At 36.2% G+C, this 576,716-nt stretch overlaps 8 protein-coding genes across 11 annotated transcripts in view; 4 read left to right on the top strand and 4 right to left on the bottom strand.

Annotated features, from left to right (window-relative positions):
- The window catches only part of PRELID2 (PRELI domain containing 2), a 97,080-nt gene extending 46,554 nt beyond the window's left edge, over positions 1 to 50,526 (bottom strand). Inside the window, exons 1-4 of the mRNA XM_074212699.1 lie at positions 50,236 to 50,526; positions 17,108 to 17,165; positions 16,245 to 16,318; positions 13,921 to 14,081 (exon numbers count right to left, since the gene is read on the bottom strand). Coding sequence (XP_074068800.1) covers positions 13,921 to 14,081; positions 16,245 to 16,318; positions 17,108 to 17,165; positions 50,236 to 50,310 — 368 coding nt within the window. The 5' untranslated portion in view covers positions 50,311 to 50,526. The remainder of the gene's footprint in view (positions 1 to 13,920; positions 14,082 to 16,244; positions 16,319 to 17,107; positions 17,166 to 50,235) is intronic.
- A 30,572-nt stretch (positions 50,527 to 81,098) lies between these two features.
- Positions 81,099 to 94,401, bottom strand: GRXCR2 (glutaredoxin and cysteine rich domain containing 2). Its single transcript, XM_074230439.1, has 3 exons — positions 94,066 to 94,401; positions 86,829 to 87,056; positions 81,099 to 81,281 (listed from the first exon to the last, which is right to left on the bottom strand). Exons 1-3 carry the CDS (start codon positions 94,399 to 94,401, stop codon positions 81,099 to 81,101), a joined length of 747 nt encoding a protein of 248 aa, XP_074086540.1.
- A 46,366-nt stretch (positions 94,402 to 140,767) lies between these two features.
- Positions 140,768 to 306,806, top strand: SH3RF2 (SH3 domain containing ring finger 2). The gene is made up of 11 exons (XM_074212696.1): positions 140,768 to 141,113; positions 142,640 to 143,167; positions 194,232 to 194,501; positions 208,623 to 208,718; positions 217,445 to 217,768; positions 265,499 to 265,590; positions 267,396 to 267,566; positions 277,672 to 277,904; positions 282,630 to 282,988; positions 291,274 to 291,583; positions 305,653 to 306,806. The coding sequence occupies exons 2-10, from the start codon at positions 142,787 to 142,789 to the stop codon at positions 291,547 to 291,549; spliced, it is 2,202 nt and encodes a 733-aa protein (XP_074068797.1). The 5' UTR covers positions 140,768 to 141,113; positions 142,640 to 142,786; the 3' UTR covers positions 291,550 to 291,583; positions 305,653 to 306,806.
- LOC141506171 (mitochondrial import inner membrane translocase subunit TIM50-like) lies at positions 143,095 to 194,225 on the top strand. Its single transcript, XM_074212697.1, is given in 4 exon segments — positions 143,095 to 143,167; positions 191,239 to 191,874; positions 191,876 to 192,151; positions 192,153 to 194,225. Coding segments are annotated over 3 exon segments (936 nt in total). The 5' UTR covers positions 143,095 to 143,167; positions 191,239 to 191,517; the 3' UTR covers positions 192,456 to 194,225.
- A 4,713-nt stretch (positions 306,807 to 311,519) lies between the features above and the next one.
- Positions 311,520 to 327,102, bottom strand: PLAC8L1 (PLAC8 like 1). The gene is made up of 4 exons (XM_074212698.1): positions 322,861 to 327,102; positions 320,594 to 320,730; positions 313,256 to 313,392; positions 311,520 to 311,736 (listed from the first exon to the last, which is right to left on the bottom strand). The coding sequence occupies exons 1-4, from the start codon at positions 322,923 to 322,925 to the stop codon at positions 311,572 to 311,574; spliced, it is 504 nt and encodes a 167-aa protein (XP_074068799.1). The 5' UTR covers positions 322,926 to 327,102; the 3' UTR covers positions 311,520 to 311,571.
- Positions 327,103 to 327,193: 91 nt separating this feature from the next.
- LARS1 (leucyl-tRNA synthetase 1) lies at positions 327,194 to 382,373 on the bottom strand. Of its 2 annotated transcripts, XM_074212695.1 has the most exons (32): positions 382,163 to 382,370; positions 377,812 to 377,930; positions 376,073 to 376,160; positions 375,656 to 375,736; positions 373,561 to 373,698; positions 371,888 to 372,049; positions 370,886 to 370,998; positions 368,088 to 368,151; positions 366,412 to 366,479; positions 366,060 to 366,285; positions 362,541 to 362,628; positions 362,333 to 362,409; positions 359,804 to 359,857; positions 358,784 to 358,924; positions 357,441 to 357,518; positions 356,287 to 356,372; positions 356,127 to 356,192; positions 355,933 to 356,015; positions 355,205 to 355,343; positions 354,051 to 354,263; positions 351,420 to 351,477; positions 348,242 to 348,305; positions 344,575 to 344,758; positions 343,981 to 344,071; positions 342,923 to 343,063; positions 342,053 to 342,193; positions 341,777 to 341,887; positions 336,443 to 336,553; positions 334,848 to 334,952; positions 333,705 to 333,800; positions 330,620 to 330,752; positions 327,194 to 327,589 (listed from the first exon to the last, which is right to left on the bottom strand). In XM_074212695.1, exons 1-32 carry the CDS (start codon positions 382,166 to 382,168, stop codon positions 327,384 to 327,386), a joined length of 3,531 nt encoding a protein of 1,176 aa, XP_074068796.1. In that variant the 5' UTR covers positions 382,169 to 382,370; the 3' UTR covers positions 327,194 to 327,383. The 2 variants fall into 2 exon arrangements, with proteins under 2 accessions (XP_074068796.1, XP_074068795.1); XM_074212694.1 differs by lacking the exon at positions 377,812 to 377,930 and having other exon boundaries at positions 382,163 to 382,373.
- Positions 382,374 to 391,864: 9,491 nt separating this feature from the next.
- Positions 391,865 to 464,066, top strand: RBM27 (RNA binding motif protein 27). Of its 3 annotated transcripts, none has more exons than XM_074212691.1 (22): positions 391,865 to 391,956; positions 409,131 to 409,249; positions 412,471 to 412,595; positions 415,979 to 416,070; positions 416,755 to 416,948; positions 417,732 to 417,992; positions 418,902 to 419,207; positions 420,067 to 420,201; positions 426,304 to 426,468; positions 428,365 to 428,514; positions 430,416 to 430,560; positions 432,949 to 433,102; positions 434,116 to 434,418; positions 434,540 to 434,683; positions 441,524 to 441,643; positions 443,174 to 443,248; positions 443,631 to 443,795; positions 447,807 to 447,911; positions 448,045 to 448,236; positions 451,991 to 452,077; positions 456,149 to 456,259; positions 460,779 to 464,066. In XM_074212691.1, the coding sequence occupies exons 1-22, from the start codon at positions 391,898 to 391,900 to the stop codon at positions 460,860 to 460,862; spliced, it is 3,291 nt and encodes a 1,096-aa protein (XP_074068792.1). In that variant the 5' UTR covers positions 391,865 to 391,897; the 3' UTR covers positions 460,863 to 464,066. The 3 variants fall into 3 exon arrangements, with proteins under 3 accessions (XP_074068792.1, XP_074068791.1, XP_074068793.1); XM_074212690.1 differs by having other exon boundaries at positions 417,729 to 417,992; XM_074212692.1 differs by lacking the exon at positions 420,067 to 420,201 and having other exon boundaries at positions 417,729 to 417,992.
- A 75,456-nt stretch (positions 464,067 to 539,522) lies between these two features.
- POU4F3 (POU class 4 homeobox 3) lies at positions 539,523 to 540,829 on the top strand. Its single transcript, XM_074212693.1, has 2 exons — positions 539,523 to 539,642; positions 539,936 to 540,829. Exons 1-2 carry the CDS (start codon positions 539,523 to 539,525, stop codon positions 540,827 to 540,829), a joined length of 1,014 nt encoding a protein of 337 aa, XP_074068794.1.
- The last annotated feature ends 35,887 nt before the right edge of the window (positions 540,830 to 576,716 follow it).

Below are 576,716 nucleotides of genomic sequence, written 5' to 3'. Positions count from 1 at the left end.
AGCCAGGAAGCATCAGTATTGCAATTGAAATGATTTTGGGGGGCCAGACATGGGAGTAAGACCACAACTACACACAATCCAATATTATCTGTACCACACAACTAATAGCCACTGGTGCATCCATAATCAGCTTTTTCAAAAGCTTAGGAATCCACAACAGTTGCTTCCTGCCAGACATGGATAGGTCTAACTCAAAACTTGGGAAGGGCACAAAGCATTGGTTTTCTTCCCTATATCATTTTAAACAAGAGGCTGTTGCCTTGTTTCTGGGGCAAATGAGAGAATGCAATAGGGATGGCCATTGAATTTCTTTTCAATGCTACAAGCATGTTTTACAATTTATGTTCTGAGCTTGGACGTGTATCAAAAGTGTCAGTGGCAGATTCCAGAAACTGAAATTACTTCAAATCCTGCTGCAAATACATAGCAGGGAACTGAACTCTGCTGCTCAATTTTGGTTTGTTTCTTTCCTTAGCTACCAATATTAACATTGATTATAAAATTGACAAGGTAGTCACTAAATGTTTGTTTTCAATATGATTGAAGACAGTGATTCTGATCCTAAGTGTACCAGCATGATGTTCATATTTTTACGGTCTTAAAGAATTTCAAACTATTACATGAAAAATCAACACCTTGGTTGAAAAAATTTTTTGCTGACACTGGGAAGGGAGAAGGGAAAATGAAGGAAGTCTTTCTATTGTAAAGTCTAAGTTTCATCTATCAAAACCCTTTTAAGGGGCAGCTAGGTGGTACAATGGATAGAGCGCCTGCCCTGGAGTCAGGAGTTCCTGAGTTCAAATCCAGCCTCAGACACCGTGGCCTTGGGTAAGCCACTTAACCCCATTGCCTTGAAAAAAAACCTTTTAAAAAGATGAATAATTTTGGTACTAATCAGGATCACTTAAGTCTCCTTTTTATCCTGTGTTGTGTTCCTCATTCCCAAAAAAAGATCATGACATCAATTAAATGATGACAGAATTAAAGTGAGGGGATGTTGTGCAAAAACACCATTCTCACTGTCTCTTCTAGAAGCATATTAACCTACTAACCTAATATAATAAGAACAGAATGACTAGTGTTGGCCTGGATACAATGGGACATCTTGATCATTTAGATGTTGGTCTTTCCCAAATCACTGGGATACAACAGGGCTATGGTATCATCTGGCTTAGAGGTTTTGACTTAGGGACACTCAGTCAAAGTTCTGTAACTGGTTGCTTCTCCCCTTTTGATCTCATCCAAATAGATATATTTCTTGTGTCAGGCTTATTTTTTGGCTCCAGTGATAAATTCCCTCTTCCTTAGATTAAAAAGTGCCACTGGGGGGCAGCTAGGTGGTGCAGTGGATAGAGCACTGTCCCTGGAGTCAGGAGTACCTGAGTTCAAATGTGACCTCAGACACTTAATAATTACCTAGTTGTGTGGCCTTGGGCAAGCCACTTAATCCTGTTTGCCTTGCAAAAACCTTTAAAAAAAAAAAAAAGGTGCCACTGGCGTTTCAGAAGGACATTTCAGGGTGGCTAGGTGGTGTAGTGGATAAAGCACAGGCCCTGGAGTCAGGAGTACCTGGGTTCAAATCCGGTCTCAGACACTTAATAATTACCTAGCTGTGTGGCCTTGGGCAAGCCACTTAACCCTGTTTGCCTTGAAAAAAAATAAAAAAAATTTTAAAAAAAGACATTTCAGTTCCTTCTTTCCTGGGAGAGAAGGGACATGTGAACAATGTTTACAAGTTATACAAGTAAAAACTAAAAAAAAAAAACCTCTAACTTAACAAAGCTAGGAAACTGGGCTACTCTGCCTTAGGAAATAATTTCATTGATACTTCAGTGTTCTGAAAAGTTAAATATTCACGATAGAATAATTACAAAATCAAAAGAACAAAACCACGATGTTTGCACTTTTTAAAAATGTCTACCATCATCTTGTGACATAGGTAGAATAAGTACTATTATTCCCACTTTTTAGAAGCAGAAACTGAACAAAAGGTTGAGACGATGAGACATCATCATAATAGCTAGCATTTGTCATACCCCTTAAAATTTGCACAACATGTTACATATGTTGCCACAACCCTATATGGTGGGTATAATTACCTTCATTTTACAAATGAAGAAACAGGCTGAAAGAAATGACTTGCCCAATCTCATAAAGCTAGTAAATTTCTCAATGGGATTCAAATTAGGTCTTCCTGAATAAATGAACTTAAAAGTGTTTTTGCAAAGGTAAATTTCCATATATAAATATATGGTATTATTAATACTTAAAACTAATAAACTATTTTTAATTGTATATTGTCATTCTAGTCAGATGACATAATTTCTTTAAAAATGTTAAATTTGGAGAATGAACTATGCTGACCAAGAAAAAAAAGTCTCCATCTTTGATATAGCTTCAAACAGTGATATCAGCTTATTTACATATAAAGTATCATAGAAAATTAGTGGCACAGCTAATATGACAACTCAGCTCAGTATAGGATTTTTTCTCCTGACATCACTGCCTACTTGTTGAGGATGCCATAAGTCAATGATTGGGTTAGAGGTTATCTGAAGACTACTCTAATTAGGCAATAGTATGATACTTAAGGGTAATTGAACTGCAAGATTTATACTTGCTCTTTTCATGTTTACCTGTGCTTATTTTCTTTGGTCAGTAAGCTAAGAGTATCCTGTCATTTGCATACTGACAATATACTTAGAATTCCTCATAGACAAAGATCCTAATGGGAGTCAAACTAAAATAGGGAAGAAAACACAGAAGAGAACTAAATTTCTCATAGGTCTCATAACTAATTTCATTTTTAGGGTACTCACCACATAGATAAGTGCCAATAGGGTCAGAAAAATGTCTGCTTAGCAGAAAAACAAAAGGAAGGAAAATATAGCCTCATTTTGAAATGTGAAAACTTGCAAACAGGAGTCTTATCGGAATGTGAAAATAGCCAATCTGAGTACTTTTTCCAGAAGAACTAAATTTCTTTATGAGATAAATTATCATTCATCTAACAGAGGGCAGTAAATTCTTACCAAAGACAGGTTCAAGTCTCAGATTTCAAGAATTTTAGGATATCAGTTTTTAATCTTAGACCTTTTAAAGTACAGAGAACTTTGAACCTCCATCAGGCATTGGTCCCACTCCAGTTTTTATTGTGGGGTGAGAAGGGGGGTTGTACATACATTTTATTTCCCCTTCTAGAATTTAAGCACCTTTAGAGCATGGGCTGTATCTTAAATGTCTTTGCATCAACTTCAAGACCTAGTACAGTGTAGTGCACATGTATTAACATCAAATAATTTGATAAATATCTGTTAAATAAATGACTGAATAAAGAAATGACTAAGGGAGTTAAGAGAAGGAAGTGCCCTGGAGAAAGTAAACACAAAATAATTGAAGGGATGGGGAAGTGGAATCTATTTAAAGGAGATGTGCAGATGTTTAAAAAAAAACAAATTGACTTGTTGTAGAGCAGTTTATTGTGTAAAAAAGAAAGCTCTGGTACAGATGTTTTATTTATAGAGACAAAATCATTTATTCCCCTTTCCTTAATTGCTTCATATTTCAATAATAGTTTGACCACTAATTAGTGTGCTGAAAATCAAGGTCAAGGTATGTGTTTGTGTGTTGAATAATGCTTCCTTTCACCACGGATCCAAAGGCTTTTCTAAAATCCATTAGCTATCTCTTTATTCTTTTATCTCTATGGTTAGAATTTAAGGTAAGAAACAAATCCTAAATTACATAATTATAAAAATTAAATTAAAATAAATAATAATATTTAATAGATGTTGTCAGTGAAAAGTCCGGTTCCAAGACAGATTATTTGTGGAATTTTCAAAGACATTTTGAGATCTCTCTTTGTTGTATGGAAATTCGTTGTCTGTTATTTTGTGAGATAAAGAGGTTCTAATTAAATTGAATTACAAAATTGTACCACTTTGGACAAGTCAAGCACAAAATATATTAATAAAGGGTGGAAGCAAGCTGGAAATGCAAGCAAGATGGCAAACTAGAGTGCCATAAAGCTATCTGCCCAGTTCACTGCTAAAAAAGAAATTTCAACATTTCCTTAAATTACTAGAGCTACATTAGAAAAAGAAATTCATGACACTGAAAATATGCACATGTATACTTGTACCATTGAATTCCCAAGAGAATAAACTCAATTTCTCTCTGTTGGTATTGTTGTTGGATTGTGTGTATATGTGTGTGTGTGTGTGTGTGTGTGTGTGTGTGTGTGTGTGTATAAGTGGTAGAAACCAATTTAGAATTAAGGTTTTTTTCAAAAAACTAAAATGTTTTTACCCTTTGACCCAAAGATCCCATTGTTAGATATATAATCCAAGGAATTTAAAGACAGAAATAGAGGTCCCATACATAATAAAATCTTCAGAGTATCTCTTTTTGTGGAAGTGAAGTAAATGTCCTTTGCTTGGGGAATAGTTAAGCAAATTGTAGTAGAAGAATAAAATAGACTATTACTGCACTATAAGAAATAATTAATTTAAAGGATTCAAAAGCATGAGAAGACATGATCTTGTGAAGAGTTAAATGATCAGTACTAGGAAAACAGCACACATAACCACAAAAATGTATACAGAAAGAACTGTGTGTTATCCAAATTACTAACCCTCACCCCAGAGAAGGACTGAAAAAATGTACCTCCTTTCCTTTGCAGCAGTAAGGAATAAAAGGTAGCTAGAGTTGATATGTTCCCTGGCTTTGCTAAACTTTTTTTTTTTCTTTAGCTTTTTTAATCTTTTTTAAGATGGATGACACTCTGGTACAAATGAGGTAGAAATATATTTGAAAATTAAAATGGCATTAAAAATCTAAATCATCAATAAAAATAAAACTTTAAAAAGCATGTACCTACCAAGTTTATGTACTTTATTAAGATATGCAGTTTTATTTAAACTTATTAACTGGAACTACCACACCAATATTCCAAGAATATTCACATGAGAAAATCTAGTAGTACTGACAATTTGTCAGTTTAAAAAAGTCACTCATCACTTTCATTTAATTTTTTCCCTAAATTTCCCTAAATCCCTAAAGGTGGATATTAATTTTCTGAGCATGTTCTAAAAGGAATTTCATGCTGCACATGCATTAATTCAACACAAATTTATAATAGATACCCATCTTAATCTTAGTAACTGATATTCTAATATAGAAACATTTAGAAATCTTAGAAATTATGTTTAAGTATTAAAAGGTGAGTAAGTACATTTTCTTAAGTCTGAAGAAGACAAACAACATATAAATGAAACACATTCAAAGATGGAATAGTCTTGACTCTTAAATATTGTGAATTTAATTAGTCTTTACCATTCTGAAATGAAATTAAATGTTCCCTCAAGACACCTCAAACGTATTTTTATTTAACATAAAAATCTCCATACTGCTATGGTTAGGAAATAAAATATGAAATTTTCCTCTATGGAAGAGTAAACAGTTAAATATTTTATAATTGCTATTCTTCAAAAGAAGAAAAATATTTATTCTTTAAATCAAAGCAATAAGCATCAAATGTGATTATCTTCCTTTATGTTTGAGTTTATAAACTAAACCTGATAATGAAGTAGAATCTTATCAAAAGACACCAGAAAAGAGCACTGATGATTCCAAAAGTGTTTGCAAACATACAACAGGAACTCATTATTAAACTTACATTTATTGTAAAATTCCAGAGGTGAAGCACCATCTCTTCCTACTAAGCAATCAAAGAATATCCATAAATATCTGGGGACAAATGAAGTTTAAATAAAAAAGGCTCCAAATCCTCAAATAGTCCACTTATACAAGTAGTATACTTCCTAATAGAAACATGATTTTAAAAAAAAAAACAGCTTTTGCTTTCTGTTTTCATAATCACAATAAAATTTCAAAAAATTAAATTTGACAGTAAAAGTATAAATCAAAATACAATAAACTACCCATCTACAGCACTAAACTATATGGTTTGTAATATAAATTAAAAGTTAAAAGTAACAAAAATTACTTACTTCTACTTTAAGATCTTTTATAACACAAATTAGTCCTTCTACTTCTTCTTCGTGATTACATATATCCTACACACACATACACATACACACACAAACATGGTGCTTCAAAACAGTAGTCATTCAATAAATGTAACTAATTGGCTGATGAAAGTACAGACTCTTTGAAGGAAAACATAGATTCAGAGGTGTCAATCATTTCTGGCTTCAAGAAAGGAAAACGGGGGCAGAGCCAAGACAGCGGCATGAAGGCAGCATTTCTGGGGAACTCTGACCCCCCCAAATCCCAAAAAAAGAAAGGATGGTTCTAGCCAAAATTTAGAGGGTCAGAACCCACAGAAAGACTGAGTGACATTTTCCCAGCCCAAGATAACTTAGAAGTTCCGCGGAAAGGTGTGTTTCACAGGGCGGGGGGGGGGGGGGGGGGGATTTGGGAAAAAAGCCATGACACAGCCCAGCCCAGCCCCAGTGCAACCCAGTGCAGCCCAGAGATCACCAGCAACAGCTTGAAGGGGCAATGAGAGAACTCTGCTCCACCAGAATGAGTGTGGAGTGAGGAGCACCTGCCATAGAATCGAGAGAAAGTAGCCTGCACCCCCAGAGATGTTAAGGGATGTCTACAGAGATTTATCTGCTCTCCCTGGGGTAGGACTCTGCTGTTTGCCTACACTCAGATATTGTAGTTTGAGCTTCCATACTAAATAACCAAGCTGGATCTTGCCTTACAGCCCTAGGGCAGAGGACAGCACTGTGGTCATCTACATATCAAAGCACAAGCTAGAGAGCATGAGACCTTGGACGAATAAAGGTCCCAGTGGGGTGTTCCCCCCCAAAAAAAACAACTCCAAAGCCTTGGAAGTGCTGTAAATTAGTCTTGGGCTGAGGAAATGAGTAAACAACAGAAAAGAATAATATGACCATAGAGAATTACTTTAGTCCCATGGAAGATCAAAACACATACTCAGATGATGACAAAGTCGAAAGTTCCATATCCAAAACCTCCAAGAGAAATAGAAAATGGGCTCAGACTATGGATGAGCTCAAAAATGACTTTGAAAAGCAATTAAGAAAGGTGGAGGAAAAATTGGGGGGGGGGGGGAATGAGAGCAATGCAGGAAAATCATGAAAACCAAATCAAAAGCTTGGTGAAAGCTATACAAAAAAATACTGAAGAAAATAATATGTTAAAAACCAGTTTAGGCCTAATGGAAAAAGCAAAACAAAAGGCAAATGAGAAGAATGCCTTAAAAAAAGCAGAATTGACCAGCTGGAAAAGAAGATAGAAAAGCTCTCTGAAGAAAATAACTCCTCCAAATGAAAAATGGAACTAAAGGAAGCTGATGACTTTGCAAGAAAGCAAGAAGAAAACCCTGCCAAATAAGTCAAAAATTAGAAGAAAATATGAAATAACTCAATTGGAAAAACAACCAACCTCAAAAACAGATCCAGAAATTATTGGACTATCTGAAAGCCACAACCAGGAGAAGAGCCTAAACTTCATTTTTGAAGAAATAATACAGCAAAATTGCCCTGAGATCCTAGAAGCTGAGGGTAAAATAGAAGTCAAGAGAATTCATTAGTCACCCCCAAAAGAGATCCCAAAAGATAAACTCCCAGGAATATTATAGCCAAATTCCAAAACTCCCAAATCAAAGAGAAAATTCTAAAAGCTTCCAGAAACAAACAATTCAACTACTGAGGCTCCATAGTCAGGATTACATAGAATCTGGCAGCATCTACATTAAGGGCTCGTAGGGATTGGAATGTGATATTCTGGAAGGCAAAAGACCTTGGTTTACAACCGAGAATCAACTACCCAGCAAAAGTGAACATCCTCTTTCAGGGGAAAAGATGGAGTTTCAAATGAAACAGAGGACTTTCAAACTTTCCTATCGAGATGACCAGAGCTGAACAGAAAGTTTGATCTCCAAGTACAGGACTCTGGTGAACCATAGAGGGAGTGGAAGAGAAGGACTAACTATGAGGAAATTGATGATGTTGAACTGTTTGTATTCCTGCACGGGAAGAAGATATTGATAACTCATATGAACTTTCTCATTTATAAGAGCTGTTAGAAGGAACATATATAGACAAGACATAGGAAGAAGAATATAATGGTATGATGTGGTAAAGGGATGGAGTCAATGGGTGATGGGGGACAGTACTGGGAGGAAGGAAAAGGAGATGAAGAAGAAGCTGAGAGATTTCACATAAGAGTCAAGAAAAAGCTTTTTTAGTGGAGGGTAGGGGGGAAGGCTAGGGGTAATGAGTGAGCCTTCATTCTCATCAGAAATGGCTCAGGGAGGAAATGTCACACACACTTAATAGAGTGAGGAAATCTGTCTTTCCCTAGAGAAGGATGGGTGGAAAGGGACAGGATGAGGGGGAATGAGGGGAGGGAAGAGGGGGAACAGATGATAGAAGAGAGGGAAGATCGAGGGAGAGGACACTCAGATTCAACATACTTTTGGACAGGGCCAGGATGAAAGAGAGAGAGAATAGAATAAATGAGAGTGGGGAGGAACAGAGTGGAGGTACAGCTAGTAATAGCAACTGTAGGGAAAATATTGAAGCAACTTCTCTGTGGACTCATGATAAAGAAAGCAACTTACCCCAGAGATAGAGTCATTGAAATCTGAACACAGACTGAAGTATAATTTTTTTCTCTCTCTCAATTCTTGAGGTTTGTCATCTTGGGGGGGGGGGTATGTTTATTCTTATGTTTACTCTTATAACATTCAATGTATATCAATGTATGCCATGGAAACAATGTAGAGACTGTCAGACAGCCTTCTGTCGGGGGGGGGGGGAATTATAGAATTCAGAGCCTTGCACAAAATGATGGGTACATATTACTATTATATATAATTGGAAAACAAATAAAATGTTAAAATGTTAAAAAAAAAAAAAAGGAAAACCAAACACCAATACAATAACATTACTAAAAATGATCTGAGACAAATTAGAGCCCTTATATTCAGGATAGACCTAACCCATCTTTGGAAGTAACTAAATGATCTATATCTCTAAAGTGAGGATAATACCACATACAACCTTACAGGGTTGATATCAGGATACAATGAGAAAATGTATATAAAGTGATTTGTATATTTTAATACCTAAGATGTAAGCTTTGATAATTATTTCATCTTCATCTTTTTTTTGATGAAGTTCAGACAGGAATGGGCCTATGGCAAGTGGCTATCCTATTTTTCTTTTATATTAAATTTTCTATGGATTAGTGAACAGATTGGAAAACAAGTGGCTGCTTCATGTAAATTTATGTAAGTATTAGTTTAGAACTTGTCTTCAAGTAGATTCATTGAAAATCTCTTTGGGACAGTTCCAGAAGCAGACAAGAATTTATGGGGATGATATTAACTCCATACATAACATTCCCACATAATTTTGATTTCTTCTGCTAGCTATTTTTATTCCACACATCTTGGTGGTTATGAGTAATTGCTGCAGCAACATCTATTAAAAACATAGTTCTTAAATTTTTAAGATTCAGTGTTGTGCCTAAATGATTGTTAACTAACAGTGATAAGTCTAGTTCCAGTACAGTTCATTTGTGGAATTTTCAAAGACATTTTGAGATCTCTGTGGCATAAAAATTTGTTGTCTGCGATTTTATGAGATAGAGAAGTTCTAATGTATAATTCTAGACAATAGTTCTTGACTAGTTAAGTTTATGTAGTCAGCAGAGATTATGTTGCAAAGGTACAACTTTTTCCTTGCATAATTTCTATTGATCAATAAGTTCTAACTCCTTAAGCACAACCATCTGTAATTTCTGGTAATTAAGCTCTGGTCCTTCACTACCATCATAAGATCTTCCATTTCTTTTTATTTAACAAATTCATATGGCTTAATCATTTATTTATGCTTCTTGTCCAGCTATTTTAGGTTGAATTTATGTGGATGTCACCAGTGGAGGGCCTTTTGATTCCACTCTTGGATCTTTCCCACTTCGAATTCTCCATCTGGAAGTAACTGCTTTCAGTTTTCTTCAACAAACTCACTGGTGTATACATATTTTTCAGGTTTTATTATTGTTTGGGAAAGTGTTACTTGCTTAGTCCAAAAGTACTTCTGAAATTATGAACCAGATTATCATCTGCTATAAGACTATTTGTCAATACTCATCCTCATTTTTGGTGAAGAAGAGTGAATTTTTCCAAACCTACCTTATAGTGATGGGCTTTAAGTATTGTTCATATTTTTAATCATAAATCTATCAAGGTTTGCTTTGTGCACATTAAAATTGATATGGCAGAAAGGTTAATTGTTTTGAATATGTTCTTCATTCTGATTTCAGGATACCAATAAGTTTCTTGGCATACATGGCCTGAGTATCTTTTATGGCACATACCGCCTAGAGGAACACAAGGCAGTTTTAAGTATCACCATCTTCCATTAGTTCAACTTGAGCTCCAAATTTGAGTGGTAATCTTCAGCCTCTATCTTTTCTGGATATACATTAAGGATTTCATACTTGTCAAATCCAACTGACATTTTTGTATCATCGAATAAAGATTCAACATAATGGAAAAGCTGTTCAATATGTTGGAGGTGGAAAATCATATTAACTTGATATGATTGATATATATTAAGTATTTTAATATCATAATGGGTTTATGTTATCCAATTTCAATAAATTTATCAAGTGCCTACTTTGTAGAAGACACAGTGCAAATAATATACCTTTTATAGATTCTAATCTCCTAGAGGACAGAAACTCTCACATGTAGTTCTTTTGCATTCCTCTCAGCAAGTACAGTGCTAGGTACACAGTAAGTATTCTATATTTGCTTTTTTATAAGTTAATAAATAAAGACTCTTTAGGTAATAAGGAATCTAAAAATAACAGACTTCTCAATATTCCCTGTTCCCCAAGTTCTACCATTCATTGATCCTAGAATCCTGGAAGATGATAGGAGGTGGGGAGATGTTGAATTAATTTAGTGAAAACAGGATTGACTTGGAAATTCATAAAGTGTAATAGGATGGAAGGGGAGGTGGTTGACCCAAAGAAATGACACAATTGTGAAAAACTCAGGTGGGAGTTGAAATTAAGCTTGAAAAGGGAAACAGAGCATAGACTCAGCCAAATACTGCAGGAAATCCATTTCAAACCCATCTCAGAATTGAAGAGACAGGCAGAGCATAGGGACAGAATGACATTTGGTTTCCCATCACACACCCACACCTGCTAACCAACACATAGCTGATAGATCTAATTTTAGGCTTAACAGCCTTGACAGTTTTTCTCTTTTAAAAAAAGTTCATATTGCAATCTTCTGGTCCCTGTAAGTGACTAGTCATTACTATCACAACTCCTGAGGGGGAAATGAAAGAAAAAAATGAATGTATTTCTTTACTTGACTTCTCTCCTTCAATTATCTATTTGTCTTAAGGTATCTGGTAAAATGTCTTCCTGAAACTATATCAATAGCTAAATATCCATTAGTTCCTAGAAACCCAAACACTGCTTTTATTTTCCCTCACTTTTCTGTTTAAGAAATCTTAAATGACTTCCCATTGCCTAAAGGAAAAAAATCAAATTCCTAAGCCAATCAATGAAAGCTCCTTACAATCAGTCCCAAACTACCTAACATTCTAACCTTACTTCCTATTACATATTTAAAAAATTCTCTCCCCCAGAAAACCTGTTACATATACTTTCTCAACAAATATACTTTTTCATTCATTCTAATGAACAAATTTAGATTTAATCAATAAATTGGTTTATTGGTTGCCTAACAGATTCTCTTCTGCCTCCTATTGAAATATTCTCCCTCCTCCTTTCTAGCTACAAAGTCTACCTATCCTTCAGTCAATCTTCCACCTTTTCCACAGCCCAGCAAGAGTTGACTCCTCCCTCCAATAAATTCCTATTGTACCTATATACTGTACCATAATCATTTGTTACTTAAAATCATATTTGTATTTTTAATTAACTTTCTCCATATACTCATCTTATTTTCCCTATTCAATTTTAATCTGTGAGAACAAGGGCCATCTCTTAAACTTCTATATATGACCTGAAGGTTTAGCATGAGGAAAACATCAAACTCTTTTTAAAAAAGCAACAGCTAGGGGAGGCTAGGTGGTGCAGTGGATAAAGCACCAGCCCTGGAGTCAGGAGTACCTGGGTTCAAATCCGGTCTCAGACACTTAATAATTACCTAGCTGTGTGGCCTTGGACAAGCCACTTAACCCCATTTGCCTTGCAAAAAAAAAAAACCTAAAAAAAAAAAGCAACAGCTACCAAGAGGAAGGCAAATCTTATTGCATTCTGGCTCATACTCCCCCTACAGCCTTTTAAAGGAAAAACATTCTTATAAAATAAAATAAAATGGTTAGTGTTGAGTCCCTTTCCCAGACTCCTATGCTGAGTCCCATTTCCGGACTCCCTCAATCTTCCTCAGGCAAACTTTGGAGGAGGGTAGGAAACCAGGATGACAAGGGAGACAAGTACTCCATCAAGATCTCCAAGTGCTCCATTTATTTACCGAAACACCAGTGCTTAAATACCTTTCCAGTCTCTAACCCATTCCCACTCCCAGAACTTAGTAAGATAAGACTCTGGTGCTCAAGGACACCAGGTGATGATGGTTTACAATGCTCCCATACACAACAGTCCCTAACAGGTTAGCACCTTCCCAATTCACATCTAGGAACAATTCATAGACAGAAGTAATCTTCTCATGAAAAAAAAAATAAAACCTAATATAAAAGATTTTAAGGGGAAACATTGGAAACTTGATTAGGAATCACATTATGTCAGACTTGAAAGGGATCTAAAGATTATATAATTCAATTTCGGCAATTTCTAGGAGAAAATAAATAAATTTGGTAGTGATTTGACAATAGTCACATTTAAATAAGTCACATCAAAATTCAAGTGGCCTGAGCATCAGTCTTTTAAGTTTTTCAATAAACTATGTTAAAGCTAATTGTATTTTAACCAGAAAAAAAAGAAATCCCAGAGTTAAGGGCAAAAAAAAATGAAATGTCAAAATGATAACTTTAAAGGACTTTGAGCAAATTTCAAAACAAAAATATAAATGAATAAGGTTTCCAAAAAGTTATTTCTCTGGGATTTCTAGGTCACAGTGTCAAGATTCTTTTCACTGAGTAAAGCTTATCCAACAGGAAAAGGTTGAAATGAAATTAGGTCCCTGTCTAAAATGGAACTTTTCTGAATAAAATTAGAAAACCTAAACTACTATGTAACAACAAAAACTATTTCATACATACAGATGGTGGAAGAGTACTCCCAGTCAGCTGTTTCACCAAATGGAAAACATCTGAACTACTTATGTTCCACCTGAGAATTTGGATTGCATCTTCTTTTGGCAGTGTATGGGCATGAGCATCTGCTTATAAGGATGACTGCAAAGCATGGAGTTGCTTCTAATCATTTTCTATTCATTGTTCTTTAAAGAGTCATCAGACACCATGGTATAAGTGGGAGACATCATGGTAATGTGGATAAAAAGCCATACTGTCTATATGTCTAAGGCTAGGTCACTTAACCTCTCAATAACTCCAGGCAATTCCATAAAAATGACAAACTGCAGAGCACTTGCCAATCTTCATGGGTTAAGGAATTTTTCTTCCTTAAAAAACGCCATATACCAATGAAATCACAGGTTCAAATTATGACATAAGAAGCTCAAATGGACAGGCAATAAATTTAGATTAGTAGAAACTTTTAAAAACCTCACATTTTAAGGGAATGTTAAGAGCATTTTAAAAGGGACTAATACTACAATATTCTTACAAAAGATGTGAATCAGAACAATGTTATATGCATAAAATTAAAAAGGGAAAATCTTAGCAAGAGAAAGAGAGAAAAGAGAAAGGAAGAATGGTTGCTAGTAAAGGTTACAGGGAATCTTACCAATTTGGATTTTCCAAGCTTTCCTTGAAGACAGATTCTTCATTCATGGATGCATATTGAGTCCATGTTAGGCAATGACTTCTTATAGCCATATTTCTTTCCTGAGGATTAAGCCATGATTCCTCTTCTAACTGGATATTTGGCACTTTTAAAATGCTCACCTGTCCAACAAAAGATGGTAATTTCTTATCTTTGGAAGGAACATGAAAAGAAATAAGGAGGTGCTTTCAGTCTTGGATAATTAAGAGGCCAAATGACTGTTAAGCAAAGATGACACATTTCACCAACTACTGTAAGCCCTTGATAATCAAATGTACTTTGACCTTAATAAATGCTAGTGAGGACATGCAGATGGTCCAAGATTTATGCAAGTTGTATAGTCCCCTGGCCAGATTTCCCTAACCACTAAACTAAGTAAATTATCAGGCGATTTCATGTTTCAGTTCTAGCTTGGTTATGGCCCTCTTAAATTGATGGATTCTAATAGGACCCACTTACAAACCATCACATGCAAGATATTATCAGGTAAAATATTTTCTTCATTTTAGTCTCTGCTCAATATCTAGAAATTTATGCTTTCCTAAGTGGAAAGGATGTGCAAAAAATACAAGAAGCAGAAATGTACAAGTCAGAAGTACCTTAAATAATTTAAGGTTTGAGATGCATGATAAAGTTGAATGCATTTTTGAATAATAGATTCAATATGTGTATTTGAGGCAATGGTAGCATGCACTGTATATAAAATCATCCCTATCACACTCTCTGTATACAATACAAAACATTTTACCATCTCAAAATGAAGGGAAGTTCATTGTTATTATGATATATAAGGTCTCCTTTCACTAAAGGTCACTTTCAATCTTGAACATAATCTTGAATCTTCCATAAGGAAAGTGGCAGAAGTCACTGTTTTTCTACCCAGTTATACAAGACAGCAATTCAATTTCAAATCAAATCATTTTGGAAGCAGAGCTTGTGTTTGAATCATATATACACAACCAATTCAAGTTTTAATGTTTATCAGAATTCTCTAATTCCTGGTTCTTTAACTACCCAAAACTACCCTAAAGAATCAAGCAATGTGTGTAGGGGGAGAGGAGGAAGGGAGGAGGAAACTTCTCACTTACCTTCTTCCAAAAAAAATCAGCTGTGTGGCTTTAAGGAATTTCAAAGAGAAAAAATATTTTTGCTATCAAACATTTTATAACATAATTACCCTATAGAAACATGAGAACAAATAACATTACAGGAGATCTCCAAGAAGTAGGGTACCATCTTAAACACTTCTTCTGTCATCTCTGACCATGAGTTTAAAAACGAAGTTTATCATCCTTCCTAAAAGGTCAGACTAAATCTGTATAACTTTTACACATCAGACCATTTTTATATAAAAAGAATCACTTTTACCCTTCTGAAAAAAAATGCAAACTTTGACTCACTCAGGCAATATGTTTCCTATTTCTTTTAAGACAAATTTAGACCATTTCTATATCTCATTAAAGACCAAAAAAAGGAATTAATATGAAACTGAAAAAATTAGGATTAAGTTTAATTTTTTAATCCCAACTATGAGGAATTATTTTTGGTGGGTTTTTTCAGTTGTATCTGACTTAGTGATCTCATTTAGACTTTTCTTGGCAAAGATAATGAAATAATTTCCATTTCCTTTTCCAGTTCATTTTACAGATGAGGAAACTGAGGCAAAGAGGGTTAAGTGATTTGTCCAGAGTCATTCAGCTAGTAAGTAACTAAGACTCAGGAAGATAAGCCTTCCTGACTCCAGACCCAGCACTCTATGCTCTGGGCCACCTGGCAGCTCAGGAGAAATTATAAGATGCTGGGACAAACTCCCATTCTTCTGAATGGTTTAAGGGCAATTTTGCTGAAGATAAAGGGTATAGGTCATATGAATTTTTCCAATCATGCTTTTACCACTCTATTTTTATGACTTAGCACTATTCTAGGTTTTAGACCATGGTTCTACTTCCAGTTTGGGGAGGGCTTGGGGGGATCAGGGTTAAATGACTTTCCCAAAGTCACCTAGTTAGTAAGTGTCTGAAGCCAAATTTGAACAAGTTTTTCTGCTTGCTGGATCAGTGCTTTATCTACCATACCAACTAGTTGTTGTTAACTTAAGGTTTTGACACTAATTCCTAGTTTCATCTCAGTAAGGTTAGAGACATTGTCAGATCTCAGTTTCCTTATATGATAGTTTGGACTAGATAATTTCTAAATTCCCTTCCTATGATTCTATAACTAAGTGGGGAAAAATGGAGGATGGAGAACTAATGCAATTCTACATCAGCTTAAATTTAATTTGTTACCTTTCTTAAAATTTCTGGAATCACATTCTGACAGATTGCAATCCTCTTTCTGTAGATGATCCCCGTTGAGACATCTAAAAATAATAACAACAATATAATAATAATAGCTAGTGCTTTAAGGTTTGTTAAGTGCTTTACAAATATTAGCTCATTTGTTCCTCACAACAACCCTGGGATTTAGGTATTATTATTATCCCCATTTTACAAATGAGTAAACTGTTATAGACAAAAGTTAAGTGACTTGTCAAGGGTCACACAACTAGTAAATGTCAAATTTGAATTCAGGTCTTCCTACCTCCATGTTTGTTGCTGGAATGGGGGTGGGGAATGGGGGAATGGGAAAAGGGAGGGAAGAAAACTTTTTAGTATCCACCACCTATGATTATCTGTGTCACTGTTTTCACTGATGGCATGCATGAAAACATATAAACATGACTAAGATAAACACAAAAACTGAGAATGAGACTAATGAGTCATATTGAAAAAGCATAATATTGGCAATTGTGAGATTTGATTAAGTGAGGTAATATTGTCTCTTATCTAATTATCTATCTCTACTGTTCAGATATTATACAATGAGATTGGAATTCAGTTTCTGTCACTAACTAGGCAATTGATCTCTGGAAGACACAAACTGAATTGGGTCATTGACATCAAAGTTGGTAAGAGTAGAATGGAAGATTATTCATTTACTGTCACCAGGAGGAAAATTTAACAAAGAAAGTTACCAGACAGAAGTTTTTTTATTACTTTGGTGTTGAAAATCCATTAGACTACAAATTCATCTCTCATACCTAATTTCTCTTTTAAAAAAAAAGATAACAACTATCAATAACCTCATAACAAATATGCCTGCAGCTCACCTGTTTGTTCTTCTACAGTTTTCACAGCAATCACATTTTTATCCATGGAGTTAGGGTACTAATTGAAAGAACATAAAGTATTATTAGTTACTAAAAAAGACATTTCAGTTTAAAGAATAATTAAGTATTTTCAAAACATCTCTGAGTAAAGATCAGTCTTCAGGCAAGCATTGGACCTGGTATCAGGAGAACCTGGTTCACATGTGGCCTCAGATACTTAATAATTACCTTTGTGACCTTGGGCAAGTCACTTAATCCCATTGCCTTGCAAACAGAAAACAAAAAAACTAAAATCAGTCCTTCAGTTTAATATCCTAAACTTGCTATCTAGTTGAAGGAAGGTATTTGGTTTTTTAAATAAAAATTAAATGTTCCATTTCTTCATATGATAGCACTTAATTTTATTACAAAATAACTATAGTTTCCACATGGGAGATATTTATTTTGAAGTAACTTGCTGATAAATTGCCTTTATCAAAGAGATGATAATCTCCAAAAAACAAATTAGAAAATAGAGTCAAGGGGCAGCCAGGTGGTGCAGAGAATACAGAACTGGCCCTGGAGTCAGGAGGACCTCAGTTCAAATCCAGACTCAGACACCTACTAATTACCTAGCTGTGTGATCTTGGGCAAGTCACTTAACCCCATTGCCTTGCAAAAACCTAAAAAAAGAAAGAAAGAAAAGAAAAATAGAGCCACTCCTAATAAATGGACAGAGTCCACTGCTGATACATTCGGAGAGAAATCACAAACTTGCTATGAGTCAAATGCTTTGCAAATATTATCTCATGTAATTCTCACAACACCCCTGCAAAGTAGATGCTATCATTAACTCAATGGTTTGTCCTGGACTAATAGTGATTAAACATGGTGATTAAATGACTTGTATAAGTTCCACAAAGGCCACATTTGAACTTCTCTTGCTGACTGTAGATATAGTGCTCTATCCTCCGTGTCATCTTTCTGTTATATTTTATATATATACATGTATATGTGCATATACACCATATATGTATATATGCATATATAATATGTATAAGCATGTGTACATACATATATAAATGTATACATATTATGGCCTTTTTGCATTCTTTGATCACTTTTGTGTATATACACCTAACTGCAGTATTTGTCCTTCATTCTCAAAGAGAACCGTGACATCAGGGAGATGATGCCATGACAAGCACATAAATTGGATTTGAGTGAAGGGGTGCTGTGCCTCACTTTCTCCTTCACAGTCATTTCAGTCCAGTGACCAGATATGAATCTGGATGATTGGAGATGACTCTGGATGTGAGGCAATCAGGGTTAAAGATTAAGTAAATTGCTAAGAATGATACATCTAATAGTATTTTTAACTACGGACATATAATTAAGCTACTTAACCTAGTACTGGATCATATAGATTGTACTCATCAGAGGAGGGTTCAGACTAAGATGTTCTCTAATACTCATTTTAAAAAGTTTTCAAATAGATGACCATGTTTTATGAACAATAAGCTTTGAAGATACAGTATATAAACAGGGGAAAGGGTTGGGGTGGGTTGTGAGAGCATCGTTCTTCTGGTTCTTCTTTAATTTGTCAGTAAATAACCTTCCATGATGGAAATGTGGGGGGGGGGGGTAACCAGATTGAGACTGGGATGAGTGATTTTTTCCAAGAGTGGTTCCTTAGGTAGAATCTATGTTTTACTTTGTACAGGCACTTGGGATCTGAGTTAACCCATATGTCATATCCACAGGAGGGCAAAAGATTTTACTAGATCTGATCAAGAGAGGTGAGCAGAGGAGTTGCTAAATATTGTTAGCTACCATAAAGGGTTGGATAAGAAGGAGAGCTGATCTCAAAGGCAGCATCATGTAGTAGATAGAATGCTAGACTTGCAATTAGAAAGACCTTCCAAAAATTCTATTAGATGTATCATTCTTAGCAATTTACTTAATCTTTCTGTATCTTAATTCTGTTGCCTTGGAAAATCACTGCTAATGGCAGCTAGATGGCACAGTGGATAGAGCACTGGCCTTGGAGTCAGGAGGACTGGAGTTCCAATCCAGCCTCAGACACTTGACACTTACTAGCTAGCTCACTCTTTGGAGATGACATGATGGTATACCTAGAGAATCCCAAAAAATCATCTAAAAAACTACTAGAAATAATTAGCAACTTTACCAAAGTCATAGGATATAAAATAAACCCTCATAAATCCTCAACATTTCTATATATAACTAACAAGATACAACAGAAGGAACTAGAAAGAGAAATCCCATTCAAAGTAACCTCAGACAATATAAAATATCTGGGAGTCTATCTGCAAAGGTGGACTCAAAAACTTTTTGAAAACAATTACAAAACACTTCTTACAAAAATAAAAGTATATTTAAATAACTGGGTAAATATCAACTGCTCATGGACAGGTCAAGCTAATAAAATAAAAATGACAATTCTACCAAAACTAAATTACCTGTTTAGTGCCCTACCAATCAAAATTCCAAAAAATTACTTTAGTGAGTTAGAAAAAGTTATAAGTAAATTCATATGGAGATATAAAAAGTCAAGAATTTCCAGGGCTACAGTGGAAAAAGTACAAAAGAACGTGGCTTAGCCTTAGCAGATCTAAAATTATATTGTAAAGCATTAATCATCAAAACTATCTGGTATTGGCTAAGAAATAGAGTGTTAGATCAGTGGAATAGATTAGGTGCAATAGGAGGAAATGATTACAGTAATCTGCTGTTTGATAAACCCAAAGAGTCCAGCTATTGGGATAAAAAATCTTTCTTTGATAAAAACTGTTGGGAAAATTGGAAGTTAGTATGGAAGAAACTTAGATTAGACCAACACCTCATACCCTATACCAAGAAAAGATCAAAATAGATGAGGGATTTAGACATAAAAAACAATATTATAAGAAAACTAGAAGATCAAAGTGTAGTTTACCTGTGAGATCTATGGAAAGGGAAGGAAAGGAAGGAAAGATCTATGACCAAGAAAGAGATGGCAAACATGATTAAAAACAAACTAGATAATTTCTATTACATTAAATTAAAAAGCTTTTGCACAGACAAAATCACTGTAGCGAAGATCAAAAGAAATGCAGTAAATTGGGAAACAATTTTCATAAGTAGTATTTCTGACAAAGGATTCATTTCTAAAATATACAGAGAACTGAGTCAAATTTTCAAAAAAAAAAGCCATCCCCCAATTGACAAATGGTCAAAGGATATGCAAAGGCAATTTACAGATGAGGAAATCAAAGCAATCCATAGTCATATGAAAAATTGCTCTAAATCACTACTTATGCAAATTAAAGCATCTCTGAGGTACCACCACATACCTCTCAGACTGACCAATATGACCAGAAAGGACAATGATCAATGTTGGAAGGGATGTAGGAAATCTGGGACACTAAAACATTGTTGGTGGAGCTATGAACTCATCCAACCTTTCTGGAGAGCAATTTGGAATTATTCCCAAAGGGGAATAAAAATATGCATACCCTTTGATCCAGTAATACCACTACTGGTCTATACCCTGAAGAGAGATGATGAAAAAAGGGTAAAAACATCACTTGTACAAAAATATGCATAGCAGCCCTGTTTATGGTGACAAAGAATTGGAAATCAAGTAAATGTCCTTCAATTGGGGAACGGCTTAGCAAACTGTGGTATATGTATGTCATGGAACACTACTGTTCTATTAGAAACCAGGAAGGATGGGAATTCAAGGAAGTCTGGAAGGATTTACATGAACTGATTCTGAGCAAGATGAGCAGAAGCAGAAAAACACTATACCCCCTAACAGCAACATGGGGGTGATGATCAACCTTGATGGACTTGCTCATTCCATCAGTGCAACAATCAGGAACAATTTTGGGCTATCTGCAATGGAGAATATCATCTGTATTCAGAGAAAGAATTGTGGAGTTTGACCAAAGACCAAAGACTATTACCTTTAATTTAGAAAAAAAATGTTATCTTATTATGTAATTTTGCTATCTCTTATATTTTATTTTTCTTCCTCAAGGATATCATTTCTCTCTCATCACATTCAGCTTAGATCAATGTATACCATGGAAACAATGTAAAGACTAACAGACTGCCTTCTATTGGGGGGGGGGGGAGAAGCAAGATTAGAGGGGAAATTGTAAAACTCAAAATAAATAAAATCTTTCTTTAAAAAAAATGTACAGGAGAGGGTGCAGTAGAGAATAAGGGTGAAACTAATGGGAAATTTTCCAGAATGCATTAAAATGTACATCTAAACACAGCAAAAGAAAGGAAAGAAGGAAGGAAGGAAGGAAGGAAGGAAGGAAGGAAGGAAGGAAGGAAGGAAAGAAGGAAAGAAGGAAGGAAGGAAGGGGAAAAAGTCTCTTCTAAATTAGCTCTAAAAGATACAGAATGGAAATAAGAGATCATAATCATGCCTCCTTCACTGATCAAGTTGCATGATCTTGAGCAATCAATCAAAAACTATTGCTGAGAGGCTACAATGTGCCAAGCAACATTTTGGGGACAGGCAGCACAAATATAATGAATAAAACAATTCTGATTTATGAGGTGTTTGCATGCTAGTGGGGAAGTTAAGAAGTACACATAACAATATATACAGCATAAATATAAAACAAATAAACACAAAAATATAAACAAAATATCTAATATAAGTTAGTTTGGGAGAAAGAGCACTACCAGTGCAGAGAATCAGGACAGGTTTTATACTGCAGAGGCCAAATGAAATAATATTTGCATAATTCACTTAGCACAATGCCTTGCACATAATAGTAGTGCATATATAAATGATCATTCCCTCCTTTCCCCTCCTCCTTCCATTCCCTACTGGAAGACGGTACTTGAACAGGATCTTTAAGGAAGAAAGAGTTTCTGAGGTAGAGGTAAGGAGGATGTCCTTTTAGACATAATTGGCAACCTCCAAGACATAAAAGATAATAGTCATTCCCCTCTCTGGGCCTCAGTTTCCTTATTTGTAAATTGAGTAGCCTGAACTATCTCCATCACTGAGATTAACTCATTCCCAGTTTTGCCATTCTATGCCCTTAGTTCTCTTACAGGTCTAAAATTCTAGGTTCTACTTTCTAAGATCTAGCTCTAATATTCTAAAACTCTATAAAATATAAGAATCTAAGCTATAAAATTCTATTCAAAAGGTTATCATTCTCCAACACAATGGAAAAGTTTAGTTGTATATTCCCACATTGAGAAAGATAATTATTTTAGATGTACCATTTTTTTGTTGTTTTTTCAAGGCAATGGGCTTAAGTTACTTGACCGAAGTCACACAGCTAGATAATTAGTGTTTGAGACCAGATTTGAACTCAGGTTTTCCTGACTCCAGGACCAGTACTGTATCCAGTGTGCCACCTAGCTGCCCCTGGACAATTCTAAAACTTGGTTAATTGTGCTGAAGAAAATTCGGCGGGCAAAGAAAAAAATAAATTGTTATAATAAGATAACAGTGAAAATTAATGTGCTCTAATCCATAGAATTTCCATTACAATTTGTGATATTAGCCTAAATATTCCAGGTGGATATTATAAACACATTGTTTAAGGTGAGGGGGGATTTTAACTACAAATCAAAGAGAGAAGTAAGAAAAGTAACCTACCACTCAAGAAGCATGGCAATAAGATTATTATATGAAGCACCTTTCATTCTGATCATTCCTTTAGTTTATCCATCAATGAAATTCTAGGACAGAAGAGTAACCCAAACATTTGAATGTATTTGGTTGGTACTTACTAAATCTTCAGATTAATTTAAGAACCAGAGGAAATCGTGAAATTACATTTCATTATACACTCAGGTCTCATGAATAACATGATGCTGTGAAATAACAAAATTGAAATCAGAATTTCATTACCACACAGCACATGCCCTAGTCCAATTATTGGCAGAGATTCAAGTCATTTTGTTACATAAATATTTTCAAAAAACCATCTATATTAATGGGAAATGAAACAATTTTCTACATAATAAAGTAAAAAATAAAATTATTCAGATTTTTAATATATTCACCAATAGCTAAGTAAAGTGATCTTCTTTCAATCTTCAGGGTTTTTTTTTTTAAGTTAGAATTTATTGCATTGAATCTACTCCCAAAATTGCATGAAATGATCTGTTGCCATCTTGTGGTAACTTGAATATTTAAACATTACCTAGATTAAGAAAAATATTTCTGAGAGCTAAAACAAGAAAGAAGAGCCATGGGGATGATGTATATATGTACAGGTGTAAATATATGAGGTCATTTTATAAAGAAATTCTTTCTGTTATCTAACATCTATCAAGGATCAAAAATTTAGTAGTTGTCTAGATTGATATGACTTGCTATTGAATTAGGGTTCTTAGTATCTCAAAGAGTTGTTTTTTTGTACTATATTACTTTGTCATATTCAAGAAATATCTTAATGCATTAAAGTATACTCCATATGTAGATGTGTAAGAATGAAGAGCACTGTATCATATGCAACACTATATTAAAAGTAGAAAATATTTTCTAAATCTACTATAATGTAAGAAATTATGGATATTGATATTGTTACTTATTACATATTAAGAATGAAGGGCTAACAAATCACACTGCATATGTAAGAATAGATAAGTATAACAAATTTAGAAAGAAGTATATAATGTCATGGTTCTTTATACACAGAAAGTACTTGATAAATGGTGATCAGTTTAGAGCAGATTATAATAGATTTTTGAAAAGTTCAGTTCAACAATGGGGGATACAAAACCAGAAATGAAAAGCATACATGGAAGACCTTCCTACAGCATCTGCTCACTATAACCTATTCACAAAGTAACCAACTTTGTATTTTGTATATAGTCATTCTTCATCAAAAATCTTTCCATGACCATCTATCACCACCAATGAAGTTCAAAATTAATTAGCCTAAAGACATGTACAACCTAGTAATCCTCCAACTTTCCAGTCTTGCATCACATTATACTCTTCCACATTAGATAAAGTTTATCTAAATTGTATTATGCAGCCCTCAACTATTTACAAAGTCTTTTCTTTTATAACTACTTGAAATCTCCTTTTCTTCTTCATCTTCATGTTTAAAAATCCATTTTTAGGTTTTGCACTTCTGTCATCTACTCTAGGAAACCTTGTTTAATTACTCCAGTTTAAACAATCTTTCCTTTATTATGGCTCATATGACACTTTGTACTTCTCTTGATTTCTGCATATATATTTACATCCAGCATGAGTTTTACAAGGGCAGAAAGGTGATATTTTATTTAATCTTTATACATTCCTCACTAGCATAGTAAATTTGTACAAAATAACCACTTAAATGCTTATTGTATGAACATATGAACTTCTTAGGTTGAAAACTACCATGCATGATAGTTTCTACCCATTTGGGCATAAAAGAATTTATTTTGCAAAAATATATAGGTAAGAAGTGGAGGTCTTAAAAAACAGAATTTCATAGTAGAAGAAATGAATGATCTAGGCCCATTTTCACATTATAGATTAGAAAAGTGACATTGAGAAAAGCAAATTGAAATGCCACTGCTAAGCTAAAGAAAGGGCATCTGGGTGGTTCAGTGGATAAATCATTTGGCCTGGAGTCAAAAAGATCTGAGCTCAAATTCAGCCTCCAGATACTTACTAGCTGTGTGACTCTGGACAGATCACAACTCCTATTTGTCTCAGTTCCTTATCTGTAAAATGGGAAAACATTAAAGAAGGAAATGGAAACCACTCCAGTATCTTTGCCAAGAAAACACCAAGGGCAATTCCACACAGTCAGACATGACTAAATAAAAAAGTCACAGAGCCCAGATCCTGTCTCCAAATCCAGTGCTTTTCCTACTTTCTTTACTATACACAGCTTCTCTGCTTTTTGATTTTTAGAAGGAAAAAAAAGAATTATTAGAATAGCAATGATCTGGAACCAATGTAAACACTAAAAGAATGCCTTCTGTGGGGGCAGGGGGGAGAGAAGCAAGAATGGGAGAAAAATTGTAAAACTCGAAATAAATAAAATCTTTCTTTAATAAGAAAGAATATGGGGCAGCTAGGTGGCACAGTGGATAAAACACTGGCCCTGAAGTCAAGAGTACCTGGGATCAAATCCAGTCTCAAACACTTAATAATTACCTAGCTGTGTGGCCTTGGGCAAGCCACTTAACCCCATTTGCCTTGAAAAAAAACTAAAAAAAAAGAATAGTAATGATCCAATTTTTGCTATTCAAATCAAGTTTAAGAACTTTTAGAAAGTAATTGACTAGTTTCTAAATTCGAAAACCTGAATTCCCTAAAATAAATAGGTCAATTATTACCATAAAATTCATTGTTTCATCCCCTTCCAGATATTATTTTTCAGAGTTAACATTATATAATGAGGTAGTTAAGACTGGTTGGTCCTGAAGAGGGCATGGTACAGTTATAACAGGGAGGGAAGGGATCTTGGTTCAAACTATGACTATTAATGCTTTGTAACACTGAATGAGTCACTTAACTTTTCTAGGACTCAATTTCCTTGTCTCTGTCAATCTGTCAATAAATGTATATTAAGTACCTTCTATGTACTAGTCACTTGGCTAAATATTAAGAAAACAAAGAAAAGCAAAAGATAGCTCCTGCCTTCAAGGAGCTCACTAATAAGAGACAACAAGCAAACAAATATGAACAAATAAGCCATATACAGAATAAATAAAAATAATTAAGAGAAAGGCACATGAATTTAGACAAATTGGGAAAGACTTTCTGCAGATGGTAGGATTTTATGTAGACTTGAAGGAAGCCATGAGGAAAACATGAAGGAGAATATGAAATACCAGGAACAGCCTGAGAAAAGACTCAGAAATGAATTATGGAGTATCTTATTTGAGGAATGGCAAGGAGATAAGGGTCACTTAATTAAATTGTGAATGACTTTGGGAACACAAGGGTTAGAAGACTAGAAAAGTGGTGAGGGACATTATATTATGAAGGGCTTTGAGTGCCAAACAGAGCATTTTATATTTGCTCCTGGAAGTGACAGAAAACAACTGGAGTTTACTGAGTAGGGGGCTGAAATGGCCTGACAGGAACCCAAGGAAAATCACTTTAGGAACTAAATAGAAAATATCCTTGAGAGGGGAGAGAGACTTGTGGGAGGAAGACCAAACAGCAGGGTAATGTAACAGTTCAGGTAAAAGGAGATAAGGGCCTGCACGAGGGTGGGAGCAATATCAAGAGAAATATTTCACAAAGTTAAAGTCCAAAATCAGGGATCAGATTTAATATTGGGATGAGAGATAATAATGAATTGAGGATGATACCTGGGTTGTGACCCTGTGGGACTGGGAGGTAATAGGTAATAGACAAGTTCATAAATGAGCAAGGTTTAGAGATAAAGTTAACAAGATCAGTTTTGGAAATGTTTAGTTTAAGATTTCTATGGGACAATCAGTTTGAGATGTCCAATAGGCAAGTGAAAATGCAAGTTCAGTAGAGGTAGGAACTGGATAAGTAGTTTTGAGAATCATCAGCATAGAGATAGAAATGAAAATTACCAAGAAAATGGTATAAAGAGAGAAAAAAAGGGCCCAGGACAAAAAGCATTGTGGGATACCCACAATAGTAGTCATGATTTGGATGGAGATTCAGCAAAACAGTGTGCAAAGTCAGATTAAAAACATGGAGAGAATAATTTCCTGAAAATGTAGAGGGAAGATACTATCAAGGAGAAAAAGGTGATGTACAGCAATAAAAGCTGAAAAAAGGCCAAGAGGATTAGGAAAAGGTCATTGGATCTAGCATTTAAAGGATAATTGGTAACTTTAGAAAGAACAGTTTTGGCTGAATGATGAGGTTAACAAGATAGTAGAGCACCAAGAAAAGGAAAGAGTCACTTTTTGTAGATAGCCTTCTCAACAAAACACAAAAGAGACATGGGATGATAGTGGGGACAGAAGAATCAAGGGAAAACATAGGCATGTTTGTAAGCAGTAGGGAACCTGCCACTAGACATGAAGAAATTGAAGATAAGTAAGAAATTGGGGATAATAGAGGAAGCTATCTGATGGAGGAGATGGGATGGTGTGGAATCATTTGTTCAGTTATACTTTGGCAAGGAAAAAAGCAACTTCTTCATGTGAGACAGGGATGGAATAGGAGAGAATAGTAAATGGCATCTGAGTGATAAAAGATGAAGAGAGGAGAAAAGAGAACTCTTCATGAATGGACTCAATTTTCTTCAGCAAAATATGAGGCAAGGTTCTCAGTTAAGAAAGTCTGGGGAAGGAAAATTATGAGATTTGAAAAGGAATATAAAAAAGTTTGGAAGAGTTCCTGTAGTCAATGAGATAGTGAGTTCATTAGGGAAGTACAGAACCGTTTAGCAGTACTGGGTGCCTAATTGAAGACATTTGAGAAAAATTGGTCATGGATTCAGTTAGAATGTTTGCATGATTTTCTCTACCTTTGTTCACTTTTAAAAGTGAATTTTACATTAGAGTCAAATTAAACATCAATTAATAAGAATTATAGAAAAGATGGAGCAGTGAATAGATCACTGGCCCTAGAGTCAGGAGGACCTAAATTCAAATGCAACCCTAGACACTTGAAACTTATTAGCTGTGAGATTCTAGGCAAGTCCCTTAATGCCTTGCCCTCCCCACAAAAAAATCATTAAAAAAAATCAGTTCATATTTATTTATTTAAATATTCTCTTCATCTATCTACACATCTGAAGACAAGTTCAAAACAAATCAACTGAACTGTTCATCAAGATGGCTACCTAAAAAGTGGTAGACAGATTAGCTCCCCCATACCTATCAAGGAAAAACCTCAAAATTTGTAATGATCAAGAAAGCCAATGATAAATTACAAGTGACTTACTCCTCACAGATTTGCCAAAAATAAAAAAGTGAACTATGATCACAAAGGCAGTTGGAGATGGAGGAAGGTAATAGCAAAGTGTAGGCAAACAAGTCAAAAAACTCCTGCCTAGCACTCGATCCACTGTGCCACCTGCTGCCCCAACATAAGATATCAACATAAGATAGAATGGTTTTATAATTATAAGCTGAACCTCAAAAGAAAAAAAATTTTTCACAAAGACCACATAAATACCTAGAAAATTGAGCTAAAAGGGCAGCTAGGTGGCACAGTGGATAGAGCACTGGCCCTGAAGTCAGGAGTACCTGAGTTCAAATCCAACCTTTAGACACTTAATAATCACCTAGCTGTGTGGCTTTGGGCAAGTCACTTAACCCTATTGCCTTGCAAAAAAAACCTAAAAAAAAAGAAAATTGAGCTAAGAGATTAAAACATAAAATAAAAGTTCTAAAGGAAATAGAACAGTTTATAATAAAAAGTAGTAAACTTACTAAACCAACTCCCTGAAAATTAGATTAGAACAAAAAGAAATCAATCAACATCACTCTGTAACAGGCATTGGGCTAAGAACTAGGTTCTCAGCTATGAGTTTCCAGTCTAATGAGGGAGACAGCATACAAAGAAATATTTTCAAAATAAGATACACACAAGAGAAATAAGAGAAATTAACAGAGGAAAAGGAGAGTTGGGTGACACAGTAGATAGAGTACACAGCCTGGAATCAGGAAGACTCATCTTCCTGATTCAAATCTTGCCTCAGATACTTACTAGCTGGGTGACCCTAGGCAAGTCACTCTACCTTGTTTGCCTCAGTTTCCCCATCTGTAAAATGAGTTGGAGAAGGAAATCATTCAGTATCTTTGCCAATAAAACCCCAAATAGGGGGTCATGAAGGATCAGACATGACTGAAATAATAATAACAACTAACATAGGAAAGACCCTGGAATTAAGAAGGGTTAGAGAAGGACTCCTGTAGATCAAATCTTAGTTGTGATTTAGGGGAAACCAGCGGGATCAGTAGTCAGAGGAAAGGAGGGAGAGCATTCTAGGCATGAGGTACAACTAGAGAAAGGCCAAGAGAAGAGAGTTTCTCTTTTGTTTAACAATCAGGAAGCCATCATCACTGGATCAAAGGGCATGTGTCTGAGTGAAGTGTAAGAAGTCTAGAAATCTATTTTTTTGTGAGAGGGAGGTGGGTTATATTATCAAAGACATTAAATGACAAACAGGAAAAGGGAACATGCTCAGGAAAATCACTTTAGTGACTGAATGGAGAATGGGCGGAAGTGGGAAGAGATTTGAGGCAGGCAGATCTACCAGCAACCTGTTCTAAAAATTCATTTGTGAGGAGATGGGAATCTGTGCTAGAGAAGAAGTATTAAAGGAGAAAAAGAGGCTTATTTGAAATTCCAAAGGTAAAATTTACAGGCCATGGTAACATATTGACTAAGGGGGTGAGAGTGAGAAATCTATGATGACTCCATGGGTCAGTAAGATATAACAGAACAAAATCAAAACATTGGAAAACATAAGAAAATAAAGTATCTGAAATCAAAAATCAACTGACCTAGAAAATAACACAAGAAAGGATAAAATTTAAGTACTCCCTAAACATTGTCCCAGGACATTTGACACCCTGAAAAACTATGATTTTTTTTAAAGCCTTGGCATTATAAAAAAAATTTCAAGCATCCAAAAAGAACTACTTTAAATATCAAGGAATCATGATCAAGATCACAACTGAACCTAGTACTATCTACTAAAAATGAGAGAAGAGCATGAAACATCATAGTTCAGAAAAAGCTACAAGCTTAAAACCAAGAGAAAGTCACCTTCAAAGGTGATAATACTTCTTGATGGGGAAAAAAATAAATGAACCTTTAATAAAATAGGACTTTAAGAATTTCTGATGAAAAGACCAGAGCTAAGTAGAAACTTTCAAAGGCAGGCACAAGAATGAAAGAAATCTGTAAAGGCAAATTTGAACAATTAAAAGTAACTATAGGGGTGACTAGGTGGCGCAGTAGATAGAGCACTGGCCCTGAAGTCAGGAGTACCTGAGTTCAAATCCAGACTCAGATGATTTTCAAACTTTATGAAAGTAATAATAATAATAGCTAACATCTAGATAGTGCTTAATTTATGTCAGGTGTTTGTACTATGAGCTTGACAATTATCTCATTTGATCTTCACAACAACTCTGGGAGGTATTTGGTTTTATTATCCCCATTTTACAAATAGAGAAGCTGAGGCAAGTAGCGGTTAAATGACTGAGTCACACAGCTAGTGAGTGTCTTATACTGAATTTCAACTCAGATCTTTCTTAGTCCAGGCCCAGTGCTCAATTCTCTCTGTCACCTAGCTTCCCCCATTTCTAGAAATAGATAAGAATCTATTTGCATACCCCCAAAAATGCAACTTTAAGTTGAGCCTAGGCCAACACTGTAAAGTCTCTTTAACATGTTGATCATCAAAATTCTAAACTGTTCATTAAAACACGATTTCTATTATATAGTACTATTGGACTTTTTAGAACTATTGTGCAATAACTTCAAGTTTTTGCATATTGTAATAACTTATTTGTCTATTATCACTTACTCTCTTAATAAGACAAATTCATTTGTTTTTCTTTATATATGTAGTTGATAGTAGATAGAGCATTGGCCTTGGAGTCAAGAAGAAAGACATCAAATTCAGCCCCTGGGCAAGTCACTTAACTTTTTTCTACCTTAGTTTCCTCATCTGTAAAATGGATACAATAAAAATGCACCTCTCCTATGGCTATCCTCTAGATAAATTGTGGTATTTGTAATTTACTTTACAAACTTAAAGTGCTATATACATACTAGCTATTATTATTGTTACTGGTTTTACATCACTTCTGAAAAAAGAATTATAGTTGGTAATAGATTATAACATCCCTATGATGACAAATATCTTTCCATTATCCTTTCGGTCAGACATAAATTTAGTTTTCCTGATATCATGTTATATCATGATTTTTAGACAAAGCATAAACAGAAGAATGGTGGCATTTTTGAAAGATCAGTTTTTGTTGCAGGAATCAAATTGGAATCTTTGAGGAATACATCCCTATTTTCAGCTTCTAGTCAATTCTTAGTTAAATTAACTAGCAGTCAGTCTTTAATACCTGTCCAAAGTTCATGTTGCTACCTGGAAATCCAAATGCATGTCATAATGCAGACATTCAGCATTCAGCATTTACTTGGTTTTACTGGTTGGATTGACAGATTGATCTCTCTTAAAGAGTCATGGATCCCCATGAGGAATCTGTATTATTCTGAGGATTTGTGAAATCAGCACAATGTCATCTACAAACAGAAATATGTGGAAAACCTTACTTTAGATGGTATACTCTTTCTTCTCTTGATGGCACTAGAAAACATCTTTGATAAGCATGACTTTCCCTGGTTTTTATTTTGTTTGAAGATGATACACAGAGAATCACTAAACCGAGTTATCTTTGTGATAGCATTCAAGACTTTTTCATGAATTTTTATGATTTTTTTATGATTCTTTATGATCCTAACAACATATAGGAGACATTTTGCTGGAAAAGGGGATTTTAACTTCATATTTTGCTACAAAGAAATAAAACTTTTTGTAATCAGTAAACAACTCTTCTACACTAGTGTTTCCTAACCTGAGTCATATATCCTATGATGTGAGGGAGAGAGGACTGTGCAAAGAGTCATTAAAAAGAATTCTTAAATCCATTTACATATTGAGTATTACTTGTCACTTTAATTTAACTCATTGACCAAAAAATATGAAGTGTGATAATAAGTAAAGTGTTTTGAAACATTTGTACATATACATGCTCTGGGTGGTCTGCATATGAGATTCATTAGTACTAGGAACTCCCAATATACAACCTCCTCCTACTAATGGGCAGTTAGGTAGAACCTAGCTGGATAAAGCACTAGTCTTGGAGTCAGGAGGACCTGAGTTTAAATCCAGCCTCAGATACTTGACACTAACTACTCAGTGACCCTGAACAAGACACTTAAACCCAACTGCTTTGCATCCAGGGCCATCATGTGCTTATCATGGCATCACCTCCCTGATGTCATGATCTTCAAGAATGAAGGACAAACATCATCACTAATGCAAATCAACAATCTCTATATAACTTAGAGAGTTGGCAGAAGTGAGGAGAAGTTTACTGATCACTCAACTGACATGACAATGACAGAACTAAAACTCAGATCTTCCTTATTGCTACTTTTGAAAATTTATATAATAGATGTGATTAATATAATTCAAATTAATTTCACATCCACTGCACTGACCCTGAAGTCAGGTGGACCTGAGTTCAAATCCAATCTCAGACACTTAATTACCTGGCTGTGTAACCAAGGGCAACTCACTTAACCCCACTCTCTTGCAAAAACCAAAAAGAAAAAAAAAGAAAAGAAAATCATTTGCAAAACCCTACTTTGCCCTTCTCTTATTTTCATAAATATTAAATATTTAAATATTCTCAATACAACATAACTAGTCTCAAATATTTCACAGAAGTAGATACATACTTATTAAAGCCTTTTCAATTACTTTTTTTTAGGTTTTTGCATGGCAATAGGGTTAAATGACTTGCCCAAGGTCACACAGGTAATTATTAAGTGTCTGAGGACAAATTTGAACTCAGGTCCTCCTGACTCCAGGGTCAGTGCTCTATCCACTATGCCACCTAGCTGCTCCTCAATTACTTTTTTTAGAAAAATTACAGCACCATATTTTCCTTTCTTTTGGAATCATATTCTTTTGGGGATATTTATGATATTTTTCCAACTTGATTCCTGAGTGTCTTTAAAAAGGTGGCGTTTCTATCACACTTTTTTTTCCTGTACATATTTGTATAAAAGTGGGATCGAAATCATACTGTCCCAATGAATCCAGATAACATTCATCAGGTAAAAAGACATCTGAAACACCAAAAGTAATCAAGACTTGGACACCTCCAAAGGTCCAATGGAAAATCTATTTGGATTAATTGAAATTGTAGCTATAATTGGATCTGAGAATAAGGCAATCTCTTCCTACTCTTCCCACCTCCCACTCTCAAGCATACTTTTCTAAGGAGGTTGCCAGATGACATTTTTCCTGGTTTTTCCACTAGTTCAAATCTGTTCCAGGGGCAGCTAGGTGGATAGAGCACTGGCTCTGGACTCAGGAGGACCTGAATTCAAATTTGACCTCAGACACAGTAATTACTTAGCTGTGTGACCTTGGGCAAATTACTTAACCCCATTGCCTTGCAAAAAAAGAAAAATCTGATTCCAACAAGTTAAATGATTTCATAGAGGTGACAGCAGACATGACAAAATTACTTAGTGAATGTGAATGGACTTCCTTTTATTCCTGTGGAGGTGTCCAGACTTTCTTCCCACCAAATGAATTTAAATATGTACTGACTAGATAAATATACTGAGCTAAGTGAGGCAGGTGATTTTGACCCTATCTTTACAATTAATAAGGCTTTCTTCAGAAAGGTCCTTTCCTCACATTCATCTGCATACTAATAAATGATAATAAGCAACTCACCAGAAAAAGAAAATAATAAATGTGTTTTATTTATTGTTTGGTTGATGACCAGACCAAAGAAAGTGATGGAGAAAATGTTAATAATACAGATTAAACACTATTTGAAGAGTTTATCAATTTCTAAACATTGTATTTATTTTTTATCAGACTCAATGTACTGGCTAGTTTTACTTAACAGCTTTTTATTTTTCTACAGATCGATCCATCAATATGTTGTGGGAGAAAATGGTGCAGCCAATAAAGATGGAGAACTCTTGAGAAAGCGAAAGACTTCACTACTAGCCCTGGAATTGAAATAGCTCAGGATTTATTCACAGAATTCACAGATCAAAACCTTGCTTGTGAGCCCCTTGAGGACAGGGTGAATAACAAAATTTTAGATCAGAAACCTGAGAGAAAGATCAAAAGGACAAACAATCATAAGAGATAGAGGTCATAGCTCTCCAACCCCTAGGCTGGGAACAGGAGGTTCTAGCTTAGAGTGAGAAAGTGGCCATCCTGCAAAGGGGAGGAAAAAAGGAAAAACAGGCTTCTCTTCTGGGACCCTTCACTTAAATACATTTCCATAATGGGTTGGACAAGAGTGGTACCTGGTTTTAGCACCTGGTTCTGGGTACTCTCCAATATGCACACTATGGGGGTGGCCCTTCAAGGAGAGACCAAGACAAAATTCATTGTACATGGGTGACAGTCTATATGAGTCTTTCCTGTCCCCAAGGGTGTGACTTTTAAGTCCAATGTCATATCTGGTATCTTGCATCAGGGTGGCTTAAGATGATTGTTACATCTGTGTAAAGCCTTGCACAAATTACTTAACCCTGATTGCCCCAAATCCAGAGCCATCTCCAGTCGTCCTATTACATACCTGGACACTGAACCCAGATGCCTCTGAAGGAAAAAGTGAGTCTGCTGACTTAGCACAGCACCCCCTCATTCAAATCTAATTCATGTGCTTGACATGACATCACCCCCCTGATGTCATGGCCTTCTTCAAAAATAAAGGACAAACACTATTATAATCTAGCATTTAGCTTCACCCACCAGTAAAAGCATAGTCAAGGTCAAAGTGAAAGTCAAAAGGAAGTGTTTTAACAACACAAAAGTTACAAGGATCAGTAAGATTACACGATTTCAACAGTGCAAAAAGATTACAAAATTTGTTTCCAATTACAATATTTCCTAAGCCCATAATTCCCTGCATCAAATAAACATTTATTATGCACCTATGAAAGGCTAAGCCTTATGGTAAGTGCTAGGGAAACAGAAAAAAAAGTGGGGGGGGGCAGGCAAAAGACATTGTCTGTCTTCAAGGATCTTCCAATCTAATGGGGAAAACAAAGCAAATTATCTAAAGAATGAAATAGGAAATAACAGTGATAATCTATTAGAATTAAGAGGGATTAGGAGAAGCTTCCTGTAGAAGGTGGAATTTTAGTTAAAATTTAAAGGAAGCCAGGGAGATCTGTAGAAAGAATGGAGTAGGGAGAGCACTTCAGGCTTGGGGTCATCCAGGAGCAAGAAATGGAGAGACTTATTTGTGGAACAGCCAGAAGGCCAATGTCACTGGATCAAAGATCATGTTAGGAAATAAAGTATAAGCAGAATTAGAAGATTTGAAAGGTGATGGGGGAGGGGTTATGAAGGGCTTTGAATTCCAGATAAAGCATTTTGTATTTGTTCCTGGAAGCAGTGGGAAGCCATTGTAGCCTATCGAGTAGAGGAACAACTGAAGTCTGCTCCTGCATTTTAGGAAAATCACTTTGGAGGCTGAATGGACAATGGAATAGAGTGGAAAGAGATGAGATAGGCTGAGTCTCCTCCAGTCCCCCCAGCAGGTAGTTGCAATAGTCCAGGGATGTGGTGATGAGAGACTGCACCAGAGTATGGCAGCAGAGAAGTAAATTCAAGAGATGTTGCAAAGGCAAAATTGATAGATCTTGGTAACAGTTTGGATGGCAGGGAGAAAGATGAAGTTGAGAGATAGTGAGGAGTCTATATCCCAAATATAGTTATCACCTCTAAATTAGAAGTTAAATCATTTGTTTGTAGTGACAGCTAGTATTTACTACAGGTAGGATTTGAACCTAGGTCTACCTGAAGGTTCAAATATAAACTCCTCTGTTTAACATTTAAAGTTCTTCATATAGGTGGCATAGTGGATAAAGCACCGGCCCTGGAGTCAGGAGTACCTGGGTTCAAATCCGGTCTCAGACATTTAATAATTACCTAGCTGTGTGGCCTTGGGCAAGCCACTTAACCCCGTTTGCCTTACAAAAAAAACCTAAAAAAAAAGTTCTTCATAACCTAGCCCCATCCTAACTTTCCTATCTAACTTTCATTTTTCTCTCCCCATTCTATCCAGACTTCTTGCTATTTCCCTCAAAATGATCTACCACAGTTGGGCACAAGTAGGCCATATCAACACCTGGGGTAGATTCTCTAAACTGTGCATCCTGTGTTTCCTTTGAGCTACTTCAATTCTGCATTTTTGTACATACATACATATATATATATACATATATATGTATATATATGTATCCAAATGTAGATGTTTTCTTCCCAAGTAGAATGCAAGTTCCTTGTGATCAAAAATGATTTCATTTTTGTCGGTATCTTATCCCTAAGAGCAAGTTCAGTGGCCACACTTAATAAATGCTTACTTATAGATTATCCATATGTGAAGTATCTGAAGCAGATAATTCATTACTTTGCCTGAAACACAGACTAAGTGATTAGCATAAGGTCAAACCAATTACTTTCTCTTTCTCTCTTTTTTTCCTTTTTCTCTCCCTCTATCAGTTCTCCCCCTCTCTCCAAAACCATGAAAGAAAAGGAAATATTACTAAGTGGCTAATGAACTTTCTACTAGAAATGAAAATACCATTCATAAATGCCATTTATGTGCTTAATTGTAACTATTTAAACAATTTCTCCTACTATAGTCAGTTTCCAGTAAGAGTAGAGCTCTGAGTCACTGTACTGCAGAAAAGGAATTATTTTAGTCTTTGTATTTTATTACTGCTACCCAAATTAAGTATGTTACTTATTCCCAAAGCAATTTAAGGTTGAAATTATACATCACCATGCCACTAAAGAGTGATATTTGCAATGTTTCTTTAGTCCACATAAAAATAAATCAACCCAACAACTCTACAGGAAAAGTCTTATCAGGCCTTTAATTGATATATAAATAAGAAAACTAACTCAACACAATGGTCCTCTGGGTCCTTGGTCCTCTTTACTGACTTATTAGATTTAATGTACATGAGATTTGAGAAATACATAGTTCATAGAACATCCCTCTCTCATTAGTTCTCTCTGGTGTCAATTCCTAAAAGGCAAGCTCATTAAATATAGTCATTTATTTTAGCTCACCAGAGATGCTTCTTCTGTAGTTATAATTCATTTACCCAACTTTATAAAACTCCTTATAAGTGATTTTAGTAAAAGAGGGAAACAGTTATAAATAAGAGAGAAGGGAGAACAATAAAGGGAAGAAAGGGGCAGAGCAGGAGAAAGTCATTAAAAGAAATAAAAATCAAAAACTATTTTGGGTCCTGGTTCAGATGTATATCATGGTTCATTCAATATATTGTTTTTTGGTAGTTTGAATTCATTGATTCACTAAGAATCAATTAAGAAACTATATTTTGGGAGCAACCCTAGATAGCTTGTTTTAAAGTTACCACCTAAACTTTTGTTACATGCACTGTCTTAGTGTAAGTGATCTGTTACACACAAGGGTAAAGAGAGCTAATGCCTCTTAAGGTTTTAAAAATAGTAATGCATTATGACTTGTGAGGGAATAACATACCAGAAGCCATAGCACAAGATACTATTTAAAATACAACTTGCTTAGTATTTTAGCAACTTCCAACATCAGGATAAAATAAATCAGCTTCTCAAAAGTACAAATACTATTCTCCCAGATGCCAATATTTTCATATAATCCTCATAGGAAACCTCACAATGAAAAGAGAATGATGCTACCATATATATATATATATATAAAGCCATAAAATTTTCAAAGCTTAAACTCACAAAATGTAAAGACTAAAAGTCAGTGGATACCTAATGAATGTTTGTTGAAACTAAATTGGCATTATTGAAGCAGGACACAGAGAAAATACTGTAATCTTTTGTAGTTTTTCTGTTCTATGGAGGGCATTCTCCATTCTGTGTTGACTATTTTGTAATCTCCATTTCCTAAGGCACATTGGACTTTTGGTCAAACACTTTGGGGCAGGAGAAGGCTTAGCACTTAGCACAGTAATGTTTGTCCTTCATTCTCAAAGAAAATTATGACATCAGGGGAGGTGATACCATAACAAGCACATTAATTGAATGAGGGAATATTGTGCTAAGTCACTAGCCTCACCTTCTCCTCCAGAGTCATCTGGGTCCAGTGACAAAATATGAATCAGGATGACTGAAGATGGCCCTGGATGCGGGGCAATCAGAATTAAACGCCTTGCTCAAGGTCACACAGCTAAAAAGTATCAAGTCTCTAAGGCTGCATTTGGAATTCCCATCCATCTGACTCAATAGCCACATAGCTGTCCCTTAAAAAATGTTGGAGACAGATTTGAACTCAGAGAGACTCCTCTCCCTGACACCAGACCCAAAATCCTATCTGCTAATGCCACTGCTATTTTTTTGAATAGTGCATAGTATATGGAACCCAATCATATGCAATAAGTACTCTCTTAGTCACTCCTTGAGGACCTATGGCATAAGCATCAATACCTGAAGTCAGGAGCTAAACCATTCCTCAAGCACCACACTTGTTCCATTCACCAGAAAGGTGTTTGAGCAGACTTCCTGCTCACTCTGCTCTCTTTCCTCCTTGCTCCTTGCCCCATATTAGCAAGGTCTGGTCTTGTGGCTGGAACAATATGACCCCAAGTCCATGTGGCTGGATCTATGTTGATTTAAATTTCTTTTCTCTTCTCTTTCTCTCTTCTCTCTTTCAAGTCTCTTCTTTTTCCCTTTTCCCCATTTAACTTGACTACTCCTTTCCCAGTTTAAATTCCCAATATGGCCCCAGCTGCATGTGGCTGGAACTATATTGATCTAAGTTTCTTTCCTTCTTTTATCCTTTTAAGAAATTTGACCTTTTTAACTTCAACTTCTGCTAATCAACCTGTTCTTTAAGTAGCTCACTATCTTGCTGCTTCTCCAGAGAGTTGAATCTGTGAACTATTTGCAGCCACCTGTGAACTTTATGTAGTAACTTATGAAGTTCCTATAATAACATGTGAACTTTGCAGTAACCTGTAAATTAAAATCTAAACCATTCTTACCTTCCTGAGAGAGTTAGTGAATTTTTCATCCCAATTAAACCCCCATAGATCCATCTTTAAGCCCCCTTTCCCTGAAGGCATTTATCATCATCGCATTTGGGTCTCACAATAATCCTCTCAGGTCATAAAAATATTATTTTTATTTTATAGGTAGGGAATATGGGACTTATTCAGGATCACACATGATGCCCATGTTGAAAGCATGTTTTTCAATGCCTACTCCAGTGTTCTTTTACCTAAACCACATGAAAATTACCTTTCACAATTATAGCAAAACTCTCACACCCTAAAAGAATACAAATGCTTCCTCTTTTCATTTATCCATAGTCTATCAGGTAAGAATGGCTGGCTTAAACAAATTTTCTCTAAGTAAAGACTAGATTGGTGATTTCCAGACATTTCAACTCTCAGGATTCCTTATGAATGTCAAAAAATTCCTCAGACTCCAAACTTGATAGTAATTATACTGTTAGTATCCATTGATTGTGAAAATGCATGATGGTAAAAAGCTACTATGAATTCTGTAATGAATTTTGTGTTTTATTAATGGCAATAGTATCTAGCTATATTTATCTGCAATATATTCCAGTCTATAGAATATATGTTTAATTAATCATTGTGCTAATCATACCAAATGTTTTGTGATAACTACTCTTGAGATACATTCTTGGTATTTATTGATCCCTTTCAATGAGCTAATGTCTTGAAATAACTTCTTCCCCTAAATGTCCATAGCCCATAGCTTAAGAACCACTGACAGACTAATTCCTTCTAAGAAAAGACAACAATAATTGCTAAGACACTTTTTAAAAAGTACCCAAAGAAGACAGAAGACACTATGCAAAAAAAAGTCAGGAGGACGTTTCACAAGACTGTACCAAAGCCAAGACGAAGAAGAATAAATGTTTCATCCATATTTACTACCATATGCTTTGCTTTCAACAGTTTTTTAAGGAATGGGTAGGGATTTGCACAGTTCTGTCTCCCAGATTTTTTTTGTGATCTGGCAGACATTTTTTTGAAAATGTCTTTGAGAATACAGCCTTTACTTGTGGAAGCTAACTGACTCAGGAAGGGACCCAACCCCTGGCCTCACCTTCATTAGCACTGAATCCCACTGAAATAGAACACAATAGAAAATGGAAATGAGGGACAAGAAATTCTACAGAGAATATGTTGTTTTTTAACAATGAGGAACATACACCAATTACTCAAAACTCTATAAGACTATATAGAAGATTAATCTTAATCTAGCACACTGTGCCTCCATTAAAAATAAAACAATTCAAAACATAAAATTGGAAGAATTCATGGATTCCTGAAGAATTCTTCATGTTTCAAAAAAAAGCTTTACTTAATATTCCTCATAGCTAGTCTGACACTGTGTGAAAGAAATTAAATACAATGCAATTCAATAACTCAATTCAAGAAGCATTTACTACTTGTTTTGAAGATACTACTATTCTTCCTAACTCTTCTACATACCACATATATAATCAGTTGTCAGCTCCACATTCTGACCCTTCTCTCTTCTCACATAGCAAGCACCTTAATCCAGGCTCCTTGTCCCCTCACCTAAAGTATTACAGTGACCACCTAATTGGTTTTTCTTCACACTTCAATCTCTACTTCATATAGCTGCCAAAGTGATTTTTCTAAGTAGAGATTTTGACAATGTCCTTTTATAATTCAAAAAACTCCAGAAGTTACCAATAGCCCCTAGAATAAAATATAAATTCCTCTTTTTAGTGTTTAAAGCTTCATGATATATATTCAATCTACAGTATCATTCCAGATTCATTGAATGAATGGGAAAACAATTAGTTTTCCAATGTATTTTTTTAGGTTTTTTTTGGCAAGGCAAATGGGGTTAAGTGGCTTGCCCAAGGCCACACAGTGAGAAAACAATTAGTAAGCAATTACAAGCATTGTATTTAGTACTAGTGATTCAAACACAATGTCTACATTACACATCAATGCCTATACCATACTCTGAGGTATTCCAGTCAAATAGCCTTTTGTCTGGTCCCCAATACTTAGTATTCAATCCCCTGTCTCCATGCCTTGACACTGGCTTTGTCCCATATCCGAAATATACATTCTTTCTCCTCATCACCTCTTTAAAGAACACCTCTCTTCCTTCAAGGCATAGGTCACTTTCTATATGAAATCTTTTCTAAACCATCCCTAACTTCCACTGCCCTTCTTCCCTGTCTTTCATTTATCTGTAACTATTTTTATTGGAAAAAACATGAAAATAATTGTAGGTTAAATAATGATATCAATTGCTGAAGACAAAGTGAAAGAGAAATTCTATGCAGAACTTGGTAAGATCCTCTATATCAAATCAATTTATAGCTGATTGACCTAGTACAAAAGTGGAGAAAGGTAATGTGAGGAATACAGGGGTGTCTGGGTTCCACAAGAATATGAAGGGAGGGGCAGCTAGGTGGCCTAGGGAATAAAGCACCAGCCCTGGAATCAGGAGTACCTGGGTTCAAATCTGGTCTCAGACACTTAATAATTACCTAGCTGTGTGGCCTTGGGCAAGCCACTTAACCCCGTTTGCCTTGCAAAAACCTTAAAAAAAAAGGATATGAAGAGAGAATTGTTAGTTTACATTACAAAGACTTGAAGTCTGCCTATATGGTTGCCTATGGCTGGCCTCAATCTGATCAAAACTGAGATTAGGTCAGGTCTGCTCCAGTTAATTCTGAGTTAATCTGCATCCTTCTCCTTTGCACATGCTCAAGAAGGTAGCTGTTCTTGCTCATTAGTATAATGAGCAGGGTAGGGGAAAATGTATGGAAGTGAATTATATCAATTAGACTGTGACCCCAGTTAATGATTGGCACTAAGGAGCTCAAACAAAACCTTTCAAAGTACATTTAACACCTAGTAGTTCTGAATTTTGGGGTCCTTCTCCCCTTGTGAGAGGTGTGCCATTTATTAAGATGTCTTAATAAAAAACCATTTCAATCACTCTAGACTAAGTATTCATGAGCCATTTATAACAATTAAGGATGGGAGGAAATACATAAGAATGTACAGTTTCAAAGAAATAAATGAAAGAGACCAAAAAATGTGCATATTACAGAGATTTATTTTTCTTTTATCAAGGATTTTTAATTTAAAGTCCATGAAGTAGTTTAATATTTCGAATATAATTGGTTTCTTTTGTAATTGAGAAGGGGTCCACAGACCCTTGCCAAAAAGGGCTCTCTGTGTCTTTCATGAATATTTTCTTTAAAAAAATAAAAACAGGGGGTGGAGCCAAGATAGCAACAGGAGAGGACTGTCTCTTAGGTGCTCTCAATCAAAACTTATAAACTAAGGACTCTAACTACATTTTTGAGAGACAGAATCCACAGAAGGATGCAGTGAGGCAGTTCTCCAACCTAAGGTAACCTGGAAAATAGCGGAAAGGCTCCACTCCACCTGGTTAGAGGGATGGCCCGCCAGAGAGAAGGAATTTCTGCCTCCTGGAGGCAGTCCCAGGGTGCTGGGAGCCGTGGCTCACAGCAGCAGTGTAGTTTCCTGACCTGCCCCCCAGGAGCACCAGGCACAACTTGGGGGATCAGCAGGGGACCTCTGCCAGAGCGAGTATGTGAAGCCCAGCCCTCAGGGCACACAGCGAGCAGTGTGGCCTGCAGCCCAGATCTAGGATTCAGAAGCAGAAGCCCGTAAGCAGGAGCCCCCAGGGCATGAGTGCTGAGCCTAGGGAGGGGAGTGGAGAGAGACAGCCGAGCTCTGTCATCTATCCCTGGAACAAGACTCTGAGGTCCTGACCACATTCAGATCCTGATTGCAGTCTAGGCCCCCCATAGAGCAGCAGGGCCCCCCCACCTCAGCCCAGTGGCAGAGGGGGGCACTTATGGTCATTCATAGACCAGGAGGAAAGAAAGAGCCTCACACATGGAGATCCATGTGGGGGTGTCCCACTAATACTCAAAAGTTCAGGAAGCACCCCAAAACCAGGCGCAGGCTGGAGAAATGAGTAAGCAGAAGAAAAAAAAAGGAACACCATTGAGAAATACTTTGCCTATGATCTCAAGAAGGATCAAAACACTCAGTCTGAAGATGAGGAAGTACAAGTTCCTGCATCTAAAGACTCCAAGAAAAACAGAAATTGGGCTCAGGCTATGATAGAGTTCAAAAAAGACTTTGAAAATCAAGTGAGAGAGATGGAAGAAAAATTGGGAAAAGAAATGAGAATCTCTGAAAAAGAAGTCAGCAGCTTAGTCAAGGAGATCCAAAAAAAATGCTGAAGAAAATAACATGTTAAAAACCACCATAGAGAATGCTTTACAAAGCAGAATTGGCTAGATGGAAAAAGAGATAAGAAAGCTCTCTGAGGAAAACAAATCCTTCAGACAAAGAATGGAACTGAGGGAGATTGCTGGTTTTATGAGAAATCAGGACACGATACTTCAAAAACCAAAAGAATGAAAAATTAGAAGAAAATGTGAAACATCTCATTGAAAAAAACAACTGATATGGAAAACAGATTTAGGAAATATAATTTTAAAATTATTGGAATACCTGAAAGTCATGACCAGTCATGACATCATTTTTCTTTTTTTTTTTAGATTTTTTTTTTGCCAGGAAATGGAGTTAAGTGGCTTGCCCAAGGCCACACAGCTAGGTAATTATTAAGTGTCTGAGGCCTTATTTGAATTCAGGTACTCTGACTCCAGGGCCAGTGCTCTATCCACTGCACCACCTAGTTGCCCCAACATAATTTTCAAAGAATTCCTACAGGAAAATTGCCCTGATATCCTAGAAGCAGAGGGCAAAATAGAAATTGAGAGAATCCACTGATCTCCCAGAGAAAGAGATCCAAAAAAAAATAACCCCCAGGAATATTATAGCCAAGTTCCAGAACTCCCAAGTCAAAGAGAAAATATTACAAGCAGCCAGAAGAATGCAATTTAAATATTGTGGAGCTGCAGTCCAGATCACACAGGACTTAGCAGCAACTACATTAAGGGCTCGTAGGGCTTGGAATATAATATTCCAGAAGGCAAAAGAGCTTAGAATATAACTGAGAATCAATTACCCAGAAAAAATGAACATCTTCCAGGGGAAAAAGATGGAGTTTCAACTAACCAGGGGAATTTCAAATGTTCCTGTTGGAATGGCCAAAGCTGAACAGAAGGTTTGATCTTCAAATACAGGATTCAGGTAAAACATAGAGAGTAGAGAAGGGGAAAATATGAGGGACTCAATGATAATGAACTACATGTATTCCTGTACAGAAAAATGATATTTATAATACTCATATGAACCTTCTCATTTAATAGAGCAGGTAGAAGGAGCTTTTATAAATGAAGCATAGGAGAAAAATGAATTTGAAGATATATTGTGGTATAAAAATGGAGTCAATAGATAAAAGGGAAATGTAATGGGAGAAAGAAAAAGGAGAGGAGGAATAGGCTAATATATTTCATATTATAAGATTTTTCTTTATTACAATGAGCTATTGCAATGATATGGAAGGGGGAAGGCAAGGAGGAATGAGGGAATCTTCACTCTCATCAGAGGCGGCTAGGAGAGGAAACAGCATATATACTCAATGGGGTATAGACATTTGCAGTAAGAAGGAATGAAGGGGAACAGGGGGAAGGGGGGCATGTGAGTGATGGAGGAGAAGATGGACCATGGGGGAAGAGTGGTCAAATATAACACATTTTCTTTTTTACTTCTTGCAAGGGGCTGGGATTGGATGGCCTGCCCAGGACCATAGGGCCAGGTGGATGCTGGGCCTAAGGGGTGGTATGTGGGCTAGGGGTCTCTTGGCCCCAGGACCAGAGATCTGTCTGCTGCACCACTCAGCTACTCTACAGCAGAGACAGAGTGAAAGGACAGAGAAAATATAGTACATGGTAGTGGAGAAGTAGGAATGGAGGGAGCTGCAATCAGCAATGGCAACAGTGGAAAAATATGGAAGTAACTTTTTTGATAGACTTATCTTAAAGAAAGTGATCCACCCATGACAGAGCTGGTGGTGTTGGAACACAGACTGAAGCACATTTTTATTATTATTATTATTTGGGGGGGTTACATGGCAAATGGGGCTGGGTGGCCTGCCTGGGGCCACACAGCTGGGTGATGTTGGGTATCTGAGGCCAGATTTGGACCCGGGTACTCCTGGCTCAGAGGCCAGTGCTCTGTCTGCCACCTGGCTGCCCCTACTATTATTATTACTACTATTTTATTTTATTTTAGGTCTTTTTTTTGTTTTTTCAGGGCAATGGGGTTAGGGTGGCTTGCATGGGGTCACACAGCTGGGTGATTGTTGGGTGTCTGCAGCTGGATTTGGACTCGGGTGCTCCTGGCTCCAGGGCCAGTGCTCCATCCAATGTGCCACCTGGCCATACCTACAATTATTATTCTTTTTTTAATTTTACTTTTAATTTTGTTCTCTCCCCTTTACTTTATTGCTCATGTGGGTCTATGTTTTGGGGGGAGGGGTATTATGTTTACTGTTAAACAAGAATATTTTAGTAATGTATAAAAATATTATTTGTACAAAATAAGAATAAATAAATTAGAAAAAATAAAATTAAAAAATAAAAACAAAAACAAAATTGGCAGGTACAGAGCAAGATGATCATCAAATAACAAAAATCATCAGAAAAAAAGGCAATTTGGATGAGGGAGTTATCAGAGTTAATTGCCTTGTGAACAGTCAGTCCATGGACATTTCTCAGATAAAACTAGAAATTATAATAAATGACAATGAGTAAAATATATGGTATGCTATTTAAAAGGTTTAACCTTGAATTATTAAAACAACTTTTGAAAATCAGAAACGGGAATAGACAACAGAAAGAAGACAAACAATCACTACAGCAATTTAATTCAGCAGTTAAACCAATGTAAATCAATTACTACAGTAAGATGACCAAGAAACCCCAGATCTTATCAGACTTACTTGCTAATTGGGAATCTTCCCAATTATCAAAGTCAATACTTGATTGGAATATAAACTAGCCTATAAAAAAAGATGATAAATAATTATGAGTAGTCTCATGAAGCAGAGAGAAGCCATGACAAAAAAAAAGAGCTGTTATAAATAATTTTTATAAATAGGTCCTTTTCTCTTTTTTTATGTCCTTGAGATACAAATCTAGTAGCCTCACTAATTCTCAAAACAAAACCCCAAACTGGGAATTATGTTCCAGATGCAGAAAACTGACAGATGAATTCCCAGGACAAGGAATTCCATCAAGGTAAATGCTTTACTTACTCACTAGCCTCTGCTTTTTGAAGGATTGCACAAAATAATTCTTAGGTCCATATGGGAATCCCTCCTGATATAGGATTTACTTACACAATACAGTCCCTGCCTCCTTTCCACACTAAAAAGAAGACAATAATTCTTCTGAGACATATAAAAGGTTTTTGGGGAATGAGGAGAATCATTCTGCCTTCAACCTGGAGTAGTCTCTAAATTGGGACCACTCCATGGTTATATGGACTCTGGAACATCTTCCTCATGCTCTCCTTGTCTTTTAAAAAGTGGTAGTCAATGATTCAGGACAGTGAGAAAAGGAAAGTTCAAGAGCCAAGGAAGGAATCTGGGGCGAAGAACCAAAATAAATAGCTACACTGAACCTAAAGTAAAGTCTAAAGTAAAGTCAAATTGAGTCATTCTTTTTCCCTCTCCTAAGACCCAGAGATACTTAGGGGAAGAATTAAGGGCAGTGAAATACAATTCCCTCAATTAAGGAAGAAACCAAGATAGCTTTTCAGGGCTACCTCGAACATAGCCATCTGCAAATTAGGGAAGGATGATCAGAAAAAGAATGACAGAGAAATAAGGGTAGTGGTGGGAGTTTGAAATTCTAAATAGAATTAAAAAGAAGAGATTTTGAATTGAATTAAAGGAGTACAAAGCAAAAAATTTCATTTAGGAAAGAAATACAAGAAAAAACAAGCAAACAAAAGCTAGAAAGAAAGACAGATTTTGAACTGGGAATTGAAAGCAAAAATAAAATGGAAAGAAAAAGACAATAGTACAGGACCAGCAATAGTTTTGTTGGGGTAGAGAGTGAAAGAAAATGAGGATTCAAAGATGATACCTAGGTTGCTAGCCTAAGTGATTTGAAGGTTGGTGACCTCAAAAGAAATAAGAAAATTTCAGAAAAGGGGAAGTGTGGGGAGATAAAGTGTTCTGTTTAGGGCCAATTTGAACTAGAAATGTCTGAAAAATTCATTTTAAGCTGACCAATAAGCAACTGGAAATGTGAGTCTGAAGGTAAGGTGAAGGATTAGATTCAGATAAATAGATTCTGAAAATCATTGACATAGAACTAATAACTGAATCTCGGGGAGCTGATGAAATCATTCAGTGACATCTCAAAGAGAGATGAGGCCCAAGATAGAGTCCTATGGGATATAGCTACAGTTACTGACCTGTATTTAAATCCAGCAAAGAAGACTGAGAAGTTGGATAGGTAAGAGAAATAGAATACAGTGTTGTCACTAAAACCTGGAGAGAAAAGTCTCAAAGAGAAGAAAGAGATCAATGGGATCAAAGGCTGCAGAGAAGTCAAGAAAAGTAAGGATGGAGAGCAGTTTCAGCTGAATGATGAAATTGAAAACCTAATTGCACAGAATTTTAAAAAGAGTGAGAAGAGAGGAAATGGTAGCACCAGTTATAGACTACTTTCTCAAGAAATTTAGCAACAAAAGGGAAGATATAATATAGTGGGGGATAAATAGTGGAGATGAATGGATCAAGTGAGCACTAGAGAAATATAATGGAAAAAATAGAGAAAAGAAACCATTTAAGGTAAAACTCAAAAATCAGGGAAAGCATTAATGAGAGGAGTGAGAGGAGAAAAGAGTCTAGGGGATAGGGTTACATCAAAAAATTTTAACAATACTGACAAAGTACTAACTTAAAACAAGAAGAGAAAAAATTTCCTAAAAAGCACCATTAGAGATGCAAATAGATGAAAACATAAATCTAATTTTCATAACATCAGCTGTGAATGGATTTAATAAATCAATAAAAAGAAAGTGACAGGGTTAATAAAACAATCTGTTACAAGAAATATATAATCCCTAAAATCAAAAAATTATATGGAATTTTAAGTCTAGAAAAGAATTTACTATGCATCAAGTATGTCCAAAAAAGCAAGAACAGCAATTATTCTGTCATATAAAGCAAAACAAAAAAGAATTTGGAGTATTATTAAAATTTTTTTAAATTATATTATGCTTAAAGAACCATGGACAACCTATTTTCAAATCATATGGTTTCAAATCATATGGTTGTATGTTTCCATATCTCTACTCACACAATCATAATCCTTAATTCAAGCCCTTTGTCACCTAAAGTCAGGACAATTGAAATATGCTTCTAATTGGTCTCCTTGTCACAAGTTTCACCTGATTCCTCCATTCAGCTATGAAGAGCAAATCTACCCATGTCATCTCTGCTACTTAACAAACTCACTGGCTCCCCATCATTTCCAGGATCAAATATAGAATACAATTTGGCATTTAAAGACTTTCACAAACTAGTCTCTTCATTCCTTTCCAGTTTTCTTATATTTTGCTTTTCTCCCTTCCCCTCAGAACATCCCTTCTAGATTCAGTTATATGAGCCTATTTCTTGTGGTCATCCCCCCCCCCAAGGATGAAAGGTTCTCCTTCCACCTCTTAGCTTTCTGATTACTTTAAGACCCAATTCAAATTCCATTTTACCTTACACGTATGCTTATCTGTACATTGATGTTTACGTACTGTCCTTTAGGGAAAGGCCTAATTTTGCCTTCATTTGTATCCCCCTGTAATCCATTCATAGCTAATATTAAGAGAATTAGATTTATGTTTTCATCTATTGTGTCTCTAAAATAAGCACTTAATAAATGTTTGTTGAAAAATTAAGGTCCTTGAAGACAGTAGATCAGCTAGTTAATAAGTGCCAAGTGCCAAGCACTGGGGATATAAGAATTGACAAAAGACAATCCCTGTCATTGAGGTGTTCACAATCAAATAAAGGGAGACAAGCAAATAAATTCTGTACAAATGGTCTGTATGCAGAATAAATGGGGGGAAATGTATAGAAAGCACTAGAATTAAGAGGGATTAGGAAAAGTTTAGAGTCAGAGATTGAATTTTAGAGAAGGCAAAATGATTAGAATTGTGTAGGGAGAGCATTTAAAGCAAAGAAGACTACCAAGAAAAACAGTTGAAGCAAAGAGGTGGACTATCTAGTTCGTGGAACTGCCAGGAAGCCAGTGTTACTGGATCAGAGAATGTGGCAGGAAGTAAGATATAAGAAGACTAGAAAGGTAGGAGGGAGCTAGGTTTCAGAGAGAGCTTTGAACATCAGAGAATTTTGTATTCAATCTTAGAAGTGATAGGGTACCACTAGAGTTCGTTGAGTGGGGACTGGGTATGTATGATCTGATCAGGTCTACAAGAAAGATTTAGTTTTTTTCTTGCTATTCCCAATATCTAAGGGAAAACCCTATATTATATAGAAGGAACTTATTAAATGCCTGTTTAAACTGAATCTAATTGGATCAGAGCTGAATCTAGGTTTTGCCACAACCTTAGAGATTTCAAGACTTCTGTGAACCTATTTTACAGATGGATGAGTGAAAGAAAAAGGAAGGAGGATTAGTGTGGGATGCTTTAACAGAAAAGTAAAATTAAAGGATTTCATGAAATCACTTCTAAAGATGCTCCCAACTCTAAATCCCATGGTCCATGCTTCACTTTCTATCTCACACAGAAGTATATGAGTGGGAAAAAAACAATTCAACCATACAATTCAACCATTCAGTTCACCTCTTGTTCTTAACCAAGTACATAGTCTAATCAGAGTCTCCAACTCCCCAAGGGAGGCCACAGGAATTTGTTTCCTAAAAAAAGTTTTGTGGATGAGGGAGGATTCACAAAGGCAGATGTAGATTTAAAAGCAAAAAAAAAACAAAAAACAAAAAAACTCTAGCAGGTGGGACAGAAAGCCAGGAAGACTTTAGGAGTTTCTTTTTTATTCATACATCCACCCTCTCTTTCAGCAAACAGACACCATCTCACAGTACTTGAGTCTAGAACTTAAGAATAAAACACATTGCAAATATATTATACCAAGTAGCAAATGAAAGTCCTTATGAGGCACAATCATAGTGCTGTGGGACTTCCAAGGAGGGAATGATCACTTTCAGTCCCAGAAAGAAGGGAAAGGAGGACAACCTCTCCAGACATTCTCTGTTTTTGACAATTCAGACTGGAGAAGAAGGCAGGGAGTGATTAGCAAAGGAGTGATCCTGCATACAGTCTTGTAACTACAAAGTGTCAGATCAGGCTGGAGTAACACCCACAGTCCAAGGGAGGACAAAGAGCATCAAAGGGACAAACATTGCTACTTTTTTACCTTTTTGAGGAAACTGGACACCACTTGCTCGAATGGGTATCTGTAGATTTGGTGCACATCCACGGTGACTCCCATTTCTGGAAGGAGATGGTCCTGCCAAGATCCTTCTCTGTGCCAAACAGGCCCTGCCTGCCTTCCTGCCCACAAGCCTCCCGGGCTCACAGCCTGAGCCTGCAGGCAAACCACGCTAGTGACTGGTGGCAAGTTCGTTTTGGTTTTTTTTTCCTTCTTTTCAAACTTCTAAAACTTTATTGACTCCTCAGAGAAACAATTCATCCAGAGAACTCCCCTTTTGGCCAACAGCTGGGGTGGGCGGATCAAAGAACTGAAATCGAGGTTAGGAGACTTTGTGCCTTTTCCTAACCCCTGACTCCCAGAGCCTGGAGACAAAAACCACCCGCACTTTTCCTTCTCCCGAGCTTCAAACAGGTTTTGTTCTTTGCAGCTGGCGTCCCACCCAGTCTGGAGGGTTGTAGACTGCTACCAATATTAGCAGTCTGGGGTGGGATCTGTGCTGAGTGGGTGTTCTCAACCTCACACCAGGGGCTACCAAAGTCAAAGAAAAGGAAAACTAGCAGCGAAGGGGAAAAAAACAAAAAAGGAGAAAAGAGAAATAGGGAGGAGAGAGGAAAGTGGTGAGAAAAGGGTAAGGAGAGGAGAGAGAAAAAAGGAAACAAGAACCCCAGCATAGCAAAATTATGCTTAAAATAAAAAGAAACAAAAAATGCTCCTTAAAATTGGAGCTGGAAGGAACCTCTGCCGTTATCTAATCATAACTTCTCATTATATATATATATATGGAATCCTGCCCAGAGTCACACAGAAATTAAGAAGTAAATCCAGAATGTAAACGCATTCTTCTTCCAAATTCAAGAGAACCAGAGCTCTCTTTCCTCACAGGAAAATGAAAACAATTTGCCTAGAGGAATGAGTAAGATAACAGACAGAAGTTTCCTATGAAATGTCTCAACAGGTCTAGCATTCATAGGGAGGGTGGGGAGCTGGATTCTTGATTCAATCAGTGTGAAAAATAAGGGGAAATGTTTCCCAAAAGGTAATATCAAAGACAAGATGCCTTGTCACCCCACCAACACTTCAAAATACATCCTTCCATCACTTCTTTCCAGGACCGCTCAATTCTTCTTACTTTAGCTCTTGGAATAAACTTCTGGATGAAAAAAAGTGAAAAAGGAGCCCTCGCCCCAACCAAAGCCAGCACCAATTTTAAGTAGTTATGGTCAGGGCTAGAGAGAAAATACAATTATTTTAGTACCAAATATCCATTTCCACATACAGCAGTTTCAAATCCATTCAATTCATCAAGTATTTATTAAGCTCCTATTATGGATCTGGTACTTTTGTAAATATTGGATATGCAAAGACAAAGAAGAAAATGAAACCCTCAGGTAGGGAGCAAAGGGGCTAAAAGTACACAGATAAGGGACCAGACTTGGAGAAAACAAGGGTTGAAGATTGGAGAGCAAATGCTCTCCCTTTGAAAGTAGCTACCACAGGAGACACTGCTTATTCTTATGATGCTGCCATTGTTCAAATGCTGTCACTAGTCACACTAACCCTAACCCTAACTCCTTTAGCTCTAGTTTTCTCAATGAAGGGGTTGGATAATCTCTAAGGTCCCTTACAAGTCTAAATCTATATGTCAGGAAACATATTTTTCATTTCAGGGTTAGGTAAGAGTCATGATGTAATCTAGCTAAGTATGATAGAATGTACACAAGTAAACAATCTAACATGTTTTTGATCACCTATAATATGTAAGGTTCTAAGCTATAATGGATATAATAGACCCTGCTCTAAAAGAGTTTATAATCAAATAACTATGATCCAAGTCAAAATTTGATGAAATATTTTTTAAAAAGCTCCAGGAAACATGCTAAGAGAAATACAAGGAGGGAGAGATACTGTCTGCAAATGGAAAGAACAGTTTCTGTATTTGGAGTTAAAGAACCTGCATTTGAAACACAGCTCTGTCAGCAGTTACTGCCTCTCTGACTGTGTCATCTCTAAGGGCTTCAATTTCCTCTATAAAATGTGGGACTTGGAATAGATGACCTCTGAGGTCCCTTCCAGCTCTAAATCAATGATCCTATGACTGAGATAGATCACTCAAAGTGGTGTAGTTGACAGAGCACAAAACTGGGGCTCTATGACCACAAATGAAATAGGGCTGTAAAATATGGTCAGCTCTATTGACTGTGTAGATCATCTTAATGTCAAGAGGCCAATAAAAAATAGTGCTTTCTGTCCCAACTCTAGGGGCTGGGTCTAACAATGCTGAGAGCAAAACAGTCATATATTGTAGAACTCCACCCTAACTTTTATGATCTTGCCTTTCCTGCTTTTACTGTCTCCCAGATTCAACTCATGTTTTAGAATCATAAAAATGTTAGTGTTAGAGGGGACCTTAAAACCCAATATATTCCAGACTCCACACCCCTTCCTTCAATTTCCCTTTAATGTTCAAAAAATTGAGGTTACTTTGAGAGAAAAGCAAGGTTGCACAGTTATTCAGTAGACTTAGACAAGTTTGATCTGGTTAAGAACAGTCTTCTTGCTTGTGCTCTAAAAAGACACTCCATCACCTGATTCAGGGTGTTTTTACTGACTATCCCCCAGGCAAATGATCACCTTCCTCATCTCTGTCTCCTGGTTTCTCTGGTGTCCTTTGAGTACCAGCTGTGATGTATAAAAAGTTCTAGAGATATAATTTCAGGGTATGCTAGCAGATAATTAATAAAAAGAGACAGGGGCACTCTCAAGTGTCAAAGACACCTCAAAGAACCCATCCAATACTTCTATGCTCTTAGAAGAGTGGGTGATCCTGAGAGTGGCAACGAACTCTGATTGGCTAACTATTAATACAAAAAATAAATATTATAATTAGAGGTAGATTCATTCTAATGAAGGGCTGATGGATATTACCTTTATCACTCTCATTTCCAGACCACCACCAGTCTTCTAGGCAATCTAGACCCATTCCTAAGTAGAACACAATAGGTTCCCACTGGAGAGGGTCTGAACAAAATGAAGGAGAAAAGTAATCCAATTGTATCATCAGCAATGTCCTCAGATGCTGATTTGATCTACCAGAGAAAGAAGAGATAAGATGGGAAAAAATCCTGGATCTTCCTAATACTCAGTTATTTAATAATTTTTCCTTTCACAACTAAAATCACAAGTTACACAAGAAGTCTTTCCTGATCTGTCTTAATTTTAATTTCTTTTCTCTATGGGTCATTTTCAATTTATCTTGTACATAGATTGTTTGAACATCATTATTTATATTTTGTCTACCATATTATATTATGTACTTCTCAAAAATAGGGACTATCTTTTAACTTTCTTTGTATCCACAATCTTCAGTATTTAGCATAGTGTCTAGCACATAGTAATAGATGCTAATAAATATTTATTGATCAACTGAAAGAGAACCTTTATTCAAATCCTGTTGCTTATGAGAATCACCTATGAGTGACCTGTATCACTCAACTTCCCTGTGTCTCTTTTTCTTCACTTAATGGGGTTAGTCTAGATGGCCTCTGAGATTTCATTCAGCTTCAAAGTTATGATTCTGTGATCCAATAATTTCCTCACTGGCTCTCAAGTGATCTGTTAATTAACAAATATTGCATAAATGCCTACTCTGTGCAAACACACAGTGTTAGGTCCTCTGAACTACTGACAAAAATTAAATACTTTAAACAATATTTTCAATGAACTTTTGGAGAATAACCTGAAATTATGCCCAAAAAGTTTTTAAAATGCTAAACCTTTTGATGAGGTCTATTTCTGGTTTTTTTTGTTGTTGTTTGGGGTTTTGGTTTTTTTTTTTGGTTTTTAGGATTTTTTTCAAGGCAAATGGGGTTAAGTGGCTTGCCCAAGGCCACACAGCTAGGTAATTATTAAGTGTCTGAGGTCGGATTTGAGCCCAGGTACTCCTGACTCCAGGGCCAGTGCTCTATCCACTACACCACCTAGCCACCCCAATGAGGTCTATTTCTAAAGATGATTAGAGGAAAAGGAAAAGAACTTATATGTTCTAAAATATTTATAGCAGCTATCTTTGAGGTAGCAAATAACTGGAAATGGCAGGGATGCCCCTCAATTGGGGAATGGCTAAACAAGTTGTTTCTCATCATGATGGAATACTACTGTACAATAAGAAATGATGAATTCAATGATCTTAGAAAAACATGAATAGACTTGCATAAAATAATGAAGAATGAAATAAGCAAAAATAAGAACATAAATACAGTAATGGCAGTATTTCTTTGAGAAAAGCTTTAAGAGAATGTCATTTTGATTATTATAATTACTCAATTTAACTACAAAGGACCTATGAAGAGAGATACTATCTGTATCCAGAAAAAAAGAACTGATATATAAATAGAAGTGTGTACAGAATGATTTTTATATACATAACCATCTCTAGGATGGGGCTGAGGTTGGAGAAGGTGAAAAAAAGTAAGTAAATGACAGTTTTATTATATATTTAAAAGTTGTACATAACTTTGCAGTTTCATGTGCATTTTTAATTATACTTTGATATGTAAATGTTTGTTTCATTCCATATTTTTTAAAAAAGGAGGAGGAAGAATTTGCTAATGTTTGTAAATCCCAAAATATATATTAAAAATCAATATTAAGAGGGAAGCATTAGATAGAAAACTGGGAGATTGAAAGTAGATTGAGAGGCGGCTAGGTGGTGTAGTGGATAAAGCAACGGCCTTGGAGTCAGGAGTACCTGGGTTCAAATCCGGTCTCAGACACTTAATAATTACCTAGCTGTGTGGCCTTGGGCAAGCCACTTAACCCCGTTTGCCTTGCAAAAACCTAAAAAAAAAAAGAAAGAAAGTAGATTGAAAGTGGGAAGACCTGGTTTCAAGCTCTGTCTCTGACATATACTGATTGTAATCCAGGGCAATTTAATTTATCTGTGCTCTAGGCAACTCTCTATGGCTTTAAATTTTGGAGAAGGGGCTAACCTTGCACTAATACAGGAAGCTTCCTTACTTGCAAGCAAAGGTCTAACCTTAATCCTTAAATATAAAATAAATGAAAGGGTGGTGGAGGAGAAGGAAACTAGTAGCTGTTCAGGAAAAGCCTCTTGTTAGATAGTAGTGCTTGAACTGACCTTTGAGAGGAGTCAGAAATTCTGCAAGATTGAAGTGTATCTAAAGATGAGGGAATACATCTCAGGCGTGAGTACAGGAATGAAGATGGTCAGTGGCTTATTTACAAGAAGGCTAGGTGGATAATCTATAGAATATATGAAGTGAAGAAATATGAAATGAACCTAAAAGGCAAGATTAAACCAGATTATTCAAGCAGAAAAACAAAAACAGACCTTGACCCCAAGGAGTCTGTTGTTATTGTTTGCCCTTTATTTTCAAAGAGGATTTAGACTTCAGGAAGATGATGGCATGACTTGCAAATGAATTGGATTTAAGTGAGCAAAGTTACCAGGCCTCACTTTCTCCTTTGTAACCATCTAGATCCAGTGACAAGATATCAATCATGATAACAAGAAATGGCCCTGGATGCAGTGAGAGACCTTGGTCTTTTTAAGCTAAGATCTTTCCCAGGTCTGTTTTATTTTTTTTTTTTAAGTTTTTGCAAGGCAAACGGGGTTAAGTGGCTTGCCCAAGGCCACACAGCTAGGTAATTATTAATTGTCTGAGGCTGGATTTGAACACAGGTACTCCTGACTCCAAGGCCAGTGCTTTATCCACTAGGGCACCTAGCCTCCCCTCCAGGTCTGTTTTATTAAGGCAGCTTTCCACAGCCAGACCACCATGTGCTTCAAAATATCCTAGGGAAATGCAGAAACACCTCAACAACCTCAGCACACCCCAGAAGTCAGCATTAGGATCCTGACTCAGTATCAGTAAGTTTCCAAATCCATAGGACTTGCAGCAGTGCAAGTCACCTGCCACCCCAACCTCTCAGTGCAACACCAGACCCAATGGTCCCTCATGGACTTCAGGGAAACATCAGTGCAGCATCAGATAAACAATCAGGACCTGCAACCCCTGGCACATGAAGCCTGAAATATTCACTTGATATGGCTTACATACTGCCATGTTTCATCAGTAGTTACAACTCTACTACACTTCATTTATCTACAAGGTTATTCTTTAGACCTTACCATAGACCAAAAGTGTTTCTCCTCCATTATCTCTAACAAAATTCTTCACACTGGCTCATTATCTCTTGATCTACCCATTAAACCTACTCATCTTCATTTTATCTTCCTCTTTCATACCTCTTAAATCTATTCATCCTCATTGTGACTTCCAATCCTTTCATCTCTCTCTGTTCTTTTGGGTTATCTCCCCTGCTCTAACCTTACCTTCTTTTTAGTCTTGATCTTAAAGTTAACAAACTCAACTACATATTGCCTCATTACTTTTCACTTGTCTTATATTCATAATGTTGAACATTTACTAGTACCGCCCTGCCCCTGACCAATTCACCAAGTCCCCTCACAATTAAGAGGGTAAATCTTTGTCCCAAATGCATCTTTCATGAGGGCATGCATGTGCCTCCATCTCTTGCTGAGAATACTCAAAGAACTCATTCAAATTTTCATGGACTACTATGTCTGAAACTCTTTTTGCATTTATTACTTTCTACTTTGTATCAGACTTGTCTGTGTGCAGATAATAAATTTTAAATTCTTTGAAAGCAAAGACTATATCATTTTTTCTTCTTGTAGTCCCTAAAGTCCTTGTACATAATGCTTAATAAATATCAATTAAATTCAATTATTACTAAAAATTTACATTTATGAAAGAAACACTAATATCCTTTAAATGCCTTCTTCAAAACAATCTTGCAAGGTAAGTAATACAAGTATTTTTGTAGCATATATATTATGACTCTCTGAGAGTCAGAATTCTGAATAGACTTTATAGGGTTTGGGAGTAACCTTATGAGGTTGGGATAGTTTTCTTCTCTAACACCACTAACTTAAGCTTCCACTAACTTATTGCCCCCACATTAGCTAATTCCTCAGCTCTGTTCTCTATGAAATAATGAGAATAAAATATAAATATTTCCTTCTCACATCTCAGGGGGCATGCTCTCTGCTATACCACTTTAGTATCTAAGGAAATGAACTTGAAACTTAGCTCAGGGCAGCTAGGTGGCATAGTGGATAAAGCACCGGCCCTGGAGTCAGGAGTACGTGGGTTCAAATCCGGTCTCAGACACTTAATAATTACCTAGCTGTGTGGCCTTGGGTAAGCCACTTAACCCCGTTTGCCTTCCAAAAAAAACTTAGCTCAGTTCCTATGCGGCATTCATCTCAACCCTCTTATCTTTTGTTGGGCTGGGTCTAGAAGGTCACTTTTCTACTAAAGGTCATTTCAGTCTTTCAAATCAATAGTATTCTCCCTTCTCCTTCTTCCTCATTGCCCCTCCATGTTTGTGGCCAAAGTCCAATACAAATCAGATATCATAATGTTCACATTGAAAGACTTGCATAAAATGATATTGAGCTAGATGAGTAGAACCAGAAAAACATTGTATACCCTAACAGCAACATGGGGGTGAAGATTAACCTTAATTGACTTGCTCATTCCAGCAATGCAATAATTAGGAACAATTTTAGAGTACCTGCAATGGAAAATACCATCTGCCTCAGAGTAAGAACTGTGGAGGAACTTTAAACAAAGTTTAAATTTTAAACAAAAGAAAGAACTTTAAATAAAGATCAAAACTTATTACCTTCAATTTTTTTAAAAAGTGTCTTATATACTACATAATTTTGCTCTCTCTAATATTTTATTTTCTCCTCAAGGACGTGATTTCTCTCTCAACACATTCAGTCAATGGAAGGAAAGTAAAGATTATCAGACTGCTTTCTGTGGGGGGGCATGGAGGGAGCGAAGGGAGGGTGAGGGGAAAATTTGCAAAAATCAAAACCTAACCAAAAATGATGGGTAAAAACTATTATTGTATAAAATTGGAAAACAAATAAAATATTAATTTAAAAAAAAGAATGTTCAGAGGGCAACTAGGTGGCGCAAAGGATAGAGCACCAGATCTGGAGTCAGAAGTACCTTAGTTCAAATCAGGCCTCAAATACTTAATAATTACCTAGCTGTGTGGTCTTGGGAAAGCCACTTAACCCCATTTGCCTTGCAAAAACCTTAAAAAAAAAAAAAAGAATGTTCACAGTAAATAAGAAATAGTATTTATTCCCAAAGACAGGAAATGGGATTGGTCCACAAACAAAAAGATATTTTTTTAATGAGACTTTTTAGGACCTGGTGGTTCTATATCCTGTGGTACTGGTTCTGTTGGTACTTTTCATATTATTGAAAAATATATTAAGATGGTTTATTAATCAATTAATGTCTCACTAGGGAAGTTAGGTGGCACAGTAAATTAATCATGGGGCTTAGAATCAAGAAGACACATCTTGAGTTTTTATCTGGCCTTAAACACATCCTAGCTGTCTGGCCATGGGCAATCACTTAACCTGTTTGCCTCAGTTTCCTCATCTGTAAAATGAGCAGAAATAGAAAATGACAAACCACTCCAGTATCCTTACCAAAAACACAAAAACAAAAAAAAACAAATGAAATCAAAAAGAGTCAGATGCAACTAAAATAATTAAATAGTAATGGTTAATTCATATGCAAACAATCAAGAAATATTTGGTAATATGTACTTTTTTAACTCTAAGGTACCACCTCATACCTATCAGATTGGCTAATATAGCAAAAAAGGGAAATGCAAAATGTTGTAGAACATGTGGGAAAACTGAAAGATTAATGCATTGTTGGTGGAGTTGTGAACTTATTCAACCATTCTGGAGAGCAATTTTGAACTATAACCAAAAAGCCATAAAATTTATGCATACTCAACACTGCTAGGTCTATATCCCCAAAAAATCATTTAAAAAGGGGAAAGGACCCATGTGTACAAAAAAAAATATTTATAGCAGCTCCTTTTGTAGTAGCAAAAAACTAGAAATGGTGTGCATGTCTATCAATTGAGGAATGGCTGAATACGTGGTACATGTGGTACATGAATGTAATGGAATACTATTGTGCTATAAGAAATGATAAGTAAGTAGATTTCAGAAAAACCTGGAAAGACTTGCTTGAACATTGTATACAGTAACAGCAACATTGGATGATGATCAGTTAACTCTGATAGATTTAGCTCTTCTCAGCAATACAGTGATCCAAGACAATTCCAAAAATCCTGTGATGGAACATTATACCCACATCCAGAGAAAGAAATATGGAGTCTGAATGCAGAGTGAAGCATACTATTTTCATTTTTTTGTTGTTTATTTTGTTTTCTCTTCCTTGTGATTTGTCCATTTTATTCTGATTCTTCTTCCACTAACATGGCTAATGTGGAACCATTTTAAACATGATTATATTTGTATAATTTATGCCAAATTACTTGCTGTCTTGGGGAGGGTGGAGAGAGAAAAATTTGGAATATAAAATCTTTCAAAAATGAATATTGAAAAACTATATTTACATGTAACTGGAAAAAGTGAAATACTATCAAGTGCAAAAAAATGCACTTTTTTTAGAATAATAGTATATAAGCTTTTTAGAAAAGCAGCCTTTTTGCTATTATCTTTTTATTCCCAGAGTCTAGTATTATGTGTCTTGCTCTTGTTTATGATGCCTCAGAAGGTAATACAGGTTGGTGACCTTTTTGTAGACTGGCAAAAAAGTTGAGAACATGGTAGATTTCGTTTATATCTGAAAGAAAAGTTTAACTCTAATAAGCTAATGTACCACCCAACAAAGAGTGGACCTTTCATCTTTGTGCTTCTCCCAATTATCTGAGCCTCTGAGGTTTAAGATCAAATGAGGTTTCCTTTTACAAGCTCTGATATTTTCAGCTCTCCCTTTTTACTGTTCACCTTGATTGTTTGGAACTTCTATAAAAGCTTTATTCATTTTGTTTGTTTGGTAAAAATGTGTCCTTCATGACCAATTCACCTAAGAGCATAAGGACAAGAGAGAAAATGCCCTTTAGAAAGCAGTAGCAATTAATGGCACAGTTTTAAAAACTTCTATTTGAGATACTGTGTCAAGAAAAAACAATTTTCAAAACTGATCTCACACCAGGCCTAAAGGCCAAAAGTCATTAAAGGGCAGTTTTGGTTGCACTAGAGACAATAATAAAGCCAACCTGAGGAAGGCACACAGGTAAAAATGACTTTGGAATTAGAATTATAAACTTTACCTTTTGCAAAAGTGACTTATTTTTCTGTGAAGTATTTAAGGAAAACATTCAAACTCTTTATGTCTGATATTTTGATGATATTCAGTTTAAGAGTTGATTCCAGCTCTCAACAGACAACAAAACTAAGCTGCTCCATTGGGTGAAATCAGGGCAAAAGAAGTTCCTCTTAGTTAAAAACAATAGCTTCTTATCCATCCATAGATGCCTAAAACTCCACAATTAGAGGTTGTTTTCTTTATGGACATCAAAATGCAAATATTCTTAGGCAACACAATATTTACCATTATCTTTTCATTAAACTATATAAAAATAATACTGGAAATAGGATAGAGAGAGCTTGGGGATACTGGGAACTTAGGCAAGTTAGGGATGAAGCACTGAGATGGGATAATCTTGAAGCAGCAAAAACACCTGATTCACCTAATTCACAATTTTGCCTAGGAATATCTGTGCCTTATTTTTCCTAAGATGAGTTAATGGGAAATGAGAATTTTCACGACATAAAAAGGAATAAAATGAGGAATGGCATGATCTGAATTGCAACTTTACATTATATTTTTAGGTATAAACTGACTTGCAGTACTAATTGATCTGAATTTTTTTTAAAAAATCATTCCTCATACTGAAGCTTTTATGAGAACTTTCCCAATTCAGCTGATAGAAAAGGTGCTAATTCATGGCAAAACACCCCAAATCCCCTAGTGTTAATTTCTCTATTAGCAGTTATTCTTGTAGGCTGGAATCCAGTGTGCTAGGAGAAGTGAATAAATTTTAAAAAATTGTTTCAGCCACCTCAATATAAGTTAGTTAACAACCCTTTAACCAGGGATAAATGACATTGCTAATGTAGCTACACAAGTTAGGTGGTTTTCAGAAGAACTCCATTTGAAAGTATAAATGAGGAAAAAGGCATTTGAAGGCAGAGCCAAGATGGCAGCATGGAGGCAGGAATTCCCAAAAACTCTCTTCCAGAATGCTCTAAATACCTTAAAATTATGACTCTAATCCAATTCTAGAGTAGCAGGCCTCAAAGAAAGATCAAGTGAAACAATTTTCCAGCCTAAGATAACTTGTAAGATCTGTAGGAAGGATCTGTTCCATGGGGGTTACAACAGTCCTCTCAGCACATTGAAGGGAAAGAGCTCCAACCTTCCAGGAACAACCCATGGGGTGCCTGGGTCCCTAGGGGCATGTGGGTTCATGGCAGCTGAATGATTTCCAGTCCTCCCAGCAAAAGAATCGGCAAGAACAACTTGGAAAATCAGCAGAAAAACTCTGCTAGAGTGAACACGGAGCCCAGCACAACTTAGGCCTCTGTGCAGATCTGGCCCCGGGAAACAGAAGAGGGCCTGTGATGCCACCCAGCAGGAAGCCACCCAGCAGCTGCTTCGAGAGTGCTTAGGCAATGGATGGTAAGAGGATGAGGGGAGACTGGCAAGGTCTCTCTGTTATCCCTGGACGGGATTCTGTTCCTTTGTCCTTACTCAGACCCTGGTCACAGTCTGGGGCTCCTAATTGCCATAACGGTGCAGGGGCTCTCCTCATAGCTCCAAGGTATACAAGGGAGTGCTTGTGGTCATCCACAGCCCAGAGCACAGGCCAGGAGAGCAATCTGAGCCCCTCATAAGACCTAAAAGGAATTCAGGTCCCTGGGGACCTCAAACTCAAAAGTTTGAGAAGCATGTTAAATCCAAGTCAAAATTGGGGAGATGAGTAAACAGAAAAAAAAGAATCTGATCATAGACAATTACTCTGGTCCCTTGAAGGATCAAAATACACACTCAGAAGATGACAAAGTCAAAGCTTCCATTTCCAAAGCCTCCAAGAAAAATAGGAATTGATCTCAAGCTATGGAAGGGCTCAAAAAAGATTTTGAAAACCAAGTAAGGAAGGTAGAGAAAAATTGAGAAGAGAAATGAGAGTGATTCAGGAAAATAATGTCAGCAGATTGGCAGAGCAGATACCAAAAAAAACAAAAACCTGAAGAAAACAACATGTTAAAAATCAGCTAAGGTCAAAGGGGAAAAGCAATCCAAAAGACCAGTGAAGAGAAGAATGCCATAAAAAGTAGAACTGGCCAGATGGAAAAGGAGATAAGAATGCTCTCTGAAGAAACTGCCTTCAAATGTAGAATGGAGCCAAGGGAAGCTGATGACTTTGTGAGAAATCAAGAAACAATAAAACAAAAGCAAAAGAATGAAAAACTAGAAGAAAATGTGAAATATCTTATTGGAAAAACAATTGACCTGGAAAACAGATACAGGAGAGAGAATTTTAAAATTACTTGACTATCAGAAAGTTTTTATTTATTTATTTTTGAATTTATTTATTTCTTTTATTTCAGCCATATGAGCATGTATATTTTTAAATTACAAAATTTCCTTCCTCCCTCACTTCTCACCCCCCTCCCCTCAGTGGCAAACAGTCAAATTAGCTTTTTACCATATATATTTTTGATAAACAAGTTTACAGATCAGTCATTTTCAATATGAGGAATTAGGATTAAGGGAAAGAGACTCATAAGAGTTAATTTTTATAAAGTGTTCATCAGATTCTGAAGGGTTTTTTGTTTCGTTTTGTTTTGTTTTTCTTCCTCTGAATGGGGATAACATTGTTCATAGCCAGTCTAATATGGTTGTCCTAGCTCTCTGAACTGCTGAGAGGAGCTACTTCCATCAAGGTTGACCATCTCACAATGTTATTGTTAATGTATACATTATTCTCTTGGTTCTGCTCCCTTCACTCAGCATCAGGTCCTGTAACTCATTCCATCCTTCTCTTATAGAACAATAATATTCCATAGTATTCACGTACCAGAACTTGTTTATACATTCCCCAATTGATGGACATTCCCTCAATTTCCAATTCTTTAGCACTACAAAAATATTTTGGAACATATGGCACTTCTACCATTTTTTATGATTTCTTCTGAATATAGACCCAGAATTGGAATTGCTGGGTCAAAGGGAATGAACATTTTTATTGTTCTTTGGGCAGAGTTTCATATTGCTCTCCACAATGAGGCTACCTGAATGCTGTGACCAGGAAAAGATCCTAGACTTCATTTTTAAAGTATTTCTTCAGGAAAATTATCCTGATATCTTAGAAGCAGAGGGTAAAATAGAAATTGAGGGAAGCCACCAATCACCTCCTAAAAGAGATCCCTCCCCAAAAAACTCCCAGGAACATTATAGCCAAATTTCAGAACTCCCAAGTCAAAGAGAAAATATTACAAGCAGCCAGAAAGAAATAATTCAAATAGTGTGGTACTATAGTTGGGATTACACGGGATATAGCAGTTCTCCATTAAGGACTCATAGGGCTTGGAATATAATATTCCAGAAGGCAAAAGAGCTTAGATTACGACCAAGAATCGACTACTCAGCAAAACTGAACATTCTCTTTCAGGGAGAAAAGATGGACTTTCAAAGAAACAGGGGACTTGCAAACTTTCCTGTTGAAATGACCAGAGCTAAACAGAAAGTCTTATCTCTAAGAATAGGACTCAGGTAAAGCATAAAGATGGTGGACAAGAAGTACTAATTATGAAGAACTTAATGATATTGAATTGTGTATATTCCTGTATGGGAAGAATAAACTGTTAACTCATAGGAACCTTTCATTTATAACAGCAGTTAGAAGGAGCATATATATAAGGCACAGGAGAGAATTGAATATAATGATATGATATAGTATAAATGTAAAGTCAATGGTTGATAAAGGAATCTACTGGGAGAAAGGGAATAAAGAGGTAGAATGGGCTAAGATATTTCACCCAAAAGAGTCAAGAAAAAGCCTTTGAAATGGAGTGGACGGAGGAAAGTGAGAGGGGGAATGAGGGATCCTTCATTGACATCAGAAATGGCTCAGAGAGGAAACAACATACACAATCAATAGGGTATAGAAATCTATCTTATCCTAGAGGGAAAAGGAGAGGAAGGGAATGGGAAAATGAGACAGAAGGAGGGGTAAGGGTGTAGGTGACAGAGGAGAGGGAAGATCATGGGAAAGGGTAGTCAGATACAGCACACTTATTTTTTTGCAGGGTGGTGGGGTTGAGTGGCTTGCCCAAACCACACTGCTGCATGGTTGTTTGGTATCTGGGATCACATTTCAACTCAGGTCCTCCTGGTTCCAAGGTCAGTACTCTGTCCACTGCACCACTTGACTGAACCACAACATACTTTTTAGGAGGGACAAAGTGTAGGGAGAGAGACAAAATGGGAGTGGGGAGAAATAGATGGAGGGAAATACAGTTAATAATAGCAACTGTGGGAAAAAAATATTGAAGTAACTTCTCTGATGGACTTATGATAAAGTACGTAATCAATTCCAGAGATAGAGCTGATGGTATCTAAACACAGACTGAAGTACAATTTTTTTTCTTTTCCTCTCACTTTATTTTTCATGAGGTTTTTTTTTATCTTTGGGGGGAGGGGGATTATGTTTACTTTTACAACAAGACGATGAGAATAGTTTGTAAATAAATGAATTTTTAAAAAAAGAAAAGGGCATTTGGAAACAGGAGAAACAAACTGAGTACTGGAGTCCACAGCCAATATTAACAAGAGAGAATTTAAATCAATGGGAGAAAATTGATTATATAGATTTCTGGTAAAGTCTCCAATATTCCTATGTGGGACATTGACACTAGAGTGAGAATTCCCTATAGGAAGAAGTATAGCTTTTTGAGTTGATTTCACCTTGCAGGAAAAGTGTGTCTCTAGGCAAACAAGCCAACAAATAAGGTACTCAGTTGAATAATAGCCTTTCTCAAAATGAAGAATAGCCAATAACAATTAATCCGTAAATTACTGAATTAAGTTTTTAAAAATTATTACCATTATTATTTTCACAGGCATCCAATTAGCTTGCCAGCAAACAAAACAAAAACACAGCACTGGAACTGACTTGAGAAAAACAAGAATTTCAGAGTATAACTTCCAGGTTCATGACATTCTCTAAAAATATTAAATGGGACATAATGGGGAAAACCTTGAATTTGGTATCAGAAGTCTTTGGTTATAATCCAGACTCTGATACTTACCAAGTTGTATGATTTTGGAAAAGTCATTTCTAAATCCTAGTTCTTACCTTTCTATCTATGTGACCTTGAGTAGAACACTTTGTCTTTATGGGTCTCAGTTTATTCCTCTGTAAAATGAAACTGAATTTCAGGGACTAAATAATGAAATATAATTCTCTTCTCGGCAGAGATATGAGAGACAACAGGGGCAGAATGTTTCATATATTTTCCAGTCATTTCACTCTTTGTTGCTTAGCTGTTTGTTTCATTACTTGGTAGAGGTGGGAAAAATGTAGAAGGAAGGCAATCAGGTAGAAGGCAATTACCAGGAATGTCTGGGATTAGACTAAAAGGTTAATAAAACTTCTCCCAGCTCTAAATCTAAATCTATGAAGTAAATTTTAAATTCCTTGAGTATAATGAGCAAAAATCTCTTTATACTTCAGCCATTAAGCATACAATAGAAAATCAATAAATGTTTCCTGATGAAGGTGATAAGATTAGTGATATCCTGAAGGGCATGATATATGTATGTGACTAAATTTCTTTTTCCAAACCAGAATATGGGGGGTTTTAAGTGACAGGTTGAGGAGGATGTATAAATTTTTTAATCTTTCTTTTTTAAAAAAAGTATCTTCTGTTGCTTTGTAGTTTCTTGCAAACTTTTAAATTTTACTTTAGTTTAATGGTTATTTGCAGATGCAATAGATGACATCTTTTGTCAAACCAATTTCTTGTTATCTCTACATTATCTAGCTGCAATTTATTTACTTGATAACCAATATACTCCAGGTGATTAAAAAAACTACATTTGAATCAAAACTCCAAATAAAGCTATAAGAAGGACTTACTATTACATAAGCATCACCTTGCCAATACATTAAGGCCATTTGGGTTTTTTTCATTTTGACCTGAGTTATTTTTTGAATTTATTTTTCTCCAATAACATGTAAAAATAATTTTAGCATTTTTTCAGATTTTGAGTTCCAAAATCTCTCACCCCTCTCCTCCATTGAGAAGGCAAGCAATTCGACATGTTATACAGGTGTGGTCATACAAAATACATTTCCATGTAATTGACTGGTTTTAAGAAAGTTCAGAGACAGCATGCTCAGAAACTTCTCTATCCTGGAAGATCATTTACCCTTGGAATCACACCTCAGAAGTATTTTCATCCCCTTTGTCTTCTCTCTGATTGGATCATTCCTCCCAGAACCTACATTTAGGGAGGGTGCCCAGGCAGGTTATCTCCAAATTATTTGCTGGACTTCTCCACCATGCCCCAGCACTCCACCTCCAGTTACCTTTTATTTGTCTTTCTCTATTAGAATGTAAACTTCTTGAGAGCTGGTACTATTCTTCTTCTTGCTTGAATGTGTACTTCTAGCACATTGGCAACCAAGTGGTACAGTGTACAGAGCACTAACCCTGGATTCAGGAGAACCTAAGTTCAAATTTATCCTCAGATACCACGTGACCTGGGGCAAATGACTTACCTCAATTGCCTTGCATCCAATTGTCCTTATCCATATCTGGCCCCTGAACCCAGATGACTCCAGAGGACAAAGTGAGGCTGATGAATTAGCACAGCACTCTCTCACTCAAATCCAATTCACATGCTAGTCATCACCTCCTTGATGTCATGGTCTTTGAGAACAAAGGACAAACATAATTTCCAGTACTTAACCCAGTGCCTAGCTCATAATAAGTGCTCAATAAATGCTTATTGACCAGCCCACTAACACACAGAGAGCAACTTTGGAAAGAGGACCACCTGTATTCAAGTCCCAACTGTGACACATGTTGTCTATTTAAACTTTAGCAAATCACTTTAACCTCTCAGTACTCTGGGCAACACTCCAAAAGCAGAAGTTGTCAGAGAATTTACTGACCTACATAGGTAGAAAGACTTTCCTCATCTGGAAAACATCTCTTTACTGATAATATCTCAGGTCCAGTCCTATTTCTATCAGAGGTCACATTACACAATGGAAAGAAATATGAACTAGATGTCAGGAGACTCCTGCCTCTGCTACCACCCAGCTAAGTGAATTTGGGTGACCTGACACCTCTCTGAGCTTTGTTTTCCCTGATTATGAAGTGAATTCTAGATGATCTCATGGATCTATTCTACCTAGCACTCTGTGGGCTTATAGATGTGTTGTCTTGAGCCTACATGCACAAAACTGCCTAAGAAAGGGAGTCACAGTTCAATCAGTAAACAAACACAAATCAAGAATCTATTATATGACAGGCACTTTGCTAAGCACAAAATAAGGGGAATGCAATGAATGGTAAAGGTGAAATAAATGTGATCAAGGTAAAAAAGTATTATTACTTGAAAGTTTAAGATTCAAAAACCTTTTAATTGAAATTACCTACTTTCCCCACCCTTCAATAGGGCAGCTAGGTGATAGAATATCTAGCTGGAGTCAGGAAGATTCATCTTCTTAAGTTTAAATTTGGCCTCAGACACTTACTAGTTATGTAAGCCTGGACAAGTCTCTTAACCCTGTTGCTTCAATTTCCTCATCTGTAAAATGAGCTGGAGAAGGAAATGACAAATCACTTCAGTATCTCAGTGAAGTAACCCCAGTGAAGTCACAGAGTCTGACAGGACTAAAACACAACTAAACAATAATGAAATTCAAAATATTGTACAAATTTTATAAATCTGTATACATAGTATGAATATGCTCATTATTATAGTAATTCAGACATCAATCAATCAATAAACATTTAAGTACCTACTATGTAACAATCTCCATTCTAAGTACTGGAAATACAAAAAGAGCTTGTAATGTAAGAAGGAGACAACAGGCAAACAAACTATATGCAGGATAATAGGAAATAGGAATTAATTAACAGAGGGAAGGCATATAGATTAATTAAATCATGTAGAAAGCAGCAGAGTACAGCAGAGTGGATGCTGAACTTAGGGTTTACTTACTACCCATTTGACTTTGAACAAATCACTTAAGCTCCATACCTCTCAGTTTCTTCATCTGTAAAATGATAGGGTTGGATTAGATGAGCTCTGAATTCTTTCTTCTATAGATAGAACTATTCTGCATCTCAATATGTTAATATTAATAGACCATTGATGTGTCTTGGATTCCTAAAAGGAAGTTAGTTACTGAAGTATTCAAGAATTATCTTTCCTGCAATATACTGTTTAAATCACTATATTGTGGGTCACTGGTGTATATACAAATTAAAATGCTTAATATAACATGGTCTAACCACTGGAGCTCTCCTCAGATGTTTCAAAACACAGCATTGAAAGGCCCTAACAAGCTGGAGATTCTTCAGCTGCATACATGGTGATGGACCATATATGTCATCCCAGAAACAATATGATTGAGTTTGGAGAATCAGAATGCCAAAAAGTTAGTTGTTAGTTTTGTTTAATTATTAAGTTTTATTATTCGTGGTGGTAGTGGTAGTGGTGGTGTGTGGGGGTAGGGGAAGGGCAGTAGTAACTCATGAAATAATTGACTAAAGTGTAAAGGGTATTGTAATCTAAGCCACATAGATAAAATTGTGTGTACTCAAATTATTTAAATAGAACAGATATATAAGATAAACATGGACAAAAGTAGCAATAAAACTTTACAGTCCTTTGAACTTTAGTATAAATTAACTTATATGAGAGCAGTTTTACAGTTTAGAAGGAGAGAGAACTCAGTGGAGTCTTCAGGGACTGGAGAGAGATACTATTAATAAAAGAGAAGAGTAAATTGGTATTGGGCGATGTCTTTTGATTTGTAACTAAATTCAATTTAAGTGAAGCAGAACTTGATGAAGTCATTGGCCTCACTCTCTCTTCCAAAGTCATCAAGTCCAGTGGCAAGACAGAGTTAAAGCAACAGATAATAGTGGCATCTTCTTCATCTTATCAAATTCTAGGCAGCCTTCATGGCTGTTGGAATGAACTATTCTCATCTGCCCAATACATCAGGGAAAGTCTTCACCCTAGCTCACCAACAGATTTGAGATTCCTACAATTATTCTCAATTTGGTTTTTAGTCCATCTGCAGAAATGGTTTATCAGAGTATGACTACTATGCATATTACAGTTTCTTGGAGCCACAGGTGAGAGTTAGGTGGCTCAAGTAGACATCAAAGATGGAAAGCAGTCCTAGAATGGGCTTGGCAACCCTCACACCAGACGTACTAATCTTTCTTGATCACAAAATATAGAAAGAGGAGGCTGCCAGTGACAAAGACTGACTTCACCTCCTTCATAATTATGCTGAGTGCTGATCCTCTTAATTCTCTATCTACAATAGTGCTAAAAGAAGATTCCAATTTATTGCCCTTCCAAGACACTTCTTCACTAGATTTTGCAGGTTCTTTAACAGAAGCAGTAATTATAAGCCTTAATCATGACATTGACATAACTCTTTTTCCCTCTCACATAATTGTATGTATGTTCACACTCGATAATTACCCTGTTTAATTAGAAAATGAGGAGTTGCTGCTAATGAGTGCAGGTGATAAAAACAACTGTGAACATTTCTCTCAAGTTTACCTTTACCATAAATTTGCCCAGATTAACCATATTGAACCATGTAAAGTTTTGACAAATATAGTTGCCTTCAGTCCAACGAATGAATGCATTGCTAAACTGTTTTGCATGCAACCTGAAAGTTAAAGGGCTTCCATCTTTAATGATGCCCAAGGAAGCACCAAGATCATATGTAACTATGGGAACTTGATCAATACTGTTACCTAGTTAGCACTAAAAGTATAGGACCATAGCATGTTAAAGCTGAAAATGTTCTTTGGAAGGATTGGTAAATGAAAGAACATGAAGAGGCAAGCTAGTTTTGGATCCAGAGCTTTGGACCCAGACAGAGGTAAATCCGAATTCAAATCTTCCTTCAGGCACTTACTAGCTGTTGTCCCTGGGCAAGTCACTTGACTGAGTTCAAATCAGGCCTTGGACACACTTACTAGTTTCATGACCCTGAACGTTTAATTTCCACCTGTCTCAGTTTCCTCATCTGCAACATGGGGGTAATAAGAACACCTGCCTTCAAGAATTCATTAGAATAGAATGAGAAAATATTTGAAATGCATTTTACAATCCTTAAAACACTGCATAAATGCTAACTTATTTTTGGACCAAATTATAGGATTAATAAATGGAAGTAGGAGTGCACTGGAATCAGTTCCTAACTGCTTCCTAGAGCCAACTATTAAGTTTTCTCATTTATATTTAGCCTCCAGAAATCAGCAATCATGACAAACCAGGACTTAATTTTCTTTTTCTTGATTTTCTAAACATAAGAAATTGATAGGGAGAATGTTAAGTAATGCAGATTTTTTATCTCATTGATCTGGAAGTTTAAGATCTCATAGCCCATACTTGACTGCCTTTCCTCTGTGACTCATGTCCATGTCCTCCCATAAGTTTATTACAGAGGTTCACCCAATATAATGGAAGCCTTCCTCAATTTTTCCAGGAATTGTTTGGATATCTGTGGAGCACCCTGGCTAATTTTCTACTGTCCCTTCCCCTCATCATGTGACTAGATCCTTCTCATCATACATACTGGTGGGTATATATATTTACAGATTTTAAATTAGCTTTTGATAATGGTCATTGAATGAAATTATTTATTTTGTATTTTGTTACATTTATAAATGCAAGGAAAGTATTGTGTTGAGGAAAAACTTTAAGTTTGACAATACCAAATCAAATGCTATTTTTAAAATTTTCAACAAACCATAAACTAAATAGGATCCCCTCACAGTTAATGGTGTACCGAGAGAAGAAGAGGAAGAAGAAGAAGGAGGAGGAGGAGGAGGAGGAGGAGGAGGAGGGGAGGGGAGCAAAGAGGAGGGGAGCAAAGGGGAGGGGAGGGGAGGGGATCCAGCCTCAGACACTTAATAATTACCTAGCTGTGTGGCCTTGCAAAACTAAAAAAGAGAGAGAGAGAGAGAGAGAGAGAGAGAGAGTAGAGAAAGGTGGGAGGAGAGAGAGAGAGAGAGAGAGAGAGAGAGAGAGAGAGAATGTCCATTTGTTCCCTATCAATAACCTGACTGAAGATGATCTCATTTTTAGATAGATGACCCAAATGTATGGCCAGTATTGATCAATATCAGTGCTGATATTCTCTTAACACATTTTTTTCATTATTAAAAAAGTAAAAGAAAATTTCCATGCCTTTGGTATCTGTCCCTTTTAAGAAACCTTATCTATTGTTTTTCCATGTGTTTACAATTGTGTTACCTCCAGCTTGAATTTTTCCATGTACTTGATCCAATCCAGATACTGTTCCCCTTTTATTCTCTTCTATTTCTACTACTTCTAGTTTTACTTCTCCTACAAAAAAAAAAATCTGGAACTATGGTGTTAGGATTCAAATATGGTGATTTCACTGTTCTTTTTGTTTGTTTGTTTTTGCAAGGCAGTGGGGTTAAGTGACTTGCCGATGGTCACACAGGTAATTATTAAGTGTCTGAGGCTGTATTGAACTCAGGTTTTTCTGTTTCCAGACCCGGAGCTCTATCCATCTTGCCATCTAGCTTCCTGGTTCCACTGTTTTTAATGGAAAAAAAGAAATTGTTATGCAATTTTTTTTAATATTTACTACTTGACTTCTGCTTGTTCTCTTTTATTTTTACTTCTTAATGTCTTAAATTTTTTGAGAGAAGAAATAGGGTCTGGACATGATGAGCATCAAAAATATCACTAAAAATAAAATAGATTATATTTAAACACGGAAGAGGACAAAACATTTTACTGATATAATCGTCTCCCTCAATCAGACATGCATGTCAGACCATGTACTTACCAGAACTAGGATCAGAATGTGTTAAACATCAGAAGGAAAAAAATTAAAGGTGGGGAAGAAGAAAGTTATGACATGCAATTGAAACCTTCCATCCTTCAGTTATTTAAACAAATATGAACAATCAAAAATAAGAAACTGATAAAAAAAAATGACAATAACATTGACAGCAAAGTTTTGCTGCAGGAGTTAAACCCACATAACTTGATTGCCACAAAAGAAGAACCTTAGTCCACAGATGTGATATACTTGCCAAATACAAAAAGAGGCTGCCAAAGGGAGCATCAAGTTAGACTATAACTCATTTGAAAAACCATTAAAAAAGAAAAATGATAGATTATTATGGATCAATCAATTGGTGAAAAATACTTATTAAGCACTTAATATGTGCTTATCTCTAAGATACAAACAGAAAAGCAGGATGGTGCCTAATCTCAAGGGATTCACAGTCTAACAAGAAAAGACAGCATGTAAAGGAGGCTGTACCCAATCTACCTTAGGGTACAGAAGCAAAAACAGATAGTAATAAATTTTCTTTAATGTTATTTCCACCAATAAAACTATATTCAGGGGCGGCTAGGTGGCGCAGTGGATAGAGCACTGGCCTTGGAGTCAGGAGTACCTGAGTTCAAATCCAGCCTCAGACACTTAATAATTACCTAGCCGTGTGGCCTTGGGCAAGCCACTTAACCCCATTGCCTTGAAAAAAAAATCTAAAAAAAAACTATATTCACTTCAAAGAATGAGCCTTTTATTTGAAATTTGTTTGGAAAATTTTCATTTCCTAATTATCAGAAAATGTGATTGCAAAAGAGGCAAGAGCTGAAGCAGTTGCAGAAGAAATTATGAGTCTCATTTTCACAAGGGTTGGTTTTCTGGATGGTGGTTTCAGAGTTAAGCTAAAAACAGGCATGGTTGGGGCAGCTAGGTGGCACAGTGGATAGAGCACTGGCCTTGGAGACAGGAGTATCTGAGTTCAAATCCAGCCTCAGACACTTAATAATTACCTAGCTGTGTGGCCTTGGGCAAGCCACTTAACCCCATTGCCTTGCAAAAACTTAAAAAAAAAACAGGCATGGTGTGTGGGTATAAAGGAAGAAGAAGACAAAGTTAGTGAAAAACAAAACAAGAAAAAAAGAACATGAAAAACAAGAAGAAAGATAGAAAGAGGAAGAAGAAAGAAAAAGAAGGAAGAAGAAAAGAAAGAGAAAAGAAGAAGAAGAAAAAGAAAGAGGAAGGAAGGAGGGAAGGAAGGAAGGAAGGAAGGAAGGAAGGAAGGAAGGAAGGAAGGAAGGAAGGAAGGAAGGAAGGAACCACCATTTCCAGAACTCTTGAACTTAGTGTCCTAGACTGTTGCCATTCAGTTCTGAGGGGAAGAGATGATTTGACTTGCCTAGCATATGTTATCTATATCTCCTTCAGAATGCTTTAGCAGTTCAGCAAAATCATCTCGTAGAAAGAAGTAATTGAGTGTAAAATTTGGCAAGACATTAAACTAAGCAAAAGTAGTTACTACTACAACTGAAGAAATTTGAACTGGACAATTATTGGTATGTAATCAAGGAAACTGACATATGCACTGCAATACATCCAAGAGCTTAAAAAAAATCAGAGCTCAGAGTCTGGTTCATATCTGATTGATTGACTCTATTGCAATTCCCCTGCAGTTATTCCAAACATTCTCCTCTTTCCTCGGTTCTCAATTTCACCCCAAGACCTGTCACAGCAGACAAATTTAACTCCTACTTTTACTGATTTGACTTGAGGAAGTTCATTTTCATTTCATTCCCTGCCCTGCTATTTTACATTTCAAAATCTCATTCTTTTTTAAACCATTTTCATTTTGTTTCATCCAGTCTCAGAACATATAGTCCTTCAACTTATCAGCAATAACTTATCTACTTGTACCTTTGGTTTCTGTCTTCAGTCTCTTCTGAAATCTTTACCCATTGATTTTTATCTTTTGTCTCATATTCAATTTCCCCTTTGCTTATTGCTCCTTTTATAGTTGTCTATAAACACGCCCCCATCCTTTAAAAACTTTCACTTGACCTACTATTATCTCAAGAAATTTCTCCTCTCTTTCACTATTCTTTTCCTAGAAAGAGTATTCTACATTCATTTCCTTTATTTCCTTACCATTCATTTAGTACTCCTTAACTCCTTGCTACTTGACTTGTGACCCCATCATTTTGCTGAAGGTGATAAATAAAAGGTCACTTTCCAAGTCCTTATCCTCTCTGTCCCTTCTGCAAGATTCTATATTGTGACCCACCTGGGTTATAGTACAAAGGAATAAACACTGACTCTCAAGTCAGAAGATCTGACTTTTTCCTACTTCTTAGTTATTAACTAAGTGACCTTTGGTAAAACACTTAATCTCACTGAGTCTCAGTTTTATTATCTTTAAAATGAGGGAGTTGAATCAGATGGCCTCTGAGGTCCTTTCCAACTCTACTACAAGTTTATGATTCTTTGAATAGTCTCTACTCTCTTGACTTCTTTCTCACTGTCCTTACACAGTTCCCTCTCTAACTGTTAAACTACTCTTTTTCGGTGTATTTTATTAACTATTCTCTGACTTCTATCTACCCCTATTCCAAGGCTCTTTTATAACCTTCTTTGTTTTTTTTTCCCCTCTATACTCTCTTCCTGACTGATTTCATCTTCAATGCATTCAATTATTATAACTGTATAGTTGACTTCCCAAATAATACATCTAATTCTGATCCCTCTCCTCTGAGTTGCAGTCCCAAATCACCAACTGCCCCTACCTGTGTATCCTACTGGCACCTCAGATGCAAAATATCCAAAAGTAAATTCATTTTCTTCTCTAAATCTGCTCTTTCTCCCAATGTCCCTTTTTCTGTTTAGAGTACCACCCTCTTTCCAGGCAAATAGATTTAGGGTTATCTTGAACTGTTCTCTCTCCCTAATCCTTCTCCCTGCTGTCCACATATATCTGATCCAGTCTATCACTCCATAAGAACTCTTGCATCTGTCCTCTTCACTCCACTCATTGACCAGTCCAGATCCTTATCACATCTCACCTGGACTATATCAGTAGTCATGTAACTTATCTCTTTTCCATTGTCCTTCTCTTATACCTTCTTTAAACAGTTTCCAAAGTCATTTTCCTAATACAAAGATTCAAGCATGTTGTAACTTCACTGAAAATTTTCAGTGGTTGCTTGTTTTTTTAGAACAGAATATACATAGTCTGACACTCAAGGCCCTGGACAATCTGATTCTAATTTACCTTTCCAAACTGATATCGCATTATTTCAGTTCACACATTCTATGCTCCAACCAAACGGAAATTCTAACTATTCCTTGAAATCAGCCTGTCATCACCTAACTCATTTCATTTGCAAAGACCATACCCATGCCTGGAATATACTTCTTCATCTCAACTTTTGAGACTCCTCTTAATTTTATACTTAACTCAATTGCCACCTTTTCTATAAAGTTTTCCCACTTTCTGTGAGTCTCTTTTGCTCATAATCTATCTTACATATCATATTCCCCAGTAGACATAACAACTAGAAGAAACACGCCATATCCTTCAGGAGAATAGGAGATTATCATTTTTTCTTCTTTGTAGTCTAAGAGACTGGTACAATGTCTTGCACATAATAAACCTTAACCAATGTCTGTTGAACAAAATTAAATTGAATTCTTTCTATTCCATTTTAGTTGAGGTTTAATGGAAGTCTATTTTTGTGAGGGAACTCTGAATCAATTGGTCACAGACAAATGTTTGTGTCCTCTCAGTTGAGTGGAATTCTCTTGGACTAGCGGAAGGTGACTGAGATGACTGAAAAGAGAGTAACATTAAAAATATTGGCCAACTCAATGTAGTTTTGCTGAACTAAATAGCAATGTGACAGATCTGATGATATGAGGAAATAAAAGGCTAAACTTCAGGTTGAATTCAATTTGTTGTCTATTGCATTTAAAAAATTTTGCTCATTAACTAGCTTTCTATCGTAAAAATGATTTCCTTTTCCGTCTCCTCAGGTATAAAGATAACACATCAGTTACATCAATATTCCATTGAATCTCATCACTACCTCCAAAAAGAAAGATTGCAGCATATCAATTTAATCTCCCTAATCTGGAACTTGCCTAAATACCTAGATTGCAACAATAATAACCTGTTTCTAAATACTGTCTTTTAAAAAATCCATGAGCAGATACAAAGTGATAACATTCTATCTTTTGTCATTTTTTGTAATATATATGTGATGCTTTTTTCTCCCTTAGACTATTCCTAGATTTGTACAACATTGGATTTATAATAATAGCATACATCTATATAGTTCTTTCATATACAACCTTCCCATATAGCAAGTAGTACAAGGCTTATCACTCCATCTTTATAACTGAAGAACCCAGGCCTTTGAATGAGAGGTGAAAAATTAGAGCTTGCCCCTGACATTAGAGAAGGCCTCCTCACTTCAAGGAAAAGATTCTTTCCACTATAACTTGGTTTCTCTCAGAAATCTATATCAAATATCTTTCAAACAATCTGAATCCAATTTCTTTAAAAAATAACAGGTAGGTGGGTGGCTAGGTGGTGCAGTGGATAAAGCACCAGCCCTGGAGTCAGTAGTACCTGGATTCAAATCCGGTCTCAGACACTTAATAATTACCTAGCTGTGTGGCCTTGGGCAAGCCATTTAACCCCATTTGCCTTGCAAAAACCTAAAAAAAAATAAAATAAAATAAAAATAACAGGTAGGACCCTTTCTTCATCTTTGATGTAGCCCACTTGACTATAGATATGGTTTGTTTACTGGAAAGATTTGCCAACACCATTGTATAGTGGTTAGGGCTCTACTCTTAGAGGTAAAAAATCCATGTTTGAGTCTTAATTCTAGCATGTTTGTCATGTGAATTTGGGCAACTCCTATTACCCGCAGGAAACTCAGCTTCCTTATTTGTATAAGTGGCTTAATTCTTGACCTAAATGCCTCTCTGATGCTTTGAGGGAAGGACATTGGCAGAGAAAGCACTAGGATAAAATATTTTTGTATACAATCAAGAAGGGAATTTATTTTGCTTGACTAGTAATATTCATTTCAAGGAATTTGCTTTTCTATTAACTTAATTTTTGTGATAAGGTAGGAAATGGGAGAAAAAGAAAATAGATTTTTATTCATTAAAAAATTTCTCTGAATAATAGATAAGTGATATTGCTATGGAATATTATACACATACATACTCAAATAAAGTCACTGCAATATTCTTTTGCTCAATTATTTTGTTTTCTTACAAGAGACCTGGCTGAACTGTAAATGTTTATAATGTTAAAACAAAGCACATCAATAGAACATAAAAGAAAAAGAAATCAGGATAGAAATAGGGATTACAATCTATCTATTTTAAGTTTGTGAGTGTAAAACTAGATGAAATAGTTCTCTAGTTAAAATATATTAATAAGTGTTCATGATTATATAGTGGCAGTAAAGTGGTGAGGGCAGCTAGTTGGTGCAGTGAAGAGAAAGCTTCAGAGTCTGCAGTCAGGAAGACCTGAGTTCAAATACAACCTCAGACACTTACCAGTTGTGTGATCCTGGGCAAGTCACTTAACTGTTTGCCCCAGTTTCTTCATCTGTTAAATGATCTGAAGAAGGCAATGGCAAACCATTCCAGTATCTTTCCCAAAAACCCCCAAATGGATCCAAAGAGTTAGACAAAACTTAATAATTTACAAACTCCTTTCATGTCCATTATCTCATTTAAACCTCATAAAAGCCTTGTGGGAAAGGAAATAAAAGTATCAACTCCATTTTATAGATGACAACATAGGGTCAAACATTATGTGATTTTTCTGAAGGTCTTAAGGTAGTATCTTCTATGTCACAAGAGGCAGTGTTGTAGATAGAGAGATTTGCAGTCAGGAAGACCTGTGTTTCAATTCTATTTCTGTTGCATACTAGATGTGCATCTCTGAACAACCTTTCAATATTGTAGGGAAACTACTTTCTTAGAATAACATTGCAGAGAAGATGCTGGTCTGTATTGTGAGGGAACTGCCTAAAACAGGAGTTCCCTATACCAATGAAATCAAAGGATATTTGCCTAAGGTATCACAACTAATAAATAAATTTTGGGATGTGAATGCAGGCCTAAATCTAAATTCACTTATACCCACTATGGGGAGAGGGGAGACCAGTTATCTTTCTAGCACTTGAGAAGCTCAGGACTAACATTTACGTTCTGATAAATCTCACTGTTAAATTCACTTTTAAAATTACTACAGTAAAGAAATTATGCTAGATCAAAAATAGCAAAAATATAGATTGAACCATTTCCTTAATTATATGATAATGGACCAATGGCTAGAAGGGAGCTCAGAGTTTTCCTAGTCTATGCCTTTCCTCTTAAATATGAGAAAACTAAGGCCTAAAGTGATTGAGTGATTGGCTTGAAAGCAGACAGCTAAGAAGTAGGATTCCTCTATAATTTAAGGGAAAACATGAATAAAAACTATATGCTATCTCCTAGAGATCCTTCAATGAACTATCATGTGGACAACTCTGGGTTGGGGGGAGGATAAGGAATTTAAAGACATATTTTTATCCCAGGGAAAGAATTCTTAAAAAGAATGTCTCTATAAGGTTTTTCATACCAGTCCCCTACCATTCCCAATGATTCCAAAAGACCACAAAACCTTTACCTTAGGTCTTCCTGCTTCCTAAAAGCTAATAATAAGACAAGAAAAAAGTGCTTATACATAAAAAGAATCACTTTATTTGGCATTATTATACAACTACTTATGGGAGGAAGTTTAAAACCAGCACATATTCCAACAGTTTGACTCAAAGTTAAAGCATGGGGTGGGAGGAGACAGATTTTTAGATTTTCTTAGTATGACTAATACTGCAAGAAATCCATACAAGATGGTCAAAGAGACTGTGATCACATCAAAATTTAGTATCTAAAGATAGTTCAAAATCAGATTATTTGCCCCAAGACTTTCATTCAGTTGCAGGTGTGGGAATCATGCAGTCATCCAACCAAAACCTTTCATTTGATTATGAGCCACCAAAGCATATAATTCCACATGTAGCAGTTAAAGAAAGACAAGTGCACCCACTAATGATACATTCATTATTCAAGATAAAAGAACAATTTTAGAATAATAAAACACACAATAAAATATGGGAATGGAGGGGGGGGTTGGGAAGATTCCTTTATACCAGAGTATAATTCTTGAAGGCAGAGGGATTGACTAAATGGTGGTTCAACATCACTTCCTTCTCTATAATTTTGGGACATGTCATAGTTTCAGTAGCTGATAGAATACCACAAAAGACAAAGAAAGGTTGGAAGTAGTTAATTACAAAGATATGTAAAGGTGGATGAGTAATAATAGCATGTCATGATGTGGGGAACCTGATGCGAGAAACTGTTTACTCATTCAAGAAATATTTTCATATTTTCAAAAGAGAAGGATCTAAGTTGCCTGAAAAGAATTATACTATGAAATCATTTCAACAGTTGAGTTTTGGAGATAAACAAATCCCCAAGACACCAACATTTACTATTACTCACCATTCTGACTGTACTTCACAATGTATATAGGCATACATAGAGAAGGGAATATTTCTAAACCTGCCTTGATTGAGGCAAAAATAGATTTAGAGGAGGATCTAAAAAGAAAGGATTTAACAATAGGTTATTTTTCACTTTTCACCATTTATGGAGAGATAAGAAAGAGAGATTGCTGAATTAAAATGAACTTATTTATATATTAATCATCTGAGACTGAAGGAAGTCTAAAATCACATGCCTACCTAAGCACCAAATCTGTCATAAGTAACTTTGACTTGGCTTAAAATTTCTACAATTGAAGGCATACATGTGTGTGTCTTTTATTACCATATCCTTAGAAGCAGTCATATTCCTTGCTGCCTGCACAACTATTATCCATCAAACATAAAGCCTCTGGAAGAAAGGGTCTACTCCATTTCTTAACTTATCTAAAAAGTTCCTACCATCTGCATGTCTGACAATGATCTGCTAGACATTTGGAATTACTGAGTCTCCTAATAAATCAGAATGTCACTTTGACCAATGACAATTTAAAATACATGATAAGTAACAAGAATTCTGTTCATCAGAGTGTTGCCATTTCATTCCTTTTGTCCTTACCCAGGTTTGCAGCCATCAACCATGTCTGGGATGTCTTAAGAATCCCTAGTTTGCTTCCAAGTGGAGCTCAGGGTCACTTCCTACAAGTGGGGTTTTCTAATATTCCAGTTGTGTGTCTTGTAATTAATTTGTGTCACTTTCTATATATTTCAGATTTGTTTATTTTTGTACATTAGAATGTAAGCTTCTGAAAGACAGGCTTTCATTTTTGCCTTTATGCTAACAGTATCCAGGTCAGTACTTATATTGCATCATGGAAAATTAAAATTTGTTAAATTGAATATGCAAACAGTCCTCCAAAAACAAATGGTTAAAAAAAATGGTTTCAAGCTTCTATCTAAAGTGTACATTCACTGTCACAGAAGGAGAAATGAGCTGAGGGCCCCTATAGGATACTGTTAGCATTAGCTCCAGAATAGAGTGCAAGTTCCCCTGCTTCTTGGACCTTCCCCCTCCCCCCCCTCCACCAAACCCAAAGGTAGATATATTTGTCATATAGATTTGCTGGTGACACAGGTGACAACAACTTCAGCGGTTCCTCTGATGATGAGATCAAATGAAGGACTGGGCAGTTTATCAGAAACCAATCCAGGCAATCAATACAGACACATGGAAGCTATAAGTTATTGGTTGCAAATTTGGCAGGGCTGAAGGCCATTCTCATTACAAGCACGACACCGTAAGGCCCTGTAAGATTCTTTAAATCTATTAGCCAACATAGAAAATTTGCTTCCATGGCACAGAGAGCAAGTAGCACTGCCTGATCCTCTACAGTGGAAGCAATTTTGCTCAGGGATCTCCCCTTCCTGAAAGAAATAAACCCAAGAGTTAGTTACTGTTTCTACACAGACCCATTATCTTCACAAAAGGAGATGGATAAGGAACAAGATTTCAGAATATTTCCAGAAATGCCTAATATAAGTAGTGACCAGAAGCAATGACTAGACTACATTTATATTGTTCTAAAATTTGCAAAGCACTTTACATGTATTATATCTTTTGATTCTTACAAGAATTCTGTGAAATAAATGTAATTAACCCCATTTTACAGTTGAGCAAATTGAGGCAGAAGAAAAGGGACTTGCTTAGGGCCCTATAGCTACTAAGTATCAAGTACTAAGTGCAATTTGAAATCAGATCTTCAGCTCTATATGCACTGATGCCTAGATAGGAATTTATGTTGTCATATGTAACTAGTAATTTTACAGACTAGTAGAGACAAACACTTTCCAACATCTTTGAAGTTATGATGCTCTATCATTAAATTCTACAACTCCTTTCATGGTAGTCCTATATGGCATGTGGTCACTAATTTCAATGGATTAAAATTAGTTTTGTTTTGAACCTTTAACTGATAGCATGAATGCTAATTAAAGATATGTCAATTATGTAACCTTCTTCCAGTTTTCCTAGGTATTACTATGAAAAAGCTTTGGGTTCCTAGTCCAACATCTTGAGCACCCTTATCTTGGGACCCTATCTCTACTCCTCCTTCACTCCCTGCTGCCTACTGTCACCACATTGCAGTATCTTGGTGTATACTAATCTTGTGATTTTTCCTAGAAGTGAAGAGAACTGAACCTTTTTTAAAGGAAGTTCTTGTTTTATGAAATAAAATCAGTGTAACTGACAAAGGAGGGTCAAAAGATGTGGATGAACATTTTTTGAAATGAATCATTAACTTGTGCTTCCTGATTCATTAATGGGAGGCATTTTTTCTCATAATTTTCGAAAAGAAAAAGTCTGTTTTCCAAAGTTATCTTAGGGGAAAATTGCCAGTCTACATTTTTTTCAAAAATCTATTTTCATGGCTAAGTTTGGACCTGATTCATTTAATAAAAGTGGGATTTTATTGTGCCACAAATGAGTTTCCAAGGAAATAATTTCCATCTCTACCACTGGCAATATCTCACAACCTAAATCTGGAATATTTTAATGTCTTTATGCTTTGCAAAGTGTTATTATCCCCAGTGAACTGTAAGGGGGAAATGATAGTTTACATTCATGAAGGGCTGTACTATTTACCAAGCACTTCCCTCACTATCCTGTGAGACAAATAGCATGCTTAAATCTCCAATTTCCAAATGTGGGAACTGAGGCTGAGATCCCCATCTCTAAAATGAAAAATAAAAATTAGTTGCCCAGAGTTACACAACTAATGAGGATGCCAAATTACTTCATTAGCATGATCTTAGTTCTTAAGAATTGGCTCCCAATTTCTTGAATAATTTCTAGGTATTTTGCTTCCTTTTCAATATGTCAAACACCAAGAAAACTCATATAATTCTAAATTGTACTGAGATTTTTTTTTATTCATCTCTCAGGGTCTATCTCCCCCAACCTTCTTTTTTTATATTTTTTCTTTTAAAAAAGATAAATAATATATCTCAATGGAAACCAAGATTCTGAGTAAAATCACATAAGACATACAGAAGAAGTTCCAGTGATTTATGGTTTCAAGTCAAGTGAGCACACATTTTTTTCCTCTATGTTTCATTTCAACTGAGTTCAATTTTCTCTCCTCTCCTTTCTTTCTTCCCCCCCCCCACCAAATAGCTAATATATGGGTTCAAGGATTATTCTGACTTTCATACTGATCTTTTATAAAGGTCCCCAATAGCTTCATTCTTCCATATAAAGGAACAAAAAGTCACTTGGTCAGAAGAGACTCCTTGAAGATCTTTGACCTTTTTAAAACCAAACTTTTCCAGGGAATAAGAAAAAAGGTAGCATTTTAAAACACAATTCAGATGGAAAGTAAATTAGGTCCAATCTTTTCTGCACCATCTTAGCCCTACAATTCTGTCTTTATTTGTAACTAGTTTCTACAACCTACAAATCTCTCAAAACTGAACTTAAAAGGTTTGCTGAAACACACTTTAATCGAGACCTGGTTTGTCCTAATGGTTTTTTTTTCCTAAAAAAAAGGATTCAGATCCATGTCTGTCAAATAACATTTCCCACTCTCTAGTCTGTCTCTCTACCCAGAGGTTTAATAAAATCAGAGTCAATTCTGAAAAGTAGCTGCTGCTCACACTACATGAAAACAGTGTGGGGAGAGGGAGGGAATTATAGAAAATTGCATACATTGTATTTCACGGTCACCCTGCCCAGAGTTTTAATAAAATCAGACTCTCTTGAACAATAACAGCTGCTTTTACTATGAAAACGTGGGAAATTATAAAATGTGATTCTAGAACTGAATGGAACTTTCAAAAATAGAATTATCTGGTTACTTCTAGACAAATACCCAGGGCATTTATCTGTCTACTGTTTTCTTGGTTATCTCTAGAAATGCAGACAACAAAACATCCTTTAGTCATCTGTTTTATTCACCTGAAATACTTTGAAGTTCTTCCTTCTAGGCAAGAGTAGTCTCTTTTGTTTTAATTTGGGATATTGATTGGTTTTCCAAGGATATGATAATCTCAGGATTTCTTGTACAAAGACCTTTTTTACACTAGAAAATAATGAAGTCCTGGACCCCTTAATCACATCTTATCTCCCTTGAGGGCAGGAACCATCTTCTTATGCTCATCAAAAAAATTTTCAATAGTAAATGTTTAATAATTTTATGATGAATGAATATTCTTTCTTCAAGAGATCCATCTTCAACTTTAGCTGTCATTTTCCTTTTTCTCTAAAATCTTTTCAGTATCCTTTTAAATAAAGAATATCTTAGGGGGAATCTTAGTATAATAGATGCGGGACCAATTCTGGGGGGGCCCATCCTTTCAATGACACTGGACAAGTCATTTCAATTCTCAGGGACCTCCAATATGATAAATTAAACCTTTCCAGTCTGTGACTATTAAAATTCCACAGTGATAAAATCAAAGGTCTAGCTATCTCACTTCCCCCCCCCAAAAAAAATAATACAGATTTATACACCAGCAATTCCTCACTCTGATGAAATTACAAGACCAAAAAATTAAAATCTTTTTTTTAAGAAACAGAAAGTTGTAATCAAGTGGTTCTCAAATTTTTGAGTGTCAGGAACCCTTTACACTCTAAAAGTTATAGAGGAAATCCCATTAAGAACTTTTATTTATGTGGGGAATATCTATTTACTACATTAGAAATTAAAATATCTTAGCATTATTATGGAAATAGTTTTGATTTTGAGGACCCCCCCAGAAAGGAACTTGGGGGTCCCCATACTATACTTGAAAACTACTGTTATAGTGGACAGGTAGTATTCTGGTCTTGAATGTCTCTCAGAAAGATGTGTATTCAAATTCTTATTTTGACTGTTAGTAACTGTATGACTATAAACAAAACCTTGTCTAAGTCTCAGTTTCCTAATCTTTGTACTAGGGAATGTAGCACCTAATTTGCAAATATTTTATAAAGCTTAGATGAGATAATATCTATATAGCTCTTTGAAAACTTTTACTTATCAAATTAGTTTAAGCTGCAGTTTTTTAAAGTATAGTGACCAAAGCAGCATATGGTATGCCAGTAGTGGTCAGTGTAAAGCATGATAAAGGTTTTATGTACTGGTTTATGTACTGCTTAAATAAGAACATATAATAAAGCAGACTTCCTGAGAGCAGAATTCCATTAACATATAAGCATGTGATAATTATGATGATATTGAAATTTAAAGTCAGGGCTCTAGAAATATCAAGCTTTTCCCAGATCTTGTTGTTTAACTTTAAATAACCAGTTTTGCATGTAGTACATCTAGAGCTTTTATTAGTTACTGACCAATTATATCTCTCTTTGCATCTCCCACAATATCTAGTGTAGTGCCTATAATAAATTCTCCATAAATATTTGCTTGATTGATGCATCCTTCTTCCTTTTTTCTTTCATTTCTCTCTCCCTGATTATCCTTGCCATGTCTGCTACAGAGACAACTGCTTTCTCTTCCTCCCTTCAAAGTAAATGCATACAAGAATGCTTATTGAATATATAATTAATTAATAAATTAAGTTATCAAAACAATGTATATTAAACAATAATGAGATTTAAATACCCATATCCAATATATCTAAATGACCATTTTTGTTCATAAATTACTTTGTACACTTGAGCAAATTACCTCATCTATGTGTAAAATGAGAGGGTTTGATGAGATAAGTTAGATATAGTTAGCATTATAGCATGTTTTCAATATACTTTATTAATATTATCTTTATAAAATTTACAAATTTTATGTTTATAAGTTTATAAATATTCCAATTTTTCTCACAAAAGGGAGGTGGATGCTATTATTATCTCCATTTCATAAATGAGAAAATGGAAATAAACAGGATCACCCAGTTTATGTATCCCTAAGATCTACTTGGTGATTAGGTGGTTCCCTAAAGACCCATCCAGCCCCAAAATAATATGTTTCTAAGATTATTTATAAAGGTTAGCTAAAAATTCATTTTAAAAGTGTTCATATAGCATTTGAGTTATTCTCATTCCAGCAATGTGAAGAGAATTCCCTTCAAAAAGCATTTTATAAATAACCATAAAATCAAGCAAAATAATAAGACTCTTCCCTGAACAAAGCTTTATTGTCCAGGATCAGCTGTTTAAAGATTCTATTGATTGGATGTCTGCCCTTAGCAAAGAATGCCTTCAAACCTGAAGTAGATGATCTTGACTTCAGAGGTGTGGTCATAAAACAACTATGAGTATAGATTGAAGCGCATGTCCTACAGGATTATTGTATTGGTTTGTTTTGCTTAACTACTTCTTTGTTATAGAGGGGACAATAAGGAGAAAGTTGATTATAGAATGAATGCAATATAAAAAGACATCCATAAAATATTTTAAGCCTAGGCTTTTGCTATGATAATAATAGTTTATATTTATTTAATGTGCTGAGGTTAACAAAGCATTTTTAACTATAAAATAAATGGGTAAAAGTTGACATTTATACTTTTTTCTTGATTTAGTTCCCAATTGTATTACTCTAACTTCATATTCTCTAGTAGTCTTGGTTCTATGCAGTTTTTTTTTTAATTTTTGTTTTATTTTTTTAGATTTTTCAAGGCAATGGGGTTAAGTGGCTTGCCCAAGGCCACACAGCTAGGTAATTATTAAGTGTCTGAGGTTGGATTTGAACCCAGGTACTCCTGACTCCAAGGCCAGTGCTTTATCCACTGTGCCACCTAGCAACCCCTGGTTCTATGCAGTTTTGAAAAAGATACTTCCTTTTTGGAATTCAACAAGTTAGCAATTCACTTAAAAAATGTTTCTTTTTCTTTGATCTTTCTAAGACTGTATTTGTGGTAGTGATCTTTGTGAGGACTGAAGCAGCTAAAATATGTGAAATGAGAAAGTTAAAGAGTCATAATGGTCTTTGTGGTGAAAGTTCCCATGACAGAAACTTAATTACAACCTACTTTCCATACCTGGATAAATTGGTTGTGGGCAAATGTAGCTTCTGTTTCTGGCAGTGGGCCATCAGTCTGATCACTATCTCCATCATCCTCTTCTTTGCTCACCAGAGACTGTTCCTCAGTTTCTTCTCCCTTCTGAAGGACTTTTCTCATGAAATCTTTTTTGTCCATTGAAGTTCGAATGATTTTCAGGTTATTAGTATAGATGATTATCTTGCCAAAATCTAAAATGGGTGGGGGCTACAGAAAGTGAAAAATGAGCACAGCATGTGATGAATTATCTATGAATAAGAAGGGTGCAGGAAAACATCCAGCTTTTATAAAACAGACTTAAGTCCTATAGTTTTACATGTACCAATTAGAGTAGGGAGAGGCAGAGAGGGAAAATGAAAGTGTGAAGAGAAGGAGGAAGAAAAGAGTAAAACAAGGAGAAAGTAAAGAAAGTAGGAGAGAGAAGAGAAAAGAAGACTCAAATAGAAGGGAAAAGAGAGGGGAGTAGGAGACAGGAGGAAAGAAGGAGCAAAGATGGAAAAGGAGAGAGAAAAGGAGAAGAGGGAGGAGAGAGAACAAGTGGGAGATAGGTAAATATAAAAACAGGAAAAGGTAGAGAGAAGGAAGAGACAAGCAGGAAGGGGGGGAAAAGAAGGAAAGGGAGAGAAAAATAAGAGTTTCAAAAGCTTTTTCTATGGCTCAGTCTCCAAAGAGAATTAACATTCTTTTCCCTCTCCCTCCACACATTTCATGCTCTACCCAAATCCATTGTGAGGTACTATAAATAAATTTGTTTCATTTTAAACCCATGTGTAAGGTTTTCTTCTTGACCTGCTCAAGACTAAGTGTAAAAGTAACAAGAGAAAGACTGTTTATAGGAGTCCCAATTTCAATCACACACGGTAAATGGAAGGCCAGATTCTTTCAAAGAGACTAAGGCCACATGAGTGGCTCTGCAGTAAGGTCAGATATAACCAAAGAAAATTATGCTTCAATGGATCTCCACAAAAAGTGACAGATTGGCTCTGGAGGACCTTCTGAATTTGTTTGATTCTATTGCATAATTACCAACTGAATCTAGCATGAGTTTATTTAACCTAGTCATAGCTAGCGCCTCAAACTTAGCTTATGTTAGGCCTAGAGAGAACTAGTGAGGATTATTAATGAAAATAACATCAGTAATGATGACTGATTTATATTAAGCAAAATAATTTGCATCCCATGTTTTTTCCTTGAACTGTCCTACATAATTAATGAACTACCATAACCTAATTTAGTGGGAAGAATGAGAATTATGAAATGCAACCTGGCATAGTAGATAGGGCATTGTTCTTAAAGTCAGGAAACCTGAGTCCAGATCCTACCTCAGACATTTATAGTGGTGTGAATCCAGTCAAGTTAACCTCTCTCTGCCTCAGATATCTCATTTATAAAATGATAAGGTTGGACTCAATTTCCTTTAAAATTCATTCTTCTCTAAATCTATGATCCTCTGACTATGAACACTGATTTTAGGATTGAAGGATACAGTTTGAATCCTGAATTCTTGCAGGTGACTTTGGCACATCATTCAGTTAACCACTAGGTCCAAAGATCCCTATCAGTAAAATAAAAAAGTTGAACTAAGTGACCTCTGAAATCTCTTCTAACTCTAAATCTGTGAAAATATAGGATCATATAATACAAAATTCTTTTCTTATAAAATTTAATTCATAATCTATTATGTCCAAAGTTTTATGCCAAATTCTATGAGCAATTAAAAAAACACAAAAAGAAACAGACAGGCTATGTCTTCACAGAGTTTAGAATATAGTGAGGAAGATAAAATATTTACATCAACAGTTATATGGCAAAGTCATATCAAAAGTGCAATAGGAGGGGCGGCTAGGTGGCGCAGTGGATAGAGCACCGGCCTTGGAGTCAGGAGTACCTGGGTTCAAATCCAACCTCAGACACTTAATAATTACCTAGCTGTGTGGCCTTGGGCAAGCCACTTAACCCCATTGCCTTGAAAAATCTAAAAAAAAAATGCAATAGGAGGGGCAGCTAAGTGGCAAAGTAGATAGGACCCGAGTTCAAATATGACCTCAGATACTTAATAATTACCTAGCTGTGTGATCTTGAGCAAATCACTTAACCCCATTGCCTTGCAAAAACTAAAAAAAACTGCAATAAGAGATATTAAAAAGTGATGTATTCTCTTGAGTGAGCAATCATTTAGGGAAAGGTAGTCAAAGGTTACCTGAAAAAGATATAATTTGAGTTAAACATTGAAAAGTGAATAGGAATTGAATAGGGAGAGCAGGGAAAAGAGCAAACAGAGGAATAGGGCTCATAAAACAGAGAGAGAGAGAGAGAGAGAGAGAGAGAGAGAGAGAGAGAGAGAGAGAGAGAGAGAGAGAGAGACCTTTAATAGCATACATGCATTCCTCCATCCAAAGAATTGCCTAAATCAATTTAACTAAATAGGATCATATTTTAGCCATAACAAATTCATTCTGAAGCTTCTTTTAGCAGGTCTTACACAGCTTAATTTCCCTTTAAATTGACCTTTATATACACCCTCCTGGTTTGAGAGGATAATTTTCTAAAGCCACAAGTTTCCCTGTTGCCTCTGATCTTCCTCAAGGGATCATGTAGCAGCTTCCACTTCTTATTGTTTGATGTCAGTCAGAGTCCTGTTTCATTCTTCTGTATCAGTTTCTAAGCACTAAGAGATAAGTGTGGTGCACTTTTTTAGAAGGCTCCATTTCTCTTTCAATCATAAGTACTCAAAGAGGTTAGTTAGGTTATTATAAAGCTCTCCTGCTTTTATAGCTGTCAGAGAAAAAAAAGGCAAACAGATAAAACCTTAAGAAGTCAAACTGACTGAACCCTCAGCCACTAAGAGGAGCAATGACTAAACCAAGAGTTCTTACCTTGGGATATGTGAACTTGTTCTTTTTGTTGTTGTTTAATATTTGACTATATTTCAATAATTGGTTTTCTTTATAATTCATGCATTATTATGAGGAGTCCATAGACTTTACCAGCCTGCCAAAGGAGCATATGACATAAAAAATGCTAAGAACCCTTGATCCTAACCTTCTGAGACAGAGGAGCTTTTATTCTAGCTTTAAAAATATCCAAAGATAACTATTCCACTTGCTCCATTGATAGACTTTTTCAATATTCAGTCACCTTGACAGCCAAAAAGTTTTTACTGTATCTAAGGAAACTCTCTCTACATGTAATTTAAGTTCAAGATAACTTATTTCACACACTATAAAAATGAAGATTGCACTTGTTCTACCCACTGGAGTCTAGGAATGGTCAAATATTTTCCTTTTTATAGTGTCCATTATAAGAATAACAATTGCTTTTTTAAAAAATTCTATACTTCGGCAGCTAGGTGGTACAGGGGGAGCTAGGTGGAGCAGTGGATAGAGCACCAGCCCTGGAGTCAGGAGTACCTGAGTTCAAATCCAGTCTCAGACACTTAATAATTACCTAGCTGTGTGGCCTTGGGCAAGCCACTTAACCCCACTGCCTTGCAAAAAAAATCTATACTTATTGAGCTTGAGCAACCTGAAAGTCACTCTTAAAAGTACCATTGATCCTGCCTTTCATCATTGCTTTACAGGTTAACTAAGCATATTTACCTTTGTGATAAGAAACCTTTAACCATTTTTTTATAGAACCTATTATTCATTCATTTTAAAATGAAGGCTCCCAGTATCACAAAATGACAAGAGTTAAAAGAAACCTTCATAGTCTTCTACCTCAGTCTATCTGAATTTAGACCAAACACATGCCATTGTGAATTTGCTCAAAAACCAATATCTACTTGGACAATTCATTATCTAATTATTAGAGTGTTTTTCCTTAGATAAATCCAAACTTTACCTCTCTGCAATTTTTATCCACTTATCCTAGTTCTGCTACCTAATATCAAACAGAAGAAAGCTAATCTCTATTCCACAAAAGTTTCATTTGCTTAAAAATCATTATCATGTATCTCTCTCCCCCCCACCCCAATATGAGTCTTCTTTTTTCCAGGCTAAAGGTTCCAGTTTTCTTCAACCATTGTTTTTATGGCATCAACCTAATCATCCTGCTTTACCTCCTCTGGATACCGTCCAGGTTATCAGTGTCCTCCCTAAATTGTGGCACCCAGAACTGAACATGATACTATAGATGTGGTCTCACTAAGGCAAAGTACACCCAAACTATCACCTCCCTAGTCCTGGATACTATGCATCACTTAACACAGCCCAAGACATTAGCTTTCTTGGCTGTTATATCCCTTTCTTGTCTCAAACTAAGATTGTAGTCTTCTAAAACTCCCAGATTTTTTTTCCAGAAAAATTACCAACTTTTTATTTTCTCTGTTCAATAGGTATTTATTGACTGCCTACAATGTTCAAGAAATTGTGCTAGGAATTGAGGGATATGAATGATGTATTAGATAGTGTTCCTATCCAAGGAGATTAGTTTGGTAGGAAGAAATGAAAAATAAATAATATATAATACACAAGAAAATGTGAAACTGCATGACAGATACAAAAGAATTGCTCAAAAAATTTCTACTTGTCAAGGATATGGATTCTACTATCATAAAATATGTTTATATATATATATATTTCCCTTTATTTATATAAGCCTGCTACAGGCCTATATCACCTTAAACCAGGACTACTGAAATAGCCTGCTCGTTGGTCTCCTTGTTTCAAATGTCTCACAACTTCAATTCATCCTCCACTCAGCTATCAAAGTGATTTACACAAAACACAGGTCTAACCATGTTCCTCTTCTATTCAATAAATTCTATTGGCTCTATTACCTCCAGAATAGAATAGAAAATACTTTATTTGATTTCTAAAGAGATTTTTTACTTGCCCTCTTCCTGGAAACTTTTCAGGTTTCTTAAGCTTTAGTCCCCTCTATACACTATGATTCAATGATAAAGGTTTCCTTACTATTTCTCATTCAAGACACTCTATTTCTCAACTCTTCACATTTTGACTGGCTACCCACCATGTCTGGAATGTTCCCCATCCCCAACTACATCTTGCAATTTTCCTGACTTCCTTTTTTTTCAGTGATTGTTGCACTTTGGGTGGAATATTTGTAAATCAAGGATAAACAAGTCTGAGATAATGGAGAAAAGGTAAGATAGACCAAAGGTAAGGAGTTTTATTCAGGATTTTACTGGGTTTTATTCTGGAGGCAGGGGGAAACCATTAAAAATTTTTGAAGGAAATTACATTAACATAGAGATGTGAAATAGGAAGAAAAAATTACTTTTAGTTGATATTCAGGATGCATTAAGAAGGAGAAGACATTGATGGCATAAGGACTATTTAAGTCCTTCAGCAAAATGGAATGAAAGTACTGAACTAGAAAGGTGTTAATGAAAATGAAAATATAAGAATGAACTTGAAAGCAAGTATGGAGGAAATGAATGAGTACAAAACTAGTGAATCACAAATTTCCCTTCAAAATGTTGGAGTGATGGTATGACTCAGAAAATTTCTGTCCTAGATTTTTAATGATCCGTGTCAAAATAACAATGGCAAACATTTATGTGGTACTCATTATCTGCCAGGCTCTGTGTTGAGCGCTTTCCAATTGTTATCTCATTTGATCCACAAAAACCTTGGGAGGGAAGTATTATTATTATTCCCATTTTGCAGATGAGGAAAAATGAGGTAAACAGAGGTTAAGAGATTTGCCTTGCAGTCACACAGTTAGAAGATATCTGAGATCAGATCTGAACCCAAGTCTTCCTGACTGTAGGCCCAGAGTTTTATATACTGCATCACCACATAATTAGAAGTTTTAAGCAAATTTATATTAGCTTAACTTTTGTAAAACTAAAATCATTTAAAATATTACATGGAATTTCAGTCATTTATATTCTATAAGAAAATATGCTAAAGTTGATAAATGTAGATATGTTTCAATTATACTTTTAAAATCTTCATGAGAACTTTTTTTAATTAAAAGAAGATATATATTGTTTCCTTATCCTGGAATAAAATAACCATTTAATAAATGTTTGTTGACTATAACAAATTAAAATGATTAAATCTCATTTATGTTTTGCACTTTCTAGAGGAGAATGTACTCTTGTATCTTATGTCAAAAATGTTTAAATTTCATAGATCTAGAACCTGAAGAGAGACCTCAGATGTTATTTAATTCAAGACCCCCATTTTACAAAAAGTAGACTAAGGATAAAAGGATTACAATTACTTTCTCAGTGTCATGAAGGTGTCATCTAGGTGGCAAAGGTAGAATCCTATAATTCCAAATTCAATTTTTTAATTATATGCTATGTAGTAAATATAAATATAAATATAACATACAATTATATGTTAAAGAAATGAATTTCATTCAGAGTGTCAAAGACTCATTTAGCAGAGAACATACCTAACTTTTCTATTAGTTTTTAAAAATCAGTAATTATTTTCCCAAATCTCTCAGTCCTTGAATCAACTTCTACTTATCCATGATAATAAGATTCATGGATCAAGTGAAAACTTCATTTTTACTATCACTTTAAAAATCCTTCTCTTTCTACATTTTCTCAGTGATGCAATAGAATAATAGGATGATTTGAGTTTCAACACCTCTCTCCACTCTCCATGACCTTCAGTTTATGGTAAAATTGCTAATTAGAGTAAATCTCTCCAGACAAGGGGTAGGGCCAGAAATAGATCAAGGAAGAAAAGTAAAGGTTGTTGATCTATTCATCTGTAACCTTATGTAAACTCAATTCAAAAAAATTTTTATTAGGCCTTTGCTGTGTGCTCAACCCATGCTAGATACAATGTTTCTTTGCTGTTTGACCTTTGATAATTAAACTTGAAAAAATGCCTAGCTACATTATCTCTTTTTAAAAAAGAAAACTACCCACTTTGCATAATTCTGAATCAATCTAGTGACTAGAGAATGAATGCAACTTCATAAATCAGTCTTTCATTTTATACACAGAAGAATCTAGGCAAACCCTCATAACAATTTATTATACTGGGTGAAATTTTAATATTATATGCGTTTACACAAATATCCAATAACTCATCAACAGGCATGTTATTTTTCCCCCAATTTATTATTTTAATGACTTTCCCATGGAGCTCATTTACCTTTTTTTATTGAATTTGAGTCAACTACATATCTGAGATGTTTCAGTAGTGTTCTAATATAGTAATGATCAGAAGGATTTAGGGGGAAATCTCTTCCAAAAAGTTAGTGAAATATGTATAGTCCTTACCTTATGATCATTAGTCTTGTAATCATTGAAGAGAGGCTGGCTACCTGCCAGGGTGTAGGCATTTCCCTCTCTGTAAACGCTGATTCGTTGAGCAGTCAATTTTGTAGAATAAAATCTTGGTTTAGGAGTTTCTCCAGCCCCATAGACACTCTCCACTGGTTCAAAAGACTCTTGGATAAAACTATGAGGGTACTCATCCTTTGGGGACTCAAGTTCCTGACCATCTTCAAATACTTGCTTTAATACTCTACCACTGTAGGATGATGATATTTTAAATCTTACTTTTCGGGGTTTACTTTCACACTTTTGATTTGTCTTCTTCTCAAGTTCATCCATCTGTAGAGATTTTTGTCGTATGGTTCCCAAAAATCAACTTAGCCAGGAAAACTTTGGGCTTTAAGGAAAGAGCATTTAATTTTCTCCTCGAGTGCATAATTAATTCAAGTTGGTGTTAGGGTACTCTCAGGTTACAGTTAAACTGACACCCATACATTAAATATTGATGGATGCTCATGAAAATGAATGTAATTGTGGATCTGAGGAGAGAGGGGAATATGAGGTAAGTTTTGTTTTCAGGTGTAGTTTTTTCCCTTCCCTGAGCTTGCCTTAGTCTGTAAGTAGGTTGTTTCATTTATGTGAGCAAGTATTAACTTGGTAAAGATAAATTTATCATCTAACAAATATTTTGGGTTTCAACTATGGGCTCAAAGCTATATTTAAGATTACAGGAAAAGGTTTAAAGTATAGTCCTTGTCCTCCAATAGTTATTACTTGAAGAAAAATGATTCATTTATACAAAACAATTACAGAAATAAAGAAATTGTAAACTAGGTAACTGAGTTCAATGATGTTTTGAGAAATTAGTGCAGGCTGCAGTAGTAAAGGAGGATGTAATGGAGAAAGAAGGACTTAAAGGGTTTGAACTTAAAGTTCATCTAGTCCAATCCCTCTAATTTGAAAGATGATGAAACTGAGGCCCAGAGATGATCAGCGACTTGTCCAGAGTCACACAGGCATTAGGTAGTAAAGACAGGATTATAACTCTGGCTAGGGTAAGTATACTCTTCATTTCCCATTTCCCATTATTTCTCTCCCTCTATCCCATGATCTTTCCATTATTTCACCTCCTTTGAGGCCCATACAATCCACTGGTGCCATCCTCTCTCCATCTTTTTGGATAACTGAAGAGATCTGACAAAATTTGTAGACTTATGGGAAAGAGTCAGAGGGGAAGAAGAGATTGAAGATGTATAACACAGAGGAAGCAACTCAGAGAAATTCTTGAAAGTAAGAGGGAATTCCAACCCATTCTTTAAAGCCCAAATAAGATGCTGACTTCTCCAAGAAGATTTCATTGCTTCTCCCAGTTGCTAATGCTCTCAAATCACTTTTCATCTATTTTTGAATTTACTATTTTTATATACATATTGTTTGCCCCAGTAGAATTTGTCTGTTGAGGGAAGGAACTGTTCTCAGTACCTAGCATAGTTTTTTGCACATAATAAACATTTAATAAACACTTTTAGGATTTAATTATATTTCTATTTTTATTACTATTTTATATAATTTTAATCATATTTCTAATATAATTAGATAGTGTTACAACTATGTTTGGATTTTAACACCTGAGTAAGTGGTATATTATGTAAGAGGCAGCATAGTGAGTGTAAAGAGTTCTAGAATTGGAGCTGGATGACTTGTGTCCAAGCTCCGCCATTAACTACTTAAGCAATCACATCCACACTCTGGACCTCACTTTTCTTTCCTACAAAATGAGAGGACTAGGCTAGGTGACCTCTTAAGTTCCTTTTAAGCTCTAAACTTGTGATCAAATATAAGAAGGAAGGAAGGAAGGAAGGAAGGAAGGAAGGAAGGAAGGAAGGAAGGAAGGAAGGAAGGAAGGAAGGAAGGAAGGAAGGAAGGAGGGAGGAAAACATTAAGTGCTTAGTGTGTCTGAAGCATTGTTTTGGGGATACAAAAAAAATCAAACAAGATCATCTCTATTATCAATTCTAATTCTAATAAGGAAAGATAACATATGTAAGGGAGCTAGAGTTGAAAAAAGAGGAAGAAGGAAATCATGGCTTGGAGATGACCTGACAGTAACATGATGGTCTTGGGATCAAGTAAGATAAAGTGAAAGTTCACCAATCAGTGACCAGTTTCCCAGGAGCAAGAGACTAAGTTCCAGTGAAAAGCGAGGGAGACTAGAAAATAGGCAGCACAATTTGGAGATGGCTCTGATTTTATTTTTTTCAATAATGCTTTATTTTTCCCCACTTATATGTAAAGACAATCTTTAACATTCATTTTTAGAAAAATTTTGAATTCAAAACTTTCTTTCTCCCTTCTTTCATCCTTATCTCAAGCAATTCAACATTCAATCATGCAAAATCTGATACAATGGTAATCCTGTTGTGAAAGGAGGCACAAACTCAAAGAAAAAAATGAAAAAATATAGAATGTGAAAATAGTATGCTTTAAACTACATTCAGATTCCTTCAGTTCTTTCTCTTGAGTCCTTTGGAAATGTCTAAGATCATTGTATTTCTGACAATAGCTAAGTCATTAACAGTTGATCATCCTACTGAGCTGCTGTTAAATGCAGAAAAATAATGTTCCTGCAGTTCTGTTCACTTCACTTTGCATTAATTCATATTAGTCTTTCTAGGTTTTTATGAAATCAATGATTTTGATCTTATTAATGAGAAACTAGAAATAAAACAAGAAACTAAAGTTAAGAAGAGCAACTGAAAAGACTAAGTAAACACAAAGGCAGTTCATGATGAAGGTAATACAGTTTTGAAAGCATTAAGGCATCAGTTTTCAGCCTGTATGAAAGAATATACCAAATGAAGAGAGAGAAAAATTACATGTATTAATAACCCATTATTATCATAAAAAGTCAATATAGAGTCACCAGCAACTACTAAACATACACAAAAACAGACATACCTGTTTTCAAATTTCTATTGAAAGAGAATGACCTATACATGTACTGAGTATATATCCTTGCTGGGGAAAAAAAATCAAACAAGTAAGCTTTCACAGATTATTTTCTTATATAGCAAACCATATGTTCATAAAGCATTCTTTTTGTTGTTGCTGATTATAAGAATTTGTGTAGCTCTAATATAGATGTCCTCTTTCTGCACTTTAGCCTGCTTTTTTATTCCCAACTTCATTTTCTTACATACCATTTCAGCTTTTTCAGGTAGCAGATACAAGACTGAGGCAAGTCCAAATAAAGTGATTCCACTTTCATAGATTATGAAATATATCTATAGAAGTACTGAAAGATTTATTTCCATATTCCATCTATTTATTGTTCTCTTAATTTGGTCTGTAAATTCTCTTAAAATAATCTGGAATGTTTTCATTTTCTATTATACTTATAGACTGATTTTCATTTCTCCTGTTCTTCATTTATTATGAAGTGATACTACATGTAATACTCCATCAAAATCTCCTAAAACATTTAATAAATAACCAACAAATAGTTGGTATTATCTTTACCTGTCATAGCTCTATATTTAGCAAAGGAGGACATAGAGGTAAATTCCTTGCCCAACAGAAGTAGTATGTTCCAGAGATAGAATTTGAACCCAGGTCCTCTGACTCAAAACATTTGCTAGGTGATATAGTTTTTGGATTCTTCAATTTTCTTATGGCAATTATTTATTTTACTTAACTTCTGAAAAAAATCATTTTTTCCTTTTAATCACTTGCCACTTTTTACAAGAATAAATTATTTTAATAGGTTTGATTAGAGCTACTATAGTTGTTGACAACATCCTATTCTTATCCTTTCTTCAAACTGGGTATTGTGTTTTACTGGTCAAATATTCTGATTAGAAATATACAGCTGATTCAAAATTACCTCCCAAAAATAGCCATTTTGGGGGCGGCTAGGTGGTGCAATGGATAGAGCACTGGCCCTGGAGTCAGGAGGCAAATTCAGCCTCAGACACTTAATAATTACCTAGCTGTGTGGCCTTGGGCAAGGCACTTAACCCCATTTGCCTTGCAAAAACCTAAAAAAAGCTAAAAATAACCATTTTTATGATCTTTTATTTGTTCGTTGCATATACATATATATATATATGTGCATGTGTGTGTGTGTGTGTCTGTGTGTCTGTGTATGTCTGTGCATATAATGTTGTTCAAACCTGGTTAAATAAACTACATTCCCGAGCTAAATACAAGAGTTTAATAATTAAATAATCTCTCCTAAATATTCTTCAACATTTAAGCAGCTGATGTTCTCTAAAAAAATAAACATTCTCCCCCCCACCTCCTATGTTGCTAAAAAGTGAAAGAAAACCTAATACCCAACTCCTGTATATTCTGGTGAAATCTATTTAAGAATAGGTGTTATTGCAGAGATGAATTACAACTGGCTGGATCTTGTATGAATAGTGAGTGCTTGGAGTGAAAATGCTGCTCCAGGGGCCTCTTGCATACTTCCAGATGAAAGATACTTTCCAGGACCTGTAAATATTTCTCTGCTCCTACACCAGTCTTCTCCATGCTCGTATATGTACCTGTGTCCATGTAAGGGACTACAGAATAAGTCTTCTGCAGCAATGTAATTTGAGACTGGATGGCTCCTGCCTATATAGTGGAAAAACTCTGCTTCTGATGTCAGTTCCTATCAATAAGATCCTTCAATTTCCAAGTGTTCTTGAATACTAACAAATAGAAGCTGGCTGGGCAGCATGTGTCCGAGTTAATGAACTTTTCTGTGTGCTAATTTATCAGACAGGGGTCAAGTCTTTATATACTCAAGATTGGTCTCTAAATCTCAAAGACCCCAGATGTATAGGCACCTGATAACTAGGGGAAACCTGTGATGCACAGACTCCCATCGTTTCTCTATTCAGTGACAATAGGAGATGGTCATTATCTTTGGATGGGCAGTTTGCTTAGTTAAGATACTGAGAACAAACTTGACAGAAACAACTACTATCTAAGGCTGGGAAGATGGAAAGGACAAAACCTTTTCTAAATGTTAGAAGAATTGAAAAAATTTTTTAAAAACCTCTCGTACTTTTGACCATCAATTTCTGAAGCTACAAATAGTGACACATCAAAGAAAGCTATTACTATGCAAGCAAAAGGGACTACAGTAAACTACACTCACCTTTTTATAACCTTTATTCTATATAATAAAAGAAGAAAAGGAGTCTAACAAAATGAAGATTGTACTGAACCCTTACATAAAAAATAATAACAACAATAATACAGGTTTGATCCAACATAGCTGCCACTTCTAGAGAGAGAAAGGAATACAATAAAGCATGAAGTGGGTTACAGAAGTCAAAATAAATGGATTGACTATTGAAAAAAACAGGTCACCAGAACTTCCCGAACTCTGCTGTAGAGGAAGGTTTAGCATGTATATAATATATATATATATACACATGAGACTTTCAAATAACTTGCAAGTTTGCCTCTTTCTTTCTTTATTCCCTTGCCATATTCTCAAGATGTGCTCTCCATTCAGATCATTATCTCTACTATCTTTTTTTTCCCCAAAAAGTTCTATTATTTTATTTTTTTAAAAATATCCATATGCATATGTATATTTTTAAATTACAAAATTTTCTTCATCCTCCCTTCCCACCCCTCTCCCCTCAGGTTAACAGTGTACATACATATTTTTGATAAACATGTTTACAGATTAGTAATTTTCAGTATGAGGAATTAGGATTAAGGGAAAGAAATACATAAGCGATAATTTTTATAAAGTGTTCATCAGATTCTGAAGGGCTGTTTTTGTTTTTGTTTTTTGTTTTGTTTTGTTTTTCTTTCTCTTGATGGAGCTAAAATTGTCCATAGCCAGTCTAATACTGTCCAGACTCTCTGAACTGCAGAGAAGAGCTACTTCCATCAAGGATGATCATCTCACAATGTTGTTGTAATGTGTACATTGTTCTCTTGGTTCTGCTCCCTTAGCTCAGCATCAGATCCTGTAGGTCATTCCATGTTTCTCTAGAGTCCAATCATTTATGGTTTCTTATAGGACAATAATATTCCATAGTATTCATATACCATAAATTGTTTAGCCATAACTTCATTGCTACTATCTTAATGTTGAAAATTGAACCCTCCTCCTAGAACCACTCTGGGACTTAATGGTTCAGACCTGACCTATCTTCCTCAGATTTAGAACTCCATAGCACCTCTAGGGTCATCTCCACTTCATGTCATCTTCCTCACCTCTACTTACCACTGCTTTCTAGCTGCCCATTATGGCTATCTTTACCCAATGGAATATAAACTCCTTAAAGGAAAGGACCTTGTTTGTATTTGTATCCATAACATGTAGTATACTGCTGGCTACAAGGTAGTTCTTAATAAATGCTTTACCCATCTTTCAAGTTATCTTAATGCAGAATCACATTTTCCACATATTCTTGTCATCCTTTCCCATATTCTTTGTTATATGGAAGTCCTGGGGCAGCATGGCATAGTGAATAGAGTATTAGACTTGAAATCAAGAAGATATCAATTCAAATCCTTGGCCTTAAATGTCATCTCAACTAATCACTTGATGTCCTATAATCTCAAACTTTTTAACCTGTTAGATGAAGGGAAGGGTAATATAGCACTAGTTCACAGGATTGTTGAGATGAACAAAAGAAATGATGAGTATATGTCCCTCAAGTTCCAATAGCATTATACAAATGTTAGCAATTATTATTGTCATTCACCAATTATATCTTTCTTTATGCACATTCTCTGTTTTACACATAATCTATAAGTAATAGTTACTGTTTCATATTCAATTCTTTTTCTGATCTTTGTATACTGAAATATTTGTTAATGTTTGTCAAATTTACATTTTTATTAAAAGAGGATGTGATTAAACAGAGAGTGACCTGGTAAGAATGTGGGTAAAGTCTTGAGCAAAGTGTCAATAAAGGATTGATTATTTATATCAGGTTGAAGCATAATTAACTAATAGGTTAAGTTTAGTAATGGTCTTGCATAACAGACACAGAACTGGGTGGGACAGGGGAATTTTAGTGTCTGAAACAACACAAATGACAGCTCCTTCTAGGCTTTATTGTCTTTAATTTGACAATTTCGGACTGCTTCGAGTCAGTCCTCCTAGATTGTAGAAGCATATCCTGACCTCCAGGAAATCTCAGTTTCCATCAGGGAGTAGAACTATGTAACTTTGGATGATTTGGACCCTTACTTGAGAGTTTAAGTACTTTTAGAGACTAGTTGATTGCTGATTTATCAGCTTCTTGCAAATCTTCCACATTAGAATTTTCTTCCTCAGGGACCCTTGTCAAGAGCCAGAGAAAGACCCCAAATACATGAAAAATAAACTACTTAGGCAAAGAAGTATCAATAATTTCAGTCTCTGTGACTAAAAGAAAAATGAAACAAATTACCTTTCTGTGATTCTATATGTGCCTTATTCCCAAGCTTTCTCCCAATGAAAGAAAAAAAGAAATGTGAATTTTTGAAGCAAAATACTCTTAGAAACTGTGTTCTCATATGTTCATTAAAAAATTTTTTGTAATATATCCTAGAGGACATGATTTTAATAAATTATAAGCAAATTATTAGCTCTCCATTGCCTTTAGGATAAACATTTAAAACTATTAACAATCTGACTTCATTCTGTCTTGCCAGGCTATGTATTACTTTCCTTTATATGTTCTGCTTTCCAATTAAACTCTTCTATTCCTGTTCCCCATATATGACATTCTGTGTCTTCTCTGGTCTTTTTGCACAGATTTTTCCTCCATTTTTCTCCTTCTTCCATCTCTTAGAACTCTTTCACCTTCTCAAGGCTTTGTTCTAGTCATCTACTTTAGGAATCTTTTCCTGATTCCCCCAATTATTAGTAATCCACCCTTCAAATATATTCACTATATTTATTTATCTGTAAACATGTAGTATACCTTAGTAGAAGTCAAACTCCTTAAGGATAAATACTATTCTCTACTTTGTTTTCCATTTCTTTCTTAAAGAACTAATTTTCTCTGAAAATGCATATTAGGGTATTGATTTAATTCTATCTTTATGATTTCCAAATCCTTAATTCTCTTCCATGGCCATCATTCCCACATATTTTGTCTCCTCATTAGAATAAAAATTTCTTAAGGATAGGAACTGTTTTGATTTTAGCATAATGATTGGTATATAGTAAGCATTACATGTTGTTTTTGCTGTTTACTTGATGTTTGAATCTTTGTGACCCCATTTGGGGTCTTCTTGGCAAAGACACTAAGTAGTTTGCCATTTCCTTCTCCATCTCATTTTACAGATGAAGAAACTGAGAGAAACAAGGTTGAATGATTTGCCCAGGGTCACACAGCTATTAAGTGTCTGAGTCTGAATTTGAATTTAGGACTACAAGTCTTCCTGATTCCAAACCCAGCAGTGTCCACTGTTCCACCTTGATGCCCCAAGCATTACTGCTCTTAATTACAAGCACTTAATTCATTCATTTGTTTATTCACTTTTGTTTTCAATGGAATAGATCTGAATCTGGCATCAAAGTGTTTAATAAATTCTTATTGATTGGTTGATCATTTATAGCTGTCCAGTTGAGTGGAATTTCACAGATACCAGGCACAAAATTAACTCGGTTAATAAACATTCATTCACCTTGCTAATAGACACTGATGTATTTTTACATATAGCATGGGAAGAATATGCTTTTTCTGTTTTCTTTCACCCACTTACCAAATATGTTTTCTAATTAAATTAGGTTCATGTGCTACAAACATTTCTGAATGGAATTTGATATTAAATCCTGAAAAGAAACATGAAGAAATAAAGAAATCAAATATAAATCTTGCTTATAAAAATTCATCTGGGGGCAGTTAGGTGGCTCAGTGGATAGAGCACCACTCTGCACTGCAGTCCAATTATCAGTTGGAGTCAGGAGGACTTGAGTTCAAATCTAGCCTAGCTGTGTAACCTTGAGCAAATCACTTAACCCATTGCCTTGAAAAAACTAAAAACAAATTCATCTACCCTGGGAGACACATGGGATATGATAAAAAGAACTGAACTTGGAGTTCAGTTGGAGTAGATTCATGTCCCTGCTCAGTCATTTACCACCTGCCTCACCTTGAACATAGCATTTCACCTCTCTTAGTATCAGTCTCTTCATCTATAATTATAGAGACCACAATCTTTGAACCTCAATTTTAAAAAAAAACACTTATTATGTATATTATAATATACAAGGCCTTACTAGACACTGAGGATATAAAAATAAAAATGGACAGATCCTGCCCTGAAGAAGGTTATAGTCCATCTCACAAGAGTGTTGTGAAAAAGAAGCAAATGAATGAATGAATAATAAAGCATAATGTCAGAGTCAACTAATTATTCTTATTTTTAGAATATTAAGAAATAACCCTAGTTTATATTTTTGCAAATTTGATGGTCTTAACTTGGGATCTTCCCTTCTAAAATGTCCTCAAATGTTCATGACTTTCCTGATCATTTGTAGATGTTTTAATTTACTTAGAATATTTGCAAATGCTGTCAAGCTTTTAAAATTCACCCATGAAAATTAAACATTAGAGGTTCTGTTATTTTTCCCATTGCTAGACTCAAATAATAGGGAATCATTTTGTTTTAAGTGGAAAAGGTATAATTTTCATGCCTCCTTAATGCAAAAATTGGTCTGACTTAAGTCAAACTTTAAGGAAGAAATATCCACTTAGGGTTGTACTTATATATAGAAATATCTTATAGGTTATGAAAAACAGAAAATAGAAGGCAAAATCCATTTTATAAACTCAAGTATGCAGCTTATTACTAAAAAAATGCTTTTATGAAATTGGTCTTACCTTCCTAGGTTCCCTCTCGGTATATGTATTAATTTAAATCTTAATGTATTTTGATCCTTCTTAGCAGTGGAATTATTATGCCATCCTGGCTAGGGTTGTTTGCAGGACTTTATTTTTATGTGCACATTGGGATTTGGTGGATTATGTTATATTTGTATCTTGATGAGAGAAGTATGCAATTATTGTGAAATGAGCATGCCCGTCCTCCTTAGAGCAAGCTGCTTTCCACATTTATCAGACCTAATCAAAGTAAGGCTTATGAATTAAATATATCCTTTTAACCTGCTCATACTTTATACAGCACAAATATATAAATATAAATGCATACGTATATGCATATATCCATAATAGGCATGTGTGTGAATGTGTGTGTATATTAAACTACAATCTCAGCCTTATCATCTAAAATATGCTGTCACAAGATTATTAGAATGAGTGATCAGTTGTAAATATAGTAGGATTTCCAAGGGATCTTTTTTTAATTTTTTATTTATTTTGAATTTTACAATTTTTCCCCTAATCTTGTTTTCCTCCTCCCCACCCCCCACAGAAGGAAGTCTGTTAGTCTTTACATTGTTTCCATAGTATACATCGATCTCAGTTGAATGGGATGAGAGAGAAATCATATCCTTAAGGGGAAAAAAAGTATGAGACAGCAAAATTACATAATAAGATAATGGGGGGTTTTTTAATCTTTTGTCTTTGTTCAAACTCCACAATTCTTTCTCTGGATACAGATGATATTCTCCATCACAGATATCCCAAAATTGTTCCTGATTGTTGCTCTGATGGAATGAGCAAGTCCATTAAGGTTTATCATCACCCCCATGTTGCTGTTAGGGTGTACAGTGTTCTTCTAGTTCTGCTCATCTCGCTCAGCATCAGTTCATGCAAATCCTTCCAGGCTTCCCTGAATTCCCAAGGGACCTTTTATATACTTGACAGTAAATCTAGAGTCTCCCCCTTTGTAAAAAAAATTTGCAAGGTGCTATCTCAGAGGACTGTCTTATTACATTCACATATTCCATTTTAAGAATAATGCTGAAATTCTGAGGGCTACATTTGTGCTACTTATTGATACAGGTTCTGTGAGAAACTTTTGTGTTTCCCCCCTCAGGACTGTGTAAAGAGGAGGTCATCCGATCAAAAGAGATGTGCTTAGCTTTTATATTTCCTCTCTGCATAGTATCATCTTTCTTCCCAGATGATTTCGCACTTCTGACCATCACCAACCCTTTTTCTCCCCACTTCATTTCCATTTGCTTAAATTCCAGTTCTTCTGGTGTTAAACTAAAGAAACTACATAATTAGAATTGAAAAGTTGATTCAACAAATGGAATAATATATAGTGAAGCCTATTGTGAATCAGGAAGATGTGGGTTCAAATCCTGCCTCTGGCATTTATTAGTTCTGTGACATTGGGTAAGCTACTTAAACTCTCAACATCCCCAGGCAACTCACTAAGATTATAAAAATAATAACTAATGCTTTAATATTTGCAAAGCATTTTATGCATATTATTTCATTTAATGCTTCTGAAAACCCTGTGAGATAAGTGCTATTGCTATTCTCATATTTCAGATGGGGAAACTAAGGCCCATATAGGTTAAATAATTTGCCCATTCTCCCCCAGCATATCTGAGGTAGGATTCAGGTTCCAAACTCTTCCTGACTCCAATTCCAGCACTCTGTCCACTATGCTGCCTAGATTCCTGTAAGTTTTAGATAATAGCATCGATCCCTATACAGATGAAATCATTGGCCTAGACAAAAAAAAGAAGAAGAAATGTGAATTAGCCTTTAGAAGATTTTAGAATGGGAAACCAAGAGAAATATCTATAACCGGAACATCATTTGTCAAATACATCAATGTCCCTAGTGATTCAGGTATCCAGTTCATCTCTGGCATCTGAGGAGATATCCCATTTTGCTTTGGAACTTAATCTACTCTGCTATGTATCTGTAAATCATCAGAATAGATAGTCTGTCTTCCATGTACCTTGAAATGCTTTTCTCTTATAGGCCACAAGTAGAGAGCTGGCAGAAATATGTCGATAGCTGGCCAAATACTCCCCTTCAGAAACACTATGGGATGATTCCCAGAGGGTTCCATAGAATGAAAGTTTAGTGAAACAGCTTCAACCTTGCCAGAAACCACAAGCCAAAAACTATATTGAATTGATAAAAATATATTTCCATCATTAGAGGGTTATTGTACCACTCAGAGAGACTCTCCTAAGGGACATTCTTTGGCTACTAGAGACCAAGGGGCTAACATTCTAATTCCTCCTTCTCCACTTACCTTGTTGTGCACTTTAGAAAAGTCACTTAACTCCATTCACATGAGAAGAGAGAGTAAGAAATCTTTATTTAATAAGAGACCACAGAGACTGAATGGCCAATAACTCCCTCAGTTTCTGTTAGCTCTGAGATGGAAGAATTGCTCAGTTGATGAAGACTCTGCCACCTTCAGAAAAGAAACATGTACTGAGAGTAAAAACTCAGGCTGCTCTGAAAAAGAACCAAAATGTGGAGATAGTGGTGAATGAGGGGGATAGAAAGGAAAAGGAACCTGAGAATAAAAGCAAAATAATAGTCATTTAGTTCATAAGGAGATTTCCTGTTCTTTTTTCACAGCTCTAATTTTTCCTTTTTACAGTCTTCATTCCTCTTTACAGTCAATATTATTCCTTCTTTTTCTGGGGGGGACAGAGAGATTAAGTCAAGGAGACAGTATATATTTTAGGTGGAGTAACTGTCTGGGGACTGTAAGCTGCAGAGTAGATATAGATCTACATAGTTGAGAGAATTTTCTCACTAGAAGTTCCATATTCCAATGAAATTATAGGTCTAACCCTCATCTTTACCCTTTGGCCCTCCCAAATAAACAAGATCATTCCCTGATCTCCCAAATGAATGTATTCTCTGTCCCCCAAATTTCCCTATAATCTTTACCAGGATCTCTCCTTTGTCTCCATCTAAAATCATAACTAGCATGAGGAAAATGGGGCTTTGCTCCAGGGTGTCACCAGGAGGGAGTGCTGTTTCTGCTCCTTGGTCATTACCACAACAGATATCCTTTCAAATTCCTCCAGAGACATGAGATGAAGTCTCACTCCAATCACACATAAGCTCACCCAATTCAATGTTCCCAAATCTAAGACCTGGGATTCTTTGGGGGCTGAGATGTTCCTTCCCAGGGAAGTGCATAAGTAGGATTATCCTCTTCATCACCACCTGACTCAACTAAATTTAGGCCAGATACAGTTTCCAAACACATTTTACCTTATATTATTTACATCCATGTACCCATAATCTAAATCTATAAACTGAGGACAAAAACTATATAGTTTCTCATTCTTCTATCTCTGATATTTAGTAGGTGTTTAAGAATCACTGAATTGAAAGGTGAAAATTCCACAAGGAGAGTAAGAATAGCCAGAATATAATAAAGGAGAAGGAGAAGGAGAAGGACAAAGGAGAAGATTTTCCATGAATTTTTTTTAATTTTAAAGTATCTTTCCTAGCTGCCCAACTACAGAGTGACTGCACTACACCATCAGTCTGTGTATGTTCAAGGAGTTCAAAGACATTAATAACTAAGATTAAGAGAAGGAAGCTATCATAGGGATGATCTATTTTCACCTTTTTACAGATATGAAAACTAAAGCCTAGAAAGACTTGCCTCTGGTTATACAGCTAGTAAAGGGCAGAGCAAGGGCTTAAATCAACATCTCCTGACTTGTCGACAATGCTCTTTCTACAATACTATGCAGTTTCTTCACTTATTATTCTGAGACAATATTGAATTCAAGTTCCTCTTGTGGCCAGGCAACTGTGAATAGAAAGCAGCACTAGGCCAGAGCCCATCTGCTTTGTGTCAGCTCCCTCCAGTGACTCAAAGAAGAATTCCACCTCTTTCTATTGCTTGATGAACCTCTCATTTAAGGTTCATTCTAAACAGAGATGCTTTAATTTTAAGTTCATCTTTAATATGTAACATTTCACTGGTGGTTTTCCTGACTCTAGTTTCTCATTTTCCTATCCAATTTTCACATAATTGCCGAGTCAATTTTACTAATATTCCAATCCGAAAATATTACTCCCTCACAAACCTTCAATGGTTCCCTATTACATGGAATAAAATACACACTCAGTCTGGCCAAACAATTTATTTAGTTCCAATCTGCAATCCATTATATCACATTATTATTCTCTGTCAGTTGAATGCTATGTTATGCACCATAAATGTCATTACATTCTTTTGTTGTATTTTTAATTTGATGGTTCTTTTTTATATAATCTATGCTTCAACTACACTAGACTTTTCTGAGTGTTCCCCAATTTCATACTGCCTTCTCCTGACTCTATTTGTTCCACATGTCTAGAATGCATAACTTCCACATTTCTATTTGATAAAAAGCTTTTTTTCCCTTTCAAATCTCAGACCAGATTCAGCTTTTTTATGAAGTTGTCTCTGATTTCTAGCCCAAATGAAAATGATCTGTACCCATTTAAATTTTCTTAGAACTCTGTGCAGATCTCACATCTACACTTTCTCACATTCCACATCATATTTGTGTATATGTAATATTATTCTTACTAACTTTTGAGGTCTATAGGACCCATATCCTGTCATTAAGCATATCAGCCACTGTGTTAATTACAGAGTATATGGGGGGAACCCCAACATTTTCCCTGCCCTCAAGTAACATATTCTAATAAGGGAAACAACTTGCAGTTAAATGTACATTTAAAAATGTATAAAACGAAAATATAAGTAATCTTAGAGAGAAGATACTAGCATGAAGGGAAACTGAAATAAAACTGCAAAAAGTGATTTGAGTTAAATCTTGAAAGAAGTCAAGAAGTAGAGGTGAGGAAGGAGAGCACTCTAGACATAAGGGAAAAACAGTGAAAACTCACGGAGTCAGGAAATAGATTATGATGTTGGAGGAACAATAAGAAAACCAGGATTACTGGATCATATGTATATGGAAGAAAGTGTAAGACTGGAAGGGACCAAGTTGTGAAACATCAGTCAGTCAATAAACACTTATTAAGTGCTTACAATTTGTCAGACACAGTGATAAGCATTGAGAATACTAAAGAGGCAAAAGACAGTCCCTGCCTTCAAGAAGCTTACAATCTAACAGGGGAGAAAAACAAGTAAAATATGTAAAAACAAGCTCTATACTGGATAAATAGAAAATAAGTAAGAAATGAAAGGCACCAGAATTGAAAGGGTTGCAAAAGGTTTCCTGTACAAAACAGGATTTTAGTTGAGACCTAAAGAACATTTTATATTTGATCCTGTAGGTAATATGGAGTCACCACTGTTTACTAAGTAAAGAGCTGACTTCATCAAACGTACACTAAAGGAAAATCACTTTGGCAACCAAAGGATGGGGAGCGACTTGAAACAAAGAGATCAATCCTAGGAGGTTATTGCAATAGTTCGGACAAGGGGTGATGAGCACTTAAGTCAGGGTGTTAGTTGTGCAAGTGAACAAAAGGAAACATATAATAGACATATTGTGAAGGTGCAGACAATAAAACTTGACAGGAGATTATACATATGGGGTGAGTTAAATGAGAAATTATGGATATATGGTTGTGAGTTTATATGACATAAAGTTTGGTGGCAGTTCAAAAGTAATAGGAATTTGTAAAAAGGGAGAAGTTTAGAGGGATGGGATTCTAGTTAAATATACTGATTTGAGAAATCTATTGTACATCCACTTGGAAATATCTAAAAAGCAGTTGGTGATACAAAAGTGGAACCCAGGTGAAAGATTAAAGCTGGGTATGCAGATCTGAGAACTATCTGCTTGGAGATGATAATTTCTCTATAGGAACTAATGAAATTACTCTGTGAGATAGGATAAAGGGAGAAGAGAATCCAGGTAAGATTTTTGGATGTCAGTAAAGCATTGGTTCTGGATGAAGGTGCAGGAAATGAAACCAAAAGGAGTGGTAAGATATGTAAAGGGGAAACCAGGGAAGAGCAGTGTCATAAAAATTTACAGAGAAAAGATTAAGCAGGAGAAGATAATGGACAGTGTCAAAGCCTGCAGAGAGATCAAGAAGCATGAGAAGAAAAGGCCATTATTAAATTTGGCAACTAAGAGATAGTTGGTTACTTTGGGAAAAAAAAGGAGTTTCAATTGAATACTGAGAACAAAAACAAATTGCAAAGGATATCTTTCTAGTTAATTTGAGTATTTATATAGACAAAATGACTTACTTGCTCAGTCATTCTTAAAATAATATTATAGTAACTGTACATAATTTCTCTTGGTTCTGCTCATTTTGGACATTATTTTGTACCAATTTTTCCTTGTTTTTCTAAAAATCGCTGAGCTCTTCATTTCTTATAGTACAGTTGTATTTCATCACAATCATATACCACAACTTGTTCTCCAATTTGTTGCTGTTGTTTTTCCTCTGGAGTTTTCTGGGTCCAGTGGCAAGATATGGATCAGGATGATTGGAGATGGCCCTGGATGTGAGGTAAGTGACTTGCCCAAGGTCACTGGTTGCTCTATCCACTGTACCACCCAGCTTTGACACCACAAGAACTACTATCAGCAATTTATTCCATATTTCTATTCCTAGAACTAAGCATAGTCCCTTGTACATAGCAGATGCTTAATAAATGTTTATTGAGTTGAAATGAAATGAATATAATTGGATTGAGAATTGACTGAAAGATTCTAAAACTCAGTGTGTGAACAAGACTCAGGTTGTCAATTTTATTCACTTCCCCAGGTTTTCTCCAATGACTTATTCAAATTCTCCCACCTCAGATATAAGAGTGTCAGAATTCTATCACTTTAGGTGAAAAAAAAAATGATTTCCCTACACAATAATAGTAACAGATAATTCCCATAGACAGAGGCAGGAGAGAATAAGAAGTAGGACTACTGCCAAGAAGTATTGATTTGTCAGAGACCAAAACTGATTGTCCATCTCCAGGGTAGCTAAGCAGAGACTGTCAATATAAGGAATGATGATTTTTACCTGAGGAAACAAAAAGGCACATGACAACTCACAAAGGTGGCTGTCAAAATACTTAAAGAGACATAACTTTATATTACAAGGAATATTCCATAAAACTCAAGAGTCTCCAAAAGTTTATGTTTTTTCCCTTACCTGTCAGCATGACATAGTGGTTAACTAGCCCAACTTGAAACCAGTAAGACCTGAGTTCAGTTTAGTGAATAAGCATTTATTAGGTGCCTACTTTGTTCCAGGCACTATACTAAGCACTGAAAATACAGGAAGAAGCAAAAGACAGCCCCTGCCTGCCCTCCAAGTGTTCACAATCTAGTGGGAGAGACAGCCTGCCAACAAATATATACAAAGTTATATAAAGAAAAAAATAGGAGAGAAGAAAGGCATCAGAATTGAGAGGCTGGGAAAGGCTAGTTGTACATGATGAGATTTTAGTTGGGACTTAAAAAAAGTAGAAAGGTCAGTAGGTGGCTCAGAAGAGGAAGAGCATTATAGGCATTAGGTATTGCTAAAGAAAATTCCTAAAACTGAGAGATAGAAGTGTCTCATTCATGGAACAGTCAGGAAGTCAGTATCACTGGTGAGAGGAGCAAAGGGTAAGAAGTATGGAAAGGTAAGAATAGGCTAGATAACAAAGGGTTTTGAACATCAAACAGAATTTTCTATCTGATCCTGGAGGCGACTGGGAGCCACTGTTGTTGTTTGCCCTTCATTTTTGAAGATTTTGAAGAATAAGAGAGTTGCACTTATTCATCAGTCTCTCTCTCTCTCTCTCTCTCTCTCTCTCTCTCTCTCTCTCTCTCTCTCTCTTTCAGAATTATCAAAGTTCTGTGACAAGACAAAAGTCAGAATGACTGGCAATAACCTAAAGTGCATCACCTTGATATTTTCAATGTCTGACCAAGCTCTAAGTGTTCCACAGAGCCTGCTTCAGCTGTCTTCAGGACCATGGAAAAAATCATTCTCATCTTCCTATTTAGCTAAGAGAAGTATTCACAAACTTGGGGCAGACACCCCTCTAATTCACTAATGAGTCTGAGCCAATTTAGCCCATTTACTGATGGGCTGGGTTGTAGCCACTGTATATGCTACAGCTTCTTGGACTATAGGGGAGAACTGAGTGCCAGATAGACACCAAAGGTGGATTAGCAGCTCTGAAAAGGACTCAGCAAGCCCCTACACCAGAGGTGTTAGACCTCCTTAAATATCCCATTCATCTCAATGAGTCACTAGAGTTTATTGAGTTGGGAAGTAATGTGATCAGATCTACACTTTAGGAAAATAACTTTGGTGACTGAATAGAATATAAATTGGAGTAGGGAGAGACTTGAGGCAAGCTGGTAGGTCCGCCAGCAGGTTACTGCAATCATCTATGAATGAGGTGATGAAGGTCTGTACCAGAATGTTGACAGTGTCAAAGGAAAGAAGAGGGCACATTACAAAGATGTTACAAAAAATAAAACCAGCAGACCTTGACAAGAGATTTGATATGGGGTAAGAAATAGTGAAGAGCCAAGAATGACATGTAGGTCTTGATCCTAAGGGACTGAAAATATAAAGTTCTCTTTGTGACTATGGACAAGTCACATAACCTCCTGGAGCTCCATGAAACTCTCTACAACCATAAATTGCAAAGATGACCTGCATGTAGAGAGGGCATTTCCTTCTTGAGAATTCTGTTCACTAATGAAACCATAGGTCTTTGTCCCCATTCTATTGTTTTCCTATGAAGATTTCATAATGATACATAATTTGACTCCAGATCAATTGATTTAGCATGCCTGTGTGACAAGCCAGGATGGATTTTTGACCAAAACTGAACCAACCCCTCATTTGGGATGATCACTGTTAAGACCATGAGCTGTTTATAAGTCTATAGAACTATGCTAGCCCCTAGGGTGTCCCCCACTCTGTGCTCCTGCTCTGTTTTTCACTTCCATGTGAGTTTCTCATTAATACCCAGAGATCTTCCAAGTTTTAGACTTTAAGGTTCTGTGTGGCTCAACAGTCATATTAACAAACTGTGCCAGTTTATCATTGTCAAACCCAACAGTCACAAGTTTGTTGATAGAATCCATCCTAGGTGACAGCATCACCTAGGAAAATATCAACTGATTGGATTGCTTTGAATAATCCTAAAACCAGATTTGGTTTTAGGATTAAGTAGAATGAACAGTAAGTGAAAGTTAAACTATGCAAAATATCTTTAATATATATTTCCATGCTTTTTGCTTTTCCTCCTTTCAGTTCTTTTTTCTCCAATTTACAAGTGAGATTAAATATGGTTGTCCTCTTCTTTTAGTGACTGATGCTAAATTGTGAATGCTTTCATTGCAAGTTTCCTGCTACAGTTAGGGAAAGTTTTAACATTTCCAAGATTGGAAGATCTATAGACAATGATAGTGGTTGCTTCATTCAGAAATTCATTGGTTGCTCCATAAATCCCTAAAATGAAGACCTTCAGGAGGAAGAATTCTAGAGTTAAGGCTTCCTACTGAGTATTTCTAAAGAATAGTGTTGAAACTTTCTGGATGTGTGCAAGGGAAGAAAAGGGCAAAGAAATTTCCCAGGGTTCACAGGTAGTGTAGTAGGTGTGTATTCAACAGGCTGGTGGGCTTTAAACAGCTGATGAATATAGGCCTGTTTTGATGACTTACAGCCTAAAATAGGAATGATGAATATGGAGCAATCTTTTAAATGTTAATGGAGGCAGTTTCAAAATAAGAAAATTGAGCCCATTGTCTAAAAAATGTATACCTTTTGGTATACATTTTATGTGTGCGTATATGAATATATATATATACATATATGTATGAAGTTTTCATTGGAAAACATTCAAATTTTTTTAACCAATCCTTTGAATTCATCAGCACAGGGAGTTTCTAGTGGCAAATTTTCTGCACATGAACACATTTTCTTCATATTGGCTAGAATCTAAACTTGGAGTCAGAGAAACCTGGATTCTACCTAAGACATCAGGCTGTTTGTCCCTAAGCAAATCACTTAAACTCTCTAGATCTGGAAAAAATAAGTAGACTCAGTGCCTCTAATATCACTTATAGTTTTAAAGCTATCATTGCAAAATCTTAGAGGTTTGCCTGGTATCCTAGAATGTTAAACTATTTTCCCAGGGACATTTAGTGTATCAGAAATGAGACTTAACTATAGGTCTTCCTGACTGAAGCCAGCTCCCTATTCACTACCCCACAATGGCTTTCATCTTTAAGGTCACAGATCAAAAAAATACTAAAGGCATAGTTCATATTCATTTCTTTTTAGGGACAAGTATGAATTTGGGGGGCCAAAATTTTCATTCCATTGTAGCTTTTCAAACAGATCCCCATCTTTTTCTGTAATTCTTCAGCCTCAAATCTGACAGTTATTCATCAGATTCATGAGTTTAATAAATTTTCTCTTTTTGCATTTTCTCTATAAATTCCTTTTTCTGTCATTTACAAGATTAACATGCCAGGGAGATCAGTTGTGTTTGACTCCTTTCTCAGTGACTGGTGCTCAAATGTGGGGATTAACTAGAACCTGATATTCTCACTCATTCTTAGTGTCACACGGTGGCTGAACCAATATTGAGACTTATAGTCTACATTTGAGTTCATTTTATTTTCCGTATTTTGTATCTGCAAGGAGAGTATCTGTCGAATTTGTTTTAATAACAAGGTTCCGGAGGGGAAATGTCAACTGAATTCATTACTAGAATAGATTGAAACTACACAAGCAAGCTGGAGGGCAAGATGCACCAGAGAAACTTTGTCTTTTAAAACTCAGAGTAAAACAGGAATTGACAATCAATGAAGCTCACTCAATCTTTCACTGGGAGATAAAACCTTCAGGCAACACCTGTAAAGAACAACTTAACCTTTTCACAGGGGATCCTCTATCTCACACTGTCTAGTTAACAAAGGAAGGGTCACCATAACTCATCATAGCTCTATTTTGTTCTTTCTAATAATTTCTCTGTTTTCTGTGATAAAAAAAATTAAATGCAATAGCTTAATTTGGTTTAGGAAAAGACATCAAACTCCTGACCTAGATGCCATCTGGAAAGTAGAATATTGAGGAAATAAAGTCATCAAGGAAGCCTCTGTGGAGTCTGGGGAAATTGTGTGTCAGTATTCAATTGATTATGATACAATCTTCTGGGTCTCCTTGTCTCATCTGTAAAATGGACTTAGAATTTAAAAGTCTGTGTTTGAACTTTGCCTCAAATGAGTTTCAGTTTTCTTATTTATGAAATGGAAAAGAAGTATGGTATAGGGGATAGAGAGTTGGCCTCTGAAGCAAGAAGACATGAGTTAAAGTGATACCTCCAAAATATGCCAATGTAACAACCCTGGATACACCACTAAACTTCTAGATGCTAAAGGCAAGTCTCTGACATTATAGATAAGAACCTGTTGGTTTAGGGAGAGAAATTCCTCTCTGAGAGTGAGCTAAGCCAATGAAGTAATAAATCTAGTGGGGGAGGGGGCTTTTAATGGAAATTATCAACATCTCAGGGATGTTGTGAGAAATAAATGAGATAATATAGGAAAAGTCAGTCAAATAAGCACTTATTTTGTGTCAATCTCTGCTAATTTCAAGGGATACAAAGAAAGACAAAAGGCAGTCCCTGCTCTCAGGTTGCAAGGTTGCAGTTTAATGGGGGAGACAACATGAAAGCCATCCTATACATATAAGACACATACAAGAAAAACTGGAAATAGTCTTAGATAAAAAAGTGATATATAATGTGAACAGTATTATTCTAGCACAGTGGCTGACTTGACACTACTCATCTAAAACCACTAATAAATGTGATTTATTTCAGTCCGTGTTTTAACTGGTATGATGGTGTGCCCCAGTTTCATTATGCCTTATTTCTCAGTGGTAGAAATGGTCTCCCCAGTATTTCATTTCAACTTAACCTCAGATTCCCAAAGAACAAGTTAGTTCACCTTTGTCCCTGATCTAGGGAAGTAAGAGGAAAGTAATGGAAAGAAGAAGTAAACTCAATATCCAATATGAATTTAGCAATGCAACATGCCCTTTTGTTCCACGGAGTAAAAATAATTAGAAAACACAAGTCACACTGCAGATGATTAAAACTTATTCTGCAATCTACTTTTCCTCTGCTAATACAGACAGCTCAGAGGACAATACTTAAACCAGCTGTTATTGAGTTGCTTCAATAATATCCAACTCTTTGTGATCCCATTTGGGGATTTCTTGGTGGAGATACTGGCGTGGTTTGCTGTTTTCTGCTCCAGGTCATTTTACATATGAGGAAACTGAGACAACCAGGTTACACCCAAGGTCACACAGCTAGCAATTGGAACTCAGGTCCTCTTGATTCCATAGTCAGTACTCTATCAATACTGAACACAACAACATATATACTAGGCTGCTAATTAGTTGCTTTGCATTCTAGGTCTGAAATAGCATTGATTAATCAGACAACTAAACATGATCTTTTTATGGTCTCTCTAACTGGAGACTCTTTCCCAGTTAGAGTCCCAGTAATAGGCTCTCTGATTCTGCTAATATTGCCATCAACACCTGCTCCAGTAGTAGCTCCTGGGACCTGTTTCACCTGAAGCTTAGTTGCTCTCTCTTCTCCCTGCTACTCAATTATGGGAAAGGTAGGGTAGTTCCAGATCTCACAAAGCCCTCTGCAAAGGCAAGAAGACACATGAGAGAGGAGATCTCATTCCAGAAAGGACATGCTCATGACTTCAGGGCCAAGTTGGTGATGTAAAGGGACTGCCTTCCCCCACCAAACTTTCCACACAAACCAAACTTATCCTCTCACACTTCAAAGGGAAAAGAATGCCTGAGAGTCAGGTCAATTCTGGATCAGCAGTCAATTAATATTTTTTTTCATCATCACATCATTAATCACCATGGCCAACCAATTCTACCATATTCTAAGGGTGGAATCACTAGGAAGTGCTTCATTATTAAGATGAAGAAGGCTGTCAAAGCCTAGTAAGTTATACCTACAATACAATTCTTCCTTTTATTTCTTTAGAAGCCCTAGCTACTTTCTTTAACTTTAAACTTATCTGCCATTTCCTATATGAAGGCTTTCTTAATCTCTCTTACTTGCTAGTATCCTCCTCTCCAAAAAAAATTACTTTCTATATCCTTTGTATTGATTTAGCTGTGTACCTTTTGCTTCCTTTTTAGAATGTAAGCTCTCCAAGGGCAGGAACTATTTTGTTTTTCTTAAATTCATAAGATTTAAAGGAAGCTCTGAAGTCATCAAGTCTGAAGCCCTTATTATACAGTTGAGGAAACTGAAACATTAAGTTTCTTGCCCAGGATTACTTAGCTATTAAATTCCTGAGAAAGGATTCAAACCCAGAATATTTATGCATAACATCAAAACAACCAACTGAAAACTGAAAATTGCAATCAGTCAACTACATGACAATAAACAATTAGAGTGATTTTTTGTTTTCACTGCAGTGACAACTAACTGGTAGGTTTACTACCCAAAAGACTAAGAGGAGGAAGAATATTCAAAACGAAGGAAGCTATAAATGGCCAAGGACCAATAGGAAGAATGGAGTTGGGAGGGAAAAGAGTAAGAAAGACAAATGTAGAATAGTGGAACAAACTGGAATATTGTGGTATTTAAGAAATGAGATGTCTCACTTGGTCAAATCCCCCTTTTAGCTAACCTAATAATCTTTGTCAAAAGCACTAAGAAAGAGCAATGTACTCCTTGGTTTCAACCTAAACCCATAAAAGATCCAATTTTCTCTTTAATTTACTTTAGCTCATTTAAAAGGCAGCCTAGCATAATGTATAGTGTGCTGGGACTGCATACAAATGCCATCTAGGATCCAAATTGGCTGTGTGATCATAGGCAATTAATTTAGCTTCAATAGCACCTGCTCTACAAATTCATAATCTGAGAGCATTATCTGGAACCTGAGAGGTTAAGTGACTTGCCCAGGATGTCACAGCCTATAGTAATCAGAAACAAGACTTGAATCCAGGACTTCTTGACTCTAAGACCAATCCTTTCTCCAACTAATTCTTTCTATTTTCTTTTTTTACTTTTAAATTTTTTTTTAAATCTTCTCACATCTATTTATTTTTTTATTTATGGAATAAAACAAGCATTTCCATAACATAGTAAATAAAAAGATGATTGCACATGAAACTGCAAATCTATTATGTGTAACTTGCTGTTCCTTTTAAATAAATAATAAAGTTATGAAATAAATGTCTTTTTTTTCTTTTTTTTTTCCTTTCCTTTTTCCTCTCTCCTACCCTAGCCCCAAATGAGCATATAGTGTTCAGGATTCATAAGGAGAAGATCAGGTAAAATTTTTTTTATCTTAGTGAGAAAGGTAACAAGTAGCACTGGGGATTCTGAAATCTCTCCTGAGAAAACATGAATAGTAAGTGATAATAATAAATAGCTAGGTAACAAAAAACAATAGCTGGACATGGAGTCAAGAAGGCTCATCTTCCTGAATTCAAATCTAATCTCAGACATTAACTGTGGAACCTGGAGCAAGTCACTTAAACCTTGCTTGCCTCAGCTTCCTCCTCTAAAATGAGCTGACGAAGGAAATGGCAAACCACTGTAGTATTTTTGCCAAGAAAACCCCAAATGGAGTCATGAAGAGTCAGACAGGATTGGAAAATGACTAATAACAATAGGATGATGATAATGATGGTGTTGATAATAATATTAATAATGGTGTTTCATTTCTCTGGAATATTGCAAAGCTCTTAGCAGTAGCAAGAAGAGACTACCATAGCTTGTCTGGGGTCAAGCCAATTCCAGTAGGAATATAAAAAACCTACAGAATCATCCTAACCAGCAATCCCCTTTATCTAATTATTTCTTCCTTGACTAACTTTCTCTGGTATCCATAAGAATAAGGATAATATGAGAGTTTCTGCCAAGACTGTGAGAAGTGGAGACTCACTCCATGTTCTAAACATTGGAAGAAGAGGACAGGAAAATATTTATGGGGATGCTGCTGCTCAAATATTTATAATTGCTGCTCATTTGAGGGCCCCTTTCTGTAGCTACATGATCAGATTTGGGTAGGGGGAGGATGTTGAATATTTACTCATAAAAACAAAATTGCAGATTATACTAGCTTTAATGAATTGTCTTAACCTTCCCTAGGGTTATTAAGCACACTCATTCTGCTGGACCCTTTAACCTCTAATTGTTTATTGCCATGTAGTTGGCTGATTGTAATTTTTAGTTTTCAATTGGTTATTTTAACAATGTGCAGGGTTCACAGGATCATAAATTAGAGTTAGAAGGAACATTCAAGTGAATCTAGTTCATTTCCCAGTTGAAAAAAGTGAGTTCAGCTCAGAGAGTGATTTGTCCAAGTTCATACAGATGTTAAAAAGAGTTAGTATTTGAACTCAGGTTCTCTGAAGCCAGATCTAGCATTTTTTTGCACTGGACCATTCCTGCTCAGGGAATTTCTATTTTTTATTCACAAGAAAATTCCCATAGCAATCCTGATTGCATAGTTGAGGGCAGTTAGTTGCAAAAGCAAAATATCTATAGGCTATTTAAGAATAAGAAAAAGAGGAGAAATATAAAAGAAGGAAAAGAAAAGCTTATTAATGGAGGAGTCAAAGAATCTTTGCTGATAGTTCCAAAAAGCTGTGAGTGCTTGTGTGGGAGGCAGGAGAAGAAAAAAAGGTAGTATTGCTCAGTGGGTCTGTGCTTATGCTGGGGCGGGTATCAAGTATGACAGAAGAAAGAAAGAAAGAAAGAAAAGAATTGAGTGACAAACCCACTGTGTGTGTGAGTGTGCATGTATGTCATTAATTATGAGCAATGGAGATGATAACAAGAGGCCCTGAGGCAAGGCTATGTCACTTAATGAAGAATTTATTTTAAACCATTATTAGCTTGAAATAATGCTTTGTGAAACTTGCTTTCAGAGTAGGGGAAGGGAGGAGGGGGATAGACTGACATTCACCACAATTCAGCAAGTGAGATCTGGGAAGACTGAAGAATGAGTATTCTTTCACTGCTGACAATAGACCTTTGTAGAATTTGTTTCTTTGCCCCTATGACACAAGGAGGGGAAAATCACCTTGAGAACTCCTAAGGGGAATCTTCTGATGAGCCCTTAAGTGTTTAAGGCAACAATGGTTGAAGTAGAATTGAAAGGAAATTTGGGTTTGAAAGCTAATTTACACAAATGGTTCATAAAAATATGTTCTGAAGCAGACACTATTATCTGAGGAATCTCCTTATTACTTTGACCAAATATGTCCAAAAGGAGATCCCAAAACATCTACAAAAAATCAAAGTAAAAACAAAATGCTTTTTGACTTAGAAATGTATCATCACAGGAAAGACCTCAGACATCTAGTCAAACTCTTATGACCATGGAATCTATAGCTAAAGGGTTTTCATTCAACTACTTTTACTGAGATCTTTAATACTGATTCACTAGAAGAGAGACAAAAGTAAATAAGACAGTCAAAGACCTTGTCTTTAAACTTATAATCTAGTAAGTGATGATAAAATATACATCCAGGTAAATATGATATAAATCACCAGAGATTAACAAAAGCCTTGAGATCAAATGAAGAAGGAATTGCCTCCAAAGTAAAATTCCAGGAACTGGGTCTAGAAGGATGAGAAGGAAGTTGATAATCAGTAAGAAGTTGTGACAGAAAGTGATGCAGGGAGTTATGGACCTAAGAGATCTATAACTGGAAACAAGTTTTGCAGTTTTTTGCAATGTTAAATTCTGTCTGAAGAGATAAAAGAAATATTTATCTAGTTAAAAAAAATGTTATCTGCTCCTGGTGATGTAAGTTGACTTCTATTGTTCCATTGTTAAATACAAATTTGTAATGTCTCCTCATTTCCTCCCCCTCCCCAGCTCCCAGCCTTTTATGTAGATTACCATGTAGAGAGGGGAGGGATTTCCCATAAAGCCCAATCTCCAGACCCTTCTATACTCAGAGAGTAGGTAAGACTATAAAAACCTGATCTCAACTCCCCTCATGGTGTCCAGACTCACTTGAGCTCAGTAGTTCTCCTGGTTCTCTGTCTCTCTGTCTCTCTGTCTCCTCTCTGTCTCTCTGTCTCTCTGTCTCTCTGTCTCTCTGTCTCTCTCTCTCTCTCTCTCTCTCTCTCTCTCTCTCAGAAAAGGCTTTAATCTGTAACTTTGTATGCCTGCATAATAGTGAGCAGTTTTAAAATCCCAGGACTGTGTGTGAATTCTTTCAGCTTTCAAGGCCTCTCAGTCTTAAACTGGTGACACCAAATCCCCAACAACTAAAGGAACTAGAAGAGGAGAGGCAAGACCAGAGTATTTTCCTGGGATCTAAAAGGCTGAAAATTTCAAAAAAGAAATTTGGTTGTAAATCTAAAGAATCTGGTAGTTGTATTTTCCTTGAGATCCTCTGGCAGATTATAGTTATAGGTAACTTCAGGAGGGGAACTGTTGATTGTTTATCAACATTACCTAAATAATATAGCTTATCTTACAAGCAAAGGTAGGAAATAGTTAATAATTCACATTTATATAGCTTTATAGTTTGCAAAACCATAAGGTTCTATATGTTTCTTACAATAATTCAATGAGATAGGTTCTATTATGTCCCTATTTTAAATAGTAGGAAACTGAAGCAGAAAGAGGTTAAGTCACTTACCCAGGATCACACAGCCAACAACTGTCCAAGTCAAGATTCAAACTCAGGTCTATCTGATTTCAAATTCAGTTTTCTACTGCAAACAAAAAACCTTGTACCAAAATTTTCCAGCTACACAGTCATTAGAATATTTAGTAGACAGGGCAGTCTGGCAGTTTGCAACCAGAGCTGAGTTATTCACGAAAGTTAATAAGAAAAAATTACAGAAAGTTGAAAATCTTGCTTCCACTAAGTGTCAAGGGAAGGAAAATTGTAAAATATTATACAATATTAATGATTTTGCCAGTAACAAATAGCAGTTGAAGTTAGTTGGAGCAATGAATAGAGAGTCAGGCATGGAGGCTAGAAGACCTGAGTTCAAATCCTGCCTCAGAAACTTACTAGCTACGTGACTCTGGGTAAATCATTTAACCAAATGAGATGGAAAAGGAAACAACAAACTACTTCAGTATTTTTAACAAGAAAACTCCAATAACAAATGGACAATGTTCAGATTTGTTTCTTTAGTGAAAGAAATAAAAGAACTGGTGGAATGTGTTTGTGGCTTATTTTTGTCAAATAATTCTCCTGGTTATTTCTCTCTCTCTCTCTCTCTCTCTCTCTCTCTCTCTCTCTCTCTCTCTCTCTCTCTCTCTCTCTCTCTCTCTCTCTCTCTCCACCCCCCACCCCCACCTTGCCTTGCCTATTGTTATTCACTCCTGTCCTCAGAGTGCTTGGAGTTCCTTCAGGAAGAGAAAAGTTTTAATCTGTAACTTTATGTGCTTGCATAATAAATCCTGGTCATATTACTGTAAAGAAAACTTTAGGGAGAAAAAAAAGGGAAGAATCTAGGGGAAAGAGTTCAGATAAAAATGTTGAGAAACATGGCTTAGAAAGAAAAAAAGAAGCACTGAAGGAGCACTGAATATTTGAGACTATATAAGAGAGCCTTCTCTAGAGGATGAAGTGGACCCTCTGAAAGGAAGAAGTTTCTAGTGCTTCAAGGAATGATGTTGCAGATTCAGAGATGCAAGCAGGAGACTTAGGAGATTTAGTGATGATTGGTGACTCCCTCCTGAGAGCTACTGAGGCAGTCATTGGCTAGCCCAATAGAAGTAGCAAAGAAATGCCTGCTACAAATGAAATATGATGAACCTCTCCAAACCCATTACCCTTGATGACCACTACTCATTCCCAGTGATTAACCTGTTGGCTAGTGCTACTGTCAGAATGTAGGAGATATTATAGCCAGGAGTTATGAAATCCTTGGAGAGAAAGTGAAGATCTTAAGGGTACAAGTTGTATTTTTTTCATTGTGATCAAATGAAGTTAGGAATTCTAGAAGTAAAAGGAAGATTTAAAGAGTGATTAGATGACTGCAAAGATGAGAATTGGATTTGATTTTCTAGTAGGTAGCTTAAATTACAGAAGCAATGGAGTCTTGTCACTGGAGGAACTGAATATAAAGAAGGCCAGTTTAAAAGACAAAAATCAAATTACCTACAATGTTTTCCTATAGTTTTGTGAAGAAAGCTGATCAAAAGAGGTGCATGTTGAAAATGGAAGGAGGGGTGGTTCCCATTTAAATCTACTATTACAATACTATAGAAAGAAGGTATAGCATAAGAATATCACTAGAAAAGACAAGCAATTTATAAAATACAGTAATGTTGGCTCTTATCACATTTTTAGCTTAGAGACAAGTTGTGCCCTGGATAGAGCACTGTACACATAGTGAGAAAGATTAGAGCTCAAATCCAGCCTCAGACACTTGCTAACTGTGACCAAGGGCAAGTCACAACTTGTGTCTGCCTCAGGTTCCTCACTTGTAAAATGGGGATGATATAGTACCTATCTACTAAGGATGTTGTGAGGACAAATGGAAAGATATTTGTTAAATTCTTTGCAAAGTTTGAAGGGCATGTAAATGCTAGTATAGTTAATTAATTTACACAAATTCAATTAGAAACAGAGGTAAAGATAGCAAGCAAAGAGACAGAGGCAGAAACAGCAAGACAGATATAATTATTTAAATAGTGCTTATGAGGTCCTCCAGTCTACTCAAAGATTGCTTAACATGGAATGAGATATGAAGATTTGAATCTGCTGTTCAACTCTTCTTAGTTTCAGACCTCTCAGAAGGTGAGCATCTCTCCATCATGAATGATTCTAATAGTCAGGACACAAAGTCACAGAGAATTACTGAGCAGTGGGGCTTCCTTCACTATTTTTCCTGCACTCCACCCCTGTCTCAATGCCTGGCACCAGAAGTTCAGGAATAGTGAGTAGAGCTGCTGCTACCTAACTCAGAAGCACTCCAACCTCCACAGTCAATCAGTACCTGCCCCCAGATACTGAAATAGCATACACCTATGGACACACACACACACACACACACACACACACACACACACACACACAGACAAACATATCACCAATCATGTTCTGCCAAATTCCATCCTTGAATTACTCCCACCATTTGCCTCTTTTACTTCTATTCATGGAGCTGGAAAAAAATCACATACCTATGCCTACTGAATCCACTAAGATCTATGTTACATAATCTTGACTGGTGCCCTCCTCAAAGCAAAAACAAACCTTCTATAGCTGCCTAAGCAGTTTACTATCCCACTTATCACAGCAGCTATTTCAACTTTTTCCTAACTCTCTTCAATCCCCTACAGCCCCTCCTATGAAAAGAAGAGTATCTTATCAAATCAATACCTCATTTCACACCCAATTTTTAGAGACTATTAAAAAACTCCCTCTTCTCTCAATTAAATCACCCAGCCATCTTCTCTCATCTCTACCTTCATTCCTGCCTCACATAAGGATATCCCTTCTCTTTGCCAAGGCAAAGTACTCAATATGAACCCTTGTTCTCATATCTTCCCATCTTCTCCAGTAGATTTCCCTCTCCATCACCTTCTTACTTCTGGTTCTCCAATTTCTCCTAATCTACTGGCTCCTTCTCTGCTGCCTATAAATAATGTCCAATAATGTCCTGGCCTATTAAAAAAAACCTAATTTAATCTGATCATTCCTACTTCCTAATGAGATGTCTCCATTATCTCTCCCACATTTGATTCTAACCCTTCTGTAGTATAGTGCCTGACCTCATCATTCAAATGAAACAGCTCTCTCCAAGTTACTAAGGATGTCTTAATTGTCAATCCTCGTTCTTCTTTATTTTTCTGGAGTCTCTGACACTGTCAATCATTTTTTCTCTTAGATCCTCTCTTCTTGATAGATTTTTTTATATTTTTCTTTTCTGGTTTGATTTCTATTGTCTGATTGCTTCTTCTTGGTTTCCTTTGCCGGATCTTCATCCAGATCACACTCACTAACTGTGGACAATCCTGAGTCCTCTTTTTCTTCTATATCATCTCTCAGTAGCCTTATCAGTTCTAAGGGATTAATTTATCATCTCTTTATAGATGATTCCCAGGTATATATATATATATATATACACATATATATATACATATATATACATACATACACAGCTCTAGTCTCTCCTGATTACCAACTGCTTTTTGGATACATTTCAAATTAGATGTCCTATAAGCTCTCCAAACTCAACTTACCCAAAGCAAATTCATTATTTCCTCCCAAATCCTTCCCTCTTCTGAATTTCCCTATTACTGTCAAGGGCACCATCATCATCCTAGTCATCTAGGCTTGGAACACCAGTGTCATACTCAGCATCTCACTTACATTCACTCCACATGTCCAAATTCTTGTCAACTCTTGTGATTTCTACCTTCACAATATCTCTCATATAATATCCCTTCCCACCCACACAGTCACCAACCCAGTTCAAGCCCTCATCTGGAAAATTGAATTAACCTTTGTTGGCCTTCTTCCTACCTCAAGAGTTTCCACACTCCAATCCATCTTCCATTTAGTTGCCAAAGTGATCTTTCTAATGCACAGATCTGAGTATGTCAATCACTCCCTAACTTAATAAACTCCAATGGCTCCCCCTAGTACTTCTAAGACCAAATATAAAATTCTTTTTTTGGCATTTGAAGCATGTTACAACATAGCCCCTGCTTAATTTTTCCAGTCTTATGAACCATTTCTTCCTACACATACTCAATGATTCAACAGCCCTTACTTTCTTGCAAGCCTATGAACACAACATAGTGAGATATCTCAGAAGTCATTTTGTTCAGCCCCATTCCTTATTTTACAGATAAGGAAACTGAGGTCCAGGGAGGTAATGGTCACACAGGTAGCAGCTATGAGAGGCTGGATTTGAAACTGGGTTTCCTGAGCCAATATTATTTCCATTGTACTACAATGCACCCCATGGTAGAATAGCAGAGAAAGAATTGTTTTGCTTTTATTTTGTTTTTTTTTATTTTCTTTTGTTTTTACCTAGCACAATGGTTCAACATTACAGAGATGATGTAAACATGATATTGGAAAATAAACAAGAATGGCACATTAGCCATAAGGGGAGGGGAAATGATCTGTCCCAAGCTCAGGTTTAAAATTAGAATCTTATGAAACATGGCTATAGATGTGGTGATCTGTGTCTAATATCCCCAAATGGTCATGGAACTTTGCTGATGACAGAAGAAGCTTCTGGAGAGGGGAGGAGGCTACCGCAGAGGTGAGTGCCTCACTCTGTCATTTTTGGAAGAGTAATTATTTCTGGATCTATGAAAGTTCCCCAGACATCCCCCAGCTCTTTCAGCAGACAGATGCCATCTTTATTGGGGCCAGTAAACTTTAACACAAGCAAGTAGTTTTTAAAAATTTGTGCCCACCAAACCAATATCTTTTCTATGTCCCTCTGAGATAAAGGCTTCCTCTCTACTAAAGAGGCATAGATCTCTCAGAATGGACAATTCTGTTATTTCTCTTATTGTCAGTTTGTAGTGTTGGACATCACCCCAGTGTTATGTTTTTTCCCCTTAAAAAATCTTTTAAATAAAGAAGAGCAAGAGAATGAGAGATTAGGAAATAATTCAAGAATATGATCTAATATTAAAAAACACAGCTTCTTTAGGGACCTGGAACAATTGTACATTCAAGGATTAATGCTGAACTTATATCTTCTGAACCAGAATCACCTTCACTGTCCCTGAGGATGGGGGGAAAGGGTATTGCTGAATGGCTACAGTGTTTTTCAGGTAAGTATAAGATGAGGTTCTGACTGAATCTTCATTAAGTATTCATTAAATTCCTACTATGACAAGACAGTACTGACTACTCGGGAGCACTGGACTTTGAAGTCAGAGACCTGGGTTCAAATATCAACTCCACCACTCATCTATTTATATAACTTTGGGGAAGGAATTTAACTTCTCTTGTCTTCAGCACCATCATCTATAAATTGAAGATTTCGGTTGGATGATAACTGAGCCTCTTTTAGTTCTAAATCTATATTATTTATGAGGCAAAATGGTAATTACTGGGGATGCAGAGATAAAAATGAAATTTTGCCTTCCCTCAATGAACTATTCTACTCCATCTTCTTAAGTAGATGAAATTAATTGGGGGCAGCTAGGTGGTGTAGTGGATAAAGCACCGGCCTTGGAGTCAGGAGTACCTGGGTTCAAATCCAGTCTCAGACACTTAATAATTACCTAGCTGTGTGGCCTTGGGCAAGCCACTTAACCCCATTTTCCTTGCAAAAAAACCTAAAAAAAACCTGAAATTAATTAAAAGATACAAAGGAAGCCCTTTTGCCAAAAATTACCTGCCTCCTCAGTCAGTCACCAATACTCCAAATACCACCATCATAATTTTATTTTTTTAGGTTTAAGAGGTTATCCCCTATATTGCAAATAGCCCAGAAGAAATAATCATTCATATCAATTATGAATTCATTAAGTGATATTCTTTCCAAGCAGGTTTACATAAGGACATTAGGAAACTGAATGAAGTTAAGAAAGAAGAGACATTAAAAATTGGGATACCAATGACAAATGTGATCTCTTTTACAATTTGAGATCAAACTTGGAACATGGTGAATAACATGGCTCCCACTGACTTCTGATAACAGAAAATATTCTCCTATGCTCAGGGAGTATACTAGTAAATATTTACTAACTGGTTCTCCAAAAGCACACACTTTTAAATTGAATCTGTATAATTCAGATTTCCTCTATTACTTTCTTAAGTCTAGACTAGAAGTGTCAAGCATGGCCAACAATCCTAATGTTATCCACAATAGTTCCCAATGGGGCTCACATGTAATTGGTAAATAGTTGTCAAATTAGTAAAACTACAATAAAGTATATGTCACATTGCATTTAAAAGGTGAGTCAATATGCAGCTTGCAGGGATCCATATGTACTTTTTAATGACCCCTGCTTCTATTTGAGTTTGACACCACTGGTCAAGACCATCAATCACACAATAAATCAAGCCTGAATTTGTAGCATTTGTGGATTTCTGAGGTATAAATACTCATAATGAAAATTTAGCAATCAACTCTTTAGTAATAGGAACTGGCTCCAGCATACCCCTGCCTATACTTCTACACAGGCCTGGTTTGCATCAGCCTCTGACATCCAGTAGCTTTCTGATTCAGGTAAATCAATGTCTCCTCTTCAAAATCAGTTTTTTTATCTATAAAATGAGGGTGTTAGACTAAGTGAACTCTGTGGGCTCTCTGAGCTCTAAACCCATGATCCTATGATCCTTCTAGCTCTGAATTATTATTGGACTATAAAATTCAGTTGATTCCTTTCTGTACTTAGTCAAACTCAGCACAAGATCTATTTCTGTTTCTTGGAACTCTTCAAAACAAGAGGTAACAAATGAAAGGAAGGGATCAGGGCTGTAGGAAAGAAAACCAGTAGGCATAGGGCCACCTTAAAAAAAGATTAAGATAAAGATAAAGATAACTGAAAGAACATGGCACTATGTTTACAGCAGAAGGGGGAAAAAATCATAATTTGGAATTCTTCAAGAAAAAATAATAGGTTTGCCCTGAGTGACACTGGTGAGTGAGTAATCCATGCCAAACAATAACACTGGTAAGCTTTTGCATGTGAAGTTTAAAGACACAGGTAGAAACTTATGCTACTCACTTGTTCTGAAAGACAATCACAATGGAGGGTTTGTATGTTTGGTTAGTGGGTGGGTAGGAGGAGAAGCTGTTAATTTTAGATCTGTAATTTGTAGCAGCTCATTAACTGGCAGCAGTGCCAGAGCAGCCCTTATTTCTGCCATCCACCGAGAGGCACAGAGACACAGATAGACAGGAGATAGGAGAGGACGGAGAGAGAAGAAAAAGAAGATGGAGAGAAGGAAATAAATCAGTAAAAGGTTAATGATTTCCTTGGTGGTAAGAACTGCATTTCATACATTTAGAAAATACTGGGAGCAACAGGACTTTTTTATTAATCCCTAAACATCATAATTGTCTGTGAAATTCTTTCACATCACCTCCAACAATAAAATTCTTCCATAGCATTAACCACAATTGGGAAAATACTCTCTCCATAATAATCTATTCTCTACACAACTGCCAAATTGGACCATGTCATTCCTCTGCTCAGAAAGCTTCTATGGTTCCATAGGATAAATCACAAATTCTTCTTCTTGGCATTTGAATCCCTTTACAACCTCATTCTAGCCTGACTTTCCAAACTATCATGTTCACCAATGTCTTGAGTTCCTTATATACACAACTTTCTCCTTTCTCTGTATCTATGCAGACTGTCCCCTCACTTGGAAAGATCTCCACATCAGTCTCCATCTCTTGAAATCTCTAGCTTCACTCAGATCTCAAGTATTATCCCAATGGTTGTCTACCCTAATCTCTTCCCCTTCCCAATACTATTTGTTAGTATTCATCTTTACTCTTAGATTAATTTGTGTTCATCTATATCTATTTTGTATTGATTTATATCATAGGTGGTAAAAAATTAGGTGGTCCTCTAGGTATACTCATGATGGTGCTTTCAGAGCAAAAACTATCCTATCTGGTCCTTGCCTATTTTCTATAATCAACAAAGTGTTGAGGGCTGGCTCATAATTAATGAATTAACCAACCAGCTAGGAGTGTAGATATATATAATTGGGCCACCTGCTCAGTGGCTACGTCAGGAGAATCAGGTCTGTTGCAACTATTCACAAAGGCTGCAGTCTCCTTTACCACTCACCAGATGGTGATCCAACTACACATGAGTAACCTGCTCCCCTTTGGCCCCAGGATTCTTAATAGATCTAAAAGTGTGATCTAGAATATTATCCAAATTACCCTAAATAAAGAATTCCCTTTCTGTTCTGAGTCTCCATTTTCTCCATTTGGAACCTCCCCTTCTTAGTCACAACTATAGACATTGACAATTTACTTTTTTTCTTGGCCATTAGACTTATTGAAACAGACTTATTGAAATGGTAGTATATCAAAGCAAACCAAACTGGTGAAGAAATGAAACTGTTGTGTTTAATCTATTCTTTTTTCCCCCTCTCTTCTCCCCCACCCCCAATCTCCTCCCAGCTATTAGAATTGGGAAAGAATTAAGGTAAGAAAGTGTGGCAGCTAGGTGGGACAGTGGATAGGGTACCAGGCTTGGAATCAGACTCTTCTTCCTGAGTTCAAACCTTGTCTCAGACATGTACTGTGTGACCCTGAGCAAATCACTTAATCCTATTTACCTCAGTTTCCTCAATCTGTAAAAATGAGCTAGAGAAGGAAATGGAAAATCATTCTAATATGTTGGCCAATAAAACCCCAAATGGGGTCATGAAGACTCAAGACATATTGACTGAACAAAACAAAAAGGAGTTTGTGTTTTGCTTAATTAGCCCTGGAGGGTGGGGGGATTTGGAGTGTGGCACCATCTCCAATCTAGTCTCATAAAAACTGTACTGCTTATCTGACCCAGTCTTGTTCCTGACCATCTGAGTGACTTTTCTGTTCCAATCTTACTTCAATTCCTTCTGATCCTTACTCTACCTTTTTTTTTTGCTTACTTCAAGTCCAAAGTCATATAGTTCCTCTCCACTAGATTTACAGAATAGTTCTAACCCTCCTTTTGATTGTCACACTCAACCACAGGGGTTGGACAAGTAAGGTGCCTGCTCAGCTAGGCATCTCTTTTCTCTATAAGCTTATAAAATTCATGCCAGAAATTCTCTTCGGGGAAAAGGAAACAAAAACCAGAGGTCTCTGGAACATATACTCTTGGATACATTTCCTACTTCACTGGAAGATAGGGTTATAGATCTGGAGCTAGAAGGGACCTAAGCAGTCCAATTCACTTTCTTTATTGATGTGGAAACATGAGGTCCAGGAGAATTAAGTAATATAACCTAGGTCATACAGCAGCATGTCAATTTAGGTCTTCCTAGCAGCAGGTCCACTTCCTTATCCTCTACACCAGGTGTGTCAAACCTAGCCCATGAATATCATGTAGCCCACTGTGCCCAATTAAAAAGTAATTGGAGGGGCAGCTAAATGGTACAGTGGATAGAGCATCAGCCCTGGAGTCAGGAGGATCTGAGATCAAATCTGGAATCAGACACTTAATACATACTTAGCTGTGTAACCTTGGGCAAGTCACTTAACCCCATTGCCTTGCAAAAAAAAAAAACAAATAAAAAATAATTGGGAAATATTCAAAAATAAAAATAAAACAAAAATAATATTACACCTTAAAACTAAATTAATATGTGGCTTGCAAAGACCCTTTTATAAGAATTAGTGGAACCCCATTTCTATTTGAGTTTCTGCCTCATGCTTCACTGATCCAGTGCCCCCTCTTTCAGAACATATTAGAAATGCCTACTACACTTATCTGGGTATATATTTGCAGCTTTCATTCAAAGCAAATACCTTGAGAACAGAGACTATTTTCATTTTTATCTTTGTAACAATGTCTAGGCACACAGTATTCACTTAATTGAAACTCATTGAATTGCATTGAATTGAATCAAATTATGTGCCCGTTCACCTACAGTGTATAACCATCAGTGCCAGGTGAAGAAAAAAATGATACCCAAGGAATCAAGTTTAGAATCTAAGGGTCCTGTCATGGAAACTGTGCTAGCAGTATCAAATTGTGAACTAGTGATAGTTCAGGAATGCATTTGCAAGGCTAAGATACATAAACATAAACACACACACACACACACACACACACACACACACACACACATGTTGTCTAATTCAAGATGGTCTAGTATAAAGAGCAATGCTAGTCTAAAGAACTGGATTCAAGTTCCCATACTGCCTGTAGTTAACTGTGTAAACCTCTCTTAGACTTCCTTTTCTTTCTTTGTAAAATGTGGCTAGTTATAATTATTATAATAGTTATAATTATTCAGGCTAACTCACAGGGCTTTTGGAAATTATAGGAAAGTACTTTGGACATCGTAGAGCTGACACATTGTACAAATGTAAAGTATTATTATTCACTCATAGAGTATACAAAATAACTCTCTTCTATTGGCTCCCCTCTAAAACTACAGAAACTAAAGGAGAATGCATATTTAGCAGAGGATGAGATCACCCCAATCCAAGGGTGGAAAACTTGCACTACAAAACTTGCTGTGCTTTCAAAAATGACACCAATCATTTCATTTGGTTTGCCCCTCCCTTCCAAAAGCCACAGTCCTTCACCCCCCCACACACACACCCCCTTCCTTGTAGGAGTGGGAAGACAAGTTCTTACCGATATAGACATGTTTGTTCTCTTCCCAATAATTGAATATTCACCCTGTTTTCCGGACAAGTAAAGCCTTTTGTGGGTAATGGTGCCAAGATGGGGATTGCCAGCTGAAGTGCTAGCCAAAGTTGAAGAGGGATTACTATAATGGTATGTAGGGTTCTAATCAGCTCCCCATACATAACACACACACCCTTTAGGTTGGCTTAGAATTTTCAAACTACCTTTCATGTCAATGTCTTAATTAATACACATTGTATATTAGATATTAAATAAGCCCTCTAAAGGTTAGGTGCAAAAAAAGGTAGATTTGAAACTGCACTTTCTTTGCTAAATACAGTTCTTTCCCCCAGCTATCACTTTGAAATCAAGAAATATTTTTAAACTTTCATAAGTTTTATTAATACCATTCACTTTTATATCAAAGTCATTCTCAGCACTAACCTAGTCATCAGTATTGAATTATTTCTACCATACAACCAAGAAAAACAGTTAAGCAAGACTAATCAATATCAGAAAGTATATATTATATTCTGTACCTGTAATCACTCCTCTCCACCCTCTCTGAAGAAGAGAAAGATATTTTTCATTATCTGCTCTCCAAGACTAAAATTAATCCTAAGACTAATTAGTCCTAGACCTAGAGCTAGAAGGAAACTTCAGAGGCTATCTGAGGGGAATACAGGCTCTGAGCTGGGATCAAACCATCACTGTGTGTTTTATTTCTTTCCTGATTTACTTTTTAAGTAACAGACTTCTTGAAAGTTTGATATAAAAATAATGGGGAATGGGGGGAGAGTAGAAATATTGTCAGAGCCAAATGATCCAAAAAATACCTACCAATTACTTTAAATTATTATTATTAATTTCCTCCATTGGTAGCACAACAATTCATTGAGATAAATTCTGACAATTCTCACTCAATACATTACTCCAATCCAAAAGATCAGTATCATCTAGTGCATTCTTACTTAGGTGCAGAAGGAACCTAAACTCCCAAGTTGGTCCTAAGATTTTACCCATGCAGGGTTTTTTTAAACTAGAGTTAACCAAAAGTCAAGTTTAATGTTTGAAGACCTATTTCAGTGTAAAACAATCCCTAGACATTTACATTTGTTCAGATCTTCGGCCCTGAGGCTTATGGATAGGGAATCATTATTTTTTCTCAATTCTTAATCTCAAGATGTAAAATGGGGAAGGGAAAAGACATCTGAACTATCAGTCCACATTCAGTCTACCTATTGCTAATTGCCACCAAGTGAAATGATGTAAATGGAAAAGCCAGATATGTGGCAGTACATATATATATATATATTTGTGTGTGTGTGTGTGTGTGTGTGTGTGCGTGCATGTGTGTGTGTGTGTGTGTGTGTGTGTGTGTGTATTTCTAGGATTCCACACAGTAAGAAATTGGGAAAGGAAAAAAAATAATGATGATTCTTGCTATTTATGAGATTTTCCATGTATTATTAAGAACTCAAAGGAGTTTTTGCTGCTTTTTCTTTTACCAAATTTATTTCTTGGTCTTTATTTAGACTGTTGACACCTTGCATTATTTCAGCTTCAAAGGAAAATGTTTTTTCCCCTGTTTCTCATCAATTCCCATTTTATCCCCCTTCATAGACGAATCTGATATTATTGTGTGAAAGTTTCTTTGTGACCAAAGGTGATCCTATACTGTTGGGTCAGAGCTGAATGTTACTGGACATAAAGATCTAGAAAGAAAATGCAAAAGGGTAAAGTCAATATTGCCTAATGTCAATGAAAAAATATTATATATTAAATATATTAAAATTATTATATTATATATTAAAATATTGTATATTAAATGTTCATTGTACCCTATAATTCAAGTGTATCCCCTAATTTAAAGAAATATTCACTCTTTCTGTCTCTTCAAATTACTAAAATCTTTCATAAGACAGAACCTTGAGAGGGGTTTCCTGTCAAGGAACCCTTTGAACTGAATATGCTAATTAGAGGGTAAAAAGGAAATCAGGGTACACTAAATATTGGGTACATTGGTGGAAGATATGAAAGGAAAGTTGAAAGGATACAGAATTTTTTGTTCCAGGAAAAGGAGAAGGGAATACAGGTAGCAAAATGGGGAATTGACTGGAGAGGTTAATTAGGATTCCAAAATCAAATAGATGACTCTAATTGCAGGCTTGACCACTGGCCCACAGCCAATAAGAAGTCACAAAGGACAGAAGAATACAATTCTGGAAGAAATAATAAATAGAAGGCACATTTGGACAACCAAATCTACCAGAAAGTGAAGTGTGACAGGAATTTTAGCAGACAACACAATTTTGATTTGAGGGGAAAGAATAGTAAAAATGGTGAAGCATTTACCACATGCATATTCAGTATTCTCCTAAAGGATATCCCTATGGAATGAGAAATCTATCACTTCTGTAAGGCATTTAGGAGGAAGAACATTTTACAACTTTCTTATTTGAGCAAATTTGTAGGATTACAAGTTACTCAACAACTTAGTCAAATCATTGCTTTTGCAGGGACTTGTCCAGAACTATATAAGACTTAGGGTTGCATCCTGCCAGTGATTTGGGGTAAAACACCTCCTTATTTCATCAGGAAGGAAGTATCAGAATAAAAAAGTGGGAAGACAAGAGGACAAAATGACAGCTCTTTTCTTTGGTAAGAAACAGTAATCATTTATGGCTTAGCCACAACTCATAGCAGCTTAAGTAGTTTTATCACTGATTTTAAAAGATGGTCATCTTGTACTTAACTATAATAAATATGCTAATAATGGTATATATCTCAACTCATCTAGCTTCAATTATTTACTATTCTGTAATTAATAAATGCTACATTTCAACATGTAATACTTTGTTTCCTCTCTACTCATATAAGACTAAAGACTGTGAATGTAATAGGCAAACTAAGCAACTAATCTGCCTACTATGAAATAATAATAGCAAAAACCATATTTCTCTAAAGAGAGAAGGAAAAATCACACCCATTGGGCTTCCTTTCCAGAAGGAAGTTAGGAGCTGTGGAATGAAGGGGAAATTCTGTTCTGGGACTTAGAAACCATCTGAGAAATTTATTGTAGTTTTCCTCCCTGACTCTTAGCTATCACATGCTTTCTTTCTGGGTTGTATGGCCCAAACAATTATCAATATAGGAAAAGCCAAATAGTTACTTGATTTGCTTCATCCTCAGAGTTCCTAGGTTAGAGTGGTCAGAGGGAATGGAGAGAGAGAGGTCATGTCTCATTGCTAGTACTAGTCTCCAGGATCCAGGTGGGTCCCTGGTTTTTCCCAGGTCAGAAATTCCCAGGAAGTTCAGAATGGCTCTGAGTCTTCTCCAAGAGTATATGAAACAGGGACCAGCTAGGTGGCACAGTGGATAGAGCACCAGGACTGGAATTGGGATGACCTGAGTTCAAATCCAAAGTCAGACACTTAAGAATTACCTGGGTGACCCTAGGCAAGTCACTTAATTAATCCCAATACCTTGCAAGAGAGAGAGAGAGAGAGAGAGAGAGAGAGAGAGAGAGAGAGAATAGGACATATCCTTCAATTATGTTCCAAATATGAGATCTCTAGAAGGAATCTCAGAACCAACCAAATTCTGGAAAGGTGCCAAGTTAAACAATTGAATTTGTTGCATTTGACTCTTTAATGCTTCGTACATTAATCCAGATATTCAGCAAATATTTCAAAGCACCTACTGTATACAGAGTCCTATTCTGTGGGAGAGAGGAAGAAGCAAAGTTTAGGAAAGAAATGGTCTCTGTTCTCCTGGAACTTGCCTGTATTAGAAGGTAATTACTCATTCCACAACCCTCTTTTCTTTCAGTTAAGGTGCCAAATGTGACCTAACATTGTTAGAAAATAAAACTGCAAACTTGAGTAAGCAGGAAATAATCAACATGCATCATTAAAAGCCTAATGTGTATTTAGTATTGTCCAAGGCATTACCATTAGATATAAGAGAAATAAAAAAAAAGATATAAGAGAAATAGAAAACAAACACTTACCTTTGTGACATATATATATATATATATATATATATATATAAAACACAGTTAAGTAAAAAGAACAGGTATTATGATGAGCACAATATTCAAAACAGACAATTTAGAGAACAATTAGTTATAATATAAAATGTTTTTTGATTTTTTCCAAAAAGTTAGGTAAATTAGTGGGGGTGGGGGGAGAAATTCTTCCTTCATGTGGGGAAGTAGGATTAGTTAACTAATGAATTAAATCTCTATTAGATTGCTCCATTAAAGCAATCATCCTTAGCATTTAGCACATAATCTGGCACTTAGTAGGTCCTTAAAGGTATTTGGGCAGCTAAGTGGTAAAGTAGATAGAGTGCCAGACCCAAAGTTAGGAAGATTCATTTTCCTTTAGTTCAAATTTGACCTCAGACACTTACTAGCTATGTGACCCTGGGACAAAATCACTTAACCTTGTTTGTCTCAGGCTCCTCAGCTATAAAATAAGCTGGTGAAAAACATGACAATTCACCTCTGTACCTTTGCTAAGAAAAACCCAAATAGGGGCAGCTAGGTGGCACAGTGGATAGAGCACCGGCCCTGGAGTCAGGAGTAGCTGGGTTCAAATACGAACACTAATTACCTAGCTGTGTGGCCTTGGGCAAGCCACTTAACCCCATTGCCTTGCAAAAACTAAAAAAAAAAAACCCCAAATGCTTTTTCTTTTACCAAATTTCTTCTCAGGGATCACAGAGAGTCAGACATAACTGGAAAAAGTTATTAAATAAAAAGGAATTAAAAAGTCTTTAGAGGCAGGTGAAAGAGATGACCATAAATGCTTACTTGAAGCTTAACATAAAAAAATAAATAAAATCTTGGTAATTGGCACCGTCACTTGCAGGCAAATAAAATAGAAAAAATGAAAATAGTTTTGAGATTTTATCCTCTCAGATTCAAAAATCATTGCAGACAGCAACTGCAACCATGAAATTAAAAAAAAAACATTCGGTTCTTGGAAGGAAAGATATGACAAATCTGGACAGAATACTAAAAAGGCAGATAGATATTACCTTGTCATAAAAGTCAATATTGTCAAAGCTATGGTTTTTCCAGTAGCAATGTAGGGCTGTGAAAGCTGAACAAAAAGAAAAGCTGAGAATTGATGCTTTGAATTGTGATGCTGGAGATGACTTTTGAGAGTCCCTTGGAAAGCAAGGAAATCAAATCAGTTAAAACTTTTAAAAACAATAGGAGGCAGCTGGCACAGTGGATAGGGCACTGGCCTTGGAGTCATGAGTACCTGAGTTCAAATTTGACTTCAAACACTCAACGCCTACTAGTTGTGTGGCTTTGGGCAAGTCACTTAACCCCATTGCTTCACAAAAACCAAAAAAAGCTTAAAAACAATTCAGACTATTCACTGGAAGGTCAGTCACTGACCTGAAGCTTTTAAAAATTTTAGCCATCCAATGAGAAGACAGAATTCATTGGAAAAGACTCTGGTGTGGGGTAAGAAAAACAAAAGGGGTCAGCTGAGGATGATATAGAAAAATATTGTCATGAAAACAACAAGCATGAACCTGGTCTGACTTGGAGTGATAGTTGAGGATAGAATGATATGGCATGCTATATAGTCAATGAGTTCATGGAGAGTGACAACAAATGTTTATTAATTGATTGTCTAAATGACGTCTAAGGTCCATTCTAAGCTCTGAGGTTCTTTGATTCTAAGATTCTGTAATTGTATGATCATCATGGACTTAACTAATTATACATATTTGACTGTTTTGGCTGTGGGGAGAGGAAGCTGAAACATTAAAAAAAAAAACAACTAAAGACCAATCAGGAATGAATATAAAATATGCCTGAGATTATAAAGACTAATGTATTAAAATTCAAATTTGACTACAACTTTTCAGGAACCTGCCTTCTACATAAAATAAGGTATATTTCTAAATATAAACAGTGGATACAAATAGTTCATTCATATTTTAAGTATAATAAATACAGTCAATATTACCTGTACAAACACAACTGCTGACAATAGGTTAAATGTACAGTGGGAAAAAGAAAAAAGGTAGAAGCCTGGAGTCTAAGGAGGATCTCTTTGCTTTTTTTTATTTGTTAATTTGTTTATATGATTTAAATATTTATCTGAACTGCTTCCAAGCATTTTAAGAAGACTAGGGGTAAATCCTGAATTAGTACTATCAGTCTGCCTCAGAAGATAAAGGATCAACAAACAAACAGAATTCCCTCCAAAGTTTCAGTTAGAGTTAGTCAGCCATACAATATACTAGACAGTGTTCTAGATGACATATTCTAAAAGACTTTGGGAAGACACACTGCTTTCCCTGAATGAGCTACACTGGTCTGGCACCAATCTCTGAAATTCCACTATTAACAGTTCATTTCTTTGGGTAGATCATTGGTTCCCTCTTTTGAAATGTAAATAATTCCAGCACTGGCATTATTAATTAAATCCTTTCCTAATAAAGGATACTAATATTGTTAATAATAATTAATAAGCATCTTATTATTTATCTGTTAATTTCTTCAGTGAAAGCATGAAAACAATCCTGTATAGGGCAAGTGCTGCTGAAAAAGACAATAAGGATGGAACTGAGGGAGATGAGGGAGAGGAGAAGGAAGAAACCTCACATACTTCACAATTTTGCCTCTGACTTGCCCTGGCATTTTGTGTATACAAAGTAAGTTTTGCATATGTATGTGAAAATGTACATCTGTGCATATGTTTCTGCTTAGCACAGTATCTGGCATGTTGTTGCTGTTCAGTTATTTCAGTTGTGTTGGATTCTTTGTGATCCCATTTAGTGTTTCCTTGACAAAGAGACTGGATTGGTTTGCCATTTCTTCCAGGTCACATTTGAACTCAAGAAGATGAACCTTCATGACTTTAGCGTCCACCCTGTACTCAATTTAATTAACAACTAGCCTGGCACATGGTGCTTAATAAATATTTATTGGCTGCATGTCCTGCCTCTGATGAATATGACCCTGGATAAGTTATTTAACCTTTGAATAACCAGGTCACTTTCTAAGACCATAAATTGCAGAGAAGGTGTCAATCTTCAATAGCAGAGGAAATTCTACACCCAGAAGAGGAAGATCTCCTGCTCCGATAAAAAAAAAATAATATGGCACAGGAGATGGAGGAACAGCCTAGGAACCAGACAGTGAGGCAAGTCTTGACTCTGTTATATCCTAGCTCTATGATTTTGAGACAAATCATTTAACCTATCAATACCCCCAGGCAATTCTCTAAGATTATACATTAATGGAGGGAGTTTTCTCCCTGGGACCTTCCTTACCCTAATGAAATCACTATTCTGGTAGTATTTCCTTTCCCAAAATGTTTGCATTTGTGTTATAGGCTATCAAATTTTGTTGAATTGAAGTTTGGAGGGGCAGCTAGGTGAAGAAATGAATAGAGCACCAGCCCTGGAGTCAGGAGGACCAGCCCCAGACACTTAATAATTGCCTAGTAGTGTGACCTTGAGCAAGTCATTTAACCCCATTGCCTTAAATAAAATTTTTAAAAATTAAAAAAAACTGAAGAGGGAGGGGGAGAGCAAGAGTAGCTTACATTTTCCACTAAAACAAAAATCAATGTTCATGGACACTTTCCAAAAAATTCATTTGGGCAAGGAAGCTATCAGACAGATTGGGGAGGTTGGGGAAGAGGAACAGGTTATAACAGGAGGTGTGTGTGTGTGTATAAAAATGTGCAGGAATTTACAAAATTGAATGGAAAAATCTCTCAAATTTGGTTAACTATGAAGTAAAATGTTAAGGCAGCTAGATAGTACAGTGGATAATGAAAACGAAAACTCATTTTAATGAGTTCAAATTCAGCTTCAGACAGTTACTAGCTGTGTGACCCAGTGCAAGTCACTTAACTTTGCCTCGATTTCCCTATCTACAAAATGACCTGGAGAAGGAAATGGCAAACCCACTCTAATATTTTTGCCAAGAAAACCCCAAAATAGGGTTCCAGAGAGTTGGACACAACTCAACAACAAAAAAGTTAACCACACACGCAAAAAAAAAGTTCTTTTCAGAAATATTCGGGTAATTTCTGTTCAACCCCTTACCCAAAATACATCTTCTTTTGGGTGAGTAATTTTCAGAACAACATTGGGTTAAGTTTGAAAAACAAAACAAATATCTACTTCATTCTAGTTTGTTTTTTATCTGCAGGGGCTTATCTTAATGTACTTTCCAAAACAACGGAAGAGTTACAATTCCTATGTTCCCAGAGAATGTAATATGTGGGAAGCACTGAGCTGGAAGGAAGTAAAGACAAGAAGGACCTAGTCCCCTATTATCATTAATTAGTAACCCGGGACTAGTCACTTTACCTTTTTTGGGCCTTTCATCAGGAAATGAAAGTATTACTTAAGGTTACCTCTAACGCAATTATGTGATGGGTCAGATCCTTGACGTGCGTTTAATGCTTTTTAAAGTAGGGATTGGGAGAGCGTAGGGGGTTGTTCCCAGGAAACCCTCACGAGGGTTGGATGAAAGGAATGATGTTGACTCTGCCTGATAACGACAGAGGCGAGTTTCAACTTCTTAGACAGGGGAATGAACATGCAAGCCGTCCACGTGCTTGTCCCGGGGGTTCGCTCTTATTTACACCCTCCTAATCATCTTCCCCAATCTCGCCTTTTCCCAGAAATAAGCTGGGCGGGATAAACAATGGGTTCTGCCGCAGGGAGTGTACTTCCTCCAGAAACCTGTCGAGCGCCTGCAGCCTGGCGGCGAAAGCGTTAACAGAGTGGCATGAGTAAGCCGAGCTGTCCAAATGACTAACAGACATAGTTGTTAAAGTTTTCAAGGAGGCTGCAGCTTGGGGAGAAGCCGGGAGACACTTGGGCTGAGCGCTGGCAGAGCTGCAAAGGGCAGTGGCGTGAGGTTAGTGGCCGCACCGGCTGGGGACGGACACGGTGTGGGAGAGAGCCAGAAGCCTGGGGTCTTGGAGGGAGGGGGATGCCCGGAGCCATGTCTCTGCTGGCCAGAACCCTTGCTTTGCCTCCTCCCAGGAGTTACTGGGTCCGCACCAGCGCTGAAGCCTGGCTCCGGGGCTAGGGGAGCAGCGCTGGACTTTTCGGAGTTGGGAATGGCCATTGCACCCATCGGAAGGGAGGAGAGGATTTCTGAGACTTGGGATACTGACTTTGAGAACTTTTCAATACACACACCCACACTCTACAAACACACACACACACACACACACACACACACACATCCATACAAAAACACACACCTGTAAACTCTGGACGCGGCTAGCTGTGGCCGCAGTCCAGAATTCCTTTATGTTTCGGTTTAAAACTCAGAACAGTTGTCAAAGTAGCTAAACAGGTTCAGTTACTTTACATTGTGGGAGGAATATTGCCTTCTGGGACAAAATTAGATAATCATGGTAAGTAAGCAGTGAGGCTTAAAGTGACCATTTTGCAACTAACTGGGTGTAAAACTTATTGAAATAGGTTGCTAAGTGAAAGATTTCCTATGCATTGAAATCTAGTACAAGAAACGTATTTAAAAGATGCTAACCTTACTTTTGCATAGTACATTCTTTTCTAATTAATGGGGGGGGGGGGTTCTGAAGGACAGACTGGAGATACTCTGGATGTGGAAACTTCCTTTACTGGTGTAGATTGGCAGTTTGTCGGTAGTTTAGTTTTACAAGTAGCCTTTCCTGATTCTTCATTTACTAGTGCACTTCTCCAGGTTATTTTTTACTCCTTTGCCTACCCCAATTGAATTCGATGTGACTATGGTCACAAAGCAAGTTTATAGCCAAAGCAGAATTGCCTGACTCTAAAGTTGTCCCACTATCAACTAGAGTCTCTTTTTCTTTAGGTTTTTCCAAGGTAAATGGGGTTAAGTGGCCTGCCCAAGGCCACACAGCTAGGCAATTATTAAGTGTCTGAGACCGGATTTGAGCTCAGGTACTGCTGAGGGGCTCTATCCACTGCACCACCCAGCCGCCCCTAGAGCCTCTTTTAATCAAACCTATGCCTAGGAAAAATGAGGAAAGTCACAGATTCATATGCTCCAGGAGGTTTTGATTATGATTTGAGTTAAAGTTTTCAAAATTGAGACTAAGACAGGTTTGTACTTCTCATCCCTCCCCTAACTTCCATTTGCAGGGAGTGATTAGGATAGCCACTTCATTGTGAATTAGTCACATTAGATTTTAGCTTTCCCTCCAAAACTCTTGTTACTTGTCCCTGTTGAAAGGCCCCCTGTGATTGCTGCAGCAGGTTTGAAAGGCAATGCTGTACCTGCTACTACTGAATCACAATGACTCACTTGAAACTTGGATGTAGGAACAAAGTACACACTTGCACATTGCCTTTTGAGGCTCTGCTTCACAATGTAGGTGGGATACATTTCAAAGCAGTCACATTTTTTTGTCTTCTCTTTTTCTTCAGAAAGTCAAGTTCTCTGAAATTCAGGACCCAGCTGGTGTTCTCCAGAGGACAGCTCTGACCTGCTCCCCCCATCCCCCACTCTTGCCTCAGGTCACCTTACCATGTGGACTCTGTCCATTCAGGCCAGGATTGGAGTTTTAAAATAAGATGGATGATTTGGCGTTACTTGATCTTCTGGAGTGTCCCGTGTGTTTTGAAAAACTCGATGTCACAGCCAAAGTTCTCCCCTGCCAGCACACCTTTTGTAAACCATGTCTACAGAGGATATTCAAAGCACGCAAGGAATTGAGGTGCCCAGAATGCAGAACCCCTGTCTTCTGCGGCATTGAGGAACTCCCAGCTAACTTGCTCTTGGTACGTCTCCTGGATGGCGTCCGATCAGGTCAGAACATGGTGAGAGTGGGCTCTATCCGAAGACCTGGTGTATTGACCTCTCAGGAGCCAAGCAGGAAAACCAGAACAGATCCCAGAGGTTCACAGCCCAGTCCGTACCGACTGACTCCCAATGTCCGAATCCACATGGATGGGGTAAGAAAGTATCTGTTGATTGTGTATCACATCCAAGACTGGATTGTTAGATACAAATGGTTAGGAAGTGCTTCATATTGATTAAGTCTTCACATCTCATAAAATTTCTGACATCAGTGAACTTGCTTACTATTTATTATTTTGTGATTAATCCAAGTTCAAAACCAGTCTCAGATACCTACTAGTCGTATAACCCTAGACAAGTCCACTTAACTTTTGCTGCCTCTTTCCTCATCTATTAAATAGGGCAATAATGGCATCTAACTACCAAGGTTGTAGCAAAGATAAAATGAGATGATATTTGTAAAGGATTTTACAGACCTTGAAGCTCTATATAAATGTTGCTGTTGCTGTTATCTTTTTATGCTTAACTGTGCAACTTGGTGAAATCCTAAGTATCTCCAAACATTTAAAACCAGTCTAGGAACTCTTCTTTTATGTGCCCAGGTCTAGGATATTTATATAGATTTCCGGTTTTCCCAGGTTCTACTCTAGGAAGTACTAGAGATAGATTTTTGTAAGCGATATTTTAAAAATATTTTTCACCATTACTCTTAAGGAATCAAACCAATAAGTGAGGAAATATAACTTTTTTTTTAAAAAGGGGCACACTTTAAAACTTTTGTTTTCAAGCCTCATGAAAGTTTTTAGATTCAGATCTATTTAGGTAATTGGCCCAATCTATTTGTCATAATATTCAATTGTGACAATATTTATTCATAATTTGATAAAAAGCTATCAAGAAACTCAGATCTTAGAGATGAGGCAAGTAAAGTATGGGAGAGTAGATTTATTGATTTACCCCACCATGCTGTGCCTTGAGCTGGAGATAAGAAACACTGGGTTTAAATTTGACCCTCAGATATTTAGTAGATATATGACCCAGGGTAAGTCACTTAACCTCTTTGTCTCAGTGCCTTCTTCTGTAGATTTGGGGTGATAATAACACCAACTTAAGGGTTTTGTGAGGATGAAATCAGTTAGCATGTTAAGCAGTTTATAAAACTTAAAACACCATATAAAGACTATTATTATAATGATTATTACTAATATAACAGATGAGTATTACATTGGGAATTTTCATACTATTCATAAAAGACACATTGCTGACTATCATTAAAAAAGCTAGAAATATTAATGTTCCACAAAGTTCTGTAGATTTAAAAGTCTTCTTATGCTATAAGCATGCGTTTTTTGTCAGTCTGGTGACCTTATCCTAATTTTATGTTATTCTTGCATATTTCTTATCTCAGGATATTTTATAAAGGGCTCGTCTTCATAAAAAGGAGTGTGCCATTATGAATTAACAGGAATATTTACAGTTTTACCCCTGAGCTTAACATTCTGAAGTTTCTTCTGATGTAGACCCAGGGACTGAGGCCATCTCACATGATAGCTGATTTCCTTGTCCTAATTAGAAAACAAGAATGCAAGAACAGACTAAGCAGCTGCAAAATAATGAAAGCAAGTGAGTTTTAATAACAGCAACACAGTCAATCACGACTTGGTACTTTAGTGGGCAAGCTGGGGGAGAGTAGGGAGGTGGTTTTCCTCAGGCAACTTATTTCACTGAATCTCTGGAGAGCTAATATTTACCACCCAGTCTTAAGAAGCTGTGGGGAGAAAAAAGGGAGTCCTCTCAGAATCTAGTTTGGTTTTATTTAATTTCTCTGTACCACCCTTTGTGGTAGTTAGGAATGTAAAATTTCATAAATGAAAGCAGGAAGAGTGGAAAATTCTTTAGTTGTGGACTTAAGTGAATATTTATGTGTATTAACACACATATTGCTAATAACTGCCTGCCTTCCCCTCCCCCCACAAAGTGATGGCACAGACAAAGCTTAGAACTCATGAATGGGGGGTGGGCAGGAAGGGGAGAGAAATGGAAAAGGGGAAGGGCATGTATTAATCAAGCATACCGTATTTATGGAGTGATTGTCTCTCTTAGGTTTATACAAATCCATTGTCAAACCCTAACCACATCCAGGTGTCACCACCTCCAAAAGTTTAAGTGACTGTCTTCATAGTAGCCTACCATGATTTTGGGCAACTAGGTGGCTCCTTGGATAGAGCACTGGAACTAGACTCAAGGAGAGTTCAAATGTGATCTCAAACACTTAGCTGCATCTTTCCTTGGTCAAGTCACTTAACATTGTCTGTCTCAGTTTCCACATCTGTAAAATAAGCTGGAGAAGGAAATGGCAAATCACTTCAGTATATTTGTCAAGAAAACCCAAATGGGGTCTCTAAAGAGTCAGACACAACTGAATAGAAACAAATGTTTATTGAATCGAATAGGTGAGGGTAGTCAACAGTCAGCTGCTTGTTTTGGATAAAGAACTTGGTGTTTTTGAAGCTCCAGCATTTTTCTCTTAAAGGATCAGGTATTCAGACCTCAGAAGTTATTTAGCACAACACCCTAATATACAGTTGAAGCAAATTTTAAAAAGCCCTGATGTTAAATGACTTGTCCAAAATCATACAGATAGTAACAGATCCAAACCAAGATCCTCTTGACTCCAAGTCCAGTCCTGTCTGCATAATATCTCGAGAGAATGAAATGTAAACTAAGGTATCAGAAGTCAATATTTTCATCTGCTTCTGCAATATTTCTGGAGTAAATCATGGTTGTTGTAGCAATTGTTCAGTTGCACCTAACTCTTCATGATCCCATTTGGGTCTATCCACTCTATTCAAAGTCAAATCACTGTCAGCTACCTGCCCCCAAATTTTGTAAGCACCTACTATATCCAGGAACTGCACTAAGTCCTTGGTACTCAAAAAGAAGCAAAAGATAGTCCCTTTTTTCAAGCTGCTTATAATCAATCTAATAGGGGGAGACAACATGCAATCACATTTGTTCAAAGCAATTTGTACAGGATAAAAAAAGAAATAATTGAAATTGAGAGAGTTTAGAAGAATTGAAATTAGAGAAAGTTTTCTGTGGAAGAGGGATTTTATATGAACTTTTTTTTATTATGACACTGGAATTCCTTAGCCAGTGGTTGTAATGTCAGAAAAGAATGTTAATAACTATAGGAAGAGAGATTTAGAGTTTTAAAGGTTTTTAAAGTTCACAGGATCATAGATCTAGAGGTTGAAAGAATCTCAGAAGCTATCTAGTCCAATCATCTCATTTTACAGTTGAGAAATTAAGACCTTGAGAAGTCAAATGACTTATCCAAGGTCACATAGGAGTCCGCTGGCTAAGGAATGCCCATCATAAATTTAAAAAAATGTTCATATAAAATCCCTCTGTCCTTTGTGATCTTGGGCAAGTCATTTTTCTCAAGTGTAAAAGTGTGAAATGGTGATGGTGACTGAACCACCACTAATTTCTGTCACAAAAATGAAACCAAAAAATGAATTGTCAGCTAGAACCAATTTAGTAACTGAGATCAACAGAGCTTGTTTACTGTGAGGTAGCCCTGCCTCACATAAATCTGACTTCTGATCCTTCCCATTTCTGCACCTGATTAATTCTGTCTTAGATCTCTCCTCCATTTCTTGATGTTTTAGATCTTGACTTCTCAACAGGGGATAAGCACAAACTTGTACTTGGCATTGTGCTCTGCTATCATTCTTCAACTTGCTTCTACTACCAAAAATAGGCACCGTTCTTATAAGCTTGAAAAATAACAGTGAATCTGCCCCATGATTAGAACAGAAAAATGAGAGTAATGTAGGAATCAGAACATTGCTCTGACACGCTAAAGGTGCAAAACTTAATTTCCAATGCATCTTGAGTTACTAGAGACCAAATGCCTTAGTTTACTCAGCCATAAAATGACACTAATACTTAGCACCTGCTTTTCTCTAGGATGTTAACAAAGATTATCTTTATTATATTCTGGTGTCTCTTTAGAAGACATACCACTTAAATATCAAGTGTTATCATTATTATTTTTAAGATGCTTTGTGCCCTTAGGTGAGTTACTTAGCTTCCCTGAATCTCAATTTACCTCTCTGTAAAAGGGTACAAGACATAATAAAAACAGAGAGGTGTTGTGAGGCTTGATTAATTAATGTTTGCAAAACACTTTTAGAGTCTTAGATGAAATCTTACATGATTATTATCATTATTACTATTATTATTGACCATTTATTGGGCACTACCAGTGCATGAAGCATTCTATAAAATTTACTGGGAGATGTGACCCTTGCAGAAGAGTACAATAAAATCTAATTGTACTTTTTCCTATCGTGAGCCAAGACAAGAAAAATACTATATGTGAAATATTCACCCATAGAAGATAAATTAACTATTGCAGGCAGGTTACCTTTTGGCCCAACACCTCTCTTCAGGTATTCAATTACAAACTAGTACCCTGAAAGAGTTAACTTACCTGCTATACTCAAGCTCTTTAAAAAAAAAAAATCTTTCACATCTCAGGGTTTGGCATTTATAGGCAGAGCACCCATTATTTGGCCAAGATGTATACCAACTATCACACCTCGTGGTATCAGTTCAAGATAAGAGGGGAATAGCCCTGCTGCCCACATGCTCCAAGCACTATTGTGTAAAAATACAGCTTTGAAAGTTGGCCACATATTTTTCTACAGAATGCAATTGTTTCAGGCAGACTGCTGAGGTCATCAGAATAATTCCAGGGTTACCAAACAGCTCCTGTGTCACTCTTATTCTTTATAGAGACATGGCTGAGTAGAAAGCATTTGGCAAGTCAGCACCCTGACCTTGTTGACAATCTGGATATCTCAGACTTACAAGAAAGTCTTGGAAACTTTGAAGCTCATCTCTCTTCCCTTCTCTGGAATTCACTTTGATACCATACTTGAATCAACTCTCCCTTACTCAATTTAAATGAAAGACCCCTGGTTTAAGTGAATGTCAACAAAACAAAACTCATCATAATGTAGTGAGAAGAAGGTTCCTGGAACATATTGATTTCTGGTTCATTTTTTAATTCAGATGACTTGTCCCAGTGATTCATTTTACTGACTCTTCTTAACATGAACTCACCACCTAAAAAACTAAGACCTATGTTAAAGCATCAGGAAATCAGCATGGTACAGTGGAAAATGTTTTAAATCTTACACGGTCATTTACTGCCTGTGTTACCTTGGAAAAGTTACCTGACCTCTACCAGACTCACAGGCTGAACCTGTTAAATGAGAGACTCAAACTAGACAATCTCTCAGGTACCTTTCAGCTCTAAATTAAGATCCTGTGAAATTCCTGGCCAAAATTAAGGCATGCCATTTTTCTTACATTATTTGTTTCTAGGGGGGAACCTCATTGATTTGTTTTCCTTTCCCAGATACAAAAAAGATAGGTAGGGTTCTGGGAGAAAGAGCATGACATACTAGGTATAGGACTAGTCAGAAAGATCTGGGTACAAGTGATGCCTCTTAAACACATTAATTCTGTGATCACAGGCAAAGTCACCTAACTTTTTAGTGCCTAGTTGCAAATATGCACTTATAGAAGTTTACACATGAAATCATAGAACTAGACTATCACCCTATCACTAATCCTATACAAAAAAAGTAGTGACATTTACCATTTGTTCTGATAGAATAAAGAAACTTCATTAACCTTCTCCACCTCTCTCTTCTTCTGATTCATGAACAAATGTGATTTTTATGGTCTCACACACATAGTATTATCTCACCTGAGTTATCCCTCACCTCACCTCCTTTCTTTGCTTCTCAACATCATGTCTTTGATAGACATTTCTGCAGTGTTCTCTGTCTTAGAGAGGAAAAAAAAAAACAAAAGCAACTCACCTCCCACCTCAAATACAAGCACAATCTGACTTTGTCCTAAAACAGAAGCTCCTTTCAGCTGTTTTTTAAACCAATAAAAAGGAAATAAAAGGTCAAAGATTTCATCTGGGAGTTGTAGTTATACATAAGCCAGACGGTGACCAGAGCCCTTGACCCCTGAACTCAAGTACTTGCTCTGTTCGTGTGATGTAGACATTTGCTTTTGCTAAAATTGCATTTGGTCAGTAATTATCCAGAACACCTAAAAACAAGAACTCCATGAAATGTGAACCAGCTGCAACACAGGTGCAGAAGGAAAGAATGCATAATTTCACAAAAAAGAATGTCACATAGGGCAAGAAGAGAGGATGAGAAGTTGGAAGACCAAATGGTTCATTGACTTAATCAACAAGCATTTATTAGCATGTTTTCTATGTGCTAAGTTCTGGAGATACAAAGAAAGCAAAAATATCCCTTACCTTCAAGGATTTTATATTCCCATGGGGAAAGCAACATGTACTAATTAGGGACCTATATACAGAGTTTATGGAAGGAACTTAAAAGAAATATATCCATAGTTTTTACAAACTATGTAATTTTTCCAATAATTTTATATTTTACCTGAAATTAGCATCATACACTATATACTACATACACACTTACACACACACACACACACACACACACACACACACACACACACACACACACACACACACACACACACACACACACACACACTCTTCCCCAATTACATTACATTCCAGTACACTTCTACCTGGGTCCAAAAGATAATACAGTCCCATTAAAAATATGGTATCTAATGAAACTTTAAAAAGAGCTGCTAAATATATAACATTTCTTCTATCATCAAGACCATAACTGCAAAGGAGCTTTTTCTCTTCATGGGTGAAAAGGTTAGTTAAATGTCTCACTCATGATCTGTAAACAAAAGGTACAACCAGACTATACAGACTGACAGAAATAAAAAGCTTGATCCCCAAGGGCCAGTCTTGGCTCCACCAATGTGAGGGAGCAAACACAGGTAGGTTTTCCTCCTTCAGGTATAATTATCTGCCATGTGCAACTGATGTGTCACTGGAGATATTAGCTAACACATTTTTTTTTGGTTGTTGCTGTTGTTTTTCCCACTTAAGAAAGATTGCTCTGCCCACGTGCCCTTTTATACTCTAATGAGCTTATGGAGGGTGGGAAAATGTTTGCTCAGCTTTTTAATCCAGATGAGCATTCTCATCCACCCTGTTCTGTGGGCCATTGTCTAGTTTTGCTCTTTGCTGGGACAAGTGCTAAGTCAATGAAAGGAATCAGAGGTTATAAATAATAAACCACATTCATTCTCCTCTACTGTTCTCTCCTTTTTGTACCATATTTGTTTTGTGGAATCAAGGAATGCTAGAGAAACCATTTCACATACAGAGTAAGAAACTAAGGCACAAAAAGGGAATGCAACTTCCCCAAGGTCAAACAGAAGATTAGTAGCAGAACTAGCATTTGAAACAAGATGTTCTGACTTTCAATCAACAAGCACCTATTTGTCTATCTATGTAGCTATTCATTCATCCACTTACTTATTGAATTATTTCTTTTTTCTATATAGGCATTCATTCATTTGCTTATTTGTTTCATTTTTTTATTTCTAAATTATTTTTTAATTAATAAGCTTTTGCTTTCCCTCCCACTTTCTTCCTCCCCACTGAAAAAAAAAAAAGAAAAGAAAAATAAAACCCTTGTAATAAATATGCATAGCCAAAGAAAACAAATTCTCATATTGGTAAGACCAAAAAAATGTGTATATCATCCTGCATTCTTCATGAGTTCTCTGAGATCATAATTTATCATTGAATTAATAGTTATTAAGTATATACTATGTGCCAGGCTCTATTAGAGGCACAGGGATACAAAGACAAAAAACTAAAAAACAATTCTTACTTTCCAGGAGCTTACTTTCCATCAAGGGAGACAATAGGACATTTATAAGTATATACAAAATAAATAAATTCAAGATAATGTTAGAAGAAAAAGCACTAGCAGTTGGGGAGATCAGAAAATAAGGTGTTGCTTGATGACTTACATGGAAATGTATCTTGCAAAAATACACATGTATAACATGTCAAATTGTTTACCTTCTCAGTGAGAGGAGAGGAACTCAAATTGAAAAAAAAGGTTAAAATTGTTTTTCATGAAATTGGGAAAAATAAAATTAATTTTTTTAAAAGGTGATGCTTGAGTTGAGAATAATGAGGTTGTTGAGTAACAAAGTAGAGTATGCATAATACTAATAATGGCTATGGGATCATGGATCAAGCACAGTGCTCCGGGCAAACTCCTGGAATGCAAAGAATGTATCATCATCTCCATCATCACCACTATCTCCTTTATAATCTTAGCAAAATTGATGTCTATAACATGTAGTTATGGAAGTATAAGCATGGTTATTCAATGCACTGTAGGAGTTTACAAAATAAGGAAGATAAGAACCTTTCTTGGGGCTTGAAACCTAATAGTGGTGATAATATAGACTAAATAATATGGTATGGATACATATTCTCATGTATACTTGTCTGCATGCTTGGGTACATAAGTGAGTACCTTTTTGGATAGTGCATCAGAGTAATAAGAATCAAATTCTACTTAGGCAGGCAGAGAACATTATGGTGGAAGTGTATATAGAAAGGAAATATTTTGGTAAAAGGAAAGAGCCTGTTTTAGATGTATTAAAAGAAAAAATGATTAGCATTATTAGAGGAGGGGTTGTGACATTGGAGAAATTACCTTGGTTAGAATTAGGGATGGGAAATAAAAAATTAATGGAGATCGGGGCTCTGTATAATACAAATCAGATGATGGAGAGCTACTAAGATGGGAGGAAGTTTAGTATAAGGAATAAGGTGTTGGATTTAGAATCAGGAAGACCTGAGTTAAAATTAGACACTTTGCTAACTGTGTGACTTGATGTCATTTAACCTTTTCTGGGCCTCAGTTTCCTTATCTATAAAATGAGTATTTCAACACCACAAAATTGTGAGAAAATGAGATGCTTTATGCAAATCACTTAGCAGATGTTAGAGTATTATAAACATGTTAGCTCTTAGTGCTTCAAATTCCTCTTCTGCAAAATTAGGTTGAACTCAGTGGCCTCTTAGGTCCTTTCCTTATCAAAATCTGTTGTCATTCTTCCCCCTAATTGGGTATTTAAACTCAGCTGCTCAGCAACATTGTGAGATGATCACCTATGATAAATTTGGACCTTCCCAGCAGTACAGTGATCAAGGACAAATTTCAAAGACTTGTGATGGAAAATGCCACCCATTTACAGAACTATGGAGTGGAATGCAGGACAATTTTTTTAAATTTTGTTTTTTCTTTCTTGTGATTTTTCCCTTTTCTGATTCTTCTTTCACAACATGACTAATGTGGAGGTATGTTTGACATGACTATATATGTATAACCTGTATCAGATTGTTTGTTGTCTTGGGGAGGGGGGAGAGAAAGGAAAGAGGAAGAACATTTTACAAAAATGAATATTGAAAACTATCTTTGCATATAATTGGAAAAAAACTATGAAGACAAAAAAAAAACTCAGTTACTTCACTGAATGATCCCTTCAGCAGCAGCAGAAGCTCCATTTTCTAATTTCACATTGTCAGATATGTACATCAGCCATCTACAATTGAAGAATGAAATCAATTCAGCCAAACAAGATGTGGTTCCAAGTAGATAGACCAATTTGCAAAGTAACTGAGCCACCTTCCACTTCCCTGGGGCTAACAGATGTAGCCTTTCATTACCATGAAAATCAACAAGTTACCTGATAGTCCCTTGGGTTGTCAGGGGAGAGAAAAGGGAGACCAAATATTCATGTGTTACAGTCTTATAGACTGTATCTTGGTGATATGCACCAGGTTCATATTCCAGATCAGCTCCCAGCTTGCCATCTTGGGATGTCTCATATGAATCCCCAGTAGATCATGTTAAAGCCAATAGATAGGTTATGTGTTAACAATTCCTGTCTTGAAAATATGTGCCATCTTTTGGAGATCCCAGGAGGCACAGGGTTGTTTTGTTTCCCAGCACTTGAATTTTAGCTTTGTTCAACTAAAGTCCATGGCACTAATTTCATCTTAGTTTCTATTCAAAATCATAGCAATCTTTGGGTTCACATGCTTGTCTCAAATGATGGAATAATTTTTCCTGTGTAAATACATTTCTCATGGGTCATATCATTAAACATCTATGTGAGTAATGAGTGGCATGCTGTGATCATCATAAAACCATTTAGTGACATAGAAATAGTCTTATCATAAATCATCATATTAAATGACCCTGGGGATGATGAACATTGCTCTAAATGTTGTGGGCCAATTTCAAACCATTTTAGCTCATGAATTGTTAGTTCAAAGAAGAGAGAAAATACTAATATATTTATGGGAAAGTTTTTTAACTTGGGATTTTTTTGCCCTTTTGGTGTTGTTAGGAGAATGGCTACTTATGCAGTTAACTGATATTTAGTGACTCAGTCACTGTCAGTCAAAATAAGAAAAAAGACTCAAAGGATGGAGTCCTTTAGCTTAAGAACTTGCAATCAAGTTAGAAACTGAATTTTAATATAACTCCAACATGTAGAATTCCAGGTAGTTTAGTGATCCCTGTTCCTCTCATCTAATAAAAAGTCAAACTAACATTTTTTAATGTTTTAAATGAGAATGAATTCTTCTCTTTAGGGTTTTTTTTTTTGGTTTTGGTTTTGGTCTGAATTTACATCAATGTAAGGATAGTCCTTTGTGAAGATGCTTCCTCAATCAATGTAGATTTGCAGCTGCTCTCCAATATGTAATTTTAGAGAGATACCTAGCATGATAAGAAACCAAGTGGTTTGCTCAACTTTATCTAGACGATTTGTGTCAGATGTGGGACTTGAACCCAGGTTTCTGTGACTCAGAGGTCATCTATGGATTTACAACCTAAGTCGCCTCTCAGGTAGGAAGTTAAAATTATATATCCCATTTTAATCTAATTATACATGCACAACCTATATCAAATTGCTCACTGTCACAGAGGAAGGGAAGAAGGTGGAAAAATCTGGAGCTCAAAAGCTTTCAAAAAATGAATTTTGAAAACTATCTTTGCATGTAATTGAAAAAAATAAAATAATATTCAAAAAATGTATATTCCAGGCATCCACTGCCCCCATTTTGCTAAAGTGAAAAGAAATTGTAAATGTCAACTTTCCCTCCTCCTGCCACCTCATTTGAGTTCCCACTCTTTAAAGATTTAAATGTGAGTTCATCCAAGCAGTTTTACCTAATAAAATAATTTAATGAAGAGAATTTAACAAATAGCAAAGTCATAATAATCAAATAATCAGTCAGTTGTATGTAAAAACATTGAGAGCATGTATTTTGGGTTATATTTCCAGTAGAAATGGGTTTACTCTGAGTCTTCCATATTCTTTCTTCCAATTCCTCCAGCAACACAAGAGGAGTTTAAGAATTGGTTCTTTGGGATCAAGGATGCAGTTTTTAGTCAGAAAACAGTTTTTCCCAAGTAAAACTATCAGTGTCTGAGGTTTCATTAGCACTCTATCAACTGACCATTTGAAACTACTAACTCAGTTTAATAGGACTGAAAAAACAAATATTATATAACATATATATATATATATATATATATATAAACACACACACATATATATATATATGTACAGGATAAGTAGAAAGTCATTCATATATGCAACAAACATTTATTGTGTACCATTTGTGTGTTATATACTATACTAGGCACTGGGAAAAGTATAAGATGAATAAACAAACATCTTGCCCTTAATGAGTTATAATCTACTTAGGGAAATTTGTATATAGATGACTATTATGCAAATTAGAAAGAAAAGGGCCATACGTGCATAACAAAGGAAGAAAACACAGTTCCAACAGGATGAATTAGGTAGTTATCTAGATGAAATGACATTTTAGCTGGACTTGAAAGTATAAGGATAATAGTCAGAGACCTACTGGATAATGGTGAAAGTGAAGAAGTGAGGAGAGTTTTTCAGGAACAACATCATTAAAGGCACAAATGAGGAGAATTCTATAAATATTTGGAGGATGGTAAGTAGGACAGTTTAGTTGGCATGTAGAATGTGATGAGGGAACAGTGTGAGATAAGACTAAAGGAATTTGGTGCCCAATCATGGAGAACCTTGAATGAAAGTTTAAGGACTTTGATCTTTATTCAGAAGACAGTGGGTGGTCCTTGAAAGTTTTTGAACAGTAGAATAACCTGAAAGAATGAACATTTACAATTCCACTATTTGTTGGACTTTCTTTATTCTTACTGTTTGATATAGCTAAATATTTCATAGAGGGTCTGATGTCTAACATTTGTTCATCTTATTCCTAAAAGCCTATGTTCTAAGAAGCAAAAGTGTCTCTCCCTCCTCAAATTCTCCTAGAGAATTTTGTCTGTCTCACTTTTGCCCTATCTCACTTTATCATTCTTATTTTTGTCTATACCCTATTCCCTAATTAAATGGTGAGCTCCTCTAAAAGTGCAATTATATTATTTTACATCTTTGTGTCCCCAAAACCTAGTATAGTAATTTGCAGTTTAGTAGTAGTAGTAGTAGTAGTAGTAGTAGTAGTAGTAGTTGAATTTGAATATATAGGAAAAAATGAGGCATTTATAAGTGTTCAGTGTTCAGTCCTAGTCTCTCAGCAATTTCAATTGTCTTGGGCTAGGTGTATTCTGTGATTCTAGTTTTTGAAAAAATGTGCTTCCCTATGTTATCATTATCATCATCACTTATATTTACATAGTGTTTTAATCAGTCAATCAAAAGGCATTTATTAAGTACTTACTGTGACAGCACTAAGGGTCAGAGACACAAAGAAATGCATATACATAGCAGTCCCTGCCTTCAAGGAAACAAACCTTAAAGGAAGCCAGTGGAACCAGGGGTTAGAGTTTGGAAGAAAGAGGGAGTATTCCAGGCAGAAAGAAGAGCCAGTGAAAACTTACTGAATCTAGAGATTGATGGGGAGAATGAACAAGAGGGCCAGTATCACTGAGTCATAGACTGTTGGGGAATAAAGTATAAAACTAGTAAGGTAGGAAAGGGAGAGGTTGTGAAAAGCAGATAGTTTAACACTTGCTCCTGAAGGTAATAGGATGACACTAGAATTTTTTTTTCATGGGAGGAGGGGATATGACAAGGTCAAATCTGCACTATAGGAAAATCTTTTTGGCAACTGAATGGAAGAGGGATTGGAATGGGAATGACTTGAGGCAGGAGACAACCAGAATGCTACTTCAATAGTCCAGGTGTATGGTAAAAAAGGCCTGCATTAGGGGAGTGGCTATATGAGAGGAACAATGGGGACATATATGAAAGATATAGTGAAAGTAAAAACAAGAAGACTTGACAAAAGACTGGAGATATGAGGTGTGAATGAGTAAGTGATTAAGGATGATATTTCCCTTGTGAATGTGAGTGACTGGGAAAAGAAGGTACCCTTGACAACAATAGGAAAGTTAAGAAGAAGGCAGGGCTTCTCTTCTGGCCATGTTGAGTTTGAGAAATCAATTGAACATCCAATTCAAGATATCCATTAGACAGTTGGTGATAAAAGAATGGAAGTCAGGAAAACATTAAATAGGTCTGCTAATCAGTTGCATAGAGATAAACCTGTGACTGTTCATGAGCTTATTCATCAATGAGTAAGTACAGAGAGTGAAGAGGGTCCAGGACAGAACCTTGGGGGACACTCACAATTAGAAGAGAACCAGCAAGGTCCCAAAAACTTGGATAGGAGAAAGTAACCAGGAGAAGATGGGTATATTTTGTATCAAAAGCTATAAATAGGTCAAGAAAGATGATTTTTAAAAAGAAATAAATTTGGTCATTAAAGGATAATATTGAATTAAGAGATTGAAAGCCTACTTCCAGCTGCAAAGTTAAGATTGTAAGAAAAGAGAAACAGAGAGACTAATTGAAGGTGATTTTCATAAGGAGTTTAGCTTTGATCAGATGAAGTGAAGATTTTTTAAGTGAGAGACCATGGACCTATTTGTAGGCAGTAAGCCAGGATTTAGGGGGGAAAAGTGAAATTGGTAAGGAAAAGGACAATCTGCTGGAGAAGACAGGTATCCATAAAAGGTCTTGTCATAGCAACAAGGGTCATCTCTTCACATGATACGAGAGCTCAGAAGATAATAGGAGTTATTCCCAGTGATCTGAGATAAGAAGGAAAGAAAAGGGAGTTCCAAGTAAATGACTTCATTTTTTTCAGTCAAGTATGAGAAAAGGTCTTCCACTGAAATGGTGGAAGAAGGCAATACCATGGAAAGCTTGAAGAGAAGTAAAAGATTTAGAATAGCTGCTGTGGTGATTTGGATCTGTGAAGTGTAAAAGGTTTTTCTTGCTACAATGAGGGACCAATTGATATTATGCTGGTTGCCCTGTATATGCAATATTTGTAGTGAACTCAGTCAAAATGATTTCCTGATTCTCTTAGCTCTGTTTATTAGGACATGAAGAGGAGCAAAGGCAACAAATTATAGGATTAATATAAGGTTGGGATTTGGCAAGACATGATCCTCGATGGGATAGGGAGATAATGTAGTGTTGAACTGGTTCACCAAAGGATCAAAGATAGAAGGAAAATGAGAGCAACCAGTGCAGGAGTGATTTTCTGGGGAGGGGAGGGGGAATGAAGGGTGTAAGGATTAGGGATCATAGTAAGGAAGAACAGGTTTGGGATTGTAAGGGAGAAAGATGAAATGACAAAATATTATAATCAGATAAAAGAATTTAGGATTTCATGAACATGAAAGTGGAACACTTGTGGGTGATGGCAAGATTAATGGTATGATTGTCTCTGTATGTGGTTGAGGTAGAGTACAGGAGTAAATCATAAAATTAAGTAGACTGAGGACTATGAAATTAGGGCAATTGGAGGAGTATCTATATATGATGATATCTCCTAACAAATGTTTAGAGATTGGAGTAAAGAGACTGAACTTCTTGAGAAAGGAAAATGTCCTGGGGGTTGGTAAGTAAGAGCTACTAAAATCTTGAATGAATGGTGTTTGGATTGAATAAACAATAAGAAGAGAAGCTACCCAGTGGCAGTGGTAGAATGGTAGTCTGGAAGAGGCAACAAGGGAGAGCAAAGAGTATTTCTGCTTTCCTAGCATAATCAGATAATTGTTATGACCAATGATGTTATATCATCAGTAGAGAGCCAGGTCTCAGTGAGATCTAGGCCGTAGAGGGAGTGGGAAAGTAAAAGGTTTAAGATGAAAGCAGGTTTCTTCACTATAGATCTGAAATTAGTCATTTGGGGAGTAGAGTTAAGAATGGTGGGAGTAAGGGAGTAGGCAGCTGGGGATAAAGAATGGGATTTGTACAATGACAGTCAGGGGTTCAGAATTGCTGGGATGGGAAGAGATTGTTAAGGTGGGAGTATGGAAAACCACTGAGAAATGAATCCCAGAAAAGAGTTATAAGTCAGTCCCTTGAAAAAAAAGGTATGTTGAAGAAGGCAAATAATTAGACTATTTAATACTTTCCACAAAGTCCAACCTTGTAGCAAATGAAAAAGTAAATTTCTGTGAGACTCAGAAGGACTACCTCACAGCAGGCAGGAGAAGATGAAGGTATAGTCTGGGGGAGTACAGGAAGGAAACTGGATCTAGAAGCTGGAAGACCAGGCTGAAGGCAAGGAGACTAATTAGGAGGTGATTATAATAGTACAGATGAGAAGCATTGACCTTCTTGAGGAGGGTTATGGCCACATAAGTAGAGAGATGGAGATAGATACAAGAAATCTTGTGGAGGGAAATTATAACAAGACTTGAGAACTAATTGAATTTGTGAAGTCAGAGTGAAGGGTTGAGAATGACACTGGTGTTTTATATTTGAATGACTAGAAGGAGAGTAGCCCGAATGGAAATAGAAATATTTGGAACACAGTAGATTTAAGAGTAAAAATAACAAATTCTGTTTGTTATATGTTTAGTTGGAGATGACTGCACAACAGTTGGAAATATTCAATATGCAATTGGTAATAGTGGTCTGTAGCTCATGAGTGGTCTGGATTTATACATTTGGAAGTTATCTGCATAGATGATAAGAAAACACAAAAGAACTGATGAGATCATCAAGAGGTATAAGGAATAGTGAACAATTTCTTTTCCAAGAGTCTATGAACTTTAAAAAAAAACTATTTTCACAACTGTATTTTATTATAATTGGTTTCATTTTAATCCTAATTATCTTACTTTATGCAATTAAGAAAATTATTCTGAAATGGGTTGCATAGGTCTCATTAGACTGTCAAAAGAATCCCTTACATACAAAAAATTAGGAACCCTGTTACAGAGAAAGAACAGAGCCCAGGATCAAGCCCTGGGGTTATACCCACAGTGAGGGTTGGGACATTGATGATGATCCAGCAATGAAGATTGAGTAGGAATGACCAGACCTGTACAAAAACTATGAGACAACTAGTGTCTTGAAAACCCAGAAAGAAAAGAGTATCCAGAAAAGGAGTGGGGGGGGGGGGGAGGAATCAACAATGTCAAAGCTACAGAGACATCAAGAAAGAAGAGAACTGAGAAAAAGGTCATCAGATTTGGCAACTATGATGTTGTTGGTAATTTTGTACAGACAAATTTTAGCTGAATGATGACCTTGGATGACAGACTATGAAGGGTTGAGATGTGAGTTTTTCCTAGGAATTTGGCTGTGAACAGAAGGAGAAACATAGGAGAAGGAACAATAATAGATAAGTTTTTTTGGTTTGGGTTTTTTTTTAAGCATGGGAAGAACTGAATATATTTGTAGGCAGAATGGAAGGACCCTAGAGACAGGAAGATATTCAAGATTCTAGGGAAAGGGAAATGATTATGGTAGAAATATACAATAGGAGCTAGAAGGGGAAGGGATGGAGTGTACATGTGAAAGGAATAGTCTTGTCATGAAGGACTACCTCATCATCAGCCACTAGTGTAAAGGAGGAAAGAATGAACAATAATGTAAATGGATTTGAGATATCAAATAGGTGAGAAGAGAAAACTCTTGGCAGATGACCTCTTATTTTCTCAATAAAGTACAAAGTAGATTTGTCAACTGTGAGATTAGAGAGAGAAGTAGTATGGGAAGCTTAAGGAAAAATGAAGTTTGCAACACTAAAAAGAGAAAGCCAGAATGAGATGCTTTGTGCAGAAGAAAACAAAGTAAATGTCTTGAGTATTTGAGCAAACAACTGAAACCAAAATTGCCAGATATTATTTGGTAGTAACTTCTTATTTTTCTTTTTTTGCTTAGCTTTGATTGGCATCATTAGTGTGACAAGAATGAGAATGATTCATATCACCAGGAGACATTCCCCAAACATCTTGTCCCTCATCTAACCTAAAGAAATGATCATATTCTTCACCACAGTCTGATGATGTCTACTGATATTTATAGAGAAAAGAGAAAGAGAGGAGAAATGAGAAAGGAAGGAGAGAATTAGGGAAAGAGGAAACTTCATTGGATTGAAGATTGCTTTGATTCTATCAGGAAGTCTGACCAACACTATGATTTTGTGATTTAAGCTACATTCTTTTTTCTTGTCTCTGCTTTCTTTTTTCTTTTTTTTTAAGTTTAAGGGTCTAAGGATCAGGTGAATGTTTTGTGAAAATTGGTCTATAAATTACAATTAGAAAGACTAAATTAGTTAATCCCCATTTTGAAAAAATATAGAACAAAATCTTCTAAATTATCACAGGAGAATTTACTTAAACATAGTAAAGAAAATTTTAACTTTTTGGATGTCCTAATCTATGTATGGTAGGTATCTAGGTGTCTGAAGATCTTTTTTAAAAAAAAGGATTTATCTGTCTCTTTTGATTGTTTGAAGAGACATAATATAGATTTAGAGAGACAGAAGAAACTTTAGAGGTCATCTAGATCAGCCCCTACATTTTTCTTACAAAGAGGAAATTGGGACCCAAAGAGATTGAAAAGACTTGCCCAAGATCATGCAATAGTAAATGGCAGAGTTGATATTCCAATGCAAGCCCTTGAACTTCAGATGTAGTGATTTTTTTTTCCCACTATACCATTCTACCACCTACCTGGGGACAAGGCCTAAATCAAAGGAAGTCACGAAATTCAAAAATAGCTTCCTTTTTTTAATATGTAAGAAACAGAATAAGGGAGTAGAGTTTGAAATAATCTCCCATGTAATTATTGAAGACTTAGGCATTTTTATTGAATTAATCAATCAATCACAGGTGTAAATTAGGTGTGAAGTCCTTTATCAATTTGGAAGAAAAGAAGTACTTTGATTATTGGATATAATCATATAATGAGCCACACAAGAAACATATTGGGACTGGTAGACTCAAGTACACATCTGTGCCTATGAAAGCCAATTTAGAATGAAGCATCAAAGCAAGAGCTTCTTAACAACAGACCAGGCTAGTCATGATTTAGTCGTGATTTATGGAATTGTCCTTGGTGAGAGGATGGGGGCCATTTGAGTCCTCACTTCCATTCCCGCCATTGACCAGGTGCTGATCTCAAGAACTTCTAACCTGGTGAAAGATCAAAAGATCTGAGACTTATGAGCATGGGTAGTTCATCCACCAGAACCAGTAGCAATGTCCTCCAACAACCATGGCCAATAGCTGCTACATTAGAAATAGACACATTAAGAACAATGCAAACATAATGTGAAAAGACAGCTTCAAGAATCAAAATCTAAACACTTGGGGAAAAGTATCACCTAAGGGAAATTTCATGAGGATTTCATCAAGTCTTCCTAACCAGGATTTTTGTCACATATGCTCTCTAAGCTTAAGTCTACTTTCCCCAAAGACCCTGTATAGCATTTAGAGAAAAATATGCCTAGATTTTTGGGAGATTGTTTTTTGTACCATGTTTTTAACCACATCTTAAACAGTGTCCTTTACTAAAAGCTAACTAATGTCAAGTGGTTAATTGATATTGGGAAGCACACTGAATGGGGCTCATAAACAAAAATATTAGGAAATCCCAGCTGCTCAGGATAACCCCAGGACCTTGAGAGGGCATGCTTTCCTATTTGAGTACTTGTTGAAACAGGCCAAGAATACAACTCATATTTATATAGAAACTTATGATTATGAAGCACTTTACTTAAATCATTTTCCATGAATCTCACAATCACCTGGTGAAGTATAAAATGCAGATCTGATCCCCATTTTACAAATGATGAAACTGAGGTTCAGATCAGTGATTTGTCCAAAATTATTTAACTGGAAGAGTTGAGACTTGGCCTTAGGATCAAGTTTGACACAAAACCAATTACCTCTTTGATAGTTGCAGCTCTTAATCATTGCTTTTCTCTAATATGCTGAAATTGCATAAACTTCATCAGTAATTAAGTTGTAGCTGTGGACAAGAATTAAGAGGGTGAAAGTCACAAAGAGTAATTCAAGATTTTGTTTTGTTTTAATTTTTGCTCTGCTCTTTAAGGATCCATTTCTTCATTACAGTCAGTTCTCCAGGAAGTATATGTAATACTGGAGAGGTATTTCATCACTGGAATGTAAAGAAGGTCTACTAAAGTGATGATCTTGCTTTTTGGTGGTTTTAGTTATCTATGACAAGACTAGAGTTATGCCTTCTGACAGAAAAAAAAATAGAAGAGGACCAAAAACGCATTCTCTTTGAAATTCCTCAAGGAACCACCCTTCTCTTTTTATTTTATGAGTACTACTCTATCTTCAGGCTGCATCTGTGTCAGTTACATAGTCATCAAAAGGTGGTACCCATGGAAAAAGTACTGATTTAGAGTTGGGGGCATCTGGATTCACATCCTGGCTATATTCACATCCTTATGGCATATGTGACCTTGGTTAGGTTATTTCACCTCTAAAATTCCTTCAATTCAAAATTCTCTAATACTGTGAACTTATATTTAGTGAACCATTTCTGCTTTACTTAAACTCAAATAAATTCAACAAGCTTTTATCACACACTTATTTTGTTCAGGACTATGGTAGATGAACAGGTGAATTATGAAGTCCCAGTCAGAAAGCTTGTGGACATTAGAAATGAGGATGAGTAAATGCATTTCAACCACTATTTCTTTAGGGCCTGCTGTGTGTGAAAGGCACCATGGGAAATTAGGAGACCAATAAAAGAATTCTTATTTTCAAGTAATACATAGTCTGATAGTGAAAATCACAAATTCCATCCAATTGAACAAGTTATTCAGCAATATTTATTTTAATTTATACCATATTTATATATCATACTAATAATTATATAATTATATTCGATAATTGAAGAGATCTCAAATCTACTGAATTATTGTAGCAACTATAATGCATACAGGACCTGGAATCAGAAAGATTTCCCTTGGACATTTAATAAATTTGTAACCCTGGGAAAGTTGCTTAATTTTTGTCTGCCTCAGTTCCCTTATCTATCAAATGAAGATAGCCTATAATATCTATCTCCCTGATTGGTAGTAAGGATCAGATAAAATAATATCTGTAAAGCACTGAACATAATGCCTAATATTTTAAAAAATTTCAAACCATATTAGTGTTTACAACTAATGAAAACTGAGGAGGAGCGGTATAAAATGGAAATTGTGGAGGGCAAGGTTAAAATTCAAAACACTTTTGTAAAGTTAAGTTGCCTCATTCTTATACTTCATTTCAACAAAGTCTATAAATAGCTACTCTCAGGCATTGTCCTAGGTGCTAAGAGGCACAGAAAAATTATAGGACATGATCTCTGCCCTGAAAGAGATCGCAGTCTTATTAAGGGGACAAGACATTTTGAAATAAGTAGATCTGAAACCTTCTCTGGTTATAGAAATATATTAAAAGTTAGGTTAAGGCTGGGATTTTTGTATCTCTATCCCAATTAATATAAACACAGAAGGTCTAAAATTCCCTAATGAGTCAAATAATCTATCCATCAAAATCATAAAATATTTATAAACAAGTCTCTAATTTGGGAAAAGTGAAGTACTTGGGTCTTTGAATGAATGTAAATAATATTACACGAGAAATATTTTGTGATGATCTGAAAGAATCACACACAACACCAGGCTTATTATAATACAGCAAGTCATTTTAAAAATGTGCAATCCAGCAATGAATCAGCAAAGATTTGGGAGTCTCTAGACATAGAAAGCTTGTTTGTTCCTTATATAATAAATAGGATTTAAAGAAAATAAATTATATTGAAATATAATTAAATTTATGCATGTGGATCTAGGTTAAGAACCCCTGTATTAGATAATGCATTAAACTCTTCCCTTTCTCTACTGACCACATCATCAGAGAGACTGAATTAGTAGGAGACAGAGTCCAACCGGGGCAACATGATCCACCCAGGACAGACAGATATATTAACTCAGATTTGACAGTTTCAGGACTCTGTGTGGGCATTGTCTCTCAGTGCTCAGCAGAGAACTATATCTAAGGGAAACTTCATGAGTTCCCAATGACCTAGAGCTGTGATTTTACCCTTTTGTTACTTACACATGTGACATTGCCACCACTGTAAACTTGAGTTTGAGTCCACTCAGTATGTGTGTATATACTGGAGAATAAACCCCAGAATTCTATGGCTATATTTTGGTTCCAACTATTCCTACTACACCATATCAGTAAATATTCTTTCTAACAACTAAGTCTGATTGATGATCAATGGGGACACTAGATAGAGGTTCACAAGTCACTCAGTGCTTGAAACTCTACTCCCTCAGGGTTATCTCTAGAACTTTGAGGTGAGAAGTAGTCATTGGTCTCTGGGAACTTAACATGCTAGTTCTGTATGAGTTGGGAAAGTGAATCCCAAAATGGTGCTACATTAAAATACTAACTACTGTGTGCCTGACATTGTGCTAGATAGAGGATATAAAATGATGTGAGCCCTGTCATTGAGAAACTTGGGGAAACAAGACACACATTCATAAAACAACTTAGAGAAGAGTTTGGAACAGAATATAATCAGACATTTAGATTTGTGCTAAAAGCAATTCATGCTTTAAGATTTCAAAGAAAATAGAGAGAAGTATTTAATAATTACCTGTTAAGTACCTGCTGTGTGCAAAGCATTGTTCTTGCTAGATGCTGAGGATACAACAATAAAAAATGCCTAATTTTTTGCCCTCACGTAGTCCATAATCTAATGGAAAGGATAAAATAAAAATCAAGACAGATTATTTCATTTTTATCTTTGTACATAGAGTAGACATTTAATAAATGCTCACTGAATTCAATGTAAAAATACACAAGTAAGTATGATGAAGGGGAAGTTGTGATAAGGGGAAAAATAGGAATCTTTATAAAATAATTCAAGAAATTGAGGGAGTGAATCCTTTTAATACTCAAAGTCTTTGAAAACTTACAGGGACAGGAAACAACAGGAAAATATTATAAACAGCTACTGGTTTGGCTGGAACTTAATATGATATTAAAGGTAGCTATGTAAAATAAGATTGATTGGTGTCATACTGTGGAAGGCTTTAAGTGCCAGGCAGAGAAGTTTGATTTTGATCCTAAAGCCAATAAGAAACTACTGAAGATTTTTGCACAAGGAAGTGATATGATGAGACCTAGAACAATAAAGAGAAGGTTCCTGAAGAATGTCAAAAGTGAGATGGGACTGGTGGTTACTAATCATATTTGCATAGGAGGAGAGGAAAAGAGAGGTCAGAACAAGCAGGAAAAGAACACAAATAAATACATGGGGCTGGAAATGAGTATGATGAATGCCAGGGAGACTGATTTGGCTGGTCTAGAGCACTCATATTAGGGAACTTTGGGAGCTAAAGTAGGCACTGTGGGTTTACAGAGATAAATAAAATAGTTCCTACTCTCAATGAATTTATAGTCTACTAGTGAGCCAAGACAAACCAACCCAATTCACCAAAATTATTAAATATCTATTATGTTAGGTAGGAAGCAGCTAGGTACCACAGTGAATTGAACGCCAGACCTGGAATCAGGAAGATTTGAGTTCAAATCCAATGTCAAACACTTATTAGTAGTGTGACCTCTGGGCAAATCACTTTAACCTTTGCCTCAGTTTCCTCATCTGTAAAATGGGGATATTAATAGCACCTGTAACCCAGAGTTGCTGTGAAGATCAAACTGCAAAGTATGATGCTCTAGTATAGCAAAAAAATGTTTATTAATATTGTTATTATATAGAAGGAACTATGCTTTTTGTTTGTTTGTTTTGATAGGCCATAGGGTTAAGTGACTTGTCCAAAGTCACATACCTAAGTGTCTGAGGTCAAATTTGAACTCAGAACCCTGACTCCATGGCCAGTACTCTCTCCGCTGTGCTATCTAGCTGCCCCATGACACTATGATTTGTTTGATGCATTAACAAGGCTAGATTTAGAGCTGTAAGGAAACTTGAAGGACATCTGGTCCACCTGTTTCATTTTTCAGATGGGGAAACTGAGGCTCAGAGAAATGAAGTAACTTGTTCAAAGTGGCTTACAATATAGGGCAGAATTTAAATAACATTAAGAAATAGAAAGTATATTCCAAACCATTACATTAAAGTAGAGTGTTCCCAGTGGAAGAACAGCATATGTCCACATAGAACTAGGCTGGAACTCTCCAAAAGGAAAAAGATACAGATCTGATTATTTTTATAATTAAAGAAAAAGCAACACATAAGCTACCCTTGCTTTACTAAATAAGGGAGAAGAGAATGGCACAGTACAAGGGTGGGAGAGAAGTTGGTGATAGCTTCTCTATCTCCCCATGTATTCACATCTGGCATCTGTAGTTTAGAGAAGACAAATAAAACTGGCAAAAGATGTGGCATGTCACATGGGATGATATAGGATACAAGTTTATTATATTCTTCTTATTTTTCTTATTCATCATATTTTGTCTGAGTCATTTTGGATTCTAACAAACTACAAGGAAAATGTATGAAAGAAATGAAATTTCTTTGCTCTTCCAAGGTATTTTGACCACGAATTCTGAACTTCCATGGACTGTTTTGTTTTTGCTTTCTTTCTAGTCTCGTTTTCTTCCTAGGCAAAAATTATAGACTTTGTGAGCCAGATAGAAGCACTGATAAATCATGAACACAGAATTTTCACTGACTTGGTTACAAATGCAATTTGATCTCCATGACACATTATCCAAACAATTGACAGGAAAAAAAATACAGTGTAATTTATTTGTAAAGTGGTGATTCACTTTCAGGCTGTACATTTCATTATTGAACACAGCTTTGCAGTACTTCCCACCCCAAATCACCTTTTAGCTATAGTGTTTCCTCTTTTCATTGGGATATTTTACATCATGTAGAAACATGTAGCTTAAGCTAAATAATTTCTTTGAGTTCTAATAACACTGCAAGAGCTTGTCACCCACCATGTTCATACTAGTATGCAGGCTGAGCCTTCAGGCTTAGAGACTTTGTTCCCCTGTCAAAAGATAAACAGCTGTCAGCTTAAATAAGTAAGTAGGTAGATAACAAAAAAAAAAGGAGAAAAGGAAGAGAGAAAGAAAAGGAAGGAAGGAAGAACATTTATTTCCAAATGAAGACCTAAATGGGCAAAGGCATAGCTGCATTCTAGTATGGGGGCCAGGGCAGGGAGTTGTGAGGAGTATTAGAGGGAAAAAACCCTATCTTTTCTAAGGATCAAGATAATGAAATTCAATCACTCATCAATTAATAATCAAGTATAGGGGCGGCTAGATGGTGCAGTGGATAGAGCACTGGCCCTGGAGTCAAGAGGACCTGAGTTCAAATCTGACCTTATACACTTAATAATTACCTAGCTGTGTGGCCTTGGGTAAACCACTTAACCCCATTGCCTTGAAAAAATCTAAAAAAAAAAAAATTACGTATAAGTGGTTATACATATACTGTATCCAATGCTATATTAATTGCTACAGGAGGCATAAGACAGGGTCCCTGTCTTAAAAGAGCTTACAATTCATTTTTAATAGCTTATGATCTAATTGGGGAGACTAAACTGAACTTATAAAACAATTAAAGAATAGGGTAGAGTGTGAAGGCCAAATTTGATAGAAAGAATTTCATGGGACTTGGATATAATTTGGAAGGATGAAGATGGTAAGTCATTCCATTAGTATGGAGGTAACTAACTACTTGCCAATTCTTTGGGGGCAGATAAGGTATTTGTCTTTGCACATTCCTAATGATGGTGACTACCTTAAGGGAGTATGAGGCAATTATTAGTACCTAAAGTTAGCAATAACAAAAAAAAAACCTTAAAAGGAAAGATACTATAGTTCAAGTCATTAGTGAAGATAATAAAGAAGATGTCATGCCAGGTCAAACAGGAATTCATAAACTAACCAAATCTACAAGTCTAGTCAGGAGAATGTAGCAATATTGGAAAGCCAGTCATTATAGGGTCCAGAATAAAACACTGTGAAGGCATCAACAAGAGGATTATGTCTTATATCATTCCTGTACTCAAGGCAGTATTCCTCTCCAGAGGAAGCATGTTAGACATATCCTCATTCACTCCATGAAATGGGTATTGCTGTGGTCCTGGATATTCATGATGCTGATTGAAGAGTGGAGATAATGCTTTAGAATAGTGAGGGGATACTATTGATCATCTCCCATTAATGCCTGCCCTCCTCCCACTTGCTTCCTTATATAACTACTATCCCATGCTTGGGAAGTACAAATAGTCTATGGGATAGCGTTGTCACTATCATGAGAGATAATGGCAATGATTAACCTTCTAGAGGATGAATGTCATGGGAGGAGAGGCAACCAGAGTCAGATTGCCTCAGATTGAAGTTAGTCTTGTTCTTTAAAAGTGTCCCTTGTCTTTTCTGCTCTCTTCCTTGAGCTTTACAAATGACCTGCACTACTAGAAATTCTGTCGAAGTTCACATGCCTTCTTAATGAAGTTATGGAGGACAAGTTGATGAAGGAGGAATGAAGGTAGACTAGGGGCCTAAAGGTCACACATCAAGTATCTGTCTACACACACACACACACACACACACACACACACACTGTATGCTTTCCATGTTATTCTTAACACCTCTAGCAGACTGAAAATCCATTAACATCTCAATATAAACCATGATGATAAACACTGGGTTTATGTGTTACAATGCTATCTTTTTCTCCTCCCTCTCCCTCTCATCAAAAATACCCAATTTAATGGAATTCTTTTATGAAAGATGGCAGACTCATTCAATTTAATAAATATTTGCTAAACAAATGAGATAGCAGAGAAAGCTTCAAAACTGCACTAAATTTTGACTATCTTGTATATGTAATGTGCTTTGCAAATCTTAAGTACTGGCAATTATTATTATTATTATTATATAAATGCTGATTCATCTATTATTATTATTATTATCATTATTATTATTATTATTATTATTATTACTAGGCAGCTATTAAGAAAGCTTTAAGCTGAAAATGGTTAGAAAATATAAATGTGAATAAGGTACTCCAAGGTCCTACTTATAAGGAACATATGATATAAAAGAAAATAACAATAAAAGTAGATCTCATAGATCCCACTTGCTTTATAAAGTTACTTCCCCCAAAACAATCTTGTGAGGTCAGTAGGTCAAGAATTTTTCTCTCCATTTTACAAATGGAAAATTAAGATTTGAAAAACTAGTATGTGCAATGTGTAAGGAACATGCAAACTGCTACTTTAGATCCAGAGGGATCTGAGTTGAAGAATCCCGGAAGAGTTCATGACAAGAGTTGGCATTTGAACCAAGTGTTGAAGAATAGATCAATGACTTCTTTCAGCAGACAGCTTGAGGGAAAGGACATTCCAAATGAGGGAAAACAATAGGATCAAAGGTTTAGAGCCTGGAGTGGATAGGGTGTGTTAGGAACAACAAATAGGGCAATTTTGCCCCAGTTTAAGGTTGTGCAATTAAAGAAAGGAAGAAGTAAGTTAGGGTCAAAACACAAATAGCCTTGGATTTGAACAGTGAGAGACAATGATAGTCAGAAGCATTTCTTAAGTGCCTACTACATGTCAGCAACAATGCTAGATGCTAGAATACTATCCAACATATGTTTTAGAGCAGTGATGTCAAACACATGGCCCCTGGGCTCCAACCTCACCACTCCATCATGCAGATTAAAATCAATTGGGGAAAATATTTAACAAAATAAAAATTACATTATATCTGAAAACTAAGTCAAAATGCAGTTCTCAGGAATTCTTATGTACAAGGTAGTGGGCCCTATATCAATTTGAATTTGCCCCCACTAGAATCATTGCTTTAGATTTGGAAATTCCATGAGAAATATTATGGAGGCAGCTAGTTGATGAAATGGATAGAGCACTGATCCTGGAGTCAGGAGGACCTGAGTTCAAATCCAGCCTCCGACACTTAATAATTACTTAGCTGTATGACCTATTCTATTATAACCCCATTGCCTTTCAAACACACACACACAAAAAAAAAATATTATTACAGTTACCTAGGCCAGTGGTAGTGAAAGCTGAACTATACTGAGAAAGCAGTGGAGAGGGGAAAGGAAAGTGGGGAAGACAGGTCTCAGAGATAGGGTAGTTAGAGTTTACAGAACTGGTAAAGATGAGGAGGTAATCAGTGGTGATTCCATGGTTTAGAGAATGGGTTTACAAGGAGTATTATAAAATCTATAGCAGAAATAGGAAAACCAGGAGTTGACATTGGTTTCAGGGGATCAGGAAGATGAGTTAGTTTCAGGACTCTGGATTTGGAGTAGATCTTCCACTTACTGCCTTACTACCTGTGGGGTACTAAGTAGCCTCCAGTCCTTGGATCTAAAATCTGTAACATCTTAGGGGTGTCCCTTGCATGAACTCAGACATCTCTTTCAATTCTAGGTATCAATGAATCAAATTTTTGCTGCTATTCAACCATTTCAATCATGTCTGACTCTCAATGACCTTATTTGGCATTTTCTTGGCAAAGATACTGGAGTCCTTTGTCATTTCCTTCTCCAGCTTATTTTACAGATTAGGAAACTGAGGCAAGAGTGTTAAGTGATTTGCCCAGGGTCACACAGCTAGTAACTGTCTGAGATCCAATTTGAACTTAGAAAGATGAGTCTTCCTGACTCAACACTCTTTATCCACTGTGCCATCTAGCTGCTCCATGAATCCATTGGAAGCATTTATTCAATACCTTTTATGTGCCAAGCATGTATTTAATACTGGGAGATATATAGACGTAAATGAAACAATTTACACATTTAAAGGATTTATGTTTTATTGGAAGAGATGAGATACACACATAGAAATATATGCAAAATAAGTATAAAAATGCAAAGCAATTTTATAGTATAACCTTGATTTGAGACATATTGGATCTGAAAAAAAACAGTTGAAATCTCATTAGTTCCATAAATGGAGAAAGAAATGTAGACTATAATTATCATTATTATATTTATTATAAAAATAATTGCAGTTTCTCTCATTCTTTTCCCCCCCAAGGGCACAAAACCCCAATCAAATGTAACTAAGATAATTATTTTTTTCATTTTGCATTGAGGTCAGATAAATATCTAAGCAATGAAACTGGGAATTGTGTCCATGGAAGATCTCTATTACAGGCAATGGAAATACTCAGTAAGGTGTGACACCATAGGAAAGGGGTTCCTAACTTTCTTGACATTATGACATTGATGCCTGCCTCTATCTAAAAAAAGTTCAGCCTAGCATAGTTTAACTTTCCCCCCCTGAATTTCCTGTATAATATTTTCAACTCAATTTTAGTTTCAAATGTATTAGGATTCAGTGTGGGGCATTCAGTACAGTAACAAGTTCAACTTGGAATGAAAGAGTCTGGATAAAATCACCTTTTCTGAGTCCAGATAGATGGCCTTTATGTTCCTGTGTAGTTCTAAGTTTGATTGTATTTTGAATAATTTTAATTTAATTCATCTGGTTCAAGTTCCCTTCTGGTTTCCTTGGAAGATTCCCTCTCTTCCCCTTTCTCACTCCTCCCTCTCCTCATTTCATTTTCTTTTTTTCTATTCTTCTTCCTTTCCCTTTCTTTTCTCTCCCTCCCTGGAAAGAGAACAAGTTGGTTAGAGACTTTAGGGCATCCTTCCTTGAAAACTGGGTCTATCTTGTTCTTCCTGCCTTGGTTCATCTCCCTACTCTCAGCAGTCATTTATCTTATTCCCCAGGGCATCAGGAAAATAATAGAACTTTACATAGATGCCTAAATATCACAATTACAGTCTTAGATACCCCTCATTTCATGCATCAGATTCTTCTCCGTTTCCCATATTCCCCTTCCATCTATCCCTACTGTTGTCTCCTTGTGACACAATCTTCAGAGTCTTGGGTCCATAATCTCACAGAAAATGGAGTCCCAGGAACTTCTAATAAATGAACACTGGAACCACATATTCAAGGTAATAGAATCCATTCCCATTCAACATTCCTTTATTACGTTGTTGTAATGCTTATGTGTGAGACCTGTTATTTCTATTCCTATGTTAGATCTTTCATGTTAACAAAAGACTAGAAATAAAAAAAGGCAACAAGTGAAGTTAATATCCTAAGTACTACCTGTTCTTTTGGCATTGTTCTCTCACAGTTTCAGCTGTGAATATGGTCCTTAGTTCTTTTGATTTCCAGGTTAGGAGATACAATATATGTAGCAAAAGAAAATAAGGAAAAATGAGAACTGGAGATGGAGATGGATTGAAAAAGAAGAAACAAGGAAAGAAAATAAATGGCAAAGTGGTTAAAAATGATGGGGAAAATAAGCAATAGGAAATGGGGGGGATGAGGAAGAAGACTATTTCCAAACAAATAGATAGTTGTTCTAAAGAATCTGGTGATTATTAAGGAAGACTCATATATTCACAATATATTGAATTGGAAAATCTAATTGTATCTCCTAACCTGGAAATCAAAAGAACTAAGGACCATATTCATTGTAAAAACTGACCACTTAGGTAGAATAACAGCCTATTTAACCCTTTTCCAATTCACCTGAGCTTGAGACAGGTCAAAACAAAAGTACAGCAGGGCTGTGGTCAAAATCATGGGTTAAGTCAACCTAACCCACTGGAGTTCTGGGACTAGGAATCCACTTCTTCTGGGCAGCATCCTTGTCTGTCACTGTTCTGCCAAACCTTTGCAGAAGCACATCTGGACCTGGGCCTAGGCCTGTTTTTCACGGCTCATTTACAATGTCCCTGTTCTATTTCTGGATACTCACTCCTTCCCAGATGATACTGGAGCCCAATTTCCCAACACCCACTTTGACAGGATGTCTTTGAAAGTTCTATTCAGAGCTGATCCCCAAGAAACTAACATTCTTAGGCACTTGATTTTTGAAAACAAAGAATTGGATTGAGGGTTAATTTATATTGTTCTCCCCAAAACTTGGAAAGCTCTTAGCTTTTCCCTGGTTTGGATAGTTTAAAGAGACAGCTGTAGACAGCATCAGTGCTTCCTCACCCAGACTATAAAATTACTCTGATCAAGGAGTAAGAAAATGAACTGTTTGGTAATCTGAGACCCTCTCCCCAAATCAATGGAAGGTAAATTAGCCAAGCCCCAGAGTTGCACATTCTCTTTGGTTTGGCACACATCAGGATACATACACTAGAATATTATATCCAAATTCAGAAATTGAAGCTTTCATAGGTCCCTTTCCTGGCGACCAGGGATGTGTAAGGAAATCAAATTCAGTTTCAAGACCATTGATCTTTCTCTTAATTGGCAAACCTATCCAAGTTTTAAATGTTGAGTAAATAAATATTTTTGAGTGCTCATTGTTTAACTAGCTTGGAGAAGAAAAAACCTTGGAGACATGAGGACTGTCTTTTGGTATTTACAGAGTGTCATGTGAAAGAGGAAAGATAGTTACTCTGCTTGGTCTCAGAGCTAACAAGAATAGGTGGAAATTAAAAGGAGGCAAATTTAGGATTAATTTATGGAAAGACTTGCTAACATTAGAGTTGTCCCAAAGTATAATGAATTGTTTGCAGAGGTTGTTGCTTTTACATAAGGTGGGAGTGGAAGGTTGGATGACTACTTTCCAGATTTGCTATAGAGGAGATTTTTTTCAGTTAATCATTGGATTAGATGGTCTCTGAGGTCCCTTCCAATCGTGAATTTGCATAACTGTAGTGCAGATATACTAGAAATTTGAAGGAAGGGGAGGGAGAAGAAGTTGGGAGCTGGGTGGAGTGGGAGAAAAGAAGATATATCATTCAATATGAGAATTAAGAAAATTCTACATGAACAGCATTTGAATAGATATTTAATAAGTACTTATTGGAATAATTGATTAATTTATTTCTTATGTGCTTATTCTTCTTGAGGGCCAGACCCGAATGGTTATACTTTATTTCATTTGTTATCATCTAGTATTTATTCAAATGCCTATTCAACAAATATTTATTAAACAAAACATAGGGAAGAGGGGATAAAGGATAAGACACAGTACCTGCCCTTATACAGTTTATAATTTATTCAAGGGGAAAGATGCATACACAAATAACCATAATATAGAAGAATATCTTAGAGTAAATACATTTCAGATAAATTGTTGTATGGTGACTAGAGAATTAGTCTTAGGGTTAAGATGTCCTTGATTCAGGTCATCTCTGATACAAACTGACTCTGTGACAATGGACTTTAGATTTTCTCAATGTCCCAGACAACTCTCTAAAATTATAAGTGACAGAAAAAGAGCAGACCGACCTTGGTAGGGAGAACTTCCCCATCAGTAGTTCCCTGTGCCAGTAAAATCCCAAAACTGGTACTATTAAAAAAAAAAAGGCATTAGGTGCAGTGGATAGAGCACCGGCCCTGGAGTCAGGAATACCTGAGTTCAAATCTGGCCTCAGACATTTAATAATTACCTAGCTGTGTGACCTTGGGCAAGCCACTCAACTCCATTTGCCTTGCAAAAAAACCTTAAAAAAAGGCATTAAAGAAATATTTTTGAAAAAGTAATATGTGATAGTTCCCCCCCATTTTGTTCTGATTCTTTTCTCATAACATGACTGTTATAGAAATGTGTTTAACATGGTTATACATATATAACCTATATCAGATTGTTCGCTATCAAAGAGGATGAGGAGGGAAGAGGAGGGAGAAAAATGCTAACAAAACCTTATAAAAATAAATGTTGAAAACTATCTTCACATATAATTAGAAAAAAAACAGATAAATAAAATTATATATTGTCAAATGGCAAAAAAAAAAGTAATATATGAGATCTGAAAAGAAAATGGTCATGCTCTGAATTGAGTAACTTAAAATCCGTTGCAGAGATAATTTTATCAGCACCTTATCATCACTGTCATCATTATTTATGACATCATTATTATCTTAAAGTATTTACTGATTATTCACAGAAAACATTCTAAGATTATAGAATATTAGCCTCATTTCATAGAAGGCAGGGATATAAAAACCAGGTTTAGAACATTCTGTTTATTTTTTTCCTGTTAATTGCCAATTTACCTTTATGGAGAAAGTTACTTATACATATCTGCATTTCAATATTGGACTTGGTGATTCTTTCATTCCTATTCAGTTTACTAACATTTTACACAAGCCAGTCATTGACCTTATAATATAGATGGGAAATTTAGAGAGGGAAAACAAAGAAAATGCATATATCTTCAGGTTGAACTAAAGATCTTGACTCCCTCTTTGCTGTTGAAATATGATTTACCTAAAATTCTAAACAGTAATTTGCATATTCCAAACCCATATTGGAATGCTCTCTATTAAGGTTATAATGTCTGGTAGGTCTGTTCTGTTTGGAATCTTTCACTGCTGTTGTTCATCCTTCCTTCTTGAAGAGGATCAATGACCAGAGGAGGATAATGTCTTGAATTGCAAATGAACTGAATTTAAGTGAAACAACTGTGTAAAGTCATCAACCTCATTCTCTCCTTTGGTCATTGAAATCCAATAGCAAGACAAGTCAAGAACATTTCTCTAAATCTAGTTGGGAAAAAAAGATTTCTTTTCACCAAAAAATACATCATTCAGGACAGAACCTCCTCTGACCATATTCCATCCCCAAACCTTTCTAAGATGGTAGTATGGTATAGGGAAAAGAGCACTTGATTTAGAGTTCAAGAAACTAGTTGTAAGACCAGTTCTCATACATACATTTAACTGTGTGATATATGGCAGGATCCTTGACCTCTCTAGTTCTCAGTTTCTTACTCTATTAAAAAAAATTTTAAGTGTTCTTTAAGGTCACTTCTAAGTGTTTTCCAAATGTTTTTACTATATTTTCCTAATACAATGATGTCCCAAATGGAAATGGAACTTTAAAGAGAATGACTTCCAACCCCCCCCAAGTTATTTTTATTTAATGAGAATATATTTTATATCAAATTATGTTGTTGTTTATCCTTCATTCTAGAAGAAGACCATTATATCAGGGAGGTGATGCCATGACAAGCACATAAATTGGATTTGAGTTAGGGGATGCTGTGCTGAGTCACCAGCCTCGCTTTCTCCTCTAGAGCCATCTGGGTCCAGTGGCCAGGTATGAATCAGGATGACTGGACATGGCCCTGGATCTGGGGTAGTCAGGGTTAAGTGACTTGTTCAAGGTCACACAGCTAGAAGGGTCTATTGTCCAAGGTTGAATTTGAAATCCTATCCTCCTGACTCTGGTTCTCTTTCCACTGCACCACCTAGCTGCCCCACCTTCAAGGCAGATTGTTTTATTTTTGTCTTTCTGTTTCCAGGATTTATCTGCTACAGTGCCTAGCTCATAGTAGGTGCCTCCTAAATACTTGTTGATTAATTTAATGCAAATAAAACTACTTTCCCTCAGGCATTCTATATCTTCAGGAAGATAAGAATGCCTGGTAAAAATTGATCATATATTCCTTGGAGTTTATTGAAGGAGATTAGACCTTGTCAATAAACATCTTTTCAGGGAATCATGAACCAAAGTGAAATTGGAGGGGGGAGGGGGAGAGGAGGGGAGAGAGGGAAGGGAGGAAGCAAGGTAGAGTGGAAAGAACATTGAACTTGGAATCAAGAGACATCTGCCATTTCCTCCTCCATAAAACATCATAGTGAGTTTAGATGACTTCTGAGATTCCTTTCAGCACTAATGTCCTTTGTTTCTTTGAATACTGGTTATCCCTTTGACCCCCTCCCCTTTTTTTTAGGATTTTCTTGGAAATTTATATTTGTCTTTGAAGTCTTCAGGTTATAAACAACTAGTTGGTATAGTAGATATTGGGGTGGATTTGGGAAGACAGTTTAAATCGGTCCCCAAGTACTTATTAGTTGTGTGACCCTGGGCAAATGACTTAGCCTCTATTTGCCTCAGTTTCCATCTGTAAAAAGAGGATTAAAAAAAAACTTGTTTCTCCCCAGAGTTGTTGTGAAGATCAAATGAGATAAAAATTGTAGTGTTTGGTAAACAGTGAGTGCTATATAAATGTTAATTATTATTGTGTGTGTAGAGCATTAGAGAGGAATACTAAGAGAAACCAAGGTGAGGTTCTAAACTTGGGGTTTGTGAACTTGGTGAAAAAAAATTTATATCTTTATTTTCAATAACCTCTAAATGAATTTTCAAATTTTCTTCAATTATTTAAAAACATTCTTTGAAAAGTCCATTGGTTTTACTAAATAGGAAAATGACACACACACAAAAGGAGTGAAAAAGAAGTAGATGAAAAGATATTCAAAGACCAGAGAGGGTATTTCAGATAGCTGAAAAATTTGGTCAAGCCATGTCTATCTATAAACTTATTTGTACAACTAAGAGCCCAACTGGAAGACTATTGCTGCATGTACAGTGGAATTCTATCTTGTTTCATTAGTATATGAATTCATATTATCTGCAAGTTGAATCACATTCTCCAAAAGAGAGCTTTGTGCCCCAAAACACTGGATATAAGATTCTAGCAAATAACTTGACTTTCTCTCCTAATCCCTAATTCTAAGACTATATAGAAAAAGATGCCTTTAATATTACTATAGTAAACCTTGCCTGCTTTCTCCAGAGTCACTGGCAAGGGTTAATTCGTAGAAAACTGTTTGAGGCAAGATGAGTTAAGAAGAAAATAGGACATGTGTTAACTTAGAAACAACTGATGGGGCCAAACCACATCACTGCCTTCTGCTGCTAACTTCCAGAATACTATTTGGATTCTTGTAATAACCTTGTGGTCATTGAAATCTACCCCTGTCCTTTCATCTTTTTGTCAGTTAAGTGGCAGTCATATTGTAAGCAATAAAAGGTATTCAAGTGAGAATACTAAATTGGACAAAGTGTATTTCTGTAAAAGACCGTTTCAACAAGCCACTCTGTATGGACTAGGAACATTAGTTAGGAGCTGACCTCATCTTTCTTCCTTCCTGAATTTTTTTATATGTATTTGTTTATTAGTTTTGTTTTATGTGATTAAGGGGGATGGGGGAGGCCAGTTAAGAGCAGGGTGGAGGGAGTTAGACAATGTCAAGGAATGTCCAAAAACCCTTAAGTTTGGTCACTGAATTCTGCAAACCTATGTATACAATCCCATAATAATCCAGTGTCAATAAGAGAGAAGTTATAACTAGTTCATTTAACATAATTATAGTGCAGAATTCTGCCAGTCATAAAGAAAGACTTTGAACTGCTTCCCCTTCTCATTTGCCTCCTGTTTTTTATGATGGGAGGCTCAGACTTGTTGAATGGGGTCCAGGACTGAATGGAAGCCAAGGGGAAGAGAAAGAACACCAAGAATTGTTTTGTATTTCAATGTCCAAAGAATATTGGAAACTCAAAGTCTGTGTTTTGTTGATTCCTATGGAATTATCAAAATCCAGAACTTTGCTTCTTGGCTTCTGTTGTTATTCCCCCTTATCTTCAGAACTAAAAAAGACTCAAGTAAGCCACAGAGACAAGTGAAATTCAATCATGATACACATGTACTCAGAATAAACAGATGCATTTGGGGCATGTGATGAATATCATACTGGGACCAAGTTTACACTATTATTATTATTATTATTATCTTGGAGACAAGCCTCCAAAACTATAAGTTGTAGAGCAGGTAACTATCTACATTGGTAGAGGGAGTTTCCTTGATAGGAATTTCCTACACTAATAAAAACAAAGATTATAGATCATGCTAATAAAGAATGATAAAAGCTTAGTTAATTGATATCTACAGATTTGGGGGGTTTATAAGTTTTTTATGAGTTTTCTCTTCTTCCCACACAGTAGGATTTCTCAGACTAGCTTGAATTTCTTCCTGCCCACTTCTTAGTGGGTAATTAAATGACCCCAAAGTAGTATGCAGAAATAAATTAAAGGCATGGAAAATCACAGACTAGGTTATCAACCCCCCCCAACTAATAAAGAATTATCTATGAAGAAATAGGCAAAGGAAATAGAATACCATCCTTAATTTCCTTTTCCTGAGTCTCTGCTATTCTATATTCTAGACAGTCACTCTGTTGGTTTAATTTTTTTTTGTATGTACTAAAGGGAAAGTTCAACCCCTTAGTTCATCTGACTTAATAGACAGATGCAAATAATGAAAGGAAAATAATTACTGTTGGCCATACTCTAATCCTACTTGTTTTATGTGGCAGACTTCTATGTTTACCGAAGATAATTAGATACTCAGAGGAGCTTCTCCCATGTGTCTGATATACTGAGGTGACAAAAGGTCATCAAGTCCCCAGTGTACTCCCCATACCTCTCTTTCTTCTCAGAAAGGGAGGTCATTTTTACATTAATTGAGAGAATGGAGGCTTAGGAGAGCTAAGAAATGACAAATCAAGGATATTAACTCATGTATCTTTTTCTTAAAGTGCTTCTGTTTCTTGTATCTTCACACTCTCAGTACCGCTTTTTTCTGTCTTCATGATACATAAACATATCCCCATGGCTATTGTTTCCTCATTCAACACAAAACAAAATATAGAAACATTATGACATGAAAGGAGTGGAGTGTGTACAGAGAGTACAAAGGAACAAAGTTCTAATTACCCTTGCAAGCCAGTAGGGTTCTTTGACCAGTTCATTGACAAGATGAAGAGATAATTTAGTGACTTGATTAAATTGAAGCACAAAGAAGTGTAAGAAAGAGAAAAACAACACAGAGCATTACACTAATAAAAGAAAGGACCCAAGGAAGCAATAGTCTCATGTATAACAACTCCATAGAAAAGTTTATGCAGGATTTAAAAGCATCGGCATATTCAACATAACAGAAGTGAGAAAAGCCCATCAAAGCAGCACCTGAAGAACAAGAGAAAAAACTAGGACCCCTAGGAACAGGAAAGTGTATACTATCTTGCTAAATTGGGAATCTGATCCATCTCTAATTGCTATAAACAGGCATGCCAACAACAAGTTTCAGTGACAGCAAATACACCAAAACCAGATTGAAACTACTCCAACCAGCAGGTGTTGAAAGAAAACTCTTTAGTTTGTATTAATATACCATCCCCTTTTTGAAAATATGGAAAAAGAAACTCTTTAACTCTCTGTCCCCCCTTATCTCATATCTCTCTACATAATTGAAAGAAAAAATGTTTATGGGGGCATTAAAAAGGTGGGGGGGGCTTTCTGCAATACTATATTCTTCAAGGTAAGCTCAAAGTAGAAAGATAAAGGTCACCTAAATATATTGTTTTTGGAATTGTAGTTGGTTCAACCATTCTAGAAAGCTATTTTGAAATATTCAAGGAAATTAAAACAATTCTGTGGTAACACCTCATGCCTATAAGATTGGTCAATGTGATAGAAAAGGAAAATGACAAATGTTAGAAGGAATACTAATGCACTATTGGTGGAGTTATGAACTGATCCAACTATTCTGAAAAGCAATTTGGACCTATGTCCAAAGAGCTATAAAACTATGCATGCCATTTGACCCAACAATACCATGAACGGGTCTGTATCCCAAAGAGATCCAAAAAAGGGGAAAAAATATTATGTACTAAAACTATTCAAAGAGCTCTTTTTGTGGTGACAAAGAACTAGAAATTGAGGGGTTACCTATCAGTTGGGGAATGGCTGAACTAATTGTGGTATATGACTATGATAAAATACTGCTGTGCCAAAAGAAAAGATAAGCAGGCTACCTTCAGAAAAACTTGCAAAGTCCTATATGAACTTGTGCAAAGTAAAATGAGTAGAAACAGGAGAATACTGTGCACAATAAGAGTAATATTGTACAATGAACAACTGTGAATGACTTAGCTGTTATCAGCAATACAAAGATACAAGACAGTTCCAAAGGACTTAAGATAAAAAATACTATCCACCTCAAAGAAAGAACTGATGGAATCTGAATGAAGATGTATCGGAGTGAAAATCAAAGCATTCAGTTTTTTTTACTTCTTTTTCTTTTTGTTTATGTTTGTGTTTTCTTTCATGACTTAACTAATATAGAAATATTTGTATGACTGCACATGGCTAACCTTTATCAAATTCATTGCCTTCTCAAAAAGGAAGTAAGACAAAAAAGGTGGGAGAAACTTCAGAATTCAAAATTGCAAAAAATATAAAAAGGTTAAAATTGTTTTTACATGTATTTGGGAAAAATAAAATCTTAAAAATAAATAAAGCATGTTAGGAAAAAAGACTATAAATGTCCTTACCTAAAGATTTTATAACTAAGTATATACTGACAGGAAGTCAAAGATAAGGATAGTTTATAATATTTGTAGTAACATTGCTTTTAGTATCAAAGCAAAAAAGAAGATGCTCATTTGTGAGAGAATGGCTAAACAAATTATAGTATGAGAATGTAATGAACTATTTTGGCAGAGTAAGAACTAAAGAATATGATGAATAGAGAGAAGCATGGGAAAAATGATGTAAACTGATTCAAAGTGATGCAAGAAGAATCAAAAAAGCAATGTATATAATGGCCACAATGCTTTAAAAAGAAAGAACAACAAACCAGAATGCTGTATAATTATGATGTTCAAGCTTGACTCAGAAATCAAGAGAAAAAGAGAATTAGAACCACTGCACATATTGTCAGTCTTGGCAGATAATTAATTTTATCCCCCTCTCTTCCTTTAAGAGAGGATTGATAGAATACAGGATCTGAAGTCAGGAAGTTGTAATTTTAGTGTTGTTCAGATATATCTGACTCTGTAATGCCATTTGGAGTTTTCATGGAAAATAAACTGGAGTGATTTACCATTTCCTTTTCCAGTGTGCCCCCATTTTACAGAGGAGGAACCGAAGCAAATTCAAGTTAAATGACTTGCTCTAGGTCATACAGCTAGTCAGTGTCTGAGTTCAAATATGAACTCAGATTGTCCTGACTCTCCAGACCTGGTGCTCTCTCCATTGCACCACCTAATTACCCCTTAAGTAAGGAAGACCTGAGTTCAAATCCAGCCTCAATCATTTATTAGCTGTGTGACCCTAGGCAAGTCACATAAATCCTGTCTATCTCAGTTTCCTCATCTGTGAATGACAAAAATACTTCCTATGATTTTTATAAAAATAAAAATGAGGTATTTGCAAAGTGCTTTGAAAAATCTTAAAGTGCTATATAAATGCTAGTTACTGTTATTACCACTACAAAGCAAGAGATAGAGTGCTTGGTAGGAAAGAGAAGAGGGATATATTCTCAAAAAAAAGTAGAGGGGTGGCTAGGTGGCACAGTAGATAAAGCACCAGCCCTGGAGTCAGGAGTATCTGGGTTCAAATATAGCCTCAGACACTTAATAATTACCTAGCTGTGTGGCCTTGGGCAAGCCATTTGCCTTGCAAAAAAAAGTGGAAAAAAGATGTCAATAAAATTTTTAATTTTTTAAAATAAAATATTTTAGAAGAGATTTTTTTTACCCAAGCTAGAAGTTTTTGAGGGGGACCGTTTTAAAGGTGATCAAGGAAAAGTCCTTATGCCCTTTGGTGAGTGTCATCTCTTTATACTTCTCAATTAATTATCTACCAAGAAATAACAAACAGGATAAATGGGAAATATATCCTAGAAACAGGGGTATGTTTCTTATCTTGGTTTGTCTGTTATACTCAACTGAAGATTCTGAAGTCTCAACAGCTTCTTTAGTTGCTATGCTAAAAATGCATAATTTTATCATATTATTGACCTGCATTTTCTTTGGCTTGGTTATCTACATACAAACCTCTGTTCTGAATTTACTCTTCAGGAGGTGGTATGGTAGGAAAGACCCTGTCACCAGAATCTATATGATAGAATGATAGCTTTACAGCCAGATCTCTCTCCTTTCTTTGTAGAACTGGGGGGAAATGAAGATGTAAATGTAAATGAAAAATATATCAATATTGTTGTAAATGAAAATATATATCAATAAATTGTGTTTTTTGAAAGATAAAATTATAAAGGAAAAAACTCAACTAGGTAAGGAACCTCAGAGATTATATAGTCCCTCTCTTCCCAACTCCATTTGATAAGAGAAAACTGAGGCCCAGAAAGTTGGAATTTCTTGCCTTGGACACAGTAAATAGCAGTGTCAGTAACTGAATCCAGGTTCTATGACTTCAAAAATCCATGGGATATATTCCATCTCAGACATATGACTAAGGACAAATCATTTTCCTTTTATGAGCCTCTTAGTTTTTCACTTAAAAACTGAGCCTAATAGTACTTTTATTGCCTATGTTACAGGATTGCTATAAAGTTGAGGTTCCTAATCTGGAATCCATGATCTTTTTAAAAATATTCTGGGAATTGTATTTCAGTGTAATTGGTTTCCTTGCAATCTTCTGCATTTTATTTCATGTATTTTAAAGACATTATTCTGAGAAGCCTGCCAAAAGGACCTAGGACCCACAAAAAGGAAAACTTTCTGTTATAAAGAAAGTACTTTTGTAAATATTGAAACATTTTAGAACTCTGAGTTCTATATGTGTGTGTGTGTGTGTGTGTGTGTGTGTTTCTTCTGTTAAATGTGAATAATAATACTTTTATTGCCTACTCTATGCTTTTTTTGAGGAAAGTGTTTTGTGAATCTTAAATGCTGTATTGCTAAGTTTATTTCTTTTTTCCTCCTTTCTTTTCCTTCACTTCCTACTTTTCTCCTCTTCTTCCTCCTTCTTCTCATGTCCTGAGCTAGGTCAGAAAGTAGTACAGGCAGTGACAGATCCCTTTCAAATTCTTACAGCTGAATGGATTTTAAAGAAATTACTCACAAGTTTTAGAGGTTTGTATCTGTCCAAATGAAGATGCTTCAAGTTTTTTCAGTTTGTAAAGGTTTCTAAGCATAAACCCTTTCAATGGAAATGATCTCCTGTTTTTCCACATTATAGTTTCTCCCATTTATATACCAACATTTTTTTTCTGGGGTGGGGGTTGGGGTGAATAACTTCCTATTAATTGAAAGAGGGAGAAAAAGGAAAGAGGACTGCCTATATGTCATCAGAGATGTTTTGTAGCCTGAAGGAGACATTTTACTTTTGTCTTTCCTCACTTTTCATGGTAGTTTTGGCTTAGTTTCTTATGCCAAATGTAAATAAAGAGTGTATCTTTTAGAAAATGCCCTGCCTATTGAGAAGACTGATACTGAAGTTGGAAAAACTGGAGAGGATCAGAGGTACTTCACGGTAATTCAGCTCCCAACCAACCTAGGTGAGGTGTTTCTTACCCATTGTTAGTCAGGCCACTCACGCACCATCTGTTCATCCCCTAGGAGATATTGCTGCCCACCTGGCTCCCTTTGAAATGAGAAGAGAAAGGGAAAGAGAGAGAGAGAGAGAGAGAGAGAGAGAGAGAGAGAGAGAGAGAGAGAGAAGAGAGAGAGAGAGAGAGAGAGAGAGAGAGAGAGAGGCAGGCTTTGGCTCACAAAGGGGTTACAATATGCTCTATTAAAGATCTCCAGGCCTCCAATGTCTATTCCATTTCAGAGGTTGTTCTGATGTGAATGGACACCCTGGGGAAACTTTGGAGAAAACAAATTTTAAAAAGTGCTGATTGATGAGCCAAAAAGAGGCTATTTTGGCCCTGTGCAGTTTCTTCTCAATAACAGTAGATTGTTTGTGCTCCTTATCTCTGTCAAGCAACAATATCCTTGTGAGTTTGGAAAGCTGCTTGGGCTTGCCAGGGGAAGCAGAGACTTTATGCTCTAACATGCAGTCCTAACACGGAGCACTCTAGGGAAGAGAGAAGAGAGAGAAAAGCAGGACTGGTGTAAAGGGAAGACAAGAGGCTAAGGATGGATGAGAGACCAAAGAAAATAGCTTAAGTCTAAGGTATGTTACACCTCAGTGATTGGGAAAGACTAGAGTCGGTGATGAATTAGTAAGTGATGAATCTCTGGATAGAGTCTATGTGTGTAGATGATGCAAAGATAGAGGAAAGTACCACCTGCCCCAAAGAATGGCATTTCTGAACTTTGCTAGTTAGTAGCTATTGTAGATCTTTTCCCAGTAACTTTAGAGATAGTTAAGCAAATGAGTCCAGCTAGGGAGCAACTACAAACTTTCAGTAGTCAGAAGAAAAAGGACAAGGATAGAGAAAAGTCTCAAAGGGAAGAGGAAAAACAAGATAGGAAACTGACAAAGAGTACTAGAAATGGGTGGATTAATTTGGAACTTTTTAAACTATTAAAGTCAGAAGAAAGACATATAGAGCAAACCCAATGAGAATCTTTGCTTCACCCCCACCTCCCATCTTGGCAACTGAGACAAACCTAAACTTAAACTTTTTCATTTAACCTGCTGCTAAAGTTACTTACCCAAAGTAAATTGAACAAAATGACTCAACAAAATGATTGCCTCTGGCATGACTAGGCCAACTTCAATCCATTATCTAACAGGATGACCTCAATATCAAAATAATAAATTATTTTAGAGCATGTGAACTTAGGAAAATCACTTGACCTTTTTGAGTCTCATTTTCCTTATCTGTAAAAAATGGGGGAAGGGAAGAGGGCTGATGATCATTACCTCTATTTCATGAAATTGTAACGACCAGAATTGATAGTGTGTGGGAAATTGCTATGCAAATCTTAAACAGTACATAAATATTATTACTTTTGTCATTATTATAATCACAGCATGGCACAGAGAAAAATTGATTATTAATCATTGGGAAATGTCATTGAATCTCTGGAGTACCCTTGCAAAGTAAACCTCTTTATAGGAAAAAAAAATGAGTTGAGGATATCAAGGACTTAACAGATAGCTAATCTTTTATCTAAAATCCAGATGTAGGAATTTCCACTATCAAGACTTCCAATTTCATTGTTAAGGAATTTTATATAAACAGTGTGGCAAAAGTCTTCATGCTGATTTAAACTATTTGATCATAAAGATATGCTAAGACTTTGGGGATCCCTTGTGTTAACAAAATGATATAGGGTGAGGAAATTCCCTTTATCCATGCCAGTCAGCCTTTCTCAACAATTTAGAATCAGAGAATTGCCAAGAGCATTGAGAACTTAAATGATTTGCCTAGGGTCATACAACATACATATAACCAGTGTGTGTGTCTTCTGGGCCAGTTCTCTGTCCACTACTCCACACTGCCTCTTTAATAGCCATGGGTTGCTTAAATAGCCATGGTAACACGAGCTTAAAAGGTTGATTGCTGCAGGCGGTTTGGGATTCATTTGAGTAGCCAGCTCAGCTTGGATGTGTTAAGTGAGCACTGAACCTTCCCAGCTCCCATCCCTCCTTAGCAGAAAAATAGAAAAACACATGCAGTCTGGGTTGGGCCATTAGCACTTTCGAATATACCACTGTCATCAGCTTACTCATTGCTATCATTTGACTTTAAGACTAATGCCTCCACTGACAAATCTATTCTAATATGATTGTCAAAAGGAGAGGCAGAATCATTTACTGATCCAATTTGAGTTGTTGTATAGTCACTTACTTCAATTTCCTCTCAGTAAAAGTGACGTGATAATAAAGACTGTGTTGCTCATCTTTGCTCAGTTCTTTATAAATTGTTGTCCCTGAGGCAGCATATCTGACCCTATTGGTTTTCTCTAGACTTTTTTCTTCACCATTTGTGCATTATTTTCTCATATAATTGAACAAGAATTTAAGTCCCTATCTGCAAGTCATTATGCTAGAAGAGGAAGATTCAAAGTCAAGGACCCTGCATTCAAGGAGTTTACATTCTTGGGGAGAGAGAGGCAGAAAGGGATGGAAGAGAGACTAAAATGCTGAAATAGCCATATAATAATTTGGGGAAAGAGTGAATATTAAGGAAAGACTTCCTATAGAACATGGCTTAAATGAATCTTAAAAAAAGTTGGGTAATCTAAGACAAGGAAGGAAGGAAGGAAGGAAGGAAGGAAGGAAGGAAGGAAGGAAGGAAGGAAGGAAGGAAGGAAGGAAGGAAGGAAGGAAGGAAGGAAGGAAGGAATACCAGGAATACCAGGAATACCAGGAATACCAGGCTTAGGTACAATCCATTAAAGGCATAAGGGTGGGTGATAGAATGTGAATTGAAAAAAAAGAAGGCCAGTTTGACTTGAAAGTAGATAATGGAGAGATATCTCTCAATATTTCTATATAATCTCAAGGGAGGAAAAAGAAAAGAAAAGAATTAGTTCCTTCACAAATTCATCTTCCAACCTCCCTTATGTAAATTCAAGAAAGTAATCCATTGATTGAGGACACTAGCTTTGATCCTACTTTGACCAGATGAGAAAAGCAAGCCATCCTTTTCCTTTAAGTGATCCCTTAAGGTGTGAGGGAAGTAAAAAATGGTGAAGAGGCAGCTATGTGGGGCAGTAGGGAGCAGAAGACTGAACTTGGAGTCAAAAAGTCTTGAGTTTAAAAATCCAGTCTCACTCCTACATCCTAACTGGGAAAGTCATTTAGTCTCTGCCTCAATTTTCTCCTCTGTAGAATGAGGATAATAGTAGCACATATCCTCCAGGATTTTTTAGAGTAGAATAAAATAATATTTGTGAAGTGTTTTGCAAGTCTTAAAGCACAATATAAATGCTTTTATTGCCATTGTGAAGACCTCACCTATGTTCATTGTCAAGCCAGGCTCTTAGCAGGACTCAGGTCTTTCTCCCAATGCAAAAAGGGTTATAGTTTTATGTTCATTTTACCCACTCACCCCTTCTCTCCCTTTAAGCAATGTACCACTTTTTTATGCTTTCAAATTGAAAACTAGTTGGGGGGGGGCTGTTTGGTATAATGGAATGCATGTGAGATTTGCATTTAGAGGTGGTTGCTGTTATTTGGTCCTTTCAGTCATATTCAACTCTTTATGACCCTATTTTGGGATTTCCTTGGCAAAGATACTGGGATGGTTTGCCATTTCCTTCTCTAGTTCATTTTAAGATGAGGAACTAAGGTAAACAGGACTAAGATACTTGCCCAGGTTCACATAGATAATAAGTATCTGAGATCAGATTTGGATTTATGAAGATGAATCTTCCCGATTTTAAGCCCCAGTGATCTATTCATTATACCATCCAGCTGCCTGAGGACTTAGGTTTAAATTCTGACTCCACTACTTGCTACTTTTTAAAATGGGGGAGGACAAACTAGATGGCCTCTATGCTTCCTTCCAAATCTAAAAATATGTGATTTCTGGTCCTAATAAAGATAACCAAGTCACCAAATTTGCTGAATTCCAGAAAGGTCTTACAACTCTTCTCAGAGCCTTGAAGTCAGGTCTACCAAAGGTCATATCTGACTCACACATATTATTTGACCCCACCCCCACCCCCTAGGCAGCTCTCTGTGACTCTGAGTTGTCAGACAGTAGTTGGTCTGCATTAGTAGAAAAAATTTAAAACCAGGAGATCCCTCCATCAATAAAATCAAAGGTATAGGTTAAAAATAATCATTTGGTCCTAAGCTAGGGACTGGGGACACAATGACAAAATAAAAGATAATTTCAGCCTTCAAAGAAGTCACATTCAGGAGGACCTGAATTCAAAACCAGCCTCAGACACTTAATAATTACCTAGCTGTGTGACCTTGGGCAAGGCATTTAACCCCATTGCCTTGCAAAAACCAAACTCAAAAAAAAAAAAATTCACATTCTAATGAGGGAAGAGGTATGAATGTAACATATGCACAGGTAATTAACTAATAGTCTGAATTTCTTATATTTCTTTCACATAATATACCTTAAATTATTTTTTAGCTTATCTTTCCACATGGAGTTTGTTTTTCCTCATTGAAAGCCATGTGTACCAAATTAATAAGGCAGCTAAGTGAGGTAATTCAGTAGGTAGAATACTGGGTCCAGAGTCAGAAAGACCTGAGTTCAAACTCATCCCCAGACATTTACTAGTTGTGTGACCCTAGGCAAGTTAATTCAACTCTGTTTGCATTAATCCACTGAGGAAGGAAATGGCAAAACAACTCCAGTATCTTTGGGAAGAAAACAAGAGTTAAATGAATGAACTACAGCAACCAAGTAGAAATACCACACAAGGAAATAGGAGATCTTTCCTATATGAAGAGGCATGGCTGATTATTTCTATGTATTCATCAACATTATTTTCTTCTTTTCTTACTGTTTTATTTTTACATCACATTCATTTTTTAATATCTCCCTCTTCCCTCCCATACCCAGTGAGCCCGCTCTTGTATCAATGATTTTAAAAAAAGTAATTCAGAAAAACCAACCATAGCATATACCATAGCATATATAACATTCTACACCCATAGTCCTGCCACCTCTATAAAAGAGGGCAAGACAATACCAAATATACCATTCTCACTGATACCTCCTCATCCTCTCTCAGTGAGCAAATTAGTTAGGGACCAGAAACCCCCTGAACAAATTCATCACTAAATCATTGCTGGTTGTGGCCTCAGCAAGGAATGTCACCTCCATTTGAGACACACATTAAACTTCAATTTGGATAGCCTCCATGTGTGAAGAATGGCGGGAAGGCAATTTGGGGACTCTCTGAGTGGGAAGCTTCATGGTAGTGGGGAGAGAAAACAATTACAGACAATAAAAAAAGTTACAAACAATATATCAGGTGATATTTTATTGGGGTCTCTGAACCATTTCCCCTAGAGAAACCATTTAGAATGGGATGGAATTAGCCATCTGAGTCTCTTCGGGTGCTTGACTTTTATTCAAGGGCCTTGGAGTTAAATAATTCATGATAATAGTCTCAGCAGCAAAGAGAACAAATTGCCAAGACTCCAGAGATGCATTTCCATTACAAGGCACAGCCCTGGATGAAGTTTGTGATGAAAAACCATGTTAAGTGGCGTTCACGCCATGCCCTGATTTCTTTTTTCAGCCTAAGAAAGAAAAGTACCATTGCAGGAAAGAGGATGGGCTTGAGTGACCCAGGGGAAAGACTGCCCAAAATGACGCTTAAACTGATAAATAGGATTTTCACATTAAAAATAGCAGTTAGAAATTCCTCTAGAACAACTCCATACGGAGGGGGATGGGTGAGAAGAGGAGGTGGCAGCTGCAGTTGGAGGTGGTTTTGCTATTAATTCTACCTGGGGATTTCAAAGTTCAAGCATCTTCAAAGAATCTTAAACATTTTCTGAAATTTGAGTTGGGGGTGTAATTGCTCAGTAGTCATTAAACCGCGTGTGCCACCTGCACTTGCAATCATTTTCAGAATGGAAAGGCAAAGAGCCTCCCTGGCTTTCCCCCCACATGCTTTTAAAACTCCATTCTGGCACTGGAATTTGGACGAGAGTGGGCCAAATGCAGCTGGGGAGCTTATTCAATATGCATTTATTAAGCACCTACTTTGTGATTCCTTTGTGACTAAGTAACCTTAAGGTGGTAGATAATAATAACTAATATCTATGTGCCATATCATTATAAAAGGAGATAATGTGTAAAGTATGTTGCAAATTTTAAAGCACTAAAACACATAAATACTAGCTTTTAGTTTGATTATCTTAATGGAATCTCTACAACAATATATGAGATAAATACCACTAGTATTATTATCCACACTTTACAGATGAGAATACTGAGACTTAGGGAGGTCAGTCATAATAGCTAGCATTTATATATATAGACTTTAAGGTTTTTATAAGCCTTACACTTTTATGTGTAATATGATTTGGGTCTCACAATCTTGTGAGGTAGATGCTATTATTGCCTCTCATTTTACAGATGAGGAAGCCAAGTCTGAAAGAGATAAAGTAACTGGCTAACATATAAGCATGTAAATATCTGGGGCAGAATTTGAATCAAAACCTTCCGTGTGACCTTGAACAAGTCTAATCCTCTATCAACTTCATTTTCCTCCTGTGTAAAGTAAAGGGGTTGAGGTGACAGTGAATAGAGCACTAGGCTTGGAGTCAGGAGGACAGGACTTCAAATACAGTCTCAGACACTTGACTCTTACTAGCAGTGTGATCTTGGGCAAGTCACTTAACCCTGATTGCCTCCCATCCAGGGCCATATCCAGTCATCCTATCTGGCCATTGGACCCAGATGGTTCTGGAAGAGAAAGTGAGGTTGGTGACTTAGCACATCATGCTCATGGTCTTCTTCGAAAATAAAGGACAGGCGGTGGTAGCGACCCAGCAAGATGAAGGCCTCAGCGGTGGTGGTGGCGGTGGTGCTGCCCTCATGCCTGCGGGGCGGGCACTGGCTGAGGCTGCGGTGGTGGCTACGGCCCCAGCCCGGGCTCGTGCCCCGGCCCAGGTCTTTGTGAGGCCCGACACAGAGTCATATGCAAGACCTGCCTTTGCCCACACATCGAAAGTCCCAGCAGCAGCAGGGCCCCAGCGATGCCAAGAAGCTGGCCATCTGGGTGGCAGGCCTTCTCGGGGCTGGGGGGACCGTGAGCATAATTTATGTCTTTGGAAACAACTCTGTGGATGGAAATGATGAGAAGATTCCAGACGAATTTGACAATGATCCTGTGTTGGTTCAACAGCTCCGACGAACATACAAGTATTTTAAGGATTATCAACAGATGATCATTGAACCTACCAGCCCCTGCCTCCTCCCAGACCCTCTTCGAGAACCATATTACCAACCCCCATATATGCTTGCCCTGGAACTGATGGGTGTCCTGCTGCACCCAGGAGTGGTCGCTAGCCACAGGCTGGCAGTTCAAGAAGCACCCAGGCATCCAGACTCTCTTCCAGCAGCTGGCCCCCCTCTATGAGATTGTGATCTTCACCTCAGACACCGGCATGACAGCATTTCCCCTCATTGACAGTGTGGACCCCCATGGCTTTATCTCCTACCGCCTCTTCCAAGATGCAACATGTTACATGGATGGACACCATATCAAGGACATCTCATGCCTGAACAGAGACCCAGCTCGAGTGGCGGTGGTTGACTGTAAGAAGGAGGCCTTTCCGGCTTCAGCCTAACAATGGGGTGGTCCTGCTACCCTGGGATGGGAACTCTGACGATCGCACGCTGCTTGACCTGTCTGCTTTCCTCAAGACCATTGCCCTGAATGGAGTAGAAGACGTCTGGACAGTCCTGGAGAACTACGCCTTAGAGAACGACCCACTGGAGGTCTTCAAACAGCGGCAGTCTCGATTGGAGCAGGAGGAGCAGCAGCGCAAGGCTGACCTGGCCAAGACCACCAAACAGAGTCTTTTCTTTAGTTCTCTCACCAGTTGCCTCTGGCCCCGCTCCAAACAGCCCTGACCACCTCTGTCATGGTCTCCCTGGTCAACCTAACAATAAAGTCCGTCCTATTAAATAAATAAATAAATAAATAAAGAATAAAGGACAAACATTATAGATTTATAATCCTGTGACTTCCAGGCTAGCATTGTCTCCAAGATGAATGCCTTCACCAGCTCCTAGGCCAGCCTTGAGACAAATGACTAAAGGTAAAAATCTTTCTCTTTTGTTGAGATTAACCTGATTGCCACATCAGCTGCAACCTTACTTCTCAAATCTCCTGTGTACTTATTGGGTAATATCTATTCAAGTTATTTGAGTTAGTCTTATCTCCCAACTAGGTGGAAGATTTCATAAGGGCCAGGACTGCACCATGTCCTAAACTTCTTTCTATCTTCTTCAACACCAGATTGATGAACCACACACACACACACACACTATTGTTGTTCAGTTGTGTCACCCCATGGACCATAGCACACCAATTCTGTCCATGAGGCTTTCATGACAAAGATTCTGCAGTGTTTTGCTCAGATTCACATAGCTAGTAAGTGTCTGTGAGACTGGGCTTGAATTTGGGACTTCCTGATTCCAGACCCAGCACAGTCTCCACTGAGTCATGTAGCTGCCCATACATAATGTAAGCTTCTGAATAAATATTTGCTGAATGAACAAATGAATTAGTGATTAAACAAATGAATGTAGAACACTAGAGAGACAAAGAGAAAAGAACAGAAGGCATCTACTAAAGTGATGATTCTACACAAGCTCATTTAACAAGTGTTATTCCCTCCTGTAACTAGCAGATTTGTCTTGGCCCTTGGAAATATCTTGCTCTCATTCCTGCTCTTGTTCAAAGCTTTTCTGGGTAAGGAGAGGCTTCCCAGGATAGCTGACTGCTTGCATAGATGGCCAAACCTGCTCCACTTGGTTTAACTCTCCTAGATTCCCTCCACCCCTTCCACTCCCTCTGCTTCCAGCTCCTTTGCTCTTTCACTACTAGGGCTCTCTGGACTCTCACTGTCAAACTCTCCAGGAGTTTGATTGATATAAAGGTGTGACTCCCTAATCCAATCTGCAAAGTGAATTTTCAAGTTGTTCTATATCCCCAAGCCACACAGAGTTGTTCAAAATTCCTTTTGAATAATCATGGTGGATTCATGAGATCCTTGGAAGAGTTCAGTCAATAACTTCAACCCTTTTCTCATGAGTAGCCAGGGAATCTGGCATGAAATCTGACTGTTTTATCATCTCACTCAGGAAAATGGATATGAACTAAGAAAAGTAACTTAAAATAAAATAAATTTACACTGGAGTGATCTCTATGAAATTAATTTTGAGTTGCCAAACTTAGCCAAAAGGTCTTTAAACTATTTTGGGAGTTTGATATCTCCCAATAGAAAAAAACTGCTTTTAAAAAAATGTGACTGAATTGATGGATTATTTTGGGTAACAACCAGTTGACTCAGGCTTCACAGTGATTAATATAGTCATGCATACAGAAAAAAAGAATAATAGAACTCCTATTTTAAATATATATATATATATATATATATATTCAAAGCATTTCTATATCTGTTATTTCAGTTAGCAAACTGGGAAGAAAATAAACCATATAGTTATCTCCATTTTGGTGCTAAGGAAAACTGACATGGACTGTTAGATGACTTACCCATGTTCACACAATCAGTTGAAGTAAGTCAAGACTAGAATATTGTCAGATCAATGTTCATGTCATCTTACCACATTACCTCTTTTTTTTTTTTTGAGTAATGAAGAATTTTCTTTTTCTCTCCACAGGTACCAAGAGCAAAAGCCCTATGCAATTATAGAGGACAGAACCCGAGTGACCTGAGGTTCAACAAGGGAGATATTATCCTCCTTCGAAAACAGCTTGATGAAAACTGGTACCAGGGAGAGATCAATGGCAACAGTGGGATTTTCCCCATCAGTTCAGTTGAAGTCATTAAGCAGCTTCCACAACCTCCTCCACTCTGTCGGGCTCTTTATAACTTTGATTTGAGAGATAAGGACAAAAGTGAGAACCAAGACTGTCTGACTTTCTTCAAGGTAAGAGTGTGAACTGGGGAGGAGGGAATCCATTAAGATAATAACTAGAGAGTAATGGTTGGGTTCCAAAGTCCTGATTCAAACTGTGGTGCTACTTTTTATAGATATGAGTAAACAACTTCCACAAAAGGACAAAAATGTGTTGATAGAACAAAAACAATATAAGCTGGATATGGTCAAACAGGAGATGGAAAGATGTTTACATGATATCTTGGGTATATACATATATATATATTATATAAACTTAAATGGATAGAAATGAATGAATTTAATTCAGGTGATCATTACATATACCAGTCCAGATAAGAATCAAATGATTCTTAGATGTAGTAGCCCTACTGGGTTATAATGTTAAAAATGACAGGATGATATCTATTTTAATACAAGGCAAACAGTTCAGCATCACAATAATACAAGTCTTTGCTCCAACTATTGATACCAGAGAACAAAGTTGATTGATCTATGAAGACCTACAACATCTCCTAGAAATAATATACAAGAAAGTATGCCATTGATTATTTTTTTTTTTGCCATTGATTATTAAGGTATTGAAATGCTAAGGTAGGAAAGGCAAGTTTGGCCTTGGAGTCCAAAAATAGCAGGGCAGAAACTAAGATTTTTGTCAAGATAATTTGTTGTTCATAGGAAACATTCTTTTTCAACACAAAGGATGAATCTAAAAATGGACATTACCAGATGGTCAATATTGAAATCAGATTGAACATATACTTTGCAACCAAAAGTGGTAAAGTTCTACACAGTCAGTTAAAGCAAGACTTGAAGCTGACTGTGGCTCAGATCAAGAACATATTGCAAAATTCAGACTTAAATTGAAGAAAGTAGAGGACATCATCAGACCATATAGTTTTGTTTTGTTTTTTTGGGGTTTTTTTTTTAGGTTTTGCAAGGCAAATGGGGTTAAGTGGCTTGCCCAAGGCCACACAGCTAGGTAATTATTAAGTGTCTGAGACTGTATTTGAACACAGGTACTCCTGACTCCAGGGCCGGTGCTTTATCCACTATGCCACCTAGCTGCCCACAGACCATATAGTTTTAACCTAAAAACATCCTCTATGCATGTAAAGTGAAAGTGATAAATAGATTTAAGGTATTAGAGCTGGTGGAGAACCTGAAGAGCTATGGACAGACAGGGAGGCAGCAATAAAAAATATTTCAAAGAAAAAGAAGAGTAAGAAAACAAAATGGCTGTCTGATGAGCCTTTACAAAAAGCTGAGGAAAGAAGGAAAGAAAAAAGAGAAAGAGAAAGATATACCCAATTGAATGTATTCCAGAGAATAGTAAGGACAGATTAGGTTTTCTTAAATATGCAATGCAACAGGAGGTCCTGGAGTCAGGACCCGAGTTCAAATTTGACCTCAGACACTTAATAATTGCCTAGTTGTGAGATCTTGGGCAAGTCACTTAATTCCATTTAAATAAATAAGCTAAAAAAACTGCAGTACAAAAAAAGTAGAAGATAAAAATAGAATGGGAAAGACAAGAAATCTCTTCAAGAAAATAATAGATATCAAGGGAATGTTTCATGCACAAATGGACTTGATAAAAGACAGGTAGGAATGAAACAGAGGCAGAAGATATTAAGAAGTGGCAAAAATATACAAAAGAACTAAGAAAGATCTTAACACCACCTTTAACCATCATAGTGTGATTACTGATCCAGACCTAGACATCCTGGAAAATGAAAGTCAAGTAGACCTTAGGATGCATTGCTAACAATAAGGCTAGAGGGGGTGATAGAATTTCCAACTGAGCTCTTTAGGATCCTAAAAGCTGATGCTGTTAATGTACTACATTGTGCTACATTCTAATTATGCCAGCAAATTTGGAAAACTCAGACACTGAATTGGAAAAAATCTGGTGTATGCCCCAATTCTAAAGAAAGGCAGTGCCAAAGAATGTTCAAATTGCCAAATGGTTCCACTCCTTTCACATGGCAGCAAAACTGTTCTTAAGATCTGCAAGTCAAGCAATATGTGATGTGAGAATTACCAGAAGAGCAGGCTAGTTTTCAAAGAGGCAGAGAACTAGCCCCAAATTGCCAACATCTGCTGAATTATGAAGAAAGCAAGGGAGTTCCAGTAATCATGGACCTGTACTTAAGCTTTTGACTTTGTGGATCACCACAAAATGTGGCAAGTCCTCAAAGAGATGGGAGTCCTGAATCAGCAAACTGAGAAGCAACAATTAGAATTCAGCAGGAAACAACTGACTGATTTAAGATTAGCAAAGAAATATGACAATGCTGTATATTGTATCCTACAGGTAGAGTATATCATATGAAATGCCAGGCTAGATGAATTAAAAGTTGGATTTAAGGTTACCAAGAGAAATACCAACAATCTCAGATATGCAGACAATACCACTCTGAAAGCAGAAAGAAAGGATTAATTAAGAATGAGGATAAAATAACTAATGAGGATGAAAGAGGAAAGCATAAAAGATGGCTTGAAGCTTAACATCAAAAAAAAAAAAAAAACTAAGATCATAGAAGCTGGTCCCATCACTTTCTGGCCAATACAGGGAGAAAAAATAAAGTAGTGTCAGATTTTATATTCGTAGGCTCAAAGATCTCTATAGATGTTGACCACAGTCATGAAATTAAAAGGCTCTTGCTCCTTGGAAGGAAAGCTATAACAAATCTGGACAGCATAATAAAAAGCAGAGATATCACTTTGATTACAAAGGTCAGTATAGTCCAAAACTATGGTTTTTCCCATAGCAAAGTACGATTACAAGAGGAAAACTGAATGATACACAATCAATGATTTCAAATTGTGATTCTAGAGAAAACTTTTGAGAGTTCCTTGGACAGCAAGAAAATCAGATCAGTCAAAACAAATTAATTCAAACTGTTCATTGGAAGGTCAAAAATTGAGGTTGAAGCTTAATGAGGATGAAAAAGAAAAGTATAAAAATTGGCTTGAAGCTTAATATCAAAAAATAACTAAGATCAGAGAAGACAAGGAGTCATTGGAAAAGGTCCTGATTTTGGGACACATTGATTTGGGAAAAGGAAAAGGGACAGAAAGAATGAGATAATGTCATGGAAGCCTCAAATATAAATTTGGGCAGACTTTGGGGGATACTGGAGAATAGAAGGATCTGGCATCCATGGGGTTGCCAAGAATCAGATTGAACACAAAAAGAACAAAAATCATGAGAAGCTGAGATTAGTGCCCCACCCCAGCTCCTCCCTCCTTACTTTATCATGGGGAGTTAGGATTAGTGATCATGCAAGAGTATTTGCCAGTGCCATCTCCTGCAGGATGACTGCCCACATACTCAAAGTCTGAACAAGGTTGTTGTTTTTTGTTTGTTTTTTAATGAGGTCACACAGACTGAAGGCACAAGTAGCTGAGTTTGCACATCCCCAACAGAATTTTTAAGGGCTAGTCTCACTCAGCCATCTGTGGAAGACCTTTAAAGAAGTAAGGAGAAATGGTGACAAGGAAACTTTTCTGCTTTTCTGTATTAAATTAAACAAGTGCTATTTAGATACAGAATAAAATGTGATAACCTTGTGATCCAGTCACCAGTTTAGAAACCATGGTTGTAGGGTACCTCACTGTCAAGATGGCAATCATTCAAGTATAATTCAATTTGTAGAAATTTTAGTGTCACTCCTGATTACTATCTAACCACAGTATTGCTACATAATTAGGGTTTGGAATAAAGAAGACCTGAGTTCAAACCCTGCCTCTCTATCTGACCCCAGGAAAGTTGATTAATCTTGCTAAACCTCAGATTCCTTGTCTATCAAATGGGAAGGTGAAGGTTGTTTTAAATGATCTCCAAGTTTCCCTCCCAAACTAAATCTATGATCCTAAGTGACTTTTTTTGTGGCTAATCTCCCTGGAAATCCTGAGGTAGCATAAATTTAAAGCATCTGATATCAGGTGATATTGAAGACAAAATGGAGTTCCACATTGCCTTTACCATCAATTAATTCAGAGATACCAATTATGTGAATAATCTCTATAATATGTTATTATCAGCCTTATTCCAATTGACTCTCCATTTAAATCCCCTCCAAGCTTGGATGAGCCAGACAGCTTCTGCCTAGACCCAGAAATCTCTGTCATTTGCCCCATGGCTCCATAGCTATAATCAGAGTTTGTGATTATCTTTCCTGAAAGGAAATATTGTTCAAGGAAAGATGCTTGGCTGCAAAAGAAATTTGCACTACTAAAAGCAGATTCTAGGTAGAGAAGCCAAATATCCAACAGTGTGGATGCCTTCACTAGGGAAAAGGAAATGAAAAGAAATAAAATAAAATCATATTTTGTTCTCCCAGTTGACAAACTGTGCCGATGCTTCTATTGTCACTAACTTCATTTAGGAAAGGATGAAAAAAATAAGGTACACCAGAAAACTATACATCCATAAACACCAAGTGGACAATTGATGTAGGCTGAGCAAAGAAGAAATAGGACATCTTAGAAGCCAGAAAGCATCTATTAATCACCTGTTGTATCCAAGGCCCTGCAACTACAAAGACAAATTGAAAAACTTCCCCTGCCTTTAGGAGCTTTCAAGTACTACTAGGAAATATCACATATAAATAGCTAAATGTATATATGATGATTTGAAGGAAGAAAAAGTGTCATCAGCAAAGAGTATCAGGGAAGGTTTCCCAATGAATGTGACCCATAAGCTAAGCTTGTAGTTAAGGAAGCAAGGGATTCTGAGATGAAGAGGTGAGGAAGTATGTTCCAGAGACTGGGGGGGAGGGTATGAGGAAAACATGAGGGAGGGGGAGAAGGAGAAAGGAAGGAGGAGGACAGAGAGGGGAAGGGAGGGGGAGAATAGCTAATGCAAAAGATACTGAGTTGGAATTGCAGAAAGGCAAATTTGCTTAGAATTGAAATGTCTGAAGGGGAAGAATGTACTATTAACCTGGAAGTATAGTTGGGAGGTAAATAGTGAGCCAGGTCTGTATTATATCCTGGGCAGGGGGGCTAAAAGTTCCTCAAAAGGAGGGGAAATAACTTGTGCTTTAAGAAAATTGTTAGCAGTTTTATGTAGAAAATGAATTGAGAAGGAGAGAGATCTGAACCAAGGGGAACAGGTGGAAGGAAACAAGACTTTCAGGTGCCTACTATGAGCCAGGTACTGTGTCAACATTTTATACTCTGATGTTCACAAACAACTCTGGGAGGTAGGTGCTATTATTATTTTTATTTTACATTTAAGGAAACTGAGGCAGGCAGTAGTTAGACAGTCCTTAACTATCTGCTAATCACTAAGGATATAGATACAAATCAAAACAAAGGCTTTCCTAACCCTCAAGAAGATATTATATGACTATAACAAATATCCAAATTAACTACAAAGGATGCATGAAGAAAGACACTAGGGGACAGCTAGGTGGTGCAATGGGTAGAGCACCAGCCCTGGAATCAGGAAGACCTGATTTCAAATATGACCTCAGACATTTAATAATTAACTGCCTAGCTGTGTGACCTTTGGCAAGTCACTTAACCCCATTACCTTAAAAAGGGGCACTGCATCTAGAGAAAGAACTGATAAATAAAAGTATATATAGAGAGAGAATGAATTGTGTCTGTGTGTGTGTGTGTGTGTGTGTGTGTGTGTGTGTGTGTGTGTGTATTTGTGTCTGGGTGGGGAAGAAAGAAAAAAAATTTACATGAAAACCTATTGTATATTTAAAAGGAATAGCAAACTGTACACAATAGATTTATAGTTTGCAATCATCTTTTCATTATATATTATTATTTTATATTTTATTATATATTATGAAGATACAAATCAAATAAAACAAAGTAACAAAATAAACTTTTACAATCTAACGGGAGAAGACAACATATAAAAGGAGGTTGAAGGGGTGAGGGAAGAGGAGGAAGGTACCCAGTACAAGGGCATGATGAAGAAGTCTAAAACTATTGGGAAATGGTAAGAATACTATGCTGAACCCCATTGTTAAATAGATGCCATGAAGCCCTTAGCCCTGTCCTGGTCAGGGAGTCCAATCAGAGTGGCAGGGGGTACTGATAAGAAATGACTATTAAGGCAGATTCAGTCTTGCAGGATAATGAAATTTCCCAATGATGAGGTTAAGTGATTTGATCAGTCCTACAGCTGATAAGTGACTAAGGTCACATCTGAACTGAAGTCTTCCTGACTCCAGACCCAGCTACGCTATTCACTGAGCCTCATGACAGCCTCCTAAATAAGACAGTTATAATAATTCAGGTAAGAAGTGATCTTTGTCCTTCATTCACTTTCTCCTCTGAAATCATCTGGGTCAAGTGGCCAGATGTGAATCAGGATGACTGGAGATGGCCCTGGATGGGAGGCAAATAGGGTTAAGTGACTTGCTCAACATCACACAGCTAGTAAGTGTTTGAAGCTGGATCCAAACTCCTATCCTCCCAACTCCAAGGCCAGTATTCTAACCACTGCACCAAAGTATTTAAGCTTCATTCTCAATTTTTGACCTTCCAATGAATAGTCTGAATTAATTTCTTTAAGTTTTGATTGATCTGATTTTTTTGCTGTCCAAGACTCTCAATAGGCTTCTCACTATGCATTATGCCACCATGTCCCTGGGGATTGCTCAAACACCTTGCTAAAACCTAAAGATCTAGCTGGGGTGATCCAACAGCTCTATGTTCTCAATCACGTCTGCTACATGACTTTCCATAGTTCTCTGTATATAATTCAGCTGGCACAAATCATTGAGGGCAGAATGAGCCCTAGGGAACAATATTCTTTCCCCAGGAGTTCTCTATCCATTACTTAATTTTACAAGTATCCTATATTCACTTTGCTCATCTTCTTTCTATTTCTCTTAACCCAATATCCTCCTTTCACTTCCATTCAGCCATGTATTCACTCTCTCCCCCAATCCAAACAATCCTGCATTCCACCTGGCTAATCATTTTTAAGATAATGTATTTGATTAGGAAAGTGAGGGAATATAGTAAGGATCTATATTAGCTTATAGACCACATCCTTCAGGAAGCCTTTCCTGATACCAGTCCTTGAGTATGTTTGGGTGATTCCATATGTTTCTAACATCAGTAGTATAACTATGCATAGATCAAGTTATCCAGGGCCATCTCCATTCATTCTGATCCATATCTGGCTAGTGGACCCCAGATGCTTGTAGGGGAAAGTGAAGCTGGTGACTTAGCACAGCCCCCATCACTCAAATGCATTTCATTCAGGTAGGAGTTAGTGAGGGTCTGACTGAGGATACTGGCCATGTTACTGAAGATGGATGTGAGAAAAACTGTGTGGGTAAAAATCTACAAGTTTTAGTAAATGATTAAAGAAGGGAGGAGAGAGAAAATTGAAGAAATACTCCAAATTTGTGAAGTTGGGATACTAGAAGGAGGGTAGTACCCTCCACAGAAATCAAAAAGTTTGAAGGATAGGTACATTTAATGGGGAAAAATAACAAGTTCCATTTTGGTCATGTTGAATTTGAGGATATCCAAATTGAAATGTCCATTAAACATTTGGTATTGTGGGTTTCACTGAGGTTTAAGAGAGAGTAAGCTTGGATACAAAAATCTGGGAGTTATCTGCATAGGGATTGGACCCAAGAGAGGTGAAAAATTACTGGAAAAGTATAAAGAGAAATTAAGAGGGTCCTGGATAAACCTTTGGAGGGATACCCATGGTTAAGGAGGTGGGAAATGAAGGATAATCCAGCAAAGGAGATGACTGCACCAGATGACTCCCCACCATGTAGTGGGGAGAGCCTGAATAGGTCAATACCATGAAAACCCACTGCTAAGAGAGTGTATAAAGAGAGAGAGTGATCAACAGAGATGCCAAGAAGGATGAGGAGTGAAAACAAGCCACTGGGAAGAAGCAGTTAAGAGATCATTGTTAATCCTGTGGAGATTTCAGTGAGAAGTGAACTCAGAAACCAGATTCACCTCTGAAAAGTGAATGAGCAGAGAGAAAGTGGAGCTGGGGAGCATAATTGGTTTTTTCTAAGTGTTTGTGAAAAGGAAAGAGATGTGGAATAATAGCTTGAGGGTAGACTCCACTGAAGGCCTTTTTTTTTCAGATTTTTCAAGGCAATGGGGTTAAGTGGCTTGCCCAAGGCTACACGGCTAGGTAATTATTAAGTGTCTGAGGTCGTATTTGAGCCCAGGTACTCCTGACTCCAAGGCCAGTACTCTATTCACTGCACCACCTAGCCGCCCCTACTAAAGGCCTTTTAAAGGTGGAAATTACCTGGACATACTTAAAGGTCCTGGGAAGGCTCCAATGGCTAAGAGAGCTCAAAAGTTGCAAGGCAGGAGACAGATTCTGAGTCTTAGAAAATTACTTGGATTTCCATTGTTGGGCTGAGCTACATCCCCTAATACTCTTTTATTTTATTTTATTTATTTTTTTGTTTATAAAAGAAAGATTTTATTTATTTTGAATTTTACAATTTTTCCCCTAATCTCGCTTCCCTCCCCCACCCCCTATAGAAAGCTGTTTGTTAGTCTTTACATTGTTTCCATGGTATATATTGATCTAAGTTGAATGTGCCCTCATCCTCTTAAAAGGCATTTTCTCTAGCATCAATCCGTGCTCAGTCCCACTAAAAACAAGACTCTTCTGTCTCTACCATTAAGATGGGCATCTAGCCCATAATTAAGTTCATTTTTCATTGCTCCCACTTTCATGTGTTTGGAACCATATGGTTTTATTTTCTTCTTACCTTTGTTTTCCTTTGTTAAATGACTAACACGTTGCTTCAACTTTCAAAGGAAGGCCCATTTACTCTTATTTTAGAGCTGCCAACTCTATATTGTAAGTTAAATAAAACTAAAATAAAACATGTCATGTATAAGTAGAAATTTTACTCCATATTCTAATCACTCACATTTATGTAGCTCTTTATGGTTATAAAGCACTTCACTTGGACATCTCTCATTTGATCCTACAAGTCCTCTGAAATAGGAATTCAAATATCTCTGTTTTACAGGTGATGAAATAGAGACTTAGAAAAGTTAAATGATTTACCTAAGGTCCCACTGCCAGTAAGTGACACAACTTAGATCTTTTAACTCAAAGTTCAACATAGTTTCTACTATACTAAACTACTTCCCTATTATATAAATAACTCACTAAAAACATGTCTGTATATAGCTACTATTAGCATGTAACAAATAACATCTCTCCTGAACTTCCATTATCTCTACTTCTTCTATCTGTTCATAGTTACAAATTATTCATATTTAATGTATATATACCAATCCCTCCACTTTCACTGCATCTGGAGCCATCACCAGTTCTCCTGACCTATGTCTTAACTGTAGATTTCCAATGACCGAAGTTAAAAATGAGGCTGGTGACTTTGCACAGCTCTGCTTCACTTAGTTCTATTCACTTGCAAGTCAAGATATCAACCTCCTTTGGAGAGCAAAAAACCAGCATCAATCAATCAACTCTTCCCCCCCAGGTTATAAACTCCTAAAAAAAGGGATGTCTTATTTGTGTACTTCCAGAACCTAGCACAGAGCCTTGCATGTGTTTATTTATTTATTAGGTTTTTGCAAGACAAAATGGGGTTAAGTGACTTTCCCAAGGCCACACAGCTAGGTAACTATTAAATGTCTGAAGCCAGATTTGAACTCAGATACTCCTGACTCCAGGGTCAGTGCTCTATCCACTGTACCACCTAGTCACCGCTGAGCCTTGCATGTAACAGATAATTAAATGCCTGTTGAATTGAAGTAAAAATATTCATTGAATGAAAACCAGAGAACATCTAAACTTCCACATACACAAAGGCACACAAATAGTTACAGCACTAATGTTGGAAAAACATGCAACCTCACCCAAATATACTCAAGGATAGGTATCAGGAAAGGCTACCTGAAGGATGTGGCCCATAAGTTAATATATATATATACCCTTACTACACCCTCTCCCCTTTTTAATGAAATGCATTCTCTCAAAAAACTGGCTCAGAGAGAGAGAGAAAGAGAGAGAGAGAAAGAGAGAGAGAGAGAGAGAGAGAGAGAGAGATTGACTACATGAACAGAGAGAAGTGAAAGAAAGAGGCTACTGATTTAAAAGAAGTAGAAAGAAGAGGAGCAAAAAGAACATAAGATGCTTGTAAAAAATGAGTGATAGGCAGAGAACTCCTGGCAAAAGAATATTGTTTGCCTAGGATTCATTCTGCCCTCTGTGATTTGTGCCAGCTGAATTATATACAGAGAGCCATGGAAAATCATTTAGCAAAAATGATTGGAAGCATAGAGTTGCCGGGTCATCCCAGAGCTAGACCTCTAGGTTTCAGCAAGGTGCTGAAGCACATCCCCAGGTCTATGGTGGTATGATGCTTAGTGAAATTTAGAGTCAAGAAGATCTACATTTGAATCATTCCCTTAACACTAACTAATCCTGGATGAGTCCTCTCTGTGCTTCAGTTTCTCCATCTATAAAATGAGATTTGACTAGATAGTCTCTAAGATTTCTTTGGCTTGTAAAAGTTTTTTCCAATAGGATTTTCATTGTATTATTTCCAGAAAAATTTCCATCAGTTTGTAAGTAACAGTCATTTCACACAAAATTGGAATGCTTCCCTATAAAAATTTAACCTTTATTATGCTCATTCTCCAAACTTTCACATTCATTCAGAGAAATAAAAATGAGTTATTTCCCTTAGGTTTTGTGCCTTTTTTTGCCAAATGTCTTTGAGTAGATCAAACCAAAGTAGACTAAACAAGAATCTTGGCTCCACTTGAACTTAGTGACTCAGAAAAGGTAGTTTGTTTGGTAATTTTAAAGTCTTTCTCCAACATATGTCATCTTGGTGCTCCTTAGGAACAGGGAGTGTTTTATCTCTGTTAACCTCAGACTCATACAATATTAGTTATATGACCCTGGGTAATTTATTCAACATTTCTGTTCTCATTTCCTCATCTGCCAAATGAACAGGTTGAACTAGATGCCCTCCAAGGTCCCCAGTAGCTTTATAACTAAGATCCTATGATCTTATGATTCATTAAGACCTATTATGATCTTGGTGTCATAGATTTAGAGTGGAAGAGATATTTAAGACCATCTAATAGGTGAGGAAGTTGGGGCACAGAAGATTATCTTGTCCAGAGTCTGATAGCTAGTAATGTCTGAGACAGGATATGAACCATGGTCTTCCAGACTATCTACACTATGCCAGGATATCCCTTAAATGTTTGTTTGACTGAATGAATTAATGAATTCATCCTGTGTTCTTTTTAGGAGATCTTCAGCTCTGACAAGTTCAAACAACATAGATAATTTTAAGTGCAAGTCTGGTGCTAACCCTTGTGTCTCTTTTATTCCCATATTAGCATAGAGAGGTTGGATGAGGTCAATTGTCTGTGAACCAGTCTAGGTAAGTTTAGAGAGACTAGACACTAGGTGATGAAATTTTTTGCAGCCACAAATAACTCATAGACTAAGGCATAGAAAAACTATCATCTTCATGAACTGAAGGAATACTCTCCTCACTGATGAAATCACAAACTTTGTTTTTTAAAGTACAAAAAAAAAAGTAAAATTTGACTTGGGGACAGGATCAGGATACCTACATTTAACAGATCAGGAAAAATTTCTACACACAAAGTTTTCAGAACAGTTAGAAAATTAGTAATTCAGTTCTTCTCCAAAAAAAGTATAAATAATGGAAATTACCCCAGGACCCACAACTTCTGTGCCAATAAACAGCTCATCTCTTTATAGGCATTATCTCTGTCTCCTGGACAGCTTGGAATGCTCTGCCTCCTCATTGCTGCCTACTGGTCTTCCTGACTTCCTTTAAGTCCCAAGTAAAATCTCATCTTCTATAGAAAACCTTGCCTAATCACTTTTAATTCTAGTTCCTACTCTCTGTTAATTATTTCTTATTTATCTTTTTACACATATTTCTGTGTTTTTTGTCTGCTCTATTAGACTGTAAATTTCTTGGGGGCAAGGGATGTTTTTTGCCCCCTTTTTTGTATCCTTAGCATTTAGCACATAGTAGAACTTTATAAATAATCTTCAAAAAAACTTCAAAATATCTTCAACTTCTAAATATTCTATTTCTACCCCAAGGGCAAAGAGGGAAAAAAAGTTCATGTTTGTCTTTGGGTACTTCCCACCTCCTCTATCAATACTCTTACTTTATGGTAAGAATAAAGTTATAATGGCATAATGGCAGACAGCAAGGGGAATTGATATTCCAGAGGAGAGAAACCTGTTTGATTGGTCTTTAAATCATACCATGTAGAAAGCCATTTATGCCATCTAAATAAATGAGGGAGGAAGGAAAAGAAAGAAAGAAAAGAGGAAGGAAGAGGGAAAGAAGGGGGAAAGGAAGGAAAGAAATGAAAAGAATCTCTTTAGTGCTTTCTAAATTTCTTTTAGAGTTTACTGGAATCAGGCATTGTTCTAAGCATTGTGATTCAAATAAAAAAATAGCAAGAGATAGCATAATAATGGGAGATGATAGAAAAGGAGCCTGGGCAGGGCAGAGATGGAGGGAAGAATTGAGGTATGTATGCTTTGGAGGTCTGGTTTCAGTCAAGATAAGCCAAGTATTCTGGGGTGGAATTCAGGGCACAAAAGGGTAGAGAAGGAATGAAGTTGATGTCAGAATAGAGGCAAAATGACCCATTACATGCATCATATGGTATTCTTACTTTGTGCCTATCTGTGCTGGAGTCAGAGTCCAAAGACCTTAACAAGTCAAGTCTCTCAAGCGAAGGAGGGCTGAGTCCCCCTTCCTTCATTTATCACTTGGGTGACTACAGGTAAGCCTTGGTTTTCTTGTCTGGAAAATGGGGATAGGACCTCTTCTGCTACTTATTAATGTGAGAAGAGTGCTTTCTTTGCAATTCTTAAAGAACTGTACAAATATACGCTATGATTATTGTTGTTATTGTTATTTTAGACTGGCAACAGAGCCAAGTGAGGGCAGCTAAGTGGCACAGTGGACAAAACACTGGCCTTAGAATCAAGAAGTCATCTTCACGAGTTCAGATGTGGCCTCAGATGGAAAGAATCCAGTGATAGGGAAGACACCCCTGTTTGGATTGCTTGATTGATTGGTTTATATCTCTCAAGACCTTATGATTTTCTGTGCCATGATTCAGTCAGCAAAATATCATCTTTAAGAGGAACCCCTTGCTGTATATATGGAATTCCTTTTTCATTTGCATTCTGTGTAGTGGTGAATACTGTGTATGACCATATATATGTCTCCCTGCTTTGCATTTTGCTTGCTATTTAAAACAATAGAATTGGTAAACAAGTTTCCCTCTGTGGTTGCCTCTATTAAACAATTTTGTATGATCTTACCAAGTGCAAGGATACACCTTGTTGGACTGGGTGTCATACTAGTAAATTGACTACTTTTTTAAAAAAGTAACCTCTTGTATTCTGTATAACTCGTAGTCATTTGTATGACTATAAAGATGTGATAATCTACTATGGAAAATCATGCTCAAAAAAAACCAATTCTCTTCTTTGGATATTTTCATAAAAATTTTATAGAGATGAGAAATTAAGCATAGGAGTCAATAGTTGTTAATTCTATTTGTATTGTTGGGAAATAATAACTTCTGCATTTAGGAACTTTTCTGTCTTGTTATAATCTCCACTGTAAGATAATTTGAAAATAGATCCCTCCCTGAATGCATTTTAAATCATTGCTTCCAGCTCAGATTTCCTCTCTTTCATATTTAGTTGGGTTCAGCCACTCTTACTGAGTTTTTTTTATATCATTTCCACTTTCATTCCCTGAGTCCTTCCCAAGTTTCTGCCAATCCCAAAGCAAAATATTTAATAGCTTTGGGTCATTTTCTTAGGACATTAGAGAACTTGCTCACCCCAAATCAATTTGATCCTTACCTTAAGAAAGGGAGCAGCTGCTCCTTAAATGTATGTGGGTGTGAGGAAAGCGGTGGGAAGAGGAATACTCTAAAGCTGGGTAAGTGTTTGTTGAATGAACAACCAAATATTGTGTGGGCATATATGTGAAGGGTTTGAAATTCCTTGTATCTAACAGCTAGAAATCAAAGTGAGCCTACATTAAATAATCTGTCATTTGTCAAGGCTGGGAGATAATGTGGAAGATGTAACTTTCTCTCTTTCAGGATGATGTTATCACTGTGATTAGTCGAGTTGATGAGAATTGGGCGGAAGGCAAATTAGGTGATAAAGTCGGCATCTTCCCCATCTTGTTTGTAGAGGTAAGTGTTGTAGAAGCCAATCTAAATTAAACCCATGGAATTACTAAATAATCACCATAAGGCCTCATATTAACCCTCTTCAAGAGCAGAGATGCCCAAGTGAGCTCTCTATTTGAGTTTCAGCTTATTTAGATTGAGAGATAGAGATAATGAAAATAAACCATTCATTTATTCAACACCAATTTATTATGTACAAAATGGAAGGCAGCATAGTATGATGGGTAGAGAGCCAGCCTTAAAATCAAGAAGCTCTGGGTTCAAGACCTGCCTCTGATATTGATTGTGTGACTCTGAGTAAGACATTTAATCTCCCAGTGTAAATTCTCCAAACCTGTAAGTTGCAGAGAAGATGGCAACCTGCATTAGTAGAGAGAGGTTTTTTTACCTGACAGATCCCCATAAAATCATCAATCCAGACCCTATTCCCCGGTACAAAGCAGGATACCACTGAGGGAGATAAAGAGAGCCATTATTTCTGTGTTCAAGAGACTTGCAAACTAGCCAATACTAGGATATTTTCTGTAACCCCAACATGGTTGGGGTATTCTTTCCAGAATTAAAATTCAGAGGCATTTAATTGGCACAGTTGATAGAGCATTGGCTCTGGAGTCAAGAAGATTGGATCTTCTTGTCGAATCTGTATACAGTCTCTGACATTTATTAGCTGTATGACCCTGGGCATGTCACTTTAACTACTCTTAGCCTCAGTTTCTTCATCTGTAGAATGGTATAATACTAATGCCTAATATTCTGAGTTGTGAAGATAAAATGAGATAATATTTGTAAAGTGCTTTGCAGATTTAAACTATTATACAAATGCTAGCTAGCTAAAAGTAGTAATAGTAATAATAAAGAGAATCCATTCATTTCACTGGTAAGTTATAAAAGTAGCTATTAAGTTAGAATATGATCCTTGTCCTCAAAGAGTTTTCACTACAGTAAAGATGAAATAAAGACAATTGAGGATACTGAAAGGGAGATGGAGCTAGGAATATATAATAAAATACATATCATATATACCCATTAATAATTATAGTTATAGAAGGGTAGTGAAGTGGCACAGTATCTGGCCTGGAGTTTGGAAGACCTTAATTCAAATCTAGCCTCACACAATTCTAACTTTGTGTCCCTGAGCAGGTCACTTACTTGTGTTTGCCTCAGTTTCCTTATTTATAAAATGAGCTAGAGAAGGAAATGACAAACCACTCCTGTATCCTTGATGGAAAAATCCAAATGGGGTCATGAAGAGTCAGATATGACTGAAAATAGCTAAACAACAACAGCAGATAAAGCTAAAAGGTTTTTCTGGAAGGATTAGAATGACCAGAGTGAGAGGGGATTATTCTGGGAAAATTATGATCTGATCCCATCCTACCTATCTAACCCAATTACTCTTTATTCCTCAATATGAAACCCTTGTTCCAATAAACCCGGTCTCTTCATTGTACCATCTCATTTCCACCCACCAGCACACATTTCCACATATGCCTAATACCACCCTCTGTGCCTATATTCATAGTGCTCCTTCCTTGTTAAATGTCTCCCCCCCTTTTCCCTCCTATTCAAGTCCCACTCATCTTCATGAAGTTTTCTCTAACAACTCTGACCTCAATGATCTGTTCCTTCTTTGAACTCTCACTTTATCTCATCTCTATCCTCACAGTTTTGTGCTCATTTATGTACTATCAAAAATTGTCTAATTTTTTCTCTAGTGCCCAAATTTTCTTTTTTTTTCTTTTTTTTTTTAAGTTTTTTTGCAAGGCAAATGGGGTCAAGTGGCTTGCCCAAGGCCACACAGCTAGGTCTGAGACCAGATCTGAACCCAGGTACTCCTGACTCCAGGGCTGGTGCTTTATCCACTGCACCACCCAGCCCCCCCCCCCCTCCAGTGCCCAAATTTTCAAAGAGACTATAAGGTCTGTGAGGGGGTCACATGTTTTCCCATAGTTCCTAGAACAGACTGTGAGGGGAAGGAAGGGTTGTCACATTTTTCCCCATAGTTCCTAACATAGTCCATATATGCTAAATAAGTATTTCTTGATGATTGGTTGATCAACCTTATCATGAAGATCACATTTCACTTATTACCTTTAGAATTTGAATGACTTCAGATATTATAAAATCAGAACTGAGGGAGACTTCAGAGATCACATTGATTCCAACCCTGACTAAAACACATTTCCCTTTGCAACAGCTCCAAGAAGGTATCTGATCCGTATGATTTATCTAGAAGAACTTTCACTGATAGGGAGCTCAAGACAGGACAGTCTGTAGCCATCCATTCTTTTGGATAGCTCAAATTGTATTTTTGTTTTGGTTTGGTTTGGTTTTTTTCTCGGCAATGAGGTCATACAGCTAGGTAATTATCAAATGTCTAAGTCTGAATTTGAACTCAGGCCCTCCATATTTCAGGGTGAGTGCTCTATCCATTGCATCACCTAGCTGCCCTATAGTTCATATTGTTAAGGTTTCCTACATTGTTAAAATCTGCCTCTGAAATTTCCTTGTGGATCCTAGTTTTGTACTCTGAAACTAAGCAAAAGAAACTTTATTGTTTTTTTCCACATTCCTTTAAAAATCAAGAACAACTATAATGTCCCTACTGAGTCGTATTTTCTTCAGGTGTTTGCCTAACTAATCAAAATGTATCATGGTTTCTTCTCTCTAGCCTTTACTTCAACTCATCATTGTACTCTCTGAACCAGCATTTCTTCTCACTAATTTTTGCCTCCTTTCAGCTTTTTATATACACACAATATGCACGTAATAAGTGTTTATTGGTTGATTTGTGTATTTTTTGTCTTCCCCACTAGAATGAAATCTCCCTAATTTTAACTTTCTTTTTTTAAGCTTTGAGTTCCAAATCCTGTCATTCCTTCCCTACCCCTTCCCCAAGACAGAAATCATCTAATATAGGTTATACATATATAATCATGTAAAACACATTTCCATATTAGTCATTTTGTGGGAAAAAATCAAACTAAAAAAAAGAGAGTGAAAAATTATATGCCTTAGTCTGTATTTAGATGTCATCAGTCCTTTCTCTGGAAGAAGTAGTAACTTTTCTTTTTTTTAATTTATTTTTTATTCTAATTTTGTACAAATGTTTTTTTTACATTAATAAAAAATACTTGTTTACAAGTAAACAAAATACCCCTCCCCCCTTGAATATAGATAGACTTGCTTGGGCGAAAAAGTAAAGGGGAGAGAAAAAAAATTAAAATTAAAAAAAAATAGTAATAATTGTAGGTATGGCCAGGTGGAGCAATGGACAAAGCACCAGCCCTGGAGCCACAAGCATCCGAGTCCACATCCAGCCTCTTAAACCCCATAATTATCCAGCCATGTGACATGCAAGCCACCCGATGCCCATTGCCCTGCAAAAACCAAAAAGAACCAAAAAAAAAAAGACCCAAAATAAAATAAAATAGTAATAATAGTAGGAGTGGCTGGGTGGCAGACAGAGCATTGGCCCTTGAGCCAGGAGCACTGGGGTCCAAATCCGGCCCCAGACATCCAAAGATCACCCTGCTATGTGGCCCTAGGCAGGCCACCCAGCCCCGCTTGCCCTGCACCTCCCCCCAAAATAATAATAACAAAAAATGTGCTTCAGTCTTTGTTCCAACACCATCAACTCTGTCGTGAGTGGATCACATTCTTTATGATAAGTCCATCACAAAAGTTACTTCCATATTTTTCCAACGTTGCCATTGCTGATCGCAACTCCCTCCTTTCTTATTTCTCCACTACCATGTACTATATTTTCTTTCTCCTTTCACTCCGACTCTGCTGTAGGGTCGCTGAGTGGCACAACAGACAGATCCCTGGTCCTGGGGCCAAGAAGCCCTGAGCCCCCATACCACCCCTTAGGCCCAGAATCCACCTGGCCTTATGGTCCTGGGCAGGCCATCCAATCCCAGCCCCTTGCAAGAAGTAAAAAAGAAAATGTGTTATATCTGACCACTATCCCCCCATGGTCCATCCTCTCCTCCTTTATTCACATCTCCACCCCTTCCCCCTGCTCCCCCCTCCTTCTTACTCCAGTTGTCTATACCCCATTGAGTATATTTGCTGTTTCCTCTCCTAGTCATCTCTGATGAGAGCAAAGGTTCCCTCATTCCCCCTTGCCTTCCCCCTTCCATATCATTGCAATAGCTCATTGTAATAAAAAAAAATTTACTATATGAAATATCTTGGACTATTCCCCCTCTCCTTTTTCTTTATCCCATTCCATTTCCCTTTTTTTTCTATTGACTCCATTTTTACACCATATTTTACCTTCGAATTCAGCTTTCTCCTGTGTTTCAACTATAAAAGCTCCCTCTACCTGCTCTATTAACTGAGATGGTTCATATGAATATTATCAGTATCATTTTTCTATACATGCAGTTCATCCTCATTAAGTCCCTCATATTTCCCCCCTCTCCTCCAATCTCCATGCTTCACCTGAGTCCTGTATCTGAAGATCAAACCTTCTGTTCAGCTCTGGCCATTCCAAAAGGAACCTTTGAAATTCCCCTGGTTCATTGAAAGTCCATCTTTTTCCCTGGAAGAGGACATTCAGCCTTGCTGGGTAGTTCATTCTTGGCTGCATTCTAAGCTCTTTTGCCTTCCAGTATATTGTATTCCAAGCCCTATGAGCTTCCAATGTATTTGCTGTTAAGTCCTGTGTGATCCTGACTGCAGCTCCATGATATTTGAACTGTGTCCTTTTGGCTGCTTGTAATATTTTCTCTTTGACTTGGGAGTTCTGGAACTTGGCTATAATATTCCTGGGGGTTGGTTTTTGGGGATCTCTTTCTCGGGGGGATCGGTGGATTCTCTCCATTTCTATTATTTTGCCCTCTGCTTCTAGAATATCAGGGCAATTTTCCTGTAGTAATTCTTTGAAAATGATGTCAAGGCTCTTCCAGATCATGACTTTCAGGAATTCCAATAATTTTCAAATTATCTTTCCTAAGTCTGTTTTCCATATCAGTTGTTTTTTCAATGAGATATTTCACATTTTCTTCTAATTTTTTCATTTTTTTTTGTTTTGAAGTATTGATTCCTGATTTCTGGTAAATTCATCAATCTCCCTGAATTCTATTCTTTGTCTGAAGGATTTGTTCTCCTCAGAGAGTTTTCTTGTCTCTTTTTCCATCTGGCCAATTTTGCTTTTTAAAGCATTCTTCTCCTCAATAACTTTTTGAACTGTTTTATCCATTTGACCTAAGCTGGTTTTTAGCATGCTATTTTCTTAAGCATTTTTTTGGATTTCCTTGACTAAGCTGCTGACTTCATTTCCATGTTTTTCCTGCATCTCTCTCCTTTCTTTTCCCAGTTTTCTTCCAACTCCCTCATTTGATTTTCAAAGTCTTTTTTGAGCTCTGTCATAGCCTGAGCCCAATTTCTGTTTTTTCTTGGAGTCTTTAGATGCAGGAGCTTGTGCTTCCTCATCTTCAGACTGAGTATTTTGATCCTTCTTGGGCTCATTTGCAAAATATTTCTCAATAGTCTTCCTCTTGTTTCTTTGCTTGTTCATTTTCCCAGCCTAAGCCTGATTTTGGGGGTGCTTCCTGAGCTTTTGGGACACTCCCACAAGGGTCTCAGTGTGTGAGGCTCTGTCCTCCCTCCTGGTCTGTGAATGACCATAAGCTCCCCCCCTCTGTCACGGGGCCGAGGTGGGGGGGGGGCCCTGTTGTTGTATGGGGGGGCCTAGACTGGGATCAGGATCTGAATGTGGTCAGAGTCCCAGAGTCCTTCCTGTTCTAGGGGCAGAAGACAGAGCTCTGCAGTCTCTCTTCACTCCCCTCCCTCAGTTCAATGGGCTCATGCCCTGGGGGCTCCTGCTTACCTGCTCCGCCTGCTTCTGTTTCAGGGTCTGGGCTGCAGAAAGACCAAGCTTCTGGCTGTGTGCCTTGAGGGCTGGGCTCCACGTGCTCCCTCTGGCAGAGGTCCCCAGCTGTTCCCCCACTTTGTGCCTGGTACTCCTCAGGGTGCAGCTCAGGAGACTCCCCTGCTGCTGTGAGCTGGGGCTCCCAGCGCCCTGGGGCTGCCTCTGGGAGGCTGAAGTTCTTTCGCTCTGGTGGGCCACCCCTCTGGTGGACCACCCCTTCAACCCCGGGGAGCAGAGCCTTTCTGCTCTTTTCCAGGTTACCTTGAGTAGGAGAACTGCCTCACTGGGTCCCTTTGTGGGTTCTGTCTCTCGAAACTTTAGTTAGAGTCCTTAGTTTATGAGTTTTTATCAGAGAGCTCCTAAGACTCCATCCCTTCATGTCACCATCTTGGCTCCGCCCTCAGTAGTAACTTTTCTAAAAGAGAATTTAGACATATCTTGTTCTTGGTCAATCAATGCTGATTCTTTACTGTGTCCCTTTCTAATTGTTTACAATCTACCCCTCGAATAATAATTTCTTATGACTCTTTAAAGAGAATTTCCCCTTACCCTCCCCACAAACGAAGAATGTCATAAAGCTAATCTTCAGTCTTTGAAATTTTGTGATTGGAAAGATTTACATTTTATAATCATTTTTTATATTCTCCTTCTACCCTTCAAAATCAGCAATTAGAAGAACACTCAAGGAAATAATCAAACTAGTCATATCTCTATTTGTTCTTAAAATTAGCAGAAAGACCTGTGAGTGGTTGCTGTGTTTCAAGATTCAGATTTTTAAAAATACTTGACATCTAAACAGAGCTCTTTAAAGTAGTTCTTGCATTTGACTCCTGTCATTACCTAATTAAGGCTAGAACTTACTGCAAATTCTTCAAATAAACCTTGAATTACCCATATCATTAAAAACAATTGGAAGGAAACATTGATTTCTTGTGCAGAATCTTTTTGACAAATTCCAGGGTTTTTTAATGCATCTTTTTTTTTCTTGAATTGAACCTGAATGGAGAAAGGGAACAAAAAAACCCAGAACTCCAATAGATTGTCTATTATACTCTTAGTCAGGGACAATCCTAATTTTTGTCTTTGTATCTCAGCAGATAATGGGTAATTAATAAATGCTTGTCAAATTTGATTTAATATATATATTATTCTTACTGAGCTCAATGAACCTAAAAGATTTTTTTTTTCAGGTGAGTAGCTAAATACCTGAGAGTTCTACAATTCTCCTGTTTGGCTTGTTTATTCCCTTTGGATGACAAAATAGACAAAGCTCAGTGTTTTGTGCTACTCTGTCCTTTGAAAGGATAATGGTAGGTCTCAGTTAGAAATAGAACTTTTTAGTCTCTGAGGAAGGAATTGATTTCTCCAGTTGTAGTCTTACCTGCAGATGGCAATGAACTTGACTGATTTGATTCAAGTATGAAATGGCTGACTGGTGTCTAGAACTGTGTTAGAAAACTAGAAGATTCAAAGAAATTAGAATCTAACTTGGGAGACAAAAATCACAAGCAGTAAATTGTAAAATAGTATTTTAACACATTATATATAGATTTAAGTACCAAAAATGACTGACATAGCAAATGTTATAATCTTTCAGGGAAAAGGGGGGAAAAAAACAATGTGCTTGAGTAGATTAGGTTTCAACTGAGAAAAGGCAGTATTTTAGTTGGGGAAACATTACAATTCAAAAGAGAAGATTCAAGAAAACGGACTTTAACCATCATCTAAAAAGAGAACGGTATATTTCTGGAGGTGGTCAAGGTCAAGAGACAGAATACTAACTACAATAGAAATGTATTAAACACCTGACATGTATGAAGGAACAATGTACTTGAGTTAGATAACACCTGGTCCCTGACTACATACAGCTTATAATCTAGTAACAAGGAAATATCACCTGTTTAAGAACATTTTTATGGGGCGGCTAGATGGCAAAATGGATAGAGCACCAGCCTTGGAATCAGGAGTACCTGAGTTCAAATCTGGCCTCAGACACTTAATAATTACCTAGCTGTGTGGCCTTGGGCAAGCCACTTAACCCTTAAGCCTTGTAAAAAAAAAACTAAAAAGATCATTTTTATGGTTTCACATCAATGAGGGAAACCAAGGGACAATTTGACAAATTGATCATTTTATCATCACATTTACCCTTGTTTCTTTGAAGTGTCTGAAACTCTTTTGAAAGCAAATGCAACATTGTTCTGTGGTCTATAGGACTGCTAATAGTGTCTACAATGAAGAAAAGGAAGAATTTTAGCTATGGCATGTCCTTGGAAACTTTTCTCAAGAATTGGGAAGCAAGAATTAATTCATCTTCTATTTGAAAATTGCCCAACCCTAAATCATATCTCTGCAAAAAATAATATCATAGTTTCTATAACTACAGTTGGAAGAGACAGTGGAGATTTTTCTATCTAAACCCTCCCTTCCCTCTAAAGTTACAGATGAGGAAACTAAAATTTTTCAAATAAAGTGAATTGCCCAAAATGGTGGTCAGAATTGAACTCAGATACCATGTCTCCAAGTTCAAATTTCTAAATTTGATCTTGTTTCTGTGGTACCAAGCTCCCTAGTTGGATCAAATGAACAGATTTATTATACTCATCTAGATAAAGCCTAAATATGAATATAAACACTGTTGGCAAAATAGAAGTGTCTTTCACTGGAGTAATTTATTCCACTAGAGTAAAAGGAACCAATTAATAGAATTCTAAAAATTCTCCTTGAGTTCAAATAGCTTTACATTGACCTGGTGGGAATTATTTATAGAGACTGACCCAGTTGAGTCTTAATGATCTTATATTTGGATCTAAGAATCACAGTTTTCACTGGATCCTTTGTATTTCAGCCAAACCTCACTGCAAGACATCTACTAGAAAAGGGCAAAAACCATCGGTCTTCCCACATAAAGAGCATGTCCCTGAGATCCTCTTCTCCTAGAAGCAAAGTGACAGAATCAACAGCCTTCAATAGGGCCATAGAATCTAGGAGGAAGAACCCAAGACAATTCTCCATCATGACAGCCTTGAACACCCTCAACAGAATGGTTCATTCACCAACAGGGCAACAGATGGTAGAAATCAGCTCTCCTGTGCTCATCAGCTCCAGTAATCCTTCTGTGGCAGCTCAGAATTTTGAGAAGGTAGAACTCCCACCTAATAGTCCTGTCCAGGTAAGAAAACACATTTTACATTTTAAACTAGGAGCAGACAGACTTTAGGAAATGATTTATACAATGTCATGTTTGTTTCTTGTTTAATATAGTTTAATATGGTGTTCAAGCATGAGGGGTCCCTTTTTAATGATGAAAAATATCTGTCTATTTTAGTAGTTGTATTTTTGGTATCCTTTGATTGACCAACTGGATAATGACAAAAAGTTACTCTCAATTCAGTCATGCTTTTCTTGTCATTTTAATTTTTTTAACTTAAACACCAAAAAAGATCATTTCCATACACAGTTTACAAACCCATAAATCTCCATTTTATAAGTAAAAAAAAATTCCATGTGTTAATTTCAAAGCAATTTTCTTTGTCTTCCTTCGGAATTTCCTTCTGTACTCTTCTGTACATTTTAAAAAATAAATTTCAGTGCCCTTTTTTTGCATCATTGCTGGCAACTCCATCTTTTCTTGACCTATTCCCCATAATTAACCAAGAGAAAAAAAAGAAAAATGTCCTTTTAACAAAAAAAGCATAGTCAAGCAAAGTATTGTTCTCCTGCTCCTTTCTCTCTGTAGTAATTTATACAACTCAAGATTCTCTGAAACTCTCAAAATTTTTTCAATGTGATAATATTCTACTTACATTTAAATGCCACAAATGTTCACTCATTTCCCAATTATCTAAGAAGTAGCCTAAAAGACCCTCTAAGATTTTAGTTATTTTGTCTTTTAATACCTGCTTCAAGATCAAAAATCTTATTTTGATTGTGATTAAACTCTCCATGATATTTTTCTCCCTCTTAATCCTTGTTTAATTTTATGAATTTCTATATCAAAATCTATGTGTATGCGTGTGTGTATGTATGTGTTTAACCTTCTTTCCCTCCATGTTTGTGTATTCTTCTCACACCATCCAGTTATGAAAAATAGCAAATTCTGCTCCCTTCTTCCTCCTTTCTTTATTAGTGTATGTTCCCTTTTCCTTGTTCTCTTAAAACCCTCAGAAAAAAAACAATACATGTTCATGTCCACTGTTTTTCTTATTTAACTCCTTTGAAGATATAAGGTTCTAAAAGCACTCAGTTCTCTCTCTAGAAGAATGTTGGTACATTATACAACTCTGTCCAGTTGATCAAATACATTTTCCTGTTTTGCTTCCTCTAGACTTTTGTGTTTATATTGCAAAGTTCCTATCCAAGTCTGATATTTTCATCAGAAATCTTTCAGTCTTTTCTTCCACTCAGGGTCCATTTTTCCCCCTGTAGAATTACATTCAATTTTGCAGGATAAATTATTCTTAATTGTCAATATGTATCTTTGTCTTTTGGAATATTTTATTCCATGATCTCTTCTCATTTGTAGTAGAAACTGCTTTGTCTTGTACGATTCTGACTATAATGCGTTAGTATTTGAACTGCTCCTTTCTGCATATTTGAAGTATTTTTTCTTCAGTGTTCTGGATTTTGTTTCACTGCATACCTGGGAATTTTTCATTTATGATTTCTTGATATATATACATATATATATATATATATATATATATATATATATGATCTAGGCTTTTTAAAATCATGGTTTTCAGGGAGTCCAATGATTCTTAAAGTATCTCTCCTTGATTTGATTTCCAGGTCAGGTTTTTCATATCAAATAACATATTTTTCTTCAATTTTTTTAATCTCTTGATTTCATTCTAGTAATTCTTGCTGTCTCAGGGTTATTGATTTCTACTTTGTCTGCTTTAGTTTTCAAGGAGTCCTTTATTTGAGTAAGGTTCACAACTTTCTCTTCTAAACTATTTGTTCATCTTCCAGTTCTTTTCTCTAAAGCTTTTTTAAAAAAGAAAACTCTTCTTTCATTTCTTCTAGGAATTCATGCACTCTTGTGGGAAATCCATTTTTCCCCTTTGACCCTCTACTTGCAGTTATTTTATATATACATATATATGTATGTAGATATAGATTAAATATATAGATGTAGATGTAGATATAGATTAGAGATAGAGATAGAGATACAGATACAGATACAGATACAGATACAGATACAGATACAGATACAGATACAGATATACATCCTCCTTCAGAAAGATATTTAGATAATTTTTTATACTGGTTAGTATTTTCTTTGGTTTGCCTCTCTACCTTTAATTTCTGAATTAGAACTTTACCCCAGGGCCAGACTCTTACCCTTGCAACAATTTTGAGTGGGTTAGTCAGTCTGATTCTTTCCCTGTGTCACCTAGGTTCTTATATTGATCATCTCCTAAAGTTGTACCTATCAACCCCAACCCCCAGCTTTCTGAGGTTTGAAGTGCTAGGTTATCAAGTTCTTCCTAGCATCTCTGGACAGTATACCTAGGACCTCAGCATGCTGGTTACTTTAGCACAATTCCCTTCTGACCACTTCTTGCTCCCTCCAGACACAGAGCCTTTCATGTAACATGGGATTTTGATCATGCTGGTATTGACCTTTCTGGAATAACTCCCTTACCAATCACACTTAAGCTGGTTGATCTCTTGTGCAAGTCTGGGATAGAAAAAAATCGCTTACTGATATTTCTCATTGGATTTCTTGATCATTGATTGTTCCATTTAATGCAAATTTTAAGGTTTTGCTGGAATGGACTCTTACCTCCCATTCAAGTATCCATCTTACTTTTCAATTAATTTCTATGTTTTTATCATAATTGTAGCCACTTAATTTTTTAAAAAAACAGCAATTAATATATGAGATACATTATTTATTGAGTTAAAAATGACAGGGCTTGGTATATATATGGATATAAAAGCCCCTTATAACAGCTCTTTAGTTCTCCAGAGGTACGTAGTCTACAGATTGGGAATGTTTGATTTGATATTCATATTTTGCTACTTTAAAAGATCTATAACTTGAGTATAAATAATTCTCTCTACTGAAACAGAAGATAGCCATTGCTATTTGCTTATGAATTACTACAGCCAAAAGAATATTCCCAGCTTGTGGCCAACATTCTAGTAATGAGCCCTATTTAAATTAGCTAGGCTAATATAATGACAGACTTTTAAAGATTTTCCAACTTGTTTTAGAGCCTTTCAAAGTTTGTTCTGTGCTGGAAAAGCTTTCATTGGGCCAAGGTCATCTCCAAGTCATAGTGTCCCATCTAACTAAAGCCAGAAGAGACCTCCAAGATCGTCATCACAACCACACAAGAGCTCAGTTCTATACTAGATTTACACAAATGAAATATTTAGTCAGCTAAGTGGCAGAGTGGATTAAGTGCTAGGCTTGTAATAGAAAAGCCTGAATTCTAGTGACCTTAGACACCTAATAGATGTGTGACTCTAAAGGACAATCTTTTTTTTTTTTTTAGATTTTTCAAGGCAATGGGGTTAAGTGGCTTGCCCAGGGCCACACAGCTAGGTATTTATTAAGTGTCAGAGCCCGGATTTGAGCTCAGGTATTCCTGACTCCAGGGCTGGTGCTCTATCCACTGTGCCACCTAGCTGCCCCAATGTGTGACTCTAGATCAGTTATTTCACCTTTCTCAGACTCAGTTTTATCCACAAAATGAGGATGATAATTGCACCTACATCATAGGGTCTTTGTGAGGAGCAAATAGGACAATGTGTAAAGGCAAACCTTAAAGCACTATATAAATGCTAGAGAGTGTTTTTATTAATTAGAATAAAAAGCAAGGCCATGTATGGTAGGGTACTAAACTATTATAATGAAGTATCATATTTTAGGAAAAGGAAAGATGTAGGTGACCTGGAGTTTTCAGAGAAGGCATCATTCATGAAGAAAGAGGGCTTAAGATAGTTCCTAAAGGCCAGCTAGGTGGCGCAGTGGATAGAGCACCAGCCCTGGAGTCAGGAGTACCTGGGTTCAAATCTGACCTCAGACACTTTATAATTACCTAGCTGTGTGGTCTTGGGCAAGCCACTTAACCCCATTGCCTTGAAAAAACTAAAAAAAAAAAAAAGATGGTTCCTAAAGCCTTTGTGAGGTAGCTAGGAGGTGCTACTAGCCTTGGAGTCTGAAGTATGGGAATTCGATTCCAGACTCAGACAATTGACACCTAACAACTGTGTGTCCTTGGGCAAGTCACTTAACCCTGATTGTCTCTCCTCTAGGGCATTTCATTCATCCTGATTCATATCTGGTCATTGGACACTGATGGTTCCAGAGGAGAAAGTGAGACTGTAACATAGCAACCCCTCACTCAAATCCAATTCATGTACTTGTCATGGCATAAGCTCCCTCAAGTCATGGTCTTCTTTGAGATTGAAGGATAAGCATCATCATCTTAAATTCTATAGAATTTAGATAGCAAGAACTATATTATATTATAATTGGCAGTTTTTAATCTTCATTTTGTTTTTTTATATGGCATAATGTGATTTTTATAGGGAAGAAGAAATACAAACCTGAAAGGAGTTTGAAAGAGAGAAACCACAACCAACTGAGCTAGTCAATAAAAACTTTCCAGTAAAAGTAAGATTGGAGGGAAGATCTTAGATGAAGTAACATATAATAGCAAATTATACATTCCATAGTGCATTTCTGATACAGGGCCATGGAAGGAGCACTGGATCTGAAGACAGAGGGCTTAGGTTCAAATCCCAGCTCTACCACATGAGATCTTGGACAAGCACCTTCATTTTTCTGAGCCTCAGATTTCTCATCTGTAAAATGACCAAATGACCTCAAAGGTCCTAGTTAAATCTAAATCTGTTAATCTGTACTCTTTAAAATGTAGGATTTGGAAATGGTTTCTAAAGTTACTTCAACTCTAAGACGTGTGTGTGTGTGTGTGTGTGTGTGTGTGTGTGTTGGTGTGTTGGGGGAGGGGTTGGGGGGAAGGTTATTTAATTATACAGATATCTCTGAGCTAATCAGGAAAAATATTATTACTACCATTTACAAAGGACTAAACTAAAACTCAATTTCACAATGGCTAGTGAGTAGTAGGGATGGAGACCTAGACCATATTTTTGAATGTAGTATTCAGTCCACTTGATTATCCAAGAAGAGGGACTTTTAACCTCAACTCCATAGACCTCCTAGGGTTATGCAGGGTTTCCATAATTTCAGGATTTCCATGAACTTGGATAGAAAAAATTTTATAACTTTATTTTCACTATTCTCTAAACCATATTTAGAATTTTCTCGTCTTATGAATTTTTTTAAGTCTGAGAAGGGGCCATAATCCCCAAAGATTAAGAACTCCTCATCTAGAAGGAAATAAGATTTGTTGGGATGCTAAATTAGGAATACAGGACTGTGTGCCAGAAACTTAGCATAGGAAAATAGTATTATACTGGTTGGCTTAGACTACAGAAGAGTGCATGTAGGAAAATAGGGGAGAAGAACAAATAGGCAGAATAATATAGGCAGAGCCAAGAACACAATCCCTACTCAAAGATTTATTATGAAAAGTTCTGGGTGATTACAACTCAATTTAATACAGGGCCAGCTAAAATGTTATAAACCAGGGTGGGCAGTCAGGCAGCCCAGGAGCAGAAATATTTCTTATAGCAGGTGCTTATTTAGGTTGAAAGGCAGTTTTGGAAGATGAAAGAGTAGATTGATGAGACCAAATAATTAAAAAGTGAATTGCATGCTGGGAATTCTACTGCAAACACTTTTTAGCTGTGCAGGTAACAACTTGAAAAGCCAAAACTTGGCTATTACTGACTTTTTTTAAAGAAACTATAAATCTTGTTTTTAAACATGAATCCCTACCTTGGGATTAAACAATTTAACTGAGCTCTAATCCCTTTTTAACAAGGCAAGAAAGAAGAGAAAGTCAAGGACTTCTCTGAGATTTAAATGTATTTAAAAGTACAACAGTTTATTACTAACTCTGTTGTCCAGATCTAAGTTGGGGATGAGAAAAGAAAGGGAATGAGCATTTATGAAGCACCTGCTATGTGAACAGGCACTGCTAAGTGCTTTTACCAGTATTAACTAATTCAATCCTTACAACAATCCTGGGGCATAGAGGTTATTTTTATTCCCTTTATACAGCTGAGGAAACTGAGGCTAGTAAATGTCTGAAGCTAGATTTTAATCATGTCTCTCTGACTTCTAGTCCAGTGTCTGTAGAATATGCCACCAAGCTACATGATTAGATAGGAGTATATCTAAAAAAAGTCAGAGATAAGGAAGGCAGGGGTTAATGAACTGAAAAATCACTGAGTCAAAAGAGAATCACTAATCCTGCCATTTTAACCCGCTCTGTAGTGTATTACTCCCCTCCTATACTCCCTCCCCCCCACATACATATACACATATATTCACACAAACACAAAATATTCCCCTTACAATAATATATATTTTCCATACACGTATATACACATACTTCCCCCTACAAAATAACATTCTTTTTTGTTGTTTTACTGATGATTTTTTTGAACTTTTCATTAACAAACCCACATAAAAATGACCCCTTTTGTAAGAAAAAACTCACAATTAAGCAAAGAAAATTGACACATTGATCACATCTGATATCATAATATATACCTTTAGACAATCATTTGTCAAAAGATGGAAATATAGATATATCAATATATTTATATCTCCCATCAGCCCTTTGTAATCAATATTGATTAATACATGGATTTGAGTTCTAATATTTTTTAAAATTACAGACCAGTAGTTCAGAGAAATTTTGTAGGTAGAGTTTACCTAGAATTATAAAATATTTAATAAAGTAGCTTCATGTTATTCTTTTTTGGGAAATATTAATATTTTATTTATTTTTCAACTACATGCAAAGATAGATTTCAACAATCATATTTTTGCAAGGGTTTTGAGTTTCTCATTTTTCTGCCTCCCTCAGTTGAACACAATGGTCTAATTTATTAATATCTTTTTTGAATCCTGAATCTGCTATTTAGTGTGTTAGTTTTGTTGCTCTTTGAGCATAATTCCAAATTGCTCTCCAGAAAGGTTGGATCAGTCCACAACTCCACCAATACTACATTAGTATACCAGTTTTCCCACATCCCCTCCAACATTGATCATTTTCCTTTTTAGTCATATTGACCAATCTGATAAGTATGAGGTGGTTTCTCAAAGTTGTTTTAATTTGCATTTCTCTAATCAATAATGATTTAGAAACTACATGAAAGTGCAATTGGATGAATTCAGGACTATTAAAAATAGGGAAATGGAAGGATATGATGGAGTCAACTCAAACCAGTTAATGAAAGCTGATCATTAAATTTTCAGTGTGATCATTTATATCTCCAAAATCAACAAATCATGACTTGATTCATTACTTCTTAATTGTTTAAACTTAAAAAAGTGAAAGAGAAAATATTAAACTTAAAAGTTATCTAAACTTAAGAAAGTGATAGAGAAAATATTACATAAATCAAACTTAAAAGTATATCCTGTATCCATTTTTTGTTTTAGAAAACTACTTGTTAAACATTTATCAACACAGTCCCCTAGATCATGAATATTAGCTTAGAAGGGGGTCTCTAGCAGGACTTTCCTGTGCTATTAAACATTTTAGTAACATGGATAATAGAATCCTTATTACATTTTAAAATAGTATATACCAGAAGAGATAGCTAATATACTGGATAGCAGATTCAGGATTCAAAAAAGATCTTATTAGATTAGAACATTGTACTGATGAAATTTATACAAATAAATATAAAGTCTTACACTTTGGTTCAAGAAATCAATGCTAGAAGTATCATCTTTGTCATCATCATAAAGATAGTCAGCAGTTATATAGTACCTACTATGTGCCAAACAGAGCTAAAGTGCATTATAAATATCACTTCATTTTTTTCTTCACAACAACCCTGGGAAGTAGGTGCTATTATTATAGCCAATTTACACATGAGGAAACTGAAGTCTTCAAAAATTAAGTGCCTTGCCCAGGTTCACACAGCTAGTAGCAGTTATCTAAGTGAATTTGAATTCAGTTCTTTCTGACTTCAGACCCAGTGCTTTGTCCACAACACTGTTTAGCTGCATTATTATATGGCAGTGTGTCTGAATAAAGTCTTGAGGTTTTCATGATCTGAGAGTATAGTTTGAGCCAACAGTCCAATATGGCACCCAAGAATGCAATCTTAGATTGCATTAAAAGGGACACAGATTCTAGGCAGAAATAAATGATGACCTTTCTATTCACAGGCTTGGTCAGACCACACTGACTATGTTGTTGTTAGTTCTTGGTGTCACAGTATAGAAGAAATATTGATAAACCAGAGAACATACAAAGGAAGGCAATCAGAAGGATGAAGGACCTTAAATTCATGACTTATGTAATTACATTGAAAAAAACAGGGGGTGGCTAGGTAGCACAGTGGATAGAGCACTGGCCTTGAAGTCAGGAGTACCTGAGTTCAAATCCAGCCTCAGACACTTAACAATTTCCTGGCTGTGTGGCCTTGGGCAAGCCACTTAACCCCATTGCCTTGCAAAAACCTAAAAAAAAAAAATTGGGAGTGTTTTGTCTGAAGAAAAGGAGACTCAGGGAAGTAAATGCAGTCTCCAGGTATATAAAAGTTATCACGTGAAAATGGGACTTTTTTTATTGCTTAACCCCAGAGGGTAGAACTAATTTTGAAGTTAGGGTTTGGGTGATGAATTAATTCACAATGAGACTTAAGACTCAGAAATATGAAGGACATATAAGTTTTATTATACAGATGCAAGGTTATTATTGTATGTGGTCTGATCCTTAGGGGAGAGGCAGCTAATAAGGGAATATGCCATGACAGGGCACAGTGTATATACTTGGAAAAGGATAGGGGTCAGTGCAAGGACAATCAGCTTATGTTGGGTAACAATCTGTTATCTCAATATTCTTTGTTGGTCTCTACCTCCCTGTCCTTGTAGGATACTCCTAGAATAGCTAAGATAGTTTTTATCAACCCAAGATCTGGTACAGGGAGATAGAGGTTGCAAAGAGGGAAATTTAAGCTTGAGGTTAGCATATATTTCTTCCCAGGAAAAAGTACCCTCAAAACAGTGAATTCTACATCAATGAAGGTCTTAAAGCAAAGATTTGAGGAACATGAGTTAAATATGCTATAGAAGAGTTCTTGTTCAGCCATTGGTTGGACTAGATGGACTCTGAAGTCCCTGATAATTCTGGGATTCTGTATTTTTCCTTTACATTTTGTAGTCATTGTGCATATTGTTCTCTTTGTTCTATTTCTGTTCTTTTCTGAATCCATTCATGAAACACTCTTCCTAAGAGCACAAATGCATGACTTTCCTTCCATATACATATATAGGCATCTATGAATATATTTACATTCATGCATACAGTCCCCCCCAATACACATCTCAAAGAGAGAAAAAAAATGAAAAGTCTTCCTTCCGAGTCATGAGTGGAGGCTTTATTAAAACTCATTAAAACAGTAACAATGCAACTTGTAATTCTTCCTTTATAGATCCTTCAGTAGGAACATGAAAAAAGTTCAGAGACAACTTTCAAGGATCACTTATAAAAAGTTTTAGTCTCCAAAAGTCTGATGAACAAAGTTTTGTTTTGTTTTTGAAATTTCTCTACACTTTTCAATTCTTCTTTTTGCTTATTTGCCTAATCTACAGAGAGGATGGACCAGAACAAGAAATTCTGCTTTGATTCAGAATGTGTCTGATACTTTCATAAGATAGAAGGAAAAAACTAGAGGTACTCACCCCCACAATATTGATGCTGTGCTCTCTACCCTGTCAGTAGTAGATTGTAAGTGCTACCACGTGTCTGTAAATGTTGATGAAATAATCAAAGATTGTTCTTATTTCATCTAGAGCATAGGCAAAAGTAAGATAAAGTTAAGGCATCCAATAACTGCTCTAGGCCTCAGTTTCTTCATCTGTACAAAAAAAAAAGAGTAGATCTAGTTGATCTCCAAGGATTCTTCTGGTTCTAAATCTATGATGCTGAAGTAACAGGAGTTGATATTAATATAGCACTTTAAGGTTTATAAAGCATTTTCTATCATTGTCCCATTTGGTGGCAGAGATGTTATCCTTTGACAGTACTGAATATGATTTTTCAGCTAGGTGATGGAATAGATAGAATGCCTGCCTGGATTCAGGAAGACTCATCTTCATGAGTTCAAATCTAACTTCACAAACTTAGTAGCTGTGCAACCCTGGGAAAGTTACTTAACCCTGGTAGTCTCATTTTCTTCATCTATAAAATGAACCAGAGAAGAAACTGGCAAACCTTTCCAGTTAAGAAATGGTTGATGAAGAATAGGACTAGACAAAAACAACTAGCAACAGTAGCTGAAGATTATTTTGTTAGCATGGAGAACTCAATGGAAATCAAAATTTCTCTTTAAGACTTAAGTTTCAGCTGAAAGCTTAAGCAGCTTCCCCACACTCCCACAATAAATAATTGTTGCCATGGGATTTGAACCCACATCTTCTAGAATCTAAGCCTACCATTCTGTCAACCATCCCGTGTTGCTTCTCTGGACTCCACTATCGCTGTTCTATAATGGAAATGCAGGATTTCAGAAATTAAATAACTTGTCCATAAAGGTTCACAAGGAAGTTTTATGTAGGATAATCAAAGTTACAGAGTGTTCATGTACCATGCTGTTGGTCAGTCATGTCCAATTCTTCGTGATCCTCTTTGGGATTTTCTTGGCAAAGTTATTGGTGTGGTTTGACATTTCCTTTTTCTGGTTTATTCTATGAATGAGGAAACTGAGGCAAACAGGACTAATTGACTTAGTTAAACAGGGTTAAATAGCAAATGGTGTCTTCTTGACTCTAAGCCCAGTGCTCTATCCACTGCATCACCTAAATGCCCAACAAAAACAACACAGAACTAATCCCCTGCTACATATACTCAAGTCACAGAGCAACCTTGGAATGCCACCACCCAGAATGCTTCCTTAAGTCTGTTCTTCTGAGCCTCCTTTTGATTTCCAGGGAGACAAGTTGAACCTCTGTCCCTAAGATACAGTAGGTTTTTTCTTCTTCACCCCCCCACCCCACCCCACTTCACAAAATACTTTTCCTGGGAGGATAAGGGAATTCCAGACTATAAGACTTTGTAAGCATACCAGAAGTCAGACTTTGACAGCTCCATCAGTTGGGAAAAAACAGAAGACATTTTGGGGACTTCTAAAGCATATAAAGTATGAGAACATCCTTCTGACTCTTTTCTACTTTTAAGAAAAGCAACAAAGAAATTTAAGCCAAATCAGGATCCTCTTTGAAACCTGGTATCTCTGTGGTATATGTGCTGGAACAATCCTGGGGTCCATGAATTTTATCTTTCTTCCCAAAGGTCGTCTCTTTTGTCTTCTCCTGTCCATGAGATCCTCTCCTTTCTTTTTATTCTTTCCCATTGTTCCCTGTTCTGTCCCTGTTGGATCCACGTCAACTCCCAACCAAATATCAAATGTGAATTATTTGTGCTTCACTGTAAATTTGTCACTAGGTTACCTCTCCCCAGGATTGTTTACTTTCCAAAACTAATCTCCTATCCATGAAATAAAAGCCTTTGTCCTGTTCAAGGCTGTTCAGGCATCTGTAAAGAGAGAGGGGTTTACTTTTGTGGGGAGGGGGATAAGGAGAGGGGCCTCCCTGATGCCCCAGAAGTCCCACAGGTGGCTTTCTACCTAGGGATAAGTCTGGCCCTTAAATGATTACCATAGATTTGATATACTTTTACTCACATGAAATCACAGCATACAAAGTAATACTTTCACTCCACCACTGTGTCTGTCAGGAAGAAGACTCACTCCTCACCTCAAGAAATCTCTGACAAGATATATTTAAGTCATTACTTTGGGTATTCGGTATAGCAAGGTAGAGTACTGGATTTGGAATATGGTTTCAAATCCTACTTCTGTGACTTATTAGCTATGTTACTAAGAGTAAATCTTGGAGCCTTAATTTCCTCACCTGTAAAATGATTGTTTTAGTGTTTAGATGATTAGTGTCATGAGCATCTGGTGGTTATGAGGCTCAAATGAGATAAGGTACATAAAACACTATATAAATGTCAATTATAGTTTTATAAAATTATGTAAAAATAGAGGTCCTAGAAAACAATTCAGGACCAAACCTAAAAAGGATCAAATTTGGGTCCATGTCAAGCATTCATGGGGAATTAGATAAGTGTAGGAATTAATTAAATTGGGTTTTGAGGGAATCATTAAGATCAATCCTACCTTTTTGTTTTGAAAGAATTCCCTAGATGCTGAAGGTCATCGACATAGTTTGTGAATTAAAAGTAATTTTTAGTAACCATTGCTAAGGATAGGTTAAAAAGAATTACATTATCTGCCCATGACTGAGACATGTGGTTATACATATTAAATTTTATTTCCAACATTGTATAATCTATCTGAGTGGCTTGCCCAAGGTCACACAGTTTTATTGGTGGTGGTTTTGGGGGGGGAGGGGGCAATTACCACAACCATGATGGTCTTGAAAATTCAAACATGTATTAACTGTATGATCCTAGGAAAATCTTTTAACTGCCATGTGCCTGAGGCAACTCACTAGTATTTATCTACTAAATTTTAGGAGGACCCTAATCTGTTGAGTAACCCAAAAGAAAAGAATGTGGAATGGTTTTTTTTGCTGTAGGACTTTAAACAAAGAATTTTGCCAATCCCAGACTGCCTAATACATACTTATGGAATGCCTTCAATAGTTGTTCAGAACTGATAGCCCCATGAGGATTTGGAAATCTTAAAGTACTCATCAACTATAATCATTTCCATTGCTGGGGGAAAAAAATTCCCTCAACCCCTTACTGCCAGTTGTAAATCTTAAACCCCCCCCCATCATTCCACCAATTTAACTTCATACTTTTTAGTCAGTGAAGTTGTCACTTTTTAAAATATAAATGAAGATGAGCTCTCTAGGGTAGGTAGCAGTTATTCCAATTTCCATTTTACAGACTTGGAATTGGACAAACTAGGTTCAAGTCCTTCTTGGATACTTAATGTCTATGTGACCTTGAGCAATCATAAAGACCTTAATTATCATTTTAGTCTTAAAGTGACAACCATTTGGGAACAAGAATAGAACACAGCTTAGGTGGGGGAATGGGAGGGTTAGGAACATTTGGTACTCCAAGAAGAGACAAGAGGACTGACTGAGCCAGTCAAAGAGTGTTCAAGACAAACTTTGTCTACTTTAGAATTTTGCCAGATCTCACCCAACCTCAGACCCACTGATGAAATAAATGCATGAATTAGTTATTCTGTGCTGGGGACTGTTCAGAGCTGATAACTCATAGGCGTTCCCTGAGCTGCAGAGTAGTCCTCAAATGCATACTTCTGACTTCCTGATGTTACTGGCTGATTTTCCATCTCTGTGCTCTCATGTCAGGAGAATGAGTTGTTATCTGCCTCCAGTCTTATATGCTGCTTATCTCTTCCCTCCAGCCTATCCCTAAATCTTTTGGACTTCATAGAACTCAATCTTAAGGCATAATTTCATTGTCGGTTCTCTGTGTACTGTAAAGTGTCCAATGAAAGAAATTGGGATTTTTTTCTTAATTTTGAGAAGTTTCATGGGTAACAATAACTCTCATTTAACTTTGCTAGCTAAAACTGTTCAGGATCCTGATGGACAGAATAAGGAAAACTGAATATTTGCTGTAGAATAAGGAATTTAATAAGAAACCAGGGATTATTTTTCTTGACCAAACAACTTGTTAGATGGATGACAAGAAGGAGAAAACCATGCAATCTTTTTAACTGTAGAGCTTTAAAAATAGAATAGGCGCTTACCCTATCTCTGGCCACTCCCCTCTATTTTCTAGATTCTCAGTTGAGTGATTTTTCACCATATTTTGCAAAGTTCTTATCTCACTTTCCATGAGGAAACTGCAACAAATATAGAGGTTAAGCAACTTACTCCCAGCCATACAAAAAGCTAAAGGCACCATTTGGAATCAAACTTGCAATCCCTAAATATCTTACCCAAAGATTTCACCCACTGAGCAACATAGCCTCAAGGTACCTACTAACCTTTTTAAGAAAAGACTTAAGCTGGTATTAGCCCAGACAAACCGGTGAGATATAGCAAAATTCCCCCATGATTTGCTATGTGGCCTTGGGCAAGGAAGGTCCTTAACTTCTCTGTTCATCAGTTTTCTCATTTTCCAGGTGGGATAATATTTACCTGCCAGGAGTACTGTGCAAATTAATCACCTAAAGTTTATCTCATACTCTGAAGATAGATTGGGTTATTCCCATTAAATAATGACTGTCATCTTTGTTGTTTATTCTGAATTCAGTTCCCTCTAAAGCCTCAGACAGGTGATCTAAAATGATTTTCCTTACCATTTTTCTGCCTTAGTGATTTTTTTTTAATCACGAAAAGTGTGTCCCACAGCATCAGTAGAACTGTTTCTCTGTACTCAGTGTTTTATTGTGTTTTTTTTAAATAAAAGAAAGATTTTATTTATTTAGAATTTTACAATTTTTCCCCTAATCTTGCTTCCCTCCATCCACCCCCCACAGAAGGCAGTATGTTAGTCTTTACATTGTTTCCATGATATACATTGATCTCAGCTGAATGTGATGAGAGAGAAATCAAATCCTTAAGGAAGAAAAATAAAGTATAAGAGATAGCAAAATTACATAATAAAATAACATTTTTTTTAATTAAAGGTAATAGTCTTGGGTCTTTAACTCCACAATTCTTTCTCTGAATACAGATGGTATTCTTCATCACAAATAGCCCCAAATTGTGCCTGATTGTTGCACTGATGGAATGAGCAAGTCCATTAAGGTTGATCATCTCCCCCATGTTGCTGGTAGGGTGTACAATGTTCTTCTGGTTCTGCTCATCTTACTCGGCATCAGTTCATGCAAATCCTTTCAGGCTTTCCTGAATTCCCATCCCTCCTGGTTTCTAATAGAACAATAGTGTTCCATGATATACATATACCACAGTTTATTAAGCCATTCCCCAATTGAAGGACACTCACTTAATTTCCAACTTTTTGCCACCACATACAGGGCTGCTGTGAATATTTTTGTACAAGTGATGTTTTTACCCTATTTTTAATCATCTCTTCAGGGTATAGTAGTGGTATTGCTGGATCAAAGGGTATGCACATTTTTGTTGCCCTTTGGGTGTAATTCCAAACTACGCTCCAGAAAGTTTGGATCATTGCATTGTCCTTTCTGGTCATATTGGCCAGTGAGTTGGTACCTCAGAGATGCTTTAATTTGCATTTCTCTAATAAGTAGTGATTTAGAGCAAATTTTGATATGACTATGGATGGCTTTGATTTCCTCATCTGTAAGTCGCCTTTGCATATCCTCTGACCATTTGTCAACTGGGAAATGGCTTGTTTTTTTTTTTTTGAAAATTTGACTCAGGTATACTTTAGAAATGAGTCCTTTGTCAGAAATACTAGTTGTAAAAATTGTTTTCCAATTTTCTACATTTCTTTTGATCTTAGTTACAGTGGTTTTGTCTATGCAAAAGCTTTTTAATTTAATGTAATCAAAATTACCTAGTTTGTTTTTAATGATGTTCTCCATCTCTTCCTTGGTCATAAACTGCTTCCCTTTCCATAGATCTGACAGGTAAACTATTCCTTGATCTCCTAATTTGCTTATAATACTGTTTTTATGTCTAAAAGGAGTATCCATTTTGATCTTCTCTTGGTATAGGGTGTGAAGTGTTGGTCTAATCCAAGTTTCTTCCATACTAGCTTCCAATTTTCCCAACAGTTTTTATCAAAGAGAGAGTTTTTTTTTAATAGTTAAGGCTTTTATTTTATTTTATATTTTTTAGGTTTTTGCAAGGCAAATGGGGTTAAGTGGCTTGCCCAAGGCCACACAGCTAGGTAATTACTAAGTGTCTGAGACCGGATTTGAACACAGGTACTCCTGACTCCAAGGCCAGTGCTTTAACAAATACACCACCTAGCCACCCCTAAAGAGAGAGTTTTTAATCCTAATAACTGAACTCTTTGAATTTATCAAACAACAGATTATTATAATCATTTACTGCTGTTGCACCTAGTCTATTCCATTGATCCACCTCTCTATTTCTCAGCCAATACCAGAAAATTTTGATGACATGCTTTATAATATAATTTTAGATCTGCTAGGGCTAAGTCACCTTCTTTTGCACTATTTTTCATTGAATCCCTGGAAATTCTAGAATTTTTATTTCTCCATATGAATTTATTTATGATTTTTTTAACTCACTAAAATAATTTTTTGGGAATCTTGATTGGTAGGGCACTAAACAAGTAGCTTAATTTTGGTAGAATTGTCGTTTTTATTATATTAGCTCAACCTATCCATGAGCAGTTGATATTTGCCCAGTTATTTAAATCTGATTTTATTTGTGTTAGAAGTGTTTTGTAATTGTTTTCAAAAAGTTTCTGAGTCTGCCTTGGCAGGTAGACTCCCAGGTATTTTATATTGTCTGAGGTTACTTTGAATGGGATTTCTCTTTCTAGCTCTTTCTGCTGCATCTTGCTAGTCATATATAGAATGTTGAGGATTTATGAGGGTTTATTTTACATCCTGCGACTTTGCTAAAATTGATAATTGTTTCCAGTAGATTTTTTAAGATGATTTTTTGGGATTCTCTAGGTATGCCATCATGTCATCTGCAAAGAGAGAGAGTTTTGTCTCTTCCTTCCCAGGTCTAATTCCTTCAATTTCTTTATCTTCTCTTATTGCTGAAGCTAACATTTCTAATACAATATTGAATAGTGGTGGTGATAATGGGCACCCTTCTTTCACCCCTGATCTTATTGGGAATGTCTCTAGCCTATCCCATGCATATAATGCTTGTTGGTGGTTTCAGATAGATATTGCTTATTATTCTAAGGAACAATCCATTTATTCCTAGGCTCTCTAGTGATTTTTAGTAGGAATGGGTTCTGTATTTTGTCAAAATCTTTTTCAGCATCTATTGATAATTATACTGACAATTTTCCTGTTATTGAGCCAACCCTACATTCCTGGGATAAATCCAACTTGGTCATAATGTATTATCCTAGTGATAACTTGTTGTAATCATTTTGTTAAGATTTCATATAAGATTTTTTTTCATCTATATTCATCAGGGAGATAGTTCTATAATTTTCTTTGTTTTAACTCTTCCTGGTTTAGGTATTGGTGTCATAGAAAGAGTTAGGCAGAGTTCCGTCTTCACCTATTTTTCCAAAGAGTTTATATAGAAGGGCAGCTAGGTGGCGTAGTGGATAAAGCACCGGCCTTGGAGTCAGGAGTACCTGGCTTCAAATCTGGTCTCAGACACTTAATAATTACCTAGCCATGTGGCCTTGGGCAAGCCACTTAACCCCATTTGCCTTGCAAAAAAACCTTTAAAAAAAAAGAGAGAGTTTATATAGAATTGGAACCAATTGTTCCTTAAATGTTTGATAGAATTCACTTGTGAATCCATCTGGCCCTGGAGATTTTTCTTAGGTTCATTATATTCTTGAGTTAGGTATAAACCAAGGTTCTACTTCTGATACTTCATTTTACTTTAGTCAGGTTTTAGGAACAGAAGAAGATACAGTTAAGAGTATACCCCAGAGGAATGGTTTATTGGGGACAGTTTAGAAGTATGGAGGCCTCTAGCAGACTAGCTTTGTGTGTGTGTTTGTATGTATGTACTAAATGGTGAAGACTTCTTAGCAGAGAGATAGCTGATTTATACCCAGAGCCTACCATCATAACTGGTCATTCACAGATAGATATAGCTTCCCATTCCAAGCCTCTGTGAAAAAGTGAGAAGAGAATAGGGACTAGGATTATTTCAGAATGGTTGAGTTCAGAGAAAGCTTCATAGAAGACACTATCAGAGTTAGTCAGAGAAGGGAAGGACTTTAGTAGACAGGGAGGAAAGGGAGTGGCAGAAGTCCATTCTGGAAGGAAGATGGAGAGCGAGAGTGGTAAGGAGGACAGATAATATGAGCAAAGACTCAGAGACAAGAAAGACTAGGATAAGAATGGATACTAGGGAGCTGTCCATACATGAAAGTGAGGTGTTTTTTCTTCTTAGAGAGTTGCCTGAGGAACTAGAGCAATTTAAGATTTGCCCAGGATCACCCATCCAGTTCAAGTCTGAGGACTTAAAACCGTAGTTTTCTTGTCTTTATTCTAACCCTAATTTTTGTCCACAAAAAGATGTTGCCTTTCATTTGTAAATAATTGTAGCCAATATATGTGATGCAAGAACTGGATAGGAAAAGCAACTCACTCTGTAGGAAAAACCAAGGCAAGATTTAAAGGAAAGGGACAGATTGATTAAGGATTATTTGTCAATTTAACTGTTTATCTAATCAGATAATTTATAGTCTCCCTTGGAAAAAGCATCTACCACAGTCACCAGCCATACAGGTTTTTCTTGGACAGTTTAAAACCATTGAAGAGAAATGGTGGGAGTGGAGGTGTGGTATGAAAAGGTGAGTCTTACTCTGATATGTTTCACAAGGTTCATCTGAATCTGTTCTTTCCTCAGGGCTACTCTCAGGTATATTTTCCAAATAGTTGTGGGAGAGAGCTCTCCTTTATTCCTTTTTCCATTGCTCACACCAATAGGGTTTTGGAACAAAGTCTACTCTGTTCCTGAGGATAGGGAAGATCAAGCAAAATCATCCAAGGTCAAAAGGCATATTCTGAGTAGAAGTCCCTAATTCAGGCTTCTGAGGGGAGAGAACAGTGAGTCTGCCCTTTAGACACCACAGAGAATTCCCTTAGCCACACTGACTTAATTTGCTGAGTAACCAAGCTTAGTTTGACTGCAGGTATACTAGAAAGACAATGTGCATTCCAGAGAAACCACAAACCTAGAGAGACTCAGTGAAGTCTTCTAAGGAGAAAGCCTTTCTGGTGACGGAAGCAGATAATTAACCTTGATTCAGCAGTTCTCTCATAGGAGGTAAAGCCTTACTTCATCATTTCATCCAATTAATCTTGTCATTTTACCCATTGCTGAAACCCAAAGTGAGTGAAAGATGGATCAGTATCTGTCCCAGGGCTGGTTATTTTCTTCTAGTGCTGGGGCAGCATCAATGTCCATGACCTTTACCATTTACTGTATTGCTTTAGAAGTTGAATTGCATTTCAGTTCTGCTAAGGCACAGCATGCATTTGCCAAACAGATGCAAAGAATATAAAGACCTTTCTAGAAGTTAAAGTTAAAGAACTAACCTTTATATTGTACTCCAAGGTTTTTCAAAGCATTTTACATGTATTATCTCATTTGATCCTCAGAATCCTTTAAGCTAGTGCTATTATCCCATTTCACAGTTGAGGAAACTGAAGCTAAGGTAGGTTAGGTAACTTGCTTCAGATCACAATAGCTAACGTGTGTGTCTGAGTCAGGTTTAAAATTAAGATCTTCTGGACTCCAAGTCTAGCATTTGATGTGCTACATCACCTGTTTGAGCAAAGACAGTACTCAGTTGTCCAAAGTCTTGAGTTGAAGTAGGTTAACTTAGGTTCTACAGACATTTCTGTGATAAAATTTCAGGGAATCTGTGAACTTGGATGGGAAAAATTATAGCTTTATTCTCACTGCCTCTAATTGAAATTTATTGTCTCATATTACTTAAAAATATCATTCTGAGAAATGTCTGTTGATTTCGCCAGGTTCCCAATGGAGTCCATGACATCCAGAAAGGATAAATATTCCTACTTTAGGCTGAATTCCTGTTTGGCATGAATGTTTAGACTAAATGATCTTTCAAGTCACTGACAACTTGGAGATACTCTGATTCTATGCCTTTATGTTCTTCTGAGTGCTGTGGGATTAGGGTAGGGCTGAGAGTGAATCCAATTTTGTTTAGCAAGCAGGTTGTGATGTTGTAACTGCTCCCTTTGGCATCAGCAAAGATTAGGCCTTGAGGTTGGGTGGATCACTATGGCAGTCTCCATTGGAGCAGCTTGCTCAGGAAGGGTGCTGCTTTGAAAACCAGGATCTCATCAAAAGCCTTCACTTATGTTTCATTGGGTTTACACTAGGCATGTTTTCTCAAAAAAAAAAAAATCCCAAATATCTTCAAAGGCAGTAGACCACAGGGAAATCTCATTTAAACAAAACAAATGCTAAACAATTCATTTCCCCTTTTCCCCACCTCCAAATCATTCAACTTCAGTGGAAAATTTCACAACTAAATGCATAATAATACACTGAGTCTTAAAAAAAAAACTTTTAAAATGCACTTACTGCATTTTTACTTTACTTCTGGGAGGGAATATGAGAGAGTAAATCTCCAGTCACAAAGGATTGTCATAGCCATGTCTGATTTTCCAGATTTACTATTCTCAAATCAAGTTAAAACTGGCTACCTTTTTTTTCTTTTTTCCCTTCCTTATGCCTTAGGCCTGATAGTGGCACCTACAAATTTTGATTAGAAAATATGCTATTCTGTGGAAGCTAGATGGCTCAGTGGATAGAACACTGGCCCTAGAATCAGGAGGACCTGAATTCAAAATCTGACTTCAGACTCACTTAGCTGTGTAACCATGGTAAGTCACTTAACCTCATAGCCTTGAAAAAAAATTAAAAAAACCAAAAGTTAAAAAAAAGAAAATGTGCTATTCTTTCTATTCCAAAATACCTACTAGAGTTTACTAACTTAGAGAGTTGCTAACTGATGATGCTTGTAATTAGATTACAATTTCAAAGGCACTGTAAACACTAATGGAAATATCACCTGTATAGTGGGTCGTGAAACAGGGTAGCCATCTGGACCCTCTGACTTCAAATTTCACTTCTGATGTATACTGACTGTATGACTCAGTCACTTTCCCCAGGTAACTCTAAATTACAGAATAGTTGCAGGCCTACTTGGTGAAGAGTGTTTCCTCACTGGGGAAAACTCCATGTACAAATGATATTCTAAGTCTAACAAAATTTAAAAAGACATTAATGAGGGAGGAAAGGTGAAGTACCTATACTTCCTTAAAGTTATATTCAGCAGGGGCAACTAGGTGGCACAGTGGAAAGAGCACCAGCCCTGGAGTCAGGAGGACCAGCATTCAAATGTGACCTCAGATACTTAATAATTACCTAACTTTATGATCTTGGGCAAATAACTTAACCCCATTGCCTTGCAAAAACTTAAAATAAAATAAAAGATCCCTACAGTAAAAATTTTTCTGGCAGGATTAATGAGAATATTCAGTCACAGGTGCAAATTGTAGATTTGGGTATGGAAGTGGGGCCGGCAGAAGATAGAAAGTAAATAGATGCACTAAGGTTTGACCACAGGCAAGTTTCTAATACCTTAATGTGAAGATGATATTTCACAATAATCAAGCTCATTTAAATGAACAGACATTGGGCTAGGGATCCTGAGGCACTCTGGGTTTAGACTTTGCCCTAACTCTCAGCATAGAACCAAAGAATCACATGGTTGAAAGGAACCACAAAGGCAATCCAGTCCAACTTGTGCATGAACAAGAAATAGAGGCAGTGAGGTGAGGCAACATATAGAATGTTGGACTTAGAATAAGGAAACCCTGGATTCCAATTCAACCTCAAACATGGACTAAATGTGGGACCCTAAATAGCCTCAGTTTCCACATCTGTAAAATGGGGATGATAATAAGGGTTTTTGTGAGGATCAAATGATTTAGTGCTTGTAAAATGCTTTGCCAGACCTTAAAGAGCTCTATAAATGCTAGCTGTTCTCAAGAACACTCATTATAATATCTCTAAAGAATTGCTTGACTGGTTTCTGCTCGAAGATCTTCAATGAGAGGAAATTCACTAGCTTCTGAATCAGCCTTAACTACTAGGAAAGTTATCCTTTATCGAGTTAAACTGTACTAATACTCCTATTTCTGTTTTCTGAGAGTTCTGCCCTAAGAGGAAGCATTTAGGAAAGGTGTCCTCTGTCCACAGCATTCTATTGTTCAGCTCCAATCAAAACAGCACTCTCCCATTTTCTCCTTTTTTTTTCCTCCAAAAATAAGAACTCAGCAATCATGTCTACAAGTTGTTTCTGTGCTCTGGGATATAGTTTTCTACCAAGGTAGAACTAAATTCATTCAAGATAGCTAAAGCACTCTCTTTTTAATTACCTGGTAATCATTATTGTTCTCTACTTCCCAAACTGAAGGTCATTTTCCATGATAGAGAAAATGGAGGCAAAATAGGAGTTGAAAAGTTCTGCCTTGTCTCCAGACGATATCACCATCCCATTCTCCATAAATCACAACCTGATCTATCTCTTTGATCTTCTTCTTGCACCAAATATAGGTTCAAAATCTCCCCTCCCCCCCCGCCAATCATTAACTTTCATCAAAAATATCAGTTCCTTCTGGGCTTTAGAATCTTAGACATGATTTCTTTTTTAATTTTTAATTCAATTGTATTTTATTTTCAGTTCTGAATTTTCTCCCTCCTATACTCTCCTCCTGCCCCCAATGAGAAATCAAGAAAAACAAAATCCATTATAAGAATGCATAGTCAAGCAAAACAAATTCTTGTTATTAGCCATGTTGAAAAAAAGTATTCCAATCTGAACTCTGAATACATATCCTCTTTTTGTCTGGAGGTAGATAATATGTTTCTTATAATGAGTCATTTGAATTGTGGTTGGTCATTGTGTCTTTCAGGGGTCTTTATTAGATCTCTTTCTTACAGGACCACACTACTCTTTTATTACTTGAGGTTCAACTGCTTGCATTTGTGTGTCCCTTGAAAATCTAACTTGGTTGATGAGTTCCTTTGGCCATCTTTTTAGATAGCTCCTCCTTTTCTTACTTGTTGGATTCAGTTGTGTTTGTCATCCTGAGAAAAGGAGGGTGGAAATGATTAATGAAGCAAGCTGTCAAAGGAGACAGTAAAGAATAGAATCGGGAGAAAGTAGAGGGTTTGATCTTGTCAAGGAGAAAGACCACCTCATCCAATAGGACAAGAGCTGAGGAAGGGAGGAAAGGTGAAGATACAGAAAGGCTTTGAGATGTGCAGCAAGGGAGATGGAGAAGTTCATGATGGATAGCCTCAATTTTCTCAGTAAAATAGAAAGCAAGTTCATTTACTGGGAGAGAAGAAGGGTGAGAGGTGACATTTAGAGTTTGAGGAGTAGAGGAAATTTAGAATACATGCTGTTCAAAAAATGATAGTCAATAAGAGATTTTAAAAATATCAAAGTCACCAAGTATGAGAATAAAGAATGAGTCTGTGAAATATCAAGTGATGAATTAATGAAGAAAAAAAGGAGAGGGATCTGACTGAAGGTCAATAGATGGCAGCAGCAAAGATTTGGACATGTTGATTAAGATAAATAAAATGTCCTTCAAAAGATAGATTCTAGGGTGGCTAGGTGACACAGTGGATAGAGCACTGGCCCTTAGAGTCAGGAGTACCTGAGTTCAAATCCAGCCCCAGACACATAACCTCTATTTCTTCATTTGCAAAATGGGGGTAATAATAACATGCAATGGTTGTTAGAAGGATTGAATAAAGTAATGTTTGTAAAAATATTAATAATTATCTAGCTGTGTGGCCTTGGGCAAGCCACTTAACCTCATGGCCTTGAAAAAAGAAAAAAAATAAGTTGCAATAGTATAAGGAAACTGTTGCAATAGTATAGCTGAAAAGTGATGAAGGCCTGAATGAGTAAAGTCAAGGGGAAGAATTTGAATACAGATGTTATGGAAGTAGGTTTGACAAGACTTAGAAAATGATTAAATACGAAGAGTCAAGAAGAATGAAGAATTGAGGAAGATTCCAAAGCTGTAGATCAGGGTGATGGGAATAATGCATGTCCCTTGACAGAAATAGGAAATTTAGGAGGATGAACAGATTTAGGGAGAAAAATAATGCATTTCCTTTTGGACATAAGGAATTTGAGATTCCAGTTGGACATCTGAATGGAGACTGGAGCTCAGAAGTTTTTATTACCTAAAATTTAACATTGTGACCTTGAACAAATCACTTAACTCTTAAGAATACATTCTATAGGAATGGGGAGGGGTGGAGCCAAGATGGCGACAAGAAGGGATCGAGTCTTAGGAGCTCTCTGATAAAACTCATAAGCTAAAGACTCTAACTAAACTTTCGAGAGACAGAACCCACAAAGGGACCCAGTAAGGCAGTTCTCCTACTCAAGGTAACCTGGAAAAGAGCAGAAAGGCTCTGCTCCCCGGGGTCAGAGGGGCGGCCAGCCAGAGGGGTGGCCTGCCAGAGCGAAAGAACTTCAGCCTCCCAGAGGCAGTCCCAGGGCGCTGGGAGCCGCGGCCCACAGCAGCGGGGGAGTCTCCTGAGCTGCACCCCGGGGAGCACCGGGCACAAAGTGGGGGAACAGCAGGGGACCTCTGCCAGAGCAAGCACGTGGAGCCCAGCCCTCAGGGCACACAGCTAGTAGCTTGGTCTTTCTTCAGCCCAGAGCTGAAAACAGAAGCAGGCCAACCGGTAAGCAGGAGCCTCCAGGGCATGAGCCCATTGAGCTGAGGGAGGGGAGTGAAAAGGGACTGCTGAGCTCTGTCCTCTGCCCCTGGAACAGGACTCTGGGGCTCTGACCACATTCAGATCCTGATTGCAGTCTAGGCCCCCCATAGAACAGCAGCGCCCCCTCCACCTCGGCCCTGTGGCAGAGGGGGGCACTTATGGTCATTCACAGACCAGGAGGGAGGACAGAGCCTCACACATTGAGACCCTTGTGGGAGTGTCCCAAAAGCTCAGGAAACACCCCAAAACCAGGCCCAGGCTGGGAAAATGAGCAAGCAGAAAAACAAAAGGAAGACTATTGAGAAATATTTTGCAAATGAGCCCAAGAAGGATCAAAATACTCAGTCTGAAGATGAGGAAGCACAAGCTCCTGCATCTAAAGACTCCAAGAAAAAACAGAAATTGGGCTCAGGCTATGACAGAGCTCAAAAAAGACTTTGAAAATCAAATGAGGGAGTTGGGAGAAAACTGGGAAAAGAAAGGAGAGAGATGCAGGAAAAACATGAAAATGAAGTCAGCAGCTTAGTCAAGGAAATCCAAAAAAATGCTGAAGAAAATAGCATGCTAAAAACCAGCTTAGGTCAAATGGATAAAACAGTTCAAAAAGTTATTGAGGAGAAGAATGCTTTAAAAAGCAAAATTGGCCAGATGGAAAAAGAGATAAGAAAACTCTCTGAGGAGAACAAATCCTTCAGACAAAGAATAGAATTCAGGGGGATTGATGAATTTACCAGAAATCAGGAATCAATACTTCAAAACCAAAAAAATGAAAAATTAGAAGAAAATGTGAAATATCTCATTGAAAAAACAACTGATATGGAAAAGACTTAGGAAAGATAATTTAAAAATTATTGGAATACCTGAAAGTCATGATCAGGAAAAGAGCCTTGACATTATTTTCAAAGAATTACTACAGGAAAATTGCCCTGATATTCTAGAAGCAGAGGGCAAAATAGAAATGGAGAGAATCCACCGATTCCCCCCCCCCCCCCGAGAAAGAGATCCCAAAAAACCAACCCCTAGGAATATTATAGCCAAGTTCCAGAACTCCCAAGTCAAAGAGAAAATATTACAAGCAGCCAGGACACAGTTCAAATATCGTGGAGCTGCAGTCAGGATCACACAGGACTTAGCAGCAACTACATTGGAAGCTCATAGGGCTTGGAATACAATATACCGGAAGGCAAAAGAGCTTAGAATGCAGCCAAGAATGAACTACCCAGCAAGGCTGAATGTCCTCTTCCAGGGAAAAAGATGGACTTTCAATGAACCAGGGGAATTTCAAATGTTCCTTTTGGAATGGCCAGAGCTGAACAGAAGGTTTGATCTTCAGATATAGGACTCAGGTGAAGCATGGAGATTGGAGGAGAGGGGGGAAATATGAGGGACTTAATGAGGATGAACTGCATGTATTCCTGCATAGAAAAATGACACTGATAATAAATACTCATATGAACCTTCTCAGTTAATAGAAGAGGTAGAGGGAGCTTTTATAGTTGAATCACAGGAGAAAGCTGAATTCAAAGATAAAATATGGTGTAAAAACGGAGTCAATAGAAAAAAAAGGGAAATTTAATGGGAGAAAGAAAAAGGAGAGGGGGAATAGTCCAAGATATTTCACATAATAAGATTTTTTTTTATTACAATGAGCTATTGCAATGATATGGAAGGGGGGAGGCAAGGGGGAATGAGGGAACCTTTGCTCTCATCAGAGATGACTAGGAGAGGAAACAGCAAATATACTCAATGGGGTATAGACATCTGGAGTAAGAAGGAGGGGGGAGCGGGGGAAGGGGTGGGGATGAGAATAAAGGAGGAGAGGATGGATCATGGGGGGAGAGTGGTCAGATATAAGACACTTTCTTTTTTACTTCTCGCAAGGGGCTGGGATTGGAAGGCTTGCCCAGGACCATAGGGCCAGGTGGATTCTGGGCCTAAGGGGTGGTAGCAGGGCTCAGGACTTCTTGGCCCCAGGACCAGGGATCTGTCTGCTGCGCCACTCGGCGACCCTACAGCAGAGTCATAGTGAAAGGAGAGAGAAAATATAGTACATGGTAGTGGAGAAATAAGAAAGGAAGGAGTTGCGATCCGCAATGGCAACGTTGGAAAAATATGGAAGCAACTTTTGTGATGGACTTATCATAAAGAATGTGATCCACCCGTGACAGAGTTGTTGGTGTTGGAACAAAGACTGAAGCACATTTTTTGTCATTATTATTTGGGGGAGGGTGCAGGGCAAGTGGAGCTGGGTGGCCTGCCTGGGGCCACATAGCAGGGTGATCTTTGGATGTCTGGGGCCGGATTTGGACCCAGGTGCTCCTGGCTCAAGGGCCAATGCTCTGTCTGCCACCCAGCCACCCCTACTATTATTACTATTTTATTTTATTTTGGGTCTTTTTTTTTCCTTCTTTTTGGTTTTTGCAGGGCAGTGGGGATCGGGTGGCTTGCATGTCACACAGCTGGGTGACTGTTGTGTTTACGAAGCTGGATATGGGCTCGGGTGCTCGTGGCTCCAGGGCTGGTGCTTCGTCCATTGCGCCACCTGGCCATACCTACAATTATTACTATTATTTTTTTATTTTATTTTATTTTTATTTTTATTTTTTCTCTCCCCTTTACTTTTTTCGCCCAAGCAAGTCTATCTATATTCATGGGGGGAGGGGCATTTTGTTTACTTGTAAACAAGAATATTTTATTAATGTAAAAAAAATTTGTACAAAATGAGAATAAAAATAAATTTAAAAAAAAGAATACATTCTATATCTTTAGAGCTTTGTAGAGTTGGGAATATGATATTGGAAGTTGTTTGCCTATACATAGCAACAGAAACCATAGGAGACAAAGTCACAGTCAGAGGAAGTATGGATAGAAGAGGGAACAAGACATGGCCTTGGGGAATGCTCAGTTAGGAGATTGGACAAGAATGATAATATAGAAGAAAAGACTGAGAAGGACCAATTACATGGGTAAAAAGGAGAATTGGGAAAGAAAGGTATCATAAAATCTAAATAGGAGAGAATATTCAGGAGAAGGATGTGGTCAATAGTATAAAATGCTATGAGAGACCTAGAGAAAAACCCACAAGTTCTACCAATTAAGAGATCACTAGTAACCTTGGAAAGAGCAGCTTCAGTTAAGGGACCTTCAGCTTTAGGGGATTCCTAGTTCCCTGGAAGTGATTTGGTTGGAGAAGAATAGCTTGAATAAAATGAGAAAGGAGATTTTGATTGTTGTAGATATATACATGTAATTGGTAAACCCTGGTTTCATATGGTCCAAGACTTCTCAATGATCTTTATTCTATGACTCAATTTTCCCCCTCTCAGAAGTCTTCATGGGGTCATCAGAATCTTACTGTATTATGCAAAGATGCAGCACCCTATAAAGAACTGAGGCCTCCAAGAAATTAACATATTATATGTCTCCTAAAAGATATCTAAGCAACAAAGAAGGGACTACCATCTTATTCCAATTATCAAGGAAATTGTAATAATTCTCCTTATTGATTGCTCTATTCCTCCCCAAATCCTGACCCTGGAATTTAGGTAGTGCAAACCAAGTAAAATTCAAGGAACTAACTGCTCAGTTCCTTACCTCATACACTGGTAGGGCCAGTTTTTGATTCTGCTCTTCCTTTGCTCTAACTGCCCTTGTCCCAACTCTAGGCTGCCACTGTCAAAACCATCTTTCAGCATGATCCTGTAGGTATTAGCTTGACTCAGGAAAGCTTCATATTTGTCCAGCATTTGCTGCTTCCATCTGCTCTTGCCAACTCACATTCTTCATCCCCATCATAACCTTGGAAGCCCTATCTACCTTCCATGGAACTCTTTCTGCTAGCAACACCTATTCATGACTTTTAATACCTGTGCTCTAGGATTTTCTTTAATCCTGTGCACAGAAGCCAAAAAACGTCCACTATTGCCTTAGAATTCTTTGATCCTGAATGTTCTTCTATTTGTCTTTTGCCTTCACACACACACACACACACACACACACACACACACACACACACACACACACACACCAGCACATGCACATTCATCAGCACCTGTCGTTCTTTGAAAGTTTTTATTGCTTAAGACTTAACAATGTGACCTTGAGCATGCCAGTTCTTAGTTCTATAAATCCTTAGGTGAGTCACTTATCTTTATGTTTATAATATGAGAATTGGACTAGTTGATCTCTCAGGTTTTTCTAACTCTAAAAATAGATGTTTATATAGGAATAGACACAAAGGGATGCCTAAGATAAAGCCCTAATTAATATATTTCTAACTTCCCCAGAGACCTTGATAAATTTAGAGATTTAAGACTAAATACCTCCTCTGCTTAATGATCTGAGGCCTCCTTTAAAAAGAAATACCTGAAACTCTCAGGCCTTCAACCCAAGGAAGGGCCACACCTACAAAATGAAACTTCTCACCCATATATGGAAGAAATGTGTACCTGTCAGAACTGCATCCCAAATCCAATTTCAGTAGATGAAAGATGACCAGCCTACCTTCAGGGCTGGCAAGAAGAGGCTGTGTAAAGATGAGTAACAAGCAGCAAGGTGTTAGCTGTAGCAAGGGATGTAGCATTCAGAGTAACCCACCTAAAGGAGGGAGGAAGAGGCAGTAGCTAGCCTTTGAGGAAAATGCGAAGCCAAGGCCCTAACATAGAAAGATGAGGAAAAAATAGGATAAAATGAAGACTTATCATAGGTATTGAAGGGAAAACCTTCGTAAACCATCTTAAAATCCAATTGTATTTCTGATTAAGTTATCTTTACTGATTCCTTCCCAGCCATGCTGAAACTGGAGAGGAGATTATGCTGGAGATCAGAGCCTGGAAATCAATGAGTATAAATGAATAAAATGAAAGCCTACATATAACTCATTAAAATCAGACAAACAGTTGCTAGATAGGTGACCATTATTTTAGCTGGTAAACTAAACAGAGAAATTGTGGGGGATGGAGGTGGAGTAAGGAAGAATGACAGTGGGTGTGGTAATACCCAGGTGTATTCATCATTTGAAATCGTTCTCTCTTTCTTTCCCTCCCTCTCTTCCTTAAACTCTTGCCAAGTCTGAATTTCACGGAACCAAAAGCCAAGCCCAACACCCTGTCCCATGTCCCTTGTTAATGAATGTAACAAGACTTCATCATAAAATTATCTGAATATTTAGGATTATAAAATCTTTGGGACAATTGACAGATTATGGGGAGCAGTTTCTATCCCTGGTCTGGTAGAGAAGAGAAACTTCTTTCAAAGATTCAAAAGATGGGCTTTGAAAGACTCTCTGAAGCCTTTCTTGTTCTTCTGAGATCTTTGTCCCCCTGTTTTCTGTCTTTGAGATCAATGTTTTATCACATGTTCTTTTAATAGTAATGCTTTTTGCTTCAATTATTACAGTTTGTCCTTCACTTCTGTGTATTTTCATTTCATATCAGTTATTCTCTCTTTAGTTTGCTACTGTTTTAAGGTCTTCTCTCTGGATTATTTTCGGTGTTCTGACCACAAATTCTGCTTTCATAACCCTTTATTTCTCTTTTAAATCATTCAGGAATATCCATCTATGGTTCCATACTCTTTTAGGAATCCACAGTGTCCTCTGTCTCATCCAGTATTGATAAATTTTCCTGTGTCTTGCAATATTTATTCATAACTGTGTGGCTTACTTAGCTGATTTGGAAACCATTTTCCCTTCTGTTATTAATATTTTTTCCTGCAATTTTGTCTACATATATTCAAAAAATTTTAACAATTTTTTTAACCTAAGATTTTTAATAGTTTCCTTCCCCCCCTTATTGTTCACTTTCTGACTCCTTCCTATTTGATTGCTGTCTTTCAAAACCTCAAAGTTCTATCAGCCTCCTCCCACATTAAGGTAATCATATTTTACTAGCCTTGGTGCCTGCTCCAAATGTCTTCCGGGTAAAATTGACCCTAGATGGATACCAGTCCCCTTTCCTGAGGATTAGTATATATACTAACCTCCTATCTCAACTCCCTCTGTTCCTCAGTTTTCTAAGTATTTTTGTAATAAAAAGCATAGTCACAATAAAGTGCCAGACAAAGCAAAGTTCTGTCCTTTGGTTTTCTATAGTATTAGGATGTGTAGAAGACATAGCTTAGTTCTGTCCCAAGTCCATGGATTGACTTGTGCAGTCCTGTCAAAGGCTATTAGCCTTTGAAGGAGGGAGTATTGAATGAGCATATTTTTGAGTTAAGAATTAGTTTTTTCTTCTGTTAGTTCAGGATTAGTTTTTGTTTTACTTCATTAGAGTTCTCACTATATTAGAGAAGGGTATTACTGCCTGCACTAGTACCAAGTGCAATTCAAATCAGACTGAAAAGTGATTGGAAAATATTTAACAAAATAAATAAAACTACAAAGAGAAAAGTAATATAAATGTCATTTTCTAAATCAATTTGTAGCCCACAAGAGTTCATTTCTCTTTGAGTTTGATAATGCTATCAGAGTATGAAGACAGCTAAAATTTCATTATCACTTGTGCATAATTCCTATTTTGGAGAGACTTGAGAGGCAGTGAGGATTGGGGATAGTGTCTAGTCATTCATTTTGTTGTTCTCATGACCCCTGGAGCCTTTTAATTATCACAGGGCTCTAATCCCCTCTGTTCTGAACTCTTAACAGTTTTTGAGTTTTCTTCAATGATACTTTCTCATAATAGCTTTATATATTTTTCATTACTTACCTTAGTAATTCTTTTTGCTTAAGTGGAACTATTTTTCCTCTCTTTTATTCCTGAAAATAATCTAGACTAGGCACAGAATAGGTATTCATTCAATGCTTTCCTTGTTCATACAGTTGTTATTGTCATCTTGTGAGTAAATTGACACCCGAACTCTTGGGAAAGGAAAACACTGGAAAGGATGGTAAGAATATGGAGAGTGTGAAAGAGAATTAATAAAAAAAGAAAAGATAAACTTTGTTAACAGAAGTTCTGCATTCCATGCCATCCAGAAGCCTCATTACCAATAATGCTTCAAAAGGGCTTCCAGCTTTTTAAAAATAGGAAAAATAATCTTGTCCAGGGGCAGCTAGATGGTGCAATGGATAGAACACTGGTCCTGGAGTCAGGAGGATCTGAGTTCAAATTTGCCATCATACACTTAATAATTACCTAGCTGTGTGATCTTGGGCAAGTGATTTAATCTCATTGCCTTACAAAAAAAAATGAAAATAATCTCGTTCCTATTTACCCTGTAGTGCTATTTTAAGAATGTGTGTATTTATAAGTATGTGCACATGTACATATAACATATATATTATTCACACATATTTTATCTGTATTTTTAGATATGCATATTTTATATACTTATATGTTGTGCATGCTATGCTTTAGATTTTGAGTTTTTTCTTTAAAAAATATTTAATTTTTAATTTATGAAATAAAACAAGTACTTCCATTATATAAATAGAATAAAAATAAAGATGATTGCATATGAAACTGCAAGTCTATTATGCACAACTTGCTTTTCCTTTTAAAATGCACATTATTATGTAAATTATTGTATAAATTTCCTTTTTCTTTCTATTCCAAAATGGTTACCATTAGACCCAAATAGGTTTGTATATTTAAAATTATTCTATACAAACTTCTAATTATCAGTTCTTTCTCTAAATGCAGAGCATTTTTCTTCATATGCCCTTTATAGTTAATTTAGATTTTTATGATATTCAAAATAACTTATTCATTCAAAGTCATTTATAAATTTTTTTCAGTTTTTGCAAGGCAATGGGGTTAAGTGACTTACCCGAGGTTACACAGCTAGGTAATTATTAAGTGTCTGAGGTCAGATTTGAACTCAGGTCTTCCTGACTCCAGGACTGGTGCTCTATCCACTGTGCCACCTAGCTGCCCCCAAAATCATTCTTAAAATAACAGTGCTGTTATTTTATATGATGTCTCTTGATTCTGTTCATTTCGCTCTTTATTATTTCTTGTAAGTCTTTTCATGTTTTTCTAAAATCATTGTGCTCATCATTTATTATTGCACAGTAGTTTTCTATCACAATCATATACTACAAATTATTCAGCTATTCCTCAATTAATGGGCATCCATGCAATTTTCAGTTCTTTACCATCACAAAGAGAGATGTTATATACATTTTAGAATATTTTAGAACATATAGATTATTTTCCTTTTCCCCTAATTATCTTCAGAAATAGACCAAGTAGTTGTATTGCTGAGTCAAAGTGTTCAAATAGTTTAATAACTCTTTGGGCATAAATCCAGATTGCTCTCCAAAATGGTTGGATCATTTCACAATTCCACCAACAATGAATTTGTCATCTGATTTTTTTTTCCACATCCCCTCCAACATTTTTGACTTTCCCTATCTGTCATTTTAACCAATCTAATAGGTGTAAAATGATATCTCAAGGTTATGCTAATTTGTATTTTTCTAATCAATGATGATTCCAAGAATTTTTTCATATGACTATAAATCACTTTGATTTCTTCACTGGAAAATTGCCTGTTTAGAGATTTGACTATCAATTGGCGAATACTTATATTCTTATAGATTGAAAAATAACTTTATGTAATTTAGATACTACTTATAAAATGTTTTCCCAATTTTCTGCCTTCCTTCTAATCTTAACTACGTTTGTTTATTTGTACAAAATCTTTTAATTTCATATAATTAAAATTATCTATTTTTATACCTAACTTTGCTCTCTATCTCTTGTTTATTTGTAAACTACTTTCTTGGCCATAAGTCTGATAAATAATATGATTCATGTTCTGATTTTCTTATAAAATCTCCCTTTATATCTAGCTAATGTATCCATTTTGACCTTACTTTGGTAAATTGGAATAATTGAAAGATGTGTTGTTTAGTCATTTCAATTGTCCTTAGCTCTTCATGACTCCATTTAGGGTTTTCTTAGCAAAGATAATGGGGTGGTTTGCCATGTCCTTTCCCAGATCATTTTACAGATGAGGAAACTGGGACAGATAGGGTTAAGTGATTTACCCAGGGTCAAACAGCTAGTAAGTTTACTGACATCAGAATGAACTTGGGAAGATAAGTTCAAATACTAATATTGAAAAATACTATGTAAATATAAAGGATTATTGTTAAATTTCTAGTGACTTATCCCACTCAGCTAAACTGACTACTCTAATTTATTAATTTTTTAGGTTTTTTTACCTTTGAGACAACTTAAACCATGTTTATTTCTCAAATTATGAAAATGAGGTTCAGAGTGGTGTGGTAGGTTGCCTTGGGTTATTTACTTAATAAATGGCAGAGTCAATATTCAAATCTAGCTCTTCTTCCTCCAAAACCAGTGCTTTCTCCTTTTTGTTTTTTATCATTCATCCTTTTGCAGATTTATAAATTACACATTTTTCTGACATCCTCCCTTCCTACCCCGCCCCCTTCCTCTCAGTGGTAAAAGTAGTACATGTGCATTTTTATTCAATACATTTACATATTAGTCATTTTATGCAAGAGGATTTTGGATCAAGGGAAAAGAGAAAACCATGATATTGGAAGGAAAACATAAGAGAAGTTTTAGAAAAATGAACATAGTATACATTCAGATTCTATAGGGGATTTTTTCCCCTCCCCTCTATTTAATTTAGCCTCTTGATTCATGTCTGCAACTTTTTAAGTTCCATTTTTTCTCACAAACTAACTGGGTAACCAAAACTATACTTTATTTTTCTACCCCTTTGGAGTCTCATCTATAACAAATTTATGATACTTTCCTGATACAGGCCAGGTCAGGTAATTAATTTGTTGTTTAGTAGTAAGGTTAATCATTTAGAAGTCAGAGGACCTGGTTCAAATCCTGACTTCCCTTATTATAACCTTGAGTAAATCATTTAACTTCTCTAGATGTCAATTTTTAATTTGTAAAATGAGGAGTCAAGATTAAATAATCTCTAAATTTCCATTCAGCTCTAAATCTTCAATCCTACAACTGAAGACTCAGAAACCCTTAGATTTCACTAAATGGTCTCATTTTCACTCATCTAAAGACTGGCCTTTTTCAAAAAGTAGTAAAGAAGGCGGGGCAGCTAGGTGGCACAGTGGATAGAGCACCAGCCCTGGAGTCAGGAGTACCTAAATACAAATCCTCAAATCCAACTTCAGACACTTAATAATTACCTAGCAGTGTGACCTTTGGCAAGTCACTTAACCCTATTGCCTTGCAAAAAAAAATTTTTTTAAAGGCCAAGAAGGTGTGATCAGGCAAATAGGAGAGGGAAAAAGAAGAGTAATGTCACAGAAGCCAAAAAAAGTGACCATCAAGAAGAATGAGAATGAGGTTGGGTCAACAAAGGCACTGAGAACTGAGGAAAGACCACTTTATTTGGAGATGAGAAATCATAAGAAAACAGTTTTAATAGAGAGGTAAGAATGGAAGCCAGATTGCAAGGTGATAAGGAATGGTGAGGCAGTGATAAATTCTTTCTAGAACTTAAAATCTAATGGGGTTGACAATAAGGAAACTATATATACAAAGTGAACCATATACAGAATAAGTAAGAAATAATTAACAAAGGGAAGGCACTAGAATTAGAAGGGTTAAGGAAAGCTTCCAATAAAAGTAGAAATTTAGCTAAAACTTAAAGGAAGCAAGGGAAGTGAGTAGGCAGAGCCTATGTAGGAGAGCATTCTACTCATGGAGGACAGTCAAAGAAAATGCATGGAACTGAGAGGTAAAGTATCTTGTTCAAGGAATAGAGTGGAGATCCAGGGATGCTGGATTGAAGAATATGTAGTGGGGAGAAAAGTTTAAGAAAACTGGAAGGCCATCTAAGAGAGGGGAAGGAATTGATAATGCAGGGACCAGGAAAAGCCCCATGCAGAAGGTGGGATTTGACCTGAATCTTAAAGGAGAACAGGGAAACTAAAAAACTGAGTTAGGGAAGCAAAGACTTTCTAAGAGTAGGGGGATTACAGAGGTATGACTCTAGCAAGTAGGAGTCAATTGTTAAATTTTCATTGTGAGCATTACACCTTGAAACTCAGCAAATGCTACAAATCAAGACTTGATTTATTGTTTTGTTGATTGTCTAGACTTAAGAAAATAATGGAGAAAATGTTAATAATGCAGATTAAATTAAAAAATGTGTTATTCTTTTTGGAGAGCATTGTTAAACATTTCCTAGTTTCTGTCCACCCCTGTCAGGCAATGCCAATGAAAAGGCACAGAGACAGGAAATGGTGTGTTATAAGCAAGAAATAGCAAATGGGACTGTTTTCCTGGATCATAAAATATGTAGAAGGGGGTAAAGTGAAAGAAGACTGAAAAGGTAGGGAGGGGAATGGATAACAAAAGTGTCAGAAGAATTTATATTTGATCCTGTAGGTAATAAGTACCCACTAGAACATAGGTCACTGTCATAAATAAGGTTTAGAAAAATAATTTTGGCAACTAAGTGGAAGATGGATGGATTAGAGTGAGTATTAATTTGGGACTGGGACATCAGTTAGAAGACTTGCAATTGTCCAGTGAAAGGGCTAATGCTATTGTGGTATAAGTAAAGACAAGGGGACCTATATGAGAGATTATGTGAAGGTAGAAACAACACAATTTGGGAAAGGATTGGATACATGGAATGCATGTAAATGAAAAATTGTAGATGAGGTTGCAAGCATGTGGAATGAGGATAACCGTGGTAAGCACAACATGAAGGGCTCAATAGGGCAGGGGATGTCCTTAGCCAAGTGGAGGGGCTTTTTATCCTTCAATACTGAAGGAAAGGAAAAAAAGATGGCATAAAGGAAGTTTTTCAGGTCTGGCAGTTGTTTGAGGTTGTGGCAGTTTGAGGTTGTGGCAGAAGGAATATGAAAAGTTAATGATAGATGTGGCCTCAGTCTTCTTGAGAATCTAAATCATCTGTCAAGGGAATAGTGTCAGGAACTGGAGAAAAAAGGATCTCAGAATTTATAGATCCCTTTTTTCAGAATTGAAAGGGAACCACAGATCTAATCTAGTCCAACTCATACCTGAAAAAATAACCCCTCATACAATATTCTCAACAAGTACTTACTCAAAGGCAACTAGGTGGCAAAGTGATAGAGTATAGCCCTGGAATCAGGAAGACCTGAGTTCAAATCCAGATTCAGATAATTACCAGCTATGTAACCCTGGGCAAATCACTTAACTTTGATTGCCTTTAAAAAAAAAAGAAAAGAAAAGAAAATGCCAAGCCTTTTTTTGGAGGCTTAAGGAAAGGGTAACCTAATAACTCCCATAGTTGTTCATTTCAGTTTAGAATAATTCTAATTGTTAGGAAGGTTTTTCTTAGTCTACACCTAAATTTGGTTCCTTGGTTCCTTCCATTATTTCTCATTATACCTCTGAAATCAAGTCAAATATATTTAATCCCTTTTTTATATGATTATTCCCCTTTAAACAGAAGGAGCTACTGTCAAGTATGCTCACATAATGAAAGCAGTTGGAATTAGATTGGATGTAAACTAGTCTACAGCTTCATAACTTATTTTCTAGAATGATTTAAAAGCAGTAACTTGAGAGTAAGAATAGAAATGGCAGATGTGATGATGGTCCAAGATTCAGCAATGGCAAGAATCATAAAAGAATAAAGGGACTCAAGGGTAAATAACAGGGTCTTGATGGAATGACTTACATTTTATTTTCTTGTGGATCTTCTTTTGAATTTCATCTCAGGAAGTAAACTCCACTACCATACTATCTACTTATAACCTACTTTCCAAGGGGAATGGTAGTTACAATGAGATTTCATAGATGGGTTTGATCATGGGATTGCTGCATGATCAGAGACTATCAATTTGGAGGATGTTTTGAATGAAAATGAGGAGGGATGGGACCCCACAAATAGCAAGACTGAAAATAATTGCATAGTAAGCTGGAAGGGGTCCCACCAAGAGATACTTTTCTTAAGACCTACTAATGACTTAATGTGACCTTGCAAGAAAGTATAATTATAAGCATTATCAGTCAGTTGCTTTGACTTTTTGTGGATTGCTATAACTTGAAGTCTGAGGATTATAATTGAAACTCTTATGTGCCCTGGCCTGGCCATGCTTCCAGAACTTATAGCTCCTATCCTATCAGCCCCTACCAGAGTGCTATTTAATGCCAATCTACTTTGGATGCAATAGACCCTTTTCCTCTAAAATACACTATGTTCAAAGTGAAAAGAAGATAAAAAGATAAGTAGAGGTGACAGAAGTTGGCTTTATTTTTATGGCTTCATGTTTGGAGTGAGACAATCTTCTTTTGGCACAAAGCCAAAGGAACTGTGAACAAATGAACTACTGGACCTCACCCTCCAGAGGAGGCCACAAAAAATACAAAAAATACCAGCAAAGAGCCTGGTATCTATGAACAAGGGCCCAGCAGCCCAAAATGGATTTTTTTTTGTTTTTTGCAAGGCAATGTGGTTAAATGACTTGACCAAGGTCACACAGCTAGGTATATTAGGTGTCCAAGGCTGGATTTGAGCTCAGATTCTCCTGATTCCAGGGCTGATGTTCTATCCACTGAGCCATCTAGCTTCCCCCAGAACTGAATATTTTTTAGAAAAAAATTTAGTCATGAAGGCAAAAACTGGGTATAGAATGTCCCAAATATGCCAATCCTTTCCTCACTCCTCCTCCTCTAGGCATTTCTTAGTAGGTGTGGTTCTTAACCTTTTTTGTGTCAAAGACCCATTTACAATCTAGTGAAACCTATTGAATCTTTGAATGCTATTTTTAAATACACAAAATAAAATACACAGGATTACAAAGGAAGTCAGTCATATTGGAATACAGTTATCAACATTAAAAATAACAATAACTTCACAGGACTTCAGGTTAAGAACCTGTAGGATTTTAATCTCTCTCCTACCCTACACAAGGAACATCTCTAGCTAGCTGAGGATTGCTAAGGACCTGGACTGAAACTAGAATTGGACTTTTTCGTTTAGCCCTTTAATCTAAAATCAAAAATAAAGCTGTAGGCTAGAAAAAATCCTAACTATTCTTCAATTTCCAAGAATGAAATCTTCCCCTTCCTAACCCCTTTCCTTTCCCTGTCCTCTCAAATAAAAATACAAAAACACGGACCATCTCCTGATGCTAAACACCCTTAGCTCTTAATTATTCATTCTGTTTTTCCTCTATTAATAGCCATAAATATTTTGTCCTATAATTTTATGGTTTTTCTCATCTATTTTAATATCAAGTTAAGAAAAGAGAATAGATAATGTTATCTATCCAACAGCTGATGAATCTAGACTATATCTTCTGCCCAGATAAGCTGCTACAGTTATCAGTGCCTAGAATCTTGAAGGCTTGGAAAGAGCACCTGAAGATACATGAATAGTGGCTAACTCTACTATTTACTTTCATCAATCTTGATTTAATTAAATTTAGTTTCTCAGTATTCAACCACTCCTACCAAACCTTCACAAATTCAGAATTAGAGCTTTTGATCAGTCATGTTCATTGTGGAAATATCACATAGAAGGAGGAAAATTTCTTCCACAAAATCTACGTCAGAGGGCTGCAGAATATGCAAAGGTGTCTGCTTATAATGAGTAAGAAGTCTTTACATCATTGCATTAGTTGCATCCTTTATCTCTTCTGATGGATGTTTTATGAGTTCTGCCTGAGAGACCCCATCTTGACAGTTCACAATGCCCCGCTTCATTGGAAAAGATAGATTAGTTCCCTTTCTCAGAGAATGTTTTTACTCACGAGCAAACAGACATCACTTGTCTGCTCCCTGCTCATAAAGAACAAGATAGACTGGGGAAGGGGGCAGGTTGAGGACTCTGCTGGCACTGAGACAGACATTGATAGGAAGAGTGATCAATGTGGCCACTTTGGGGTGATGACCTCATCTAGAAGTTGTTTCTTCTACAGGAAAAAAAAAGAAAAGAAAGAATGAACTTTGTACTCTGCTTGTTGCTCAGGCTACTGTCTATAAAGTTAGTGATAGCTGCAGTCATAGCAAGCAGTGTGAATATAATAATAGCTTAAATTTATGCAAAATTTTTCTTCTGAAGACTTCAAAGCTGCTTCCTATGAATAATTTCACTTATCACTATAACAATGAGATCAGGAAAAGGAGATGTTAACATCATGAAACCATGCAACAAATCCTGGACCAGAAGTCAAAAGTCCTGGGTTCTAGCTCCAGCTAGTGATTTGAGTATTGCATTCCCTGACTGGAAAATGAATAATCTGAATATTTTTCCTTCTTTTTTTTTCTTTCCTTCCTTTTTTCCTCCCTTTGTTCCATCTTTCCTTCCTTCTTTCCTTCCCTTCTCTTTCTTCTCTCTTTCTTTCTCTTAGTTTCTTCTCTTTCTCTCTTTTCTGTTTTTATTCTCTTTCTCTCATTCATTCATTCTCTCTTCCTTCCTTCCTTTCTTTCTTCCTTCTCTCTCTTTCTCTTTCTTTTTTCTTCTATTTCTCATTCTCTTTCTCTCTTTCATTCTCTTCCTTCTTTCCTTTCTTTCTCTTTTTGTTTTCCCTTTCTTCTAACTGAACCAATTATTTCATATACTGCCTCCGACATTTAAAAGCTATATGATCCTGGGCTAGTCACTTAATAACCTATCTCAGCATCAATTTTCTCATATGAGGTTAATAATAACATCTAACTTGCAAAGTTGTTATAACAATCAAATGAAATAATATTGGTAAAGTGGTAAAGCACTATATAATATTTAAAACACATAAATATCAGCCATTATTGTTCTATCACTATCAGCTATTCTCCCATCACTGTAGAGAATTCCCAGTGAAGAACTTCTACCTATGCATATTAACACCTCTCTGCAAATTATAGTCCTAACAAGTTGTCTGGGGCTCAAGTCTCCCAATGATTTGTCCAGGTTCACATGGCTAAAGTGTGTCAGAATTGAGACTTGAATTCAGGTATTCCTAATTCAAAGCCAGGGGCAGCTAGGTGACGCAGTGGATAGAGCACCACTCCTAGAGTCAGGAGTACCTGAGTTCAAATCCAGCCTCAGACACTTAATAATTGCTTGTGTGACCTTGGGCAAGTCACTTAACCCAATTGCCTTGAAAAAAAAACAAAAACAAAAAACTAACTCAAAGCCAGCTCTCTGAAACACCATTCTCTCTCTCTCTCTCTCTCTCTCTCTCTCTCTCTCTCTCTCTCTCTCACTCTCTCTCTCTCCTCCCTCTGGATATAGTAGGAATTTAATAAATGCTTGTTGAATTGAAGTGAAGGGAATTTTGTAATTGAGTATATTCTTGGATGGCCTCCATGTTCCCACAATGCTTGGAATTCATGCTTGGATCAAATTCTCTAAACATCTCCCCATTGACTGGAGTCTATCTATAGACACCTCAGACTTGTAGAATTATCCACCCATTCATCCATCCATCCATCAAAGATCATTTATTAAGCATTTATTATATAATAGGGACTGTGTATTGGTATGCAAAGACAATAATGAAACAGTTCCTTAAGTTTCTTAGTTTCTATTGGAGGAGATAACATGTACATACATAAGTACATATAAAATGTCCATCAAAATCAACAAATATTTCTTAAGTTCCTAATGACTTCTAGCCCTGAGAATGCTAAGACAAAAGATATAGCATGAACTCAGTGAAGGAAATATAGAATATATACAAAGGAAATACAAAGCAATTTGATGAGGAAGGGAAGGCCCTAGTAACTTGAAAGCATCAGGAAAACTACATATAAAATCATCTAATTTTTTTTTCTTTTTTGAAGGAAGTTAGGGATCCTAAGAGGCAAAAGTGAAGAAGTTAGTTTCAGGCATGGGGAAATGATAACCTATGAACAGAGGTGGTAGATGGGACAAGTAGAACAGTTTGTCTGGAGAACAGATTGCAAAACTTTTTGAGAAGGGGAGAGATATGGCCAGATCAAATCAGTTGGTAAACATGTAGGAAATAGTTTGGAAAGGGGGAGAAACAGAGGCAGAGAGACTAACTAGGACTTTATTGCAATATTCCAGGTGAACGATTATGAGTCCCTGAAACAGAAAGACAGTTTCATGAGACTAGAGTAAAGGAGGAGAGTATGTTAAATGATATTGAGTGCTTTTAAGATTTAGAGAAGGGAGGGAGCTCAGGGTGAATGGGTTGTTTTGTCTCAGTAAAGCTTAAGAGAAGCTTCTCTGCTGAGAGGAAATGGGAAAGAGAGAACATGGAAGACTTAAGGAAAAAAGAGGAAGTTTGAGACATAAGTAATGCTGAGGATTGGAATCAATTGACTTTTTATCATTGGAGTTCAGCTGAGATTTTTTTGGTTTTGGTTTTGGTTTTTGCAAGACAACGGGATTAAGTGACTTGCCAAAGGTCACACAGCTAAGTAATTATTAAGTGTCTGAGGCTTGATTTGAACTCAATCCTCCTGACTCCAGGGCCAGTGCTCTATCCATTGCACCACCTAGCCACCCTCAGTTGAGATTTTTTTTGTTGCACAACTGTTCAGTCACATCAAATTCTGTGTAACTCCATGGACAAAGTCCATGGGGTTTTTTTTTTTGGCAAAGATACTGGAGTGTTTTGTAATTTCCTTTTTCAGTGTATCCCTATTTCACAGATGAGGACCTTAGACAAATAGGGGTTAAGTGACTTGCCCAGGGTCACACAGCTAGTAAATGTCTGAGGCTGAAGTTGAACCCAGATCTTCCTGTCTCCAGACCCAGTGTTCTATCTACTTCACATCTAACTATTGAGATTGGATAACTTAAATTTATAGTGGCTCAAACAGTAAGGCTGCATGGTTTCCTCCAGTACTGCTCAGAGCAAAGGAGAATGGTTGGTGCGTTTAAGAGTTGTGTTTTGCAAGACAAGAAAGTAAAGAATTAAGAATTAAGTAGAACTGAATAAGAGAAAATTGAGAAGGGAGACAAGTGAAGTATTTGAACACACACACACACACACACACACACACACATATATATATATATATATATATATATATATATATATATTTAATATATTAAGCAAACAAAACTGTATATGATAAAAACCCTGAAGTTTAATCCGTATCGCTTCCATACTGCCTTTTCAGACAAGTTATTGTTGTTCTGTCATGTCCGTATTTTTGGTGACTGGGTGGACCATAGCACACCATACTATCCATGCAGATTTCTTAGCAAAAATACTGGAGTAGTTTGCCTTGGATTAAGGTTAAATTGACTTGCCTGGGGTCATACAGCTAATTAATATGTGAGACCAAACTTCAAGTCTTCCTGATTCCTTCTATCTACTGCACTGTCTTAATTGCCTCCATTTTTTTCCAGTTATGTCCATCATTGACCCCATTTAGGGTGTTTTCTTGGCAAAGAAAGTCTTCTTGACTCCAGGCCTTACATTTTATCCACTAACCATCTAGAGACCCTTACATTAAAGAAGGGAAAGACAATAGAGATGTGAGTGCTAAGTCAAAGGGGGCTGTTGTAAGTTTGTTAAGTATTAGGGATTGTCAGTGAACCCATAAGGGAACAATCAACTGCACCCTTTTATAGTAGTATTAATAGCATTAAGTTGATGTTGGCTCCAGAAATGGAAAGGTTTGTGTTAAAGAAGGATTGAGGGACCGCTAGGTAGTGCAGTGGATAGAACACCAGCCCTGGAGTCAGGAGGACCTGAGTTCAAATCCAACCTCAAATACATAATAATTGCCTAGTTGTGTGATCTTGGGCAAATCACTTAACCCCATTAAATAAATTTAAATGAAAAAAGAAAAAACAAAAGAAGGATTGGGAGAGAATATGCAGTAAGATTTTTGGCCTGAAGATTTCAGGGGAAGTACATAAAGTCTTCACTAATCAGGAGATCAGGAGATCAGGACCTCAGGAAAGTTGTTTCACAACTGAAAGTTATTCTACTTCAAGAATTTTACTTTCTGACATGTGATAGAAAATATCATCCACATCCAGAGGAAAAAAAGTGGAGAACTTGAATGCAGATCAAAGCAAATATTTTCACTTTTTAAAATATGTTTTATGGTTTTTTTCCCTTTTGTTCTGATTCTTCTTTCACAACATGAAGAATATGGAAATATATTAAACATGAACGTACATGTCATGAGGTGGGGGGAGGGAGGAAGAAAAATGTGGAACTCAAAAATCTTACAAAAAAAGACTATTGAAAACTATCTTTACATGTAATTGGAAAAAAATAAAATTTAATTTAAGAAAATAGTTTACTTTCCATCCAAATCAGAGTACTAGTAAATCCCCAACTTGCTGTGTATCTCCCCCTAAACTTAGAACTGTCTCTCTCCAAGTCTCTGCTCATTGAAATTCTTCTCTTATTCCAAGGTTCAGCTCAGATATTTTCTACTCCTTGAAACCTCTGAATGAGACCCTTTTATACTTGAAAGTGATTCAGGACTCCTTTCAGTTTTCCCCTAGAGCTTTCTCTGTATCTCTTCTTTGCCAAAATATATCTGCCTTGTATCATACTCATGTACACATCTGTTTCCCTATTAGATAGTGAACTCCTTAAGGGCAGAATCTTCCCCACAAAATCTTTGTATTTCCAGTGCCCAACTCAGTATTATTCACATAGTTAATATTTTTAATAAAAACAAATGAAAATTTGGGGATTTTTTTGACCCTTACAACATCCTTAACTTAATTCACTTCTGTAAATTCATTAATTTAATGAATCCATTAATTCATTCAGTCAACAAGCATTTATTTATTACCTATTTTTGTGCCAGTATGATGTTGGGATAGACAAAGACAAAAATGAAGGAATCTCTGTCCTTCAAGGAGATTATATTCTACTGATGGGAAATAACATGTATACAAAAAAGTAAAAACACAATCTATATGAAATATATCATATGGCATCATCAGTCAATTAGGGAGGGGGATTAGGAAAGGCCTCATTTTAAAAAGAAGCATCTATGGTGGTGTGGAGCCTGGAGTCAGGAAAACCTGACTCAAATCTGGCCTCAGATATTTACTACCTTTGGGACCCTAAGCAGGTCACTTAACTTCTGTTTGCCTCAGTTTCTTTATTTGTTAAATGAACTGGAAAAGGAAATGGCAAATTACTCCACTATCCCTGCCAAGAAATCCCCAAATGGGATCATAAAGAGTGGGACAAGCCTGAAACTATTCAACAACACTTGAATGTAAGCATATTGTGGGCAAGGACTGTTTTTGCTTTTGTATTTAGTATATAGTATATATACTCTTTTCATTTATTCAAGGATGGGCCTCAAGACAAATTTGTAGTATCTCAAAAGTCAAATTGAGAAGTTTTTTGTAGGATCATAGACTGTTAGGCTAGAATAGACCTTATAGAGCATCATCTCATCTAACATTCTTTTACAGATGCAATAGGAGCATAGATAGAGGTCAAACATCTAACTTAAGGGTATTTGTGTCAGTAAAGTGATTAGGAAATCTGGAATAGTCTTCCTCTGCATCTCCACCTCCTGGCTTCCCAGATTTCAAGAAATAACAGCCATCAAGAACCAACAAAAATTGGAAGCCATTCCCAACTACTCATAATTCTACTATCTTTTCTCTGTCAATCATTTCCTGTCTATTCTGTATGTAGATTGTGTATATTCTTTTACATGTTACCTCTTCCATGTAGATTTTGAGCTCCTTTAGGGCAAAGATCATCTTTTGCTTCTATTTTTATAGCCAATATTTAGCATAGCACTGGAAAAATGTATGTGTGTAATATGTATGTGTTTGTGTTTAAGATATACGTGTATGGGTTTATTAAAAACCTGTTCTTGGCATAGAGTAGGTGCTTAATAAATGATTGTTGATTGATTGATCCTCATATTAAATTACTCACATCATAAGAACTTGGAGCCCTGGAGTCAGGACTATTATGGGATAAGTCAGTCCAAACATCTTACCCGTTTAGTAATAAAGACTGGTTTTCTCTAACCTCATTCCAAGTAGTAGGAATAGACTTCAGTTCGTTCAAAACTTCAAGTTCCATTTTATTATTTATTTGCCTTCCTCTCATTACATCTTCCTCCTTCAGTCTATTTCTATTCCTGTGCCCTTTCTTCATCTGTCTTTATGCTTCTGATGCCTCCAACTCCTATCTCTGAATATCTTCACTGTTTTCTCTCTCTCTCTCTCTCTCTCTCTCTCTCTCTCTCTCTCTCTCTGTATGTGTGTGTCTCTGTCTGTCCCTTTGTCTATTTTTTCCTCTGTCTTTTCCCTCTCCTCTCCTATTTGCCACCTCGTTCCTTCTCTCTCACACAAAACACAGAGACCCACACTAAACATTTTTCCTTTTATTAATTTTATTAAAGATTTTATTTGAGTTTTATAATTTTTCCCCAAATCTTACTTTCCTCCCCCCACCCCCCCATAGACATTTTTCCTTTCCCCAATGCACATTTGTTCACAGAGACCCACTATTCTTGCCTCTTAGGTTCCACAAAGGAGTTTAACCCCTGCCCACAGACCACCACTGAAGCAGGAAGGAATGACATAGGATCGGACAAACTTCAGAATGAATTTGATTCCTTTTTAGGAGATTAGTAATGTTTATGGATTGAAGGGATTTTCAGCTCAAACCTAACATTTGAAAGTCATGGCTGTTAAATGAAGTTTATCCTGTTTAATCAGTTTTCCAGCAATCTCCACCAACAGCAGATTAGTTGTCCATTTAATAAGATGCTCCCTTGGCATCTCTCCCATACCCAGGAGGGTTTTACCTTGCTTTGCTATGGGTAAGCAGAGCAGCTAGAAGCTTAGTCCAAAGTCACCTCCTTTTGTGTTGTTTATATTTATTTTGAGAAAACTGGTTTGACAATATTTGGTTGCAAACCTCAAAACAACTCTGCACAGTGGAAAAAGTGCCCAGATGAGAGAAGGTGGAGTGCTTTCTGATCAGATAACTTAATACAAAATGTAGTTATTCCAGAATTCAACACGCATGCATGTAAATATAACATATAGATGTGTAATCATAGACATATAGACTTTCTCATAGAGAGACAGCACACTATATACTGAAAAAAGCACTGGTTTCAGAAGATGTGGTTACAGATCTGTTTTACCTTTTATTACCTGTGTGACAAGTCACCTAAATCTTTCTGGGCCTCAGTTTCTCCAACTATGAAATGAGAGGGTTAGAGGGGATAATTTCTAAAGTCACCTCAGCCCTAATTGTTTGAAGCATTTGTTGAAATGCTCACAGAGACATACCTACACTTTGCACCAAAGATACCTTACAGTAATAAATTAGCACACTGTCAGGTTTGTTATACATGCATAAATTGGGGTGATGGTCCTAAGCAGACATATGGAATAAGTATGAAGATTCAAACTGACAGAGACCCTATAGCATAATCTGTACCCACTAGACTTTTCCAGAGGTAAGCAAGGGTGACAAAAAAGTGATCTGAACCCTTGGCAACTCAGCCTGGTGGTGAATTAAATGTCACAGGCAGAAAATAAATTCACTCATTTCTTAGTTATCTACCTATGGATTATCCATTCTGAACTTTATACATGCATGCATACATACATACAAATATACATTTATATGTATCCATATATAGAGAATTTATCAGCAAATCCTTTGCTACCTGTTTCTGACCTCTGAAGCATAGACAGAGTTTTTGGCCACATGGGGGAAACAAAAGATTTCCCCTGTCCTTTCCCCCAAATAACTACCCCTGCTACCCACACATTAATTCTTGAAGTGCCTTTTGGAATAAATAAAGTCTTTTTTTCATTACTCATAAGATCATAGATTTAGAACTGGCAGGGACCTAGAGGGCCACCATCCAATCCCCTCATTTTACAGACGAAGGAACAGAAGTCCCAGAGAAGTTAAGTGACTTGCCCAGGGAAACATGGCTAATAGAATGTTTTACCTATTATTGGAAGATCCCAGGACTTTTGTCTGAAGTCCAACACACCAAACAGCCCTTCATTTCATTCAATAATGAAAAGTGAAGTTTCAAATGCAAACTCCCTTGAAGATGGCAGAGAAGGAACACATACATTTCCACTGAGACATAAAGGGAGACTAGGAATCTTCTTTGAGGAGAAGGATCTCTGAGTGGGTGAAAGGGCAGAAAGAGAGAAGGTGAAGAAAATCATATGGATAGGTTTGCTAGGCCCTCAAGCCCTACAGCATTCTTAGCACAAGTTCAGGACTCAATGCTTGAAGAACAGAGCTATTCTTCAAGATGCAACTCCTGCAGGGTCCCTCCCCACAAAGAGGTGCTTCGTCCAAAAAGGGTATAAACTTTTTCTTCTCAGTTGTGTCGTCGCAGTTGGTGAGCTCATCTGATTAATGCCCTGGTGTCTCTTCTCTTTGTGTGTGTGTGTGTGTGTGTGTGTGTGTGTGTGTGTGTGTGTGTGTGTGTGTGTGTACTGTAGGTCAATACTTATTACAACACATCTGGATCCCTGGGACACTCTGCCGCGATTCTCAACCTTCCCTATTCCCACCAACACATGTCAGCTAATATGTGAGTAAGAATATAAAATCCTCAATTTCTTGGGTTAGAAATGACCTGGAGAGATCAACTACACGTGACCCCCTTACCTCTTCCAAGGATCCTAATAATAACAACAATAATACTCTCACACTGTCCCAGGAAATAAATTGGAGGGGGTAGCATAGTACAATAAGGAAAGTGCTAGATTTTAATTGAAAGGTCTTAGGTTGATATCCTGATTCTGCTACTTATTACCCAAGTTATCTTAGGCAAGTATTTTATCCTCTCTGGTTTCCTCATTTATAAAAGTAAGTTAGATTACCTTTGTGGTCCCTTCTAATTTTACTTTTGAGTTGTTGTAGACTCTATACTTGTCTCCAAAGTCCTGATATTTCATTGCACAGGATTCCTGTAGTATTTTAAGAGTGTCTCATAACCACAGGTGTGCTGGTAATGTTGAGCTTTGTTTTTTTAAAAATATCCGATATATCTTTTATGTTTAATTTGCATTATTAATATTTTCTCCATCATTTTCTTAAGTCTAGCCAATTAAAAAAATAGTAAGCAAGGTACTAGGTGGCATAGTGGAGAGAGCACCAGCCCTGGAGTCAGGAGGACCTGAGTTCAAACCCAGCCTCAGACACTTAATAATTGCCTAGCTGTGTGACCTTGGGCAAGCCACTTAACCCCATTGCCTAAAATAAAAAAAAAATTAGTAAGCAAAGAAAACAAACCAAGCCCTGATTTATAGCAAATTTGATTTCTGAGATATAAATCCTCACACTGAACATTTAACAATCAGCATTCATAAGGCACCAGTGGTCTCCTGCTGAAACTCTTAAAATCAAGACATCCTTTCTAATGTCCCTCTATCAAGGCAAGGATCAGAAAACCATTTTGAAGATTTTTGTAGAGGGAATATTTTTTCAAATACAGAAATTAGTTTAGCACAATGGAAAAATAATTAGTTCTGCAATCAGAACCTGAATTCACATCCTCTCTCTCTCTGAGGAGTATGACCTGTGACCTTAGGCAAGTCATTTAAACTTCTAGAGTCCAGACTCCTAATCTGTAAACATGAAATGATTGAATTAGCTCTCCTTTGTTGTTCTATTTATCTTTATTTAATCAATCAATCAATTAATCAATTAAGTAATTAATTATCTGACCTATGAGCTTTTGAGATCATTATCCAGTTGTGAGATTCCATAATTCTAAATTCTTTTTTGATGTGATATAAATCCATTCCCTTTTGTCCTGTCCTCTGTGCAAATGGAGAATAATATAAAAAAATCATATTAACTCACATTAGCCTATGACCCTTTCCAGTATAAAAAAACACTTTCAGGGACAGCTAGGTGGCTCAGTGGATAGAGCACTGACCCTGGAGTCAGGAGTACCTGAGTTCAAATCCTGCCTCAGACACTTAATAATTACCTAGCTGTGTAGCCATGGGCAAGCCACTTAACCCCATTGCCCTGCAAAAAAATAAAAAAACTAAAAAACTTTCATTACAACACCCTTTTGAGATAGAGATGATGCAGGTACTATGGAGAATGTTGCTATTCACTCTGTTCTTAGACCTAAAAAAAGTATAATATTCTTCCTCTACCAAATCTTCTCTTTTCTATGCTTTGTCAACCTAGATCCTTTGACCTTTCATCTTAAGAAAAATTATGTTCATTGTCATTTTTAAATAGAAGTCAAAAAGGGAATCTTCTTTTCTGGCCTATGCTTAGATGCCAGGTCCCGAGATGATCCTTGGTCACCATTTTGGGGACTTAGACAGGCTTTACTTATCCAGTTTCCTCACCAGGATTCTTCTGTTTTCCCAGGTTTGTTGCTCTGCATTCTTATTCAGCCCATGGACCAGATGAATTAGATCTTCAAAAAGGAGAAGGCATCCGAGTTCTTGGAAAGTACCACGAGGGCTGGCTTAAGGGGGTATCCTTGGTCACTGGAAGAGTTGGAATCTTCCCAAACAACTATGTTGTTCCTATTTTCAGGTTTGTTTCATTATGCTCAGAGATGTGGGGAGGTCTAAGTCAGTTTATTCCAGTGACCTAATGATGATGGAACTGACAGTTGTCCATGGCAGAAATCAGCAACTTCTGTTTCAAAAACTTGTTCAATTGATTACTTGATTTTTTTTAAATTAATGTATCTATCAATTAACACATATATGAAGAACCTATTATGTTCAAGACACTATTTAGAACTGGAGACAAAAACCAAAGACAGTAACATAATCTATGTCTTCACAGATTGACCTTTTAATTTGTGGAGGTCCTTATACAAGTCTAAGGTAGAATGTGAATAGAAACAAAGGAAAGAGCCAGATAAAAGTTATATAACTTAAGATATCATAGAATTAGAGATTTAGAACCTTAGGGGTCATTTAGTCCAGTCCCTTCATTTTACAGATGATGATACTAAAGATCGGAAACTTTAAATGACTTGTCCAAAGTCACACAAATTTTGTGAGAAGGAACTGGAATCCATCATCAAGCCCTTTGACTCAAAATCCAACATATTTTCCCATTGTATTACTTCATGCCCATTTAATGTGGATAGGCATCATGGGAATTTCCCAAAGGAAGAAAAATTAAATAATAGCTGACATTTATATGACATCCTAAGGTTTGTCAAGCACTTTATATATAGGTTATTTGAACATTATAGCAATCTATTGAGATAAATACTATTGGTATTATTAATTCCTGTATCTTTTTCATTCTTTGATTTTTTAATTGATATTTTATTTTTCCAAATACATGTTAGGAGAGTTTTTCAACATCCATCATATGTATATGTATTTTTTTTAAGTTACAAAATTTCTTTCCATCTTTCCTTCCCACCCCCTCCCCTCAGGGCAAACAGATTAATACTGTACATACACATTTGTGTTAAACATGTTTACAGATTAGTCATTTTCAGAATGAGGAATTAGGATTAAGGAAAAGAAATACATAAGAGATAGTCTTTTAAAAAGTGAATGTAGTGTTAAACAGATTCTGAAGGATTTTTTTTTGTTTTGCTTTTCTTCCTCTGGAAGGGATAACATTGTTCAGAGCTGGTCTAATAGGGTTGTCCTAGCTCTTGGAACTATTGAGAGGAGCTTCATCCATCAAGATTGGTCATTTCCGGGGGCAGTTAGGTAGTGCAGTGGCTAAAGCACCGACCCTGGAGTCAGGAGTACCTGAGTTCAAAATCCGGTCTCAGACACTTAATAATTACCTAGCTGTGTGGCCTTGGGCAAGCCACTTAACCCCATTTGCCTTGCAAAAGACCTAAAAAAAAAAAAAGATTGGTCATTTCCCAATATTGTTGTTGACGTGTACATTGTTCTCCTGGTTCTGCTCCCTTTGCTCAGCAGCAGATGCTGTAATTCATTCCATGCTTCTCTGGAGTCTGACCATTTATTGTTTCTTGTAGAAAAATAGTATTCCATAATATTTATGTAACATGTTTATCCATTCCCCAATTGATGAACATCCCCTCAATTTCCAATTCTTTGCCATTACAAAAAGAGCTGCTATGAATATTTCAGAACATATGGGACTTTTCCCATTATTTACAATTTCTTCTGAATATAAGACTAAAATTGAAATTGTTGGATCAAAGGGTATGATCAGTTTTATTGCTCTTGGGGCACAGTTCCACTTTGCTCTCTAGAAATATTAGATCCATTCACAACTCCACCAGCAATGCATTAAAGTCCCAATCCTCCCATGACCTCTCCAGCATTGATCATTTTCCCTTTTTGTCATCTTAGCCAATCTGATAGGTGTGAGATGATACCTCAGTTGTTTTAACTTGCATTTCTCTAATTAATAATGATTTGGAGCATTTTTCTTATGATTACATATAGCATTAATTTCTTCATTTGAAAACTGTTTATTCATATCCTTTGACTATTTATCAATGGGAAATGATTTATAACCTTATAAATTTGATGCAATTCTCAGTATATTTTAGAAATGAGACTTTTATTAGAACTCCTAGTTGTGAAGATTGTTTCCCAGCTTTCTTCTTTCCTTCTAATTTTGGCAGTATTGATTTTATTAGTGTAAAAACTTTTGACCTTAATATAGTCAAAATCATTCATTTTGCAATTTATAATGTACTCTATTTCTTGTTTGGTCATAAATTTGTCCCCTTTCCATAAATCTGATAGATAATTTCTTGGTCTACTTATCTGTGGTATCACACTTTATGTCTAAATCCTGTACCCATTTTGACCTTATTTTGGTATAGTGGGTAAAATGTGGGTCTCTGAATAGTTTTTGCCATACTATTTTCCAGTTTTCCCAACAATTTTTGTCAAATATAATTCTCGGGGCTGCTAGGTGGCATGGTGGATAAAGCACCCTCTTTGGAGTCAGGAGTACCTGGGTTCAAATCTGGTCTCAGACACTTAATAATTACCTAGCTGTGTGGCCTTGGGCAAGCCACTTAACCCCATTTGCCCTGCCAAAAATCTAAAAACAAAGAACAAAAAAATATATATAATTCTCATTTCATAGACAAAGAAATTGAAACTCAGAGGAGTCAAATAATAATGATAATAATTAAAGTAATGGTAATTATCAAGAAATGATAATCACATAGTTGATAAACGTGGAAAGTGGGATGTAAAGGTTAATCTTCCTGCTCGAGTTATAATCACACTGCTTCCCCAAAACATATTGAGAAATTTCCCATCCAGGGCCCTAGCTAGAGTTTCCAGAAACTCATACTCTTTCTTCTAAGTCAAGGGCGGGGGGGGGATTCTCTCTCCCAAGCTTTCCTCTGGGGTTATCCCATTTTGAAATTTTTTTTTCTTGAAACAGACACAGATTTCACTGACCCAGCCACCTGATCTCCCTATGAAAGATTTGGGTGCACACCCATGCTTCAAGCTTCATGAAGAGTATTAAGAACCTCTTCTAGACAATAGGGATGATTGAAAGGCTCTGTATACACACACACACACACACACACACACACACACACCCCTACCTCCCAGTCTGACTCCATTTTCCCTCTCCAAAGAATCCCAATTCCTTTATTCTTGAGAACTTTAGTCAGAAAACTTTAGTCAAGAAACTGGCAAAAGGGTAGGGAGGCACCCCCAAGGTCATTATAACACATCAAAGATCTCTTTATGACATACCACAGGGTCACACCTTCCCAAGAAAATATAATCCTACAGTCCTCTGTTCCTTTGCCAAATCACTTATTGGAATACTGGGTTCAAAAGTTTAGAGAGTCAGTGACTGGGAGAGAGACCATTCAGAGAAGGACAAGGATGATGGTAAGGGAAGAGAGATCTGAAAATTGTGTCATAAATAAAGAAAGTGGGAAACACCAGAGATGTTTGGGGAAGAAATATTATGGGGCAAAACATGAATTCTATTTTCAAATATTCAAAGCTTGTCATTTGGAAGAGTAAATTAGACATGCCCCATGGGGCTCCAAAGGGCAGAATTCTAGAACCAACTGAAAGTTGAAATAGAACAAGGCTAACTTTAGCATAAAATAAAATGTACTCTCTAAAATTGTCCCACAATGGGTTGGGCTTCTCTGTGAGGTAATGAGGTCTCTAATGCTGAAAATATTTAAAGAGAGGCTAAATTGGGCCACTGTCAAAGATAGTGTAGAGATAACAGGGGAAAACCTCAGCTTCTTTGGTGAAGCCATCTAATGTACCTGCTCAATGACTAAGAACACCAAAGAAGGACCTAATTGCTGTAGCATAAGGCTGAAAAGCTAATAAACAGCAGAACTTATCCTAAACTCCCCCTACTAAGTAGGTCTTTAAAACTAAGGTGTTAGTTTACATATTGACATTAATCCAAGATCCTTTATTCTGTCAGCAAAGAACCACAGGTGCTAGAGGCAAGATTCAATTCCAATTAATTTAAGAGGTGCTTGGAATTTTTTTCTTGCTTTTTTGACTTTCTTTCTGTGTAGGGTTGTTCTTTTAGGCATTTATTGAATTCACCTCCAGAAATGACAGCATGTCACGAGTAGATAAAGGGAAGTTTCAGCTCCACAAAGATCTAATAAACCACTTTGAACCTTATATAAGTCTTGCTTCCAACCTGTAAATGACAGTTACCATTTTCCTGGGTTTTCAGAGATGTCCTGCTATAGCCACTGTTTTTTTCACTTATGGGCATGAATGAGTAAGAAGACCAAGGCATGATCCTTAAATCCCTTCCAGAATAAAATGATTTTGGAGATTGTCCTCTGAGTGATTGGAGCACCAGCTGTTTTCCAGGTGTTAGACAGGTTGGTGCTTCATTCACCTAAGCTGCCTAAATGCAAAATGAGCCACCTCAGCTCAAGGTCTTGAACATAGGTAACAGATGTAAACTTTTCCCATCTGGAAACAGATAATATCTGCCCTTAACTAATATTTCCAATATGGAAAAAAAAGTTATTCCTTTCACTCTTCAGGGCTCAATAATGCCATCCTTCATTATTAAAGATGTCTATATTCGTCCCCTATGAGAAGCTTACATACTTTGAGTTGAATTGATTGGAAGGTGTTTTTCCAAGAGTAAGGAAAGGTTTATATGTACCCATCTGTGCTTCCACTGAGCCTTTCATGTGATCAAGGACAGGAATATTCAGAAAGGTTGAACCAGGATTAAGAGTCTGTGACTACAGACTAAACAAAGATAACCAGTCACACAGTGTTGATCTCATTAGTACCAATTCTATAGAAACTGTAGATTTACTGCAAGCAGGATTTCATATTAACTATAAATTAGAGGATCTTGAGTGCTAATACAGTGGGCAGAATGAACTGGAAACTCTTCTTATCTGGAAAAATCAAAGACCAAGGATCAGCAAGCCACAGCTGGGTACTCTGGTCCTCAGTCTCCTTATCTGTAAAATGAGGTAGACTAGTGGTCTTTTCAGCACAAACATTTTGTGGTCTATGATTTATGTTTCTGTGCCAGATGTTTGCATATTATCTATTTTCCATGCCAGGTTTATGTCTCTCACTAAGCCACTACCTATTCAGTTGCTAAGGCTACCTTACCCTGTCTGTCATTGGCTTATGCCCAGTTGAAACAGGTGGGTTTTGTTTTCTCCTGTGCTCAGTACCTAATAAGCAATGCAAAAATTTTGCCAGAACCTAACCATCCCTATCCTTTCTTGTACCACCTCTGGGGAATACCATATCAAAGGTCTGTCCTTGAGCAATAATATTTTTGGCATTTCTTCTGTCTGATGGACAAAGCACAGAACTGTTCCCATCTTAGGGGCAGAGAATTGGGAGGTGCTGTGGGCTGAGGTCATAAGCAACTTCACAATCGTAGCTAAGAGAATCGACCCAACATCCCAGAAACTAAATGTCCTTGAATAAGGGATCAACCTCCTTTGCCTATATAATCTCATCTTCTGCAAAACAAGATCTTACATAATATGTGCCTGTCTGGGGTGCTTTAGGTATTCATTAATAAATGTTTGCAAAGTGCTTTCATAGGGTTTTTTCCCCCCCTTAAACACTGGATAAGTGCTGAACAGCAGGATAATGAAGTGATTTGTTTGCTAAAGAATATAGAAGCAATTGGCACTGGCCATGGGACCAAGGCTCCTGGAATTCCTAGTGTCTGGGCCAACCTGAACTCAGAAAAATGAGACCACACCCAAAGGGCAATTCTCAAGTAAGGAAGAGACAGGTTGAACTATTGTGGGACTGGTAGTCTTTGTGTTGAATCCCTCTTTAGTTTGCCAATTCATTTTTTCAGAGTCAGGGGAGCTAGGTGGTTCAGTAGATAGAGCATTGGGGCTGCTGTCAGCCTCAAGATATTTCTAAGCTGTGTGACCCTTTCTGAGTAAATCACTTAATCCTTGGTTTGTCAGTTTCCTCACCTCTAAAATGGGAATGTTAATTATAAAACCTACTTTCCAGGGTTTTTGTGAGAATCAAATAAAATAATAATTGTAAAAGTTCTTAACACAGTGCCCAGAATGCCTAGTTAACACTCATGTAAATGTTATATTATTTTTTATTATTATCATGTCAAAGAACAGTTGATTCCTTATTCCTTATGGCCTAGTATAGTAGTATCCCACTTGGCTTGACAGTGGGTATGCTGCTCCATTGCTGGTGATTTTTCTTGTTCTCCCCCACTTCTATAAATCTCATGATATGTGTAGCCTGACTTCCAGTCATCAGATAGCCCTGAACCTTCTTCCTCACTGATAAGCTCAGTCCGTAAAACAATAACCAGTTTGAAGACCACTGAGAAAGAAAAGTCCCCTTGGGCCCCAGGCACTAGGTGCGTATCCATGGTAGCTGGCACTGACCATAATGAAGTGATGCCTCAATTATCTTGATAAAAACACTGACCCATTATTAATCTATAAATCACCCTCTCAAGTAAAAGAAAAAGAAAGAATCCCAGAAAAGAAGGCTGGGGAGTCCTTTGAAAAGGCTTTAGAAAGAATTTATCCTTGCCTAGTGGATTAGTAAAGGTAATTTAATCGTAATGACACACTGAATGATGGGACTACTTCAGGGAAACTTCTGTTGGATCAGTTAGGTTTAAAGAGTGCACAACCTGATTTCTCTCTCACTACATTCAACTTAGATCAATGTATAGCATGAAAACAACGAAGAGATTAACAGACTGTCTTCTATGGCGAGTGGGGGAAGGGAAAAATTGTAATATTCAAAAATAAATAAATAATTTTTTTTAGGTTTTTTTGCAAGGTAAACAGGGTTAAGTGGCTTGCCCAAGGCCACACAGCTAGGTAATTATTAAGTGTCTGAGGTTGGATTTGAACTCAGATACTCCTGACTCCAGGGCCGGTGCTCTATCCACTGGCCACCTAGGTGCCCCTATAAATTTTTTTAAAAAGAGAGTACAGAGCCTTCTCCAGAAGCAGCCTCAAAGTCTTTGGTGGTATTCTGCTCTCCACTGTCTGAAAAAAGGAGTGTTTGGGAGTACTTTGGATCTGAGTAGAAAATAAAATAAACCTTAGCATCTAGGCCTCTATTGTACAGTGGTTTGATGAAATGTTGGTTCAACACTGCCAGCATCTATTAAAAAAAAAAACTTATTGAACACCTATGGTATTTGGGTCACTTATATACCCCAATATTGTTAATCCTCTCAGCAATCCAGTAATGGATTTTTTTTTATTTTGGAGATAAAAGCTCCCAAATTGACTTTAACAAGGAGGGTGGCATGTGATCCATTCAATTCATTTCCTCCTTCCTGATTGATCCCACACCCACCTTGGGTTGATCAGGTCATGGACTTCAATTTGGAAAACACTAGCCTAAGGTACTGAAGAGTCTTGAAAAGGATTATACAGTCTGTACTCATTGAAAAGGATTATACAGTCTGTACTCATTAAAGATGGGACTTGAGCTCACATTGTTTTTATCCTAAACAGCAATCTAGATCTATCCTGCCACAGTGTTTTTCATACAACCATTAGGCTTTTAATAAATGTATATTGAGTGAGTAAGTGAAATTCCTTGAGGGTAGCTCCACTCACAAATGGATATCCCATCTCTGACACCAAGTAACCCCAGGGTAAATTACTCAGAATTTCCAATTCCTAGTTTTCTCTACCTTAAAAACTGAGATTATAATACCCTCAAGGGTACCCCTCAGAGGAGAAGGGTGAATAAAAGCCCTTTCTTCCCCATTCTTTTTAATTTGGGTAGAACTGAGTAAATCAATGAAAAGGCATGGATAGTTGTATTCTGTGCTGAAAACTTATTGTTGTTGTTAAATTGTGTCTGACTCTTCATGACCTTGTAGACTGTTGCACACCAATACTGTTCATGGTTTTCTTAGCAAAGATACTGGAGTGTTCTGCCATTTCCCTTTCCAGTGGAAAGTGGAAGTGACTTTTCAGTGGATTCAGGCAAACAGAAGTTAAGTGACTGACATGTCTAAGATCACATTGGACCTCAGGCCTTCTTGACTCCAAGCCCTGTGCTCTATCCACTGAGCCATCTGGCTGTCTCTACATTGCAAATATCATTACATTATCATCTCCCAACCCTACGCTTTTTGCCAATTTCCCTATTTTTATCAAAAGTACCATCATGGGGCAGCTAGGTCGTCTAGTGGATAGAGCACCAGCCCTGGAGTCAGGAGGACCTGAGTTCAAATCCAGCCTCAGACACTTAATAATTGCCTAGCTGTGTGACCTTGTGCAAGTCACTTACCCCATTGCCTTAAATAAATAAAATTTAAAAAAAAATTTTTAAGCACCATTATCCTTCTTGCCAGTTATCCAGAATGGCAACCTTCATATTATCTTTCATTCCTTACTTTCCCTTAACTAAAAACTTCTAGTTTTTACCTTTGAATTTCTCACATATATTCCTTTCTCTCTATTCATTTGGAGACTACCCTAGTTCAGTCAAGGCCCTCACCACCTCTTCACTGGAAAATTACAATAGCCTCCTAAAATTAGTCTCCCTGTCTCAATTGCTACCTTTCTCCAGTCCCTCCACATAGCTGCCAAGGAGATTTTCCTAAGGCACAGGTATGATCATATTCAGTTCCTGGCTCAATAAATCCCCAATAGCTCCTCAGGATCAAATATTATTTCACTTTTATCCTTTATTTCCATTTTTGTGTATATTTTATAATGCACATAATTTTATTCTTACAGCACTATATTATGTCATTCATAAACAAGCAAATGCAAACATATTGGTGTTGATCAGATTTTTTACTGATAGGGGTTCATAATCAAAAAAGTTTGGAGACCACCAGCCTGGGCAACTCTCAAAGACTTTATTGTGGATCAGATGCTGATTTGCAACAAACAAAGGATTTTCCTCTACAGGAATTCTTTTTTGCCAGTGAAATCACAGGGGAATGGTGAAAACAAAATAAGTGGATATTTTCAGTGTATTTCTGATCCTATCAAGAAAAACGGGTTTCTACTATCAAAGATGTTACAATTGAGGTTTTTCAGGCTCATAATAAAAAAAATTAATTTTTTAAAAAAGAGATTACAATCATTTAGGTGGTGCAGTGAGTGTATAGAGCACCAGTCCTAGAGTCAGGAGTACCTGAGTTCAAATCGGCTTCAGACACTTCATAATTACCTAGCTGTGTGGCCTTGGGCAAGCCACTTAACCCCATTTGCCTTGTAAAAACCTAAAAAAAAAAAAAAAAGTACTACAACCAAGGCATCAGTGAGATATAATGGAAAGAACACTGGAATCAGAAAGACCTAAATTCAAATCCTGCCTCATATCCCTACTAGCTGTGTAACCTTGAGCAAGCTACCTTATCCTGTTTCCTCATCTACAAAATGGAATAATAGTGGCACCTACTTTTCAGGACTATTGTAAGGATCAGATGAAATAGCAAATGTAAAGTACTTTGCAAATCTTATGGCACTAGATAAATGAATCAGATATATAAATACACTGAGCAAGAAATGATTGTTTAAGCTCTTCACTCAAATGTCTAGAATAACTAGCAAGGGATTGATTAAAATGGGGCAGAAGAAGGATGGTAAAATAACAGTTCTACTTCTACAAGTGGACTTGAAAATGAGAAACAGACTTACATGAAAGTCACTCCAGTAGCAGTCTGGGGTGCTTAGAGATACCTTGCCTTAATCTAGTTGTTTGTGACCTGGTTTTGGATAATTAAATATATAGTCTGTGGGTTGAAGAATGGGTAAGAGACAAAAGTACTTAAAAGTTACTACTTTTAGAGCGCAAGACACTTGACTAATTAAACATTGGTAAATAAAGTATTGGACTTGTATTTTAGGAAAATGTTAGTTCAAATACTGCCTTAGTCACTTAACTAGCTACGTGAACCTGGGCAAATTGCTTAAATTAATTTACTCATCTGTAAAATAATAATAGTACCTACTGCATTTTATTGTGAGCTTCTTAAGAACAGGGACTGATTTTTGCCTTTTTTCCTACCTGACTAGTAGACATTTAACAATACAATCTTGTTAATAACTTCATAGGGATGCTGAAAAGGAACAAAAGAGATAATATATGAAATACTTTGCAAAACTTAAATTGTTAGAGAAATGTTAATTACTATTGTTTGATTATTATTGTAAAATTCTCTTTTTTTTTTCCTTTAAAAATATATCTACCAGGAAGACATCCGGTTTTCCAGATTCCAGGAATCCTCCTCTCTATGCCACTTGGACATTATCCACCTCTTCAGTTTCATCCCAAGGGAGTATCTCAGATAATGAACTCCAACAAGGCCATCACTTTAAATCAGTCTTTGTGCCAACAGCTGTAGTCAACCCAGTAAGAAACATAGGTGGGCCAGGAGCCTTTGGACAAACTTCTCTTCGGAAAGTACGGAACAGCATGAGAAAAAGTAAGTGATAAGATAGAACTGCAGTTCTTAAACATTTTTGGTCTCAGAATATACCTTTCCACTCTCAAAAATTATTGAGGACTCTCCAAAGAACTATTCTTTATGTACATTATAAACATTGATGGTTATTGAATTAGGGAATAAAACTTATAAATTTTTAAAATATTAATTCATTTAAAAACAATAATTCTGTTACATGTTAAAAAAAACATTGTTCAATTTTAAAAATAACTATATTCAAAAAATAGTGAGAAGAGTAGCATTATTTGACCCTTTTTCAAATCTCTTTAAAAGTCTGGCTTAATAGAAGACAGTTGGATTCTTATATCTGCTTCTTTATTTAGTTTGTCGCTGTATGTTGTTTTTGATTAAACTATATGAAGAAAATATGGACTCAGAGACTTGGAATAAGAAAAGAAGTATTTTAATAGACAAATAACATGTTAGTTTTTAACCTCAAAGACCCCTTAAAAGGTCTTGGGGACCCCAAGAGGTCCAAGGATACCATATTTTGAGAAAACCCTGATGTTGAGGAACAGTTGTCCTAAACTAAGAGATATGGGTAAAATTGCTTTTAAGTTATGACTTAAAAACATTTTTCAAAATAAGAGGTGTGGTATTTAACCGAACCACTGAATATATTTTGCCTCAGAAAAACTCATTTGAGTTGTTAGTTGGATTTGGTTTTTGTTTGCTTGTTTTGTAGCTATCTAGCCTGGGTCAAATATCATACAATATTAAGTAAGAGCAGTGGTATGCTGTAAATGTCTAAAAACCAGCTATATAATTGATAACTTTTTATGAGTACAAGTGTTAGATTTTGTGATATTTGATCCAGTCTAAATATCTTCAAAAAATAAAAACAGGACCAGCAAGGTGACACATAGAGTACCAACCCTGGAGTCAGGAGGAACTGAATTCAAATATGATCTCAGACACTTCATAATTATCTAGCTATGTGATCTTAATACTTCCATTACCTTGCAAAAACCACAAAAAAAATAAAAAAGAAAACCCCACCACTAATCTAGTGCACACACACACACACACACACACACACACACACACACTGATGCCAGCAACTTTGAGTTTAATCTACATTATTACATTTTCTCCTTTACTTTCTCAAGTCAATCAACAGAACAATAAATCAAACCCTAATTTGTAGTAGCTGTCAATTTCTTAAATGTGCATGCTCACACTGAAAACTTGACAATCAATTTTTGAGAAATTCTTAGAACTGATTTCAGACATCCCCAGGACTCTTCTGGATGACCCTCAGTGACGGTTATTCCATTAGTTTTTCAAATCAAGGATCTGAAACCTTCCATAAGTTTGAACTTATATGTTATGTTGGCCTGCCAAATGCCATGAATACTACCTTTTCTGCCTCTGTCTAGATAAGAAAAGGTTGAGATGTAGCAGAACAAACAGGTTAGTTCAATAAACTGAAGTCTATTGTGAACTTTAGGGGTTGAGATCTTTAGTCTCCCTGACAGCCAGACTCTTTCCTTATGTTGGATTCTTTGGTCTTCTATAGATTTAGGGAGAAGATCCTAGAACAATTATAATTCAGAAATGTAACTATTCCATCTAGTTTTAAAATGGGCCTTTGGAATCCCCACTGATTGGTTAAATATGAAGATGCGATAGAATTAACTGTCCAGAGCAAGCAGGGGTTTTACTTTCCTATGAATCTGGGAATTATATTCTAGCAGACCCCAAAAGAGCATTTCACCCTTAAAACATTTCAGCTAAATAATGACAGCCTATCCATTGTGTAAACATGTGTAATGTTGAGATATTAATAGCATATGGATACAGAGAATTTTTCATCCCCTTGGGCAATCAGCATATTTTAAAATTCTTCCTCTGTCTTCTTCTTTCTGGTCCTCTAATTTCCCTGATGCTCTGTTTCTTTTTTGTTGTTTTTTTTAAATCTTTAAAATTTTGTAAAATATCTAAACATGGAATTTTAGGGCTTACAGACATTAATTTGATAAGTACAAATTTTAATTTTTTACTGTAAAATAACAATTTAAAAGAAATACTTTGGATCAGAAGGAACTGAACCTCCAAGTTTTTGCTTTTCTGGCTCTTAAAAAATTGAATTGTCAATCCCCTGAGCATGAAAATGGCCAGAAAACTGAATTCAATTGGGAGGTGATGAAAGGAAGGTGAAATAAATGTATATATGATAACTAGTTCACTCACAAAAGCTGAGAGCATCATTGGTATTTAGTCACTAGACAATTTCTGGGAGTTCTCAGAAGTAAACCCTGGACTCCCCCATTCAGTTGGCAAAATGAAATGACTCAAGCCTCATTGAGGACCTTGAGGAGCCAGTATATTTTAAAGTTACTATAATAAAAATAAAAAGTACACTTCTCCCATTAGAATGAATACCTTTAGGCCTGTGTGAATTGTAAAGTAAGCACTCCTCCTTTCTCTTTGGCAGAACTCCATCTTACTAGGTGGATAGAGCACTAGCTATATACTACAGTAGATAGAGCACTGGCCTTGGAGTCAATAGGACAGGAGTTCAAATCCAAACTTAGACACTTGTGACTTTCTAGCCTTGCATTCAGGGCCATCTCCTGTCTTCCTAATTCATATCTGGCCCTTGGACCCAGATGGCTTTGAAGGAGAAAGTAAGACTGGTGACTTAGCACAGTCCCACCTCACTCAAATCCAATTTATGTGCTTGTCATGACATCACCTCCCTGATGTCATGATCTTAAAGAATAAAGGGGGGAGGTGGCTAGGTGGCGCAGTGGATAAAGCACTGGCCCTGGAGTCAGGAGTACCTAGGTTCAAATCCAGTCTCAGACACTTAATGATTACCTAGCCATGTGGCCTTGGGCAAGCCACTTAACCCCATTGCCTTGCAAAAAAAAAAAAAACCTTAAAAAAAAGAATGAAGAACAAACTTGCACAAGATTATCATAGAATATGAAAATAAATAAACCATTAAAAAAAGAAAAAAAATTAAGGGCAAACATCATCATCATCATGGCAGAACTCAATGTTTTCAGTTTCCAAAACACCTTGATATGATCCTTTGTTGTTGTTCATTGACTCTAACTCTTTGTGACCCCTATGGACCTGTTCATAGAGTTTTCTTGGTAAAGATATTGGAATGGTGCAATGGATAGAGCACCTGCCCTGGAGTCAGGAAGATCTGAGTTCGAAACTGGCCTCACAATACTTAATACTTACTTAGTTGTGTGACCTTGGGCCAGTCACTTAAACCCATTGCCTTGCAAAAATTTTCAAAAAAGAAAAATACTGGAATGGTTTGCATTTCCATCTGCAATGTGTTCCCATTTTACAACTGAAGAATTGAAGCAATAGGGGGATAAGTGACTAGCCCAGTGTCACACAACTAGCAAAATGTCTAAGACTAGAATTGATCTTGGATTTTCCTGACTCCAGGCCTGGTGCTCTTAGCCTTTGCAGTACCTAGCTGCCATAATGTGATCCTAATATCTCCCAAATCCCTATTTACATCTTCCTCTCCACCAGAAAGAATGCCTTCTGATATTGTCACTGTATATCTCTGGTCAAAGGAGTCTCTCATTCTTATTATCATAATGATATGTCTCAAAAGCCAAATGGGAGGGGAAGGAGGGAGAAGAGAAAGAATTCAGGTTTTGTACAAGGTCATCTTGACCTGCCTATTTAATCTCTTGGCCTCTCATTTCCTCATCTGTAAAATGAGGGGGTTGGGCTACATGACTTCTAAGGGCTCTTCTAGTACTAAATACTGTGATCTTATGATTTCAGACCCTATGTGGCTAGCCTACTTGTTGCTATCAGCAGCAGCAATTAACTGCTCAGAGTTCTACAGCTGATACAATAGAAAAGAGCATTAAATTTGAAGTCACAGAGGAACTGGAATCAGATTTCTATTTCTGCCATATATGACATCAGTTAATCTCCCTGGGCCTCTCATCTGTTAGATAAAAAAATATATATACTTGTGTTGTGTTGAATCGTTTGTGTCTAACTCTCTGAGACTCCATTTGGGGTTTTCTTGGCAAAATACTGGAATGGTTTGCCATTTCCTTCTCTAGTTCATTTTCAGATGAGGAAACTGAGACAAACAGGGTTAGTTGACTTATCACTTAACTTTAGAAAACTTTAGAAAAAGTCCCTTCTAGCTAAATCATTTTATCCTCTGTAGGTCTCATCGTGGTTTAATTCCCTAATTTGGGAGGGGCATCTATAAAGTAGAATGGATAGAATACTACACCTGTAGTCAGGATCACCTCTTCCTGAGTTCAAATTTGGTATCAGATACTAGCTGTGTGATGCTGGGCAAGTCATTTAAGCCTGTTTGTCTAAGTTTCTCATCCATAAAATGAACTGGAGAAAGAAAATGGCAAACCACTCCGGTATCTTTGCCAAGAAAACCCCAAAATGGTGTCATGAAGAGTTGGACACAACTGAAATGACAGAACAACAAAATATAGGCCTCATTACGGCCCAATTTCCTAATTTGAGAAATAATATCAGTATCTAAAAAATATACTGTCTGTGTTAGATATAAAAATGGAATGTGAGCATAGACTTTTGAGTTATCTTGAGAGTATGCATATGATTCAGATTGGAAAAGCACTGCAATATTCCAGGATGTTGCAGACTATTGTTAACTTGTGATAAGAATTCTATACTTGATCCTGACAAAAGCAAAATTTATGTATAAATTATTTTGCTTTCCAGATGGATCACTTCAGAGACCATCCCTTTCTGGGGCCCTAAACCCCATTGTTGGCTCACTTCGGCGGACCCCAACTGTTTCAGTTCGAACCCATCCATTCCCATCTTATAAGTCAAAATCAGCCCCTCCACTCCCTTCTGCCACTGTAATTGAGGTTGGTACAAGACCTTCTTCAACCAGTGAGCCTACCTTCATCTTTGGAAGCAGAGGCACCAACAGCAGGATCCATTCAGCTGCCAGCTCCATCATTGTGGAAACCAAAGAAACCCCAGTCAAAAGCGAACCTCCCATAAAGCCACCTGCATCGGCTCCACCGTCCATCCTAGTGAAACCAGAGAACTCCAAAGCTGGAACTGAAAAGGTAGGTGTGGGGCCCTCACAAGGAGAGGGATGTATCTTTCCTTTGGATTCAAAATTTTTCACTTAAAAAATATTCTAGCAGGGTCAACATTTGAATATCAACCAGAGATGACTATTTCAGAAGTTTGCTTTTAATATAACATGGTACATTGCTGCTTCCTGAATTAATCAATGCAGAATCACAGAGTTGGCAGTGACCTCACAAGCCAGCTTGTCCAATGTACCCAAGCAGGGATCCCCTTTTCATCATAACTTGCAAGTGGTCAATCTACCCTTTGCTTGAAGGCCTCCAGTGACAGAGAAGCCATAACCTCCTGAGAAAACCAATTCTGCTTTTGTATACTTCTGATCATGAGGAAGTTCTTCCTTTCATCCAGTCTAAATTTGATCTTTAGGGGGGAAATTGATTAATTGATCCTAGTTGCACTGTCTGGTTCTTAGGGAAACAAAGGTAATCCCTCTTCCTCCATGAGTTACTTGAAGACAGCTATCATGTTCCCCCTCCATCTTCTTTTCTTTAGGTATAGCTATAAATCAATACATATTTATTTAGCACCTTCTGAATGCCAGTCAGTAGATAACTTGAGATACAATTACAAAATTGATTTAGTCCTTGCCATGAAGGTGTATATATTTTATAAGGGAAATGCAGTGTGTTCACATATAAGTAAATCAAGATATATTAAAAAATACAGGGCTCCTCAGTGGTTCAGTGGATAGAACTTCGGCCCTGGAGACAGGAGGACCTGAGTTCAATCCAGCCTCGGATACTTACTAGATATGTGAGACCCTGAGCAAACTATCTAATCCTGATTGGCTTCTAAATAAAATAAAATAAAATAAAATAAAATAAAATAAATATACTGTAATGGGGAGAGGGAGGGGAAGCACTAACACTTGGAAGATCAGAAAAACTTCTTGGAAAAAAACTTGGAAAAATCAGAAAAGTCTTCTTGAAGAAAGAATGCTTGACCTGAGCCTTGAAGGATCCATGATATGGAGATGGAGAACGTCCCAGACACTGGGCTCAGCCATTGCAAAGGTCCAGAGGCAGGAGAGAAAAGATCATGCAAGAGAAGAACAAGGCGGTCAGTTTTAATGAAACAGAAATTGAATGAAGAGGAGTAACATTTAATAATGGAAAGAGTCAGATTGTGAAAGATTTTAAATGTCAAACTGTGAAGTTTTAATTTTGTCCTAAGGGTAATAGGAAGCCTCCAAAAATTCTTAATCAGAGAATAAAATGAGGAAACCTTCATTTTAGGAATATTAATTTGGCAGTTGTGTGTAGAGGAAGGAATCATTTTAGGAGCCTATTGCAATAGTCCAGCCAAGCAGTAATAAGGGCTTGCTTAAGGTTATGGTGGTGATAGGCATGAACTCAAAATCCTTCACCATATGTATTCCTCCATACTTCAAATTAGTCTGGTACATTGCACTAGAATTGAACACAATACACCAAATCAAGTCAGAGAACAGTGAAGAAGCTTTTTCCTCATTTTAATCATGTCCAACTTTTTGTAACCCCATTTGGAGTTTTCTTGGTAAAGATATTGGATTATTTTGCCATTTTTTTTCCTCTAACTCATTTTTACAGATAAAGAAAATGAAGCAAACAGGGTTAAGTAACTTTCACAGAGTCACACAGCTAGTAAGTGTCTGAGACCAGATTTGAAATCAGGGAAAAGGAGTCTTCCTTACTTCAGGCCTGGCACTCTATTTACTGTGCCACCTAGTTCCCCCTCCCCCAAAAAATGGTTTAGTTGTTTTCAGTCACATTTGACTCTTCATTACCCCATTTAGAATTTTTTTAGGAGGAAGCAGAAATATTGGAGGAGTCTGCCATTTCCTTCTCTAGATCATTTTTCAGATGAAGAAACTGAGGTCAATGGGGTTAAGTGACTTGCCCAGGACTATGCCCATAACAACTATCAGTGTCTGAGAGTAAATTTGAACTCATGTCTTATTAACCTATAGATCTGATACTTTATCCAGAAAAACTGATCTTCATAAGTAAAATGAATGAACAAGATAAATATCACCTTCTTAGAAGCAAGACTTTTTAAAAGGCAGGCTAAAAAATCACATTGTTGTCTGCCATATACTGTTGGTTCATATTAAGTGTATATTTCACTAAGCACCTAGATCTACTTTAAAAAATTCTATCTGGTTATACTTCTCCCATTTTATACTTGTAATACTGATTTTTTGAACGTGACTTTTAATAACTTTTAACTTATTTTAACTTATTTGATTTGATCCAGTGTTCTAACTTATCAGTCTTTCCAAATCCTAATTCTATCATCTTTTGTGTTAGCTATCATTCTCCAACTTTGTGCATGCTGAAAACTTGTTAAACTTGGCATCTATGCCTTTTCATTCAAATAATTTACCAAAACATCAAAAAAAACCAAAGGGGTAAGACCGATCCCTGGGTCACTCCACTGGAGACTTCTTTTCAAGCTGACATTAAGCCAATATTGACTACTCTATGAATCTGGTCATTAGATCATTTCTGAATTCATCTATAATTTTCCAGCATTCATCCTATGTCACTCTATCTTTTCTAAAAGAATACATCAAGAGATTTTATCAACTGTTTTGCTTAAATCTCAGTAAGATGTATTTCATAAGATATACAGAATTCCTCTGATCCCATTAATCTAATAATAGTGTCAAAAATGAAATAAAAGTACATTTATCATGCTCTTTTCATGATGAAGCCATCTTGACTTTTTGTGATGATTGCTTGCTTTTCCAAATGTTTAATTATCATCCTTTTAATAATTCATCTAGAATTTTCCAGGAATCAAAATATAAAGTTCACTGAGCTCTAATTTTTAATTTTTCCCCCTTTTTTAAAAATTAGAATACTTTTTAACCCTATTTTCCAATCCTATGAAAGTTTCACACAAATTTTCATTCACCATAGTTTTTTTTTTGTTTGTTTTTACAAGGCAATGGTGTTAGTGACTTGTCCAAGGTAGCAAGTGTCTGAGGTAAGATTTGAACTCAAGTCCTCTTGACTCCAGGACCAGTGCTCTATCCGCTGTGCCACCTAGCCACTCCTCACCATAGCTTTTTAAAGATCATTGACAATATAGCTGAGTAATCATATCCATCAGATTTTTTTTTTGTACCTAAGGAGACATCTGAACCAAAGGACTTGGACTCATCAAAAGTAGCTAACTGCTATCTTAAAAGATTCTTATTTAATCATGGGTAGTCATTCTCCATAAAAAAAGCCATATTTATAAAATATAGAAAGGAAATAAGACTAATCAGCTCTTTCCTCAGTTGTCACTGTCCTAGATAGATATATAGATACTATATAGAGCAATGTTCCAATCCCTTTTTTGACCCTTCTCTTATCCCCAATATAGTTTTTAAATTTTTTTTATTCTTAGATTTTTTTAACCAGTCTCAACTTTGACATTCCTAACATTCTTCGCACAGCATCATGCCATACTTTTATATTTATTTTCTATGATCTGCCCTTAAATCTGTCTTCTATGCTTGTCTTTTAAACATCTAACTTGGTTCCCTATGTATCACCATATCCTCAGTTAGTTACCTAAATTCTGAAAGAACTGAGATTTGGATTAAAGGTGATTCAGTCATCTCTGCTGTTTATGTAATCATAGGATGTTAAGATAAAAGAGTCCAAAGTTGTCATAAAAGTCTAGTCTATATTCCCTTATATTAAATATTAAGAAATTAAAACCCTAGGTCTCTCTTAATCCCCTGAAAAGTGCTCTTTTCATTAGCAATGAGAAGAGTTAACAATGACAACTCATATCTATAGGTTACAAAGTACAACCCTCATAACATTTCTGTAGTGATCCATGGTGGTGGAGAGAGGGTTGGGCCTGGAGTCAGGAAGACTCATCTTAATGAATTCAAATCTGGCCTCAGTCATTTGCTAGCTATGTAACCCTGGGCAAGTTGCTTAACCCGTTTGCTTCAGTTTCTCATCTGGAAAATGAGCTGGAAAATGAAATGACAAAACACTCCAGTATCTTTTGCCAAGAAAACCCCAAATGGAATCCTGAAGAGTCAGACATGATTGAAATGACTGAGCAACAACAAAAGTGGTACATGGTGCAAATATTATTCCAACTTTGCAAATGTGGATGGAGAGTCCCAATTGTCAGAATTAGGTCTCATACTCAGGCCTTAATTCTTGCCTTAAGTTCATCTGTACTGCACCATTTTCCTTTATTTGAGCTAGTAATGAGTAATAGCATATGCATATCAGACAGGCAAATAACAAGTGCTTTATAAGGTTGGAGGGATGCAATGCAAAATAAAAACATGGTTTCTGCCATCAGGAAGTTCATATGCTAATGGAGGTGACATGCCCAGAGAGAGAAAGACAGAGGGAGAGAGGGAGAGAGGGAGAGAGAGAGAGAGAGAGAGAGAGAGAGAGAGAGAGAAGGGAGGGAGGACAGAGAAGCAGAGAGACAGAGAGACAGAGAGAGAAAGAAGGAGGGAGAGGGGGAGAGAGACAGAGAAAACAGAGAGAATAGACAAATACATATATATGTATATACTAATAACTGGTAACTACATAAATGTGGTTATGTATTCAAGATAGGTACAGAGTAAATAAATAGAAGGCAGGCTCAGAAAGAAGACACTAGCAGCAGGGAGACCTGCAGAAAGTAGGAGCTGAAGAAAATCCTGAGAGAAGGCAGGAGATAGAATAGGAAATGAAGATTAGGAGGAAGGACATTCCAGGTCTGTAGGACAACCACTGCTAAGAAATGGAGTATCATGTATGAGGAGCAGCAAATAGGGGCCTGTTTAACTGGATTGTAGAATGTATGGAAATAGGTGATTATAAGACTGGAAAAATAAGAACAAGTCAGGTTCTCAGGAGACTATATTTTTCAGAATTCTCTCTGTGACATCTAGCACAAAGTATAGTGCCTGACACATGTAGTGTTGTTGTTCAGGCATTTCAATCATATCTGACTCTGTGACCCCATTTGGGGCTTTCTTTGCAACTATATTTGAATAGTTTGCCTTTTCCTTCTCCAGCTCATTTTACAGATGAGAAAACTGGGGCTAACAGGGTTTAGCGACTTGCTGAGGGACATACAGCTTGTGTGTCTGAGGTCAAATTTGAACTCAGAAAGATGAGACTTCCCTAACTATACTTTGCTCACTGTTCCACCTGGCTGCCTGGCCTGATACATACATATTCGTCCTTTAATAATGTTCAGTGATTGATTCCCTGGTTGATACATAATTTCCTCTGATCTTTACAACAAACCTGAGAGGTATCCTAAGGCAGCTATTATCTTCGTTTTATGGATAAGTTCACCAAGAAATAGAATTTAAGTGGTTTTGTCAAGGTCACATAAATAGTTAATGAGAGAGTTAGAACTAGAAACTAGGTCTGCTAGTCAAGAATTCTTTATCTGAACTTCTTAGAATTAGTTCATTTATTAAAGACAAATTATTTGTGCTCTCCTAATGTGCTTTCCTAATTTCCTAAATAATATGGAAGGTTGCATTACTATTTTTCAAGCTAATGGGGCCAGGATAATTTCTTGATCTCCTAGTAAATTTATATGAGAAAGATGCCTGCCAAAGTGTTATTTCAAGCAAAGTGACACACAAGCAAGTTTGTCTGCTTTGGAAGGTTATATTCTCTGGGCTAGGCAGGAGGCTATGATGGATAGTACTGGATTTGAAGTCAGGACAACCTGGGCTCAAATCCCAGTTTTAAAACTTACTAGCTGTGTAACTAACCATAGGTAAGTCCTTTAATCTCCCCAAGCCTCAATTTTTTCATCCATAAGTGGGGATGATAATGCTGCTGTGAGGCTCAAATGAGATATTATATGTAAAGCACTTTGTCTAAAGCACCAAATAAATTTCAATTATAATTGAGTATTTGATGAGTAGGAGGCTTGAGAGTAGCCTGTTCATCTGTTCACCTAGGTTAAGTGAGAAGTTGTGCCAAGGATACAGGAAAATCAGAATTTTATTCAATTTTGTTGCCAGAGTAACCTGTCTTGGGAATTAGCAGCTAAAATCTTAGTGGAGACATTTAAAGAATTGAACATGTGCAAAACACACTGTTCACTTCTGCTCTTTCCCAGCTGCCTGCTAACCTTGCCACCCATTCTTCAAGATCCAACTAGAGTACCACCTTTGCCATAAACCCTCCCTAGACTGCTATCTGAAGAGTCTTTAGTACTCTCTTCCTCCTCTGAAAAACTGCCTCATGAATTATAATATATATTATATATTAATTTTATATTAAATATTAGACAATTGTTTACAACTAGCCAGGCCCTGGCAGACAAATGACACCTGGCCATTAGCTACAGCCACTTCCCCTCAGACACTAGGATGTATATATGAAGGCAGGTCATGGTGGGGAGCGTAGACACACATTAAGTGCATAGTCATCCCTTCCACATCACAACTTTCCCATCTTAGTTTCCTTATAATTGGGGTTGGCATAAGAAATTAAATGGGAATTTGGAGGGAAGTTTTGAGGAAGCCCTGGATGTCACATGAAGGCCAGCAGATTACACAAAGCCAAATTTAACCAAACTTTACAATAAGATACTGTATGTAAACGCTCCACAAAAGGAAAATAAAAAACTCAGACATCTTTGGTATGAAAGGAGGGCCAAAACATTCTAACTTCTATTTTCCGTGTTGCAGGGGTGCCATATACCAAGCTCCACAATATGGAAAGGGTAATTGCACTATGTGTAAAATATTATGTTAAGTTCTCAAGACAATAAGAGAGACGTGGAGCTAGTACTCTCTAGAACTCACCATCTAATGGGAGACATAACACATATAGGAGATTCCAGGTGCAAGTTAATGCTCCATCTTCTTTGGAATCATTGCATTTCACAAAACTGCTAGTGAAGACTTAGTGTACCCACTCAGCTGTTCAATCCTGTGTAATAGAGTATATATTAAGAGTTTTTTAGTCTCTGATCCTGAAGAATTACACTCTAAATATGGAGATAATACAGCAGAGGGTTGGAGAGAGGATGGACCATGATTACTTATTAAGTCTGCCCAGAAGAGAGGGAAATTAATCAAAGTTCTAAAGGAAGAGAAGGACCCCAAAGGATAGAGATGAAGAGGATCTCACAGGATCGAGACAGAGTGACTGTGTACCTGAATGAACAGATAGGGAAAGAGAACAGAAGTCAAGAAATAGCTGGTAACCCAGTTGACTGGAATGTATTTTAAGCCAGGGACATCCTCAGCTGCACACAGCATCCACACTGAAAAATCAAGAATCCTTAATTTCTCCTCTTCATATGGGTTTGTTTCATCAAAGCAAAGATTTGTTTCAAACAAGTCAGAATTTCAAGATTTCAGTGAATCTAGAATGTAAGCTCCTTGAGGGGAAGAAGGCCCTGTTAAATTTTTGTCTTCAGTGGTACACTCTCCAGCAGTATGGATCCATTCTTATTTTATTTGAACCTTATCCATACCTTCACATAAATCCTCAGAAGAGGAATGATTCAATCAGTAAAAAAGTATTTATTAAGACTATGTGGCAGACCCTGGGAATACCAAGACCAAAGTGAAATTATCCTGGCCTTCAAGTAGCTTATATACTATTAGAGGATCCAGAGTTTACCTATAGGAATTTTAATATATTTCATGTATATTATTGCAGCACCAGGGCTGTCCATTCTGTGGTGTTCTCTCTCTCAATAAATGTCTGGCCCACATTTTCTGATCATTTAATCCCCAGATCAAGCAGTCTTCACAAGGGGGTTGTATTTCAGGAATATAGAAGGAATTTATGCTCAGGTGCAGGATGGAGTAATTGAATCTGAGGACTCTTACAATTTTGAGTTTGTTTTTTAAGATTTCAATTCCAAATGAAATTTTCTATTTAGAAAAGTTTTTACTAATAATTTTGTACTTTGGACTAATAGTATTTCCATGGACTGTTAAGGCTTGCAAGAGCACTCATTGACCAACCTGTTAGGTGTTTTTATTATCTCTATGTTACAGATGAGGAAACAGAGGCTCGGAAAAATTATTATACTCAAGGTCATAATTTTAACTCTACCAACTACCTCACACTACATCTATAGCATTCTACATGCTATACCATCTAGTTGCATCTTGCATGGGTGGGCAGAATAGAGGGGGTAGCACCCCAAGCAGAATGGACAACACCAACAAATCCTCAGGGACAGAATTGAACAGTTTGTTTACAGAGTTTCTATTTTGCTTAAATCTACTGCTCCTCCCAATAACATTTTGTTCTTTCTTTCACTGCAGCAAGTCAAAACCGTGAGATTTCAGAACTACAGCCCTCCTCCACCCAAACACCACAGCTTCCATTCTACCTCTGGAAAACCTGAGCCAGTGACAACCATCTCCAAGGGATCCCAGGAAGAGACAGGCCCTCTGTGCCAAGAGATGACAACCTTATTTGTCCATAGAAGTGGATCCCATTCTGGGCAGCAGACAGACCAGAGGAGAAAACCAAAGTATTCAAAGGCCATGACTCCAATACTCTCTTCCTCTAACATAGCCATCATACCCAGCAAGTGAATCTGTGATGTGGCTATTCCTAAAGCCAAATGAGGTGAATATTGCTTAAATATTCTGACTCCACTGTTTCTCCTGCCTATCTTTGTGGTCAGAGATTTACTTTAAGAAACTCATTCTGGTGGCTATGCAAGGGACAGATTAAAGTGGGAAGAGGCTTGAGGCAGGGGTCCCAAATAGAAGGTGGCTATCAGCAGTCCACCACAACTTGAAAATGGGTCATGGTGATTTTACTTCTAAGAACCTCACACCTCTTCTTTCCCCTTTGTAGAGAGCCCTGAAAACCCTGCCCCATGATCACTTCTATCCTGTCCTAGAAAAATAACAGGGGAAAATGTAGGCTTCTATCATGTACTGGCTAGTCTGCCAGTCTTTCATACGGGTGTTGTCCTGGAGACTTACTATGCAAACACACAAAGGTTCAGTATTCTCTGTCTCCCCTAAAAAAATGTCAGAACAGGGAAAGGGAGTCTTAATTTCAAAAAGATAATGCCATCTTGCACTATTATGTTACTTAATATTTTTCAAAATGCTTTCATGTACAGACCTCTGGAAGGCAAGTGGTATAGGCATTTTTGTTTCCCAATTAGCAAATTAAGAAACTGTGGTCCAGATGAGCTACATGATTGCTGGTTAGTGTCTGATACAAGACTAGAATCTAGGGAAGAAAGAGAGAGAAGGAGAGAGGAAGGAAAGAAGGAAGACAGGAAGGAGGTTGTAGGAAGTAGGAATAATTCAATTGGCTGTTAAGAGAAGGAGGGATGTAGTCTTCAATAGGAGAGGGGAAAAGGGAATCAAATCACTTTGCCACAATACAAAGGATAAGTAGGAAATAGAAGGAGATAAAAGAGGTAATACAGTCCCTGCCAGACAGGTGAAGAGTCTTATAAAATTGCTCGAGTAATATGGAGGCTAAATCTGATAACCCAGATTATTGAGCCAGAGAAACATGGTGAAGGCTTTATATTAACAGTAGGCTTAATTATTATTATTTAGCCTTTATTGAACCCCAAACACTGTGGGTGTCTGGTAAAATGATATTTGAAGGTGAATCTGGATGCTGTGAAAAACATAGAATTAGAACAGCCCCTACCCATTAGACTCATCATGTAAATTAGCCCTTGGAGATTCCTTGATTGAAAACACCCTATAAGTCTTAGAATATTTGCTTACTGTACCCAAACATGCACTTAGCAAGTTGAGATCCAGAGATATTCCAAATCCTGAACAGTCAGGGCCAGGACAATAATTCTCTCAGGGAGGAGACATATAAAAAGTTCAAGACAAAGGCCTCCTCTTAAGAGAACTGTTTATGGCTGTACTACCCCACTCCAAAACAACCCAGAAGGAAAAGAAAAAGGAAAAAAACCTAGATCCTCTATTTAGCTTATATCACACTACCCATTCAATTCAACTGATTTTTTTTAAATTTATTTTTGCTGAAGTGACAAAATTAACTGTTTTGGTGAAAGCACAGCTAGTCATATAATAGAATTCTATAGTGCAGCTTCTCTTAGGAACACATCATCATCCTTCCAAACACTATAAGAGGGATGTTGTTAGCAAGGGAGGGAGCAACTTTCCAATCACCCCATCCTCAGATTTACCTTCCCAATAAGAGTTATAGGTAGGTCTTCAGTGACTGCTGATATACCAAAGATATTTCATCTTTGTACAATCTGACAAGGCCCGGAGTTTTGTTGGTTTCTCTTCTCTAAGCATGGAGTTAACCATTTCATCAGATTCTATTTCAAAATAGACTGAAGATTCTGGAGTTTTTTCCTCTTTCCTTCGGCTCATTTTACAGATAAGAATATTAAGACAAACAGGATTAAGGGAATTGCCTATGTCACACAGCTAGGAAGTGTCTGTGGCCAGATCTGAACTCAAAAAGATGAGCCTTCCTGACTCCAGGCCTAGAACTCTATCCACTGTGCCACCTAACCTACCAAGAAATGTTAGATAAGACCTCAAATATCCTTTCCCAAGAAGACATCAAATAGACTACATGATTCTATCCAACATCCATTTGTTAAGAACCCCAGCTATATGTTAAATACTGAAGATCCCATTATGGGAAAGTCTCTAAAGATCAGTCTCTAAAGAAAAACTTGTATTCTAAGGGGAGAGGAGGGTGATGGAGGGGAGAGAGAAATGAATATAATTATAATTTAAGGATTATGATAAAGGCAAGAGGTCTAGCCAAAGAACTTCATCAGCTTTGTCCCTGGTTAAAAATCAAACATTCCCTGTTAAGAGAGATAATGAGCCAGAGAAACATGGTGAACCTGTGGGTGTCTGGTAAAATGATATTTGAAGATGAATCTGGATGCTGTGAAAAACATAGAATTAGAACAGCCCCTACCCATTAGACTCATCATGCTATCAGATACTTACTTTGACTTGTGTGAAGAGTCAAAAGGGAATGAGCATAAGTTTTTTATTTTTTGTTATTGTTGTATATATGTATGTGTGTGTGTGTGTGTGTGTGTGTGTGTGTGTATGTGTATATAGGGAAAAGGATAGAGGGCAAGAGGATGCAGAGTTCTAGAGAGGGAAGATCCTGTAGGAGAAAAATTGAGCATCTAGCCTTATCCACCTCAACTACTTTACAATGCTGTCCCAATTGCAGTCCCTTAAAATGTTTTCTTGATTATTATCAGTTGGGTCTTAAGAGGCAGCCCCTATGCCACCTAGTTTCAGAAATGTGAGGACTTCTCTCCTATAATGAACAATAATTTAGAGGTCCAGCAGCTGCTTCACTAAGTGGGCTAGCATCATCCTTTCTGGCATTTGACTCACTCATTCTCATCCAATTTGTTGCCATCTTGCTTTTATTTACCTTCCCAGCATCCTCTCACAAAAGTTCCCTTTTCTCCATTCACACAGCCATCTCTTCAGTCCAGGACTTCACCACCTCCCATCTGAGCCTCTAAATTAGTTTTCCTGCCTCAAATTTCTCCTCCTCCAATCCATCCTCTAGTCAGCTACCAAAATGATTTTCCTAAAGCATTGATCTGACCATATCACTTTCCCCCTTTTCAAAGTCCAGTAACTCCTATATTTGACCTAGTATCAAAATATAAAATCTTCAATTGGCATTTAAAGCTCTTCCCAACCAGGTGCCTTCCTCTATTTCCAAACTTGTTCCACTTTACTCCTCTAAGATCAAACTAGTTACATTGGACCATTTGCAATTCCTGGAGTCACCCCTACAGCCATGCCTTTCCATTGACTGTGCCCCAAGCCTGGAATAGTCCTCTTCCTCACCACCAGCTCCCAGCTTCCCTGGCTTCAAGATTCAGCTTACCTTCTGTAAGAGGCCTTTCCTGGTTCCCCTGCTCCTTCCCTCTGAGATTACTTTCCACTTATGCTGTGTGGGTAATATATATATATGTATGTGTGTGTGTATATGTATGCATGTGTGTGGGTAATATATATGTATATATATACACATATATATATATATATATATATCTTTCTGTATATAGTTATTTGCATGTCATTTCCTCTATTAGAATGAGTGCTTAAGAACCGAGTTGGAGTTTTTGCCAATGTTTGTATTCCCAAAAACATAGTGCTTAATAAATGTTTGTTGATAAAGTGATTCAATCTGTTTAGAAAACTCTCAGTTACAGTTATCCCTTCCACATTGTGGGGGGTTAGGGCCACAGCACCATCTAGATCTGAAAAATCCTCCCTTTGTACTAAAGAAGTCTGAATCTTTTATTTTTCTTTTATGGGGTGTTTATTATAATGTATTGCAAAATTTGGGTTCAATATTTGGTCATCGGTTCTGTATCATCTGCTGACCTTTACATGTCCACAAAACTCTTCCCAAAATTCCCATTTAATTTCTTATATCAACCCAAGTATAGAGAAATCTCAATGGAGAAAATTGAAATGTATAAAGAATAGTAACTACTATAAATTACCAGTGAATTGCCAACCTGCATTGGTAAAAGGAATTCTTAGACCAAAGTGTTCCCCTACACCAGATTTCTACCCCAATCCCTCCCCACCACATGCAGCAGACATTGCAAGACAAAACATTACTCATTCCATTATGTTGTTCCTATATAATGAAAAACATTGAAAAAGCTGAGTGCAAAATAGTTTACTTGGTAAAGGACTCTCTTCTTCCTCCCATCCCATATGGAGCTTTAAAGTGGGTCCAACACAACCGGGTTAAGTGTCTTTGCATCTAATCACCATGGATTGGACTCGACCTTTCTTTCCGCATGCCATGCATCTTTTCTGATGGTTTGCCCTTTGCCTGATGAACAGTTGCAATCATAGCTCCAGGCTGCAACTGCTGTTTCTTTCCTGCTGTTTTTAGAGAACAATTTTTTTCCAGGCATCATAATGTGTGGACCTCCCCTAGCCTCACGGCCCCCTCTGGCACAGACTCAGCAGGAGTGGGAGCAGTTATGTTCAACAAGATGGGTCAGCATCCCTCTCCTTGCCTTCCCCCATCTCTCCTAGCACAGACCTGCCCCAGCTCTTCACCTCGGAGGTCTTGGTGAAGAGCAGCATTGATAGTCAAAATAGCAAAGGTCCACCAAAGTTGTCCCATTTGTGACTCAAGTATTTAGTGGACTGGCAGTCGGTGAGGCTCCCTCTGTTTCTTGGCTTGTTTGGATGAGTGGGCAGCAGCTTTGCTGCCACTAGGTCATTTTGTTTATAGCCTGAAGATAAAGACTATTAACTCTTTTGGCTAAGGAGAAGGGGCATCAGATTTCCCCACACAGCAGGTCATTGCAGTTTCAGAAGAACTGTGTAGAACCCATTTTGCTGAAAGGATGAAACTGGAAGAATTAACTCAGTAGGTCCTTGCAGCTGCATGGCGTATTTGGAACGAATCCTGGAAGGACGCTTTACTTGAGATGGAAGGGGTTTGGGGGTTTGTTTATTTGTTTTAGTATAAAGCCATCTGTTTGCCTCATACATGGTATTGTATTTTTCCTCAGATCCATGCTGAAACACAAATTCCTGAAAATCTTTGGGCCTCCTGACTGACCCACACTTTGAATTCTAACCAAGAAATAATAGGCTGTTAGCCTTAATTACTGCACTTAATTACAATAATAATAATCCCTTACAAATGCACGGTTTTGACTGGCTTTGATGGGAGAACAGAAAGGTATTGCTTTCACACATACATTTTCTCATTTTCAGACTTAAATATCCCCATTAGATAGGCGATATAAGTATTGTTCTAATATTTCATGAATATGTGATTTCATCAGCCTGAGGGAACTCCAGGTATGGGAATTCCCTTCACCCATACAGATCACTACCCATCTGTGACATTATATTGATACAGTGTATTATATTGATACTATACATGTGGCATAGTGCATAAATCTTGTAGAGTTGCTAGAGAAATGTAAAAACTGTGACCTGTCCAGGATTGGATGAAGGATTTAATTAAACTGAGGTCTTCCAATTGTTTCTAAACCCAAGAGCATTCTATCCATTTACAATCCAAATTCCAAAGGAGGAAACACAGAGGTGAGGAGAGCTATCTAACAGGCCCTAGTCAGTGACAGAGCCAGACCTCAGATCCAAATCTTTTGATTCTTGGTCTGGAAAACTTTGCACTAAACTGTTATAAGGGCTAGAGGAGAAGTTTTCAGGTTTAAAAATGAATTGAATGAATGAATGAAAAGGTAGATGCTTTGGCTACAGGACCTCCAGATCTCCGCCTACAGAAACTTAAAAGCAATCCTCAGATTTTGAAGTTTCCCTAGAAATCACTGAATTGAAATATTCACCAATAACACCACATTTATAGTATATATTATGATTTACATAGTGTTTTATATATATATTCCTTCCCTTTGTGTAGAAAGGTGAATGGGACAGAGAATGGAAGTTAAAAAGATCTGGGTTAAAATCTGATAAATTCTAGACTATGACCTTGAATAAGTCATTTAATTTCTCAGTACCCAGTATTCTGAGCTCTGATAATCTTTAACAAGAGGTGTAAGACATGGCCAAAATACCACATGGCAAGATTCCTCAACACCTTTTTTTTTTGTGAGGCAATGGGTTTAAGTGACTTGCCCAAGTTCACACAGCTAGGCAATTATTAAGTGTCTGAGGCCACATTTGAACTCAAGTACTCCTGACTCCAGGACCAGTGCTCTATCCACTGTGCCATCTAGTCACCCCTCTCAACAGCTTTGAATGCAATGGAAACTTTATTAAAATTTAATTGGAAAATATTTGCAAAATGAGCAAAAACACAATAGAACATAATGTTAATATGTGGTTTTCCTACAGGGATCCTTATGTATTTGATCCTTATGGATGCCCCTATCTGAGAGTGGCACCATTGCATTTTGCCATCAGTTTGCAAAGAAGGTGTTTAATTAGTAGAGTGTTTTCTACACCAATGAAACCAGAGGTTTCCTTGTTCCTACATTTATGTTTATACATTTAACTTTAAATACTTTTAAATCATCTCATTTGATCCTCTCAAGAAGACACTGGTCTCATTGGAGACCCTGGCTTCTGAAAGGCACAAGCAGCAGAACACTATCAAATTAGAATGCTGAAAAAAGGACCCCAGTGATTATGGAATCCAAGCTGTCACTCAAGTACCAGTCTAAGTGTGGAGAGGTTCCCCATCAGAACAGGGGACGGTACCAGAGGGAAAAATTCTTTTGGCCTTAGCAATTCATATAAGCATGGTAGAGCATGTAAGTGATACAGTTTGCTATGGAAAAAAAGGAAGTTCCTCACACTGATGAAATCTTAAGTCTTCTGAAACAATTTTTGAGGGATAGGGTGATAGAACCCAGACCTGTGAGTTCATGGGTGGTATAGGAAATTTCCAGGGAGAAATTACCTTAATCATTGAATCTTTGTCTAATAACTACTTAGCAATAGGTTTCGTTCTATAGCAAGCTACCCCCCTTTAGTTTCATCTTTTCACCTTCTTCTGTGACTACCATGCATAAATTTATGCCATACTTGGTTGGACAAATAGGTAAATGACTATGATCAGTAGTTGTTGGATAAAAAATCTTTTGGTGAGCTCATAAATGTGAAGAGTTGGATGAGGAATCTCTAGTTTGTAAGTGTTCTATTGAACATAGTTCAGATGACAAGGCCTAAAAAATGGTTAAGACAACTTTGGACTACTTTTCAGAAAGTCGGGGGGGGGGGGGGAAGAATACCAAAGAAAACTTCAGAAAATCTTTGTTCTGCCCAAATAAAAGAAAGAAAATGAAGTTACTGCAGCTGCAAGAGCAACTAAGCATGGCTAGAAAAACCTGGAACAAGAACTGAGGTTGCTATCTTATTCTGGATCATTAATGTTGAAATTCAGTAAACATTCTTCATTCCCCAGATTTTCTCCTCCAGCAGGCTATTTCTGGTTTTGCCTGCCTGCTCCTTCCCTAACTCTAAATTGTACTCAGTAGAATCCCCATGAAAAGAGATTCAGTTTGCAAAACAACCCACACTCGCATCTTCAGCTATAAGATCCAAAGGACTTTGCAAGCTGGCATCCTTCTACTCACCATGCCAATGATTATCAAAAACTAGAAAGTAAGAGGTTTGTGGGGACACAGGCAGGAGAAAGCTAATTACACAAATGAGGTCGCTGGTGGACAAGTGCTACAGACATGGAAAGAAACAGGGATTTGAGCCAGAGAAGAGCAGGACAAAAGGCATTTATTTGCAAAAGGAATTTTGTGCATTCTCATTAGTGTTAACTGAAATCTTTGCTAGAGGAATAGATTTGATTAGGGCTAGTGCCAAGGATTGGGCTGCTGCTGGACATTAGCCCAAGAGATCAATAAATATCATCCTAAAATCTTTCCATATAGATTAACCTGACTCTTTAACGCAGCTTGAAAGATGAAAGAATTTTTTTTCAATTCAGGGATCTTTTCATAATGAAATCAACAGAAATCAAGCCTGAATCTGGAAAGGCAACCTTAATGAGTGGCCGTAGATGAAACTTAAAATATTTCTGCAGAAGTGCACTACAGATCCCCTAAGGAACTCCTGGATAGATGCTTTGTGTTGCTAATGAGAAAAAGGATAAATAAACCATATGAAAAGAATATGTCAGTCACGGATAGAAAGAGATGGAGCAACAGCTTCCAAAAGAAACAGAATTGTCAGAACAAGATGGGGAGATACTTTGAAGGGAAGGTTATTTTTAAACTTAAACTAAATTTCCAAATATTGAGTTCAGCAAAATCTATTTATAAGTAGAGTTGCTTTTTTTAAACCTTATTTTTGCTTTAGTTTTGAATTCCTTTTTTAGCCTTTGAAGGAGAAGGGAAAAGGAGACATAGGAATGTTTGAAAAATTCAACCTTTGTTCAGTGGGGTTCATTCAACAAATATTAAGTATTTACTGTGTCATAAATACTTTCTTGGCTCTGGGAGAAGTGTGGAATAGATAAATAGTTAGGGAGACTCAGAATTAAGGGAACAGATGGACTGAGAGAGTAATCGTTGACAGTTTAATGCCAATGCAGAAAATCTCTAGTAGAGTATCCCACTTGGTCGTGTGCTATTCCATATTTTTAACAATGACTCATTTGAAGATGTAGATGATATGTTTTTCAAATTTGCCAATGTCACAAATTTAGGAGGACTATAATAGGCTGGATCAGAGTTAGGATCCAAGGGGTTCTCAATAGACTAAATTAAACTTTAAAAGAGAGAAACGTAAATTAACATGCTAATCAAAAAACTGTAAGTGAAAGATGAGGTTGGTGTATCTATAAAGAGGTTCATTTATGAAAAAAAAATCCTAGGGTTTTGGTGGAATGAAAGTCAAAAATTTTTTAAATGTAATGAAAATTATATGACAGTCCAAAAAACTAAAGCTTATAGCTTTTCAGAAGCATTCCCAGGAGAACATTTCTGATGGCAAGGACAAATGCCAAGAAACATATCTGTTGTAAACAGCTCAAAAGGCAACCACAAATCCATTTTCTAAGACCAAATTCAGAAAAAGCCTGGAGAGACAGTGAAACTTTCCCAACCACAGCTATCATGGTAACATGACTGATGCCAGGGAGGCCTCAAAGGTGAGGAGTATGATGAAACCTGAACAGGGAAGAACTCACCTTTGGCCCAGCTGGGTTGTAGAGTGGGAAAGGAAGCAAGATATCAGTAACTTTCTGTTTTAACTATTTTTATTTAAGTTCTGAATTCAGTTTCTACTTGCTGAAGGAACAAAAGTTTTGTAAGTGAACTTTAAATTTTGGCACTCTGGAACAAAACCTTGGTCATCCTATCCTGATTACTGCTCTGAGTAGTCTAAAGGAAATATCCATGTCATAGAAATGAGCATAAAAGCTGTTCTGCAGACAACAGAATTTTCAGCTTCCCGTGATACTGTGTTCTGAAAAACAAAATAAACATATTCTCTACTTAATATGCAAAATACTTAGAGCTGTTAGCAACCATTATATAGAGAGCCCTGGGAAGACCCTCATTTTCTGTCTATTCAACTGTTGGAATTTCACTTCAGTTCTATAAAGTGGTTTAATCTAGATGCTTCCTTTGATATGCTTTTTTTCTTTGATCATTATTAGAAATTCCACATCATCTCATTTTTTCCTCATTTCCAAATGCAAAAACTTCACAAGGCATGGTAGAGTGGCAGAACAATTCATGTGGTGAAACAATAGTCTAAAGCAAAATAGGTTATTGGTGTTGTTTCAAAGGCAACAAATGGTCATCTCCATATTATAGGCATATCAATCTATCAAAAAATATATAGTGAGAACTTCCTTTGCGCCCAATGTCACTCTGATGGATAGGGAAGACTGCTATGGTCCCTGATGGAACCTCAAAGAGCAACACATAAAACATCAGCTTGTATTAGGTCTGAGATGATATTACATATGTATTTAAAGAACATGGTAAAAAACTGCAAAATTAAATAATTAAGGCACAATAGTTTAATTTCATTCAGCCATTCCCTAATTTAACAGCTCTGATAAACTCAATGTGCCACCATGATTCCAGAGGACTGATTTTGAAGAATGTGACCAATCTTCTGACAGTGGCTAATATATAGAAGACACACATTTTTTAAATGTGACCAAAATAAAAATTTGTTGTAATTGATTATACATACTTGATACAAGCATTTTGTTTTTCTTTTTTCTTTTCAATATGTGTTGAAGGAAGAGGGGAGGGAAAGAAAATAAATTCTTAATTGAAAATTAATTTTTAAAAATATGAGAGCATTAGACTGTATGATAATTCTTCCATCATTTAATATTCTAATGATATTTCTTTTAAAAAGCATTAACTACCAACATGTCAGGGATAAATTGAGTGCTTCCTATTAATCAGTCAATCATCACACTTTAGTCAGCTAGGTAGAATAATGGAGATAGCATGTTGGAACTTGGCTTCAGACACTTACTAGATGTGTGACCCTGGAATGATTAGTTCTGCTTCAGTGTCCTCATCTCTAAAAAGAGAATAATAGGGGTGACTAGGTTACACAGTGGATAGAGCACTGGCCCTGGAGTCAGGAGTACCTGAGTTCAAATTTGATCTCAGACACTTAAGAATTACCTAGCTGTGTGGCCTTGGACAAGTCACAACCCCATTTGCCTTGCCAAAAAAAAAAACACCTAAAAAAAAGAGAGAATAATAGTAGCACCTACATTATAGAAATGTGGTAAGGATCAAATAGAATAAATAGAGCATTTTGCAAATCTTAAAATGCTACAAAGGTTAATTACCATTATGGTAATTAGATCAAATTAGATTAAAAGACTCATTGTTTTTGTTGTTTTCCTCTGCAATCAAAACTTATAACCTAGTAGAGCACCTGATACCAATGAGAAACAGTGTGGTGTAATATATAGTCAAGAAGACCTATATCTAAAATTCTATAACTCTGAAGAAGTTATTTAACCTCTCAATACCCCAGTCAACTTTCTAAATCTATAAGTTATAGTGGTAAAGGGAGTTCCCTTACCTGGACTTTATTATATTAATGAAATCACCAAAAAAGGGAAAAAGATAACACCAACACAGTTCTACTATATATATACATATTTTGATGAGTATAGTCAAGTTACAAAAAATGGAATTTGAGATCAGTGTTTGCTAACTGGGAGAATTAAAAAAGGCTATCTTTGAGGTAAAGGTTCAACACCAGAAGATGGGGCCGGAGTACATTCCAGGCACAGTTCCTTACAACCCTTTAAAGTGTGAGAATACAGTATTCTTCATGGGGTCAGAGTTGTCTGGTTTCTCTGGAACAGAGAGTATGAAGAAGAAGAAGAGAAGACAAGGCTAGAAAGATGAGAAGCATGTCGGTTCATGGAAAGTGTGGAATCTCAAGCAAAGGAGAATGGATTTAATGCAATGGAAAGGGCATTAGCTCTTTCAAAATAAAAAATCCCATCTTTAATGCTTTCTTCCTATGTGATCTTAGGCCAATTACTTTGTATCCCCATCTGTAAAATAAAGGGGTTAGATTCAGATGACTTCTTTTTTTTTAAGTTTTTTTTATAAGGCAAACGGGGTTAAGTGGCTTTCCCAAGGTCACACAGCTAGGTAATTATAAAGTGTCTGAGACTGGATTTGAACCCAGGTACTCCTGACTCCAAGGCCGGTGCTTTATCCACTACGCCACCTAGCCGCCCTCTCAGATGGCTTCTTGTAGGGGACTCTTGCAGTTCTAAATCTGAGATACTATGATCTTGAATATTATTAGCACAATAAAGAGCCACTGAAGATTTTTAAGAAGAGTGATTAGATCTAGACAGACATGATTAGATCTATTTTTCTTAAGCGATTCTGACAACAATGTGTGGGATAAATTCCTGTGGGGAAATAGTGGAAGTGGGGAGACCTATAATGAGGCTATTGTAATAGTCTAAGCAAATGAAAATGACCTGAATTAGGTTAAAATAATAGAGGATAAATATAAGAGTTTGCATTAATAATAATTTTTGTCCTTCATTTTTTTTTTTTTGCAAGGCAAATGGGGCTAAGTGGCTTGCCCAAGGCCACACGGCTAGGTGATTATTAAGTGTCTGAGGCTGGATTTGAACCCAGGTACTCCTGACTTCAAGGCCGGTGCTCTGTCCACTGAGCCACCTAGCCGCCCCTTGTCCTTCATCTTTTGAAAAAGACCATATCATCAGGGAGGTGATGCTAGGACAAGAATGTGAATTGGATTTTTTGAGTGAGGGGGGATGCTATACTAAGTCATCAACCTCATTTTTTCCTCTGGAGCCATCTGAGTCCAGTGGCCAAATATGAATCAGGATGACTGGAAATGGCCCTGGATGTGAGGCAGTCAGGGTTAAATAGCTTGCCCAAGGTCATACAACTAGTAAGAGTCAAATGTCTGAGGCCAGATTCAGACTCTCATCTTCCTGATTCCAAGGTCAGTGTTCTTTCCATTGCACCACCTAGCTGCCCTTGCACTGATGGAATCAACAGCCTAAGAGATGATTATATGTGAATGTTAAAGATGAACGAAAAATCAAAGATAACCCAAGATTACAATATAGGAAGCCAGGTGCTGCTGGCATTGCTAGCATTGCTGGCAAAAACAGTGAAAGCAGGATGTTTAAATGAGAAGACTCAGCTCTCTAACTTCTCAGACTGAATTAAAATATAGAGATGACTATGTGGTGCCTCTGACTGTTCTTACTAAGTCTTGTTTTCCTAAAGCCAAGAAAGGCACATAAGAAAACAAATATAAATGTTCCCTGACCAGGGAGGTTTGGTTAGGAAGCATCTCTCATGTGGCTGAATGGGATGCCTATTCTGCCAAGCAAACTCTCATTTCACAGTTGTTGAATTGCCAGAACCCTGGGAAGATAAATTTGTTTCTAAGTAAAAATGTGATTGTCTCTTTGAAAGCTAGAATGTCTTCAAAATTCTAACCACCTGAACAATGAATCATAATTAAGTTTTGGAGAACCAGCTAAGATTCTCAAAGAAGCTTTAGTTAAATATCCAATGGTGGTGGTTATCAGAGTTTTCCCAAAGAAATGAAATGAGGGCAGCTAGGTGGAGCAGTGGATAGAGCACCGGCCTTGGAGTCAGGAGTACCTGGGTTCAAATCCAACCTCAGCCACTTAATAATCACCTGGCCGTGTGGCCTTGGGCAAGCCACTTAACCCCATTGCCTTGCAAAATCTAAAAAAAAAAAAAAATGAAATAAAGAATGAACAAGTGAATGAACAAGCATTTATTAAACACTCACTATATACACCAAGCACTATTCTAAGCATTATATATATATACATATATATATATATATATATATGTATATCTCAAAAAGTTCAGTTGCAGGGCAAATGCCAAGGCACAGAGCTGCCTTAAGATATATGGAAAGATCAGGTGGAAGTGCCAGTAGGTCTGTAAAGTAAAGCAGCATGGTAAATGGCAAAGCCTTGAGAATCCTAGAAGGATGAAGCAGCAGGAGAAGTCCACCCTCTTACCAGTAGGATTTTGGTTATTGACTGTCTACTCATTCAAGCAGTGAGACAAAAAAAGCCAGAACATTAAATTACCACATATCTTGGGACATAAAGGAATTCAAGATACATATTATAGGAAATCAGGCAGTAGACCTAAAGCAAACTGACAAAAGATAATTCATCTTCTTCTCTTGCTTATTACCTTTTTTTTCTGGGTTTTTATGAGAATATTTGTGACTTGGGGACTTTTATAAGCCAAGTAAATTCCCAACTGTTTTACTGTGGGTAAAAAGTGCTAATCTTACTTCTGTCAGTAAATCTCGACTTTTCTTGAAGGTCAAGAATAAAGTTCAAACAGAATGGAATTCATTTCTTCTGATTCCCCAATGATTACATTATTTGCTCTCTCCTAGATAGAGCCTTTAAGGGTTGGCTACAGTCAGATGCTTAGGTTCTCTTTGCGGAGTGACGAAGAGAGGAAATAAAGAGGTGTTTGGAAAGAGAACATTAGTAAATGTGCAGATTTGAGAGTGGTGTAACCAATACAGATTCTACAGACCAGAAAAAATTTCTTTGGATTTAATTGATTTGAAAACCTAATGTTGCAGAACAACATTAAATGTACTTTAGAGTCTAAAAGCTTTTTTTTTAACCCTCCATAGGTCCTGCTACTTTATTCTTCCTGGAATAAATTAAGCAAGGAATTGGAATGCAAGAATGCTCAATGGAAAAATCTGCAATTGGTGTGAAATTATGTTAACATCAGGGATGCCACAGGTATATCACAGGCTAACCTAATATGAGAAGCAATGGAACTGAAAAACAATTTCTAATCATCTACAGTATTAATAGGCAATGAACCTGCATGTGAAACCTGAGATTCATATATTGGCACCAGTTACACATCTTTGGCTTTCCTTCAGGGTTATGAATCTCTGAGTACTCCATTCATTCACATTTCTTTTCAGTGTGAACCTGAACATCTTTCTGATTTCCCTTATCTTGGCATTTAAATGGAAAACGAAATGGATAGACAGACATCAAATGGCAAAAGCTCTCCATCTATCCTGTGTTTTACTGTTACATTTTAGAATTATGCAGAGGTTGTCATAAAGCTCTGCTAATGAAGTGAAAGAAATTGGTGAATTGGGGCTATTCCCCTTCATCACTGAATTTTAAACACAGGTTACCTTTCCATAGATAATCTGGTAGACCCCTTTTCTCCAATTTTTAAAAGCTTTATTAGATAGCTGAATTCTTAATATTTCATTCTCCTAAGAGCCAGCACTTCTTCACAGTGTTCCTAATCCCCTTTCCTTTCCCTGACTCCACATTCAGCATTCTTAGACACTTTCTCTAAAGTCTTAGTCTTTTCCATTTCATTTTCCTGTCGTTTCAAAACTGTTCTTTCCATATAATGCCTACTAAGCAAGGGACTCTCTGTAGTTGAGATGTATTGATCAAAGAAATGATGACACTGGTAATGAGCAATCTCAGGCAAAATCAAAACATAATCAGGAAATGAGAAATAAATGATCAGGTATTTAAATTAAATGAAAGGTAACAAACTGACAAATGACATCTCCTTTTTGATCCAGATTTTTAATTTCACCAGGAACTCTTGGTGTAGAAATTCTTCCCACCAATCCCAGTCAAGAACTCATCTATAGGGGCAGCTAGGTGGTGCAGTGGATAAAGCACTGGCCCTGGAGTCAGGAGTACCTGGGTTCAAATCCGGTCTCAAATTCTTAATAATTACCTAGCTATGTGGCCTTGGGCAAGCCACTTAACCCCATTTGCCTTGCAAACCCCCCCCCCCCAAAACAAGAACTCATCTATAATTGAGTCTTAAAGAATTGCCTGAGACATAAGAAGCAGACTGATTAGTTTGAGGTTGTTTACAGCCTGTTAGACACAGCTAGAAACTCAGATCTTTGTTTCCATTCTGCCTTTCATCTCCTCATCTCCTCATTCAGGAATAAGTCGCAGGGTTCATAGAATCATTTATTTATATTGGAAAGGGGCCTTAGAATCATCAAACCCAGGGGCAGCTAGGTGGCACAGTGGATAGAGCACTGGCCCTGGAGTCAGGAGTACCTGAGTTTAAATCTGACCTCAGACTCTTAATTGTCTAGCTGTATGTCCTTGGGCAAGTTACTTAACCGCATTGCCTTGCAAAAACCAAAAAGAAAAAAAAAAGAAGTCATCAAACCCAACACCCTCATTTTACAGATGATGAAATTGAGGCATATTAGAAGCTAAGTGTAATAGATAGATAGTATCTGAGGCAAATTTTAAAACCTGTGTCCTACCCATTATGTTACACTGCCACCTATCTATCTCCTTTTACTCCAAAATCAGTCCACAAAAATACATGCAAAAAAGTTCCTAATAATGAAGAAAATGAGTTTTATTATAATGCAAAATTTAAATTTTCCATGACAGCTAGGAGGAGGGGTCAAGCAATATAGCATGAGTAAATTAAATTACCAAATAATCTAAAAACTTTTGTAACCTAAGCTTTTCATCTCTACTTTAAAACTTTTACAAGAGGTTTTATTTTTTATTTTATTATTATTATTATTATTGCAAGGCAATGGGGTTAAGTGGCTTGCCCAAGGCCACACAACTAGGTAATTATTAAGTGTCTGAGACCAGATTTGAACTCAGGTACTCCTGACTCCAGGGCCAGTGGTCTATCCACTGGGCCACCTAGCTGCCCCAACAAGAGATTTTAGAAAAGCACATTCTATCTTATGTATGCAAAGATAATCTTACCAATTCACCATTAGTACAATTCTTTTTTTTTTCTATTAGTCATGATGAATTTGTATTGATCACATTCTCTTATCCCTTCCCATCTGTGATCAGGGGCAAGCTTTTAGTAACACAGTCAAGTGGGGAAGGACTGCAGTTTGTGATCCTACCAGAGTTTACATCTCTATTTTAGCTGGCCATTTTAGGGTAAAATCTGCTATCATTCTTAACTAATGGGTATCAAGAGCTCATGGAATATTGGGTCTTGCCATCCTTTGGCTAATGTCAGATGAAGGTGGCAGCAAGCAGTAAGAACTTCTATATGCTAGTAGTATTGGCTAAGAGGTGAGTGGGAAAGCAAAGGACTTGGATCATTCACAAACAGGATCATTATTGCATATCCCTTTGAAAATGACATTTCTGACAATGATTGCTCTATGAACTACTGTCATTAAAAGGATCAACTATATAACCAGCCTTTGAATAAGAAAGAGTTGAGTTGACCCATCTCCCTTGTGATAATGAAATGAAATTGAAGTCTCTTCCTGCCTCAGCAGAACAGGATGACATGCAAATGGTACCATTTTTTTTAACCAAAACCTGTTTGCCACAACTTTAATCTCATTTAAAATTGAAATATTCTCATCTGAAAATATTTTATCAATCATAGTTGACTATTAGATAAATGGCAAGGCTTGACTTTAAAGAACTAAAAAGTTAAAATGGAAAAGCTCAAGGACAGCTTAATTTCCAGGTACCTTAATTTTAAATGCCCTGAAACCACTAAGCAATATAGTATGTTTTATAGTTCTTTATTCTTCCCTCATTATAATAATGATGATAACCATGATACCTGACATTTATCTAGCAGATCAGGGTTTACAAAATACTATTATATGTGTGTACACACACACACACACACACACACACACATATATATATATATAACAAACAACACACACACACACACATATATAAAATTTCATTTGATTTTCACAACAAACTTGTAAAGTAGAATGTTTTTGTTTCCATTGCTCTCCACCTTTATGAATTGGCATCACCTTTTCATTGTTAAATCACCCAGAAATTCTAAATCCTAATCCTAAATACAGTATTTTTAGCATTCCACATTTCCCCCCAGGATTTTCATATGGAGGATTCTTGGATTTTTAGTTCTCTCTTAAACTGTTTAGCTAATGAACCAAAAGTACAAAAGAATTTGATCTGTTCCCAGAGAAGGCAGAAAACTCATGAATACTTGTCATCCAACAAGGGATACAGTTTTTACTGACAACCCTATAGTAGAGAATCTGTAAGACCAAGGACAGAAGAAAAAAGGATCAAAGATCTGAGTTTAAAATGAGGTCAGCTCAAGCTCTCAGCCTTAAGTAGTTTGTTTATTATGGAGTCTGGTGGCTTCATTTCTTCTGGCCCAATACTCATTATCATCATCATCATCATCATCATTATTATTATTATTATTATTATTATTATTATTATGGATTAAGGGAGTGGAGAAGAGAAAGAAGAGAACAGATGAAGAAAGAAAAAGAAAAGGGAACTTTATGCTCTTAGAGTAAACTGCTTGATATGGGAGCAGGGTAGACACTGGGAATCAGAATGCCTCTTCTTTTTTTTCAGACACTGTATATTACTTAAGAGAACAGAGAAAAATACTTGTGACTTAATATCTATGTAAATTTATTATAAGAGCATCAATCTCCAAGTCATCAATGTGGACAGTTATTTAATAAATACTTAAACATTATAGAATATAGAAATAAAAACCATTACTGCAGGGCAGTAAGAAAGGGAGGAGGATACACTGGGAATTCCAAACCTCCTAAAGTCTTCTTTTTCATAGCTTTACAAAAAGAAGATTCTAGATATCTCAGGGATGATATCTAGGACTGGGGAGTTGGTATCTTAATTGAATTTAGAATATGGTACTGATATCCTTGGAACAAACATCATCTACCAGCCTTTCTTGACACTGGCACCCCAAACCAGAGAGCAGAATCACTGTTCGCCCTGCAAGTCTTCAGGGTAACACACTGTGGAACCAGTTTTAAAGATGACACTGTGGAAATCAAGAGGACCTAATAGCAAAGAACTACAAGGTAGGAGCTTTAATGATGAGTCACTTCCTCAAGATGTTCCAACTGATTTTCTCCATTAATTGAGGAAATTTTGCATTCAATAGCAGGGTTATTATTCGTTATATATACAATATAATTTTGATTTGAAAAATCTTTTTTCCTATAGAGGAGGCATCATTTTTTGCCAAGTGACTTTTCTTTCCCACCCCATCACTGCTTTCTTAAGTAAAAACCAAAAGGCACCATACCCTTCTTACTTCCCCTCAGAACCATTCCCCCCCTTCTTTTCTATGAACTATTCAAATATATATGTTCATTGTTTACTGTATTTATAGTTTCATGACAGTTGGAATGATTTTTAAAGCCCAGAGTTTTATGGTTTATGCTTGTGGTACCAATAAAATGGCATATTGTTGGGAGAAAATTAAGAAAGAAGATTCCCTTATTTTTACTACAAGATACATTTCCACCTCAATATTCTGAGTTGATAGAGAACTGTATCCAAGAACAGTTCATGTGTGCGGGAAAAAATTCTGGTTCTTAAATAATAGGTTTAATAGTCTTAAAGAAGAAAAGTACCTAGCGTTTCCTGTGCCAAAAAAAAAAAATGCATGTTACTCCAAATTGTAAGCTTGTGTTGTGAGATGTGTTTTAGCATGAAATAATAAAAACAAGGTTTATTTTCATTTAATCTGACTGTACCATTAATTGACTTCAAGGTTCAGTGATTTCATCAGTATGGGCACTCCCTTCAACCATGAAGGTCAGAAGCAATTATGTAGTGTGCCTGTGAAAACAAACAAACCAAAAAACCCTACATCATTACCTGATTGTCAACTTTCTGGTGAAAAACCTCTCTGAACACCGCTGAATGGAGCATTGAGTAAAAGTCACTGGGTATCATATTCCATGCCTACTGTAGGAGCTTTTGTTCCAGACAGCCTTCAAGAACTCAGAATCAACTCCATACCATGATGGGGCATCTCCATAGACCATGTGCTTGGCTATTCCAGGTGTTACCTAGAATAAGATGATTATCCCATAAACTAAGTTATAACCCTTATAGAACTTGATTTTTCCCAATGACTTTATCTGCCCAAAGATCCAGAAACATGTAAAAGGCATCCCAAGAGTCAAGGATTGCTGAAGAATACCTCTACTCTGCAAAAGGACAGGAGAGAGTTAGGATAGTCTTTGCTTCACTTCAGACAATAGGGATAGGGACAAATAATTCTAGTCCAAAATATATATCTGACTTACTCAAAGTCCTTTGGTCAAATACTTATCTTATGGGCTTGCTGGGAAAATGTCACATGGTGAAGTTTAGGTTCTCAGTCTTGGCCTTGCCTTCCAGATATCCCTTGAGAAGAAAGAATGGTGGGGGGGGGGGGGGAAGAGAGAGAGAGAGAGAGAGAGAGAGAGAGAGAGAGAGAGAGAGAGAGAGAGAGAGAGAGAGAGTGCTTTCAAGAAGTTTACATTCTAATGACAGAAAATAACACATGGAGAAAGGGGGCTACAAAGAGAAGAGAATGAGTAACTATGGTTATGAAAATTAGCATCCGTGGATTGACAAATTCAGTGAAAGAGAGAACACTGGATAAAATGTGAAAACAATTTATTTTTATACTATTTTTAATACTATCATATAATGATACAAAGAAAGTAAGTTCATTTTTCCTACACAATTTATTTGCTGTTTTTTAGGAAGGAAGAAAAACATTTCCTTTAAGCAATTAATTCTTTAGTTACAGGAACCCCAAAAACTTGAGTTGAAGGAGCTACACAGACTTCATCCATTTGGGTTGTCTTCATCTTAAGTTCTCGAGCCATCTGGCAGATAGAAAAGGGCCAGCAGCAGTGCACAACCAACCAGTCTTCACAAAGAGTTCCCTAAGGCAAAACTCAGCACTCTCAGAACATGCATTCATATATACTCACTTCTAAGACAATGGGATTCCATTATAACAAATATGGAAGTGGGAGAGAAAGAGGGAAAAATGCCTCTCTAATCAATCATCTCTGTTGCATTAAGTCTATAATGTATGGGAATGTTTGTTTGTCTTTTAAAGACATAGGATAGGGGTGTCGTAGTGGATAAAGCACTGGCCCTGGAGTCAGGAGTACCTGGGTTCAAATCTGGTCTCAGACACTTAATAATTGCCTAGCTGTATGGCCTTGGGCAAGCCACTTAACCCCATTTGCCTTGCAAAAACCTAAAAAAAAAAAAAGACATAGGATCATAGATTTAGAGACAAAAGGAACCTTAGAGGCAATCTAGTCCAATCTTCTCATTTTACAGATGAGCAAACACTGAAGCTGAGATGTTAAATAATTTGACCAAGGTCACACAAGTAGTAAGTAACAGTACTCTATCTTATCAAGGTAAAGATTGGAATAGTGTCTGGACCTTGATTTCAATAGTATGAGAAACACTAGGTAAGCAAACTTCCTCTACCAGTTCAGGTCTGAACCTTCTCTGTAAGTTAAAGTTTTAGAAAATTGTCACAGAATGCAGAAGTTAAGTGATTTGACTAGGGTCACGCAGCCAGTATATATCAAAGATAAGATCTGAACCCAAGTCTTGCTGTTTCTAAGGTTAGCTCTTTATTCACTGTGCCATGCTGCCTTCTTGGGATTAGGTATTGATACTACAAGAAAATGGCCAGATCTGGAGTCAAAGGACTTGTATTCAAATCCAGACTGCCAATTAACTACTCATGTGACTTTGGACAAGTTTCTTCATCTCTCTGAGCCTCAGCTCCCTGAATTACAAAATAAATTCATTTGCTGTTTGTCTTCCATTCACAAAAGGAACCATAACATCAGGAAGGTGATGTTATGATTTGCAAGTGAACTGATTAAAATGAGGGAAGATTGTGCAGAATCACCAGCCTCTCTCTCCTTCAGAACCAAGAGCAGGATGACTGGAGATGGCTCCCTATAAATGGGTTAGACCAGATAACCAATTACTTAGGTCCCTTGCAGTTCTAAATCTATGATCCTAATTTCCATTTCAGAAAATTAGTCTCCTATAATGTAGGAATTTTTTTAAAAGCACTTTTTTTCTGAATTATACTTCACTGTGAAAAAAGATGCTTACTTAAATCTATTTCTTAGTTTAAATTGATGTTAGGATTACCAGAGCAAGAGGAAGTATCTAACTCAGACTATTATCCTTGACCACCACCACCCCAAACTTGTGAACTAACTTCCTGATCACAGAGAAAAAGTTATAGAAGCTACTAGCAAAAACCAGGATGTATGCTGCAGCTTAATCTTTCATTTTCATGAATTCAAGTTGTCTATTTTTATAGTCAATAGTATTCTCTACTCCTCTTTTCAGATGTTTTAAAAATTATACTTCTTTAAGATCCAAGGTTCAAGCACACCCCATTTTATACACACTTACCCGTATTTTATGTCTCTCTCTGGTGCCTACTCTTAATGCAAGGGTGGAGTTGGGTAATAATGGCCAACATAAACATTCCCCATAATATCTTGCAATGTTACACTCAAGACACATGGTACAAAAGAGACCACAGAAACCTGTCAATAATAATCACAAAGAAAAAAATTAATGCTAAATTTATTTAGAAAAACATCATCAAAAATATATCCCCCAGCCCTAAATATGAGCCTAATGAGACAAGAGCTCTCCTCTTATCCTCCAATCAAGAACTGAAAACTGACAATACAAAGCATATTATAACTGTGGGTTGAATAGGGCATGTGAGAAGTTACCCTTCTTGATTTCTTGATTCCAACTGATCAGGTATGCTAGCTCACTCAGTACTTGGATATTTCAGGGATAACATGCTCTTGGATACTTCCCACCAGATGTGATTCAAGGCTGAAGGACTTGCACTTAGGGAGGATGAAACAAGTCCATTATTGGACACCAATCAAGAAGAGTTGATAACTGAATGGGTCTTTAAAAAAGAGAATAAGTCTGCCTCTGTCCTTCTCTTCCTTTGACTTTGCCAAGTAATCAATCTTTTCTGATGTATAAGTATTCTTTGCCAGAAGTCATCTCTTCCTGATGAATCCAAGGTCTTCAGACCTCTCTTAGTCACCTGGACATGTCCATCTCAAGATGGAAGTTTGGTCACCACTTAGTCAATGGCTCTTCTTGTTTGCTCAGTGGTCTCATTAAGATATCCCCTGGAGAAGTAACAAGGGGCTCACAATACACAAACGACCCAAATGCTGAGCCAACACATGGTCAAACAGTCAGGTAAAGTAGCTTTGCACATTCTCTGTTCAACTCCCAATTTTTTTTAAGATGCCTTTTCAGTTATAGCAGAATCCCCATTTAAATTCTTTGATAAACCACTGACAAAAATTAACTCAAAACAATGTGGCTAAAATGGAAAGATTACTGGTTTTGGTGTCCAAAAGATCTGGATTCAAACCTACTATTACCACTCACTATCACTAAGCTGAAGTTCGTCATTTAATGCCCCAGAGCTTTATGAGGATAACTATTTCCAATGCTTACCTCACAGTAGCTATTGTGGGGGTCTATTGAGATGATATATTATTAAATGTATTATTACTTTAATCTTCTATAAAATGAAATAGCAAGGAAGATTTTAACTTCCACTGAGATCTGAGTATTTCTAATTCATATTAATGTATAAATTTTGTTTCAAAAATACATACTATATAGTTCATTAGACTAATATTTTTCTTGATACCAAGTCACCTGAAAGTCTCATTGAAGAACTTTAGGTGGCGCAGTGGATAGAGCACTGGCCCTGGAGTCAGGAGTAGCTGAGTTCAAATCCGACTTCAGACACTTAATAATTACCTAGCTGTGTGGCCTTGGGCAAGCCATTTAACCCCATTGCCTTGCAAAAAAAACCTTAAAAAAAAAGGATTGTACAGCATGGGAGTCACTGGCACAGGCCTGCCCAGCATGACATGCCCTCTTAAAAGTGAAGCAGCTCAAAGGAAACATAAGTTTAGAGTACCACCACCTCAAGTGATCACATGGATTATTTGTGCCCAACCTGTAGTAGAGCATTCTGAGCTCGTATTGGTCTGATCAGCCACAGTAGGATACTGTCATTTGTCTCAAGTATAGTGATGTCATTTTGGTCTTCGATAACAAAGGACAAGAACCAATCAACCATTTTTCCATCATAATTTTCCATGAAGTTTACAGAAGTTCTTTTGTCACACTGATACAAACTCCCTAACATTGTTCTATTTCTCATGTCAAAAAATTGCTTTGATTTTGACCAGACCCTGAAATAAATTGTTATCTGTTCAATGAAAGTTGGAAATTATTTGGAATTTGGTTCCCTGAAAAGCTAGGTATATTGTACAAGCCAGTTTTTGCTTCTGAGTTTTTACACTTTGCAACAAAGCAAAAAAGTTAATTAATATTAAAAACCATTGCACATACAGTGAGAAAAGCTGAACTTAGAGACAGGAAACTTCAGTCTAGTTGTAGCTTAGATACTTACCAATTATATAACCTTGGACAAGTCACTAGATCATCTGAAACCTCATGTGGAAAATGGAGTTAGTTATAATACCATCCCCTCCCACACCACCCCCTCATGAACCTCACAGGCTTGTTTAAAAAAAAAAAGAGGCATGGAAATGTGACTAACTATTATTAGATTCACTATTTGTATTTGATGCACCAGATAGCAGTGCCTACATACACACACATCATGGCCACTGTGTTTAGTAGCCCAAAGATAGGGAGACTTATATAACATTTCAATATTCCCAGAGGACTTCCAAATATTTTGGGCTTTTACTGTTCATATGTCAATACATTTCCAAATTTTGCAAAGCCATTGTGCCATTTTATAGCTAGAAATCATTCTACTTGTTTCTTTGAAATAGAGCTATCTTCAAAGGACAAAGATGCTCCTTAATTTGCCAATCTCAGTGTGTTGTGAATATAGATAAAAGTCAAAAATGAATAATATCATTAAAAAAGCCATAATTATAAAATAGGCAGCAAAATGTCAAAGAGAAAAAGAAACCATCTCTACTCACAATGTAGCTCTATTCTTAATAAATGGTCAATTGTAACTAATTCTCAGTATCTGATGGAAAACTGTACATTATAAGTCTGACATGGATCAAAGTTGCAGAAATTTTGGCTCTCTCTGCCTCTGACTCTGTATCTGATTCTGTCTCTGTGTCTGTTTCTGTCCCTGTGTCTGTCTGTCTGTCTCTCTCTCTTTCTGTCTCTCTCAAGTTCCACACAAATTATATACCAGATAATGTACTTGAAAATAAGCAGAGAAAATCCCAATTAACAGAATGAACAGAAATTTTTAAAAAATCATGTTTGTTTATAACTATATTACATTGAATTATTTAAATCCTACATGACACAGGAAATCACTGAGCAAGTGAACCCCATCTTTTTTTTTTCCTCCAAAACAGTGAACTAGAATGAAGAGTGTTTTTCTGGTAGCTAACACCAGGACTTAACATATTAGAAACTGGTTTGATTCTAGGATTGCCTTTTTCCCATCCAAGCCAGTAGGGTTTTAAAAAGAATATATTTCTTGAAATTCCCTCTCCATCCAATCAAACTGTTATTCTCTTAGTCAATCTGGAATATTCAGTTGAATGAGATAAGAGCCTTGAATGAGAAAGCATCTTGATCAAAGAGATAATTGAAAAGCACTCAGCACAGTGACTTATACATAGTAGGCATTATATAATATATAATACATAATGTATTATAATCTGTATTCCTTCTTTCCTTTCCCCAAGTACTAGTCAAGGATCTCATATAGAGCAAATTGAAACACTCATAAGTCATTCAGTGTTTTACAGAAGGAGATGTACTTAGCTATAGCAGAGGATGTAGCTTCAAAAGGATATTCAATGTGTTCCCAACATTGATTTCACCGAGTACAACTTCTCAGCATTGCTCATGCTGTTGTGTCTCTGGTCAGAAGCTTTAAGAAAGGAAGCTGACACTCATCCTAGAATTTTATATTTAAGGTCATGTCAACATGAATTAGTCCTCTTAGTCAATCATGTTTTTAAGAAGAGAGTTTTAATGCCTCTTAAGGAAAAGAAATTGTCTAACTTGCATGGGAGTAAGGCCTCAGGAAAAGCTAACCATCTATATGACTAGAACTTAAGAAACATTGCTCCCAGATATTAAAACAATTTCAGGGGTAGCAGCAACAGAGAGAGCTCTGTGGTCCAGTTCTTTTGATAGCCTGAAGTCAGCCATGTCAGCTGTAGTTTGTAGGAGACTCTCTTGTCCTCTCATCTTCCCCTTTCTCCCAAAGCACTAGAGAAGTAGGAAAGGTGTGATCAAGGCTGGGATTCCTTTCTTTGTTCCTACCCTAAGCACTGGAAGGGATAATTGATCTTGTATTGATCAACTGACTTCTCTGGACTGATGAAGAGGCAACATCATGACTTCTTGCTGAGATAGCTGTCTGAATGGGAAAAAGACCACTGAGTTGTCATATATCCAAATACTCCAGAAAAATCCTTAAGTATGATCAAAAAATACAATAAAGGGTGACTTCTATCACAGAACTGAACAAAATGTCAGTCAGGAAACTTACAGGGAAAGGAAAGGAAAGGATCTCAGGTCCAGTACAGAGTAGCCTCCCAATATGACTAGAGGTATATGTAACCTAAAAGTCTAAATGTCTAGAGGCAGCAATGTAAGAGAAGACTCCCCTAGGAAAGTTTCAGTAGCAAAAACCCCTAGATGGGGCAGCTAGGTGGTGCAGTGGATAGAGCACCAACCCTAGAATCAGGAGAACCTGAGTTCAAATCCAGCCTTAGACACTTGATAATTACCTAGTTGTGTGACCTTGGGGCAAGTCACTTGACCATTGCCTTGCAAAAAATTTAAAAAAACGCCCTAGGATGGTGATTTTGGAAGCTCTGGGGAACAAGGACAAAGTGGTCAGGTCCCTAAGGTTTCACTGCCCGCAGTAATAAATGTCTCAGGAAACTATATATCTAACTGAAGAATGCAGCAACATCACAAGGCAGACTTTGATTGGTATGACTTGCTGCTGTAAGGCAGAGGGTCTAAAAAGTGGGCAGCATAAATTGGGAAAAGAGTGAAGACAAGTGGAACAGGTAGTGCTAACTACAGATATGGTAGAAATGAGCTGCCAACTATGATTAGAGAGGGAAACTATTTCATTTGGTCATAGTATCCCCAAATCTAAGAGCTGTGACTGGACCCTGATGACTCTAGAGGAAAGATATGAAGTTCCAAACATTCTCCAGTCTGTTCTAAAAGAAAAATTGCAGCAAAAAAATTAGGTAACTCTCCTGGAGGAAGAGAAGTTAATTTCCACTTGTGGAATGTGGAAATAGTAGACCTTTTTTTTTTTGCTATTTGGGGCCCTTATTATATAATTAAATTTTTTTGCTATTGGATTTGTCTCTTTTATGACCTCCAGTACAGCTTGAACTGTAAGGGCACTCAAGTCAAGTTATACAACTGAATAATCCCTAAGGGATTCCAAAGTCAGATGGTAGGTCCACTTGCTTCCTGAATAATATCATACAGAATCCAATGAGGTCTTTGGTGGTTTGAAAAATTAAGAAGCTTTCTGGCAGGGATCAAGTGACTCATTTTGATTCGGTAGCAATTTAGAAAAACTTCAAATTCATTAGAACAACAGGATGGTAGATTAGACACTTTCTTCAATTCCAAAGCCTCAAAAAGAGGAGTTATGCACCAGGTATAGAAGAAATTTAACAAAGTAAAATCTTTATGCATTTGCATGACAGAACCTATCACATGAAGTACTAATTTAGAAATACTAAACCTTTCTTCCCACCAGCTTTCATATTTTCAGTAAATATGCTATAAGACCTATTTTAGGATTCTTTCCTAATTCAAATATTTGACCAGCATACCCCATCCTCAATCATCTCATTCCACAATATCAATTCGACCCAATCACAAAGAAGGGCATTAGAGTTGAAAGCAGCTTGCCTTCTTCCTAGGACCAGTTCAAGGTTTAAGGATTCCCAAAGCTTCAGAAGTCTTCCCAAAATACCCTCCCTACCCTGTAAAAAGCAGAAAATACTAAAACAGTGCAGCTAAAAAAGAGAGGGGGGCGGAGCCAAGATGACGACAAGAAGGGATCGAGTCTTAGGAGCTCACTGATAAAACTCATCAGCTAAGGACTCTAACTAAACTTTCGAGAGACAGAACCCACAAAGGGACCCAGTGAGGCAGTTCTCCTACTCAAGGTAACTTGGAAAAGAACAGAAAGGCTCTGCTCCCCGGGGTTGGAGGGATGGCCTGCCAGAGCGAAAGAACTTCAGCCTCCCAGAGGCAGCCCCAGGGCGCTGGGAGCCCCAGCTCACAGCAGCAGGGTAGTCTCCTGAGCTGCACCCCGAGGAATACCAGGCACAAAGTGGGGGAACAGCTGGGGACCTCTGCCAGAGGGAGCACGTGGAGCCCAGCCCTCAAGGCACACAGGGAGCAGTTTGGTCTTTCAGCAGCCCAGATCCGGAAACAGAAGCAGGCAGAGGCGGTAAGCAGGAGCCCCCAGGGCATGAGCCCATTGAGCTGAGGGAGGGGAGTGAAAAGAGACTGTAGAGCTCTGTCCTCTGCCCCTGGAACAGGACTCTGGGGCTCTGACCACATTCAGATCCTGATTGCAGTCTAGGCCCCCCATAGAACAGCAGGGCCCTCCCACCTCAGCCCCGTGGCAGAGGGAGGCGCTTATGGTCATTCACAGACCACCCAGCCACCCCTACTATCATTACTATTTTATTTTATTTTGGGTCTTTTTTTTTCTTCTTTTTGGTTTTTGCAGGGCAGTGGGGATCAGGTGGCTTGCATGTCACACGGCTGGGTGATGGTTGGGTTTACGATGCTGGATATGGGCTCGGGTGCTAGTGGCTCCAGGGCTGGTGCTTTGTCCATTGTGCCACCTGGCCATACCTACAATTATTACTATTATTATTTTTTTAATTTTAATTTTTTTTTTCTCTCTCCTTTACTTTTTTCACCCAAGCAAGTCTATCTATATTCATGGGGGAGGAGGGGTATTTTGTTTCCTTGTAAACAAGAATATTTTATTAATGTAAAACAACATTTGTACAAAATGAGAATAAAAAATAAATTTAAATAAAGATAAAACTAGTGTAAGGGGTCAAGAATATGTGGGTTGTACTGAGTTAAAAGGAAAGGGAACTGAAACCCACTCAGACAATCCAATTACTCCACAGTCTACTCAGGAGAGAGACTGAGGTTGGTGAAAACTCTGGGAGTATAGCTACCAGCAAAGGAAGGGAGTCAGAAAGTGAGTGACAAAGAAATATAAGGAAAAAACATTGAAGAATCAAAGATCTGAGAAGCCTAAAACTAGAAGAAAAAATGAACATTAAACCTCAAAATGATTAAAATACTTTTAACAAATATTACAAGACAAAGGATAATGAACTAATACATAGTGACTGTGGCAAAAGAACCTGGAAAAACATGATATTTAGGAATAGTTTAAAAGAAAAATGAAATTGTTAAGAAATCACAAATGAATATGAATATAGAAACGAAAAACTCAATTAGCAGATAAGAAAAAATTGAATCCGATGGATTCAAAACGCAAAACATGATGAATAGATTTGGGCTACAAAAATACTAGAATGGAGGAAAATATGGCAGAAATAACTAATCAGGTCAATTATCCTCATCTGCACTTTGCTCCTGTGAGGGAAAACTAAAAGTAATTTTAAATGTTTTAAAAGTAGGGAAGAAACATACAAATTTTTTTGTCACTGCAAACATTGAAGAGGCTAGTGCTCCAATCCTGTGGAGTCTGTGCAATAGTTGTGATGGTGGTCCTATCATAGACTCCCCAGCCAGGCTGAGTAATCACAGGTTGTGTTGGTATATGGCTCCTGTAAAAGTCAAAGGTGGTGATTAAATAAAACAGTAATAAGAATGACATCCTATGTTTTTACGATCCCATAAGGTTTCCAAACTGCTTCCTACATAACCTTATGAGGTTTAGAGCAAGCATTTTATCCTCATTTTACAGATGAAGAATTCCCTGTAGAGGATTGTGGTTTAACATGGTTACTTCATTACTAAATTTGGAAGTCAGTATTTTAACCCAGGTCTGCAAGATCAAGTGTTCCTTCCAAAATACAATATCATCTCCTTAGGAAGAATGTTGTATTACTAAGGAAATGTCACTAAAAAAGTATTTTTTAAAAATAGTTTTTAAATTTTATTTAAGGCAATGGGGTCACACAGTTAGGCAATTAAGTGTCTACAGTCAAATTTAAACTCAGATCCTCCTGAACAGGATTTGTGTGGGATTGCTGTATGTATCTATCCACTGCACTATCTAGTTGCCATTGTACCATCTAGCTTAAGTATTGTTGGGGATAAAAGTAGAGGGAAAGGATACAGTAGTATATATGACTATGGTTCTATCAATCATTCAAGTTCTTTATTCATGCCCTTCCCATTTCTAAGTCCTTCCTACCTGTAGTTATAAATCATCTAATACTCACTAGGCTTTTAATTCTTTCATTAAAGTCAGATTCTCAAGTGCTAAATGATAAAGGGGAAGTCAGTGGGGTCCAAAAAGTTATTTGCATCTCCCTGTGCAAACCCAAACTATTTACCTCCTAAATTTAATGCTACAACATTACTTCACTTTAAGGACTTCCAATTACTTATTTTACTGAAGGAGGTTTTGAGAACTGAGCAACTGGATTAGATTTTCCCTGAGAACAATTTGCTTTTTGCAGTCATGAAGTATTTTTTTCCTTCTTTCTCAGCTTTATGTGAATAATACATGTTATTCCTGCTAGCAAGTCTGCCCTCATTCCATACCAAATCAAAAGTCTAAGTAAGTAGCTACTTCTTGTCAAAAATACTAAGTAATTGTACCTAATTTCTAAGTCTAGGAAGATTCTTCTCAATGAACTTATTTACTGGGCCTTCATTGAATTTTAAGATAGTTGTTATTCACGTACTCTGGATATATTTTAGTCCTAAATTATTATTTCACCTACCTTGAAAGAGAAATGTAAAATTATTTCCTAAAAGATATAAAGCTAGAGTAATTGCTAGTACTCAGAGCTGGTGCTCAAGCTATAGCTTCTAATGCAGCTTTTGAGTCAGTAAATTACCTCAGTGAAAATCACCCGGCAATGCAACCCCGAAACAAGTTTAGTTGCTTTAGGAAACGCAGATCACCATAGAACTTTGCTAAATTATGATGGCTATCCTCTTTGCCTTCAACCTCTACATATTTTTCACTTAAATGGCTCACTGCTCAAGGAAATTGGAGATACATGCAGCAATCCTACACAAATCTGAGAGAAAAGGGGAGGTGTCAATATTTAGTCATCTTTCCAACTGGAACAGATGTCTCCTCAGTAGCTAAAACACTCATTTTTCAGTAGGATTTTCAGGAGGGACAAACCTCCCACCCAGATAGCTGTAAATCTAAATTTGCTGTTTATGGTCAGTGAAGGTTTTGGAAGGTGTTTAGGATACATTTGCCCAGGCTAGCATATTAACATACTCCACCCTTTTGTTCTACATCAATTTAACCCCTGAAAGTGGGTTCCTGGGATTAGGATGCTACAGACATGCCAATGTACTATCTAATCACAATTTGCTTTGCTAAAAAGTTCCTAACTTCAGTTCATGCCTCATTTGTTATTTTAGATACTTTCGCTGAAGCCAGAACATCTGAATTACTTCAAAAGGGAGAGCATTACATGATGTTCCAAGAAATAGCTGAGCAGGGTTCAGAATTCAAAGTTTGAATGAAAGAGACCCTTGTCTTTTTCCACTCAGACCCAATCATTCTTTTTCACTAACCATAAAGGGACCAATCAGCTGTTCTTGCTTCAAGGACACTTTAAGTAAGGTTAGCAAGTAATTTCATTCAAAGCATGGACCTTTCATAAAATATACTGAAATCTGTCTCTTTTGCCTAGACTCTTATAAGAAGTAAGTGATTTGTTATTCCAAATGAAGAGCAAAAGTTGATAAAAGCAACTCACCTTACTTCTTGTCTTGGGTCAGAAATACAAAGACTTTCATATTCTGATTTCATGAGTGAAAGCATGTGTCTGAACAGCACTTAAAGAAGCAGTTAAGAGAAATAAAACTTCCAAATCAATTTTAAAAGGTTGGGAGGAGTGGGGAGGTAAGAATTCAGTTAGGTCTTTGATAGTAAACTAGATGATTCTAAACTTCTGATCCAAAGTTAACTTTTCTTCTTAAGAATGTCATCTCAATATTCTGTAAAATGAGGTCATAATGATAAATCCAACAAATCTTATTTCTTTAAAGAACAGGGACACTATGCCACTATATCACTATGAACAAGGAAGTTACTCTTTTATAAAGACGTTACAGGGGGCAGCTATGTGGTGCAGTGAATAGAGCTCCAGCCCTGGAGTCAGGGATATCCGAATTCAAATTTGATCTCAGACACTTAATAATTACTTAGCTGTGTGGCCTTGGGCAAGCCACTTAACCCCATTGCCTAGCACAAAAAAAAAAAAAAACACCTAAAAAAGCAAACCTAAAGATGTTACAGTGAAAGTACCTGCGGCTAGTGTCAATTAACATCAGTTGTACTTTATATCCCATCCACAGTGTACACTTTGAGATTTGGGAGTCTTGTGTCTTGTGTCCCAAGTTCTTTTCTTCATTATTTTCTAAAAACCAATTTTTCATATGGTACAAATGTAAGTTTTTAATTAATAATTATAGTATGTAAAGCCTCCCAAAACAATAGTTTTCAATAAATTGAATCACAATAAAAAAAGGAAACAAATATGTTTATTTCATAATCACTAACAGATCCTAAAATAACCTACTGTGCTGTGCTGAGTCAAATTTATTCTACAACTTTAAAAGTAAATCTAGATGAAATTCAAAAGAAAGGGAAGGGAGGAAGGGGAAAGGAAAAGTTCTCCTATGAAGATATCTCAAATGGGAAAAAAACTACTCATTCAATCTTGCCCTTAGTGTGAGTACAGCACTAACTGCCCTGTCAAGTCATTCTACCCAGGTATCCACCAAATTTTTTTTTATACCAAATAATATTTCACATACTTCTGAGAACATAGTGAACCTTTTGATAAATACTTGGTGATACTTGAAAGGTATTCATTAATATGCAATCAATGCTATTGTAGGAAGGCAAGAACTGAAATAATTCTCCAGTCACTTAAAAATTCAGTATGGAGAACTATGTACAATATCATTATTTTTTTAAAAAGACCCTTAATATTTAAAAAGAACTGTCAACAATGAGACCTTCCTTAACATGACCATGCCAAATAGACTCAGAGACAAAACTGATCCACATTAAGAAGACATGAGGAAATGAAATGGAAAAGTATTTACTGAAAGTTTACTATGGTCCAGTGATACAATCAGAAAGTGCAGTCTTCCTTCTCAAGAAACTCATACACTATTTAGGGGAGAGAAGACATAGAGAAGAACCTATCCATAGGACAGATGGAAAAGTCTAAGTGCTTTTAAAAGAAGACCAATAGGACAGATGGCATTGAGCTATTCAGTTCTCTATAATGGTGACATTTTAGAAAGTTGCTGTGACTCCTTATCATACTTATCATAATTCCCTAAAAAAGCCATGCACATTTCTACCAGTCATTCCCCCATGGCTGTAATTCACTGTTCCCCACCCCCACTCCTATTTGTGCCATATACTTACTTTCTATGCTACCAGACCAATAAGTCATGTTATATAAAACTAACTTTGATCTGCCAACAGCATTTCTTTTGTCACATGTGTTAGTACTGGAGCAAGTATGAACTTGATGGTCTGCCCACTATTTTAGGTATGCAAGTCTACTCTCAAGATGGCAAACTTCCTAAAGTTAGGACTACATATACCTTGCATGTTTTCCTACTCCTAGAATGTCCAGGCATATAGCTGGCACTTAATACTTGATGGGGGGTACTCATCACCCCAGGATGGTTGAACTAATTACAGAACATAAATATAATGGAATTTTGTTGTACCGAAAGAAATAATATGAAGGATGAATTCAGAGAAACGGGAAAATTTATATTAAGTGAAATAGAACCAGAAGAATGCAGTACACAGTGACTACAATGGTGAAAGAAAACCATTTGTAAAGGCATCAGAACTTGGATCAATATAATGACCAATCTGGACTGTGGGGAATTGGCAGCATAAAATACCACCCTGCCCATGGCTGAGCGCTGTATTCAGCATAGACGATATGCTGTTTTGCTTCTCTTATAGTTACACTTCTCTATTAAAAGGGCAAGGGCTAGGGGGCAATGGGATTCATTACTGAGAAGTGACAATGACATTTTTAGAAAACACAATAAAATATTTACTTTTAAAATATTATCTAGCAACCTAAAGGTCAGCTATTTTGTGTATCCACATAAAAAAACTACTGAGGCAATATAGTGGGAAAAAGGGCTAGGCTTCATTCGAGGCAAGGAGAACTTGGCCACTGACACCTTGTAAGGACCAGATGAGATAACATTTGTGAAGTTCTCAGAACAGTGATTGGTACATAGTAGACATTACATAAATTATTATTATAATATTATTATTATTCCCTATTAGTTATGTGACTATGAAACTTCCTCTATGAAACTTCCTTTTCTCATCTGTAAAATGGGAATTAAAAAATCTTAAAAAGTTGTTCTGTAATTCAAGTTGATAAATACACACATACATATATATAAATATTTGGCAAACTTCAAAATATTACTTAAGTATCAACTATTATTACTCAGTGCATAGCAAAGGCAACATGAGTGGAATAACAGTCTAAAACTGGCAAGAGGAGTCAATATATATCAGCCAAAAATGAAGAGCTTACAAGCAGGAAACTAGGGTACATAGTTGATGATTATGCATGTTGGATTATTCTAGTATTGTTAAGACTTAGTGACTATTTATAATAGTTGAATGGGGGGGTCTGACTATAATTTATCTCTTAAGGTCTCTTTCAGTCTTAAAATTCTTTGATCAAACATTCAACAAGGTACACTGAATTGGAGTTATAAAACAGAGGAACAAGCAGCTCATTAAAGAAAGAGTACATGGCTCCATAGTGAAGAATAAGCTGTGTGTGTGTTGGTGGGGGGGGAGACTGGAGATATCCCTATGATTTAGTTCAGTTTCTTTAATTATCTTAGAATACTCATATTCAAAGTTGGAAGAAATGGAAACATTCCAAGCTAAAACTGTATTTCCTCTTGGAAGAAATGAGGCACAGGCAATATGAAATCTTTCTACCAAGGATAATGTTAAACTCACATAGTAAAATCAACATCTATCTTTATTTAAATATCATTTTTTTTTAGGTTTTTGAAAGGCAATGGGGTTAAGTGGCTTGCCCAAGGTCACACAGCTCGGTAATTATTGAGTGTCTGAGGCTGGATTTGAACTCAGGTTCTCCTGATTCCAGGGCTGGTGCTCTATCCATTGGGTGCACCTAGCCACCCCCTATTTAAATGTCATTTGATGAAAGACAAATTTAGCAAAAAAAAATTTTCTGACATTAAATTTTCTTTAAAAATACTAAATTTAGGGGTGGCTAGGTGGCGCAGTAGATAGAGCACCAGCCCTGGAGTCAGGAGTAGCTGAGTTCAAATCGGCCTCAGACACTCAATAATTACCTAGCTGTGTGGCCTTGGGCAAGCCACTTAACCCCATTGCCTTGCAAAAAAAAAAAAAATACTAAATTTAGTGTCAACCCAAACCTAGATGAAATAAATTGCTAGAAATTTGGTGCTGATCTAAAAAAAAAAAAAACTACTGTTAAATCCAAAAGGTACTCTAAAACAGGAAAATTCTCTCTGAAATTTCACAAAGTGCTATGGTTCTATTAAAATCTATTCTAGAAGAAAAGTCACCAATTTCTGACTTTTGTTAAAAGTTATAAATGTCTGATCAGAATGCAAATGCAGTATACATTGAGTTGTCAAGCATTCTGCAAAGTTCTATCAAGTATCTCCTGATCATATTCAACTTTAGATTTTTAGATTTGTTCTTTATGCACTTATAAGATTTCTCCCTTCAAATAGCGGCTTATAAAAACATTAAATAGTCTAACTTTTTTTTTGAAGAACTATCTGAAAGTATGCAAAGGCTAAAGCTGCCAAAACCTTTGCCTGTGATTCTATGCTTACATCTGTCTTATTCCAAAAATGCATACATTTTTAATAACTATTAGATACTCCCTAGACCTTTATAAACAGTACAAAGTACCATCTCATAAAAATATCATATTGATGGCTCAGTATGAATAATGAAAAGATAGGAAGCTTCTGAGACATTCAATATTAGTTCTCAACTTAGATCCAAAAGAGGGAGAAATTTTTTTTATTATATCCAGATCTCAAAGATGACTTGGTGAAAGATTACATGCAAAATTCAAAAGTTAGAAATGACAGTTGTTTCAGTTCATTCTGAGGTTCTCATGGCCAATTTGTATGCACAATCAGTTTAGTGATGTCCTTGAAGCCAAGGATGATTATACCCAAATCAGTCTGCAGTTTAATGAACCAGATAGATGATGGAATCACCAATATCTGCCCTTAATCCATTTTCAGTGAGGTGAATTTTCTTGCTTATAAGATCCACATGAAATACAGCATGGTCAGAAATGGGGGTCTTCTCCACATGTTCTTTTCCCAGGACAGGAACACGACGAGGTCCCAACACAGGATCATCAAATCTCATCAGTTTTACCTTGGAAAGGTCTATAGTGGAATAGATTACAAATGTGAGTGTAATCCTGACAAATCTACCATGGAGCATCACATTCTCTTGTTAAAACCTATTCAAGCAAAAAATCCCCCCAGTTAGATATATTATATTATTAAAGTAATCCTAATTTCAGAAAACAAAAATCTAATAGGGTACCAAATCAAATGATTATCAGCTTTCACCAGATAAAAGCTGACCAATAAATCTATGTAACACTGACATCTCCTGGAACAATAAATACAGAGGAAAAGAAATAAAGGTCTATGAAAACTTTAAGAACCACATTCAAAACAGTCTCTCAAATCATTTTTCATGTGTTTGCATTAACCATTTTTTAGTACTGTGAAACATCTCTTTCTTTTTTTGCTTTCCTGAATGTAGCAGCAGGCTAGGAGAAGTGTAGAACTATTATTCTCAATGTGCTTTTGGGGAGGAAAATATTACTACATAGGAGAATAGCATTACCGTACTCTTGTTTTGCTCAAAGATCAATAGCAAGAAAGGAAGGAGGAGAAACAGGAAAAGGGAGCAGCTTTAACAATTTTAAGCCTTTGGAAAAGTTCCAGAGTTCTCTGCTTGAGGATTTCTTGATTCATTCTTTCTCAACCTGATAAGATGAATTCTGGCAAGCAAAGCACTTGTCCTTTGAATAAATTTATATTCCATCAAGTTCTGCCAACAACCTAGCTCAAATCTAAGTCACTTATTATTCTAGCAATGTTAAGGCTTCCCAACACAAAACTGTTTCATTTTATATGGTTTAGGAGCCCATAATATGTGGCTATAAAGGCTGAGGCTTTGGTTTTATACCTCATTCTACCTGCCACCCTGTGAGTTTAACAGTCTCCAAAAAGTACAGATGCTCTTTGAATTGCTACCACCCCTTTCTCTACCATCACCCTGGGAGATCCATGTTTTCCACATGCTACTTTGACAGTTTAAGAGGTCTGACAGATAGAAGCAATTATGAATTCAACTGCAGGTTATGCCAGAAGTGCAAGCCAACCAGATACAAGGTTTATAGTTCAAGAAGCAAGGGACTAAGGATAGTAAACTAAAATTTGGATCTGGGGCACATAGGGTAATCATCAGTAACCAGTGATGCCCAAGCTAAAACACAACTGAAAGACTAACTGAGATTCTCTGGGGAAATCATGGATTCAATTCATCAAAAGAATATTAATCCAACAAACTAAAAAGGGTAATAAGAAGCAGAAACAGCCTTCATATATGACCAGGATTTTATCTGGGAAAACGTAAAACTGAGTTTGAATAGTCACCAAAATTAAAGGTACATATCAGAAGGTAACAAAATACTGGTTAAGTCATGAGATATTTATATAAACCACCTCTCACCTCATATCTCACTACATCAGGAAATTCCAAACTAAACTACTTCCAAGTAATCAGACTTCTAAGGAACAAAACAAATTTGCTCTGAAGTTTGACTGCATCTTTCATAACCATTAAATCAATTTTTGTTGCTTTTTTGTGATGCTTCAATTTCTTTTGTCAGATTTCTTTTATCATTGAGGGAACTAAAATTTAAATCTGCAACTCTAAAACAATTAGGGCATTTGAAAAGGGAAAGAAAGGATGGTGTGATCTCCAAGGAAATAGATAATGTGATAATGTGATACAGAGCTTTTCACCTGTAAGTTACTGGTTCATATATTATCTAGAAAGAGCATTTTCATCAAGTGGCCTTTGTGGAATGAAATGGTAGCTTTAGTCCAGCTTCTCCTGGACCTGAATTATAAACAACCTCAATACAATTGGTACTAATAGACAAATTTGCCAACTATTATAAAAAGAGACAAAAATTGTGCTATCAAGTTTCAACTCTTTCATATCCCTTAGAGGCAATCATTCTCAAAAAAAAAAAATCAAAGCAGCATAAAAGAAATTTCTTCAAGAGCTATCTGTTTGGTGTCCAGAGGGCATCAATCTCATGTTTCCAATAACATCTCTACCTACTGTCCTAAATTTTATCATCATTAAATAGAAATTAAATACTTTTTGAAAATGCTACCATGGAAAATGCACCTTCTTTCTTTCTTTGCAGAGGTGGGGGGACTACAGGTTTGAAATAGCAGACGTATTGTCAGATAGCTGATGCAGTGGTTAGTTTTGCTGAACTTTTTTTCCTCTTTTTTATTATAAAGGAACTTAGTAATGAAGTGAAAAGGTTGCAAATAAAATAAAAACCAAAACTATCAAGAAAAATGTAAAAAGAAAAAAACGTGTTGTCCATAACTAACCAGATATAGAAGACAAAAACTGCCTTAAAAGCTCTGGAAAGGGAATTACCAAAGGGAAGTACAATTCTGGAATACCTTGTCAGGTCATTATCCAAGTACTTTAAGGGAAATGCTGGCACTAATATTCCATTTTGAAGTTGGGTCTTTTTGGACCAGATTTAGAATTTCACTGGAGTATTAGCCTCTCAACACCATTACAGAGAACTGGCTCCATAATCTTTGTCTTAAAGAGTTGTTTGACACTGAGAGGGTTCAGTATGATCTGCCCACAGCTGGTCACAAAGCCACTATATGTAAGAAGCAAGAAATCAAAGCATACTTTCTTTATTTGAAGGTCTGCCTTCTATTCACCATATCACCATGTCTCTCTAATTCTATATAACATTGATTTAAAAACCTTTACCAGAACAGGAATACTTGTTATTTGTCTTTACAAGTAATAAATCTATAACAAGGTTACAGAAGCACAGAGATGGTCTAGCTGCCTCATTTCTTAAAGTAAGAAGCTGAGATTCACAAGGTGGAAGAAACTGTCCACTACCACATATTTACATAGTGACAGAGCCAAATTGAACTTAGCTCCCTTAACTCCCAGGTAAGTCATTTTCCCCTAATATTGTTCTGCCCTCCTAAATCAATCACAGCTGCTTCTTTTCCTAAGGTTTCCTCAAAATGCATCAAACTTTTAGTTTACCACTAAAATAAATGTCAACTCTATATTTCAAAGCAGTGGCTCAAAAAAAAGGAGGAGCAGTGGCTCACCCTTGATTCCTCTGTCCATCTTCATTAACCGCCTGATTAATGAATCTCTGTTGTCTCCTTGCCTGACTTCAATTTTTGTTGAGAAATGACCATTGGATGGCTGAGGATTTACCAAAAATACTGATACACCAGGCTATTAAGAAAAAGAAGAAAATAATTTATTTTTTAAAATGAAATACAGAATGGTGAAAAGTAGTTCATGTAGTTCATATATTAAAATTAAGTTTGACCCCAATGATGAGATATAAGAAGATATCTCTCCCTATTACTTTGCAAGAATGAGAAACCAGGGGTGTCAAATCCTTTATATGATATCAGACTTGTTAAAAGAATATTTATTAGGTTTGCAGAACTTTTTGTCTTCCTTTCTTCCTTTTCATCAAAAGGAATAGCACAGGGAGAATAAGTAAAGAAATACAATATAAATCATAGATGACTAAAATTGAAAGATATCCATAAATTTATTTTTTAATATTAAAATATATAATTTACTTCATAGTACATTGAAGTAATCAATATAGCAGATACTTTTAAATAGACTACAAATGGCCTAAAATAAACAGTGATCTTTTAAAAACCATTGTATTAGTAGCACTAGATCTTAAACTATTTTACAAAGTAGTAAACATCAAAATTATTTGGTAATAGTTAAAAAATAGATCAATAAATTACATAAAATTGTTATTTTCTTTTTCTATCATTTTTTTCTAATCATGATAAACGTGAGGTGGAATCTTACAGTAGCTTTAATTTTTTTCTGTAATTATTAATTTGGAGCCTTAAATTACATAAATTTAGGTATGAAGAAAATTAGATACATTAAAAAAAATACCAAATCAGTGTGGTAGCCTCATATTTGATAAACCCAAAGATTCCTCCTGGGGTAAGGATTCACCATTCCACAAAAACTACAAAGAGGTCTTTAATTTTAGACCAATACCTGTCACCAGTCATATACCAGAATATGTTCCAAATGCATACATGACTTACAAAGAAAAAGACACATAAAAAACAAATTAGAGTATCAAGAAAAAAATTTCCTTTTCAATCTGTGGATAATGGATAAGTTTATGAACAAACAAGAGACATAGAGGATCACAGAAATTCAAATGGACAATTTTATTACTTAAAATTAAAGTTTTTGGACAATGCAATTAAAATGAACAGGGAGACAGTTAACTAGAAAAAAACATTTTTGCAAAGTTTCTAGAAATATAAGGAACTTATTCAAGTTTACAGCAAAAGTTATTTCCTAAATGATAAATGGTCAAAGGATAACAAAATGTTTTTCAAAAGTGTATCCAAGTTATCAACAACTAAATGAAATAAGGCGCCAAATAACTAATAATTACAGAAATAAAAATTAAAGCAACTATAAGATTCCACCTCACATTAATCATGATTAGCAAAGATGAGAGAGAAAAAGAAAAATAACAATTATTGTAGGGATTTGAGGGAAAAGCACACTAAATACAGAACTGGTGAAGCTGTGAATTGATCATTCTGAAAAGCATTTGGGAACTATACTCAAAAATTGTGCACATCCTTTGAGCAATACCACCACTGGCCCTATATCCCAAAGATATCAAAGAAAGAGAAAAAAAGATCCATATATACAAAGATATTTATAAGCAGGACTTTCTGAAGTGGTAAAGAACTGACAACTACAGAAAGGGTACCTATTAATTGGGCAACGACTAAATAAATAATGGCATATGGATGTAATGAAATATTTTGTCATGAAAAACGATGAAAGGGATAGTTTCATAGAAACTTGTACGAAGTACTAAGGTAAACAATTTAGACAAAAGCAACACTAGAACCATAACCTCTACAAAGTCAAGATGAAGAACTCAGATCAACAACAGTGACCAACCCCGATTTCAGGAGAGATAATAAAATATGCTACCTGCCTCCTGCCAGAAAGCTGATAAACTCAAAATACAGAATATTTTTATAAGATATAGATTTTAGGACATGGCTAAAGGTGAATTTGTTCTGTTAAACTATGTAAGCTTATTAAAAGATTTTTTCCCCCAGTCAGGAAGAAGAGTTGGGAGATTGTTGATTGAAAAATAAAATAAACAAAAATCATTATAGGTTCATCAAAGATATGAAATAGTGATCAGTGCAATTAGGAGACTATAAATAGGATTCAGTGATTATTTCCTTCAATTCAAATACATGTGTAAATACTTTTTCAAAAAGCAAAGCACTTAAAAAGTTTTCCAATATAGCCAAAGAAATGGGGGGGGGGGGGGAACCCTTTAGCCAAGTACTTCATTTACTAAGAAAACTGGGAATACTTCACAAATCTTGATAATGGCAGCCCTCTAGATTCAGTTTGAATCTGGATAAGTTTTTTTAGGATTAACAGAAAAATGCAGTCCTCAAATGTCATTTCATTTCTTCAGCACAGACTGCCAGAGTTTGAACAAAATTCCTGTGACTGAGACCTAAAGAAATCTATCAATATGGGTTTACACAAGAGCTTTGATTAGCTGCCATACCCAAAATAATCTAAACAGCTGATGGTTTCAACTCTCAGAAAAACTTGCCCAAGCTTTTTATTTCAATTTTCACAATACTCTTGGAAAAAAACATTTTTTTTTTTAGGTTTTTGCAAGGCAAATGGGGTTAAGTGGCTTGCCCAAGGTCACACAGCTAGGTAATTATTAAGTGTCTGAGACCGGATTTGAACCCAGGTACTCCTGACTCCAAGGCTGGTGCTTTATCCACTACGCCACCTAGCCGCCCCGAAAAACCATTTTCTAAAGATTACTTTTCAGTTTAAAAAATGTTAACACAAAAAATATTAACCATAATCCATACATTATGTAAATAAGGTGAATAGAAGCTATCATTATAGGAAATCAAACAGTTATCTGGAAGTCAGAAGGCCTGGGCAGTTCTAGTCTAATTTCTATCATTAAGAAATTAACTAGATAATCTCAACCAAGTCATTCCTCCTCCCTGGACCTCAGCCTTCTCTTAAATAAAAGGAAAAGACTTCACTAAGATGATCATCAAGGTCCAGCCCCACTCAAGCAGGCCATAATTCCAAAAGATCATTAATACCACTTACTTCTGTTCTAAAAACAGTGAGGGGCTTCCCAGGACAGCAATCTTCTCTGATTCTATCATCCGCTTCATAAGCAAATTTTACATCAATATGATCTAACTAAAGAGTAAGAAAAAGAAAGAAGTGAATATTATAGATAATGAACATCAATTATATCTCCAGTTCATTTTATCAAGGAACAAAAGAACCTCTATTTAATATGAAATGGTGTGTACATTTTTAATCTATTCATGCAAATGCTATCAAATCTAGTATCAATCATTTCATTCAGCTGAGATAGTTTACCATTTTACATAAGGAAAACTGAAACCTACCCACCAAACAGAAGGTAAAAGGTGATGTAAAATAATTTTTGATCACCAAAAGAGAGCACTAGAGACAAAATATAGGAATATGGCAGTCAATTACTAAGTTGGTTGGATGTTATATACAAATTTTCCTTTAGGGTACTATTTAGTTTAATATAGCACCTTTCCTTTGGATGGCACCTCATTCGACATATTAGAAGTTTATTGAATGAGATCAGATGTCTTGGCAGTCTTATTTGGCTCCTGACTTCGGGCTGCTCCCCTTTTTAATATGACCACATATATATAAAAACACACACATATAACAGCTAAAGATATTAAATAAATATTCGGCAAAAGGTCTGAGCATAGAAGATGAAGCTGACAAAATAATGCTTACTAGAAATAGAGAAAATAGTATTGTATTGCCTTCTTCTTCCCAGAAACCAAACTCTTTTTTTAATGTCAATATTTTACCAATAATGTCATATGTCCTCAAACATGTAATTCAAGAGTTTCCAAATAACTGCATATGAATATCAATTCCCACTAGAATTTTGATTATGAGCAAGCTGAAGCATATTAATCAATGAGGAACTTTAAAAACATGGGAGTAACTTAAAAATATGGGAGTAAATATCTTCAGAAATTTGTTTTATAGGAAAAGAAGATGGGCTAATTTCATGATAAGGACAAGGGAAAACTGGTAGCTATCTAAAGCATTTACCTTCATATTCACAATGTTAAGAGAAAGTAAGGAAGTCCCCCTGCATATGAAGTGGTCTGTACATAGTGACTTAGAAACAGAGGACTGTGGCTGCCTTTCTAACCTTCTAAGTTTTTCCTCAGGCAATCTTACCTCAAGGGAATTGGTTAGGTAGACTATGTTCTCCATAAGCACTCCCTGCTCATCAAATTCTAGTTGCAAATCCAGAACTTGAGGGCCTGTTTTCTCCAAATTTTCCTAACAAATTAAAAAAAATTTAAAAACAAATTTAAAAAAAAGTATGTTAAAAACATCCTGAAAGTTACACCTGACAGTCATTCTCTTAGATAATAAACCTAGAAATGAACATTCAATCCAAACATTCAATGATAAGCTTCATTCATGGCTTTACTTCTCTAGGTCTGCAATTTTATGAAATTATTGGTTCACAATAATCAAGATAGATGAAGCAAAATTAACAGGAGAAAAGTTGGGAGACAAAGGGCTTTCAAATCTGCAGAGTAAAAAGGGTTCTCACTATTTAGATTGATTACATGTTCAAACCTAGAATATCTGCTTAGATAATTTCTGGACAGTCTAACCAACAGTTATCCCTTCATGATTCCTATCACATAAGGGTACTAAGTGTGCAGCATATACAGTTTCAATTACTTCATCTTACAAAGTCTACCTGGGATTAAGTATAGAAAAATCCAGACCTGAAAATGAATTGCTACTCACTGATTCAACTATATCAGAAACAGTTTAAGTTGTTTCCTTTATAAACATGAATGTTAAGAAAGTACCTCTTAAATATATATAAATTGAAGCCTGAGGCATCCAAAGGCCTTCTTGGGGAGACTGAGTAGGTCACCACTTGCACAACATTCATGTTGCCTCAGGGTTGACTTTTTGAATCTATAATATTATAAATATTATTCTATATTGAAAAATTATGATGCGTGTGTATGTGTATGATGAAGCAATGAGCTAAGAGCAACTAAGTCAAAGGGAAGTCAGCTGATACCTGTCAAATATAGGTCACATTTATATTCTGTGATTATTCTTGAAGTATGGAATTTTATGGTGACCTCAGAGGTACAGGTTTACATAATATACTTCAATTTAAGAGATAAAAGGACTTCCCACAATTGAGGGAGCCAAATCTGGGAGCTCTCATCCACTAGAGAGAATCTGTTTTGGGGTTTGACTAAATTAAGAAACAGTTCCATAGAAGGATCTGGAATTGTGACTATGAGGATACTTTACAATCAAAGTGATCACTGTGTATTTCACCCAAGCTATAAAGGGTATTTAAATGACCAAATATTTCATCAAATAATCTAAAAGACCATTTAAGCATCTCAGAGGGGATGATAAATTGTTGTACCAGTATTCACAATCAAGGTTGTTTTAATTTTTCTGGCAAAAGGTGTCTTTCTTATCATTATCATCATTATTAAAGATTAACAGTGGTGAAAATAATATTAATTATAATATAATGATAATATCTTATCTTCATATAATCTTTAATCCCTTCAAAGCATTTTGCTAGATGTTAACACCCTATTCAGTGGTAATACTATCTCTGTTTTACAGAAGAGGAAACTTGAGGTTGATTGATGATAAATTGGTGCTTATTTCTGCTGAGAATGTTCTTACCTGGTGGCCTTTCCCACCCTCCATCTTTACTGCTCTTCCTGTCATCACTTATATGATCATCTTGCTATATCTCTCCCATTGCTTACCTTAATCATGGCAACAAATGGCATCACTTTCTTCATGTATCTCTTCAATTCTGGTAAGTTGCCCAGTTCAATAGCAATTATCTTATTATCTGGCAATTTGCCTTTGTTAGCCTAAATCATAATAAGAAAGGAAAACAAAAAGTGAATTTTCATTTTTCATCAATACTATTTACCAATAATGCTTACTTAACCAGATACCCTAGGTTCTATACTAAAATATATGGTATTCAGAATGTTTGCAACATAAAGTTTAGCAACATTTTCATTTCTAATGTTTTTTCTTGTCAGAACTAATTTCAGAGTAGGGGGAGCTCCCTCTTCTAATGTAGATTGGCAGTCATTCTGCAGCAGACCATGTTTGAGTTACCTAGAACACTGAGAGGTTAGGACTTGCCCAGTCCCACCGAGTACATCAGAAGAAGGAAGATTATGTTTCTGAAGTATTCTAGGTTTACATTCTCCAGATACTGATTTCAACACAAAGTGTAAGAGAAGAGTAATCACTTTTAAAGCTCAACCCACAAGGCCATATCAAAAACAGTGGGGAGCCCAAGGAGGTCTCTTAGGGTTCAGTTGCCATCCCTAGTAGTCCTCTGAGAATTGTACAGAAATTTGTTCAGCACCAGCTAAATGACCTTTGGTCCCAAAATTAAATGTAGACTGAACTCTTGCAGAATCTGAGAGCACATACAGGAAACATCTCTTTTCTCAAAGTTCAGAAAGTTCATGCTCTCTAATATGAAGAAAAGGGCTAGAGGCAGGAGAGGAAAAACTCATATTGAAAGTGTAGAACTTTCCTATAACATTAATAGCAGTCTTTGAGTTGTTTCTTGACCCTAGCTAAGGGTCAGACGACAGTCCTACATTCTCCCACTTGAACCTTCCACGTTTGAGGCCTTTTCCACCTTGACAGGACTGGCAGAACTGTGTTCCATGCTGAGAGAACTTTCAAGAACACTGGGTCACTTCCATCCTATGGTGAGGCATCAGAATGGTAGAAAGCTACAACATCCCTGAAAATTCTCTAATTTCTTAAGTGTTTAAGTAAAAGCATTTCCATGTGCTCAAAGACTGAATGACATTTAAATCAGATTGACATGCATTTGGACAAGGACTTACTCCACTACATACAATTTTTTTGGTTTAGTTTTTGCAAGGCAAATGGGGTTAAGTGGCTTGCCCAAGGCCACACAGCTAGGCAATTATTAAGTGTCTGAGACTGGATTTGAACTCAGGTACTCCTGACTCCAGGGGGCCAGTGCTCTGTCCACTGTACCACCTAGCCACCCCCACTGCACATGTTAAAAATCTCTTTAAGATGATGAAAAGGGTAAAAACATCACTTGTACAAAAATGTTCATAGCAGTCCTGTTTGTGGTGGCAAAGAATTGGAAATCAAGTAAATATTCTTCAATTGGGGAATGGCTTAGCAAACTGTGGTATATGTATGTCATGGAACACTATTGTTCTATTAGAAACCAGGAGGGATGGGATTTCAGGGAAGCCTGGAGGGATTTGCATGAACTGATGCTGAGTGAGATGACCAGAACCAGAAAAACACTGTACACCCTAACAGCAACATAGGGGCGATGATCGACCTTGATAGACACACTCATTCCATCAGTGCAACAATCAGGGACAATTTGGGGCTCTCTACAATGGAGAATACCATCTGTATCCAGAGAAACAACTGTGGAGTTTGAACAAAAACCAAGGACTATTACCTTTAATTTAGGAAAAAAAAACCCTGATATCTTACTGTCTGATCTTGCTATCTCTTATACTTTATGTTTCTTCCTTAAGGATATGATTTCTCTCTCATCACACTCAATTTGGATCAATGTATACTATGGAAACAATGTAAAGACCGACAAATTGCCTTCTATGTGGGGGTGGGGGGAAGGAAGTAAGATCAGGGGAAAAATTGTAAAACTCAAAATAAATAAAATCTTTAATAAAAAAAGTAAAAAAAAATCTTTCAATTCTGAAGTAATTTTTGAAGTTTTTCCTCCAAAAGGTGGAATATTGACATTCTTTAAAATGACAATTAATCCTTGATTTTTATATATGTATAAGAGATGAACAAATGCACTGCAGAAGTACTGAAGTACACAAAAATCTTAAGTTCTGAAAAACTACACTTTAAACTATACATGTAAATTTAAGCAAAGATCCCTAATCCTTCATATCAACTAAAGCTCATAAGAAAAAAGAGTGGAAGAAGAGGGGGAAAAGATGGAGTTTCAAGTAATAGGGGAGATTTACTTTTTTCATTTTTACAAAACAGAAGAGGTGAATGGAATTATTTACCTGAAATTACACATAGAATAATATTAGCTAATGCTCTAGTTCTTTTTGACTCCAAATTTAAAAGATACTAAAAACCTATAATATTATTTGTTATTGAATTTGATACTGAAACTTTTGGAAGGGGTAAAAAGGGGTGGGAGAGATTCTTTTTCTTTGTCACCAAAAAAAAAAAGAGGAACAAGAATTTTGAAATTGTATCTTAAAATAATCAAACTAAAGTTGACAAAAAAGGAAAGTGACAAATATGCTGGAGGAGCTACAAGAAAAAAGGTACACTAATGAACTTTTAAGATAGAAGCAGCAAAACAGCTTATACAATTACAGCTCTGTAAAGAAAATCAACTTTGACAGACAAGGCTCCTCATCAGCTGGGAGGCACAATCAATAACACAATAAGTTCAAATCTGGCCTCAAGATACTTCCTAGCTGTGTGACCCTGGTCAAATCACCTAACTTTTGTCTGCTTGTTTCCTCATAGGTAAGATGGGGATAATAATAGCCCCTACCTCCCAGAGTTATTGTGAGGAAGAGGATCTGGCACAGAGTAGTTATTTAAGAACTACTTAACTACTTAACAACTAACCAGCCAAGATTTCAGAGGCTTTATGCAGAAACATATTACCCATTTTACTAAATTTACTGAAATACTACTGAATTCAGAGTACAAAATGAGACATATTTTTGGATACAATCAATGAGAAATTCTTTTGCTTGATTATGTAATTTTGCTTTAGGGGTTTTGTTTTTCTTTCTTTTCCAAGAAGAAGGAAGAGTTAGGAAGGAGAAAAAGTGAATTTGTTTATATCTGAAAAAATTAAATTGAAAAAATATACTCTAAAGACTGATTCAATAAAAATTAGTTAACAAGTAAAATGCTTTGTAAATCTTAAAAGATGTAGCTATAGTGGGGCAGGTAGGTGGTGCAATAGACAGCAAGCCAGTCTTGGAGCAAGAGGACTGAAGTTCAAATGTGGCCTCAGACACTTGTTACCTAGTTGTGTCACATTGAAAAAGTCACTTAACTCCATTGCTTTGCAAAAAACAAGCCACCCCCCCCCCCAAAAGATATAGCTATAGGTCTAGAGAGACTCCCAAATGTTCTTGTGATCATTTGTGCCTGTCTGGTAGAGCCTTCCAAACTCATACTGATGTGATCAGCCAGTCAGATTTATCTTGACCTCAACATAGTGATGTCATTTTAGATCTCTTCAAAAAGAACTAACCATCAAACAGATATATATGTATAATATACATATACAACTATACACACACACACAGTTAGATATAGTAGATGCTAGCTTTCATTACTAAATAATTTTATCTTTAGTGCAAGCTAACTTTTCAAATTAAGTTCTTTAGGATATTTATTAAAATCCAAATTTAGGATGGAGCTGACTATAATCAAATGAAGCCTAGCCCTAAGACAATTTTATTTGTATAGAATTAAAAGAACGATCCAATGTACAGTAACTTAGTACATAAGCTCTAGAAGGCTAGATGAAATATTCTGATCATATGAGATAGCATATGCCACTTTGAATGACTTTTTTTGTGAGTCCTTTTTGGGACAAATACCTTTCCACGGAGACACAACCTACTTTTTCTATCCTTAGAGTAGATTTAAGAGTCATAAATTTCAAAATCTGAGAAAGTGAAAAGTACCTTTGAGGCCTATTTAGAGAACAAAAGAAAAAAATGGTAGTTCTTCCCCAGGACAAATTTTATAGAGAACACAGCACATGCCTCCTCATTTTTCAGAAAGCTTGTCTGACTTAATTTAAATGTTTTACCCTAAAGTTTTGCTAATTAAACTTAAAAATCCATGGAAAGTATTGGAATGAAAACCTATAAACATTTGGAAAATTCAAGCTGAGAAGCCATTCTTCTTTGATCACTAGGTCATATTTTGGCAAGCTCTCCACCTTCCTAACAGAGCACCTCCTTTTAAAGTGCACCTTCGGCGGCCAGGTGGCACAGTGAATAGAGCACCAGCCCTGGAGTCAGGAGTACCTGAGTTCAAATCCAGCCTCAGACACTTAATAATTACCTAGCCGTGTGGCCTTGGGCAAGCCACTTAACCCCATTTGCCTTGCAAAAACCTAAAATAAAATAAAATAAAATAAAATAAAATAAAATAAAGTGCACCTGGATGTTTTTGTGTCTGCTACTGTTTCTATGAAGAAGACAAAAAGATATTTCATGCCACTTCCACCATATTTTGCTCCCACATTCTGATTAGAGAAAAAAGTTGCCAGTAATTTTTTTCCTGAGGAAAATCTAGTAGAGGCTTAAATATTAAGTTGCCTTTAAAATGTTAATGGAAAGTATTTGAAAGAACTGTCATATTTAATAGCTATTTACTTGACAGAGCCAAACACATTTTACAGACCTCCATTCCTGCAGGTAATTATGAAATTAAAAATTTCTTTATAATATACCCAAGACCAGAAGTTATAATCCTTCAAGCATAATAAGGTTTTAAGACTGTATGAATCTTCAAGGTTCTAGTCATAACAAAGATCTCAAAAGGAAATGCTCATTATTTCTCTTTCTTCATAGTTTTAACTAAGAACCCATGGAGGGGGAAAAAAATCCTTAATAATTACCCACAAAAAACGAATTCTTGTTTGAAAGTTTCTAAAGTGGGGACAGCTAGATGGCACAGTGGTCCTTGAGTCAAGAGGACCTGAGTTCAAATACAGGCTCAGACACTTAATAAGTGCCTAGCTGTGTGACCTTGGGCAAGTTACTTAACCCCACTGCCTTAACTAAATAAAAAAATGTAAAAAAACAAAAAAATAAAGTTTCTAAAGTCCTAAGTGCCACAATCTTTTAGACTGGCAAAATGGCATGGAATGAAGAGCTGCCAAAGTAAAGTCCATTCTCCAAGATGTGGATCAAAGAGGGTTTTTCAGACACAGACACACACACACCTTTCCCCAAATCCCAATAAGAGTAGAAATTTGATCACTAGGAGAACTAATGTGACAACAGAGAAATGAAGATATCAAAAAAAAAAATCACCTCAAAGTGATGACGTAGAACAGTCAGAGTTGTATGTTGCCAAGGTGGGTAATTCTTTGCTACATAAATGGTGCAATGAGAAGGCTTCTGTGGTGGCTGCTTATCAACTTTCTATACATAGGCAAGAAAAGAGGACATAGTCAATCACTTCTAGCATAATAAAAATGAAACACCCTATCCCCTTCCCTTTTACACTTAAGAGATTACACAGTATTGTTGGGGTTTTCTTTTACAATAAAGCTTTCCCAATATTTTTTTTCAAAATCACTCTTTCACCTTTCCTTTGGATGGCATCATATAGTTCTTAAGACGTAATCTCAGGTCATGAGCTACTTCCATAAGGTACTGTGAGGAACGTATCAAGACTTCATCAACGGGACCTGCTACTGGCCAGGCAGCTTTCATGATTGAGTCAGGCTTTTATTTAAAGAAAGAAAGTTCAGTGAAATTAGCTAGGACCTATCAACCAGAATCTCTCATAGTTTCACAGCAAGATTATCATCAGGAATATGACTTCAAATCTGATTTTGATTCAGAACAACACACTTCTTCAGACCCTAATCTAAAACACCCCAAAATCAAGCTGTGAAGTTAGTCTCTATGTTTCTAATTAACAGGCATTTTTTACAACTACATTAATGCCCACACACATATGCTCACTTTCAAAGAAAATTATATAATCTTAATTTGTCTAAATTTAATAACTATTACATAAAGTACACAAGACATTTATCATATTAATCCATCTAATTCTTAATGTATGATTGCTAGGAGTACAGAATAATTAGGACATTTTGTACTGTCCATGTACTGGAGAAATATATCAGAATACCTAGAAGGATCATGAAGAAATCATTAAACTAGATAATCATTCCATTAGCAATTACAGGAAAAATAACTAGAAAAAATATAACTAATCTTTATGAATGCTAATATATACTTGCATATACATTCTTATATATACCAGAAGGTTTTACAGAAAGCAAGAAATTTGTTTTATTAATCTGTAAGTGGTTCATAACAGTTAGTCACATATCTTAATGTGTCAAGAAAACTAAAGTTATAAAAATGTTTATTCCATAAATTTAAAATTTTACTACATGTTAACAGCATACTCTAAATGCATATTTTAAGTTATGAGAGTACCTTTCCCAGGAGTGTCCAGACATGTTCACATACATGTGGGCATATTGGAGCCAAGAGGAGCGTCTGAACCTCAATAAATTGGAACACCAGATCTCTGTGCATCCCTTCTATAGCTAATTCACGATACTTATCTTTTGCTGCCTGAAAGAAGTAAAATTTGCCATTGCATCTGTTAAATACATTTAAAATTAAGTCATACTTCTTTAAAAGATGGCAAAATGGTATTTTTGACATGAAATTTTAAATATTAAAAGTCCTCCCATATGGAATTATTAAATGAACTTTACTCATTTTTAAACCTATTAAGTAAATCATTATGAATCTATGTAAAAGGGATATGTCAATTTTACATTATTCTGACTCTGAAGGAAAATAATAAGATGCAAAATATCTAAATGTCAAGGCATAAAAGACAATGATACAATTTTAATAACTTATTAGGTACTACTACTAAATGTAGCATTGGAAAAATAAAAAAACACAGAACAAGATAAAAAGAAATAAATGATGTATTATTATGCTCAGCACTTGACCAATTTAATCATGTTGGAAAGACAAATCATCCAAATAAAGGCCAAAGTGATATAATATAAAGCAGCATTTTAAATGAAGCTTCATTTGATTTTCAAACATAACTTTCAGACTTGGTGAGACAGTGACACCTTGTGGAAAACTTCAGAATATGCTTGGCTTCAAGATTAGTCTTGATCATATACAAAAACCTGTGAAACTACCTTAATTTTTCCTCACTTGGGAGTTTTCAGATTTATTTCACTTCTTTAACCCTTTGACTAACTCCATTATTGCAGAAATAATAAAAAGGTCAATTATTAAGAAATCAAAATACATTCAGAAGTTGATAGAAATGACAAATTTGGTAGAAAAACTGCCTCCAATTTATCAGATATACATTTAAAAGTAACAGAGGAAAAAAATTTATACACACACACACACATATATAAACACACACACAAAGATAAGACACATTTTAAATCTATTTAATTTAGCTACTAAATAATACATGTATAGAAATTAACTAAAGCAATACTCATGTCTACCTGAAATTCAAAAAATCCTGTTTTCAAAGCTTCCTTAAACATCATCTTCTCGAAATTTTGCTCTGTTTTCACAATTCCTGCATTCATTTCACTATTGAAATTCAAATACAAATGTGATTAAAGGGCATAAAACAATTATAAAGAACTATTGTATTTAATAATAAAAAGCAATGTCAAAATATAAACATTACTAATTGTTTAAAAAAATTAACATCCCCTTTAAATTCATTAAAATCTGCTGCCATGTAGTCTCCTGGCAATCTATCCATTTATTAAATGTCTGAGCCCGGATTTGAACCCAGGTCCTCCTGACACCAGGGCTGGTGCTTTATCCACTGCACCACCTAGATGCCCCCAATCTATCCATTCTTAAATTTGGCAGTTTGCCTGACACTATTTATGGTTCCCACTCCTTGAGGACAGTACGTGTTAAGGGTTTTTCCATTTATTTTCACCTTAATTTCTATTATTTTTCTTTTCTGCAATATTTCTTCCCCTACCTTCTTACATTTTAGAACAAAATTAAATGTTAAGTAAGTTTTAAAACGCATGACAACTAAGAAAAATATAAAGTGTTTTGGTTCCATATGTTACCTGGCAAAGACTCGATCATTAAAAGTGCTAGCAGGACCACTTCTTAGGCTGTCCCAATTGGCAACCATTTCCTTCACCCACTCCACCCAGGTATAAAGGCGGAGAATACCAGCATCTGCCATAGCTTCCACAAAATTAGCATCTTCAACAGTGTCACCTGCATCAGCCAAAGCCAGACGCATTCCTAAAAAAAAAAAATAAAAAAAATAACCACCTATCCAGTAAACACTTATTAAACATCTTTCCTGGGTTGAGGGCAAATTTGCATTAAAACTGAGTGAAAGGGTATATACTTTGTTTCATTGTGTTTGGAATAATCATAGAAATGACATTTTTTTGTATTTGAGTATATAAAAATAAAAAAAACTTTTGTATAGCAAAAGGTTAAAAAATGGCAAAAATCTTTTCTATAGATATTTCTGATTAAAAATGATGTAAGTTACAAAGAATTGACATAAATAGTGTGCTCTTAGTTAAGTGTCAAAGGAAATGAATAAACACTTTGAAATAAGAAACATAAATAATGCTTTAATGATCAGAAAAATGAAAATAAAACAGCTTTGAAAAATCACTACACCTGTTACACTGTTAAAGATAATAAAACAATAAAGTCCAATGCTGATGAGGATGAAGGAAAAAGACATACTATTGAAAATGCTAGTGGAGCTGTGATCTGAAAAACAATACTATACAATTAGATTTTTGCTTGTACTTTGATTTATACCTATTTCTATAAAAATATTCCTAATATGAGATAGAATAGGATTGGTCCTATGATTTCATAGTGTAGGAAAGGAATTTTCATTAGGAAAAATCCTCTCTTAATGAAGACTGGCACCTTCTCTGTAGCTCAGATAGTTAGTTGCCTACAGAACTGAAAGGTTAAATGATTTATGCCATACCAGCGAACTGTAGACAGTGGGAGTCAGAGGCAGAATTTAAACCCTTTCTGATTCTGAGACTATTTCTGCATACATTACATCACAGTTTATTTTATAATAAATCATAAAAAATGATAATTGTGATGGTGGAATTCTAATTATGTTGATAATTATTTGTGCCATCTATGTAAAAAAAAATTGTACAAACTTAAGAGCAAGTACTTTTCTTAGGCAATGTGACAGCGAACCAAAATTTCCTCTAATGAAGCAAAGGAAAATGAGAGACGAAAGGAGATACATTCTTCTCAGACTTACCTTGTCCCCTTCATTAGACATAAAAATTATATCATGAAGTTTTAAGTTCAATTCACATTTAGGGGGCGCTCATTTTGTACAAAGTATTGATGTAAAAATGCATGGATGTTAAGCTAACATGAATGAATGTTAACAGAAATCATCCATATTTTTTCCCCAAAAATCTTAAGGAATCAATTTTTAGTTAAAATTATCCCTAATAAAATCTTAGTTTCCAATAAGGAACCAACAGGTATGAAAAGAGACAAAGGATAAATGACACAATAAAGTGGATTACTTAAATATTAAAATGCTTTTAGAGTAATACAAAACATACACATACATAGATACACATACACATACACACACACACACACACACACACACACACACACCCATTAGAACTCTCAACTAAGGAAATAGTACTGAAGCATAAGATAGATGGTTTTTCAACAGAATAAATGTCTTTTTTCTGCCTCAAAAGTCACTAAATGGTATACTCTTTTGCTACAGTAATATAAACACTACAATTATAATCCAAAGAAATCAATGAAAAAGGAAAAGGATCCATATGCACAAAAATATTCAATGCCAACTCGTTTTGTATAGACAAAGAAGGTATTAAGGAAGTATCCATCAACTGAGAAATGACTGAACAAATTATGATATTTCATTTAATGGAATATTACTGCACCATAAGAAATGATGAAAGAAATAGCTTCTGAGAAACTTGTGAAGACATATAAATTAATGGACAATAAAGTGAAAATCATTTACATGTAACAATAACTATAGACAAATAACTTTTAAAGACTTAAGAAGTCTTTCAACATAACGTGCTGAATATATTTTATGCTTAGAAACAAGTGATACTACAAAATAGTTACATCCACAATCCTCTCCTACAGTTCAACAATTTTTATAGTAATGTTCACTTCCTTTGATGCTTAAGTTCAGAATAAAAAAACACAACATTTAAAAAAGGAATACATATCTTTTGAGACCCTGTAAGTCATCACTAAAATTGATATGTGGAATTACTGAGTATTCCCTCCAAAGACGCAGACTGAAAACAATCCATGCCCTTTTGCCCTTTACAGCTCTCATTGATGTTTTCCTACCCACCACAAATAATGTGCTTTCCTTGTCAAGATATCAATAAGCACCCAGGGAATCCATTAGATGCCTCATTTTTGATATGTAACCAGTCTATTTTCTTTTTTCCTCATACATTTCTTTGGTAGTGGCCTTTGCACCTCTCTTTTAGAAGTCCTACACTGTAATGAACTGCAGTCTTCATGCACCCACCATGTGTTTCCCTGCTGATCTTTAGGTGATTTCAATGTCAAATATCTGGAGACTTTCGTGTTTCATGACATGAAGTCATACAAAATCCCCCCCAAAGGAATACTATTATTAAAAAGATGGTCTTTGTTTCAAAATAAAGCTTGAGGTATTTAAAGGACCTTGAAATAACCCTAAAGAAGTAACAGTTCTCAGGGTGGCTGGGTGGTGTAGTGGATAGAGCACAGGCCCTGGAGTCAGCAGTACCTGAGTTCAAAGCTGACCTCAGACACTTAATAATTATAGCTGTGTGGCCTTGGGCAAGCCACTTAACCCCATTTGCCTTGCAAAAACCTAAAAGCAAACAAATAAAGAAAAAAGAAAAAAAGAAATAACAGTTCTCCCTCCTTTTTTTAATGCTAGGTACAACTAATTGAATATCTGTTGTGTCCATCCAAGAGATTATATAAATGTGTATGTGCATATATATATATGTATATATATATATACACATATATACATATATATTATACTGAATATAGATTGATTGATAGATGAAGCTAGAGATACACACTAACTCTCAACTGAAACTCAATCTGAACAATCAGCATTCCAAATCAACTCAACTTTTTCCTATGTAAAAGGCAAATCACAGTCTTCTTTCATTTAGAGCCTTGACACAATCACAAAAATTTCATTCCCTAATAGGAACATCACTTACATCACTATCTATAAGAAACCCTCATCCAAATGGACTCTGCATTGGATCTCCTCTGTAAGTGGAATGGAAAACAACTTTGTTGAGCAAACATCTCCCTGTTTTATACCCCATTTGATGTAGATATTCTAGGAATCATCAAACAAATTGCTATTTGTGTCAAAGTGTGTGTATAATTTTGACATTATTTGGGAGACATCTTGTTGGAGATGCCTTTAAGGCTGTGATATACTCTACTGAAGCAAAGACTTTTAGTAGCAAAAAACAATGAAGAAAAAAATAGTTTAAAAAAAATTGGCAAGGATCCCCACTAAGCAATGTCATCCCAAGGGTAGAAAGGAAATAATAAAAAGGTATAAAATAAAAGAGTTGCATCTTTTTTAAATATACAGAAAAGAAAACAAGAGAGAGAAGCACAGAGAAGCAGGAGAGCTTTGAAAACTACTCTAAACTTATTATATATTTAATAATTAACAGTAATAACTCTTACCATCAGCTGAAAACTTATCAATAGCTTGAGTCAGGGTAAGAAAGTTGCCTGTAGATTTAGACATCTGAAATGGAAAATAAATAAGAACTGATTAATGAGATTAGTCAATATATGAGATAGTCCTAAAATTGATCCTAAAAAGAGTTCTGCTTAACTGTTTTTTAAGACTGTATTCTGCACAGGAGGGAGGTGTGATGGGAAATGTCTTATGAAAACACAAAATATAGCAATAAAAAAAGTTATTCTTTAAAAAAAAAATTTCCAGGGCGGCTAGGTGGCGCAGTGGATAGAGCACTGGCCTTGGAATCAGGAGTACCTGGGTTCAAATCCGATCTCAGACACTTAATTGCCTAGCCACGTGGCCTTGGGCAAGCCACTTAACCCCACTGCCTTGAAAAATCTAAAAAAATAAAAAAAATAACAATAAAAAAAATTTTCCTATGAGAAAGGCAAATAATACTCCCAAAGTGACTAAACTATAAATCTTTTGTTCTAGCAAAGAGAACAAAAAGAAAAAGAATAAGGATATTTATTTACAAGAGTACAGATAACAGCTCCTTTTATAGTGGCAAAAAACTGGAAACTGAAGGAGTATTCATTAATTAAGGAACAAATGAACAGTACATATATGCAGGGGAATGTTCCTGTGTGAGAAACCTGGAAAAACTTATATAAACTGATGCAGAGCAAAGTGAACAGAATCAGAAGAATAACTTATAAGATAAAAAACAATAGTGTGAAGAAAAATAACACTGAAAACATTTAAGAACTGATCAATGCAATGACCAACCACAATTTCAAACTGCCAGGGATGAAGCATGCTCCCCAATTCTCTAAGAGGTGATGGCAATCAAGATGAGGAAAAAGACATACATGTTTGAACATGGTCAGTCTCAGAATCTGTTTATCTTAACTATAAATATCTATTACAAGGATTTTTTTTTTCAATGAAGGAAAGAAAGGAAAGGGAAGGGAAGGGAAGCTTAACAAAAAAGGAAAGACCATGAAAAGGTCACTAAAGCATTATTTTTTTAAGGCACAGAAAAGAACAAAAAGGCCAGACAAGCAGGACAGCTCCGAACTAACATTAAATACATTATTTAATTTTAAATGAAGGAAAATTATAAGAGATTCAAAATTTCATTTATAATCATCTTTTTTTTCTGTCCTAAAATATATATGTATGGAAATACCAATTTTGTTTGCTTTTTAACTTCAGGAATTTTTTAATTTTAAGGATTAAATAAAAAATGCTGGACTTAAAGATAGTAGATAGGGGTTCAAATCTCAGTACTACCAGATCACTAAGATTATAAATGGCATGACCAGGATTTGAAACCAGGTCCACTTTCCTCTTAAATCTAGCTCTATAATTTCATTGAGATTTTTTGCTGTTAAATTGTTTCAGTTGTGTCTGATTCCTCATGACCCGACTGAGGGGGGAGAGGAACAGAGAATTTCCTTGGCACAGATACGGGAGTGGTTTTTCGATTTCCTTCTCCACCCCATTTTACAGATGAACAATTGAGACAAACAGGGTTAAAAAAATTCTTCTTATTCTTCTTCTTCTACTACTACTACTACTACTACTACTACTACTACTACTACTACTACTACTACTACTACTACTACTACTACTACAGTAGTCCTTTTGATAAAGGACCACACCAACCAATCAAATGATTGGAGGCATGAGTTGCACAATTATATTTTTTGAAGTGAGGGGTATGTTGTGCAAGGCCTCCTTCTCACTTGTCTTTACCAGAATCATTCCATCACAGGGCCTGATTTTTAGGAAACAAAACTATTGGAGATGGTCTGGTTACTGTGGGAGTGTCTTGATCTTAATGGTTTTGATTAAGACACATCAAAAATGTCAGGCAAGCACTAGCCCATGCTATATGATAATATTCGACAATCTGGCACATCCTTACCTGTCACTCGATAGATTAATTTTAGTACAGTCTTTCCTCTGAGACCTTCCATCTTTGAGTTACGATGGTGGGAAATATGATGGTATCTGATTATGTTTGAACCTTAATTGATAACTAAGAACTGGAGAGGCAGAGAGGCTGTAAGGCATCCAGTACAGAAATGCAACCAATCCTGGAAAAGTCGGAGGGAGTCCCAAGAAGAATCTCTTTTCTTTGTGAAGGACAAGGCCACCCTGGAGTAGGTTTGCCCTGACAGAGGAGCCTGGCCTTGGAAAGCATTGTGGCTCCAGCAGCATCTGGTGAGCCAACAATCAGATATCTTTGAATGGAAGATGGAAGATTTGAGAAGATTGACCATAATAAAGATTAGCCCATCATGAGACAGGTTAGGATGTACCAGGTTGTCGAATAAGATTTGAAGGTGATCATCACAACTCAAAGGTGGAAGGACTGAGAGGAAAGACAACTACTGACAATTAGTCCAGGGTCACACAGCTAGTACATGTCTGAGGCTGGATTTGAACTCATGAAGATGACTCTTTCTGATTCTATCCACTGTGACACCTACTGCCCTACACTGAGGCACCCTTAATAAAGAAACTAATTCTACCAATGTAGATCAGCAACAAATGTGTATTATAATCAGGTACCTGAGATACTAAAAGGTTAAGAGACTAGCCATGGATCATTTAGCCAGAAGGTGTTAGAAATGAAATATATTCAAGAAATGAAATATATTAATGACTTACAGTCCATTACTAGGAGTGGAAAATAATATTTTTCATACATAAAATTTTACCATTAAATAGTTCAGATTTGTATGTGAAATGTCCTCAAATTAATTTATTGGCTAGTCTTTTCTAATACACTATATTTCTTTCTAAATTTGAAAGGTTTTTGGAACTCAAAAACTAGGATCTTTAGCTATGACTCTACTAAACACAATTTAGATCATCCTTTTCTTTGTTGTCCTAATAATAACAATTACATGAGTAATATTCCCACACTTCTCCTTAAATATCTACTTTCTACACCTCACTAACTCATTTTTAAAAGATGATTTTAATCTATGTTGCAGCTTTAACTTAAATATTTTAATGAAAATATTTTAAACTTAATATTTAATACTTCAGACTATTTAACTCTAAAAGGCAATTTTGTAAAGCATAAAACAAACAAATAAATAAAATAGTTGGCTCCACAATCTTAAATCAGAAGTTAAATCAGAAGTTCCATACTCTTACCTTCTCAGAATTCAGGAGAAGATGTCCATTTGCTCTCACAGCTCTCGGCCATTTAACACTGCATTTAAGGAACATTGTTACCTTCATGTTATTTTTTCTTAAGAAGATAATGGTTTTGATTTGAAATCTTAGGAAAATGGAGGTCTCAAACACTTAAATGAAAAAAACCTCTCAGTTTTTCAATTCCTTTAAAATAATTTTAACACAATTCAGAAAATGAGACTAGTGTAATAGACCAGAATATTACATTCATTTGAATCCTTTATAATCTTCCCTCGTTATCTCAAAAAACTACATTATTGGCCTTTTATTCTTTAACAAAGAAAACGAATTTTGTTCAAAAGACATGAAACCACAAGGAAACTTTTTATTTTGACTAGCCAAGGACAGTACAAGGAACATTCCATGAATGCAAAATCATTAAGAGTGACAGAGTTCTTCCCTTAGGTCTAATGCTTACTAACTACAACTCTAAGATCTGAGTTCTAGTTATAGTAGTTTTGAGACTTTAGTTCAAATCATTTCTCTATGCCTCAGTTTCTTCAACTGAAAAACAGGGGGTTAGAACAAATAATCTATGAAGTCCCTTTGAGTGTTAATGATCAAAATTCTATGACTCTAATCCTGTCTAGTCAATAATAGCTTTTGGTTCTATAATTAGTAAAGTCAAACAAGTAACTCAAAAGATCAAGTCAAACACTAGCATAATAGTGGCTTACCTTAAAAGTAACATTTACTTTGGATTTAGGCATATGTGTAGGGCTTCTGTAATATGGTTTAAGATAAAAAAAAAATCATTGTACAAAAATATTCATAGCAGCCCTGTTTGTGGTGGCCAAGAATTGGAAATTAAGTGAATGTCCTTCAATTGGAGAATGGCTTAGCAAAGTGTGGTATATGTATGTCATGGAACACTATTGTTCTATTAGAAACCAGGAGGGATGAGAATTCAGGGAAGCCTGGAGGGTTTTGCATGAACTGATGCTGAGTGAGATGAGCAGAACAAGAAAAACACTGGACACCCTAAACAGCAACATGGGGGTGATGATTAACCTTGATGGACTTGCTCATTCCATCAGTGCAACAATCAGGGACAATTTGGGGCTGTCTGCAATGGAGAATACCATCTGTATACAGAGGAAGAACTGTAGAGTTTGAACAAAGTTCAAGGACTATTCCCTTTAATTTAGGAAAAAAAACTGCTATCTTATTGTCTGATCTTGTTACCTCATACTTTATGTTTCTTCTTTAAGGATATGATTTCTCTCTCAACACACTCAATTTGGATCAATGTACAACATGGAAACAATGTGAAGACTGACAAATTGCTTTCTGGGAGGGGGATGGTGGGAGGGAAATGAGATTGGGGGAAAATTGTAAAACTCAAAATAAATAAAATCTTTAAAAAAAAGATAAAAAATCATTTAGGTGGCAAACAAAACCATATTTTGATTCACTTGTTAAAGCTTCGAAGGGTGTTTTCAGATGATTTAAGATAAAAAGATGGAAACACTTTTATATAATAGCATGCAGCTAGAGAATGTAGTATAATGAATAGAATCTCAGAGATCTGAGTAGTAATCATACCTGCAACACTTACTAACATGAGGGTCATGAATAAATCACTTTCCTCATCAGTAAAAATGTCCACACAGGATTAGAGTGAAGATTAAATAAAATGATGTAATATAAATCGTGTAGCAAACCTTAAAATACTATCTAATATTAGTTATCATTATTATTATTATCTTAATAGTGAGGGCATTTTCATATAATGTCTGCTTCACCAGAGTCCTATATTTAAAATATGTAAAGTTTGCAAAAATTAAATTATCTAAAAATCATTTCATGATTTTTTTTATGCAAGGGAGAATGCATCAATAGTCAAGGGCTCATGTCACAATATAACTGAATTTTTTCCTTTAGTAGATCACAATGCATTATAACCAAACTCTGAACTTTTCCCTCTACAGAAATTACCCTTGCTAAAGGAGATTTAATCTTCAGAAAGAAATTAGAGAGTTTGACTATTTATAGTAATATAAGATCTCATTTTTAGTTCAAATCATTTCTCTATAACTCGATTTCTTCACTGAGGCATTTTGCATCTATTGTTAATTGTGGTGTGAACTCTGTTCTCCTGGACCACACTACAACTTGGATAATTATAGCCTAATGTCCTAAATTTCCATCAAAGTTTCAAGTAAATCTACTGTTCCTCAATTTCATGGAGCACTGTAACTTGTACCAACAAGAAGGTTGCAGTTTCTCAATGGGTAGTACTCATTATTAATAAATAAATCACTGGAGAACATATTTCTCCATCTTAGAAAGTGCAATTTTTCCATGTTCCAAAGAATTTTAAAGGGTAGCATGGGGGAGCAAATGTTGATGGGACAAACAAAAACATGGAGGTAAATCTTTGCCCTAGATAGTCCACAGACTCCAATTTTCAAACAGAACTTTTAAAATATGGAACAATCAAAGTCTCTATTGACATGAGAATAAGTTCTAAAATAAACCTAAATCCAAAGCTAAGTCACCTAAGAGAACACCAACAAAATAACTGGATCCCAAATCACTGTAATTAATTCTCTTAGTACCATACACTAAAGCCTTTACAGTACTCACCTTTGTCCTGGCCACATGGCCACATGATTATAGAGATAGTATGAAAGATGATTTGGAACAAGATCCTTGCCAGACACTCGCAGATCCACTGGATACCAGAACTCAAACTCTTCCTTTAACTTATCCAATTTTTCTTTTGGGATCTGAGTTTTAGGGAATGGAGCCTCCTTGAAGAAAATGTAATCCCAAACTTCTTTGGTCATCTCTTGTGCTCTATAGGAAAAGAACTGTACTTTGGTAAAGAGCATCCTGGAACTTTTCAGGAAACTAAAGAAGTGAAAAATTCTTAAGCAGAATATTATGAAAAAACCATGCAGAAGTATATGGAGTACAATTTCAGGAAAACAATTCAACTGAAGCATGAAATAGGAGTTTCTGTTTCAGTGTATATGAAACAAATGTGGGAAATGTCCTCCTTAACAGTGCTCAAAGCAGAAGAAAGTAAATAAGATGCTATTTTTTTCTTTTGCTCATTATAATAATGAAAAAAACAAAAGCACCATTTCAAAAACATTAAATAAACTTTGTGTTCCAGATTTTTTTTTTGGCAGGAACTAGGAGGAAATCAGACCTGTCACATCATTGATACAGGAAATTCCCTGTAACAATGCAAGCTGGCATCTTCTATGCAATTTATAATCTAGGAAAATGACTGGGGAACTCAGAGGTTAAGTGGCTTGCCAGCTCTCTAGTACCTGTAACATGCTGCCTCTCTGGTCCAGATATAGCTAGCTTTGTTAAGCAATTAGTTATACAATAACTACATTTTGATTTCAATAAAAATCTTTGCCAAATATGGTGGCATGTGATTGTAATTCCTGCTACTGAATCAGTTCATCGTGATAGTTATAGGATGACAAAGGATTAATGTCAGTTGGGTGTCCTTAATAAGTCTGGCATTAATATGTTGAACCCTACAAATAAAGCAATCACCATACTGACTAAGGAGGGGCAAAACTGCTCAGGTTGGAAACAAGTCAAAGTTTTTCTGCCTATCAGTAGTGCAATCAGGCCTATGTATAACCTCACTTGAGTAAGACAGTGAAAAATAATCTCAAAAAAAAAAAAAAACCCATACATCCCACAACTTTGACTACTAAAAATTTATACATAAATACAAATAAGTTCTATGATTCCAGGACTAGTTAACTAACCTGATGCCTAACGGAGATTCTGCTTGCCCACGCAAGTTTCCCCCTTGCAGCAAATGGGCAACTGTGTAAAAGGCCATATAAATAGTGGAATCAGAAAGTGATTCAATCAGCCACTGTTCATCCCAAGGCAATCGAGTACCTAAAAGAGGAACAAAGAAGAAATAATAATCCAAGACTAAGTAATCAAGTAAGCTAAGAAACATATTGCCTAGGGAACTGTACAACCAGAATATCTCAAATACACTTTTTAACAGGGAATTTCCAAATGAGAAAAATGAGGGAAAATGTTTTGAAATCTCTTTTCATATGAAAATCAGATCATGGAAACAAAATTACAATCTAGGGGATTAAACAGGAGGCCCAATTCTGTCACATAGCATTTTTTGTTGTTGTTGTTTTGAGATTTTTTTTTAGTAAAGCAATGGGGCTAAGTGGCTTGCCCAAGGTCACACAGCTAGATAATTATTAGGTGTCTGAGGCCAAATTTGAACTCAGGTCCTTCCGACTCCAGGGGCAGTACTCTATCCACTGCGCCACCTAGCCACCCCCAGGAGGTCCAACTCTGGAGCTAAATACTGTCAATATAACAATATCTAGGTTTCCTCTAATTCACAACTTCTAGTTTAAGAAGGCATATTATTAGGTGGCAGAATAATTAAGTGATTTCCAACCATTTGCATCCATGTCAAAGTCATGGATCTATAAAAAGATTTGCGTAGGCTACCTACCTAATCCATATGTTCTTGAGCAAGCATGTTCCTGTAGCCAACCTAAAGTAGCTTCGAAATTCCTTCTTGTCTCATCACAGAAGCTAAGTAAAATAAATCACAAGATTGTTTCTCTTCACCTTTAAACCCTACTTCCCTCCATCCCTCCCCTCTCCTCTTTTTTCCAACATCATCTATTTTCTTTTAGGGCTTACGTCTCTAAATCTTGTAAACACTGGGAGGTGTGATTTTTCCAGCTTTCCTCGCCATAATCCAAGTACCTAACAAATGGATGAATCGATTTCAAGAGAAAGTGTCAAATGTAGCATCCCAATGCCTGAGGAATGTTTCCTCACTCTTAGAAAAAGAACTTACCACTGGTCACAAAGAGCCACAACACATTCATCAGAAGATCTAGAGATCACTTGTTTTTCTGGCTCCATGTAAATAAATGCATCCCCCTGGCAGAAAAGAGAACTCAAAGTACATATGGGCTATCATTTTGAAGCTAAGATTCTGCCTCAAAACAAAATTCAATTTTCTCAAAAACTGTTCCACCATTTTCATTATGATTCCCATTATGCTAGCCCAATCCCTTTACAGAAAGGGGGATATCACCAGATCTTCCATTTCACAATTAGGCTCAAGAATAAGCAAAACTCTAAAGCAGGTACAATACAGACCATTTATTCTCTCCTTTCATCCCTATTTCTAGGACATTCCTTGTCAGTTCAGAATGAAGTAAGAATAGCTTTTACCAAACTCCTGGATTGGAAGATTATGCTTCCTAATATAGCTGTGAAGTACACATACATTTCTTATCCAGACTTTAATCCCCAAGAGCACTCAAAGCAAAGGATCTTCATCTCAGTTGATCTTCCCAAAAGAAGGGTAAAAAGAAAACGAGATTAAATGCGTAGACCTACCTCTGGAGAAGCTTAAAGCAAGCTAAGTAAAAAATCTCAGCTGCTCAAAGATTAGAGCATGGCTAGAATCTATTTTCCAGAGGCAACAACTGTGATAAATAATGTCCATTAGAGGCTTGTCCATGTGTTTTTCCCCAAAAGACAAACTCTCACCTAAGTATTCTGTCCCCAGACTGATTTGGTCAGGGCAGGTTTTTTAATAAAATTCAATACCACAATCCATTTACATATTTTCTACTCAGAATTCATAATGCAATTCAGATAGAAAAAACAATGCAAAGGGGAGGAAAAAGAGGAGAAAATGAAGTACAGTGGGACAGGGGAGCATTACTGATCTGTAAGTACCTAAGATCACTGTCACTATAGAGGGGGTCCATTTTAAGTAGTCTAATATTATTCACTATAAATATTATTAGCTTTAATTGTAAGTTCCTGATGCTCACTGATTTTCCAATTAAATTAACAGTAAGCCACTAGTACATAAAAATGACATCTTTAACATGATTTTATGGCCTACTGCAGAAATCATCATTAATTACAAACAACGAAAGCAAACAGCTATAAAGCAACTGACAAAGTGTCCCAGGTTAACTTCTTGCTTACATTGTCAACCATCTTTTTCTGAATAGTTTTCTTGACATCTTGAACCCTCTGCCCTTTGAATTCATCCACCAACATTATCTAAAGACAAGGAAAAAATAAAGTCAAAAGTTAATTTGGTGGGATATTCATCCTTCTCAGTTCCTTCTTTCCAAACCTGAGATTTTATGATCCATATAATGTCAAAAAGCTCATTTTTATTTAAATTCATTATTAACGAATTATATTTCTTGATCTGTTTCACAGGTCAAAAGTTGCCTGATAGATAACCAACAATTTATATACAAGAAGAAGCATAAAAGGCATTACTGAGAGCATGTATAACCAGAAAAGAAAACAGGCTAGTCAAGTAGCAAACACAGAAGAGATCAGATGGACCACAAACTCTCCACTCAATAAATTCTCCAAGTAACAAGAATATTATTCAACATAATAATAAGAATTAGATATTATTTTAATTAACTTAAATATTACAACAATCTCCTTCTTTTTGCTCAAAGTCACCCTCATTCAGCTCTCAACTTGGATTAGTACAATCTCCTAATTAGTCTCCCTGAAACAAGTCTTTCCTCTTCTCACAATTGCCAAACTGATATGCCTAAAGTATTAATCCAAATATATAATGTCCCTGCTCAAAAATCTCCATGGGTTCCCTAATGCCTCTAAAATAAAATACAAGTCCACTGGTTCAGATTGGAAATGTCTTCCATAATCTGACTTCAGCCTCCCTTTCCAGACTTGTGGCACATTACTCCCTTCACATATACCAAAATCATCTATACACTGTTCCCATATAGGACACTCTCTTTATAGTACTTCTTTATAGTTCCCATCCATCTCCATGCCTTTGCACAGACTGTGTTCATGCCTCTCCTGTCAGAATCCCTAATCTCTTTCAAGATTCAGTTCAAGTATCTCTACTTCCACAAGGACTTTCTCAATTCAGTTCAATACTAGTGTGCCCCCTCCCCCCACCTAATTACTTTCAGTCACTTATCTCTATGTGTAGATGCTGTTACTGCAGATAGAATAAACTGTTGGAGGGCAGATTTTTGATCCTATGACTGATATTTCAACCCTTGCTCTGACACTTAACAAGGTTGAGTAAATCCCTCCATGCCTAGAGGCTGCAAGTGCCTATTGTGTAAAAAGAGAAATTGTATTAATTGATTTCTAAGGTCCCCTTCAGTCCTAATATTTCGTAATTTTGTTAAAGAAAAAAACACTAATTCCTAAAAGGACTCCCTGCTATATGCCTCTTTTTTTTCCTGTCTCTTTCAGTCCAATTAAAATACTATTAGAAATGGAAAAAAATCTAAACATGGAAAATTAAGATTATGACTTACACCTTCATAAAATCCTTTCAGATACAATTGCTCCTTAGCTTCTGCAAGTTTTTCTCGGTCATTCTGGCTCTGAATTTTCAATTCATCACAAATGTGTGGAGCAGAGAGATTCCCAAGACCTGGGATTTCAATGATTGGCACCTGCACAAAACAAGAAATTTGCTCAAAAGGTATAAAGACAGGAATGGTTTGTGATGTATCGTCTTTTTGAATCTCATTCAATGAAATGGAAGTAATGTCAGATGGTATTTACTACTACAAAAATAGATGACTTTAAAAATATATGATAAATAATTCCAGAAGTCCTTTTGTCTGCTTTTGTACCACAACTACCACCAGAGTTCCATTATACTATTCTATCTGGTCCTGCAGCTCCTCTTAAATCCCTAGGGCAAAAGAATGTCAGTAACTAACATTGTAGATTTGTACTTGTTTTGTTTTATAATAAATAAAAATCTTGAGTCTCTTCTTAAAACTTAAATGTAGGAAATTAAATTCTTGCATGTGGAGTGGCTAGGTGGTGCAGTGGATAGAGCATCAGCCCTGGAGTCAGGAGTACCTGAGTTCAAATCTGACCTCAGACACTTAATAATTACCTGGCTGTCTGGCCTTTGGCAAGCCACTTAACCCCATTTGCCTTGCAAAAACCTAAAAAAAAAAAATTCTTGCTTGTATAGTCACCAGTCTGAAAACTTAATCATATGAAAAAATACAAATACAAAACAAATGAAGCAGGTTGTGGTTTTATTTCCATTGAAGCATTAATAAGTAATATGGCATAATTTTGACTTAAGTCAGGAAGTTGATTATAATAGCAAAAAAGAGTTACATAAAAATTCTTAACTTCTAGATTTTCCTTTCTCCCCAGTTCTAGCATCACTGAAACTACAGGAACCTATTAAGAAATTTTTGTCTTTTCTTTAGCTATTTCTCCCTTCACTGAATATCTGGATCAAAGAGACATATGAGTTTCTTGTCTAAAACATACAAACCCTAACTATTTTACATTTATGTACTCACCGGCTCAAAAGGCATGACCATTTCATCTTTTATTCCATACTTTGCTCTTAATGCCTACAAAAAAACTTTTGAAAGTTAAAAAATATATATTCTATTTTTCAGTTTGTACAATGAACTTAATGGGGAAGAGGCAAATTGTAGATTTTTTTTTATACTAACTTTTTTGCTCATGATTTCCTAGTCACTCACCCAACAAGGGTTGATTAAGCACTTACTAAATATGTTCCAGGCACTGTGTTAAGTACTGGGAATATAAAGAAAAACTGAAACGAGTTTGCTTTCAAGGAGATTCTGCTCTTAAAGGGGCAGACTCTATGTTTAAGACAATAGTAGTTCTCAAACTTTTTAGACCCTCTATATTCTTAAAAATTATTGAGGACTTCTTTCCCAAGAGTTTCCATTTAGATAAGTTATAACTATTGATATTTTCACTATTAGAAATTAAAATGTCTTAGAATTTCTATGAAAAGTTTTGACCTCATTGATCCCCTGAAAAGGTCTTTGGGAAGTGTTGAAATAGAAACACACACACACACACACACACACACACACACACACACACACAGAGTAGATATTAGGTACAAGCAACTGGGGAGACTGGAAAAAAGCTTTCTGCAGAAGGGGACACTTGAGCTGAGTCTTGAAGAAAGCCAGAAATCTTTTGAGACAAAATTGAGGAGGAAAGGCATGCCAAGCATGAGGGACAGTTAGTACAAAGACATGTAGACAGGCAGTTGAATGTTGGGAGGAATAACAAGCAGGGCAATGTAGATGGATTGTAGAGAACACAATGAGAAGTACCTATGGATGTCCAAAAAAGGATCTGATATCTGATCGTAAAGGTAATAGGAAACCACTGGAGTTTATTGTACAGAGGGAAAACATGGTTAGAAAAGCACAATGTCAGATGGGTCAGATGAATTGGAAACTTTGAAGCAAGAAAACCAATTAGGAAGATATTTTAATAGTCCAATATTTCCTAAGGAAAGCAACACAATGGAGTAGCTAGGTGCCATAGTGGATAGAGCACCAGCCCTGGAGTCAGGATGACCTGAGCTCAAATCTGGTCTCAGACACTTAATACTTAGCTGTATGATCTTGGGTAAGTCACTCAATCCCACTACCTTGCAAAAATTCAAAAAAAACGGGGGGGAGGGGGAAGGAAAGCAACACAAAAAACAAACAGAAAAACACCAAAAAACTGAGAAAGGGGACTCATCAAGCCCAGGAAACACATCAATTTAAGCAAAGCCATTCTTTTCATTTTAATAGTTCTTTTTTTTTTTTACTTTAAAGTTAAATACAAACTAAGAAAAGAAAAAATATAAAATAGTAAATTTCCATTTCAAGTAAGTCTATATAATAAATACTATACAATGCATTCAAAACTCCTTTTTTTTTTTTGGCTTTCCTGTAGGCTTTCTTTTGTTCTCTGCTTCTGTGCTCTCTGTTCCCTGATGTTCACTTTTTAACTTATTTTTCCCTTCCTCCAAGTAACAATTAAGCATGGATATATATATATATATATATACATGCATACACACATGCTTATACATGCACATAAATATACACCCACATATGTGCATGTTATCTATAAATGTATGTACATATATATATGTATTCATAGATATCTATTATCATATACATTTATACATATATATTTATAGACATATATGTAAGATCTTACTATGCTTATTTCCACTTATCCTGTTTCTCTGAAGGTGGACAACCTCTTCCTTCATAAGTTCAAGTCTTTCCATGAGGAAAGCTTTTCTTAAAACAAAACAATTCTCTAACTAGTCAACAAACAGTATAATTATAATAACCAAGAATTTAAAATGAAAATCTTCAAGAGTAACATTACAATATCTTAAAGATAAAAGCAAAAAGTTTCAAACGGGAACTTTTCAAAAGCAGGTACACTATGAATATAATAACAAAAAAACATAAAAAAATTCTAAAAGGAAACCAAACTGAGTAATGGCAATAGCCAATCATAGTCCAAGAGAACAGTGAATAAAGCGTATCTCTTTTCAGCGGAGTCAAAGAACTAAGATGGGCACAATGTTTTCCTCTTTGTTTTCTCACTCACAAGTCAGTCTGAGACTCCATATTGGATTTGGAGGGGAGGATCTGAAGGAGCAAAAGCAAAAACTGCTAACTCTTACTCTTGTCATCTTGACTCTGCCTTCAGAGGTACAATGTCAAATATCAGGCTGGGTCACTGTATTAGTTAGTTTTGCTTAACTGTTTTTCTTTGTTACAAAGAAAATTCATTTGGGGCAAGGGGCTGGGAGTAGAGTATATCCAGAAATGACTGGTACATTAAAAAACAAAGGACATCAATAAACCTTGTTTAAAAGGAGGGGGAAAAACCATTTTGGGAAGTATTCCATCTAAAATTGGTAAGGATAGGGTTATATAAAATGATTGGCAGCTTTACTTATTAGTCCCATTGATGACCTACATAATGAGAAACCAAAAATGAAATGTAAGCCTTAACTTCAGCAAAAAAAGCAGAACACTGACCTGTTTTTTCTTTAAGTCTCTGAAAGCAGCTATATCATCTGGAGAATCAGAAGGAACACTTGTGACAATACCAGTGCCTTAAGATAAAAGGACAACACAGAATTAACTAGTAGCAAAATACCACAACCAGAATATGTGTGCGTGTGCGTGTGCGTGTGTGTGTGTGTGTGTGTGAGACAAAGTACTGAGCAAGCAAAACTCTTTTTACCTTTGTCCTCCTTAATAGTGAGCATAGGAAGAGTATAGATCACCTTGAAAGATGTTAAGGGTGCAGAAAGGGCTGCACCAATAATTTCCTGCATAAGATAAAAGCAATATGTAAAGCAAAAGAAATGCATTCTTTCTAATAATAAAATAGTAAACAGTATTCTATTAAACCAGTCTCATTTCAAACTAGTTGCCAAAGATCATTACAAACAAGTATGTTATAAAAAGTAAAGTAAAGCTTAGACAATAATGTCAGAGAAAATGAATGAGAAAGTGGGTAGGTATATCTATGTGTGTGGGTATGAGTATGAAAATTTAACTGACTTCAAAATGATCATAAAAGAACTATTTACTATTAGGTGACATAAATGCCTATTCTTAAAAAAAAACTGTGATTTAACTATACTACTATTTCTATCTCAAGCTACAAAATTATTAGTTATAATCAACTTGATATGTATCAAATTAAACCTTAGAGCAGGGCTGTCTAAAATGCAATCTGCAGTGCGATTTTATTTGGTCCCCTGTGGGTTTACTAAATGCTTTAGTAAACAAAGCACAGCTACCCAGAGCTCTCACTAAAATGGCAAATCAAAATATACTGTCTATGGTTTCAATAAAAACTTTTAAAAGTAAGGGTGAACAGGGGCAGCTAGGTGGCACAGTGGATACAGCACCAGCCCTGGAGTCAGGACTACCTGGGTTCAAATCCGGTCTCAGACACTTAATAATTACCTAGCTGTGTGGCCTTGGGCAAGCCATTTAACTCCATTTGCCTTGCAAAAAAAAAAAAGTAAGGTTGGACAGTCCTGCTATAGAGAAAATAACTTCAAACTAATAGAATAAAATTCATTAATATATCTAGAAATTTCTTTCTAGTTTAAATTCAGGGATTTAATATTAACCCTGAATGCTGATTTAATGACCTTTATAGTATGTCACATTAAAAATAAAGATATTAGAATGATGACTAAATCTACTTTCTTTTTAAATTTTCAGAAGTGGGAATACATGGGGGCGGCTAGGTGGTGCAGTGGATAGAGCACTGGCCTTGGAGTCAGGAGTACCTGAATTCAAATCTGGTCTCAGACACTTAATAATTACTTAGCTGTGTGACCTTGGGCAAGCCACTTAACCCCATTGCCTTGCAAAAACTAAAAAAAAAACCGTAGAAATAAAGTATAAGCTCTACGTGAAAACCATCCATTAGCAGTATCACTGATAGATTTATGGCATGAATGCTATAAATTATAAAACTGAAATCTAAGTTTTATTTTAACAATATAGCAATTTATTCATTCAACAAGCAATTTTCCTGACCTCATTGATGAAGAGTTAAAAATTGGACTAATGTGACATTTGCCTTCCTTTCCCAAAAAGCTCTACAGAACTAATTAATTTGTTATTCTTTTTTTTTCTCAAGGTTAGTTTTATCAGCATAGAAAAGTAAAGAAAAAGGTATCTATGTATCCTTAAGTGAGTTGCAGCTTTATATATCCTTTAACTGGTGCCAGCATTTTTATTATTTTATTTTATACTTAATAATTGAATTAAATAGAAAAATAACAAGAACAGGGAATTAAAATCATAAACTATTAGAACAAAAAAGAAAATGAACTGGCTCAATCCCCATAAAATTCTTCCAAATGCCAAGATGGTTTCTGCACTCAAATTTTCCTTTTAAACACATTTTTCCCCAGAGGAAGAGAATATGTAAAAGAGGAATTCAGAACAATGATTTGTTCAATCTAAGGAATTCTCAGTGCAGAAACTCCAATTCACACATCTGTAACTTGTAGTTCTAGAGAGGCCTACAGAACTGAAAAATCAAGACTCATACTCACATGGCTAATTGTTGTCAGGGTCAGGAACTGAACCCAGATCATTCCTGACAATAAATCACTTCTATCCACTATACTTTTTTAAAATATATATGTAGCTAAAAAAATTAGCAAAGATGACAAAACATGGGAAGATTAAAGGGATTATGGAAAGACGGGAACATAAAAATGCACTGTGGATGAATCTGTGAGATGCTTCAACAATTCTGGAAAGTAACTTCAAAGACAGTATTTTTTTATCTTTAACCTAGCTATGACACAGTGTCTCAAGGAGGAAAAGAAAAGTCTGATATTTAAAAATTTATAGCAGCACTCTTTTTATGAGCATAAAAGAGTAAATAAAATAGATGCTCATAAATTGGTGAATGACAAAAAAAATTGTGGTGTGTGGTGTGCTTTGCTGATGGGAATTATTTTTACTATACTATAACAAATGATAAATACAGAGTAGCATGGAAAAATTTATATGATGTGAAGTAAGGTAAATAAAACCAAGAAAATAATAAGTACAATGACAAAATGTAAATTTAAGAAAAAAAAAATGTAGCTAAACATAGTATAATTAAAATGATCAAGTCTAGCCTTTAATGAAAATATAAGAAAGACACTCACCCTCATTGCCATCACACTCCAGCCCCTACCCTCCCTCCTTTGAGAAGGTAGGACTATGGGAATGTAATGATGGATATACTATCAGACACAGATGATACGTTGCTAGCTACACTGAATTACTTTTTTTTCTTTTTTATTCTTTGTTTCAAGGAAACAAATCTTTGATGGGTAGAAGAGGGAGGGATATATTTGGAAAAAAGATTTTTAAAGAGTAAAATGAAAATAAAATTATTTTAGCGATAAAGAAGCAACACTTAAGAGAGTAACAAAGACAAAATGCTGGTGCTAAAGTGTGGATATAAAAGACAATGGGCACACAAACACAACTAAGAACAAGAGATTTGTATTTTTCTCTCAGGTCTCAAACCATCAATCCAAGAAAGGATCAAGTGTTTCCAAGAACAAGAAAATTCTGTAGCCATAGAAGAGAATCAAAAGTGTCATGAAAAAAGTACAAAAAAAAGCCCACTAGACATTTCCCTGAAGTCTACGCCATGGAGAACCATCCCATGCAAAGAGAATTGTTTTGATGTGGAAGCAAAGCAGTCTGATTTTATCAGCAAAAACTGAGTTAAGAGTTCAATTAATTAAGAATAGTTTAAAAAAAAGAAACCATTGCTCTGCTGATGGAATGATGAAAACCTAAACTTTATTCAGTAAACAGATGAAATTTTGGATTCTGGATTTGGTCACAAAACTCAGATTATCAGTAATAACTCCAGAATCTACTCTAAGGTTATGAAAGTTATTAGTCTTTCTATTCTAACTTTGTATTAACTTGATAAGGAAAGCCTATAAAAACTGTATGATGTCACTGTCAAGAGTAAATAAATTTTCATGTTAAAAAAAAATATGCTTCTATACAAAGATGGCAGTTGAGACTATTCAAATATTGAAGTAATAGCTAATGCAAATGTTAAATCTCTTGAGGATATCTTTTTTCCACTCAGTACTCAACAAATATTTAATGAACTTAAGTATACAGTATTGCAAATATTATCTCTCACAGTTATACGTTTTCCCCAAACTAAGGCACTGAGGTAGAAAGGATCTGCTCCCATATTCACCTCTCCCATCAATTCCTTGACAACAGGTACCACTCCATTGTTCTTGGTAAAGCCCTGGTAAGACATGTTCCTAGCAGCTCTTTGGGTACAGATGAAAATATCACCATTTGCAGTCTCAAATCCAATGTATTTCATATCAGGTCGAACCCAACAGTTAGTCTGTCCAAACATGGTCTCAGGTCTAAGAGTAGCAGCCACTAAAAAGATGTTTTTCCCTTTCAGACCACTGTGAAGAATAATTAAAAGAACATTAAATAATTTAAATATTGATAATAAAAAGATCATTAAATGTGGAATATACTGAATGTTTAATCAAAACTTCTAGGACCCCTTTACTTCTTGCTTATCCTACCTGAGTTTAGAGGGGTAAGGTTCAATCACTTTCATTTTTATTAACGTATATTCTTGAGGTCCAACACCCTAAATAAACAAAAGAATTTCAGTAAAACTGGGTATTTTTAGTAAATATAGAACACTAATCTACATAGCCACCAAAGTGATATTTCTAAATCAGAAGTCTGACCATGTCACTTCCTGTTCAGTATATTCCAATGGTTCTCCATTATCTCTAAAATCAGATAGAAGCTCCTCTGTTTGGAATTTAAAGCTACTTACAACCTACCTTTATGACTTTATGACATATTACTGACCTTCACACACTGTACAATATAAGCAAAGTGGCCTTCTTATGGCTGCTCCTCACTCTCAACATTCCATCTCCCACCTCTGCACCTTTGCATAGAGTCCTCCATGATATGTCTGGAATCTAGTCCAGCCTCACCTCCACTAGGAAGGAAGACTCTGTATTTCCCTTCAAACTCAGGCCAAGTACTACCTTCCAATAGGAAGCCATTCCTAATTCTCCCCAGTGAATACTGGAGCCTTTAAGCATAAAAGCCATTTCTCTGGAATTATTTCAGAAGGATTTAGTGCTTGTATATATGTACCCATGCTATTTCTCCCAAATGAATGAAAGTACCCCAAGTGCAATGCCATTTTGGTTGGTAGAGCCTTTCACAGTTCCTGGAATGTAGTAGGATCTTGACAAATTCTTCTGACTCTTCTCTCAAACATCTTAAATGGATTCTTAGCAGTTTGAAGAATTTATTCTTATAATTAAGATTCTAGGAGCAAGGGACGGCTGGGTAGTGTAGTGGATAGAGCACCCGCCCTGGAGTCAGGAGGACCTGAGTTCAAATCCGGCCTCATACATTTAATAATCACCTAGCTGTGTGGTCTTGGGCAAGCCACTTAACCCCATTTGCCTTGCAAAAGCCTTAAAAAAAAAAAAAGATTCTACAAGCAGTCTGCCGATCCTACTTGAGGAAAACAATAAGGTAAATATACCTTGTGTATATAATAATATTTGGAAAATTAAGAGAACTGATGTATTTATATGTGTATACACATATAAATGCATGTTAGCAGGTATATCAGAATTGAAGAAATTTTTTTAATTACTCTGCTGTCAATCACTATCCAATAAGCCAATAAATTTATAATATCTAAATGAGTACCACAAATTGATGGTATCAAAAGTCAGAAAAATGGTCAGATCCTAGCACTGTTGTGATTTAGTATATACTCTTAGTTAAGGTATACTTAAACTTATTGTGCCTTAATTTTCTCATCTATAAAATAAGAATATTTCCATTAATAGATCCTACATGCAGGTTATTATCCTAAATGTTTGGAAGAACTCTGAAAATAAAGCACTATCAGGGAAATATGTATAAATATTAAGGATGTCCCCTCACAACTTCAATTAGCCTCATTCTAACTTTTCTGCTCTTCTCTATAACCTAACATTCTCTAAAGAAAATGTAGTGACAACTGTGGGAAACAAATCTTACCTGATACCTCAGATAAGAATAGACCCAAAATCACTTTTATCATTTGCTACACCACCAGCAAGATAAAGATGGTAGGGCATTAAAGACCTTCACCATTCAGGTGTTTTAGGTTTTTTGTTTTGTTTGGAAAGCCTTGTGATTAGGCCCACAATTGTTCCACGGGCAAAATATTTACCTCACCAGTTTGTCTGTCATGATCCATACAAGGCTGTCCATCTTTTGGAGAATAAATTGAATACCTATAAAACACAAAACAGAAAAAATAAGTTGGCTAAAAGTGTCAAACTACATTTTCATAGTCAGATTTTACTTTGAATCTGTTACTTCTAATTATTAACTACTGACCTGAAGCTAATATTCATTAATTATACTAATTATACTTTGTATACAATTCTATAATAATGAATATTGAATTAAGGTCTGTGTCTTCATCAGAGATATAATTAGAAAAAAATTTAATGAGCTTGGTCTCCTTTGATGAAATCAAAGAATCCTGAAATATATGAAATATAAAGATGTTCATAAAATGTAAAGAGTTTTCATTTAAAGATTTGAAATTGAGAAACTGAGAAAAGCCTTAGAGATCACCTAATCTGAACTCATTCTATAAATAAGGAAACCAAGGCCTCCAATACCTACTAGTTATGTGACATCAATTTTTCTCATCTACAAAATGGGAATAATATTACCTACCTCATAGGGTTACTATGGGTTTTCAACTAGATAAATATCTAAAGTACTGTGCCAAACTTACGTTATCATCTAAATATCAGCTACTACTAATTTCATTAGTAAATATCAGATACAGAAGCAATCTTAAAGATCATCTAGCTCAACCTTTCATTTTATAAGCAATCTTTCATTTTATAGGTAAGAATATTATTTCATTTATAGGTTAAGTTACTTCTATTTTCCCCAGTAAATGGAACAAAGAGAAATTGCATTTTTTCCCACTTTCAGTTTGAAACACAAGAATTGAGATCAAGGAGTCAACCTAAAAGTAGAGAATTTTTGAAAGATTATAGGAAACAATAACAGGGAAATGATTCGGAAAGAGTTTTTGGTATTCCATATTAGGGCAAACCAGGAGATTTAAGGGTCAGTTGCAAGCCAAGGGAAAAATCTCAAAAATTAACTTTGGAAAATTTTACATACAAGATACAAGGGAAATATAAAGTAAACATCAAAGACTAATCACAAGGTACTCAATAAGGACAAACTATTTACTATTCATACAAGGAAATGTAAACCATATGTCTGGGATTGTTATTAGTAATTGGATAGTTCAAAGGAAAGATTGGGGTAGACTGAGTAGAATGGGATTCTAAAAGCAAAATGGTGTAGAAAAAGATCTTTTTTTAGAAAGTTATCTTATGCAAATAAGATGTGAGAGGAAGAACTGATATTGTGTCATTAGGGAAGGAGAGCTGGTAGTTCTGGAAACCTACTCTCATCTAGAGTATTCTTTTAAATTCAGAATGAAATAAGAGGAGGGGATAGGGAAGGAGATACTAAGTTGGTGAGGGAATATGATAAGGGGTTAAAGAGAATGGTGTGTAGATCAATAAGGAGGAGAGGTATAAAATGGTGTGTAAGGGAGGGACTTATGGAAGAATAGTAGGTAAAGGAAAGAAGGGAAAGGTAGCAAGTAAAAGAGTGAGAAGGGTTGTTGCTTTCAGGAAATATAAAAATAAGAGATACACAAACTAAATATATAGCTATCTATGAATATGTAGGTATATATGTATTTATGTATATGTGTATGTATCTGGGTATGTGTGTATAAGAGTGTGTATGTGTGTATATATATGTATATATATATGTATATATATATATGAGTGTGTATGTGTATGTATATATATATATATATACACAAACTAAACATAGCTATCTATGAATACGTAGGTATATATGTATTTATGTATATGTGTATGTGTGTATAAGAGTGTGTATGTGTATATATATATATATGTATATATATATAGGAGTATAAATATATATAGATGGGTATATATAGATGTGTGAATGTCTCAATCATAATCTTGGGGAGTAGAAGGGAAGAAAAAACACAGTAAACAGTGTACAGCAGAAAATAGAAGAAAACCAACAAGGAAGCAAAGAAAAGATGAACAATTTTGACTACAATCTATAGTATTTATTATATAGGTTTTCTTAATTGTAAATTTATTGCTTTATATTATGAATCCTTTCATGTTCTGTTGTGCACATGACAATGGTTTTTTCTTATTCTGTATTTAAGTTTAAAATTTTTTAAAAGCACATAAAAAAAACAATTAACTTTGGAACAAAAATGCAAACTAAAATACATTGAATTTGCTCATCTTCATGGCAGTAGATAGTGATCACAATTTTTAGGTTAAGATCCTAGGGGTGGCTAGGTGGCGTAGTGGATAGAGCACCGGCCCTGAAGTCAGGAGTACCTGGGTTCAAATCCGGTCTCAGACACTTAATAATTACCTAGCCATGTGGCCTTGGGCAAGCCACTTAACCCCATTGCCTTGCAAAAAAACCTAAAAAAAAAAAAGAGTATGGTTTTCAATAGGCCTGACTGAATATTCTGCTAGAACTTGGCAGAAACATTCAGAAAAGGATCAGGCATCTCAGAAAGATATTTAACAATAGGGATTCACAAGAAGATTGGGTAGAAGAGAATGCGGTTGAGAAGGGGGAAATCTAAAGATGGAAAGGAGACTGCAAATGGTATAGAAAAATGTATAGTGCTGACTTATAAAGCAGGATACACATGACACTTTTTCCTCAACATCATAGAAATTATAATGAGGGGGCGGCTAGGTGGCGCAGCGGATAGAGCACCGGCCCTGGAGTCAGGAGTACCTGGGTTCAAATTTGGCCTCAGACACTTAATAATTACCTAGCCGTGTGGCCTTGGGCAGGTCACTTAACCCCACTGTCTTGCAAAAAAAAAGAAATTATAATGAACATGATACTCACCTCTTTCCAAACTTAATTTTGTTTCTTTCCCTTAATGTCAAAAATTGCCACTTAACAAATGAATCATAGTAAGGATTAACATCAGTGGTGATGAAAGAACGTCGCCAGTCTACCTGTAAGGAAAAAAGAAAATCCAAGAATATTACGGTGTAAAGGATCAATTAATGTCTCTGCCACTATAGCAATTACTTCATTTGATCTCTTGAAATTTTATTTTCTTACCTAACTGTATACCTGTTCTTTTTTTTTTTTAAACTTTTTCAAGGCAATGGGTTTAAGTGGCTTGCCCTAGGCCACACGGCTAGGTAATTATTAAGTGTCTGAGGCCAAATTTGAACCCAGGTACTCCTGACTCCAGGGCCGGTGCTCTATCTGCTGCGTCACCTAGCCGCCCCCTTGTTCTTTTTTTTTTTAAGGTTTTTGCAAGGCAAATGGGGTTAAGTGACCTGCCCAAGGCCACACGGCTAGGTAATTATTAAGTGTCTGAGACCGGATTTGAACCCAGGTACTCCTGACTCCAGGGCCGGTGCTCTATCCGCTGAGCCACCTAGCCGCCCCTACTTGTTCTTTAATAAAGAGAAAAAAATTTGTACCATGGTTTTAGAAATGCTATGGAAATGTAGTATTCTAACATTCACTCATTTCCATACATTTCCATAAGGACTATCAGGACCCAGAGACTGTAATATGCTTAAAAGCATTTAAATCGACTTTATATATAGAAGTGGTCTTCCAAAATATTAATTAAAATATTCATTCTTTCTTATAATCACATAAATGTGCACACTAATACTACAATACATTAGTTATTCTCTATTATAAACTTCCCCACTGTTAATTGGGTAGCTAGTTATAAAGCTTCTAATCTCTTAACAATAAGAGGTCACATTCATTAATATCTTTATATTTCTAAATAGACAGTTGAACCAAATATTATATACCATCAACAATAAGAATTTTCTTTACTAAAAGTAGTATTTCTAGATTCAGGAGGGAAAATACCTTCAGACCCATTCTCTTTAGATCCTGAATAGCCAGTGGTGGAAAATAATCAAGCCAATGTTCAGCCTCAGAAAAATTCACTATTTCTTCATCAGTCAGGCCAAGAGATTTCATGATTCCCCACTGGTACTTGGAAGATCCAGTCTTGGCAGCAGCTTTACTCTAGGAGCAACAACCAAAAATCAGCAATACCACAAAAGAACAAGTACATTTCTCAATAGTCTTCACTTCAGAAATATCAGTCTTCAGGCCATTACCATCAAATAATGAACTTCTTTACATCTTCCAATAGATAAAATAAGCAAACTGCTGCTCTTAAGTCTGATTTCAAGAGTTCTATGGTAATGAAGGTGGACAACTGACCAATTAAATATACCTTAGTAACTGCTTTCCACCACTTCTCTTATCTCCTAATTTTGTTTCATTTTTGAGAGGCAATTTTTTCCAAATTCTTTCTTTCCAAAGTAAACAAGAAAATTATCATCATTCATTCAATATTCATTGTAAATGCACCTTGGCAGTATAAATCACCATGCTGGGTACTGAGGAGGAATCTAAGGCTATTAAAACATAATCTTTGCATTCATAAAAGTGACAGTCTAGCAGGGAGACTATGAAACATTCCCTTAATGAAATGCCTGCAAAGAGATGATCAATATCATTGGAATTTCATATCATATTTGGAGTGTCAACTGTTGGGAGAATAAAACATAAATTGATCTATGCCCAGGTACTAGATGGCTAAATAAATGGTATGAAAACGAAATCTTTAAAGTTATACTTCCAAAAAAATGTATCTTTATCTTATTCTGCCCAAATACGGAAAGCTGTAAAGTTTAGCCTGCTCATTCCCACAATTAGGATCACTAAAACATGTTTCAGAATTATAATTATTTAAATAAATTAAGTATTAGCTTTTTATTTTAAAAGGAACCCCCTCCCAAAAAAGTTTGATTTGTCAAAAGAAAGTTATTAGGGGCGGCTAGGTGGCGCAGCGGATAGAGCACCGGCCCTGGAGTCAGGAGTACCTGGGTTCAAATCCGGTCTCAGACACTTAATAATTACCTAGCCGTGTGGCCTTGGGCAAGCCACTTAACCCCATTGGCCTTGCACAAAAAAAAAAGTTATTAATTAGGGTAGATCAATTTGAGCTGATACATTCTCCTGCTCAAGATACTTAGCACTAAGCATTATGTTTCTTTAGTTAGAACCACTAACAAAGAATTTTCATTACCAACAATAAAATACTACCAGCCACAGATATAAGGCAAAATCCCAGAGCATTGGCATCTACTTCCTCTAATCTCATCAACCCTTTTTTAGTTATAAGAAATCATTTGAAGAAGTCCTCTCTCCAGTCTACTTTTATATCTGTCAATAAATGAAAGGCCACCCCAGCTTCTCCAACATTCTAATCAGGAAGCCAATTCAAAAATATCATGGGATTGATGCAAAAAGAATCTGTGTTTTTAAAGAACTTAGATTATAAGGAAAAGTAATCAGACTCAATGTACATTTAATCAATTGAGATGATATATGTAATATGCTTAGCAAACTTTAAAGTGCAATATAAATGTAAGCAATTAGCTATTTATATCTTGGAGACATAAACTAACAAGCTACTCATATTAATGTATGTCTACCAGTAAAACTAGAGACTCAGTTTATTGTACCTTTTTTCCTTTTGCCTTATCCTTGATAATGAGCTCTTCTTTTTTTGCAGTAACATCCTCTTCTTCTTCTTCTTCATCTGGGAATTCAGGAGGGCAACCATACAACTCTATTTCTCTTTTCAACTTATCAGCACATGCCTCAAAATAAATGACATTGAACTTCAAAAGTCAGGAAAGAAGTAATTCAGATTCATGTTGCCTTTGTGTTCATTTTCATTCTGGGATATTCGTATTTCACACATTCTAAAATTTAAATGGCTCTAATATTCTCAAATAATTTAAATGCAGGGCACTAAATTTTAAACATAGCTAATATCAGATTTCCTAACTGTTGTGTCCTAAAATCTTGCCTCCTTAGGAATCATTACCAATTTAAAATCATAAGAAGAATCAGAAATTTTCTATGGTAACCAAACTCTAGTAACACCAGTATCATTTGTGATGGACTAGCCACCCCTCTGAAGGCTACCCATAGTGTAGAAGTATCCCTGAGTCCTCAAAGGCCATGCATGCCAAGTTCAGCTGGAGATCTTAAAGAGTTGTGATTGGTAGCATGAAGCTAAAACACCAACACAATCACAAATTCTTGAAGTGAAGGATGATAAGACTAGTTAACACAAGATCTGATTTCTAGTTTCAACAATAATTTTGCTCAGAAATGTGGGGAAATTAAATTTACTACTCTGGCCTTGGGTCCTCTTCTATAAGTGGAAATTGTTGAGGAACGGTGTACTTCATATGGTCACTAAGGTACATTTCAGCTTAGGGCTCTTCTTTCCCTTTGACTTCCATTATACTGTTAAAGTCACACTTTATATACACACATAACTTGGTATGCCTAAAAATTATTATACACTTTTCCTTAGGTCTTACACCATCTATTATAATCACTGATAATACTGTAACCACTACATTTAGACTCAACCCATTATATCTGAAGTGTTTTTAAGGAATGAAAAATTGTCCTTAAGAAAATTAAGAAAAAATGCTAGCTCTAACCAAATCTATAGAGACATATCTTGTTTTACTGTATTTTGCTTTTTTGTAATTCACAGTTTTGTTTGGATATTGAAGGTTTGTGGCAACCCTGAGTCAAGCAAGTATATCTGTGCCATTTTTCTTTTTTCTTCTTTTTTTGGTTTTTTGCAAGGCAATAGGGTTAAGTGACTTGTCCAAAGTCTCACAGCTAGGTAATTAGTAAGTGACTGAGGTCAAATTTGAACTCGGGTCCTCCTGGCTCCAGGACTGGTGCTCAATCCACCACACCATCTAGCTGTCCCTATTTTTCTTTTTACTTTTTATTAAAGATTTTATTTATTTTGAGTTTTACAATTTTTCCCCTAATCTTACTTCCCTGCCCCCCACAGAAGGCAATTTGTCCATCTTTACATTGTTTCCATGGTATACATTGATCCAAATTGGATGCGATGAGAGAGAAATCGTATCCTTAAGGAAAAAAACAAAGTATAAGAGATAGTAAGATCAGGGGCAGCTAGGTGGTGCAGTGGATAGAGCACCAGCTCTGGAGTCAGGAGTACTGAGTTCAAATCTGGCCTCAGACACTTACACTGTGTGGCCTTGGACAAGCCGCTTAACCCCATTGCCTAGCAAAAACTTAAAAACAATTTTAATTAATTAATTTTTAAAAAGAGAGATAGCAAGATCAGAAAGTAAGATATCAATTTTTCCCCCCCCTAAATTTAAGGTAATAGTCCTTGGTCTTTGCTCAAACTCCACAGTTATTTCTCCGGATACTGATGGTATTCTCCATTGCAGAGAGCCCCAAATTGTATATACACTTTTTCCTAATGTTATTTTAAAGTAAGTATTACCTAATGTAAAAGAGATTTAAGACTAATAATAATGATGCACAAATTTGTATATGCCACTGGCAGTTTATGCCAAAAGGTATAAAAATTATTTGCAAATCATGGAGTTCATATTGAGTTCTACTTGTTAAAGACTAGTGTTAAAGGATTTCTGAAAGACTTTCAAAGACTGACAAATTCAAATCAATTCTATAATTTCATAATTACTGGAAATATCACTTTTTCTTTAACGAAAGAGCCCAGTCTAGTCTCATATATAACCCTACCTTAATTGGCATTCCAGTACAGTGTAGACCAAAGGGAAACAAGCATTTCTTTCCTTTTAACCTCTGATATCCTACAGAAAACTATAAAGAGAAAATAAAATTCAAATTACAATTCATAAACATATGCAAAAAAGTAAAATCCCCCATAACAATATTTGTTCCTTTGTAAATATCATCTGGATTCTACAAAGCTGATTATCAGAACTGAATAGATTTCAATAATGCTTTCTTTCTTTCTTTCTTTCTTTCTGCACTCTCATACAGAACATAAACCTGAAAATGCAATCAAACAAATGTCAGGGCACATTAGTTTTCTTAATAAAACAGGATAAAGATATTTAAAATAAAAAAATTCTTCTAATAACAGCTGACATTTATATAGTGCTTAGTGGCATTCAAAGAGAGGTATACCCTTACCTCACATTTAGATAAAGAAAACGTATGACCCAAATGAAGACGTCCATTCATGTAGGGATATGGGAAAGTTACAAAATACTTGTTTTTGCTGAAAAGATAAAAAAACAACAACACATACATAGAAAAAATAAGCTTTTAAACTCAACTTATATTCAAAGTGAGGGATTGATGTCTCTCACTAGCTTATCTAAAATTATTTGTTAATCCAAAGATAGTAAATTATTTAACAAGGAATAAAAAGTTCTCTAGGAACAAATTTTGCTTTTCACTGAAAAATTAAGTAATATACTCTAGTAGCAAAAAGGTAATAAATATCTTCCTAGCAAGTTTAACTCAAAAGAAGCAAAAACATTTTTAACAAAGTAAATAAACTTCAAAATATATGAATATTCTTAGAATGTCAGAAAAACTGAGTTACAATGATTATAAAATGGGGTTTATAAAATAAACATAAGCTTGGCAAAATGTTCCACACACACATATACATAAGTGATATCTATAGAAAAAGGGACAGAAAGAGAAGGGGAAGAATGGAAGGAGGAAGGGGGAAGAGAGAGAGATGGAGGAAAAAAAGTAAAAAAAGGGAGAGTGAGAAAGGAAGAAAAAGAGAGTTTTGGGATTATTTCATCACTTAACAAAATAACTTATGGTTAACTCAAACCAGAGAGCCATACAAAATTTTCTATCTAAACAAGTACTTTGTCTGCCTGCTCTTAAGGATAAAGAATAACGAATATAACATGATAGTAAGCCAGTCTAGTAATCGGTAAGAACCAGGCTCCAGTACTGACTTTGACACATGTTATTGTCACCAGATATCTAGTATCTCAATGCCCCAGGCTACTCTCTAAAGCTATTAAATAAGACAGAAATTGCCCATTGGTATTAATGAAGAGAGTTTTCCCAATGGGAGTTCCCTTCACCAAGGAAATCAGAGTTGTGTACCAAAACAATAACCTCCAAAACAAAAGCCCAAAACAAAAAAGATCTGTGGTTTGAGAGGGAGTCAAATCATAAAAATTTCCTATGTCAAATGAGATTATCACCCATTTATGACTTAATGATTTGAACTGTCTGAAACCCAGGCCATAAACTGGTTTTAAACTTAGATCATTCTAACTATAATTTATCTTTACACCAGATAACCTAAGTATAATAACCAACATTTTAATCAGTTATATTTGCAAATATATGTAGAATTGTATAGTAATAGCAAAGTTTCTTTCTCCTAAAAAAGAATTTTCATTAAAGAAATGTATTTAAGGGGCGGCTAGGTGGCGTAGTGGATAAAGCACCGGCCCTGGAGTCAGGAGTACCTGGGTTCAAATCCAGTCTCAGACACTTAATAATTACCTAGCTGTGTGGCCTTGGGCAAGCCACTTAACCCCATTTGCCTTACAAAAAACCTAAAAAAAAATGTATTTAAGAATAAAAACAAGAAAACAATTTCCTATTCATATTTTGGATCTTTGCTGATAATTATCATTCAATTTGATTCCATTTTAAAAATTCTTTCATTTGACAAAATCAAGCCAGAGAAAATATTAGTGAAGAACCACACCTTTTAAATATTTTTTTTAAAATGTTTTCATAAAATAAGTGTCTTGTCTCTCTCAGCCCTTTAAGCTTAAACATTACTGACTTATATTGTACCTCAATCCTTTCCACAGAAAGGCTCGTAAGACAAGAAGCATACTGTTTTGGGAAACATTATTTGAAGTCCTATCAGAACTTGTTACCTGGTCAGGCTCCCAGGATCAGAAGCATTTGCTTCAAACACTTTCTCAGCATCCCATTTCTGTTGAATTTCTCTTTCAATCTTTTTCAAAAAGTCAACTTTAGCAGTTCCCTTTCGTTCCTTTTGGAAACAAACAAAATTTAGGGGAATTACTCCATCCCTCAGTGAACCTCCTGTAAACTATAAAATAGGGTTCTTTTAAAGTTAATCTTAAAGATCAAGCTGATAGATATACAAATAGTAACAGGATCATATGCTTCATTCAAGACTTATTTCACATGCCACTGCACAGCAATCAGTCAATAAACATTAAATATCTAGTTCCTTCTTGATTCCCTAATGCCTCAAAATTACTTTTTAATTTTATATTGACTTTTCTATAAACCTGTTTCCTTCAATAAAGTTAATCAATCAATAAACATATTAATTATAAACTGCTTAAAGGGAAGGATTCGTTTTTATAGTCCACAGTACCTGCACCCTACCCTGCCTGGCACATACATGACAGTTACTTAATAAAAATGCTTATTAAATTGCTTCAATATGAGGATATTATATTCCTCTAAATTGATAGTTACTGCAAAATAACATCAATATAATCAATCAATAATCAATCAAGCATTTACTCTCTCTCTCTCTATATATATATATATGTACATATATATATATATATATATATATATATATATATATATATGACAGGCACTAGAGACACATTTGCAAAGAATAAAACAATCCCTTCTCTCAGGAAGTAGACAATGGAAAGGAGAAAACAAGTACATAAATAAGTACAGAGAATAAATACTAAACAAGTAGAACAGTATTGGGTGGTGGAAAAGGGGATGAGCAGTTGGAGGAATCAGAAAAGGCTTCATGTAAAAAAAAGGTAAACTTGGATTGAGTCTTGAAGAAGAGCAGGATTCTCCGAGGCAGAAGGGAAGGGCATTGCAGGCATGAGGACAACTAGTACAAAAGAATAGAGGCCATTTTACTGGATCACAGAATGTGGGAAAAGACAAATAGCTGATAAAGTTACACTGTTGTCAGGCTGTGAAGGGCTAAACAAGAGTTTAGATTTGATTCTAAAGACAAAAAAAAGTCACTGGTGTTGACTGAATAGAGTGAAATGGAAGAAACTCCTTTTGGCATTAGTGAAAAGATACTTAGAAACTTAGAAGATACTTAGAATACTTAGAAATTAATTAGAAGACTTCTGCAATAAATTAAATGAGAGAGGAAATAGACCTAAATTAAAGTGTTAATTGTATGAGGAAGAAGAGGTTTAATTTGAGAAATATTTTGGAGGCAGAAAAAGATAAGATTTGGCAACTGACACAATATGTGGGGAGAAGAAAAGAGAACCTGGAGGATGATGGTGCATTCCACAGAAATGAGGAAGTTTGGGATATGGGAAGGTTTAGGGTGTGAAAGGACTAGTATCCACAAAAGTTCCCCACCATTCTCAAAAGGGATCATTTTCCTTAAATGGCAATAAAGGTAGCCCTAGGACTGGCCCACGAAGCTTTTGAGCAGCTTCATGCTTACCTAAGGACATAAAAAGTTTTATGAAAAGAATGTGGAGCCCTAACAGATAACTGCATCTATCAAAGGAGAAACATAAAGATCTTGAGACATCTATAAGACATCCAGTTTAAAATATCTCCTAAGCAATGTGGAATCAAAGCTCAAGGAAGAGACTAGTGAAAATACTGTCTTCAAATGCTATTTCTCTGTATCAAAATTCGACATCCAACTAAAATATTTTAGATTTTTATGCTGAATAATAGTAAATATTGAGTAAAGAAAGAAAAAAATGAAGTTATCCACAAATGGAATAGAAACGGTGGATCTCTCCTCTTTAAAAAAAGAGAGAAAAAGAGATGAACTCTTAAAAGAAACTATGAAAATAACAACTATCCCTGCTAGGAAGCTATGCAGCTTAGTGAATAGAGGGATCAAGTTTGCATTCTTGCCCCTGACTTACAACCACTGGACCTGAGAAAAAACACTTAATCTCTCTAAGTTTCCTCTTCTGTAAAACAGAGTTAATATTAGCACCTACTTCACAGGACTGTTGTCAAGGATCAAATGAGATAATATAAAGCACTTTACAAACCTTAAACTATTATAATAATGTTAACTATCAGCATCACTCAGAGCAAACAAGAAATGGAGCAGCATTTGAAAAGAAAAATCTTCCTAATTGTCTGTTCAGTGGACAGAATAAATCACTTTTTTAAAAAAAGTATTAAAAAAAGTTCAGCAGGAGAACACAGCAAGCAGGGCAGTCTATTGAACTCTACTATGGTTTGTTTGTTTTTTAAAGAAACCATCCATATGTAAGAGATTCACAGTTTCACATGCAATTTTTCTGTTTCACCAACCTTACAAATTCAACTTGTCCAAAACCAAACTTATCTATTAATTTTCCTCCCTAAAATCTGATCTTCCTTCTGATTTAATTTAATTCATTTAAATTAGATGTCATAATTAATTCAGTCTCTCTAGTCCTACCTAACCTTGGATTCACTTTGACTTTTTCAGTTTACCTCTCATATATAATCAGTACTCAAATATTACTAATTGTTTCATTTTTCAATACATTTGATTCTTCATGATCCTACTGTGATCACTTTACAAAATTTCTAGCATCCATTTCTACTTCTTATTCACCCTGACATCAAGCTAGTACAGACCCTCATGATACCTAATCTATTGCCAAGAATCTTGCCAGTACCATTTTCTTCTCTAGTTTTATTTTTCATACTCATAATAAGAATTGATTCTTTATTGATTATTTAATGAAGTTCAATCCTCTTTGCCTGGAATTCGAGGTGTTCCACAATTCGGAGACAATTTACCAACATTTTCAACTTTGTTTGGTATTACTACCCTTCATACATAGTAAACTTGAGCCCAAAGTAATACTTCCAAAATTTAATCTGTAGTCTTCTGCATCCAAGGATTTATTTACATTGTTCATTGGACCTGCAATACATTCCCTATCCATCTTAATCTACTGAATTCCTACAGATTTAAAATTCAACTCAAATGTCACCTGTTGTTTTAAGCCTTCCATAAATCTGCCATTAAGTCCTTCCCCTTGGCTATCACATGGCACTGCTTTCTATCTCTAGTGTATATTCATGATATTAAAATTCATATTTTGATAATTGTTTATATTTGTTATACCTTGACTACAAATTCTTTGAGGATAGGGCCCGTTATCTAAACTTTGTCTCACTCTAAGAACATATCAAATAATAAAGATTTCATTAATTTAATTAAGAAATTAGTTTAAATGCTTTGCCAAAGATATATGACTAGTTGGAATGGAGTGAGGTCCTGCAATCAAATTTTCTGACTCCTGGCCCTAAGCCTTTCTGCTCTAATGTACCATCCAGTTCTAAAAATTTTGTAATCAATGACCTGTGGATGGAAAAATTTTATTAAAGAGGCACATCTCTTCAATATAGAAAAAAAAGGAAACAAGTGATTGATTTTAAAGATTTTAACTCTAAAGGGCACTGGATTTGGGTCAGAATACCTATAAACAAAATTTAGCTCTACCTCTTTAGTTACTAGTTTAACAAGTCATAATATCTTTATTTCTATAATATGAGAAGATTGAACTGGACAAAATGCTATGATCTCATAAAACACTTTGAATGAAACTCTTCCTTCAGTGATGCCCATCTAGGTTAAAATAAAAGTCTTTTACTTGTGTTATTGTTGCTCTTGAAATTATTCTCAAAAACTTTATTGAACTTATTTTTCTTATGTTCCATGTAGAGAAAAAAATTTCTCATCTGATAATCAAAGATATTTCAAAAATAAATTCCAATATTTTACCTAGGGGTTTACTGATTTTTGTTGCCCTTGTTAAACCAAAAAGGGGAGTTTCTGATACTGAACGTTTTCCACAAGGACACCAAATCAACTTGAACGTAAATCAAGATTCTCATAATATAAAACACGACAACTCCCAGGATCCAGAAGAGACGCTGAGATGGCAAGTCACCTCAGAGGATTAGTCTGGGTTTCCATATGTCTATGGAGCTCTCCGGAACTATTTGTGTCACCAAGCGACTCTTGATTTAATTTAAGTGAGAATGGCAATGATTGGCACTGATCGGACACGATGTCCGAAAATCGGAATTTGAATTTGCCCTTTTTTTTTCCTCTGATTACTTTCAACAATTTCTTTGTAAATAAAGTGGGCTTAGTCGCCACAAGGGAGCCGCCGAATTAGACCGAGGCCTCGACCCAAGGCGCCGGCAGCTAAGCCTGGATGGGGCGGGCTGGGCCGGGCTGGGCCTGGTGGGAGTGGAGGTTGAAGGAACCCGACTCACCGCCATGGCGCACCGCGCAGAGTCCCCGCACGCCTCAGTCAATTCAACGAGGGCCCCCACGCAAGCTCTGAGGAAGTACCGGCCAGAACCCCCACTCCGCCTTCTCCTCCGACACCCTCTTTCACGTGGCAATCGCACACAGGACCCACACCGACCAAAGCAGAAACCCCGGCTCCTCCGGCTCAACCTTCTAAAAGGCGGCACTGCACCGAGTCTCCTGGGAATTGTAGTTTTCGGGACTGTCAGAGTCGGCGGTCATTGAAAGCTATTTGACTACATTTCCCAGAGGGAAGTGGGCTCTCTCTCTCTCCTGTCAGGACAGGAACTACACCGGCGTCTACAAGGATTGGCGAGGGCAACGTCTACTACAAATCCCATGATGCCATTCTCAAACTTCAACCTTTTCACCCCCCGAGGAAGAGGGGCGGGCTCTTGTAAAGTGTGGTATTTTTTACTCTTCCTAGACTGAGGCGCTAATTACGATTTACCACTTCCCACAAATATTTATCTTCGCTATTATTCAGCAGCTTGATATTTAGACATTTACAAGCATTTATCAACTCTTCCCATTTTTAAAGATGAGGAAATTGAGGCACTCAAGCGTCACAGCAATTATTTCAGGCCCTGCAACAATTCTCTGGCATAGACCATAAGATTTTACTATGTTCCAAGGCTTTTGGTGTCTGAAGGCCTGGGATTATTCAGCCATGGGGATCTCCTTTCATTCAGTATTCTTTGAAACACTATGAGGCTCCTCTGTCACTCATGCCCCAGTAGAAAGCACACTGAATTTGACAAGCAAAGTTTGAATCCTGACTGCTTAGTATACCTGTGTGCCTAGAAAAAAAAGTTGCTTCTTTCATTTCTCTTGAGCATCTCATCATATCACTTTGGTGGATCAAACCCTTCCAGAGAGGCTTCATGTTACCTTCGGAATAAATACAACTTTTAAGCCTCCTGTCCAAAACCTTCCACAATCTGGCAAATCTATCTTCCTTTCCATTGTTTTCATTATCTTCCTTCAAGTATTCTGCTTTCCAATAAATCATACTGTTCTCTGTAAGGATTATCCCTTCCACCTGGAAAACACTCCCTCCTCATCTCCAGCTAGTTTTCTTTTAGATACTAATAATAAAAATGTAAATTAATAGATAAAAAATAAGAGTTCATACACAGGTAGGGCACAGGTTTTTGGAGTAAGAAGACTTGACTTCGAATTACAGTTCTTCACTTGCTTTGATTTTCAACAAGCCATTTAATATTTCTGAGCCTGGATTTCCTTATCTATAAAATGGGTACATACGTTATCACATTTCAGTTTCATAACAATCCTGACAGATAGATGAAGCAACAGAGGTAAAATGAATTGTTCATGGTCACATAACTAGTAGACAAAGGAAGCAGAATAGGAACCCGAATCATTGGTTCCAAGGTCAACACTCTAACCCTTATACTACACAGCCCTTTTCAAGACTTAGGCCAATTCTCACCATCTTAATAAATGTTTATTGCTTAGAGGTTTACGACCATAGACTTAAAACCTGAAAGGGATCAAAGTGATCATCTACTCCATCCCCCTCATTATACAGATATGAAAACTGGGTCCCAAAGAGGTTACAGATAGATCATTGGATTTGGAGTAAGACCACCTGGCTTTGAATCACAGTGCTTCATTTGCTTTTTGGATTTTCAACAAGTCATTTAATATTTCTGAGCCTGAATATCCTCATCTATAAAATGGGTACAAAATTCCTATGATACCTATTTCACAAAGTTATTCTGAAGGTCAAATAAGATAACTTTCTTACTCCAAATCCAGTGATTTCTTCCCATAGGATTATATAAAGATATTGTTATTTTAGAGGGATTCAACCATCAACATTGTAATGAATTAGTCAACCTATGGAAGTTGCTAGGTGATTCAGCTGATAGGATGAGGGGCTTGGAGTCTGGAAGACCCGAGTTCAAATTTGACCTTAGATACTAGTTGTGTAACCAAGCAAATCACTTAGCTTCTGCCTGCCAGTTTCCTTAACCCTAAAATAGGATAATAATAGTACCTACTTCTCCCTGTTGAGAGGCTCAAATAAGATAACATTTATAAAGAACCTAGCATGATCCCTGGAACATAGTAGGCCTTAATATTTGTTTCCTTGTAGTCTCAAAATTTTCAGGTACTGGTTAAAGACTACATATACTAGTTTGGTGATGCTGTGCCTCTATCTGCCTCAGTTTCCATATCTGTAAACTGGAGATAATAAAAGCACTTATCTTCTCAGTTATTTCCTCTTTTCCCACAAAACTATATTCATCTTGGAATTCTTTGGCTTCTCTAACTGTTCTCATTTTGGAATTCTGGATTTCATTGACATTATTACAGTCCCATTTCCCCCCTCCCCATCTATTTTTTTAGTGAATGACACTCCTGGCCTTGAAGGAATTTGGAATCTGAAATGAAAAGACAAGATAAACACAAGAAAGGACATTAAACACTTTTTTCAACTTTCCCATTAGATTATAAGTTCCTTGATGCCAGAGACTGTCTTTATGTTTTATATTTGTATTTCCAGCAATTAGCACAGTGCTTGACCCAAAGTAGGCATTTAGTAAATATTTATTGACTATTAACTAAGGTTGATATGAGAACAAAATGTCAATATTTGAAAAGTGTTTTGCAAACATTAAAGTATTACATTAATGCTAGCTAATAAATAGTGTCTTCGTTTAATTGAAATAAGGTTTGGCACACAGTAAGTGCCTATTAAATACTTTTTCATACACACACCACACACACACACACACACACACACACACACACACACACACACACACACAGCCCATCAGTGCCTTCTCATTTTTTTTGTAGTCATACATGTACATTTTATCATCAATATGACTTACCCTCCAGTTATATTACCTACCTCTCATTCAAAATTGAGCTTAAAAAATATTTCCAACCATGCTCTGTTTCAAATTGATCTCATCAGTCATTATTCAATTCAAAAGTCAATCAGCATTTATATATTTAGGTCTCTAAAATCATAATTAGCTTTAGCTTGTTTATGTCCTTTTGTAGGTGCTTTTCTTGTATGTTTATCTTGTCTTTTCATTTCAGATTCCAAATTCCTTCAAGGGCAGGAGTGTCATCCACTATTTTTGTTGTATTAGGAGAGTTTATAACTTTAGCATTCCATTATTCTTCTCCAACTCTGTGCTTCTTCTCCCCTAGAGTGGCACTTTTGCTTTCAGTCGTTTCAGTCCTGCTCAACTTTTCATAACCCCATTTAGGGTTTTCTTGGCAGAGACACTGGAATGGTTTACCATTTCCTTTTCCAGTTCATTTTATAGATGAGGAAACTGAGACAAACAGGAATAAGTGACTTGCCCAGGACCTCACAACGAGCAAGTAACTTAAATCTTGAGACTTTTGGACTACAGGCTCAGCACTCTAATCACTGAACTACCTATTTACTTCTAGAGTGGTACAGAGGCTTTTAAAATAATAAAGGAGAAAGAATCTCAATAATACAGACTAAGTAGGATAAATAGTACTTCCAGTTACATGTGGGTTCAGTTACTAAAACTATCCGGCAATTTTTTTGTATTTTTCCTTTAGGATAGTAGGTCAGTGGAGAAGAACTATTTATAAACTGAGATCAGGGACAAACTACTTCTCTCTGAGTCCAAATTTCCTCATATGAAAATAGAGAGGGTTGAACTAGATGATGTTTGAAGTTCCTTCCTACTCTAATTCTTATGACATTGTAAGTAGTTGAGAACAGGATGGGCTTTGTATTAATGAAAAAAACTAGACATCTTCCAAAGTACAAGACCAGGAGCAAAGAGTCATGTAAATTAGTGGGAAAGCTATTTATGTTTAGTCTTTTGTACTCATAACCAGACATATACTATGACCCATTACTGGGATATTCAAGTTTTTAATGACACCTCATTGTCTATTTTTCTCCTACAATAATGAAATTTTTAATTCCCCAAATCAAAAGCATTCCCATAAACAACAATAAATCGTTATCTGAAAACTAGATTCACAGTCCACATGCTTAGGATTTTCCAAAGAGCTTCTCCTGGTGTGTCATAGCTTCACAGAGAAAAATGTGACTCTTGAATTATCAAAATACTTCCTGTGTATTCTGAATATCCTATTCCTGCTGTCATTACTGCTGCTTCAATTTCTAGTATAGTCCTACTATGCTCTTACAAAAGTTAAGCACATGAAAACAGAAAGCACTCAAGTCCCCTTGTGTTACAATAGTACCCACCACAAAAGGACTCAGATAATAATGCAAGCATGAGTCCAATAACAGTAAAGGGCATGAGAAGATTACAGCCTTATTGGCATAAAGTTTGAAAACTGAAATCTCAAGAACATGAGAAATAGCAGCTTTTAAAAGTCAAGCCAGATGACAATCTACAGACAAAAGAGTGAGTCAGCAGACTTAAAGTATGAATTTTCTGGTTTGAAAATTCAAGAGAGTTTAATTTATTTCCATGGGATATTAATATTTCATGGATCACAGGTTGACTATAAATTATATACAAATGGCTAAATGCCATAAGAGCTCTAATTCTAAAGGGTGAGACAACAAACAAAGCAGAATGATGGCTAGGGAGAAGGGTCTTTACTTCAGAAAGTTACAGGGAAGGTGACTAGGCCCATAAAAAGAAGCAGATTGTTGATAGTGCCATTGGCGCATTACCATTGAAGGATGATGGCAAAGTTGATTTGATTATGGTTTATGAGGATGGGTAGAAGGAAGGAAGGGGGATCCTACCAGAGCAAGAGAACTGGTAAGGATATGGAGAAGTGAAATGAAGTATGGCTGGAGCTTTTTCTAAACTAGTGGTCAGGGATAAGCAGTCACCAATCAGGAGAGCAATTTCTCCAAGGCAGGAGAAAAAGATCAGAGGATTAATCTTTGGATTTCTAGAATTCACCTTAGCTAAGTAATGCTAAGGTGCTTGTTCTCTCATGACTAATGTGGAAATATGTTTACATTGATTACATAAATCAGATGATTCCACATCTTGGAGGGGGGAGGAATGAGAGTGAAGAAGGGAAAAAATTTGAAGCTCAAAATCTTATAAAAAAATGAATATTGAAAACTATTCTTGGGGACAGCTAGGTGGTGCAGTGGATAAAGCACTGACCCTGGAGTCAGGAGTACCTGGGTTCAAATCTGGTCTCAGACACTTAATACTTACCTAGCTGTGTGGCCTTGGGCAAGCCACTTAACCCCATTTGCCTTGCAAAAAAAACCTAAAAAAAAACCCTATTCTTATATATAATTGGAAAAAATAAAATACTATATGCCAAAAGAGGTGTGACATGTGAGGAAGCCAATTACACATGCTTTGCAATTCAATTTCTACAAATGCCTAGCTATTAGGTCAGCAGCTGAGAATGCAAGGACTAGTATGATAAATATAATTGCCTATCTTTGAAATGACCAAGTTGCCTTTCGATGAAAACAGGTAAGACTCAGTATCATGCATGGCCAACCTACTTCCATGGCCACAGACTAGCTATACAACCTTGACCCCAAGTTAAAATGTGAATGCAAAATAGGAGGTTATTGGTTCCCAGGGGATTGGAATTAGCTCTCTGCGATCCATCACCACTACTGCAGAAACAATTCCTATTAACAAACTCCAGCATCAGCTAATATTTGGCTTCTTTGTAACCAATGCAGAAAAGCTGTATATGAGGTAAATGAATCAGATTCTATTTTGTGCATCACTTTTTTGTGTTCAGCCTAAATTCACAGTTGGATGAGACCTTGGAAGTTATCCAGTCTAACACTACCATTTTACAGATGTGGAAACAAGTGCAGAAAATTTAGTGAGTTGCTCAAATGGTACATAGTAATAAATAGAAGAACTGAGATTTGAAAACAGGTTCTATGATTCTAAATCCATGCAATGAATCATTTTTCCTCCCTTAATAGAATAAGCTCTTCCAGAGTAGGAACTGTATCAGTCTTTCTTTTTTAATTCTTAACATGTAGCATAGTGTCAACCTTAATTGTTTGCTGAATTGAATTTAACTCGTTTTGTCATAAACTAGCTGGCTGATTGAAGGAAAACTGAAGAAGATTCTTGCAGAGAAGATACAAAGCTAAGATGTGGTTTATACCCTTATAAAAGAAGACAATTTCTTCTCTATGATTTCCAAAATCAACTTAAAGCATAATCTATTAAAATAAGACACTTTAATTCAATTTAATAGTACTTAGCCCCCATGATGTGCAAGGTCCTATAATAGATTCTGAGTATCCAAATACAAAAATAAAATGGACCTTCTTCAAATGCTCTACTGAGAAAGAAGATATACTCATACAAGTAAATAAATACAAAGAACTTAGAATTTAACAAAAAAGGATTTCTTCTTCTTTTTTAGACTGTGATCTCATTACAAGGGAACACAACTAATGAGGAAATCTTTTTTTCAATAAAGATTCTTAGATAACTGTGTGAAACGCTGAGAGGTTGAGCTCTGCTTAGATTCACACAGCCAGGATGTATCAGAAGCAACACTTGAATCTGGGTCTTTTTGAGTCTTACTGACTCTGAGGCCACTATATGTTGCTTCTATATTTACAAGGTATATACAAATTAGTACACAGACATTTAGGGAGAGAAACCCTCCTAATAACTAAGGGAATTGAGAAAGGTCTCTTGTAAAAAAGGTCATGTGAACCGTACTTTGTTTTAAATATAAGATAAATTTTTATTGATACATTTGACTTTTTCCATTCCCTAAGTTTTCCTCTGTATTTTCCCCTTCTCCCTCTCAGAAAGTCATCCTATATAATAACCTTTTTAAAATAAAAATAAAAGAAGAAAAAGAAATAGGCAAAACTTTTCAAATTCTTCAAAAAAAATCCAAAAATATAAATATAAATCACTTTAATTGTTAATCTCTCACACAATGGCCTTGATTGATACAAGTTAGTGTGCAGGCCCCATTTCACACTCAATTCAGTTTGTACACAATCTAGTCAACAAAGATGAAAAGGGTAGTTTTAATCCTACATTTCTACAAGATTTAGGGGTGACTGTAAATTCAAAAATTCTAAATCCGGTGGATTAGAGCTGATTAGTTTCTGCTTTACCTCAGAACCTTCTGACATTAAGCATCTACAATGGAGAAGACTAAATGCTTTCTAGGATCTCTTCTAGCTCTGATCCTAAGATCTTATAGATCCTAAGAACTTAGAATTTTATGATCTTATCAGCAATAGGGAGCCAATGTGATATATTAAAAGATGACATGGTTAGATCTTTAATTTAGGAAAATTACTTTCTTGGCTGTGTGGAAGGAATTTCTTGTAAATTCAGAAGGCCTGTGTCTGTTGTTCCATTTAATTTGTTGAGAAGAAGATAGAAGGGAAAAGAAAGAATAAAGAATAAAAGGAAGATGTCTTCTTTTTCACTTCCTGCCAGAAATAATCTCTGTTCCCTGAACTTTTGTGCCCCTGTTTTGCCCTCCAATCATAGTCCAATTTATACTGCTATTATTTGTCTTTCTAGTTTATCTCTCCAGATAGAGTACAAAATCCATGAGAACAAAGACACTCTTAGTATTTCCTAGATCTAGCAGACTTGCACCTAGTAGGTGATCAATAAATGTCTTTCAAATTTAATGAATCAAAAGATAAAAAAGGAGTATGGAACAGAAACAGAAGGGGAAAAATTGTAAAACCTAAAATAAATAAAATATTTAATTAAAAAAAAAAGAAGGGGGTGTCTGGGTGGCGCAGTGGACAGAACACTGGTCCTGGGGTCAGGAGGCCCTGAGTTCAAATCTGATCCCAGACACTTAATAATTACTTAGGTGTGTGGCCTTGGGCAAGCCACTTAACCCCATTGCCTTGCAAAAACTAAAAAAAAAAAAATTAAAAATTAAATTTTTTTTTAACAATTTAAAAAATTAACAAAAAAGAAACAGGGTGGTTAGGTGGCACAGTGGATAGAGCACTGGCCTTGGAGTCAGGAGTACCTGAGTTCAAATCCAACCTCAGACACTTCATAATTACCTAGCTGTTTGGCCTTGGGCAAGCCTCTTAACCCCGTTGCCTAGCAAAAACTAAAAAAAAAAAAACAGAAAGAAAAGAAACATTTTGGTGAGGTATATATAATCAGAGTACATTTCAGTGATTCAGTTCAATTCAAATAATGAAATTCAGTTTAAATGAAGCAAAGAAATCAAAAACTGATTTCCCTGAGGCTTATGAAATTTGTCTCACTGTTTTAAATCATACTTTGTGTGTGTGTGTGTATACATATATATATGTGTATGTGTGTGTGCAAGTGTACAGGTTTAGCATCTAGACATCCAGTTTGCATGTGTGATCCCCAAACAAGTTACTTCAACACCTCAAAAATGAATGGTTAACCTAGTACAAACCTAGATCCTCAACTGTTTAATTTTCATTTTTAGTCTTTTTTTTTGTACTTAAAGATTTTATTTGAGTTTTACAATTTCCCCCTTAATCTTCCCTCCCTCCCCTATCCCCCACAGTACAGTCCTTTTGTTGATCAAGATTTTCTTTGAAAACGATACTGAGTTTTGGATGTTCCTCCTTAGGTCGGGGCGTGTGAGGACACTCGGGTGTGTTGCTGAGGGGATGGCCGAGCCTTGGGAGCACAGAGCTCAGAGCTGGGAAGGCAGCTGGAGATCCAAACCCAGGGACGACTTGCTCACGGGTCGTTTAGGCAGTCGCGCAGCGCGGCCAGGGGAGAGCACTCTCTCGGGTCTTCCTCAGTACCGCCATGCCTTCCTTTTTTTCATCGAAGTATCATTTTTTTTAAAAATTAAAAAAAATTATTCCGTGATTTGTCCGGCGTTCAAATCATTGTTTAAATTTATAAATATTCAAATCATTAAATTTTAATATTTAAATCATTATTTTAAATTAAAAAAAATTATTCCGTAATTTGTCCGGCGGATAATTATTTGCATGTGACATTGTGCGATTTGATTGTAGGAGCACAAAAAAAAAAATCGGAAGCGTGTGTAAGTGTAAAAAAGTGGGTGTGTACAAAAAAAGTACAATTTTGCATCCCGTGCTGGCGGGAGGGAGCGTGCCCGAGCGGGTGGCACACTCTTACCGGCTCGGTCCGGAGCTGAGTCACTCCAGGTCAGGGCTACGCGTTTCCAGGACACAGAGAGGAAGTCACCGAGCGTGCGGGTTCTCGGCCGGACTCCCCCCAGGCTCGGTCCGCTCTCGCAGCAGGCGGCCAGCGGCCGGCAGCGTGCTCCGGAAAAGGCGCCACGGCCCCTTTAAGAGCCACACCACCCACCTTCTCCAAGATACCATGTTGCACCAGGAGTTCACGTGTCCCCTCCACCTAACTTGCTGCATCCCCCCTTCTGAACCGGGCCCGGCGGCCGAGGGCGGGGAGGGGAGAGAGCCGGCGGCTGCCATTGGCTGCGGCCGCGCGGCCCTCTGCCTCCCATTGGCCCGGGCCCATGTTGCTCGGGCGCCACGTCCCGCCCGCCTGCGCAGTCGGGCTAGGTTGTGTGCGGGGCTCTTGGGTTAGTTCCTGTTAGGCCCTGGCCGGGGGTGTAGGTTGGAGCCTCTGGAGATGCCCGGTGGCCGGCGGGCCCGGGAGCAGTGAAGGGGGCGTGTAGGGGGGGCGCGGCGGCGCGGAGGCCCGCGGACGGGGGGGGGTCGGGGAGGGAGGAGTGGTCGAGACCTCCCGCCCTGCACCATGCTCATAGAAGATGTGGATGCCCTCAAGTCGTGGCTGGCCAAGTTACTGGAGCCGATGTGAGTGCCCCCGGGCCGCCGGGGCCGGGCCGGGCGCCCGAGGTCGGGGCCGCCGTGGGCGTTGGGGGCCGGGGGGAGGGGGCGAGAGCCTGCGGAAGGGGGGGCCGGGGGGCTTGGCCGGCTTCTGTTTGGTTTGTTCGGGGGGAGGGGGAGAGGACCCCCCCACCCGGGGAGGGAGCGGCAAGGACGGGGGGCGGGCCTGGAAGGGCAGCAGAGGGGGCGAGCTGGCAGCAGAGGGGGGCTTGAGCGCTCCTAAGAGGCGGGGATGTTTTTGCCACTGGGGTGCGAGGGGCAGAAAGAGACGTTTGTGAATGGCTGACTTTATTTGTGGAGGGAAGAGTCGGGACCTTCCTTGGAGGAGGAGAGGGCACGGCTGGAAGGAGGTCCCTGCCCCGGGTCGTGGATGGGCACGGGGACTGGGGGGGGGGGGGCAAGCCAGGATCTGTTTTGTCTGGTGTGGGCTGGGGTATTCCGCCCTCCCTCACCCCCACCCCCCACCTCCAACGGAGGGGCGAGAGAAGCCACAGTGGAGGCAGGTCTTGGGTCTCTCCCGGGGGAGTTTTCCGTCTCCTTTGGAATTTGGCCCTGACCCGTAGAAAGAGGGATGGTGAGAAAGTTGAGGGCCGTTTCTGCCATCTTCTCGTGGGAGTTAGGGCAGTGTGAGCAGCCCTGCGTGTCTAGGGGCACCTGTGCTGGAGGTTTCATTTTTCTCGTACTCCTGGGGAAGAGTGAGCTCACTTGTCACTTTTGTGACTTGGAGTCCAGAGGAAGTCCTTTTTCAGTCCATGGTGACATTTTAAAATTTGGTATGTGAAAGGTGGAGGGAGAGAAGGAGTAAGTGGCAAGTAGCAAGTTTTAATAAAGATTAGGAAGATTCAGATTGGTGACTAACGCAATGAACATGATATTATAGGACTCTAAAAAATCTTTTGAGAGAATAAGTAAACTGAGTTTTTGTAATGTCCATGAAGCGACCGAGATAGCGAATATTAAAAGTAGCTAAATTTATTTATGTGATTGGCTATGTTTGGAGAAGAAAAAGGCGACAATGTGATAGTGTATATTTTAGCAGTTTATTTCTTTTTCCTGAATTTTTGGGGGTGGAGTGGAATAGTGGGGTATATTGCTGTGTTTTAAGGTACAGTATATATTAAAAACATCAATTTTTGATACAGCGGACAGTTATAAGCAGCAGCTGCAAGTTCCTATTTGTAATTTTTGGACAGGTTTCCCTCAAACTAGCTTCTATTTAATTGTATATTGGCAGAAAATAGATGGGATAGTATTAGGCAGGAAGTTATGATTGATGTTTTTGGTTGAATGTATGTGTTGGTTTAAAACAATATTTTTTTTATGATGACTAGTATATGGTTCCAGACTTTCCCATTAAAATCACTTGACTTTTCTTTTAAAACAAAACATATAGCCCTTCCATCCTAATTCTCTCCATTAGACTGAATTACCCTTTTTTTTTTCTTTATTAACCTCACAACTTTTGGAGTTGTCTTTTAAAGTGTCTTACATCTGTTAAAAATATTTCCTCTTGACTTTTTCAATATATGTTATTTGAATGATTAAAGTTTGTAGAATCTTGCCTTCAATTTTAGTCAAAAATGAATTACTAGATTTAGATAAACAGTATTAATTGAATTCATTGTTTCAGTTTATTTTTGAATTGTGACAGCAAAGAATTTAGAAAGGGAAAGGAACCTTAGAAATCAAAAGTTCACAAATTTTGAGCTGGTGGAACCATCTAAATCAACCTCTTCCTCTTGTTTGAGAGATGGGAAAACACTAGCAAAAGTTTGACTTGCCTTAGATCATAGTAATAGGTAACCAGAGGCAAAGTTTGAACCCATACTGCCTTTCAACTCCCCCATTTTACAAAGGAGGAAATTGAGACCTAGAGAAATTAATTGATTGCCATGTCCCACACATATACCTCAGGTAGCCAGTAGAGTTGGGATTGAAATCCAGGAACTCTCTTTCACTTCTCTTGATTATATACCTCACAGTCTTTCAACTGAGTATACACCATACTTTTTCTTTTCTATCTACATAGAAGTTAATTTTTCTTCTTATCTAAAAATCAGGGTACTGTAGCTAACAATACTGGTGACTTTTGCTTAAATAAGTGCATAGTACTAGGAGTTGTATATGTAGGTGTGGTGTGAAGTCTATAAAGACATTTTAATTACTAGTGAGCTTTTGTGGAAAGATTAGGTTTCTTTTAATAACCAGATGATTAAATAATCTACTAATATGGGTTATGGTTATAGATTTACTTTTTTGTTCCTTTCAGAATCTAGAGATTTTTCTTTAGCCAAATTGTCCTGGTATTCCCACATGTTGTTTACAGGCTATTTGTTAAGCTTTCAGATAGAAACTTATGATCTCTATGTGGAACTCAGATAACTAATCTTGTGTTGTTACATTTTCTCTTCATTTAATTTGCAATAATGTTGCATAATTTAAAAAAGTTTTTAAAAATGTAATTTCTATTCCCTAGTGTAACAGTTCTGTGTGTGTGTGTGTGCATGCGCATGCGCGCACCATATTTGTGTGTTAAATGAGTTAGATGTTTTTAAACTACAGGATGATCTGCTATTGACACAATGGAAATTTCATAGGCTCTGAGATTTATTACTTTGGGAGACAGAATGGGGAACAGGAGAACATTGGAGGAAGTATCCTTTGTTTTGCAGGTAAAGTAGAGTATTACCATTTTTTTGTGTGTTCATGAAAGCAATTAGTATTGCAATAAGGTGAAAAGAGAACTAGCTTTGTATTAGGAAGCAGATGTTTTATTCCTTTTTTTAACTTTAAAAAAATTTTTTTTATATTTAACTGGTTAATATCTTAGGTAAATTTTCCAGCCTGTAAAATGGTAGTGTTCCCATTTAACACACACAAGAGTCTTAATGGCATAGAGCACTTATATTTTGAAACTAAAAGGTACTTTTGAATTAATTCTACCACCTCGTTTTACATATAAGGAAACAGAGGCAAAGGAAAGTGAAATCCAGACTTGGCCTGGATAGAGCACCTTGAGGTCAGGGACTGTTTTATTTTTCTTTATATTTCCATTGCCTGGAACAGAGTAGACAATTGATACTTATTGGTTTATTGGTTATTTAACTTTAGACAACTAATTAGTAGCAGAATTGGACCCAATGCCTGGATTCCAAATACATGAGTATTTTTTCCACTGTACCACATTGTATTTATTGGATATTTAGAAATAAGCAACTTTTATTGTTTGTTTTATAATTATGGAATATCCATAGTGACACACCACATGGCATAACCTCATATATTAATAGGGATTGTGGTATCATAGATTTAGCCCTGGAATGGGAGGGCCTTAAAGGTCATCTGACCCAAACTCATTTTCAGATGAGGAAATTGAGGTTCAGATAAGTAAAAAAAAAAAATTTCCCACAGTCGCAAAAGTATTAAGTAATAGAGCTGGGATTTGAACCCAATTTCTTTAAATTCGATCTTCTTACCACTACACCATACTGTTTCTTCTACATGACATGTGTTTGAGATCTTATGAACAAAGGATATTAAGTGAATATGAGACAGTTTTCCTTGATGAAGAAATTTCTTCAAGTAATTCTAGTATTTATTTTGCAACCTACAATTGTATCTATTGACTTAGTTTTTTTAAAAAATGGGATATTTGGATATGTGTGATGTATTCGTAGATTTCCCAGGAGAGATGAAAAGTTTCAGATCTTTTACTTCACCATGTGATGTTGAAATCTTTTAACTTCTCTCTACCTTTAGTGTCTCATCTGTAAAATAGGGCTAATAATGCCAGCTTTTGTCAACTTTGTAAGAGTGTTGAGTATTAATGGGATGTCTTTAAAAATTCTTTACCTTCAAAAGATTGACTGTATAAATAAAATTTTGATATTCTTGATCTTGAATTACTTTTTAAGTTTTTGAAAATAGATTTGACTGTTCTTTATGTCTAAGCACCTAGACTGTTATTTTAAATTGTAAAAGATCTAGCATTGGGCCTTAGACCTTGCTGACTGAGGTACTTTGAGGATCCCCATTTCTTTTCTGCTGCTGGTTTTGGAGACCTTTTTATTTGACTCCCAAGACATTCATTCTCCTTTGTTGATTTGTAAACTTTATTCATTTCTGTCCATTAACTCAAGGCACAAGCCTCTTTGAACCTTTTTTGGTTTCTCTGTGGTTTAAAGATCTAGTGAAATTTTTCTGATCCCTGGATTACTTTTTGATGTTCTTCTGCTCAGGCTACACATGTTTCTTATTGACTACTTCCAGCACCTACTTCCCCTTTCCCTCATAACCTTGATCTCACATACTCCAGTCCAGGAGTAAATTATTTAGACTTTATTCACAAAAAAGGAGAGTAGTATGCAGAAATATCAAGATCAGGGTGTGGGTGTTGTCAAATTTGTATAAAAATCTAATCTGGCTGATACTGAATTCCATTTATGTAGTTCCTTGGATCTAACTTGCCTCTATTACTACAAAAATGGTATTGGCAACTCTCAACCCAAACTACCACCTGCTAATTTGGGATTTGCCTTGCATGAGTATCTGTGATTAAATTCATTTGTCCATATGCAATCCCAGTTAACCTCTTAGTCAGTTAGAAACCTCGATTACTAGTAAGCTTTTGGTGAGTCACTCCTATCGTTTTTCAGTTATTTTAGTTGTGTCCCACCCTTTGGACATTTGGGGGTTTTCTTGGCAAAGATACTGAAGTGGTTTGCCATTTTCTTTACAGCGCTTTTTTACAGATGAGGAAACAGGCCAGCAGGGGTTAAGTGACTTGCTCAGGGTCAGACAGCTTGTAAAATGGCTGAAGTTAGATTTGAACTCAGTCTTCTTGGCTCCATTTGTTTCTCTATTCGATACCTAGCCGCCCCATATTTATATCTTTTCCTCATAAAATATATTAAAATCGAGTCCTTCATGTATTCCCTCCCCCCAAAAAAACCCAACCCAAATCTTATATCCACTTAACCTTCCACCCCCAAAGTTCAGTGAAACACTATCCCTTTCATCATGTAAATCACCAACTATCATTCAGAGATTACAATAGCAAAGGAAGGAGAAAGGTTTTACAGGCATAAAGTGAATCAGCAGCAACTAGTCCTTTAGGGAGCAATGGCAGTAAGTTAAGGCCTGAAAGGAGATTGTGGACATCATGTTGTCCAAAGACAGACTGAAAGAACTAGGATGTTGTATCTTAGAGAAAAAAAAGACATAGGGAAGCTTCATAGCTATCTTCCAGTATTTGAAGAGTTGTTTTCAAGAAGAGGAATTACTGTTATTCTTTTCATCTATAGATGACATAACTAGTTTCAGTGGGTGCTTTTTATGTGTGGATGTACCTCAGACCTATTCTCATCTCTTTCTCTCAGCTCTGTCTCATTTGAGTCCCATTAATTCAGCTATCTTGCAGATAATTCCCAAATCGCTATGATTTTTTTTATCTTTTCTGAGCTGCAACCCTAAATCTCCATTTGTCTGCTAGACATCTCCACTTGCATATCCCAGAAGTATCTCAAACTGAACTTGTCCAAAGTCGAAGATGTTATCTTTCCGCCTAAACCTATTTTTCCTCCATACTTGCTTATTTCTCTCATAGGCTCCCAGTCAACTAGACTTGAAACCTCTGAGTTACTGACTCTTTACTTTGCTTCCTACTCCTCTCTCCATATCCTAATTAGTTGCCCAGTCTTGTCTGTCTCCACAAGAGGTATCACAACTTTTTCTTTTCCATTCACACCACAATCATCTTAATTTAGGCCTTCATCACTCACCTAGACTATTTCAGTAACTTCCTAATTGGTATCTCTGTATTTTAACCCTTTTCCTCTCCACTTCATTCTCTACATAGCTGCACAACTGATGTACTTTAAATCTGACTTTAAATAACTATGCTTATGAAGTTTCTTTGGCTACTTAATGGCTCTGGGAAAAATTACAAACTACTCTATTTGGCATTCAAAGCCTTTCACAAACTAGCTCTTTCCAGGCTGATTACACATTACTGAATCACATTTAGTCCAGTCCAATTGCCTGACTTTCCATCTTCTTTCTCAGCCCCTTTAAACGCTTTCCTCCATATCCTGAATATTCTCCCTATTCTTGTAGGCAGACTCACATCTGCCTCCTGAAACTCCCTACTTCCCTTCAACTCAGAAATGCCATTTCTTTTAAGATTCCTTTCCCATTTCCTTGGGTTGATGGCTCCCTTTGTCCCTGTAATTCCTTTCTATTTACTTATTTTAAATATATTTTTTGTATTGAATTTCCTGAATATGTCTTTACTGTACTTGTTTTATCCCTCTGGTAAAATATAAGCTCCTTTGATATAAGCTATTTTCTTTTAGTATCTTATACATAATAGGTGCTTCATAAATGCTTGTTGAATCCATTTGAATCAATTTGAACTTGTAGAGAGATAGATAGGTTTCTGTTCTGTTCCACATGAGCAAAAAATTCAACAGTTCTACAGCTTTTTAAAAATGGCTGCCTTGAAAGTTCCCTTTTAGTGATCACTTCTGGGGGGTTCTAAATAGATTCAGGATACTGTATTGCTTGGAGTAGATGGTTTTTAAAACTATCTTCCAAATGAGATATTTTGTAGCTATTATACCTATCTTTGTGAGCTGGTATCAATATCTTGTTCCGTATATTTGAAAAATTAATGATATTGCTATCTTTTAAATATTATAGAATATTGGATTTGAATTGAAAAGGTTTAGGTTTAAAGATCAGCCCAGCTGCTTACTGGTCAAGTGATCTTGAGTCAGTCATTTCTTCTCTAAGTCTTAAGTTTCAGACCATAAAATGAGGGGGTTGGATTAGAAAATTTCTTGAATTTTTTCCAGCTTGTAATCCTTTGATCCTCTCTAATGTATCCATAGGCACTAAAATCATATGTTGGATTTCATTTATGAATTTATTAAGACCAGTTACTAGTCTGCTAAATTATTTCACCTTTAATCCAGGGTTTCTGTTTTTTTTTTTCCTCAGAAAGTTTGAGTCAATGGAATCCTTAGAGCAGGGAATCTTGGCCCTTTTTGTGTCACCAACTCCTTTGGCAGTCTAGTAAACCCTATGTAACTCTTCTCAGAATAATATTTTTAACTACTTAAAATTTGTAGAATTACATAGGAAACCAATTGTATTGAAATTTAGTTATTAAAAAAAATTTTTTTAAGGTTGTGGACCTCTGGTTAAGTACTCCATTACTCCCCAACTGGGGCTTATTTTTACAGATGAGGAAACTGAGGTTTGCCATTGGTCACTTAAATAATGATTTGTAGCATTCAGCTCTGACTTCTGACTCCCAAGTCTAATATTCTTGAAGGAGCTTTGTTAGCCATAATTTTATACCACAGAAAGTTTCACGACCAATTAATTATCCTATGGATTTCTCCAATAGGTCAAGTACCCGATTTCTGGGTAGAAGATTTCTACATCATTGGAGATGTAAATCATCTTTAACTTAGTAAGAATTAAATTCTGGTCTTCCTGACTCAAACTCCAACATTTTATCTATCCCCCTGTACCATGCTGCTTCTCTAAATTTGTCCACATGAAAAGGAACCGTAATTGCTCAGCAAAAGTTTTAATTGTTATCTGTTATGAATAAGGTAAATTCTTTGAAAGTGTTACTGTGCTCGAAAGAGATGTGGTAGCCCCTTAGATTATAAACTCCACAAGGATGAAGATTATGTATGTCTTTTGTTTTACTCCCAGCTTCTATTTAAGTGTTTTGTTGTAAAACAAATGATTAATAAACAGGTATTGAATCCAGGAAATGCTGGTAATTTACTGAAAGTGATTTAGTGATCTCAAAGAATGCTTAGACCAAAAGTTCACTGAGACTTACTTGAGGCTCTCCACTGCTGTCATACTTTTGGCATGATGTTGGTTTAGCTTTTAGGTTAAAACAAAATTAAGTTAGCAATCATTATCTCTGGAAACAAACACATGTGTATAGATATAGACATTTTAAAAATACTTATTGATTGATTGATATGTTAGCCAAAATCATGTAACTATCAGAAAGTAACACACACAAACACACACAGAATCAGGAAGACTGGATTTCAAGTCTGCCTCTAATGTAAACTAACTTTATGATCGTTGGCAAAGTAATTTAACCTTTCCTTATGACAGGCTACTCTTTAGGCTTACTAAGTTTCAGAACAGTTGGTTCTGTGCATCAGTGGAATTCTCCCCACATTTGGAACTTCCAAAATTGATGAATCAACATTAAATACTCATTGTTTTCAGAGCACTGTGGTAGAATCTGGAGCATATAAAAAACTAATTTACTAGCACGCTCCTAGTCCTTAAGGAGCTTTGAGTCTAGCAGACACAGAGGGAAGTACTTTTAGAGTATTAACTAAGTTCATAGAAAGGTACAAATAAAGTGCTATAGGAGATGTAAAATTTAGAAAGTTGCAGGAACTATTTACACTTCATGTTCATTAGTCAGATTTTAGAAGTGGTATAACAATTTTGTCTTATGAAAGAATTAATTCCATTGATTTTACTTGTTATTCCAGAACATCTGGGCTAAATACAGCTCAGTGCCAGGACATTTTACCTCTCTCAGTATATGTTTGAGTCTCCTTTCAGAAATTTGGATGATGCTGGGTTAAAACTTCCATTCAAATAATTAATGGATGAATGCCAAATTCTTTAAAGGTCAAAAAAGTTGTAAAGAATCTTGTCTTAAGGGGCGGCTAGGTGGCATAGTGGATAAAGCACCGGCCCTGGAGTCAGGAGTACCTGGGTTCAAATCCCGTCTCAAGACACTTAATAATTACCTAGCTGTGTGGCCTTGGGCAAGCCACTTAACCCCATTTGCCTTGCAAAAACCTAAAAAAAAAAAAAAGAATCTTACCTTTATTACAAAAGTCAGTACCATGTATTGATTTTTTTTTTGCTAAGAACCCTTGGTCTTCTGATTAAAGAGAGATGAGATTCACTATTCTGATTTAGTGATTGATTGAATAGCTCATCATATAGAACATCCTGTAGTAGATATTTTAAATTAGGATTTTAAAAATCAAACTAATTTGATTGGGAAACTTTTTCCTTTAGTTTTCCTGATGTGGTGCCAAAAGCTCATTTGAATTGATCTAATCTTAAAAATAATGTTTACAGGGTGAAAAAAATTTGCATCTTCCAAAGGTATTTACCCGAGTTCAGTCCCTGGCTTTGATACTTAATACCTGTGTGACCTTGGACAAATCACTTAATCTCTGTGGTTCTCAGTTTTCTTAGCTATAAAATGAAATGGTTGGAAATAGGTGTGACCTTTTCCAGCACTAAATTAGTATATACCCGGTTTGAACTTTAAGACTACTCTTAATTTTTCGAATCTTGTTTTAATAGATGACTTATGTTGGTTATGCATATGAACTGAAAAATTGAATTTTAATATGAGGTAGATCTTCATTGAAATTTATATAACAATTATATGCTAGAAAAATTTGTGACTGAGGTATGGTTGTAATTTTTTCTTTTTTGAGTTTCATTTCTTTCTCTTTTTTTTGCAAGGCAAATGGGGTTAAGTGGCTTGGCCAAGGCCACACAGCTAGGTAATTATTAAGTGTCTGAGACCGGATTTGAACCCAGGTACTCCTGACTCCAGGGCCGGTGCTTTATCCACTGCGCCACCTAGCTGCCCCGAGTTTCATTTCTTTAAGAATTTTTCCTTTAAAGAAAAAGCTTGAGTAGTCATGGAAATAAAATAAAACATACCCAGTGCTTGAGCTGAAGCAGAACTGGGTTGTGTTTTTTTTTAAAAAAGATTTTATTGGTGCTTTAAAAAATCATTATCTCAGGGAGGCTAGGTGGCGCTGTGGATAAAGCACCGGCCCTGGAGTCAGGAGTACCTGGGTTCAAATCCGGTCTCAGACACTTAATAATTACCTAGCTGTGTGGCCTTGGCCAAGCCACTTAACCCCATTTACCTTGCAAAAAAACCTAAAAAAAAATCACTATCTCTTTCCTAGTAACAAAACCATACAGATAAGAAAAAAAAAATCCACTAAATTGACTTTGTTTCACAGTATTCCTCATTCTAAATTTGGTCTGCCTTCCAGTACTGACAACTGCATCTCTCAAGAGTTCTGACTTTTTTTATATCAGTTTCCTTATCATTATTGTGATAATGATATAAATTGTTCTTCTGTTTTGCTTAATTTTCTGTACATCAATTCAAACAACTTTTCTCAAGTTTCTCTAAATTCTTCCTATTTGTAATTTCCTGTGGTACAATAATATTCCATTACATATACAATATTATTGGTTCAGCCATTCCTCAATTGATGAGACCTACTTTACTTCCTGTACCTTGCAGGCACAATAAGACTGTATGTTGGGTCTTTCTATTATCTTATACCTCCTTAGAATCATTAAAATAATACTTTTGCTTTCAGAAACAAACCAATTCATAGCTCTGTAAGCACCCTCTCCAACTTTTACCTTTCATCTTTTGCTTCTGTGCTAATCTGATGGTCATAGGATAAAATCCCACAGTTTATTTTAATTTGTATTTTTTATTGTTAGTGATTTGGAGTATCATTTTATATGGTTATTGAAAGATTGCATTTCTTCTTTTAAAAACTTCCCATTTATATCATTTGAAAGAAGGTTGTATTCTAATATTATATCTGATAAAAGCCCTGAAAGTTTTTTTAAAATGTTGACGTTTTTATTTTTGTGACTACATATGTTATATTATGAACAAGAAATTACAGTTTTCCTCTGCTGGTCATTGTCAAATTTTTATAATGTATTTTACAAAAAAAAAGTTTAAACTTTATTGCTTCTTGTTAAAGTGTCACCTTCATTTCTGAATATATTTTTCTGTAGCAAGCTATCCTTTGTATCAAAGAATAAAAAAAAGGAGGAAAGAAAAAAGCAGTTTAGTAAGACTCATCAAAAGATCAGCTGATTCTGAATATCCCATGTCCCAACACTCACTGACCCTTAGTTCTGCAAAGAAGGAAGCAAGGTGCATTTTCTTATCTCTGCTTTGGGGTCAGTCTTGGTCATTATAATTGTAATGTATTTTTTTAAAGACTTCTCTTGATACTCTACTTGTAGCTTTGACACTATATCTCACAGTTTTTGAAAATTATTTAGGTGCTCAGTAGTGTTGCAAAGTTTGTCCACAAAGGCAAAATTTAACTCTTTCACTGTTAAATTTTAGTGGCTTATTAATTTACATTGGTAATAGTCTTCCAAAGCCATTTTACAATCATAGAGTAGGATCTGTTAAATTTTGATTGTATTCTTTTGGTCTGTAAATGTATTCTATTTTATTCTGTAGTGTTATAAAATTTCACTAATAGCAGTATAGACATTTTATGTGGTTGTATCTGTTTACCTTTGGATTATAGATTTAGAACTGGAATATCAGCTTGATATCACCTGTTCTAGTTTTTTCAAATAAAATGGGTCCAATAAGATGTAGGTTTCTTGAGGATGAAACTGTATCAACACCTACCGTAGTGCCTGGCACATTATAGCACCTTAATATTGAATGATTGCTTCCTTTGCTGCTATGCCCAAATGCTAACCTGATAGCAAGTGTTGCCATTAGGAGCATTTTATCTGCATTGTTTTAAAAATCTGTCAATATCAGATATGTGTAACTGAGTTGGATCTTAGGAATGTCAGAATTGAAAGTGACTTTAGCAATGGGACCTTAGTTTTTTGGTTGTTTTTGGATATTTCACATATAAAGAATATGAGACTATCCAAAGTAAAGTGACTTGTCCAAAGTCAAATAGCTAGTAAATAATGAAGTTGGGACTTCAATTCATATCTTCACATTAATGGCTCTTTTCTGCTATGCCATGCTGCTACCCACAAAGCCCATCTGTGTTCGGTTGTTTTGACATATGTACAATAGCATTTTCAGTTCAGTAGATATTAAGTGTATTCTATTTGTAGAGCACCTGTGTTTAGTTAAGTCTTAGTATCATACACTATTTAGAGAAAACTTCCTAGAGTTTGAGAGATTTCTGCAATTCTGTATCTTTGTCCCTTTTTTTCTTCACTCAATCCAAATGTTTTGACTTAGTTTTTTGATCCAATATTTTTGGCAACTAGTAAACACATTGCATACAGTACTTGGGTAATAAAGAAGACATGGGTTGAAATCCAGCCTCAGACACTTATTAGCTGCATGACCTTGGGCAAGCTACTTAACCTCTGCTTGATTCAGTTTTCTTAATTGTACAGTGGGGTAGTATAAATCCCAAGGTTACTGGGAGGATCAAATGATATAATCTCTGTAAAGCACTTAACCCAGTGCTTGGCACACAGTAGGTGCTAAATAAATGCTAACTAGAATTATTATTGTTGTTATTATTATTATTATTATTATTATTATTATGAACTACAGCATTCCTTAAAGCTTGGATTGTATGCTTCTATTGATCATTATCCCCTCATCATTCTGTCCCACATAGTAAAGTCAGAGGACTCTGAGTATACTGTCAATATCACAGTAGCTGTATGTTGACATATATTTTAATACATTTTATTGTTTTGTCATAACAGCCATTTTTGGAAGGGGAAAATACCTCCCCTCCTATTGAATCCCCTCCTAATAACAGAGAGAGAAACAAAGCAACTGACACAGTGCCTGCATCTGATAATGTATGCAGCATTCTGCCCTAATAGTTCTCTGCCTCTCAGCTGAGATGAGTGGTAGGTTTCATTATCTATTCTCCAGCATCTTTATTACATTTTCATTTACTTAGAGTTTGACTTCTTTTTGGCATATTGTCATTTATATTCTTATAATGTAGTAAACAAGCATTTATTAAGCACTTACTGTATGCCAGGCACAGTGCCTATCTCTGGGGGGATACAAAGAAAGGCATAAATGGGCCAGACCAACAAAAAGCTATAGACAAGCAAGATATAGTCTAAATGAATGGCAGATAGCATTGAGAGAAACCAGGGAAACCTCTTGGGATTTTAGCTGAAGCTTAAAGAAATCAGAGACAAAGTGAGGAAGGAGAGCATCCCATGCATGGGAGACAACCATTGAATCGTTAAGCCAGTTCTCTTCTCATTCCATACAGTTTTACTTGACAGTCTCATTAGCTGTCATGGATTTAATTACCATCTTTATGCTGATGATTCTCAGATCCCCTTATCCAGCTCTAACCTCTTTACTTACCTTCAGTCTTAAATCTCCAGCTGAATGTCCTATAGACAGCTTAAACTCAACAAGTCTAAAATAGAACTCATTATATTACCCCTTAAACCTTTCCGCTTTCCAAACTTTTACTATAATTACAAAGGCAGCGACCGAGTTCTCAGGCTCATCATTTAGGTATCATCCTTGACCCCTTATTACCTCTCACCTCTCTTTTCCAATGTGTTAGCAAGATCTATTGATTTTATCTTGCAAAATCCCTTGCCTATATCCTCCTCTCTCTTCTCATAAAGCCTTCATCTTAGTTCAGGCTCTCATTCTCTCACATTCCAGTCTAACCTGCCAAAGTTAATTTATTAAATTTTCAGTTCAACTGAATCATTGCCTTCTCCCACTCAATAAACCCTAGTGGCTCCCAAATACCTCCAAGATCAAATGTCTTTGGCTTATTCACAGCCTCATCTCTTATCTTTCCAGTCTTCTTTGGCTTATTCACAGCCTCATCTCTTATCTTTCCAGTCTTCTTAGATCTTGCTTCTCTCTCCTCATCCTCTCTCCAGAAACACTGACCTTTCTTTTCTCACAAACAAGACACTCATCACTTAACTCTATCATTTTTTCTGGCTATTCCCCTATTCCTGGAATGCTCTCCATACTTACCTCCATCTTTTGACTTGCTTTAAGTGCCAGCTAATATTCTGTATTCTTTTTTTTTTTAGGGTTTTTTTTTTTTGCAAGGCAAACAGGGTTAAGTGGCTTGCCCAAGGCCACACAGCTAGGTGATTATTAAGTGTCTGAGGCTGGATTTGAACCCAGGTACTCCTGACTCCAGGGCCAGTGCTCTATCCACTGCACCATCTAGCCGCCCCGTATTCTATCTTAATCCCCCTTTCTTCTAGTGCCTTCCCTCTGTTGTTTCCTTTTTCTCCTTTATGTAACTTGTTTGTAATGTTGGTTTGTTTGTGGTTACTCCCATTAGATTAGGTGCTCCTCAAGGGCAGGGACTCTCTTGCTTTTTTTTGTATCTTTAGCATGTAGTACAGTGCCTGCTTTATCATAGATGCTAATAATAAATGCTTACTGACTGACCTAACATCAGTAGATTATGGAGGGGAATAAGGCATAAAAAGACTGGAACAGTAGGAAAGGGTCAGGTTGCAAAGGTCTTTAAAAGCCGAACAGAAACATTAATATTTGACTATGTAGGTAATGGAAAGTCACAGGAGTTTATTAAGTAGAGGATTAATGTGATCAGACCTGTAAATTAGGAAGCTCATTTTGGTCAGCCGAGTCATACGTGGACTAGAGTAGGGAGACCAGTTAGCAGGGAATTGCAATAGTCTAGGTGTGAAGGTATGAAGGCCTGAACCAAACTGGCCTCAGTGTCAGAGGAGAGAATGGGGTGATATATGGCAATGATTGAGTATGAAGAAGGAAGAATGAATGAAAGAGATGGAGAAGTCAGAGATGTTATAAAGCCTAGTGAGTCTGGGTGACCAGGAAGATGGTGGTATCCTCAGCAGTAATGGGGGATGTTCAGAAGAGGGGAGAGTTTGGGGGTGAAGGATGATGAGTTCAGTTTTCTACTTATTGACTGAAAGATATCTATGAGACATTCTTTTTGAGATGACCAGTAGGCATTTGGAGATTTGAAATTGGAAGGCTATATAAATGGATTGAGAATCATCTGCATAGAGATAATAATTGAACCCATGGGAGTTGGTGAGATCACCCAGAGAGAATAATATAGAAGGGAAAGAGAGATCAGGACAGATCCTTAAGGGATACTTCAAGAGTTAGTGGGGGTTACCTAGATGAAGATTCAGTAAAGGACACTGAGAGGAAGTGATTAGATGTGTAGGAAATCAGGAGAGAGCATTGTTGTAAAAGCCTAAAAAGGAGAGAGAATCAGAGATGAGAGGGTGATTAGCACTGTTAAAGGTTGCAGAGACAACAAAAAGGTTGAGACTGAGAAACAAGATTACTGATAAGTTAAGAAATTATTCATTCACTGCTAACTTTGGAAGAAGTAGTTTTAGTTGATTGTTGATGAGATCTGAAGTCAAACCACAGAGAATTAGGAAAATGAGAAGTGATTATCACTGATGGTAGATATTTTCTCAAGGAATATACCTATGAAATTATCAGTTATATCTAGTGAGGATTAGACAGATGAATTTTTTTTATTGTTGTTGTTTTTAAAAGTTGGGAGAAATATGGACCTCACTGTAAAGGAATTAGCCAGTAGCTAGGGAACATTGTGCTGGAGAAGTCAGAGTAGAATGTGATCCGGGTGCTTGAAGAGGAGTTAACCCTCTCATGAGTTCAGGTTAAATATAAGATAGTGAGGAAGAAATCTGAATGATGTAAGATGAAGAGGAGGGAATAATTGGGAGTTCTGACAAATAGATAAGATTCTCAGTTGAGAGGGTAGGGGGAAGGGGTGCTACCAGAGTTGCGGGGAGAGATAAAAAAATTTGGAATAGTTTCTGTGGTGTGATAGAGTAAAAGAATTGCCTGGTCTTAAGGTCTTTTTTGCGATTATGCAACATAAATTTTTAGTGGCTCAAGTCAGCAAAGTTTCACAGTATTCTCCAGCAGTTTACAAAGCTAAACCTGTAGATGGTAAACCAAGGTTGAGATTTGCCAAAGCATGATTAAATTGGTCATGGGTTAAAGAGAGCAAGGGTCTTGAGTGTTGTAGATGGGTTTGCAAAAGGAGACAAGATAAGGGAGAAGGGAGTACCCAATGCAGGAGTGTTGGCTTAGGAAAAAAACTGACGGATGGAGGGATTGGAGGTCATGGTGAGGATGAAAGAGTATTATTCTTTTGATCCTGTTCATTTCTCTTTGCATCAGTTTATAAAAAGTTTTACCAGGTTTCTATGAATTCTACATAATGAATATTTGTTACTGCATAATAATTTATTACATTTGAGTCCTATAGGTTTTTTCACTCATTCCCTCTATTGATGGATGGATACTGTGTTTCTAGTTCTTTGCTGTTTCAAAAAATGCTGCTATCTTTGACCTCTCTAGGGGTACATGCCTAGTAGTGAGATCATTGGGTCAAAGAGGTTAGTCACTTTTCTTGCATAATTTCAGATTGACATCCAGAACCATTGATTCAGAGCTCTGCTACCAACATATTATTCTGCTTGTCTTAGCAAGCACAGACCCCTCCAACATTGACTTACTTTTGTCATTTTTGTTCATTTATAGGGTCATCAGTGAAACTTCAAAATTATTTTAATTTGTATTTTTTCTTACTATTAAAGACTTTGGATCTCACTTGAAAAAGGTTTACAGTTCTTCCTTTGAGAACTGACTATTCATACCTTTTGAATTGCCACTGATTTTTTTTTCTATAACAGACTACTTTACTTGTTAGGAGCTTCAATTTTTTAATAAGAAGCATAGAGAAATATCTTCCCTTGACAAAGATTATTGTATTCACCTTCTTCTACTAGCTGACTTTTGACCTATCTGTTGGCTCATCTTCCTAAGTATTCATTGCTGAAAATCAGCAAATCCCAACTAAATGTTAATTGACAATGTATTAGCTGAGTTATATGTGCTATCCTTTTCAAGGGTGACTCTTAAGACATGTGGTGAAATGACAGGAGGTAGAGTTGAAGTTGAGGAGGCTTCTGCCTTAAATTGTAGCAAGAGACCTTCAAGTATCCCTAATTGAATTGATAGCTTGGTAAGTGAGGCATTTTGATCACATCTGAAAGGTGTTGAATCCTTTTTTTTAACTTAATTTTTTGGGGGCAGAAATTTCTTTTATCTTTCATTATTTTAGAGAAATAAGCAATGGGAAAAAAAGTCATTTCACAAAGTATTTGTATGCTAGAAATTCATTTAATATTGACTTTCCAAGATAAGGGTGATTTTATAGTTGACAACATTGTTTAAAAAATGCTTTATTTTAAATAATTTTGTTGTTTTTCCTTTTCCTTAACATAATTAGATGTGATGCAGACCCTTCAGCCTTAGCAAACTATGTTGTAGCACTGGTCAAGAAGGACAAACCAGAGAAAGAACTGAAAGCCTTCTGTGCAGATCAACTAGATGTTTTTTTACAAAAAGGTAATTATTTGGCTAAGTGTTAGAAACATTTAAACTTAAGTCCTATCAGTGAGTTATTAAAAAGATAAGTTTAATAAAAGTAAACTATTTGAGGGTTTATAGTATATGTTATACAGATATGTGCAAGAGTGATAATTACTATATTGTGTAAAGAAAACTGCTTTTGTCTTTTGTTCCTTCTTCCCTTCCTACATCAAAACAGTATTGCTTTTTAACAGCCAGGGAATCTCAGCAGATTGTAGCTAACTCCTTAGGGGTCACTTTTTGCCTAGCTGGGCTGCAGCTATGTTTGAGAGAGCTAAGCAAGGTACTTCTCCCAGATGCCTAGCTGAAGCTGAGAATAGTTGTATCCTCTTCAGATTGGGGCTCTGGGACATCTAGGGATTAACTGAGATGTTTCCCTCTTTCCCCAAGGCAAGAGCCACACCTATCATAAAATCAGTGTTGTCCTTTTGTGTCTAAATGGCTTCTCAAGAATCTCTTAGTCCTCTCTCCAAATGGGTTAGGAATCAGTATAGTATATACATATTTATTATCAGATTACTCCAAAATGTAGAAATGAATGTACTTTCATGAATTTTCATCATAATTTTTTGTGGTAAAATATAAAAAGATGAACTCTATAAATTATTGACTCATGAAAAATGTTAAAAAAAACACATGAGAACATGTTTAAGAAAGTTTATTAAATAATTTTACTTAGCAAATTGGCATCATTCATAAAGATTTTTGACAGATATCGGTTGACTTACTTCTCTTTTTAAAATTCTTTTTTTTCTTTTGTTTGTATTTGATGTTTATTAGCAAGGTCTTAAGATGACTTTAAGTGGCCATATCCTGCCTGGATTTTTTTTTATCCTGTTAAATACTTGGAGTGAGTTATAATTATGTTATAATGATGACTGATTCAAGATGATGACAGAATATTCCCTTCTGTATTAATTTCAAATACTTTTTTGTAGAAAAACAAATTTATTTAAACAATTTTGTTGGAACTAGAACTAAAATAACATGAAAAAGTTCAGTATATAGTGAAATTTTGTAATTTCAGACCAATGGGTAGAGTTATTTATTATTATATAACATGATATGATATTTTATCATATAATACTAATAGAATATTTTGAAAAGTATTTATTTTACTTTTAAACATACTTTAACTCCCAACTAATTGCTATTTATTGTTGCTTAATAGATATTTTTTGCCTTGCTGGGTTCACTACTTAAATAAGACTCCTTTGCAATTGATATTTTTTTGGTTTTGTTTTTTGTTGTTTTTATTTTACCAAAACAAAGGAGTTAAGTGACTTGCTCAAGGTCACAGACCTAGGTAAATTATTAAGTATCTGAGGCTGGATTTGAACTCAGGTCCTTCTGACTCCCAAGACCAGTGCTCTATCCACTGTGTCTCCTAGCTGTCCCTTGCAGTTGATATATATTTTTTATGAAAATGGTGATACTAAAATGCTTGAAATGATTCTTGAGGTTTTATTACAAATGCTTTAATTATTCTATAATACTGACAAAAATGTATAATAGATTATATTAGTGTTAATTAGTATTAAAGACTTAGTTATTGAGGTTTATTGTATAACCCTTGTGGGCAGACTCTTGTTGGAGAAATAACACTGTGTGAATATACAGAAGAGTCTCATCATAGCTATAATGAAGTAAGAGTTCATCTTTAACTATCTGAAAGCAACTGATTATAGTTGTAATCATTTTATGAATGAGTTTCCAAAATACTATTATGATGTACATCTGTAACAAGAAAAACAGAGTCACATTTAAGTCAGATTTAACTAATTTAGAATTTGTTGAAATGGAATTGACATGCAGTTGATCTTTGTACTATTATAGAAAATGTTTATTAAATTAATTAATATTATAGAAGATTTCAAGAGAGATTGTTTTATCCACTCGAAAAAGTGAATATGTATCACTTTGGGAGCATCTTTTACTTTTGTAAAACAATGTATAATAATTGCAATTTAATCATACTAGCTCTTCTAGGCTTTGGTTTGCCAATGAGGCAAACCAAAAATTTGCCAATTTTTATCTGTTCATTTGAGCAAGACTTCCACTAGGCAGTTACTTTTGTGAAAAATAATATAGTTGGGGTGGCTCGGTGGCGCAATGGATAGAGCACCAGCCCTGGAATCAGGAGTACCTGGGTTCAAATCCAGCCTCAGACACTTAATAATTACCTAGCTGTGTGGCCTTGGACAAGCCACTTAACCCCATTTGCCTTGCAAAAAAAAGAAAAAGAAAAATGAAATAGTTGTCAATAGTTAATAAGTATATATTAAATGCCTACTTCCCAAGAAGATTCAATACCGAACAGTGAACTTTCTCAGTCATAATCTTTCCGAGGAAAGAAGGCATGATGGAGACTTCCAAATAAGCCATCTGATTAAATTTTCAATAGTTAAGACTTTCCTACAAATTCTGACTAGTATTTCCCATAGGTAAAAGTAATTTTATAACAAAACTTTCCAAAAATAGACTGGATGACTCTTTGTAGAGGAGACTTTGCAAAGTTCATCTATTTAGAAGGAGAATAGGACCGTGGAAGTAATCTCATCCAAGAGTTCTTAGTGTGATATATGTGTTTATAATATAGCATATGAATTATGTTATGCATGTATTATTTAAATATATGCATTCATGCATAATTTATAGGGAGACAGCTACATTCCAATATAATTGGGATGTTTTTATAATCCTGTGCATTTTATGAATTTGCAAACATTAATCTGAGAGTAGATCCACAGCCTTCACACTAGATTGCTAGAGGACCATGACATGAAAAAGATTAAGAGCAGCTAAATCTAGTCCAATCCCTTTTGTTTTACAAATGAGGAAACTCAGACCCAGTGAACTTGAGTGACCTGCTAATGGTTGAGTAAGTAATAAAAGACAGAAACTACTCAAGTATTCTGACTCCTACTTTAATACTTTTTCCACTGCACCATTCTGCCTCTTAGAATTTTTTAATCAGAGCCCTTGATGACCACTTAACAAGAATATTGTGGAGAAAATTCCTCAATGGCATAAAGGCTGAACTAGATGACTTCTAATATCCATTAAGTCTTAAAGATTCATTTAATCTCTTCTGATTAAAAGGCTGTTCAGACTTTCAAGAACTAGTTACCCTTCTTTGTGCCCCTGATATTTGATGTTGGAGGTTTTATATAAATTTTATCATTTGTTTTTCCTAGAAACTTCAGGTTTTGTGGATAAACTTTTTGAAAGTCTCTATACCAAGAACTATCTTCCTCCATTGGAACCAGCCAAACCAGAGCCAAAACCCATAGTCCAGGAAAAAGAGGAAGTCAAAGAAGAGGTAATATAAAATTGCTGTTTTATTTGCAATTGTTGGAATTAGGGGGGGATAAATCCTTTTGATGTGTGACATGAATTCTTTCTACTTGTAAGATATGAGCCTTTTAGGGTTGTTTAATCATGCCAGAAACTTCAGTCAATCTCCTACTACCTTGACTTCAAAGAAGTAGAAATATTTTAGATATGGCATTCAGAATTCAAAGAAATAACTAGAGTGAATTGAGTTCAAGGGGTGTTGGTGGGAGAAGAGGACTTTATTTCTGTTAGTTTGTAATTAGAAAGTTCATTTCTGTATAGTATCTTGAAAGTAAGATGTTAATGAGTCCTCAAAGTATACTTCTTAGAACATAAATAGTTACATACCTAAATATCCTAAATACCAAGAAAGAAAATTTTTTCTTTTCAACTATGAATCTCTTTAAAGTACAAATATCGAATCATCTTAATAGTTTTTTTGACAGCAAGGAGTTATAGAAATAAGGTCATAGATGTTGCCCTATTGACCTCTCAGAGGAGGAATAGAATATATTTCTACAGATAAAATTTCCTTTCCCTTCCTTCTTTTATATTTTATATCTTCTGAATACCTGGTTTAATTTAGCCTGATTCAGTTGATTTACCATTTAAAAAAAACTTGCAACTATACTTAGTTAAGGTCAAATGATAATATGATTCTGCTGTCTTCTCAGTTACACCTAACCTTGTGTATGATATCTTCAGACAGAATTCTTCTTAAATATCCCTTCAAATAAAAAAAATATGAACTTTCTACCTCGAATATTTCAGAGTACCTAATTTTAGTATGCCAGAGTACAATACCTGGGTTCTTAATAGTAAAAGCAAGTGGTTTAATCATTAAACAGTAGATTCAAATATAGGAAAAATGTGTTCACCTTGAATTTTAAAAGCTTAATTGTTAAGAACAGTGTCTACTCTGCTTTTATTTTTTAGAATTGGAATTTTGTGAGAAGATACTAGCAGTATCTCATGTAGTAATGCCACTACACTACACTTTCTATTTCTCTTGATCTCAAAGATTTTATAAGTGATTTAATCTTCTATTAATTTTATGCCTAAATGATAATTTTCATATAATAGTCTTAATTCAACTGATGAACAGGAAAAAGCCTTTAATTGATACTTTCTAACTAGTGTTCTGAGCTCATTTTTAGCAAGACACTAATAAAAAAAACAGTACTAGCGGGTTCAGTCTACTGTGACTTAATTTAGTTATAGTTTTTGTTTCCTGGTCACTGACTGCACTAGGAATATTATTTGTCCCCTTATTAGTAATAAGGGGAACTCGAGAGTTTGAATTGGCTGAGTATAGTTCATTCTTTGACTAGAAAACCAATTCCATACATGTCTTTATTATGATGATTAGAGATGGCACCATAGTTTGTCTGTGTTCTGGAAATTGAATGTGAAGTTGCTCTGATTGGAATTTGCTTCTAATAGGCCATATATTCACTATGATCAGGTTGTGTTTATAAAGACAGGCAAGATCCAGGTAAATCTATGAAATATACAATTTTTAATAGTGCTATAGTATGCCTTCAGACAACTTGGGAGAATCAACTCTTTCAGGAAGGAGGACAAGGAATTCCCTGGGTCCTTCTGAGTGGAACTATATTAGAAGGGATGATGCATATGTTTATGTTATAGTATGATATAATATTAAATTATGTTATATACTATATGTATATAGTTATATGTTACATGCTAGATTATACTTTTGTATGCCATATGTACTAGAGCATAACATGTTATGCTATAATATTAAGATGGCAGCTTCTTGAAAGCCTTGGATAGTAGCAATATTGCACCACTGTTCTACTATTTTAAGACATATTTTTTGTTTTCCTGAAGTTTTAGTAGCAATTTTGTATAATTTCCATCAAATAATATTTAGTTCCATTCATGAATTGATAAAATTATTTAGCTATTTGTTCTATAAGACTTCTTTTCGGGGAGGGGGGGGGGCTTTGAAAGATACTTAATTTCCCCCTCTACCACCTCCTTTATTTGTCCTAAAATGGAGAGTAATAAAATTTTCTGTTTACATGGTGTGTTTTTATGTGGAAAGATATTTTGCATGACTGTGTGTGTGTGTGTGTGTGTGTGTGTGTGTGTGTGTGTATAAAAGCTATATGAAATTGTTTGCTTTCTCAAGGAGGGCAAAGGGAAAGGAAGAAATAGTTTGGAACTTAAAAAAAAATTTTTAAGACTTTATTTTGAATTTTGCAATTTTTCCCCTAACCTTACTTCCCTCACCCCCCCCCCCCAGAAGGCAATCTGTCAGTTTTTACATTGTTTCCATGTTACACATTGTTTTCCAAATTGAGTGTGATGAGAGAGAGAAACCATATCCTTAAGGAAGAAACATAAAATATAGAGATAGCAGGATCAGACAATAAGATATCAGACTTTTTTTTTCTAAATTTAAGGTAATAGTCCTTGGTCTTTGTTCAAACTCCACAGTTGTTTTTCTGGATACAGCTGGTATTCTCCATTGCAGAGAGCCCCAAGTTGTCCCTGATTGTTGCACTGATGGGATGAGTGAGTCCATCAAGGTTGATCATCGCTGTTAGGGTGTACAGTGTTTTTCTGGTTCTGCTCATCTCACTCAGCATCAGTTCATGCAAATTCCCCCAGACTTCCCTGAATTTCCATCCCTCCTGGTTTCTGATAGAACAATAGTGTTTCATGACATACATACACCACAGTTTGCTAAGCCATTCCCCAATTGAAGGACATTTACTTAATTTCCAATTCTTTGCCACCACAATATTTTGTACAAGTGATGTTTTTACCCTTTTTCATCATTTATTCAGGGTATACACCCAGTAGTGGTATTGCTGGATCAAAGAGTATGCACATTTTTGTTGCCTTTTGGGTGTGGAATTTAAAATTTTTGAAAGCATGTTACTGTTGAAAACTATCTTGGCATGTAATTGGGAAAAAAAATAAAATTATCTTTTAAAAAAGGAGAACCTGAGTTAAAAATAATTTTAAAAATTGTTTTTACATGCAACTGAAAAAAAATAAAATAAAAAAAGACGATTGTTATTAATCCTAAATTGGATTTTATATTATACCAATTATCCATTTAGTTTTTGGTTAGGGGCAAAAGTACTCAGTTGTAGTAGAAATTCAAATATAGAAATGTAGGCTTGGTATTTATGGAATTTCAATTCATAGAATTCATTATCTGTTCTCATTCTATATTACTGTTTGAATTTCTATTTTTTAAAAAAATTAACAATGTTATGAATATTTCTCTGAGAATCTTTTTGCTTTCCTCTGGTGACACTTTTTGTGTCAATTTGTCTTTAGAAATTTGTTAAAGTAATGTTTGTTTCTAATGTGCGTATTTCAATATAGATATTTCACGAGTCAGCAGAGGAAGAGCGAGAAGTCAGAAAAAAGAAATATCCCAGTCCCCAAAAGACACGTTCAGAATCTAGTGAACGAAGGTTTGTATTTTCTCTTAAGGAAACATTGATAATTCTCGCTTTATTGTCTTCTGAACATCTTAATTTGTGAACATAAAGTTTGACTTCATTTCTTAACACTCCTCAGAAAGAAAAAGCTAATGTTCTCCTTTCCTATTTTTGCCTCCTATACCATTTTTGCTTTCTGTTCCTTTTACCAATAATCACTATTGTATGTTTATCCCAAATCCCAGAGGGTGGAGCACTTGTTTTCCTTTGAGATAAAGTGAAATGTTCCATTTGATTCAGGAAGCCCCAAATTAAAATTAACTATAGCTTTCTTTATTTTTAGTCATTGTTAGTTTTCTTTGTTAAATAATCTTTAACTGAAAAGCATAGGTTCTGTTAGGAAAAGGTTTGATTTTAAACTCCTAGTCTCTCCTCATTTTTGCCCTCTCCATCACTTTTTACCACCCCTCCACATATTTTGGATTCTTCTCACCTTATTCTTTCTCCCCACCCAGGAAGGTTAAAGAAGTGATGTTTTTCCTTGTTTTCTCACCTTTGTATAATGGATTGGTAGAATCAGGGGGTGATTTAAAAACTTCTTCCAAAAGAGTTGAGAAGTTATGAATTTTGATATAAGGAGAGTAGTTCATAATTTAGATTTGTTCGTAGATTTGGTTTCTGTGGCCAATATATGGCTTATATATCTTTGTATTATAGGACACGTGAGAAAAAAAGAGAAGATGGCAAGTGGAGGGAATATGACAGGTACTATGAGAGAAATGAATTATACCGTGATAAGTATGACTGGAGAAGAGGCAGGAGTAAAAGCCGTAGTAAAAGCAGAGGTTTGAGTCGTAGTCGGAGCCGAAGTAGGGGAAGAAGCAAAGACCGAGATCCAAATAGAAATGTTGGTGAGTAAATTATATTTTTTTACCTAAGAATAATTTTCCAGTTATTCATCTTTCTGTCATAAAGAAGGGAAAAACTAGATGCATGTTTAATATGACTTTCACAATATGAAACTAAAATTGTTTCAGAAATATTGACATGACAAAGGGCAGTTATAGGATATAAAATAATGTAGGCTAGATAACCATTGAAGTATGTTTTATGACGATAATTTTATTTTGATTAAATTCTCTCTTAACTATGGTTTGTATATCTAGACTACGTTAATTTTCAACCAAGACATTAGTATAAATGTCCTATGGTTTTATATGCTTTCCTCTCTTGGGGAAGAGTGAGTACCAACCTTTTGTGTATTAAATTGATTTCTATAAGATTATATAATTAAACTTTTTTAAAAAGATAACTTTATAATATATGAGTGAATCATTAGATTTCTAGAATTTCACTTCTGCAGGTAATATATGTATTTTTTAATTGTAGTTTGAATTAAGACAATATAAACTTGACTTTAAAATTATGTATATTGGTGTTGATTTCATATTTGACTTCTCTAAAGGGAAAATTTTTATTTGTTAAAATGTAATCAGTTATATAGAATAAGTTATTACTAATTTCATTTAGTTGATTTTTAGGGAAAAATTTAATAATGAAGACAATAAAATTGAAGAATCAATAAGTTAATGCAACATCATTTTTTTCTTGCTGTTAAACAGAGTTAAATGATAGTGACTGTCAAATCATAATTGATGCATTTGTTTTTGTTTTTGGTTTTTATCCCAAAGCAGAACACCGGGAAAGATCAAAGTTCAAGAGTGAAAGAAATGATTTGGATAGTTCCTATGTGCCAGCGTCTGCACCATCCACTAACTCTTCTGACCAGTATTCCTGTGGGGCTCAGTCTATTCCCAGCACTGTTACTGTGATTGCACCTGCTCACCACCCAGAGAACACAACTGAAAGCTGGTCTAATTACTATAATAATCATAGCTCTTCCAATTCTTTTGGTAGAAACCCACCACCAAAGAGGCGATGCAGAGATTATGATGGTAAAGTAACCTCTTTCTTGTATAAACAAATGTTGCTCCCAATATATAACTTCAAATTTTATTCTAGTCTTAGTTTTGCTTGAAAAATGACAAACGAAACCTTTTTACCAGATTCTTGTTTTCTTATTATAATTAAGTGTTTGGTTTGTGTTTGTATATACACACACATACATAGCTACACAGCTAGGTACTTATTAAGTATCTGAAGCCAGATTTGAACTTAGGTACTCCTGACTCCAGGACCAGTGCTCTATCCATGGCACCACCTGGCCGCCCCTTGTTTTGACTTTTTTTTAACCTAAAATCCTTCCCTACTCTTATTTGTTATACATTATAAAATATACTTTATCCCATAGCCAGGAATTTTCAGTGTTCTATTTTAGAATTAGGAATTTAAAGTATACTTTTTTATTTTTCTTTGACTTTCTTCTGTTAATGGAACTTACCCTAGATTTCAAGTTTTAGAGTTTAGTGAGAATGGTTATTTTAGCACAATATTGTAATAATAGATTATTGAAAATAAGGTAGCCCGTTCAAGTTTCTCCCCTTTTTCTGCACTGGTTCATCTATATCTGAATGGTTAATTATTTGCTTGAAATGTCTCCTTACTTTTATTAGGATAATTATTGAACTTATAGTCTAGTAGTAGCTAATTGGTAGTTGATAACCTATTCTAGAATCTACTACCTTTCAATTTTGACAATTTACAAATGGATACATCCCAGTATATGGAATAATACCACCTTGCCCTTTAACTTAAAGATGCCATAGTAATTAACAATCTAAGTTTAGTCTAGTTCATTTTGTACTCTTTGTTGCAGGGAACTATATATATATATATTAAATGTTAATTTTCCTACATGAAGATATAAATTTAAGAAAACTTATAATCTTTTTTTTTTTTTTTAGAAAGAGGATTTTGTGTACTTGGTGATCTTTGTCAGTTTGATCATGGGAATGATCCTTTAGTGGTTGATGAAGTTGCTCTACCAAGTATGATCCCTTTTCCACCTCCACCTCCTGGGCTTCCTCCTCCACCACCGCCTGGCATATTAATGCCTCCAATGCCAGGACCAGGACCAGGACCAGGACCTGGTCCCGGACCAGGACCAGGACCAGGGCCAGGACCAGGGCCAGGACCTGGCCACAGTATGAGACTTCCAGTTCCACAGGGACATGGTCAGCCTCCACCTTCTGTTGTGCTTCCTGTACCAAGTGAGTTTCTTTATTTCTGTTTTTTGTTTTTAGCATCACTTTAATAAAAATTCCTCCTACTTATATTTACTTAATTTCACTAGACTTAAGCTATTTTTTGAAAGTATGAAAAAGAAATTTTTTGTAGAATTAGAAATTGCCTACATCCCCATAAGTAGTGTTTTCCTTTTCTCCAGTGCTTCCTCATAGCATATCACTGTTTGTAGTTTTCAATGTAATTTTAGTTATGATTTTTAAAATAAATTGTCTTGACATCAGATATAAATTATAACTAAATTGTGTTCAAATTGAAAATATTTTCAAAATCTTAAAGCATTTAAAATCATTTAAAAGTTCAAAGATATTTAATTTGGTACAATTCAATTAATTTAAAATAAGACAATTACTTTTTTAGCACATTTAATTAAAGTAAGTGTTAAAGAATTTCTAATTTTGGAATGTATGCATTCTTAATTTTGAACAGAAGTTTCAATTTGTTTGTTGGATATGGCAATTTTTGCTACTGTTTTAATTAGTGCAATTCTAAGTTTCTAGCTATCAGCAGTCATGATTGTGATAGAGATGCTTTTGTTGAAATAGGAAATTTTAACAATAAAAAATTATCTTAATGAATTGGGATGGAGGAGAGAGATACGTTGGATTTATAATTTAAATTTTATGAAGAATGTCATTTCTAATTGAGTGGAAAGAACAAAGCTCTTAGTGTATATGCATATGTAATGTGCATTGAGTCCATTCAAAATGTGATAAAGATTGAATTTGAAATGTGAAGTACAAATTGGTGTTGGCATGTGGAATGATTTTTTGATATTCTGAAATTATTATGCATTTGTATTTTGTGGTGTCTTTATATATATAGGACCACCTATAACACAGTCAAACTTGATAAATAACCGTGATCAGCCTGGAACAAGTGCAGTGCCCAATCTTGCACCAGTGGGAGCAAGACTACCTCCTCCTTTACCCCAGAACCTCCTTTACACAGTATCAGAACGTAAGCAAATATCTTTTAACTATGGCATGTATGAGTATACAAGCCAAATATTTCCCCAAAAACATTGGTTTTGTAATTACTATGCTTAATTTTAACTTTAATAAATAGGTTTGTCTTTCCAAAATATTTTTTAAAAATTGTACCCTGTGCTTACTTTGTGTAACCACATTATATTTTGATTTTACATGGCTTTATGTATTTCTTGGAGTTAGAGAGGAAATATTTTCTGTAGTGAAGCAATCCTTCTGCTTTAATTAAATAGCATTCTCTGAAGGAACTCCATCCAGGTAGCCTCAATCCTAAGGAACTTTTCTCTGACTGGTAAATTACCCTGGTATGGCCTTAAACCTTAAGAAGCATGAAAAAGCAGGTCTGGAGGTGACATTAATAAATTTGAATTTGTCTAAATTGTATATTAAACTAAAAATATATAGCATTACATAAACTTTATGTCAAATCCTTTACTTGCATTTGGTCTTTAATTTATTTTTACATTTATGTTTAGCCATAAAATTAATATATTTTCTTTGCTAATTTTCATATTTGGTATGTAGTTCTTATTTTTTCTAAGGCATTTTTCAATATTGCTGTTTTAAGAAATATAAAAATATCAAAGTGTATGGCAAAGTATGTGAAAATTATTGTAAGTAGGACACAAGTGAGAAAGAAGAAAATGGTAATTTGAGAAGAATAACTGATTAGTTTGTGGATATATCATTGCTTATATAATTTTCCTGTTATGTTAAATTGACATAACATAACATGTATCCCAAGCCAATTTGTTACTCCCTCTTTTTGTGGATAGTACCATGATTCTCCCAATTACAGTTACTGAGGGAGCTATCTTTGATTCCTCCGTCTCTTATTTCCTTTACTGATCTAGTTCTGACCTACATCACTTTATACTTTGATTATTGTAGCATCTCCTAGCTAAATTTAATGACTATAGGCTTCCTTCCTCTAATCCATATTATATGTGTACTACCAGATTAATTTTCCCAAAAGTCACTTTCAGCATGTTGTTTCCTTGGACAGAAACTTTTAGGGTTCCTGTTATTGCCATTTCAAATATTAACTCCTTTGTCCAAGTCAATTTTTCTAGCTTCCCACTTCCTCCATAATGAGATCAAACCTTTGGTCAAAAACTTGATTGAAATTTACCTTTATATTAGTTGATCTAGTCTCTTCAGTGTTTTTCATATTTATTCTTCTATTTTCTTCATTCACATTGTCCTATATTTGGTGTGTCTTCATTCATCCTCTCTACCCATTTAAGTTTTATCCTTCCTTTAAGATGAAGCCCCCAGTCACATCTTCTGAGACTCTTACAGATCTCATTGTTTTCCCCCCTTCTTCATGCATATAGAATTTACAACTTATATCAAACAATTATATACTGAAAAATATAATAATTATAATTAGATGTTCTATAACTATAATATAATATATTAATGTAATATGACATAAATATTATATATAATATAATTATATATTAAACTGTTCTCTGTTTAACAGGAACAAATCTTATTTCCCCAAACAGATTGTTAAATCCTTTTCATATATGTGTGATATATACTTTCATATATATGTGATATGTATTTTGTGCTTCCCAGTTACTAGCCCAGTGCTGAGTGCCCAGTATGGATGAATTTTTGGTTGTTCATAAATCAAAAATAATGTAGCTAAAATTTACGTTTTAAGCAAAAGTTTAGCTAAGCTCATGCTCACTACTATATCCACAGTTGTGCTGGTTCTTTCAAAGTTTCATTATATAGTTCTTTGATATCTATTGAATTAGCTATTATGATCATTTCATTTTATCTTTGAACTTGTGACATTGAAAAATGCTAAATATTTTGGGGTTTTTTTTTTGCAAGGCAGTGGGGTTAAGTGACTTTCCCAAGGTCACACAGCTAGGTAATTATTACATATCTGAGGCTGGATTTGTACTCATGGTCTCCTGACTCCAGTGTTGGTGCTGTATTCACTCTGCCACCTAGTTGCTCCCCAGATACTAAGTATTTCAAAAGGAATGCATTTGTACTTTAACTTGAAATTGTAAATCATTTTTTGGACCTAGAAGTATTCACTGCACATTAAAAAGTTCAGCTATTATCTACTCTGGTTTTTTTAGACCTGCACAATTATATTCATGCCATTGATTTATGGCATTTCTAAAACACTATATTTTGAGATTTTGTTTTGGAAAGTGAATATTTCAGCTGAGATGTGTCATTTATTCCAGTCTTATTTTTGAGGGACAGTAATAGTAGGTTAACAGCTAAACATTTTGAAGTCATGGAATATTTTGTATTGGAAAGATATGAATGGACAGCATGGGAGTATTATGTATTCTCATTGTAAAAATTTCTTTCATTTCCAATGCATTTCCTTCTCCAATTTTTTTTTCAAACCTATGGAGAAGTGTAAACCTTAGAGTTTTTGTAGAATTTGTTATAAAATTGTGTACCATGGGGCAGCTTAGGTGACGCAGTGGACAGAGAACCAGCCCTGGAGTCAGGAGGACCTGAGTTCAAATATGACCTCAGACACTTAATAATTACCTAGCTATGTGGCCTTGGGCAAGCCACTTATAACCCCATTTGCCTTGCAAAAACCTAAAAACAAACAAAAAAATTGAGTAACGAAAGATTTTTTCTTTTCCATGAAGGGAAATTCTTAATAATCCTATTCCAAAAACATTTTTTTTCATCCTACTCATCTGAGTTTAATTTTACACTTGTGTTTCTGGATTTAATGTTTTTCAGGTCATCAAATGAGGTATTATTTTCAGAATGATTAGCACAGTGCCTGACAAATAGTAGGCATTATGTAAATGTTTACTACTACTTACTACTACTATTATTGTTGTTGTTGTTAATCTGAATCCATATAATTTTCTACTTGATCCAGCTTTGGATTTTTAATAAAGGTTCAATAATTTAGAAAACTAAAACAGCAAAACAAAACTTAATTTCTTTCCTAGAAGAATAGACCTTTAAGATTTTCATTCAGACTTTTAGGAGTATATCACCTTTCTTCAGAAGGAAAATAATCAATCATTTAAAAATAAATCATACTTCTTCCAAACTGCATGCATTCATTGATAATATTTAGCAGTCAGGTAGAAATGTTTTGGAAAGGGTTATTGCTTAAATATACATGGCCACTGTGAATATTTTAGTATGTTCTTCAAAAGCTGGTGTCATAAATATTAGACATTTCAATGATATTCATAGTGTGTTTCTACATAACACTAGTGACACTAACACCACATCTCTGAAAATGATGATGTACCACTTTCATTCTTAATAATTCAATCTTCTGTAATATTTCTTTTAGTTTTTAAGTCATACATAGAGATGAGACCACTAATACAGCATATGACTCTTCTAGGTATTAGCTTGGTCACTTTCTATTATTATTTACATTCTTGGTTTTTGGTTCTTTGAGAAAAGTTTAGTAGAAATAATCATATAGGTAGTCTTAAAAAATTATTTTCTACAGTAATATACTTTAAGCCTCTTGGAAAATAATTCATATGGTGAATGAAGGTGCCAGTGACTGAAGTCACATAACTAAATTATCATCTTTCATAAAGTCATCATTAGAACATTTTCTGAGAAAATTACCAACTGTTTTTAAACTTTTGAGAAGCTACCTTTATTAGTTTTTCAGGAATTTCTTCCTTTAATCCTGTAGGATATAGGTTAGTTTTCTTGTTTGTAAATCTTTTTCTTTTTTTTTTCTTTTCTTTTCTTTTTTTTTTTCTTTTTTTCGATTTTTCAAGGCAATGGCGTTAAGTGTCTTGCCCAAGGCCACAAGGCTAGGTAATTAAGTATCTGAGGTAGGATTTGAACCCAGGTACCCCTAACTCCAAGGCTGGTGCTCTATCCATTGCGCCACCTAGCTGCCCCTGATCGTTAAATCTTAATGTCTCTGAAGAATGATGTAAGATCTCAGTGAAACCTATATTCATCAACAGATTGTTTTCTCCCTTTCAAATTTTGTCTTGCATTATATTAGCTGGAATGTGGCATTCTTCGACACAGAGATACTCATTCAGTTAAAGAATTAATAATGGTCAACCTGAATGCTTTTAATAATGGAGCTCAACCAGTTCTCTGAAGACAATGGGATTTTGTCTAAATTATGTCTAGGAAAAAACATAGGAAAATAACCCAAGGTGGATGAAATCTGTACTTACCATGCTGTCTATAGTTCAGATTATATTAAAAGAAGATTAGATACCTATATTACCAATTTAAGGAAAGTTTCTCATTAATTTGGAACTATCAAGTTTGAGATTGTCTTCTTTGAAAGCTACAAGTTAATCTCATTTTCAAATATATGACTAATCCCTTTTCAGTATTCTTACATTAATCTGCCAGGCTTTGTTTTGTTTAAAGAGATAATTGGTCTGGAAGGTAAATAATGAAATGTGGTCTTTCTTATGAGTTATTTTAAACTATATGTTTCTGATAGTTTATTATTAAAATGTGCATAGTAAAAAACTGACCTTTTGAGCCATCATTGTATTGACATTGTTTTAAAAGATCTTTGCTCGGTTTATTTTTCTGTTCTCACCTTAAAATCAATTCTAGTGTTTACAGATGATAGTGCTTTCATCCCCAGATTGCTTTGTGCCCTACCATCTCTATTTTATGGTAGATGCCTCTAGTGGCAAGAAATTTTCAAGTGAAAATAGTAAGCTATGCTTACAAGCATCAACAGTTCTTACCAAATTATGGAGAATCTTTTTCATTATTAAGTGCATTTTTTTAGTGATAATCTTATCCTACAAATTTTGGAAATGGTAGGTTTGAAGTCAATTAAGGAGGTTTAATTGCATAATATTTCCTATTACAGTATAATTATTTTACCCTACTTTTCTGAAGTTTCATAGCATCATAAATTTAGAGCTAGGAGGGTCAAGTTTATACATAAAGAAAAGTATGGTACATTAAAACAGATTTGTGTTCTCTCTACTTAAACTTGAAGAAGCTATTTCCATCTGGAGGATATGTTTGGAATTTTAAAATATCTCTGGAAATTTACCCAGAGTTAAGAAAAATAAATTTAGGTAGTAAATGGATAGGGATGTCTATACATCCCTTTTCACCTTGTTCTTTCCTGTCTTACATAATAAGTGACTGACATTCAAAGCAAGTCATATGAGGGTTTGAAAATTACTTTGTAACTTTCATACATCTTATATTAGAATAGTCAGTGGAAAAATGATGTTCTAGGTATCTGTTCAGGTCTTTTCTCTCAAAATATACGTCTTTTTCCAAATGTTATATCATAAGATTTGACTTCATTTCATTCTGCATCATTGCTTCTAAAATATCCAAATCCTAAATACCACCCCTCTGAAATACCAATTTCTAATAGTCAAATTAATTAATTTTAAGTGTACAATTCAGTACTTGTACACTTGGCCTTCTTTGTATGGGCTTTATTTTTCTACTAACTTTCTTTGTGATAAGTCATGGCAACCCTATACTTCGCATGTGTTTCCTACTTAGTGTGCTATTTTTTTTTATCAGAAAATTGAACAGAAGTTTAGTTAACTAATAGATTAATTTTCTTTTGGAAATTGCATGATTCCATTTGAGGAGGTATTATTTTATTACTCAATTATTTTTTTCTACTCTAAAACTTCAGAGTGTCTTTTTATGTGGACTTCATTTTTATTTTGTGACATTCTCCATGTCTGACTTCATTGGATCTAAATTTTATGCCTCAAATCTCAGATCTTCCCCCCAAGAAGCAACCCTTTTGAGATTTTTAGCTTTGAATGCAGCACCAAGCGACTACTTCTAAGCCCTCATTTTTTCATGAAGGATCCCCCAAAAATGGAGACTGAGGAAGAGGGTCTGGTTATGGTCATACCACCCAGGTTTCACTTTGTCCCCATATACAGTGATGGATCTTTACTAATTTGCATGCTTTTTCTTAAGATAGATCATCTCAACTACATCATTTTCATCTGCCAGTCCCCAATTCTCTTGGCTCAAAGTCTCAAAGAGACCACCTCTGCCAAAAAGAAACCTTTTACAACTTTCAATCCCAGTTGCCCTCCTATTCTTTCCTCTGTAGGACAGCCCATGTATTCTCGTGACCATGGTGCTGCTGCATCTGAGCGACTTCAGTTGGGGACACCGCCTCCTCTTTTGGCAGCTCGTTTGGTGCCACCTCGAAACCTCATGGGATCCTCCATTGGGTACCAAACCTCAGTTTCCAGTCCTACCCCTCTGGTCCCAGGTAAGCTTTGCTATAGATGGCGAGCTGAGTGGTTGAGCCTTTATACCTTAAACTGGCCAGCCATAGTGGATACATACCACACTCAACTACTACTTCAAGTTCCTACTGTCATTGGACCGTTTAGAGAACAACTACTACTTCAAGTTCCTACTGTCATTGGACTGTTTAGAAAACTTTATTTTTTCCTCTTCTGCCTTTGGAGTTTATCCCAAATGAAAGGTAGATGATTAGGCCTCCTGGACCTGTGCATCTTTCATCTCCAGTGCTTATCTTTATTTACCTTCAGTGCCTTAGTAACAGATCCAGTAGTAGTTCTTTGACTTAGATTTGCTTAGACTGTTAGAGAATAACACTCTACTTTGTAACCAGTAATGCATTATAAGGGAAAAATGTATCAATCTTTCTGTCTTTAAAAGGAGGGAAAAACTTTCTGGCTTCTCCATCATACATAAGGAAGGTGTCCCCTTTTCCCTGTACTGCTAATTTTGAGTGACTATAGTATTGGGAAACTTTGTCCTCCTATTGAAGACCAGTATTCACAATTGCATTAACTACATTGTGAGTAGTTCATAGGATTTAAAAACTTTCTCCCTTTATTATTAGATCTTAGTTCCTTATAACTCTCTGAAGGACTAGTTTTTTCTAACTGCAATTTGAATTTATCTAGGGTTTTTAGGATTCTAGATATTCTGAGGCCTAATGGAACAAGAACATTTGCTTATGCAATTTCTTAAAAGAATTCGTGAACTCTAGTGGATTGTTGAGTTTATTGAGTGTCAACTGAGAATTTGTTATCTATGGTTTATAATACCAAATTATAGACAAGATTGCAAATATTGCAGCATTTAGTGCTTTAAAAAAAATTTGGTAGAAAAACAAAAATGTTTTAGTTCAAACATACAGTTCAAATTACCTGTGATGCATAAAACTCTGTATGAGGATACAAGAACAAAAAAAGGAACCAATTCTTGACTTATTATTTCTAAAGTGAAATTGTTCAAATGCTACCTTGACCAGCTAATGGTCTCATGATGGGACATATCCAATAAATAAAATGTAATAATATATAGTTTAATTTTCACCATTAAATTAAATATTAAATCAATTGTGCCTCCTGTGTCAATAGCCAAACACAATAAGCAGAATCAGTTTTACCCATAAACTTCAAGTTCTGGTTGAACACTGTAGTACAGTTTGAAGTTCTTATCCCCCAAATTTCCCTCTAAAATATTTATGGACTTATTAAAGTGAGGAAAATATCTTATTGAAAAACTATAAATAATTATAGTCTATGAGCTTCTTGAACAGTTCATGGTGGGGGAAAGAAAGGAAAAATGTTTATGTTTTTAAAATTTAAATTTGTTTGACTTTTTTCCAGTTAAACTCAAGTTCATGGACTAAGCTAACATTGATTTTTACTACTAAAAAACTGGCAGTTGTGACAAAATGAATGGTTCACTTTTCATCTTAATGAAATGATTAATGCCTTGTATCTATATATGAAGGCAGATTTTTGATGCTTTAATAGTTTGCCATTAAGTAAAAAATTATTTGCTCTGAAGAATGGTTGCATCAAAACTCTTAATTTACAAATGATTAGTTTAGGAATAACTTGGTGAAAGAAATATATATTGTTTAAAATTTGACCATGTTTAGAAAAATCAAAGAAGTAACCTAAGCTGTTTCTTAGGAAGTGTGTACTCAATGTGATTTAAATTTAATATTTCCATGACCTGTATTTTTTCCAATGCTTCTTACAAGTGGAAAGACTCTTAAAGGAAGAAAGAAAAAGATGAGTTCATGTTAAAATATGTTAAAGAACGTTTTTTAAAATACTTGTTTATTTTATAGAGATGAAGAATTTCTTAATGTTTTCTCAATTTTTCTTTCCAATAGATACTTATGAGCCAGATGGCTATAACCCAGAAGCTCCTAGTATTACCAGTACTGGTAGATCTCAATATCGACAGTTCTTCTCAAGAACACAGACACAGCGTCCAAATCTAATTGGCCTGACATCTGGTGATATGGATGCAAATCCAAGAGGTAGAAAATTTTGCAGGAATACTTTAAAGTTATTCTTTTTTTGTTTTTGTTTGTGCTTTTTTGCAAGGCAACGGGGGTTAAGTGACCTGCCCAAGGCCACAAAGCTAGGTAATTAAGTGTCTGAGGCCAAATTTGAACTCAGGTACTCCTGACTCCAGGGCCGGTGCTCTATCCACTGTGCCACCTAGCTGCCCTTGTAAAGTTATTCTTGAGATCATTCTTACTAGAATTTTTTATCAAATTTTGGAAATTAAATTCTGACTATTTAAATTTTCTATGTGACTACAGAGTACAAATGATTTTGAATAATTACTATTCTTATTCCAAACATGAATTTTGTTGAAAGTTAACTATATTAAAGTAGTACAGTAGCATGGTAGATAGAACTGACATTGAAGCCAGGAGGCCCCAGATTTAGTTCCTGCCTAATACACGTCCTTTGTGATTCTAGGCAAGATACTTAACCTTTCAGTTGTCTCAGCAGCTTTCTAAGACTGAAAGTTGAAGAAAAAGTATCAACTTGCATTGGTAGTGGGAGTTTCCTTACTTAGGAGATTCCTTCAGTAATGAAATCACAGGTCTGTTCCTTGTTATATCCTTAATTATTGACTAAATTGAATTTAATCAATTATCTTGTTTTCATTTTTTATCAAAAAAAAATTAAGAAAAGGAGTTGTTAGACTATCTGTAGGTCAATCCTGCCTTCTACCTATTTTTGTACAATAGTGAGCTAGCTAAAATGGATTTTACATTTTGTTGCTTAAAAATGTAAAAACCATTCTTTCCTCCAAGTGCTAGTTTTAACCTCTGGACTAAAAATATTTGCTGACCTCTGACTTAGGGCATAGTGTTTTCATTTTAAAACTCATTTTTAATTAAATTAAAATTTAATCCAAAAATATTTAAATGCTACTTGCTTCTTAACTTTTTATATACAAGTTATCTTTTGGTATTCATAAGCAGCAGAGGATTTCCCAGGAAAAATGCCTAATTTCTATCATTATATTTACTCTTATGTATTTAAATTGACTTTTTGTGTTGGATGATTGGAATTTGTATGCATTTGGTGCAGAGTTCACGTTTCTCTTTTTTTAAACTCTTATTTTGCAATGTAATATTGTACAATGGTACTTATGTTCAAGATCACAAACCTTCAGTGGAAGAAGAATCAATCATTACAATTTATTGTAAGGGTCACCTTCACTTTTGGAGTGCACCTCTGCTTTCAGTTGCCCTCTCTTTTATACTTTTGACCTCCAATTTTTTCTGTCCTCTTTAAGTTGCCCACAGCTCTTACCCTGCCCCCCCCACCATGCTTGGTAGAAAAAAAATGTAGGGGAAGTTTATGTAGAGGATAATAAACATACTTTTTTTCTTTTAAAGGCAATGGGGTTAAGTGACTTGCCCAAGGTCACACAGCAAGGCAATTCATTAAGTGTCTGAGGTTGTATTTGAACTCAGGTACTCCTGACTTCAGGGTGGGTGCTCTATCCACTGTGCCACCTAGCTGCTGCCCCTAAGTAGAGGATAAATACAGATGGGGGGGGGTTTGTCTAATTTTGTTTCTAAATAACTCATTTCAAGGTCAGCTTTTCTCAGAAATATAACTTAACTATAATATAAATTTCAGCTATTTAGGGAAATATTTTCTACAAAATAACTTTGATCTTTTTAACTCAGATTTTCTGAAAGAACAGAATATTAATATGATTTATATGCATATGTATATAAATGTTCCTTTTATTCTAGATAGAAAAAAGTATTGGTTGCATGCTATTTAAATATTTTGTAATTTTGATTCTGAATATTGTGATGTTTTCCTATCAACATATTTTACATATTTGATATACTAAACTTGGATATAATATAATATCAATAATTTGAATTTTTTTTTCCTATAGCTGCTAATATTGTCATCCAAACTGAACCACCAGTTCCTGTGTCAATTAATAGCAACATAACCAGAGTAGTGCTTGAACCAGATAGCAGAAAAAGAGCTATGAGTGGTTTGGAAGGACCACTCACAAAGAAGCCTTGGATGGGAAAGTAAGACAATCATTTATTGATCAATAAATTCTAATAGATGTTTTCCAGGACCTTTGAATTCTGTGCATTCAAAGGAATAATCATCTCTTAAGGCAGTATGTACTTTTCAAGTTGCTGCACAGTATTTTCCTGTCTTGGTATCTATTTCTTGAAATTCCATAACCAAGAATCATTATGGAAGATATATAATTTGCCTCTATTCTTCTCACCTTTCAAACCCTAGCCAGTGTAAGAAATTACTAGGATGTGAATAGAAATAGAGAAAGATCTCACAACCTCACACAGCATTTTAAAGCACTATTTTTAAAATTGTATCTATGTGCTTGAGTGTTAAAAGTATAGGTGCTAAATTTCTTCTTGCTTATCCATAGAGCTTTTTAATATCTAGACTCTAGTGCCAGTTTTGCCTCTATATGTTAGTGGTCCTTATACTTCATAATTCTCTTCATTTCCATACCTAAAAATCACTATCCCTATTTTTTTTATTAAAGATTTTATTTTGAGTTTTACAGTTTCCCCCCCAATTTTCCTTCCTTTCCCCCACCCCCCACAGAAAGGAATTTGTCAGTCTTTATATTGTTTCCATGTTGTACATTGATCCAAATTGAGGTGAGAGAGAAATCACATCCTTAAGGAAGAAACAAAGTATAAGAGATAGCAAGATCAGACAATAAGATATCAGTTTTTTTTTCTCTAAATTAAAGGGAATAGTCCTTGAACTTTGTTCAAACTCCACGGCTCTTTATCTGGATACAGATGGTATTCTCCATTACAGACAGCCCCAAATTGTCCCTGATTGTTGCACTGATGAAATCAGTATGTCAATCAAGGTTGATCATCACCCCAATGTTGCTGTTAGGGTGTCCAGTGTTTTTCTGGTTCTGCTCATCTCACACAACATCAGTTCATGCAAATCCCTCCAGGCTTCCCTGTAATCCTGTCCCTCCTGATTTCTAATAGAACAATACTGTTTCATGACATACATATACCATAGTTTGCTAAGCCATTCCCCAATTGAAGGATATTTACTTGACTTTCAATGCTTTGCCACCACAAACAGGGTTGCTATGAATATTTTTGTACAAGTGATGTTTTTACCCCTTTTCATCATCTTTTCAAGGTATAGACCCAAGGGTGATTGATATTGCTAGATCAAAGGGTATGCATATTTTTGTTGTCCTTTGGGTGTAGTTCCAAATTTCTCTTCAGAAAAGAAGGATGAGTTCACAGCTCCACTAACAATGTAATAGTGTCCCAGATTTCCCACAACCCTTTCAACAATTATCGTTATCCTTTCTGATCATATTGGGCAGTCTGAGAGGTGTGAGATGGTACCTCAGAGAATCTTTAATTAGCATTTCTCTAATAAGTAATGATTTAGAACAATTTTTCATATGACTATGGATTGCTTTGATCTCCTCATCTGTAAATTGCTTTTGCATATCCTTTGACCATTTTGTCAATTGGGGAATGGCTTTTTTTCCCCAAGGCAATGGGGTTAAGTGGCTTGCCCAAGGCCACATGGCTAGGTAATTATTAAGTGTCTGAGGCCAGATTTGAACTCAGGTACTCCTGACTCCAAGGCTGGTGCTCTATCCACTGCACCGCCTAGCCGTCCCAGCTTTTTTTTTTTAATATGACTGAGTTCTCTGTATATTTTATAAATGAGTCCTTTGTCAGAAACATTAGTTGTAAAGATTATTTCCAGTTTACTAACTTTCTTTTGATCTTGGTTACAGTGGTTTTATCTGTGCAAAAGCTTTTTAACTTAATGTAATTGAAATCATCTAGTTTGTTTTTAGTGATGCTCTCCATCTCTTCCTTAGTCATAAACTACTTCCCTCTATCCCTATTAATAGGAGTTATTATGGGCATTTGGACTGAAGGATAAGCTCATCTAGTTCAAACCCTTCATCCTGCAGCTAAGGAAACTGAATCACAAAGAGATGCATCTTGTTCAAGGTCACATAAACAGAGCTAGGATTTGAACCCAGGACTTTTATCTTCAAATCATATATTCTTTCCATTATATCATGCTTCTGTTGGCAAGTTTTTTGACTTTATTTTTTTTTTAGGGTTTTTTTTTTGGGGGGGTTGCAAGGCAAGTGGGGCTAAGTGGCTTGCCCAAGGCCACACAGCTAGGTAATTATTAAGTGTGTGAGACCAGATTTGAACTCAGGTACTCCTGACTCCAGGGCCGGTGCTCTGTCCAGCTAGCCACCCCATAGTTTGTTGACTTTCTTAAAAAAAAGTTTGCATAATTATCAAATAACAATCTTAGCTTATTTGCACAAGATACTTATGCAGCTTGTCTATTAGCTAGTTATGATATTAGTGGTTAAGAGAATAACCCTTTGCATTATGTTCTTAAAATTTTCTTCTTTTCAGGCAAGGGAATAACAATCAGAGTAAACAAGGATTTCTAAGAAAGAATCAATATACCAACACCAAATTAGAAGTCAGAAAAATTCCCCAGGAACTCAACAATATTACGAAGCTCAATGAGCACTTCAGCAAATTTGGAACTATTGTTAATATTCAGGTAAAACCAAACTCGGGGCGGGGGGATGGGAATGTGGCTCTTTATCATATTATTAGGATACTTTTTTTTTAAATTAGGATACTTTTATAGTGAGGCTAAGTATTATTTTTGTCTTTTCATTTTGGCAAACAGAGTGGTTGTGTTCTTAGCCTTAGTTTTGCTATCTCTCAAGAGCACATAGGGAGAGTCTTGGCTATGTGTTTGCAAAGTGCATGCCTAATACTGATAAGAGAAGTCTGCATAGACCTGACAATAATTACAGGTTTACAGTTCTGTTTGGTTCTGGAGAGTGTTATTTTTTCCCCCTTTACAGTTTCTCCCAGGAGGATATAAATTTAATGATGATATTTTGAACTCACCTGTCCAAAATTATTATTTTTCTCTGGGCAAGTGGCTTTTTGTCAAGCTGCTTTAGCTTTTAGTTTAAATTGTAGAAATTTCAGGCATTTTTTTTTTAATATTTCTCATCCCTCTCTGCTAACCAGGATATCCTGATACACTGAGTAACTTGGTTAAGATCCACGATCTTTGGCTTTGCTTTTTGATGAACTAATTCCTTTCGTCAAACAGAACACAATACTATGAATGTGGTCTTAATATTAGTCAAGGTCAGATTGTGAATTGAATGTTTTTCTTGTTAGGCATTGAATGTTTTACCTCTTTTTAAGTATTGGTAATAGAATAAAGATATGATTTTCTTTTTTTTTAGGAATACTATAAGAGAATTTACATACTCATTATTTGGGAATTTGAATAAAAATAATTTTTAAAAATTATTGGAATCAGTAATACTTTTATTGGCATCATAATTATGTAACTAACATATAAATGACAAACAAAAGACTTTAGAATGAATATTTTTGCTTTCTAAAATGAAAGATAGTGTGTCTGTTTACAGACAGATGCTTCTTACAATATACTTTTCATAAAACCACTCTTAAATGCTATATGGGTTTGTTTATCTACCCTTTTTTCCCTCTGACAAGGCTTCATTTAATTTTCTCCCCTTATAGGTTGCTTTTAAGGGTGATCCCGAAGCAGCTCTTATCCAATATCTTACTAATGATGAGGCCAGAAAAGCCATTTCTAGCACAGAAGCTGTTCTAAATAACCGGTTTATAAGAGTTCTGTGGCACAGGGAAAATAATGAGCAACCATCAATACCACCACCAACACAGCAGCTTCTCCTCCAGCAGCAGCAGACCTCTCTCTCTCACCTGTCCCAACAACACCATCATCTCCAGCAACACCTCCATCAGCAGCAAACACTGGTAGCTCAGTCTCCACCTTCCACAGTACATGGGAGTATTCAGAAGGTAGGAATATGTACTTATAATATGAGAACCTGTATGATGGTAAAAATGCAAGATACATTCTTTTCATAGAAATTAATATCTGTTTAAGTATATTTTTTATATGTTCTGTGTGCATATACAGATGATGAACAAACCACAGGCACCAGGTGTATATGTTCTTAACAAAGTCCCTGTTAAGCATCGCCTTGGGCAAGCCAGTGGAAACCAGGGTGATACAGGACACTTATTGAACCAGTCTGGTGGTACCACTGGAGATGATTGCCAGGTGTGTATTCCTCTGAATCCTGACCTTATTTAGGGCTCCTAAATAATATATAATTCAGCAGACATAATAAGCATCTGCAATGCAGGATACTGTTTTTAGGTCTTAAGATTATGAAGATAAAGGTAAGACTGTCCCTGCCTTCCAGGAATTTGTGTTCTACTTGGTGGAATAATAAGAAATTAGGTAATGAATCAAAAGATTCTTCCCAAAATGCCAAGAAGCTTATTTCTTCTTAAATTAATAATTGATCATTAATAAATAATAATTATTTATTATTAAATGAAATATAATGAATAATTATTATATATTTATATATAATTAATAAATTATTTTCTCTAGGGCCCCCCCCCATCAACAAACACCAAAAAGCAAAACCTCTGTAAAAATATTCATAAACAAGCAAAATAAATTGCCTCTTTGGTCCTATCCAACACTATTTCATTCTGCATCTTGAGTCCATTATCTCTCTCAGGAAGTGGTAGCATAGCTCATTATCAGTGTTCTGGAATCATGTTTCATCATTAAGTTGATCATAATTCTTTTTTTTTTAATTCAGTGTGATTTTATTTTTAGGTCCAAATTCTCTTCCTACTGGTCTTTTTGACTCCCCTCAATTCAGAAAGCAAGAAAAACAAAACTGATTGCAAACATGTATAGTCAAGCAAAATAAATTCCATGCCTTGATCATGTCTACAAAAGGCCTCCCCCCAAAAAACAAAACAAAGCAAAACCAAAACTCTCTATACTGAGTCCATGACCACTTTTATCTGGAGACACATTTCTTGTTTCATCATGAGACCTTTGGAATTATAGTTGAACATTATGTTGATCATAGTTTCTAATTCAGTTATTTGTCTTTATAATATTGTGTTATGTAAATTTGTCTCTTAATTTTATTCTCTTCACTTTGTATTATTTCATACAAGTCATCCAATTTTTCTCAGAAAATGTACTCTTTACCATTTCTTTCAACACAATAGTAGTCCCATCATATTTATATACTATAATTTGGTCAACCAATCCCCAGTTGATGCATATCTCCTATTCTTTATCTTCACAAAAAGAACTATAAATATTTTTGTTCATGAGTACTTTTCCCCATTCTTTGATCTATTTGGAGTATAGACCTCATTTGTTGGTATCACTGAGTCAGAGTATGCAGTTTAATGACTTTTTGGGCATGATTCCAACTTGGTTTCCAAATTGACTTAAACTCATTCACAGCTTCACTAACAAAGCATTAATGTATCTGTTTTCCCTCAGCCTCTACTACATTTATGATTTTCCTTTCTTATTAACTTTGCCAACCTGATCCATATGAGATGAAAGAATTGCTTTTCTCTAATTATTTGTGATAAAGTTTTTCGTATGGTTATTGATTTCTTTTTTAACTTAGTATTTTTCTAAAGTTACATGTAAAAACAATTTTTAACATTCATTTTTAAAACTAAATTCCAAATGCTTTCCCTCTCCCAACCCCCTTATTGAGAAGGCAAGCAATTTTATATTAATAGAAAGACATCATTTAATAATATTCTGTAAAGCAAAATAAAATAAAATCTATAGTTCAAATTGCCCAGAATCATTAGAATCCTAGGGGAAAAATGAAATTAGAATTTGCCTGCCAACCCTTAAAAGAAACCCAAATTGAAAACATCCAACAATATCCTAGCCAAAATCCTTGCTTCCAGGTCAAAGAAAAATTTGGAAGAGTTCAAAAAGCTCAAGTACCAATTAGAGAAGAGTGTGCTGTAAACTACCTGATAGAAAGGAAATTTTGAAATGCAATATTTTAAAAGACTTACAAACAAGAATGACATCCTTCAAAACTTTAGTTATATGATGATGGGGAGGAAGGAAAGGGGAAAAATGGATCTTTACTACCATAGAAGACTTTCAAGTTTTCTTGATTAAAGGATGAGAAATGGGTAAATCTTTTAAACAAACATCACAGACTAGAGAAACCTAGAAAGGTAACTACATGTGAGTAACTTGAAAAAGCTAAGGTATGATCATAGAACTACTTTTTACTGGGGGGCGAACTCTAGGATACTTAAGAAACTGGCTCTTTTCTTTTTTTTAATTTTTTTTTTTTGCAAGGCCAATGGGTTAAGTGGCTTACCCAAGGCCATAAGCTAGGTAATTATTAAGTGTCTGAGGCTGGATTCAAACTCAGGTACTCCTGACTCCAGGGCCTGTGCTCTATCCACTGCACCATCCAGCTGCCCCAAATCTGACTATTTTCAAGACTCATTGAGAGTAAAAAGAAAAGTGTTTTGCTTCTGACTACTGCTTCCCCCAATCTATCCTCCCCTCTTTGAGCACTGCCTTTTTTTTTCTTGCCATCTTTCCTTCATAATTTCTTGTAGAGTAAGATAGATTGAATGTATCTGTTAAACTCTTCCTTCTTTAAGCCAATTTTGATGAGAGTAAGGGTTACATGTTCCCTGCTACCTTCTCCATCTTTTCCTCCATTGTAAAAGCTCTTTCATGCCTCTCATATCAGGTGTGTGTGTGTGTGTGTGTGTGTGTGTGTTTGTGTGTGTGTATGTGTGTGTGTATGTGTTCCTTCTAACTGCTCTAATAATTAAAAAGTTCTAAGAGGTTATAAATATCATTTTCCTGTGTAGAAATGTAAATAGTTTAAGCTTATTAAATCCTGTATTATTTTCCTTTCCTTTTCACCATTTTATGCTTCTCTTGAGTCTTGCATCTGAAGTCAAATTTTCTATTCAGCTGTGCTGTTTTCATCAGGAAGGCTTCAAAATCCTCAATTTCATTGAATGTCCATCCCCCCCCCCCCCCCCCCCCCCCCCCCCCCCCCCCCAGGTTATACTCAATTTTGCCAGGTTTGTGATGTCTTGGTTGTAATCCTAGAGAAATATACTCTAAGCCCTCCAATCCTTTAATGTAGAAGCAGGTAAAGATTGTGTTATCTTCACTGTGGTTCCCTGATATTTGAATTGTTTTTTTTGACTGCCTGCATTATTTTCTCCTTGACCTAGGAGTTCTGAAATTTGGTTATAATATTCCTGGAAGTTTTTCATTTTGGGATCTCTCTCAGGAGGTTATTGAAGGATTCTTTTGGTTTCTATTTTATCTTTTGGTTCCAGAAAATCAAGGCAGTTTTCTTGGATAATTTCCATAAAGATGATATCTAGGTTCTTTTTTGATCATAGCATTCAGGAAGTCCAGTAATTTAAAATTTATCTCGCCTGGATCTTATTTTCAAGGTCATTTGTTTTCTTCTGAGATATTTCACGCTGTCCTATATTTTTTCATATTTTTGGTTTTGATTCTTTTTTTGATATCTCATAGTCATTAGCTTCCATTTGCTCAGTTCTAATTTTTAAGGAATTATTTTCTTCAGTGAGCTTTTATTCTTCCTTTTCTGTTTGACCAATTTTACTTTTTTTAAGGACTTCTCTTCAGTGGATTTTTGTATATCTTTTTGGCCAGTTCTGCTTTTCAAAACATTCTTCTCATTGACTTTTTTTTTTTTTAGTTTTTGCAAGGCAATGGGGTTAAGTGACTTGTCCAAGGCCACACAGCTAGATAATTATTTAAATGTCTGAGGCTGGATTTGAACTCAGGTACTCCTGACTCCAAGGCCAGTGTTCAATCCACTGTGCCACCTAGCCACCCCTCACTGACTTCTTTGTATCTCTTTTACCATTTGGTTTAGACTGTTTTTTAAGGTGTTCTTTTCTTCATTATTTTTTGTGTCTTCTTTACCAAACTATTGATTTATTTTTCAAGATTTTCTTGCATCATTTTCAGTTCTCTACCATTTTTTCTTCTTACTTGATTTTTTAAAATTCTTGCTGAGCTCTTGTATGACCTAAGACCGATTCGTATTTTTCTTGTAGGCTTTGGATGTATGAGCTTTGACTTTGTTATCTTCCTCTGGGTGTGTATTTTGTTCTTCTTTGTCTCCATAATAACTTTCTGTAGTCAGAATTTTATCTGCTATTTGCTCATTTTGCCATCTTGTTACTTGAGTTTTAACTCTTTGCTAAAGTGGGGTCTGCTTTCAGGGTGGAGGACATACTATCCCAACCTTCAGGGCTTTTATGCAACTGTTTTTAGAGATACTTCTAAAGACCAGCTCTTTCAAAATGGTATGATACAAGCAAAGGTGTGTTTACTACTCTCCTGGCTTGTGCTCTGTCTCCTGGTCTTTGACAAACAAAGCACTCTTTTCTGCCCTGGAACTGTGACTGGAGTCCCTGCTGCCCAGTGGCATCAAGCTCTAGTATGCTACTACTCTTTTTCTTGCGACTGCCATCCAAGACTGTGACCCATCTCTGAGGATGGACACAACTACCTTAGTGCCAGCAATCTTCTTCTGTCCAGTTCTACTTCTTTATGTTCTATAGGTTGAAAGCTCTGATTTATTTATTTGAAAACTGGCCAGGTCACTTTTGAGCCTGGGGCAGGGTCAGCATTGTATTCTAATTGGAAGTCTGGAAGAGGTCTTGCTTAAGAAGGCAAGAAAGCCTTCCTAACCTACATAATACTGTTTTAACAGTGACCTCATAACCTATCTTCATTTTGGGTAATCTTATTTTTCTCTTAATTTGAACATGTGGTTGACATTTTTTACATGTGCTTTTACTCTCCCCTTGAATTCAGAAATTGCTAGTTTTCATATCTTGGATGTGGAAAGTATTTTATATTTCATGGTGAAAACCATAAATAAATGTTTCTATACATGTACATTTTTCACTACTGGCCTTTTAAAAAAATATTTTAGTTACTTGAAAGTAATTACTTTTCACAGAATTCAGTGGGAGAGGAAGTATTGGAAAGAGCATTAGATTAGAAATCATAAAACCAGCATTTGATTTTCATCTTTGCTATTTACATTGTGACCTTGCACAAGTCACAACCTGTGAATGTTAGTTGCCTTATCTACAAAATAATACTGCTGTAGGGAACTGAAGAAAAATATGCTATCTGTATGATATTTCATAATTTTTCTCAAGAATTCCTAATCTTTATTTTTTTGTGACTGGATCTTAAAAAGGAAGTATACATGCATGAGTAACATTGTGAAGATTATGATAGAGAAGACAAATTGTGACTATCCTGAGGAGAGGAAGACTAAAGATAAAATGAGGGAAAATCTAGAGACTTGAACTATCCATTGAAATGACTAACTTGCTGTTCTTGAATTCAGATCAGAGAGCCAATCGCATCTCATGATTAGTCAAAACATATTTAGATGTTAAAAGAGAAAGATGGATACAAAAAATAAATTAATTGCTGTGACTGAAGTTATTATTATTAGCACTTTTAACATTTACTCTTAACATTCATTCAGATCATTTCTGATAACTTTAGGTACAAATTGTATTATAGCAAATGACCATAGTAATATAGTATATGATAAATCCAAACTTTTGAAACAAAATCATTATTTCACAAAATATTCTTGTCAAATTGGAAAACAATGTCACAGAAACTAGGTAGACCTTATAAGATCAAAATGGGTACATGTTTTATCCATAAAAGATGACAACAAACATATTAAGAGCATGAAATAATTTATCTATGAGATTTATGGATAAGGGAAGAATTTAGGACCCAAGAAGCTATAGAGAGCATTACAAAATGTAAAAGAGAGAATTTTGATTATATAAAATTTTTTTAAAAATTTCATAAACCAAAATTACAAGAAAAGTTAAAAATTGGGAAAATATCTTTGCAACAGGTATGTCTGATATAGGCCTCATTTCATAAAAATAGAGAACTGATTCATGTTTTTAAAAATTCAAGTCATTCCCCAGAATTGGATAGTTTCAATTGTTACCTATTGAAGAAATTGAAACTATCTGTGGTTGCATGAAAAAAATGCTCTCAATCATTATTGATTAGAGAAATGCAAATTTAAAAACTCTGATGTACCACCTATCAGATTGGCTAATTTGACAAAGGAAAATGTTGGATGTCAGAGGAGATATGGAAAACTGGGTCACTAATACATGATATAGGTAGAAATGTAAATCCATACTACCATTTTGGAAAGCAATTTGGAACCATGTCTAGAGAACTATAAAACTGTATTTTTAATCCAGTAATAAAATTGCTAGGTCGGTTTTCCAAAGACTTCCAAACAAAAAGGGAAAAGGACCTGTTTATAAAAATATTTATAATAGTTCTTTTTGTGGTGGCTAAGAATTGGAAATGAATTCGTGAGTAGCTAAACAAATTGGTATATGATTGTAGTGGAATATTATTGTGCTATAAGAAATGACAAGTGAGATTATTTCAGAAAAACCTGCAAAGATTCACATGAACTGAAGCATAGTGGAATGAATAGAACCAGGAGAATATTGTACAAAGTAACAGCGATATTGTTCAATTAAGAACAGAATTGTAAATGACTTAACTATTCTCAACAATACAATGATCCAAGACAATTCCAAAGAATTAATGATGAAGCATATTATCTGCCTCCAGAGAAAAAACTGTTACTATTTGAAGCATGCTATTTTCCCCTTTCTTTCACTATTTTTCTTTTATTTAAGACATCTTGTACTGAATGACTAATGTGGAAATATTTTACATAACTTCATCTCAAAACTTTAAATAAAAATGTTTTAAAAAGAGAGATAAAATTTTAATATTGATTCATTAAGATTATTTTGTATAATTGCTTTCATGCTAATTTACAGATAGTTACAAACTGGCTTTTAAACCAACTCTAGCCAGAAAACTATTTTTCCATGCAATTCAGAGTGGAGAATGTGTTTTGAGGTACTTTGACTTAGAAGTGTTATGAATTTTTATAAAAACGTTCCAGGATTTCATGCGACCATGTTTTTATATTTTTAGACATTTTCACCATCAGGCCATGCAAAAATGGTGTACAGCTCCACAAACCTAAAGACAACTCCAAAACTTGGCTCAGTATCTAAATCCCATGATGTCCAGGAAGTTCTTAAAAAGAAACAGGTAACAATTTTAGTTGACATTTTGGAAATTCAAAAGAAAAGTCCTCCTTTTATTTGATGGAGAGGGGTTTCCTTTATTTTGCTGATGCAGTATCATTACTAATTTTGATTATTTAATGCTAAAATTAGAAAATCTTGATGCAGAGGTTCAAGGTTTCAAGTTACATACATTTTTTTATTCTTATAATTAAAAGAAGAAAAAATTCACATCCCTATTATGCATTTCATAATATGTACTAGGACAAAGAAAAGAGAAAAAGGACATAAAAGAGAAACAGGACATAAAAGAGAAACATTCTGATTTCTTGAGGACACTACCATCTTTCTAGTCACTCAGGCTCACAGTCTAAATGTCATCCTCAACTCTTTACTAACTCTAACTGAAACTATCTGTGGTTGCAGATTTTGTTGACAATTTTTGTTCTTTACATTGCAAGTCATTTCCCCAGTCTGGTCTATTCCCAGAACTAGCCTGTCTCCTTCATTGAACTCTCCCTTATAACAAAGGAAAACAGTTAAGTAAGTCTTACTGACATAGTGTAGGTCTGGATTGTTGTGTACACACAATCCCCAAAAGAGCTCTCTACCTAGAGCAAGAAACCTGTAGTAATCATCATCTGTTCATTAGGATCAAGATCAGTTATTAGCATTTAATCCAAATTCATTTGCCTTCTGGTATTGCTTTCACTTATATTATCCTATATATTGGGTTTATTGTTTTACATTATCCTGTACATTGGGTTTATTGTTGGAGAAATCTTACATTTCAAGAGTTAACACATTTGTTAAAGTTATAAATCCCCCAGTCTATAAGATCTTTGATGCTGAATATTAATGGAAGAGGAGAGACAGAATTAAGTTCAGATTTTGCTTATCTCTATTTCTTCCTTGTCTAGTTTAATAAGTTTAGAGAAGGAAAACGGAGCAGTGATGTTTTATGTAAGAGTTGAGGGTTTTACTGTTTAGATAATGCCTTTGGTTGTTAAATTATTTATTTCATACTCTTAGTTGTTTTTAGTTTACATAGTATCTTTCTAATTTAAATAAGCCTCTTTTTAACCAAATCTAATATTAAAGTGTTTTGAGATTTAATGAAGAATAAATACACATTCTGGCAAGCATGTTTGGGATTGATATTATTTCTGAATTACAGGAGTATCACACCTTTTGGATCCATTTCTTGTTAAAAATGATCATTTGACTTATTCATGAGTAGCTGTGATCCTTATGTATCTATAAAACAGATTATGTGTAGTGAATAAGTTACATTCACATAAGACAAAGCTTATCAGGCACTTTCAGAAAATAAATACATTTTATTTAATGGCTACAACTATATATGTTCAATAAATTTGGTTTAAAATTATTTCAAGTAAAATACAACTGAACACTTATTTTCTAATAAGCTCTGTATTAATTATAATAGAAATTCTTTCTGATGGGAAAGTCTTTCTCAGGTAGTGATTCTTTAGAAATAGGGTGAAATTATATTTCAGTAGCAGATGCTATCACTTAGGTTCTCTTTATGCAGGAGGCAATGAAGCTACAGCAAGATATGAGGAAAAAAAGACAAGAAGTACTAGAGAAGCAAATAGAATGTCAAAAGGTAAGAAGTTCATATTTTATGTCTATTATATTACACAACACACACTTGCACAGGTTTTTTTAAAAAAATTACTGATATATATTGTTTTGCTATCACCTTTATTTCCAAATGTATCTCTTTCCATTCTTCCCAGTGAGCCATTCTTTTTAACAGAATAAAAAGAAAGGGGAGAAAAAAACAGTTCAGTAAAGCTAACCAGCACACTCTCAACATAGGCAGTTTTTCATATCCATCACCTCTTACCTCTGTAAGGAAGAGACAGAGCTTGCATATAGTGTTATTTGCAAAGGTGTCCATTCTAGAAAACCTGTTTAATTTTTCAATACTTAACTGTATTTATTTTGTTAAGCTACAAATTTTGAAGATGTATTCAATTATATAGATGCTGATATCGAAGTTGGAGAAAAATAAGAACATGAAGCCAGAAGAAAGAGCAAACATAATGAAGACCTTGAAAGAGCTTGGAGAAAAAATCTCACAATTGAAGGATGAATTAAAAACATCTTCTGCAGCTTCTACACCATCTAAACTGAAGTCAAAGACAGAGGTAACCATGAATGTTGATTTTGTATGTGATTAGTAATTCCCAGTTTCTCAGATTTGCATGTGAGGAATAGTAAAAGAGGCTAGTGTCACTGGATTGCAGGGTACTTTCAGGGAAGTAAAAAAGACTAGAAAGGTAGGAAGGACTTTTAAAGCCAACAGGGTTTTGTATTTATCCTGAAGGTATTAGGTAGTTATTGGAGTTATTGAATGGGAATGGGAAAAGAGAGGAGACGGGGTTAGACATTAGAAAGATTGGTTTGATCTCTAATTGGAGAATGGATGGTAGTGGAGAGGAATTTGGGCAAAGAGACCAACCAGTAGGCTAGTATTGCAGTAGGCCGGGTATTTCATTAGAAAGTGTTTGGTGATAGTGTCAGATGAGAGAAGGGGCCCTATGAGAGATGTTAAAAAGTAGAATTGACAACCTTGGCAGTTGATTGGATATAATGGTTAGAGATGTTGTTTATCCTTCATTCTCGGAGAAGATCATGACATCAGGGAGGTGATGCCATAATAAGCAAGTGAATTGGATTTGACTGGAGATAGTTCCTGGGTGCCAGGCAATTGGAGTTAAGTGATTTGCCCAAGATCAAACAGCAAATAAGTGTCAAGTGTCTGAGTCCTGCTAACTCCAGGAATGGTGTTCTATCTACTGTGTCACTTAGCTGCCCCAAAGAGTTAGAGTTAGTAAAGAGTTGAGGATGACATTTAGACTGTGAGCCTGAGTGACTAGAAAGATGGTAGTGTCCTCAATAGTAATGGGGGGACAGCTAGGTGGTGCAATGGATAAAGCACCGGCCCTGGAGTCAGGTGTACCTGGGTTCAAATCTGGTCTCAGAGACTTAATAATTTCCCAGCTGTGTGACCTTGGGCAAGCCACTTAACCCCATTGCCTTGCAAAAAAAAAACAAAACCTTAAAAAATAGTAATAGAGGGACTTTCAAAAGAGGTTAAATTTGAGGAAAAGATGAAACATAAAATTTGAAATATCCAGTAGGCAGTGGGAAATCAGAAACTGGATGTGATGCAAGAGATTAGGACTTCAAAAATAGACCTGAGGGGTGGCTAGGTGGCACAGTGGATAGAGTACTAGCCCTGGAGTCAGGAGTACCTGAGTTCAAATCTGGCCTCAAACACTTAATAATTACCTAGCTGTGTGGCCTTGGCAACCAACTTAACCCCATTGCCATGCAAAAAAACTTAAAAAAGAAAAAAAGATCTGAGAGGCATCTATTTAGAGATAATCACTAAATTCATTAAAGAAGCTGAAGAGACTGCATATAGAATATGTAATATATATAGAAATATGCATATAGAAGAGGAGAAGAGAAGAAGGCACAGGATGCCCTGTGGAGCATCCATGATTAGTGAGCTTGACTTAGTTGATGATTTTCAAAGGAGTTTGAGAAGTAGTCAGAAAGGTAGGAAGAGAACTAGGAGAAAGACTTGTCATAAAAATCTAAAGACAAACAGGAATCAAGGGGAAGATTGTGATCAAGAATGCTGAAGGCTACAAAGAAATCAAGGGTATGAGAATTAAAAACTTATAAGGTTCAGCAATTAAAAGATCCCTTAGACTTCAGAGAGAGAGAGCAATTTCTGATGAGGTCAGAAACTAGTCCTTTGTCTTGGTCACATGATTTTGATCTCTCCTTTTAATTTTAAAAAATTGTTATGACATAATATTTATTTATTTTCCAATTATATACAATAGTAGTTTCTACCTATCATTTTTTGTTGTTTTGAACTTTACAGTTTTCCCCCACCCCCCCCTACAGAAGGCAATCGGATAATGTTTAAATTGTTTTCATGCTTTACATTGACCAAAATTGAATGTGATCAGAGGAAAATCTTATCCTCAAGGAAAAAAAAATATTAGAGATAACAAAATTATGTAGTACATTAGACAACTTTTTTTAAAAATTGAAGGTAATAGCCTTTGGTCTTTGTTTAAACTCCACAGTTCTTTCTCTGGATACAGATGATATTCTCCATTGCAGATATCCTAAAATTGTCCCTGGTTATTGCATTGATGAAATGAACAAGTCCATAAGGTTGAACATCACCCCCATGTTGCTGTAAGGGTGTACAGTGTTCTCCTGGTTCTGCTCATTTCAATCAACATCAGTTCATGCAAGTCTTTCCAGGCTTTTCTGAAATCCCATCCCTCCTGGTTTCTAATAGAACAGTAGTTTCAATTACATACATATACCACTATTTGTTCAGCCATTCCTCAATTGATGGACATTCACTCAATTTCCAATTCCTGGCTACCACAAACAGAATTGCAATGACTTTTTTTGTACAAGTGATGTTTTTACCCTTTTTTTCATCATCTCTTCAGGGTATAAATCCAGTAGTGGTATTGCTGTATCAAAGGGTATGCACATTTTTATTGCCCTTTGGGCATAATTCCAAATGGCTCTCCAGAAAGGTTCAATTAGTTCACAGCTTCACCAGCAATGTATTAGTGTCTCAGATTTCCTGCATCCCTTCCAACATTAATCATTGTTCTTTCTAGTCATAATTGGCCAATCTGAGAGATGTGAGATGGTACCTCAGAGGTGCTTTAATTTGCATTTCTCTAATCAGAAGATAATTTAGAACAATTTTTCATATGGCTATGGATAACTTTGATTTCCTCATCTGTAAATTGCCTTTGCATATCCTTTGATCATTTGTATGACATAATATTTAAAGGAAAATCAGGGATTTGAATGACATAATATTTAAAGAAAAGTCAAGAACTCATTCATATCTGTTTTCTTATATTAAAATACTAAATATACCACAACTTTGCAGATGCACTGGAGGTTATGTTTATAGATAAAAGATGTCAGGCATGAAAATTGAGAATTTTAAATGTGTGTGTGTACTTATATATAATTGATTATATTCATGATTATTCATCTGAAAGGCAAATAAACTTATAATTTTATTAGAATTTTTTTTTTAAAAATAAAAACAGTAACAGAATTGAGATCTATAAAGAAAGCAAGCATGCTATCTAGAACAAAATATAATTTTGCTCTTACCAAATCATATCTGAAGGATTCTGGTAGGTTCCAGGTAACATTTTTTTAAAATTTTATTTATTTAAAGCATTGGGGGTTGAGTGACTTGCCCAAGGTCACATAGCTACACAATTTTTAAGTGTCTGAGTTGGATTTGAACTCAGGTCCTCCTGACTCCAGGGCTGGTGCTCTATCCAGTGCACCATCTAGCTGCCCCCAGGGTACCATATGTTAAGAAAGATGTAGGTAAGCTAGACTGTGCCCAAAGGAAGTGGTGGTGAGAGCAATGGAAAATATACAATCAGAGCTTTGATGAAGGGAACTAGGGATATTTAGCCAAATGAGGAGAATAATTAGAGAGAAATGTGAAAGGTATTATGTCAACTATCTGATGGGTTGCCATGTAACCAAGATTAGACTTGTTTGGGTTTGCCCCTCTGAACTTCTTGGAACCAAAAGTGTTGGGTGGAAATAGCAGAGATAGATTTAGAGGGGGGGAAATTTACTTTCAGTGTCGTCTATACAGGATTGAACCAAATGTCTTCGATCTCTGCCAGCTTTTGTATTCTATGATTTTGTAATTATTTTCACATTTGAATTACTACTTTTCCTTTCCTCCAGAACTGTTGGCTACTATATAATTGGCAGTACTGGTTGATTTTTGTTCTGTATAGCAAATATTCCAATATGCTGTAAGAAAATTATCAAATTTTTTTTAGACATTTATTAAACGTTTATTTTAGAAGCTTTTAGATTATAAAAATTTCTCTCAGAGGAAAGAATTTATTATTATTATCATTATTATTAATCATATATGATTACATATTATTTACATGAATATTGTAATTTATGAGAATCTTTGAAGTCCGTGCTGTCACACCTTTTAAGAAATTTTGCTAACATAGGCTTAATAAAGTAGACATATTCAAAATTCTTTGGAGCAAAATATTATGTATTATATTTTAAAAGATTATGCTTTCCTGTTAATTTTTTTAAAGGCACAAAAAGAGCTACTAGATGCAGAATTAGACTTCCACAAAAGACTATCTTCTGGTGAAGATACAACAGAATTACGGAAAAAATTAAATCAGTTACAGGTTGAGGTAAGATTGAGGAAGAATTAACTTTTTTACCAAGATAATGTCTCACTATACTTTTTTGTTATGTCATTCATCTTTGATGATTGACCCAAGGTTAGAGACTGTACCGTAACTTCAGCTTTTTGTTCTTGTTTAGGCTGCACGTTTGGGTATTTTGCCTGTGGGTCGTGGAAAAACCATGTCTTCTCAAGGCCGAGGAAGAGGCCGAGGTCGTGGAGCAAGAGGAAGGGGTTCATTAAATCACATGGTGGTGGATCACCGTCCCAGAGCAATAACAGTTGTGGGCTTCTTTGATGATGAGAAAGATGAATTACTACAGCATTTCTCAGTGAGTTTTTCATGTATGATGAAAATATAAAGACAATTGTTCAAGATTGGAAATAAATTCCTCCTTTCTGTGTTTCTTCATAGCATTCTGTATATAAATGTGGGTTGCTAGTTACATTTGAAAAATTAGTTTTAAAATCCTCAATATGCAGTTTCTGAGTTGAAGATCATAAAGAGAACATTTGCTTTTTTATAATTCCATAATGGAACACATAAGTGCATTTGTTTTAACTTTTTTCCCCTAGAATATATTGTATTCATCACTTGGGCTACCCACTTAAATCAGTTAATTTACAAAAGGGAAATCATCTGCAAGAAAAACCAAACTCATGGATAGAGCACTGGTCCTGGAGTCAGGAGTACCTGAGTTCAAATGCGGCTTCTGACACTTAATTACCTAGCTGTGTGGCCTTGGGCAAGCCACTTAACCCCCTTGCCTAGCAAAAACTGAAAAAAACAAAAAAACAAACTCATGGGATAAATTGGTTAAGGGCTTCACTAGGTTTTGTTATGATACATGTGCTCCAGTGTTTGCTTTTCAACAACTGTATTCAGAAGATAGATAGAGAGATAGATATGTAATGCTATTAACCCAGATAGTTTTGATTTATGAGCAGACAGTATGCTGTCTTCCTATTATCCATTAGATGTCTTTTTTCATTTTTCATCTTTTTTTGAAAGAAATACCTTTAACCTTTTCCAAGCTGTTACATCTTTGTAGGGAAATCATGAGTTCAAGGTTCCTGCTCTCTCTTCAGTGCATGAATTCCTGCCTGTCCTTTCTTTTGTGCCTGTTACTTTTCATCTGTTCCACTTACTATTCATTCTTGGAGATAATAAATTTTCAAAATATAAAGGTTGTTTTTATACACTATTGAAATTTATCATATGGGTCACTTAAAATCAAAAGTAAATGTTTAATTTTCATTTGTTTTAATGGTTTTTTTAAGGGTTTTTGTTTTTGTTTTGCAAGGCAAATGGGGTTAAGTGGCTTGCCCAAGGCCACCCAGCTAAGTAATTATTAAGTGTCTGGGGCTGGATTTGAACTCAGGAACTCCTGACTTCAGGGCCAGTGCTCTATCCACTGTGCCAACTAGCCGCTCCTCATTTGTTTTAATGTTAAGAAAATCTCTTTGCCACACACATTAGACAACTAGACATAATGCTGATCAGTAGCTTTGCTAAAGTGATACTGATTTGTGTAATGCAAATTTGCCATAAATTTGAGTCTTTGAAGAACTTTTTAGTTGCAGAAGCCAGGAAATCCCATGGGTAATAAATTGCATGTTGTAAACAGTGTTACTGACAGAACCAGCTCTTGTTGACGTGCATGAGCCATTGTTATCATGAATTTTTCAAACCTATTGTTAAACTCAGCCAGTGCTCAATTTAATCAGTTTCTGCATCAGCAATATTAATCATCCTTTAAAATTACTGATGTCTGTATTTTCCTTACATTTTCATCTACTTTAAAAGATTGTGGCTTTAATAATGAATATTTGAAAACAAACTTAATTATATTTTATTCTGATGGTGCTATTATGATACTGGGCAGAAAGACTAGAGTAATTACACATTTGTCAGAAAATATCCTAAAATTTTCATTTGGGACTGTTTAAGCAGCTAAGTGGCATAGTTGAATAGAACAACTGGGCTTAGAATCATTTTCCAAAGTTCAAAGACTTAATCATGTTCTTGAATTCGGCTCCAGCCTGAGACACTTACTAGCTGTGGGCAGGTCACTTAATCCTATTTGTCTTAGTTCCTCATTTCTAAAATGAATTAGAGAAGGAAATGGCAAGCTAGTCCAATATCTTTACCAAGAAACTCCCAAGTAGAGTCACAAAGAGTCAGACATCACTGTAACAACTCAACAACAACAGCAACAATTCTGATTACCACTTAATGATTCAGTATCTGAAATCAGACAAGTCAGTTATTTAAAACATTTCTAGATAAAATTTATTTATCATTAATATAATAAAAATCAAACTGAACTAAAGGTGTAAAGATCTTGGCATTAAGATTTTAAAATTGGTTGAATACTAGAACCAAGATGAATAGCCATATAGCTTATGAGCTGCTCTTGCTGTATGATATGCATAACCCTACTTTGTATATGCATTTTTCTCATTATTCTGATTAAACAAGATCAATTGGCATTCAGAAAGCACAAAAATTAGTTAAGCACAATGTAAGAACTTTGAAAAATGTAAAGTTTGTTACTGAAAGCATGAAGAGTTGATTATATTAGATAAGTTTGAAGACATTCCATTTAATAATGGTAACAAATTTAATTCTTTCCCTTGAACTTTATTAAATATATTACTAGAAAACCTAATTCAACATTTTTATCAGACAGAAACAACAATGAAAGCATGTTAAATTATTTTGACTTATGAGAGCCATCTATTTAATCTTATAAGTAACTTCATCATGGTTAGCTTGTGGGAAAAAATGATCAGTTAAATGAAATTTCCAAGATGAAATTGATTTGAATGATTTTCAGAATTTTGTAGATAATAATAATAATATAAAATCAAGCTATGTTCCAATCCCTGCAATTATATTAAAACCTAAAAAGATAACACTATTGCTGTCAGAGGTATTAGACTAGCTAAAGAAAGTTTCAACTCCATTTGTCAAATCACGCTTGAATTACAGCCATAGGTTGATAACAGATACAAATACGTGGCACAAATCAGTGAAAGTATTCTGTGAGATTTAATTGACTACATGAAATTTACAGTAAAGAATATAGTTTTATTTTTAATTGTGTGCTATCTGATCTTTGTATTAGTAAAATTTATTATAAAATTATTTATATATACACAAAGAAATATTTCTTTTCAAAAAAACTGGTTGTTCAAGAATCAGCACAAAATTGGTTCCTGAAGAGTATCTTAGACTTCATTTTAATCATATAACAGTCATATGAAGCAGTCATATAGAACACTCTCATTAAAGTATTTATGGACATAGAGTCTAGATATTTACTATAGTCAAAAAGTGGAAGTTCTTTGGGGAGAGAAGATAAGAATAAAGTAGAATGAAGTTTTAGAAATAAGTATTCAACTTTCAAAACATTTTGATATGATGCTGTAAAAATGGAAGGTTCGTAATTGGTGGAGTACCTTCTAATTAACAAAACTTGTTATATCTCTTCTCTTTGGAAAGAAGATGTGTGTATGTATGTAATGATAGAAGAAATTTATCTAGTGTGTTAGGAATTTCAAAGATATAAACACACATATCTCATTTGAATCCTATGATAGTTCTGTGAAGTAGGTATCAGAAATTATTACTATCATTTTATAGATGAGGAAATTGAAACTCAGAGGTGCTATATGGTTGGCCTGTAGACCCAGCTAGTAAGCCTTTGAGACAGAATATGAACAATATAGTCTTTCGTTCACTATATCATGCTACTTCTCACAATAAGTATACATTCTATAGTAAACATGTTGTTTCAGCAAAATTTAATGTTGAAAATATTTTTAGATATTTGAAAAAATGTTTAAAATACCATGCTTGCTTAAGGACACTTGATAAATTTATCATGAAGTTGACAGTTATACTTATTGGAATTCTCAGTATATTTATACTATTTATATGAAACTATTTTTTGAACTTTGACTTTTTCTTCCTGGAAGGGAAATTATTTTCTATTTGTTAAAATTGATGAGTTTGAAATTACTGGAATCATCCACTTTCTAGACTTCTTATTAAATATCTTGTACATTTTTATTTCACAGAAATTTGGAGATATTGAAGATCTGCAAGAAGAAGAATTTCCTTTAAGTATAGTTTTAACATACAAGTCTAGGTCAGAAGCTGAAAATGTAAGTAGAACATGGAATTTTGTCTAAGGGACTGTGATGAAGATTAATCATTTTGTATTGGCTTAGTATGACATAACACTTGGTCATGTCTAAAACATTGCAACAGAAATAGCTAGCTAAGGGGCGGCTAGGTGGCGCAGTGAATAGAGCACTGGCCCTGGAGTCAGGAGTACCTGAGTTCAAATCCGACCTCAGACACAATAATTACCTAGCTGTGTGGCCTTGGGCAAGCCACTTAACCCCATTGCCTTGCAAAAAACCTTAAAAAAAATGCTAGCTTTTTTTAGACTGGTTTTTCTTTTAAAAATCGGGGGGGGGGGGGCAACTAGGTGGCGCAATGGATAGAGCACTTGCCCTGGAGTCAGAAGTACCTGAGTTCAAATCTGGCCTCAGACACTTAATTACCTGTGTGGCTTTGGGCAAGCCACTTAACCCCACTACCTTGCAAAAAAAAAACCCAAAAAAACAACTTTAAAAAAATCCTGGGAATGGGAAAACATTCTAACTTTGATTTTTGAAAATTTGCTCAAAATGGATTAACTGTTGTATCTGTTGTCTGTATTGTGATATTTCAGTTTTGAAGTCAGAAGAAAAGAATTCTCAAGTTTCTAGGAGGAGGAAAATGTTTTTGCATATGTTACATTCATCCCATTAAATGTCTCTAATTCCTCCCCATCCCCCATCTTGGACTTTATAGGGCTTCATACAAGGCAACTGAATACTGCTGCTGTAATTACTGCAGACTTCTCATATAGCAGTCATCCTTTCCTTAGAACTTCTCCAAGCAGAGGTTGACCCATTCTCATCTTCCAGTTTACTTAAAAAAAAAGTCTTTAGAGAATATTCTCCACTAAGGAAATGATACTTCATGTTTTATCTAGAATTCTTGCAATTTAACATTCATTATCTTCTCCATAATTAACTTCTCCATAATCTAATTCAACTCTTTGTGTGTGTGTATGTGTGTGTGTGTGTGTATGTGTGTGTAGTTTTAGGAATGTGTAATACATTTCTTAAATATAATGCTCTAGTGTGACCCTTTCTAGATGAAGATTTTTATTTTAAGCAAGAAAAAATATTGTATATTGTATTCATAAATACTGCCTTCAATCTTAATTAGGTGAGTTTATAGCCAATAGATAGCGTATATTAGACAAGGAATCTGTACAATCAAATAAAGATTGAGTAGAAAATTTCATTTGTAACTCTTAAACTGTCATCTAAGTGTTAACTATCATTATGATAACCATGGCCATGCCATGTGACCTAAGTCAAATCACTTCTTTTTTTGAACCTGAATATTTTTAATGTGAAAAAGGAGAGAATTAGACTAAATTACTTAACTGCTTTCTTACTTTAAAATGCTAAATCTAAGACTTTGTGTGTATGATATAATTAATATCCTATTAACTAGATCTATAGGTAATATTTTTAATCAAATATTTATGCTGCTGATATGTTTACAGGTCTATATTTTTCAATATTGGTTTTAAGAATTTTTTTAAATGGATATTATTTTTTTAAAAAATTGAGTTACTGTCAGGTGTATTAAGCATGTTTACTTATGTCATAAGCTGGTGTTAAGAGCATTCATTATTCAGTGAGAACTTATGTTTGGGTACTTATTTACTAGTGGTCCCAGGACTCATTCCTAAATCACAGGAAATGCTGTGAAGAGATTTCCTGGAACTACAGGGGGAGGGACAGGTAATAGATTTGACATATATCAAATATGAATAGGTTTATTTCATGAACTAGTTTATATTGAAAGAACCTCAACCCAGGGAAGACCATAGTCTTTTCAGGTTCTGACTTAATCCTATAAAAAAAAAAGAACATTTCCCTCTGTTTCATTCTAGCATCAGGCCACAATTCAAAGAATTGTCCATTCAATTTCTGTAGTTTAACAGTTCTAACAGTATATATAGATGTAAATAATCTCTCTTTAGTGAATGAAATATGCTGCTATAGGGTAGATACTCCAGGTAATAGGGCTTGAGTACAGCAAAACATTGAGAATAATTCATTGTCATTCTACAGTTGGGGGGGATAATGAAATGGGCTTCAAAATACCTTTGATTCCTCTCTTTGATTTATTTACTTATGTCTTTTGTAACTTCAAACAAGTCTTTAAATTTCTTCATTCTGTTGTCTTTTTAAAACAGCTGACAATTACTAGAGTATATATAGTACTATTATAATCTAATATAGTATAATAATAGTATAATACTAGAGTATAATAAAATATAATTGGAAAAATATTGCTTATGTAGAATAAATAGCACCAAAGCTCCAGCTCAAAGTCAGTTAGAAGAGGACAGCAGTCACTATGACCAGAAAGGACAATACTCAATATTGGAAGGGATGTGGGAAATCTGGGATACTAATGCATTGTTGGTAGAGCTGTGATCTCATCAAACCTTTCTGGAGAGCAATTTGGAATTATGCCCAAAGGGCAATAAAAATGTTTATACCCTTTGATTTGAGCAATACTACTACTGGGTCTATACCCTGAAGAGATCATGAAAAAGGGTAAAAATATCACTTGTACAAAAATATTCATAGCAGCCCTGTTTGTGGTAGCAAGGAATTGGAAATTGAGTGAATGTCCATCAATTGAGGAATGACTGAACAAATTGTGGTATGTGTACGTTATGGAACACTATTGTTCTATTAGAATCCAGGAGGGATGGGAATTCATAGAAGTCTGGAGGAACTTGCATGAACTGATGTTGAGTGAGATGAGCAGAACCAGGAGAATATTGTATACCATAACAGCAAAATGGGGTTTGATGATCAATCTTAATGGACTTGCTCATTCTATCAGTGCAACAATCAAGGACAATTTTGGGGTATCTGCAGTGGAGAATACTGTCTGTATCCAGAGAAAGAATTGTGGAATTTGAACAAAGACCAAAAAGCTATTCCCTTTAATTTAAAAAAAAATGTAATTTTGCTCTCTTATATTTTATTTTTTTTTCCCTTTAAGGATATGATTTCTCTCTCAACAAATTCAGTTTAGATCAATGTATAGCATGGAAACAATGTAAAGACTAACAGACTGCCTTCTGTGGGCAGTGGGGGGGGGTTGAGTTAGGGGGGGAAAATTATAAAATTCAAAAATAAATAATTTAAAAAGGAGAAAGAATGCTGAATTTCAAGTCAGAGGACAGGGATTCAAAACCTGGCTCTTTTTCTTAATATTTGTGTATACTTGTAACTTTTCACTTTCTTTAAACCTCTTTGGGCCTGTAAAATAAGGGAGTTATGTAAAGATGTAAACATGTAAAGATCCCTTCTGATCCTAAATCTATGATGTTATGATCAGAATTCTTTACACCAGCACTAGATTAGACTTGGCTTTATTACTTTCTTTTTTTTTTTTAAGGGTTTTTTTCTTGCAGGGCAAAAGGGGTTAAATGGCTTGCCCAAGGCCACACAGCTAGGTAATTATTAAGTGTCTAAGACCGGATTTGAACCCAGGTACTCCTGACTCCAGGGCCGGTGCTCTATCCACTGCACCACCTAAGCTGCCTTACTTGGCTTTATTACTTTCAACCAGATTCTTTTAAAATCTTTTTTCTATCAGTGCTGGAATCAACTTAGAGAAATAAAAGTAATTGGAACAGCACAAGATTGTTTTGCTATCAGGTAATAAAATGATAAAATGTCAATGGGACCATGGAAAACGTGAAAGACATTATGGAAGCAATATTTATAACATTTCAAGCTTTTAGAAATTTGCGGATGTCAAATAATTATTCCAAGAGATTAATATGTGTATCTTAAATCTTTATTATAATGCTAATAAACTTTTTTGTTTTGCTAAACATCATAAAGAGTTGGTTATATAGGGCATTTTTTAAAAATAAAAAAGGTATGCAGCATGGTTTTAAGCTTTAATAGCACTTAGGGATTCCCTGTATATCCATTTCTGGCTGTAACTATTTAGCACTTTTATTAACAGAGTATGTTCGAATCATATCTTTGACATCTAAAAAATACACTATTTAAAGGAATTAAGTATTTCCTATATTTGAAAGTTTTTTTCTTTTTTGTAATATATTATAGGCTGCAAACCAAGGATCAAAATTCAAAGACCGCAGACTACAGATATCATGGCACAAACCCAAGGTACCATCTATATCTACAGAAGCTGAGGAGGAAGAAGCCAAGGAAGAGGTAAATAATTTTTAGTTTAATTAGGCTTCATTTTACTTTTTGTCTTCTTGAAGTAGAAATAAATGTCACATTTTGAAGAATGAAATTCAGTTCACTTCAAAGGGCATTTAATAAGTGTCTCTTTAGGTCAGGAACTAAAGTAGGCATTTGAATTACAAAGATAAAAATGGAAGTATCCCTGCCCCCCCCCCCCCTTCTGTAGGGATTGCAGTTTTTATTCACTTTCTCTGACTCTCTGGTTGAGCTGAAATAAATTAATTTCTCCTTGCTCTCCTTTGCCATTTCCAAATTTCTCTCTACTTTCATTCTCAGTACTTTGAGATTCATTCAAACCACATCCAAACAAGAATTTCATAGCTCTTGTCTACTGATCTCTGAATTCACCCCTCAGTGAATAGTGATTAACTGGCAGTCTTTCCTCCCTAATTCCTGACTTTGTAGTAGAAATTTCAAAATATATATTGATAATCCCTTTAATTCTTTACCTCCCAGTTTCTCAACCTGTTCATTTCCCATGATCTATTCCTACTTCAGCTACATACAGATATGATTTTATCCTTGATTTGACCATTACTCATTAAGTATTCCACTTTGTGTTCATAAACTCTGAAATTCCCTTTTCTGATCAGTCTGTTGTCATTTCACCTCTCCCTTTGCCTAGTACCCTCAGACTCTGTTCTTCATTTCCCTATCTTGACCCCTTTTTGAACTACATCTTTACATTGTTCTTATCCTATCATCAATATTGCCCTTTCAAACTTTATCTCTAGATTGTTTCTACTATTAGCTCTCTTTACTCCTACTCACCTGTTGTTGAATAAAACTGGAAAAAAAAAATCACAAAACCATGTTGACTGGATCCACAACAAATTTATATGATTTAATCTCAACTGGACCTTCGATACAGCAAGACAATCCTTTTACACCTCCTTAAATGACTCATTTTCCCACTGATCATACTGACTTCCAAATTTTTCTATCCCACTTCAAGCATTCTATAGCTATCCTTATCTTCTCAGCTGAAAACCTTACCTTATGCTTCACTGAAAAAATAGGCTATTCACCAAGACCTTCCTCTTCCCTTAGATGGCATCTTCTAGGTTCCTTCAACTACTATTTCCTTCTTCACCCCTGTCTCATCTAATGATGTGACCCTTTACCTTGCCAAGGCAAACCCCTCTACATGCACAGCTGATCTAATTTATCCCATCATTTCTGGCATATTGCCCCCTTCTTCATCTACAGTCTCACTTCTTTTCCATCTACAGACCTAACTCATCTTTTGCCCGTTCTCAAAAAAATACTCTTGTGATCCATCCATCCTCACTAGCTATTTTCTAGTCAGTATCTCTGCCTTCTTCTCTAGCTAAGGGGCAAGAAAGAATTAGGAGTCAAGGATAGCACCTGTTAGCTGGGGGAGAAAGTAATACCCTATATAACAATAGATAATTAGTTCTGGATATGTTTAGTTTAAACTGTTGGGATAAAAAAATTTCCTTGAGAAAACTGTCATTCATACAAAAATGTATGACATTTGCTTCTCTTTTCATGACAGTATTTTGCCCTGGTTCTCCTTGAAGCTATCTGACTATTCCTTAGTTTGCTTTGCTGAATCTTTATTCAGGTTAAGATCTATGACTGTGGATATTTCCCACTAACTTATGTCTTTTTTTCTCCTTCTATACTGATCTTATCAGTTCCCATTGATCCAATTATTGTCTCTATGCAGGTGATTATCAGTCAGTTATACTTATCCATATCTTGTTGAACTCCAGTCTTGATCTCCAACTCTGTATTTTATATTTCAAACCTGATATCTTGAAAATATCTTAAACTCAAACATGACTCAAACTGAACTCATTATCTTTCCCCTCAAACCCTTCCTTTTTTCTCACTAACATTACTTTTGAGACTCACTAGACTTCCAGACTCACAATCTCCTCATTCTCCCTAATCCTTTATATCCAATCAGTCACAAAGGCCTGTCAGTTTTTAGCTTCAAAACATCTTTCCTGTATAGTCCCTTCTCTGATGCTACCAAGACACTGGTCTAGGTTTTCATTACCTCAAACCTGGGTTATTGCAATAATAATAATAATAATAATAATAATAATAATAATGATAATGATGATAAGCTGTTTAGTCTGCCTTTTTGAAGTCTCTCACCACTCTAATTGTCCACTCTGCTGTCAAAATGATCATCCCAAAGTACAGGGTCTCACTACATCACCCGCGGCTCTCCACTGCCACTACTCAGGAAACTCCAGTGACTCCCTTGAAATGGTTCTAAGAATCAAGTGTAAATTCCTCTGTCATTGAAAGCCCTTCATAACCTGACTGCCCCCAATCTTTCCAGTCTTCTTCCACAATATACACATTTGACTAGTGACACTGGTCTCCTTGCTGTTCCATAAATGAGATGCTCTACCTCCCAACTCTGTTCATTGTCACTGACTCTTCCTCCCCCATGCCTGAATATTCTCCTGCCTCATCTCTACCTTCTGACTTCCTTCCAAATCCTAACTGAAATACCATTTCCTACTGGAAGTCTTTCGTTGTCCTTTTTTCTAGATTATTTCACTGTGTTTTCCAATTTGTCTTGCACACAACTTGTACGCCTTTGTTTATATGTTATCTTCATATTATGTTGTGAGCACCTTGAGGGTAGGGGCTGTCTCTTATCTTTCTTTGTGTATTCCAGTACTTGGCATAATGATAGGGACCTAGTGGGTACTTAATAAATATTGAATGGCTGACCAAATGGCTTTCAAGGAATTTAAATTCTTTTGAGGAAAGAATATCTATCAACAAATTAAAAATTATTTGTAAGGTAGCTACTATGTGCTAAGCATGAAAAGGCTCAGTGGTGGTCAGACTTAAGTCAAAACAAGGACCACTGAACCATACATAGAGATCCCTGTGGATCACATATTGACTTAGAAAACCACATATTAACATGATAGGTGTTTTTATTTATTTTGTCAAATATTTCCCCTGATTCAGGCCATACGTGAGCATGTTGAACTGCATGTTTAACTTTTTTGTAGTATATGGAAAAATTAAGTGAAACCTGACATATCCTGGCTTGAGCCCTGTCAGGTCACTTAACCTTTCAGGGCTATAGAATCCACTGAAGATAACAGCCTTTACTCATGATAAATGAGAACACTGGTTCTGTGGATAGCATTAACCTCAGACATAATCTTCATTTTAACCAATTATTTGAACTTCTTTCTCTTTGCTTTTAAGTAATAAAATTTATGGCTTTTAATTTTCCCCTTCCCCTCGGCCCGCTGGTGGAAATGGTGGGAAGCAACATAATTGCTACAGATTTGGAGATGGGAGATAAAAGGAAGAAAAACCAGTAACTAGAATAATCCATATACAAAACAAATCAACTTCTAAAATATTGATAATTAACTGTTTCCTACTACTGTGTTCTCATTAACTGTAAAATGCTGGTTTAAGCTGAATTACAAATCATATAAATTACTTTAAATGTTTTTTTTTTTCCAAAAAGGAAACCTTTGTTTGGAGAGGTTCCTAACGTACATATAAGATTTCTTATTAAAATAAGTGTCACAATGTTTTTGTCATATTTGATTCCTCACTCCACATTTCTGGTCTGGTGACAAATCTTGGTTCTACTTTCATAACATCTCTTCCATATGTCCCCCTCTCTGCAGTCACACCATGGCTTCCAGAGATCACACACTTAATCACCTCTTACCTGGACTATTCTAAAAGTTTTCTGATTTGGTCCTTCTACCCCAGGTTTCTTTCTCTTCATTTGCAATCCATCTTTCACTCAGTGATTTTTCTCATATTTTGACCATGTCACCTCCTCACTCAAACTCCTTTTTATGTCTAGACTCTGGCTTTTAAAATCCTAATAACTTGGCCCTTTATTATCTTTCTAGTCTCCTAACATGTTACTTCTTCCATTTTACAATCCAGCGTCACTGTACTTCATTTTCTCACATAGGATTTCATCTTGTTTCTCTGAACTGTCCCCATGTTTGGTATGCTTTCCCTCCTTTCTCTATTTTTTACTTTCCCTGACATAAGATTCAGCTCAAATCTCACCTTCTACAGGAGACTTTCCCTAGTTCCCACAGCTGGTGGCACTTTTCCCTCTCAAATTCCCTTCAGTCTGCTCTGTTTTTATCCTGTATGTACTAGCTATTTACATGTTGTCTTCCTCAGTAGAATGTTAGTTCCATGAGGACAGGGATTGTTTTGCCTTTTTCCCCCCTTTTTCATTGTTTAGCACAATGCCTTGCACATAGTTAAAAGCTCAATATAAATGATTGACTGAAAGAAAACTTGAGCAAAGAGAATGGCTTGGAATTTAGAAACTTCTGATTCCTAACTGGACTTCTTTTAACTAAGGTATCTAATCTATATCCTAACTTGAAATGTATTGGCTTTTAAATAGACCATGAGTTTTGTATGCCCCACTTAATTAGCATTCTTTTGTACCTTTACAGTAAAGTGACTGTACCTTCTCTTTCTCTAGGAAACTGAAGCTTCAGATTTGTTTTTGCATGATGATGATGATGAAGATGAAGATGAATATGAATCTCGTTCTTGGCGAAGATGAAATCTGATGGGAGCTGTATAGTTTTAGGAATTTTGTTTAGAAGAACAACTTTTTAAAATTATTTAAAGACGTCATTGAGCCAAAAATTTTTATTTTTTTTCTTTTCAACATAGGTTTAAAGACAGCAAGTTTGCTATTTAAACACATCTCATAACTGTATGTGATATTAAAGCAGCCAAAGGCCTAGTGACTTTTTACACATTTCTGAAGATCCACAAGAGTCGTATGGGTGTTCTCTAGAGCCTTATTTTCCACACCACCTGTTTTTGATGGTGTGGGATTATGATGTAGATGACAGGGTGTTTAGAAATTTTATTTTGTAATATAATCTGCTGATAAAATTTCATTAAATGTCAAAGTAGCCTGGAATCTCGTAACTCTCAGATATTATGGATGGGGTCGTCACACTATGGGAGATATTTTTGACTAAACCTTGTTTTAAGATTCATCTTGAAAGAAAAATACAATTTGTTTTAATTTTTTAATATGGAGGAGCCTGGCTTGTATTCAGTCTGAATTTTTTTCAGAGTTTTTATATGAACCTAAATTGTACGATACATATAATATAATCTTCCACAATACTATTTCAATGTAAATTACATCAAATCTTGTATGTTCTCTAAAATGTTGTGTGACATTGCTCGCTCCATTGATGTTCCCATTCTGTCATTTTTCCAGTCTCACCTGAACCTTCCCAGGTTCAGACTCAGTTCACTTTGCTTTTATTATTTTGTCAGTATTGGTTCAGTCCCTGCTCTTTGAAAAATTCTACAAATCTGAGACAGTTATGCCCATTGGTTTTCTCCCCTCCCCTCCCCTGCACCTGAATTAATAAGCCAAACGTGCACAGTATTGAGAGAAGCTCATCATCTGGCTCATGAAAAGCTGATCCCTCCTTAATAAAAAAGACTTTGAACTAAACCAGCACTTGGAACAGTTAAGGAATATTTTCATGGGCATAGCAAAGGTTTTCAACATGTGTGTTGGAATGCTGTTGAAAGTTGCAGTTTAGTTCTACATAACCTGAAAGGTTTAATACCTTTTCCTGAATTTAATACATGATGGAGAAGTTGGGGTGGTGGGTGGGGTTGACAATAACACATTCTCTAAATGGAAGGTAGTAACTTGGCTTTGAATAGAAAATGATGCATTTTCATAATTTTGTGGCTTTTCATTGTCCATGAACATATGTGCATCATTTTAATAGGCAGTTTTCTTCACTGTGTGCATTTTTACTGTACACTTATATAGAGTAGATTCTATCTGTTAAGTAAAATATATATGTAAATTTAACGTCCTTGTGTTCTGAATGTTAGATGGAACAGTAGAGGAGCGACACTACACTGTAACAACCCCTGGAGAAATTAACCGTGATTAATATAATTGAAGTATGTCACTCAAGAATATGCACACCTGCATTTATCTATGGTTCTCATTCATTTATGTGATATGAACATTTGAAGCTTCTTTGAAGCTTCTTGGGTGTTCACTTTTATCAGGGATTATATTTTCCTTTGGCAAATACTATTCTTCAGAGCAAAAACAGTCAAGGAACTTAAAACCAACAGGATTCTAGATTTACTTAGCCATAAGAAGTTAAATCCCATATTTGTATCATCTGTGTTTCCTTTACATCCCATTTTCCTGCAGTGACATATGAAACCAGGATCCCTTTTAAGTTTTTGTAACTTTCCCTTCCTAAATGAAGACTTCTCTTTCTAGGTTATTAGGGTATTTCTACTAACATTAAGGTTAAAATGACCTTATGAAAGAATGAAAATACTAGAATGGGGTACCTAGAATAAGCAATCTTGCTCCTCTCCCATCACCTCTAATGACATTTTCTTAATGTCTGTGGCTCAGTCAGTATATATTTTGAAAGATCCATTATTGTGAATGTTTTGAGTCCTGACAGTTTAAAAATGATAGAGGGAACAAAGGATTTATATATTTTTTGTATAAAGTTTTTCTTAAACTGTATAATTTTGTAAATAATTTGGTTTTTTTGTGTACTAAAACTACCAGCGTATAGATTTCAATAAGAATTGTTGTATTTTTGTATTTGGAAACTGAAGATTACAGTAAATTAATGGAGCTGTAAGAAAAATTTCGGTAGACTGGCACAGTTCAATAGAATGGGATTCCTTTTCATATGATTTTTTTGACCTCTAAACTGACACTTTGCAATCTCAGTTCAGAGAGTGAGCGGATGAGGGAGGTGTTTGGGTTTTTACTTACTGGGGACAAAGAAAAGAAAATGGAGAGGGTTAAAGTGAAGAATAGACAGAAGTCAGTTGTGAAACCCTTGTATAAACCTTTTCAGTGCACCCTACTATTTCTAGAATACTCAAGCATCCTAAATATTATTTCTGGGGATTTTAGAAAAGATTTGAGCCTCTCAAATGAATTCAAATACAGGCTGTTTATATTATTCAAAAATTGAAGTGATGATTTAGCAATAAAGTAGCTTAAACATTTTCCTATATGAGATATTTTTTCAAAATCTTATGAATTTTTTTTTGTAAAAGCAGGTAACTACTGTGACTAATTTTTCTCTTGTTGGTAGTTTCATTTTATGAAATAACACAGCCTCTGTAGTATATTCTACTGTTCTTCATAATGCGCATGACATCTTAATAAACAGCTGATCATTAAAAGAAAATGATACCAACCTACTTGCTCAGCTTAGTTTACCAGTGGGTTGCTTCCCATGCTCAAGATTCAACCCAGGGATATATATATAGAGTTTCCCTCAATTTCTTCATGTTATAATTTTAAGACAAAAATTTTCAACAGCTAAAATAAATTGGAAAACATTGTCCTGTTAAAATGAAATAGGTAATGACAGTGATGGGTCATTAGTACAAAAAGATGGAAAAAAATCATGTGAAAAGGAATCGTGGTTCCTCTTGATGTATAGGATGCCTGTATTATAGTTTTTTCAAAATTGTGACCTTGTGTAATAGCATAATAGGAGATATTGTTGGATTTCTAACTGTTTATACATTTAAATTCCTATATGTAATGTTTGTTTTACTGATTACAACCTGAATTTCTAAGAAGCATGTTGACTTTTGCAATAAAGATACAATATGGAATGGTTCAAAATTGGAAGAAAAAAAGTCAAAAAAAAAGTTGGCAATTTAAAAGAATTTGGAAAAAAAATCTAAGAACCATTCCAAAAATTACCATGAATCACAAAAAGAGCTGTAACTCTGGCTTCTTCTGGAAAGAGAAAGAGAGAGAATGTGTGTGTTTGTGCGCCTGTGTATGTGCACATGGGGGTACATCTGTGAATGTGTTTATATGAGACTGCTGTGGATGTGTGAGATAGTAACAAATGCTGAACTTAAGAACTTGTGGTCTTCATCTCCTTCAAGTGCACTTATAAGTAACCTTTTAAAAAAAGGTTGGTATGTGTTCACTTTTCTCCACTTTATAGATTTAGCTATATAGAACAATAATATACATCCATCAGTTACATTTATGAAAAGAAAACTAAAAGTACCTTGATTGCTGTCCACTGTGCCTCTCAAAAGTAGGAATTTCACAGACTTAAATAGTAAAACAATAGCTTGCAAGTGTTAACCAAAAGATGTGACTTAATTTATCAACTCTGTTATACTTTGTAATGATGGCAAAAACATTTTACCTCACCACCTGGGAACTAGGGAGCAGTGTATGGTTTTAATGATATTAGTTATTTTCTCAGTGTTAAAAATGAATATTTTTTCAAATTCCATAACTGATGTACATTTAGAAAGAAGGGAATAGAGAAAAGGCCTTAATCTACAAATAAGTAAATCAAGAAAAAGAATTTAAAAATAAGCAATATTTTAAAAGCATCAATACTTTAAATTTTATTTTTATTTTTAATTTAAAATGTCAACTTTATGAAATCTTGGAAATCCTGACTTGATAAGTGGAACTTACTCTGTTCAAGAATGAAATTAATTTCACTGTAAGGATAGCTATTGAAACATGATTCCTGGATTAAATGATACTTTTTATAGTAAACATGATATGTTTAAGTGTTGGATTTTGAGAAGGAAAGAATGATGGTTTCCTTTATTCTTACAACAATATTTCCTTTTGTGTTTACTAATATGATAGAAGCAGACCAAACTGACATTTTATATTGTACTTAGTGAAATGAAATAAGCTGCCTTATGGAATTTTGCAGTAACTCCTAGGTACCTATTAAATGCTGTTGATTGACATTTGACTATTGAAGAAAAAGAGACAAATTTGTTTTATTGCTGGTTGCTTACCTTCCTACAGGATCATCTACCATTTGGCTTCTTACCCAATACAGCAATGAACCTTAGGTTAATTAATCCATTCTAGCCTTCTGAGTAAGGCTACCTGATACAGGTGAGACTACGGGCAAGAAGATTCTTGAGAATTAGTGCTAGCCATTTGGAGTTAGTCTAGTCTTTTTAATCTTTACAAGCAAACTTAGAAGAAATTGTGTTCCTTTCTCTCCTTTATTAATGTTCTGTTCTCTTTATATCCTTAATCTAGAAAGAGGCTTAATTTATTCATGTTCTGTCCCTCTTCATTTCAGTCATTTTGTATTTGTGTAACTTTTTGTGACCCCATTTGGCATTTTCTTGGCAAAGGTACTGTAGAGTTTTGCCATTTCCTTCTCCAGCTCATTTTTACAGAAGAAGAAACAGAGGCAAACATGGTTAAGTGACTTGCCTGGGGACATATAACTAATAAGTGTTTGAAATCAGGAAGCTGAGTCTCTAACTTTACTGTATCTCCTGTACCACCATGCTATCCTCATCATCCTTAAAAGTGGATCAAGAAAGCTTAACTAAAGAAATCAGCACAGACATGTAGTGATTTATTTTTCAGTTATAATTGACTTGTTTGAGATGAAAAGTAAACATTTTTCAATTCACTAGTGTTTTCCAATTTCCAATTCAGAGTATGTGGGCTAAAAGTTAGTATAAAGCTGATCAGAAGTATGCTGTTTTTCACAAATTTTGTATTATAACTTCTAGTGTAGAAAAGTCATTGAGCTCTTCTGCCATATTTTGTTGACCAAAGTAAATTTTAACTCCAACTACTTTATGGAAATTATATAGGTGAATTTATATTTACAAAGTGTTTTGAGATGCTTAGGAGCAAGTGATCTATAAATTAGAGGGGGGAGTGTTTAAGAAATTGGATTAATGTGTTTGGCATTTTTAAATGTTTTAAGTCCATTCTTAAATTACTTCGTCCTTCTGGGTAACTGCTCCAAAGAAGTCATTGCAATTGTCCTAAGTGATTTCATGTGGATTTTTGAGGGATAATAAAAAGATTGGTTGAAGTCCTGAGTTTTGACACTTGCCTGCCCTTTACCTGCTCATTATTATAGATGTCCTCATTTTGGATGAATGATCCTTCTGATCGTTGTTTTTTGTCTATGAAATACAGAAATTTGCCTGCAACAAAAAAAGTCCCAACTAAAATTTAAACACTGAAGAAAAAACAGCTTTTTTTCCAGAGAATTTTTAAAAAAATTTCTTGATATTTAGAAATAAGGAGGCCATGATCTGAATCCTGTAGAGGGCTCTAGAAGGCAGGTTGTTATCCTTAAAAGATCATTGCAGGACATAAAAGTTTAAAACTGGAGGCTATTCTGTTTTTCCATAAATATATGATCTGGAATCAAATAATTAAATTAAAATCTATGTGACAAAAATGGCATAAATTTCAGTATTTTAATTGCTTCCCTGGCTATTTTTAGTGTCTTAGATAGGGAAAGTATATTTCATGGTGAAAACTATAAAATACAAATGATTCTATACTTGTATATTGGATTTTCTCACCCCTGGTCTTTAAAAAATTACTTAAACAATACTTTTCATAGAGTTCAAAGTATAGTGTAGACATTGGTAGATATGGGAGGACATTGTTGGTAAGAGCATTAAATTTGAAGTCACAGGACTAGCATTTGATTTTTCATCTCTACTGCTTACATTGCGACCTTTAACAAGTTACAGCCTGTGACTTTTAGTTGCCTTATCTGTAAAATACTACCTTACAAGATGTTTGTAAAGATAGATGAGATAACTATAAATTGCTTTGTTACCATAAAGCCCTCTATAAATGTGAACTCTTGTAAAAAATAAACAATCTTTGTAGCAACTCTGTGAAGTCAGTAAGATGATACTTATGTTTTGTATGAGGATGTAACCCACATGAATGAGATCACAGTTCCATTGATGTATTGAAGAATAATTTCTTTACATTGATTAATCATTTAAGTTTTTTCTGACATACTAGAGTATTAGACTGTCACATTTCTTAGCCATTTTTCTATTTGAAAATATTTTCTGAAATTAAATACCTTTTGTAAAAAGAAAGACTAATTTGATCTTTGTGAATATTGTACTAGAAGTTGCCAACTGGAATGAAAAATAGTGACTGCTCTAGCAAATTGCCTCATCCTCCTTACAATATCTTCACCTCCTTCTATATTGATTCCTTCCTTGCTGCATATATATATATATATACATACATATATATATATATATCTCACACCATCTTAAACACAACTCTTTATTATCTTGGAAAAAAATCCTAATTTTACCCATCATCCTTGCTAACTATCATCCTATATTTCTCCTCCCATGTATGGACAAACTCCTTAAGAAAACAGTTTATACTCGGTGTCTCTACTTCCTCTCCTCACTTTTCTAAATCTTCTACAATCTCATCATTACACTTCATTAAACCAAAACTGCCCTTTCCAAACTTAGTAATAACATTTTAATTGCTAGATCTTTTCTTGTACTCACTTTTTTTAATATTTCTGCTACATTTGACATTATTATTCCCCTGCACCTCCTTTATATTTGTCCATTTGAGTTTTCATAACGTGACTGTCTCTTGATTCTATTCAATCATTCCTTCTCAGGCTTCTTTGTCACTACTTATATCACACCCACTAACCATGGATGGCCTCCAAGCCTTTGTCCTGGACCCTTTTTTGCTTTGTGCCATATAATTTAGTGAACTCTTGAGCCAGGGATTTGAATGTGTATGTGTGGATGGTGCTAAGGTTTATATATATCCAATCCTAGACTTTGTTTCTTATTTACAGCCCTGCATTACCAACTGCCTCTTGAATATCATAGGCTTTTCAAATTCATGTACCAAATAACTCATCTTCAATCCCACCCCAAACCCTTGAATCTTTCCAGCTTGCCTAAAGTTACCACCAATTTTACAATCTCCCAGGATCTCAATCTTGGTGACTCCTCACCTCCTTCCTGAAGATACCCCATCAGTTACCAAATCTTGCCATTTCTAACTTCACCTCATTCTCTCCTATATATCTACTTCTCTGCATCCACAATTCTACAAATCTAGTTCAGGCCCTTATCTCTCATATATATTATTAAAATAACCTTTTAATTGGTCTTTTTTTTTGGCCTTAACTCTTTCCCCCACTTCACTTCATCCTCCACTTAGCTGCCAAAATTTTTCCTTTTTTTAAATATTATTTTCTTTGTTTTTTTTAAAATACATGCAAATATAGTTTCCAGCATTAATCTTTTTTATAAGCTTTTGAGTTCCACATTTTTCTACCTTCCTTCCCAAACCCCTCCCCATGACAGTAAGTAATCTGGTATAGATTATACATGTACATATACAATCATGTTCAACACATTTCCATATTAATTGTGAAAGAAGAATCAGAACTAAAAGGAAAACCATGAGAAAAGGAGAAAAAAATATTTTAAAAAGTGAAAGTAGTATGCTTTGGTCTGCATTCAGACTCCATAGTTTTTTCTCTCAAAGTGGATGGCTTTTTTGCTCGTCTTTTAGAACTGTTCTTGATCACTGAACAACTGAGGGGAGCTAAGTTCTTCATAGTTGATAATCACACAATGTTATTGTTAATGTGTACAATATTCTCCTGGTTCTGCTCACTTCACTGAAGTCTGCTTACTCATGATTTCTTACAGAACAATACTCCATCACATTCAGATAACAATTTTTCAGCCATTCCTCAATTGGTATGCATCCCCTCAAATTCCAATTCTTTGCCATTAGGAAAAGAACTAAATATTTTTGTATATGTGGATCTTTTTCCTTTTTCTATGATCTCTTTGAAAAATGGATTGATCAGAGGGCATGCACAGTTTTATAGCCCTTTGATATAGTTCTAAATTGTTCTCTAAAATGACTGGGGGCAGCTAGGTGGTGCAGTGGATAGAGTACCTGCCTTGGTGTCATGAGTGCCTGGGTTCAAATCCGGACTCAGACACTTAGTAATTGTCTAGCTGTGTGGCCTTGGGCAAGCCACTCAACCCCATTGCCTTACAAAAACCTAAAAAAAAGGGGGGGGTTAGAGTGAATCAGATTAAAATTTCACCAACAGTGTCTTAGTGTCCTAGTTTTCCTACATCCCCTCCTACTAAAGTGACAAAAAAATTAAAAGGATCAATCTGATAGGTGTGAGGTGGTACCTCAAGAGTTTTAATTTGCATTTCTCTAATAATAATTTAAAGCATTTTTTCATATGACTAGATAGCTTTAATATCTTCATTTGAACTGTCTATACATTCTTATAAATTTAACTCATTTCTCTCCATATTTTAGAAATAAATTATCAGAAACAACAGCTGTGAAAATTGTTTCCCCACTTTCTGCATTCTTTCTAATCTTGACCTCATTGATTTTATTGTGCAAAAACTATTTAAAATGACAAAGAAATTTCCTAAACCACAGATGTGATCATGTCACCGTCCCTACCCTCCAGCCCCACACACAATAAAATCCACTAGCTCTGTATTTCCTTCAAGATGGAATATAAACTTACAGTTGGCATTTAAATCTCTTCATATTCTGCTTCTTTCTTCTCCTTTCAGTCTTCTTACACTTTATTCTCTTCCATAAGTTCTATGATCCAACCAACTTCCATCTCCATTCCTTTTGATTGACTGGCCCCCATGCTTGGAATGTTCTGACTCATCACCTCTGCCTCTCAGTTTCCCTGGCAAAATTAAACTTCACTTCTGGGACACTTTTTCTGTAGAAAAACCTTTCCTGGTCCCCTCCTCCTCAGTCACCAGTGCCATCTCTTTCACATTACTTTGTCTACTCTGTATATTTTTTGGATTACAGCTAATTATTTGTATGTTATTTTCTCCCATTATGGCTTTAGAACATTGCATAGTATTCAGCACAGAATACACAGCATTACATACTTATTGGCATTATTCTTAGTTTGGGGTCTTTTAGGCTGTGTAAATGAGGAAATTATCTGTCTGCTAACCCTTAATTGAATATACCCTCATTCTCTCAAATTTTTATTCACTCTAAAAGTGTAAAAAGTCTCTGACTTCTTGATCTTTACTCCTCCCTGAGATTGCTGCTAACATGTTTTCATTTACTTCTTTCTTCTTGATGCCAATTTCCAGTATTTCTCTCTAGTATCAAAACTGAATTGAGGGGTGGACAGGTGGCACAGTGGATAAAGAACCTGCCCTGGAGTCAGGAGGACCTGAGTTCAAAATTGACCTCAGATCCTTAACAACCTAACTGTGTGGCCTTGAGCAAGCCACTCAACCCCATTGCCTTGCAAAAACCTAAAAAAAAAAAAAAAAACTGCATTGAGAGGAAATGTGTAAGTTAAAATATTGGACTTGGAGTCAATCAATTGAGTATTGAATGTGTACTATGGAACAGTCATGTGCTAAGCAGAAAAGAAAAGAAAATACAAAAACTGCCTGGCCCTTAGAAAGATCTTTGTTTTAATTTACACTAGCTGTGTGAATCTGAGGACTTCTTTTAATCTCTCTAAACCTCAGTTTCACCATCTCTCTAAAAGGGAATAATAGCACCTACTTAAAATCTTAAAAAAAAAATCAGATGAGTTATTACAAAGAAAGTACTTGTGCAAACCTCAAAACTCAAATGTTGGCTACCATTGCTTTTAGTAGGTTGTGTGTGTGTACACATACACAAACACACCGCCCATTGATAAATTTTAACTTATTAAAAGTTATATTCTAAGAATATTTTTACAAATGATTCTTCTCCCTGAAAAGGTCACCAGCTCCTGTACTATTTCCAGGATGTATATAAATTGTGGACTAAGTGTCACTGTATATAATTTAGTTCATTGTATCCTGGAACCAACTACCTCTCAGGAGTGTTTAAAAAATTAAGTTCTCTAAACTACTTAGAACCAGAATAATAGAAATGCAGCTATATCATAAGAACTATAACAAGAAGATATGAATATGTAGCCTGAATCTTAGAATCTGTCATCTCTCTTCTTTCCATCTTTTCCCTATATTATTCTTTAAGTCCCCAAAGTAATTAAATAAACATTTTACCTAAATCTTAAAATATGCTACTGAGCTAGTATTTTCCTTTCAACTTGTTGATTACATTTACATGGTAATTTCCTCTTTTCAAAAATTGGCTAGTAAAAATAATAACTCCCTTAAAAATTTTCTGATCCATTTGGTTATTACAAAGTCTATATAGAATGTCACTAGTTCTTTTTATTTATGTCTGTCAGGCTTTGGCATCTATCCCATCTGAGTTGGTTTTGAACTAAACTCCCTTGGGGAGCAACACATGGAATTTTAAGATAGCATATTGGAAACCATATAGAACAATATTTATTTATGTTAATTCATGGAGAACTGTTCTAAAGTAATATCTTCTTGTGACCTTCACAATATACAGGCAACCAATTTGATATATTTTACAGTAATTTGGCTATATCATAACCTATGTTTATTTTATTTTCAATCTTATCTTAAATCTCTTCACTCTGGTAAACTGAATTATGATAATCTTGCAGTCTTTATACCTTACCTCATTGTGTTTTTCAATATTTGTGATGCCTTCTTTCTTTTAACCTTGGCATTGAAAAAAATCAAATACTGTTCATAAATAGGTTTACATACTTCAGTTTAATGATGTTTTCATATAATATACTGAAATGTCTAGGCAGAAAGTGCTGAGTAAAGCAATGTTAGATTGTGGTTATGTTTGTCCCATAGATTTTTTTTGTTAATGCCATTTTTTTCTCACTGAACAAAAACAATGTTCACATTATTGTTACTTGAATGTTGTGTGTATAGATGTTTCATTTTTGGTAATTGCATTTCAAATACTTGGTAATTTTCCATTTTAATTATTTTGTCATTTGTATTTTAATTTCTTTGGTAATAATTGTGGTAAGTCTAAGTTTCCTTAATATTATACATAAAAAAGCCCTCATTTTCAGTGAGAGATTTTGAAAAGACAGTGAAAGGAATAAAACTTTTAAATGAAAAATCATAGTTTTGGAGTATATCTACAGTGATCAAAGTTTATACCATTCTGGCTTTACTACTTAGGAAAAAATAATTTTTGTTGGTTAAGTTGTGAACTGGTCCAACCATTCTGCAATTTAGACCTATACCGAAAGGGTTATAAAACTGAATCTTTTGACCTAGCAATACTACTACTACTACTACTACTACTACTACTGCTGCTGCTGCTGCTGCTGCTGCTGCTGCTGCTGCTGCTGCTGCTGCTATTACTACATCTGTATCCCAAAGAAATAAAAAAGGGGGGGACTGGGAAGAAATGGTCTATATGCACAAAATATTTATTTAAAAAATCATTTTGAAAAATTGTGATTAAAAATTTGCTTAGCTGCCCAAATAGGCTTGAAATAGAAGAAACCTTAGTATTCTTTTCTTGAGACATAGTTTTAGAAAACTGGAATATACACCTCTCTCAATATTGATTCCTGTTATATTTTCAAATTGAATTAAATAATGTGTATTTTTCTTGAACTGTCTCCAAAGTACATATTAGAATCCCATAAAAACAATGTTACTTATGACTCTACTTAAATTTATTAATTTAACTCCAGCACAAATTAACTAGTGAGAAAAATTGTTTTGCTTTTTGATTCTGAGATTTTTCTTAATAAAAAATGACTTGTAATATGCTTTAAGGTAACATTTTATAATCTATATTTAATGAATGTTAGTAAAGCCACTAAACATAGTCTTGAATTTCGAGAATTCACTTGAACAAGAGTGTTAAAATGATGAGAAGACAGTTTATATAATGTAGTTATTTTATTTTTATTTTTTGCTGTTTACAAGCTTTATAGAAACAGGTAAAAATTGTACAATATATTGAAGTGCTTGAATGTTTTGGGGGGCTAAGTTGGTAAGGTGATCTTAATGTTCCTATGATAATTATAAATTATTTTATTAACCAGTGTTTGATAGGCAGGGTCATATTTGAATATCAGAAATTATGTTTTTAGTAACAAATCTTGTGCCAGTTGGGAATATCTTCTACAGCATAATTATGTCAAGAAGAGAACTGATTCAAAAGAGAGCAGTTCCACGTTTGTGTTCAGTAGTATTTTCAAAAATAAATAAACTGAGTTGTTGCTTTTTAAAAAAATCTGCCACTGTATTGGAATGCAAAAAAGGATTCATGGTCTTTCTAAAAAAAGCATAAGCTTGTTTTGCCTTGAATCAAGTATGAAAGGAAGTAGTGAGTTTGATACCCTTGCATTTAATATTTTAAAATAATTATAATTTATTATTCTGTGCATTTTATACTAATAATCTTTTTTTTCCTGGAAAACTTTTTTATTGTGGGTGAAGAAGCAGGGCAGCTGGACCAATAATCTTAAAGTACTTCACTCTCTGTGATTTATTTAAATCCTAATAAATTATACATTTCTGGTACTTTAGTAATTCATGTGAAAATTATTTGGAGTCATCTCAATAGAATGTATTTTGCCTCTTGTGGACTAAAATATATCAAACAATAGTTTAACTTATCTTTGTACTTTATTTTAAATTAACTTTGAGTTATTGATTGAACAGGAAAAGCTGAAAACAAAAGTTCATCTTTTTTCTTTTTGAATTCTAAATATTAAAGATTTTTCCTTTTACTCAAAGCATTTTCTTTGCTTGTCACTTGCAGAGATTAAAGCAAGTACTATTTTTTTCCTCTCAAAGCTGTTATTATGAATTCCAAATATTTTTGGAAGTCTGTTCTCTGATTGCATTTCTCTATTCCATTCCTAATCAAAACAGAAAAGGTGGTTATGTTTTTGTATCTTGCCAGAAGGAATAAAACTGGAATTGATTGTTATATTTTGGTTAGCTCTAAAACATCTTGAACAGCTTTTTAAAAGAAGCTTATTAATTTACAAGTTTGTATTTTATAAAATCTCAACAAGAATTACTTTTTACTTATTTACCATTTTGGATTATCATTAACCACAATTTTTTATGCTTCATAGAAATAGATGGGATGCCTTATACAGCTTGTTTGGTTTCAGTTTTTCTTGTTTTTTGGTCAATATAAGTATCTTTTGAAAAAGAAAAATTTTGAAACCAAATAGAAAAAAAAATCATATACAAGTTCTTTTTTCATTCTCCATCAAAGTAAATAGGATCATTATTTTCAATTCTTGTGCATAAGTGGGTACACTTTTTTTTAAACAAGATAGTTTTTTTTAAGGCATCAATTGAGGTAGAAGCTAAAAGACTGTTTCCTGTACATCCTCACAGTGTTCATTCAACAAACATTGACAGAATGTGTCAAGGTTAGATGCCAAAGAAGTTATTTTTCTTGTCTTTCCATGCCTCTCAGCATAAATAATTGTAGTCAAGCTGAATTATGTGCACATGGTTTAAGTTTTGGAAGATCCTGGTAAATAATGCTTTGATTTCTTTCAGTTGGTTCCTTTCCCTATAAGTAACATAAAATAAGTGATATTTTAAAACTTATTTTAAATATATTGAGCTATTTCTTAATTTTTGCATCCAAATATGAAGACTATTATAGAAGTCAGTGGATACTGATTTGGCTAATTGCCTAACTTCAGTGTTTTTCAAGTTATGTATTGATGATGGGAACAAATTTCGAATGTATATAAAATGTATATAATGTACATAAAATGTATATAAATGCATATAAAACTGGAGTAGAGCACTTTAAGAATAGCACTTGGAACACTTAGAATGAACAAATGAATTTTAAGGACACCAAAAAGTTTAAAAACTTTCGTTGGGGGGAAAAAACAAAAAAGTAAGAGAACTCTAAATTGAGGTCGATGGGATGATAATGGTAATCACTTATAGTGAAGAGACAAAACTACTAAACTCTTGCTTTAGTCTTTTTATTAAAGAGAGTAATCTTTGCACTTGGAATGGCGAACAAAAGTGGTTGAAGAATGAAAGGAAATCCAAGATGAACTACTTATAGGGTGCTATGAAAGAAATAATGCATATAATTTCTTAGACCCTATTAAAGTTATTTGAAAGATTATGCAGAAAAAAGAGATAAGTACTTCAGGATTGGAGAACAGCAATTATCTTGATTTTGTATAAAGGGAAGAGAACAGAGTCTACAGACTTTAGGCCCATGGATTCAACTCTAGAATATATTCCTAAAGGGCAATTTTTAAGTATTTAGAAAGGAAAGCAATGATTGCTTAAAGCCTGGAAAAATTCTTTAGAAACAGGATATGCGGGCAGCTAGGTGGCGTAGTGGATAAAGCACCGGCCTTGGAGTCCGGAGTACCTGGGTTCAAATCCGGTCTCAGGCACTTAATAATTACCTAGCTGTGTGGCTTTGGGCAAGCCACTTAACTCCATTTGCCTTGCAAAAACCTAAAAAAAAAAAAAAATGAAACAGGTTATGCCAGGTTAATCTCATTTGCTTTTTTGATATGGAAACCAAACTGATGAGAGGCAGCATGATTAGTGATGCTCATTGCCTGACCATGGGCAAGTCACTAAATCTCTTCCAGCTCCAGGCAAACTCTTTTTTAAGACCATAAAATGTAGAGCAGTTGCCAAGCTGCAGAGAATTTGCTCACCAGGAATTCCTTACTCCAATGACATCACAGATTCATTCCCAGTGTACTAAAAGATGGTTGAAAGGCCAGACACAAAGAGCAATAATGAACAAGGCTATCATTCTGGAGGAAGGTCTTTATTGAATTGTCCTTGGTCTTGTGCAGTTCTATTGTTTTATTTGTGGCTTAGATGAGGGCATAAGTGCTGTATCTGTCAAATGTGCTGATAAAATTGCAAGGGATGACATAAAATGACAGGATCAGGTTTCAACCATGCAGTATGAGGAATGATCCAAGAGGCTAAGAATGTGGAGTCTGAAGAAAAAATGATATGGAGTAGGGGAAGACATTGTAGTTCCCACAATATTTTATGACTTCTGTGTGGAAATTATTGAACTTTCTTTACAAAAATGGAAACAGAAGAAGGAATGGTGGGTAAAAATTAGGGGCAGAATTCAACTTGGGGAGTGGTCTAGCACCTTGCTCAAGTAGAACTGCAGATATATATTATGGAAAAGCATAGGAAATAATGGAGTTTCCCTTCACTAGGAATGGAAGTCAGAAGACTATTGGTCATAAATGTTGAAGGTACTTAGTTTGAAATGAGTTGATCCAAATTCATTTAGATTCAAGCTTTTTATTAAGTGCCTACTATGTATAAAGCACTATGCTAGATGCAAAGATTGAAAGGAAAAATGGGGCACAACAACAACAGATTTGCTCATCTCAACCTGGGAAGTAGAGGATTAAATAACTTTTCTCTTTTTACAAATTAAAAAAGGAGAGAGTCAGAGTTATACAACTAGTTAGTTTCCTACTTGATCAATTCTATAAATAAAACCATCAGTATAATGATTTATTTTTAGAATTGAATGCTTATGATTGTCGTTCATCTTTCATTCTCAAAGAGGACCAGTGACATCAGGAAGGTGATATCTTTTTTGACTTGTACATGAATTGGATTTGAGGGAGACAGAGCTGGGCATACATAGCTTGCCTGTTGGAGAATACCTGAGCAAGGTGCTACACTACTCCTCAAGCACCATCCTTTGTCCAATCCACTACAGAAGTGTATTTAAGAAGCACTGCCCCTTCTCGTTTCTTGACTCTACTTTCCCCCTTGCTAGGATGGCTTTCTCTCTTTCTTAGACCCTGCTTTCTAGACCCTGTTGGAGTCCATGCCATGTGGCCAGACTAAGCCAGGCCTCATCTCATCTCTCTCTCTCTCTCTCTCTCTCTCTCTCTCTCTCTCTCTCTCTCTCTCTGTGTGTGTGTGTATGTCTCTCTCTCTTTATCTCATACATACACACACACACACACACATACACACACACACACACACACACACACACACACACACACACACACACATATACCCAAAAACGCATGTGTGCACCTGTCTTCAAAGTGTTTTACTGCTTTTCTAGGAGTTTTAGTCTATGTTTTTGAACTTTCTATAATAAATCCTGAGCAGTTTAAAATCCCAGGACTTGGGGCAGCTAGCTGGTGCAGTGGATAGAGTACTGGCCCTAGAGTCAGGAGGACCTGAGTTCAGATCTGATCTCAGACACCTAGTAATTACCTAGCTGTGTGATCTTGGGGAAGTCTCTTAACCCAATTGCCTTGCAAAAAAAAAAAAAGAGAAACCCTACATAAAATCCCAGGGCTTATGTGAAGTCATTCATTTTTGAAAGAAACTCTCAATCCTCATCTCTATCACTATTGGAGACCTCAATACTCATCCACAACATCAGGAGCGTAAGAAAAAGCTATAAATTTTAATTTATAGGTTACTGTAAAAGGTTACAAATTAATTCACATGAGTCAGCAAAGTAAATAAAGTGAGCTTTCATGCATACCCTTTGATCCGGCAATATCATCACTAGATCTGCATCCCAAAGAAATAGCCAAAAAAGGGTAGAAAAAAATCCATATATAAAAAATGTTTACAGTAGTTCTTTTCATAGTGGTAAAGAATTGGAAATTGAAGGGATGCCCATCATTTAGGGAATGACTAAAGAATTTGTGGTATATGAATGTGATGGAACACTATTGCTCAATAAGAAATCATGAGGGACAGAATTTCAGAATAACTTGAAAAGATTTGCATGAACTGATGCTGAGTGAAATGAGTAGAACCAGAACATTGTACACACCAGCAATAATGTGGGATGATGATCAATTATGATGGACTTGTTCATTTTAGCAGCACAATAATCAAAGATAATTCTCAAAGTCTCATGATAGAAAATGCCATCCATTATCCAGAGATGGAACCATGCCGACCTAAGCTTACATTCTTCAATTTTTTAAATGTTGTCTTTAATGTTGTTTTTTCTCTCTAATGTTTTCCCCCATTTTGATTTGATTTTTTTCTTTCACATGATTAATATGGATTTATGTTTAACATAGTTACACATGTATAACCTATATTCAATTTCTTTTTCTCTGGGGGAATGGGGAAGGGAGGTCAGGAGGAAAATGTGAAACTCAAAATCTTGCAAAAAAATGATTGTTGGAAACTATTTTTGCATGTAGTTAAATAAATAAATAAATTAAAATATATATTAAAGAAATGAATTTTTAAGAAGATAGTAAAATTAAAAAAAAAGAAAGGACAGCAGCACCAGCCACTGTGAACACCAGGTGGGGTGTGGGGTGAGGAGGTTCAGTGAAGGAGGCCTGAAGAAGAGGAATACATCTGCAAGATAGCAGCAAAGATAAACTGAGGAGGAGAGGGTGAGCAGAACTTTAAAGGGAACCTAGACCATCTCCTGGGTGAGGTGGAGTGGGGGGGAGGGGTCAAGGAGTGACCCACTTGAATGTGACTGGAATCAGATATAGATCTTGGCAGGTTCCTTGCCAGATGGGTGAAAGAGGGGTAAGGGGAAGGAACTAAGGTTGCTCCTCTTATCTTTGTGAATTTATATTTCAGAAAAGGTTTAGGTTGAACAATGGGTAGGAAATCAGAGACCCACAGAAAATGCTAGACAAGCACTGATAATATTTCCCTAATATTACAGGAAATGCCAGATAAATATTTCCCTGATATTTCTCAATCAGCAGGGAGAATAACATGAATATGGAAAAGTAATTATGAAATATGTACATGGTAAAGACAATTAATTATTGGTGTGTGGGTGTGGAGGGTACTATTGATTAGAGGTGAGGGTGGGGAAGCAGCATAACCCTTAATTTAGGAGGCAACATCTGGAATAAGACTTGAAGTAAACTATGAATTCTATTCAGTGAGAGTGAAGATGGAAGGTATTTGGGAAATGACATTGAAAAATCATAAAAGTTTTGATACTTATTCATTCATTTACTTGCAGATTTACTTATAATTTTCAAGATCTATGATCACATTGATAATAAATTTTCTTAGAACAGAGCAACTCACAACTCTTCCATAACTTCTCATCCTGTTGTTTAAAGTCTTTTATAAATTTTCAAGCATGATCTATCTTATATGCTGGGACCTTCCTCTAGAACTCTTAACAATACATGGTTACTAATAATGCTCAGAAGAGCTCTTAAGGAATAACTTGACCAACCGATAGTATCATCCTATTGAACACCTCTTTGATGATCACTTTTATTCTGCTTTTGGTGCATAATTCTTTGTTGATAGTATGGCATAGACTATTTTTATTGTATATATCTTCACTATTTTGTGGGGAGTCCAAATTTTTAATCTTTTGGAGAGTGATAATCTGTGATTCACATATATTTGGAAATATAGTTGATTTATAATACTTCTAGGTTGAAATACTTTTTTGATATTTTTGTACATTAAAAGTATTTTGTGTTTAGCATAGAGTGAACACTTATTAAATGCTTTTTGATTAATACAATTAATGCAAATAAAAATCTTAACTAGATATTGAAGTGATTACAAATATACTAAAGAAATTATTTCAAGCATATTAATTTACATAAGAAAAATCTCAAATGTGAATCAATTGAAAAATACTAGACATCTTCAGCACATTTAAAATAAAAAATGAACAAGCATTATATTCAATGGGGAGAGGCTAGAGGCATTCCCAATAAGATCAGGGGTGAAACAAGGGTGCCCATTATCACCACTACTATTCAATATCGTATTAGAAATGTTAGCATCAACAATTAGAGAAGAAAAAGAAATTAAAGGAATTAGAATTGGGAAGGAAGAGACAAAACTCTCACTCTTTGCAGATGACATGATGGTCTACCTAGAGAATCCCAAGAAATCATCTAAAAAACTACTGGAAACAATTAGCAATTTTAGCAGAGTTGCAGGTTATAAAATAAACCCTCATAAATCCTCAACTTTTCTATATATGTCTAGCAAGAAACAGCAGGAAGAGCTAGAAAGAGAAATCCCATTCAAAGTAACCTCAGGGGCAGCTAGGTGGTGTAGTGGATAAAGCACCGGCCTTGGAGTCAGGAGTACCTGGGTTCAAATCCGATCTCAGACACTGAACAATTACCTAGCTGTGTGGCCTTGGGCAAGCTACTTAACCCTGTTTGCCTTGCAAAAACCTAAAAAGAAAAACAAAACAAAGTAACCTCAGACAATATAAAATATTTGGGAGTCTATTTGCCAAGACAGACTCAGAATCTTTTTGAAAACAATTATAAAATACTTCTCACACAAATTAAATCAGATTTAAATAACTGGGCAAATATCAACTGCTCATGGATAGGTAGAGCTAATATAATAAAAATGACAATTCTACCAAAACTAAACTATCTGTTTAGTGCCCTACCAATCAAAATTCCAAAAAATTACTTTATTGAGTTAGAAAAAGTTGTAAGTAAATTCATATGGAGAAATAAAAAGTCAAGAATTGTCAGGAGCTTAATGAAAAAAAGTGCAAAAGAATGTGGCTTAGCCCTACCAGATCTAAAATTATATTATAAAGCATCAGTCATCAAAACTGTTTGGTATTGGCTAAGAAATAGAGTGGTGGACCAGTAGAATAGACTAGGTGTAAAAGCAGGAGATGATTATAGTAATCTGCTGTTTGATAAACCCAAAGAGTCTGGCCATTGGGATAAAAACTCCCTCTTTGATAAAAATTGCTGGGAAAATTGGAAGTTAGTATGGAAGAAACTTAGATTAGACCAACACCTCACACCCTTTACCAAGATAAGATCCAAATGGTTACAGGACGTAGACATAAAAAACAATACTATAAGCAAATTAGAAGATCAAGGACTAGTCTACCTGTCAGATCTATGGAAAGGGGAACAGTTTATGACTAAGGAAGAGTTGGAGAACATCACTAAAAACCAATTAGATGATTTTGATTACATTAAACTAAAAAGCTTTTGCACAGATAAAACTAATGTAACCAAGACCAAAAGAAATGTGGTAAATTGGGAAAAGATCTTTACAACTAATGATTCTGACAAAGTGCTCATTTCTAAAATATACAGAGAACTGAGTCATATTTTTAAAACAAAAAGCCATTCCCCAATTGACAAATGGTCAAAGGATATGCAAAGGCAATTTACAGATGAGAAGATCAAAGTAATCCATAGCCATATGAAAAAATGCTCTAAATCATTAATTATTAGAGAAATGCAAATTAAAGCTTCCCTGAGGTACCACCTCACACCTCTCAGACTGGCCAGTATGACCAGGAAGGATAATGATCATTGTTGGAAGGGATGTGGGAAATCTGGGACACTATTACACTGTTGGTGGAGCTGTGAACTCATCCAACTCTTCTGGAGAGCTATTTGGAACTATGCCCAAAGGGCAACAAAAATGTACATACCCTTTGACCCAGCAATACCACTACTGGGTCTATACCCTGAAGAGATGAGGAAAAGGGGTAAAAACATTACTTGTACAAAAATATTTATAGCAGCCCTGTTTGTGGTGGCAAAGAATTGGAAATCCAGTAAATGTCCTTCAATTGGGGAATGGCTTAGCAAACTGTGGTATATGTATGTCATGGAACACTATTGTTCTATTAGAAACCAGGAGGGATGGGATTTCAGGGAAACCTGGAAGGATTTGCATGAAACTGATGCTGAGTGAGATGAGCAGAACCAGAAAAACACTGTACAACCTAACAGCAACATGGGAGTGATGTTCAACCTTAAAGGACTTGCTCATTCCATCAGTGCAACAATCGGGAACAATTTTGGGCTGTCTGCAGAGGAGAGTGCCATCTGTATCCAGATAAGGAGCTGTGGAGTTTGAACAAAGTACAAGGACTATTCCCTTTAATTTAGAAAAAAAAACCAGATAGCTTATTGTCTGATCTTGTTACTTCTTAGACTTCTCTTTAAGGATATGATTTCTCTTTCATCACACCCAATTTGGATCAAGGTACAACATGGAAGCAAAGTAAAGACTGACAGAGTGCATTCTGCGGGGAGAGGGGGAAGGGAAGCAGGATTGGGGGAAAAATGTAAAACTCAAATAATATCTTTAATAAAAAATAAATTTAAAAAAATAAAATCAAAAATGGAGAGAAGAAAAATAAGTTTTAATATGCTATGATAAAAAGTAAGGCCGAATTACTATATTAGGTGATTAGTTACCCTTTTTCTCCTCCCCAGAATAGAAATATGACTGCTGGTTCACCTCCTGTTTTCTAAATATACTTTCCCAATGATAGCTTATTAAATGTTAACAATTTGACTTACAATTCACTGTAATCAGTTTTGTGAGAAATTGGGTTTTGCCAAGAAGCAAACATCAAGTACAAATCAAAAAGTGTATGTAGAAGGATATAAGAGAAACTTGACCAAAGTGAGCAGAAGAGCTTCTAAAAATAGTTCTGATGACACACAACTGAATGGTCTTGGGAATTCATAAGGTCTGTGTGGAGCAAGGAGTGCCAATTACATAGCCTGACAGATTGTGATATTTAATAAAACATCATGCAATGGCACTGAAGCTTTGTTGGCCCTTGGGATTCCATTTTATCGGTGAAGGTAATGGTATGAGCATTTGGGTCATCCTCTGCTTACTTTCCTCACATTCAGATATACAAGCTAACATGATAAAGAAGAACTTGGTTTCAGATAATGGACTAAGCTTGGGAGGTGCTTGTGACAATCTTTTCCCCTCTGAGTTCAGTTCTCTGAGTGACCTGATTCTGCATTTCTATTGGAAAGAAAAGGTAGATGGGATGTTAGGAATGTTAGCCTCAGTCATCCCACAAATATTTAATTAGGCAAATGATTACAAAGGAGTATAATCAAGAAAAGGAGGATGGAATAATAAAAAGATGAAGGTATAATGTCAACATTCTATAACGACTTTGTAAGAGGGAGAAAATAGGTAGATATGTAGTCACTGATGATGTTTCTATACTAAGGTTCAAGTTTATTATTTTTTCTACATCTTTGGTATCTTCCTTTCTTTGAGATACCTTGTGAATCAATCCCTCAATCTCTTCACAATTATGGCACCTTCAGGTTCTCCTGATTCCATATATACATGTCACTTTCTATATACACTTGGTCCAATTTGCCTGCTTTTTTATCTTTGTTCTTTTCAATGCTATTTCTACCTTACCTATAACCATATCCAGAAGAGTGTAATATAAGAGTACAAATATAGTACTTGATTAGTGATAAGTTTGTTACAATATTTTTTGCAGATATTTATTTCCATTTTCTTCAGTATGCTATCTCTCCATCTTCATTCTTAAATGCCCTCGGGATGGTTTTGCTTAGGTGGTCTTTTGCCAAGCACTATTTAAACTAGTTTTACTCTGCACTGTTAATTTCTGATTCACAAAACAATACTGTTCATATTCATCCATCATCTTTCCTTGTAAGATTTTACAAATGAGCTTATAGTCTAAACTAGCATTATTTTTAGCTAACACCTCTTTCCACTTGCTATGGCAAGTGTTTACTGGTTTAAGAATTTTTAGATTCTTTTTTATCTTCTTGTTATGGCAATATAAGAGTAATTCAGAGAAGCATTGGAAGGCTTGTGCTGGTGCTGAGTAAAGAAGGCAGAACCATAAAATACTATTTATACAGGAATTACAATCTGAAAGGAGCATTGAAAGACAAATCAAACTTAGTTAAATTGTAAAGACCAATCATAAGGACCAACAGAGGATAAAACACACTTCCCTTCTTTCTAAGGCTATGGGCAATTGTTGCATATATTTACTGACAGAGCTTTTTGATTCAGTCAATAAACATTTATTAAGTATCTTCTATGTGCCAGATACTATGCTAAAAGTTAGGTATACAAAAAAAAAAAGACAAAAATTCCTGCCTTCAAGGAGCTTACAATCTATTTGATTGCTTATACTTATCTGTTTATCCTTGTTAGGAGGGAGAGTTCAAATTGTGTGTGGGTGTGGTACAAATAGTGAATCAATAATAATATTTAATGAATAAGAAAATATTTCTTTTTCATTCTCAAATGACCTGTGATTTCATAAGTAAAGGGAACTCCCAGTGTGAAAATTCCCTGGGTGGCTTCTCTGAAATATGTTAGAGAGTAGCTGGGGCAATGAGAGTTTATGACTTAATTCATATAATCACACAACTATTTTGTGTCAGAATGAGGACTTGAATGCAGGTTTTCTGACTTCAGGGTATATCTTCTATTTATCTGAAAGACTGAATTTCACTGCTTAATACAATTATTCAATAACAGAAAACTTTGTGATTTCTTATTACATCTCATTTTTTAAAAATGCTATCTTGGGGGCAATGATGAATATACTCTAGTAAAGCCTTTTATCACAATGTACTTGTCTTCTATATGTGACTCTTTTATATTCATTCTGTTCTTCAAGATTGTCTTTAAAAAGATACATCTGTTTAGCTTTAGTGATTAGCAGAAACATTAGCAGATCTACTGTTTCAGAGCATGAATAATTAATAAATGTTCCTCATTAATTTCTTCTGAAACAGACTCTTGTTAGACTACAGATAGATATATTTCTTGAATTAAAAGCAGATATAATAAGCATCAGTTGTCTGTCTATTTAGAGGATTTAATATTTTATTTTGAGAGAAAATTGTCATTTCCTGCCCATAAGTAAAAAGAAAAACTACTGATGAGACCAAACTGATATTTCTTGTCACTCTTTTAATTTTATTGAATATAAAATAGGGACTAATCTTGAATCCTGGATGTGAAGCAGTTAAATGAGGACTACATTTCTCCATCTATAGAATAGAAAACTTGAATAAGATGGCCACTAAAGTTTCTTCTTTAACATTCCATAATCTCTCCCAGAGATTCTATTCTATGACTTTTGCATGAAACACTAATCCTCTATTTTTTTAAATCTTCAAAAAACAAACCCAAATAGATCATCTCCCCTTCATCACCATACTTGAGCCTCATCCCTTTGCTTATTATTATACCAGCTTCATTTCATTACCATACATTTCTTTCATCATTTCATGCCAGGCAGAAGTCTTTAGTTGATGTGAGATGATCAAGAAGAGCTAGGCTTAGATCTAACTTACTTGTTGTGTAATTGTAGATAAATCTTAGAATCTCTCTGAACCTCAGTTTCTTCATCTCAACCCAGACAGTTCAGGAATTCATTGTTCTTGGAAATACAAAGACAAAAATAAAAAGTCCTTTCCCTCCATAAGTTTATATTTTCCTCAAGAAATATAGCATGCAGTCCATATAATGCAATATATTTGTTCTAAGGATTTTTTTTTAATGGGGGTGGAGTAGGGTAAGACGTGGAAAGGAGAGAGATTTTTGTTCATTGAAAAAAGTTTTAAAAATTTAAAAATAAGTTTTAGTGACTTTTTATTGGCTCTAAGATAACACAAGCTCCTCTGTTTGGCATTTGTGTCCCTTCTCAATCTCTCTAATCTATTTTTCCAAACTGATTTCACATAACTTCCTTTCCCTTCTGTTTGGTCCACTTGCTGTTTCTAACAGAACATTCATCTCCCACCTCCATGCCTTTGCTTAGGTTATCTCTTCCACATGGAATGCTCAACTTTCTCACCTCTACCTTTTGTATTCTTAGATCCATTCAAGTCTCAACTCAGGTTCAATCTCCTATGTGAGATTTTTCTTACCTCTCCTCCTCTACTCCTTTCCAATTGCTTTCAAATTACCTCATGTATTTTGTAATTACTTATTTGTGCACTAGTTTTTTTTATTCCCAGGGCAGCTAGATAGTACAATGGGCAGAGTTCTGTATCAAGAAAACCTGAGTTCAAATTTTGTTCTTGGACAATTTCTAGTTATGTTGACCTTAGACAAGTCACAATCCTAATTGCCTCACATCCAATTCCCGTTGTCCTGATTCATGGACCCTGATGGCTCCAGAGGAGAAAGTGAGGATGGTGACTTAGCCTAGCATCCCCTCACTCACTCCAATTCACATGCATGTCATGATATCACCTCCCTGATGTCCTGGTCTTCTTTGAAATGAATGACAAATGTCTTCAGTTTATTCCCAGTATACCGTAAGATCTTTGAAAGAAGGGATTATTTTGTTTTGTCTTTTTGCCCATATTTCCATATTGTATTCAGTGGAGTTGAGATTTCGTTTAGAATTCCCATTTTCTGACTTTCTTTGTATATAAAAATGTTCATGTTTTTGATAATTTTCTATCTCATAATAAGAAATTTTTAAAAAAGGAAAAAAGTTAATATTTGCTTCTTAATATTTGCTTCTTGAATGATAAAATAGCAACTCTGGAAAGGAAGAAAAGCTAGATTCCTTTAACACCATCACTCTAGTTTTACTGTTGCTTCAAAAAGGTTCCTTGGAGGTCTGGGCACCAATTAGTGTTCACTGACTAAAGTCAACTTTATCAGTACCTGCCAACCCAGTCAGACAGCTCTGCAGCTATGTGGGTTTTTTTTTTTCCAACACCATCAACTCTGTCGTGAGTGGATCATATTCTTTATGATAAGTCCATCACAAAAGTTACTTCCATATTTTTCCAACATTGACATTGCTGATCGCAACTCCCTCCTTTCTTATTTCTCCACTACCGTGTACTATATTTTCTCTCTCCTTTCACTCTGACTCTGCTGTAGGGTTGCTGAGTGGCACAGCAGACAGATCCCTGGTCGTGGGGCCAAGAAGCCATGAGCCCCCATACCACCCCTTAGGCCCAGAATCCACCTGGCCCTATGGTCCTGGGCAGGCCATCCAATCCCAGCCCCTTGCAAGAAGTAAAAAAGAAAATGTGTTATATCTGAACACTGTCCCCCCATGGTCCATCCTCTCCTCCTTTATTCACATCCCCACCCTTTCCCCCTCCTCCCCCCTCCTTCTTACTCCAGATGTCTATATCCCATTGAGTATATTTGCTGTTTCCTCTCCTAGCCATCTCTGATGAGAGCAAAGGTTCCCTCATTCCCCCTTGCCTCCCCCCTTCCACATCATTGCAATAGCTCATTGTAATAAAAAAAAATCTTATTATGTGAAATATCTTGGACTATTCCCCCTCTCCTTTTTCTTTCTCCCTTTCCATTTCCCTTTTTTTCCTATTGACTCCATTTTTACACCATATTTTATCTTCAAATTCAGCTTTCTCCTGGGCTTCAACTATAAAAGCTCCCTCTACCTGCTCTATTAACTGAGATGGTTCATATGAATATTATCAGTATCATTTTTCTATACATGCAGTTCATCCTCATTAAGTCCCTCATATTTCCCCCCTCTCCTCCAATCTCCATGCTTCATCTGAGTCCTGTATCTGAAGATCAAACCTTCTGTTCAGCTCTGGCCATTCCAAAAGGAACCTTTGAAATTCCCCTGGTTCATTGAAACTCCATCTTTTTCCCTGGAAGAGGACATTCAGCCTTTCTGGGTAGTTCATTCTTGGCTACATTCTAAGCTCTTTTGCCTTCCGGTATATTGTATTCCAAGCCCTACGAGCTTCCAATGTAGTTGCTGCTAAGTCCTGTGTGATCCTGACTGCAGCTCCACGATATTTGAACTGTGTCCTTCTGGCTGCTTGTAATATTTTCTATTTGACTTGGGAGTTCTGGAACTTGGCTATAATATTCCTAGGGGTTGGTTTTTTGGGATCTCTTTCTCCGGGGGGGGATCGGTGGATTCTCTCCATTTCTATTTTGCCCTCTGCTTCTAGAATATCAGGGCAATTTTCCTGTAGTAATTCTTTGAAAATGATGTCAAGGCTCTTTTCCTGATCATGACTTTCAGGTATTCCAATAATTTTTAAATTATCTTTCCTAAGTCTGTTTTCCATTATCAGTTGTTTTTTCAATGAGATATTTCACATTTTCTTCTAATTTTTCATTTTTTTGGTTTTGAAGTATTGATTCCTGATTTCTGGTAAATTCATCAATCCCCCTGAATTCTATTCTTTGTCTGAAGTATTTGTTCTCCTCAGAGAGTTTTCTTATCTCTTTTTCCATCTGGCCAATTTTGCTTTTTAAAGCATTCTTCTCCTCAATAACTTTTTGAACTGTTTTATCCATTTGACCTAAGCTGTTTTTTAGCATGTTATTTTCTTCAGCATTTTTTTGGATTTCCTTGACTAAGCTGCTGACTTCATTTTCATGTTTTTCCTGCATCTCTCTCCTTTCTTTTCCCAGTTTTTCTTCCAACTCCCTCATTTGATTTTCAAAGTCTTTTTTGAGCTCTGTCATAGCCTGAGCCCAATTTCTGTTTTTCTTGGAGCCTTTAGATGCAGGAGCTTGTGCTTCCTCATCTTCAGACTGAGTATTTTGATCCTTCTTGAGCTCATTTGCAAAATATTTCTCAATGGTCTTCCTCTTATTTCTTTGCTTGTTCATTTTCCCAGCCTAAGCCTGTTTTTTGGGGGTGCTTCCTGAACTTTTGGGACACTCCCACAAGGGTCTCAGTGTGGGAGGTTCTGTCCTCCCTCCTGCTCTGTGAATGAACATAAGCGCCCCCCTCTGCCACGGGGCCAAGGTGGGGGAGCCCTGTTATTCTATGGGGGGGCCTAGACTGGGATCAGGATCTGAATGTGGTCAGAGCCCCAGAGTCCTGTTCCAGAGGCAGAGGACAGAGCTCTGCAGTCTCTCTTTACTCCCCTCCCTCAGCTCAATGGGCTCATGCCCTGGGGGCTCCTGCTTACTGGCTCCGCCTGCTTCTGTTTCCGGATCTGACCAAGCTGCTGGCTGAGTGCCCTGAGGGCTGGGCTCCACGTGTTCGCTCCGGCAGAGGTCCCCCACTGTTCCCCTACTTTGTGCCCGGTGCTCCTCGGGGTGCAGCTCAGGAGACTCCCCCGCTGCTGTGAGCCAGGGCTCCCAGTGCCCTGGGGCTGCCTCCGGGAGGCTGAAGTTCTTTCGATCTGGCAGGCCACCCCTCCTGCGGGCCGCCCCTCCGACCCCGGGGAGTAGAGCCTTTCTGCTCTTTTCCAGGTTACCTTGAGTAGGAGAACTGCCTCACTGGGTCCCTTTGTGGGTTCTGTCTCTCGAAAGTTTAGTTAGAGTCCTTAGTTTATGAGTTTTTATCAGAGAGCTCCTAAGACTCCATCCCTTCATGCAGCCATCTTGGCTCCACCCCAGCTGTGTGGGTTTTAAAACTGTTGCAAACACAAATTAATCATGTAGCAAGGAATCTACTGTAGTAGAAAGAGTTTTGTTGGTTTTTGTTGTTTTTGTTTTGTTTTTTAGTTCTTGCAAAGGCAATGGGGTTAAGTGGCTTGCCCAAGGCCACACAGCTAGATAATTATTAAGTGTCTGAGGCTGCATTTGAACTCAGGTACTCCTGACTCCAGGGCCAGTGCTGTATCCATTATGCCACCTGGCCACCCCTAGAAAGAGTTTTGAACAAAGAATTCAGAAAATCTGAGTTGTCTTCCTATTGCCATTATGCATCAGTCATGAAATCTTACACATGTCATTTACATGTAACTTTTTCCTTTTTTAACATTTCTTATTATGAATTAGAAAATTATCAAAAACATGAACATTTTCATATATACAAAGAAAGTCAGAAAAATGGGAATTCTAAATGAAATCTCAACTCCACTGAATACAACATCTGTAATACAGATGTGAACTACTCTGCCAACCAATGTTGTTAATAGGCTAGATCTAGAGAGTGTAGGTACTTACTACCTATCACCCCAGAATCTAGGAGTATCCCTGAAGGGTTGGATTTTCTTTTCCTAATATGTAGTTCATAATACTTATTGAGTGTGGTGCTCTCATTGATTATTAGATTAGATACCAATTAATCAGACTTAATTAGCTTTTGATAAAATGTATTTACTAAAATGATTTACTAAGAACACATGATATAAAATATTTTTCCCAAAACTCTGTGACACATTTTCTCCAATACATACAAAGTCTAAGGTAAAATAGAATCCAACTTAGAGATTTTGATGTCTAAGGCAAGAATTGCTGTCTAGGAAGAATAGAAAATTTGAAAGATCCCAGATAAAGAATTTAAAAAAAACCCTTCCCTACAGGAGTAACAATATCTAGTTGCTGGAATAATGCCTGAATTTGAATCTACCTCTGTAATTTATTAGCTCTGTGACCTTAGGCAAGTCACCTGATTTCTCTATGTTCCAGTTTTTCCACATGGACAATGGGTATCATAATAAAACTTGCACTACCATACCTAGCAGAATTATGTGGGATATAGTAGGAAAAATGCACATAATATTGCTCACAACTCAACCTTGATATTGGTTTCTTTAATAAATGGTGCTATACATTCAATTTTGATCAATGTATAGCATGGAAACAATGTAAAAACTTATCAAACTGCCTTCTGTGGGGGTGGGGGAAGTAAGATTGGCGGAAAAATTGTAAAACTCAAAAAGCAATAAAAAATTTGGAAAAAACAAAAAAAATATGGTGCTATAAAGTTGCATTGAAGTGAATATATTTTATTTAAAGGGACTAGGTTCAAATTCTACCTCTGATATTTAATATCTATGCAATCTTGAGGAAATTAATGAAATTTCTCATGCCTATTTCCTTGATTATAAAATAAGGTGTCACCAAGGAAATGTCCCTTCCTGCTCTAAATCTATCTACCATCCTGTGTTCCTTAAAGTACTTTAGAATCATAAATTTAGAGTAACTAGAGAGGTCATGGAGTCCTTCCTAAAGAAGAAATCGGGGTTAAAATGACACTAATCATTTACCCACTGTTATAGAAGTAATAAATGCCCAAGTCAAAATTTGACTCTGTGCTCTTGGAAACAAGATTAAGTGCTCTTACAATATATCATGATACTTATGTAGAAATGTGAATAATTAGTAATAAAATGAGACTAATATTGACCTTGTATATGCTACAGAATCTCATAGCTTAAATGCAAAAAGTGCATGTGAATGAATGAATGAAAAAATGTATTGAAATGCAGACTATATGTCAGACATTAGGTTAGGTGTTGAAGTGGAGGATAAAAAATACAAATGAGAAAACCCCTGTGTGTAGAGTTTTCATGCAAAGAGTTTATATAAGGGAAGACAAAACATGGGGAGAAGTGAGCAGGAAAGGGAATTTGAGTCTGAGTTACAGGGATTATGAGTGGAGCTCTAAGAGAGCCAATTCTCATGCCCTTTCAGGTAGTAGTGGTATTATTGATTTATTATTATTCCCAGACCAAAGAGGTTGAAAGAACAAGGGGGAGGGGTGGTCTGCTTGGGGTATTAGGGCAGATGCCAAAACTATTTCCTGGTATACAGCTAGATGGGATTTGAAAGCACTTTGTAAACTCCAAAGTACTGTATCAAATGTAGGGAGCTGTACTATCTAGCATTCAGAGTTACCATCACTGAAAAATGAAGGAATATTGGCATGAGGGTGGGGGTGGGAAAAGGAACTTGCAATGATTATTTTCATGTCTAACTAAACCCCATACTGCCCTGCAGGGATGAAGCTGAGAGTTTGCATAAAAATTGTATGGGATTGGGTAGAGTAGGAAAAATGCACATAAGACTGCTCACAACTCAACCTTGATATTGGTTTCTTTAATAAATGGTGCCATAAAGTTGCATTGAAGTGAATATACGTTATTAGAATCGCTTAGTATGTTTATGATCTGCTCCTCATCAAAGTGACATAAAAAGCAGAGTTAGTACCAATTAATATCCAATTGCTCATCAAACTTTAATTTGTATTTGCTTCTCTCTGATTGATACATCTTTTATAACTGAAAGGCTCCATCTCTTTATAACATATGCTATAATTCAAAGCTACTTGCTTTAATCACTCTGCAAACCAGCATGAAATAGAGTTATAATTCACCAGTGTTCTGTCAGAAAGGCCCTAAGTTACAACAGTCTTCTCAAAGAAACAGCAACCTATTGAGAATGCCTGGAATTGTTAAAAGGTGGATAAAGTCCCCAAGTAGAAAATAATCTTGGTTCATTGCTTAAGGAAGAAAATGTCAATTCTTCAAAAAAAATAAGTTTGAACTTTAGCAGTTTATTTCTGAATAGAATAAAAGAAAGTTGAGATTTCCAATACAAAAACTGTTTGTCTATTGATGGCAGTGCTTAAACTGTTTTAGTCGAGAACTTTGATGTTATGCAACTATTTTCTTTTTTTATTAAAGATTTTATTTATTTTGAGTTTTATAGTTTTTCCCCCAATCTTCCTTCTCTCCCCATCCCCCCACAGAAAGCAGTTTGTCAGTCTTGACATTGTTTCCATGTTGTACATTGATCCAAATTGAATGTGATGAGAGAGAAATCACATCCTTAAAGAAGAAAACAGGGGCGGCTAGGTGTCCAGTGGATAGAGCACCAGCCCTGGAGTCAGGAGTACCTGAGTTCAAATTCGGTCTCAGACACTTAATAATTACCTAGCTGTGTGGCCTTGGGCAAGCCACTTAACCCCATTTGCCTTGCAAAAACCTAAAAGAAAAAAAAAGAAGAAGAAATATAAAGTATAAGAGATCAAGATCAGACAATAAGATATCAGGTTTTTTTTCTAAATTAAAGGGTTGAACTTTGTTCAAACTCCACGGTTCTTTTTCTGGATACAGATAGTATTCTCCATTGCAGTTAGCCCAAAATTGTCCCTGATTGTTACACTGATGAAATAAGCGTGTCCATCAAGGTTGATCATCACCCCCATGTTGCTGTTAGGGTGTATAGTGTTTTTCTGGTTCTGCTCATCTCAATCAGCATCTGTTCATGCAAATCACTCCAGGCTTCCCTGTATTCCCATCCTTCCTGGTTTCTAATAGAACAATAGTGTTCCATGACATACATATACCAAAGTTTGCTAAGCTATTCCCCAATTGAAGGACATTTACTTGATTTCCAATTCTTTGCCACCACAAACAGGGCTGCTATGAATATTTTTGTACAAGTGATATTTTTACCCTTTTTCATCATCTCCTCAGGGTATAGACCCAGTAGTGGTATTGCTGGATCAAAGGGTATCGTGCAACTATTTTCAATAGCTCTGTGTCCAAGGTAAATAACAATTTATTTGAAACAGGAAATAATGGTTTCTGCTTTCTTTCCTGTAATGGACCAGTTATAGTAGCATTCTTCTTTGCCAATTAAAAAATTTCTTATTAAATTTATTTATTTTGGGCAGCTAAGCAGTGCAGTGGACAGAGTGCTGGTCCTGAAGTCAGGAGGATCTGAGTTCAAATTCAGATCCCGACACTTAATAATTACCTAGCTGTGTGACCCTGGGCAAGTCATTTAACCCCACTGTCTTACAAAAAAAATTTAAAAAAATTTAAAAATTTATTTTGTTTTTCTGAACTTAAAAAAACACTAACAAACACAAATCCTACCATATTCAAGGAAAAATTCAAAAGAAGATTTACAGGGGTGGCTAGGTGGTACAAAGGATAGAGCACCAGCCCTGGAGTCAAGAGTACCTGAGTTCAAATGTGGCCTCAGATACTTAATAATTACCTAGCTGTGTGGCCTCAGGCAAGTCATTTAACCCCATTGCCTTGCAAAAACCTAAAAAAAAAAACAAAAAAAAACACCTTGCTTCTTAATGGGACCCATGAAACTACTGAAAAAAATGTTTGAATCAACAAGGTTGTTGGCTACAGTTATTATGTAGATTTGTTTGATACTCTGTGCTGCTCTTTGGTGGAATAAAAAAGGATTGGCCCTACTGTTTTGCATATTGCAGTTTTTGGCAATGAGTTGGTATAGCTTTATCATATATCCCATATGCAAGGGATGCAGTGAAGAAATGCTGTACCTCTGTGATAAGTTAAAATAAAGAAACTTTTTTGAAGAGGAAATTTTTTTTACTGATGTCCAGTTTTCTTGGTGAAGTATAATTCTTCAAAATTAATTTCCACTCTAAAATTATGTTGCAATAATTTAACATTTTTATACTGAGTAAAAAGCCTTTTTGTTTAATTAAACTGTAAATATTTTTGAGAGAAAACATTTGCAACACAGACAAAGGTCTGATAAAAAAGATATATGAAGAGTTAATTCAAGTATGTAAGAACAAGAACTATCAACAGTTGACTCCTCTGCCCCCCCACACACACACACATTGTCCTGACTTGCTTTCCCTTGTAATGAGTTGGCCTAGCCAGTCAAAACAGTTCTATGCCTCTGTACCATCATCTCTCATTAGGTAATTACTAAGTGTCTGAGGCAAGATTTGATCAGTAATTTTTAATAGACAAATTTAGAGAATCCACCCCTATGTTCACATAGATTATTTGTCCAATCCATGGTAAAGCATTCTGAGATCATATTGGTCTGATAAGCCACAGTTGGACACACATGACTTGACTCTCACATAGTGATGTCATTTTGGTCCTCTTTGAGAATTAAAAACAATCACCAACCAACCAACCAATTGTTAGCCAATCAGTGAATTGCCATCCCGGGGAAGATGCTTCTTCAAAAAGAACATATACACCATGAATCCTCTGCCATGATTGTCTTTAGTTTGAGAGACTGCCAAATGATCATTCTTTTATTAATAAATGTGTTGGTGTTATTAAAATGATTAAATTACCCAGAAATTATGTCTCTTGAACCTTTTTAAATACCACAATTTTGGTTTGTTATGATTTGTTTTTCTTATTTTGAGAACTACATGTTTGCATCCTTTGACCATTTATCTATTGAGGAATGGCTCTTATTCTTATTTATTTGAATCAGGTCTTCACATATGTTGTCTCTCAGAGTTCTCTCATATAGAAATGTGCTGGATAAGTTTTCTCTCAATTAACTGTTTCCTTTTTTTAAAACCTGAATTAATTTTATGTATGCTAAAGTTTTTGATCTTAAGTATTTTAAATTGTCCATTTACTCTCCTGGGATGATCTTCTCTATTTCTGTTTTCCAAAGTTGTAAAAACTAGTTAAGTAGAAAAGCTTGGATTTGAATCTAGGTCCTCTGAATTTAATTTGTTTTCCCTGGGTATTTCCAAGTATGTATAATAAAAGACTAGTCTAACTAGATGTATTAAACTACTAAGTTATTTAATCCAGTTGTAATTTCTTAGCCAAAGATGTAGCCACCATGATCTAGTTCCCCTGTGTCTACAAAATGAGATTGGCAATTCTTGCCCTAGTATTTGGGGGCAATTTAGAATTTCCCCCACTGTGTTAGTTGCTCATTAATAGTCCCATTAAGTAATCAGAATAACTTTATTATTAGTAAGCTTCTAGTGATCTATCCATATTCTAAGTAATTGCTTTTTCCTTCTTGGGGACTGAAAGGGTCTCTTATTGAAAAAAAATTACAATTCTGACCTTCATGTCCCTCCTAAAAAATAAAACATTCAATCTATTATCCATAGTATACTCCAAAGATTATTTTTTCCATTTCAGAAACCTGCAACTATTATTTGGAGATCTCTAACCTACAAATAGCACGAAAGTGTAGGGGGAGGGGCAGTTAGGTGTCTCAGTGAATAGAGCACTAACCCTGGAGTCAGGAGAAATTGAGTTCAAATGTAGCCTCAGACACTTAATAATTGCCTAAATGTGTAACCTTGGTCAAATAACTTATCCCCACTGCCTTGCAAAAAAAAATGTAGTGGGATCTATTTAGGGTCTAAAGTGAAAATCAAGAAGAAAAGCTTCCTGGAAACCATACCATATATTTAAAAAATCAAATTAAAGGAATATTTAGCATAGTGAAAAGATTTGTGGAAATAAGTAGAAATCTTCAAGTGCTTGAATGACTGTCTCATAGAATAAAGATTCTACTTGTTCTGTTTGGTCCTTGAGGGCAGAATTAGAAGTAATGAGGCAGATCATGATTCATTCATTTATTTACTCATTCATCCATTCAATTCAATTGCCACTGTCCAAAAGCGAATGAACTTCTTTGGAAACTCATGAATTTGTCCTGATTGGAAGTTTTGAATTACTATTTGTCTAGGATAATGTAAAGTAAATTAAGTTACTAGTTGGTTTCTCAGTTAAGTATGATGGGAAAAATTGTTGGATTGGGATACAGTAAAACCAAATTCAAATGCTACCCTTGCTACTTATTAGCTGTGGGACCTGGGCAAGAAACCAATTCTCTGTGTATCCGTTTGCTCATTTGTTGGACTAGCTGATGGCTAAGTTCTCTTCCAGATCTAAATTTGTGATTTTATAACTAGGTATGCCTTTGAGGTCTCCTCCAATGATAAGATCCTATTTGATTCTTTTATTTTTACCTTCTATGGCTCTTCTGTAGGAAAAACAGGCTCTTAATATAATACATGGCATTTACAGGGCACTTGAAGGTTTGCCAAGCACTTTATAACTATCTAATTTGACCCAGCAACCTTGTGAAATAGGTGCTATTATTACTCTCATTTTTACAGATAAGGAAACTGAGACATAGAAGTTAAGAGACTTGCCCAGAACCACAAAGCTAATAAATATTTGAGACCAAATTTGAACTCAGGCCTTCCAGAGCTCTATTCAACACACCACCTAGGAAGCATATCATTTTCATTTAAGAGTGAGGTTTTGGGGGCGGCTAGGTGGCATAGTGGATAAAGCACCAGCCCTGGAGTCAGGAGTACCTGGGTTCAAATCCAGCTTCAGACACTTAATAATTACCTAGCTGTGTGGCTTTGGGCAAGCCACTTAACCCCGTTTGCCTTGCAACAAAAACCTAAAAAAAAAGTGAGGTTTTTAAATGGACTTACTCATTCCATCAATACAATAATCAGGGACAAGTTTAGAGTACCTTCGACAGAGAATATCATCTGTATCCAGAGAAAGAACTGTGGAGTTTAAACGAAGATCAAAATTTATTACCTTCAATTTTTTTTAAAGTATCTTGGTACCACCTCATACCTCTCAGATTGGCCAATATGACCAGAAAGGATAATGATCATTGTTGGAAGGGTTGTGGGAAACCTGGGACACTTACATTGTTGGTGGAACTGTGAACTCATCCAATCTTTCTGGAGAGCAATTTGGAACTATGCCCAAAGGGCAACAAAAATGTGCATACCCTTTGATCCAGCAATACCACTACTGGGTCTATACCCTGAAGAGATGATGAAAAAGGGTAAAAACATCACTTGTACAAAAATATTCATAGCAGCCCTGTTTGTGGTGGCAAAAAACTGGAAATTAAGTGAATATCTGTCAATTGGGGAATGGCTTAACAAACTGTGGTATATGTATGTCATGGAACACTATTGTTCTATTAGAAACCAGGAAGGATGGGAATACAGGGAAGCCTGGAGGGATTTGCATGAACTGATGCTGAGTGAGATGAGCAGAACCAGAAGAACACTGTACACCCAAACAGCAACATGGGAGTGATGTTCAACCTTGATGGACTCGCTTATTTCATCAGCGCAACAATCAGGGACAATTTTTGGCTGTCTGCAATGGAGAATACCATCTGTATCCAGACAAAGAACTGTGGAGTTTGAACAAAGATCAAGGACTATTCCCTTTAATTTAGGGGGAAAAAAACTGATATCTTATTGTCTGATGTTGCTATCTCTTATACTTTATGTTTCTTCCTTAAGGATATGATTTCTCTCTCATCACATTCAATTTAGATCAATGTATACCATGGAAACAATGTAAAGACTGGCAAATTGCCTTCTGTGGGGGGTGGGGGGAGGGGAGTAAGATTAGGGGGAAAATTGTAAAACTCAAAATAAGTAAAATCTTTATAATTCAAAAAAAAAGATTATCAGACTGCCTTCTGTGGTTGGGGTTGGGAGGGAAGGGAAGGTGGGGGAAAATGTTAAATTCAAAACCTTACAAAAAATGATAGATAGAAACTATTATTGTATTATATAATTGGAAAACAAATAAAATATTAATAAAAAAGAGTGAGGTTTTAAGTATTTTCTAATATTCTCAGATTTTCCAATTAGATGTCTCGTTTGTACAACAGGATACCCTCTCCACCTCAAAGATTATGCATGACAAAAAATATTTTTCAACCTTGTTATTTATACAGCAAACTCTTTTGCTACCTTCTGGGGGAAAGTCTTCATCGGAAAACCTGCCTGAAATTTCAGGTCTTTTAACACTGCTTTAACTTAAACCCCTAAACTCTTGGGATGGGGTGCCTCCCATGAGGGTGTTTGATCCATAAATCTATAACAAGACTGATCTCAAAGATCTGAGAGGTAACAAAGTCATTCTGGCCTACTTCTAGGGGATGAGGTTTGAAGGCAGTCTGATTTGAAAAGAAAGAGCTTTCCAAAGGTTCTCTAGCCTCAAAACTAGCCTGGACATTTAGCAAACCCTCAGTGGCAGCTATGTGTCAACTAAGCCCTTTCCGCTTAATACTAAGACTCACAGAACCAGGGTGGTCTCAGTCTCAGGGTACAATTCCCAGCAAAATATTTCCAGGATAATATAAACTAAATTTTTATAGGTCAGTTTTAAATGCCAAAGAATTCTCTTGCATGTAACTGGGAATATTGATGCTTTAATCCTGAGAGGCCCTTCAGTCTTCAGTAGGTATTAAAAAAAATGCACTTTTTTTTGCTGTCATCAAAAACAACTCTGGTTGCTGCCAGGACTGTAGGAAAAGGCATTAAATAGATAAAGTAAAATTCTTTCTTTGATTGTATTCAGTTCCCATTAAAATCCAGGGGAGTTTTCTCTGTAGGTTATTAGCTTTCCTTTGACTTCATAGTGCTTCCAATACATCATGACATGACATATCCAGTCTGAATTCTGAAGGTTAGATGTAACATAAAAGCATCCAACCAACAGCATAAATGTATATGAAATGAAATCAATATTTTTTTCTATTGAAGATGATCCTGTGAGGGTACATCAGAAGAGCTGGGACAGAACTGAAGATATGCTAACAGGAAGAAGGGAGAAAGAGAGACAGAAACAGAGAGATGGAAAAATAGGGAGAAGAGATGAGAACCATCCAGGAATGTGTTAACATTTGTAGTATACATAGAAGGCATAGTGAAAAGTGCTCCTAATTTTACCACATCCATTTTTACCAATTATCTGAGGTTTGTGTGCTGAAATAAGGACTTCTTCCCATTTTATCTTCCATCTGCTCTTTCTCTTTCATCTTGGGAGGACATCACCATGAAGAAGCATTTACAAGATCAAATGTGTATATAAATATAAATATATATATATATATATATGAGAGAGAGAGAGTATCTTTAAAAAATTGAAGGTTATAAATTGATCCTATGCCAAGCAAGTCTATAGATATTGTTTTTCTGACAGCATGTGCTCATATTGTGTCTCATTTTGGTAATTCTAGCAGTTTTTCAAACTTTTTCATTGGTATCATATCTGCTATGGTGATCTGGGCTCAGTGATCTTTGATGTTAATATTGTAATTGTTCTGGATATTATGTTATATGTTATATGTTATATGGATACAAACTGTATCCATATAAGATGGTGATAAATGTTCCGACTGCTCCACCAATGAACTGTTCCCTCATTTTTCTTTCTTTCCTCAGACCTCTTTATTCCCTGAGACATAACAACATTGAAATTAGGCCAACTAATAATCCTGCATTGGCCTCTAAGTGTTCAAGTGAAAGGAAGAGTCGATCAATGAGGCAAACTTTATTATTGTCTTATTTTAAGAAATTGTTGTAGCCACCCCCAGCTTCAGCAACCAGGAACCTGATCAATCAGCAGCCATCAACATTGAAGCAAGATCTTCCACCAACAAAAAGATTATGATTCACTGAAGACTCAAATGCTGCTTAGTATCTTTTAGCAATAATGCATTTTTTATTAAGTAATGTACATTTTTAGACATTATGATTTCATATGTAATGCACTACAATGTGGAGTAAACATTTATTTTATATGCACTGGGATATAAAAATATGTGTGATTTGTTTTATTATCATATTTGCTTTATTGTGTTGATCTGGAACTGAACCCGTGTTATCAGTAATTCATGCTTGTATAAGTTTCCTGCTTCATGGGAGGATCAAAAAATAAAATCAGGAATGGGAGAAAAAATATTTTCATTCAGAAATTTGTTCTGTAGGAACAACAGAACTTTCTCATTCTCTTTTTTCTTCTCCCACAAAGTATGTTACATAAATTATAATAACCATGAATATTCTTTATTAACTTCTTTCTGTTTCATCTCTGTCAACATGCTTTCTTATGTTCTTAGGAGTGGCAATAGATTAAATGACAATAAAGGGTTGGGCCACATATAAATTTTAGAATAGGGACCTGATAACCAGAACCTTAGTTTGACAGTAAGGAAGCCTGGTTTTTAGCCTCTTTTTTACTACAGGACCTTACTTTGTCATCTGTACAATGGAACAAAGTAGAAGTTAGCCAAGCATTTCAGCCATTCCCACCTACTATAGGTCTAGTTATTCTTAGTTTACAAAGATTTATCAGACTCTAACTCCTCCCACACTTTTTTTAGGGGGGAGGGGGCTTTGAATGAAAAAATGTAAGCCTATAATTTCCTGCAAACATTGTGAAGCAACCACTATGTGGCATTTCCATGAATGTAAATACAAGGATGAAACTTTCCCTGCCCTCAAGGTGATATAGATCTAAAAGATTGATTGGCATTAACATTATAAAAAGATACTTGCATGATGTTAAACTGAGCCCATGTTGCTTTTTTGGCTTCAGAAGGATTACTAAGGCCCCTTCCTATTAACCTACAAAGAACCTGAGGTATTGTTGTACCAAGAGAATCGGATTAGGCACTAAGAAAGAAACATTTTGATTAGACACAATCTCTTTATTACTATATTACGAGTAGGGAGATATATGACAAGTCTTTTTGACTGCAGGTCCAACATTCTATTCACTGAATCTCCTAGCCACCTCTACTAGTAGGGGGATAAATGACAAAATGTAGGCAACCTACATGATTCTACACCGGAAGCTCAGGATGCTTGAACTCACAAAAATGTTATCCTTCTGGTTGGTTTTGCTTCCACTGGGAATGTCCTCTGAGGAACTTGGAATACAGTTCATGTCTAGATCTCCACTAATCTGGGTTAAAGGATTCATAGTATGATGAACACAGTTCTTCTCAGCAGTTCAGTGATCAAAGACAATCTTGAGAGACCTGTTATTGAAAATGGCATTTACATTAAGAAAAAAAATCAAAAACAAGAAAACAGTATGGAATCTGAAAGTAGAGCAAAGTATACTATGTTCAGTTTTTAAATTTCATTTATGTTTTTTCTTTCTTTCTCAAGGTTTTTGTTCCCTAAATTCTAATGACATGACTAATATGGAAATATGTTAAGCATGATAGCACATGCACAGTTTTTATGATTGTTCACTGCTATGAGGAGGGAGAAGGGAAGAGAGGGGGTGGAACACACAAACTTGCAAATGAATGAATGTTGAAATTTAGTTTTGCATGTAACTGGGAAAAAATAAATAAAATAAAATGCAATAAATAAATAAAGGATCCCTTGTTGCCAAATAAGCATTCAAAGTAACAGTGTAATCATCTCAAATCTTTAAGATTTTAAGTATCACCTTTTACATGAGACCTTTACTGCTGCTGCTTTGATGCTCCCTGTTTCTCCCTCAATTACTTTTTATTTGTTTTGTGCATAATTATGTATCTACAAATGGATTCCCCCAAAAGAATATAAGCTTCATATGGGTGAGGACTATCATTTTTATTTTTGTATCCCCAATACTTCGCACAATATCTGGTACCTTGATGGAAATTAATAAATGCTTTTTGATTGGTCAAGACAGTTAGAGTATATATACCTGAGTTTGAAAGATCTGAGTTTGAATCTTGTCACAGACACTAGCTCTATGTGATCCTGGAAAAAAATCACTTAAACACTTTTCAGACTGTTTCCTCATCAGCAAAAAAGAGATCATAAGAGCATCTAAAAGATTGTTGTAAGATTCAAATTGGAAAGAATTTAAAATCCTCTACATAAATAAAAATAGAAATCATTGTTTTCCTACATGCTAAATTCTATACTAAGTACAAGAGATATGAAAAGAAAAGCCAGAGAGTCTGATTTCAAGGAACACATACCCTAATTGGGGAGACATCATATAAAAGAAAGCTCAGCTACAGGGTGAATGAAAAAGTCCAGAAATCTTAAGGATTCAATGGTGGAAGACTAGCAAGTCCCTGGAGTCCTTAGTTGGTAGGTCAGATATCAGTGATGGGGATCTAAAAGGTAGATGGTATGATTTAGAGGACAAAAATGACAGAGAAGATGATAAGGCCCAGTGGTTTTCCATCTCATGAAAAGCAACAAAATTGGTGACTCTCATCTCCTTTCAGTTGTGTGAACAATTAAGCAGCCCAGATGGGTTCTGGGCAATCCTGGATGAGATAAAGAGTAAAAATGGGGGAGATAAGGAGCAGAGTTGAAGATGGGAGGGAAAGGGAGCTTAAAGATCAAGCTCATTTGAGGGTGAAGAACTCACCAAATCTCTGACTCAGGATGGTAAGAAAGACTTAACTCTAATTCACAGGTTGCTCCAAGTTCACAGATTATTATAGAAATTTCATAGATTACTACATAAAGTTCACAAATTTAATTCTTTAGAGAAGCAGCAAGATAGTGGCTTAGCAGAAGTTTATATTTCAAATGAAAATAGGGAAAAAAAAACTTAGATCAACATAGATCCAGTTGAATGGAGATGGGATCATATTGGTAGTTACCATACTGGGAAAGGAGTAATGATGTTAGAAGGGTAAAGAGAAAAGAAGCTTAGAGAAGAGAAAAGACAAACAGTTGGCAGTGTGTCCAGGACAGAAGTGAAGAAGAGGAGAGTGTAGTATAAGGTAGGAAGAGAGTAGGGAAGGGGAGGGGAGGGGAGGGGAGGGGAGAGGAGGGGAGGGGAGGGGAGAAAGAGAGAAGTCTAGATCAACATAGATTCAGCCACATGGAGCTGAACTTTATTGTTCCAGCAACTTGGGGTGGACCACATGAGTACAGTTTAGAGAAAGACTTCCAGCTGGGAATCCAGAAGAGAAGAAGAGTTCTGCCCCTTAGAATTTTTTGCTTAAATACATTTCCATGATGGAAGGGACAAGGAAAGTGCTTGAGGAGTGGTTTAGCACCTGGCTCCAGGTATTCTCCAATACACATGTCACAGGAGTGGTCCCCAAGGGGTGGCTAAGATAGCACTCATTGGGCATGACTGACATTCTACGTACTATGTCTTTTCCATGACCAAAAGTCCAGTGTAGCTTAGGAAGTGGAGATGAAAGAGTCAACACAGAATGGAGAGCACCCTCCACAGTTTAGAAAAGTTTCAAAAAGATTATATTTTCTCTGTGCCCAGAATTCTCCTACTTTGGGGAGAAGTGTTCCTTTTGTCTGGCCAAATGGTTTCTAGAAATTATTATTATTATTATTATTATTATTATTATTAATTACTACTAGTAGAATACACAAAGGTCAGCCTCTATATTACTCCACAGAAAATGCAAACACAAAGGATCCACAGTAGCTCCAAAACATTTGAAAAACTTTTTTTCCAAGTGAGTCACATTTTCTATCCCAAATACATAAACAGGCTTCCATTATTACAGCATTACCTTAAGGACTTTGAACTCTTTTCAGAAAGAGAATATATTTGGGGGTGGCTACCAAGGCTCCCATCAGACCTATAATGAAAATCCATGTCTTGCTTTTCCATGGGTGGTTGTTGTTCATTCGTTTTTTTTTCAGTTGTGTTCAGTGCTTCATGACCCCATTTGAGTTTTTCTTGGCAGTCCAGATACTAGAGAGGTTTGCCATTTCCTTCTGCAGCTCATTTTCCTGATGAGGAAAGTGACTTGTCCAGGGTCACATAACTAGTAAGTGTCTGAGACTGAATTTGAATTCATAACCCTGAGTCATCCTGATTCCATGTCCCACCCTTGTTCTTCCATATTGAAGAAGGAAGGAAACAAGCATTTAATAGACACATACTATATAGTGAACACTGCATTATATACTTGAGAAATATCTCATTTGATCCTCACAACAACTCCAGGAGAAAGTTCTATTGTTATCCTCATTTTACAGTTGAGGTATGAGGTAAAGAGAGGAGAAGTGGTTTATTTAGATTACCACAATTAGAGTCTAAGGCAGGATTTGAACTAAGTCTAACCATGGAAACAATGTAAAGGCTAACAGACTGCCTTCTCTGTGGGGTGGGAAGGAGGGAGGTGCGATTAGGGGGGAAAATTGTAAAATTCAAAATAAATAAATAAATTTGAACTAAGTCTTCCCAACACCTAACCACTTAGTTATTTGCTGATCATCCATCTCTGGGACCATATGCTCCTTTTACTCTTTAGGAAGCAGGAGCTACAAAGCCACTTCCTTTTGTTCTTTCAATGCTTGAGACCCCCCCCAAAGAGCAACTAGGTGGTGCAATGGATAGAGTGCTGGATCTGGAGTCAGAAAGACTCATCTTCGTGAGTTCAAATCTGGCCTCAGACACTTAGCTATGTGACCCAGGCTAGTCACTTAATCCTGCTTAGCTCAGTTTCCCCATTTGTAAAATGAGTTGGAGAACAAAATGACAAACTGTTTCCAGTTTCTTGCCAAGAAACACCTAAATGGGGTCACAAAGAGTCAGGTACAGCTAAAACTGAGCTAGAAATTTGGCATTATGAGTAAACTCCCTCTCCTCTATTTTGGAGACTGGGTCATATCCTTCTATCTTCTCTGAGTGCCATATGGTTGACCTCCTATTATTTTCTTCTGTAAAATGAACCAGAGATAATTTTTTTCTGCTCTGGAAATTCTTTTACCTCCTTCTCCTCACCCCCAAACCATGTATTTTAACTCCAACTGTCTATAATCACAGGAGGGAGGGAGGAGCAGAGGGAAGAGGAGGGACTCAATCCTCCCATTTCTCCTCTCCCCCTTACCTCAGTCCACCCCTCCACCCTCCACCCAATCTTGAAGTCGTTGTTCCAAGGTCCTAACCAACATTTCAGCACTTCTAGGAATGACTTGGAGCAGATTCTCAGGCAGGATGGTACCTCCTGACCTGAAGGTGGGGCTCTGGGCCCCCAAGTCCTCTATCTTCTCAGGCCTAGGAGTCAGGGGACTGCAACAGAAGCCAAGTGAGAAGGTCTTTGACTCACATCCAAGAAAGGGAATGTGTGAGGTGAAACCCCATCTTTCAGGGGAAGTGAGTGGAATGTGGAGGCTGACACAAATCCTTGCTCCCTCTGCTGCCAATCTCTCTCCCCAAAGGCCCCAGGAAGAAGACAAAAGTGTCTTAGTAGCAGCTCTGGTCCTTGTCTGCCTGGGGATAAACTGGAAACCTCAGATGACAGCAGAGAAGGCAAGAGGTAGACAGGAGGCATCATTAGGGTTGGAAGGGACAAGGGGTTCCTCTGGATCATATTCTACACTCATCTGACAGAAGTCCCCCCAAGTAGCACACTTTATCCAGCCTATTGCTTCAGTCATACATCATTTAAACTGGTAGACACTTCAGATTGGTAGACTATTTTATCAGCAGCTAACTTGCAGATGAACATTTGCCCTTCTGATGCTCACCCTTCTTTTCAATTCTTGAACTTTACATAATCAAATCAACAATTCTACTGCTTGAGAAATGTCAGTCTACTCTCCTAGAGCTCTGTGAACCATTCCATGTAACTTTCTAAACCAAAATACCTATCTCGTCCCACCTGGCCACCACTCTGCTCCCTCTTTGTGCTAAAGGCTGGTACACACACACACACACACACACACACACACACACACACACACACACACACACACACACACATTTTATTTCCCCCCACTTATGTCAAGATAATTTTAATTTTGAGTTCCAAATTTTTTTCCCTCCTCCCCTTCCCATCTCTTCCCTCTTCCTAAAATCATAGGTAATTTGATTCAGGTTACATATATGCAATTATATAAACCATATTTCCTTTTTAATCAGTTATGAAAGAAGAAACAGATCAAAAGGAAAAGAAATCCCCCAAAATATATAAGTGAAAAAAAATTATGCTTTGATCTGCATTCAGATTTCATCAGCTCTTTATAAGGATATGGATAGCATTTTCCATCATGCATCCTTTGTATTTGTCTTGGATCATTGTGTTGCTGAGAAGAATTAAATCATTCATAGTTGAACATCACACAGTGTTGCTGACATTGTTTTCAATATTTTCCCGGTTCTGTTCATTCCACTTTGTCTTACTCACCTATCTTATATCACACTCTCTCAATTCATCCTTAGAACTTGCCTATGAGATAGATAGGTAAGACAGTAATAGTCCCCATTTTATGGATGAGGAATTTGACTTGGAGAGATAGATTTGGTCACAGTCTTGATACTACAGGCAACTAATTTACTATGAGTTAACTACTTGTCTTTTTGATCTGTTACCACTCATACCTTGGAAAGTTATTCATAACCTGATCACTTCCTACCTTTCCAATCATCTAATATCTTTTATCTTGTCATATTCTCTGTGATCCAGGGACACTGATCTCTTTGATTGACTATTGATGTTCTATCTCCTGACTCCCACAATTTTTCGCTGGCTCACTTCTACCTCCTGACTTCTCTGGTTTCCTTCATGTACCAACAAAAATCTCAACTTCTATTGTAAATTTTCTCTTCTCCCTCTTAATTCTAGTCTTTCTTTGTTGATTATTCCCAATTTAGCCTGGATATAACTTTTTGGTACATAGTCATTTGAATGTTGTCCCCCCCCCCCCAATTAGATTGTGAGCTTTTTGAGAGCAAGCATTGTCTTTTTACCTTTCTTTGATTCCCAAGTACTTAACACAGTGCCTAACAATAAATATTTCTTGACTGACTAACCCTCTAATCCCCATACTTTCTCTGCTCAGCTAGGTAATTATTATGTGTCTGAGACCGGATTTGAACTCAGGTCCTCCTGACTCTAGGTCAGGCACTCTATCCACTGTGCCACCTAGCTGCCCCTACTACCTCTACCCTTTAACTGGGTCTCACAATTTCATGACAATTCTTTTATTCTTCCCTGACTGATTGTATCACATTCTCCACTACAACCATTATAAATTTTCACTTTCCTCAAATTTCCTACATCTGTATCTATCTCCCTATCAGAAGAGTATCATGCTTCCCTACTCTGCACTGAAAATAGAAATTATCCATCAAAAACTCCTTCTTGAGGGGCAGCTAGGTAGCGTAGTGTATAAAGCACTGGCCCTGGAGTCAGGAGGACCTGGGTTCAAATCCGGTCTCAGACACTTAATAATTACCTGGTTGTGTGGCCTTGGGCAAGTCACTTAACCCCACTGCCTTGCAAAAACCTAAAAAAACCCTACTTCTTTTCTCTCACTCCATACTTTAATTTATATTTTTGTCTTTCCCATTCTTTCCTTGTTGGTTCTAGACTCTGAAGTAGAGGGGAATTTCTTGTCAAGACCAATCTCTCCACTTATATGCCTGATCCCATCTCTTCCTATGCCCTATAGGAGTTTGCCTCCTTGATCATTCCCTCTTTTCTTTTATATTCAACCTTTCCTTATCAAATAATGCCTTCTTTGCCACTTAGAATCTTACTGAGCAAGTTGTGATATATTGTCACAATGACTGAATTATAAGAAATGATAAGTTTGATGAGCTTAGAAAAACAAGAATAGATTTGTGCAAAATAAGGAAGAATGAAATGAACAAAACCAAGAGAACATTTTATATAGTAAGAGCAATATTGTTTTAAGACTTTGAGCAAATAATTCATTTTAACTGTTATAAATACCTAAATTAACTACAAAGAACCTATGAAGGTGCTATCTGTGCCAGAGAAAAGTACTGAGAAATAAAAAACATGTATAGAATAATGTATATACACAAACACACACACACACACACACACACACAACACACACACATTTGTGTCTAATAGTAGCCATTTCTAAGGTGGGAGAAAAAGGAAAGAAAAGAAAAATGAAAGAAATAATAAAAATTACATGATAATTATTATATATTTAAAGGAGTAATGAATTGTACATATTGGGTTTGCATGCAATCTTTTTTTCTATTCTACTGTGTTATGGAAATGCTTTTTTATTTCTTGAGTTCACAGTACTATAAATAAAATCTTTTTTTTTTTTGCAAGGCAAATGGGGTTAAGTGGCTTGCCCAAGGTCACACAGCCAGGTAATTATTAAGTGTCTGAGACCGGATTTGAACCCAGGTACTCCTGACTCCAGGGCCGGTGCTTTATCCACCGCCACCTAGCAGCCCCTATAAATAAAATCTTAAAAAAAATCAATCAAAACTTGGTCCTCCCTATTTTAAAAAAAACCCTTTACTTTGTCCTACCATTCCCTCAGGCTATCATTTCCTTTTCACATAAGTTCCAGAAAAGTTTTTTAACAATCATTTTCTCATTCTTTCATTTCCCACTTAGAGATTTTTTGCAATATAGTTTCCTGAGTCCTGACTCTACTATTCAACTGAAACTGCTTTCTCAGAGGTTATCAACAACCTCTTAATAGCTGAATTGAATATCCTTTTTGAAGTCCTCATTCTACTTGAACTCTGCAGTTTTTGATTCTGTTGACAATTCCCCCATTCTGATATCATCTCTTCCCTTGGCTTTTGTAAACCAACTCTTTCTTGGTTCTTCTCTTAATCTGTTTGATCACTCTTCAATATCCATTGCTATATCATCACATTTAATTTATCCACACATTACTTTCAAATCTATCCTGCCTGTTTGTGTTTTCATCTGAACTTAATTTTGTTTTCAGTGAGTTAAAAAAATATGTCAATGACCTTCATCATTATTATTAATTCCTTCCTTTTTTCCCAGTTCCCTTCTCAATTAAACAAACTAAGGCAAAGAAAATCTTTTTTAATAAATAAGTGCAGTCAAGTAAAATAAATGCACATTATAACCATGTCAAAATTTTCTACAGTTTGAGTCCATCATCTCTCTTACAGGAAGTGTATAAAATGCTTCATAATGGGTTGTCTGAAGATAAAATTGGTCATTGTATTTAACCAAGTTTTTAATCCTTTGAAAAGTTGTTTTTCTTTACAATGTTGCTGTCCTTCTATAAATTATTCTGGTTCTGCTTACTTCTTTCAGCATCAATTCATACTACCTAGAATTCTCTGAAGTAGTTTCTTTCATAATTTCTTACAGTCCAATAATAATCCATTACCTTTATATACTACAGTTTGTTTAGCCACATTCCACAGTTTATGAAAAACCCTTCAGATTCTAGTTCTTTGCATTCTTCCCCTTTCAATCCTTCCCTAAAGAATTAGGAAGTTTCTTTTACTTGTGAATATTTCCTCTTCAATGTAAACTCTCCATTAGTAGTCTACTTCATCTCCTCTTACTTTTATGTTGAGTTTGAGTTAAAATGTATTCCAAAAGTCTTAGTGCAGTTTTAAGCTACTAATTCTGCATTAAGGCTTTTGGAACACTGCATATTTCTTTTTTTTTAATTTAGCATTTTAGTTTATTTATTTTTCCAACAACATGCATTTGCATGTAGTTTTCAGCAAACATTTTTTACAAGGTTTTAAGTTTACATTTTTCTTCCTCCTTTCCTTCCCTCTCCCTTCTCCCTGACAGAAAGCAATCTAATACAAGCTATAAATGAATAATTATGCTAAACATAGAGCCATATAATTCATCAATTAATTGTGAAAGAAGAATCAAATCCAAATCAAAGGGAAAAAAACACTAGAGAGAAAAATAACAACATAATATAAGACAACTTTTTTTTTTTTAGGTTTTGCAAGGCAAATGGGGTTAAGTGGCTTGCCCAAGGCCACACAGCTAGGTAATTATTAAGTGTCTGAGACCAGATTTGAACCCAGGTACTCCTGACTCCAGGGCCGGAGCTTTATCTACTGTGCCACCTAGCCTCCCCAAGAGACAACTTTTAAAGATTGTTAGTAAGCTTTGGTCTGCATTTAAACTCCATAATTCCATCTCTGTATATGGATGGTATTTTCCATCACAAGTCTTTTAGAACTATCTTTGATTATTGTACTGCTGAAATGAACAAATTAATCATAGTTGATCATCACCCAGTGTGGTTGTTAGCATGTATAATGTTCTTTTCCTTCTGCTCACCTCACTCAGCATTAGTTCATGTAAGCTTTTCCAGGCTTTTCTGAAGTCCTATCCCTCATGATTTGTTATAGAGCAATAGTGTTCCATCAAATACATATACCACAATTTGTTCAGCCATTCCCCTGTTGATGGGCATCCCCTTAATTTCCAATTCTTTGATGCTATGCAGCAAAAGAGATGCTTTGAATAATTTTGTACATGTGGATTTTTTTTCTACCCATGTTCATGATCTCTTTGAGATTCAGACCAAGTCACAGTATTACTGGCTCAAAGGGTATGAACATTTTTATTGCCCTTTGAGCATAATTCCAGATTACTCTCCAGAAAGGCTGGATGAGTTCACAGCTCCACCAACAATGCATTAGTGTCCCAAATTTCCCACATCCCTTCCAACATTAGTCATTGTCCTTTCTGGTCACATTGTTGCTGATTTTTAAAAATTTAGGGATTGAAGACAGAAGATTTAAGGCCACTGAAAAGGCAAAGGAATTTACAGCTCTCTGAGATGTTAAAACTGCTCAGGATTTTATAATGGCAAAACATTGTTATAAAGTACATTGGCCAAAATTAGGCAGAAAAAAGCAGTAAATACCCTGAGGACAGGTCAGGTAAAGTCTGAGAAAGAGAAAGAGAGAGAGAAAGAGAGAGAGAGAGAGACAGACAGACAGACAGACAGAGACAGAGAGAGACAGACAGAGAGAGACAGAGACAGGACAGAGACAGAGAGAGAACCAGGCCATATGATGAGGCCTACGGTGCTCCATGGTGGATTAAGGAAGAGCATGAAAAAGCCCTATCCTTTTGGATAGGAGCAGGAGAAGCAAAAGGGGGCAGTGATTCCTAGGGTGGCACTTGGAGAGTGGTCTTACACCTTGGTGCAGGTATCTTCCAATGGCAAGCTATGTACTAGTCCTTCCTGTCCCAAGGTGCTCATCCCCCAAATTCAACATGTCATTTCCTGTCACTCCAATGTCTAGGCCAAGGTTAAAGTGAAGGGGGAAATGGGAGACAAAATACAAAACAACAGGGTCAAGGGGTTACAGGATATATCAACAATCAAGGTTAGTTTACAACTCAGGGCAAACAGCCTTCCACAATTAACAAAATTTTAACATCCTTAAAGCTACATTCATAATTCTCTGCATCATTTCCCTGCATCAATATTGGCCAATCTGATAGGTGTGAGGTGGTATCTCAGAGTTGTTTTAATTTGTATTTCCCTAATCTATAATGATTTAGAACAATTTTTCAGATGACCTTAGATTGCTTTAATTTTTTCATCTGAGAACTGCCTTTCTATATTCTTTGACCATTTATCAATTGGGGAATGACTTGTTTTCTTCTAAATTTGTCTCAGCTATCTATATAGTTTAGAAATGAGTACTTTGTCAAAAATACTAGCTGTAAAAATTGTGTCCCAACATTACATTCCTTTTAATCTTGGTTGCATTAGTTTTGTTTATGCAAAAACTTCAATTTAATGAAATCAGAATTATCCACTTTGTTTTTTACAATGTTCTCAATCTTTTCTTTAGTCTTAAACTGTTCCCTTTTCCATAGATATGACAGATAGACTATTCCTTGTTCTCCTAATCTCCTAAATAATCTCCTAATTATTATATCCCTTTTATGGCTAAATAATTCTCCCTTATCTTGGTATAGGGTTTGAAATGTTGGTCCATCTGTCACACTATCTTCCAGTTTTCTCAGCGGTTTTTAATCAAAGGAATTTTCAGCTCTCTGAGATGTTAAAACTGTTCAGGATTTTATAATGGCAAAACAGAAGCTGGAATCTTTGGATCTATCAAACAGCAGATTACTATGTTTAATTACTACTGGGGTTTTTTTTGCACATAGTCTTTTTCACTGATCCACCACTCTATTCTTATCCAAACAGTTTTATTGATTCTTTATAATATAATTTTAGATCTGATATGGCTAGGCCTCATTCCTTTGCATTTTTTTCATTAATTGCTTTGATATTCTTGACCTTTTATTCCTTATATGAATTTAGTTACTTTTTTTCCTAGTTCAATATAGTAATTTTTTGGAAGTTTGATTGATATGGAACTGAATATGTAATTTAATTTAGGCAGAACTGTCATTTTATTATATTTGCTCATCCTACCTAAGAGCAATTGACATTTGCCCAGTTATTTAGATCTGATTTTATTTGTGTAAATAGTGTTTTATAGTACTTTTCATTTTTTTTCTGAGTCTGATGACTGTGTATTTCTATACCAAAGTGTGTTGTTGTTTTGACTTTTCCTTTCATTTCAGATGAATAAGGTCATCTGATATCATTCCTCTTATCCTTTCCTCCCTAATTCTATACCCTTCTCATCTAATTTTGAGAAACAGCAAATTCCACTCTCTTCTTTTTAAACATGTATTCCTTTTACCCTACCTTACCTTTCTCCTCTTAAAACATTCAGAACACAATAATACACATACCTTCTAAGACCTCTGTTTTTCTTATTTGATTTCCTCAATACCTGGTGAAGACATTGAAGGGTCACTTTTTTCTTCTTTCCCTAATAGCCTTCCATCTTCATATAGCCCCTTACAATTGTCCAAATAAACTTATCTTATTGGTTTTCCTTGAACTCTTGTATTTGTATTTCAAAGTTTCTACTCATCTCTGTTTTTTTTTCTATCAGAAATACTTAAAAGTTCTCTATTCCATTAAAAATCAGTTTTTCCCCATTAGATTTATCTTTTCAAGTAAATTATTCTTAGCACTTTACCTTTGAGAATATTATATTCGAAGATCTCTCATTTATAGTAGAAGCTACTAGCCTATTGTAATCCTAAATGTGATTCCTTGGTAATTGACTTCCTTTCTGTATAGTATACATGGAAGCTTTAATCTGGCTATATCCTACCTGGGACTTTGGTCTTTTAGGGTTACTTTCAGGGTGTGATTAGTGAATTCTTTCTATCTTTACCTTGTCTTCCAATTTTAATAAATATAGAGGGTTTTCATTTATGATTTCTTAGAATAAAGTACCCTAACTTTGAAAATCATGATTTTCAGGGAGTCCAATGATTCTTATATTTTTTGGTTTATTTATTTTATATTATTACAATAATCTTGTTATAAGAGTAAATATAAACCCTGCCTCCCCTCCCAAGAAGATGAGAAGCCTCAAGAATAGTGAGAGGAAAAAATGTACTTCAGTCTGTGTTCAGATTCCAATGGCTCTGTCTCTGGGGTGAGTTGCTTTCTTTATCATAAGTCCACCAGAGAAGTTGCTTCAATATTTTTCCCACAGTTGCTGTTATTAGCTGTATTTTCCTCTACTCTATTCTACCCCACTCTCATTTATTCTGTTCTCTCTCTCCTTTCATCCTGTCCCTGTCCAAAAGTGTGTTGTATCTGAGTACCCTCTCCCACAATCTTCCCTCTCTTCTGTCACCTATTTCCCCCCTTCCTTCCCCCATTCTCCCTTATCCCATCCCTTTCTTCTCATTTTTCTCTAGGGTACCTATTGTGTATGTTATTTACTCTCTGAGCCATTTTTTTTTAAAGAAAGCTTATTTATTTTGAGTTTTACAATTTTCCCCCCATGCTTGCTGCCCTCCCTCCACTCCCCACAGAAGGCATTCTGTTAGTGTTTACATTGGTTCCATATTATACATTCATCTCAGTTGAATATGATGACAGAGAAACAATATCCTTAAGGATGAAAAATAAAGTACGAGATTGTAAAATTACATAATAATATAATGCTTTTTTTTTCTAATTTCACAGTAGCAGTCTTTGGTCTTTGTTCAAAGTCCATAATTTGTTCTCTGGATACAGATGGTATTCTCCATTGCAGATAGCTCAAAATTGTTCCTGGTTGCTGCACTGAAGGGATGAGCAAGTCTATCAGGGTTGATCATCATCCCCATGTTGCTGTTAGGGTATACAATGTTTTTCTGGTTCTGCTCATCTCTCTCAGCATCAGTTCATGTAAATCTTTCCAGGCTTCCCTGAATTCCCACCCCTCCTGGTTTGTTGGTTTTTTGTTTTGTTTTGTTTTGTTTTTAGTTTTTAGTTTTTGCAAGGCATTGGGGTTAAGTGGTTTGCCCAAGACTGTACAACTAGGTAATTTTTAAGTGTCTGAGGCCAGATTTGAACTCAGGTACTCCTGACCAGGGCTGGTACTCTATCCACTGTGCCACCTAGCCACCCCTCCCTCCTGGTTTCTAATAGCACAATAGTGTTCCAAGACATACATATACCACAGTTTGTTAAGCCATTCCCCAATTGACAGATATTCACTTAATTTCCAGTTTTTTTTTGCCACCACAAATAGATCTGCTATAAATATTTTTGTACAAGTAATGTTTTTACCCTTTTTTATCATCTCTTCAGGGTATAGACCCAGTAGTGGTATTTCTGGGTCAAAGGGTATGGCACATTTTTGTTGCCCTTTGGGCATAATCCCAAATTGCTCTCCAGAAAGGTTGGATGAGTTCACAGTTCTATCAACAATGTATTAGAGTCCCAGATTTCCTGCATCCCTTCCAACATTGATCATTGTCCTTTCTGGTTATATTGGCCAGTCTGAGAGGTGTGAGGTGGTATTCTGAGCCATTTCTGATGAGAATGAAGGCTCACTCATTTCCCCTCCCCCTCCCCCATTCCACTCCATTGTAAAAGTTTTCTCTTGACTCTTATGTGAAATATGTTGACCCCTTCTTCCTCTCCTTTCTCTTCCTCCCAGTACTTTCCTTTATCACCCATTGACTCCATCTTTTTACTTTATTATATCATTATATTCCTCTCCTTCCTGTGCCCTGTCTATATATGCTCCTTCTAATTGCTCTTATAAATGAGAAGATTCACATGAGCTATCAATATCTTCTTCACATGCAGGAATACAAACAGTTCAACATCATTAAGTTCCTCATAGTTATCCCTTCTCATTCATCCTCTTTATGGTTTACCAGAGTCCTGTACTTGAAGATCAAACTTTCTGTTCAGCTCTGGTTGTTTCAATAGGAAAGTTTGAAAGTCCCCTGTTTCAATGAAAGTCCATCTTTTCCCCTGAAAGAGGATGTTCAGTTTTGCTGGGTAGTTGATTCTTGGTTGTAAACCAAGGTCTTTCGCCTTTTGGAATATCATTTTCCAATTCCTATGAGCCCTTAGTGTAAATGCTGCCAGATCCTGTGTAATCCTAACTATAGAGCTACAGTAGTTGAATTGTTTGTTCCTGGCAACTTTTAGTATTTTCTCTTTGACCTGGGAGTTTTGGAGTTTGTCTATAATACTCCTACAAGTTTTTCTTTTGGGATCTCTTTCAGGAGGTGACTGGTAAATTCCCTCAATTTCTATTTTACCCCCTGCTTCTAGGATCTCAGGGCAATTTTGCTGTATTATTTCTTGGAAATGAAGTCTAGGCTCTTTTCCTGATCATGACTTTCAGGTAGCCCAATAATTTTTAAATTATTTCTCTTGGATCTGTTTTTGAGGCCGGTTGTTTTTCCAATGAGATAGTTCACATTTTCTTCTAATTTGGGGTTTTTTCTGGTATAGTTTTATTTCTTCCTGAGTTCTCACATAGTCACTGACTTCCTTTAATTCCATTCTGCATTTGAAGGAGTTATTGTCTTCAGAGAGCTTTTTAAATCTCCTTTTCCAGCTGGCTAATTCTGGTTTTTACAGCATTCTTCTCCTCATTTACCTTTTGTATTGCTTTTTCCATTTTGCCTAAACTGGTTTTTAATATCTTATTTTCTTCATTTTTTTGTATTTCTTTCACCAAGTTGCTGACTTGATATTCATGATTTATCTGCATTGCTCTCATTTCTCCTCCCAATTTTTCCTCTACCTCCCTTAATTGCTTTTCAAAGTCTTTTTTGAACTCATTCATAGCCTGAGCCCATTTTTTATTTCTCTTAGAGGCTTTGGATACAGAAGCTTCAAATTTGTCATCTTCTGAATCTTCCATAGGACCAAAGTAATTTTCTATGATCAGAGTCTTCTTTTTCTTTTATTTGCTCATTTATTCAGTCTAAGACTAATTTACCACACTTTGAAGGCTTTGGCGGGGTTTTAGAACACCCCACTGGGACATTCATTTTTCCAAGGTCTTATGCTCTCTTGCCTGTGCTTTGATATGTAGATGACCACTGTGTGGAGGGTCCCTGCTTGGCTATCTTAGTATGGAAGCCCAAACTGCAACCTGGATCTTAGTATGGGCAAACAGCAGAGTCCAGCCCCAGGGAGAGCAGAGAGATTTCTGCAATCACCCTCTACCCTCTTACCATCTGTGCTCTAGGCTGTGCTCTGGAGGTGCAGACTGGCTTCCCCAGTTCCTACTGCAAGTTCTCACTGCAGGGCTGTTCTGAGGCCAGTGCTCATCACTCCACATTCATTCTAGTGCAGCAGAGTTCTCTCACCCCCCCCCCCCCAAGCTGTTCTTGGTGATCCCTGGGTTGGTTTGGGCTGGGATGCACTGTGCTGCACCCCCAACTTTTTTTCAACCCCCAGTCCTGGTGAAACACACCTTTCCCATGGAACTTCTAATTCATCTTGGACTTGGAAATTGTGTCACTCGGTCTTTCTGTGTGTTCTGCCTCTAAATTTTGTCTAGAGTCATAATATGACAGCTTTGGGAGTTTATCGGGGAAGGAGTTTCTGAGAAATCCTGCCTTCATGCTCCATCTTGGCTCTGTCCCCTGGAAATCTGAGTCCAGTGATTCATAAATGACCTCTCCTAGATTTGTTTTACAAGTTAGATTTTTTTGACACTATTTATTTTACATTTTCTTTCATTTTTTCAATCTTTTCTTTTCTTTTTTCTTTTTTAGGTTTTTTGCAAGGCAGTGGGGTTAAGTGGCTTCCCCAAGGCCACACAACTAGGTAATTATTAAGTGTCTGAAGCCAGATTTGAACCCAGGTACTCCTGACTCCAGGGCCAGTGCTCTCTATCCACTGCACAACCTAACCACACCCTTTTTCAATCTTTTGATATTATTTTAATATTTCTAATTATCTTCTAGATACACTGATTTCTGTTTAGTCAATTCTAGTTTTCATGTAGTCTATTACTTGGGAAAGGTTTACCATTTTCTCTTCTAATGTATTTATTCTATTTTTTTTTATCCAGAGCTCTTATTTCATTTTTTAAAATATTCTTTCATTTCTTTTAGAAATTTATGTACTTGGGAAAAATCCATTTTTTCCTTTGATTGTATGCTTGGAATTTTTAGAGTTACTCTCTTTTATAGGGATCTCTAATTCTATAATAATTTTTTTAATTAGTCAGTATCTTCTTTGATTTACTCATCTCTCCAGTTTTTATACTTGACTTTTTGCCAGAGTTAGATTCTCTCTCCTGATACATGTTTGGATGAGGTGATTGTCCTTAGACTTACTCCAGGTCATCTGGATTCCTGCTCTGACTTCTACCTTCATTGGTCAGGTTGCTCTGGATCTTTGATTTTCATGGTGCTGGATCTTCAAAATCTCCTATGTTGTCTTAGGACAGAGTGCTAGAGACCCCTGTGTACTTGGGTTTTCTTAATGTCACTGCCTTAGGTGTGGCTGCTTTCCAAGGTTTCCTAGATCCCAAGCTGGAACTTTTTGAACACACTGGAGTTTTCCTGAGGGCTGGGGAAAAGTGGTGGAAGATTGTCAGCTTTTGTTACCTCTAAATAGAGCCCCACAGGTTTATCTCTGATTGTATTGGAAGACTAAAGGCTTGGTTGTCTAGGAAGATACCAGTCCTTCTTCTCCCTTTCACAGTTTCTGTAGGATTCAGGATAACTTTTTGTACACTTCTTAAGTTGAAGAAGTTACTTACTACAGTTTTTCATTGGATTTTTAAAAAATCATTATTGGATCAACTGAAATTTATTATTTGTGTTGAAGTAGATGTGTGGAAGTTGGATTGTCTGCCTCCATTCAAGTGATCATTTTGCCTACGAGTTTTCTTTGTTTCTCTTTTGTTGTTTCAATTTGGTTTGCCCTCGAATTTCTGAACTCATATAATTGAGCTTATTATTAAACATCATATTAGTTAGATAAAATGCCTTAGAAATACCAAAGTTACTCCCAAGTTGAAATGAGGGGTTAAAGTTCTTTTAGAGCTTGGATTAATTGTGTGGAGTAGGGCTCCATTACTGTCTCCATTTTAAAGCTAAGACAATGGAGACAGACTGTATTTGAGGCCACCCGACAAGTCATTGGCAGAACCAAAATGAGAGCCTGAAAGTTCCTAATGACCTAGTCCTGTAGTCAAACCACAAAGCCACACTGCTTCCCATTTCCGCTCTTTCAGACCTGGACTTGGAACAGAAAGCACTGTACTCCCACCAAGAGCTGAATGGTGATTTGCCATTCACAATCCAGACTGCATTCAAAGAGTCACAGACTAAACCAGCTCTCAATTGCGGGTGAAAGCTTGTTATCATGTACATGACCCATTGATCTGTTCCGACAATGACTTCTGAATTATATGGCCCTTGAATGTTTGTTGCCAGAATAGATCTATACTGTTGATGAGATGATAAGTACTTACTGGAAACAGCTGCCTGATATGACTCTGGCCATATTGTCTCAATGAAATACTCTATAGTCCTATTATTCATGGGATGGCTTATAAATCTCTCTCCTCCAACATCATTCCTCCCTAGCTCAGTCTTGATAAGTCTGAACTGAAGAATACTGAAATAACTTTTAACTTTTAAAGCAAAGTTTATTTTTCCCAAGTAAGCCTTGGAGACTTTAGTGGCTTGGAAAACACTGCAAAATGGCCTTCATTAGTTCTTATACCTTTCTCTGATTTGGGTTCCCCCCCTTTATATTTCCCCCATTATCCTCTCTGTAATATACCCTTAATCAGTGATTTCTAGTATATAGGAAAGAATAAGAGAATGAAAATATCTTAATTATAAAATTATTTAAGATGAATTCATCATCATAAATAATTTTCAGATTCACTTATGACCCTCTCTTATGCCTGATTATGACCATCCTGGAAAACTAAATGTCCGCCAAATTGTTGTGCACCAATTTTGGATTATTTTTATCAGTCACAAATAGATGCTGCCTGTTATGAATATTTTTTTTAGGTTTTTGCAAGGCAAATGGGGTTAAGTGGCTTGCCCAAGGCCACACAGCTAGGTAATTAAGTGTCTGAGACTGGATTTGAACCCAGGTACTCCTGACTCCAGGGCCAGTGCTTTATCCACTATGCCACCTAGCTGCCCCGCCCCTTGTGAATATTATAACTTTTACATGGTAAAATGTGCTCTCTGATTAGGAATGACATTTCCCTTTGACTTTCCTGAATCAGAGTAGGTACTTTTTTGATGGGGAGCTTCTCAGAGTTCTACTAAGGACTGAGCCCAACTGAGCAATTATTTATCCATGGAGCTTTAGGTATAAAATTCTTCTGCTTGCTAATGAACGTTTGGAATGTGAATAATGGATAGCCCTATTAATTCATGGAAGCATTTGAAAAGCTCATGGATGGACATTTGGATCCATGAAACACTTTCCTTTTTATCTCCTAAATCTTAACTTTGAATTTAAAATATCTCCATGGGAAATAGATCTAATTGTGTGTGTGTTTGTGCATGTGTTGTATCAAACTTGAGGTTTAGAAAATTAACTTTATTGACTGAATGGAGAATAAGAGTGGGAAGACACTAGGCGCAGGCAGACCCACCAGATGAGTAACACAGTAACCAGAGAATGAGGTGATGAGGTCCTGTCCTTGAGTGGTGGCAATATCAGGAGAGAGAAGGGGACATATTGGAGGGGTGTTGCAACGATGAAATCTGCAAACTTTTTAATAAGCTACATCTTACCAAACTTTGTGACCATCTTCAAACCATGACCTAGGTACTCTGCCTTTCCTGCTCCTCTTATCTGAAAGTTAGCTGAGACCTTAGAGTCTGATAGGTATTCACATGTGTGTATATGTATTTGTATTTGCATATGTATATTGTTTATGTTTATAAATGAGTGATCACTGTATGTCAATGTATTCTTTTTTTCTTTTTTTTTAGGTTTTTGTAAGGCAAACGGGGTTAAGTGGCTTGCCCAAGGCCACACAGCTAGGTAATTATTAAGTGTCTGAGACCGGATTTGAACCCAAGTACTCCTGACTCCAGGGCCGGTGCTTTATCCACTGCGCCACCTAGCCACCCCTATGTCAATGTATTCTTAAATTTTAGATAAACTTAGAAGAACAGTAATTTCTAGATATGCCTATTACACTACCTGTATTTCCTAGCTCTGCCATATTTAACATATCCCAGCCTTTCATCCAAGAGCAAACCCAGCCCTATTAGGACATTTTACCATTTGCCTTGCTGCTGCTGCTGCTGCTTGCTGCTTGCTTATTCCTCACTTGGAATAGCATTCCTCTTCTCTGTTTCAAATCTCCAGAAAATGTGTCTTCTTTTCTTCCAAGTAAATATGATTCTTTTTCTTTTTCTTTTTTTTTTGTTTAGTTTCTGCAAGGCAATGGGGTTAAGTGGCTTGCCCAAGGCCACACAGCTAGGCAATTATTAAGTGTCTGAGACCAGATTTGAATTCAGGTACTCCTGACTCCAAGGCCAGTGCTCTATCCACTGCACCACCTAGCCGCCCCTATAGTAAATATGATTCTTTCAGCTCTGGAATCCAAGCAGAGAGTAGAGCTAATCCTAATTGTGAGTGAATGAATGAATGCAACTTCACTTCATCTACTATATTTAGCCAGCCCCGGCCATATTTACTTCCAGTCCCCTCCAAGGAAAGTCTAGGCCTATCTGAGTATCTTGCCATCAGTTCTGCTTCCTCAAGCATATACAACCCTTCTCCCCTTTCCAATATGGTGTTGAAGAGCAGTAATCAAATCAATACTATCTTTGCTGCTAGAAACAGGTATTACAATTGATTGCCCTAAAGATATGCTAAGTATCCTTCTAACTCACTAAACCAAAATGCTTCCTCCTTGACCTTTATTCCTCTTAAGTATTGTCTACCCATTAAAATATAAACTCCTTGAGGGCAGAGATTATCTCACTTGAATTGTGTCTCTAGCATCTAGTAGAATTCCTGGCACAAGATTAGTGTTTTAAAAATACTTTTTATTTCATTCATTCATTTCTAGAATGAACCTCAATCATAGTATTTACTCAAACCTAGCATTTCTATAGGATTCACAATGCATTTTATTGGTATAGGCATGTAGATCATTTATACATTAGATGTTAGCATGTGGAATATTGTATATGTGGGTTATACATAGATCTGTGTTTAATATATATATATATATATAAAATACATAGATGCTTACATATTATGTGACCTGCTAAAATAATTTTCATGCTTTTATAGGCAATATTTAAAATGTATGCTTCTATATATGCACATAAAATTATATGCTTTATATTTAGTCATAGATAAGCTATAGATAACATATTTATCATACATACACCCTTAAATTTTCTACAGCAATAAAAACGGTCATGGACATAAAGAAAATGCTAGGTTTTTGCAAAGGTATTAACTGAAGTCTAAACTCTGGCCAATAATGGGGCATGGGTGGAAAATAATCTAACTTGCCCACTTGAGCAGCAAATTTCAGGGATACAAAACTTGAAGCCTCTTGACTTCAAGTCCAACACTCTCCACATAATTCATATCTCCTTCAACAAATATTTATAGAATACCTATGGTGTGCAAGGTATCTTGCTAGGTGCTATGGAAAAGAGATGACACTGACAGTATCCCTGAATTCATGGAACTTTTCAATAGAAAGGACAATACAAGAGAAAAAATACAAACCTTTAACAGGTTTATTAGAGTTCGGAAGAGGGAGAAATAACATAACTCTGAAGAATCAGGGAAGGCTTCATGGAGAAGGTAACCTTTCAACTGAGATTTATCACTATGGAAAATGGAATATTCTTTTATTTAAAAATAAACAATTTTAAAAATTAATTTTGAAACAAAGACTTGTCTAATTAGTATAAAAACAGGGACTTTAAGCTTAACTAACTTTACCCAATATCCTATTGTAAAATTTCGTCTTTTGGTGGTCTAGACAAGCCTAGGCATTTGCACTATAAATAGACATTTAGGCAGTTCTTAAGAGGCATATGATGGGAACGTCTTAAAATTAATGTTATTTACCTGCTAGGATGTAAATGCTAAAAGGATGTGGTCTGCATTATGGACAAGGGCTCTGTAAAATGTGATACTAGAAAATGGAAATTTTACGAGTTCTGGGAACAGAAACAGGTGATGTGAGTGAAATGGGAGAGAATTTTATTTTTTACTGTATTGCTAAAACTTAACAATAATCCCAATTATTTTTTAATTATGAATAATAAAAGTAGAATTCTCCTGATCTAATTGTTTCTACTTTGCTTCATGAAGTGCTATCAAATTTGTCAATAATGGTTTGTGATTGCAACAATCTTCTTTTCCAGTGATGTTTGTAGAGTTTGTCAGATAACTGTTGGAGTCTGTTACACCAATGTCTGAACTAGACATTATCTGAGCCATCACATTGGTGGACACCCTTAGAAAGTTCCCACTTGTCTAATAATACTTCTCTTATTGACCTCTAAATTGACCTGAAATTCTTGATGGAGGCTCTCCTTTCGGTTAAAGACATCAATCCTGGTGTCATTGGTTCATGAAGGTTATTGTTAAAATGAAGTTAAATTCTTTTCTCTTTTCTCCCTCAAATGATTCCCCTGCCTTAGTTAAATCAGGATTCTTCCTGTCTCCTCTACACCTTGTGCAGTCTTTCTTCTGGACCTTATTTTAGTAATATTTTATACTGAAACTCCTCCTTCCTCTTCTTCCTCCATTCAAATGAACTCTTTTAAGGACCAATTTACGTGGAAACGTATGCAAGAAACTTATCAAACTGCTTTAACTCATACTGGTCTCTTTTTCTGAACTTCTGTTCCCCATATGGGCAACACCCTATCTTTGTACTTTATTGCTCTCTGATCTACTATGTGGGGGCATTTAGATGGAGTGCAGCATGAAGATTGCCAGGCATTGTAGAGTGCCAGGGCTGGAGTCAGGAACATTTATCTTCCTGAGTTCACATCCAACCTCAGGCACTTACTAACTATGTGACCCTGGGCAAGTCACTTAACTCTATTTGTCTCAATTTCCTCATCTATAAAATAAGCCAGAGAAGGAAAAGACAAATTACTCATATCTCTTTGCCAAGAAAACCCCAAATGGGGCCAAAAGGAGTTGAACATGATAGAAGAACAACTGAACAACAACAAAATAACCCATGTGTACTTTATTTATTCTCCTTAGATTGGTTTTTTTTAGTTTTTTTTTTGCAAGGCAGTGGGGTTAAATGGTTTGCCCAAGGTCACACAGCTAGGTAATCATTAAGAGTCTGAGACCGGATTTGAACCCAGGTACTCCTGACTCCAGGGCCGGCGCTCCATCCATTATGTCATCTAGCCGCCCCCTTAGATTGTTTTTAAGATCAACAATCCTGTATCTTAGCTTTGCCTTCCCTTTAATACTATCTTACTGCAGTGATTTTTTTCACACTTAAAATACTTGTTGAAAGGTATCATTATTAAAATGGAAACTGTAGACTTGTGTACATATGAAATACTCCAAGTTATGCAATATCTGTTTTATTCACATCTGTTTTTGTACATGTTGTCTTCCTTGATGAAGTTTCTGGAGGACAGAGACTCTCACTTCTGTATCTGTATTCCCAGTGCCTAGCACAGTACCCAGGACAAAGCTTAATAAAGCCTTTCTTTGCTAGATTGATGAGTATCTGTTTAACTTGACTGTTTTATCAAGTTCTCCTTATTGTCCCAATCACTTAACAAAATTTTTTTCAGAACTCATAGCTACAGTTTTGTAAGAATAACAGAACTAGGGGGCAGCTAGGTGGCAGCTAGGTGGCATAGTGGATAAAGCATCGGCCCTGGAGTCAGGAGTACCTGGGTTCAAATCCGGTCTCAGACACTTAATGATTACCTAACTGTGTGGCCTTGGGCAAGCCACTTAACCCCATTTGCCTTACCAAAAAAAAAAAAAAGAATAACGGAACTAAAGAAACCTCCTATTATTGGAAATCTAATGTTTTGACTTTGGTCCATAGTTAGTATTGTTGAACTTTGTCCAGCAACTGAACAGTTGAATATGCCAATGATAGGAGGGACAGGGCTCACACCTGCAAAGGAAGCTTGACTGCCTATCACTTTGTTGACTTTCAATCTGGATAGAATTTGATGCCTTTGTGGCTCCCAGAATTGGTTTGTCAATCTTGTAAGTGATGTCTGCCTTCCAAATACAATTTATCTCCATTTATGAAAGGGTATTATTAGAAGGCTTGCTGCTGAGATAGCAAATTTGTTAGGGCTCTTAGCTCTGGGCCATCAGTGAAGATTTGGGGTTTCAGATGTGCTTTGCAAGGGAGAGTCTGTTCATGATCTTTCTCATCCTTGCTTGTTTTCAGCCTCTAGCACTCTGCTGAATCTGCAAAAGAATCAATAACTTACTAGCAACCAGGAGAATTATTACTCCTTGGCTATTTAAAAGATTGCAGTGGAGGCCCTCAGTCTGCTTACATGAAAGTTTTCTGAAAGGTTAGAAACACATCTTCATACAGTTGATTTAGTCCCTAATAAAAGAATCATAAAACAGAGAGGAGGTAAAATTGTCCAGGCCCTCCACTTTTCCATTTGCAAGTGGGAGAATTGAGCAAAGGACTGTTTCCAGGCACTGAAAAAAATATAATTTCCTTTGACACACTAGTCTCTACATTTTTTGCTTCACTGATCCAAGTTATGTTCTCTACATTTCTTTTCCTTTTCCACCTCTCCCTCCTTAACAGTTTTGTTAAGGTATTCGTGTCAGTTATTCCAGGCCTAAGTCTCATCACTAATGGGTGTTGAGTTGAGATTTGAACCCAGGCTTTCCTGATTCCATGTCCTATAGTTAGTTTGGCATCACACTGTCAATCAAATGAGATTTTTCTCAAAATTCCTCAGCTCTGTTTTCAGACTAAGGTCTTTTCCTGTTTTATTTATGCTTTTGGTTTTATATCATCGTTATATCCGGAAATGTCCCCTCCTTAACTCTTGCATTTTGAAACTGAATCATTCCTAATAGAAACTAATATTCTGCTCCAGTGGACTAAAGGCTTTTCCATTTGTGATTGTGGCATTGTTAATTTGGAAATGCTTTGAAAACTATAGAATTGTATCTTCAGTTATGTAGTGATGTCAGTATCATCAATGTTCAGATTAATAATCAAATAATAAATTAGCTAATAAAAATCATTTTCAATGTTCCAACTATGTGATGAATACTATATTTGGTGCAAGGAAGATAACAATGAAAAGTAAATACCTTCTGTTCTCAGGGAGCACTTTATTAGGAGAAGACAATAGATAGACAGAGCAATATAAAAGTAGGTGTGTACAAAAATTTAGATAATTTGGGAGGGCAGGCCCTGGTATCTAGAGAAATCTAGAGACGTGATTTTTTTGACCTGAGATTTGAAGAAAAGTAGGGATTCTAGGAGGTGGAAGTGAGAAAGGAATGAATTTTAGACCTGTGCTATGGTGTAAAGAAGAAAAATTGAATGTATATGAGGAACAATAAAAGGGCCAACTTGGCTTGACACAATAGTGCATGAAGGGGATGTCACATAAAAACACCAAACTAATCTAGATCCTCAGCTTGAATTCTGCAGCTTTTCTTCAAAGTCTAGCTACATTTCCAACGAATACTGTTCTCACTCAGGAGAACCTGATCCAATATTACTTGCTGCTCTTGAGACATAGAAATTGTTTGTTTTATTTAACTATTTTGTATATTAGGAAAATAGTTGTTAATATATTTACTAACTGGTTATTCTTGTTTCTTCTATATAAGGATATGTAAATATACTTTTTTTTTTTATAAAAGAAGGCATGTATTTGCTCTAAACCTCTTCTTGGTTACCTTTTCTATTCTAACTGCCTCTTTCCTATTTGTCCCTCTTTCCCCCTTTCCATTTGCTGAGAATGAAATCAACTATTGTGTGTTTGATGACTTGATCTATCACATTGCTGATCTCTAGGACCTCTCTTGCCTTGAAAGACTCATATTGTGTAAGCAGTTGTGTGTTGTTGCTGGTCAAGTAACTTCTGTAACTTAGCAACTTCCTCCTGCTTTGTTAAGTTGGACTGTTCAATCTCCTTAATGAATAAGAGCATGAAGCCAGGTAATTGATGCTTGGATGTTTAGCTTATGAATAATTGACTGTCTGGGTAATCCTAGATACATTTCCTCGATCAGATTGTGCAATGGAACAGCCATGTCATACCCAGTGGAGAGTTGTTGTTGTTGTTGTTGTCTTTAATCTGTTTTATGATGTCAGAAATCTGCTTTCTTGACCCAAAGGTTCAGGTGAACAATGGAAGGAGTGATCTTTCCACAGGGTTGAGATGTCTTTTATCTTTCCCTTTTACCTGTATTTCGTCTTTAATATCAGTTAATAGACAAGGTTCACCTTTTTTTATGTATATCATTTCAAATATCTTTTCTCACACACATTGTTGGTATTGTTGTTTAGTCATTTCTGTCATTTGACTCTTCATGATTTCATTTGGGATTTTCTTGGCAAAGATCCTGGAATGATTTGCCATTTCTTTCTCCAACTCATTTTACAGATGATAAGACAAACAGAACTTTAAGTGACTAGTCCAGGCTCATACAGTTAATAAATGTCTGAGACCAGATTTGAACTTGGAAAGATGAGTTCCCCTGATTCCAAACCTGGCACTCTATCCATTGCATCACCTCACTACCCTGCCATACATATATAAGGGGAAGCAATATAGTCTAGAGGAAAGTAAAGGACTAGGAATCAAATATAGTGTTAAATCCTGGTTGAGGATCTACCAGTCACTTGATCTTCAGCTTCAGCCTTTTTGACTTGAAATGACTCAAGTTCTTTTCTCCCCAAACAAATATCTTAAATGGGGTTGACTATGATCAGCTGGGAAAGCTAAGTGGTGCAGAGGACAGAGCACCAGCATGGAGTTCAGAGAACCTGAGTTCAAATATGACCTTAGACACTTAACACTTACTAGCTGTGTGACCTTGGGCAAGTCATTTAACCCTGATTGCCTTGCAATCAAGACCATCTAGAGTCATCCAAATTCATATCTGACCACTAGACCCAGAGGACTCTGAAGGAGAAAGTGAGACTGGTGACTTAGCACAGCACCCCTCACTCAAATCTAATTCACTTGCTTGTCATGGCATCACCTCCCTGATGTCATGGTACTTGAGAACAAAGGACAAATATCATCATTTATCACATCTAGTTAGGCCATTTGATTTCAGCATATTGATAAGGACAAAATTATCAATTTGATTCCTAAAAAAGGTAAATTCACTCTGGTTTATTGAGTTAAGAGCTTACTATTTGCTAGTCCTGTGCAAAGCAATAGGGATACAGAAAAAAAAAAGCAAAAAGAGAGCCCCTTCCCTCAAGGAGCTTATGTGGAAAGGAAACTTAAAGGAAACAGAAAGTAGTAGTGGCAGCAACCTGAGAATGAAGATCCCCAAATTAGAGACTGTGGGAAGGAACTCACCAATGAGAGAAAGGGACAACAATGTCTCAAAGTATATTTTTAGTCACATAGGGGACCAGCTGAAAGTGTAGATAACAACATGAACTCATCCTTACTACTAGAAAACTATAAGTTGGTTTACTAGAAAACCAGCTCAAACAATGTACCTTCCTGAAGACAAAGCAATAATAATATTTTTGCATTTGTGGGAGAGCACATTATTATAAATAGAAATGTCTACCTAATGGAATTGGTGAAATAAGGGCATGAACCTAAAAGATAGAAAGGATCTAAATCATTCCTCCTTTCAAATAAGTATGGCTCTTTTTTAAAATATTAGAGAAGTATTTTAGCAAATAAACCTTATTTTATCACAGACTGCAAGGACATGATTAAAGATAGATCTGGGAAAAGTATTGCAAGGGAAGGCTAACATAGGAAAAGTATAAGTATTTAACTATTAACCACAAAATATTAAAAGAACTGGAGAAGAGTACCCATCAAGATGGGTAAATCATCTAAGGAAGATAATTATATAAAGAGTTGATTAGGAATTACACTGAATGAAAAGGCATGGAGGGATTGAGATCTTTAATGATGAAGAGGGGAGGGTGCCAACATAGATAAGCTCATTTCCTTAGATTGATGCATTGAAGCAACTTTCAGTTATCTTAAAGAGTTAAGATACTTCACACACACACACACACACACACACACACACACACACACACACACACACACACACAAAGGAACAATACCTCTCCTACCATTGGATTATGAAGAAAAGCAGGGATGGAAGTATGCACTGGAATTGGAAATAATGGAAATATAGTAAATCTACCACTTCAGTATGGATACAGTCATGTGCAATAAAAAGATTACTGGTTCTAGAGTTAGAGGACCTTTGTTTTAATCTCTATCTCTGCCACTTACTCCCTAGGTGATTTTTACCCCTCTGGGTTTCAATTTCTTCAACTATTATAGGAAAGGGTTAAATTAAAGGGCTGCTAAAATTCCTTCCAACTGTATATCTATGGACTTATAATGTTCTGATCTCTAAGACTCATTCTTGCTTTAAATGTATGGATTCACAATGTAGAAAAATCCAACAATGTGTTGGTAAATGTTTAACAACCTCTGGGAAGAAAAAATGTACACACCCTTTTTAAAAAAGAATAATTTTTATTAATGTTTTCTATTTCTTACATCACCAGAGTAGCCCATGTATCCCTCTTGATCTACTTCCCAAAAAATCATGCCATATGACAAATAGTGTTTTTTTCTTTTTAGAAAGAAAAAAATCCATCAGCATAATTTTTCAATATATTGAGAAAAGACAAAACATATCCAATATTAATACTTAAGGACTTTCTACCACCAAGCGGTAGGTGGGGGGGGGTGTCTCATATCTCATCATTTAAGTTTTCCTTCATCTTCATGATTTTGTCATATTTACTTGTGATTTTTTTGTGTCACTGTTTTTCCATTTATGTTCTTGTACTTACTGTGTATATTTCTTTTGCTCTACTTGCATCAGTTCATTTAGATTTTTTAATGCTTCTATGTATTTAATACATATATCTTTCTTTTAGTGCAACAGTATTCCATTGTACATATACATTTAACTTTAATCTGCATTATGAACATTTTCCCAATCCTAGAAATTAATTAAATAACAAATCAAGTCTTGATTTATAGCAATTACTAATTTCTGAGATATAAATGCTCACGATGAAAATTTAACAATTTATTCTACTAAGATGGTTGGAGTTCCAACTAACTCCTGGAAAAACTATATCAAGAAGCTGTATTTTTTTAAATTAATCACCTTTTAAGTCATCCTACTATTCAGCACAGTTGCTTTAGAATTATTTTTTTAGAATTATTTAAAAACTCCATTTCAAATGCATTTAAATGACTCTGCACTACCAAGGGAATCAGTCATAAAAGTAGAGGTGGAAAGACCAGTCATTCATTCAAAATAAGGACATAAAATCCACATTGGTAGCTAAGCCCTAAAAGAAACAAAGGATGGGCTTCCAAATTCTCTGCAGTTGATGATAATCAAGATGTTGTGACCTATGACAAACTGATGGAGGAAGCTATATTATACAGAGAGAATGCTAACCAAGGACCTCTGGATTTATCTTTAAAATAAATTCTAAGCAAGAAATAAAGGAGATTAAACTAGTGTTTTGTGATTTTTTAAAAATAAATTGATATCTTAAATGCCTCAATGAACTTAATGCTTTCCGGGGCATAGGAACAGAATGTAAAGGTAGTAAATAAAATTACTTAAATAAAATGTTTGCATTCATATAAAATATTTTAAATGAATAAAAACCTATTTTTCTCTCCTCCCCACCTTTCCCCATAACAAATTTGTATAGTCAAAACAAAATCCCTTTATTAGTCATGTCTGAAAAACAGATATCACAATATGTAACCAAACCCAGCATCTCTTTATCTTGTTTCTTCATGAGTACATGGGAATAATGGTTGGTCATTGAATTGATAAGAATATAATGGGAAGCCTTTCAAAGTTGTTGTCTTTGTTGTCTATATTAATGTTATATAAATTGTTCTGGTTTTGCTCATTTGCTCTTTATCAGCTAAAAAAAGAATTCCTATGTCTCTCTGAAACTAACTCCTTACAGCACTATATTATTCCATAGCATTCATGTACAATAAATATTTTTTGTAAATGTAACTCCTTTTCCTCATTCTCTGATCTCTCTGTAGCATTGCTAGGCAAAAGAGTATACATAGTTTAACAATTCTAGGGGCATAGTTTTGAATGGATTTTCAGAATGACTAGCCCAATCCCAAATTCTATCTGAAGTACATTAATGCTCTTGTTTTCCCACAGCATCTCCATCATTTGTCATTTTCAGTTTTGTGATTTCTGCCAATTTGAAGGATATGAGGTGACCCCTCAGAGTTGGCTTAATTTGTATTTTTCAAATTGCTAGAAATTTGGAGCATTTTTTTTTCATATACCTTTTGGTAGTATGAACTTTTTCCTCTGAACTGTTTTGTTTAAACAAATTAATCCAGGTTAAGTGACTTGCCCAGGGTAACAAAGCTAGTAAGAGTCATATGTTTGAGGCCAGATGTGAGCTCAGGTCTTCTGACTAGAGTGAGTACTCTATCCACTGCAACACCTAGTTCCCCCTCCTCTGAAAAAGATGAGTTTTTTTTAAAAACTGCATTTGGACCAGATGACTAGACCAGGGTTAATATAGCTCATAGTAGATGCTTTGCATGGAGGACTAAAATTCCATTGTATTCACCAAGTCTTCTAGATCAAAGGATATAGAGCTGCAAGCACCCTGGCTTTTCCTGAAGAACTAAAGTCAGACAGGGTATATTTAAAAATGCACCTCTATCCAGAGAAAGAATTACAGAGTTTGAACAAAGACCAAAGACTATTACCTTCAAATTAGAAAGAAAATCATTATTTTATTATGTAATTTTGCTATCACATACTTTATTTTTCTTCCTTAAGGATATGATTTCTCTCTCATCACATTCAACTGAGATCAATGTATACCATGGAAACAATGTAAAGACTAACAGAATGCCTTTTGTGGGGGCTGAGGAAGGGAAGCAAGAATGGGGGGAAAATTGTAAAACTCAAAGCAAATAAAATCTTTCTTAAAAAATGCACCTCGAGGCGGCTAGGTGGCACAGTGGATAAAGCACCGGTCCTGGAGTCAGGAGTACCTGGGTTCAAATCCAGTCTCAGACACTTAATAATTACCTAGCCATGTGGTTTTGGGCAAGCCACTTAACCCCATTGCCTTGCAAAATCCAAAAAAAAAATGCACCTCTAAAAAAACTTCAAATATTTCTATGGTAAGTTTATTCTCTTCCTTGTTAAAGAGTTGAATTAAGATGATCACTGAATTTCCTTCCAGAGTTTTAGAGCTTTTTCTTTAAGGTATATCAATGCTTGGATGTAGGAAATTAAATTGTTTTAAAAGAAGTCTTATATGTAGGTATATATGTATATAAATATATTTACATGTATACAAATAATATATATGCATAAAATCTATTTCTATTCTGCTTCAGAAAGGAGAGAAATATGGTGAGTATAACATCTATGCCATATAGGGGAAGTGTGGTTTGCCTAGCTACTATATATAATATGCAAGTTGCTCAATATTTCAAATAGGAAGTAAACCAGAATACATGAAAGTGACTGCTGCTACCTTTCAGCCATACATATCAGATGCACATGGATAGACATGGACAAACACACACACACACACAAACACACACACACACTATTTTAATTGGCTTAAAGCTGAATGATTTATCATTGATATTTCATCATTAGCAGTTTTAAAATATATATGTATATTTGCATATGTATATATTTAGAAATTATTAACTATTTAGTAGTAATCGAATGGTTCAAGGCATTGACAGCTTGTCATTTTTACATTGTTTCTGACAGGAAACCATTTGCACTCTTAGCCTGTTTATCCCTCGGATAAATGAAACAGATTTGGCAGAAAGAAAACTTTCAATATTGAGCACATGGATGATGGATAATAGGTTGTAGTGGAATTTGGGAGGAAAGTTTGGGAAAATTCAAGTTCCAACAAATAGGTATTCTCTCTCTCTACCCCAAAAGCAATGTACTCCTAGCAAATTTGCTTTAAGTAAGTCCTAGTTCTCTTTTTCCTCTTTCCTCAATCCTCCATATCCTCAGTTCAACTCTGTTTCTCCCACACACAGTAGACTCTCTCTCTCTCTCTCTCTCTCTCTCTCTCTCTCTCTCTCTCTCTCTCTCTCTCTCTCTCTCTCTCTCTCCTCCCTTCTCTCCTCTCCCTTCTCTCCTCCATTCTATTCTCCACTCAATATCCCATATTCACCCTCTATTTGTCTTGCTCACCTACATCTCTGTTTGTCTCTATCTCTATCAGTCTCTGTCCATTTTCTCCCAATTCTCTCTGTGACTCCAACGTCCACTTTCTGCTTCTTTGAGTCTTTCTTTCACACATCTCTCTATATATCTGTGTCTCTTTCTGTCTCTCACACACATTCACTGTGTGTGTCCCTCCCTCTGCTTATTGGTCTGTGTGTATGTGTGTTATCTCTCTGTTTCTCTATTCCATCTGTCTATCTCTTTAGACCTCTAAATAGCCTCTTCAGTTTCTCCATCTCAGAACAACTGCAAACTAAAAGAAGGCAGCTTGTGTGAGGGAATTGTGGGGTGAGGGAGCAGTGAAGAGAGACATAAGTCGTTTGATGTCTTTTGGCAACCATCTCTTGAAAGAGAAGCCAGGTTGAGACCGGTGAGCTGCAAATAGCGTGTCAGCACAGTACAAGCGTGTAGCAGCAGAGCTAACTCGCTCCCAAGCAGACACTTCAATCAGAAAGCTTTTGCAGCTTTTTTTTCTTCTTACTGCTGCCTCTGTCGCCATTCACAAGAAGGTGCCAAATACAGGAGAGTAATAAAAAAGAGAGCGAAGGAAAGAAGAGCAGCCATGAAATTTATACATCTATTAATTACCTCCAGCATGGAAGAGCTGCCTATAAATACAGTGGCACTTTAGATAAAAGTTTCATGCAGCTATTTAGGCCCTTTAAAATATAAATGATTTCCTCTAAATTTTTTATCATAAATCAGGGCATGGAGCTAGGCGACAAGACGCCGATTTCCCCCCTGATGGGAGAAAGCCGCCGCATTATACTGCCCCCTCGTTTTTTTCTTTTTCGTTCTTTCTTTCTTTTTTTTTTTTTTCATTCTGGGTCTGGTTAATGTTTCACCTCTATTTGTTCGACCCAAGATTTATTGAGAAGTGATGAAGTGGAGCAAACTCCTCTTTCTCTTTTGGTTCTCGGTTCTCTCCCCTCCCACCCTCTTCTCATTGGGGAGAGACAACCCCCCCCCTCCCCGCCCCCAGTTCACTGGGAAGTGTCCAAGGTGCTGAAATACATAGCTTTTATCTCCAACCAACCCTATCCCCCAATCATTCATATCCTAGTTTCCTCTTTCTCGCTGCTATGTTGAGTTCTTGTTCCTGGCAGTCATTGAACCTGCTCTTTTAAAAATAAAGTTTAAGGTACAATTCCTCCTCTCACCATCTCGGACCTTGAGTTTTCTTTAGTTTGAAGTCTGCGTCTAGCATTTCACCTTTGGCCTTTTCTAGAGACCGTGACAAGTTTCCAGGAATTTCTCAGCAGATCCTAAATAGCAGTGAAACTTCTTTAGGACAGGTTTTAGAATCACAGGATTCAGACCTATAAGGATCCTAGAGACCATTTAATCTAATTTCTTCATTGTACAGGTGAAGCAACTGAAGCCCAGAAGAATGAAGGCGACTAGCCAAAGTCAGTAGTTAATAAAGTAAGTTTTTAATCCAAACCCTCTAACTCGAAATTGAATATCCTGCCTTCTACAGAATGATGGTCCCCCCCTTAGGCAGCTAACCGATTGTAGTTTTCTTTCTTTCTGCACTTACCAGCTATTGGAGACTAGAGACTTCAAACTTAAACACTAAATTCGTAGTTCTCTAAATTAGGGGAAATTCCAAAATGTCATGATGTTGATGTGAGACTGGTGATTTGGTCATTCTAAGACTTTTTCACATCCCAAACTTACAACTATTCAAGGTTTCCCCAAAGAAACCTCCCCTCAATGCAATCTGCATTTTTATTGTTTTTATTGAATACAAAGTTGAGATTTTGATTGAAGTACTATCTAAAGAGATGTTTTCTGATTAGCAACTTTACAATATGATTTAACTGATTTACTTTGAAATTTTATTTTTGGTCCCTCCTCAAAGTGCTTCTGGAAGATGGTCCAGTGTTTTGCCTGAAATAAAAGTGCTATCTGGCTAAAGAGGACTCTACCTATCCAACTTCAATAGTGTTCTCTTCCTTTCCCTCTTTTGCTCCACCCCCCCACCCCCAATCTCACATATATAGAGTTTTAGTGATGAGTTTGTGTGACTCCTTGGATTCAAAGAATCTGACTTTCAAGAATCATGAATTCAACACTATCATTTTACAGATGAGGAAACTGAGTTCCAAGAAGGAAAGTAATTTGTCTAAGTATACACAACTAGTTAATGGTAAAGCTACAACTAGAACCCAGAACTCTTAACTCCTGTTGCTCTACCATACTAAGATGTCTCTTTCAGCCCTGGAAAGAAGATCCAGACCTTCTCGAACTTCCCCCAGGACACTGGTGCAAGATGATGCGGTCTTCTGTCCTCAGCTTCCCTGGTCCCTCTGGGCATCTCCAATCATCTATAAGACTAAGAGACAATACAAAATGAGCTGCGAAAGTCGAGTAGAGGAGCAGCTGTACAGGCGGTGTGTACATGTGAGAAGTTTGTGAAAAGAGACTAGAGAAAAGGAAAGGAAGGAGAGGTTGCCGGTTGCTAACACCTGGTGAGCCAAAACCGCCAGGTGCCTTCTTTGCTAATGGCATCTCGAATTCAGTCCATGTTATCAGGACTATCTGAAGAATCCCTCTGTCTAAATTCACCTGATGAAAAACAGGGTCACAAATGTCAGCTCAGTTCTGTGCTTCTATTCTAGAGTCTCTGGGCGTGTCAGGAAATGGATGCCACTTTTTGTTTAAATCACATTTGGCTCAATAATCACAATTTAAGACAAAGTCTGAAAAAGACTTTTTGTAATGCCCTTTTTCCTTTAGGAAGTGACCTGTTAGCAAATAGATTTAGGCTACATCCTCTTTGCTGGTCATGCCTTACATGAGGAATTCCCACTTTGGAAAATTTTTGAACTGTGACTCAATCATTTTCTACAGACTTTGTTAAGTAACCTACCAGATTCAAATCATGGCTATATGAAGACCAGTAGCTCTTTCCCTTTCATTTTCATAAATCCAAAAGCAAAAAAGGTAGGCATCCAAGACACAAGACCAAGGCAAGAAGAGTGAATTTGGCAGCTATGTCTCCATTCTTTAGCATAAGGGGATTAATCACTCAGCTTTCTCCCTGGGATAGACTAGTGCTTCTTTGAACACTATTTACATAAGCTATGAATCAGTGCCTATCTTTTCATACCTTTAAAGTAAACAATCTCTTCTAGGTTGACTTTTCAGAATAATTTTCTTCCATTTTTATACTTCTCAAACTATATTTTATCCAAAGAAAACAGAGCACTAGAAACTCTAGATTTGGACTCAAATCCCTCCTTTCTTAACTGTTATGTGATATGGGGAAAGTCATAACCTTTTTGGGCCTTAGTTTCCTTTCTGAAAAAAAATGAGCTCTAAGATTCCTTTCAGTTATTAGGCCTATGATTCCTTCGATATATTTAATGTTCCTCAGTGTCACTGCAAGATTTCCAGCCTATGAATGAATAAGCTTTTGCCTAATGATCCATGTTCACATACTTACTGCAACAGGTTGAGAATTCCTGCTGAGAAATAGAGCTGAGCTGATTTAGGATATATTGAACTGAATGCATACAATTTTGGGGGAAAAGCTAAACTGGGTGTGTTGGAGAAAGGATCTGAGGGATCTAGAAAGAAATGGAAGGGATCATCTCTAGTTGGATATAGTGAGCTCCCTGCCACTAGAAGGGTTTAAGGAGAAGTAGTATGAATACCTTTCAGGGATATGGAGGGGATTTTTATATTGAGAGACAGACTAGATGACCTATTTGATTTCTTTCACTCAAAGATTCTAGGAAAAAAGCCACAGTCAGAGACTGAGAGATTAATTTTCTAACAATTGTGACCCAAAAGAAATATAAATTTCTGAGGTCAGTGTCATGAATGCGATTCTTGAACTGGATTGTAAGTTCCATGATAACTTCTCTAAACTTTCTGTTTCTCACAGTGCCTCACAATTTTATGCACAGTAGGAGTTTATTAAATGCTTTGTTAGGTACATGACTTCTGATCTCCATGTGGGCTGGTAAGTTTTGTTCCCTCTCCTGGGCACTGTATTGATAGACCATCAAAAATCCATACCTATTATTGGAAAAATAAGTTTTTGCCCCACTAGTAAGGGGTGGGCCCATAATGCCTTTAACTCCTTAGAAGTAAGTATTAAATTCCCTAAAAGTTGAATATAAGCTTCTTGAAAGTAAGAACTGTTTTCATAATTATCTTTGTGCCATTTACAACTAGCACAGTACCTGGAACATAGTAGACACTTGCTAAATAGTTGTCAAACTTAAAATGAACAGCTAAGCTTGAAGTTCTTACCTACAGGGGAACCCCTTTGTCTTACACTTTCCAGGCAACTGTCCAGAAGAAGACAGTGAGCTATGAACTTGACTCTTGTTCTTCTTCCCCTGGCCTGCAAAAGCAGTAGCACAGCTAAATTTCCAGGTCCTAGTTGCCTTACACTTGGGCTCTGGGGAAGGGAAGGATCAAGATGAAATACCAGCAGAGAGAGCTAGGATTCTGGGCAGGAATTCTGTGCTGACTTGAAATAGAGATTGGTTTGGGATGGGGGGTAGTCAGACTGAAGATTCATTAGTCTCTCCTTGACTGTCGGTGGAAATTATATTTCAGAATGCAGTGTCTGCTTTCTTAAAATGTCTCATCAGATTGTATTTCTTTCCCAGCCCATTAGCCCTGATAACTACCACCATCCCTCTTGTCTATCAGTTTCTATTATCCAATAGTTGATCATTACTGGTCAGTAGGAGGATGAACTTCCTCACAGAAAAGTTTAAGATCTCAGGCCAGGACCTTTCATGTACCAATATTCTTCCTACTCTTTCTGTCTCAGACTGCAACCCTATCCTGGACTTATATCTAGTAATAGTCACAAAGGACCCAGCACTGAAGAGTGAGAACAGGTCAATCTGCCTCTACTGCCAGCACCTACAATTCCAAGCCTGTACCTTATGGTGCAGCTGTTTTTTTAATGGATAATAGGGTTGAATTCTCATCCTGAATCTAATATTACCTAGCTGTGTTGGTCAATTAGTTCTCTTCTGACCTCTTTTAATCCTTATTTGATAAAGGAAGGCTTACCACTAGATAGCTAAGGTCTCTTTCTATTTTGGGATTCTGTGGCATCTCATAACTAGAATTTACATATTGCTCTAAAGTTTGCAAAATGCTTTCTTTGCCTGTGTTATGTCATTGATCCTCACACCACGGGAGTGGAAGTGGTGTAAGAGCTACTATTTTTCAGATGATTTCAATGATTCAGATTTTACAGATGAAGAAGCCGAGGGTGATAATGGTTAAAGTGTACTCAGCAGGGTCACTCGACCAGCAAAGTAGCATTCTAATTCACCTCTCCCTTACTCCAATTTTAAAGGTTTTGGTGTGCGCATTTCTAAGCTGGGAGCTAAAGCAGCCCAATCTCTGGGCTCACTCTTTCTGAGTGGGGAGCAGCTGTTGGGGGACCCGAATTCCTAACAGGGCAATTGAAACTCGGACCTCTCCTCATTCAGAAGTGCAACTGACCCTAAGGAGGAAAGCTTGGTGGAGCGAGGGGGTAGGGCGGAGGAAACCGATACCGCTCTGTAGGGGAGCTTTTCGAAGCGCTTGGCAAGGCCCCGGACCCGGCTCGGTTTCAGCCAAGTCCACGTGGGCTGTATTTTTACACCGAAAGCCCTCATTTGCATGAAGCCGGGGCGGGTGCGGGAAGCTAACTGCCGAGAGAATTTGCTTCAATGAAACCCGAAGCTCCCGCTGCTCCTCTAGGCGGTTGAGGCTAGCCTGGCTCAGCTGATCTACTTAGTGGTTTCGCCTTGAGCTTTGCGGAGCTGCGCTGCTGCTGTCCCAGGATTCCCCATCTATTATTCAAGATGTTTACAAGAAGGGGGGTGGGAGCGGAATGAGGAGCAAGAGGGGAGCAGAAGGGGCTTTACAAGCAATAATAGTTCCCAAAGTACCTGAACCGGGAGTTTAGGGAAGCGGACTTTGTATGGTCTGAGGTCTGGAGGGGTAGAGGGACCCGCGAGATTTAGGCAGACTTGGTAGATCCGAGTTTCCTTAACTTCGAAAGAAAAATTAAGGGGATCTAGTCTGGAGGAAATCCCAAAGAGTAAGAGTGGGGGTAACCTGCTGATCCGGGCGAGGAGAAGGGACTTCCCCATGACAACTCCCTTCAAGCAGTCTCCGGTGCCTTCCCTTCTCGGGCCACAAAACCCAGCCGACTAGATAGATGTCCAGGGGGTCGGACTGAACTGGTCAGTAACAAAGAAGATGGATTTATTAACTAGTCTGGGATTGGATCCTATTTCACCTTTCCCAAATAGGGGCTCATCTGACCCTTAGTGAGGCTCTTGCCTCAACAGCCGAGCTGACTAGGCTGAGGTCCAGGAGCGCACTTTAAATGGGGGCTCTTGGCAACGTCGATAGGGGGTTGAAGTAGGGTCAGCTTTCTTCCCTTCCCTTCTTCCCCCCCTCCCCTCACCCTACTTCACTTGGGTTGCTTTTCGATCCGGATCCCACAGAGAGCCGCATTGCGAGTAGGGGACGGGACTGAGTGGTTTGGGGGTTTTTAAAAATGAATCAGGAAGGTCTGGGATGCTTGGAGCCAGGCGGGGCTGAGAAACGCCAAAGAGGTGCCCGGGATATAAATTAAAAAGCCAATTGACTTAAGAGGCAAACAATTGGCCGGGTCAGGGTAGACATCTTTGATGCTAACTGGCTTTGCCTCCTCCGGCTACTTTCCTTTTAATTCCTTGGTGCAGCACGCCTGCGCGCAGTTCCCGGTCCTATTCCTGGCATGCTGCTTGTAAGATGAGTGAAGAAGCAGGTGGGGGCAGAGAGAGGGCGAGGGAAGCTCTGGCATTGAAAACCGCTCACTTTGACAGGAGCCAGCGCGAGAGACAGCCTTGAATCGATGTCAGGGACTGCCTACCTTCAAGGTGTGCAAAGATGATGACCATGAACGCCAAGCAGCCTTTCACCATGCACCCTGTCCTCCAGGAGCCTAAATTCTCCAGCCTGCATTCCAGTTCAGAGGCTATGCGCCGAGTTTGCCTTCCCGCCCCGCAGGTATGTAGATGAAGCGTAATTACCGCTTTAAGGCACATTTTTTGACAGGCGCTTGCTTAATGTTTATTTCATGGAGCCCAGAACAATCGCCTCTCTCTGAACCCCTCTCCCTCTCCCTCTCTCTTCTCTCTCCCTTGTCTCTGATCCACACGTCTATTCCTGCAAAGCTTCTGCCTTCATATTAATTTTTATGACCTGAGCTTTGAGGAGGAATCTCGTTGCTCGAAAATGTTTTTTAATCCTGAGTTGACAGTATTCCCCACTGACTCTGCTATGCGTATTCTTGCTTGCAGCTGCAGGGCAATATATTTGGAAGCTTTGATGAGAGTCTACTGGCCCGTGCTGAAGCTCTGGCGGCTGTCGATATTGTCTCCCACGGCAAGAACCATCCTTTCAAGCCCGACGCGACCTACCATACCATGAGCAGTGTGCCCTGTACTTCTACCTCGTCCACAGTGCCCATTTCTCACCCGGCAGCCCTAACCTCGCACCCACACCATTCAGTGCACCAGGGGCTGGATGGAGACCTCTTGGAGCACATCTCGCCCACGTTGACAGTGAGTGGCATAGGGGCCCCCGAGCACACCGTGATGCCGGCGCAGATCCACCCCCATCACCTGGGAGCTATGGGCCACCTGCACCAGGCCATGGGCATGGGCCATCCACACGCCGTCTCCACCCACAACGGGATGCCCTGCCTGAGCGACGTGGAGTCGGATCCCCGTGAGCTGGAAGCTTTTGCCGAGCGCTTCAAGCAACGCCGCATCAAACTGGGGGTGACCCAGGCGGACGTCGGCGCAGCGCTGGCCAACCTCAAGATTCCCGGCGTGGGCTCACTCAGCCAGAGCACCATATGCAGGTTCGAATCCCTTACCCTGTCCCACAATAACATGATAGCCCTGAAGCCAGTCCTGCAAGCCTGGCTAGAAGAGGCAGAGGCTGCCTATCGGGAGAAAAACACCAAACCCGAGCTCTTCAATGGCAGCGAGAGGAAGCGCAAACGCACCTCCATCGCAGCGCCAGAGAAGCGCTCCCTAGAAGCTTATTTCGCTATCCAGCCTCGACCCTCTTCAGAGAAGATTGCAGCCATAGCGGAGAAATTGGACCTCAAAAAGAACGTAGTGCGGGTCTGGTTCTGTAACCAGAGACAGAAACAGAAACGAATGAAATATTCGGCCGTCCACTGACTGCAGGCAGAGCGGGGCCAAGGCCTGAGTCGCGGCCCCAGGGCCTGGAGAGAGCTAGAGGACCGTCCGGGACTTTTATATTTGACTACACACTTCACTCTGGGCAGGAAGCTCGCCCAAACCCCGCAGTTAGACTCATTCCCTCCAAAGCCATGGACTTTTGTTTCCACTGTTCGCTCTCTTGTCTGTCTTGTCTCTGGTTTTCTCATATTCTTTTGTCTCCTTTCCTCTCCTTTCAGTTCGTCTTTCACTTCTTTTATCTTCACTCCCCCCCCCCTTCCCTTCCCCATCCTTCCACTTTTAAAAAAGTTTTCTTCCCGGAAAAAAAAAATGAAAGAAGAGGCCTGGGAGAGGGGGCTGTCCTTCGTGCTGAACCGGACAGTCGCTCTTGGACTGTTTCTCACTTCCGGGGAACTTGGGCAGCAAGGGATGTCTCAGTTTGGGGGAGGGTTGGGGGCTCGGGGAAAGGCGCCGCAGTGCTGATCGCAATAAGATGTCGACACTAAATGCAAGGGTTGAGGGGGGGCGGGGAGGATAGGTAGAAGGGAAACAAAAAAGTCATCCACCTGGGAGAAACTAGGGAATTAACCTGTATGGAGATTTATATATACATAACATATATGATATAACAGATATTTGTATATATTTCGGAAAGATAACCTCGTGTTTCCCCTCGTTAAACTTCCCCTAAGTTTAAATTCTGTTTGACAGAGCATTTTGGTTTTGCATTATTTTTCCTAAGGTAGCATGAGCTGAATTCAAGGAAAATGAAAAAAAGAAAATGTGTCACATTCCTTATTGTCCTCCCAGAAAAGTTTGGTTGAAGACACCTTCTTGATTCATCTATTAAGAAGGTGTGGAAATCTTTTGATCTCGGAGAGGTTTACTCCTTGTGGCTTTGTTCCTTGCCTGAGGGTGGATGTGGGTGAGGGAGGGCTATATTGGCTTCAAATATCAGTTCCTGTAGTTATTTGAAGGATAAATCTTTCCTCTTTGGGGTTTGAGTGAAAGTTCATCAATTGTTCTAAACTCACCCTCCGGAAAATACGTTTGGACACCGGTTCCTCAGAACCTCTCTATGGTTTCCCAGCGTACCTGGGCCACGAAAGACAAGCCGAAATAGTTTCTCAGAATCGGATGCAAGCTGTTCAAATATTTCTTTCCTCCTGCTTCTTTTTAAAACTCCTCCTCTCTTTTCCATTTCCTCCAAGACTAGTTCTCTTTTGGGTTAATACACTGATGATTCCCTAAAATGGCTTGGCTGGATGTTTCAACGCCCTTCCTTTCCCCTCACATCTCAAACCTTAGTTTTGTCATGTAGTTTGTGTGTTGCTGTGTAATCCTTAGTTTTCCCTTAATAAATACTAAAATAAAACGATGAAGTTCTTTCCCCCCCTCTGTCCCTTGGATTAACTTCTGAAATAATAAATGCTTTATTTTTCAACCCGAATCGCAGTTGCTTTCTTTTCCCGAAGTACCAGTGGCATCTTGCCTCAGAAGTAATTCGAGTCAAAAGAGGGGGGGGGTCTTAAGAAGAGATTTTTCCTCTGGGCCCCTCGAACACTGCTATTTCCTGAACCATCCGACATGCCCCTCCACCAGCAGTTCTGCCAACATGTAGATAGGTGTGAAGACTTGTACTTCTTTCTCTTTCATTTTGATTTCCCCAGATCTGAGGAGTGAACTCTGATAAGTCGTTTCTGATTTTCCTTCTTTGTGAATTCTGCTGAAGTCTGCTTGAACTAGGGAGAGCAAGCTCTTGGGGTAGAAGGAGGGAGTGAAAGCAGATGTTGGGGTGGGAGTTAGAAAGGAGAGAAGAGAAAGATACGCTACAGGACTTGAACAAGAGACCATTTTCCAGGGCCCAGTAACCCACTTCGAGAATCACTTCTAAGAGTTCATCCCGAAAATCAGGCTATCATGGGTCCATTTCTGATGCTCTTTAAAAGAAAAAAAAAAGCTCTTTCTATTTGCCAGTCCCAGAAGTACTTTAACGATTAAAAATTAATGACCGAAATCGTAGTGTCTTCTGAATATTTCACAGTAGCACTTCAAATGAGTGTCAGACATCAAACCTCAGACCAGAAATTGGTGTTAGAGCGGCGGCCCCACTAGGACCAGAAAGGTAGGAATTCACCCACTGCATCGGGAAACTCACTTCAAGGAGCCAATCCCTTTAGCCCCCCAGCCGTTTTAATCAGTCCCGATGATCCCCCCCACCCTCCCAGTCAAGTGTCCTTTAATAATAAATGCCCTTATGCCATTACATTATATGGTGGGTTTTGAAATTTTAAAATACTCCTGATGCAATATTAATTGCCTATAGTCGTATAAAATAGGGCAGAAACCAATTCCGGCGGCATAGGAGGCTGACGCTGTCCGCTCGAATTTAAGGAGAAGCCTTGGAAAAAAAGAAGGTTGGGTGGTCGTTCCCAGGTAAGGATTTTCTTCTCAGTCCAGTGAATTTGCTTGCCTGTTCCTATTATGTTGCTGTTTCTGTTTAAGGGTATTCAGAGAATCATGGACAAGATCAATAATAAGTTTGTTGCATTTTCGTTTGTTTATTGTGAGAGGTGACCGGGAGGGGCTCAAAGGAGGGATGTGAACATCGTCAATAAGTTTTCTGAATCAGAATTGATCCATTTGAACTGAAACAGTTGGACTCAGTCGGATTTATTGACTTATTCAATAGAAATTGTCAGACTATATACCCCCATAGGCATCTCTTTTTTTAAGTTACCGAAACTTTATCGAAGTTTACAACTTCCATTCAGAACAGACATTAGGAGAATGTCTTTTTCTCTCTAGTCTTTTCCCCTGTCCCCCCATTCTTCTCTTTACATTCTTTCCGCGGTTCCTTGGCTTTAGCTCTGTATTTTTCCTGTACTTCTGGCTGTCTCTGTCTAGATCAGCAGAACGCGAGCTGAAGTTCATAGCAGACGCCGGTTTTCGGTGCTGGAACAGAGGCCAAGAGCTCATGCATGCCAAGGTGAGCCGGAAAAACTCTGATAAATTTCTTAAGGTTATCCATCTCCCCTCCAAAGCTAATGGTTCCAGGCAGTGGAATTCTCTTGAGTGATCTACTTGGCACTTTCGAGATTCAGGAGAACTCAAAGAAAGCAAAAGTCCTACTAAATTACTAAATCCTTCTAGAGAGAGCCTTCGAAGTCCTTTATAAAGGAGGAAATGGGCTTATTCTAGGGCGCAATTCCTTTCCCGGAACTTCGGGCTAATCTCGGCAGGCAGAGGAGCAGGTGGGGACCGCGAGTTAAACAAATCTTTTTTCTGGGTTTCTAAAAAGGTCCCAGGATAGACTGCCTGAATGGGCAAGGGAAGAAGACAGAGTACTAAATGAAAACAGTGCCTTACTTCCCTATGTAAAACTCGGACTGGACCGAACTTCTGCATTGTCGAACTCTCTAATTAAGAGAGCCAGACGCCTGTTGTGAGCCCCGAGTTATGGAGCAAGATGAACCTGGGTCCAGGTCACTATTAACTCTGGTAATGTTTAAACTGCTTTAAATTTATAGAGAAAATGTGCACTGCCTTTGCAAAAGGGAGTGTACACCTAAGCTCTGTCCAGGGGCTCTATGGGCTAACTGCTGTGTCTCTTGCTTATCAGTCAGTGACAATCAATTTGTGCTGCAATTGTGTATGTATAATGCACATTGTTTAGGTGTAAATTGAGGTCCCATTTATATTCTTATAGTTTTGCGGACAAAGCACTTTCTTTACACTGCTGTGAGGTGAGTAGTGCAAGGATCATTATCCCCATTTTGCAGATGAAGAAACTGAGGTTCAAACTGGGTAAATGCCACGCCTGTGTCACACAGGGAAGTGTCAAAACTGGAATTCAAAGTTGGATTTCTTGACTCCAGGTCCAATGTTCTCTGCACCATACTGTAGTCCAGCTAGAATGGTAGGAAACAAACATACAATTTACTAAACTGGTAGTTAGAAGACTAGCTTCTAGTCCTGGTTTTGCGACTAATCAGCTCTGTAGCCTAGGTCAAATGACTACTCTTGTGCATCTGAGTTCATTTGTAAATTGAAAGGACTCTCTGGTCTCTTCCAGAGCTTCAGTTCATGTTTCTGTCAGCCTACTACTAGAACAAATTATATATATATATATATATATATATATATATATATATATATATATTCATGAATTTGGGCAAAACCTCCAAACACTTTCCCCCCAGAATCTCCTTTTAAACTGAGATGAATGCTGCAATTTCCTTGAAACCCTTCCTTCTTCTAGTTTCTTACACCTGTCAGGAACTTTCCAAAAAGACAGGCATTCACTTCAGTGTGCATAGGGATTAGGCAGACCTCTGGATTGCTCTATTTCCTTTGCTCAGTCATAGAGATTTTGTAGTCAGGGAACCAGTATTCCTGGTCCTTCTCTCTTAGAAACAGGGAGAGGTTTACCAGGAGGTGAGAACACCAGTGAAGGGGTAGAAAGAAGAAAGCTGATGGGCCTTCCTCCTAGCAGGCTCTCAGGGAGCAGATTCCTGAAACCCTTCCCTGGGTCTCTCCAGAGCCCTAAAACAAGTCCATTTATTCCTTCATAATTCATCTCCAAATTTCCTACTATCATCCAGCAGAATGTAAGGAGACTGCATCCATAGATCACTTTCCAGGTGTGCTTCGACTAGAGAGTGCACAAAGATTCAGATACACCCACTCTCTCTCCTGATAGGCAATATATCAGATATATTTCATGTCTATGCCTTCTGTAGATTATTTTCCTTAACTAATTTGGGGCAAGAATTTTGTCCCATTATTCTAGGCCTCTTCTGCAGAATACATCTTTTCCTTTCCTCCTTGAATTCCCTCCTCCCTCCCCTTGCTTTATTCTCCTTCCCCTGCCCCCTCCCTCCCATACACAGAGCTCCAGTCCAGCCGGGGCCAAGTCTTCACGCCCTGCAGACAGAGACAGAGAGTGACCCCTATGGAGAAATTAGTCTTCTCTTCGATCGTTTCTTTTCCGATTGGCTCGGGTTTCCCCTTGCTTTGCTGTCTGCACTTCCCCTAGTTTAGTGAACCAGGCTCCAGGCTCCAGGCTCCAGGCCTCAGACAAGGATTTCCCGATTGGAGTTCAGAGTTCACAGGGCTCCACCCAACCCCACTAGAATGGGTTTCCCCTTTTAGCAGACGTCATGGCCCTTAGAGAGCCTTCCGGAAGCAAGAGAAGGCCCAGCTGTTCAGGGGTGAAGTTGAAGGTGGCTTCTCCTGGTTTCAGCTTTGGTTAATAGCTGTCAAAGCTCCTTTCCCTGAAAATAGTCACTTCATCTAGGGTGTGGATTCCCTATTTAAAATGAAATGCCTTTATCTCCCCTCCTCTCCCTTACCCACCTCCTCCTGGTCCTCCTAAACTTTAACTACATCCAATCTTGTCTTCTCACACAACCCTTCTCCTCTTTCCTGTACCTAGCTCCATAAAACACCAGGTTATTGTGTAGCTGGGTGCCTGGGGCCTTGCTAGACTGTTTCCCTTTTGGCAGATATATTTAATGTCCAGCCATCATAAATCAAGGCCATAAAAAGCTTACCTTCATATGCACTCAATTTCTACCAAACCTAAACTAATTGCATAAATTCCTTTAGGCCACTGTGTTTCTGCTGCACTCTGGGTTGGGATCTGATCAATTAGTCATTAAGTACTCCATTAGCTGGGGTTTAAGCTGCCTAATATAAATGTCTCCTGTCAATTTGCTTGTAATTGAATGAATAAAAAAAGGTACAATTATTAACAGAAAGTATAAAAATGATGAAAAACCATTTTTATTCAAATGTTCCCAATATTCCAAAGTTTTCTTAGCTTAATAAGACCTCTGAGCAGCTAACAGCTTTCTAAGGGAGATGTTTGTCCTTCCTTCACAAAGAAGACCATGATGTCAGGGAGATAATTCCATGACAAGCACATGAATTGAATTTGAGTGAGGGGATGCTGTGCCAAGTCACCAGCCTCACTTTCTCTTCATGAACCATCTGGGTCCAGTGGTCAGATTTGAATCAGGATGACTGGAGATGGTTGTGGATGCTAGGCAGTCAGGGTTAAGTGACTTGCCCAAGGTCACACAACTAGGAAGTCTCATGTGTCTGAAGATGAATCTGAATTTCCATCCTCCTAAATCCAAGACCAGTGCCCCATCCACTGCCATACCTATGTCCCTTCATCCTCATCCTCATCATCTGAAGGAGAAAAGAACAATGGAAGCTAAAAAGACTATTGCTCTTGTCTTGACTTTGCTATTAACTAGATGATCCTGGGAAAGTCTTTTCCTCTCTCAAAGCCTAAAGTTCCCTATCTATAAAATAAAGGGGCTAAATCAAATGACCTTCAAGCTCTCTTCTAACTCTAAATCCATAAAGCTAAGAGCCTGATTAGATGATTTATATTTAAGATTTAAGGACCTTCCCAGTTCTAATTATCCTGTGGATATTTTGGGGGGGGGGAGTGTCATTCTATGTTTAAAGTTAATATTATTTATACATGATTTGAGAAAGCTGGACTAATCTAGAATTTGTTTTGCCTTCCCTCCTTTTACATCGCCCCCTCCCAAGAGGAGACAGGTCCTGGAACTAATCAAAGTAGCTTAGACAAAGAGCTAAGTAGTTGTTTTCTTTATTGCACTGTAAATTAAATTATACACTAATACACTGAAAATGTTCATTCACATTGCTCCTTGCTTTATTAAATTCTGTTATAAATCATCCATTTCTTGACTAAATTCTAGCAGGTTCTTTTCTTCTGGACAACCAAGTTTTCCTCCATAAAAATAGACCATGGGCATAGCTCTTAACTGGGAAAGTCCTCAGTGATGGTGTTCTTCTTACAGGCACTATGTAATATAAAGATTTTTTTTAGATGCATAAATAGAGTTCCCACAGAAAAAGGAGAAAGAGTGGTTAGTTCTTGTACCTTGTCTGAAATCTGTTCGTTGTAGAGCATATGCCAGAATTTGCTTTTTCCAGTAGTAGGGATTGGTTGGGCCAGCAATTCACACTTTCTCATCCTTTGTATCTTGAAACTAAACAAATACTCTAAATAGACATCTGGGATAGTTGGAATTGGGGACTAGAGTTTTTTTGGGGGGAGGGGGAGAGAGAACATTATGACTATAGTCAGTTCCTGTAGCCTGACTCCATGCTCTAGCTAAATGAGCTAATTTCAAAACAACATTATTGAAAGTAAAAATGGGGGGGGGGGCAGCTAGGTGTCGAAGTCTCAGACACTTAATAATTACCTAGTTGTGTGGCCTTGGGCAAGCCATTTAACTCCATTGCCTTGCAAAAACTAAAAAAGAAAAAAAGTAAAAATAAAAGTGACTAATAGAAAGTGAGCTAAGTATTTCCACAGATTCTGAAAACAATTTCACAAGATTATGCTAAAAATTAAAATGAACCAAAATAAATAAATAAAATAAAAATGAATAGCCCCATATATTTGGATTTTGGTATCTGATTCTATTAACCTTTCAGCAGAGTCTGAGATTAGTATGGGATGAGGGAAATGTCAGGCATGAATACAGATACAAAATGTTGCTACTTTTGACATCATGCTAGCTAAAATCAAAACATCCTGTGGAGTAAAAGAAATGTTGGATAATTTGATTTGATTTTTTTTGGGGGGGGTGGAATAAGGAAAAAGAATTAGCAATCCAGTGGGGGGGGGGAATCAACAAATTGCTTAATTGTTTGAATTTACCTAATTCCATTGGAAACAATTGGTTCCTATGAAAACACAAACAAATTATAGGTAGAGAGAACATATGGATTGCTTATCAGGGTTGTTGAGAGGTGAGTGGGCAAGGGAAAGACAACAAAAGACTAAAAAAATTATTCTTGTCATTGATGTTTTGTCATTTCCGGTCATGTTCAACTCTTCATAACCCTATTTGGGATTTTATTGGCAAAGATTCTGGAGTGATTTGCCATTTCCTTTTCCAGTTCATTTTACAGTGAAGAAACTGAGGCTAACAGGGTTAAATATATTGCTCAGGGACACACATCTAGAAAGTATCTGAATCTGGGGCAGCCAGGTACCCTGGAGTTGTGAGGACCTGAGTTCAAATCTGGCCTCAGACACTTAATAATTGCCTAGCTCTGTGACCTTGGGCAAGTCGCTTAACCCCATTGCCTTAAATAAATAAAAAAAATTTTAAAAAGTATCTGAAGTAAGTTTTGAGAAAGATGAGACAGGTTCCAGGTCTGGCACTCTGTCCACTTCGACACCTAACTGCCCTTGCTGTCATCATAGCATATCTTAGTTATAAAAATTTAGATTACCTTCAATCCTATTCAATTACAAAAAGAATATCTTTGCAGTTGAATAATGATGATCATAGGAATTAGAACTAGAAGAGACCTTACAAATCTTGTCTAATCCCTGGATTTTGGATTAAAAAAGAATACAAATCAAAGTCACCTAAATAACATTAGAGATGGTATTTGAACCCAAGTTCTCTGATTTCAGATCAATGCTTCTCTCCCTGTGCCATGCCAGTCCAAAAATAAATGCTCACTATCTTACCCTCTTTCCATTGTAGAAGAGGTGAGGGAGTAGGAAAGTTGAGCTTTATTCAGCCTAGTATTGAGTCCCTAAAAAATCTATAATTTTTTTTTGAGGCAAAATGACTCAGGTTCACATAGGTACTACTTAGTAGTAAGTATCTAAATCCAGTCTGAGACTGAATTTGAGCTCAGTTCCTCTTGACTCTAGGGCCAGAACTCTATCCACTTCTTCACCTAGACCTACAAAGTCTTTGAATAAAGGGATGGTCACATATCTTACTTGGGGTACCAGCTACTAAATTCTACTGTTTCTACATCTATCACATTTCTTGCCTGGGATTGCTTCTACTCACAAAACAACCACTTTAGTTCAGGCCTTTATCACCTTTCACCTTGCTTATAGTAATAATACCAAAATGATTTTCCTTAAGTGCAAATCTGACTATGTTACTTCTGGCTCAAAACTGCCTTTAGGATGAAATATGAATTCCTATGTTTAGCTTTTAAAGACTTTTACAATCTGGATACAACCTCCTTTTATAGCTTCATTGTATTTCCCTATCCATAGTCTATGATCTAGTCAAACTGGCCTTGTCACTGTTCCTTGCTTTCTCATCTTTATGCTTTTGCATTGACTGTCCCCCATTCCTTGTCTTCACTTCACAGAATACCTTTTTTCCTTCAGAGCACAGCTCTAGCACTGTGTTCTATATGGAGTCTTTCCCAGTGCTTCCCCTCCCTACCTTTTTTTTTGTTTATATTTATTCTCTCTAAACTTAGATATGTACTTGTGTCTTCATTAGAATGTAAGCTTCTTGGAAGAAGAGATTGCTTCATTCTTTATCTTCAAGGCCCCAGTGTTTAGCATAGTTTTTGGTATATAGTAGGTACTTAATAAATAACTTGAGATTGATTGTTTTATGGTACTTTCTAGCACAGTATAGAATAATGTAATGGTTGAATTAGGCTGAATCAGTCTGGAAAAGACAAGCAGCATCTCTTCATATCTCTCAACTTAGTCTCACTTCCTGCAGACTTGTTTAAAGCCACATAAAGATTTGAATAACTAGAGTTATGTTTTACAGTTGAGTGCATTTTTATATCTTGATGGTGAAACTGACATAAGACTCTGCTGTTAAAATTCAAAAAAGCCACAAATGACCTAATGTGGTGTTTTACACATAAAAGTTTCAAAATAAATGTTTGTCAAAATATTACATGAATAGTTCTTAGAGTAGCATAAACTAAAATACTATTTATGATTTTTGGTCTTAATGTTTCTATTGTTGTTATTGTCATATTTAAGAATTTGTACAAAGATTGCAAAAAATTGGATCTATGACTTCATTTTTAAAAGGAACTCTAAGTGAGGGAACCTTCTCTCCTAATGCATGTTGTTTTCTTCTTTGGAACTCAATCATATTCTAGGTTTATCACTTTCCATTTGAAGAAATCAAAACCCTCTTCACTAACTTAAGTGTTAGTCTTCAAGGAATCTTAGGGAAAACATGGAAAGGTCAAGTAAGAGTTATTTTTAAACTGACTTGGAAAAAAGGAAGGATTTGGTGTATTAAGATTAGTTTAAACTTACTGAAATTATCCAATTCGCCCTTCCCACCTCCCTTTTAATATAAAAAATAAATTTTTCATTGTCCATGTTCCTTCTTCTTGTGTCATGTTCCCTAGTATTGTACCATTCAGATACTTTGAATGAGTGATCCTTGTTCTCTTTATAGCTTCCTAAAATCTCAACAGGAAAATCAAAAGATGAAAATAAAAGACAATGCACTTAACCACTGTTTGAACTGTTGGATCTCTTCTATCCTTGGCAAGGCTTACCAGTGCTTATCACAAGAAGTGGTGCTTTTCCTGAGTTAAAGCCCACTCTAAAGTGAAGGAATTAAGTTTCTAATCACTTTTGTGGAAGCATTTTAACTTCCTCTCCTTTAGATTTTATTATCATGTAAAATCTTTATCATGAGTAAAGTTAGGACAATGTCTTAGTCTAAAGTCTTTAGTCCCACCTCGAAGAGAAACCCTTATCAATCTTTCTTTAACTTTCAATTACAACTGAGAGACCTAAATCTTTTCCCCTTACCAAAAGTCTAAGCACTTTCTGTGAGAAAACTAAGTGAAAGTTCAGGGACTTTCTACCTGTAGGTTCAGGGGACTCCCTTGATCTGTTCACTTAAGAGTGGATCAATCCAAGAGAAGGAAGAAATCTTTGGTTACTTCAGCTAATGGAAATGACTTGTTTGCCTTTTGCCACTAGGAAGGCAGAATCCTTAGGGCAGGAACTCTTAACTTAAGGTCCAATGGAACCCCTCCTAAATGCAACTAAGTTGAAGACCTGGAGTCAGGAAGATCTGAGTTCAAATCTTCTTGCAGGCATATTTTAGTTATGTGACCCATTTCTAACCTCACTTTTTTTGTTTGTTTGTTTTTAGGTTTTTGCAAGGCAAACGGGGTTAAGTGGCTTGCCCAAGGCCACACAGCTAGGTAATTATTAAGTGTCTGAGACCGGATTTGAACCCAGTTACTCCAGACTCCAAGGCCGGTGCCTTATCCACTGCCACCTAGCCTCCCCTCTCACTTTCAACATATGTGGAAATAATGGTAATAAGAGTATCCATCTACCTCACAACTTTGATGTCATGATCAAATGAATTAAGAGATATTTAGCACTTTGTAAAACAATTTTTAAAAATTTTGAGCTTGGGGCGGCTAGGTGGCGTAGTGGATAAGGCACCGGCCTTGGAGTCTGGAGTAACTGGGTTCAAATCCGGTCTCAGACACTTAATAATTACCTAGCTGTGTGGCCTTGGGCAAGCCACTTAACCCCGTTTGCCTTGCAAAAACCTAAAAATAAAAGTTTTGAACTTTTTTTTTTTAACATTTTGTAAAAAATATTTATGGAATTGAATTCTCAGTAAATTATCCCTTCCAGTACACCTTACTTTGTAACAAAGAAAACAAAAAAAAATATTAAATTATTTTACAGTCTCATCATTAGGACTCACATTTCTTCATAGGAAAGAAAGGAAATATATCTCATAATCTCTTTTCTCAAACGAGATGGTTCTCAATGATTGGAGGAGAGGTGAAGGCTGAAACTGAAAATTGAATTTAAAAACCTCCAAAATTAAATATTGCACACAATCAGCATTTTAATGTTCTTTTAATTCACATTACTTTATTTTTTTTTTTAATGTTTTTGCAAGGCAAATGGCGTTAAGTGGCTTGCCCAAGGCCACACAGCTAGGTAATTATTAAGTGTCTGAGACCGGATTTGAACCCAGGTACTCCTGACTCCAAGTACCTAGCCGCCCCTTAATTCACATTACTTTAACCATCATATATATTTTACTCTTTATCATATATCACTCTGCATCAAATTATTAAAGTTTTTAACATTTTGAATTCCCTTTTACTGTTTCTTTTATCCTTTTAAAAAAATTTTTTTTTTTTAGATTTTTGCAAGGCAAATGGGGTTAAGTGGCTTGCCCAAGGTCACACAGCTAGGTAATTATTAAGTGTCTGAGTCTGAATTAGAACTCAGGTACTCCTGACTCCAGGGCCAGTGGTCTATATCCACTGCGCCGCCTAGCTGCCCCAATTGTTTCTTTTTTTTGAAATAAAGGTAGAAAAAAAACTACATGAGAATTGACTTCTAAATCCTAATTTCTGTGACTCTGAAAGATCCATGGTTCACAGTATTGCATTATGCACAGTTTGATTATGATTGGAAGTACTGAAGAAAAAGTTTCTTGGTCAAACATAAAGGAAAGTCATATTCTTCTAGGACTGAGACTGATCCCTAACAGTTTATCTTCATTTACAAATACTTATTTCATGTGAAAAGAAAGTAGACTCACCTTTCAGAGTAACATTTCTCTATTACTTCCCAAGAGTTAATCTACCCTTTGCCACTCCTCATCTCCCTGGATTTTTAGAGCGTCATGATGGTATAAGGGAACTGCCCTAGGTTATCCAAACACATTAATACATCTCCTTTAGCAATATGATAAAGTTAAAATATACTCTAAGAGTATGCAGGTGATGATTGTATTTAACCTATTCCCTATTGTATTACTAAAGACCAAGTGCAAGTTAGACTGAGATGATATGGCATATATATTGAATATAAATGGGTGTTTAGAAGCATATATATGCTGTATATGGGATTTTGTTTGATTTATGTTGTAGGATTTTCCATATGATTGAAATCTGTCTGCCTGTGTATCTCTCTCTAAATATATCTCTATCTACTTATCTATATACCATATTTCCCCATGCATAGGATGCACCTTCATTTTGGGGTCCAAAATTTGGAAAAAAAATGTATTATATAAAGTTATTGAACTCAAGTTTTACACATCATGAAATTCAAGGACCTTCTGCTCATAGCTTTCAGTCATCTTTTGGACAAGTCTGGTGTGTATGCATGCTTAGCCCATTCTGTTTCATGAACCTCTTTTGAAATCAGTGACCTCTTTTCATCAGCAATTATTTTTGCCTCCTGCTGAACCATCTTTGTGGACATAGGAATTCCAATTGCCCTTCGCTCTTCAAACCATCTCTTCAATTCCCTCTAAATCAGGCCATTTGATTGACTTGCCTTTCATGGCCTTCTTCTGCTGTGGCACTCACAGTAGTCTATCTTCTCCCTATAGCCAGTCTTGGATTATTTTCTCAGTTGGAAGAGGACCAAACTGATGTTCAGCAGCAAGATTTCCATTCACTTTTACAAACTGGATCACTTTGAACTTGAATTCAACACTGTATGAAAATCTTTTCTGAGTCATTTCTGGGCAGACTTGGCAAAAAGCAACCTAATATCTACTAACAAATGTGAAACAATGAGCACAAAGACAACAGGCGCAAAAAAGCAGGAAATGCAAGTAAAAAATCTACAGCCACTATAGAAGATGCTCCCAATTTTTAGACCCCAAATTTTTTGAGAAAGGATGCATCTTATACATGGGGGAAATATGGCATATCTTAAGCATATGGAAAATTCTAAACTTTCCCTAAAACTGTGTTATTTTGAAACTGTTTATTGACTGAAGATGTTCCATGATAAGAGTGGTTGCAAGTTTGAGAACCAAGTGAGATTACATTTTATAAACCAGTTATCTCCTAGATTCTACAGGGTCACTGTTGTATGTATATATATCACAGTCATCTGATGATTTCCATGTCATGAAAAGAAAACATCCAGAATCATAGGCAATGGAAATGTCTAAGTAATCTACTGAACCTATGATTTCATTGAATGGAAACACCCTTCAGGGCAATAGAGCAAAACTCACAGATGACTATATATCCTATTCTTCTCTTGTCCATATCCTCCCACAAATTTGTCACACACCAAGCCACTCAATGGGCTGGCATGGAGTGAGGGAAGACATATTTCTTGATTTCTCATGACATTAAGAAGATGCCAATGGGGGGCCTAGATGGTGCAGTGGATAGAGCACCGACCCTGAAGTCAGGAGTACCTGTGTTCAAATCCGGTCTCAGACACTTAATAATTACTTAGCTGTGTGGCCTTGGGCAAGCCACTTAACCCCATTGCCTTGCCAAAAAAAAAAAAACCCCTAAAAAAGAAGATACCAATGGACCATTCAACATTTTTGTTTTTCTTCCAACCTATATTTATGATGGAGAGCATCCAATATTGGAATGGTTTCCTCTTCTAAAAAAGAAATAGTTCAATACAGATCCCCAGGGAAGGATGATGTTTATTGAACTTGATGTATAGGAAAGAAAGAAGGACTAGACCTGTGATTTCAATGATATAGGAAACTCTTACATGAGGAAATCTCCACATGAGGAAATCCCTTCTAACAATGCAGACCAATATCTTTTCCAAAATGTATAGTCCCAGAGTTGCCTAGAGCACTGAGAGATTTAATAACTTCTCCTGAGCCAGTATGTGCCAGAGGCAGGAACTGAACCCCGGGTTCACCAAGACATATGACCTTTCATTTTTTGAGCAATTCCCAGCTTTTGCAAAGAACATGTTAGTGTTCTTTGCTTTGGGAGAATTGCTAGAATTTTTTGTTGTAGAGTACTTCCGAGATTTTCTCTCTACAATTCCATTAGTCTACTTTTGGTCTTGATTTTCAAGCCGAGGAACGCAAGTTTCAGATAAGTTATGTGAACATAATAAGTTAATAAGAGGATGAGGTTTAGAATCCACAAGCAACAGGATTTCTCATAATAATAGAACTAATTACTGGCATTTGAATGATGCTTTTAAAATTTGCAAAGATCTTGGTCAAGTGAGAGTATCATTCTAGAGGAAGATTCTACAGAGGCAGTCTCCCTCAACTGATAAGGAAACTGAAGTATAAAGAGGAATAAGGACTTACTATGGGTTTACTAGTAAGGGTCAAGGGTTGCATTTAAAGCCAGGCTTTCCCAAATTCAAGTCTATCATCTTATACCCTATCCTTTGCCACCTTTAATGCACAAGATTGACTATTGGTTAAGATCTGGAGTGATTCCTAGCTTCTTTTCTCCCTTGTCATAGAGTCTCTTTCAGCAACAGCTAGATGAAAGTGCACCCTCCCACATTCCACCTCCATGAGATATGTAATCCCATGCCAAGGGTACATTATGGGAAAAAAGGATGTAGGACTGCTCTAAAAGTGAAGGAGATGAGACTAAGGGAGCCACAGTCATTATAGGATCATAGGGAGGGCTGAGGAATGTAAAGTCCCAGGGAGGTTCCATTTATTTGCTAAGATAATATTGCCTTGAGGGCTACCTAGGAAAACAGAGTAGCTTTAAAAGTGTTTCCTAATAATATTACCCCCTCAACAATTCCTGAGAACTACTGAGATCCTGAATTATCCCTCCCCCCACCAAGTGTAACCCTAATATTCTATTCCATATTATCCTGATAAGATAGTCATCTACATTTATATAATTACAGCTGATAGCTAGTCCCTTGGAATTATTTAAATTGATTCCAAAAGGGGTCCCAAGACCTCAGAGACTTCCTAAACTTTCTTAGAAGCTCTATCTACTATTTTTATATCAGTCTTTCAAATTGTAAGAGATTTCAGAGATTATTCAGTTTATCACCCTACATATCTAAAGTTAATATATATATATGTACAGATAAAAACAAAGCAAACAATCTAGGAAGGAAATAAACATTTATTAGCTGCTAAGCACTTTACACATATCATTTTATACTCATAACTCTGGAAAAATTGGTTCTATTATTATCTCCATTCTTCAATTGAGGAAACTGAGGCAAATAGAGGTTAAGTGATTTGCCCAGAATAACACAGTAAATAAGTGTCTAAGATTGGCTTTAAACTCAGTTCTTCTTGACTTCAGGCCCTCTACATACTGTACCACCTAGCTGCCTAGCAGCATTTACTTAATTGACTTTTTTTTTGCCTTTATGTATGAAGGATGGAAAAATAATTCTTCAAATTATAGCTAATGAAACAACTTTAAGCATAAATCACTAGAGAAACAGTGCAGAAAAGGGGAAATTAAGGCCCAGAGAAAGGTAGTGATTCATTCAATGTATTATAACTGGTCAATCTCATTTTTCTGAGTCACACTCCCTCTAATATTATTTAACCTAGGAGGGGGAAAGGCTCATACATTTATGGTTCTAAGGAATGTTATGCATCATTTCTATTTTTAATCAGTCAAGTTTTTTTATTTAAAAAAAATGAGAAAGCTGAGCCTCAGAGAAATGATGTAATTTGTTGAGGGTCACACAAGTAGGTAGCAGCAGAACCAAAATTTGAACCAATGAAGTCTGATGCTGAATAGTCCTGTAGAGAGCCTACCTGTTACACTAATGGGCCTTTAAGGAGTGGACCTGCTTTGGGGGAGGATGACACAGGCAGGGCTATAGCATCATAATTTAGCTAAGAACTAATAGTGGGGCTGTGCACTAAACATTTCAGAACAGGATTTACCTCTTAAGTGAGAAAAATGCCTATCAAAAAAAGACCTCCAACAAAGTAAAGACTGACAGAGTGCTTTCCTGGGGGGGGGGGGGGGGGGGGAAGCAAGATTGGGGAGAAAATTGTAAAACTCAAATAATATCTTTAATAAAAATACATTTAAAAAAAAGACCTCCAAGCACTGAGCCCTCCTGTGGCATTGAATTCAAACAGAAACCAAAGTCACTAATTCCTACATTAGGATACTTATGGGATCCTTATTAACTCAGTCTTCAGATATAATATTATCTATTTTTTTTGGTATTATTTTGGCCATCTTGTTAAACATTTCCCCATCACATTTTAATCTGGTTTCTGACTCAGGAATGCAATCCACATGCTGCCTCCCAGGACTTGAATTGGACATTTCTGGCCTACTGCTAGCTTTCTTCTTGGGGTCCAACCTAAGTGACTTACCTTCCTTTTCTTTTTTAAAAAATTTTTTATTTAAGGCAATGGAGTTAAGTGATTTGCCCAAGGTCACACAGCTAGGCAATTAAGTGTTTGAGGCTGGATTTGAACTCAGATCCTCCTGACTCCAGGGCTGGTGCTCTAACCACTGTACCACCTAGCTACCCTTTACCTTCCTTTTCTAATAACACTGAACATTTCTTTTATAAAAATTAAATTAATTTTAAAATGAACAAAAATCTATTTTCTGTTTTTTTCAGTTCCCCCTCCCCTTTGGGAAGGGAAAAAACAAAACAAAACAAAAGCCTTGTAACAAATATGTGAAAAAGAAGGAAATGAAAAGCATTATTAAGCACCTCATTTGATTAAGCACCTCATTATCTCATTTGATCCACACAACAACTCTGGAAGGCATGTGCTAGTATAATTCTCATTTTACAATTGAGAAAACTGAGGCAGACTGTTAAAATACTTTCCCAGGGTCACACAGATTGGAAAGTGTCTGAGGTAGGATTTGAATTCAAGGCTTCTTGTCTCAAGGCTCATGCTATTGACGTTCACCATCCTCTATGCTGAACATTTCTGACCCTCTACTTGGTAAAAGAGACAATTCAGTATAATGGAACGAGCATTGGATTTGGTTCTTCTGTGTTCTTAGTATCTCATTTTTCTCATCTATAAAATAAGGATCACACAGCTTTAACAAGATGTTCCTAATGCTCTTTCCAGTTCTCAGTCCTATGAACACTGTATTCCATGTTATAGCCTGAAGAAAGATATTCAGAGGGGCAGGTAGGTCACTCAGTGGATAGAGTACTGACCTTTGAGGGGTCCTGAGTTCAAATCCTTCATCAGACACTTCATACCAACTGTGTGACCTTGGGCAAGTCACTTAACCCTGGAACCCTGCAAAAAACTAAAACTAAAACATTTGAATCCTCTGCTACCTTAAGGATTATACTTTAGGAATCAAGAGGTTTTAGTCTCCACTCTGTTTCAATTTTTGTGTTATCTTATTCAAGTCATTTCCCCACCTCTGTATCTCAGTTTCCTTACTGTCAGTTTGGAGTTGGATACATGATTTCTATGGTTCTCACTAGTTTTAAAAATTCTATAAAGCTTATTTTCCCGCTCATTAATGAGCCTGGACTAGACCATGTTTTTTCTCTTTTCCCTCTCTCTAGAAATTCAGTCCTTCCCAGTGGCAGTAATTAATCCCTAAAAATTAATATAGAGTTTCTTTTTATAAGGAATCACTCTCTTTAGTCACAAGTCAATTTCAGCCTGGATTTTAAAGAGAGCCCAATATAATATAGATAATGTTTAAGGTACCAGAAGAAATTTGGCAGGATATGTTTTTTACAGGATTTTTGAACCACTGACAATTGATTTCCCGGCCCCCTCCTGCTCTGGTTCCCTAACATCCTGCTCCTTGTCTCCTGAGGATAGTGCTGGGGAGATGAAAGCAGAGAAAACCAACCAGGCCATCGGCAGCCCTGACGCAATTGATTTTTACACAAAATTTGCCTTCATGAGGGATGGAAAAATGATCCCATAAATTATGGATAACAAAAACAAATGCAAGGAAGAAAATCAATAGTCACACACTTGGTACCATAGGGAGATGGGAGAAAAAAATATGGAGCCCAATTCATCCAAACAGTACTCTTGGGAGTCAGGTTACAGCACTTACTATTGGAGAAAGTTTCATTGGTGCTACATCTTGCTCCACAAGCCAAGACTTCAGACACCATAGGAACCAGCAAATTGCCTAAAGATCCCATGAGAACGGAGCATTGATCAAGGGCAGGAGACATCCAACCCCCTTATTTTACAGATAAGGAAACTGAGACTTGGGAAAAATAATTTCCTTAAGTCATGCAGATTGCAAGTCTCAAAGGAAGGACTTAAACCCTGGTCCTCTGGTCCCAGAGAAAATGTTCTTTCTATGATACTATGCTACCTTAGGAACTCAAATTCACTCAGTGGCTAGAGTGACAATTCTTAACTATGTGACTGATGTTACTTCATCTGCCTCAGTTTCCTCAGCTATAACTTGGCAATAATAAAAGCACCTAGGGTTTTGTGAGAATCAAATGACATATTTTTATGAACTTAAATCCAGTTTCTGACTATCTTAATGTTTATTCCCTTCCTTTCCCCTCCCTAGTTCTATTACCAATTTGTTGTGTGTTTTTAGACAAGGTTCTTATTTTGTTGTTGTTTAGGTTTTTGCGAGGCAAATGGGGTTAAGTGGCTTGCCCAAGGCCACACAGCTATGTACTCCTGACTCCTGGGACGGTGCTTTATCCACTACGCCACCTAGCCGCCCCTAGACAAGGTTCTTGATCTCTTTGGGGCAGAACTATAGAGCCAAAAAAATAAAAAAAACCCAGAGAAATGAATAATGATTTTATCAGATGGTATAATAGAAAAAGCTAAGTAAACTAACAAGCATTAGTGGAATAACTCTTCTGATCCTAGTAATGAGCTAGATACCTTGGAATAAAAAAAAATTATATGTAATGCTTGAGAATTATATTTGTAAATGAAGCACAATTTGAATTAGTTAATGAGTAGGTAATCACCAAATTGCTATGAATGTTCTGCTTAACTTTACCTATACAGAGTTTAATTGATCTTTCTCCATCTATAAAAATAATCCCCTCACCCATTTGTGACATGGGATATATTATAAAGATGAATGGGACCATGTCTTTCAAAGTATATTCAATTTGTTCTGAATAAGTAAGGACTTCATAATAAAGATTTTGCTAAACAATTTCATTTGACCCATGAGAATTTAAAAGGAGAAAAGAATTAATTTATCAAATGATAAAAGACATATACTCTGAATCTGAAAAAAAAGTTAGGATGAGATGAGGCTTAAAAATATTTAAAGCTTGCTTTTTAATGGTTTATTTCAATCATTGAGACCTTTGTACTCTAAGTACCTCCTTCTGGACCTGAGCAAGAAGGAAGTTCTCTTCAGTACATTTTCAAAAGAACCAAAATTTAAAAAAAAAAATTATATATATATGTATAGCCTGATTTTAGGATCTCTCTGGCCATAGGGAGGTTATGTTGGATAAATGAACACAAAATTCATAAGAGGTCTGACTTTTTGAGACAACAGGTAAAGGAGTATTATTTGACAAGCAAGACAAGCCTATACTCTCTTTCTCTCTTTCTCTCTCTCTCTCTCACTCTCACTCTTTCTCTTTTCTTTTTTTTGCAAGGCAGTGGGATTAAGTGACTTGCCCAAAGTCACATAGCTAAGTAAGTATTAAGTTTCTGTGATCACATTTGAACTCAGATCCTCCTGATTCTATGGGTGGTGCTCTATCCACTGTGCCACCTAGCTGCCCCCATGCCTATTCTTTTTTTTTTTTTAGGTTTTTGCAAGGCAATGGGGTTAAGCTACTTGCCCAAAGCCACACAGCTAGATAATTGGTTAAGGGTCTGAGAACGGATTTGAACCCAGGTCCTCCTGACTCCAGGGTCCGTGCTCTATCCACTGCACCACCTAGCCACCCTGCCTATTATTTCTTAAAGAAGATAGGGATGAAAAGGAAAATACATTGTAGAGAAACGAAGGAAGAAAACACAAGAGTTAGAAATGGTATAACTGTAAGGGAGAAAAAAAAAGATAAAAAGGAGGGGAGGACAAAGCTGACCCTGAGACTATGTATAAGAGAGAGAGGAAATGTAAAAGAAAATAGTTCAGAATTGGAATAGATCATGGAGTCTATCTACAGTGGGTTTTATGAACTTGTTTTTTTATAACTATATCTCAATATAATTGGTTTCCTCTGCAATTCTATTTTATTATTCATTTAAAAAGGCTATTTTGAGAAGAGGTCCATAGGTTTCACCAGACTGCCAAAGAGGTCTAGGACACACACACACACACACACACACACACACACACACAGACACAAATGGAAAGCCTCTGAAATCTGCTACATACAGCTTCAACCAAGAAGAAGCATATTGTCATAGATATGAGAAATTTTAGGGTCAGAATCCAAATTGTATCCACATTGCCTAGGATAATATAGTTGATGAGCTATGATAATTTATATAACTCATTTTTTCTAATTCTAATTTTTGCATATTATTTCACTTTTACTGGCACTGTCATTATCACCAACAAAAATATAAGCAGTACAAGTTAGATAATAGCAATAATGACTTCTTCCTGTAACAATTTGAGGTTTTTAAAATACTTTCCTCACAATAATCTGGTGAAGTAAGTATTGCAAATATTATTATCCCCATTTTACAATAAGTATACTGAAACTGAAAGGGGTTAAATGACTTGATCATAGGACTAGTAAGAATGGCAGCCAGAATTTGAACCTGGATATCTTCTGATTTCAAGGTTAGTAGTATTAGATGATAACTAGTAATTTAGTATGTACATATATTATATATAACTATATGACATATTACTATATATGTATGATCTACCATAATACATATGCATAGTATACTATTATAGTATAATATGTATGATATACTATAGTAATACGCCATGAGACTTGAAAGGTAATATTGGTTCTATTTTATTGATGGTAAAACCCAAAGCAAAGGAAGTAAGTAATATGACCAGGATTACAAAGTAAATTAGAGGAGAGAACTCTGAGTACAGTTTAGGTCTCTTCTCTCCTAACAGACAAATAACTCCCTCTTTTTGACCATAGCAACTAGAATTTAAAAATGTTGCTGCTAGAGGTTTAGGTTGATAGACCCTTAACTATTGTGCCCATGAAGAACACACCACAGTAGAAACAGGAAGAGGACATAGTCTACCATAGTTTAGGGTAGATAGAGGAAAATATTGCAATGAAATACAAGCCAATATTATGAGAAAGATCAAAGATCACATGAAAGGAAATGTAGATTCAAGTATTTGGAAGGAGAGGCAACAACTAGAAGAGAAACAGACAGCTTTGTACCTAGGCTCTGGATCAGTCAAATCCCTGGTCCTCCCCTTGTTCATGTCACAAAGATGAGAAAGTCCATTATGGCAAGGTTACGGGATATAAATAATATTTTTAGAACTAGAAAAATATTTTAACAACCAGATTTTGACAAAGAAATTATGGAATTCTAAAACATAGGTGATAGTTTCTCCTGGTCAAAGGCATGAGCATAGTAGCTGTTCAGATAAAGGAAATAGATGTTCCCTCCTATATTCTACCTCATTATCCTGAAGGGGTCCTTGGAGTTGTGACTATAAGAGAGTTCTAGTGCCTCATACCCTGAAGGTTATTGAGGGAAACATGACACATATATAGAGATATGGAAACATTATGAAGCCTTTTTTGTAATTTCTGATTTAATTTCTTTGATGATGACCTTAGTCTAATATGCCTAATGCCAAAATTTTCAATTAACTTAAACTACATGTTGTGGACAGGATCATGATTTCCTTGTTTTTTAAAAAAATTATTCTTTCTCTTTTGAAAAACTTTAGAACTTCCAAGTTTAAACATTTACATGATCCCTTTCCTGGATACGTCCCAACAACATTTAAGCTAATGTAAAGATTGTCACCTAAGAACAAAACTTTTCAGTGAAAACCTGACATGTAGAAGATTTCAGAGCTGGTACTAGGACTAGACAAGCAAGGCTTTGTCTTAGATACCAACATTTATTTAATCATTTTCCCAAGACTACTTTCTTTTTTTCCTCCTCAAAAAATTATTTCTTTCAGCTATCTAGCATTATCCATTTTTTATTTTATTGCTTTTGTTTATTATTTTCTATTTCATTTATTTCCTAATTTATTTTTCAATTTTCAATTTTTTCATCATTATTTTATATTTCAAATTATTATTTTCTATTCCTCTCTGTCAGTTCCTCTACAATAGAAAAAAAAGAAAAAACCACTTGTAATAAATGTGCTGAGCCAAGCAAAACAAATTCCCATGTTGGCCTTCTTCAGAACTATATATCTTATACTCTCTGACAGGATGTGGGCATCATGCATCATCAGTCCTCTGTAATCATGGTTAATCACTCCATTGGTCAGAGTTTTAGGTACCAAAATTGAGAGGGACAATATTCTCTCCATCAACAGACAACTTAACTAGGAATAATGGATACAAAATCAGCTAGTCATCATTGGCATTATTCTCATTAAGATAGCAACAGCATTTTATTAGGAACTAGGCTTAAAATATTCTCATGTAATCACAAGCTTTTTGGAATCAAAGCCTCAACAAATAAATTATAATATCAATTCACATTTGCAGGTTCTTCATAAAAGTTTATAGCCCTTATCAGACTAATTTATATGATTGATCAAGTTAACATGACTAAGTTTGATTACTTATTTATTTTAAACTTTCATTTAAAAAAAATTGTAGTTCTAAATTCTTTCCCTCCTTCCTATCCTTCCCCTAGCCAGTGAGAAGGCAAGCAAAATGATATCAATTACACACATGAAGACATGCAAAATATAAACATAATTAAATTTGAATAATTGCTTAAAAATCTTCACCTGGCTAGACAAGGTGTTGGGATAGAAATAATTTTAAATACCTTTTGTTTTTGATAAGAGAAGGCCTGGAGAATTTGGGGAAGTTTTCTAGGTTTTAGAGAAAGTGTGATCTTTGAAAAAGTATGGAATTTTGGAACTGCAACTATGTACCAAAAATGCGTGATCTATTATTCTGCTATTTAATTTATACTATTGAAATTTAGGGAGCAACAGTATGACCAGGTATAGGACTGAATTTAGACAATTGAGAGTTTTAGTCTATATTTCAAGAAACTGAAGAAAAACAAAAGGGTATTAATGAGTAGAATAAGTTCACATAATTAAGCTATTGAATTAAACTTGTATGTATTAGTGCCTACAGTGTGAAGGACATGGTGCTAGGCCCTAAGTTTACAATATCAAAGAAAAAATTCTCATGGACCTTACATTTTCCTGGAAGGATTTGCAATGGGAGTTATAGGGTTAGGCATTTATACACTGATAAATGTAATTTTTTAAAAAAGGGTAAAATAAGGGCAAAGGAGAGACATTGCTCTGGGAAGTGGTCTCTAAAATGGGCTGATCATGTGATCAGTCAATAGGAGGATGTGAAGAGAGGTTGTAACCCATTTTTTCTTTCATAGTTAATTATATAGTTTTGCTACAATACAACCCATCTACCCATCACCTATTACAAATGACTACTCCTTTATTCTATCTACTCCACTTTCATTGCTGTGTAAGCTCCTAAACTTACTTCTTAGCTTGATATGAGTCCTTAGACAAGATAGAGCTTAACCTTTATCATAGCAGCTGCACAGGTGACTTTGAGAAAAATCAACCCTCCCCTTCCCCCTTTCCCTAGACTACTCACTATGAAAAAAAATTTATTACTAGAGCCTTCAAAAAATTTGGGAATGTTGAACAAAATAAAATTTTGATAGGAGGATGAAATACAAATCAATAATTTTTAATTCTAAAGACAACAGGAAATTCCTGAAGTTTATTTAGTAGAAGGATTGTATGATCTTTTGTAAAAAAGATCATATAATGCTTACACCCCCCACTTTTGAGTGAAGAATAGATTGGCATGAAGAGAGCTAGAAGCAGAAAAATTGATTAGTAGGACATTGCTATAGTTTAGGTGGGAAGAGATTGCAGTCTTCAAGAAAGGTGGCTGTATGAGTAGAGAGAAGCTGAATGTTAAAGATATTGTGGAGGTTAAGAAAGATAAGATTTGGCAAATCATTCTAGATATGAAGGGAGGAAGAGGGAGGAGTCAAGGTTATGAATCTTGTAGCCTGGGAGAAATAGTTATGCCTTCAAGAGAAATAAGGAAGTTCATTTTAAAGGGAAGGGTTGGGGGGGGGGGATAAGTTTGCATATGTGGAATGTTGGTGCTGAGAGTGACGAGAAGGGGAAAAGTAAGAGATGTGGGGGAAGAATGGAGAGGATTTGGCAAAGGATTCTATGTGAAGAATTAAGGAAAAGAAGGAATCAAAGATGACAAAAAAATTCAAGCTAAGGTAACTGGGAGAATGCCATTTACAATAATTAAAAGTTACAAGGGTTGATCAAGTTTAGAGAGGGAGATGAGTTTTGAACTTTGTGAGTCTGAACTGCCTGCAAGCTCTGCAAGATATCAAGGTAGAGACATCTGGCAGCTGGTTGGTGATTTGGACTGAAGTTAAGGGGAGAGATTAGAGTTATATAGTTTAAAGAATCATCAGTGTTGGTTGATGATATTTGAATCCAGGGGAGTAGATGTGATCACCAAGGAAGAGAGTATAAAAAGAAAAGAGAAGGACGCTTAGGCTGATTACCTCACTTAGTGGATAGGATGTTAAACCAAAAGAGACTAAGAATGAGTACCCAGACAGGTAGGATGAGAACTAAAAGATACCATCAAAGAAGTCAGAGGAGAGAATATCTAGGAGGAGGAGGGGTGGTTAACATTATCAACTTCACCAAGACCAATTGTTTAACTCAATTGTTCTTCCAGAATTAGAAGTGAGTTTTGAACTTTTCATATCCATGGTGACCTGATTTGCAACCCTGAAGCCATTGGTTGAGCATGATTCCTAATGTGGATTATTATTTTATAAATTATTAAGAAGAGCAATCTCTCTCCATTTAGTGAATGTCATAACAAAAGAGTTAGGAGGGAAACCAAGACATTGTCTATCCAAAGAGCACAGCATTTGGACAGTGTAAAGTCACTAAATTATTCAGCAGCTATTTGAAAGTATAGTGTTTTGTAATTTCAACAGCACCATCTCAACCTGACTCCATGTAGTGCAGAATATTAAAAAGATGCCTTGGTAGGGATCTAAGAGAAATAAGAATCAGCTAGAGGAGATGGTCAGGGAGTGGAGGGGTCTAATTAGAGAATTTTTTTTTACTTTGACTTTAAACTTTTTTATGTCTGATAAGATACTTTATAGAAAACTTTTGATTTCTCTTTCTTTGTTATGTATATGTCTCAGTCTTAACACTAATCTGTGCAAAATAAATATAAGAAAAAAAAGTTCTCCAGTATCCTGATTGATTGTTCCAAAATAGATCAGGAGAAGAGAAGTATTTATTTGTATGCAGTTCTTGAATGATCTTTGTTCAAATGGAATGATCATATGAAAATCTGATTCCTTCAGTAAAATAACCAAAAAATATGAAAAAATTTTTAAAAATTTATTTTTAAGCTGCATGATAATTTTAAGTGGCTATTATTCTGTTTCTGACTAGCTTATCACCATAGCTAGAAAAGGCAGCTGGGGCTCTAATTTAGAATCAATGTCTAGAAACAGAATTTAACTTGGAATTAAAATAAAAATAGTTAAAATGAGAGGCAACCAGATAGTTGACTGGGATGAACTCTTCCCTACCCTGCTTTTCTTCTAATCTAAACCCAATATGGCTTTCCCAGCAGCAGTTTTGTGCTTATGTATTCCACAGTCTTTCTCTTCCCACCCTCCCCTGTAAACTGAGACTACATTCTTAAGAAGTTTGTGGTTCTTGCCCTAAACAAAAATTCCTTCTTTTATCTGTGACTCAACTCTCTCTGAACAAGTTAAAGATAAATAAAACATAGATCTATAAGAGATTTGAGAAGATATCAATCTCTACAATACCTTACTCCATTTAAAAGTTGAGCAAATTAAAGTCCAATGAGGTCATTCTGGTTGTAGACAACACAGGCAAGATTTGAACACAGGTTCTCTGACTCAATGACTGGTGCTTTTTCCACTGTATCATAATACCTCCCAATTCATTGACTAAAAGAGAAAAATATTTATCTTAGAGTACTTGGAATAAGACTAGTTTCCCAATTTTGTGTCTCCACTATCTAAAAGAATTGTACCTGGAGAAATGTATTCATTTAGTTGTCATACTGACAAGGATTGGAAATAGAGGATACACTTCTAGTGAATATAATCTCTAAAATTTCTGCAGACACATCTAAACAACTAACAAATGCTTAGTTTAACTATTCATTTTCTAGATTCACTATGAACCTATCCCCTATCTCACAATTTTAATATTATTTCAAATGTGTTTCTATCAATTATATCATATTTTACCTTATCTTAATTATCTGTTAGCTGGCATTATTTAATAAAAATCTTTAGTCTGAAAGACAGAATGGTTAGAGTTCAATTCTAGGCAAATCATTTAACATCTTGGTGTTTTTTGATTTCAATACTTTGTTTAGCATAGAGATGACAAACAAGTGGCCCTGGGCAGGGTTTAATACTTCAGAGGGTAACCAAAATATAAATGAAATAGAGTAAAGTGAAATTGGAAATATTTAACAAGATAAATTATTAATATATTTATTATAGTTTAAACATTATTTAATATATTATACACTTATTATATAGTAACAAAATAAAAGTGCAATAAAACATAGATATTGTTAATATATGGCTTTCTGTCAATATGTGACCTTATATATGGTTTAGTGATCCCCATTTCTATGTGACTTTGACCTGACTACTCTAAGTAATTCCTAAATTTAAGAACAGGAGCTGATCTACATTGATAGTTTCCTTTTCTGGGAGCTCCCTATCTCAGGTGAACTCTCAGGTCTGGGAGCTCCCTATCTCAGGTGAAATCTCAGGTCTAGCCTTATATTTCTACATATACATTAGTCTGCCTAATAGAGATTTCTGTAGGTATCTTAGTAACATATTTGCAAAAGAAAAAAAAAGCTGAGATTACTTTTTGGAGGGTAGTTCTCAAATTCTGGTGATTTCACACTTGGGGCTTACATCTCCCTATACTCTAATTATTAAAAAAAAAAGGATGTAAGAAGTTATAGAAAGTTTTTTAAAAAGTGAAATGTTTTATCAGAAACAATAAACACTGATACAAACTGTACATGTTAATAACTATAATTAATACATTTCAATTAAAAATATCATAATATTTTATAAAGCTCATAAAGTATCATAACATATATTAGATAATCATTTTCTCTACAATTCCATGACAACTGAGGCAGTGTGGCAAAAGGGAAAGACTACTACTACCTCTGGGCCTAGGAGAGGTGGGTTCAAGTCATGTCTTTAATGTTTATCATCTTTGTAAAAACAAAACTTTCTTGGGTCCCAGTTTCTTTATCTAATGAAATGAGAGTGTTGGCTCCCAGGACCTTTCCAGATTTACATTCATGGAACTTAATCCATTAATTACATTCATTTCCCCTTATTTGATAAAAGTTCAGTGTGCTCCATTCTTCTTCTTTAAGTGTTTTTTTCCTTATCATGTTTTATTTTCATAAAGATATTTCAAAATTTCTTTTCATTTTTCATGTTACTCACCTAATTCCATGATAATCTATTACTTTATTAATAATTGTTTAACCAAGAGTAAATCACTTAACCACTCTGGTCTCAATTTCTTCATCTGTAAAGGGGTGGAATTAGATAGTCCTAAACACTTTATTAGTTCTAATCCGATGATTCCTAGTAAGAGTTCTGTCTGTGATAATAATAATAATAATAATAATAATAATAGTTAATATTTTATGTAGTTTTAACATTTGCAAATAACTTTACTATTTACTATTTATTATGTCATTTGATCTTCATAATAATCCTGTGAAGTAGGATCTATATTAGCCTCAATTTGTAGATGAGGAAGGTGAGTCTGAGAGAATGAATATTATTTGCAACACCACACAACTACTAGGTGTCTGAAGAAGGATTTGAACTGAAGCCTTCCTGGTTATAACTCTAGAACACTACCCACTGTAGTACTAACTTTCTTAAATTAAACTCTTATTATATATTGTTTAGCTAACACCATATTGTTGGGTTATGGCAAAGTTTTTTTTTTTATTTACAAATATGTTATGATGAAAATCTTTGAGCACAGTGGCACTATCAGGCTATATAACCAACAACAGAATTATTGAATCAAAAGTTAAGTTTTGATGAAGAAAGAGAGAAGCAAAAAGCATAAGAAGTATGGGCCTAGAAAAGTCAGAATCAGTGGAACAATAGTAGGGGACCATGGACAGTATTGGAGGGGATGCTAAAAGAAAGTATAGAAATTTGAAAACAAATTTCAACTGCTTCACAGTTTTGTGATGATGGATTCCAGTTTAGAAAAACACACCATTTTCTGGAGTTCAAGTGTATATTAATCCTAACTCTCCTCCTACCTCACCCTTCCCTCTCACCAATACGTAGAACTATGGGAGCTTCTTTGGATTAGAAAGGACATCACAATGGGCATGTTTGGCAATACTAAGGCCAGGAAAGAAAACTCTTAGGTGCTAGTTTTATACTAACTCTAGAATAAGAGTGAACAGTCTACATTCCAAGTTGTGGATGTCTTTTCTTGAACTGCTTAACACCATCACTGATTTCTGGCTAATTTAAAAAGACCTCTGTGGGGTTTTCTGAATATAGAAAGACAGATTCTGATTGGAAGATAGAATTCTCATCTTTTCTTCCTTCTTACATTCGGTCATTTTATACCATTCCCGATACATTCATGGATTCCTCAACCCATTTGTGAATGTGTGTGAGTGTGTGTGTGTGTGTGTGAAAAACCATGAAAGGACAGAGTTAAAAGTCAATAAACTAGTCTCTCTTCCTCCTATCCTCCATCTGCCAAATGCTTCAACTAAACATTAGTGTGCCTGGAAAATTTCAGCAAACTCCAATAAAGAGGCTAGGAGAAAGAGGAAACACATAAGGTTTGGAATGGAAAAGAATTTGAGGAAGATACTTGTAATTTAGAACTTTAATACCACTATTTCTCCCTTCTCGTTGTGATTTAAGATCAGTATTTTCCTTTTTTTGCAGTGTGTGACATAATGGGCATGAAAAATTGCAGATGAGATTAATATATTTGTTGGTTTTGTTGAGCAGTTTTTTCTTTTTTTTTTAATCCTTTGTTTCATGGGTTGTAATATGGCAAGATATATTCAGAAATAAATGTGATAGTTTAAAAGACATATTAATAAAAATTTAAATTTAAAAACCAGGTCTACTTGTATTCCTTGGTCCAGGCCTAAATTCTAGATTGACTTTCCTCCTCTGCTAAATGGCAATGATACTTTAGACAATGGAAAGATTAAGTTCTCCTTCCTAATTGCAGACCAGAGAGGGATTTTAGAAAATTTAGGAAAGAAGTGGAAGAAAAGATTGAGATCTCATTTGTATAGCACTTCAAGGTTTTCAAAGAACTTTCCTTACAGTGATCCTCTGAGATAGGAATATTATCTATTTACCTTTGGAGGTGGAAATTGATGTTCAGCTAGATTAAATGACTTGCCTATGGTCACACAGCTGTGCCAGAATTTGAATTTCAAACTGAGGTGTTCTCTACCGCTCTAGGCTTTCAGCCCAGATGATGAAATGAATTTTGTTCCTCTTGGCTTGATTGAGAAGTAAGACTTTGAATGTAGATAGTTACATATCTTGTTGTTTTATAACGTTTTACTTAGTTGTCTTGGTTATAAGAGAAATCCCAAAAGTTGGGGTAAATCTGAAATGATTAAGGCATAAAAGCAAAAGTCTTCAATATTTTTCAAAATAAGGTAATGAATCAGACTGTCTATAGTCAAAAGAATTAAATTTGTCTTCATAGCCTCCCAGGCTACTTTGTTATTGTGCCCAAGGTTCTAACTTCACTGGGTTTTTTGGTCTGTGCTCTCAGAGGCACTTTCCTTGTATTGCCTCAGTCTAACAGTGTCTTCCTATATAAAAGGATTGAGATAATATGATAGGGGCAGCTAGATGGTACAGAGAATAGAGCACTGGCCCCTGGAGTCAGATTGGTATCAACTCAGACACTAACTGTGTGACCCTAGGCAAGTCACTTAACTCTTATTTTAAAAAAAAAGATAGTCTGATTAAGCTCTTATACCAAAGAGCTTAATATGGCTTAATATGTTTCCTCTTCTAAATATCATATCTGCATCTTTTCAGGCACTTAATTCAAATGTTTTCAGTGATGGTAGTTTCAGGCATGATTTTTTTTATAGTATTTTGCAAGGCAAATGGGGTTAAGTGGCTTGTCCAAGGCCACACATCTAGGTAATTATTAAGTGTCCGAGGTCAGATTTGAACTCAGGTACTCCTGACTCCAGGGCAGGTGCTTTATCCACTGTACCACCTAGCCACCCCCAGGCATGATTTTAAGATATCTCTGAATTTGGGAGTCAGAGTATCTTGACCACAATTTAGTTTTGGACATTTATTACCTGTTCATACAGGAAGGTAATTTGGCCTGTTCTGGGTTTCACTTCCTAAAGGTATTGGATTAGATGACCCCTCTAAAGTCCTTTCAAGATGTAAATCCTATTAAACATTTGAATTAAACTTGATAGACAGGTACCAGGTCAAAGGACCAGTACTGTTGATGAGTATTTGATTTTCCCAGTAAAAATAAAAATATGCTTATTATCTATGAAAGCATTTGTTCATTGAAAGAATATCAAAGGGGAAGGCTAGGTGGCACAGTGTCCCTGGAGTCAGGAGTACCTGAGTTCAAATCTGGCCTCAGACACTTAATAATTACCTAGCTGTGTGGCCTTGGACAAGCCACTTAACCCCATTACCTTGCAAAAAAAAAAAGAATATCAAAAATGGTGGTGCAAATCAGTTTAAAACTTGCATGATGTTCATTAAAATACTCCTTGAAACATGTAATCACTAATGATCTTAACTTTCCTCACCATAATCTTTATAAATTCTGACCAATGTGAAAAATCTTAGATGAAAATTTCTCCTGTGAGAAAGAAATGTATTTGGGATTGTCTACCTGACTTGGTTTTTTTTTTTTGTTTGGGGTTTTTTAGGTTTTTGCAAGGCAAATGGAGTTAAGTGGCTTGCCCAAGGCCACACAGATAGGTAATTATTAAGTGTCTGAGACCCAATTTGAACCCAGGTACTCCTGACTCCAAGGCCGGTGCTTTATCCACTATGCCACCTAGCCACCCCTTACCTGACTTGTTGATTTAGAGATTTTATCCAGGAAAATATATACCAGCTTCTGAGAAAGACCAGGAGATAGATAGCAACCCCACTCTTAATATAAACTGAATTTCTAAGGAATTTTTTTTAACATGAAATCAACCAAGAGGTGGCCTGAGAAGGGCTAACCAAAAAAGACCCAAACTTTTTAAAAATGTTATTTTGTTTGTATTTTATTGCCAGTACAACTGATATAGTTCAAGAAACAGCTCAGCAAATTTTCCAACAAAATACATTCTCTGAAAGCAGCTAAGCTATGTTAAAGCATTTTGTTAAATCTTCCAGATTTGGGGAATGCTGGGGGACCGGAGTGATTAAAATGGACAAGAAGTGGTGTTTTGTTCTATGTACATATGTTTATCTTTTGGCCAATAATTGAATCATTAGTGAGTATTCCATGATAGTATATTCTTTGACTAAGTTTCTTATATTTGTTTAAGCTTATTGATATAGCAGATAAGGTTTGACACTTCTACTCATAAGTGGAAATTCATTCATTACTCATTCAGTACCCATTTTGAAGGAAAGGAATCAGACTCCAAGAAGGCATTACCAGGGTTAAATGCATTTGTTGAAGAAAGACTAGCAGTAGGGAATATTGAATAGGAGAGGGGGAAAAAATTACAAATATAAATCTAATAACCATATGCTTCATTCTATTCACTGGACATTTATTTCACATCAAAGCTTCAATTTCCTCACCTTTACAATGGGGCAGCTAAGAGGTACAGTGGATAGAGCACTGGCCTTGGAGTCAGGAGGATCATGGTTCGAATCCAGATTCAGATACTTGACACTTACTAGCTGTGTGACCTTGGGTAAATCATTTAACCTTCAAGCCTCAGAGGGCCATCTCCAGTTGTCCAGATTCATATCTGCCCACTTGATCCAGAGGACTCCAGTGGAGAAGGTGAGACTAGTGACTTAGCACACTCCCCCGCCCCACTCAAATCCAATTCATGAGCTTGTCATGGACTCACCTCCCTGATGTCATGGTCCTCTTTGAGAATGAAAGACAAATGCAACAACTGGGGCAGCTAGATGGTGCAGTGAATAGAGCATCAGCTCTGGAGTCAGGAGGCCCTGAGTTCAGATTCAATCTCAGATACTTAATACTCAGCTGTGTGACCTTTGGCAAGTCACTTAACCCCATTTCCTTGCAAAAATTTTTAAAAAAATGAGACAAACATTGGAATTAAAATGGCCAATCATAGGGCAATATTAGCTCTTTTAGTTCTGCTTTCTTATGCTTTATCATTTCCTATGAGTCTTTCCACATTTCTCCCATTTCTTCTTTTTTGTGGCACATCATGGTATAGTAATATTTCATTCCACTTCTATGCCATACTTTGTTCAACTATTTTCTAAAGTTTGAGACCACAGGTGTTTTGACATCTATTCAGAAATCTTGTATCTATTACCCAAGACTTATATCTCTTATCTTGCTCTATTAACTACCTTGCTTGATTGAAGGAAGCTAAATGACCCGCAAGGAACTTTCTAAAGAGCACTGACCCTTTGCTGTCAGTGTAGAGTTAGTGACTGATGCCTTTAACACAAGGCCAACTCAACTAGTACTTAGCAGTGTCTAGATAATAAATACTCCTGGCATCTTCTATCAAGCACCTGGAGAGAACATCCTGAAGCATGAGAGGTCCTAAGAAGAAAAAAATCATATTAGAAACTTCAGTAGATGGGGAATCATTTGTTTCCTATTAACCAGCTGTATAACCTTGGGCTATTCAACAACAAAACATTTATTAAACACCAGCTGTTGTTTCCTCTCATCTGTGAAATGCAGTTGGAGGAGCTTTTCAATATCTTAATTATACTGTATATAGCTTGTTTGTACATATTTGTGAGCTCTTTGAGGGAAGGAAGAAGTCTTCAGCCAGAGTTTAGCACGATGCCTAGCACCTAAGGAGGCAATTAATAAATGTTTCATGATTGACTTACAATGATCTAAGATTCTATCTTCAATATTTTACAATTCTAAGAATGTTAAGACGTCTAAGCTATTTTCATATAACAGTTTTAGAAGGTTAAAAGTATAAGGTAGACTTCAAGACTTTGGGGTTGGAAATACGTTTTAACTCCCATTTAACTCTTTATCAATCAAAAAACATTTATCAAGCACCTACTAAGTACTAAGTACTATGCTAAGCTCTGGGGATAAAAATTCAAAAAAAAAGAGTCACTGCCCTCAAGGAGTTTATAAACTAAGGGAGGAAGACAGCACTAAAAGAAGCTGAAAAGAAGAAGGGATGAGGAGGTCCTGGATTCCAGGGTATGGTGGAGAAACAGAAAAGTTCTAAGGTAGTGCAGTCATGTGAGAAATGGGGAAATTTCTGAGTTGAGCTCTCTTAAATGGAGGTTCAAAATTTGTGTCCTTACCCTCCAATTAGAGGGACAGAGAAGGGTGATGACATGAAGTGACCAAACTGATGGGATCTTCTAGTAAGATAAATATGCGCTTCCTGGAGCATGGTGCAGGAACCAGAGAAATCTTTAAAAAGTGCAGATAGGTGAGAAATGAGAACAATCTTGACAATTTTTCACTCCCTTTCCCACAATTACATTATAGTGGACTCTGTCAAAGAAGTCTCACAGGAGTTCCTAGGAAGACCATTCATTTTTCTTCCTTGACCTTAGCTTGGCTTACAATGAATTTGAGTCAGAATGAAAGCTCAACAAACCTGACCCTATTTTTAACATTTATCAACAGTAGAAACCAAAACCAAAACAACATTAAAAAAACAATCTAATCCACCACTAATAGAACCTGGCTTTGGTGTTATATTATGGAAATAAAAATATTGTCTCTCTATCTAGACTCCCTAGACCTAGACAGTCATTTTTGTAGAGATGATAACTGAATACTTGACAGCTAATGGGATCATCCAAAGAATAGGAGAACCCATTGTAAAGCCTTGCAGCACATGACTATATTAGGGGTGAGACATGGATGATGATCTAGAAAAGGATACTGAGAAGGGATGATTATAAAGTATAAGAGATTCCATAATCTTGTATAAAAGTATAAGAAAGTGTCTCAAAAGCTAAGAGAAGAGAGAATATCTAGGAGGTAAACCTTACAAAAAAAGATTGTTGAAAACTAAAAAGTAGAAGCTATATATTAGATTACTCTGTCAGTGAGAAGGGTCAGGGAAAGGAGGAAGGGAGGAAAATGTGAAACTCAAAATCTTACCAAAAAAAAAAAAAGATTGTTGAAAATACATAGGAGGAAGGAATGGTAAATGATAGACAAAAGACAGAAAAATCAAGGATGTAAATAAAGAAAGGTCATCAGATTTAGCAAATTAAGAGATCACTGGTTGTGTTGGTGAGTTTCAGCTGAATAACCAGAAACCAAACCAGAAATCAAAAAGAGAGAGGGAGTTAAAGAAATGGAGATAGGTAAATATCTAACTATATCTTTTTCTAGAAGTTTGACTGTGCAAGTCATTCTCTCCTGGTCTTCTGCTTATCTGACTGTTCTTTCTATGCCTTCTTTTCTGGATCTTCCCTCAGATCATAAAATTGAGGTGATACTCAAGGTTCTTCTCTTTTTTTCCTTCTTCTTCCTTTAAACTACTTCATTTGGGGAGTCTTAGCTCCCATAGAATTAAGAATTATCTCTATGCTGATGATTCTTTTATTTTGGTATTTTTTTTAGGTTTTTGCAAGGCAAACGGGGTTAAGTGTCTTGCCCAAGGCCACACAGCTAGGTAATTATTAAGTGTCTGAGACCGGATTTGAACCCAGGTACTCCTGACTCCAGGGCCAGTGCTTTATCCACTGTGCCACCTAGCCGCCCCTATGCTGATGATTCTTAATCTACCTATTCTGGCAGAATGCAAGATGGATTGCAGTGGGGAGAAACTCTTCACTTCTAACTCATATGTCCACCTACCTTTCAGACATCTCAACCTGTATATATCCAAAATAGAACTCATTGCTTCCCCCAAATCCTCCCATCTCCTACTTTCTCAATT

The sequence above is a fragment of the Macrotis lagotis genome, chromosome 1 (assembly GCF_037893015.1).
Source record: "Macrotis lagotis isolate mMagLag1 chromosome 1, bilby.v1.9.chrom.fasta, whole genome shotgun sequence".
Taxonomy (NCBI): domain Eukaryota; kingdom Metazoa; phylum Chordata; class Mammalia; order Peramelemorphia; family Peramelidae; genus Macrotis; species Macrotis lagotis.
Note: the sequence above shows the minus strand (reverse complement) of the source record. Positions and strands in the feature narration are given on the sequence as shown.

Bases quoted from the DNA above. Each gene is read 5' to 3' on its own strand.
- POU4F3 (XM_074212693.1), top strand. From the start codon at position 539,523: ATGATGACCATGAACGCCAAGCAGCCTTTCACCATGCACCCTGTCCTC. The intron at 539,643-539,935 runs GTATGTAGATGA...TCTTGCTTGCAG, and splicing joins TTTGCCTTCCCGCCCCGCAG to CTGCAGGGCAATATATTTGG.
- PLAC8L1 (XM_074212698.1), bottom strand. From the start codon at position 322,925: ATGCTTTCACTCATGAAATCAGAATATGAAAGTCTTTGTATTTCTGAC. The intron at 320,731-322,860 runs GTGAGTTGCTTT...TGACTTTTACAG, and splicing joins GACCCAAGACAAGAAGTAAG to GAGCCATATACCAACACAAC. The intron at 313,393-320,593 runs GTATGTTTCTTC...TATTATTGACAG, and splicing joins TTGCAGTGACAAAAAAATTT to GTTTCTGTGGTCTCTTTTGT.
- GRXCR2 (XM_074230439.1), bottom strand. From the start codon at position 94,401: ATGGATGAACTTGAGAAGAAGACAAATCAAAAGTGTGAAAGTAAACCC. The intron at 87,057-94,065 runs GTAAGGACTATA...CACTTTCTGTAG, and splicing joins ACAAGACTAATGATCATAAG to CCCCCACCCATTTTAGATTT. The intron at 81,282-86,828 runs GTATGGAAAGTA...TATTTCTTTCAG, and splicing joins CCCACAACCAATTTATCCAG to GAAGGGGAGATCCCTGAGCA.
- RBM27 (XM_074212690.1), top strand. From the start codon at position 391,898: ATGCTCATAGAAGATGTGGATGCCCTCAAGTCGTGGCTGGCCAAGTTA. The intron at 391,957-409,130 runs GTGAGTGCCCCC...TAACATAATTAG, and splicing joins GCCAAGTTACTGGAGCCGAT to ATGTGATGCAGACCCTTCAG. The intron at 430,561-432,948 runs GTAAGACAATCA...TCTTCTTTTCAG, and splicing joins AAGAAGCCTTGGATGGGAAA to GCAAGGGAATAACAATCAGA.
- LARS1 (XM_074212695.1), bottom strand. The intron at 366,480-368,087 runs GTAAATATTTTG...TTGTTTATTTAG, and splicing joins ATGACAGACAAACTGGTGAG to GGTGTTGGACCTCAAGAATA. The intron at 355,344-355,932 runs GTAGGTAGCCTA...TTCCTCTTTTAG, and splicing joins CTCAAGAACATATGGATTAG to GTACTCGATTGCCTTGGGAT.
- SH3RF2 (XM_074212696.1), top strand. From the start codon at position 142,787: ATGGATGATTTGGCGTTACTTGATCTTCTGGAGTGTCCCGTGTGTTTT. The intron at 265,591-267,395 runs GTGAGTAAGAAT...CTGTTTTCCCAG, and splicing joins CAACACATGTCAGCTAATAT to GTTTGTTGCTCTGCATTCTT. The intron at 282,989-291,273 runs GTAGGTGTGGGG...CTTTCACTGCAG, and splicing joins CCAAAGCTGGAACTGAAAAG to CAAGTCAAAACCGTGAGATT.